Genomic DNA, 576,716 nt, shown 5'->3' with positions numbered 1-576,716 from the left:
TGAATAAAATACATAGATTGATCACTCCTAACAAGAAAGTGTAACCAGTTAAGAGAATTAAAATTGTTGCGTAAATAAAGTTATGCCACGTTTCCGTTCTAAAATGTCCCTAAAATGTTTCAAATACTTATTTATTTATTACGTAGTATTACTTATTTATACGATATTTTTCTCTAAAATGTTTTTTATTTGTCAAGAATTCAAACAATAAATGTTTGTCATCCTTTTGTGGGTTCATTCAATTTCACGGCGGTGAAATGTCTTTCTATTTTGCTTATCAAAGTTAAGATCTGCCAAAGAATGAGCCCTATATTTTCGGAAAACATTACCCTCCACAATTGGGCATCAAATAAAAGTAAATTATAACATTCATTACTCCAGTGTAAATTAATCTAGGGTATTATTTATAAAATTGGGGTATATTGGTTATAGGGTTGTTTTCATCATCATCATCAACCCATTACTGCCCCCACTGCTGGGCTAAAATCTACTCATAAACTTCAAGCACCATTGAGGTTTTCTTCAATCCTCCCTTCCTACGGGATATTTTCTTTGAACGTGATAACAAGTTATAATTAAGTTCTAATACGCACCTAACTTTAAAATATTAGGTTCACGTACCTGAGATTCGAACTTCGGACCCAGCGATCGAGAGCCCTTTCTAACCACTAGGCTATCACCCTACCTCACAACAAACCCTCAAATTTATATCAGGCCACACTCATCACTCTACTGCCTATGTAGCCCTGGTGTTATTTGTGATATTTACGGGACACCCTGTTTATATAATCTAATAATATTAAAACTCTTTATAGCCCGGTAAAGTTATCATGCTATAGAAATTTCGCAAATTTTCGTCATCTTCAAGGGTTGGTAGAAAATGCTAGCAGGCATTAAATTCGTCCATTAGGATTACAATAAATACATAAATTCAAAAGACACAAGCCTCTGCCAAAAGTTTAGTATAGATATCACAATTCGATCGAGTTACTACAAGCAGCCGTGGCCGAGTGGTTAAGGCGTCTGACTCGAAATCAGATTCCCTCTGGGAGCGTAGGTTCGAATCCTACCGGCTGCGTTCGTTATCCGATTCATTATATTTTTCGTTTTTAACCGACTTCTTCTGTTATGTTGTAATATAAAACAAACGACTTCGATTTTTTTATTCATTTACTTAAAATATAATATTTCAATCGTATACAGATCTTGTATATAAACATTGATATTCAGCTATTTAAATTTAATAGCATGCAAATATGACATTTTAAACGACAAAGGCTAATATAATGTTATTATTAACTTCAGAACAATATGGATCGTGACCTGAATATTATTGTGACGATCGAGTATTGAAAGTCGGGCGATTTCCTAGAATTTTCATATTCAATTAAGGTTCAGCTAACCTGTAGATTCCTCTCAGGAGCACTTGAGTTCCTTATAAGAATGGCTTAATTTCAAGACCGATCTTTAGTACCTATGTATATTTTATTGTGTTTTTATTAATAGAGAAGTAGGAGAGGAGCATGCAGTCCACCTGATGGTCAGTGTTTACTGCCGCCCGTGGACATCTGTAAGAATTAGATAAGATTTAGATAAGATTAGATTACCATCTGAGGTTGGCGACAGATGTGCCGCTACCCATGTGGACTAAGCTGAAATGCCTAGAAAAAGTGTGCCACCCTTTCCATAAACTTCAGCAGGTGGTAAACCTACAAAATTATTTCTTGGCCATATCATCACTTACCATCAGGCGAGATCGAGACAAAACGTACCTATATTCCAAAGTAAAAAAGATCATTTCCAATTTATTATAATACTTGGATTACCATTGCCTATTAATATTTATATTACGACAACAAAATAATAGCCAATACAACTCAAGTTTTAAAGGAGAACTACTTGTATTTCGTTTCGAAGAATGTAGAATAACTGTTTTTCATATCCAACATCGTCTCCTGAAGCTAACCGAACCTCCTCAACAGATCGTAAGAGGTCTGTTCCAGAGCGGGTCTTAAGTTTTCTACATCTAAATCATAGTTATATTTTCTATTTCTACTCTTTTCTAAACCTATTTCCTGTTGCAATCAATCTTGTTGATAGGTACATGATGATATATGACTTAGGAGAATCCAAAACAAACGATTATTACGCATGCGCACAAACGGGACCCGCGTCGGAACCCAGTCAGTATAGGGCCGTCGAGAATTGCGCTTCCCTGAAAGCTCATGGGTTGCCACTCGCTAACTTAAACGCGAGCTTTCGAAGCTTTCGGAAGTATATGACGCGGGAATAAACTCGGACTGACTATCAATTCTGTTTAATTATATTGAATATTTGTTATGATATAAATAAAAAGTTTTTACGTAAGTGATACAAAAACTTTAGTAGAAAGTTGAAGTACATTTAAGTGATTTTAACTATTGGTGTTAGGTTTAAATTCTAGAACTTTTCTCGTAGTTGAAAAATCATAGTGAAAATATTTTTAATAATTAAGGTAGTATAAATAAGTTTTTATTTACTTAATGTGAAGTATTTATAGTAAGTGTAAATTTTTAAAATGAATAACATAAGTGTACGTTTATGTGTAAATGTGTTTTATGAAAAAAATATGTGTGACTTTATTCATAATCTGAACTAATAAAAACTTGGAAATTTTGTGACAAGTCAACTTGGTAAGTAATTTTATTTGTAGTATTTTAAAATGTTTAGATTTTTATGAGACTTCTTTTACATAATTGATTTTAACTTTAATTTTGGTGTCGGCTATAGTAAAATAACATTTAAAGATCTATGGCAGTATGGCTGGCATAACTACCAAGTTGCACGCAGACAAATAAGTTACTAAGGGCAAAAATTCCGAGTAGACACAGCCTTTAAATTACTGATTTATATTTACGCGAATTCATATACAAATAAAATAAAATAAAATTTTGAAGGTGGTAGAACCCTATGTGGTTCGGCTCCGGCGGCACCACCGCCACACCTATTTCTGCCTCATAACAGCAGCGTTAAGTGCTTCTGTGGTCTGGTTTGAAAGGTGTGGTAAGGAAAACATACTTTTCCGAGGTCTTCCAGCTTAGTCCTCAGGGGTAACGGCGCATCTGTGGCCGACCTCAGGTAGGAAGGTCTTATCCTATCTGGGGTTGATTACAGATGTCCATGGGTGGCAGTAGCCACTTACCATCAGGTGGGCTGCATGCTCGTCTGCTACTCCTATATTATAAAAAAATTCTGCCCGACAACAAGCTATCACACGAAATGTCAGTTTTAGAACTAGCAATATTACTATATGATAACGCCGCAGTTAAAAATTTATAAATATACTCAGCTTATCTTTATATGCACTGAAAGTATGAAATGAGTGCTCGAAAACCTACAACTGAGTTTAATATTTGTTAAAACATAACTATTGTAACATTAGTAGCGACTATTTAACGACATTGCAACGGGTACACAATCCGCCGGTTTTGATTTATTTTTGCCACGATATATATAACTGGAATAAAATGTATATTTTGGTTTTTAAAATAAAATTCCGCTGTAATTTTAGTCTAAAATCATAGATTGTTTGACGAAACCTCGGACTCCGAAGCACGGAAGTTATCATGAAAGGTTCACGTCTTGTTCCTCACTAAGATGTCGCTATCCGACGACGGCTGTGGAGTCCCCGAGGACTAAAGCCAAAAACGGGGTGTTTAGTGGGTAAGCATCCCTTCGCATCGTCGCGGCGTTGGTGTAAGTGCATTATGAGCATTCACCACCTCCCTGTTCGCATGGTAGTTCTTTTAATGTTTGGGCACAAAAAGGAGATTCTGTGCGGCCAATTATGAAACTTATCTAAACGCAATTTAAACTGTGGAAAGAATGTTATTTCTGCCAGGTATGTAAAAATATTTTTTTAACCATTTTTCGAGATTAGCAAAATGCTTGAGGCTTGAAATTTTTATTAACCGACTTCCTAAAGAACAAGTATCTATTCGTCGCGTATATTTTTTGTTATATTCTTGAATTTAGGTATATTCTTGAATCTAGGTAGCAAATATGAAAAAAATGATACACAGTAAAACAAGTCAGTGTACTATATTGCATAACACATATTGGTATATAAAATGCTCAAATTGCTCAACACATGAGCGCAACTACAAAGTGAAGGGCTCCTATTTCGCTACTTCGCACTTAATGCGATCGATAAAGCTAATGAAGAGGATGTGCCATCAACTGAGATTATGTACGTCGGAGCTAGCAATCAAACCCAAAATCAAAAGATTAAAATGTTTTAAATATATTACGATAGTCATTTTGATTACGGTAATTCCACAAATTGTCGCTCAGCAGCGTCATATCATTATGCCCTTTTGTGTTCTCCTTTAAAAAGGTACGGTAAAGACAAGTTCCATATAAGTTATTTTTTTATTTTTAATAAATAATCTTTTATTTCTTTAAATTGTTAAATATTTTTTGTTAAGTATTTTAATTCACGTAATTAACGTGCTTAACAATTAAATCATCAACGGTAAAGTGCACATATGTATAGGCACAAGAGTTCTGTCGTGTTCATTAAAGATAAGGTAGTGTCACAAAAGAAATTATTTTGTGGTAGTGTCGCGTCGTCCCAGTATAGAAATGCCTATTCAATCCCATTTAGAATAAACAAAGGGGCTGAACGATGGAGAAGGGGGATTTAAGATTCCCACGATCTTAGTAATCCTGACAATTTATTGAAAAAGGGTTTATCAATCCTGTATGTATATAGTAATCCCAATTTCTTTGTTTGAAGTATAAATATATTTTTTTGCTGAATTAGTCGTATTTTAGACTAAAATTATCGCGGAATTGAGACATTTTGTTTTGTAAAGGATACTCACGATATGCTACACACGACACACAACACTAACATTTTTAGTGTTTTGTGTCGTGATATGGTAGCCAGAATAGAAAAACAAACTAGACGTAGGGCAAATAGATAGATTAATCTACCACTAGTACTTGTCAACCAGCTGTTTCTCCCCGCCACCGCAGTTTCGCCGTGACCACGATCCAATCGAAATATCGGCAATAAAGAAATTAAAAAACGCATATCATAAAAATATAACCGCTTTTTATAAATAAAAATAATTTATAAATTATAAATAAATTCATCTACTTTAAGGTTTTATCTCAGAGTTACTTTATTATTTTTCAAGTTTTAATTTAATAATATAGTATATATTATGATATTATACCTGCTCATCGTATTTTCTTAAGACTTGAAAAGCGCCAATGGTTCTATTTAAAAGGTAAGATTATTTTCTAAAGTAAGTTTCCAAATAGGATAGCTATTTGGAACTTCCAATCTCATGTCAGCTCATCTTAATCTGAATGAAAGTTTTCACGGAGTGCCATCAAGTTTAATTGTTATTTGCGCCCTTATAAGTGCGCCCATTCTTTTTTTTTATAATATAAGAGTAGCAGACGAGCATGCAGTCCACCTGATGGTAAGTGGCTACTGCCGCCCATGGACATCTGTAATCGACCCCAGATAGAATTAGATATTCCTACCTGAGGTCGGCCACAGATGCGCCGCTACCCCTGAGGACTAAGCTGGAACGCCTCGGAAAAGTCTGTCTTCCTTTACCACACCCTTCAAACCGGAACACAGCAGCGCCTAACACTGCTGTTATTAAGTAGAAATAGGTAATTCTCTCGAGTATGCCGTTTCTTCCCCGTTGCAGTCGCGTTTTATACTGCTAATTTCCAGCGTGTGAACTCTTTAGAGTTCTAAATTTGTCTTCTTGAGCATTGTATAATAGGTAGTTCTTTATTAGGCTGTAACTATTGCCACTTCAGCTCACCGGTCTTCAGAGCCTATCTATTTTAGTTCAATGGTCTTTGTTCTCCATATTCCACCTAAAAGGTTTATTGTGTTTGCTTTTATGTTGGCTGTGTTGATGACTTTTGTTCGTTTTCAGATGTCCTTATCTCCAAATCTGTTACAGAGGAACACAACCGGTATAGCTCACATATTTACACGATGAGCGTCCATAAGCGTCTGGACTAATACTACGCTCAGTACCTTACTACTACACACTATAGACGACTGATGTGGGACTGTTTTCAACCCATTACTGTCACACTACTGTGCTTGAGTCTCTTAGAGTGAAAGGGTTATATTCAAGCTGGCTAAGTGCGGATTAGGAGAGTTTACACATCTTTGAAAACTGTCCTAAAAGACTAAGGCGTGTAGGTTTCCTCATGACTTAATGTTTTAGATTATTTATATTTTCCTTTATAATTATAAAGGTGATCATTAATTCCCAGCAGTCATATAATTTTGAATGATGAGGCATTTTTAACTCCTTTGAGACACCGAGTTTCAATAGCTAAGCTATCACTACTTGGGACTAATCTATCCTAATTTGAAATTCCTTACAATATAACGGGCATGCCATCCGTTTAAATGTTTGAAAAAATTGTAATTTATCAAATTTTACACGGAACATTAGACAGGCAGCTTTGAAAATTGCTACGAATAATTATTACCCATTATCTCCTTTTGTCGTTTTAATATAATAAATCATTTTAACCCTTCGCCTACTTCAGTATCCGAGAGTTGGATGAAAATAATTATTACTGACTTTAAGTCTGTAATAATTAGTAAGGAATGACTGTAACATAGTTGAATTTATATTATGTTAATTATGGAATACTTAGTATTATTATTAAAGTTAATAAACTGACAATTTTAGACATTACCTAATATATTACTTTTAGGATTGTTTGTTTTTTTTTTATAATATAGGAGTAGCAGATGAGCATGCAGTCCACCTGATGGTGAGTGCTACTGCCGCCCATGGACATCTTTATCAACCCCAGATACGATTAGATATTCCTACTTAAGGTCGGCCACAGATGCGCCGCTACCCGTGAGGACTAATCTGGAACGCCTCGGAAAAGGCTGTCTCCCTTACCACACCCTTTAAACTAGAACAGCGTTTAACACTGCTGTTATGAGGCAGAAATATGTGTGGCGGTGGTGCCGCCGGAATCGAACCACAACTGCTACTACAATACTAAAATAGGTGGTAGCGGTACTGCCGTAGTCTAATAACAATAAGTAAGTAATCACTAAGTATAATAAATAATTCGCCAAGTACGAGTCGAACTCGCATATAAATGGCTACTGCAATAGCCACTTACCATCAGGTGGACTGCATGCTCGTCTGTTACTCCTATATTTTATAAATAAAAATCTTTTTCGGGCACAGAACTAACTTTTAAGTATAACAGTACATAAGTGAATGAGTGGTATATATTATATCACTTGCGATGCAAACATTTTGCTAGTAGTTATTATATACATCTATTTCAAAAGAGCTCAGTCATGCAAATAGTAAATTTAAATTCGAACCGTCATACAATGAAGTATGGAGAGGCAAAGCCACGATTTAAGGAAGTATGTGAACGGCACGCTTATTCAAATATAACCCATTTGTTTGCAAGAAAATACTGGTATTTTATAAAGTTGAATGAAAATCTCATACCTCAATGGGTGTTGAATTAGAATTTATAGTGTTATGCAGATTTTTCTCAGTAATCGAATGGGTTTAATTACTAGAGGTTTTCTCGAAAAACACTTTAGCATCATCACCGCTACTTTTTATTTTAAGATACAAATATGGTGTTAGAACCCTTTACATTTTTGATTTATAACATCACTTTTTAAAGCACTGTTGCGTAAGTCGTAAAGGTTGTGGTAAGAGACACTTATAAAACGCTTTTTAGTATGGCCCTTAGAGGTAACTGCGTAGCAGTATCAGACCTAGGATTAGAATCCTATCTAGACTCAAATCCTATCTACGGTAAGACTCTAATCCTATCTAGGGTAGACTAGAGGTGACCACGGGCGGCAGTTATCACTTACCCGACCACTCGCATGGCAGAGCGGTCACCATACCGGTCTGTGGCGCAGAGGGTCCAGGGTTCGATTCCCAGCAAGACAGATATCTGAAATATGAATCGAGATTTCTATTCTCAATGTATGTAGATGTGTGTGTCCATGGCACGCGCAACATAGGAAATCCTAGTATGAGATAATGAATGTATTTTTAAATTTTGAAAAAAAAAATGTATTTTTACCATCAAATGGACTGCGTGCTATTCTTCATCTCTGATTCGTACCTACTCTATAATGTGTGGGCGAGAAAAATATACAAAAACAGCCATTTTCTATAACATTCTTTATTGGAATGACATTGGAACGACCTTTTACTACATTTGATTTAATTATTTCTTAGAATCAAGCAAATGTTGGTTTTATATAATTTCGCCTTGTTTTAACGTTTCTGCGTAAAAGTTAAAGGCCCTTTTGTAAATAAACACAATTTATTATCGGAAAGTATTTCAAAATGAAATAATCAATCTGCCTAACTTCCGCGAACTTGATCTACGCAATCTTTTTTGAGGTTTGAGATTACATGCTTCAATATTTTCAAGTTTAAAGCGAATCGATTTATTTCACCTTGATTCAAATCAATTTAAGAATCGGCCTTTTTTGGAAAGAATCGCCAACCCTAGAGCTTACTGCCGCCTATGGAGGTCGGCCACGGCCCTGAAGACTACATTGGAACACCTCGAATAGATACATTTCCCTTATAAGCCTCTAAATCGGGCCACTACAGCGCTGAACACTGCTATTATTGGATAGGAAAATTCTAATCTTAATTTAATCTAATCTACAAGAACTAAGTCAATGTTGGTATCCATGAATGAAATGACTGCATGCTCGTATGCTACTCATATATTTTATAAAAAAAACTCGATCAAATAAACCGCGTGTGTTAAATGTTGTTATAATCCTTATAATATTAAAGCCGATTTTATTGTAACATTTATTCCAGGACTCTATATATTTACAATTATGTAAAATTACATTTACTAAGTAGTGCTGATTAGATGGGTTCATTAAAGTTTTATATTAATTATTTTTTTAAACATAGACGTTTCATGATGAATATACTTTTAAAATACAATTTTAATTCTGTCTAAAGTGTAATCAACCGAAAAGGAAAAAGGCTAACGTTTAATTGACAAATAAATACACACACTCTTAAGTGCGGAGCCGAGAGTAATGAGTTTGCTAGAACTAGTTCGGAAAGTCGACTGATAAAAAATCTATTTTGAAAACGGGCAATTAATGGATTCTCGATGTATGAACATTCGAAATACAGTTTACAATGAAATACATGTACTTACTAAACTTACTTAAACAACCGTACAGCATTCTTAATTGGCCCTCAGATTTATAAACGCATTTAAACATATTTTATGTAAAGTAGATTTTTTGCCATTTCCAATTGTCACAGCATAAGTATAATTATAATAAACTTACTTGAACTGAAGGTGGCAGAACACTTTGTGTTTCCATTCTGGCGGCACCACCGCCACACGTATTTCTGCCCAATAATAGCAGTGTTAAGCGCTGCTTTGTTCTGGTTTGACGGGTGTGGTAATGGAGACATAATTTTCCGAGGCGTTCCAACTTAGTCCTCAGGGATAGCGGCAATCTGTGGCCGACCTCAGGTAGGAAAATCTTATCCTATCTGGAGTTGTTTACAGCTGTCCACGGGCGGCAGTAGCACTTACCATCAGGTGGACTGCATGCTCTTCTGCTACTCCTATTAAGTTAGAATTAAAACTACATTACCTATACCTAGTTGGGTGGTGGTATGTATGGTGGTGTATATTTTTTATTTATTGTATCTGCACGCATCCGTTGTGTGAGGGAGGGTGTAACATACTGTATGGTTTAAAATATATACCATTCATACATATTCGTAGCGGATTATTGCGAAGTAGTTTTAATCCTAACTTAATAGCATAGATTTCCGCAAAGAAACGCCTGATACAATTAACTATGCTACTCCTATATTGTACAACTGTTTGAAAAGTTAATGTCTAATCTGTATAAGCTATTCTAATATCCTAAAGTATTAACACAAAACTATCAATCAAAAGACTAAACCAAGTTTAAAAAATAAACCAAGATTTTTTAGAAATTAGCAAAACTAGACATAGACTACAGTTACAGTTGTATTCGTCTTGCTAATGAGACTACTTAGTCCTAAATGGATTGTTGATGAGCTCTACGTTTCGCTTTAAATAGCTTTTGAAATACTGATTCAAAAGCGTGATTACTTTAAGATAAATTTGGTACATTCAGAGTGTATTTAATTTCTCCCTTTCGAAAATAAAGAGGGATAAGAAATTCAATACTTAAGGTGGATTTTTTTTATAATATAGAAGTAGCAGAAGAGCATGCCTCCTGGTTCACCTGATGGTAAGTGACTACCGTCGCCCATGGACATACATAATCAACCCCAAATAGGATTAGATCTTCTTGCCTGAAGTCGACCACAGATTTTTTTTCTTAACAAGGGGAAACCTTCAAAAGGTACCCGGTGGTATTTTTACCGCACTAAAACCCCCCGGTGGTCGTCCTCAACGCTTGTTGGGAACTTCGGGATTTTCGACGGAACGCAACCGGTTTCCTCCAAGCGCGATGCCCTGATCGCGTTCTGTCCTGGGAGAGCAGTTTTCGCTCCTCCCACATCCACGGTATGCGACCACACATACCGCCGTCCTTCCCGGGGTCGCTTACTGGACGGTTTGAGCTCCCACTCTTGCCGCCCGCAACCCCGGAAGCCCCCTTTTAGTCGCCTCTTACAACAGGCAGGGGATACCGTAGCCCTTTTCTAGTCCCGGAACTACAGGGACAACCTAAGCCTAACCTAGCGTTAATACGCAGCAATAGGTGGACCGTGGTATTGCTGGAGTCAAACCAAAGTGGATATGGATTGCACCATAAGCGCTTTTAAAGTTTGCGTTAAAATAAACTACGACTGTAACAATAATGATGGAATGTAACAATTTCGCGTTGAACCAAGTTATTTATCATTAACGTTAATTGTTTCACTGTCGACACTGACAGATAACCGACCGAAATCGACCGGTTAACGTTAAGTGTTAGTTGTGGCATCATATTAACCGTAACTAAAATTTTACCGTAAATAAAATAGCTTAACACTAGTGACGTCTGGTTAAGCTTTTGTTAACAATAAAGTTACGTAGTGAAACCACCTGTACTGCGAAACATCTCAAATTAAATTCGAAGTGTTGGTTAAGATTAGCAAAGTACATACCTATACCTTCAATCAAGAATCACGCATCAATCACTTCAGTCGATAACGAGTAAATTGGTGAAGTTAAATTTGGATTAAAGTAATTTCGTTTCTAGCCCAAATTACTGAAACATTTCGTATTAGCTTACGTGTATTCCAAATGTCTTCGAAGTTTATTTGATAAATTAGAGCATTAAATTTCGATCAACTTTCGGTATTACTAAGAATTAGACTGAAGTTCAGCTACTATATTATATCCATGGATTAAGCCATTAATGGAGTAAAGGGCTCTAAGTTTAAGACTGACTGCGGATATAATCATATCATAGTGAATTAAGGGTACTTCTTTAAAATACCCTCTTATAAATTGACGCCATGCCTTGTTATATGACGTACATCTTTGTACATTCGTTTTTTAAAGAAATTCCGGATTAGTTCAAATGTTAAAATGTCTAACGGATATGACAAAGCCCAAATTAATGTAGGTATCAAATAGCTGATTGTACACTGGAGTAGGAAATTCCAAAATTGCGGTCGGTAACACAAATTTCGTGTAATCTGTCACAATTCGTTAATCGTTTATAATTTCACGTTCAAATTTAATGTACCTAACATTAGTATTAATACTCGTAATTATGATGTGTATTAGTACGAATAATTATGTCATGATATGTATTAAAAAATATGTTCCTAAAATTAGTATTAATAATCATGACACATCAATATTAAGCACATTATTTCTTTTACAGATAACTCAAAATGGATTTGTCCAATCTGACGCTGACCTACAACATCAGTTCCCTGCTCATGAGAGAGGCTACTTCAAGTGTCACCACCGCCATCGCTGTGCGGAATGCTAGCGTGGCAGTCAACGCGTACGAGTGGCGCTTCATACTGCCTCCGTACTTCATCATATTCCTGCTGTCAATATCAGGGAACTGTCTCGTCATTGCAACGCTGGCTAGCAACAGGCGGATGAGGACAGTCACTAACGTCTATCTTTTGAATTTGGTAAGTATTTACGTGTTCTTATATAATAATTGTGAAATTATTGTTCTATACAATGTGTGATATGCAAATAAAAGGAAAAGGAGTATAAATGTCCTCTGTGTCCTTTTCTGAACCCCTGACAACATGTGTACAACATTTCATGACAATCGGCTATTAAGGCGTGAAAGTGTAGCAAACTAACAGACAAAGAATCTCATATTCGCATTTATAATATAAGTTATGATAAAGATTTACTTTTTGTCATTATTCCGACTTCCTTTATAATTGACGATCTTTCTTAAGTGGAAATCAGAATTCAAGTCAGTTCAGTCAAGTCAGTTATTGTGAAGTTAATATAAAAAAATGATTTTGAAGATGCTTATCGATTAAAGCATAGAATATTAGCTGTCATGTGTCTACTATCTTGTCTTATATATAAAATTCTCGTGTCACAATGTTAGTTACCGTACTGCTCCGAAACGGCTTTACCGATTTTCATTAAATTTTATATGCATATTTAGTAGGTTTGAGAATCGGCTACTATCTATTTTTCATACCCCTAAGTGATAAGGTTGTTCTCCCTTAACATTTTTTTAATTTATGGCATCATAACGTTTGCCGGATCAGCTAGTAATGTGTTAAAATAAATTGCTCATAAGAATGCAATTTTCTTAGAATGTCACTAACTGAAGACTAATCATGTGTAAAAGAGTTAGTCACGTGTAAACATTAGTATGATTGCCAATTTACACGGGTTAAGACCAATTCCCAAAAATAGTGCTCCATCTGAACTGAAAGATTTGCGACCAATTTCGATTCTACCCGTATTATCGAAAGTGCTAGAAAACGTAGTGTTGCGTCAAGTATCAGAATACGTTGAAAAAAATAACATTATACCCAAGTTTCAATCTGGGTTTCGTAGGGGTTTTGGTACGGAAACAGCACTTCTCCACGTGACAGACGATCTGACTGAGGCCTCAGACATGGGGCTCAGCAGCATCATTATTCTCCTCGACTACTCTCGAGCATTCGACTGTCTTCAGCCAAACCTTCTACTAGCTAAACTTAGACGATATGGCTTCTCAGAAGATGCCTGCAGTTGGTTTCATGACTTTCTTACAAATAGAGAACAAATGGTCGTAGTCGATGGAATAGATGGTAAAAAACGTTTTTCCTCTCTTAAATCACTTCAGAGAGGCATACCTCAAGGTTCTTTATTAAGTCCAATGCTATTCAACATTTACACTGCAGACCTTCCGGACCATGTCAAGCACTGCAAATATCACATGTACGCTGACGACACCCAGCTTTACTATTCTTTTGAAGGGAAAAAAACACAAGAGGCTGTCAAAAAAATTAATGAGGACCTGAGGAACATCTGTACGTGGTCGAAAAATAACGCCCTTGTTCTTAACCCACAAAAATCCCAAATGGTAGTTCTGGGTACCAAGAGCCAAATCAAAGCAGTAATTGATTGCGAGGAAAAAATTAAAATCAATGACTTCTCTCTTGAACCCGTAACTTCTGCGCGTAATCTAGGGCTAGTTATAGATGGAGAACAGAAATACACAGAACATATAAATAGTAAAATTAGGGCAGCTTTTTTCAAGTTAAAGACACTACACAAAATCAGGCCCTACATTACACCTAGCCTGCGTATGCATCTTTGCGAGAGCCTTGTACTCTCGCAACTTAACTATTGTAGCTCCGTTTTCGGCCCAAGAATAAATATTAGCACTGAAAGAGCTATCCAACGCGTTCAAAATGCGTGTATCCGTTTCTCTTTCAATGTCCCGAAAAGAGAGTATATAACCCCGTATTTGAACCAAAAAGGTATTCTAAATATGAGCGCTAGAAGAGATTTACACTATGCCTGTACAGTGCAGAAGATAATCTGGAACAAACGACCAGAATACCTTTTTGAGAAGCTTCACTGGATAAAAGAGATATCCAATCGAAATCTACGCTCCAACACACACAATCTATTAGAGAAACCAACACACAGATCCGTTCGATACAGGGGTTGCTTTAAGTTTGCTGCAGCTAAAATATGGAATGATCTCCCTCCACCTATGAGATGCAAAATAAGCAACGAGTGCTTTAAATTAAAATACAGGTCAGCACTACTAAAAAGACAACTAGCTGCAGAAAACTTGAAGCATGCATACTATAAGTACCTCTCAATCAAAAACTTTTTCGGATAAACACACTACATATACACCCACACACCCACACACAAACACACATACACACACACACACACATACACACACACACACATTTATGACATGAGTCTCGGCAAATAGCACTATAGTAGTCGTTTTAATTATTTTTTCTTGGTTATTTCCCTTTAATTTATTTTTATTGTTAATGTAAATTATAATTTTGTGATTTTAGATTATATTTAATTTGAATTGAATTTAAATTATTTTTATTAACTTGACATTTGTGAATACATTGAAATTAAGTTAGCTAAAATTATTATATTTATTAACTTGACATTGAATTTAAAATAAATTGTAATGCAAATTGTGTGGAAACTGTATTGAAAAGGCGGCGGCCACTTATTTCCGCTTAACATCTGAGGGACAAGGATGTGGCTGAAAAACAGCGCTGTACGGAACCCTGACTCTGTGTCAGCAAACGCTGAGCCACCTCCTTTTGCCTCTACATTCTTATGTTTGTTTCTTTTTTTGTAATTCTTATTGTATTGTATATTGAGGCAATAAAGTATTATATTATTATTATTATTATTGTCAATGGGTATTGCCAAACACCACACATTAAGTTTCGGTCTTAATTAGCACAGTCAACAAACCCTAAGTTCGATTATAAAGTCATTTAGTGCAGGTGATATTTGGGTAATAGTAGTATGTAAATGAAAATCATATACATAAAGTTATTTTACCATTTTTTATAAAACAAGCGCTCTAATTCTTTTAATATGTTTAAAGAAAATCTATGTATGTTAAGGAAATAAATATGAAAATTTTATACGATATCTTTAATTAAATGTTTTAACCAAATTGGCTTACTCAATCATGAAGACTTTGAAATGAAAATGTTTTAAGCTACAGGAAAATATTCCGCTCTAATTTTAATGTAGGAAGCGGAGTCACGGTTCGAAATCTAATAAATGAAGTAATTCTGTTACGATACCTCCACAAAATGTAGTTCACGTTTTAATTTAAAAGCAATGGAATAAAGATGTAAAGATAACTTGGAAAAGAGGTAACTAAAAAGTAATGTTTCAATTAGAAACATTAATAATACATGATGCATTTTAACTCACTCCGCAAGAGTAACAACGCATTTGCGATAATCACAGGAATTTTTAGGGTTCCGTACTCAATAGGTAAATACGGAACCGGAGTTAGCTGTGAAAAAATACAATTAAATCCTCTATCGGGAAAAAACGAAATAACTTTCCGAACAACCCTTTCTTACATTGACATGATTCTTAATTTTTAAACATATTTCATTTCCGTCAGCTTGTAAGTATTACCATTACAATATAGTTGAAACTTCGGTATTAATTTGTGCTTAAATGACATATTCGTGCACGATAGGTATACTTTAACTTTGTATTGGTCATCCTATGTCGGATCATATCGCCTTATAACACTCATCACTAGGACTAACAGATCCTCCTTACTTTGGCAATTTATTAAATTTTCACATGTTATATGCTACTCTTAAGCAGAGTTTGACATAACAGATTTAATAGAATAAATAATGAAATACATTAATAACGTCTTATAAACTGAAATTAATCAATAAATTAAGCAAATACAAGTCACTACGAAAAGTTACTATGAAATGCCAACACAACTTAAAAAGATTGAAGACGATAAAGTAGTACTTAGTAGTTTGAACATGTCTACATGGCAGAATAAATTTTAATACTCTGGTATTAACATTTTAATACAAACCACCTCACCGACTACTTGGAAAAACCAGCGAACACTCAGACACTTCAAACTATCAGAAGATTAACAGTTATTCCAAAGTCAAATCAATTCCCGACAGTATTCATTTAAAACTTATTCAAAGTACTCGTATTTCAGTATTAGTTTGACATCTTACTTTAAGGCAAAAACACAGATGAGGAATTTTGATTTTTCTTTAATATTTCGTTTGTTTTACTGATGTTTAAGCTCTAGTTTTATTTATTAATGAGATAAAATGAATTGAATAATTCTTCTAATTCTAAGTAATAAATAAATAGTTGCCTCCCAGAAAATAAACAGATAACTAGTGAGACCGTGTAGACATTTTCCTGGCATAAATCTTAACAACGTCACTTATTGGGTCTAAGACTATGCAATATTTCAAGCTGGAACGGTTGGTTCCACCAATAAAACATATAAAGCACACCAATATAAAAGTTGAAGATGGTAGAACCCTTTGGGGTTCGACTCCGGCAGCACCACCGCCATAATCATTTCTGCCTCGTAACAGCAGTCTTAAGCGCTGGTATGTTCTGGTTTGAAGGCTATGGTAAAAGAAAAAATATACTTTTCCAAGGCGTTCCAGTTTAGTCCTCAGGGGTAGCAGCGCATCTGTGGCCGACCTCAGGTAGGAATGTCTAATCCTATCTGGGGCTGATTACAGATGTCCATGGGCGGCAGTAGCCACGTACCATCAGGTGGACTGCATGCTCGTCTGCTACTTCTATATTATAGAAAAGAAAGAAAGAAACATGTACGAACACAGTGCCACGTTATTTATATGATAAGGATTTACATATTATTGAAACATAAAACACTTCCTTTATACCTACATAAAGTACTAATGTAACCACCATCTAAATCAGAAAGGCTAAATGAAGTAACAGGTGCATAGCAACACTAGGTATGCTAAAGATCGAGTCCCCAAAATTTAATAAAATCGCCTGAGTTTCAATTAACTTTCGCTATTCAAAGAGCTTCCGGCAAATGATAATGGTTTCACCCCTAATTGGCAGCCCCTTTGTGTAACAAACTAGTTGTAATCGGGGAGTCGAAAATTTAAGCCACAATATATGTAGCAACAACAAACACTTGTAACTTTGAGTACTTGGAAGTGCTGTTCATATATTGACTCAGTAATTAGAAAAGACTTTGAAAGTCGTAGAATCCTTTCTGTGTCGATTCAAGAAGGACCACCCCCATACGTATCTCTACCATATAAAACAGTCGTATCGGTATAATGGTTGGTTTGAATCAACCTCTGAGAACTTTGTCGAAATGTCTCCAAATGGATGAATTAGCAACACATATATGGCCGACCTCGAATAGGACTGAACTCTTGTCTAAATTCTGTCAGCCATTTAATGGCTGTCATGGTGTAATTTATGCGGAACAAGGCCGACATGCGCAGTTAAGACACGAAATCGAAGAATAAGTGCGTAGAAATATCGTTATATTCGTAAATGATCGAAAAACTACATTTTTTTAATAGTTATCAAACACGAAAATATATTACAGTGACAATTGTCAAAAGATTACATTTTCTTGTTAGGAGCGAGTAATCTTTACTAATCTATGGGTACTAGTGGCCCGACTCAGATGGACTCCATAATTGTTTGTAATTTATAAATTGTAAAAAGTAATACTTACAACATTCTCGAAAATAATAAATAATTAGCCAGGTACGAGTCGAACTCGCACATAGAGGCTTCGGTAGCACCAAATGTTCATGCAAGTATGTGATACATACTGTGTACGCTGACAAGTCATTACATGTAAGCACAGATGGCGTTAGTGTTCACGTCTGGACGTTGATTTCTCGTATGTGGATTCCCTTTTATGTTATTTTTAATATTTGTTGTTATAGCGGCTAACGTTACTTACTATATGTAATTGTAAGACTTTCAAGTGTTACGTTAAGGTTCAAGAGGTAGAACCCTGAGACAGAAGGTTCCGTTTTTACCCTTTGGGTATGAAACCTTAAAAGGTAAGACAAAATAATTAGCAATAAAACTGTTACTTAATTAGAAACGTCACTAGTACATTAAAAAAATCAAGATTTTGACCACACGAGTCGAAAGGTTGATTAAAGCAATTTAGTTTTATGAAGAAAATATTCCCAAAAAAAAACTTTGGTCATAATGTTCACTGTACATCGTAAATTGCGATAGGAGTAAAACTTATTTTCATCTTAAAGGTTAAAGGTGTATAACCTCCCCTCTATATTGAAGTCTCATCTTGAAAGAGATATTAATGATAATTTAAGCACGAGAAGATAATTATACCTGTTGATCAAATGGTGCCACCGACAAACCTATTCTGTTCTTTTATTTGTTGTTAGATTTTAAAAAAATGCTTTTTATACAGTAAATTTAAGTATATATATATTTATTAGTAGGTATAACAGGTATTAGTAAGCTTCTTCTTTTATATATTCAAGAACGTGGACGCTTGTTTTAAAATTAATTCAAAGTAAAGATATAATAATCAAAACCCCTGCATTATCATTATTGCTTAATAGGAATGATTTTTCTATTAATCAGACGTTTTTATGCCGTTGTTAAAACAATCATTCATTGATTCATACAGATGAATGTAATAAAAATAACCCAATTTTTTTCCTTGTTTTCACTGCTCTTATAAATTTTCTAAGAATTGTATTTTCCCCAATTGTGAAATGTTTACGATATTTGAAATATCTGACAGGGATTGAGATCAAATCGCCGTTAATATTATTTATATCCATTTTATCGCGATAAAAAAGTTTCAATAATTCAACGAACTCAAACAAACATAAACTTTCAAACACCGTGTCGTTACCCTCATGAACACCCTCTCATATTTGGTGATTCGCCGAAGACGCTTGCCTTAGCAGTCAACTTAATGTAAACAACGCTAGGAGTGAGATGCCTTTGATAAAGATATAGTTTACTGTGTTCAGTGTGTTACTACCCTGTGTAAACGAGCCCTTACAGTTCAAACGTTACAGCACTTTAAATACAAGATTGACAGCGCAGACGTGGTAATAGAGTTACTTTTTGTAACCTCAAACCATATATCCTACTTCAGAAAATGCGTTTGTCTGCCGTTTGTTTGAAAGCCTACGATGTCCCAATGCAGTCGCATCAGAAGACCGCCCATAAAACAAATACTTAATAATAACAAACAGAACTAAGGACTTAATTGTTTTTTTTTCATTCGATGGCGCCATATTAAAGACGCTTCCTACACTCACAGCCCCACATTAAGATACCTTTTATCGTGGTTACCATGGACACACACAGACGAATACACAAACAAGCAGATCCAGGACAGAAATATAAACTCATCATTTAGGTATAACATAATAATAAATCGGGGATCGCACCCGGGACTAGCGATGCGCGATTGTTACTAAAAACAATCGAATTATTCGATTGTTATTGTGTTCGATTGTATTCGAATAACTATCGAAATTCTTCGATTGTATTCGAATAACTATCGAACAATCGAAATTAGTCGATTGTTCGTCGATTGTTCGATTGTTCGATTGTTCGTCGATTGTTCGATAGTTCGATTGTTCGTCGATTGTTCGATTGTTCGATAGTTCGATTGTTGGTCGATTGTTCGATTGTTCGTCGATTGTTCGATTGTTGGTCGATTGTTTAGTACACGCAAAACTAGTAACAGCGCAGTCAAGCGATACGCGATTGTTACGTAAAAATGGAACTATCGAAGCTTTTTGGTTGTTGGTCAACTATTTAGTATACACAAAGCTACTAGCAGCGAGGAGCCCCTAATTTCTGTGTTTAAGAAATCTGAGTCAGTCTTATACATATATTTGGTGGGGGAAGCGCACGTGCGTCGTGCACCCTTCCGCTGCTTCGTTGCATTCCGTTATTTAATGGTGCGTCCACACCTTGCTTCTCGCACTGCTCACTGCGCCTCGTGGCCACACACTCTCACACCCTACTCGCGTTGTTAACATTATTTTTCTTCAAATATATAGTATTTCACCGAGTAATTTTAATGTAACTATGAGTACATAATTTTTTGTGATAAGTTTTATCTATAATATGCGCTAAAAAGACATATTTTATATTTTCTGATAATCTTTTTCTATAATATGCGCCATGGAGACGTATATTATATTTTTCAGATGACCTTTTTGAAAACTTTGTCATGAAACGAACTTAGGGGATGACTACGACATCTGAATTTTCGATGATACTCCATAGTATTTGATACAACATGATTTATGGTATAATTATTTCTCAACAATATATGGTACAATTGACTAAAATGTAATACAATACTTTACATTTTCCAACCAGTGGCAAGTGACGATAACTTTGCAACACGATGCACCTGCACATTGTCCTGAGCACACGCATGTGGCCGCGCGGTATAATTTGTATTCGGTCGTCGATTGTTATTCGAACGTCGATTGTTATTCGTACGTCGATTGTTATTCGTACGTCGATTTTTATTCGAACGTCGATTGTTATTCGTACGTCGATTGTTATTCGTACGTCGATTTTTATTCGAACGTCGATTGTTATTCGTACGTCGATTGTTATTCGTACGTCGATTGTTATTCGTACGTCGATTGTTATTCGAACGTCGATTGTTATTCGAACGTCGATTGTTATTCGATTGTTTTTTTGTTACTACGAATAAATCGACAATCGATTGTTGATTCCGTCGATTGTCGATTTATTCGATTGTTTTTTTTAGAACAATCGCCCATCGCTACCCGGGACCCTCTGCGCATCAGACCGCGACGTCTGGCGGGTCGTCGGGTAATTGTTCCTTCTGAAATACCGAAACGTCTGTAAAGCTAGAAAGGTCAAGTCGGCAGAATCACTCGTTTTATATCTCAAAATTTAGTGCTCATTTAGTGCTAATTTAGTGCTGATAACAGATATTTGGTGCTGTGATAGGGGGACTAAAAATGAGAACACTGCTAACTTTTCATTAAGCTAGCAGCACGTCTGTAAAGCTAGAAAGGTCAAGTCGGCAGAATCACTCGTTTTATATCTCAAAATTTAGTGCTCATTTAGTGCTAATTTAGTGCTGATAACAGATATTTGGTGCTGTGATAGGGGGACTAAAAATGAGAACACTGCTAACTTTTCATTAAGCTAGCAGTGACGTCTGTAAAGCTAGAAAGGTCAAGTCGGCAGAATCACTCGTTTTATATCTCAAAATTTAGTGCTCATTTAGTGCTAATTTAGTGCTGATAACAGATATTTGGTGCTGTGATAGGGGGACTAAGAATGAGAACACTGCTAACTTTTCATTAAGCTAGCAGTATACCATTCGTGACCGCGCTATGATACAGTTGGAGCGAGAGGCACATCAGCTAATAATTTAGTGCTCAATTAGTGCTGCCTGTACAAGCAAACAGATTTTTCAAAAAAAAATTTTTTCAATTTTTAAGTATAGATAACTGCTGACATAACGATACGAGCAATCATAGAGCTGAAAGATGACTTTAAAATCGGTATTGGTGAAATTGAAAAGAGTTACAAATTAGTGCTAAATTAATGCAACCGGTGAACCCAGAAAATTTTTTAGGAAAATCATTATTCAACTGCCCGCTAAAAAAATCGAAGATTTTCAATAATCGAAAAGTTATAGGTATTATTCTGTATTGCAAATATCGAGTTTTCATCAGATCTCAACGTTATAAGGACACAGGAAACGACCCTGACTCCCCTAGCGATGGAGCCGCTGTGTGTGTGTGTGTGTGTGTGATTTTTTTTTTTTTCAAATCAACTACTAGCAGTCTTGAGAGCTATAAAAAGACTCGAAAACGAAAACAAATGGAATCAAATGACGTCACCATTTAGTGCTCAATTAGTGCTGTCAGTATAGCAAAAAATTTTTTAAAAATATATTTTTTTTTATTTTTTTTTCAAATTAACTACTGCTAGTATAACGACACTAGCAGCCTTAAGAGCTAGAAAAAGACTCGAAAACGGAAACTAATGGAATCAAATTACGTCACTATTTAGTGCTCAATTAGTGCTGTCAGTACAGCAAATAATTTTTGAAATATATTTTTTTTTTATTTTTTTTCAAATCAACTACTGCTAGTATAACGACTCCAGCAGTCTCAAGAGCGAGAAAAGTACTCTAAAACGGAAACTAATGAAACTTTTGAGATATAAAACGAGTGATTCTGCCGACTTGACCTTTCTAGCTTTACAGACGTCGCCAGCAGCCTTAAGAGCTAGAAGAAGACTCTAAAACGGAAACTAATGGAATTAAAAGACGTCACCATTAAGAGCTCAATTAGTGCTGTCAGTATAGCAAGAAATTTTTGAAATTTTTTTATTTTTTATTTTTATTCAAATCAACAACTGCTAGTATAACGACGCCAGCAGTGTTAAGAGCTAGAAGAAGACTCTAGAACGGAAACTAATGGAATCAAATGACGTCACTATTTAGTGCTCAATTAGTGCTGTCAGTACAGCAAATAATTTTTGAAATATATATTTTTTTTTTATTTTTATTCAAATCAACAACTGCTAGTATAACGACGCCAGCAGTGTTAAGAGCTAGAAGAAGACTCTAGAACGGAAACTAATGGAATTAAAAGACGTCACCATTTAGTGCTCAATTAGTGCTGACAGTACAGCGAAAGATTTTTTAAATATATATTTTTTTTTATTTTTTTTCAAATCAACAACTCCTAGTATAACGACGCCAGCAGTCTTAAGAGCTAGAAGAAGACTCGAAAACGGAAACTAATGGAATCAAATGACGTCACTATTTAGTGCTCAATTAGTGCTGTCAGTACAGCAAATAATTTTTGAAATATATATATTTTTTTATTTTTATTCAAATCAACAACTGCTAGTATAACGACGCCAGCAGTGTTAAGAGCTAGAAGAAGACTCTAGAACGGAAACTAATGGAATTAAAAGACGTCACCATTTAGTGCTCAATTAGTGCTGACAGTACAGCGAAAGATTTTTTAAATATATATTTTTTTTTATTTTTTTTCAAATCAACAACTGCTAGTATAACGACGCCAGCAGTCTTAAGAGCTAGAAGAAGACTCGAAAATGGAAACTAATGGAATCAAATGACGTCACTATTTAGTGCTCAATTAGTGCTGTCGTTGTAGTAAAGGAGTTTTAGACAATAATTTTTTTTTTATTTTTTTTTCAAAGCAGCTACTGCTAGTATAACGACTCCAGCAGTCTCAAGAGCGAGGAAAGTACTCTAAAACGGGAACTAATGGATTTAAAAGACGTCACTATTTAGTGCTCAATTAGTGCTGACAGTGCAGCAAAAGATTTTTTAAAAATATTTTTCTTTTCAAATCATTTACTGCTAGTATAACGACTCCGTTTTAGAGTACTTTTCTCGCTCTTGAGACTGCTGGAGTCGTTATATTAGCAGTAGTTGATTTGAAAAAAAAATATATATATTTTAAAAAATTATTTGCTGTACTGACAGCACTAATTGAGCACTAAATAGTGACGTCATTTGATTCCATTAGTTTCCGTTTTCGAGTCTTTTTCTAGCTCTTAAGGCTGCTAGTGTCGTTATACTAGCAGTAGTTAATTTGAAAAAAAAATAAAAAAAAAAATATTTTTAAAAAAATTTTTGCTATATTGACAGCACTAATTGAGCACTAAATGGTGACGTCATTTGATTCCATTTGTTTTCGTTTTCGAGTCTTTTTATAGCTCTCAAGACTGCTAGTAGTTGATTTGAAAAAAAAAAAATTCACACACACACACACACACACATACAGCGGCTCCATCGCTAGGGGAGTCAGGGTCGTTTCCTGTGACCTTATAACGTTGAGATCTGATGAAAACTCGATATTTGCAATACAGAATAATACCTATAACTTTTCGATTATTGAAAATCTTCGATTTTTTAGCGGGCAGTTGAATAATGATTTTCCTAAAAAAAATTCTGGGTTCACCGGTTGCATTAATTTAGCACTAATTTGTAACTCTTTTCAATTTCACCAATACCGATTTTAAAGTCATCTTTCAGCTCTATGATTGCTCGTATCGTTATGTCAGCAGTTATCTATACTTAAAAATTGAAAAAAAATTTTTTTTTTAATCTGTTTGCTTGTACAGGCAGCACTAATTGAGCACTAAATTATTAGCTGATGTGCCTCTCGCTCCGACTGTATCATAGCGCGGTCACGAATGGTACACTGCTAGCTTAATGAAAAGTTAGCAGTGTTCTCATTTTTAGTCCCCCTATCACAGCACCAAATATCTGTTATCAGCACTAAATTAGCACTAAATGAGCACTAAATTTTGAGATATAAAACGAGTGATTCTGCCGACTTGACCTTTCTAGCTTTACAGACGTAATACCGAAGCATATGGAAAGCCACTAGCAAATAGCAATGCAAGTCTTGATTGCGCTCGACGTTGCCAAGTTTATAGCTCAGTTACAATGTAAACTGTGGCTATTTGTGTTTGTGCTACATTTGGAACTAGGGTTAATAAAATTCTCTTGCCTTAATTTCTTAAAACGAAGAAAACTTGCAAATTATTTAGCATTTCAAGGTTCTTTTTGTTCCAGGCAATATCGGATTTCCTGTTGGGAGTATTCTGTCTTCCCTTTACGCTGGTTGGGCAGATCTACCGAAGATTTCTGTTCGGAGCCGCTATGTGCAAACTAATTCCGTATTTGCAAGGTAAGTTGAAAAGAGGGCTATATTAGCAAAAAATGTAGTTACATAAGGCCAAATGCTTGCTTAGTCACGTTGAAGCAATTACTCGTACTTTTGATGTGATACATCTATAGCCGCACGTAAAACCGATTTCTGGCGTGGCGACGCATGACACACGCTATACGGTGGTATATATATACAGTCTATATGCAGTAGTGTGTACGGTGTGGCGACTCGTCGCCATGCGCAATCGAATTCAATAAATAGTCATCGTTATCTGGAAAAAAATCGTAATATTTTATTTTATCATTATGACATATTTAGTTCCTATCACAATATGTTCTTTTCTGCATATTACTTTTACAAAATAATGTCGATGTTTCACATCTGCCAGGCGTCCCGTGACGGCTCACATTGTTTTTTCTTTATAAATCCCCGAATAAGTACTCGTACCTTCTGGTTTGCCCATACTTGTTGGAATAATTAATTTCCCAAAACTTTGTAACACACTCCAACTCTCCATACACCTATTTCTGATTGATAACAGCAGTGGTACACTCTGCGTGTTCCACTTTGAAGGGTGTGGTAAGGAAGACATAATTATCCAAGTTGATCGAACTTAGTCGTGAGGCAACGTATTTGTGGCCAACCTCAGGCAAGAATCTAATATTATCTGGGATACTTAGATATCTGGATAGCTTGCTTCATTTATATTATAAAAAAATATATAATTAATAGCCCTAAACTTACTAGTAGGCTTTCATTAAATATGTATGGTGGAACTATTTTTTTTTGGTTTTCCACCTATAAAACGATGCGTACTTTGCGAATTGTTCCAATCTCCGCTCAATCCGCGTTAAAACTATCAACAACTGTCAGAAACCCACCACTAAATGCAATCTATTTTAAAAAGGTTTTGCAGTAGACTTCGTACGTAGGCGAATTAACGGCAGTGGAATAACTTCGCAGAAACCTATTTCTGCAATTCTAAAAGTAATTATTCATTTTCAGAACACATTTGGAGAGTTACTAGTATTAATTAGCGAGATCAGAATAATAGCATTATGTATAATGAGAGCTCAATATTAGCGGAATTTCTGGGTTTCTGTTGTTTTTTGTCCTTTTATTGCTGCACTAATTAATTACTCGAATACAATGAAATAATAGAATATAATGAAAATCATTATGTGCACAATATCATTATTGTTAGCAGAATTCCGCACCTTTATTTTATATGCTAATGTAGAGAGAGTGAAGCTTACGGAATGGGAAGATTTTACGCATTACTTTACAGTTATGGGTAAGAGTGGAGTGGCAGAATTCTCAACCTATTTTTGCCTAATGCCAGCAGTGTTTAACAGTGTTGTGCTTCGCTTTGAAAGGTATAATAATAATACCAACGTCATTTATTCAAGACAATTGCAGCACACAGTACAATTTTTTTGTATATCACTACATAGTATAAAACAAAGGCGCTTTCTCTGTCCCTATGTCCCAATGTATGCTTAAATCTTTTAAACTACGCAACGGATTTTGATGCAGTTTTTTTTAATAGATAGAGTGATTCAACAGGAAGGTTTTTATGAAAAATACAAGCATAACATACTAGAAAAACACTGATAATTTTACAGATTTCGTAAATAAATACATTTTTTTGGGCTTACATTGCAAACGCTGGCTGAACCCTACAAGATAAATTAAAATAATGTTGTACAGTATTGTACACCTTGAAAATATCTACAAATAAGTCCGCGATGGCCTATGTCTATCTTTGTTGCGTACTCCACAATAACTGTTTTTATAATTTAAAAAGAAGACAAAAATTAAGTTCATAATAGGGTTCATAAGGGTGATTAAAAACAACAACACCATAATTAAATCAATTTGCTTACAAAGGCTGATCCTGTTTTAAATTCTAGAGCAATTAATGAAAATAAATTGACAAGGACCAAACAATTTACGAACGGATATTGAAGTGATTGAATTAATTATGCTCTTTGGCGCTCACTTTGATCAGTATTCCATTTTCTTTTATTTGGTTTTTGGTTGTTCACATTATTAGGTATGTCACGAAAACAGTAAATAATTTTGCTTAAGGTTAATCATTTTGTAAATGTATGCATAGAACTCTAATTTTCTCTGAACCTCTTTTATTTCTCTTATGTTTTAAAAATATTTAATATTTTTTTCCCAGAAGTTATCAGTATAAATCAACATTTCAGGAAAGAGATTTGATTAACCCTGGTTTGTATTAAGTCATAACATCATGTAAATGCCTTAAGATGTCCGATAAATTTTTGTGAGACAATTTTCGGGCCTTTTAAAATATTTTTTAAATGATACTATCGTAACAAGATTATTTTTTGATTGAAAATTAGCTATACGGAACTATCGATAAATCTACATCTACATCTTTAAATAAATGCGTTCGACCCTCAGCCAAGAAAAAAAGCTTTGAAAAACGAATTATGCAGTTTTAATTTATATGAAAAGGCGAAAAATGCCGAAAACATCAGCATTTTTCGCTAATCTACTCGTAGTTCTATATGTTTTCGCTAATTTGGATTACGCCATGAAGGTACACTTGAAAGAATAACTTTGTACGTACCTAGTAAAATATAAAGATGAAAAATAAAACAAATAAAAAAAAAAATTGAAAAAGAAGTATAAAGGAGCATATACTCGTACTTATCCAACTTAGTCTTCAGGCTAGCAATGCATATGTGGCAGACCTCAAGTAGGAATCTAATCTTATCTAGGATTAAATACAAATTTCTATGGTGGGAGTAGACACTTACCTGCATCAGGTGGTCTACATGCTCGTGTTACTTCAATATTATAAAAAAAATCATACGCTTTTCATCCTTGACAGTCTTCTCATTATAATGATTATCATTCAAAGTTAATAAGAACAAAATAGTTATTGAGTGAAAAATACATATTATTTCATTCGAAAATCTACGTCTAGGGTTTGGACCCTGGACAATAACAACTTTTGCGTCATCGTCACGTGACCTATAGCTGGTAGTTCAAAATACATAATTATATGATTGATACAATAAAACATCTCTCCAACAACTGATACGACAATGTTATTTAAATTCCCTCATGATTTCAATGTACACGTGCAGTCGTGCACGCATGCACTGAATTCATTACACATGTTAATTTTGATGACAATTGACAAATTTGTACACGGAAATGTAAATTGAATATGACAATAACATTACGTTTTTATAACTTGTTAGTCATAAACGTTTTAAATAGTGATAAACAATAGATAAAATGTATACAACTGAAATCATAAAAGGTCGTTTGAAAAAAGTTTAGGTAAAGTTTAAATAAGTTTTCTTTATTCAATTGTTAGACGAAATATTTTTCTTCTTAATAAAAATCGGGTTTCTATAAAACCAGTTTGTAGGTTCCAAATAAAATTGCAATTAGTTTATTACCATCAAGTGGACTGCATGCTCGTCAGCTACTTTTGTATTAATTTAATTGCCAAATAAGAGTATTAAATAAAAAAATGGCCGTATAAAAAGGCTCTGTGGATCGCCTACTGGGGAGTTATATTCCGGTAGTTGTAAATAACGTTACTCTGTCACTTTTGTTGTAAAGTCGCTCATTTGGGAGTAATTCATTTACAATTATTTTTTTTATTTAGAAAGCTTAAAAATTCTCGGTTTATAAAAGTTGGTTTTTAAATAATTACCTGAAGAATTTTTTTAATAATATATTAGAAGTAAAGTAGCTAGAAATTCTAGTATAGAGACGTTATTAGCACTGCAGTTAACCTTGTTAGTTGTTGAGACACGCTTCGTAATTGAGTACATTTGGTGTACAGTTACACGTTAATCTTGTTACGTGCTCACAGTTTCAAACATAATTGCTTTGGTCTTGCTATTTAGATATCTTATTAAAACGTTGACCCTAGAATATATAGAGGTATACATAATTATATTATTTTTCTATCTTTACAAAATGGTTTTCCTACAGAATTATAGTTGAGTTTATCTTCGATATTTGTCGACAATAAATATAAAAGGTTTTATGTAAACACGTGGCTTATACAAACCCCCTTACAGAGAAACCACGTTCGAGTTTATTTTAATACAGTATTTAAAAAGCTTGTTATTTTATCCCGGTTCTATTCAATAACCGGCGGTGATCTGACAAACACGAGTATAACTGTACATTTGGATGAAAATATATGAAATACAAATTATTTGTCGGCAGAGCCGATTGAAACGTCATTTTCATTTACAAATCCGGATACACGTGTAACAATAACAATATCAATAGCGATCTATTAATATTGATACTGTTATGCTTGACTTCGAATAAAATAAAATCGAACCTTGCTCCCTGTTGCTACGTCATTAGTAACCAAGTAACCATCTTAAGGATAGGAATTACCATTCTAAGGTCGGGTAATATTAACGAGCTGTAACAGTAACTAGTATCAGTCTGCAACACATTATTTTCTTACTGCTTGGCACTATCTCTTCTCAGAATCAGAAGGATTAGGTCGTATTAGGTCGTAGACTCCACGCCCACACTTATGATTTTTTTATAAACCTCTCAGGTATATAGGTTTCCTCACAATGTTTTCCTTCGCCGTTATAGCAAGTGATTATTAAATTAAAAATCGTACGAAGAGAACCACATGGCTGGGATTTGAACCTCGGACTCCTCGATCAAGAGCCGAGTTGTAAACATCATTTTTTTGAGTGAGTTTGCCTACTACTTAAATTGTCTAAAAACCATATTAACATGATGTCTTGTTCCAGCGGTCTCAGTATCAGTGGACGTGTGGACGCTAGTGGCAATATCCCTGGAGCGGTACTTCGCGATCTGCCGCCCGCTCAAGTCCAGGAAGTGGCAAACCCAATGCCATGCGTACAAGATGATCGCCACCGTGTGGATCCTGTCCTTCATTTTCAACTCGCCGATCCTGCTTGTGTCTTCTCTGCAGCCCATGAAGGGAGATGGTAAGGCCTGCCTTATTACTATCATATTTTAAAATCTTGCTATAGTGAGTCTGCCTGATAGTATGTACACGGAGTACATTGCCTATAGACATTTGGACCTTAATTATTGTAGGCGTTTCAGAAGTGTTTTTTTACTCGAATGCATAATGTTCTTCGAGCATATGTAGTTTCATAGTTATTTGTCTGTAGGTATGTATGTCTTATTTTTGCCACGCTTTACCGACTTAACCGATTATAACACTACTAACGGATTGTCAATAACTGTACCCTTAGTACGAGTTTTTACGTTTTGACAAAGATGTCTGTTTTTGTTTTTGTTTATGTATTTCCCATATATTTCCAATCAATTTTGATACAATACGCTAGGGGCGCTGATTGGTAATGTATGGGCAAATAAGTAAACAAATACCAAAGCACATTTTTCTTTTTTTAAACTTAAAAACTCGTACTAAAGGTACTGATTTTATTATATGAGATATCGTTAAATGCGTCTGAATTATGGGATTGACATATACTACATATTAGGAAGTATTTTTGTATATATAACACGTTTGTTGCACGAATGCACGGTCATTGAAGAATGCGACTTCCATTTGCATTTTTTTCTGATGCTACATAACGTTTTCACTTAAAATAGTTTGTATGTAAATAACTAAAGTATTTTATTGTAAATAACTAATGTTAGTAAAAATCGTGAGGTTCGATAACGAACTTGTCTTATACCAGGCTGTGCTCAAGAGGATTTCTATTTAGTCGTCAAGGGACTTTGTGCATCGTTAATAGACTTCCGGCACTACTTTAGTCCTATTTAGACTTGAGTTCAAAGTGAAATGGTTTTCCGGTAGAACCCTAGTCCTATTTAGTGATGAGTTAAACTACTGTTAAAGGGTAACTTCGTGTTATGTACGACAATTCTATTAAAGTAGATAAATTTGAGCAAAACCGATATTAATATTTTAAATGTTTCGTTGAATACTAAATAAGTGATAGTAGTGAACTAAAATTTAGATACGTTGTTTCGCCCATAGAAGGTTTGAAGTGACTCGGAAGCCTCAGAATATTCTGCCTACTAAGTACGTACCTGCTAAGCAAGTACTAAGTTGGCTGTCAAATCCATTTATAAAAACTCTTACTCAAATGCCACTAAATCAACTTAATATTCCAGGCTTCGTTAACTAAATCTACTTACATATCTTCTTCTTCTTTCAGCCATTTAATGGCTGTCCTGGTGTAATTTACGCGGGACAATGCCAACATGCGCAGTTAAGACACGTAATAGAAGAAAAAGTGCGGAGAAATATCGTTTCAGTCGTAAATGATCTAAAAACTACAATTTTTTATATTTTTCAAACACGAGAACAGACGACAGTGACAATTGTCAAAAGGTAACATGTTTTTGTTAGGAGTGACTAATCTTTGCTAATCTATGAAAATCAACCAAATCACACTTGGCTAGCGCACTGGATTGTAGCATAAATTCCTATATCTGAGAGGTGGCCCGTACCCAGCCGGGGGATGGTAATGGGTTAACGACGAAACACACGTAAATAAATGAAATCTACACTCTGCTTGCCAATTTAAATTCGATCGGAACATTCACATTCATGTTATGTTTTCAAGGTGGTAGAACCCTTTGTGGTTCGACTCCGGCGGCACCACCGTCACCTATATCTACCTAATAATAACAGTGTTAGGCGCTGCTGTGTTCCGTTTTGAAGGGTGTGGTAAGGGAGATAGACTTTTCCGAGGCGTTCCAGCTTAGGGGTAGCGGCGCATCTGTGGGCGACCTCAGGTAGGAATATCTAATCCTATCTGGGATTGATTACAGATGGGCGGCAGTAGCCACTTACCATCAGGTGGACTGCATGCTCGTCTACTACTCCTATATTATAAAAAAAATGTCCGTATTCATGTATATGTTAAATTTTCAATTTCAAACTCGAGACTATAAAAATAGCTAACCAGGATCATAATTAATCTGCAATCAAAAACATATTGTCCGTAAAAACTTCTACAGGGCGGTGTTGGTCGTTAATCACTTGGTTCAAAGCGCTGCAGGCAATATCCGCTATTTGAATAGATTACTGTAATAACTTTCATACAAAGACGGTTTCTCTTTAGTTAACTGTTAGGGACGGCATTTTGGTAATGTTCGTTTGAGAAAAAAATCCTAAGGTTGTGTGAAATCCACCAAATCACACTTGCCTAGGAATTTAGAATGTTAACCCAGTGACTCGTTCCCAGCAATAGGACAGCAACGGGTTGATACGATATAACGATGAAACACATCTAAATTATGGTTTAAATGATAAATAAATGAATGAAATATACACTTTGCTTACCAATTTCAATTCTATCGGAAAATTTATATTCATGTCCGTATTCATGTACCTATAGTCCGCGCCAAACTGCTAGTCCACTCTCAAGTTATTGCGACCAGGTGTAGTCATACAATTTACTATAGCGACGCGATCCATTTCTATATTCAGAGCGGACTAGCAGTTTTACGCGGACTATAACATGTTTAATTTTCATTTTCATGTTGAGTTGAGTCTAAAGAAATCGCAGGATCATAATTAGTCTAAAATCCAAAACATACTGTCCGTCTAAACTCGGGGCGGTGTTGATCGTTAGTCACTTACTTCAAAGCGCTGCTGGCAGTATTGCATTGCATTTGAATAGATTACTGGTAATAACTTTCATGCAAAGACGGTTTCTCTGTAGTGAACTGTACCAGCACCCCTAGCAGATTGTATCAAAACTGATTGGAAATGTATGAGAAACACGTAAACAAATACAAAAACAGTCATTTTTGTAAAAACGTCAAAACTCGTACTAATGGGACTGTTAGGGTCGGCACTTCGGTAATGTCCTTTTGAGAGGAAATGTCAACGATCACTTACTCGTAAGAGAGATAAGAACCGGCCAAGTACGAGTTTGATAATACAAGGAAGTTTTCGTACCATGAATATCTCTTATTTTCCGTATTTGTTACTTTTGTTATTACGGCTAATATGTAAGTTCATGCTGAAAATTTTAAACTGTCTTCCGATTACGGTTCAATAGTTAGTAGTATTGCTCAAAAATCTCGGATTGTTATACGGTCCTCATATCCAGTATTTTTTTTTTGTATTTGTTGTTATAGCGGCCAAAAATATACAATTTGGAAAAAATATAGTGTCTATGTATTGCGGTTCGAGCGATAGTGCCCAGCCGTGATTGGACAGACGGAGAGACGGATATACAGCAAATGCTTAGAAATAAGGTCCAGTTTTTAGCTTTAGAGTACGGAATCCTAAAACTCGGTCAAAAGCTAGTCGGATTCGCATACGCGGTGAAGTTCAATTCAAACGAATTCGCACATAAAAATATAGAGCTTTTAAATTTTAGACATAAATCAAAACAAGAACTATGAGTAATGTTTTACCATTAAATACGATATTTACGAAGATTGATCGATGTTCGATGTACATGGGCTCCTATCGTGAGCCGTCGCTGACTGATTTACCATTTAATGGAGTGTCGAGCTTCAGGTATTCAAAAAATATATTACATAAAAAGAGTTTAAAAATATAAGTTTAAGAATATAAAGATAAGGAAGACGGACTACTTGGTGGAAAGCAATCACCGTCGCTTATGCGCGCCAAAGGAGTCTAGCACTGGTACTCTTTTTGCACCTTTCTTGAAGAGCCCTATGTTATACCGCTCAGGGAATACTTCACGGGGAAGTTAATTCCACATTTTGCACGTACGCGGCATCAGTGATGTATGAATTTCAGGTCGCTGGTGCATTTTTGAATGATAACTTTGATTCTTGTGCGCTAGTGACAATAATGCAGATGTAAAAAATATATAAATACCGATGAATGGTGCAGTCTGCTTCCCTTAGTGACGGTCGACCGGACCGTGATGCAGCACACAAACACTCGCGTCCTCTGAATAGATCCTCCGAGGGCCTCCGTAATTAATATACTCGTATCTCGTCCCGTGACGAACTCCGAATAATGACTGTATGTTTTCGTATGTTGTGAAAGAAATGTCAATATTTTAAATTTTGAATTTACTCTTTATTTATTATCAGTATTTCAGCCAGACCGAAATACTGAACAAGTGATTAAGAATGACGTCACTAGTATAAGCATGCATTGTCATGCAAATTTTCAGCCCATTCGATCAGGGTTAACTGAATTAAAATCAGTTGACAGATTTGTCCTTTATTTTCTACACGTACAACTGAGGTATATCTGCAATATAAAGCCTTGTAAGGAAAGTTAAATAAAAGTTAAAATAACAAACAAAATAACGTTGTTTGTTCGAAGTTTCTTCATTTCCTTAACGTGAATACGAGAGTTCAATGGGATGTTTCGGATATTTAATGATACTAAAGTTAGAAACTCACACAATAATATATAGAGTCATCAGCCCGTGAAGGGTTTCGTTTGGGACATCGTTTATCTCTTAATACATCAACTTCCTCTTGCTACAGGAACTGTACGGTAAAGTGATCTTAGAAGGATTTATAATCAGATGTAACTGTCTTATAGTCAAAACTCTTAACCAGTCAAAAGTATTTTAGCTCTCAAAATCAGTCAAAGTACTTTCGATCGTAGGCTTTGAATAGTACTTTTGAGATAACCCTCAAAAGAAGTTTTGACTAGTTAAAAGATTTAACTGTAACAATACTGCCAAAAACGTATTTAAAACACGCTTCCTACACACATAGTCCCACACTAGGTTTCCCTGTTTCGTGGGTGTTATAAGCACCCAGACTCGAAATAGAAATCGAACCCGGAACCTGCTGCGTGTCTGACCGGTATAGTGACCACTATGCTACGCGGGTCACATATGTTTATCTACTAGTTTTTGCCCGCGGCTTCGCCCGCATTTAAAAGAAAATAATATAACATACTAACATACATAAAACTGAAAATTCGTACCTTCAACTTTGCTAAATATCATCACTTGATAAAATTCATAGTTTACGACTCAATCCTTACTAATATCGATTAAAATAATCGATGTATTAGGTCCAAAAGATCGATTCTCCGATTAATTGATCTTAGATCGCCATCCTTAGTTTCCGTGGGATTTCCGGGATAAAAACTATCCTATGTCCATTATCGGGTCTCAGACTATCTTTGTACAAGATTTCATTAAAATCGGTTCGGTGGTTTAGGCGTGAAGAAGAGACAACCAGACAGACAGACAGAGTTACTTTCGGATTTATAATATTAGTAAGGACTATTAAGGATTATTAAGGATAATTCCAAACCAAATTCAATAATTTAAAATAATTTGTACAAATACAAGTGAATTTAAACCCGCTTTAAAATGTGTATTTTTCCTTTTTGTTCGAGTTATTATTGTCAACAGGAATGAACTTAATTACGGTTTTAAACAAAGGTTTTATACAAAAAAACTTTGAAGGGAAAAGATAAAGTCTATTTGCGTCCAAAAGTAAAAATGTTCTTATTTAGTGTGTACATTCAAAAGGTGGTAGAACTAGTATAATGTATCATCTTCCTAAAGGTATGCTTGCATTTATAACTGAAAACAGTTGGAACCTGGAACCTTTCTTTGGAGGCCGAGGTAACTACTAAGCTATCACTGCTTTAATCGGGCAGAGATGAGTTATTAATAAATAATTATGAGTTATTAATATTTGACCACTACAAAATTATAATGAAAAACTCAACTTACATTTTCATTTACCAGCAATAAAACGAAAGTGACCATCCAATAATAATCAGGAACTTGGGATAATCGTGTTTACCACACATTAGGGTGAGAGGAAATCTTCAATAGACAGTAGCCCTTTTTCAACCTCACTTCATATAGGGACCCTCCATGGGGTTAAACCCATTACCTACTATAAGCGAAAATGGTCATGTGAAAGGTATTTACCGCTTAGAGACTGTCCTTAACCCTATACTTGACATTGTGCACTTAAATGCACATTAGAATCAGATTTTTTTTTCGGATAATGCGACATCGAATCTTACTAATAATAACTGAAAGCGAATTAGCAAACGTTTCTTTATGTCAGAAAATGAAATCAATATCTGTCTCGTTCACACATTGTAAATGGTAAACAAAATAGCGAGCCGTCATTCAGCGCCTGCGCAACGCTCTCTAAGAATCTTATTTTATCTGAATGAAATTAAGTTATATGTACGAAATTTATATAATCTTACTTTCTGCAAGCTTTATGCAATGATTTGGTGATATTTTTTTGAGATATAATGTTTTGAATATATAGGAATTCATGACTTTTGTTATGTGTGCATTAAAATGCACACTGCCAACGACATACAATATTACTGTTTGTCAATATTGTGTCTTTAAATGCACACTGCCAACTTTGCTACTATATACTAAGGTTCTGCACACAAGGTAGGGGGTTGGGTGAACAAAGTTCAGACAGAGTTTTTTTTTTTATAATTCATGACTGAAATTAATATTTCCCCGTTTCCACTAAATTCCCAGTCCTTAGCTTGCAATATTTTTTTCAGATGACTGGAGGCTGAAAAATTCTAGCTTTGGTGTCTAATTTGCGTAATTAAATCGGATGTAGAATCCAGCAAATCCCTAGAAAGATGAATTCCAGATGTCTAGGTCTCATAAAGACGTCCCTGAACTCAAGTCCTGTCCAATCAATAGCGTCTTCTGTCAAAAATGTAAACAGATCCAATAATGATGATTCCAGAACATCTGCAATATCAATCCCAGATAAGACCAAATTCCCACTTGAGGTCGGCTATAGATGCGCCACTAGCCCTGAAGACTAAGCTGGAATGCCTCAGAAAAGTATATCTTCTTACCACATCCTTCAAACAAGTGGAATAAAGTCCAATCATATGCTCAAATTTAATACAACATTCTAACGGAAACATGGATGCAGGTCTAAACAGACAAGTCGCTTTATAGCGTACAAATGTGATAGGCCATTGTTAGTATTGTCCTCACAGATCCTGGACATTTTCGTTTGTAATTCCTGGTTGCTGTTTCGTCATGGGAACAGCGGTAAACAAAAATTATTGCCACTCAAAAAGTTTCGAGTCGCTTTATGTGGGAACTGTGTTTTTTTGGGAGGAGGTCTTCTAATCTCTCAACTCAACTAAAATATCTCAAAACTTGTTGACATGTCATAACTTCCGAGACTTTTATCTTTAGTATTTTCAAAATGTATGATATTTTTTATATTTTTTAATTATTTCTTAGTTTAGTGAGTACTTGGCGGTGTGCATTTAAAGACACATATTTTTTTTCTCGTGAATCTGGCAGTGTGCACTTAAAGACACATACTATATTCTGAAAACTGAAATTCAGAGATTTTTGATTTTATTTTTCCTTATATCCTTATAACCCAATTAACGCAGGGAAGTAGCAAAAGTATAATTTTTTTAGGATAAAATTCTCTGCCAAGTATAGGGTTAAAAAGATTTTTCTTTTGTACAAGAACAAAAGATAAAAAAATAAGTTCTCCTCGCTTATGCAATGGCTAACTTTAATAGTGCTGGCTTTCAAATTGGCAAACTTTAAAATAACCTGTCAACCCCTATTTTACAACTTAAGGGTTGATTTTCCAAAAATGGTGAAATAGGTATTTAATGATTTTCTATCGAGAACCCAAATACCGATTTTCATACTGTTTGCATTAAATCTGGGGAACTTTCATACAAACTTACAACCCTTATTTAACCCACATAAGGGTTGATTTTCCAAAAACGGTAGAATTAAAGTTCCACTATACTTCACCAGTAAGGCAATGGCTAACTTTCATAGTGCTGGCTTCCAAAATGGTAAATTTTAAAATAAGCTGTCAACTCCTATTTAACCACCTTAAGGGTTGATTTCGGAAAAACTCTTAAATTAGTTTTTATTATTTTAAATCAATAAGCTAAATATGAATTTTCATCGAGTTTGCCTTAAAATTGACGGACTCTAGCCTCGTTTATAGCCTCGTTTTAAGTAAGATGCACTCAGTTCATTGGTCCGTTCATCCAGTTCTTTCTAGACTTTTGCAGGATATCATTTCCCATTACTATCTTAGAAATAAATCCTATTGATTCAGATGATTTATTGGGTGTAGAATATAATCATAATAATTTCATTTGTCAGGAAGGATAACAATATTAGATGTTTACACTTGGGAATGGAAAGGGACTTTCATTACAGTTTCACGTGGTTTGTTTTATACTTACCTGTTCAGGACAACCACCATGTCTTAGAGATTCAGAAAGAAAGGTTAATATTTTTTTGGAAAAGTATTTTTAACTGGTATAAAATAGTTAACATTATATAGTACTGTATATAAACTTTAAATTTACCTAGACACGTTGAAAGGAAACTACTCGTTTCCCGGAACTCCTGAGGAGTTTGAACACTATGTAACAATAACTAATTAATTTCAAGACAGTTTAATAACTTTTAACTTTGTGACGAGCTCAGATCCTTTCGTTAAGTCTTACAAAACACAAACGGAAATATGAATAAAATTCGTTAACAATTATGAGGGTTTTGAAGAACTCTTTGTGATTCGCCTCCGGGGGCAATTTCGCCACCCCTATTTCTGCCTAATAACAGCAGTGCTATAGTGTTCTGCTTTGAAAGGTATGGTACGGGGTGAAAGAAAACTAGGAAATAGCAGAGTATAGCAGTATATTTATTCCGACCGTTCTGTATGACAGCTAGAGCAAGAATCGACACATATTCTTTATGTAGAACAGAGTTTTTCTACAACATTCTATTTTTGGTTTATAATAAGTTTAAATTTCCAACACGGGGACGTTCCAACTTAGTCCTCAGTAGTAGCGACGCATCTGTAGCCAAACCACGGGTAGGTGTCTAATTGTATATGGGGTTCATAACAGATGCGTTTTGTTACTTTAATAAAGAAATGACGACCCGCATAGCAGAGCGGTCACCTAACCAACCTCATGTTACGGGTTCGATATTTGGTTAGCCAGCCTGTTTTATATCTTGTGTGTGTGTATAGCACCTATGTAGTTGGGAATTCCTAGTGTAGAGCTACGAGTATAGAAAGCATAATTTTAATAGATAATGCTATTCTGTAGGATAGTTTTATATATTTAAAGCTGAATTCACTAAATATAATCCACTAACGAAATAATCCAGTAAAATATTATGTATCTCTCAAAAAGCTCCAGTGTTAGTGATACATATACTCTCGAGTATGAATACGAGATGAACTACTGTGTGTGAGAATTTCCAACATTACGCGTACGGCATTCGTAAGAGGATTATCCCGAACGTCGGCATCGTTGTTTGTAAAAAACGAATTGCCTTGTCATTTCTATCATTACATAGCACGCAAAATATAATTCAATTTCATGAAGAAGATTTAATATCATATTTAATGGAAGAACAGGGGCCTTATTATGAGGACAATACAAAAAATATTTTCGATATTTTATCTGAAGCTGTTAAAAAGTTCCATATAATTAGACAAAAATTAGCAAAATAAAACTAAAAGGCTAATTATTTAATTTTATGCCTTGAAAGATTTCTAATATGATTTAATATAGTCGGCATTTAACCAGTTAAGTTTTTCGAATTGAAAGCTCTTCCTAATATAAGTTCTGAGTTATACCTATAGGTTCGATCGAAACAAGAAATCCGAAACATTTCCGAATTCCCTCAAATACCATTCATCAATCAATCAACCCTTAAACGTTTCTTGAACGTAGACCTCCCCTAAGTACGAGGATTTTGCGATATTCCACTATATTAAATTCCTTAGTCAACCTACGACCATACAATTTGATGCCTACCATATCACTAGACTTAATAAAATCTTTTTTTGGTTGGCCATGTGATATTTTCAGCAAATCGTTGTAAATATCAAAAGGATATTATATTTATTTATGCTCTTTATGTATAATAAGTATACATACAAAAGCAGATAATACTGTAAGCCTCCCATTCAACCTTGAAGCGGCTTGAAGGCGAATATGTAGGTGTTATATACGTCTATAGTATAAAAGGTTTCGGTAGTGTGTTAATCGGTCGGGATTGATTTATTTGGGGAGCCTATACATATGTACATTGTACAATGCCTTATTTGACATTATAAAAGTAGCAAAAAAGCATACATTCCATCAGATAGTTAAATGTGACAAAGTGCTTAACCCTGCAGTTCTTCATTTAGATTTTGATGCAAATTGTTTGAATTTATGGAGTAAAATGGACTCATCAATTCTCAGTGCTTTTTTTTAATTCGCTCTTTAAAATGAATATTCACAAATTAAGTAGGCGGTCCCTCAGTTCACAAATTAATTCACGGACTTAAACTTCAGTTTTATTTACAAATTAAAAGTAATGGTTCCTAAAAGTCTCGCGAATTAAATTTATCATAGGCACTTGCGTGGTATATCGCCTTTTTACGATGCCTATCCGTCCTAAGAGGGACATTTCAAGGATTAATTAGGAGACCATAAACTATTCCCTTTACGCCCTACATAAGTACTGGTATTTCTGATAACGTCCTGAAAAGACATTACTCAGACAAACCAAATTACATTACTAAAATGACACAAATTGCGTCGATAATTTTGAAATGACCTAGGAGTGTTATTTATATACAAATTTAGTCCCTATTTCCACGGTACAGATAAATTTAACTGTAACGACGCCGAGACGGCAAATTTCCTAACATATAAAAAATCTAATACGGAAACATCACTACATTTGTATCCGAATATTCATATAGACACTAGTGGTGCCCGCGGCTTCGCCCGCATTTTAAAGAAATAATATGACATACATAAAACGGAAAATTTGTACCTGCATTGGAATGACAGTGGTGCCATCTGTCGAAAATTGGTCTTACCAACTCCCAAACCCTCGTGGGCTCTTGGACAACAACTTTGCTAAAGATCATCACTTGATCAAATGCATAGTTTCCGATTCTATAACTACTTACGAATTAAAAATTAATTAAAAAAACCTTTTCCCACGGACTAAATTGTGAATCTAAACCATTCTCAAGTTCCCTTGAACACACACAACATGTTTCATCAAAATCAGTCCAGTCGTTTAGGAGGAGTTCAGTGACATACACACGCACATGAAAAATATATATATAAAGATTTTGCAATACTTATGTACTTGGAATGCAGCACTTACGAGTATGTAGGCGCTAAGTGAGCAAGAAAGTTAAGCAAGCGAGCAAAGAAAATACCGCGGTCGGCGGTTATGTTAACGCTAGTGGCTGTTCGAATAGAATTATATAGACCTCTAATTGTAGAGAGGAATCTGTGTCCAGCAGTAGTACGAAAAATAATTGCAACAGATAAAAAAAGCGTACAACCTACTCTTGAATTCTAATAAAACTAAATGTATTAAATTTATGCTACCAAATGTAAGGAGTACGGGGATGAATGTCGCTCTAAATGGTGAGACCTTGCAATTCGTCAATGAAACTGTTTTCTTGGGGATAACCATTGATTCTAAACTCCAGTGGGGTCCCCACGTCTCTGCTTTGTCCAGCAGACTTAGTACTGTAGCTTTTGCAGTCAGAAGAATTAGACAGTTAACAGACATCCCCACTGCCAGACTTGTCTATTTCAGTGACTTTCACAGCATTATGTCTACTGTGGGGTAGTGCTGCTGACATAGACTCTGTATTTACTATTCAAAAAAGAGCAATAAGGTCAATATTTAGTCTGCGGCGTGGTGAGTCCCTAAGAGAACTGTTTCCCACTATTAATATATTGACGGTGCATAGTTAATACATTTATGAAAATATTATGTATGTAAGAAAACACACTGATATGTTTGAATGAAAAAAATAGTAACCACCATAACTTTAATACCAGAAATAGAAATATATTAGCAATTCCTAAACATAGATTATGTAAGGTGGCTAGATCTTTCATGGGCAACTGTATTCGCTACTACAATAAAATACCCAACCACATTTTGAATCTCAGAGAAAAAAGTTCAAACATGTCGTTAACCCTATACTTGGCAGAGAATTTTATCCTAAAAAAATTATACTTTTGCTACTTCCCTGCGTTAATTGGGTCATAAGGAGATTAGGAAAAATAAAATAAAAAATCTCTGAATTTCAGTTTTCAGAATATAGTATGTGTCTTTAAGTGCACACTGCCAGGTTCACGAGAAAAAAATATGTGTCTTTAAATGCACACCGCCAAGTACTCACTAAACTAAGAAATAATTAAAAAATATAAAAAATATCATACATTTTGAAAATACTTAAAATAAAAGTCTCGAAAGTTATGACATGTCAACAAGTTTTGAGATATTTTAGTTGAGTTGAGAGATTAGAAGACCTCCTCCCAAAAAAAAACAGTTCCCACATAAAGCGACTCGAAACTTTTTGAGTGGCAATAATTTTTGTTTACCGCTGTTCCCATGACGAAACAGCAACCAGGCATTACAAACGAAGATGTCCAGGATCTGTGAGGACAATACTAACAATGGCCTATCACATTTGTACGCTATAAAGCGACTTGTCTGTTTAGACCTGCATCCATGTTTCCGTTAGAATGTTGTATTAAATTTGAGCATATGATTGGACTTTATTCCACTTGTTTGAAGGATGTGGTAAGAAGATATACTTTTCTGAGGCATTCCAGCTTAGTCTTCAGGGCTAGTGGCGCATCTATAGCCGACCTCAAGTGGGAATTTGGTCTTATCTGGGATTGATATTGCAGATGTTCTGGAATCATCATTATTGGAGATGTTTACATTTTTGACAGAAGACGCTATTGATTGGACAGGACTTGAGTTCAGGGACGTCTTTATGAGACCTAGACATCTGGAATTCATCTTTCTAGGGATTTGCTGGATTCTATATCCGATTTAATTACGCAATTTAGACACCAAAGTTAGAATTTTTCGGCCTCCAGTCATCTGAAAAAAATATTGCAAGCTAAGGACTGGGAATTTAGTGGAAACGGGGAAATATTAATTTCAGTCATGAATTATAAAAAAAAAACTCTGTCTGAACTTTGTTCACCCAACTCCCTACCTTGTGTGCAGAACCTTAGTATATAGTAGCAAAGTTGGCAGTGTGCATTTAAAGACACAATATTGACAAACAGTAATATTGTATGTCGTTGGCAGTGTGCATTTTAATGCACACATAACAAAAGTCATGAATTACTATATATTCAAAACATTATATCTCAAAAAAATATCACCAAAACATTGCATAAAGCTTGCAGAAAGTAAGATTATATAAATTTCGTACATATAACTTAATTTCATTCAGATAAAATAAGATTCTTAGAGAGCGTTGCGCAGGCGCTGAATGACGGCTCGCTATTTTGTTTACCATTTACAATGTGTAAACGAGATAGATATTGATTTCATTTTCTGACATAAAGAAACGTTTGCTAATTCGCTTTCAGTTATTATTAGTAAGATTCGATGTCGCATTATCCGAAAAAAAAAATCTGATTCTAATGTGCATTTAAGTGCACAATGTCAAGTATAGGGTTAAACTAACGCTATGTAAAAAAGCGTACTATAAAGTAAGTGATTATTTGACTGACAAAACGGTGTGGTCTGAATTAGCTTCAGCTCCACATGTACCATTACGTTAAGTTGACATTGTCAAAAACATTTTTTTTTAAATATGTGTGTTATGGAGTTTCTTTCGCCGCTTCTTCTCCATAACGAAACACCTTGTGAAGTGGTGGTAGTTGTATTGACATTCAAAAAGTGCTCTGTAAAGAACCTATTTGTAATAAAAAAATGATTTGATACATTACATAATGAATCATCATCATCATCACCAACCCATTACCGTCTCACTACTGGGCACGGGTCTCTGTCAGAATGAGAAGGATTAGGCCATAGTCCATCATGCTGGTCAAGTGCGTATTGGTAGACTTCACATACCTTTGAAAACATTTTTTTTTAATTTCCTCACGATGTTTTCTTTTGCCATTTTAACAATTATTAATACTATGCAATATCCATTTCATTCAGCAGTTTAATCCACAAACTGTCCAAGTCGGATAACTTTAATGTGTACTCCGCGTCTCTCTTTTATCATGCTTATCTCAAAAACTACCAAAGATATCATTGCGAAACTTGGTGAGCATAATCCTTTGAGTCGAGTTGTTTTTTGCTATGCTCGACTTAGACAGTAGTAAGGTAGTGAGAGTTTACGTGATCTGACTCCGGATGAACCACCGCTAAGAAAATTTCTGTTTTTTAGGAGCAGCGTTATATTTTACTTGTTCTGTGTTGTGGTTTCAAACTTGTGGTCAAAATATATCTCTTACATTTCTAAATATGGTCTCGTTTTTAAAGGTAGTAGGAAGCCGTGTTTCGAGTAAGACGGACCCTATAAAAGCTGAATGCGCAGGTTTGAAGGGTGGGGTAATGGAGACATGCTTTTCCGAAGCATTCTAGCTTAGTCATCAGGGGTGGCGGTGCATCTGTGGCCGAATTCAGGTAGGAATCTAATCTTATCTGGGATTGGTTAGAGATATTCATGGGCGACAGTAGTCACTTACCATCAGGTGGACTGCATGGTCGTTTGTTACTCCTATATTATAAAAAATATCCCTCTCTCCTGCCCACACTAGTTCACTACTAGATATAAGCCTCTCCCAAGGCACGCCACTGAACCCGACCTTCGGCTTTTTGCGTTTGTTTATGTCTAACATTATATTGTTTTTCTCGATGTCTGTTTTTGTTTATCCAGTTTATGCAAAATAACTTGAAGCCAGAATGAGAAGCTCATTAACATCACAATGAATATAATTATCCACGGTAAACAAAACACTACACACCCACTAATTGGAAAGAAGATAAATATTTTCCGAGTGAAGTGAAATACTGGTTACGTACTCAATTGTTTATGATAAAATATGGAAAGAGATCCGGGTAAGGCACTGTCTGTTTTGGTATGAACATTATTTACGGGGAACCCTATCTGCGTTAAATTGCTCTTTATATTGTCCAGTTTTGTCTGGATTTAGAAAAAGGTTTTGTGCCTATTTATTAAGGGTTACAACTTCCGTTGAAATAATGGTCAATGAAAACATTTTGATAAATGCTATATGAAGCTAGCCTACCTGAACAAATTTGACTTTAAAGCCTAAATTCTTCTTAGAGAGCGTTCAAATCGAACGTAGCTATAATCGTCATACACTGATTATGAGCGAATGAAACGCAATTGCTCTTTTTCATTTTCAACTTTTGTTCACACCGAACTGGTAGTAAGCATAGTCATCAACCTGTCACTGTCCCCTACTGAGCACAGATCTCATCTCAGATTAAGAAGCATTAGGCCTAGTCCGTAGAAAACGTTTCTTTTGTTTTTAAAATTTCTCAAGTGTCACGTTTGCTTCACCGTTTAAGGAGTGATAGTTAATTTATAATACGCACATAACTTTAAAAAGTCACAGGTATCTGAGGTTTGAACATGCTTGATTGAGAAGCCGCCATTCAACCACTGGGCTATCACTGTTTACTGCGTAGTGCTGTTTATGATTATCACAGTTATCATTGGCTAACAATACGTAAAGTATGAATGCGCTGTTATTTTGAAAGGAGACCCGTGCCCAGCAGTATTACAATAATGGGTTGATATTATTCCAAAAATACACTTATTGTATTTATATTTGAATAAGAATTAATAAAGCGACAATTTCCACACTTTGACGACATTTTTAAAAATAGAAGCAAAAATGAATAAGCAATTCGTGATTTTTACAAATAAATAACTGAATCAAGTTCATATCGAACTTTAGATATAACCTACATATTTTTAGGGTAAAATTTAATGTGCCGATATCGATTGCGGATCGGTTGATGAGATTTTGGACAAAAGCCTAGCATGAAGCATTCAATTCATTTGTTCATATCTTTAATTTGTTAAGATATGTTGAATTCAATTATTCATTTGTACAATGCACACAATACTTTAACTTCAAAATCATAAAATGAAAATTAATGTGAATAGTATGTATTTCGAGAGAGAGTATTGTCACCATATACATATAACGTTTGCCAACTTCCACTAATACTATTGTAATCTGTATTCTTCTTTTAACAGCATACAAGTGCAGAGAGGTGTGGACAAGCCCAGAACTGGAGAGGCTGTTCAACCTCGGTCTGGACGCAGCGCTGCTCCTCATTCCATTCTTTATCATGTCCTTCGCGTACTCCCTCATCGTGACGAAACTGTGGCGGGGCATGAGACACGAGATCCAGCACAACTTTAATTGGCAGAAACATTGTAAGTTAAGCTAAATCTTTTTTTTTAATGGAAAATTGAGAATACTTCTTTTAAAGGAAATCGAGTCTACGTCCAAAAATACCAGCATTAAAACAGTTCCAAAATGAATAGGAAGAATACCGCGCCGACATTTTTTCGAGTAATAGACCTAATTTTTATGGTAATAAATATGGTTTCTACTTAAATTTGAAGCTATATCACATTGTCATTAAGAACTTATACATGCATAAAATTCTTCAAGTCTAGTACTAGAAGAAACCTTATGATAATAAAAAATACTAGGTAAATATTTTTTAATTCATCAATTTGTGATCTGATGTTAAGTAGAAACTGTGATCAGTGCACCAGCACCAAATAAAACAGAATCCTCACCAAGATGATCATAGATTCGTTGCTATTACTAAACTAAATTCATATTATATTCACAGAAGCTACGCTAAATTTACCTTTCCCCGAATACCTGATAAATCAGGTCAGTAGTATCAAAGAATAATCTCTCGTATGAGCTGTATAACTTTAGCGTTCGCTTATGTCCGATTCACTTGCTATTCACGTCGTCTGTGCAACGTTCGGAATGACTTGCGTTAAATTTGCAAACAACGTTTTCAAAAGAGAACTAAACTGTCACTGTCACTTTCTGCATATTTTATACTAATATCATTTGAATTTAATAAATCGTGAAAATATTCATCTAAACTTTCTTCTCCCATATTCATTGATGATATTACTGCATATTGCATTGACGATATTATTGCGCCATTGCTATTAAACCATGATCATGATCTCAGTCTAGGCACAGATTAATAGATAGTTATTACGTCTAGGACAGTTCTAAGACATGCTAGCCGTGGCAGGTTTGCAGATGTGCTAGGTAGACACCATACACATTATATACCTTTGAGAACTTAATTTTCTTAAGAACTCTCAGGCTTATAGGTTTTTATATTTTTCTTGATCGTTCATGTTCAAAAGAGCGTTTATTTAATATTAGTTACAAGTAGTTTACAAATAGGAGTTGTAACTAAAGAAAATTGCAAGAAGGTTATTTTCGAGCAGTCTACAACTTTAGAGTGCTTAATACTAGTGAACAAAGAGGTAAATACATCCAGCTGACTAAGCGAAAAGTTGGGCGTCTATTGAATTCGCACAAGTTTGAGCGTTTCACCCTCTAACTTACTAACACTAATAATGGCAATTATTATAAAGGGAGCAGAAGCTTAAGCTTCCACTCTAACAACTCCGTTACACCAATTTCTAATGCTTTCTACACTCACAGCCCGACACTAGGATTCCCTGTATCGTCGGTGATATGGACACAGAGACAAGTACACAAACACCCAGACCCAGAAACAGAAACCTAAATTCATCATTTAGATATCTGTTTGGCCGCGGATCGAACCCGGGACCCTCTGCGCGTCAGACCAGTACGGTGACCGCTCCGCCATGCGGGTCGTTGTGGGCCGTATTTCCACCTTATAATTATAAATAGAAGAATTCTAAAATCATCATCTACTTTAATTAAAAGTCTAAAATTATTTGAGCCACCAAAAGTTTTATTTGTATTACTTAGTAATAAAAGCAGTCCATTGATATAAATTTTATTATTTGCAAACCATACTGAAGACGATTATCTTCAAATACAGTGATAGAAACAATTAATCGAGCTTTAAAGTTAGACATTTGAAAGATTACTTCGGGATTACCCAAGAGAACTATTTGCCGATGTTACTATCCTATGAACATTTCGTATTAAAGTTTGTTTCATTAAGCCTAGATATTCGGCTTACCAGGGTATAAAATATCCAAATAAATCAGCACTTAAAATTGCCCTACTGGGAAATTTACTGAGACAAATATGGTCTATGCCCTATGTCCTAATTCTAATGTAGGTAAAGGTTAGTGTGCTATTTTTGCGTTTTATTAAGTAACAAGCTATAAATATTGTTTAAACAAAATGTGAATTTTTGGTCCTTATTCTAAACGTTAATTTTTTAATACGCTTTTTAACGCTTTTAATAGTTATCAAGGCGTGACATAGACATCTATACTTAATTAACCTTAGATAAGATGGGAACCCTACCTAAAGTCAACCACAGATGACGCCTGAGAATTAAATTGGAACGCCTTGGACGAGTATCGGTCTCTCTTATCGCACCCTTCAAACAGGAATACAGCAGTGTTTACACTGCTATAATTCAGCAGAAATAGATGTGGCGGTAGTGCCTCTGGCGTCATACCACAAATGGTTCTACCATCAAATAAAGTAAGAAGTAATAGATGCTTTAAAAATAAAGGGTTACTCCCAAATTGAATATAATATATAATTGAAATTAAAAACAGAAAACAATGCACAACAAACATCAAAGGCACAATTAATAATCATTTGAATTTGCGAAATAATTAGTTGGGAGTTTGTCCGTGACTCAACATTGCTGTTTTATTGCTTTAATGGGAAAACTTTAAAGAAATTATAGTAAATCTTGATGTTTTACAATTCTGGAAGAATAATAAAGAAATTATAGTAATTAAGAATTATAAACAACGTATATATTATACGTGGATCAATTGAAATTATAATTTTCTCATGGAGTTTTCAAAGGACAATGCCCATGAAAGTATGGACCGCCGTCCAGAGTTGCATCAAATTGAAACTTGTTGTGGACGATGTATAATTAAGCAAATACTACCACCAATAATTATTTTTTAGATCAGCACCCGGGTTCTGAAGTTATTTACCGAAATGTTACATAACCTCAAAATCGAAAATATCCGACGATAGATTGATGGTCGGTTTTAACTGATAGTAGGTACGTATAATGTAGTTCGATTAACATATTCCATTTACTTTTAAAGGTAGTAGGTAAAAAAATCTAAAATAATCCTATAAACCTAAAATAATGAATTCCGAGAATAAAATACCGCCATTTTAATTTTTAAGAACAACAATCAACATTTCGTCTTATTATATATTAAATGGAACCCCCTTGTTCAAAGAAACTATTCTGATCGACAAACTATGTAAAAAAATCAAAAAATAATTTTAATATTACTTTCATTTTGATGCATGAGAAAAATCATAAGTCAAAACACTAATAGATCTTATTGAATTCCGAGTATAAAATTCCGCCATTTTAATTTTTAAGAACAACAATCAACATTTCGTCTTATTTTATCTTAAATGGAATCCCCTGTTCAAAGAAACTATTCTGATCGACAAATTATGTAAAAAAATCAAAAAATAATTTTAATATTACTTTCATTTTGACGCATGAGAAAAATCAGTACCAAGAATGTACATTCTCCTTTGTAAGTGAAATACTCTTTAGGATCCTTTTCTTGTCACGAGAATTTGCACCCGCATGTGGACGAGGTCCGCATGCGTGTTAGTCGCATCCTATCGTTCCAAAGATACTTTTCCTGTCATGTAAGTCACGCACGCGAGACGCGGAGTCCCTAAAACCCGCGTGGTAAGAGTAAGTGTTAATAAAAGACGTTGTGGACGATATCAAGAACTTAGTAGTTAATAAAACCTATAGTCTGATTCATAATTAGGTGTTCAAAATGTAAACAAAGGTGTTGACCTATCAAGAAAATAGTTTCAAATGGTAGTTTCTTATTTTTGACGATATTAAAGTAATACAACAATAATAAAATAATAATCTAAATAAATTAAGATTAAGTCACATTTTCTAATATTTATATTACCTCAATTTCTTTCCATACAGTAATGATAATAAAAAACAAGGTTTACCATAAACCTTGTTTTTTATTATTAAAATGTGATAATGGTAACACACTCGGAATCCAAAACATTTCTTGTGCCGTAATTTTTAAGTTTCATAGCTAATATTCTTCTCTTATTCATTTTCGTGATTGTGATCGAACTCGAATGTTTTTTCGTTTTCATAGCCCGTTTGTTAAATTGTGTATAGTTGTTCAAGTTTTTGTTTCTTGTTAATTTTGACAGTGACATTTCTTTGTTTGCATTTTGGACACCTAATTATGAATCAGGCTATAGATATGTTGTATACACTAGCTTAGAAACCACTTAACGACCAAACTCATAAAAGCGTACAGCCCTATTCAGGGCCGGACTTAGATGAGAGTTAGCGGGACTGTCCTGGGGCCTCCATAAGAAAGGGCCACATATAGACGAAAAGAATCGTGCACAACATCTGCGTACTTTTTCCCAACCTTTTTTTTCTCATTTTATAAACGAAATTTCCACTTAACTTTTTTTTATAATATAGGAGTAGCAGACGAGCATGTAGTCCACCTGATGGTATGTGACTACTGCCGCCCATGGACATCTGTAATCAGCCCAGATAGGATTAGATATTCCTACCTGAGGTCGGCCACAGATGCGCCGCTACCCCGGAGGACTAAGCTGGAACGCCTCGGAACAGTATGTCTCCCTTACCACACCCTTCAAAACGGAACACAGCAGCGCCTAACACTGCTGTTATTAGGCAGAAATAGGTGTGGCGGTGGTACCGCCGGAGTCGAACCACAAAGGGTTCTACCACCTCGTACCACAATAATTACATTTATTGGCATTTTTTTTTATTAAAGATTAGACAGAAAAAAAATGTTTCCTTTCTATTCGGAAAAATCTTGGGAGCCTCCTTCGTTGCCCCTCGATCTCCGCACCTCCAAATCCGGTCCTGTTCCTATCCGCGTTGACGATAAGTTTGCTCACCAAAGACGTTCTCATACAAACTTGATCCGTTCTTTTTTATTGTCACGTACTTCCCACCTAACAAGCGTCGTTACGCTACTTCTCTCACATTTTATTTAACGATGAAAACTCAGGTGGGAGGTTGTTAGCAAAAATGTTGTTATATACAAAAACAGAATAAAAGTCTCTTGGCGTAGGCGTGGAGTATTGATAAAATACTTTGACTTACCTGCACCTTTGGTATGAGTTTCTTTGTTTTTGCTATGTATTTCCTCATACATTTCCAATCAGTTCTGATAAAATCCACTAGGGGCACTATACACACATGCCTATAATTTACATTATTGATGGTCATGTCTTCTTTAAAATACTTTTGTTTAATTTATTTTTTTATGTTTTATGCAAAATTACATTTAAAATATTGAGTTTCAATTTCTTTTCCCTATATTTTTAACCGACTTCATGTTTCTGATGAACACTTTTTTCATTTGCATCAAATAGAAGATGGATAGGAAAATTTTATGTTTTGATAACAGTGCCATCTACTGGGTTCAAAATACCTTATCTATGAAAATCGAACCCACCGTTCATTTAATACAGATAGATTTTATTATACTTTGAGATGTTGAGGGAAATAGGAACAGTAATGCATGATTTGTATTTAAATTAAATCAATTCGAAGCACGAGTATTAACTGAAATGAAAAACCTGACTATGAGAACCATAATAATATTTTATTCAAAATATACCAACAATAAAAAGACAAATCCAAAAAATGGTTGAAAAGAAAATTGTGACCCAATTTAGTTGTTAAGGTTCAAAGTATCAATAGATAATTGGAACTCGTCTGTTTCCAAAATTCAGTTACACAAAAGAATTTATGTTAAGTGAGGGTTGCCAAGAATTACGAGGCGGGTAGCGTTGCCATCTTGCTCCGCGATTTAATTTTGGCTAAGAGTGAGGCGTCACGTAGCGGTTTTTTGAGCGTGTCCGTGCGCGGACATTGAATAGCTGTTTATTAAAAAAAATGACTAAACCGCACTGTTGCAAGTGCTATTATGGAGGCACCCGCAAACTTTGCGGATTACGGTCGCAAGTCGATCGGATAAAGATCCATAAATACATGTGTTCGCGCGCAGAGGTGTCTTAATACCTCTTTGTGAACTTTAAGCATAAGTATAGCTATCGAATCGCCGATCTGAGCCGCTTTAACTTTATAAAGTTAAGCAACTTATGCGGTTTGCTTTTGGATACGACTGCTAGTGGCTCAGTTTTACTTCCGTGGTTAGAAATTAACGTGAAGCTAGCAGACTTGATTGTAGTTAAATTAAATCTTTACCAACCTTATGGGTGATGTAACGACGTGAGTTGGCAACTAACCCCTATCTACTATGTGCACTGGAATGCGGTCGAGTATGTTCCAGTCCTATATTATGTAGTTGTGGGATACCCATAATGGATTTACCCACAATTAATATAAGATTTACATTAATAAGATGTGGGACACAAAATAAATTACAGCCATATACCTATATTGATTTGAGAGATGCTTTAGTAGTTTATATATCGTAATATTTATATATAGTTTATATATAAATATTACGATATATATTTTTCCGAGAAATATACTCGTAACTTAAGAGTAAATAGATATCGCGATTCCCTTTAAGGGTAACATAATACGAGTATTATTTCCGCTAAGGATATCAAAGGTTCGCAGACGCGACCCTTTAACATGAAATATGATTTCTTCAAAGTGTAACTATATACTAACTCTGGGTATGCAACACTTGTTTATATTTTACAAAATTTCCCCGAAGCTCAGGGTATGCATACCCTGAGCTTCCGGGAAATACAGATACTTAGTACACTAAATATGGTTTCTTTTATGGGCATTTCCTATTGTTCTAAACTTTTTCATTTTTAGTATTCATTGGCGGTCACTGTGTAAAAAATTCAAGTATCTATCCATTACGGTTCAAGAGAGACACGGAGAGACATACAGATAATACTTAGTACCAAGGCTCCGTTATTAACCTTTGGCAACGCAACCCTAATAATAAGCGGTGTGAATGATACAATAAAAAAAATTATAAAGTTCAAGTCTAGGTCGTCCGATCGATTCAGCTATTCAACCTTTTGATAAACGATGTTTGTTTCAGTGAGCCGAGAAGGTTCTTGCAAGAACACCCATTTGCTGCCAACCACTCCGATACTGCAAGGCAACTCCACTGAGGTTTGCTGCGAGAATGGATGGAATGCAAGGAAGCTCACTAAGGTAATTCAAGCTCTTCAATAGGGGTGCAAAAAGAGTTCTCCTCCAAAGCCGGCGATGTATGTAGTGATGCAAATGTTCATAGGCGACGGCGACGGAGACTGCTTTCCACCAGGTAGCCCGTCTGCCTTATCGTTAGGTATAAACATAAAAAAGAGTCAAGAATTATTTTATAAGTCACTGATTAAGAACTCGAAGTAACGTAATTTTTTTATGAAATTTGAAGAACCCCAAGTTCGACTCTGGCGACACCACCGCCACATTTATTTCTGCCAAATAACAGCAATGCTAGCTGCTGTGGGTAGCAACACATCGTAGTCGACGTAGGAATCTAATTTTAAAGATAATATTTTCTTATCAGGGGTTAATTACAAATGTCTATGGGCAGCAGTAGCCGCAGTAGTAGTTTTTACAAGTGGACTGCATGTTCGTTTGCTACTGCTATAATATAAAGAAAACATAACGCCGAGGTAGGTCGTAATACAAGGTTAAAAACGCTTAATAGTCGACCACGTTGGGAAGCTGACACTGAGTAAATATCATTAGCCCTTTCATGCTTCAGAGCTGGTAAGTTTTCGACCGGGTTATTATCATAGGATAGTCGTTAAGCCTTTTACTTATAAACGATTTGAAATATACCCTCCTTAGGGCACATACATTAGTCGACAAATGTGCATTGGAGCGGCATAGTTATATTATGGGGAGAATACCGTGCCCAGCTTTGGACCGTAAAATAGATTGAAGCCACACAATTAATATTTTGATGATGAAATTGGCCGACAGAAAATGATGAGTGTTAGAATTCTATAAACATACTAGCTGACCCGGCAATCGTTGTGTTGCCACATAAATAAAAAAATGTTAAGGGTGAACAACCCTTATGACCCTACTTAATATGCATACAAAATTTGGTGAAAATCGGCAAAGCCGTTTTGGAGGAGTACGGTTACTAACATTGTGACATGATAATTTTATATATAAGATATTTTAAATTTCAAATTGACGTAGAAATTCAGCCGGATCTTGGGCTATAACGTATGAAGTTAACAACTGCATCAAACCGCAGTTACATGAATCTGAACAGTACTGTACTTGCAAATCTCTCGGTAACTGGCAAATTGCCAAACGTACAGTCAGCTTCAAAAGTAGATGAACAGATTACGGTTTCAAAAATACATATACGCTTGGAGTTCATAAGTAGCTAAACACAAGTAGTAGCCAATTAGATGAACGTCGTAAAGTTTCAAAAGTAGATGAAAACTGTCAAAAGTAGCTAACTGTGACATGTCATGTTAGTTACGCAAGCCATTTTGTTCATACCGTATTCAGCTACTTTTGACGCATTAGTATTCATCTAATTTTGAGGCTTTACGATGTACATCGATTATTGTGATACTTGTGTTTACTTATGAACGCTTGGGTGAATAGTTAATTTTGGAATTTTGATCTGCTCATCTACTAATGAAGCTGATTTGCCTATATGCTGTTCACATCGGAAAACCATTTCTCTTTGTTCTCTGTCTTAGTTGCATGTTAATTGCATATATATATGTGAACAAGCTTGATTCAAAATTCTATCTAAGCGCTAATTTACGATATAATATCATCATTGATGACCCTCTTTTGAACACGGTTCGTCTTGCGGAATGAGAAGGGCTTAGAACATCTATAATGCTCTCGAAATACCAATAAAAGCTTTGATTAGATATACGTTAGTCATAGACAAATAATGGCTACATCCAGTAAGTAATAATTGTATAAAACTAATTCCATATACTGAATTATAAGTATAGATATATATACAATATATACAAGAAATAAAACTTCTATGAATGTTTTATGCACCTATATATAGTCTGACTTCTATATATAGTCTGACCAATATACCTATTCCTGTCGTGCGTGTTTACGTCAAGCATCCTATGATGTCAAATGCACGCGCGTGGGCGACAGGAAAAGCGCCCGCAAAGGCTGCCAGGCTTTATTTCCGGCCAGTCAGACTTCAGTCTGATGTGTTTGAATTTCTGTTAAAAAAAACCTCTCGTTGGTGATATAAAATTCTTATGAGTGATTATCACTTCAGAATCAATATATATTTTAAATAATAATAAATATATCTCTTTATAAGCAGTGATAGCCTAGTGGTTACTGGTTAATAAACTCGGCCTCTTGATCGAGGCGTCCGAGGTTCAAATGCCTGGGATTTGATTGACGCACCTCTGATTTTTCAAATTTATGTGCATAGTGGATATTAGATATTAATGATCACTTGTTTAACGGTGAAGAAAAACATCGTGAAGAAACCTGCATACCTGAAAAATCTTAAAAAAAGTTTTCAAAGGTATGTGAAGACTACCAATTCACAATTGTCGTCAGCGCGGATGGACTATGGCCTAATCCTTATCATTGTGAGACGAGACCCGTGCTCAGCAGTGGGACAGTAAAGGGACAGATGATGATAATAATGATTGACTTTTAAAAGTCAATTTAAATTCAATCAGTTTAAAAAAGGAATCCGAAAAGTACTACATTTCCATCTTACAACCCCAATTTTATCAAAGGGAAAATAGATAAATATAAAATTAATTAAGAATATAGATATAGGCTACCTATAGGTATCATGGATAATAGCTAGCTAGCATTTGCAGCTGCTACAAGTAATTTACATAATACAATCGCTTGTGGTCCAATTAATTCTACTGCACTACAAAGATAGCCATTTGTGTATTCTGCACTATTGCCTTGATGTGAAGTGAATTCAAGTGAAGTAAAGTAGAAGGGAAGTGGAGTCAGTTGAGGTGAATTCAAGTGAATTAAAGTGGTGTATATTGATATTGTACCAAAGCCTAGTAAGACACTCAACCTGTCATTTGAGACATCCGAGATTCAAATATCAGGTGAATTAACAGTTGATTTTTCAAAATGGGTTGACGATGACTTACTTATATTATCACATGTAACTAAAATAATATTTCATACATTTTCGTATCTCACCAAATAAAATCTTGTGGGAGGATATGAGTCGATAAATTTGCCTTTTTGGCAGTTTCATAAATTTGGCGGGATCGCCCGCCCTAGGTATTGGTTTTTGGAGATTGATTTACATAATTTTCTATATGATTGAAGACCTATATCAAGCAGCAAAATAAATATGAGGTTTGTACAAATCAAACTAGGCTGACGTTATATCTAAGGTTAGTATAAAATGACTTGGCAAAAACCCGATTTACTTTACCTGAGTCTTAGTCTTAGAGAGTCTTACGCAAATATACAATGTCAATGAAATAATTTCGTCATAGCTAACTAAAAATTTGCACTCCTTACCTTATTTAGCGAATAAAGATTATATATATGATGATTATGGATCTAATTAAATTTAATTTAATAGGGAATCTCACAATTCCCTTAAGCTTAAGCCATAGAAAACGTGGTCAAGTGTATAATACAGACCGATGAGTCTAAATTATAAACGTTAGGTGTCTTTTTCACCATTTATCTACGAAACCCTAAAACGTGGAACAAATTATTTTGTTTTTAAAAAGCGTCTACGCTTCAAACATTTACGTTAACATTTGTTTAATGAAGAGTTATAGAGCTCAACGAAGCTTAGAGTTTTTAAATGATGAATGGTTGAAAGGTTTTCAAAATAAATACAATTTTATTTCACGTGTCTGTCACAGTCTCTAATGACTATCCACAAAGGTTACTGAGGGTGGGTTGCATCAATTAACTTTAATATTTGCGAACGCCTCACTACTCAAATCCATGGTTAAAAAACTAATTAGTTGCACCATTTTAGTTGAGATTGAAATTATGTCATAATTAACACGTACGTAAAACGTTCGATGTTCAACTTCTTAAAGTTATTGTATTTAATTATTTATTTATTATTTATGCACACACAATACAGATATAAGAAAAAAGACAAACACTTATAAAGAAATAGTATGTACAAAGGGCACTGCTTATTTCTGTAAGAAATTTCTTCCAGCAGACATGTGAGTGGATAGGGGGTGCAGAATGGTAAGATCAGTGTGTACTTAAAAAGGCGTGAAAAATAACATATATATTATACTATACATAGATATATAAATACTTATATATACATACATACTATATATAAAATATCTATATGAACTACTTAGATAAGGTAATATTCTTTAACTCGCTTTTTAAATATGGAAATAGTGTCATATTCACGAATCTTTTTGAGTAGGGTCTTAAGGTGTCTTCTGTAGGACTACCATGAGTTTACAAAAGTATTACTCGCTAGCGACTGCGTAAAATAAATGTATGAAAAATTGTACAGCGCCTCTGGTGGTTACTCGTAGAACTAAAATCCGTAGTGACGTAACTCGATACGTAAAAAACCTATCGAAATCAAATCGCTAGCGAATGTCATTATGATCTATTGCCATAAAAATTCGGTCCCATGAGTCATTAATTTGACAGACGTTTGACAGACGTTGTCAAGAAATACCGTAACGATAGTAGTTATGTTATTCACTAGCAAAATGACAATAGTTTTCTATTTACCATTTCTATAGTGGCGTTTCTATGCCAACTCATGGTAATGCTACTGCAAGGAGCGTAAGGAGGTCGAACGAAATAGAAACGTTCAAGCAGGTAAGTGGGATAGTTGGGTTACTATTATGGGGTTGGGATGGGGTTGGGGTTATTTATCAACTTCCGTATCTGTTAACTTCGACTAAAAATTGTGACCACAGCAAAACAAGTGACATAAATATTAAATAAATTGGTGCAACACAGAATGGTTGCATTCCATCCCTACTGTTAAAGATATTGTTATATTTAACGTTAACGCAGACTTTAAACGGGCTTTCTATGCAACCCACCTTTAGTGCGGATTGCGATTTTTTTTTAAGAACTCTACTATGTAGGTAGTTTTTCTCACAACCTCATCATCATCATCAACATCATCATCATCATGGTTCTTAATTCGGCCGGTACATATATTTTTTTTTATGTATGTACACGAATTACTCCGCCGTTATATTAGACACGCTGTTTACATCGTTATCAAACGAAATATATTGAGCGCCGACTTCAGAAATATGTACTAAACCAACATTTATTTCAATAATTTTTAACTTTGTAGTGACATAGAAGTCGGTTGTATTTTTTTGTTATTATTTTTTTGTATTTATTTATTCTTTATTCTCCATTACATCTTCTTTTTTTCTTATACTGGATATTGTACATCAGACAATAAAGCTTTTTTATTCAGTAGCCTATTTGCATTATCTACAATACTACTAGTAAACATAGCGTAATCTACATTCTGTTACTATACACAAATTAGATTGTTGTTCAAACTAAAGTTCGAAGCGCTTTTATGAGTTTTGCTTCACAAACGTGAATCTGAATACAAGCTACTATCCTGAATGAATAATATGACTCCCATTTGAATAGACATTGAAGTCACAAATTTTAGATGCATGTCACGTAGCCCAAGGGTCTAATATTCGGGAATTCTGAACCACTATAATCCTTAGATTCGAAAATATTCGAATTATCTCAAAGGAAATTGGAGCTTATGTCTATTGTCACCAATGGTCTTCTAATTTTCATAAACACTTGACTGTTGAATATTTATGGTAAAAATATCAAATGATGTCCAATTCAATTCAATTCATTATTGTTAAATGTTCATGGGCGGCAGAGCCCATGAACATCTGTAATCAACCCCAGATAGGATAAAATATTCCTACCTGAGGTCAGCTACAGATACGCCGCTACCCCTGAGGACTGAGACAGTATGTCTCCCTTACCACGCCTCGAAAACCAGAACAAAGCAGAGTTTAAAACTGTTGTTATTAGGTAGGAATAGGTATGGCGGTGGTGCCGATGATGTCGAACCATAAAGGGTTCTACCTCCTTCAAAAATTACTTTATTTGATAGGTATTTTTAGTATATCATATTTTTCGGTGTACGCTAAAGTTATTTATAACACCTACCATTTAGATATGTCAACAATTCGAGAAAGAACATTAAACAAAACTATCTGATGAGTTTGATGCCAAATTCAATTTTACGAACGGGTTTAAACCCACGGCCATCCGATTTACATAGCTCTTGACAAATATCGTTTATTTTTCGTAAGCCTCATCTGATAACTGTAAAAATTGCAGAAAATTCGGACAAAACTATTCAGGGTATACGGGGTATACTATTTGGGGTAATGTACAAAAAATCTCATGTAGATTACTGACTTGGTGTATTTTTCCAGAAAAATGAAGAGAAACTAGAAGCGGAGAAGAAAGCACACACGTACTGCATGCACACTGACATAGAGTTCAGACATGTGGTACGCTCCACACACATCGACAAGAGCATTGAGGCTAAGCAAAAGGTAAGAATATATTTACTAGAGGATCGATCGACATAACCCTATTACAAAAAAGAATTGCCATTACTATTCGAATTCGCACACGAAGAGCTCCGTGCTACCACATTTTAGTTGTATTTATATACTTTTAGTATTTGCATTACACTATTTGCAGCAGTCATAGAATTATATGCATTTTGAAAATAAAAGTGCTTCCTTATATAGTTTAATAGATAAACCGAAAAACATCCTATATTACCGCTTTCTTTTAACAGTGCCGTAGTAAGGCAGAAACGCCCAAAACTTAATCCTTGCGAGGAATAAAACATTATTGTCGAACGACTGGTAAAATTACTCGTACCATTATGAAGACTGTAGATAGCACTGTTGCTACTAAAACAAGTTAGGATTGGTAGCAGTGAATTTGAGTTACCTGAAATAAAATAAATCTTACCTACCCGTCAAAGAGTAAGATTTTCATTTCTATCTTTTCATATCAAGATTTTCATATTTGCAAAGTTATCATTCAAATTTACGTCGGTAAAGTTTTGAAACTGAAAAATATTTGCTCTGCTTTGAAGCTCATTCAAAAGATATTACTTCCTTATACCGAGACTTTAGTTCTAACAGAAACTTTTACGATATGTAAATGAATGGCGGTGTATAAAATGAAATCGGTATATTTCGACTTCTTAACACACATAAGAGTTATCTTCATGGAAAAGGTTTTTATTCCACCCATGTAACTTTAACTGGCCATTTTAATACCTCTTACTTAACTCGTAACCTACTCGTAAGCTTTACAACCTTTTATGTAACTTGCTTTGTAAGTATTAAATCTTGCAGCTGCAAACAACTTTAAACAATGACATCACGCTAAATCCAATATGGCAGACGTCCCAAGATGGGGAACCAATTATTTTTTAAGCATTCCATGATATTTGTATCAAATGATGAAGTTTTCTGTGAAGATTACAAAAAACAAAATGACGTTACTAAAAAGTTTTTAAAAACTTTCTACTATTCGTTATTGTAACCGTTTTTTTTTAATATAATATAGGAGGAGCAGACGAGCATGCAGTCCACCTGATGGTAAGTGGCTACTGCCACCCATGGACATCTGTAATCAACCCCAGATATTCCTACCTGAGGTTGGCCACAGATGCGCCGCTACGCGTGAGGACTAAGCTGGAACGCCTCGGAAAAGTCTGTCTCCCTTACCACACCCTTCAAAACGGAACACATCAGCGCCTAACATTGCTGTTATTAGATAGAAATAAGTGGCGGTGGTGCCGCCGGAGTGGAACCACAAAGGGTTCTACTACCTTCAAAATGCCTTGCTGAACAAGTGCGGATTGATAGACTTCATACATATTATTATTTATTGCAGTGGGCAATTACCACTTTTTGCTTTATTTGCGCAGCACTTGGGTATGAAGTTTCACGAAATGATGTTAAATTAAAGTCCCAATTTAATTCTCCAAAATGAATGTACTTTTAAATATGTTTTAATAAATTCTCAGTAACCTTTTTAACCTACTTAATGAATATTCATTTGATGTTCAATCATATTTTTCAATACAATTTTTGGAATTGTACTTTTATTGAGTTTTAAATATTTGTTACTTGTAAATACAACTGAATAAATAAATGTCGCGCGTAAAAATGATGATTACGGGTGTCATTTTAAACAAGCAAGTAAGCTTACTCTTTAAGCTTATTAGTAGAGCAAGCGGGTGTGCAAGGAGAAACATTGTGGAAAATAAATATTTTATTTCATATATTTTATTTTAATTTAATTTTCGAAACTTTAATTTCGAGACTCGCTTTGCCATCAAGAGGAACATCATGACATCTCACGGCATTATGACATGTCATTATGATAGAAGGTGTGTTATGGGAAACATATTTAGACAAGGCGTTCCAACTTACTACTCTTACGTAGGTATTTCAGTCCTCAGGGTTATCTGAGTAATTTGACTCTTAATCTGCGGTTGATTAAAAATGCCCTCGGTACAAGTAGCCACTTACAATCAGATGAACATGCTCGCTTGCTATTTATACATATATTAGGTACCTATATGAAAAAGAAATAGACAAATAAATACATAGTTATAAATATTAAAAGGCTCCGTCGGTAAAGGTATGTAACCCTTGAAGTATCCCTTAAAAAGCCCCGCAAATATTCCTTTTATGTAGCCCGTAAAGCATTCAACCCTTCCAAAACCATATCCGCTTTAAGTCATTTCCGTTCAAGGGCTGACTTAAACCGGTTGTAGAGTGAATTTTTCAAGACTATGCTAATACTACTTTTAAAGGCGGTAGAACCCTTTATGGTTCGTCTCCGAAGGTCACCACATCTATTTTTGCCTAATGACAATGTTAGTGTTAAGCGCTGCTTTATTCTGCTTTATGGTTTAAGATTCTTTATTTCTCAAAAAGATTTACAATCACTTACTGAGAAATGAGGTTTAACAATAATTGTCGTGTTTAATTTTGTGAGCAAAAGAGTGGGTAGGCGGATATTTTTTGCTTTCAAACGTTAGCCGAATCAGAAGTAATTAACAGAACGCGCCCAGTTACACTATGTACTTAATGAATTGATTAATGTTATATACTTAATTGATTATGCTATGTACTTAATTAATTTTATGATTTGATTTTGAGTATGTTTACATTTTCATGAAATTATTTATATATCTGTGTTAACTATTAACGTTACATTATTACTTTTTAAATATGTATAAAGGTTTTTTTTTTTATTTATTTTTATTATATTATTATTGTATGTATTAAAATAGTTAAATGGTAATGGTATTCTGCTTTAAAGCATGTGAGAGGGAAGCGAGGGAGACATACTATTCCGAGGCGTTCCACCTTACTTCTCAGGGGTAGCAATGCACCTACAGCCGACTTTTGGTAGGAATATAATTTTATCTGGGGTTGATTATATATGTCCATGGGTGGTAGTAGCCACCTACCATCAGGTGTCCTGCACGCTTGTTTATTACTTCTATATTATCATCTAAAAACCAAAAAAAATATTAGTATCCTTTATATCCTACTAAAAGGCATCGATTTTTCTTTACTACTGAGGGAAGCCAAAATCATGTTACCATACTGCTTCTGTGTAAATTATGCTATGGAAATAATAAAAGACAATTTCTCACAGGTCATAAGAATGCTGTTCGTCATCATATTGGAATTCTTCGTGTGCTGGACGCCGCTACACGTGATAAATACGGTGAGTTGTAAATAATTGTACTTTTTAATAACTATTTAATTATTTTTAATGATAAATAACTTCAGTGGAATTAAAGCATGATGACAATTGGTAAAATACACAATATATATTGATAATTGTGTAATATCATGTGAAAGTAAAAACTTATATAATTTGGTTGAGACTCGGCCGTGCATCTAAATACCTTACTTGAGAACTAATTTTACGATATATTTGATAACTAACTACTCTATGGAATATTTGGTCATAGTGCGTTTGTAGGCTCAAAATATCTTATCAATTTAAATTATGATAAAATGCAATTACATTCTTAACTGTATGTATTTGTACAAACTTATTCCTAACTAACCTCGTTTTCACCCCTTTTAGCACGTTTCAAAGTATGTTTTGCTAATGCACAATAAGCCTACAAATACCCTCTAGCATCATTGCTGACATCTGAATTGTATATATCAACCTCTTATGATATTAATGACAGGTAAATAACCCACTGCCGAATTAGTAACCGAATGGAAATAAAATAAATCCTATCGAAGTGATAGGTATATTGCCTATTTATAAATCTAATAATAAAACAGATAATAGAATAAATAAACTAATTAATTTTCAAAAACCTTTTCTCTTACTTTATACATAGTAATGCTCGTTAGATCAGTAATACAATATTTTATGAAATACATAATGCTATCTTATGCCACCAACTCTCTCATGTCGGCAGATGAACAAATTCGATAATTTGAAGTTAATATTTATTAATTCTTAATTTATCTTTTATCGCAACCAGAACCAGGAAAACTCTACAATGTGATATACCTAATGTGCGCCACGTGATTTGTTTTTCGAATTTTAGAAAGAAAAAATAATTATATTAGCCAACTAACCACAACAAAATAACCCTGAACGTTACACGAGCGGTTATTAAAACGAATATTTTGGTATTAATAAGCACTTCATAATAATTAATAATTAAACAACCTCGAAACATCGGTTAAATGTGCAGCTAGCCTCATGCGGAGCTAGAGTGTGCTTGTGACTGAAATCAGTTTAGGACCGACAAGTGCTCTTCGCAACACAATACGTGTCACATCACAACGGTATTGTGCTCAATATTTGGTTTAACGCTGGTCTCACACAATAATGTGATGTAATCGTTATCGAAGCAGTCACCATACCGGTCTGCGCAAAGGGTCCCGGGTTCGATCCCCGGCCAGACAGATATCTAAATGATGAATTTAGATTTCTGTTTCTGGACTGGGTGTTGTCTTATCTATCTGTATGTCCTTGGCATCCACGACACCGGCAATCCTGGTGTGGGGATGGGAGTGTAGAAAGCGTTTTTTATATACATAATTCCATGTGGAGATCCGAATAGACAAATAACAAAATAGTTATTTATTCTCATAATAGTAAAGCAGTGGAAAAATGCAGTCCTCCTGATATTAATTACTGGCGAATGACCCCCAAAATAATTGGTATTCTACACGTGCTCGGCCAGGGTTGCTTTGGTCTCCGAGTGCCTACTCAATATTTTTACTTAAAAATGAATATATTTAAATGAAAATTTGAATTAATTTTCTAGATTTCTAAGAAATCCATTAGACACATAAAAAGAAAATATTTTCTACCATTCTTAGAAACAAAATATATATTTTATATTAGCGAATCTTAAAAATCGTTAAAACAGTGTTAGTACTAAAACTACTCAAAGTATTATTTTGAATAAATTAACTCTTGAAAAAGATTGAAAGGGAAAAATACCTTTGTATACTCTGGATTAGCTTTTGATATCTAAAGGTATAAATTGACCAAAGCTTAGCGAAAGAAAAGTGTATTTTAATTTTAAAAGGCTTAAACTCAAGGAAATTTTTCAGCGATTTCATTTATAGGATTCCATTTATCAAATAAAATAAAACTTCAAGATAAGCACTTGATCGAGGAAATTAATTCTATTGTCATCAAAATTTAACTTCTAAGCTAAACGTTTGAAATTGAAGAAAGTTTTTAGAAAGAAACCCTGGCTGGATTATTAGTAAATTTTAAATATATTTATTTTTAAAATAAATAATTGGATCATTAAGTTTTAAAGGTTCCCAAATCGCTTATAAAACAATCAGGTTCTGATAAATGATTTTTAATTAACAGTTCTTTTAATATAATATTAATATTATGCTCAGGTCATTATTAAATATTAACCCAACATGGATAATCCTTTTGCAAGTAACAGTCTACATATAGTACGTTATAAGAAAGCATTATTTCTTGCTAGAACATAATTATTATGTTATTAACATACTAAGAAATATTATAGAACAGCTGTGCAAACATATTTGTTTGGTTAGTTCTCGGAACTTGCTCGTTAGTGTAAATAGGTATTCTACTAAAACTTAATATGTAGGTACATCGTTTAAACCCGATTTAACGGAATAAATAGACGATTATTAAAAACAAAACACTGTCTGCTTTCCATAGTTATAGACTATACCACTACCATAATTTAACCGAATCCAACGATACCTCATATGATCATATGCTATGACATACTTTTCCGAGCCGTTCCTGCTCAGGGGTAGCGGCGCATTTGTGGCCGGCCGACCTCAGATAAGGATATCTAATACTATCTGGGGTTGATTACAGATGTCCATGGGCGGCAGTAGCCACTTACATGCTCGTCTGCTACTCCTATATTATAAAAACAAAATGTTAAAATCCGTCCAGCCGTTTGGGCTGCCAAACAATTAAACATACAAGTCCATACGAATACATATAAACATGTGCTTGAAAAACATTACTCTCCACAGGGTCAAAAATGGCTTGACAATATACGTTATTGATATGTGCGTTATAAATAACACTTCTGGAAACAGTTTGGACACCTGTAAAAAGTTAAAATTCACAGATTTTGGTAAAATATTACTAGAATTACATTTAATCTCGCTTGACACTCGAGACGTCTGTTGAGACTTAATTCAATACGGTGTTACGAAACCTGCGCCCTGAGGGATAGATTTCCTAAGGATGAAAGTTAGGAAGCTAAATAAAGTGTTTGTATCTATGTCAATTAAATAACAAAGCTATCAAATGATATGATATTATTAAAAAAATACAAACAATAAGATAAAAATAACTTAATCAATCATATTAACATACTAGCTGACCCGGCAAACGTCGTGTTGCCATATAAATAAAAAAATGTTAAGGGTGAACAACCCTTATCACTTGGGGTATGAAAAATAGATAGTTGCCGATTCTCAGACCTACTGAATAGGCATATAAAATTGGTGAAAATCGGTAAGGCCGTTTCGGAGGAGTACGGTATCAGTGCTTAAAAATATAACGTATGTCATTCCCCGAATTAAAATGAATCCAACGAATTAGTTCTGCAGGGCGTGCCAACGAATGAAACATACATACATGCTTACAAATGGTCAAAATACATATAACTCCTCCGCAGTCATGTTATAAAAATATGGATAAAAGCTATTAAAACATAAAAATAATATGAAGCAAAACTTGGTTTTATAGATCTCTTTATTGTCGCTGCTTGTTAGTGTTGGGTTACTCGTCAAATACTACTTATAGTTTTAAAACTGCCAATCCTGTGTAAGCGGTTTGTGGAATACACTTTCCTTTTTTAATTTATATAATAAGAGAGAGTTAAGCGAACGAATAAACATTGGTATGGGAAGGGGGATACTTATGCTTACTAGAGGTGTTCAGACTTACTCCAGGGTTAGCAACGTCTGTTGCTGACCTCAGATAGGATTTTAATCTATCAGATGGACCCATTACCGTCCCACTGCTGGGCATGGGTCTCCTCTCACAATGAGAAGGATGACACCATAGTCCACCGCACTGGCAGACACAAGTCATTCACATATGGTCGAAAACGTTTTTTAAAGATTTCTAAGTCATGCAGGTTTCTTTACGATCTTTTCTTTCACCGTTGTAGCAAGTGATAATTAATTTCTAATACGGACATAATTTTTAAAAAATCTGAGGTACTTGGGATTTGAACCTCGGATCCCTCGATCAATAGGCCGAGTTTTTTAACAAATAGGCTGTCACTGCGGTTGCTGCATACACGTTTGCTACTTATTTATTAAAAAATATACAGACTATACATCGGAATATATACGAAATTTGTCTTATGTCAATGCTATTATCATGCTTATTTCAATTACAGCAAAATGCGTAGTTCCTAATTTTATTATTTTACCAAATATCTAAGCACAAGTTTCCCGAATGGAGGCGTAATGCGAAAAGTTTGCATATTACCTTACTTTCATGCGGAAAGGTAATTCGAAACTCCGTAGTCCTTGTTTGAAATATATTTAAGGTTTATTGAACCATAAATTACATTCGTAAGTTAGGTTCGTAGTCAGAATCTGAAATTGAAATTAGTTGAACAACCTTTTAGGTTAGGTAGGTAACCTAAAAAAGGATATAGATATAGGATATAGTATATAGTTAGTAGATGTTATTGTTTTGACAGAATGCTGGACTAACAAAAATAATCCACTGCCAATGATCGACCACTTTAATATGTTCTATACTAAAAATAATCGAAACCAAAATGATGGCGTAGTCGCCTACGTGCACGAAGATTTTCAAGCTACATTTTCAGAACCTTACATTGTTGAAGGAAACTGTCTGCTGATAACAACAGGAAATCAGTTTTATATCGTATGTTCGTATAGACCGCCATGCTATAGAAATTCTAATAATTATTTGAATTCTCTTGAGTTACTCCTAAATAATATTAGCATACCGAATATAGTATTAACAGGAGACATCAATATTGACATATTGCCAAGCAATTACCTCACTAGCAATGCACATACTCGTAGTTACCTCAACATAATGGCTACGCATGGGCTGATACAAGGCGTTAATCTTCCTACTAGGGTCAGTACATGCATAGATCATTTTATGGTCAAAAGTTGTCATGATTGGAAAAGTGTGGTTTTCGAACAAATAATCACCGATCATTCTCCATTTTTTTTTTATAATATAAGAGTAGCAGACGAGCATGCAGTCCACCTGATGGTAAGTGGCTACTGCCGCCCATGGACATCTGTAGCTCGGCCACAGATGCGCCGCTACCCCTGAGGACTAAGCTGGAACGCCTCAGAAAAGTCTGTCTCCCTTACCACACCCTTCAAACCGGAACACAGCAGCGCCTAACACTGCTGTTATTAGGTAGAAATAGGTGTGGCAGTGGTGCCGCCGGAGTCGAACCACAAAGGGTTCTACCACCTTCCACAAAAGGGTTCTACCACCTTCCAACAAAGGGTTCTACCACCTTCCTATAATGATTTATATTAACAAAACTAAAATTTGTAAAATTTCTTCCACCTGTAACAAAGTAAGAAATTACAAAGACTTACAAATACAACTTAGTAAGGAAGAGTGGACGGATCTTTATCAAGTGAGTGATTTAAATAATGCTGTGGAACTTTTTACAAACCGACTTTCAACATACATTCGAAGCAATACAAAAGTAATTAGACAGACAAAAAACAAACCAGTTAAAGCTTGGATTACAATTGGTGTTGTCAGATCAATAAGAAAACGAGATAAACTATATAAAAAAATGAAAAAGGACCCAGAGAACATAGATAAAAAACAACAATATATAAAATATAGGAATATATGTAATAACAAAATTAAAACCCTTAAAATACAATATTATCAATCTAAACTAGAAAGAAATAGTGGAGATTTAAAAGAAATATGGAAAATTATAAAATATGTATGTAACCTTAATCAAACTAAGCAAACTTCCAGCGAGCTATTGAGTATCAATTCAAATCGGATAGAATCTTTAAATGAAGTAAATCGATTTTTTACATCAGTGGGGCAAAATCCTGCAGATATTATTCTTAATAAACTAAATATAACAGAAGACGAGCTAGCCCAAAATTGTAAAGTAGCGAATAAACCACTAAATTCTCTATCCCTATTTTTAACTGATGAACTGGAGGATAAATCTGTGTACTATATTCTCTGCGTGCGGCAAGTGCACCTGGATGGGATAACATAACTACAACCTTAAAACGAATTTCTTCATTTGTCACTGCTCCTATAGCATATTTGTGTAATCTTGGGTAGTATGTAAATTATGTAAACCTTAAATACACACACACACACACATGCACTCGTACATATACACACAAACACATTTAATTTTGCTTCAATTTCTGTTTATGTAAGTGATATATTATACAAAAATGGGAGAAGACGCTGGTTCTTGAAACACAGTTTCGACTAATTCAGGAATTAGAGGCTTCAAACTTCCGAAATGTACTTACAATTTTATGTCAATAAAGTTATTATTATTGTTATTATAAATTAATAACAAACATAGTTTATAATAATGTTGTTTTTAATAACATTTTGTTCTTCTTTATCTTCCAAATTTACATTGAATAATAGTATGAGGTAATTATTCATAGAAACGTTATTTACGAGTTGAATGTTTTCAGATCTACCTATTCTACCCCGAGGAACTCTACCAGTACATCGGATCGAAGGGCATTGTGTCGCTCCAACTATTGGCGTACTGTTCGTCTTGCTGCAATCCAATCACGTATTGCTTCATGAACAGGAAGTTTAGGCAGGCCTTTATCGGCTTGTTCAAGAACTGCAGATTATTCAGGTAAGAGAGTACACACGGTGCTGCGTCACTAGTTATTTTTTCGAACTGATGACACATTAAAACCTTATAAAAATTCTCAAATATTTATGTGATACAATTCTCAAAATACCTTTCTAACGGAAATATAATGAGAAATCAATTTTATGTAAATGGAATAAATAAATAAAACAAACCTAATATTATTCAGTAACTTGTGTAACATAAAATATATTTGTAAGTCGCTTGTTATACTAATTTTATTTATTTATTTATTTTTGTACACCTTAAAATAAGGGTTACAAAAGGTAAACTTAATGCCTAACGGCATTCTCTGCCAGTCGACCCTGGGTGATGGCGATAGCATGTGGTAGGCAAGGCTAATGTTCATGAACAACTAAAAAGCAGTTTGGTTATGGGATATTTTTTACTTTTTACGAAGTCCAAAAATTATTATGCTTGTATGCTATCAGGTCATATTAAAGCGTAAATGTACCTATAGTAAAACGGTCATAGATCGATTCTTGCACCATAGCTACTAATATACTACGAAACCCACGTAGCACAACCATACTCTAATCTAACGACAACGCAAACAGAACAATAGAAAACGACAATCTAATATTCGCAATACCCAGGAGATCGGCAATGTAGCACCGGTTTCGAAATTTCTTTTTGCACAGTTTTTGAACAGCCATGTCATGGCGATCTAGAAAAACCATTGCACTATTTGCACGTATCCAGTATAAAAGGAAATCAGAAGTTTTACTTTAGAAAACCTTCATGATTTTTGGGAGATGCACTTGTTTTATGATTAACAGCATGCATATTGTTTTATTATTATTATTAAGAAATAGATAATAAGTATGATATTCTTTTCATGTTCATAGGCCACTTCCACAGGCAATCTACCTGAGATGAGCCACAGATTCCCTTCCTTCCCTCCAGTCACCCTTTCCATACCCTTTAATACAGAAAGTAGCATCGCTTAACACTCCTGTTATTAGGCACAAATAGGTGTAGTAGTGTGGAGTCATGCCGCAAGAGTTTCTACCACCTTTTAAAATATTACATTCAATTTAAAAGGATCTTTTTAAAGACTCTATAAGTCACTATCATTTTAGACGAATGTGGAGAACGATGAAACGTTTCTCTCAAGAGCAATCTAGAGCAATGGCGATAGTTTCATTTACAATTCCTTTTAGACTGGGAAATAAATGGTCTGTAATTCAATCACTTTACAAGGCCTAATCCGTTTAAGTTTTTAATCTTTATTTTTCTTTGCTGTCGATGAAGAAGAGTTAGCAAAAAGCTTTTCCGTTTTTTACTTTGAGTAGTCCGTCAAGATATTCAATTTCGATCCTTTTTTTTACACTTACCTAACAAAAAGGCGTACCTGATAGAAAGCACCTGAGAAGTCGCCAATACATCGCCGGCTTGAAGAGGGGCTCTTTTTGTCTTTTGCAAATTAATTTGTATTCGCTCTTAAGCTGACTGATGTACTTCATGTATCTACCTAAGGTATCCTATTTCACCGCAATATAGAATGCTAGGCGCGTGCTTTAGTAGAATTTCGAGTGCAGATTGACGTAAATGAAAGCTCCCATGTTCTCTAGTGTTTCATTTGACACTACGGAATAAGCGGTTGGCATTTGTTCTGTCTATCAATTGAACGTTAGCGTGGGAGTGAACAAACCTCGAAAATCGAATGGATTTTAACCCAAGCTGCTATTCAAGTTTTGGACAAATTTTGATCATGATCATTTCATTATTATCATCAGCATTATCTTTAACATAAATATCATCATTTTAATTAACTATTATCTTCATGTTCATAATAAGAGATCACCATCATCATCGTCAAGAATATATTGCCGCGCAAAATTAGAACAGTTGTACGAATAAGTTTTACAATTCAAACTAATTTTGATTCGTGATTTTTTCTCTTGAAATAGGTCACAAATCGATAAGTTACTTGGTATAATTTCTAGAGCAAAATGTCGCATGCTATTGAAATCACAGCAAATATTTATAGTACCATAAATATCATGGTAATGCGAATTAGCTTTCGATTTATATAGATTATTTAAGTGTCGATATATTTATTGCTCTTTGTTGTAAATGCTATTGTCGTGTATAAATTAAATTTATAGCGAGTCTAGGAAAAGCTGAATTGGCAAACATTTGTATTGACTTTCATATATTTTTTTGTAATATGGAAGATAGAGTTGAAATTTAATATGACGTTTATGAAGGTTTGTTGGCACTCACTGCTACTGGCAACCATTTCGGGTTCCATTTCCGTTGAGAGAAAATGTTTGTTTTTACATGTTTATGTTTGGAAAACACAGTTTGAAACTTTTTCGAGTCCATTTTTACAAACAATCTGTGATATTTAACATCAGCATGAAATAAAGTATGTATTTTAATTCATTTCTAAAAACTAAAGCAGAATAAAACACAGTTTTGTCGAATATACATTTACTGTAATAACTTAATGGTACAATTTTTAAACTGAAATTCCAAGGTTCAAATCTGTGTAACAATTTGTGACATTAATTTCACTATATTCTTTTTCTTCTAAATTGCACACAAGTAAGTCTTTTAAAATTTTATTAAAAGGAGGTATCGTGCGCTAAAAGTTACAGACTGGAATCTTGGCAAGAGATTCTTAACTTTCGTATTAATATCGACTAATTATTAGTGCGCGCATCTTAATGTAACTCCATACTGCGTTTAACTAATTTTTTTTGTTCACATCTTCTTACGATATAAGTTTTAAGCTCGAATCTTAATTATACGCGTCTGAAATTTCATATTAATTTTATTAACGATTAACCAGTGCGTCGTATTAATTGACTCCGTCGTCAACCCATTACCGTCCCACTGCTGGGCACAGGCCTCACAGAGTGAAGGATTTAGACCATAATCCACCATACTGAATTGTAGACTTCACACACCTTTGAGAACATTTTTTTTAAAGAGCCCTCAAGAGTGTAGGTTTCCTCACGAGATTTTCTTTCGCATTTATAACAAGTGATAATTGATTTGTAATACGCACAATTCACATTACTTTGAAAAATCAGTGGCGCGTGCCTGGGAATTTACCATCAGGTAACCTGATTAAAGGCGGACTTTCAAACACTAGGCTTACACCAATCAGTGCAGTGCGGATACGTTCATTTCTAAATCCGAACTATGTATGTAATAGAGAAGACATCTCACGGAAGGTCGGGATATGTAGACGTTTTCCCCCGATACTCAAAATAGACTATGATTGCAGCAATAAATAATTCACTCTAATAATAACAAACTCTATAAGGGTATACAGTACCCGATGGTAAGAGTAACAATTGATTACAGATGCTTCTTCTCCGAGAAGTCGGAGTGCGGTAAGCAAGTGACCCCGCCGCCCTCCAGCCAGGAGGTCACTGCCTGTGCGATTCGTGGCAGCCACACTGGACGCACTGGTACGTTAAGAACTTTGAATCCTATTATTCTGACATTTCTAGAAGTAAGTGAAACGTTAAATACACATATACATTTCTATGAATGTTTGTATTTATTTACATATTTTTTTCACACCGCCGCCCTCGCTGATTTCCCGACTTGCCGAAGGTTGAGTGGCCGAAAATGCTTATAGCATTAAGTCTGCCTTTGTAAAAGATACAAAAGATTAAAAAAATACACACTACTACTTGCTCATATTAATTAATAAACGCAGATCCAAAAAGTTACATTTCCTATAACACTTTTTCTCGTGGGAGTAACTTATGATGATACAAAATTAATTGAATAAATACTGTAATTCATATTGCCCCAGATGAAATTAATTTACACTCAGCGTCAGATTCCGGAAAATAATTTTAGTACATTTGATCTTTGTATGTGGCGTAATTTTTCTACCTCGTTCTTTATTATTATTCCTACGAAAGATGTCGTCAACTCATTGTCACTTCAATTTTCTAATTTCGAGCGTCTATATCTGTATTTTTCGTTTTACAATGGATTTTATCGTTACGATCATGAAAGATTTACAGTAGTTCCGCGCAATATACGGCAAATCTATAAAATTGTATCGCTATATTATTGTATTATATAATATTATTATATTGTTTTGAATATAGACGTTAATTAGACAACCTACACAACACATTTGTGATACAGCGACATGTTTGCTATCCGAGATAGGTTTGTTTTCGTGTATCTGTGCGGTTTCGAACGTAAACATACATAGTTGAATCGAACACAGCGAATGATGCGAAACTATACAACGACGCAAGGTATAAACTTATGCATAAGATTCCCAGACGCCTAGAAGGAAGCATATGTCATAGGAATCCCCAAACCCGGTAAACCGAGGACGGAGCCTTCAAGCTACCGTCCCATAAGCCTTCTGAACACGTTTGGTAAAATATATGAAAAGCTACTTCTGAACCGACTTAGAGCGGTCGTCCAGTCCAAGAACCTACTAATGGATGAACAGTTTGGCTTTAGAGCCAAACACTCCTGCGTACAGCAGGTGCACCGCCTCACGGAGCAAATCCTCGTAGGGTTAAATCGGAAAAGATCCAGAGACACAGGTGCCCTCTTCTTCGATGTAGCAAAGGCGTTTGATAAAGTCTGGCATCAAGGCTTGCTTTATAAGCTCTACCATATGGGAGTGCCAGACAGGCTCGTGACCATCATACGAGACTTTTTATCAAACCGCAGATTCCGCTTCAGAGTGGATGGCACACGCTCATCCCCCCGCTCCTTACAGGCCGGAGTCCCCCAGGGCTCCGCTTTATCCCCACTCCTATACACACTTTATACAAGTGATGTCCCGCGCCATCCAAACGTGGAATTAGCCTTGTTTGCGGATGACACCGCCCTCTACTACACCCATCCAAGACCCTCAGTCGTCACCTCGAAAATCCAGTCCGCGGCCACCGCCCTAGGCGAATGGTTTAGGAAATGGAGAATTGAGGTCAATCCAGGAAAAAGCCAAGCTGTTCACTTTGCCAGAAGGGCTTACTACCTCTCTGCCAAAAGGGACTGCTCCCACAGGACCAAACAGGTACTTAAACAAGTATCACTGTTTGGAAAGCCCATCCCATGGGCTAAATCCGCCAAATACCTAGGTGACACACTAGACAGTAGGTTGAACTTCACTGAGCACATCAAAATAACGCGAAATAGGGCCGCTATCGTACTAGGGCGACTTTACCACATGTTAGGCAAGAAAAGTAAAATGGCACTTCGTCATAAAGTGACGCTTTACAAAGCTTGCGTTAGACTCATCATGACTTACGCCAGTGTAGTCTTTGCACATGTAAAACTCATTGACAGATATCAAAAGCTTCAAAATCGATTATTGCGCATGGCCACGGGCTGTCCCTGGTACGTGCGTAATGTAGACCTCCATAGAGATCTTGAGCTGCCCACCATCGCTCAATATACGAAGCAGCTTTCCAAAAGCTATTTTGATACAGCTATTGACCACCCAAATCAGCTAGTTGTCAAGGCAGCCAGTTACATCCCTGATAAGGATGCAAAGGCTCTACACAGACGCCCAAAACATGTCCTAGGCTACCCTGATGATAAGATCACGTTAGACAATGCCCTCCGGCAAGGAGAACCCCCTCCTCAGCCTCCACACACACTCAACAACAACAGATTCTATACGCGCCGGCGGAGACGAGGACCCCACTACAGTACAACCGTCACAAGGTATCCCCGCGTGATCGGTCATGTTTCCCCTGTTCCCTACATTAGCGTAACTGACCTAAGCCAAGGTCCGTACCTCACAGGAGGTGCCCTTGGGTCAGCCGCAACCCCTATATGACAAGAGGTGGATGGTCAGGTCCGCAATCTTCTCTCCCTCCAGCGAAGGTGGACGGCTTAGGAAACCGGCAACGGTGACCAAAGCTATCCCTCCCTTCCAGCCCATAGTCTTCTTGTCCCGGCTGAGCCTAAGGCTCGCCTCCCAAAACCCGGTGAAGCTGTACAGGTCACTAGGACCAACAGCAAACTACATAAATCGAAAAAAAAAAGGTGTTAAGCGCTAATGTTATAGATTGAAGGGTGTGGTTACCTTTCCGAGGCCTACCAGCTTAGTCCTCAGAGGTACGGCGCATCTGTGGCCCACCTCGGGTAGGAATCTAATCTTATCTGGGGTTGATTACAGATGTCCATGGGCGGCAGTAGCCACTTACCATCAGGTGGACTGCATGCTCATCTGCTGCTTTTATATTATAGAAAAGAGATAGATATGTTCTAAAGTAGCTCCACCTCCATACGCTCCATTAGCGTAAGTCGGCATTGTATAAAACTTTTTTGATATGATGTGTGTTATGGAATTTTTTTTCACCGCTTCGCCATTCTCCACAACGTAACACCTTGCAAAGCAGTGATAAATTATTGAAGTTCCAAAAGATTTTCGTAAATAGTTTACTTTGAATAAAATATAATTTTGATATTTTTGATTGATTTTACATCTGGAGGCACGGCAGTGCCTCCGCCAAGTCGAGCCATAAATTTTAGATTTTTCATGATATTAATCTAACCGAGAGATCTGAACTAATGACCATCGGTTGTACGACATAATGTGACGGGTCTCTCGATCACTTCACCTAATTTTATAGCATTAGTCGCTTACTCTACTTTTTGGTCGTCAACCCTTTATTTGGGTTCCGTGACTGAAGGGCAAAAACGGATCCCTATCACTAAGCCTCCACTGTCTGTCACGAGGCTCTATTTTCTGAAACGTAATAGATAGACACTTGACAAAAAATGGCGGTCGCCATACTTCTTTATCTATTGAATCGTAATAGATAGAGAGTTCAATGAATGCTATAATAACAAATACTAAAAATAAAAAAATATATAAAAAATTTTGTCATACAGAACCTTCCCCGTGGGAGTTCGACTAGCACTTGGCCAATTATTTTCCCACTGCTTCCACAGTGTCCGCTTAGAATGAAGAATACTTAGGTCTCAGTTTACAGAAATTTTGTTAAAGAAGCTTCAGGCGTTAAGTTTTAGCCGTTTAAACAAATAATAATTAATTTTAATTTGTAATACGAACATAACGTTGAAAAATAATTGGTGCGCCCAAGATCGCGATCGGCCTAAAATAATGTAAAAATTGTTGTTGGTAAAGTAAATATTGTATTTTTGAATTCCCTTAGCGCTTTACTAGTAGTATTGGAAATACACTTCAGTACACCTAAATACATATTGGAAATGGATGTTTTAGATGTAGGACGAACCTTCTATCCAGATACTATAGCATCTCTTTGTGCGAATATGTTTAGTCACGTTCAGTATTCTAAACATATTCATGCATGATGAAGCGATTCGGAAACACGTGTTCTGTGTGTTCTACCTGTTTGCCATTCAAATATGGATTCTAAACGTGGACTCATCTGTTTGTAGAGGAAATTATTCCACATGAAATAATTTGTAAGACCCTCATCCCGTATATAATTTTTAAATCGAGTTATGCGTGCATTAGTAATTGAATACCGGTGAAGGAATACGAGTACACTTGAGAGTTCTTAAAAATCTCAAGTATTTTTGAAGTCGTTAAATTTTGTATTGAGCCAGCGCAGTGAACTATTGGCCTAAACCCCCTTTTTTATGTGAGAGGAGACCCGTGCCCAGCAGTAACAATAAAGAATTGATCACGAGGTGGTGGTAGTTTGAAGGTGGTAGAATCCTTTGTGGTTCGATTCGTTCGTTTGTGGTGGCGACACCACCGCCACACCTATTCTGCCTAATAACAGCAGTGTTAACCGCTCTATGTTCTGGTTTAAAGGGTGTGGTAATGGAAACATATTTTTCCGAAGCGTTCTGGCTTAGTCCTCAGGGGTAGCCCTGCATCTGTGGCCGGTCTCGGGTAGGAACATCTAATTTTATCTGTTTGGTGTGGTGTTTGGTCTTGGGTTTGGTTTGGTGTTTGTGTTTTATCGGTCGATTATGTCCAAATGTCCATGGGCGGCAGTAGTCAGTTACGATGGTGATGTAAGGTGTAGTAATAGTCCACCTGATGAGGTAGACTACATACTCGTTTGCTATTCCTATATTATAAAAACATACATACGGATGAATTGTGATATCATATTTTAACAATATAACATTTACTCAGAAAATAGTATTTGTTAAGTAGTCATACAAGAATATTTCAATATTTATTTGAATATAAAGGAGTGTCTTCACAACTTCGGCGCGCGGTGTAAATATACACGAAAGGAAATTGCCTTTACTGACTGAGAATAGAAGCATGAAACCATAAGAGTTATATTTAAGAAAATAAAAACACAACTTAGCATACCGGCAAACGCTGTTAATGTTTATTCCTGTCATAAAAGTTTCCAGTGTGGGACTTAGTATGCGGCAATGGTCATACGGAAATATGAATTTCAACAAAATTCCCGACGTGAAAATGCATTTCACGTGTTTTGTTTGTGCTAAAAAATATGGCAAGAATATTAGGGTCATGGCTAGATGACTTTTTGATGGTAAACAACTGTTAAGATGCTAAATGAGCAATCAATATATTTCGTTGGATAACGATGTAAACAGCGTGTCTAATATGAGCGCCGACTTCAGAAATATGTACTAAACCAACATTTATTTTAATTATTTTTTACTTTGTAGTGACATAGAAGTCGGTTGTATTTTTTGTTAAAAAAATTTTTTCACCCTTTTTAGTGATGACATAATAACATTTATAATAATACAATATAAAATTGTATAGACGTGATCATGAATTAAGGTAAGGTCTGAATTTACATTGATTGGAACCGCCCGCTCGCAGGGCGCTCCCGCGCCCTGCTCGCTTAGTTTTATATTGTCTTATATGTTCCAACCTAACGTAACTAAATAGTCAATGATGAACTGGCTTTGCAATTTCATTAGAACCTACACCAAATACCTTCAAACACAACTCAGTAATTGCCATCGGTTGAGGGGTTACATATTTTGTGTCCGAGCCACATTATCAAACCCTTAAATAATCAATGATGAACTGTCTTTGCAATTTCGTTAGAACCTACACCAAATATCTTCAAACACAACTCAATTATTCCCATCGGTTGAGGGGTTACATATTTTGTCTCCGAGCCACATTATGAGACCCTTAAATAGTAAATGATGAACTGACTTTGCAATTTCATTAGAACCTACACCAACTATCTTCAAACACAACTCAATTATTCCCATCGGTTGAGGAGTTATATATTTTGTCTCCGAGCCACATTATCAGACTCTTAAATAGTCAATGATGAACTGGCTTCGCAATTTCATTATAACCTACACCAAATATCTTTAAACACAACTCAATTATTCCCAACGGTTGAGGAGTTACATGTTTTGTCTCCGAGCCACATTTTCAGACCCTTAAATAGTCAATGATAAACTGGCTTTGTAATTTCATTAAAACTTACACCAAATATCTTCAAACACAACTCAATTATTCCCATCGGTTGAGGAGTTACATATTATGACTCCGAGCTACATTATCAGACCCTTAAATAGTCAATGATAAACTGGTTTTGCAATTTCATTAGAACCTACACGAAGTATCCTCAAACAAAACTTAATTATACCCATCGGTTGAGGAGTTATATATTTTGTCTCCACAACCCACACTGATCCTCATCATATTTAATTGGGACCAACTTGTAGCAATTGTACACACACGAAATTAAAGGCATTAAAATAGGTTCATAAACGGCGAAGTTATGGCTCTTATATTTACATGGGTGGAGGAGTTCCCCTCATTTTCTCCAGAACCCATCGATGGATCCTAACCATATTTAAATGGGACCAAGTTTCAGCTCGTGTCTACACAATAAAAAAAGAATTATTAAAATCGGTCCACTAACGGCGGAGTAATTCGTGTACATACATAGAAAAAAAAAAAAGATACCGGCCCAATTGATAACCACCTCCTTTTTGAAGTCGGTTAAAAATTCAGCCAAATGTTTATTTGACTACGCATAATACGGCTTTCATATTTTGGTCCGTATTAATTAGGCACATTAATATAATAAAATCATTTATTGATCACCAATAAATGTAAAAGAAAAGCAGTTGAACCCTTCGCGGTTTATGCGTTATAAAGTGCAGGTATGTTCTGGTTTGAAGGATCTGGTAAGGGATATCCATCTATACTGATACGTAGCGTTTCAAATTATCTGACCCCAGGCAAGACTTACATTATCCAGGTTGATTATATAGTGCCAATTACTATCAGTTGGACTGCATGCATCAGAAGCTTTTATGGTTCATCAGTTTCGAAACAAATGCTACATGGCTTAATAGCTGCAATCATTCAACTGAACTCTGCTTTGAATTGTGTGTACATATTCAACTGATACTGAATGATACTGTGGTACAGTATCATTTAAAATATATTTTAAAAGGGCCGAAAATTGTCTCACAAAAAATTATCGGACATCTTATAAACAAAACATTTACATAATGTTATCATTTAATACAAATCAGGGCAAATCAAATCTCTTTCCTGAAATGTCGATAATGTTGATCTATACTGATAACTTCTAGGAAAGAATATTAAATATCTTTAAAATATAAGAGAAATACAAAATGATTAACTTTAAGCAAAATTATTTACTGTTTTCGTGACATACCTAATAATGTGAACAACCAAAAACCAAATAAAAGTAATGAAATACTGATCAAAGTGAGCGCCAAAGAGCATAATTAATTCAATCACTTCAATATCCGTTCGTAAATTGTTTTTTATCATCCTATACCTCGTTACATTCCGTATTTACGAACATTTCATGAGCCGTTTGATGAAAGAATTTTGTTGATAAATTCTGTAGCTTTTTCGGTATGTTCATAATACGATATTTTTTTGAATATCAGCTCTTACGCCTGTTTTCAATAATCAATCTATACAATTTTTACCAACGACTTCCGAAATTTGACATTAAGTATAAAGTATGAAGAAGTGATAGTCTAGTGGTTAAGAAACTCGGCCACTTGATCGAAGGGTCCGAAGATAAAATCCCACTCACGCACCGCATATTTTTTCAAAGTTATGTGCGTATTAAAAATTAACATCGTGATCGTGAAACATCGTGAGAAAACCTGCATACTTGAGAAATCTGAAAAAAAAAGTTTTCCAAGTTATGGGAAGTCTATCAATTTGCACTTGGCCAACGCAGTGGACGGCCTTTTTTTTTTTTTTTTTTTTTATATGTAACCTAACGATAAGGCAGACGGGCTGCCTGATGGAAAGCAGTCACCGTCGCCTATGGACATTTGCAACACCAGAGGATACGCCAATGCATCGCCGGCTTTGAAGGAGAGCTCTTTTTACACCCCTCTTGAAGAGCCCCATGTCATAGTCCTGAGGGAATACCTCAGGAGGAAGTTCATTCCACATTTTGCACGTACGCGGCAAAAATGATCTATTAAACCGAACCGTGGAGGACCGCCACGGGTCCAGTTGATGTGGATGGAACTTCATCCTTCGGCGAGTGGTGCGATGAAGGAAAGGCGACGTAGGCACCAGATCAAACAGTTCCTCAGAACACTCACCATTGTAAAGTCGGTAGAACACGCAGAGGGAACCTATGTCCCTCCGAAGGCTTAAGGGTTCTAACCGATCAGAGATCACTGGGTCATCGACGATTCGCACCGCGCGTTTCTGTACGGAGTCAAGTGGGTTAAGTTGGTATTGTGGTGCCCCTGCCCAGAGATGCGAGCAGTACTCCATGTGGGGCCTCACTTGCGCTTTATAAAGCAGCAGGAGTTGCCCCCCAGTGAAGTACTGCTTGGCTCTGTTTAGGACGCCCAGTTTCTTTGAAGCCAACTTGGCTTTAACTTCCAAATGACTCCGATACTGCACGTCGCACGAGATGTCGACTCCCAGGATCCCTACACTTTTACCAATGGTGAGCGGGGTACTTTGGAACTTAGGCGCTATGACGAATGGGGTTTTTTTAGCGGTAAACGCGCAGACTTGTGTCTTCGAGGGGTTGAACTCAACAAGGTTAAGACGACCCCATTCCGAGACCCGCTCCAGAGAGTTCTCGATTTCAGACACAAGTCGGATTCTGCTTTCTTCCACGAATGTCCGAGAGGTGTTCGCACGGCCTGTGTACACAGCATCTCCCGTGCTATCATCTGCATAGCAATGAATGCCACCGATTTTTAGCAGCATATCATTGATATGCAGAATAAAAAGCGTGGGAGATAATACAGACCCTTGGGGCACGCCAGCGTTGATGAGCTTCGTGTCTGAGCAGCACCCGTCAATTACGACCTTAATATGCCGCTCAGACAGAAAGCTGGCAGTCCATGTGCACAACCTCTCGGGAAGACCGTAAGATGGTAACTTCGCGAGAAGGGCCCTATGCCAGACCCGGTCAAAGGCCTTAGCGATGTCCAGGCTTACGGCCAATGCCTCCCCGTTGCTCTCAACAGCCTGCGCCCAACGGTGAGTGAGGTACGCAAGAAGATCACCAGCTGATCGGCCCTTGCGAAAACCATATTGGTGATCGCTGATCAGCCGGTGCTCTTCCAGGTACCTAAGGAGCTGCGTGTTTACAACACGCTCCATAGCTTTTGAGAGCAGGGAGGTTATCGCTATAGGCCTATAGTTGGCCGGGTCGCTGCGGTCACCCTTTTTGGGAATAGGGTGTACAAGGGCAACCTTCCACGAAGACGGTACTTGTCCTGTGGTGTAGGAAAGCGAGAATAGGCGCGTTAAGACGGGAGCCAACTCGGGAGCGCACGTCCTGAGCACCACTGCGGGGATTTCGTCTGGCCCGCTCGACTTCTTGATATCGAGAGACAATAGAGCTCGCCTGACAGCCTTCTGCGTAAAGCGAATATCCGGCATAGAGCTCTCACACCGCGGGATGGTAGGCGGTGTGGCCCCTGTGTCATCAAGAGTCGAGTTTGAGGCAAAGAGGGTACCAAGAAGATCGGCTTTCCCCTTTGCCGTATGGGCCAGAGAATCATCTGGTTTCCGCAGGGGCGGTAGTGAAGACCGGCAGAAATTACCCTCGACAGCTTTGGCCAGCGACCAGAAGGCTCGACTCCCGGAGGGGTAACCAAGTAGCCGCTCGCCAATTCTGCCGATGTGCTTAGACTTCGCCTTGGCCATATGCTTCTTCGCTGAACGGGAGGCAGCATTAAACGCGGTTCGGAGCTCGGGGGTTTTTGGGTCCTTGCTAGCGTGTGCTGATGCCCAGGTTTGGAAGGCCTCCTGCTTAAGGCTTAGCGCTTTAGCACAAGACCCACCAAACCAGGGCTGACTCCGCCCGCCGACGGACACGACAGAGTTTGGAATGAAACACTCCATACCCTGCCGTATCACGTCGGTTACAGACTCAGCACACGAGCTAGGGTCACCCGAGACGAAACATAGCTGCCTCCACGGGTACGAAGCCAGGAACTCCCGGAATCCGTCCCAGTCTGCTGACTTGTAATGCCAAACTTGTCGTCTCCCGGGGGGACGTGTCTCCACGGGGTACGACAAGGGCACAGTCGAACTTACCAAGCAATGGTCAGAGGATCCAAGGGGAGCCTTGACCATTACTTGGTAGTCCACCGGATGGGTAGTCAGCAGTAGGTCCAGCAAAGAGGCAGTATGGGTCTCTACATCAGGCACCCTAGTGAAACCAGGTACGACCTGAGAGAGCCCATATGCCAAGGAGAAGTCATATGCAGATCTCCCGGCAAAGTCGGTGGTCCGGGATCCCAGCCAATCAACATGATGAGCGTTGAAATCACCGAGAACCACCAACTCTGCCGAAGGACACTGCTGCAGCATTCTGTCGGTTGCCCACTGGACGTGCTCGAATAATCGAGTTGTCTCCACGTCTCCGCTATAGGACCTATACAGGCACGCGTAGACACGGGTAAGACCTCCGACGTCCGCGCGCAGCCACAACAATGATAGGTCCTTGTCTTCGAGAAAGCTGAGACGGCGATAGCAGACGTCCCCCCGAACATACACACATACCCCGGCACGACGCCTGAAGGCATGTTCTAAATTGTAACCGGGGTATTCCAAATACGATGTATCGTCCGGGGTAGATATCTGCGTCTCCGTCAAAAAGAGAAAAGCCGGCTTTACCGTCTCAAGGTGGTGGTGGACGGCATTCAGATTGGAATGGACTCCTCTGATATTGCACATATCCACAGTAAATGTGGAAGAGGTCGCCGCTGTGCAACTTTTCTTCTTTTTATTTGGCTTTCTCATAGTTGGTGGTTGTTCCAAAAAGGGCGGGAATTTGAAAGGATTTGCAATGCTCCGCCGACGCCTCACGGGACAAAGTATGAGTCTCGTGACACCGAGCCTACGGAGGTGATGTGGGATGCTGGCGCGGGGGACGGAAGGGCCCCCGGTCCCCCCCGTGCACGACTACCCGGCTCCACTCCGGTCTCTTACTCCGGCAAGGTAGCCGCGCAACGGGATTTTTCGCCGGTTGGCGGGACAGCCTCCCGGGCCAGAGGTTAACAGTGTTGCCCGGGTTCGGGTCCCCAACTAACCGGCGGGCGGCCAGCGGACAACCGTTTCACCGGGTCTCCCTGGCCCCCGCGCCAACACACCACGCCCCCGGGGGCAACGATGCTTAAAGAGACTCAACGGACCCGTAAAGTACGCCGTCGGAAGCACCACAGGGGGATGGGAAGGGAGGGATAAGGGGATGAACTGGCTCCCAGGCGCACTACCGAAACACGACGAGTCGTTATTAGCGGTAGACTCCGACCTGAGGGTGGTAGCTAGCCAGGCAGATCCCACGAAGAGATCTTACCACCAAGCGAGACACCTTCGGGAATTACGCCAGGCGGTGTCAGACCCAGCAACCAGTGGGACCGTCGCAGTAGGATGTTAAATGCCCGAGTAGACGCTGCTGCCCATCTACCCGGTAGATGCCCTTAGTCGGCTTCTACGACACCCACGGGCAGGTATGGGGTGGTCTATTCGCCGCCGGAGCCACACGGCCTAATCCTTCTAATTCTGAGAGGACCCGTGCCCAGCAGTGGGACAGTAATAGGTTGATGATGATGAAGAAACTGTCGGCGTAAATCTTTTAAGCAATTATATTGACGTCATGATATCATATGTTCCTCTGTTTATTCCTGTGCCCTTAGTATGAGTTTTTTGGTTTTGACAAAAATGACTGTTTTTGTTTACGTATTCTCAATATTTCCAATTAGTTCTGATCCGCTAGGAGCGCTGATTGGAAATGTTTTGGTGTTTGTTTACATATTTACAAAGGGACTATGCTATAGTATACAATAATACAGTAACCAAATAGCAACCTATTTAGTTACAGACACAATGCTAGAAGCGAATTCAAATTCAAAAGCAATTTCCGAACTTTATCTGTTGTAAACCTCGGAGCACTGAGAGATCAATATTATGATAGTACGATAGACTAGCTAGCTGTGAAGGGAAATTATTACTCCGTTGATTAAAACATAATTAGCTTGTATTTAGTAACAATTTTAAAACTTTTTCAACGTGTCATGATTTATTATAAAACACATTTGAGCGTTTATTCGAATAACCAGAAACTTATCGAATCAGGAACGTATACCTACCAGACATCTAACCTCATGTTTGATACAATTTAATCCACTTTCTAAGTATACAGATACCTGGTAGCTTAATAGTTGATAGCTTAATATTTTGGATAATGGATATTCCAATGGCACATGGTGAACATCACTAGACTGAACAACACTAGCCAAGCGGTAATTGCCTCGCTGGCTTTTAATATACGCTTTTTTCGTCTCTTCACCTTTTAATTTTATTAGAAGGACAATTAGACACCTTACCCTTCTATTAATTAATTGAAACGGCTACATCATGAGGAATGGCGCTGAAAAAGTTTAAAATGAAACACATTTTATATTTTGCTTTGAACCGTTGGCATAGTAACATCCTATTAATTGGTTTTAGGATCAATATTGTCAAGATTTTCCGTACTTCACACACACGCTAGTACGAATTTGAATCTCAAAGGGTAAGCAAGGAAGCCTTTACTCTGTAGCTTTATAAATTGCTTACGACCTTAAAGCATAACTTTGTAGATCGTAACTGATATACAAAGCTTACTAGCGTTGGCGTGATTTGGAATTTGATAGTTGACTGCTTGTGGTTAAATGCGCTCTTTCGAACTTCCGAGTATATTACCGCTCGTTATTAATAGTCGATATTAATTTTCTGCCTGTCAAAGACCGAAATTAGTAAATTTGTCTTTTCATGGTAGAACCATTTGTGGTTCGACTCCGGCGACACCACCGCCACATCTCTTAACAGCAGTGTTAAACGCTGCTGTATTCTGGTTTGAAGGGTGTGGTAAGGGAGACATAATTTTCCGAGGCGTTCCAGCTTAGTCCTCAGGGGTAGTAGCACATCTGTGGCCGACCTCAGGTAGGAATATCTAATCCTATCTGGGGTTGATTACATATGTCCATGGGCGGCAGGGACGTACCTGTACTATATAAAAAAATTAGATATATATATATATATATATATATATATATCTCTCTCTAAATTTAAATAGAAGAACTCAAAGATTCCCCTATAGAGAAACTTTTGAACGAAGTATAAACAACTTAATCCTCAGAGATTATAACGTTTCTGCGTACCGATATCAGGTAGGGATTAAATCCCATCTAAGGTTGATTACACAGGGCTGCAATCAGCATTTCATCGTCATCATCAAACCATTACTGGGCACTTTACTCTGGGCACGGGTCTCCTCTTTGAATGAGAAGGATTAGGTCATAGTCCACCGCGCTGGCCAACTGCGTATTGGTAGACATTACACCTTTGAAAACATTTTTTTTTATTTCCCTAGGTACGCTAGGTATGCAGGTTTCCTCACGATGTTTTCCTTCATCGTTTGAGCAAGTGATGATGAATACTAATACGCACTTTGAAAAATCAGAGGTACTTGCCTAGGATTTGAAGTTCGGACCCTTAGATCAAGAAGTCGAGTTTCTTAACCACTAGGCTATCACTGTTTTTATCTTCGTTATACCTACTGACGGCTATCAGCATTTACCATCAGTATAATCGGTAACTACTTCTATATTAAAAGTATCTTTAACAAGTGAGCTGCAATACATATTTTTGTATGTTTGTCTAGATCTGGAGGCGCTGGAAGGGGAGGATTGTGTTTAGCAGCGGTTCACAAAGCACTGCCCTGGGAAGCGGCGTGTACGGCGCTTCCGTCGTCACCCGGCCCGTCACTCAAGTATGTGCAATAAACAATTTTGTAACATTTTAGTATGTAATTGTTACTCATTATATGGTAATTATCTACTACAGCAGAAATAGGATTATGATTTTCCTGTGCATGTCTTTATTTGCGCGCATGCGTTCTTCACAATTTTAGTTTGTTTAAAAAAAATATGTTTTTTTCCTTAAATTCACATACTGTTTCATTTATCAAGTGTCCGTAAGCCTTATGATACCATTGAAGAGCAAAATACCTTTCTTTTTTTTTTCAAACTGAACTCTGTAGTATCCCAACTACACTTCTGTTATTAGACAGAAACTGATGTGGCGATGGTGCCACCTTCAAATTTCTATTCGTCGTTTTTACTTCAATTATAAAAACAGTGAAAAATTGCCGCAGTTTATTGAAAATTTCATTATATCAGGAACGCTTTAAACATCATCTGACTGCATTCATAAGATAAGGTTAAATTATCTCATATTTATCTCTTTGAAACCTTTTTCAAAAAGTTGCAATTTTTAAAATTAAAATCTGAACGAGATTATAAGTTTCACGTCGCCTCAGTATCATATCATATTGCACGGGCATAAAATTAATTTCCTTTTATATTTATATGTCAGTTTTTTAATGAAATTGAGGTAACAAACGAGCATAAAATCTATCTGGTGATAAGTCATTGCTAAAAAGTACATAATTTAATTAATTTTAAGTGTTTTTTCAGATACTTGAGTAGATGGTGTACAATACCAAGATTGAAACATCTTTCTAATTACTTTGCTTATATTAATATGTAAACGTTATCCAGGTTATCGAGACCGGGGAGGAGGGCAGTCAATTCCTCTATCGCATTACGTGGCCACGAACGGCACAGTCCAAAGGCCATGCGCCGTCGCAACCACTCTATGAATGACTTAGAGGAAAGTGAACCACTAGTGACATCTGTGTAGACTACTGTAGACGTTATTAAGTGCTACAAGAACATACATTTATGTGAGTGTTGTTAAAAATACATTATTATAAGTAACACCCTTTCGTGATCGATTTACAAGAAGTGTGAAAAGGAATACAATTTCCTACTCAATAATGCATCGCTAGTGACATCTGTGTACGCTTTAAAGTGCAACCGTGTTTAAGAATTGTGAAGAAGTGAAAATAATCATGCAAAGTAAACAATATTATGACGACAAAAAACAATACATAGAGACGGTATACTAAAGCTAAATATGGAAACCACTATTTAAATCGCCTGCGTAATGTGTGCCGCTAGTGACATGTGTAGGTGTTCCAAAGTGCAACAATGGGTATGTAAAAATGTAATTGTATAAAATAAATAAGTAATTAAACTTAAATATAATAAATAGGCTATTCACGCACATTGCATTATAGTCGAATTGTACGTATTCGAGAGACAGTCTCTTCGAACATACTTCTGAAATATGATAAAGTTTTTCTCTTGTCTCTTACCTGTATCAAAAAAAAATATTGTATGAAGGAGCTGAAATTATATTGAAGTTTATTTAAAAAAACCTATGTATATAAACCAAACATCATATAAATATTAATTTAAAGAATAGTCTCGCAGTGTTTAGATGTGAAATATAGATAGGTACGATCTACAAAATTTTCAATTTTACTTACAAATTACTATGAAACTTTGTTTTTACTATGCATCGCAGTAAAAACTAGTTAGTATTTTTCGCTTTTGTTTCATTAATGAATAATAATGGGGTTTACATATTATGTATATATTTTGTAAAAAAAATATGATTATAATTGTAATTATTACGGTATAATAAATATAGATTGTAACTTAATGCTATAAACTTCTGTAAATCATTCATATATTATGATCTAAGAAAGTCTGTATTTTTGACAATTATTATTTTGATACTTCAATACATAAAATTCAATTAAAAGTACTTCTACTAAATACTATCTATTATTGTTATTAGATAATCTTGTGTAATAAAACTGTAAACTATAAATAAATTTGTATGATATAGTAGTTACCACAAAGATGTTTAATATTTTTCGTAATTAAAGGATCAAAATTATTCTATATTAAATAACAATTCGCAGTAAACGCTCCCGAATCGAAACAGTATACGATTTTAATGTAAAACATAAAATATATTTTGTATATTACAATTTGTGTATTGCTATAGAATATATTATTGCTTATTATGAGATAGTAGCTCTTTATAATTATGTGTTGTTGTTATTATAGTACTTGAATACTTTGTACATAAATGAAATCAGACGCGCAAATCATGTATTTTTAATTGCTTTGAATGTTTGTGACAACGAATAATATAGATAAAATAGAATAAAAATATGATGTTTAAAAATACAATATTTAACTATGTATTGCTTACTCACGGAGTTTCTAGCTTTATAAATCCTATGTAAAAAGTACTTGTCTGTTTTTGGGTAAGTCTGTATTTAATTACGTCCGAAAATGGAAGAAATTAATATTAAATTAAACCTTTTCTTTTTTGCTTTGTTAACATTTTCTATTCCTAATTTTACACGCCAAATAACTGGCACGACAATTAATTTTATAACTATAATAGCTACTTAATATACAATTTTGTGTGTAAACCTTTTATATAATAACTTATTTTTTATAAGGGAATACTTGTTCTCATTCTTTAAAATGTCTATTATTATGTGTATTATTTATTTGTCCATCAACTACACTACGGTTTAATATTGTAAATAATTCTTAGTGAAATGAACGTTACATGCTGGCTGATACGCGATGATAGCGTCACTGGCTTAAAAAACACTTCATACTTACAAATGACTTAGTTTGCTAATCGACATTAAAATAATATTGTTGTTGAAAAAAAAAATATGTATATATATATAAAGGGTCAAGAAACAATACAGAGAGAAACTGTTCAGCTGTAGTAATATAACAGCGTTTGGCCGTGCGTATTGCTAACCGTACTAGATAAATAATTCCACTACATTAACTTTTACGAATTGTGGAGCGTTGTAATAAATACACGTCGAAGAAAACTGTTTTTGTTGGTGTCAAACCATAAAGCTGCTTAGCAACGCATTGTTTAGATACCCTGTAGCATTACCATGAGTTGGCATAGAAACGCCACTATAGAAATGGTAAATAGAAAACTATTGTCATTTTGCTAGTGAATAACATAACTACTATCGTTACGGTATTTCTTGACAACGTCTGTCAAATTAATGACTCATGGGACCGAATTTGTATGGCAATAGATCATAATGACATTCGCTAGCGATTTGATTTCGATAGGTTTTTTACGTATCGAGTTACGTCACTACGGATTTTAGTTCTACGAGTAACCACCAGAGGCGCTGTACAATTTTTCATACATTTATTTTACCCAGTCGCTAGCGAGTAATACTTTTGTAAACTCATGGTAGTCCTACTGCACGGTATAACGCTTACATACGTCGTATGTCTATCATTTCCTAATATGTTTGATTCCTGCGACTGCGTTCGGCACCGCATCTGGAGCCTGTGCACATACCCCCCACACGCGCATTGTGACGGCGCCGGCACAGCCCGGCTAAAACTTACTTGGCCGCCCCAACACCCACCCTTTGATGGCAAAGGGGCCCGGTGTTGGGACGAACCTCGCAAGAAAATCAGCTGAAGATTAAAAGGCGGTGGCGGAAGAATCCGGATCTACCCTCGGAATGGAGGCAGAAGAAGGAGAGGGAGGCAGCGAGCGGGACGGAAGACGAAGATCTCGCCCTACCCTCATCAAGGCCGCAGAAGAGGGAGAGGGCAGTGGCGAGCGAGACGGAAGAGGTTTCTCTCGCCCTACCCTCATCCCAGCTTCAGAAGAGGGAGACGCAAAAGGAGCGAGCGGGACAGCCGCGAAGCTCAGGAAACCATCCCGACTGCCCCCCAGGAAGATCGTGGTGCGCGACATCTTCACCGGCGCCCACGTCCCGGTTTCGAAGCCCCTGGGGGAGCAGCTCGACGATATCGTGGTGAGAGGAGGAACTGGGCGGTCCTTAAAGTTCGCCGGCCAACCCATGACGGGAAAAGCCGGCGTAACCGCAAGACCGCCCAAAAAGCCAAGAGAGGCGTCATCATCCCCCGAGACGCAACAGCTCCCGGCCAAGGCCATGAGAGTGGGCGCCGCGGATGATGAAAGTTTAAGTTCGAGCACAACATCCACTCCAACCGAATCAGAATATGAAGAGGCGAAGGAAGAGGGCGCTGGCGTGGAGGCTGATACTGCTGTGTTTGTGGTAAGACGCACACGCACCGACAGGACTCCCCCACGCTCCCCTACCCCCCAATTTCAGTCTACAGGGATCGCGACCATGGACGCCGGGCTGGACTCGACGTCCTATGCCGCTCTGGCAGCGACGCCGTCGCCGGCGCCCAGGGCCGCGACCCCACCAATCCGACCAACGACGCCCCTAGCTCCCGCGTCCCCCGTAGCTGCTTCATCACGGCTGGGGTCGTATGCGGACCCGCAGCCAGGGACGTCCTATGCCGCGGTGCTGACTACGCCAGCACCCCCGCGCACATCGTCACCGAAGGCACCAATACCTTCACGAGGTAACCCCCCCTCCCAGCAGGCCTCGAGTGCTGCAGCGGCCGGGAAGGCGTACCCCCCCCTGGTGGTGGAGCGGATGCCGAACTGGCCCTCCCATTTCGCGGCGCTGCGGGACAAACTGGGTCACGCACCTAACGCGCGGCCCTTTGGACAGGGCATAAGGTTTATGCCAGTGACGGCGGATGAGTACCGGGTTGTCCAACGGTACCTGACGGACTTGTCCGCCACGGAACCAGGACTCTCCTGGTTTTGTTACACTATGCAGGATGACCGCCCCACAAAGGTGGCAGTCAAAGGCCTGCCTAGTGTGACGGACCCGGATGCAGTCACCGAAGCCCTAAAAAGGCTTGGCTTCCCGGCTCGTTTCGCCCGTCATATACCACCAAGGCGAGGTAAGCCCGGCTGCGTGTACTACGTGCAGCTGGACCGGATGGCCGAAGCAGAGCTCGCGCGCCTCTACGGGGTAAGCGAGCTCCTGTTCATGCCGGGGGTGGTCATCGAGGCGTGGAGGGGTCGTTTCGGCCCCCCCCAGTGTCACCGCTGCCAGGCGGTGGGGCACTCCTCGGTGAACTGCCACCGGCCGGCCAGATGCGTCCGCTGCGCGGGGTCACACGTAGTCGGAGACTGCCCCGAACCGAGGGACGCGACCCCTAAGTGCGTCAACTGCCGCGGGGCGCACACGTCCAATAACAGGGCGTGTGCGTACCTGAAAAAGATGGCGCGCGTCAGGGGGATGAACGTCCCTCCGCCCCGTCCACCCGTCCCAGCATCAACATCTGCCCGCAAGCCATCCGCGACCGCCGCCAGGGAACCAGTACCCCAGCGAGTCGTGGAGGAGTTCGCGCCCACCGAGGGCGCATCACTCATGGCGCCGGCCAACCTCCCTGCTCCGCGCGGCACGAGGGCGCAGGGCAGCAGGAGGAAGGCCAAAAGGCACCAGCGGAGGTCCGAGCAGCAGGTGGAAACACAGGCTGCGCGGCCTCCGCTGACTAAACCGAAAGCGGCATCCCAGCCGCGCCCTCCGGTGGCCAGCGCTCAGTCCGCTGCCGCACCGGCACCGACTCCGGCAGAACATCGGCCACCTCCTCCAGCACCGACTCCAGCCCCGGTAGCTGCACAGGCGGCCTCCTCCTCCCATAAGGGAAAGGGTAAGGGCAAAGGCAAGAAGTCGCAGAGGGAACCGGAAGTCCCCACGGCCCCACCGAGTCCCACCCCGCGCCCAAGGACGGTATACTTGCCGACCCCCGCTCCTCGCCCCCTACAGGCTCTGGGGATCAATACGCCGGCCGATGAACTGGTGGAGGCAATAGCCGCCATCAGCGAGGCCATTGCGCGCTACCCAGACCTTGTAGGGGCGATCAAAAACGTTATATCGAACACTCTCGGGTTCCAATATGGCAGTACAACTTAGGCTGCTGTATTGGAACCCGGGAGGCATCGTCCCCCAACAACACGGGCTCAGGCGTCTCGTCCAGGAGCAGGACGTTCACGTGGTGCTCCTGGGCGAGACGAAACTGCGCCCGGCCCAAGACTTCCGGCTGCCCAATTACTTCGTGTACCGCCGCGACGAAATATCGCCAAAGGGCACGGCCTATCGAGGCACCGCCATAGCGGTTCGTCGCGATGTGGTACACGATGTACTACCGCTCCCGCCGTTCACTCACACCCGTTCCATCGGGGCGGTGGTGAGTGCGGCGGGCCAGGAGCTGCGACTTTTTGCGGCCTACAGACCGCCTGGACCCCTCTTTGACCCGCAGGACATCCATACCATCCTGGACGATGGTGCTGCGACCTTACTGACCGGCGACCTCAATGCCAAACATAAGGCTTGGGGATCCAGAATCGCCAACCAGGTGGGACGCAAGCTGTACGAAGACTCTGAGGCGAATGGCTACGAGGTGATTGGGCCAGAATCACCTACGCACATTCCCTCGGACGAGTCCCATCGTCCCGATGTCCTGGACATAGTGCTCCATAGGGGTCTCCGTTGTCCCGTCCATGTGGAGGTGCTGTATGATCTGGACACTCAGCACCTCCCCATACTTATCACGCTTGGCCTAGGGGCCGATTCAGTGGCCTTCCAGCGCCAAACTCGAAGGGTGGACTGGGGAGCTTTTCAAGCCACCATGGGTGGCGTTAAACTCACCCATTCGCTGCACACGCCGGAGGGGGTGGAAGCGGCGGCCAGCGCCTTCTCGGCTTCAGTCCGGGAGGCGCTGGACGCAGCGACCACCCTCCAACCGAAGACGAACAGACGCGCGCGGCTCCCAGCCCACCTGGAGAGGAAACTTGCGTACAAGCGCTTATTACGCCGTTTATGGGCGCGCACCCGCTGCCCCCGGGTCAAGCGTGACCTCAACGCAGTGGCGGAGGAGTTGACTGCTGAGATGGCGGAGTATCGTGGGGCCACCTGGGAGGCGAGAGTCGACCAGGCTGGCGAACACGAGACCTCACTCTTTCATCTCAGCAGGCAGCTCACCCGAGCCAAAGCACCCGCCTGCCCACTCCTAAATGGGGCCGGCAGGCGGTGCTATGCACCTAAGGACAGGGCGGAGATCCATGCGGAGCACTTGGAAGAGCAATTCTCTCCTCACCCCGCATCCGCCGCCGCCGCCGAACACCACGAGATCGTAGAGGCGTGGGTAGAGGACTTCCTCGGGCGTCCGACACCGCCACCCCAGGGTTTGGAGTTCATCTCCCCCACGGAGACGCGGAAGGTCGCCTTGCGCCTACCGAAGCGCAAGGCGCCAGGCCCCGACGGTGTGCCGAATATGGCGTTGGCAATGCTGCCAAGAGGAGCCGTAGTCACCATGACTAGGCTCTTCAACGGTATACTTCGCACGGGCTACTTCCCTAACATCTGGAAGTTGGGGAAGGTGATAGTTCTCCCGAAGCCGGGGAAAGACCGCCGTCTCCCGGCCAGCTACCGTCCCATCACGCTATTGCCCACCATAGCGAAGCTGTTTGAGAGGCTGGCGTTGAAGCGACTGCAACCGTCACTTATTTTAAGGGACGAGCAGTTCGGCTTCCGCGCCGGCCACTCGACAACGCTTCAGCTGACACGGGTGATCCACCATCTTACAAGCGAGACCAATTACGGACGACACACGGTCGGCGTCTTTCTCGATATCGAGAAGGCGTTCGACCGCGTATGGCATCCTGGGCTCGTTTTTAAGCTGTTGGAGTCGCCCGTGCCGGCTTTGCTGGTGCGGCTAATAGCGTCGTTTTTAGATGGGCGGCAGTTCATAGTAGCGGTTGAGAACGCCACCTCAGACCCCCGCCCAATACGTGCGGGCGTGCCGCAAGGCAGCTGCCTCTCGCCACTACTCTACGCGCTCTACACGAACGACATTCCCACCCTCGAAGGTCACCTCGTGGAATGGGAACGGGACGTGGAACTCGCGTTGTTCGCGGACGACAGCGCGTACTTCGCGTCCTCTCGTGATCCTGTGCTAGCAACACGCAGGATGCAGCGCTTGCTGGACCTGCTCCCAGAGTGGCTGGACAAGTGGCGCATGGCCGTCAACGTCGGTAAGACGGTCGCGACACTTTTCAGCCGCAGGCGTACTATGCCGCCGCCGCTACGTTTCCGTGATCGGGAAGTAGCTTGGCAGCCCACAGTTAGGTACTTGGGATGTCACATCGATCGCTCGCTGCACATGAAGCCCCAGGTGGACCACGTGATCCGACAGGCTCGTGCTGCACGAGCGATGCTCCGACCGGTGCTGGCATCTCATCTGCCGACCCGTACAAAACTAAGGGTGTACAAGTTGTACGTCCGATCACGCCTAACTTACGCGGCACCAGCATGGTATGCCTTGGTGTCAGAGTCCAATCGCAAGCGTATCCGTTCTGTGCAGAGCCAGGCCCTGAGAACGATCGTGGGGGCGGGACGTTACGTTCGGAACGACGTGCTGGAGCGCGACCTCAAGGTTCCGACCATAGACGGGTTTGTGGCCGGGTTGGCGCGGCGTATGTACGCACGCGCCGACAACGGACCACATGCCCATCTCAGAGGCTTCGCGCCCCTCCACGCTCGACCCCCCGACGGTCGCCCGCTCCCTCGTGAACTCGAGGGGCAGGTGTCCTCCGACCATCTGGAGGACTGAAAAATCTGCACACGCAGCCTAGCACAGGTCACGTTAGGACCGATTGCTGCACCGCTGCCACACGGCAGCTCACAACACCGGTGGGCAGTGTACCCACTGAGGAGATTGCCCGGGTAAGGAGGGATCCCTCGAGGCCCGTATTCCCTGCGCCATGCGGCGAAGTCACGCCGCGGCATAGGACGACCATCTTGCTTGCTTGTATGTTTGATTGATAAATGGAAAATTTTAGTTGGTATAAAATACTTTTTATTTAAAAAAGATTTTTTGCACTAATTAATAATACAAAATACCTCAAATCTACATATATCGTTGTTTGAAATTTTGTAACACTTTTGTTTATGATATACGACATAACTAATTAGAGTACATATTCTAAATAGTGTGTATATGCTTAGTAGTATGTATCTTCATATTTAATGAAGTTGTATTGTTTCAGTTTCTATTTAATACCTTTTTAAAGATGTTTCATTTACACACGACAAAGCAATTTACTAATCAAGCATGTATTTTTATTAATCACTACTCAAGATCAATGGCTATTTTATTAGATGTGTAAAATATTAGCATGGAAAATCTAATCCGTCAACTCTTGATGTATTTGTAACTGTAAAATAAGTAAGTAGTAGGTACAGAGAACAAATTTCAAATTTATATGTCTACAATAAAATATCAATATATTATTTACTTATGAAATTGTATTTTAATCGCTTTTAATGTTATAGTTAGAGAAATCATATATATGCAACGAAGTTACAGGGGGTCAAAAATGGGCCGAATTGCTTCGAGAAAAGAATGCTACGGCCGTGCCGCTTTTTTTGGCTCGACTTGGCGGAGGCACTGCCGTGCCTCCTGATATCTACAGATTAATAAAATATAATATTGTCATTTAGTCTTGGAAATATTCATGAAAATATATTTGGTTGCAACCTTTTTAAAATCTCACTTGTAGGCATTGATTTCCACCATTATTATTAAATACGTATATGAAAAAATTTGCCAACTATTTTTCCTAAGTGTCGAAAATCATCCTTTTATACTTTGATTAATATTTTCCAATTTGTTTGTTAAACATCATTGTTTAGTATAATTATCCATAGATTCTTAAGATTGAATCAAAAGTATGACTCTTTGTATATTTTCCACTTATTACGATATAATCCTTCTAATATATTCTTCTATCTACAATCTAACTTTACCTATTTTTATTATATGATTAAAACATGAATTGTAAATAAAATATAAAATATTTGTATAAAAATTGATGGTGTTCATGTTGGAAATGTGTTTTTTTTAAATAAAGCATTAAAACTATGTTTAGATTTTAATTTCAAATTAACCAATAAATCCGATATGAATAATTCAACACCGCTGAGACACTGTTAAATGTATTATTTATATTAAAGCTTCATTTAGTACCGAAGTGTTTACAATTTATACCACACGAGCTTCCAAGTGCAACCCTCCTTACTTACCCCTTCATTCTTCCCCCTAATTTATTGCACCATTACGTTATAAACATAACTTATATAAGACCTTGATGGGATAATTCATAAGAACATATTTTTTCAGGATGTTATACGAGCAACTTAATTTTGATTTTAAGCTGATTTGATTCCAAAGATATCGTTGAAATTGTATAACTAACGAGCTTTTGCCCGCGGCTTCGCTCGCGTTACGATGTAATATTTTCATCCCCTATTTTATCCCCTTGGGGGTAGAATTAACCAAAATCCTTTCTTAGCGGATGCCCACGTCATAACATCTACCTGCATGCCAAATTTCAGCCCAATGTCAGTCAGTCAGTCGTATTGCATCTGTTATAGTATTTATAAATTAGATATACGTAGGTGGATAGTTCTGCTGAAGCTAAATTAATATAAAAACTAAAACAACCTTATTTTTGTTTGATGTCATCGTCTAAATGGCAAATTTAAATATAATTACTTCTTAGGTCCACAGTCCACACCCACATTAACTAAATTTAAGGTATTACCATTAACAGAGGCTTACTTGACGGTGAAAATAATGCGGTTACGTTATAAAAAGAAATTGTAGTTTCTAACAACAAATTAAGTAAAATGATCTCAAACGGAATTATTTCTTACAAGTTATAAAATTTAAAATAATCCATTAATTCGAAATTTCTACACTACACTCCTACGTTGAACTCAAGTGAACATAACAAGTCGGTCTTTAGGTTCGTAATATTTCTCACCTACATTTCTTAAATGTTATGTTATTTATAAACTTCAAAGAGATTTAATTTTCTTTTCACTTAATGTATTATTACATTAAGTGAAATGTGATGAAATTTATAAAATGTAACTAGAGACATTTTATTCCCAGTCATTTGAAGGTTAGATTTTATAAAATATTTTTGAAAGAATAAACTACTAAAAATAATAAACTGATTATTTTATGTACGACTTCGCAGAACTTTCTTTCAATGGAACTTGCCATATTTTTATTAGAAGACTAATTTTTCAACAGTAGTAATGTGATTTTTTTTTCAAATAATATTAAGTATGTCCAAGCGACGGTGGTTACTTTTCATTGGGTGGTTAGTCTCCCTTATTATATGACATATGTGTTATATAATGTCTCCTTAAATTATATAAGGAGTATCAATAACGATATTTATAACCGATACGATCTATAATGATATGTTACAGCGGTGTGGCTTTAACCTTTAATTAGGCGCGCCAAAAAAGTTACGTTATTAGTCGCGCGGGGTCGATAGTTACCCTAATATGTTTCCGGTTAAATAAAAAATATTTTAAGTAAGTAAGTATTAACATTATTGATTTTTAATGTATTACTTAACTATTTATCTTTAAGAAATTAGCAAAAAATATTTAAAATATTCGAACAGTAAATAAAAATAAAATATTTTTTTCGTGAGTATAAGTTTAGTTGAAAATCGCAATATTGATTTTCATGTGGTCATCACATATAAATTTGACACATTTATGTCACTTGAAAGTTGTTTTTATATTATTTTAGCGTGGATAGATATAATACCTTCCACATTTCATGACTTTTTAGCATCTGCTAGATGTAGAAGGACCTGAAACTTCGCAATCAGATACACGACTTTTCAAAGACATAGATGGAGTTTCTAATCCCGCTCATCCATGTTCTTTACCGGTTTTGGTGTTAGACATAATGTAAAATATCTTAAAAGTATTTGTGGCGCTTGTTCTTGTGCCAAATGTCGCAGAAAGATATAATACAATGCAATATAAAGGTGGTGGGACCCTTCATAGTTCGACTTCGCAGGCATACCGTCACTCCTTTTTCTACGTACTAAAACACTGTTTACGCCGCTGTTTTCGGGTCTGAAGAGTGACGTAAGGAAGATTACACTTACACGACGTATTCCAACTTAGTCCTTAGGCTTCGAAAAATACCTAAGGCGGAACTCAAGTAGAACACCTAACCTATCTGATTTGATTACAGATGTCCATGGGCGATCGTGGCCAGTTATCATCAAATGGTCGCTATACTTGTTTTCTACTTCTATATTATATAATAATAAATATTTATAAAGCTCATACATATTGAAAATAACGAAAATCATAACATCCATATGCTTGCCAAAAAATATGTAATTGACTATAAAAGTAAAAAAATAATAATAAGAAAACAATAAAACTGTTTAAACATAACAATATACAGTTGCGTATATTTAAAATAAACAAAATAAATGAAAGAAATGCATAAATTTAATAATTTTCAAATATATGCCTAACTAAATTTGAACTACGTTGATAGTCGCGCGGGGTCGCAGCGACCCCAAGCATGAATTTACAGCAAATCTAATAATTTCTGCTGCATGAGAATCACTGAGGCGAGTGGGACTAAGGAGTCAGGAAGCTACCAGAAATTTCCGCTTGCTAGCGTAAAAAACCAAAATGTTATCTAGAATTGAAAATCACTTGGGGTCGCGCAGACCCCGCGCGCCTAATTAAAGGTTAAGCATTATCCTTTCGATTAACCTTTTGGTTGCATTGTGTAATAAGTCAATAGTATCGATCAAGTCCACAACTTCAAACAAAGTTTCGCCAAACGAAACATCGTCATTATATATTGCAAATATTGTTTAAAAATATTAACGATAACGGAATCGATACAGTTCAAATTTCTATAAAAATAATCTCAAATAAACAGTCAAGTGAAAAAAAAAAAACAAACAAATGGTGTAATAAAACGCGATTACATACATACATACAGATATAAACTCAATGTCAAATAATATAATTAAAATAAGATTTCGTAACTTTAACATCCTCAGCTTATTCATGCATTCATAGAATTCAATAAAGGGTCTAAAACCCAAGGGATGGGCCTTCGTCAAGTCCCTATAGGTCATATTAATGGTTAGGGAAATAGTTCCCTTAGTTTAAAGATCTTTCAGGAAGGTTGTTTAATGGTCCCATTTGGACTATATTATTTTATTTCTCAATTTCCTTTTGGTACAGTTATGTGTTTTTCTTTTTACTTAAGTTATAAAGTATCGTAAGAATATATTAGTTACCTGTTTTCTATTATTGCCGCTTATCAATGACAGAAAATAAAATGAAACTGTAACCGTTGTGAATTTTTCCTTTCATTTAAAGGTTCGATCCGATAAAAATATTTATCTCTCCAAACTATCACAGTCCTAAAGTATCCAATAAAAAAGGTTTTATAGAAAAAAACAAATCCGTTTTGTAATGAATACAAGAATCTAATGCTATCCGCACAAAGATAAGGATCCTATCTGAGGTCAGCCACAGACGCGCCGCTACTCCTGAGGCGTAACTGGATCGCCTCGGAAAGTATGTCTCCGTTACCACACCCCACAATCCGGAAAATAGCACCGCTGAAGACTACTGTTAATAGGCAGAAACAGGTGTGGCGAAGGTGCTTGCGGAGTCGAACCACAAAGGCTTCTTTAAAAATATTGGTATATTGAATCATCAGATATAATTGCTTAACATAGTGTAGAATAATAAAACACCTCGGTTAAAATAATATTCTATATTTCAACACTCTTACAAATTACACTTCACTTTCACTTATTTTAAGTTATTGTAAGATAATTTTGAGTTCATCACCCGAGAACCTTCTCGTTTCGTGGCAGATTTTCTAATCAATCTTTTTTGAGAGCCTATCATATAATCTGCGTAAAGACAACCTTAAAAAAATGTCGGTACATTACAATTAACATTTTGACTAAAGGTAATCAAGTTAGTAACCCAATAGAAAGATTAATTCATCTAGAGTTGTCAAATATAACAGAAAAACATTAAATAATGTTACAAATTTTATAAAATCATTACAATAGTTTTCGAGCTATTTTTTCTAGGAAATGTGAATTTTATTTCATACCACTTTCGCCGCGTTAGAGGAAATTGCAGTGTATTTTCAGCATTTATCGGAAATGGCGAGCACTGGTAACGGAAATTGTATTTAATCGAGGCTCTTCGAGTTAGGTTTTAAAAGACGCCTAACGTTTTTTAACCAGTTTGAAATTTTGTAACCACAGAAAATTTTATTTATTACTCATAATTTTTATAAGTTACGATGCAAGCATAAGCAGTGATAGCCTAGTGGTTAGGAAACTCGGCCTCTCGATCGAGGGGTCCGAGGTTCAAATCCCAGGCACGCACCTCTAATTTTCAAAAAATTATATGCGTATTAGAAATATATATCACTTGTATAAACGGTGAAGGTAAACATCGTGAGGAAACCTGCATACCTGAGATATGTATAAAAAAAAATCTCAAAGGTATGTGAAGTCTACCAATACGCACTTGGCCAGCGTGGTGGACTATGGCCTAATCCTACTCATTCTGAGAGAAGACCCATGCCCAGCAGTGGGACAGTAATGGGTTGATGAAGAAGAAGAAGAAGAAGATGCAAGTATATAAATGTATTGAATAAATTGAACAAACGTCTGCACCATATTCATACACAAAACAAATAAAACAAAGACTTTTAATAACCATTTCAATATGTAAGCTATTTTAAACTATAGATTAGATAAAATTTCCGAACACCTACATTTTTTGCAACTTGGCTATATCTTCATTCATTTACCGTCTCACTACATGGCATAAGTTGCCGCGAAATGAAAAAGAAACTTATATTATTTCACATCACACAACACATACCTATGAGAACTTTTGAAGTTCTCAGACATGTAGGATTCTTTGTGAAGTTTGCTTCATAATAAAAACAAGTTTATTAATATGTAAGTATTAGACTTTCCACATAACTTTTTAAACACGAATTTTGCAACCACGAAACTTCTTCTAAAAAAAGATTCTTTTTAATACCTAAATCATATGCGTTATAAATACCTCGCTTTTCCTGCCTAATAACAGCAGTGTTATGTTATGTTGTGCTCAGCTTTGAAAGATGCGGCAAGAGAGACCATTTATCCGAAGCGTTTGAACTTAGTCCTTGATTAACGAATCTGTGGCCGACCTCAGGTAAGATACTATTTTTATCTAAGGTTTATTACAGAGAGCCATGGGCGGCAATAGTCACTTACTATGAGGTGGACTGCATTTATTACTTATCTATACATATAAATAAAATTGGAGCGTCTGTTTTTAATATTGAAATAACCGCTTTTTACTACATATATATGAATATACATACGGTACATACACCACAATATTTTTATTAACAATTTTTGTCTGTTTGTCTATCTGTTTATTCTGGCTAATCTCTGAAATGGTTGGACCGATTTTGACGGGACTTTTATTGACAGGTAGCTGACGTAATAAGGAGTAATTTAGGCTACTTATATTTTAGAACTAGCTGTGCCCCTGTTTCTTTTTAACGCGGGTAAAACTATAGGATGTTTATAAAAAAAAACTTTGTTTGTTTTAAAGAGTCCAACGTTTAAGCTGACAGGCACTAGTCTCTTACCGAGAATTTATGCCGGTATTAAGTAGAAAGGGGAACCAACACAGGGAACCAAATTGCTTCCGTTCAAGACAAAGGATTATTTACCAAGCTAAGACTATAGTTATTCGTCTTATTTAAAGAACTAGGTAAATCCGGCCATGTTTCCATTTGGCTAAGTCTGACATTTAAAAGACATAAAAGTTTAACAGTTTATAAAAGAAAATAATTAAAATAGTAATGTTTGTAAAGACATTCTTAATATAAGAATAGACCGAATATGAGGAGAAAAAGTATTATATTTCATCCACGACTTATTACCAATTAGTAATAAGTTGTTTTGAAATATAATATGTCAAGCGGGTAGAGTAAAATAGGAGTTAAAAAAAACGCTTGGTAATTTCCATTTACGAAGGGAATTCTGAATAAAAAGTATACGACTGAACAATCTTATATAAAAATGCAACTTTATGTTAAACATTTTTTCTTCCTTACTTTATAAATTTTGTGAACACGACCATTCGGAAATATAATATAAATATAGATAACAATGATTATAATGTTTCTTAAATACTTTCGTTATTACATTAACAACTGCGATCGTGATAAGAAAATAACATAGGTTAGGTTTTAATTACGGCGTAATTGCATAGCTTCACTCTTATCGTAATTGTTTAATGTTGGAGAACACATTATGTACGTATATACGTACAACTACAACTAGTCTACGAATATTCGTAGACTAGTTGTAACCGGCGACTTCGTCTGTATATCTTTCTTACTAGCAGACCCGTCAAACTTTGTAGCGCCTCAAAATTTATTTACCAAATATATTTCATATAAAATATAGCCTATATTACTCGTAGGTAATGTAGCTTTCGAATGGTGAAAGAAATTTAAAAATCGGTCCAGTAGTTAAACAAAGTTTTCCTCTTTATAATATTAGTATAGACAATCTACTTAGTATTTAGTGGTCATGTACATGTCGTAATCACTGTCATTCTGGGTAGTTGCGAGATGGAACCACGCGATCAGTCCCACAAATAAAGCTCTTATGAGCGTAGTTATATAAAATAAATAAAATCGTCATCAACCATTACTCCCACACAGCTGGGCAAGCTTCAGAACAACCACGGTGTACAAGTGCGAATTGGTAGACTTCGCACACCTTTGAGAACTTTTTTAAAAAAGTCTCGGGCGTACTGATTTACCTTTACGATGTTTTCCTTCACCGTTAAGGTATGTGATAATTTATTTCGAATACGCAAATAACTTTAAAAATCAAAACTATGCCTGGAATTCGAACCTCGGACCCTTGATTGAGAGACGGAATTTCAACCATTAAGCTATCGCTACTATCTAAGTAAAATGAAAATCAGAAAAATCCATTTGAACTTTAGGTACTACAAAAGCGTTGAAAGTGAAGTGCCTCTCCTTCTAACTAGATGCAATCAAATTAGGAATATTTTTTCATTTTACAAATACGGATTCGTCTGTACGGCGAATATTCATTACGTAGTTCTGTCTATTCAGAATGAGTCCATTGTTCCTGCACCTTTCAACGTATAGACAGCCTTATCTGTATGGAGATTTTAATCCTCAGGAGTAACAAAACATCAGTGATCAGCTTCACATACACAAATTGAACATACTACTATCGAAAGTAATACCACGGAACCCTCAGTAAATCCAATTCACACTTGACCAATTTTTTCAATCAGCAATGTCACATTACATCCCAAAGATACTTTTTGTACGTTAAAAATCGTATTATACTTTTATTTTTAATTAACATTATCATAATTGTACAAAGAACGCAGGTTAGCATAATCCCCGTCATTAATTTCCTTTATCACAAAAAGAACATTAATCATTACTTGCGAATCTATGAATGAAAATGAGCTGTTCATTTATTTCTGTCTGACCGCAAGTTGGCGTGTTCAAACGAGCAGACAGGGCTGCCAGATGGTATAATTAAATAGAAAAGTCGTATAATTTTTCCTTTTATTTTCCCTCCGTATAATTCGTTAACTCATTACTGATCCTAGGAACCGGTCATTCTCAAAGTCTGTGGCGCTTAAACCATGCGGATTCAGCAAAAACACGAACACTTTTTTAAAAAAATAGGTGTTAGACGTGAAATTTCTAATGTGCAGGTCCGAAAAATCAGAGATGCGTTCCACATCCAGATTTAGAGGTTGAATTTCAAACCACTACACTATGCTTACTGCGACTCTGTATAATTAACATAAATGCATACAAATGTATCTATCTTATATAAATGCATACAACTAATGTGTGTTCCACTGATATTGGATATAATGATAGTGTGTTTTCTCCCCAGGGGTGCTCCAACACGCTGCTACTATGATTCCTAGAAAGTTAGTTTCTAACGCATATGGGATATTTTAACGAGGTCATAAAGTCTCATGTATAATAAATTCCATATTGCTAACATTCAGCGGAAACATGAAATTTAGCCATTTTATTTTTGTAACGAAGCAGTGTGGTGTGGTGTGGTGCGGTGTCAAGGTGGGTGAGGCGAAAGCAGAGAAACGATTGATATTCGGCGGAGCTGGCAATATTACTCGTATATTAGAAAATATTTTTTTGGCTAAAAGATTTATTAAGATCTCTTCCTCTAACTGCTTCTTTTAGTGTGATACAGTCAAGAAATATGACGTCATAACTTCAGATCGTCTTCGACATGCCACACTTTGTAGATCGTTTGAAGTAAAATTTCTGCAAAAATAATTGCAATATGCTTGTAACTGTCTGGTAACAAAATAATTCTTCCAGCCATAAACTTTATTTTCTCGTATTAATAATTATATATCACTGTAATTTTTTCGCATTTTTTGTTTTAAATAATAAAAATGGATCTTCTATTAGCTCTAATTCGCCGTGTGTTTTACTATTAACAGCCCTAATTACATCAGATAACGAAAAAGATTAAGATGCATACATGTGCTAAGTATGATGTTTTTTATATCAGTACACTTTTGTAAATTATGACTTTATAATTCTTCACTGCGCTTCATTTAAACACAATTTATTTGAGAAAGGAAATTTATATTAGAATTGAATAAATCAACTGCGTAATCAATTGCTTTATAACTAACTCCGTAATTAAAATTAACATAGCTTTTATAATGATTATCATAGAATTTTATATTTTCTATTCAACGGTATCAGTTTATTAAATAACTTAGAAAAATAAAGTATAATGAAGAGCAATTAAAGAATATCGTATAATTCTCATGATTTATTTTGAGATGACCATTATTTTGATATTTTTAATAAGTAGTCATGTATTTTTTGCTTTGAAAAAATTTATACTGTACTAAATTATATATTGTTCACTAAGAAAATTAGTTTAAGAGTGAACAAGGACATGTTACATAATATACCAATTTAACAAGACATGTCGTTTAGTATCGCTGGTGATTTTGTCGTTTATAAAAAAATCTTGTGTTAATAACACTTGTCATAATTGGAAAAGTTACGCAATGTGGTGTGACATAAGGGCATGACATTTCTCTATGACAAAAGCCCATGAAATGATATGTGGACAAACAGTGCTGTTGCACTTAGAACGAAATTAAAATAAATTTAGCAATGGAACTCCCATATCGTTTGAATAACTGGTAGAAACAAGGAGCTGAAGTTGGCAAAGTTATTAGACGAATTTCGCCGGTGGAATCAAGAGAAATGTTTTTTTATTAAAAGTCTAAAATTATTTTATCAATTATTATTATTAGGCATGCAACTCGGTAGTCAACCAATTTGCTCTTAGCCTGCGCAAAAGAGTATAGGCTAGATCCTTCTTATTCTCCTCCTCCTGCCAGACAATGTCCAGTGAGTTAACGAAATACAACTTGGTAAAATTACTCTCGAACGCACCTCCTAAATTTAATATATTCACATCGTCGGTCGCGTGGTCCAAATTGTCTCGTGCCTACTCAGTTGTACCTGAAATGCGCAAAATGTGGAATAAAGTTTCTTTTGAATCATTATCAAATGAAATAAAGAAATGAACGGGACAAAATATTTCTCCTTTAAACTTGATTGGATTATCAATTTCTCGTAATAAATAAATCGATAACTACTTAAGTATTATCGGATGATTCGTCTTACACTTTAAGTTATAAAATGATATTTAAGAAGCTGGATAAGATTACATCACATTTTATCTTCTACTGGACGGCTACACAGTTACAGAGGACGATTACATCACAATATCTATTTATCTTATCTTATGACTTATTTTCCACTGCTGTATTCAAAAGATATTATATAACTGGTAAATAATTTTATTCTTAAATATGTGTTACACGCGAGCATATGTCGATCGTATCGCTGTACAAAGTTAAACAACGTTGCGCGCGTTCTGGAGGTAAATGGAATACTAAGGCTTTTCACACACACTTCTACGCTTCGAAGAGCAAGTTAAACTGTCGGTTCCGTTGTTATCACTGAACAGTAATTTAACTTTATGGACGGCTTTATAAACTATTTTGGACCTCGAAATACTAACCTTCCTTAAAAATCCATATTCAAGTCGCGTCGTGGATTCGTTGCCAGACCTCCTTCAATAATGAGGAAATACTCCATTCAAAAGTTGACATAGCTAGGGGACTAATATAAAAACAAAAACTGCTACCGGGAAATGTTGTCTGTTACTTCCAAAATTTAGAGCTAACCAACGACACCTCATATGTTAAAAACCATCAAGCCTAAACCTGCAGAGCATTCCAAAGAATGAGACATACATACGCTTGAAAAAAATTAACCTTCGAATTCAAGTAAAAGGTGATACAGACATAGAACTCCGTCCTAACACTCCTACAGTTAAATGAACTCTTAACAAATAACAAACAAAGGTAAGATGTATCTACAACAAGTGCTATAAAAGGGAGGGAGGGATACAAAGGGAGACATTACTTAAACTTTGTCCGTCTGAAACGTATGTTCCAACTTAATCGTTAGTAAGGTACTTGTGTTCAACTTAGACTTATTAGATAGTACTTACATGTTAGTTAACTTCTGTGACCATCAGTATAACAGGTGGGCAGGATTTTTGTATTCGTGTAGTGTGCATAAGGGTATATAAATAATTGGAAAATAATATATAAATGACGTCACGAATGTGCATTAAAATGTAATAAAATTCGGCTATGTTATGAATGTTTGGCTACTTCGTTATGTATCTGTCAAGTGTACAATTTTACTGTAATTACTTGATGGCCCATGTCAAAAATCCAATTGAATTATTAAGTAGAGTAATACTAAAAAGATAATTTGTTTATAAAAATACTTCATAAAAAGATACTGTACCACGCAAAAATGAATCATGGTCACAGTAGCCACTTAATGAAATTCTGCGATACAAGCGCAGAGAGATATCTACCATCCGCGTCAATTGTTTGTAGCCGCTGGCTGTGTCGAGGAAAATGCGATATACTAAAAGTGTATCCGCGAAGTGTTTTCAAGAATTCTATTAAGTGTGTTAGTGTAAGTGTTTGAAGGATTCACGATGGAGGATACTTGGTATGTTGGTTAATTAATAAACACTGTTTTACACACATAAACAAACCTGCCTTTTACTATTATTCAAAAACTATTTTAAATTTTTTAATCGTTCATTTCGTGAAAGTAGCTTCAGCGATATGAATTTTAACTTTTCACGTTGAGGGTCTGGGTTTCAAATCCTAAGTGTAAATCTTCAGTTTTTTCATTGTTATTTGAGAATAATAAAATATAAGTTGAACCTTTTTATATTGTGTATGGATAACATTTGATATACAAAAAAATGTTATGTGCAAATTAGAAATAACTTTCTGAGTAACTGAAATTAAAATCATATGTTGTAACGCTGAAATAAAACATCGCGAGAAAATCTATATACCTTTCTTTTCTCTACAGAGTTTTCAAATATGTGTGTAAAATAGCTAAGCTAAATAGACATTTGGGATTGAGTAGACCTAAATAAAAATCATCTTTTTTTTAATTCTAATTAGGTTCTTTACAGAGCACATTTTAAATGTCAATACAACTCTACCACCACTTCACGTTTCGTTATGGAGAAGAAGCGGCGAAAGTAACTCCATAACACACATATTAAAAAAAATGTTTTATACACTGACAAACTTAACCTAGTGGTACATGTAGAGCTAGAGCTACTTCAGACTAATTTGAACCATCGTAAATAGGTTACACCTAGTTTAAAGCACCATTGCTCACAGTTCTTGGCAATTAAACCTTAGCGTCGTACTTCGACTCCCTTCCAATTTATATTGTAAATGTCGCTAGTTATCACAGATCTAATAAGATTACAGAGAAGACGATGAATACACACAGCTAATAAGATGATGAGATTTCTGACAGCACCGATACATAAATTTAAAGCATCACATTTAGTGACATCTTTAAATTTACAAACGATATATTTGCTTTTATTTAATTAAATTGTTTATTTTATTCAAATTATTTACGTTTCAGTGTCTTAATAATTTAATTTATTTAAATTTAATTTAATTATATCTTACAATAGAGTGCTGTACTAGTCTAGACTAACAATCGCTCCAATGTAACAAATTGCACTTACACTTCTGATTAATTTCACTGAATTACGATGTTTCAAGCATCGATATATAATATTGATAAAAGTTTTGTTCCAAAGGAGCTATAACTTCAGTACTTATTCCATCAAATATCAATAAGAATTCGAATTAGAACGATACAATCTCAATAACTTTGAAACAATTGTTAAAAGTCAAGAGAATTTGTCGCGTCGTATGTAAAGTCTGTGCTTGTGTGGTGTTTTGATAATAACGAAACACGACGTTTCACACTTAGTCACGTAATATCTGAATTCCCCACACAACAACTGTTCATCTCAGGTCAATGGTCAGAAGTGCAGCTTGATAGCAGGGATTGAGCAGGAATATCAGAGTTTACTTTTACTCTTCAATTTCCCATACGCAAAATTACATAGGATTGTCGGAAAGATTTGAGTCGTAGTATCTATCATACAAAATTAGTGTGCAATGATGCTCTAATCAAACTATGTAGATTAAACTAAGTGTGTGTAAAAGGAAATTGTGACTAAAATATAAATTCATTTCAATATATTAAATAATCATAGGCTTTTGGGATCGGCCTGTCATATTCTGCATGTTAGTGTGGGTCTTGATTGACACCCACAACAAGGGGAATCCTATTGAAAGACTATAAGTAGATATACGCTATCTACGCGCGTACACTACTTCTACTTTTTACGATGTTTGTAATCAAAACGTGTGTATCAGATAACATTGATTGCATTGTTTACTAATATCTTACTTAAGAGATAACGTGATCCTTATAGATTTCCGTCTACATAACTGTAAACTACGTTATGTTTTATTTCATTGATTATTTATTAATGATATCATGGTCAAATTCTCAGACCGGAAAAATACATAAAACTCCTCGTGGCAAAACTTACACATATTATGTATGTGGTTTGCTGAGTAATGTGACATAATAAATTTCGAATAATTTTTCTAAAGTAATTTATTCGACATCTAAATATATTTTATGCCTGTTAATAATAATTAATTTCATTAATTTTGGCCTGCCAAAGATTGAAATTTCTAGTATTTAGAAATTGGATTACGCAATAAACAGCACAAAGTAACAAAGGATTCCAAATAATTAAAAAACAATGGATATTTAATTCTTTGTAACCGAGATTCGGTTTGAACAGTGCACGCAATTGACATCATTTCAAAATGTTTTATGCATAATCCATGTGTAATTCACTCTTCGGCAGACTACACCTCATTATTTTGTAACCTATATCTATATTTGCTTTAGTCTGAGTTCATCTGTATACATTACATAAGGTAAAGAGCGTCTTAAAGTTTTCATAATAATTATAAATGTGTACTATAATATTAATAAGTAATTTAACAATACGATATTTTAAAAAGCATTTGTCTTTTTATTCTTTAAGATAACATTCATTTACTTACGTGTTTTTAAACGAGTTACTAAATTATGCGTTTATTTATAATATTTCCTTATAAAACTTCTTTTTCTAAGAGATTTCTGATATTTTGTATTCTACATAATACTTCCTAGCATTCTGCCGAGCTAAGTATCTACAAAATCTAAATTATTATTCAATGTTGATTCATGCAGAACTCATAAAATAACTTAACAACAATTTAAAGTCAGCTAAATTATTCGTGCACACAAAAAAGGAAATAAAAATTGTAAATCGTGCTATATCTAAGAGAATTCGACGTTCGCGTGCCTCTCGCAGATTCGATTATTGCGAATTGCTATCACGCAATCCGGAATTCTGATTGTATGAACAAGTATGTGCACTCGTGTGGTTTTTAGGGTTCCGTACCCAAAGGGTAAAAGGGGTACGGAACCCTATTACTAAGACTTCGGTATCTGTCCGTCTGTCACAGGGATATATCTCCGGAACCGTAATAGATAGACACATGAAATTTACAGAGGATGCATAACGGTGGCCGCTATAACAACAATTACTAAAAATAAAATAAAGTTGAATATTAAAGGGAGTCTCCATACAACAAACCGGATTTAAGCCGCATTTTTCGATCTAACTGATAAACTGTACGGTAGGTAGTATCGGTAGTAGGTTGTAGGAAGACGGTGATATTTTTACAATCCGTTTACTACTATCGTTGAAAATAATAAAATGAATAAGTAAAAAAAAAGTAAAAAAATAATGAACATTTGGTGGTACGGAAGCCTCCATGGGCGAGTTCGACTCGTACTTGGCGACTTTTTTACGTTACTCGTATATACGGATATTCAATGTTCATTTTAATTATTCGGACGTTGATGAGAATCAAATCGTGATAGAACTTTTTGCCGTTGTTGTTGGATATCATGTAAATAGATTTTACCCGCGGCCTCGCTCTTGGTGTACAAGTAGTTAATAGCGTAAAAGAGTAACGAACAAAAAAACTTACATTTGCATTTACCTATTAGTTAGAATAAGAATGTGATTCTATAAGGATTGTAATTCATAATAGAAGGACTTTTAAGAAGAAGAAGAAGAAGGAGAAGTGATATCTCGATTATTGATTAAAACGTGTGAGCGACAAGTATATGCAAATGAATGAATTTGTATTACAAGCATCATTCAAGTTTTATGAACATGGTCTTGAGACCACGATTTTCCATTATGTTTTAAATCTTAATGTCAAGGTCAAAACCACTGGATTTAGGATCTTATAATATGTTCAAATATACAAAAAATATACACCTACAAGTATATTCTTGATTTTAGGGTCATCGACTCCGCTGTCAAGGTTATAAGAGTTGTACTTACATCTTATCTGTTTATCTCATATAATATTTATCTCTAAGGTACATAGGTACAATCAGCTCCAGAAGTAGATGAACAGATTAAGAATTTTAAAATAACTCTCCGGTCTGTAGATATAAATACAGGTTAACTTTGTTGTAATATCCATTTCGAGGACATTACTTAGTGTGATTAATTCCGTTATTTTGCTTTTGACTATAAAAATGTATTCAGATTATCTATGAATATCAAAAAAATATTTACAAAGATATAAAACATTTTATCCGGTATTCGGAAAAACATTTCCATGATTGAAGTGGGTTCAACACGAAACGGCATAAAGCGGCTTAAATGGTCGTTTGTATTGCATGCTCGTACGTTACGAAGGTTAATGTCACCAGTAAAAAGTTTAAAGGTACAGCCGTCCTCCATAACTACTACGTTATGATAGTGATGTAAAAGCAACTTTTTAATTGTAATGAACCTTTTAGTCAGGTATGGTACATAGTACGCGGTCTCTGCCGCCCATGTACATGCGTATTTATAATATTAGAGTAACAGACGAATTATGTCTGTCAAAGTTTTAGTCAGCATAGATTCCCCATCACAAGCTCATTTTGTTAGATGCAATAGAAATAAAAAATACACTTTCTAAATTAATCTAAACGAAATAAAAACACACAAGTATTATTTATGTAATGTGTCTCATGCATAATATTACACAAAGATGAATGTGTACACAACCTGACACAAAATTCCATCTAAGTACATAATTAAAATCTCTAACTAAATGGGATAGAACCCGAAACTTTTGCATGTGAGGCAAAACTTTGACCTTGATTTTTATTGTAACGCACGTAACATCGACCTCAGTCACAGCACCTATATCCTTAGTATGAGTTTTTACGTTTTTACAAAAATGACTGTTTTTGTATTTGTTTACGAATTTGCACATACATTTCCAATCAGCTTCCCAGCGGACTGTATCAGAACTGATGCATACTAAGGACTACTATTTAATTTTAGTTGGTCTGTGATATGATTATGTTACATACGACTAACATAATAGCAATGTCATATTCAACCAACTAAAATCAAATAGTAGCTCATACTGCAGCTACTGTTTGATTTTAGTTGGTTGAATATGACATTGCGTCATTGAGTTAGTCGTATGTAACATATTTATATCACAGAAGCGCCCACAATAATCCCACATTTATAACGTTGTTCCTAGCATGTTCCGTAAACAATGTCATCAAATTTCCTTTGAACGCTCGCCCACCTGTGGCAAATGTATGTATTCAAGTAAATTGAATCCGCTACAATCATCCCTTGATTAAAATATTACTTTGATGGAAATCTCTGTGACGCGTACACGCACGCACACACACACGCAAGTAGTTATATACGTATACAAACGCAAGCACGTGCACACAAGCACGCAAGCACGTGCACACAAGCACGTGCACACAAGCACGCACGCACACACGCATACATTTACGCGCGCGTGGGATTACTTAGGCACTACATGCATCACATTGAAATATAATAACTATTTCTTATTGGATATCAATTATATTAGATACACTTTATTAAAAAGTTGGTTTATTATCTTAAAATATGTAGTTAAATCAATTGTCAACAGCAAGGAAAAGAATGAAGATCTGTCAACAGCAGCAAATTCAACGATCACATTGCATCAGAAAAGTTTGGATGATCTGAAGACATACAACCCCTTCGAGCACAGAAATGTTCCACACCCTACTTCGTAAGTTTTCGAATACTTCTTTTGGGCAACCCTTATAAAACTATACGTACGATCGGAAAGGGTTTAGTACTCAATCACACGATTACCATATTGAAGGATAGGAATATGGATAACTTATATCGAAAGTTTTTAAATTAGTAATTAGGTTTAACAATTGCTATTTATTGACAATAATTGTGAGTATCGAGACTGACAGCTGACGTGCTTTCTGAAGTGTAGATACGCATGAAATTTAGCAAAAGAAGAAAATAAAAAATATTATTATTTATTATTTTATTATATATTATGAGTTTTTGTATATATATTTTTCTCTAGATTTATCAGGTTATACCTATGAAGTAACACAGGCTCAGCCAAGTGTTACTTCAGGTTGATATTGTCGGGTGTGTGTGTGTAATGTTATGTAAGGTGTCATTATCACTGTTTATTATTATTATTATTAATAAACAAAAGATTTGCTGTAAATACAATTCAATTTATAAGTATAGTAGGGATACTATACTAGTTTGCCTCAAAATATCTATAGTCTGATTCATAATTAGGTGTCCAAAATGTAAACAAACAAATGTCACTGTCAAAATTAACAAGAAACAAAAATGTTTACAAACTCAACAAAAAATGAAAATTTTACAATTATTCACAATTTAACAAACGCTATGAAAACAATAATACATTTGAGTTCGATTACAATCACGAAAATGAATAACATCAGCTACGAAACTTAAAAATGACGGCACAAGAAATGTTTTGGTTCCGATGTGTTACCATTATCACATTTTAATTTTCTACCATAAGCCTTGTTTTTTTATTATTATTACTCTATGGAACGAAATTGAGGTAATAAAAATATAAGAAAATGTGAATTGATCTTAATTTATTTAGATTGTTATTTTATTATTGTTGTATTAATTTAATATCGTCAAAAATAAGAAACTACCATATGAAACGTATTTTCTTGATAGGTCAACACCTTTGTTTACATTTTGGACACTCATTATGAATCAGACTATAGGACTTGCGCAAAATTTACTATATCGTACACGTGAATTCCGGACACGAAAGGGTACATTCACGAGCATAAATATATGACTATGGGCACATTATATAGTGTATTGTTAGAAACCTATTGAAATTATTTTATTAAAATATTATATTGTACTATTTTCATGGTGTGTTATTTTTATTATAATACGTTCTTATTTATACAGTCGCTGGCTGATACGATTCTCTGAATTAGCATAAAAAATAAAAAAAACTCGTTTTGACGTCCCAGTTGGATTTTGTGCGGAAGTAACAAAAGTGAATACATATTGTCACATAATTTTGCTTCGTAAGGTGGTCACAATTATTTGATCAACGTTATCATCATATATTTTTGCTGCCTATTAATGTCAGATATTTTTGCTGTATTCGTTCAGGCAGATATTACTGAACTCGTTATTGGGTCAAATATTTTTGCTAATGTGCCCATAGTCATATATTTATGCTCGTGACTGTACATCCTTTCGTCCTTTCAATGTTACCCTAACTTTATATAACACACCATTAAGGTGCCACTTCCAGAACCTTTTATTGAATTTCGTATCAATATTCAGCGGGATATTAAATCAACTTTTCCGGAAAGCTTAGTCAACAGACGGTAATCATTCCTTTGCTGTCTTGTTCTTCGCCACCCAGATAAAAATTGTACTATTATTATTTACCCAATATTGTAGACATTCGCTTCAGTCCCTAGATTGTGCTTTCATTTTTGTCACGTTTTAGGGAATCAGGGGGCTTGTATAAAGCTTTGAAATGAATTGCGTGACATTCTGAAATATTTTCGCTAATTTAGTAGAACGCTTGATGTACCGGTCACTACGTGTTATAAAGAGTATAAGGTTTGATCCCCGGCTAATCTTTCAATTGGGAAACTGGCACACGAAATTGTTGTGATAATATGAGTGTAACAGCATATTAATAATTTAATTATTGACTTATTATATATTAAAATACTTTTTGTTCACCTTACTTAATTAATATTAAATAAATACCAATGCAACCAAAAGCGTACATAACTTTTAAACAAAGTTTAGCTTAAATATCCACGTGTAATCTACATCTAAATATCTAAAATTTTCGTCCGCAACAAAAATAAATCATTTTCTTACTTTTTATTAAAATTAATTAAGCGTATTCAGTCCACTTGGATATAATTATCCTAAATATGATTAAATTTATGTATCTCCCTTACAACACTCTTCAAACCAGAACAGCAGCTTAAGCGCTGGTGCTGCACTGCTGTTAAAGCAGAAAAAGGCCACGTTATTGTCTCCTGAAACGAAAGACGAAGAATCGTTATTATTGCCAAAGTTTTAATGTAGCGCCTGCTTATTATCGCCATATCTTTGAACCATATTTGTTCAAATACTTAATTATATTAATGAGCCAATAAGGAACGCGGCGCACTGCGAGTAGAGGTACGTATTAATATTTAATCAGATATGCAAGAACTACATTGTCATGCATATTTTACTAAGCAATTTTCCCTGGTGGTTACTTCCATGCAGTTGTTAAGTAATGGAACGTTGCAAGAACATAAATTTAATTAACATTAGGCGCAGTCGAGCTATATATCGATGATCGCTAATAATTAAACTTAATAACGCGCTTCGTTGTGTTACAAATGTGTTCAAATTATTTTATTATTAGTTTTATTTTAATTAATTATTGCTCATTATCATAATGTGTTTTTTTTTTATAATATTACGTTCTTATTTATATAATCACTGGCAGGTACGATTGTATGGGTTAGCCAAAAAAGAAAAAAAATGGTATTGACGTTTGAGTTGTATTTTACGCGGGAATAAAAAATGTTGTATATTGGTTCAAGAAATAGTTTTATTATTTCAGTTGTATGAAAGGGTTCCAATTATTGTCTTTAGAAAGCAGTCATTATTATATTTTCGGAGGTCTTACGAACGGTTTGACATCTGGTGGAGGTGTAGTAGAAGAAGTTTTTTTGCGTTCCGTGAAAAGGTATAAATGCCGATTGACTTACAAATGAGGAAAACATCTGTGATTGACTTTTTCGACGGCATCTGAGATAGAACCCCTGTGCAATAAGGGTATGGTTGCAAATGAGCAATATTTACATTAGATGGACTAAAGGTTCGTTCGCTACTAGAATCCGATGCAGATTGGTCTCTTACCCGTTACTTCCTCCATCAGGGTACATTGGTATTGTGTGGTGGAGTATACCGCAAGCCTCGATAACTGAGTACCTCCCAACAATAGAACACACTCCTGCGAAAGTTGTTTTACACGGATATGTTCTACTGTTGTATGAACACAGGCTTGTGTTCTTCATTGTTCACAAGTGTATCGAGCAAGAATATCAGAAATTTGCTTTTGCTCTTCTATTAAACGCCTGTGAACTTATGAAATTATCACACAAGTGAAATTGAGTCGTTTAGTCGCATTGCATTGACATAGCGTAATACGAAGAAAAAAAATCAATGGGTCATAGAAAGTATTGCAGGTATACTGATATTTACCAATGAATGAAACATTTCCATCCAAGCTTATTTCTTCAGATAAAATCTCGCAAGGCCGGTAATGGAAAAACTTTGAAAAATATTGCCACGTTTATGTCGTTGAGTCTGAAGTTTGTGGAGCTATAAACGTTCTTTGTTTTCACTATTACTACAAACGTGAGAGCTACAGAATAGCTTTTAGGAAAGTCGAGTAACAAATAAGCATACAATCCACCTGACAGTGAGGAATACCTGATGAGGTTGTAAGTAGTAATCTACTATAAAGGTCCTACATGATGTCAGCCACAGATGCATTACACCAGCTTACGACCAAAAAGGAACACATCGAGGAAATGTTTCATACATGCTCGCAAACTCTTACTTGACAAGAATCCTTCCATCCTTCTGAAGATTACTTACTGTCGTCAATTTCGGTTGACTTCAAAAGAATGATTTTGTTGTTTGACGGCTAAACCTATTTTGTGCTATAGTTTATCCCAAAAAAATGTAGTTATTTCATAAATAACTTATGTCAAATTTACTTTCGGATTGATTCAAAAAATAGTTTATGTATATACAATAGGAATATCCAATCCTTTTTGGGGTTCATTACAATTATCCATGAGCGGTAGTAGTCACTTACAATCAGGTGGACTGCATGCTCGCCAGCTTCGCCTATATTATCTTACTAATATTATAAATCCGAAATTAACTCTGTCTGTCTGTCTATCTGTTTGTCTCTTCTTAACGCCTAAACCACAGAACCGATTTTAATGAAATTTTGTACAAAAATAATCTGAGACCCGAGAAAGGACATAGGATAGTTTTTATCCCGGAAATCCCACGGGAACTAGGGATTGCGATCTAAGATCGATAAATTGGAGAATCGATCGTTTGGACCAAAAAGTCAATTATTTTAATCGATATAGTAAGGATTGAATCGTAAACTATGCATTTGATCAAGTGATGATCTTTAGCAAAGTTGTTGTTCATGAGCCCACGAAGGTTTCAGAGTTGGTACGACCAATTTTCGCCAAATGGAGCCACTGTCATTCCAATGAAGGTACGAATTTTCAGTTTTATGTATGTTAGTATGTCATATTATTTTCTTTTAAACTCGGGCGAAGCCGCGGGCAAAAACTAGTAAAAAATACAGGGCAAAACATACAAATGGATGGTCATTCTCAATCACATTCAATCTCGTCTTTTAAATACATCAATTAATTCCAGAACTATTGGGTCATTCGTGCATCTGCTCAAGTCATCCCTGGGGTCAGGGTTGCTCGCAATGCCAGTCGCCTTCAAACATACTGGACTCATTCCTGGCTGCTTAGGCACAGCCCTCGTGGGGTTGATTGCCACACACTGCGTTCATATATTGGTAAGTTTTTAACAAGACTTGTAATTTACATTATAACTGATTTGATACGACGTCACCGTCTTATGAGTGTGAAATATGTGTGAAACTGAAATCTAAATTAATTTGGAAACAAAAACAAAACTAATAAACATTAGATAATAAGTTTAATTGATTTACGATCTTCTACCCTTTTATGCAGATTTATATAAAACGTACAAGTGCCAGCCTGTTCCGAAGCCGCTGTAATTGAAAATCCTAACTCACGTGACGCAATAAAAATAAAATATAGGGGTGGGAACAAAAAGACCGCTGTATTTTATTACGGCAAGTTGCTAGCGTGAAAACTGATTGAAATCAGCAAGCTGCTCAATACGTACACACATTTGTAACCGTCCGGCATTTCGATACCTTCGAATATAAAAAAATATATGTGTTTCCCCTTCCCTTTGATATATTTAGCAAACGAGGTTATTGTCTATCGGATAGTTAGTGGTTTTCACTAAAAAAGATTGGAATATTTCCTAACGGCGGCCACGAATGTGTGATTATCCCTAAAACCTAAGTTTGAATTCCTCGTGTCTCCAACCAAGGAAAATTAACCTTAAACTGAACGCAAACACAGAAGTGCTTGACTTTGTTAATAAGGCAGAAATAGGTATATCTAGCGGTAAGGCCTTTGAACGAAGTTCTACGACCCGCGTGACTAAACACTTATCACATTGGTCTGCAAAGCGTTCCGAGTTAAATTTTTGACTAAATATGAAACATTATACGATGATTTTTTTTATAATATGGAGTAGCAGTCGAGCATGCTGTCCACCTGATGGTAGTAGTCACTACTGCTGCCCATGGACATCTGTATCGACTTCAGATAGGATTCGATATTCGTACCGGAGGTCGGCCACAAATGCGCCGCTACCCCTGAGGACTAAGCTGGAACGCCTCGGAAAAGTAGTCTCCCTTACCACACAAATTTAGATTTATGTTCTAATTCAGTGTATTAGTGTATTTGTCTGTGTTCGTGCAACCTATACACAGGATACCTAAGTGTGGAGCTATGGGCGTAGAAAGCAATCTAACTAAAAATAAATTTATAATAATTATCTTTCATATTTTAACAAGCTTATTATTTTTACAAGATTTTAGTAACGTCATTTTGTTGTTCCTTCTTTGAAACGTTTTGTGTGAATCGTGAATGATTACAAAATTAAGTCGGATACTAGGGAATAATATTAAAAATATGAGGCCTAATGTTTTAAACAATTCGGCCTCTCAATCTGGACGGTATCGTAAACTGATTTTTCGAAGTTACGTGCAAATTAAAATTATATTGTATTTTTTGTTTGTGTTTCTCCTTTTAAAGAAAAGTTCTCAAAGGCTCGATGAAGTCCACCATTACACACTTGACCTTCTTGGTTGACAAGGGCCTAATTCCTCTTACTCTATCAGGAAACCCATACCCTGCAATGGGCAAGTTTTCGATTAATTTCTATTCGACAAACTCGCCGGAATCAAAAATTTTTCATTACATTTTCATGTATGTATGTATGTATGAAAACCACATACATATACAACATAAAAACTTGCATGTTTTACAACATTTCGCCTACGGCACCACTCGCCTGTTTTTTAGGGCAAATCCTCATCGAATATGAGAATAACGTGGAATTTTAAATTCCGAAGTGGGATTTTCCATAAGAGAGAAAAGGCATTGGTTTCACCACCGATTTTTGAAATGGAAGCGGTTACGCTGCAGTCTTTGATTGGGGGGTCCGAGGTTCAAATCGCAAGCACGCACCTCCGATTTTTCTAAGTTTTGTGCGTTTTACAAATTATTTATCATTTGCTGAATCTGTGAAAGCTGACATGAGAAAGCCTGCATATCTAAGAAATCTTAAGAAAAATACATGTTTTCGAAGGTATGTGCAGTCTACCAATTCGCACTTGGCCAGCGCGGCGGACTTCTCATTCTGAGAGGAGACCCGTGCCCAGCAGTGGCACAGTTATGGGTCTATGACGACTCGTTATCCCTGTCGTCGTCATGCAATCATTCAGAAAATACCGATAAAAGTAATTTAACAGACAAATACACAAATTCAAGTAAAATTTTGATTTTAGAAGTCGCTCATACTAACAACTTGGACATACCAATTGTAAATTTTAATTTACTTCATTATAATTTACAACAATAGTTATGTTGTCGATAAAATCATATTTTCAGTTGTAAAACATCCTGTTCCTGTAATAATTGTCGCACAATATTATACAAAAGAGAAGTGGAGATGACATTAAACGTACAATGCAGGTTCCATTACCTTTTGAAAAACGCATCTAAACGAAAAATATTTTAATTAATTTTCTTTTCATTACACTTCTCTTTGTCATACCTGTATTTTCTCAAATACCTATCAACTGTAAGCAAGGTAATGCTTTTGTTTGTTATTTTCAAACTATATAGAATACTTAGGTTTTTTGTAAAGAAACACCTACACCTCTTAGTTTCAAAGAATAACATCATTGTTGAGTAAGCAACACGTAGTTTGATCCTTATAATAAACACTACCAGATAGCGTTATAATACAGGTTGTGGGTGTGTGTGGGTGTATTATTTATTAAGATTCTTAAAAAAAAAAGACACCTTATATAATTACGTTACCTAAAAGTGTAGCCTATAACAAAGTCATACGTATATATATCAAATACGAAGTGAAAACACTATTTTTTAAGATATTACATTTTGTTTTCATACATTATCATACGAACCAATTTTTATTTTTTTAACGCTTTTATTACCTTGGGTTGTATATATGTATGTAACGGAATCTTTGAGCTCAATTTTCACCAATCCTCACAACTCTGATTAATTTAATAACAGTTTCCCATACCTAATCCTTATTAGATTCCCCAATTTATGAGTTTGTCACATACTAAAAAATCAAATTAAATAACAGTTAAAAAAAAAAAGAAATAAAACACGATTTTATTTGTAATCGAACTAAAAAGTAGAAAATATTTTTTAATTCAATTCAGAGTAAAAAACGTGGGTTGCATTTTACTGCGCTTCATAACTATTCTCTCATAGACAATTGCCAATTGGCAAGCAATAAAAGCGTGTTTTTTTAGTTTTTTTAAACTATTTTAATTAACCATAGTCTGGCTAAGACGTTTTTAGCCAACTTGCGATACAAACTTTAACGAGGTAACTTTCATATAAAATAGGAGTCATCTATTAAACGGATGGGGGAAGGACGTCCCTAATTGGAATCTTGTATTATTACTTTTCTAAAAAAAAATGTTTCATATAATGTTAATCCGAACAAATATCCTATGGCAGGCGGTATTTATGTCATTCTGCTGAAAAGAGTTATGAAACTTGCCCCAAAATTAGATTCACAAACATAGCGTAAAACCGTGATAAAACCATTCTAGTGAAAATACCTTTGGTACGAAAATATAAACAAAATCGGTATATACTGCGTACGTAAGCCCAGAACATCCCTATTTATTGCTAGGGATTAATACTATACTGCTAACGTATACATCTTCTTAAAGCTTCTAAGAAAAATGTTTATTATATGTATAAGAAGTGTTTACGCTAGAGATATTTCTCAAAATAACTATATAAAAAGGAAACGAAGGATAGAATTTATTTTGTATCGTAAGGATCACAAAAGACTAATGCCATCAAAAACATAAGTTGGTAAAAAAAGTCTCACAACTTACTTTTTCATGTATTAGCAAGTCGGTTAATTTATTCAGTCCTTATTAAGGGACCTTCTGTCTAAAATTAAAACCATATCAGTATTAGAAATCTTTTATGTTTTAAATAAGTAGATCCACTTCGCAATTCACCTGATGGTAAGTGGCTACTACCACCCATGGACATCTGTATTCAACTCCAGATAGGATTAAATATTTCTACCTGAGGTTCCGCCACAGATGTGCTACCTGTGCTGAAGACTAAGCTGGATACCTCGAAAAAGTATGTCTCCCTTAACACGGGTACCCCTCAAACCCAGATCCCAACAGCACTTGACATTGCTGTTATTAGGCAGAAATAGGTGTGCCGGTGATGCCGCCGGAGTCGAACCACAAAGGGTTCTACCACCTTTCAATTATATCTAAAAACTTTTACCAATCGGTAATACGTCCTGGATGACACTTGTCCTCCCCATGCCCGCTATTTTTATTGCTACTATATAGTTGAAAGACTGGTGAATGTAGTCACAAAATACAAAGGCACATAAGTCATCATTTATTTGAAATACTTTGAAAAATCAGCGGAGTCAAACATAAAGAAAAATAGACCGAATTTCAAACCTTTACTCATTTCAAGTGTTTTTTTACCATTTGTTCTAGCGTCGACCTTTTGTCGTATGCATAGGGTTGCCAACCGTATTACATTTTTAACAATTTTAACTTCTATACATTTTATACAAAAATAATATAGCACGAAACGTGCCAACTATATATTTTCATCACTAATTCAGGTGACGTCTTCACTGAAATCGCTTCATGAGTGGCATAGTAAGGTTTCTGATGATAAGAGTCAAATATGAAAGCCAATAAGAGTGGATTAAATAAAGAAATAATAATTTAAAAATAAGTCGGGAATAAATAAAAACATAATATGTGTTTTTTTTTTAATTTCCGAATAATATTCGTATATTTTGCATTTTTTTGGAAAATATTAAATATTATTTTCTTTTGCAAAAACGAAGGTGGCAACCCTTTTTGTACAGGACACGTTCGCATGACACCGCGACGAAGGTTTCGTCAGATAACGTAGTGTCATCCGTCATGTCAGGAACACTTGTAACTTGGGTCCGAATAAAGGGTTTCCGATTTTTTTTAACCCTTTGTAAGAATGATTTCATGTCACGTGGTCCACGTAATGGATATTAAGTCGGTGGACAATGTTAACTTTCTAATCGATTAATCATATCAATTGAAGGTGAAGAAACTCTGTGCAGTTCGACTCCGGCGGCATCACCGCCGTACCTGTTTCTGCCAAAAGTAGTAGTGTTAAGTGCTGCTGTGTTCTGGTATGAAGGGGATACTAAGTGAGAAATACTTTTCCAAGGCATACCAGTTTAGTCTTCAGGAGTAGCGGGGCATCTAAATAGACAAGTCGGAAACGTTTAAGGCTTAGAACTAATGAATCCTTTTCCTTCTGCTTCTACGCGGAAAAAACAGAACGAAAAGACGATACCTAAGCGTATAAGCCCACTTATACGAAAGTCGGCGAAAAAAAGGTAACCGATAGTTTCTAAAATTTCTTACATCAAACAGAGGTCTTCCTAATTGCAAATTTTGCCGCCCCCTAAAGTGCCCCTCCCCTGCCATGACAGCACTCTGCGATGAGGGTAGAAAGCGCAATAGCAGCAACATAAAGCTTAAAAGCGCTTGCCTTATTGTACAATAGAACTTAAATTGGCTTATTCGTATGCAACTCAGTACCATCTGTATTCAAAAGCTCTAGTATCTCGGTACACGTAACAAAAGTTAAGGTATTACCCTCTAGAGTATGATTATAAGAATTTGCATAATATTATTAATCTGTCCCCTGTTACGATTTATTCAAATACAAAATTCATTATAATTTCATCGTGCTATCCGCGCTGTGAATAGGTAAAAACCTCAGCGACGATTTATTTTGGCCGGGCATTGAACCTGGAACCTTATTCTTAGTAACCTACGACATTATTAGGATTTTTAACTTACTTCACCATTATTCCGTGCTCTCTGCATAGGAAAAAAAGTTTAGCGACAATTTACTTTGACCGGGTATTAAACCCGTAACTCTATTCTTAGTAACCCACGACGTTATTGAATTTCGTTATCGTAAAGCCTGACATATCAATGACTTGTAGTTTTCACATATTTATAAAAAAATAAACTTTTTTAAACTTATACAAACTTTTGATAACGTGGAAACCTTTTTTTCTCAAAAATAAGAAATTGTACAATTGGTATAATACTTTAGGTGATTGCTCAGGGAATTGTGGGTACAAAATACCCTTATAAGCCGATCCCTCAAGATACCTTTGACAGATTTTCCACCCAAAAAGGTAAGATGGGACCGATATTAATTTTTATCACACAACAATACGTTTTTCCGTGCCGTTGAATTTAGGCAAAACGCCCGTATAATTTTGTGACTATTCTGCCTGTATTTTGCTTACATAGCGTCTTGCACTGGTTCTAAACCCACGACCCCTCAAATTGAATAAGCCCGCTAGATTGCTCTAACATAAGCTCGTTTCGATATTTAAAGATTGTCGTAGTTTTTTAATCGTTTCGGAATATATATAATTCGCGATATAGAAAATTGTCTACCTATCTGCATAACACACACAAGTAACTAAATATATGAACGAGTATTATTTAAGTTTTTTTTTTCCTTAATTATGTATTTTTACCCTAAGATGTACTAGAAAACATATTAAAAAATATATCTTATATATAAAATTCTCGTGTCACAATGTTAGTTACTGTACTCCTCTGAAACCACTTTTCCGATTTTTACCAAATTTTATATGCATATTCAGTAGGTCTGAGAATCGGCTACTATCTATTTTTCATACCCCTAAGTGATAAGGGTTGTTCACCCTTAACATTTTTTATTAATATGGCAACACAACGTTTGCCGGGTCAGCTAGTATCCTTATAAAATAATATCTTCCAACACACCGGGAGTTAATAACGAGTATTTCCAGACTTATTATTAGGTATATCTTCAATTTCATTTATATTTTGAAGACATGAACCTTGTATTATAATTGAATGTAATTGAGTGTATTAGCACTAAAATGTTCTCTCTCACTTTACACCGTATATTAAACGTGGTTATTCCACAGAATTAATTCAATTTACGTGTCAACAATATGAACACACACCTACCCAATATACAACACGAAATGGTAACTGAATTAACTGAAATTTGTAAATTAAATTTGTTCTACATATTTATAATTTAAAAGTCTGAAGACGTATTAATATAAATTGGGTTTATAATAATAAGTTTTAGATATAATTGTTTTTATGATATACACATGTAATCAAGGCACTCAATTACTGTTATTGTAATATGTATTTTTTACTACTACTACTGTTAGGCATGAGTCTACGCACGCTAGGTGCAATCCCACATAACTCTGTTTCCCCCTTCGAACGAAGAACGAACGAAGGTTTCCCCCTCGATAACAAAAATACAGGTGCAAAATCATTAATTTCTATTCCGCATTTCGGATTGGGATATGGTCTTGAATTCGAGTCCTGAATTTAAAGCAGCAAGATATTTTGACGCAAATCCTATACCAAAATCTTGATTGAAATCTGGTAAGAACGCCAGATAATAAATTCAGAAATTATGCAATCATTTTTTTTATACTGAACCATTTGATATTGGTTTAAATAACAATATTAAGTTGTAAGTTGACAAAACAAAAACAAATACAAATGTAAGTTGAGTGCCGACGCTTTGTCGTTTTTTGTGCACACCAAAACCCCTTACTTCGCACTTATATTCCCGATTTATTCGGAGATCGTTATCGAATAAATATTGAAAAACACGAAAAGGACAGCGGCACGAATTTCAATTGCGCGTAACTAGTGAACACCCGCGACTTTACTTGCACGACACATTAATATTTACCCTTGTTATTAAAGTTGTTAAAATAAAAAAAAAATAAATTCTCGTAGAAAGTAACTGTAATATTTCAATCTTCGGTTGATTCATACATAATTAGCAAGTGGTTTTTTTATATGGAGTAGCAAAAGAACTTGCAGTCTATCTGGTACGATGGTAAATGTTAGCTGCCGCTCATGAATGCTGTAGCCAATTATATATGGAACAGGCTCCAGTTGAATTGAATCACAGTTGTATTGACACTCTTAGGATAAAAATGATCGCCCTGAAAGACTTGTTTTAAGCTAGAAATAGGTGGTACAGTTATAGGTACCTGGACGATTTATTATGGCTTTACCACCTTTTATTATTATTTAGCCACGTATAACGTTTATAAAGGTGGTAGAACCCTTTGTGGTTCGACTCCGGCGGCACCACCGCCACACCTATTTCTACCTAATAACAGCAGTGTTAAGCGCTGCTGTGTTCCGGTTTGAAGGGTGTGGTAAGGGAGACAGACTTTTCGGAGGCGTTCTAGCTTAGTCCTCAGGGGTAGCGGCGCATCTGTGGCCGACCTCAGGTAGGAATATCTAATCCTATCTGGGGTTGATTACAAATGTCCATGGGCGGCAGTAGCCACTTACCATCAGGTGGACTGCATGCTTGTCTGATACTCTTATATTATAAAACAAAAAATTAAAAAAAAAAACAACTTTCTATTAAAGGATGTTTTGTATTTGTTCATCGTGTATTATATTTCAGAAACCTACTGATGGGAAAAATATATTTTTATAAGCTACTCTATATAATACTTATTTGTACTATTGAAATCTATTTTCTGTGTAAAATATTCCGTGTACAAACATACACACATTTCAATTATTTCATATATGTGTATTTCGGCGTGATATTGAAATTTTCTTTTGCCAATAACACAGCTTGTATTTTTATGTAAATTGCTTTACAAGTTATTATTTGCGACACATTTAATATTGGAGAGCAGGTATTTATTAAGGTAAAAAATATATTAAGATGGAATATATTGTAAAAATATTTTAATTAAAGCGGTTACTAATAGCTATGTAGGTCATAAAAGTAATGACATTCGTCCTAACAGATACTAGGTAGCCGTCCATGGACATCTGTATTATACCTAAGGTCAGCCTTCGACGTGTTGCTACCGTGGGGGGTCACCACCATGTCGTAAAAGAATATTATTAATCACACATTGAAATTCCGTACCATGACCTCGTTAAAGTAAGATTGTTTTTATTATATTACAATAAGCAGTTTTGTATTATTTCGGTCCAAATTCTTATATTTTTTTGCAGGAAACTTAACTTTTTAAACAAAATATGGCATTTTTAGTTTGTTTTATACAATGGATAAGCGAAAAATGAATAAGGGAATAAATTTGTCCAACTGCGTATGACGGAATACTATCAAGACCATGGTGCGAAAGAGATAACACTAGTTTCAATGTATCGTTACCTCTTAATAAGATAAGGAATAGACAAATTATTCTTCTTTTACATCAGTCGGCAGGAATAAAATAAAACTGTCTTAAGGTCGTGATACGAAACAAAATTGGAGGTAACCCCCCTGAGAACTAAGTTCGCACGCCCTGTGTATCTGCCTTGTCACAGTTCTACTACATTAATGTCATAAAGCTACGATAGGGAAGCCCCGACAGGACAACTAATAGTTCTGACACTTTTCAACCACAACCTTAATTCTTTTAGTTAATAAAATAAAATTAATATTTCCAATATCTGAATTTTTTTTAAATTGATTACGTCAACCTTGATATTAATAAAGACGATGGTAATGGAAACTATGATGTTGATGATGATATCGGCGAAGATGATAGTGATGATGATTTCAGGTGAGCACCTCTCGAGACATCTCCCGAGAGTGCCGCGAGCCTGCTCTAAACTACACAGACACCTGTGCCAGGGTATTCAAACACGGACCGCAATCGCTACGGCGGTATGAAGGATTTGTCAGGTACGTATTTTTTTTATAATAAAGGTGATGCCCTGCATGGCAGAGCAGTCACTATACCAGCCAATGCGCAGAGGACTCCAGGTTGAATCCCCGGCAAAACAGATATTTTTTTATATAATATAGGAATAGCAGATGAGCATACAATCCACCAGAGATTAAGTGGCTACTGCCGCTGTTAGACATCTGTAATCAACTCCAAATAGGACTAGGACTATATTGCTAGTTGAGGTCGGCCACAGATGCGGCCCTGATGACTCGCCTCGGAAAAGTTGTCTCCCTGACCACACTCTTCAAACCAGAACACTGCAGCACTTAACACTGGTGCTGTTAAGCAGAAAAAAGTATGCCGCCATACAGACGAGCATGCAGTCCACCTAATGGTAAGTGGCTACTGCCGCTCACAGACATCTGTAATCAACTCCAGATGGGCTTAGTGCAGCTTAGTCCTCAGATCCCCTCAGATCCTCCTCCTCCTCAGATCAGAGGAATAATCTGGAACGCCTAGGAATAGTATACCACACCCTGCAAACCAGAACACAGCAACGCTTTACGCTGCTGTTATGAGGCATGTGTGCCGCCCCCATGTTATACTCATATTATGTGATATAGAATTTGTGAAGTTGGTAGAACCCTATGTAGTTCGGCGGAAGCACCCCCACACCTATTTCTGCCTAATAACCGCAGAGCCAAGTACTGTACTGTTCTGGTTTGAAGAGTGTGGTACGGCAGATATACTTTTCCGGAGCATTCCAGTTTAGTCCTCAGAGGTAGCAATGCTGTGGCCGCCTCAATTAGGAAAATAATCTTATTTGCGGTTGATTACACATGTCCATGGGCGGAAAAACCACTTACCATCAGGTGGGCTGCACACTCGTCTTCTACTCCCATATCGTAATTAAAAAGTTGCAATTAAAAGTACCCAGTGAGTTCTAAACAAACACTTTAAAAATAGCAACTTTTGAAACGTAAATATTTTTGACGAACATGTTTTGGCACAGGAAACTAAGCTTAGGTATTTTCATCCCGAACACAGGTATTACAATAAAAACCCGGGTATATCGGATGCCTGCCTGCATCCGATATACGGATTTGTAAACATGGTTGGGTAAACAAGCTTTATTAATATTCGTCAAACGGACATCAGGCCGAAAAAATACCGCTTCATTCAAACCTAGTAGGGACGCAGTTAATCAATCTGCGAAAAGGGCAGATATACATGTCACAGGACTGGCCTCACTTGAAAGCCTTTGTCATTTACGAGAAAAAATACTGACATGAGATGGGATGAGAGGAAATGAGATGAGATGGAATGTGTGACTGTGAGATGTATTTATTGACCTCCATTTTCATAGAATATATTTTCTTATACTACTCCTGGATCAAAACTATCATATAAATGCAAAACTAACATGATATGGCCAAAAAAATCGTCAATATATTTCAGCAGTGACCATGGAGCGTTTAATTATTTTATCCAAGTTTTGATTCATAAATTTGAAATCAAACTCGTCTTGAAGGTCTTGAAGTCATGTAATAATATAGTCACATAAACGGTACAGAGTAACGATATAACAATTATACGTAACTAAGTTCACACTAGTGATTAGAAGTATTATAACTACACAAGTATCTCCGTTATTCGACTGCTCTTGCTGAAGTCTCCGACCAGAATGTCGCTCTCTGTTAATTCGAGCGCCGCCAAGGTGTCGTCCCCACTTCACCTACCCGCATCTGTTTTTAAACTGTAGTATCAAATGAGTCACTTATTACTTTAATGTAACGTTATAAAAATGTGATATCGTTAATATCCAAGCTTCTTATTAACGACGATAACATTCGGCCGTCCTGCTCACACGTTCGTCCTCGATCGTGTATGGTCTGATGCAAGAGCTGCAAAAGAAAATCAGTTGTTTAATGCCTAAGTCCAGAAGAGTTACACATTTTCTTATAATACCGACTCGCACGTAAGAGGCCCGAACTGTTTATCAAAAACATGGCTTTAACTATACGCATTTTCTTGCAATACCGACTCGCATGTAAAAGGCCCGAACTGTTGATCCGAACCAAGGCTTAAACTAGGTGATGTTCATATAGAATCACACTAGTTGTGTATTACCTAGGTTATAAATCTGCCCCAACAGTGTTCACCACGGATTTCTGTTGCAGGCATAGTTCATAAGGACTCTTTACATAAATGTCATATGCGCGACAGGTATTGAAGCGAATGCATTAGACCATTGTTAAATAATAAAAAACACGGTTATAACTAGGTGATGTTCATATAGGATCACTCTAGTCATGTATCACCGCAGTTTTTATACCTTGCTTACGATAACATTCGGCCAGTGCTCAACTCAAATTTACTCTAAAAATGCAATATTCACTTAATGTCTTCAAGGTACTCAATACCTTGGGTCAACCCAACCATATGCATCACCAAGAGACACCCGCGAACATCACACTGCTCGAGGCATCTGCACTAATCCATCTTAACTCCAGATAAATAAAAATCAAACCACAAAGTTTCCTACACCTACAGTAATGACAACATCTAGCTGCCCACTTTACTTATGTCTGGATTCTAAGTCCAATAGTTAAATCTCCAACAACTATTGATTCGATAAAGTTACGCATCAGAATAACGACGTTTATCTTATTAGTCCATTTCGAAATGCTCAACAACCTGTTCAATAACTGTTATACTGATAGATAGATACTGATAGATCTATAGTTGGCCACTAAATGAATCTGTGCGACTCAAAATACTATTATAACATTATTTTATTACTACTTAGTACTTCTTTTAATTATTACAATGTTATTTTATACAAATAGTTGCCTTTCCAACGTACGTCTTTTATCAACTGATGAAGCAGTATCAAAATAATAATATATCGTGAATATTTGAAATGAATGATATCAAAGTTAAAGACTAAATAATGGTAAACAAACCATGAATTTCACACAATAAGTACAACACGTAATAAGTTGTATGAACCCAATTTTTTACGTTATTTATCACAAATTCACATTATATCTTTCAAAGTAGGGCCACATAACCCACTTTTGAAAGTCCGAAAGAAATTTCGTTACATTAAATTGAATTTATATTCAGTTATAATAATACATACTATTGCATGAATTTCAAAATTTAATTAATAAAGCGAAGGACCCATGCGTTCACGTCAGCGACATACTTGTCAATTGTGTAATAAGCTTAACTTTTTTTTTTTTTTCACCAAAAGTTTTAAATCAAGATTCCCATAAGGAAGTTATAGTTTGGGCTATTTTACTGTAAAAGTTATGCATTATACTAAGGAAGATTTGCTAGACTTTACGCAAAACGTCGTTTTTTAAAAAAAATCAAATAATGTTATGGAAAGAATAAACACATTAAAATGGTCTGTTAATCTAAACGGAGTTTAAACAGACCTTGTCTTACATTGAGTTCCTCGGAAGCGGATTTTTTTTTTCGTAGGTAGTTATCAAACGGATAGTTTCCGATAGATTGAATACATACTCGTAAACTACCTACCAAGAAAAATGACTTCAGAAACCGGCCATTATTTAACTATACTTATTTGTGTCTACAACTGATAAAAGATTTTTTTTAAACACGCTTTTATTTTTGCCACGCTTTTATTAACTTGACCTGTATGTATGTAACGGAATATTTGAATTCGATTTTTACCTACTTTGAAAGGTCAGATTTATTTAAAAATTTTGAAATACTTTGACATGACATGATTTTAATAATCTTGTCCAATTCTAATTTTGTCTCATCACGATCGTCAGATTTAAAACTATAACTGTTTTACATAACATGTGGCTCCTTATCAATCACAACCTAAAATTTCTATGACCTGAAAAAGTTCTATTAAAGTTGATCATGATTTTATACCAGCCAGCCAAACAAACAGTTAGTCAAACTATCTTATGATACACCTTATTACCGAACAATTCATATTCATTATATATATTTCAAACGCCTCGGCTTCACCTGACTTTTATATAGTTTGTAATAAAAAATATATTAGTGCGTAATATCTGTATAGATTATATTAATATAATATGTATCATTTACAACCAACACTCTCAAGGAGACGCTCGATGTTTCTATAGAGAAAACCTAGACATGACGCAATTGTGAACCGTATGAAATTTATATAAAAAGTAAATTATTGTATAAGAAAATCCCATCAAAATGTACCTATGGTTTTATTTGATTACATTATTAAACAACATTATTATTCATGCGGCTATGATATACATATAATAAGAATGAAATCTTCACGTGTTTACATCGAATATATTTGAAAAAGAAAAATTTTTGTCTGTCGGTTTGTATGTTTGAAAATGCATTAAAACCAAAACTACGAAGTTGATGTCAAAAATATACATTTTTTTTTAAAACATTACATGAACAGGTAATGGATAATTTCAAATTACCAATGTACTCCGTGATCTTGACAAGGGCATTGTATAATTCAAATTATATTTTGAATCCACATGAACAAAGTCGCAGGCAAGACTCGTTTTAAAAATGCAATTCAAATTATATTTTGAATCCACATGAACAAAGTCGCAGGCAAGACTCGTTTTAAAAATGCAATTCAAACTATATTCTGAATCCACATGAACAAAGTCGCAGGCAAGACTCATTTTAAATATGGTATACAAAAGACTATCTAAATGTATGTAGGATTCAGTGACCGTTTCTCACTTAATACGTATAATAACTTAATTGCTGTAACTTGTAAATAGAACTAAGCTCAAGTTATAAAAGCATCAATTTATTATTATTATTATTATTTTACTTAAAATAATTTATTCTCAATCCCATACAAAGTGGATCCCGTTTATCATTTCGTAAGTGGCTCACATAATTGATAATATCGATAGTCTAAGCGCCTCAACGTTTAAGGTACAAACTTCATTTACCAGTATTTGATAGTGCCCAATTTTCAAACCAAAAGGACGTGTAATGTGTCAAATTCAAATTCAATAAAGGTTTAAAATTACGAGATGTAAAGAAATATTAATACAAAACGAAACGTTGAATACTAAATTTAAAACAGACATTTAATATTCTGTATAAGTGAAATGGGAGGTTGTTTTTTTATATAATATTCCAAAGACCGCTGCGCATAAGTTTCTCAGTTTTCTCATAGATCATTGACTAATGTGCATTTATACTTTATGGGAGTCAAAACACAGTAGTACACAGTACTGCGTGAGTTCGCCTAGAATTGATGGAATGCTAAATTTGGCAACGTACGTATGCTTCTTTCATAACAATTACGTATCAAGTATATAAAATCAAAAGGAAACTTTCATTGATTTATAAAATGAAAGTGTGAACAATGTAGATGTGAATTTTCAATGTAGAAGTTTATTTTTAAATATAGTCAATTAATATCCAAAAAAAAAAAAACAATAAACCTTAAACTCATTTACCATTTCCCTCGTGGGTACACTCAGCCACTGAATACCGTGGTCGTGATACTTATTTGCAGTCAGTTAAATATGTACCACGTAGATATTATACATTTCTGTACAATTATGAATAATCAAAATTTTGCAACTTAATAAACGTGTCACTTATATCAAGTAGGTATACTGTACTCTGTAACTGCGTTTGTTGCTACCGCATAGTCCCCTCCATACAATAATAACAAACGCATATACGTAAATCCAGTTTGAAACATTAAAAGTTATCAAAAATAAATTCAAATCTAACCTGTATGCAATTTCTGGCGTACATTAGCCTATATTAACAACCATTAGGTTCCCACATCTATAAAGCCTGACATTTAAGATTAAAGATCCTTAAAATATTTTCATAAGTACGTGTATTTCTATATATTTCAAAGTAGGTGTAACTTTAGAACAATTAGGATTTACTTTTTACACCACAGACTTTAACCAAATGGACAGATTTACCACAAGAACTGCCTTGCAAAATTACTTTTAGACACTTCTTCACAGAAAATGCACTTATTTTGAAGTAAACACCTCAGTTTACAATGTTAACAAGTAATTTGCTATGAGTAAAGTTTGTTCACAAAATTTAAGTATATCATTTTCAGAGGGTATGAACATTTCATTGAATTACTAGTCTCAATCTATCCATTTTCTTAATTCAAATGAGTTTGCCCTTACATCAACGACATTTATCTACCCCCATTTTTACTTATTTTACCAAGATAAATTCACATATGACAAAATAATGTTTTTACTCACGGTTTTTATTCCTGTGTCAAGTATGTTCGTACTTACGAATCGCCGTCCATGATTGTGAGCTGGTTCTTGTACACTTCTGATGAAATCAAACTCGTCTTGAAGGTCTTGAAGTCATGTAATAATATAGTCACATAAACGGTACAGAGTAACGATATAACAATTATACGTAAGTAAGTTCACACTAGTGATTAGAAGTATTATAACTACACAAGTATCTCCGTTATTCGACTGCTCTTGCTGAAGTCTCCGACCAGAATGTCGCTCTCTGTTAATTCGAGCGCCGCCAAGGTGTCGTCCCCACTTCACCTACCCGCATCTGTTTTTAAACTGTAGTATCAAATGAGTCACTTATTACTTTAATGTAACGTTATAAAAATGTGATATCGTTAATATCCAAGCTTCTTATTAACGACGATAACAAATTGCTATTGCAACCGTTTTACAACTGAGGGCGGCATGAAACATTCACAACGTCATTCACTCGTGACTCTAATTATCGAAATTATAGAAACAGTATGGATTCGTAAACCATGTTGGATATATTTACCTCCCCGGATGAACCATACTCGATAGAACGAAAAACTTTCAATTAAAAATGGCCCATTTAAATCCTCTACCTAGATTAGTTGATATCCATTTATTGATGGCTTTATCTACTCGCCTTTACATGTTATGGCTGATCAGAAGCGCCCAAAAAATCAAATGAAATAAATTATAAGCGGCTATTCAATTAATGCAGTGTTATTTTTGCAGGCACTTCGCCGACTACGCAATGGCGGGCGTCTGCCTCGGTGGTACCAGCGTTTACGTTATATTCATTGCATCTTCCCTCAAAGACGTGAGTATGCCATAGATAAGTATAGATATCTCACCGCCTTGTAATTGAAGGAAGCCATCAAATGACTTAAACGGCTGACAATTCTGTCAACCGTTTAATGGCTGTCATGGTGTAATTTATGCGGAACAATGCCGACATGCGCAGTTCAGACACGAAATCGACGAAAAAGTCCGAAGAAATATCGTTTTATTCGTAAATGATCTAAAGACTACATTATTTTAATATTTTACAAATACGAAAATAGATGACAGCGACAATTGTCAATAGGTTACATTTTCTTGTTAGGAGCGAGTAATCCTTACTAATCTATGGAGTAAGCATTAAAATTAATTAAGTTATAACACACTTATATAGTTATAACACTATACATATATATACACTTATATAGTTTGAAGATGGTAAAACAGTTTATGGCTTAACTCCAAAGCACACTGACACATTAAGATACACTATTACACAGGTATGAATGTGTAGTAAGTTTGAAGGTTCTGGAAAATTCTAAAATCTTTTGTAGTTCGACTTCGCAAGCACCACCGCTACAGCTATTCCTCTCTCAGAGCATGAAGCAAAATACTTAGCTTCATTTTCGTGACAAACTATAACATGAGTAAACTCCTATGAAATTAATGCCAAATTTGTCGATAAGTGTTATTACTTCCTATTGGCAAGTACTGCGAGGTATGTGCACAAAACATCACACTATAAAGTAATGTGATGCAGCATTACTTTTCAGTCAGGTGATATTACTCGATAACATTACACATTACTCGAAACATTACCCGACGCATTCGAAAGGTTTGATAACGTTTGTACTTCGACTGTACTATTACTTGTTATTGCGTTGCACTGCCGTAATAGCTAGACATATGTAGGTGATGCGCGTAATATTACTTGGGTGATATTACTTCAAGTTCAAGATGTGATCATACGGATTAATAACTTACCGTTAGAAAAAGTTTACTTAGATAATATTATTAGGAAACCTTGACATGATATATTGGGAAACAAACTTGACGACCTTTAATATCAAACATCACTCATCACGCTCGCACTTTACTAAAGATAGGTAATGCTCGGGTGATGGTGTGATGTTAGTTTTCCTCGAGTAATGCGTAATGTGGCATCACATCTTGAAGTAATATCACCCGAGTAATATTACGCATCACCTACACATGTCTACTGCGAAGAGCACATAAGCTTACAGTAAAAATTATACCAAATGATGAGTACTACAGGAAATAATTCTCTATTACCAAACTCTAATAGCATTATATAATAATTAATACTACTGTCCACCAGTTTCTAAGAACGTTCTTTGAAATAGCATTTACACTTATTTATTTTTGATTTAATAAAGAGGTGCCCACATTAGCAATGCCTATACTTAGTTATATGTAATTAAGGTAGGAAAAATAGCAAGCGTTTCAAAAAGTTTGTGCCAAATTGACTCTATAAGTTGCGTAGTAGTATGACAAGAAATATATTTTCCGCAGATTTTTAGCAGATCGACCGCTTGCATCTGCCTTTCTACTGACGGAATTACAAGTACTATTCCGACGCAATTTGTCAGAGAAGCAACTGAACAATTCCGGTCCGACGAAACCGTACGTCCTGATGCAATTTTCCAACGAAAAAAATGTTTCCTTCTCTTTATAGAACAAGGTTTTGAATAAAAACTTATCCACATTAACTAAAATGAATGGTGCTTATTGAGGTGAATCCAAATCTAAAAGGTCAGATTACAGGTCATAACTGAGCACAATTATATCATAATATCAGTTATTATTACTCATCGATGTTGCATAGCTTAACTTAGCTTGGTTTAATGAAAGTTAGTTACAAATTCGTTGCAAGGTTTGACCCATACTTACTAATATAGCGAGTTATTAAAACGCTTTTGAAAAAACTGATTGCAATTGATTGTACGTCCACAATCTAATTGATACAGAAGCAAGGGCACCATAACAAACCAATCCCTGTGATAGGTTCCGTGCAATATGACCATGTGGTAGTTTGTGGTCTAGATTAATCGGAAAACAATAAACATATAATCCAACAATAAAATATCAAACATAAAATGACGCACGAAACACAAATATCAAAATGATACACAAATAAGGTAGAGCTCCAATCCTATGCGAAGTTGATAACGATGATCCATGCATGACAGTAGTCAAGTACAATAACAGTAAGTACATATACACTTATTAAAACAGAAGAAAATATATCGAGCAAATCCTTCTTATTCTGAGAGGAGACCCGTGCGCAGCAGTGGGACAGTAATGATCATGATGAATAAAAATATTATCTTAACCCACATGCCTAAAAATTACCTTTGAACAGATTTCGGTCCAGTATTTGTTAGACTTAAGGTTACTTTTTTTTTTTTTGTTATCGAGGGGGAAACCTTCAAAAGGTACCCGACAACGTGGGAGCGACGCCGGGTTATGTGGGATTTACCGCACTAAAACCCCCCCAGTGGCCGTCCTCTGCGCTGCGTAGAGGGCTCCGGGATCTCCAAAGGAAGGCGACCGGAATCCTCTTAGCGCGTTGCCCCGTCGGGCTCCGCCCAGGCGAGCTTGACGCTCGCCACACCATCTTGTGTATACGACGGTATGCGACCACACATACCGTCGTCCTTCCCGGGGCCGCTGGCCGGGCGGTTCGAGCTCCCACTCTTGCCGCCCGCAACCACGGAAGCCCCCTTTTAGTCGCCTCTTACGACAGGCAGGGGATACCGTAGCCCTATTCTAGTTCCGGAACTACAGATACAAGACTTAAGCTTACTTACCGAGCATTTATCTAGACTATGACCTTAACCTTTCCCCTTATGAGTCCTAACACTATAATTTTCCCCTACATCTGTTCTAGTGTTTTATTACATTTTGTCCAAAATATTTTATCCTAATAGCCAACGTAATACACAATAACCCTATCTTGACACGCGAGAAAATTGATTTGGCTTTCGGCCATGATTTGTTTGCCCTAAGTGGTAACATTATATTATATGTAACATAAGTTCATAACATACTTTCTTTTGATATTAGGGTCATTTGTATTGAAATAAAAATGTGATATAAATTGTTTGAAGTTTGTGGCAAACGCTAATCGTGCGGATATATCTAACATAAGATTTCATTTCTCAGCCATTCAATCAAGCATTCAGTACTTGTACCCAAGTAAGCTAAAAATGAATATAAAATTGTAGTCTACTTCAACATGATACAAGCACGTTCCCAGTTAGAATATGAAAAATCTTAAAGGAGCTCGTTCACCGTTTTATTTAATTTGCATTCATGTAGCGTGCCCGTTATCAAACGTAAAGAATAAAATGCAATAGAAAATACCGGAACAATATGCACGAACAATCCTCGCTAAATGGTACAAGGGAATTTTACTTAACGATCCTTTATTATTTATTACATGCTTTATTTAAGTTACTGCTTGCTGATATAATTACATACAAAGTAACAAATTATTCGTATCTACGTGAGGGTTAAGTCTTGTAACTGCATTTTAAACCAGTTAACCTCTCCTGACTGAGCTTTAAAACTTTGAGTACACACGATTGCTTTTAAGGAAAATGTATGATGGGATTAATTAAGTTACTCTGAATGCAATATGGCGCACTTATATGCGCCCCTGTTATATGATTATCAAAACAGAGGGTTTTCTGAGACGAACATGACAATCGTCGTTGAAAAAGTACATCACCAAAAATGTTTGTTTTTAAAGCCCTTTTTAATATAAATTTATTTTAAAAAGTAAAAGAACTCTTCATATTTCACTTATCAGACTATAATAGGTACATAACATAAATTATATTCGATGTTCCTTTATAAACGAAAATTATGCAAATTGTCACTTTTAATAACATTTCTCCTTCTAGCTTTATGACAGCTATTATATTTCCCATGTTCTTCACAACTTTTTTAAAAGGCCACATTATTCTTGTGACTCTGTTTCTGAATAAATTTACATTCTGAATAGATTCACCCGGAAATTACATAAAGAATTAATTTACATTTATTAGATTATTTTCATTATGTAAATTGAATTAAATCCCATAGGACAGATTTTCAAGTATTTCTTTTAAAATATTTTGTTCGTACAGAACCAAAAGTAAACAGCCCTCCGATTAAATCAGCCTTATTTTTTACAACAGGACTTTCACAAAAGATATAAAGTAGCAAACACGGCCTTAAGACTTAACGCTAAATAATATGTTTTATTTCTGTAAATTATTCGTAAAATAAAAACAATTGCATACATACGAGTAACATTATAAACATTTCATACAAAACTAAAACGCAAATTCTCCCCGTATGTTTTATAAGCCCTTTCTTTAATAACTGTATTTCAAAACAACTACAACATTTCACGGTTATGAGGTATATAAAGTAACCTTTTACCTTTTATATCAAGACAAATATATTCTTGAGAACCAAGTTTATGCTAATATAAAACCTCCCTACACGGGCAAAGTATGAAAATGTACGTAAAACTATATTATACTTGCTGGATACGTCCGCATAATGTTTCAGTGAAGTTTGCTTGTTTTTAAGAAGTACCATACCAGAATACGGTCCACCTGATGATATATGTCCACTGCCAATATAGATAAGCTTTTAGTAACGTAATTTTTGGAACTCATCGCAGAAAATCCTTAATTTGATATACATATGATGGGCACCCATTAAGTGGATATCAAATGTGGCCTTTAAAAGTACTTGTTCGACCGTCTTGAAGCTTTCGTCTTATAAGATTTAGAGCTAAATTTATTACTTATTAGATTTAGAACCGTCACTTAGCTAATCATGCATTGTCATCCAATCCAAACGTGTGCAAAATTTAAGGTCAATTGATTAAGGTTAATTGGTTTAAAATTTAGTTGCAAGATATGTCTATGGTATGACTCTCACATACTACGAAATAACAAAATAAGGTTTTTTATAACATAATCCTTATGTCGCAGCAGTCGCAATACACCTGATGGTAAGTGGCTACTGCCGCCCATGGATATCTGCAATCAACCCCATGTAGGATTAGATATTCCTACCTGAGGTCTGCACAGATGCGCTGTTACCCCTGAGGACTAAACTGGAATGCCCAGTGTCTCCTTACCACACCCTTCACACCAGAACACAGCAACGCTTAACACTGCTGTTAACAGACAGAAATAGGTGTGGCAGTAGTGGTGGGGTTGAACCACGGAGGGTTCTACCAGCTTGAAACTTCGCGAGAATTTCGCTATGAAGAATAAGTGCCACAAGATATTCTATACACTTTAATAATCTTGCTATAATTTAGATAATGTTTATTAAGACTGAAATAATCTTGCAAGTTGCGTAGGCGTGCACGCGCTTGTGGTTTCATGTGTCGTATCAACGTAACATCATTTGTAAAGTCCCACACAAGACGCTGCCAATATGCAGCATAAAGCGATGTTCATTAAATTAAACGATGCAATCACATATAATCCAAACATAGAATTCATTGAATTGAATCTTCATTGAGTTGAAGCATAAGGTTAGTTGGTTTCTAATAATATAACCATTTCGCCTAATGTGCACTGCGTTCGATTCTTAAGTCCATTTAATAAGACTGTAGTCGTATGGAGAGTTCGCGATTAGAATCCGATCTTCTTTTCGAATCCGATCCGAATCCGATCGAATTTATGTGCGTATAATATTTTTATCTCCCTTCGTTTCTTAACCACTATTCCTTAATAATCGTCCAAGATATACATAAAATAGAAGAATATTGTAGTTCTGGAATCCCTTCTGAGCGTTTTAATACGCATACAATAATTTATTCTGGAATATATTTCCAAAATATATTTTTAAATAACATTTTTCAATATCACACGCTAATGCAGACTAATAAATAGCTTTTCAAAGCTTTTAATTCCTACGCATTTAAGTAGCACCTAGCTTTTGTGGTAAGTTGAAATAAATTGCTTAAAAACAAATCCTTTTGAATCTTGTAATTTGCTCGCACAATGGATTTGGAATTCAACGAACTGAATATCAAAATCATTTTCCAGCACGGTTTGCTAATTTTTATCTGAATACTGTAGGTGCAGACACTTGAGCAAATGGTATTTTCGGCGTTTAAACGTTTAAACAAAAGCATTTTTGTCTCTTTTGCCTCGATGCTCTTAACGCTTTATTGACATTTAGGTTTTAATACTAGATTTTGAATTTTGCTCGCTGCTCTCTTTTTACGAGCTTTTATTTACTTTTAAGGGTTCCGTACTCACTATTACTAAACCTTCTCCATCTGTCCAATGCTGTGTTTTTAACCCTTACTAGTTGCAATTTAGACAAAAAATGTTGTTACCCTGGTTATTACAATTTATTAAAGGTTTTATCTTTGATAATTGTTTTTACAATTATATGAAGTTACGATTACATGAAGAGTAAATTCTTAAGTACTTACCGAGTGTGAGCTTGGGTTTGGAGTTAAGCTTGGGGTAAAGATTCTAAAGTAGAAAAAAGAAGACTTTCCTTAATTCATTATTTTTCTAACTAAATGCAACAAAGTCACCCTAAGGAGACACAGTGAATGAAAGTAATATTTTTTCAAATCGAATGATACAATTGACCGAACTGAACGAAAAATTTCATTTTATATAATTTTTATTGTAGCACAAAAACTCCAATAGGTGTCCGACTCACGCTTTATCGGGTTTTTATTAAAAATGCTGCAAACAAACTGTATTATTTTCTAGAGTTATTTTCATTTAGTCGAACAAAGGTGCTTCCTCTTGCGTCGAGTATTTAATATAGTTTATATTACATAGAGCTTAAATATCCGTGTCGAAACTATTTCTTTTTAGTGACTAGAACACACTAAAAAGACTAGAGTCTAATCTCCTACTCTAGTCAGTGTTTTGTTACTGTAAGCAAGCTAATGACTCGTTTACACCGGGTAGTCAGCCGCCGGAAAACTACATTGTCTGCCGAAGGTGGAAAGCTACTTTCGTTTACATCGATTCGACTGTCAACTATGGCGAGCGATTTCGACTTGCCGAGAGCGCTGTTGGCTACTGACACGGAATTCGGTTCGGTTCGGAATTTTCACCGGGATTTACACTGGGCTTGTAGCGAAATCGAATTCGCATGACGGCCTATTGTAAATAAACCCTAAGGGCGCTTTTCCCGTCGTATGCGTTTACGCCGTTACACTGGTTCCATTCGCACATATCAATTGAATTCATATGTGCGAATAGAGTAAATCAACGTCCAGCGAGGTCAAACGTTTCATGGGTGACCGCAAGTAGCTTAAAATATTATAAAGTATAATCAACGTCTTCTTGAAGGTAGTCATATATAAATATAGGCACATATACGGTACGGAGTAACGATATTACAACTACAAGTAAGTAAGTACACACTAGTGATTAGAGGTATTATAACTATATTCCCGTTATTAAACTGTTCTTGCTGAAGTCTTAGACCAGCCCTTACCATGAGTTTTTATGTTTTCACAAATATGACGGTTTTGGTATTTTACGTATGGGCCAATACGATTTCCTAGTTCTGACACAATCCGCTAGGGGCGCTGATTGAAATTTGTATGGGCAAATACGTAAACAAATACCAAAACAGTCATAATTGTCGAAACGTAAAAACTCCTGGTAAGGGTACAGAATGCTGCTCTCTGTTAACTCGAGCGCCGCCATGATATCATCCCTAATTGACATCCCCACTGCATCTGTGTTTGCACTGTAGTAATCAAATGAGTGATTTATTATTTTAAAGTACTATGATAAAAATGCGATATCGTTAATATCCAAGCTTCGTATTAACGACGATAACAAAAGTAATAATACGAACAATCATGTTTAAATAATATGCTAGAACAAAAGCACACTAACAACACTCTCTGCATAATAAAATGAACATTAGTCATGCAGAATATAATTATCCATGCTTAAAGCTGTAAAGCTTATTAAATTAATTATCGTGTTCCCTATTCATACGATATATGACTCTGGCACACAATACGAGCAATAGTCATAAAGAATCCAAGAGAAATCCTTAATATTATTATCGAATTATTATCTCTCCGCAGAGCGCTGTTTATAAGAAATTATTATTTATTGCTAGAAAAAAAAATACAAAGCAAACAAAAGATGCCAATAATAATATAATTGATAGTTTATCATTATAATATTGTGCAATTTTAAATGTAATCCTTCCTAACTCCCCATGTCTTCAATTCACAGCGTAAGCAAAATATTAATAAATGTTATATGACTAGAGACATTGACCGTCTCCTCTAAAATCGAATTGAAAAACGTATATGTTTTTTTATAATATAGGAGTAGCAGACGAGTATGCAGTCCACCTGATGGTAAGTGGCTACTTCCGCCCATGGACATCTGTAATCAATGCCAGATAGGATTAGATATTCCTACCTAAGGTCGGCCACAGATGCGCCGCTACCCCTGAGGACTAAGCTGGAACGCCTCGGAAAAGTATGTCTCCCTTACCAACCCTTCAAACCAGAACACAGCAGCGCTTAATACTACTATTATGAGGCAGAAATAGGTGTGGTGGTCGTGCCGCCGGAGTCGAACCACAAAGGGTTCTACCACCTTCAACATTTTTTTGCAATAAAAATGTGTACAAAGTCCTTTCCGAAGACTTACAATGCGTTATTATTTTGTATACAGTTTTACCCTCCCAGAACTAGATCAAAGATAAAACTCGTCATCTGTACAATTTAATAATCCATTATTGTGTTATATCTAACGTACGTTACAAACAATATCTCAAAACCTACTAGACGGGTAAATGCGATTAGGATTTTGTTTCCGCTGGATTTCATTTTGTAATGTTGAGTTTCTCTTTGCCGTATCAAGTGATGAAACAATTTCATTATTTCAGAAGTCCTCCATGATTTTTCCTTTTGTTGTTATCTCCTTTTATACATTTAAACCTTAATAATACCCCTTCACTTTACTTCAAAGCCATTTGTTATTTTTGGGAAACGTTATTATTTATACATTGCACACTTTCAACAGCAGACTGCAGCTGTGTATTAAAAATGTATGTTAATTGAATTGGTTGTATATAAAAATTAGTCTCTGTACAAAAAATTGGACCGATTTAGTTAGGTACACACATAAAATAGATAGAGGCATAATATTTAAGGCAGTCGGTAGTCGGAGTTAGTTACCTTTGAGAACCAAGATCCAACCAATCGTCCCAATGCCCTTTACAGAATCACACAACACCATCTTCAGACCAGAAAAAAATAACAAAATTATATTGTTATAAGGCATGATTAAGTCCGTGGCGTACTGTAGGTTCGCACCTCGCGATGGAAATACCAAAAACTACACAGTTTCTGAAATATGTACCAACTAAAAGTCGGCAATAAAAAGGATCATTTTATTTTTAAAAAATCACCCACTTATGTGCATTCTAAACCACTGGATTACATATATTTTGACTGCAATGACACCATCATTGCCATCAAACAATCGGTTTTATCTTGTTCTCTTTATGTATTTATTAATTCGACTTACTTCCAGATAGTAGACCAATTCACGTCAAGTCATCTACCGATCGAGGCGTACAGCGGAATACTCCTCATTCCTCTGATCCTCCTCATACAAGTGAGGTACCTCAAGTTCTTGGTGCCGTTCTCCGTGCTCGCTAACATGTGCCTGATTGTCACTGTTGCGATCACCTGCTACTACACATTCGCGGATGTTCAGTTCAGCGATGGAAAACTATTTGGGAATGTCCTAGAGTGGCCTTTGTTTATAAGGTAAGGATAATCCTCAAACAACTACCCCATAACTGAGGATATTGTTTTGTAAAAATAGCAAACGAGCATACCGTCCACCTGATGGTAAGGGGCCACTGGTGCCTATAGACATTTGTAATCTCCCTAGATAAGAAAGGAGTGTGGTCGACCACAGATACTTTGATTCTTCTGAAGACTAAGTTAGAACGCCTTACACAAGTATGTCTCCTTCACCACACCTCCAAATAAGAACATAGCAGCGCTTAACAAAGCTTGGTCGAGCGTATACATGAATGCAAACATAAAAACACGAATCATAAAAAAACATTAGTGCTTGGAGATTATCGCTCATAATATTTGTCGCAACTGTGAGAAAAAAAAGTATTTTTTTCACCTCTGCTCTGTCGAGATTCCAATTATGGACCACGGTCCCTCAAATATTTTTTTATGATTAATAACAAATTGAAACTTCGTTAGTAACTTCGTTTTGCCGAAACGCCAAACTTTTTTAGTAGGAAAATTCCCGATAAATGTAACTAACAGATGGAATAAGCATCAAACGTGTCAAATCGGTGGTTGTCCAATTTTTCAAGATTTCGACAGAATTTCTTTTCGCAACAAGCAGCAACTGACAGTCTTTAGTAGTTGAAAACTACTTATTATATTCTATTGATTCATACATTATATAACAAAAAAATATGATTATAAATTATTTAATTCATCAGCTTGTACAGCATTAGCATTATTCATCAGCATAATCCATTCTTTCATTATTGTTCCATTCGGTCTTAAAATCATATAAGCGCATGTCGACAGTGCTGTCACAACTTTTCTTGTTTCAAACAAGAGCTTTTGACAACTTTACTAAAAGCTTTTCTGCAATATTTGACAAATATTTCACAGCATTTCTGTGCCAAAAATCTTTTTATCAACGCAATAAATATGAAATATGAAAAAACGACTTCCTCACAATTTATTTGATCTACATTTTACACGTTTGTAAAATTGTTACGATAAGTATTTATCACCCAGAGGGCTTAGAATTTGATTTCCAGGCAGGCATATAGGTATACCTATATATTACATACGAGACATTTACATTTCTATTCCGGATCTAGGTGTTTGTATAAAATCGTTATTATTACAATTAATGTAACTAATAACTTATCTATAAAATTATTTCTTTTTACGTTCCAATTTACGTTTTATAACGTAATATTTTTATGTATTTCACTTAACACTAATCTTATTTTCCAGTACAGCCATCTTTGCAATGGAGGGTATCAATGTGGTGATGCCGGTAGAAAACGAAATGGCGCACCCCGAACACTTCCTCGGATGCCCTGGGGTCCTCAACACCTCCATGGTGCTCGTCGTGATACTGTACGGTATCGTGGGTTTCTTCGGGTACCTGAAGTATGGCGATTATGTGCAAGGGAGCATTACCTTGAGCCTGCCTGAAGGTGAACCGTAAGTTTTTTCGTAAGATAAAAGTAAACATAACCTCCATATAGAACACGGGTTCTACGTGAAGTCGATCACAAATACTTGGCCACTTGGTAGGCATGGATGTAAAAATATAATCGATTAAAAAAAAATAGGCAAGAGTTTTTTTCAGCGTTTATTTCTCGACTGTTTACTAAGTAGTTTTTCCTACCAATTAAATTTTCTATAAAAATCAATTATTTCTTATAAACATAATAATCAATCTTTTATAAATTTTACGTAGGAACACCTTTGTAATCCGTATCCGTAAAAATGTAAATCAGAAAAAGCGTCAAAACTTGACGCTGAAAGGAGGACAGATACAAATTAGCTAAGTTTAGCCAAACCGCACGAAACCTATTTATGAAAATTATTTTCCTGAGAAGTTTCCTATGTCCCAGCAGTGCACTCCAGTGTCGCAACCTGTCATACAAGTCATACCTCCATAAAGGAAACCAATTCTGTGTATTCGCAAAGATGCCCTCAGACAAGTACTACGTCTGCTGGTTGCAATATGACATTAAGTTTATACAAAGGTTCATTTTATCTACATCTTCATTAACAAAAGACAGTCAAACTCCTCAACGAAATAAAACAAATATATAGCTAATACTGAACAATTCTGCACTATGAAATCAAAATTCGCATTTAATAATCGCTGAAAAACCAATTATAATTATTAACGTTATTTAATTTTAATCCCTGCTTTCGGAATATCAGCAGAGGCAAAGGTATATCCGAATTCTTATAATTGGAATATTCTATTAAAGGGAACTATTTCGGTTTAAATTCGGTTCCGAAAATGTATTCTCGAAACATTTCTCATGCTTATTTACGTTTAATCTTATAATATGTATCTTTATCACAATTCTTCACAAATAACATCTTTGTAAAAGCTTTCACACCAGTTGTAATGATTTTAAAGAACCTATTCACGGTGTGTTTACTGTCGCGTGTACTTAATGCGATTTTATCACGATTCTCGCATGAAACATAATTAATCTATAAACGTACCTAAACATACCAATCACCAAACAGCGCAGGCTTGTGACCCTCCCACGACTCCGGGTACCTTTTGAAGGTTTCTCCCAATAAAAAAGGAATACCAGAGGCATAGATTAGTAAAGATTACTCACTCCTAACAAGAAAATGTACTCAGTTTTGAGAATTGAAATAGTTGCTTAAAAAAGTTTTGCCACGTCTCCGTGCTAAAATGTCCCTAAAATATTTGAAATAATTATTTATTTATTACGTAAATTACGTAATTATTACGTAAATTAATTATTTATTCGTAAATTTTCTCTAAAAGCGTTTTTATTTGTCAAGGATTCAAAAAAAGAACTTACTAAAATAAGCCGTTTGTGGCTTCATTCAATTTCAAGGCGGCGAAGTATCTTTACTAATCTATGACCAGAGGTAATAAATAATTTGTTAAATTATTTTCCGCGGCTTTACTTTATTGTGGGATACTAATTCACAATTTTCTTAATTACCCTCTTTCGTGAAGATGTAATTAATATAACTCATTTCGCATTTTACGAAAATATTAATAATTTTATACGAGATCCTTAAGACGCGAAAATTAATTTTGAATTATGGTGGGAATTGTGATTATTTTGATTACTTATTTGGGATTATATTAGGACACTGTGAAGCAGATCTAAAGTGAATTAAGTAAATAATGTGCTCAATATATTATATATTTGATAACCGACAATAACGGACAATCGGAAATATTTCTATATCCGTAACCTTACCTGAAACCGATACCATAATTTTCATATTACTAGTATATCCGAAACCTTATCCATATCCGAAATTTGATATCCGTTAGGCACCAATCTTAGGCATTCACCTTTTTTTTATAATATAAGAGTAGCAGACGAGCATGCAGTCCACCTGATGGTAAGTGGCTACTGCCGCCCATGGACATCTGTAATCAACCCCAGATAGGATTAGATATTCCTACCTGACGTCGGCCACAGATGCGCCGCTACCCCTAAGGACTAAGCTGGAACGCCTCGGAAAAGTCTGTCTCCCGTACCACACCCTTCAAACCGGAACACAGCAGCGCCTAGCACTGCTGTTATTAGGTAGAAATAGGTGTGGCGGTGGTGCCGCCGGAGTCGAACCATAAAGGGTTCTACCATCTTCTAAAACACACATGATCACAACCAATTTAGATAAGAGTTTTTAGATTTCCTAATTGTTACCAATAGTGAAGGAAATGGGTTAACCAACTGGACCTTACTATATAAAATATTCAGTTCAGTACTTGTTTGTTTGTTGTGTCAGGGTGTTCACTTAATGGCTGTTTTGTATGTATCGGCATGAGCTTGCTACGGACAAGAATAAATCTTGTAATTAGCGAAATAAATAACTTTTGTGTCCGTTGGCAAATTAGAAATTTAGATAGCGATTTAGATTTTGTTAGATTTAAATTTAATGAAATGTAAAAATGTAATACTAAATGTATCCACATTTAGTATTACATAATACAATTTTTAATTTTGAATAAGATAATGTAGCCTTGTATTTTGGCAGCAACTTTACATTTAATCCATCCATCCAAGAATCGTCATCTTTCATGAGCGTAGGTGTCTTATGTGAAATCGATCTGTAATGCGATACCACCATTAAGTACTATGTTAGAACTCATTTTACGAGAATGCTTCCTTTGTCACGCACTTAAAAAATAAGAATAAAACATGCTACGAGGCTACGTCACCTACACTTGGCTACGCGTATTGAAAACCGTAGCATGAAAAAATGTGAAGAAAAAAGAATTTAAAAATAAGTATTATTATTAGTGGTCATTTTGTTTATATTTTCTTTTTTCAGAAACCCCTCTCATTTAATATCAATATCTCATATTATATGCATCTAAATAATAATAGGCCATCTACCATATTGGATGTAGAAAAATGTCAATCGGGAGGAGTTAACTGGTAAAAATTAGTTGCAAAAAAAATTACCCTTATGTACGTACGTAGAAATTAACAAGACAAGTTAAATAATAGCCCGGAAAAACTCTGTGGGAAAATACTTCTTTCCCTCTACTACACTTAATCCCGTAAGCTTCCATCAACATGAAAAGAGATTAGAGATTCTAGGCATATATAAAAAGATAGTGTCTGCATTGGACTTAATATCCCGCAAATTGCCACACTGGTTGCCAGACTGGACCATGGCCAACAACCTTACCACGTCGCTAGGTAGAGTTACTACACCGTTTAATATGATATACTATACAACAAAATGTCTCAAAAGTTCATATTTATATGTGTGTTATTTATTTATTTAAAATCTATTTCTACCTAATAACAGCAGTGTTCCGAGGCGTTCCAGCTTAGTCCTCAGGGGTAGCGGCGCATCTGTTTCCGACCTCAGGTAGGAATATCTAATCCTATCTGGGGTTGATTACAGATGTCCATGGGCGGCAGTAGCCACGTGGCTACGTACCATCAGGTGGACTGCATGCTTGTCTGCTACTCCTATATTATAAAAAAAATCTTAATTCAATTTGTGGTTGTAAGAGTCGCCGCAAATTACAGACCTTTTATCGGGCAATAGATTGGTCGGGCCTTTAATTAGTATCAGATTCGGCACCGAATCGTTGCAATGCGTGTACTTGAATTCTTTTTCATATTGATTAAAGGCCTAACCAAACTATCGCCCAATAAAAAAGTTAAGTTACATACTTACGGGAGCTCTAACATTGCTGGACATCGATTATGTCTCACAAGGAGAAGGATTTATACCACAGTCCACAACATTCTTATGTACATACGAGCTGACCCGAAAAAATGTTAAGGGTGAACAACCCTTATCACTTAGGAGTATGAAAAATAGATAGTAGGCGATTCTCAGGCCTACTGAATATGCATATAAAATTTGGTGAAAATCGGTAAAGCCTTTTCGGAGGAGTACGGTTACTAACACTGTGACACGAGAATTTTATATATAAGACGTACAACCGAATATACACACAGAGTGCTGCTACAATATATATTACAGGAACATTATGTTATCAATATGATTTTCCTCAATTCATTCGAAGGTTAATGCTTGTTGGAATCTCCTCGAGACATCCACAATTTATGGAAGTACGAAAAACAAAAATACATATAAAATATATCATCTTCCTTATGTTCACAGAAGTAGATAAAATAGTCAATGGATTGAACAATTTTTTTATAACACCGCATTTTTGTTTTTGAAGGAGGAAGAACCTTTTAAAATAATGTTTTGTATATATTATACCGAAGTGCTTACAAATGGAAAAGAATTTTTATGTCCATCCATAATTAATTAATATTCGGCCAAGCCACAAAGGGCCGAAGTGGAAGTAACCTAGTACCCATTATATAAATATTCCATGTTATATGGAATATCATAATTGCCATTTCTAGCCGATATTAGGTCAGTGGTTTCGGCGCTAATGGAGCCTATACGTTTACATAATCTTAGTAATTTCATTGCTAAGTTACCGCTACTACAAACGTTTTCTTTAATGAAAACAATATTTTAGATTATTATAAAAATACAGCTACGATTAGCTGTATTTTAAGATTTATTTTATGCCAAATTGGCTGGTTTGTTTCTTTGGTACTATTTTTTATTTTGATAAAATTAGAAAATAATAGTTACGAGTATGTATTGTTTGGGCCAACATGATGGCATCATGCTCATGTATGTAGTTCGTTACCGATCTTCAAAATGAAGTAACGTCAATCGCGGTCGTGATTTCTCCTATTGTCTAAATCAAATCTTCTGTACTTTGAAGTGAGTAAAATATAGGATACAGTTGAATTCTATTCATCCAACACAAGTCATCCACAAAGGGAATCTTCAAATTAACAGCGGTGTTTCTCGCGGCCAAATTGACCAAAAGCAGTGTTTCTTCTTCCCAGTCAATTGTGAAACTGAGTAAACATCACTACAACTTTCTAAATGAAAATAGCGCAATAAAACCCTGCCATCGACACAGAGTATAAAGTGTACAGGATTTGAATTTGAATTTGAATTTGAGTATAATTTGAAGGCGTCCTAACTCATACCTTTTTGGAAGTAGCGTTATGCTACAGCGAATATGATTCCAGTCTTTTGTATTCGTCAAAAGACCCATGTCCAGCTCTAAGTAGTGCCAGATTAAGACTGCTTAATGCCCTAAGCGACCCACGCCTAAGAGCTTAAGCCATAAATAGATTAAAAAATAATCAAATAAAATGCGCGGATTTTCAACCTATCGGAAGCAAATACTTTTGTGAGCCGGTTTTGATGTCCCCCCAAGATTAGAGCCAAGACGCTAAGGCCTAAGTAATTACCTAATTTACTTACGTACTCACTGTAAGGCAGCCAATTCATCTAATGTAACCCGAAGTTAGCTAAGGATGGCTAACTATATATAAACCAAGTAGGTCGTACGTCTTCGGCCTTTACCTGAACATTTTACTAAGAGCTTTTTCTGTTAAAATGTAATCCGTGAATAAAGTTCACCCCCTCCATTCGTAACATCTCAAATGGATGCAGAGAGCGAGATGTTTTACGAGCCCCTCATGCACCCGTATAAAGCTGTCGGAAACTATTACAAAATACTCCCGGGAATGGGAAAGTATGAATTTAGTATCTACCTATCAAGCATTTTACAGTTCCCGTTCTCCTGACATGAATTAAGTAATGCTAGCTATCTTAAGTTTATTGTTGGGGATCAAACGTTTTATGAACTCCTAATTCTTATAGTTCAATTCTTTATTATCTTTGATCAACATTTTACAAGGACAACGACCAGATGACAACATGTTTTAACTTACGTTTTTTGTCACTTTGGAAACAATCGTTTACATCTGTTTTTATAAACAATTATTTTCTATGTAAATATCCTCAAATTCAATAAATATATATCTCCCAAAAATTTAAACAATTTCTGCACAACCAATCCATGTTTATATAAATTCACCGCTAACGAACTACTATTAAAGCCGTGTACTGACTAACGAGACCGTACTGTAATCGTTGCATGCCAAAAACTGTAACCAAAACCTATAGTCAGTAAGCGAACTTGCTGCGCGCGGCTCGCAGCGATCTGACGATAATCAGTTGCTCGTTTAGTGATTGTGAGCCTGTCACGGTTTTGCTCGGTTACAGTTACGATTCGTCAAGTGAATATCCGACTGAACGCCGATCACTAGAAGTCGCGCGCAAAAACCGTTTTTCAAATTAGAGCACGTTACGGTTATAGTTCCCTAATGAGTACCCGGACTTACGGATCGTCAGTATTTAATCCAAAATATAATTAGACATATACTGTATCTACAGTACCTACATAGCTCAAATTTAAATTTGTTCATACCGATTATACCGAAACCATGTAATCTGAATTGTAAATGTTTCTCACATAAGCTCTCGTGAAATGCTTCTAATTACGATATTAATCTACGGGGGTATTTTATAAGAAGAAGGTTCAAAGAAGTAAAGTTAACAAGATGAAACGAGATCGATGTAGGTATAAGAAGCAGAAGTCACTCGCAGTAGGCTAGCATCTGAAGACGAATGTGGAAAATTGTTTTCAAAGGACATATGACCGATTGGAGTAAAGGCCGATGTTCATAGGTTCATATATTGTAAGGTGGTTTGCATCCCCTTTAGCATAGGCGAGAAAAGCTCTTCAAATAGAAAGACATTTATTTTGTTGCTAAATCCTACTAGAACTTAGATGTTAAAATTAAAACAAAATACCTATGTAACGTGGTGTTTTTGGTTATGTCTCCGTTGAAAAAAATGTACTGCACGAGAGTAGGTTCCAAAGTTATCCCATTTTGTGAACATTAGTGATTTTTTCAGCAGTTTCCTGAAATGCTGAAATATACCAGTTTATTTTACAATTTATAAAACTCTTATTACATTAGTGTTCTTTTTTGTTATAATTATGAAGTTACATCTTTATATTAAAATGTTTTTCCTTGTTCACAGTTTAGCGCTAACAGCAAAGATTCTCGTGGTGATAGCAGTTTTCTTCACGTATGGCCTGCAGATGTACGCCCCTATGGACATTCTTTGGATTCGTGTGAAAGGCAGAATCAGTCAAAAGTATCACAATTTAGGCCAAATTGTATTAAGGACCGCAAGTGTTATGTTAACAGGTAATTGCTTTTTTAACGACGGAAGCAGCAAACGACGTAATTAGACGCTTAAACGACGTCTACGGTCACAAACTAGGATTGACACACATAAAGACGATTTCATGGCATCTAAAACAGAAAAAAAATATTTTTATTATACAGATGTCTTAGTTATCTACTTAGCTGGGATCGAAATAGAAAGAAACTCTACGACACTGTATCGGGGCCATTTCTTCGACATATTTTCTACCCTTTACACGTTACACATGTTACACCGCATGTTACACCCCGATTGCTTACAGTGGATTTATAGTATGCACGTGCATGCAGGCCGACTAATGGTAATTGGCTGATGCCACCCATAGACGTCTGTAATCAACCTCGCATAAGATTATATTCTTACCTGAGGTCGTCGTAGATGCGCCGTTACCCCTGAGGTCCAAGCTGGAATGCCTCGGAAAAGTACGTCTCCCTAACCACTTCGTTAATAGAAATGAAAATTTTATGGAAGCTTAAACTACAAAGTCATAAACACCAATATGAAATACATATGCACCATTTTTTTTCACTATTTCAGTTATTCTAACCATCGCGATACCAGACCTAGAGCTGATGATTGGCCTCGTCGGCTCCGTGTTCTTCTCGACTCTCGGCCTCTTCATACCTCTCGTAGTCCAAACTGTCCACAAATGGGACCGAGGTCTCGGAAGATGTTCCTACATCCTCTGGAAGAACGGACTACTTTTACTATTCTATCTAGTGGTGCTGCTCTCAGGCTGTTATTCGTCAATAAAGGAAATAGTCAAGAAATACAGCTGAAACCGAAGAGATAGCTTGTATAGAATTTTATGTAAATATTTACTTTTATACTTAGCTACAGATGACTTCTAAGCTAGACCACAAATAAATGAAAAGGAAAAATGTGGATCATCTCTCTTTATTAAAACTTTTGTAGTAAAAATGCTAGCTAGCTCCTTATGGTACAATAAAGTGTACTTAGTGCATGAGTATGTTAGGACTGCGACACACGTGAAATAATTTCATATACTAACGGATATTATTTTAAAATATATTTAACAGTAAATTGTTTCATATATATTTCTATGTAGCATCACACGACCACGATAAAATATTACTTTAGCAACATATGATGTCTTAAGATATCCAGGAAAATTACTTAATTTAATACATTTTGGTATTGTAACTTGTTTTTTCTGTTTCATGATCGTAACTATATGTGACAACGTTAATAATCATGTCATAAAATATTCGATAAAATAATTTATGAAATTATATTTTAATTAAAAAATTAAGGTAATGACGTCATATTTATATTACCCCCACATCCCCCTCTGTTTTTATGTCTCTGAGGCTGGGTGGAACCCCTGTAATTTATGTCTAACTTTGAAAGGAAGTGTTTTGTCGCATTCAGTATGGTCCAAGCCAGCACAAATGATTTGTGTTATAAGTTTGGTATAGTATTTGTTGCCAAACTCTGCGACAGAATTTATTCTGAAAATAATGTTTCAAGAGTTTAAGAGTTTACACAGTTCATTTGTTACTTAAGATTTTACTTCTTCAGGATTTTTTCTTTATGATTCTATTTAGATAAAGTCTCCCCTTACGTGCAATAACTTAAGAACTAAAACCATTTCTACGTAGGTATGTACGTAATAGGTAGGTATGTGAAGCAAAATGTACATAGAATTAGTTTTTTTTTTTTTTATAATATAGGAGTAGCAGACGAGCATGCAGTCCACCTGATGGTAAGTGGCTACAGCCGCCCATAGACATCCGTAATCAACCCCAGATAGGATTAGATATTCCTACCTGAGGTCGGCCACAGATGCGCCGCTACCCCTGAGGACTAAGCTGAAACGCCTCGGAAAAGTCCGTCTCCCTTACCACCTAGATGTTTTGCTACTTTTGAGGTCTACATTGAAAAGTCATCAACCCATTATGGTCCCATAGCTGGACACGACACGGGTCTCCTCTCAGAATGAGAAGGAAGCCAACGTTCAGAACTTTTTTAAAGATCTCTCTGGTATGCAGGTTCCCGCTCGATCATCCCTTTACCGTTAATGAATTTGTAAAACGCGAATAACTCTGGGATTCAAACCATGAACCCCTTAATCGAGAGGCTACGTTTCACTAATCTGACCTACATTGATACGCCTCGACTAAATATAAAGATATTTATATGTATATTGTAACAAGCATTTAATTAATAATATTAAGAAAATTAATTTATTCAAATAACAATTATCAACGTATTTATAAATTCCGTATTATTTCCATTACGTGCTCATAAAGTTGTTCAAATTATGTTCTGTACGTAATTCAATTTATTTTCGTTTAATTTTCTAGCTCTCTTTGATCTTAATGATGAAATCATGTTAATCAAAGCGTAATTAGGTAGTAACTTGTTTGTACACGAGTATTTTAGATTTTGCAGAAGGTTGTAGTTGGTAGAACCCTCAGTGATTCAACTCCGGCGGCACACCGCCACACCTATTTCTACCTAATAACGATAACGTTAAACGCTGTTGTGTTCTGCTTTGAAGGGTGACAAGGAGGCATATTTTTTCGAGTCATTCCAACTTAGTCCTCAGGGGTAGCGGTGCATCTGTGGCCAACGTTGATGGGAAATCTAATCCTATTTATGGCTTAGATATCAGATGTCCATGGGCGGCAGTAGCCACTTACCATCGGGTAGACTTAATGTTCGCCTGCTGCTCCTAAATTATTATAAAAATTAAGGCATATTTGCTCAAAGACCGCAACTTAGGTAATCGGAAATGTATAATGGGAATTGCTAATGTCATTCATTAGCAAATGAATCCAACGTTGTGAATAGAACGCTGTAACATAACCCTGTCGTAACTTCTGTTGTTTGAGTTATTTCCGGTTGTTGAAAGGGACAGAACAGGGGACAAACTGTACACAAATTAATCCAAATGAGGGTTAAATGGATCGATGTCAATTATACTAAGCAGTTTTCAGCCGCATTCACATGCCTGTGGATCCGCAAGACGGGTTGAATTCGTATGTAAATATAAGTAATAGATTAGTGGCGTAAAAAAAGGTATATTTATTTGTTTTTCTCCTTAAATTTGAGGTTTTGTGAAAAAAATACTAAGACAAAAGTAATAGATCATTTAATTACTTTCAACTTTTATATTTGACTTTCTTATGATACGTAGTTTACTTCATTCTAGTTCATTAAAAATCGTAAAACAAAAATTTCCTTCCCTAAAACAGGTCCCTTCATGATTTGCATTGTATTTCCTACGCTTCCAAACAATTTTCATGTTTTTATTATTTTCTCAGAGAAAATCCCTGCACTTGTCCAAAAAATAGGTATAGTTGCCAATTTTATTGCAGTTTATAGCCGCGGCGTGCACTGTTGTGCGGCTTCCGTCGCACCGGTGGACATATCGCTTCGATCTCTATTCGCCTGACTTGCGACCGTGTTTCGCAATTGCCGCCGTTTCCGTCACCGCTGCGGCTGCGTAACCGTACACAGTTAGTCTCGTGAATTTTAAAATAAATCCCGCGCGTAGCTACGCAATTGGAAACCGTGAATTAGCCTCACATTATAAAGCAATTGCCATTAATTTGATTGAAAGATACGAAGAATTATAATAAGTACCAAAAGGTACTAAAATATACTTGCCTTTATTTGCCTCTATATATACTCGTACACGCGGTAACCTTTTTTTTGTTTACGAGGGGGAAACTTTCAAAAGGTACCCTGTGCCGTGGGAGCGCACGGGATTATGTGGGATTCTTACCGCACTAAAACCCCACCGGTGGCCGTCCTCAATGCTGCGTAGAGGACTCCGGGATCTCCAGAAGAACGCACTCGGAATCCTCTTAGCGCGTTGCCCCATCGGGCTCTGCCCAGGTGAGCGTGACGCTCGCCACACCGTCTGGTGTGCACGACGGTATGTGACCACACATACCGCCGTCCTTCCCGGGGCCGCTGGCCGGGCGGTTAGAGCTCCCACTCTTGCCGCCTGCAACCCCAGAACCTCCTCCTCCAACCTCTTACGACAGGCAGGGGTATACACGCGGTAACCTACTTGCTGTTTTTACTAATATTTTGTAATCATGAAAAACACGAGTTATACTTTGAAATGGGAGAACAATACCTGAATCTATAATTTTAAATTACTCATTTTAAATTAAGACGACATAACTATTCAATTTCCAAAAGATATATTATGTCCTACAGGGGAAAATATACGGAAATGTATTACGAGTATTTTTATAGGCAAAAGTTTCAACCTTTTTCGCAATGGAACAGAACACATACAGCGACATCTTTACATCAGTCCTGGTACTTCATGCTACAAGAGCATTCTAACGTTACGTGATAGATACTCAATGAGTACTCTAACTTATAGATGGCGTTTGTCAATCAGAAATATAATTTGTACAAAAGATACACAATTATAATTTTATCCTGACTATTATACCTTAATAAAGAGTATAATAATTAAATAAAAGAAGTGTCACAAAACAATCATTTATTTTCTTATTACAACAACATTGATGTAGAATAGATATAGGTTATTCATAGCTCAATATACATAGTTATTGCCCACATTAAATTAATGTAGCATACATAATTAAACTGACGGACATATAAATTGCATTCATATTTATGTAACAGGGATGGTTAAAACCATACAGATCAAATTTTAACTGGACACTGCCGCCCATGGATATCTCAGATGTAGAAATTAAGTTAACATTTTACTCATAGTCCCTCACTATGATTTTGCGTAGTAGGTACCGTTGACACACAAACATAGACATACAAACGCTCAGACCGAGAACATATATTTAAAATTATCATTTATGCCTGTCTGGCCGGGGTTCGAACCCGGAACCCGCTAAGACTGATGATCGTCAGTGGTTTGCATATAAGTTAAGAAAATAATTAGAATTTGAAAATAACTTAATTTAGATTTACAACCAGCGGACACTCAAATTTAGCGCTGAGATAAGCGTTTATTCAAGTTTTTGCATATTTACTAATAAAAATAAGCACTTTTTTTAATTATTTGAAGCAACTTATGTCCGTTAGTTTAATTCATAATAATTACTATATAATTACTTATTTAACATATTGAAGTAGATAGTACACACGGTTAATATTATGAATTTATACAATCACACTTGCTTTGGGCCACATGTTTCTAGCAATAGCATTATTAATAATAAATTAATTATCAATTAATATCATTTAAGTACAGCTATATTATCAAGAAAAATGATTATTAATTTTTATTAAGTGTTTACTTAAATAACATACGATTTTTAAAAATAATTTGGTATGTTTTTAAATTAAACACAACACACTCATCACGTAAATTAACATAAAAACCAACATATTATGTTTTGTGTGTAAGTGTGAAATAGTGCTAATAATAAAATAAATAAATACATTCTCTTCGGTGACTACTGTACTTATGCTCTACACTTAGGGCCTAGCCACACAGCACGTATTCTAGCGCCGCGCTAGCGCGTTAGCGTTAGAAGTAAATCCTGACGCCGCTGAGTTGTATTGTACTGAGTTACTAGTAAGCGGTCACACAGAGCTCGTACTCGTACGCCAGCGCGTAATTTTTCCCATACAATGACGCTTGTACGCAAATCTGTAAAAAAATACAACGCCCGGCGACAAGAACGCCGAGCGCCGCGACAAGCGTACGCGTACGCGCTGTGTGTGACCGCTCAATAGTAACTCAGTAGAACACAACTCAACACTAGAGAGCGGCGTCAGGATTTTGTTCTAGCGCTGACGCCTAGCGCGGCGCTAAAATACGCGTTCTGTTTGGCCGGGCCTTTAATGTCAAAACTAAAAGTGCTCAAAGTGCGAAATAATGTTTTTAATCAGATCTAAATATTTTAATAGGTTTTGGTTTTAAGTTGTGGTCATTATTATCATTGTCTATTATGACTTTGGCATAATTATATTTTCCTTGAAAATTTCATTCGTGAAATCCATTGGCTACAAACGTCAGCCTAAATAATAATGTAATCATACAAATTATTCACAAAATTGGTATGATTACCAAACATTGTGTGGAATATTATGTGTAGAATTGGACATATTAGCTTAAGCTTAAACGGACTAATGGGACGTTCTCTTTGGTTAAAAACATTTGTTAGTAATTTAGGCAGGATATTTTCTTTCCTGAAAACTTTGACATACGGACTTTACACTATTATACTTTAAGCCGTCGACTATATAAGAAAATCCTTAGAGATATTTAAGTTCACCGTTGAATAAAGAATATATTAAATAATATACACGACACAAAAAATATTAGTACTGCATGAATTTCGAACCAGAATTACTCCTTATCATTAAATATTCTCATTGAAATACATATTCATGATATTTATTAATTTTGCGTAACAACATGTAAGAATAAGTACATAAGACCAGTAGATAGAATAATATTTAAATTAAGTTACAATTACATTATTTCAGCAACGTATTATCAATAACAATCAGAAAATAAAATATTTAATTTTTATGTACATGGATATTAAGAAAATATAATTATCGCGATATATTTTGCTACATTTTTGACTATATTTGGCATACTTGTTTTATGACTAGATCAGTTGAGAGAATTATATAACTGTACCGTTACAAAAAATATATAAATTATAACATCAGGAAATTATTTTTTGCAAGGGGACATAGTTTTGTACTGTTACTTAAAATTTTAAATAATACTTAGTAAATATTACGTTAATATATTTTTAACTGCACTTAAAAAGAAATAAATAATTGTCAGTAGGTACTAAAAATTTAATTTACTACGACAAAAATATGACTAAAGTTTACGATAAAATTATTATTTATGAATACAACTAAAAATATTATTTATTAAAAACGAGTTTTTTTTAATAATTAATACTAATAATAATACTGCTAACATAATACTTAAACCATCTTTAAAGTAAAATGAATAATAATTTAGACAATTGATTACATAAAAAACACTGACTTACTAGTACTTCTTTGCGAAACACATATTTTGTGAAAAAGCTATGTACAATACATCAATATGATAATTATTGTATATAATGATATTTACTGTCCATTAATAGTTTTTTGAGTATCCATTTATTACTAAAATTAACACATATAGGACATAACATTAATACTGTAGATAAATGCTGGTTTTAAATAATATATTTTTATAATCGTTAATAATAATAATACAAAAGTAAGATCAATTTTCAATTAAGAAAATTTATTTTTCTTTGTTTAAGTTTTAAATAACATTGTGCCTGTTGCGTTTTGCCTAATAAGTGAAATATATTTTTGTAATAAAGGTAAAAATCATTTCAGTGAAAAGTAATTTACCCTTTCATTTCATATTGTCCCTTTTTAGGTATAATCTATGTTGTTTAAGGAACTATTATCTAAAACTTTGTGCAATAAAAATTCAACGATAATTTTATTTAGTACACATTCGTCACTATTATGAGTATTAGATTATTTATAATAATCTTAAATAAAGAATTTTAAATAATTCCACATTCTGAGATTCACTTATTATTGGAATATTTTTTTAGTTAAACGAAAATTGTGAAAATTTCCCTTACATTAATATCATTGACTAGAAAATAGTGCTTAAATTAATTTGATTTGTAATTCATAAAATATAAGGAACACAAAATTGCCCATAAACTTTTTTTAAATCAGTAATTGATATTCATATAATTCTTATTCTATAAACTAAAATAATGTACACTTTGTCTTATTTTCTATTCGAGATCAAAGTAATAAATAATAAACAATTACTCTGTTATCATAAAACAAAATAAGCTTTATACATTTTACACCTGTACGCTATACATTGCTTCTTCTGATAATAAATGTATCGACGCAATCATCCAATACTTTGCAATGAATGCTTAAACTGTAGCAGCTTGTTGAGATTCATATGCACTAAGTCCTGGGGGTTTGATATGACGAAGTATACTAACCCGAGCAATGACAGTACGGCCCGCCAAATGGAAAAGTGTGTCCACGTGTGGTAGAATGTTGGTATCGTTGGCTGAAATCGAAAAGTAAATAAGTTAATATAAGAAGTTATCATACTCTCAACACCATACTAGGATTCCCTGTGTCGTGGGTGCCATAAACACACAGAGAGAAGAATACACAAACATCAAGACCCAGAAAATATATCCAAATTCTTATTAATTATTCAGATATCTGTCTGGGCGAGGGTCGAACCCGGAAGATTGCGCGTCAGACCATTATGGGGACCACTCCACGCGAATCGTCGGTAACATAGTATTCAAGTTCTATTCATAGTTGACTACCATTTTACACTTAACCAGCTTGATAAATTAAAGTTGTAAGCTGTTTTCAATATGAGGAAAACAACCCTTGCCCCTAATTAATTGGGACATTAATAGGCATAATGATTTTAGATTCTTGACTACGATGGATTCTGACCTATAGCCAAGCTAGATGCCTGCCTGGAAAGTAGCCATGCTTCACTAGTTTCAATTAAAAGCTTACCTACATACTTATGTAATAATTTTAAAAAACTTCAATAGCGTATTTCAGGATCTTGTGGCGCCACCTCTTTTCGAGTTGTGAAACTCGCCACAAATAAATTGAAATAACAATTAAGTGAGTAATTTACTTTGCTTACAGTAGTAACATTGCTGCTAGTGATGTTAGCGACTAATGGAGCGTACTGGTAGACCATCAGTTCGTCGTACATCCTCGCAGCCGTACTGACGAGGAGACAAGCTGAGTACAGGATCACCAGAACGATCGGCTGGAACCAGGGTTGCAACCCGCGTGATAAGTCGATGCTTGTTATGTCTAACCTGTAAAAAGGGTTAGGTTAAGTTAGGTTAGCTTAAATCTGCTCTGCGAGATAGTGGTATGTTTATGTCTGGCATGATATATTTCTTTCTACTAAAAGGTTGAAGAGTTTAGAAATGAGCCATAATATCATCCATCAACGCCAATAGACCAGTTACCATGAAGGATCTTCATTTCATGTTTTATAATTTTATTCCTTTAGTTACCTCCTATAACATCTTTATGTGAAGAGTCAGGTACTAGACATCAGACATTTGTATTAATACTATTACTATTTGTAGTAGTAATAGCACAAATTTTTGTCTGTTTTTGAACCTTGTCTACTTGATTGGCTACCAACAAATTATTGACACCAATTAGCATTGGAATAACAGACCCTCTCCTAATGCAATCCATAACAGGCTGTGGGATATAAACTAAAGTAATAATAATTGAATCACAAACCTGTCCAAAACAGACAGCAGACACAGAACACAGAAGAAGTAATACGTCGCTACATATGGCATAGTGACCACAGCGTGGAAGGACAGATGCCCAGCATCCAGGCTATCTGAATAGCTGATCAGCAAGAGATGCATCAAGGACAGTCCACCAAGCACTCCATGGCAGGCTGGTGCACAGCTCCGCCACGCCTTCTGGACTGTTAGCGCTACGTCTAGTGGTGTTAGGTCGCCTAACCTGAAATGTTAGTAGGTTAGTTAAAGATTGTTTTAGTGATGGTTTGTTGTATGTTAAACAAGCTGTAATTATTTACTAAATTGGTATTTAGTAAGTTGAAAAATGTAACTTACTTAGCACATAATGACGTATATTAATTTCGAACGTAGTTAAGTTTGTACATGTTATTAAGTGAATAATATTTATGAATTAAGTTGGTACATAATAAATTGGTACACAATAAGTTGGTATGTAATACAGTGGCAAGTAACATCTTGATTCATCATTACTTGATACATACTAATTTACAAATATACAGTAAGTTGGTAAGTTTGGGCAGTGAAAGGAAGACCATAATGATGGATTAATTTCCAACTTTACAGATCAGTATCAAAACCATGCAACATAAATCTACTTTTCAAAACATATGAAATTAATTAATGACAGAGACTACATCAAAATACAAACTTATCTTTGATTATAGATACGGATGTTATTTTATAAAACATACCTCATGTATTTATCATCCCCATCACGAGACTGTTGTTGAGACTCTAGTATCCTGTCTCTAGAGACAGTTCGGAATGTTCCACCTCCCTGTAGGTACACCTTCTCTGGTCTCCGAGACCCGAAGGGCTCTAGTCTCTCATCATTCGGTGAAGTGAGTGGAGATGGCGATGAGAAAGGGTTGTCTATGTATTGGTCATGATATGGCACGTTTGATTCTAGGCTCTCTAACATTGTTGTTAAGTCTGTGGGTCGAGCTGAAATAATAATAAAAAGTAAATGGTTTAAACAAATCCTTTATTTTCAAATATTTTCATTTTAATTTTTTTTTCATTTGAACTGTTTTTTAGTTAACATATTAAATATTGATACAACTATAGTCATCAACCCATTATTGTCCTGCGGCTGGACATGGGTCTTTCCCTCAGTGTGAGGAATGTATAGGTCATTGATAGTTGACAATTTACGTACTTATTACACAACAGAGCAATAAGAATAAAATTATAAAAGACATTTGCATGTGTTACATTTATATTATATTATGTTACACCCATATTATAATAACATGCCATATGTGAGTATCACAATATCTAAGATCATTGTAATCACCACAAACAGTCAATACTCATACAATGTATATAAGAATTATATAACTTTTATATGTATCAGCATGTGATTGCAGTACCGTTTTTCCTAAACCATCCATCAGAGGAGCAGCATTTAGGGCTTACTTGATATCAAGGGTGAACTATATTGTCTTGATCAAACATGTCATCATTATCATCATCACTGATGGGCACAGGTCTCCTCTCAGAATGAGATGAAATAGGCCATATTCCACTGCATATTAGTAGACTTCACATATCATAAACTTCTTTTTTTTTAAACACATACCTGCTATAGCCTAAACTTTGAGAACCCAACCCAGCAGTAAGGCAAAAGATTAAAAATGATACAAAAGTTTACCTGGTTTTGGTTCCTTCTTACTCCTACTAGCAGTCTTGAAAACCTTAGGGCTGATGTCCCGTCCACCGCTGCTACCGTCGTGCCTCTCATCTCTTGGTTTCCGACGTGTTTTCCTTGGCTTATGCCTGAGCTCCTTGGAGTTGCCGTTGTTGTTCTCAACGTCATTTGCTTCTATTTCCAACTCCCCACTCAGTGTTACCACCTCATCTTTATTGTATTCCTTGAGGTAGTCATCAACCTAGAAATTTAAATAAATATTTCCATTCATCATAAATGTGTAGGGTACTATTGGAGCTAATTATATATTTTTTTAAACTGTTTAGTACTTAAGCGGCATTTCAGGTTTGCTAATGCTGAAGCAGTAACACAAAAAGTTACAACTCACTTACATAGGATGTAATGCTGATTAACTACTACAATATATAAAATTACAAATAAATTTGAATTTTAATAGCATTATCTATTTTATTTACATGAGAGATTATTATGGATAAATAATATCAAAATGAAAGTGATAACTCAGAAAATGCTTACAGAGTTGGCTGTAATTTAGTCATCAAACAGTACTGCAAGCATTACAAATACTGCACACCTGAGCTCTCAAAACATTCTCAAGGGTCCACCAATCTGTATTTGACCAACACAATGGACTTTAATTTAAACCCTTCAGAATCTGAGAGGAGACCGCTGCCCAGTAGCGGAACATTACTGGATTAACAACATTATTATAGAGATATTTACTCCAGCACTACTTTCAATCTAGGGTCTTGATGTACTATGATGATGTGATGATCATGATGTGACTAATGCAAATCCTTGTTTTTTATTGTGTTAAAATATTGAATCAACTTGTTTGCTTTTAAAAATCTTAAAATTTATTTGTAGGTGTGATAACCACATGAGATAATAATGACAATTACAGCATTTGACTGTCTTTGAATGAATGAATGAATTTGACTGTCTTTGAATGAATTGAACTTTGAATTACAAATTATTATATACTCACTCTTTCTAATGCACTTAGACTCGAGCCAGGTATCTCAAAGTCATGCAAGTCTCTGTCCCTGTGTTTGGAAGAATGCCTCTTCTTCTTTCTATATGATGGACTCCGTTTCTCCTTGTGGCCACTGGACGGCCGAGACAACGTTTTCATAAATTTCTCATCCAAGCCATTAGGGTCATGAGAATAAAAGACAAATGAAGGATTCTTGTCGGATTTCTTAATTTCTTTTTCAACAAAACCTAGTATGCCAAGCTTTATTTGATCATGAATTGGTAGTTCAATATCTAGGGATTCCTGCTCAGATTTGATCCAGTTGTCACGTGTTTTGGCCTTATCCCCTGACTCCTCAGTCGACTGCGGAGTCTCAGCCGCCTCGGGGCCCGATGCGTGACCGTTTGATAGTTTCCGTGACCCCGACTGACTTAGTGACCTTTCCTTGTTCTTCTGTTTCGGAGAAGGCGATCTACCCGCCGTATGCACTTCCACTATCTCCTCCTTCACATCACCGCTTTTACCTGGCTTCATCGTAAATAATCTTCAATGTAAAGCACCACAAAATAAATGCAATTTGTTTTTCACTTTTTCACGTAAAAACAAGCCGGACGACAAGCGCGTCGGCGGTAAACTAAGAAATAGACCATAGGCTACATATTTGTATGCATTTTTATTTCATTTACACTAATAATCCTATTAAATTTGGCGTATAACTGTAGAAGCTTGCACTAAAAACAAAGGAACCATCGATTGAAATGTCAAATGTCAATCGGCAATGACGTCAGAGTGACGTCACATACGAAATGCGCAGCGTTTCGTTCCACGCTATACTTACAATCCTGCTTGAGTTTGCGTAGGTAACTTAGGTTATAAATATTTGGTGATCCTGAAGGGCGTTAAAAATAGATATTGCGTACAATGAAGGTCAAAGTATTTTTAGATAGGCTGGCGTACCTTGGAAACTCGGGAGCTAGATCTTTTATAAATAAACAAAGATTTTGCTTTCAAAGGGAGAAAATATTTTCAGAAGAGTACTTAATTAGTTTACGGATTATTTATATTGTTAATCTAGTTACACTATAGGTACCTATCTACTTTATGATTTTGATTACGTACTTACTAAAAATAATCACAACATAACTTACATATTTTTTAATGGTAACTGTATCTCCTATACAAAATATACTTTGTACTCGGTTTCTTCTGGCCTATTCTAATAATTATGTAGGTGGTCGACGGATAGTGTGCACCAGTCAGAGACCTGTATTTTTTAAGATATAGGTCTGTGGCACCAGTACTAAAAATCTGTATAAAAATATATATTCCTTGGTGATATTTATCATAATCATCATTCATCATTAACCCATTATTATTTGATCTAGTTATTTGTTTGTTGGATAGGTAAAATCTCTCATAAGAATGATACGGTTTCCAAGCGCGGATTTGTAGTTATGCACCCGTTTGACATATAATTTTTTTTTACAAAAAAAAATTGTCAATCTGTTCTCTCAAATTGTTTGTCCCCGTGAAAGCAAGCAATACCTAATTGATGTCGAATATCACATAAATTTTGAAAGAAGGTAGAACCCTAGACCCTAAGCTTATCAGGGGATAATTATAGATGTCCATGGAAGATAGTAGCTATTTACTAACAGGTGGGGTACATGCACACATTTTACTTTTATATCATGCGAATAAAAGGGTAAAAAAATGTTTTCGTCGAGATTTAAACTCCAAACCCAATGGGGGTCTGGAGTTCAAATCTTGAGGCAGAAATTTATGCCACTAAGTTATCTACTTTTATTTATTGACATAGATTAATGTAGGTATTTCTGCTTTACTATATATACCTACATAACATTTATCATATCGTTTATCAAGAAATGCAAATGCGAGTAGACTTGAATACTTAAATAATAATTTCCTCCTCCACCGCTTGTGTTTGTTTCGACTTTTAATTTGACGTCCAAGTTGTAAGAAATGAGCGATTTGAAACAAATAATATTATTATTTTTACGAAAACATTATGTTATTTGATTATCACTTCGTTATAGATACTAAGATCGGGTCTTTTCATAATTGGAAGCAGCCTGGGCCCTCGACTGTACCTCGCTCGTTCAATACGATTTTATGAAGAAAAAATACGTACCTACTCGTACTTGTGACAATTAGGTACGATTCAGAAATACGTTGATTTAACCTTCGTTAACAATAGGTAAAGTTAAAACAATTTGATACAACTGCTACTACTATCGCTTCCACTATTACTATCACTACCACTATCAATTAAAATTCATTCTAAAGGGGTTAATTAGGCCATTCAAAGTTTTTATAAAATATTTTTCTAAAACAATTCGAAAATTGTTGTTGACCACAAAGTCCTGTAGGCCCTATTATTTTCCTAATACCCTAAAAAGCTTGATTTTTCTGAAATCTACTTAAAAGATAGATAGAGAGAGATGTTTCCGTGATATTTGAAATATGTGGGTACAATCGCTAAATCTCTAACCATTGTGACTTTACAAGGCGTTGCCTAAAGGTCGGCTACATTCCAAAATTGTGAGTCCAGTCCAGTCGCCAACTGGTACGGGTCGCGCGGCGCCACCCATACCTAACTTAGAGATTATTATTTTATACCTAACTATAAATAATGCCCAGGTGTTGTACCTACTTCAGAGGAGAATACCTACTCGTGAAGAACGTGATGTCTTCGAACACTTATTGTTGTAAAAGTAGTTAATAAAAAACATGTACCTAATCCACATGATATATTACTGCCGCTGAACAAAACTCTATACTGTAAACAAACTCTATTTATGGTTGGAAGTTTATCTAACTTCGACAAGATGCATTGCTACTCTTTTAATCACGACATCTTGGAACAGATCTGATGATGGAGCCAGGGTAGTAGGTAAAAATTGACTTAATAAATTGTATTACTTTGATTGCTAGTTAGTTACTTAATTATTTTTTTACAACTGAAGAAGGATATTTTTAAGTATCTAACTAGTCAATGATGTAAATTTGTACTGTTTGACACGTTTTGAGATGGTAGCAAGCGTAATTTAAATAAAAACTCGATCAGTTTGTTTTAGTTGGTTTCAGTACCTTTCATGGAAAAACGGCCTTAACTTTTTTTCTTCAACTTTATAGTAAGTTTGGTACCTTTTTGAAATTTCTATTAACTGGACATATTTTTTGCGCAATGTACACTTATAGTCCAGTACATTTTTTTTTCACCGCAACGAGTCAAAGTTGAGGGAAAAATAGTAAAAAAAATTAAAATCTAAAAATAACCCTATTTTTTTCATGGTTCCTTTACATCTTTTAACCAATTTACATTTTAATATGATAGACCAACTATCTGATAATATTTAACAGAAAAAATAAACACTGCATCACCAAGTTTGTTCACGCAGTTAACGAAAGAAGATGAAGAGGGCTGAATTTCTCAAAAAATCTAAAACAATTGATAGTCCAAAAACGGTGACACTTTTACTAAGGTAATATTTTTTTCCCAGAGAGGTCAGATCCTCACCTATGTTCTCCCCAAGTTTGTCGTGGTACTTACGGGACACCCTGTATATCTAATTAATAGGTACTAAACAAACCAAATATCTTAACAATGATTTAGATACCAATCGGTCTGCCAAATAAAGAATTTGATTATTATCACTCTAGCTTTATGATAGAATGTCTTTCAGATCACAATAGGTATGCACCCAATATACAATAATTGTTTTATTGCAAATATGTAGGGAACGCGTACGCCATCCATAATTATAATAGTTGGTATAATGAGCTAAAATTCTAAATTAAGGGTATTTTTGTCATTAGCTTATTGATTGGCTTTTTTTATTAGTTTAATAATTAAAATTTATGTGATGATGTCCGTCAGTGCTTTTGCGAAAAGATCGTAACTAAATTATGAATTAAATTAATATCAGTATATAAATGTTCATTACTCATCAATACCTATTAGATACTAATATAAATGTGTTGTTTGGAAGATTTCCATAACGCTTTACGAATAACAGGGTAATTGACGCGCATTGAGGATTCCATACTATTTACCCTTTAAGAAATTTATAGTCTAATTTATTCCTCAAAAACCCTTCTATATTTCGTTATCTCTGATGTAATTTTTGAATAAATGATTAGAAAAACGATCTATTTGTGTTTTTAATTTTATTATTTTTGTTTTTACAACAAAAGGTTATATTAGGATAAGGTTTACACTTGACAAAATAAAATTGCATTACCTGACTATTGCAATCCAAATGTAACATTCATAATCATAATCATCATAATCATAATCTTTATTGCATCATGCAGTTATCACATACATGTAAAGGTGTTACAAATTTTGATACAGTGGCATGAAACCCTGTAAGAGTGTAGCAATTTAAATTAATTATAAGTAAACATACTAAGCTAAAGTAACAATAATTTAAAATTTTCAATTAGGATCCGTTAATAATACAGTTACATTTTCGTATGGTGACCTAGCTATAGTTACAATTTTAAATGGAGAATATTATTAAACGGCATTACATTTCAATGGACTATATTATTAAACGGCATAATACAAGGGTTCCTTCCGCACGGAACGGCAAATCAAAAAGAAGTTTTATAATGATTCATATATATGTATTATACTTTTAAGCCGCCTTAAATGTTCAAATGCCATTTGAACATTTAAGAAAACTTTCCACCGATGAATCACTCAAACAAAAGGGACATGCGACATACCTTATTTAAGAACTCACTTATGTGTCATGCCATGTATTTTTCTATGTGGGAAGCTTTGTTCACTCTATACGGCGTATGTTGTTCGAAGTTATCCTTCTTTAAGCGTGTTATGACTGCATAAATTGGAGATAAGATAAAGATAAAGGGGACCATCGCTGTTCCTATTGCTATCGTGAAGGAGTTATTGTATTTCGGTGGAAAGATGTGTATGTCGGCTGACTTACATATGATGCGACTATCTTCGACTAGATTCCTAGTTCGAGGACGATTACAGTTGTGTTGCTACTCTAATTTACAGGACTACACTTGTAGAGTCAGATCGAACCACTTCTGCATGGAGTTTGTTACAAATGGCCATGGGCGGCAGTGACCACTTAGTGGTGGAGTGTATGCTCATTTGCTACTACAATCTTATTAAAAACATGTAACAAGGAGATCAAAGGTCGTCGTTGCCGGCCTAAACTAATGATTTGTAATAAATACTAGCATATAAAATACTAATAGACTTAAGTAGATTATTTTTCTCGTTGTTCACATAACCTTATTTGTGCTGGTACATATTTAAAGACTGTTTCAATTTACTTGAATAATAAAATCCATACATGACTAACATAATATGACCATTGTTAAACTATTGTTCTTACAATGGGAGTCATAACAAATTTTATTTTTGTTCACGGCAAAAAGTATAAATTGTAGCGTCCGAAATATGTAGAAACAATGGGAGAGACAATCATCTGAGACGCTGAAAAAAAATGGTCCTATTTCTGAAATTTTGCCGCCGTCTGAGAAGAGTTGAGTCTCTTAACCACCCTTTCCCCATCCGTGTATCAGCCAGTGAGTAGATACACATCTGACTATTTATCAAACGACCCGCAACCGTATACTCTGTCTTTACTAAGTGTAACTTGTAATTTAAGAGAACGAAATGTGTCACCAATATGCACTATTTGAAAACATCAAAAACTAAAGTCTTGTATTCGAACCCCACACCTTCGAAGGTCAAACATACCCCCACTCGCAAAAACATCGCTCTTATATTTACCATCGAATCTTGTCTATCTCTCGCATAAGCAAAAACATTGCAAAACCAATCATCTTCGTCAGATCAGAGCACCTCCCCACCCCCGCACTCGAAAGGCACTTTCACTCGTGGAATTTCGGTGGGTACTGACGTCACGTTTGCGCAACGTGATGCAACTTGCCTAAAACACTTATGCTCGCCATACTTAACACATACTTTTGCATAGCGAATGTATTGGAATATTGTGTTCTACTTTTATCATTTTTGTAACTAACAATCTATTTATTTATTCTCTTCACTAAAACGACTCCTCTGTGCAACGTATAACACTCAGTCACGCAGAGAGTTGGCTTCAAGATTGGAACCCCGGCCACGCAAACATAATATGATTACATAAGCTCGCCATACTTGAACCATATTTCGAAGATTTTTCGTCCTAAAGTTGCCATTGTGTAACAGTGCATTTATCCTTTGGCGAACGAACCGCGTCTCACAGCAGTCATCGTACCAGTCTAGTATGAAAAGGGTTAAATTCCAGGTTCGATTCCCAGCCAGGCATTCCAGCCAGACATGCATAAATGATAAATATTTATGCTTGCCATACTTAATACATACTTCATAGGGAATGTATTTTGCGTCCTACATTTGTCAACATTTGTAACAAAACTAACATTGAATTTATTCTTTGTACTAAAATTAATCATCATGAACGTCACATCATTCCGGCACGATAAGGGTTGGGTTCCAGGTTCGAACTCCGGTCAGGCAGACATAAAATGATGAATACATAAGCTTGTCATTCTGAAGACATACTGTTGCTTAGCGAATGTATTGGAAGATTTGTCAATTTGTAACTCATATAGGTCATTTTAGAATGACCCCCATTGTGCAGCGATCATCAAATCAATCTGACTCGCTGAGGGTTGGGTTCCAGGTTCAATCCCCGGCCAGAGAGACATAACTATGTATAATAATGAATTTATATTTTTGTTATGCATTTAAATATTTATGTAACGGTATTTCTATGTAGAGGACAGAAGGAATCCTAGTAAGGTCTGTGTGAACAACACATTATTAAAAACACGTGAATCAGAATTTTTATATATACATTTTTATTATAAAAAATCAACTTCCCTGTCCATGCGCATTTGCAGGGTTTTTTTAATTCAAACATAGGTATTTGCATGAAAGTTCCGTTAAAATCGGTCCTGCCTTTAATTTTATACTTTACTTATAGTCAGACAATTAAAATGGTGTTGCATATTAAGATATCGTGCAAATAAATTTATTACACTACCATTATACAGGGTGAATTTTTAAAACGGGCCTTCAGGACCAACTCGGAAACTTCCCAGAATTTGATCCTTATAAGCGACACTATCAAATAGTGGAATAATATAGAGGTGTCATTTTTTTCAAAATGAACTCGTTCGATTCCCGGCTAAAGAAAAAATATTTTAAAAAACTAATGATGCAGTTTTAGTTTTTATCAAAATCGGCCTCGTAACTCCTTTCAGCATTTTTCGGTAATCCTTATAGTTTCGGATTTGGCCCTGAAGGCCCGTTTTAAAAATTCACCCTGTATATTTATAGGTATTCCTACCACAAGGTCGTCTGGAAGAGAATGCTAATTTGGTATCAGGCCACCGTTTATATACAATCGCTTTACCTCTTTTGTATCATTTGTGTTAGTGTATCTTTCTAATATGTAATTTCTATTCTATTCATAATAGGTTAGAAATGGTGTCGTTAGAAATAGATACGTCATTGGGGTTAAATGACGTGTCTTATTTGGAGCAGTTATGAACCTGTGAAGTGGTTACCGCCACACAAAAACTGAGTGTTTATGTGGTTAGAGTAAACAATCGAAATAAGATAATTTTAACCCGCGCGGCGGAGCGGTCACCATACCGGTCTGGCGCGCAAAGGGACCCGGGTTCGATCCCCGGCCACACAGATATCTATACATTGATGAATTTAGATTTCTGTTTCTGGGTCTGGGTGTTTGTGTATTTGTCTATGTGTGTGTCCATGGCACCCACGATAGGGAATCCTAATGTGGTCTAAAGCGTTTACCCATATATTATTCAAAAAATTAGTTGTTACCTACATCTGATAAAATAAAAATAAAAATAAAAGGACCTTGTTCTATTAGTATTTGGCATTTTGGCTACCCGTGTCTTTAAACTGCAATGACCATTCAAAATCATGCCAACCTCTGCAACATGTCTACTTCAGTCGTATCATACATAAATGTTAAACGGGTCGCAAAGGTAAAAGTAAAGGTTAGGTTTCCACGAGTCGATTTTAGGTATCTCTATAATATATAAATTTTAATTATCAATAATTATGATCAGTATACCACAAGGTGACTAACTTCTATGTGGCTGATCGACAACTATCAACAGTATAATTTAGTTTCGCAGGCATATCTAATTATACTACTGTATACCATATGATCTAGATAAAAGATCTTAAGATTGATATTATTATGAATGATTGGCATCTTGTGGTTAGAGTAATATTAAATAATGGATTCGTATTTGCATATTCTAACGCCCTTTATTAATAAAATCGATATATCCAATGTTTTGCCTACCCAAGATCGAAAATTAATAACTTCTATTTGAAAGAAATTGTCCAATTTCGTTTAGTGGGCAAATCATACAATAGAAATTGATTTTATAAATAACGGCCGCGTCTAAGCTTTCTTTCACATAATTTTTGTAATAGTACTTATACCATTAAATAGAAATGTTAATAAATTAATAACCCAATTAATAAATGAAATCCATAAAGAACATTAAAATTCTTCATTTAGGTATCTTACGTACTGACCGGGATCGAACCCGGAAACCACTGACTTGTGGATGCGCTATGTAGGTAATGATTTACAAAACTTTTAGTTTATTTTATTTCATTAATTAGTGCTAATATTTAAACGTTCATTTGATAGTTGATATTAAAATAATACGCATCTTGAAAGATCTCTCGCCTTAATAGTCATTCGACTATGAAGTTAGCCATTTCATCATTAAAATTCTAGCCATCCAATCATATCGTTCTAGAAATGATTAACGCTTAATTAAAACTAGTAGACCGCAAATGAAACAACATAATAAATAAGATCTCCATTTATTTCTCACTACCATTCATAATTATAAACTACATTAGTTTGGTCCAATAATAACATTATTACGACAAACGCTAACTGCGTCGTTCTTAAGATAAGTCTTAACCTACGACCCATCCCAACACCGACTAAACTAAAGTTTAAATTACAGATTCACATCGGCGGGCACCGATTTCACGAGAAATAATTTTGTCCCCAATAAATTTAAAGGCCTACATCTATTTGGCACAAAATTTTACACATAACCCGATTTTGTTCATTTAATCTCAACGACGTGCGTCATTTCTTACATTTAAAATAACATCTAAATTGCATTCTTCCCTTTACGCGCAGTTTTACGAGAAACCGTTTCGTCACGTATTCGTACATGCGCCTTAAATATAAAACAGTTGAGTATATACATTCATACTTATTCAAGATGCCTTTCGTTTCGACTCGTTTCGTTTCTCCATCACGAAAGCGTCAAACAAAAGTCGAAACGATCGGACGACTTAAGCCGCACTAATCTCATTGCGCGTTACACTACGCTTCTTATTACACATTTAATTTAATTTCACATTTTCTTACATTAACTATTATTAAATTATTTTTTTTTACTTTTTATTTTTTATTCACATTAATTGATCGTTTCTTAATCAAGTACTTACAAACTTATTGTTACTCTCACGTAAAGTTATCAGATAAAATTCCAATATAAATTAATATTTACATTTTTCTTACCTAAAAGTTCATAGAACGTACTAGAAATATATCATAGATATATGGGATAAACATTACCAGCTTTCGACAAGCATTAGTTGACCTATCGACCGAATAATTGGTCGACAGACACACTGTCTAGTCGCTGGTAAAAAAGAACTTAATGTCTAACGCAATCAGCGAATTCCCCGTCCGATAAAATTCCAGAGAAAATTACCTTTCTCGAACTTTATGGAGGGGTGACAATCGACGCCTGTCCCGCGGCGTTAACTCGCCTATACAGAGACTTAGGCAGTCGACAAACTCTACGACTGCGTCGAGCTTTGCGTTTACCGCGCAAAACGCGACCAGCCCTCGTTGTGTCCGCATTACCGCGGCTCTCTCACTCCCTTATTTACAATAAATTATTTACAGTAACTAAACCTAAGTGTCAATGGAGTATTTACAAGCAGTACGGATGACAGAACTGATACACGAGCCTCTGACTCCTCTCTGTCTTCTTCATGATGCCTTTCTTGTAGTATTGCCTGATGCTTCTCGACAGCTTGTCGTAGTTCATAGCGGGCCTATTTTTTCGCTTGCCCCACAGCCTCGCGACACGCACTGAATCTTCAATTTTGAACACCCCGTTACCTGTGGAACACGATATGAATTAACCATTTGTTTGATAGTCCAAGTATGCTAATTAGGTCGTTCTTTACTTAATAGATATATCTACAGTGTGTTTTCTACAGCGTTGCTATGTACAAAATATATATTGAAGAACAGTTGTATTCCTAACGTAAATTCAGAATATTTTTTAAAACTTAATATTTGAGGCTTGGTAATGTTTTGACTATAATGATTGCAACAATGTAATACTGAACTATCCAAACACGTTTTGTACATCTATCACGTCAGCTGCTACATTATCCGTATGCAAATCAATAAAGCCCAAAACGGGTAGGTACTAAGTTTTAATTGGCCCATAAATCGTAACAATGTACAATAGTGTCCTGGGCTAGTCACGACTTGGAAAAGCAACCTTTGCTATGGTATTACCAGAGTACCACCAGATGGCAAGTAAGTGGCACGCTCACCTTGGCTTGTGAATGTTGCTATGGATTTCCACTTATTGTGCGGAGTTTAATATCGATTACTGATTTGCTTATACATCCTATTGTTTTATAATAACGGTATCAATAAGGAAGACATTGCTTTAATTTGAATAAGTAATTAAATGTTGTATCTACATTTAAAATAATTAAAAATAGAAATAAGTTATTATAGCTTATTATAATAGTATGAACAAAGAATGCCGCACATATCGTGTTTATGCAAAGAATGGACTTTATTGCTTTCATAGCGTACATAAGGTACATTGTACAAATGAAACTAAAAATCAATTTTGAATTTAAAAATAATACAACATTGATCGTATTTTCTCAATATGATATTATTTTTTTAGAAGGTAAAACCGCCCAGAAATATATAGTTTAGGAATATCGGACAGAAAAGCAAAACTCAAAAAAAAAAAAAAAAAATAGTTTTATTGCCTTGTTTGCACGCTTGTGGCCAATTAAAAAAGTTATTGCTGGTGCTTATGATAGTCGTGATTGCCATATAGTATTTAATCAATTTTCAGAAACACGCTCAGTTATGGATAGTAGTGTATGTTTTATGCCCTAAAATTGGATTATTTTACTATTCTAACCACAGATTACTTAGTGTAACTGTTATTTTATTGTCCGATATATTTTAATTATTTCAAATTATTTTGTTTAGCAGTATCAGTAAAATCATAAAAGCTTATTGTTATGATCTACTTATCTCTAGTTATCTGTTTTCATGATACAATTACCTACTCTGTCTGTCTTTTTGTCGCATAATCGCAACACAAAAACGCACTTGTATAACCGGCCTTACAAGCGGTTTACGCCAGAAACGCAAACTTTAATATATCATAGCTTGCAACACTGTTGCTCTGCAATGTAAACATTATAAAACACTTATCAATACATTATCACAGGGTTTTGTAAACAACAAGGGTCATGTTCGAAAATAAAAATGGACTACCTACTTTAAAATGATAAAACCGAATAAATTAAACAAGATTGCTCCGTTATTTAGACTGATTATAATAAAATGATTTAATCATAATATAAAAACATTTTCTATCACAGATAACGCAAGTATGCCACGCCACAACTTGTGACCTTCCATCGAAACATAACACTGCTGATACTACTACCTGGTAGTAGCCAGCTAGTACTAGTACTACTAGTACGATAGTAGAACTTATGTGGGTGTGGCATTGATGCAGTCAGACTACAAAAAAATAAACCGCTTTATATCCTCTACGCAGACTCTATCAGTTGGACAAAACCTTGATAGTCTTTGTCTTAGGTTATTTTTATAAAAACCAGCTGTGTATTATTTAGTATCTATTGTTTGTGATCATGTTAAACTCGTTTTGAAAACATCGAGCGATTTCCTTATAATAACGAGTGAACTTGTAACTATTGTTATTTTATCGTGTACACATATACAATACATATACAATACATATACATGTTTTATTATAATTTTGTATAATTTGATTTTAAAATAATTTTATAATTATTTTTAAAGTACTTGAACAAAACACACATTTGAATTAAAATACATTTTATTCCTATTTAAATAGTTCCGCGAAATATATTGATTTGATTTTACATAATTTGTACAAAAGTGTTTTGTTTTTTATATTTATAAAGAAACGAAATATTAATTGAAGATTTGAATAATATTACATTCAATTAAATCACGAATAGAAACAGATTTATATTAAAATAAACTTAGGAATCAATATTCTAATAAAGCAATAAAACCGACGTGAACAACAAATTCAGACTAATAGATTGAATAAATATCACATTAATATTATAATTAGATTGTATTATTGTAATGAGTTTTATTCTAGTTTCGTTTGTTTATTTCTGCTTATAAAGTAGGTTATCGTGTTTAATTGTTTAATTTTAACAATTGCATATTATATGGAAAACTTTAAGTAGTTTTTGAAATGCCGTTATATATCTTTTTGGTCAGTAAAGAAACAAATATTCTATTTCGTATTGCTTGAAAAATATATACATATGTACAGCTTGAATGAAGTTCTTTTAACTTTATATTTTTGTATTAAAATTATTGTGTTTTTTATTACTTATAATTGTCGTTAAAAATGTAAATTGAAGTAGCTGTTTCAAAAATTACTCCAAATTTTGAATATACTCATATTTCGATTTACTATAAGGTACAGTGGTTTGAAATTTCGTTAGTAAGTAGGTAGACTTCACTATTAATTTGTATAGGTGCCGTTATTTCTCAAGAATTCTATTAATAACATCAATCGTGACGTCGCCGTTTCTACCAACACGACTTCTGTGCGGCAGTATCTGTTTTGCAATCGGAATAACAAACATCGTCTATCATCGACACCATCTGAATTGTATATGTTCTGAGCCGCTTTAGTACCTTTGTTTAAATAATAGAAAATGTTCGCAATAATAGCTCAAAATAAATTAAATCCACCTCAGAGTAATAGAAAAAGTCTATCTTTTTCTATTCTCTAGTACTTAATTGATGGGTGTACAAAATTCTGCCAATTTTGCAATAAGTATATTATTATTTAGAAAATATGTGCGATTAGATCGTATGAATATTACATAAAAAATATAAGTTCAAAATTACGCGAAGACGTTACGTTACAACACCTATAACGAATTATAAGAATTACTTAAACGTCTATGTAACTATTCTATGTTCTAAATATCTATGGTTTTCTGTTAGATCGCAGATGAATTGCTGGTCGTAAAACATCAACTTTTTGGTAACAAGGATAATGAAAGGAAACTCACTTCGATCCAACCACCGAATAGCCGATCCATGTACATGGGGTGACGCTAGAAGCTCCTTCAGGAACTGCCACAGATGTATATGTGTGCTTCCAGACTTCGCCTTGCCTCCCGCCGTAGCTACGCTCGTACCGGCCGATTCTGAGTCATCATCTGCTAACAAAGACACCAAAAAATAAATACAAATAAAATATGAAACTCTAAAGACAAACTTAACAAAAAAAAAGGAAACCAATTAATTTAAGTGGTTGTATGAAAATAAGGTGAACCTAGTACAAATAAAATGATTTTTTGATTATTGATTTTAAGATTTGTAAGGTTTTATAAAAAAATACGAAACACGCTACAATTACAAACTAACATAAATTCCTTTTAGTAGTCGAACCCTTTTAAAGATACTATACTCATTACACAATATATATTTACAAATAATAATTTACATTTATTTAGACCGACATCGTTAACGCGAAACCGATTCACACTGCCGATTTTTATTATAAATCTTCAACTGCAATTCTACGAAAATTGATATTTTAATAAATAATATCAATAAATTACAAAAGAATATACCCATTAAAAATTATTAATAACTTTTTCGTTAACGTGTTTCGCAACATAAAATTACATATGATAACGTAGCTTTCGTTTTAACGACCAATAAAATGATTATAAAAACGATTGCACAAAAATATTGAGAACGGGTAAAAGCCAATATAATTTAAGTATGGAGTTTAGGTTTTCTCTTCAATTCTCCAACGTTAAGGACAACGATTTCTTTGAAAACTATTGAATAGTTCACTACAAACTTGCTCCTTTCTTCTCAACTTTCGCAAACGTTAAACAAAACTAATAACCTTCAAAGAATAAACAGAGTATGTTTACAAGTGAAGTGTTATGGCGTCTATTTAAAGACGTACTGGAGTCTTGCTACTGAATGGAATGGTTTGGGAAAATCAGTCATGTTAATATTCAAGGATAGATTTGAAAACGGATATTTTGTTTTAGAGGCAAGTGCGAATTGAAGGATTAATGGACCAGTATCAAAATACTCTTAGATAAAACGATATGTGCATTGAACAAATTCATGAAAGTTTTTTATTGACAATTCTATGCTGACTTTGTAACACGCCGCTAGGTGGCACTGCAATACGACCTTTTACTAATATTAATCAATAATATTTTATACATTTAAAAAAACAATAAATGAATAAGTATAGTAGGTATAATAAATAACATTAGAATGTTTCCATTTTTGTAAGTATTTCAGAAGAAGTAGCAGTAAAATAATACACTAAATTATGTTTACTTTCATGTAGCTACTACATTTACTTCAAAACATTCGATAAATCATTCATTATTTCCATTATCTACTTCAATATCGGCAGTATGCGACGAAGTATGATCTAGAATACGAACATAAAACATGGCTTCCTGTAGATTCTAGTTCAGAAACATTGATAAGTATCGATTGGAATTCATATGAATTTTTATAATGCCAAACGAGCGATCTATCTTGGTCGGCATTGACGACCTTGCGAGTCTGAGGCGAGACGCTGGTAAGATCTGGGACGTCGGGAAATGAAGGAAAAAGCTGCTTCGACGTATATGGCTTCTTAGACTCGCTTGTAGGGACTGAACGCCAGTGGGACGGTCTGATTGATAGAATAACTGTATCTTGACTGAGTTTTAACCAATGCTGTATTGAAGGTTCATTGCGTTCGGTTTCAGTAGGTCAAATTCCGTACTTTTTACAAATTTTAAGGTTAGACCTTAATATTTAACTGCAGTAGTAGTAGTGCCTCGATGCCTTTGCTTGATAACGATAAGGTTAACTTGATTCTGGTATAAATTGTGTGGCAAAAGAAATTTTCAAATGACTTACCTACACTCTTATTTAAGAATCACTTTTACTTTAGAATCGGTTACAGATTGATGTCCTTTGTGTTTGTTTCATTCATTTAGTATGTTAAAAAACTCACACTTCCAGAAATATATTTACATATTCCATGGTTTTTTATATTTGAAATATTTACCGTTTATCTGAAACCATTATTTAATATTCTTATATCTGCAAATTGAACAGGTGTTTCGACCTTTGTATAAATGCATAATATTATAAAACTGATTAATGTGACAGACAACCATTCATTATTTTGAACATCTTATCTAAAGTCTATATTACCTGTAAAACCGGCGCCATTTATACTAAACCAGACGTTAAGAGATCATTAAGCGCATCTGCTGCTATTCATTCAAATGTTATTTTAAGCCAAAATTTAGTAAATAAACTTGCTTTCTTGATGTTTTCATCCACTAAATCGGATTCGTCATAGACACAGAATTGATCATTAAAGTCAGTGTGTTTATCCCCAATCGTTATAAATCTCTCTGGCATACGCAATGCGAGGAATGCTGCCTGCACCGCGGCTGATAATTGCCGATAGCTGTTTCCTGTGCCACTATCTAACACTTTTTTAACCTACTCGAAGCTCATAAGGCAAGGATTCCACTTTTTGTAACAACTGCAATTCTATTTCAAAAATTATACCACGATTGTCAATGACATTACTTTTACTGCTACCATGTTATATCTATTTTATCCCTCCTATTAACTTTGATTTGAATAATTGTCCCATAAAATAGAACAGTAATTTACAATTAAATCTTGTTTTTAAGATCATAATATCACGTTTTGTTGTTCATAGATATACAAGAATTAAGTACATAATCAGTCTGATATTGAATTTATCACACAATCAATTACTTTGTGTTATTTGTGATAGGTATTGTGTATCTAATCTTGTCGATAAGGCTACGTAGAAACACAATTGAAGTTTCTAAGTGTTATACGAGTTATCCCATAAACTATCCAATTTCTAACGCGAATTGGCTGTAGAGTAAAACCGCCGCAAATCTCGGAACATCCATCATTTTCAATAAAGCTAGCGTCCCCGTTCTGTCTGTATACAATTCCCTCGTAAAGCAAGCTAACAGCTCCAACATATACTACACTTGGTCATATATCATCGACTCGTTTGTCTCTAACGTCTTCTGTATGTGGGTCCAGTATCGCCTAACGGTTGATCACAATGCAAGCAGATGCATTACCGTGCTACATTGCTCGGACACCGTTGCGTTTCTTATTTCCATTATATTAACAAACCATAGTTTAACTAATTAAAAACTTTCATATAAATCAATCGGTAAATATTCCCTAAGTACGATTTATGTTTTTTTAACATAGAAGGTTATTATTGCTTACGTACCTACCAATGTCACGTGAAATAACAGGAATATGTTAAGCTTAATTAATAAATTAGGTGAAAAACGATAATAGTCTAAGGGCTTAGACTTGATCGATAAGAATTGATTTCATAGTAAAGACAGTTACGCAACAAATATTATGATAAATGGATCGCAGACTTTATCACCAAACGATAATTACCATAGATCAAATTAAAATGATAATTACCCAGTAACAACTATAGTGTTATGGACTTTGTTTACTACGCCATTAAATTTATCGCAATCATAAATTTTACTATAAGTAATATTATCTTAATCTTCAAAAGCTTTATAATTTATGTAAAGTGTAGATTTGCGAATTATAGATCAAAGTCCAAAATTTGACGTCAATACTACCTTATAGTTCATATCTTTAATCTCAAATTACTTGCAAAGCTTTACTTCTGCACCTTTTTTATTTTTTTTATTCATTATTGTATTATTTTTCCACTGAATTTAATTACAATTAAATGTCATCTATTTAGTTTTAGGACTAGGTTATAAGGTTACTAGGTTAAGCTCTAAGTTTATCGTTTCACGTATTATACTCGTCTGTATTACGTAAATTTAAAGTAACATTAAGATAAAACAACTTACCATCACTCATATCATCAGCTGATGGTAAACCGGTAGGTGCAGGCGTTGGAGACGGCTGCTCGTGTTCTGACCATGGCGTAGATCTCCATCCTTCGTGTCTTGCAGCTTTCCAGATTTCTAACTGGGCATATAATGTGCTACCCGCCTGTAACAACAGAAGAAAATATGGTTTAGCATCATAAATCAATATAGAATATTTTGAAAGTTGTAAATGTTGCCTTTGACATATTTTTTGATTTGCCATTAACAGTCTTGCATATCAATGACAGAATTGTATTTACACAAACTGCCTTTTTTAGACTACGTTTATAAATAAGTTTACCTGATTACCTAACTAAAGAATAGATTATAGTAACGAAATATGTAAAGTACTATCAAATAATCCTAGAGTACATAACGTATTTGAATGATTTATTTGTCTCAGTCAACTTAGAATCAAAATTGATACCACGAGAGCAGAATCATCATAAACAATCAACCACGCATAACGTAACGGTTGAAGTTTGAGTTGTTACTCTTAAGCCGCCGCATTCATCATTTATCGAGATTTATGGTTTGAAAACAAACCAGATTGAACGTTTTGTATGCAAACGCCGATAGCAAGCAAGTTGCGACTTTCATCGGCCTTGGAGAAAGTTCGAGCACAGTCGATGACGGCGATTACCTACCCACTTGAACGATTAGAGCAAGCTTACATGACGCCGACGTAAGTTTATATTACGTTCATAATTTAAGAGTTACACTTAAATTATTTGAGTCTTTTAAGAATTATCTGATAGTTACGTATAGGGTTGTAGCCAAGTAACACAAAAATCGGACTAACATAACACAATTATGGGCCGATACCTAAATGGGACGTAGATTTGTGATTACCATCGTTGTAAGGTACAAAAGGTTAAGATTAAATTTGGGATGAAGTTCATAAATGAATCATCGTCTCTTTTGATGATTCAGTGATGTTACATCCTTTGGTAATGAATATTCATATATTATGACCAGCATCAAACACATTGGACATTTATTACAAAGTTTTATATTAAAATAAATATTTATATTGTGATTTGGACTCATTGTTTTATATTTAATTTTTTATATTTCCTAAAGTTTTAATGTTCCTTTTTTGTTTAAATTACATTTTTTTGTATATATTGTATATAGATTTATAGTTTGTAAATAGAAAGATAGATTATATTGTGTAAAAATAAATTGATTGTAACAATAAGTTTCGTATTAGTATTTGATATCAAATCAACATTATTTTTTTAGCTTGACTCGTTTAATACATATGCCGTAACAAAATGTAAATTTACTTATTGTTTCCCCAAAATACCAATATTTGAATGTCTTGAACTGAATTGGATCTAAACCTTTGAAATATGACATATTTATCATACAACAGATGCTCAATAAACGACATGTAATAAAATTTTAAATAAAATGATTAAAATAGATAATTCATGATTTTTAGTACGTGTTAATGCTCTTACGCAAATTCCCGTCGTTGCCACGTCACATTTATTTGAAAATTATATGTGATGTGACTCATCTTTCCAACTACATAATATATATTAGTATTTTTATTTCTATAATAATATGATACACTCGATTATCTTGTCGTTAGGAGAACTTACTATACCTTAAATATTAGTGGCAGTTACAAGAATTTTACCATGTCACTAATATATATTTTTTATTGTAATTGTTTTTATAACGAAGAAATAATGTGAAAGACAATGAGACTTGTGTTCGATTAAACTTTAAATTCTAATAATATTGTTTTATTCTGAGAATGATTGTAAGCTAAAAAGAGTGACCGTGCTCTATTGGCAGACAACGCCCACTAGTGACAACTTTATAATCAATGTGTTCAAAAATTTCAACAAATGGTTCAATATAATTCGTTTCGATAAAAAAATGTACTTTTTACATTTTTAACATGTAACCCTGCCCTTATATACCTGTTTAGCCTTCTCAAATTAGTCGCCTTACATAATTATTTCATGTGCGGAACAATGCGTGTTGGTGTATAATTGAGTATTGTTTTATAAAATCGTAATAGATAGTAATTGATCGTGTCTGATCGTGTAATTAAAACAATAGCTGTTACTTTGTTCGTCTTTCTTAGGAGCGATTGTAATGTACAGAGACTGCCTTCTTGTATAACTGAAAAATACTACGTGTTTGTTTTTGTAAATGACTGTTATTAAATAGTTACAGTCTTATCGATATTGATTATATTTATTAGTTTTTAATAGGTGTCAAAATGGCTTGGACTACAATTTAATTTAATAACAAATATTATCTTGACCTAACGATCTCAGAAAGCTAGTAGAAACTTGATGAGAGCAATAGAAATACTTTGCGACACACCTAAAAAATCTAAAATGATTATCTAAATGGATAATCGTGTTAGATCCATTTTATTTTCCCAACGGGTTCATTTTAATCGTAACAATCATAATATATGTAACTTAACTAATTCAAAAGCCTCATTTCAAAAATCAAAACCACAAATTGAGAAATTTCGCTAGTGACCATAATGGGGCCGAAATATCAAGTCCATTGCAAAATTTTATTGACTGTTGCGTGTCAATTAGTTGTATAACTGTAACCCGGTTATCCTAAACGGATTTCCTCGGCCACTGAGCCGTAACGTCATAATGCGTAGAAGTCAATAGTTGCGTCAACAATGAAATGGAGGAAGTAACCCGCCTTGCTTAATTAGTGTCCATTGATGAGGATTTAATCCAGTCAATGACATAGACCAACGTAAGACAAATATTTTTTTAAGTAATAGTATTACGCATATAGACTTGAGAATACGCAAAAAAATGACAGCTACATAGCTTGCGAATAACGACAAATGTATACCAACACACCTTACTAAACGTGAATACCCAAAATACCAAAGTGTTATAAATGAATATTTTTACATGCGCACAAGTAACTCAAATTAGTCTTATTCACTCTTACCATTACTTCTTAAGCTTTTAGCAACAGCAAGTTCTAAAATATAATACAAATTTAGTTTGTCATAAAGACATAACAACTTATGTATGGATCTAGCACTCACAAAAATAAATCAATTTAAAACAATAAAGGAAGGGACACATTCATAAAATAACATACATTAAAAATGATAGAAAGTAATATTAAAATGAATGTTGATAATAAACTTTGTACTTTATACATGAGATTGTAGAACAACAGATAGCGCCCGATACAATAATACCTAGTGAAAGGTCATGGAAATGTTGCTGTCGTCGCTATGCTGTTTATCATACTTCCAACTATATCAAGCGACCCAAAAATATAATTTTCTCTACTGAAGCTTGTAACTTAAAATACCAAGCTTTATAGGTATCGACGATATTTGATACTATTAGCGATAAGTTTCCTTTTGACAACAAGCTTGTAAATTATACTGAATTAATAAATCTGTAAAATAATAAAATAAGTACGATGATTTGTAGAATATTGTGATAAAGCTAGTTGTTATTAGTAAAGATAGCCTAAAAATATCCAAATTCGATTAAAAATTAATAAGGTATCTCGTGTTATTGTTGTTGTTGTGAAAAGTCATCGTGCTCGATTGATCAATCGCTTGAGCATTCTCCAAAGTGTAGGGATGTGTGACGATAATAATGCTTTTAATGTTAGAAATACACCTGCGACCACTGGCATGATAACACATAGACACTTCGTATCGCCATACGAAGTGTCTATGGAATCGTCTATATTCCTTGGCATGATCTGGCGCCCCAAATCATGCCAAGGAATGAGACAGAAATACTACCGAACAGTCTCCGCAGTCTACTAGTAAAAAATTAAAACATTATTCATTCCATATGATACCTATGGCAAGTCAGGAGACAATATTCTGTAGCCACAAGTATTTCAAACCGAGGCGCCTATCGGTTGCCCTCAATCGCCCCCAGGGTCGTGAGATTAGGACAATAAATTCCACAATCGGAATGTTTCTAAAGTTCAACAAAACTTGTATTTAAACCAGACAAATTGTAAATTCTATCAATGTGATATTATTGTGCCTGGTTTTGTCTTAGATTTGAATTGATTGTATTACACTAATTAATTTCTATAAATAAGATTACTTGATTTAATAATTTAATAGTTTCATATTATTAAACATTTTATTTCGTTTAGATGTATTTGACATTTATTTACTCTCTAGCTTAAAGCTGCAGTACACCCTTTCTATATTCCGATCGCTTTTTATGCCTTTTCATACATATATAATCGTATAACCATGCAGGACATATTGCTAATAATTTATGTGCTTCATTCGCAGCATGAGAAATAATTTCAGATTATAACATACCTGTGGCGCCCTCTGGTTGAACTCCTCTTCAGTGAGAGCGACGAGAGCAGCTCCGTCCATGGCAAAATAATCAGCGGGCACCATCGGCAAGTTGAAGTGCTGCAGTGTGAACATCACCCATGCTTTCACGTCCGCCGTGCTCCACAACATTGGATCTGAAATTTAAAAAATTGTGAGATTTCTGCTTTATAAGATTCCAGAGAAAGGCGTGATGAATTCATTAATAGATATACTAAAGTATATCTAAATTAATCAAGTGTACTATGCATATAAAATTTCTATTCTGATTCTGATTTATCGAAAACTGAGATTTATTAATATTTATTGCAATTTATATTTTTCCTACTGGAAGATAAACTTGATGAAACCACACAGTTTTTGCCCAATCAATTTTATGAAACTTAATTACAACAAATTTGTATTCACAGACTTTATATGATCAAAACACCTTATGTGTATAACATACACCAACATATAAGATTTTTTGTATGAATATCCAGATGCAAAAAACAATAAAATTAGTGATTAACGCCACCGATCGTCAATAGCAGTATAAATAAATGCCTCGAACGTTGCGTAAGCACCCATTCTGGCGAAGTTCTAGGAAGCCATTTATATTTTTAATAGCTGTGTGCTTAAGCAGTAGCTAACGCGAAGTCTACGTGGAAAACGTTTTTTCTATCATCTTACGATCGAAGTGACGTCATTGATAATTATTCTTACAACAGATAGCTATGTCGACACGACAGTACAATGTTCAGGCTTAGGCATCGAGTAAGAATGTCTCGTATATGCATCGGTTTACCTCAATGATTAATAGTGAATACATTTCTATATGACTCACCTGGCGATATTCCCAATACCGTGCAGGTATTGTCTACATCTCTTTTCGATTGTTCGATTGCCATAGACAGAACACGGTCTATATCTGGTGCGACTAAGGCCTCGTCTCCAGTACCGCTTGCACCTCCACTGCTCTCCTCCATTTTGACACTTCCCAACTCCAAGGGTATAGGTCTGAGATTTAAACGTTTTTGAAATGATGTATCCTCTAGCGCAGATCTGAGAAGAATGTGATCTCTCGGTTCTTCGATTTCAATTTTGGGTGTGATGTAACTATGTTGAACACTCTCTTGTAGGATCTGATTCTCTTTCAGGAGCTCCTCGATGTCGATATACTCTTCGTGTTGTGGTACCGGTGAGGAGTACTGGTGCTGGCTCCCATAGGAAACGCAGGAGCCTGACGGCGAGAGTGGGTATGGAGAGGAAAAGCCAGCCACTGAGAGTCTGTTTGGCTCCTCCTTGATGAAGACTGGGGAATGGTATGGAAGGCTGTAGGGGGAGGATGGTTGCAGCGCCACTGTGGGAATTGTACCTTCGTCTGATGAAGGAGATGGTGTGGGATATCTCTCTAAGTCGTAGAGGCGCTCTAGGAAATTATTATCTTCTGGATAAGGAGGTGGTGGCTTGATGTGTGTGGGTGGGGAGTGCAGCATCTGTTCTGGAGGGGATGCAGCGCCTAGGAGGCGCAAGAGATGGTGGATATCTGAGGGAGACGCTGGTACTGCTCTCTCTCCCTGTGAAGCCGATGGTGGGCTGCACCCGGACCTGGGCACCGTTTGTGGCATCTGTTAACAAAGAAAACTAATATAAAAATTGGGCTAAAGACTAAACAAGATTATTACATTACAGATCGTTCGATTTAAAGTACGCAAAGCTTTGCAAATATTTGTTTGTATATCAGCAGAGTTATGGGCAGTTCACGATTTGTTTTTACCGATCGGTATCAAAAGATTCGTTTAAATATTTAAATTTTCAATTAACACGTCGGCATATGGTCTAGAAAAAAGATGATTAGAATGTTAAATATTGACTGTGACTTCATGTGTAAGATCTTATGTGGTAAGGTAGTACTTAATTAACTATATATATATATAAATTCACAATTAATCATCGGAAAAACAACTCATAAGTAATAACCAGAAATATAATAAATCATTTGAATTCCGCTCAGCTTTCGAGGAACCCATAGCCCATGGCTTGGATTTCCCATTGTCTGTCAATATGTAAATTATGTGAACTAATTACATTTATCTCATAGAATATTCCATTCCTACATTAGGACCAAGCTCACGATTACATTATTGTAAGGGTCCTTTTATAGAACAAGGCCAACAGGTCCTAATGTCCATTAAATACAGTTATAATTAAGCACCTTGAGCGCATATATTAATAATTCAATAAAATTCCTTCTCAAGTTGTTTAATTTATAAAATCGTTAAATTAAGAATCTTTGTTACAATAATGTCTATAGAGAAAATTATTGCTACAGGCCATAAAGCTGAGGGTTTTACCAATAATTAAGGTTTAATTCTCTGTAATCCAATAATGAAGTTTAAAAGATTTATTACTATTGAGTCAAATATAATTATATCAAGACAATATAGGCAGCCAATGGTGTCAACGTAGTCACAACAATTTTATAGGCACTTAAAGGAAATGCTCGTTTGATGACATACTCTCTGAAAACGGTCGTGTCGTAAAACAAATTTTACTTAGCACATCAAACAAGCTAGACAGTAAAATCTTATATATATATATATATTTCTTATGTGCGTGTGTATGTCACTGAACTCCTCCTAAACGACTGGATTTTGATGAAATTTGTTGTGTGTGTTCAAGGGGACTTGAGAATGGTTTAGATTCACAATTTAGTCCTTGGGAAAAGGTTTTTTTAATTATTTTTTAATTCGTAAGTAGTTATAGAATCGGAAACTATGCATTTGATCAAGTGACGATCTTTAGCAAAGTTATTGTCCAAGAGCCTACGAGGGTTTGGGATTTGTTAAGACCAATTTTCTACAGATGGCACCACTGTCATTCCAATGCAGGTACAAATTTTCCGTTTTATGTATGCCATATTATTTCTTTACAATGCGGGCGAAGCCGCGAGTACCAATAGTAATATAATATGTATATTTATAACATTCCACTGATTTTCACTTAAGGGAAAAAGCAATGCTTTCGTATACGTATTTTAATGACATTTGATGCTGGGTTAAAAATATTTTTGGAACTAACTGTTTTAAGGTTTTGTGTAGCTAAAAAGATAGATGTATCCACACAACAAAGTTAAAATCAGCTGAAACCCCGTTACATATGAATATAATTTTTCCCCTTCACTATTTGTAAAAAATCTTCAAGAGATAGAGAATGTGACAGACAAACAAATATCGGAAGATTAGTAAGAGGGTCCCGTTTTTCCCACTTACCTATGGAACCCTAAAAGGACAAAACGCCGCCTTATGTTACATTTCATGCGTAATACCGAAACTGAAGTTGAATCGGTCACCCTTCGCTTACGTCATTCTGACGTGAAGCCAGATGTCCCAAACATAACATTCACTTCAGTTTCATGTTTTGTTTGTTTATGTAAACGTCAAACCGTTCTATAGTTGGCACTGACTAACGCACTAACTGAAGTTAAATGTTATTTTTAATCAGGCATACTTATATTGGTACGATAGGATAATTTTAAATTCATTAATACGACGTTATGAGTAACGCTTCTGGAGTTATAACGTTTCGTTATTCCGAAGATATTTTTAACGAATGCTCTCTGAAATAATTGTATGTAAATTTTGACTTAGTGACAAAACATCGGGTATTTAATCAACGAAATTACTTTCGAATAAATGATTCAGTCATAATATGTAATTGCTTAGATGAATGTATAATAATTAATCTTTTATCTGAAAAATATTTGGTAAATATAATACCATTAGCCATTAGCCCATACTATTTCCAAGTTCTGACACAATCCGCTAGGGGCGCTGATTGGAAATTATATGGGCAAATACGTAAACAAATACCAAAACAGTCATATTTGTCAAAACGTAAAAACTCCTGGTAAGGGTACAGACCCGAAATGAAATTTGAATGTACCTATGTAATTCATTTTTTGTAAATTTTAGTTGCTAAATTTGTACAAAATAACACTACAACAAATTATTAAGAACAAAAGACTTACTCTAAGCAAAGAAAGACCCATCGTTATGGCCGCTGAAGACTTACTAAGGCACATTTCTCGTTATGAAACCGTGGTTATACCGGTCGGTCCACATAATCAGGCTCGGACAAGTCGCATGCTTATTATTTTTTCCTTTAAACAATGTCTTTCTCACGTTAGATCTTGATAACTCGTAATAATTGTTGCTTGTGGGAATATTCATACGAGAACCGAGTTTGTGGCACGTTTATCGATTGTTTCTTGCCCTGTCATTTGACTTGTAAGTAAATATTGGTTGTTTATGATACATGGTAATAGAGAAAGAGTTATAGTAGATCCAAGTACATTAATATAGTTTATGATCGTAAATTCATAACTGTAAAAGTTTAAGAGGTACTTTAAATCCTTAAATCACCAGACATCAATAGTCGTGAGGTAAACAGACATAATTAAAACAACTAAAATCCGGACTTTTTTAAAGAAACTTTAAAAGCTTAAAGAAATTTTTTTTGAACGTTCAAAATTCGAATTAATTTTAGTGAATTTGAAATTACGTACAAAAATCTAATATATGACTTGTGTGAAGACATATAGCTAGATCCCGTGTATTCAAATCCATCAAGCATTATGACTGAGAGTAATAAAGAAATAGACATAAAACGATAAAAGTGTCATACTATAGTATTGACATTTGATATATTCCACTATACTACCGTATGAGTCATCGCACTATTATCAAATATAATAGGCGATGACCGCAAAAGACATATTTGTGACCAATTGGAAATAAGGAAACCTAGGACTACATTCCTAGCATAGCAGACATAATCGAAGTAATAATATAGTTATCGATATCCGGGCTTTGGTTTTCACGTGTTTTTTGCACCAAAATTTGGCTGACGAAGATAGGTATGTGCTTTTGAATATATGAATAACTTTAGAATGTCTTACGGCGCCAACTATGCGGAAATGTCTATATTGTGTGTATGATTGCAAACTGAGTTATCGTAAGTACATATAAACGTTTTTTCCTAACGTTTCTAGATACTAGAGAATACGATTTATAGTCTTCTGAAGCCAATTCGCACTGAATTATCGCAAAAGTCTCTCTCACTTTGAGAGGAGACCCGTGCCCAATTGTGGAACATTAATGGGTTGACGGCAATAGTACGTCTGCTTAACACTACTGTTACTACGCAATACCTAACAGGTGTGACGGCGATACCACCACAGTCGCACTACAAAAACCTACCATCATATAAACCGTAAGTTCTTGCTACTACACAATAAAAACAGTATCTTAATTAATATTGGCGGCGATGTACCAACATTTAAAATGATAATAAAACGTGGTAAACCCAGGAAATATGTATGCAAAACTTGTTTCGCTAACTGACGAGTTAACAAAAACCGTCGGGCGATATCTTATCGATAAGGACAACAATGGTGTGATGTGATGACTGCGATTAGGTTCATAGAAAATTCCTAATCAGGAATTTATGCGGGAATATTTTGACGCTGGTCGCCGAAAGTTCGTGGAATGATAATTAAATCACTTTTGATACAATACGGCACGATACGCGATGCACATGACGATATATTTTTCAAAATAACCACTTCACACTTAATAAAACAAGTTTAAAAAGAAATCCAAATATATGTCAATAAACCCAGATTTATGTTTAATGTGGAATATCTACCTACCAACCGAAAATCGAACCGAACCCAAGCCCTGCAATAATTAGCTTAATTTCTACTGTATCAGGGTTGAGTTTGTTGTTAACAACATCTAAAGTAACTGAGTTTCAGTTAACATTAAAGTTTCGTGTAGCAGTATATTTCTTACGATAAATTCATAAGTAAACCAGATGCATTTCACGGAAATTATGCTGAAATCATTCAACAAAAGCCATCGACGCCCGTACAATATTACAAAGAAAACTAATTCTAGTAAAAAAGTCATAAGGCTTGCGGTCTACGTACTCTTTGCATAATAATGCTTGTTATAGGAAGTTAAAAGATGGCTTTGATGTAATTACTAGATACAGAAACGTATACATGCAAAATATTGTGAATGAACTTACAAGAATTATTTTAATTTCAACTTGGATATGTGCGGGGTACGCTTAAATTATGGAAAATAAGGGGTGAAATGCTTCCGGTACACCCGAAAGAGCAATACACCCAAATAAATTAATTCCTCTTTAAAGAAAAAAATATCTTGCGCGACTTAACAATAAAATTTATATAATAAAAAATAGATTTTTTCGAAATTGTGTCTAAAATACAAAGGCAAATAAAAATCTAAAACTTTCTAGGAGAGAACTATGCTAACTATCCATGGAAGGTAATGTACAGCATTGGATATCTAACTACTAATAGATATTTAAATAGAGTAGTGTTCATAAATTTTTGGCGCCTCCGCATATTAGAGCATAATCCGATTTCAGGCCTAAATTATTACGTATATTTTAATGATATTTAAAAAAGGGAGGTCATGTTTGATAACCTGACATATCACTCGCGATACACCGGTTACTTAACTCACATATCATAGAGGTTGGGATGAGATTTATAAAACACGCTGCGTAAAATCAACATTTGTTACTGCAAACTACTTACTATTCTATGTAACTCTAATATGCAACGCGGTGGAGTACCCTCCAGACCTCTATTAGATAGCCCCATGCCCTAAGTGGGACATAAAGGGTTGTACTTATGCAATGTCATCAAAATTCAAAGGTGAACATCGGAATCAACATACTGCTGGCTGGGCAAATGTCCCCAATCATAATGAGAATGCATCGTCATAGTTCATCCAAAATCAGGGGTGCTTAGGATTTGAACCAGGGACTCCCAGTATAAGAGGCCGGATTTAAACCGCTAGGCTTATTCCAAAGGTAAAATAGGAAACCGTTCGAATCTTTGCCGAATATAGAAAAAATATAAAGGAACCTAGACGAATGCCGTGACCAGACAATGTAGTGATACAATTTCGGTATAACCTTGGGGTTTCTACAATAGAACTGCAGATTAATCGATTATTCTTACCACGCAATTGTGACTCTTAAGACTATAGAGTTTAGGAACAATTTGCTAGTAAGTGAAAGGAGGCTGAGACCAAAATAGTTGTACGATAACGTCAGTATGCGTCGCGGTTAATTATTGACGAATAATGATAATAATAGATATTTGAAACAAGTCAAAATGTTAAACAGATACATGTAATAATAATAATAAAATATTTATCAAATAAAAAAACGTATACGGCGGAGTTATGACATTGACTGCAAGTTACTACGGTACGATTTACCGCATACATATGTTCAAATAATCTTAGTGGTAGAGAGATATTGATAAACTCAATCTTTAGTTTGTCAATCTTAATTGGACTGTATTAGTCTTTAAAAAAAAGTAAGACCAACTTAAGTGTAACATCCTTTTGATAGAAGTGAAGTAAGCTCATCTTCAATTTTGAGTTAAATGCCGTAGAGAACATCTACACTTCCATTTCCTTCACTTATTAGAAAAAGGAAAAATGGACCATAATGCTTTTCTAAAGCTTAATGGAACCGTGTTACATGGAAATAACGTGCAAAAGACATGCAAACATACACATTATGCATAATACAACAATAACGACTCAAGCCTCGTTACGAGATGTCTCAGTCAGATTAACTCAAATTGCCCATTAGTTTGTATACAGTACTGCCATTTAGTTTGGTATTGTACACCGAAATACCCACGCGAATATCACCCCTTTTACGTTCATATAGAGGCCACAACAGCTTGAAGGATATATGGTGTTAAGAGCAACTTGTGTCGACAACTCATTGTATATGGTTCGTAACAAGATTCGTCAAACATGCTCTATATGTGAACACGTGAAAAATATTATACAAAATCCTTGGAAATTCCACATGATTGTATGCTATGAATAATGAAATAAGTCAACTTCAATGCTGTCATATAAATCCTATACTAACAATGTTTACGGTTACAAGCGAATTGAATCAATGTATTCCTTAACACCTACCACAGACGATGACGTAAATGTACAAGAAATAACACAAAAATCAAACTGGTTCTCAAAGTCAGCTAAATTACTCAATCATAAGTGATATGACAGTTATTAAAAAGCATAACGATAAGGTTGCTTGGCGAAATGGTTATTATCACGGTCAGTCCCAAATAGATATAATTGGATGTGTGAACCCAAGTAACCTTTGAGTCCAAAGTCTAATGACAGACATCAGTTTAAACTCCAAATACTTCAACCAAAACAATCGTAACCTAAGATAAGACTCACTTGCAAAGCGTTCAGCAAAACTGACTCCATAGCACTTCAAATAAGCAAAATCCTCACTCACTCAAAACGTCAGCTGTAGGGTTGATGCACCTTTGACGTTCCGTTCATGTTTAACTGTCTGACCGAGTGTTACGTCGTTTTTTGGTCCATGGTGGCGTGTGCGCCGCGAGTAGATCACAATACCACTGAGCTGTGCGCCCGCGCACGCCGCCTAAGACTCTACAACTGCGTCACGCCGGGAAGTCCGCCACAAAACTAATATAACTTAATAACCTGCATCGGAACTACAGTACGCCACACATACGTCACCGACAATTAATTATGTATCTGATGACGCGCATAAATAGAAATTAATAAGTAATTTACTTTTCCATTTGGCTACTAACTCGAGGTTAATTGGTCGATTTTTTAGGATTCAAAGACTCCCGGATGGACGGCTGTCCGGGTGCCTAATTGAAAAGACTCTTAGCGACGTCATGAAGAAAACAACAAGAAATGTCGACGCCAACAAATTGAAAGTTTAATTAGGATAATTAAGGGAAACTGCCCGATCGTTTGGCATTGATTATTTGTACGTATTTCATATAAAAAGGCTATGAAGTTTAAGCAAAGTATTCAATTCTCTAGTGAAACTTTTAACTAAAGTGTTGTCTAAGAGCATACTTGTCAATAATTTCATGAAAAGACATTATAATAGTGATTTATGTACGAACTATGATTGAAACAATGATATACTTTTTGATCCTACTTGTACATACATGGAGTAATACACTTGAAATCAAATGACATTAGACAGTTTAAGACCGATTTCCGTTACTACCAATTTAGGATTCGAAATTCGAAAATACCAACATTCTAACAAATCTAATTACGCTCGGCTAGTGATTGGCTAGCGCTCAATGACGTCACAGCCCGCCTTCACTTCATTCATAGTCTAATTATAACGTCTAACACACACACAAACACAACACAAACACACTAGTGACGTGAACACGTGGGAAATCTTCAGTTCGTGATATAATTGTTTACATACACCCACGACCACAGAATTAACTGTACAGCCTTGTCACGTGCTTTCGAATGTAGCTCTTCGTACAATGTAATAGGTAGTAATATTGTATGTACATATTTCTATTAGTTTACAAATTTGCGTTGACATGGGTACCTAAAGTTCTATTCGCAGAAGACTGCCCGCGTCTGTATCTTGTGTCGACGTATATCGCCATGTTTTTCAACGAATCATTATTCTTATTCTAATATTATCTCAGGCGTATTGTAAATTCAAGGTACCTGCGTAATGTACAAGTGTATTAGATTACATAATGAATGCGAGTGACGATTATTTAACTAATAATTATTTAATTCTATATTTGTATTGTTCTGGACTATGTTTAAAATAATCAAATAAGAAAATCTATACATTACTAAAAATAATGTGAATATTTTTGTAGGTCATGTGTTAACAAATTACAGTGAAACCTGGTTAAGTGAGACATCAAGGGACCTGCAATGTCGTTTCACTTATAGAGGTATTCCACTTACCCAGTGTCTCAGATATACAGGTATAAATAAATATCTGTCTCATTTACAGAGGGTTCCATTAATGGAATTACGTGTGGAATTTGTGGGTAGAATAAGAATGAGTAAACAAACAATGTTATCTCAGTTACAGAGGTTTATGCATATAAAATTTACTCGCTGTCTCAGTTATAGAGGTAACTATGATGATAAATCGAAAGAACAAATCCCAGATATAGAGGTTTACCTCGTCCCACTAACAGAGGTAATTCAGTGCCAAAGTGTTGGGACCTCAGCATGAGTTCCAGTTATGGAGGTTTCTCACTTATCCAGGTCCCACTTAACCAAGTTTCACTGTAGTTACAAAAGCCTCAGTAACACTGTATGGATACTACATATACAAATAGTTACAAAAATCACTAAAACTGCACAAAAACAAATGTTCCATATTAAAGACGTCGACGAGCTCGAATTACAATTGCTAAATGATGTTATTGCAAAGTCGCAAAGAGTCCTTCTTTATAGTGGAATGCTACCTATAATTTGAAAAACTGAAGCCAATTTCCATACATAATTCTGGACTGAAATCAGTCGTATTATCTACTATATTTTGGGAAAGAATTGGATTAATGAATAAACAGAACAGATGATAAAAGTTTTTCAGTACCAAACAAAACTAAGCAACAGACATTACAAGTGCATATGATGCATTTTCATGTTTCAACAGCTCTCTGAATGGATATCAGATCATAATTTATTTTTTTGGGATAGAATAGATCATGAATACTTTGATTGAAACAATAATCCTTGTATTATGTTACAGATTCTTGATTAGGATTGACTATTTAATAGAAAAAAGGTCAGATCCAACGATTTTGTAAGCCAACGATGATCATTTGATCATCGTTGGATTACAAAATAGATTTTATAATTGTTTTCTTTATAAAGTAGGCAGAGTGATATATAAATATTATAGTCAAAATAAAGCCAGGTAGAGCTGAGAATGTTTAATATTAAAAAAAAACTAGGTAGAGCTAAGAATAACATTTAGAGACAAAAACATTTGCTATTTAAAAGTTCTTCCGGTTAGGATTTTACGTCTCAATATCTAGATCTCAATCTTATTGTCCTATTTAAATTCTGAGTTCTGTCAGGTTTTTACAACTGACATGCACATAAAAATTCCAGTTGACTACATACTGTATGATTCATGTAGTTACAGCATAATTGGTTTAATTGTATATTCACTTTAATTTACAATGATTACATAAATATACATAATATTAATGCTACGATGCTATAATAGGTAATTGTAAGTTACACTCGTGTGACGCGTATGATAGTAATTATCAGGAAATATATGTACTTTACCACTATTTTCCCCTTTATATTTTTTATATTTTCATAATTTGTGATCTGATCTGACATAAAATTCCGCAAAAATGAAGCTACAAGCGTACTTTACAGCAATTAAACTTTTTTGTAAATGAATTAGCTGTGTTTATCATCTTCTTAGAATTAAAAATATATAGACTACGCTGTCTTTATCACAAAACATCCAATCTAAATAATAATTTTATTAAATGTGTCATAAGTAGATTTAAAAATATCTGTATTAGCGACTATTTATTATTCAGCGAGTTATTAAAAAATATTCTGTTCAAAACTTATCTACCTAGCTAGGACATACATTACAATTGAAACCAGCGCCGAAATGTCGTCATAGGTACTATACAAGCGGATTCTCACATTTACATTCTGCGTAAATCAGTACATTTCGCACACATCACCGCACGCCAATCACAATTCATAAGTGCAAGGAAAGGGCTCACGAATGCGAAGCTTATCTCGACGCATCAGTAAACGTGACCGCAATACACACCAGTCTATTTTTATAAGCCTCACAATGAATTATGTAATCGGGATTGCCGCGTTAGTCAACACTATATCTTATGTCACTACTTATTTCCATTCATAAATCGCACCTACGCGACAAAACTTGAGTGCGATAGGTCGCAAAAACTTGCGTTTCTGTAATACCTAAGTTTGGTCGGGAAACACATTTAGGTAAAGACTTTTATGTACAGGAAGTTATGACAGCTGCCATGTCCATTTTTTTAAGCGGATCATTTTTATGAAGCCACAGTCCATGCGTACTACTTTAAAAGTCTCGTTATTGCCCATGAGAACTACGAGTAAGTAGGATCTTCTCGTGATACTAAATCTGTATTATCATGCCTCGTTGCGTAATTTTTTAAGTTATTGCAAAACTAATTGCACCCCTGCATATTTTTAGGGCAAAAATAACCTTTGATGTTTTCTGTTAAGTTTTTTACATTCGTGAAACCTGTAGATAGTTGTGAAGCCATCCAAATGTGTTGTATCTTCCAAGGAGACAAAAACTATATTAAAAATTTGATTATTTATAAAAATTAAGTACCAAACGAGCATGTACTCCACCTAATAGTAATTAGATAGTGTCGCCCAAAAATATCTGCGATAAATCTACAATATAATAGACCTGAAATATGGCGCGGCGGTGGTGTGAGAGTACAGGTTTAAGGTACATAATAATATATGTTAATATGTAGGTATATAATACTAGGTATAATAAAAAAATGTTTATATGTTTATTATTAGTGATAATGAAACCGAAACTGCGTAGTAAAAGCAATTAAAATACTTAAACTCTAACCTTATTATCACTTATCATTTAACATATTTTATAATAAAATTAAGACTTAAACCGCGTGTGCAAATACCAAGAAATATATTTATCTAAAATATATAGTATGAGATAACATTTCAGAGTAAATAAAATTGTTATAAATAATTTTTAAAGAAAAAGTTTCTTGGATAAATATGAATAAGAAAAGATTTTGTTGATAATTAATTAATTGAAAAATAGTTAGGATAAATTACTATTTTATTTCTTAAATATAATATTGAAATGGATTGTCGTAGCATTATAAGGATTACTTGAAATAGAAATGGATTATTTTTTTATGACATTAAAATATCAAAAGAGCATGAAGTCTACAGTGCCGTAAGAGGACATCAGTAATCAACCCCCAAAATAACTGAAGTCCTATCCTGCGATAAAGGGTGCTGCTACCTTCACATTATTAATTATATTATCTAAAACTAGTACATTTCTGTAAATAAATGTGAAACAAAATTAATATCATAATTATTTTCATATAATGAGATGACATCTAACAAACATAACATAACAAGGTCATAATTATAAGATGACGACAGATCATAGATCACGAATATAAATTATTATAAATTATTGCTTATTTATAATAAATAAATATTACTACACAACGAATAAGAGGCAAGAAATTACCTGCGCATAGCACCTTCTGGTGTAAACTTCTTGATCATAAAATTGCATCATTTTAAAAAATAAATCTTAAAATAAGTGAAAATTAACACATAAAAATACCTTATACTATTTTAACTATGTAAGAATTTTGTAATATAATTTTCAAAGTAGATTTCGAATAAAGTTCACAGACAAAACGTGTAAAGGGTTTAATCGTCGCCATACCACTAACTACATTTTTGTATGATGTCACTTTTTAGATATTTTTGATACAAGAAAGGTTTATCATAAGTTATCTTAAAGAACAAAGTGCACTCGTTTACGATAAGATAGCTACATTTTCATAGCAATCGGTACTTTATAATGAATTGAATTTATATATTGACGTCATTTGAATTGATATTTGATAAGATTTATTAGTGTCTTTCTCGCTAATTGTACTTAAGTCAATTTCATACTTGCGATTATAGGTATGGGAGGTATAGCAAATTTCGGATGCATGAATGACGACCCCTAGCTAGGAGCCGCATGACAAACACAACACCGGAAAAATCCTATTGTGAGGCTGAGTAGGTGTGATTTTATTATTTAATAATATTAATAATTTACTATTTGACAGTCAATCTTCACTCTGTAAAGTGTTAATCTTGTGCAAATAAAATATTTGTTGTATTATCGAATTTTTAAGTGAAATTATAGTAAATAGCGGGATTCTTTTGTTGGATCCACAGTGTTCTTATTCTTAACAGATAGACTTCAAATTGTTGTGTTTTGGATGTTCAATACATTAAACAATGTTATATGGAAATAATACGATACTAATGAATAGAAATTGATGATTATACTATGCATTTTAACAATTGACGTAGAATATAGGAAGAAGTGTGTCATCGGTGAAACATTTCAATAAATTTTCATTCAATATGTATATAAATGCAAAAATGATTCACGTTACGACACATATTATGAATACAAATCGTAACCACTCGCATGTCACTTGATTTCTAAATAAAATGATTGTATCGATTCCTTTTATTAAATATTTTTTCAACTGGTCCATTATTATTCGCAGAAAATATGACAAAAGCCCTTTAGACTAATAAAAGATTTGACTTAGTAAACTTCAACGTAGAATAACACCTTCTTAGGACCCAAACTGTTAATACATTGACCCTCAAATATTAAAACAAAGAAGTTAAAGATATTAAAACGACTAATCCAAATGACGTCATTCGTCATTTTTATGCGATTGCCATCTACAGACTTATGTAACAAACTCCAAATAAGACAAGAGTTCTACGTGAGATCCACTACAAACGAGTAAGAACCACATATTTATATCTGCCTTGAAACCGTATCTATTTTCCACGCTTATATGGCAGGAATAGGTTACAGGTTCATCGAGCCACAAAAGACTATGTTAAAAACTACACTTTACATGGAAACAGCTTTTATAAGTTACTCTACTGTTGTTCTGAAACTATTGTTTGCACCCTCCCTTAGTTTAAGTTGTCCTAATTTTAATTAGGATCACTTAAATTTACTTGTCGACGAACGTAAGGTTGTCGGGAAGAAATCGCTGTTTAACGATAAGGCCGCCTTTATTTAGTTCTTCTATTTTGTAGGTACCATAGAGTATGTAATAATTATTAATATTATCATAAGTACTAAGTCAAGGCACAAAGAGTTTAAAAAACTGAACGAGGAAAGGCTCGGAAAGGGCATTCAAAGGTAGAGTCGTAGCTTTATTCACGTAAGCTCGGTCGTGAGTCGCGACGGAACCGGTCGTCAAGGCCTCTGGTTTTCCCGCCGCTCGCTGACAACATGGCCGACACGCACACTACTTCATGTGTTAACAACATAGCTAGGGTTGCTAGCACTTTATAAAAAAATGTTTATTAAATGTAAAAGTCAACTAAAATGTAATTTAATTTATACTTTCAATTATATTTAAAGGTATACTTCACGAAGAATTTGAGTAATAAATAATACTTTTTTATTACTCATATTTTTTAAAGTTCCATACCATTATTTTTAACTATAAGTGATATTTGATATTATTTACGAATAAATTATTACAGCAACATTATTTGTTATTTTTAAAATTTCGTTTATTACATTGCTTCCTGACAAAAAAAAACTGTAATGATTAAACATATGTACTGCTCAAACAAAATGTGAACTGGTTTTCTTTTCAGCATTATTGCCAACCCTACACACATACATAGTTCAACATAATACGCACGTAATTGTGACCGCTGTTGTATCGGCATACAGGTGTTTATCGTATAAACTAATACTACACACCCAGGCTCAAATTCCATTTGTCAAATCGTGCATTGTAAACATCATTGAAGGTTGTCGCTAGGTCAGATTAGTTTCATTCTAATTAAGAATCGAGTTATTTATTAGCAATAATTGTGGTTAACAGCAATAGCGGCGCCAGCTTCAAATTGTTAAATCTTAATTTGATTTAACAATTTGAAGGCGTAAAAATAATCAATAGTTATAATTATAACATATCAAATAAAACGATCACTGTAATAGAATAATTACAGGCAGTATACGTTTTTGCAAAGAGACAAAAAATAAAATAAAATAAAGTACGTAGTATGAGAACATATTATATAAGATTTTGGGACTTCATTATAATAAAATAAAAATATTTTTGGAAAACAACGCGTTGAAGTCTTTCTTTAAACAAAATAATTGCTTGAAACAATGGTACATATTAACATTAATATTATTACTACATTTAAACGTGTTAGTTCAACAAAAAGTGCCTAATTAGATTGTTAGTGTTACAAAAAGCTAAAAATGATTTTCTACGGGAATTTTAGTGTCATTGTCGAGTAAAAAAGTAGAGTTGCGGAAGTGACTTGTCAATTTTGAGCTCTAAATTTAGTACATAACTCTGCAGGTACTAAGAAATCAAATATTATATAAAATCAAAGTGCTTGCTACCAACATAAAAAATCTAATGAAATTTAATATATTCTCAGGCTTAAATTTTCAAATGGCATGACACTCGTAATAAAATAAAGTTCTAATTGGTCACGCACCGGAGTTTTGGCATTTGCATTTGAACTTTTAAGCGATTCGCACCCGTCTTCACCACGGAATATAGGCTAAAGCTGCGTCAACGGCGTCTATTTAGAATTAATGGGTATCGTTATAGCATTTTGATAAGAAACACGAGGCGTTTTTTGCCAAAATCAACTGTTTGCTTCTATTTTGTCTGAAACTGGTTACTGTACGAGAAAAATAATAAGAATATTACGTCTTCGTTTAATCTATACAGTTCATTATAGTTTAATTAGAAAAACTTGAAAGGCTTGAAATATTAAGTTTTAGGAGCCATATGAGTAACATCGCCACACCTTTTTCTAGCGTGAAGTTCTTGCATTTCGTGATTGGTAAACATGTCGGTTGACTTATATAAGACGAATATCTTAGTCCTCAGAAATAGAAAGTCATCTGTACCTTTAACATGAGTTTTTAAAACATCCCACAATTTTACGTTACGTTTACTCAATCCATTATTCTGTTCCGTTTGCTTATTGATTGGAATGTGTATGGGCAAATACGTAAACAAATACCAAAACAGTCATATTTGTCAAAACGTAAAATCTCATGCTAAGGATACTGTAATCGGCTTCAGGTAGAATCCCGCATCTGCCTTGAAATAACCCTAATCTTTATGGAGTTTTGATAGTAACTCTCACCATCAGATAAACTGCTAGCTCATAAAAAAAATTAAGAAGTAGACCCTTAAAATAACCAAATCATATATTCTTATAAATAATCTACTACAATTCTTTAGACCTGCAATTCATATAAGCAACTCACTTAACACTATCCAATCAACTTGCAACTCATAGAGACGAACTATTAAATCATACAACCAGATTGTAAATCTGACGCTTGTTTCAATTTATAGCACAATCAAAGGTAAGTTAGCTAAAGGTACTCATTAATATTAACCATTCCCTTTATCGAATAATTAAGAGCAACAAGGTTATTGCTAGTAACATAACACTGACGCAAGTTTCCCTTTCACCAACGCTATTGGGCCGTTATATCACTATATACATAATATATAATGTAGTGCATGTCAGTATTTGTTATTACTCGTTCTATTAAAACTGATACATATCTAAGCAGGTGATACAAAGTCTACTACAATCTTGCAAGTTTTGAAAAGTTGTTTACGCTTTGTTCTTTTTTGTACATTTTAAAGATTGACACAATATTAATTAGTAAGTAGATTATTTAGATGCATACATAGGGTAGTCAATGTTTATTGGAGGCTTTATTGAAGTTTCTAAACACCCGAAAGCGTAACCCGTAACTCCCTCCATCAAACCAAATATAAACCCTTAGTATGAGTACCCTTAGTATGTGTTTTTACGTTGTTACAAAAATGACTGTTTTGTTATTTGTCCATACATTTCCAATCACCGCCCCTAGCGAATTGTATCAGAACTGATTCGAAATGTACGGGAAAAACGTAAACAAACACCAAAACAGTCATTTTTGTAAAAACGTATAAACTCATATTAAGGGTACAGGCCTCCAACAGTTGTGACCAAGCGGTAGGATATAAAAAGAATGGCTGCTAAATGCTAATTCCAAGAATAGCACCGAAAATTGACAAATTTTACTAGACAAAAACTGACAAATTAAAATCTATCTATACATTGATTAAAGGGTTATTGATAAACAGGGTTTATTCTATTTTAACTAATATAATTACAGCCGTCACTACCTTTACAAACAATGAATAGAACCACGAGCATTCGTTTCTTTGCATATTTTTCAGAATCGATTCTTTACAAAACTATTTTTAAACCTGAATACGTTACCATAACAACAATACAAACATGGTTACATCGTAGCCTAATCGATTATTGTACACTCGTTTCTCGACAATCGAATCGTGTCGAATCGACTCTATTGCGGGCACGTCGCTCATTGTAAATGGGGAATAGAGTTTTATAACGATTTATAATGTGTATAAATAAAATGATTACCGCTTTCGAAGCCTTTATGACTCTACAATAAGTATAAGTTTGCGTATTTGTACAAGTTTTTAGTGTTTTATGCAATAGCAAAAACGTAGAGTTTGTTTTATTGGCTTTTTTTATTTACTCTGTGTACTTCAATAGGTAAGGTTTAATTTAGTGTACACTGAAAGTAAGAAAGAAAGATTATGGTTCAATGGACAATGGTTTTTTTAAAGTAAAAAATATTTATTCTGCACTAATATAACGCCATAATGGATAGAGCTGTAATTTCATTTTCAAAATATTTGAAAATGAATCAATTACTGTTCTAAAATTAAATTTTACATTATGCGTTAAAAATAACCATTCCTGTACATGGGAATACCGGTATTTTCTGAGGAATTTTAAGCATAATATTGAAAAATAATTTTGCACACTCAAATTTTGTATAATGCGCCATGTAATTGTAGAGCAAGTTATCAGTAAATTTCCAATATTTTGCTAGGAGTTAGCGTACATGTGTCATTTACATTAAAATCACGTGCCCCGCTACACTCTCAGTTCGGAACATAAAACATGATTTCAGGTAAGGCTTTACTATTTATCGCGTTTACACGAATTCTATTGGAAAACAATAATATTTTAAACGATTCTTGCCTGAAATTCTAACTAACTTCCTTGGTTGACTAGGTAAAATTACTGATTTCCGAATAAAAGTTAGATAAATAAATGGATTGAATAACGAATAAAAACAATACGAACAAGTGCATGAATAAATTATTTAATACAATAAAAGGGTTATGGTACTTGTATTTTTTTTAAAAGATGTGTGTTATGGAGTTTCTTTCGATGCTTCTTCGAACGATATCCATAACGAAACACCTTGTGAATTGGTGGTAGTTATATTGACATTCAAAAAGTGCTCTGTAAAGAACCTATTTTGAATAAAAAAAAAATATTTGATTTCATTTGAATTGGCAGTCGGGTAAAAATAGTTAGTAATTTTAGATTAATATTGATTATATAAAAATGAATTCCTTATCTGCTGACCTATCTTAAATAGCTGTATATGTACTTACTTTTTTATACTACTAGCCTACTAGCAGGAATTACGCTGTTTCAATCTCAATGGTGCTCAAATTATTAAAATTGATACGCATCAAAAATATTCTGCGAGACTCATCTGTTTAAACTTTTAAATTCCAGAAAAAAGGGTTCTAGCACAATGTTTTCTACATTAGCTCATAATGATTTAGCGGTTTCGCAACAATGAATTAAATAAAACATGCATTTCATTATGTACGTCAATAATCCACATCACTTAAACTAAGTAACATATGAAGCGCACAAGCTCGCTAATAACTCATCATATTTCTAAGAAGTACAATGAGTTATTAGCCAATAACTGAATTAACCGTTCACTGTCATTGGCACATGGTTCATGAATGAATCTGACTCATTATTTCACAACTGGGACTAGCCGAAAGCATTATTTTCCTCTTACAGCCTTTAGGTTTCGCAACCCTGTGATTCAGAGCCGAGATTCGTCTCGGAGTCGAGATTTTGTGAAATAGGTATTCCCGGTTATAATGATTGGCAATTTTAGTGAATGAAGTAAATTTTGATATTTCATATAACGACTTTATAATTTTGTATATAAATAAAGTGCTCCAAGTTTAGGTACATATTAGGTAGATACGTTTCGAAAAGGAAATCAACTTAAATGGTCATAATAACTTACTAAGTATTAAATATATGTGTAGTAATTAATAATTTTCTGATTTGTGAATGACAAATTTACGACGTTTGTAATCACACTTAAACCATTGAAGTACAAACAGACTTATAGACCCAGACTTATAAAAATGTAAATTCATCGTTTGGATATCTGCCTGACCAAACCGTCGACACATTAGACTAATATTGATAAGAATACCACACGAGTTATAAATTTTGTTTCAAAAACTTTGTAGTAGTAATAATATATCTCAAACTTAATGTTCCACCAATTTTAATATTAAACGCAATCTTGATTTCTGAACACCTGCATAAACATAATAATCGCATTAAGCATTTCTAAAGCAAACGAATGGGCGATCTGACTCACGCCACGTTCACACATCGGACCTCTTCGATCACGTAATGCACTTGCGTCCTCGACCCAAATGTGGACGCAAGTGAAAATCGGACCGCAAACAATCACCCCATTCTCTTTGCTGCTTAGAAAATATTACGAAACTCCGAATTCTCGACCGTTTTTAAACCGTAAATGATCTTTTATTTTACGTAAACGACTTTACAAATATTGTAGTAATGCAGACTATTCAAATTTATTAGTAGACGTATGAAGCATTTTTTTAAGATATATCTCTTCATTCAATTGTAACACTACAGCTACGCATACTTTCGCCTTATAATAGAGTGTAGTAGCGTGAGCTATGTAGTAGGGTTTAAATAACTTATATGAAGTTCAAAGTGATCTTCTATAGTATTTCTAACTTATATTTTATTATAGTATATATTTTTATCTTCTAAAAAAATAATACGTTAGAATTACAGAGTCAAATTTTAATTTTATTTTATTTGCAGATGTCCTTAGGCGAAAGTGTCTACGGAACATCAAATCTGTTACTCTTATGCTACTTTTAATACAACAAAAGTGTTAAATAAGTCGCTCGCGCGTCCTCGACCTAGATGTAGATAGACGCAAGTGAAAATCGCACCGCAAACAATCACCCCATTCTCTCTGCTTCTAAGAATTGTTACGAAACTCGCAAACAGTCAAAATGTTAGCGGTTTGTTTAGTTTTCCTACTGTTGTTATTTTGCTTCATTTATTTTAGTAAATTGTCTGTAATATGACTGTACCCTATATATTGGTTTGTAATATTTAACTATTATTTTACGATATTTTTAAACGAATTATCTAATATGATTTTGTGATTTGGTTAGAACATTATTATAATTTATTTAAAGGCTATTAGTAATTTAATTTTATTTAATTATAATTAAGTTAAGTTAAGTAATAGATTACTATCACAAACTATGACTTTTTTAAAGCAAAAATTACATAAAAATATTTTATACCTTTGTTAGTTACTAATTAAATTTGCATTCGTACAAGTACATATAAAAACTACGCTGATCACAATTTATCAGAACGTACAGCACATTAGAGATCAACTTAAGTAGGATATGTTCACTCATTACGCTCAAGAAATGCGAGGCACGACGGAAAATGATTAAAACTGAACTGACTCCGATGAATTACTTCGTGTACGGAATCTTAATACACACATTTTAATAGCGTGGGAGCCTCCTAAGGGTCTAAATTACAGCTAACAGGAATGTATGCTTACTGTTTACGTTGAATTTTAAAAATAGAATCGTAGTAGAATTAGTAGTAGGGTAGTTTGTTAACCTCAAGTTTGTTCTTTTAATTTAGATTTTTTAGTCAAGGTGAAATAACGTGTAAATACTGGTATTTACTGTTATGATTTTAAAATTAAAGAAATTGTATACAATAATATTGTATCTTTTAGAATCAACTTAAATAATTATATTCACGAAAGAAGTATTTAAATTAGTATACAACAAAATAAGAAGTCATTTTATTATTAATCTATAATAATATGACTGTATTCACTAAAAAACGTTTTGAAAATTATAACCGTCAGCTATATGTATGTTATTTATTCAAAAAAAGCATAACACAAGCTTTAAATTAAATGACACATATTACTACAAGACTCTGATACAAATATTAACTGAATTGTTCCTAAAGGTCTCAGAATTCCCAACATATATTCCTACACTGGCTCTATAATAATAATGATTACCGAGCAATAAAATTGGAATATAGTGGTATGAACATAAACGACATGTTTTGTAAGGAAAAGGGTTAAATTAATATTTAAGCGCACGTGTGGTACTTGTGTCGGCGTCAATAAATTTTTATTATATCTAAATATACTATTTTATTTATACACTTATTCCGCTTGGAATAGAGTCGACTCTTGTAAGCCTCGTTGTAAGCTCTGTTTTTACAATAATTGCTTCAAACCGACCTTCGCAAGGATTACTTCCGAGTTCTCAAGCCTTAAGGCTTAAAGCGCAGTTTTTATAGCGACTGCCTGGTCTTGATATTTGCGTTATACTTTGTACTGCGCTCTTGTTTATTGGTACGTGACAGTAATAAAGATTGAAGCTGTACGCTTTGTTTATTTCGCTTGTATTATTAATTTGTAGTATATCAATGCGATTTTAATGCATTTTACAATTTACATTATTACATACGTATCGATGTAAATTTTATTGAGACGTATCAAATTACTTAAATTTACTATATCTTAGTTATGAATTTTTCATCCTTATTTTCGAAAAGCGATATTATTAACAATAACTGCAAAGGTACTTTTGTTTGGTTTATACTTAGTTGTTACTTTATTATAATTATGAGTCATGAATGCACCTTTTGCGAATTACAAGGCAGCATACGAGTCATTTATAAGCGATGGTACGGAATCCCACGATGCACTTAGGATTCTAGTTAAGTATTCTTTGATTCAGTTTGCTCAAATAATATTAGTCTCTTACAAGTCCGTTCTTACTTCAGACCTAAGTTATTACTTTTTTATTCTACTAAAATTTAATTTTAAATTTTATCGCAGCTTCACATTTAGTATTCATTAGTAATAATCGATAAAATATATTATTGCTTCTGCCCATTTACGCGGACTATTAAAAATCAAATCGAGCTTGACTTGTTTTATTTAAAACCGCATGAAACTAGTTCCATTTAATGATGCCCAATTAGTAGTCCATATTATAATCTTTTGGTATATTCCGCAAAGATGTAACTTTATACATGTATTTAATAAGCTACGTATATTTTGCATTATGTGAAATAGTAAGTTTTGAAATTGAAATTTGTAATTGAAGAAGCGAGTAAACTGTACTTATCATGAGAAATATGACTATTTAGGTTTTGACAAATATGACTATTTTGGTATTTGTTACGTATTTGCCCATACAATTTCCAGTCAGCGCCCTTAGCGGGTTGTATCAGAACTACAGTGTCAGTAACGTAACATTAAATGTCTAAATTGACAAAATGGCGATTTATGTTTTGTCTCTCTTTTTTTGCGAACATGTGAGGCAGACAGAAAGACTTGAGCACTTACTTATTGTTAAGTTTACTCAGTCTACTGAAACAAACGGAACAGAATATTGGATTGAGTAAATGTAACGTAAAATTGTGGGATGTTTTGAAAACTCATGGTAAGGGTACTGTATCCAAAACTGCATACAATATATAAGATATCTTGGTGCTTCCGAGGTTTAACATGGCCTCATATGCAGGTCAATTTGAAGGCGACATATGACGTATGATGCGAATTTACGATATTTTACACAATACTTTTAAAACATATGATACAATATATGTACATAATTATGTTCTTCTTCTAGATACTTCAGTAATACGATTATCTACCGCGAAAAACTTGTCAAAATTATGTTTTTGTAACTTTAATTCAATTTTGAATTCTCGATAAAGTAATAATTACAGTAATTAATATTAACAATGGCAGGAACATTGCAATGCTATGCATTACGAAGAATTAATTTTGTATGTGTTTTCCTCATTTAATAGTAAACATTGTTATGAAGACGCTACATTTACCTACTCTGTATAATTAGTTGAAATTATTACCTAGTATGTGACGCATATTTACATGTGTTACGTTTTTATAAAATAAATAATTAATAATTAAATATTTTTGTAGAATCTACTATCTACTGTCTTTTTAGAATATAAAATTTGATGTATCATTGAAAGATGGAATATCTTATAAAGGAAATTAACAATTATTCATACAATCACATTTTCTTTGTTTTTAATGTATCCACGACTTGATAGGTAACGATAATCGAGGTATTAATAAATTCCAATTAAACTTTTCTCAATTGCTTTCAATATTCTGTAATCAAGAAATCAATCACATAGCGGTATGAGCAATATAAAGTCCTCCAAGCCATAGTCCATAGTCATCCAAGCCATAGTATCACAAAGTTTTTGTGTGATTAAATCAAATAAATAAACAGTCCTTCAAATTGGAAGTAGTCACTGCGGTTAAGGAACAGCTGTATTTAACCCTAACTAGCAAAATTACTGTTTCTAAGGTTGCGTCCAAACAACGCAGTCATGTCATAAAATTCCATTATATTCCTTATATCAAGATGAAAGGAATGACTTCCTAATTAAGCTGCAATTAGGGTGTTTACACACCTCGCCGCTAGAAAGCACAAACGTAATAGCGAATAAACACGCAACGGAGTGTAATGTATGCGTGATTATGGAAGTGTAACTAGGATAATCTAAGCCAATGGTTTTTACTTTCATATAGCTTCTATGGTTGAAGAAATAGAACATAGATAGACTTATATATTTATTTCTTATACGCATAATGAGATCTTGGTTTGGATCGATCGTTGGTTCTATATTAAATGCTTAAAGTTGTTTTTGAGACGTTTAGTGGTTTGACTTGTTTGGCGATCTTACAAACGATTTAACCAGTTCTATGATATATTTATGGGGGGACTTTTAAAAATTATATTCTTTGGGATGATATGTACATTGTACATCATTCAAAATATTGACTAAACAATATTTTTGTCGAAAAAACTGGGTGAAAGAGACATATTAAGAAAATAAAGTCCATCAAAGAGAAATATTATATATAAATATTATTAAATAGTATTAATTAATAATATGCTCTACTAAGTTTTTTTAAGTAAGAATTTATTTAGCTTCAAAAGTTTGTATTTTCGGGTTGTCACTTTTTAATTTTACAAAATTAATGATAAAATGCATTTAGAAAGCAAAAGGTAATTGAATGGGAATTGTGACTATTATATTGAGTTATTTGAGTAAAGTATATTAATTTTCAGTATAATAAAGAGATAAACTGTAACTTGCATTAAATATAATTTATACTGTATTAAGAAGACAAAGAAACATTGCATCTAAGGGATGACGTCACACATCTTAAAGGTAGTCTAGTACTTTCACAAGCTGACTCGTTATAACATACAAAGTCAACATCAACCCATAAATGTCCCATTGCCAGGCACGGGGTTTCTCTTAAAATGAAAAAATGTACCAAGTAAAACTATTTTCGGTAGATTTAGAGGAAATATATATTAACGAGAACTTGTAGATAAAAATGAATAATATTTAGTGTATATTTTGTTGCCCGTAATGGAGTCATCGATTAATTAATCTGCGACGTGCAAGGGTCCAGATTCAGTTCTCGGCAAGCACTGAAGATTTTTATTTATGTTTCTATTAATTCGTACATATAACACAATGTATATACACATCATATTTTGTATTCTTGTCTGTATGTTCAATACATCACAACACAGAGAATCCTAATGTGGGGCTGAATATAGAAAGTGTAGAAACTTGTGAGCTACAAAAAGATAAATCTACATCGTAAATAATGATGCGCAAATACATTTGTTTTACCTCAATTTCCGCTGCATAGGAGCTATGCTTATATTATTATTTTTATTTTCTATAATATAGGAGTAGCAGACGAGCATGCAGTCCACCTGATGGTAAGTGGCTACTGCCGCCCATGGATCTGTAATTATCTGTAATCAACCCCAGATAGGATTAGATATTCCTACCTGAGGTCGGCCACAGATGCGCCGCTACCCCTGAGGACTAAGCTGGAACGCCGAACGAACAGTAATGTATGTCAGGGGTGGGGCCGACCTCAAGTAGGATTATCATCTTATCTGGGATTGATAACAGACCATGGGTGGCAAATAGCACTTACCATCCGGTCTAAATACTTGATTCCTACTCAAAATTATAAAAAAATCTACATTTTATAAGGAAGAATTGTGATAATGTTATGCTTATAAATGTACCGGTTTATGCTGTCCGTTGTTTGTCCGTCAATTCTAGAATTTTATTAAGTAGGTATTCATGTATTTACAATGTGTGTTGTTATATAACTTTACAAATATGCATTTTAGTGCTTATTGGCTCAACATGCAGATACTAATGGAAAGCTGTAATAAACGTGTTTCTCTCAATTATTGAATGATTAGGTATCATTCTACGATATTGCTAGAACATACAAATATAGATTAGTCGTCTATCTCTGTCCCACTCAATCAAACTTAATACGGCTATCTCTTTCACAAATCAGTCGTCGATAACTTATCTATACTTAGTTGTTTGTTCCAACAAATTGTTTTTGTGATAATGAACGCTTACATCATCTCTTTTTATGACGGTCTTACTTTTCGTAGTAATGCTGAGTGCTTTTACTAATTAAATCTTGTCACGAAGTCAATCAAGATAAGATTTAGAAGTGTAAAATGTAATTAAGGCAAGTCGTTTTGTTATGAACTTTTTTTTTAAATCAGTTTTGAAAAATTCAGCTGACTCATAACTTACAGTTATTTAAAATGAATATAATACATAAATATGATATAACATGCAAATATGATAAAAAATAATAATTAAAAAAAAAACATAAATGAAAAACACAATAAAACTATAAAATGGTAAGTAAATCAACTTTTTACTTGTAGGCAGCTAAAACGTTGCTTAGCGAATTAGTATGTCGTTTTAGTCACCCGTCCGTAGCATGCGTGACGACGAATGCGGCCATGTCAAAATCCACATTTATTTCCATTTAATAAAGCCATTACCAACATTGTCACAGCGTTGGAGATGCGCATTGAATATTTACGAACTAAAAAGCTCTTTAAGTGGCCCCATGTGGTTTGTATTATGAAAAACTGTTCACGTTTTATGCAAATACGAGTGAGCTCCGAGCGAAAACTAGAAAGTTAACTCACACATTCACCCGCACTACCACACTCGAGCTACGTCGGTACGAGTCTTTCGGTTTCATAATTCAGGACCACTTAAATAACTTATTTATTTCAATAAACATAAAAACTCACCGCTTCGGACTCCTCAATAAGATTGTTCTCCCACAACATTTTATCTCGAACAGTTCAAAGTCACAGAAAATAAATGTTCAACGTATGTATCAATGTGCGTTACTTGTAAACATTCAGTCCATTTCCGCGCGATGGGTGTTTACGGAGAAAATTCGCATTCCGTTTTTATTATCCAATGGGATTGTTCCCGGTGAGACGGACACGACTGCTGCCGTGGCTGGGTCTCGACGTTGTATGCGCGGGCGCTGGTCGCCGAGCGCGCACGAAGACACCCGATCGCTTACGAACTCACCCGACCGCGCCGACCTACTTTGTTCTACTTCGAAACGCTCCGAGTGGCCGGGCAACGATTTTTTTCTTGCATTTTCCGATGAAATGCTACCATTGCTACCTGTCTTAGCACCGACGTAACAAAAACCGACAAGTCGTTTTCCTATATAGTTTTTTGCGGGCAGGGCTTTAATATAAATTTCGCCTTTTGCATAAAGCTGACAATTAAATGAAAAGCTTTTTCTTATTGCGTATAGCAAAATTTCTTACTGCTAGAATAGATAAAAAATGCAGAGTTTTCCGTAAGATTTGAAATTACATTAATAATAATCAATAACAGATTTTTTATATTACAAAATAACATTTAAGCTTTTTTTAAACACAATCCACATACTTAGGTGTTACCAAGAATCTACACTATAATATTATTTTGTTCGTCTAATTTTTATTGCCATTTTCTCATAGTTAGAGACCACGCCTTATTAAAGTCCACTGTTTTTAATCAAAATAGAATACTTATTTTATTAACAAATACGAGTAATTACCAATAAAGAAACACGGAATATAAGTAGCACATGAAAATAATTATGGCTACAAGTATGGCGTACTTCATATCGGAATTTTATTTATGACATTGTTAATTTCATTTGAATTTAAATAAATTGCTGCTATATCTCCCCAAATTAATTGGGGAGATATAGCTAACATAATTATTATATTTTAAGTAAATCACATATTTATTGAAAAGCCAACCGATAGTCATCAAGTGATTGAATCTGACACTATTTTAAATATCCATATTGTTGAACAAAGCTATATATTATAGTGTTCTGTCTGCTGTTATTATGCGAAGAGTTCCATCCGTCCATTCAGTCCCATTAATCATTGAATAATTTATATATTGATTAGTATGCATTCGTCGTGAACAATGTTTTTAATACATATATATGTAACCAAATAATATATATATATTAAACGAAACCTATGCGACCTTATGTGTAATTATTTTTTAATTGGTCATTTATCTTGGGCAGGTAAAAAATACCCAAGTAGGTTTTTGTGCGGTGAAATATGAAGGCAGTCTAGACTAAAATTTAAATAGGATTATAATCAGTTTTCTTGCTATACCTGAGAAAATTACACGCCAGCTTTAAACAAAAAAATGTGAGGCAAATATCACGAGGACCAGTTTTTTATAAATTCTTAATCAAAATCAGTTACATTTGATAAATTATCTAAATAAAGGTGGCATCGTTTTTCTTACAGAATGATTTTGGGAAACGTATGTATATATATTCTGCGTAAAACTGCAAATCTGCTGTGAATATAGGAGTGAATCGCGCTGCCATAGCAAATTGTATGACTACACCTGCTCGCACCAACTTCAAAGCGGACTAGCAGTTTGGCGGGGACTATAACTTAGGCGACAAAATTAGACATTAGTTTCAGAGAAGCCTGCAGTGCAACTGATTAAGTGCATACAGATTAATATACACACAAATAAGAGTACGAACCAATATTCCTAACATTTTCTTATTTTTATTACATATGCCAACATAATGATATGCTTGTTAATATTATTCTATTGTACTTCGTTTTGTTTGTTAACTTTTTACAACAGTAACATTATAATTACGTAGTTGACATTAACATACATAAGCTACTGACAGATTAATTACAAATAGACAGACAAAATGTTTGAAACTGGTTTTTATGTTTAGAGTTCGAAATAAATATGCTTAGCTTAATTTTTTGGTATGATAGACATCACCGATGACATCTCATTATTATCTCTTACCGATTTAGATTTCTAACTTAAGTTAAGGCAAGAGGGATTTCCTGTGTGGAACTTCACACACCTTTGTGATTTTTTTAAGAACTCAGGTGTGTCAAAAATTAAAAAAATCTGTGATGCGTGTTTGGGATTTGAACCTCGGACTCCCATCGAGAAGCCAATTTTCGACTCATACAATGATAAACTAATGATAGTAATAGACTGCACGAAATCTTAGATATAACACATTATAATTTTGTTTGTTTATACACACCTAGAGAAAACTAGATGTAGATACAAGTTAAGTAACATTTAATTGGAAAACCCTACGAATGCAATTGATTAAGGTTCAGTAAGCAGGAGCTTATGTAAGGTGTAGGAATATTGCGTGACTGTACTTCCTACTCTACTTTCGACGGTAAATAGTCGTACAAGTGATGCAATGTGATCTTATGTTTAATAACAAGGCCGAAATAACTGCGTATTATGTGTCGAATCGTTAAGGGCACTCAGTATTCGTTTAATTCTCGGGTTGAAATCCCAAGATGTTAAAGAGTTTTTTGAATCGTTTCTTAAAACAAACTTACGCTATTTCTTACAGTAACTTTTTATGGGTGTACTTCCGAAAAGCGCATACCGCCGATCGAGATAAAATTTGGTAGACTAACGTATTTTGACCTCCTGATAACGAAAATTGGCGCAAACGCCATTTTGAATAAGAAAAACGTAGCAGAACCTCTTTTCGTTCCGTGTGCATGATCGCGCATTCCTAACCGATTTAGACTATTTTTTTTAGCTTTCCCCAGAAAGGATATGTGTGTGTCTACCAAATTTCAGATTGATCGGCCATATGCGCTTTTCGGAAGTTTATCCCTTTTTAATTTTTTTCATAGTTATAGTCTAGTCATTGTTAAGATTATATAAAAGATGCTTATAATTTTAAACCAAAATGTTTATTCCTTCTTTCCTAGTTTTTTTACATTTTACCACAACTGTTTTACATTTGTTTTTTCACAATATACTATAAACTAAAAAAACTCCATGTAATTCCGTTGCCAGTTACACAGACCTGCAAGTTACCTACTTTCTACAGTTAGAAAAATAAACCTATCTCAAAGAGTGTCCAGTACATTAGTATGAGGTTTTACGTTTTGAAAAAATGACTGTTTTTGTATTTTTTTATGTATTTCCCATACATTTACAATCTGTTCTGCTACAGTCAGCTAGGGACACTGATTGGAAATGTATAGGTAAATACTTAAAAAAAAAAAACACAAAAACAGTCATTTATGTAAAAACGTAAAAATTCATACTAAGGGTACTGAATGGATTGTTTATAAAGTTGAAGTAGCAAACGCGTATGTAGACCTTCAGAAGATAGTAGCACCCTTTTTGTTCGACTCCGGCGGCACCACCGCCACCTATTTCTGCCTCATAACAGCAGTGTTAAGCGCTGCTGTATTCTGGTTTGAAGGGTGTGGTAAGGGAGACATACTTTTCCGAGGCGTTCCAGCTTAGTCCTCAGGGGTAGCGGCGCATCGGTGACCGACCTCAGGTAGGAATATCTCGTCCTATCTGGGGTTGATTACAGATGTCCATGGGCGGCAGTAGCCACTTACTTCCAGGTGGACTGCATGCTCGTTTGCTTCTTCTATATAATAACAAAAATTTTTTTTAAAATAATAATAAAAGCTTCATGCCAAGCCCTAATTTAAATGATTCGTCACGAAAAAATCTTAGTGCGTAGGACATAACCAAACCGAATATATAATGTTGTTTTTAGATCAACTCGTTCCTCGAACTGTCTACATCTATGCGTGTCAAATTGTACACGACCTTCGAAGATATCATAATAGATCGCTTAAATAGATAATTGGGTACATGAGCCATACAAAATTTAATAGAGATAGACTTCAGATTCTCCTCTTCAGGAACTCCTTTTTTGTATGGAGTTAATAACAAATGTCCACTTTTGTTTGCTGCTTCAATCCTAAAAATGTATGTTCCATAAGGCAAAAGGAGAAGCCTATCGTTTAATAACAAACTATTATTGATTTGTATTGTATATTGAACGAGTATGTGTTTATGCAACCATAATCGAAGAATTTGAAGGCGGTAGAACCCTTTGTGGTTCGACTCCGGCGGCACCACCGCCACACCTATTTCTGCCTCATAACGCAGCGTTAAGTGCTGCTGTGTTCTGGTTTGAAGGGTGTAAGGGAGACATACTTTTCCGAGGCGTTCCAGCTTAGTCCTTAAGGGTAACAGCGCATCTGTGGCCTACCTTAGGTAGGAATATCTATTCCTATCTGGGTTTGATTACATATATCCATGGGCGGCAGTAGCCACTTACCTACAGGTGAGCTGCATGCTACTCGTATATTATAAAAAAAATCGAGCCCGAGCACAATAAAAAAATAAGATTTTGACTTATTGGACAATATTTATGTCTGATGTACATCTGAATTCAGTGAATGAAAATGATCAAACAACTTGGGTCTACGACTGCGTAGAGTCTACGAAGATGGGATTGAACTTAATTTGTGTTTGTTAATGTATTTAGTACAGTTTAGTTGCTTCTTCAATATAACTTAAGTATATTTACTTTCATTTACATTCTTAGTTTAAAGGAAAATATGACGGGTCTACAACTATAGCACACAAACAAAAAAAGAGGTTCGTGTAATAAAACCAAAGAAAAAATTCCATCGGAGGTCAAAATGCATACCTACTATTATATCACAATTAGCAATCATATATTACAGTACATTTAATTCCACTAACATAAATAGGAACTCAATACGTGAAACCCAAACATAATCGTTATGCATCCGTGAATCGATCCTTGTCCGCGAAAAAACCGAGGAAAAGCCGACAGCATGACATGTACATGTCAACGCGTGTTATATATTCAATCGTGTACACCACAAATTATCGTAACTGTACAACAGGAGTTACGTATAAATAAAACATTACCTAATTGTATAATTTATGGTATTTTCTGAGTAATTACTCCTACGTGTACGGTAACCACGATGTTGGGAAAATTTGAATAAGTTATTTATTAAATTAATTAAATATGCAAACTACCACGTGCTTTTAACTGTAAAATAACAGTACATGAAATATTTTTATGGCATAATAATATGTCAGAAGTTGGATTGCTCAACACACAGAGTTTTATACGTTCTTCGTTCTATTACCAATCGGCATGAAGGCAACACCATTGAATATTCCAAGCATCTTTATTTAAAAAAAGGATAACATTAATATATAATAACTAAATTTACTACACAAAGAATTTGCGCTACCAATAACGAAAAAAACTGTAAATAAATTGGGCCTTAATGTTCAACTATAGAAAGTTCTATTGACTTTTTATTTGTCTATGTAACATTATATATTCGGCCACTAATTAGCTACTCAAAAAAATATGAAAATGTCCCCTTATATGCACGAAAAAATGTGGTTAACATTTAGCGCTGTAAACAAATCAAATACATATGTATATACATAGTCGAGGAATTTTTTAATTGATGAATGGTTACATAAAATGTAATAATTTATGATTAGAAACATGATTCTGGTATAAAATAAATAATTCAACGAAATAGTTTATAAGTAATTCAGAGAGAAAAGTGTATTTTATTATTTATCTCTAAGCACGTTTATCAATAAATCATATAGAGCTCAGACTATAAAAAATATACCTATATAAAGAATCCCTTACTTGGAAAATAATAGGTTGGTATTTTCGACTCCTTTTTAACCTTCACCACTATAAGTATATAGCCCGCCCTAGGCCTTTTTTAATATTGGAGTAGCAGACGAGCATGCAGTCCACCTGATGGTAAGTGGCTACTGTCGCCCATGGACATCTGTAATCAACCACAGATAGGATTAGATATTCCGAGGTCGGCCACAAATGCGCCGGTAATCCCGAGGACAAAGCTGGAATGCTTCGGAGAAGTATGTCTCCTTTAGTACACCCATCAAACCAGAACACAGCAGCGCTTAGCACTGCTGTGTTCTGATGAGGCAGAAAAAGGTTTTGAGCTTTTTTATTGTCGTTTAAAAACATAATAAGTTAATCTTAAATCATCATAAACATTAATAAGTTTCAAACCAATAACATACATGTAAAATAAACGAAAATATATTTAAGGAGAGCGTTTGATTATACATTGGATATTGATGTAAGTTATTTATGAATTGTATGGAAAATATAAATATTTTTTGTCCACATATGGACATTTATAAATTGTACTTCATATTCACGATGTATATAAATCACGATACGTCTCAAAAGAGTTAATTGATTGAGATTTTTTATTAACTCTGAATACGCGAGTAATCACAGGTTTACTCTTAATTGTCGATTTTTTGTTCATTGGTTTTTTACAATATCAAGTTGGGTAGTAGGCGTGTCCATCTAATAGGTTATGTGGCTTCATTGAATTTGTGAGTTGATTTTATTTGAAGTGCCTGAATTTCGTACTTTTCCGGCCCGAAGAGTAGTAAGACCTAATTGGGGTATTCCAACTCAATTCAAGGACTACAAGTATACTTTCTCCTGTTTTACTTTCAATTAATTACAGTTATGATTTACTATTTATCATCTGGGGAATTTACGTAAACGAAAAACGCTTATCCAAAAAAATATGATAACTCGCCAATAATTCTTGACACTTTAGGTATCGTAAACAAACCCGTCAATTGCCGTAGTGTTGTTATTTATCACGATCTTTCCTTCAAGGTACATTCGTACATAGAAATTATTTATTTATTGTGCCAAATAAGATTAGCATCGACCGCAACAGTTCTTGATAATGTTAGATTTAATAGTAAGGTCATATCGCTCTCTTCGGAGAAACATGTATTCCTGTTATTGTTCTGAAGGTCAAGGCATGACCTGGGAATATACTTTCTAAATTTATACATAGAAGTTTAAAAACAAATATACGTATATAGAATCACATACTTATATAGAATATGATGTACGACCGAAACTCAAAGTAAATATTAACAGAACTTAATGTAGCGTAAAAAACTGGTATGTGTAATAAAAAAGATCACAATTTGTTATTGCTTGTTTTTTTAATCTTTTTTTTAAAGTAAATTATTTTTAAACCGCTGACATTGATAAGTAAGTAAAAGTCATGTTTTATTCGGAGGGATTCAGGTTATTTATTTTAAGCTTTACATTTAAAATTTAAATCATTATCAAAGAATGTTAACTTATTTGTGCTACCTCAAAATATTAAAAAATAAATGTCTGTTGACAGCATTTTTACTGTGAAAGAGAAAATGATAATAGAGACTACTTGATGCCTTAGACCCATTTAGTGGTCCTACATAAAAATTAAAAAAAAGACAGTTGCGGTAATATACTCGTACCTACGTCAGTAAAAATAATTTTAAAACAAAAAAATATGGTGTTGAATAAAAATATGAATTTCTCAGTGATTGGGAAAACGATTAACGTATACGTATTAAAATTGTATTTTCCTTAATAAAGAAAAAAACATCACGTGCTGAGAGTCGACTAATGTAGGTTTTCATTTTAACAAACATAATATAACGTTTGTAAAAGTTAACTTTCAATTTGCATTTGCGCGAATTGATCAATTTTGCCTTTCATTTACCACAATTCACTATGTAATCTGTAAGCAAATTGAGGAAAACTAGAAATTATATTATTACCATATACCCATGAAACCACAAAAAATACGGTGCTATATAATTATTACGTAGTATGTAAATCCACACGAAATCGCTTTTAAAGTATTCAATATAAATTTAAGTTTATTTTGGAAACCTTAGAGCACTAAATCAAACATTTATATTTCGCTAACATCTTGAGGTAAAATGTTCATTTAATTTTTTACTTGGTTTCAATCGTCATAACAATGATGTAGTGGTTTTTATTTGGCATCTACGCACGGGTAAGGTTGTGGTTTGTATTTTTTGATTTTAGCAATAAATGTATTTCCATGATTACGGCATCATATTTTAGTGACGTTGATGATAGTTTGATGGTAAAGATAGATTACGTGCGTGGGTAATATTCCCAATGTATCATAAGTGTTTTATTTTTAATGAATATATTCTATTAATATCTTAATATGTATGTCATAGAGAAGAATTCTTTGTGGTTCGTTCCCGAAGACGCCATTGCCACAGCTATTTCTGCCTAATAATATTGGTTAAACGCTGCTATGTTCCGCTATGAAATGTGAGGTAAGGGAGACATACTTATCCGAGGGTTTCCAGCTAAGTCCTCAGGGATAAAAACGCATATGTTGCTAATCTCAGGGAGGATTCTAATCTGGAGTTAACTACAGATGTCTACGGACAGCAGTACTGACGATCAAGTGCATTGCATGCTTGGTCGCAGTTATAAAAATTATATATCAAACAAAACTCGAAAATATCACATTGCAGACCAAATTATGTAGTAATTTCTAATGTTAACCATTTTAACATAAGAATCAGCCACATTGCAGACGATATCCGCGTAAATGTAAATTGAGCACTGTTTCTTCACTGATTTGAAGTTAAGTAACTATTACTTGGGTTTTTCGACGTCAGCCTACCGGCTGTTATTTCGCGTCTAGAACAGGATTACGTACAAACGTATTTCCCATTTCACTTTCATCATAACAAAACGAGAATTTATAAGGAAAGGAGGAAAATTTATTAAAAATAAGTGGGTGTAGGCTTATAATTGGAATAAATTGAAATACCTATAATTGGAAGGATTTACCTAAATTTTTAAATTATTAATTTATATAGCACATATTTAAACTTCAAATATATTCTTTAATAAAACTTTGACACTAAAAGTACAACGTACTGCTTAAACTCGTGGGTTTAAAAAAATGAAATTTTAGTCAGTAGTTTAAAAATACCGTCTTTTAAGAGAAAAGAATCCTTTAGGGCTATAAAAAATGGTAGAATTAAAGGCGCTTTAGATCAATGGCCATTAGTTCTCATATGCCGTACTTAATACATACACATATATAACCTCACACGCATTAAATATCATTACATTAACGCACGTTGACGTACAAACATTAAAACGATTCGCATCGAAATACCAAAGTAATTATTATAATAATATGGTATGTATCAAGATTCACTTATTCACGTGATGTTTTTCCTTAGCGTATCTTGTGTCTTGTAGAAATATTTCTTGTGATGAGCCGCATAGTGAAGCTATTATCAGTATGACGCGTTGTTTGGGGTTTCCAAGTTTGATTCTCAGTGAAGTAAACATTAAAATGACTAAATTTAGTTGCTGTGTCGGGGTCTGGGTGTTATTTATCATTGTGTTTACATTGCATTTACGTGACAGGAAATCCTAATGCGGCTAAAAATTTAGAAGACTATATTGGCCATAATAAAAACATCTTATATTGAATAGTTAATACAAGTATAAATATTGGTATCCTAATAGAAGAAGAAACACAATTTAATTGAGTTTTCAACTTAACACTTTTATTTTAAATTACCTGAAGTATACCAAGGAAATCTGTACATCAGCAGAGTTTAAAAAAGGAAATACTGCAAAAAATCTGCTAATGTTAATTTTTTTATCACTTATCAAATACATTTATGTTTTTTCTTTCCATTATCATGAACGGTTTTCCTGCTTAAGACAATGATTTAGGTAAAATTGTCTGACACAATCTTTGGTATTATTTAAAGGTAAAAAAATACGTTTTACTGTGTGAGCACCAAAACCCTATCTTCTTCGACCTTATACCATATATCGTGTTTTTACCGTTTTCTAGTTTTTAATTTTGTTTGTATACTATTTTAGTAAGTGGATATGAGTGAGCTGTCTTTACTTAGTCAAAGGCAGAAACGCATTTAACTTTTATTTTGAGTTTAGTTATGTTTAATATCGTGAATTACCATGCGGTATGAAACGATGAGGTATTCAAACTAAGTTCTACGCAGCACGCATTTTTGTAATCGTACTTAAGATAATGTCTTATCAAATTAGCGGTCAGTTACAAATCTAAGTGACCACTTAAATGGTACAGGCTTTATTACAAGTAGTACCGTGCCTACATAAAACGTCTTACATACATAAAAATAATGTCACGTCGGCATGTCTTATGTAGCTTCCTGTTTATGCTTATTTTACTAAATTTGTCACATGGATCAACTGTCAAGGTATGTTAACTTTATTGGTCAAGCGTGACACTAATTTCAGTAGGTGGTTCTGTATGTAACGCAATATTGATGTTCCGTTTTTGTAGAATGTAGAAGTAACAAACGCATTGTTGTTTACCCCATTGTAGTTTAAAGCATTTCTTGCCGCCGGAAGGGTGGAAGCCGGTTAATTTTTATATGAGGCGACCACCTTAGTCTTTAGAAGTGGCAACTCATTTATACCCTTACCATGAGTTTTTAAAACATCCCACAATTTTACGTTACATTTACTCAATCCTGTTCCGTTTGCTTCAGTAGCCTGAGCAAACGTAATAATAAGTAAGTGCTCAAGTGACAATGAACTTTTTGTCTACCTCATATGTTCGCAAAAAAGAGAGACAAAACATAAAGCGCCATTTTGTCAATTTAGACATTTAATGTTACGTCACTGACACTATAGTTCTAATACAATCTGCTAGGGGCGTTGATTGGAAATTGTATGGGCAAACGTAAACAAATACCAACACAGTCATATTTGTCAAAACGTAAAAACGCAATGTAAGGGTACTGTAAACGTCGTTAGTAGGAACCTCTATCCCTTCAATAAGGAATTATATTAACGATATCCATGAGCAGTGACCAATTGCCATCAGTTGGACGGCATGCTTATTTGCTCCTGCAGTCTTAAAAACCCTACTACTTAAAAAACCTCACCTACCTAACTATCCAACGTTTTAGTTAGGATGATAATTTTTCTACGCATGCCTAGGTCTCATTAAGGGTAATGCAGTCTCATGAAGTCATGAGGGATGCGGTCGCCCCGTGCCCGCGGGCCGGCCATCACAACCTATCAACATTACCCCTAATCTTGTATGATTTAAGGTAGATCTGTATTCATCACTTGGAGTTAACGGCGAGTGGACATAATCGCGACTGACACAAAAGGTTCCGCATTCTATCCCGGGCCAGACAAACATTTGAATAAAAAATATATATTTTTATTTACGTCTGAATTTTGTTAACTTGTTCATGTATGTGCGTCTCTAATAGAAACAATATTAACAATATAGAAAATCATAATGCAAGATCTCTGTCTTTAACACCAATGGAAACAAAGATGTACTTTAATACACAATTATTTAAATTATTGTATTTTTATCATGTAAGAAATTCAAATCAAATCAAATCAAAATTTTTTATTCAAAATAGGTTCTTTACAGATCACTTTTTGAATGTCAAAGCAACTACCACCACTTCACAAGGTGTTTCGTTATGGAGAAGAAGCGGCGAAAGAAACTCCATAACACACATCTTTTAATTTTGTAACTATAATAGTGAAATAAAATGTGAAGAAATGTTGATGTCTGAGAAACATAGTGTTCTAAAGGAGACTCATGCCCAGCAGTAGAACTTTAATTTATTGATGATGTTTCGATCCTAACGCCTTACATAGACAATAACACACATGTAGATATATTATTTTAAACATATTTGTATTTAAAATTACCTGCACTGTTAAAAATTACTTTGTTCTGCATGACTGATACTTCTTTGAAAGAAATATGACTAAATCAACCACAAAGTGCACAAAAATTGTTTGCGTGTTAGTGTTCCATTAGCAGCTATTTAGTTTTATAGCAGCATATCGTAAGCTAGGAAAATACCAGTTAACATTTAATTTTTCTCAATCTTTAGTTAAGTATAGATTCATATTAAAAATAAGCGCTGAAACGGAAAAGGGGCATCCTTAAATCCAATTTTATTTGTCATCAGTTAACAATATTTTTGTAACTAACTAAATGTTATTTAAATATTCACTCGTAAGTGGTCAGGAATGTTTTAGTCACGATCTCAAGGCGCCGAAAAAATATGACAACTTATACAATAATTTCCTTAAATGACAAAATATACGCACCAAAAGGTAAAAGTTTGATCGAGATTATAACAAACGGTTTTTTTATGATATAAAGAAGACTAATGAAGGCATTTCTAAGTTCACGTATTGGAACCACATATGTCACCATATCGTCATATATGTCGGTAACAATAATTTACGCCTTCCTGCTGGGGAAAGTGTATCGTGTGGAAACCTACTTGATTTAAGAGTTTTGGAAAAGTTCATAAATATATATGTAGTCTACCATTCCTCACTTGTCTGACTTGGTAGAGTAAAGCTTAATTCTTTTAATTCTAAGAAGATTTCCGCGTCTAGCGGTATGACAATAATAAATTGAGTACCCTAATCTTAAGTTCTAATTTTATAAAAAAAACTGCTACGCTACTATTATACTAATTTTATAAAATACACTACTGTACTATACTATACTGTATATTAACTGTTTTACAAAAGTAAACAGCGATTCTTTTCACATTCAAACAAACAGGATTCTACCTTCGAAAACAAATCTAAAACACTTCCTGGACGAACTACTCTACATAAATCAATATAAAGGTTACTTAGAACAGTAGCTTACGACAATAGCCAGATCGTGACCATTGTTCGAGAGACGCCAAAAAAACGATATTAGTTTAGAAGCCTAAATTAATGTGGACGTGACCATAGTCAAGCGTGTATAGTTAAATTGGTTCAATTAAGAATGGATTTACAAGTGAGACATCCTTATAATTTACAACGCAATTGAAAGTATAAGTACTTACGTAAATAATTTGGAAAATTTAATTGATATATTGATATAAATAATCCATTATTTTTTGTCTTAAATTACTCAAATGTTTTATAGAATTGAAAATTCGATTTGATTTTTAGTTTAGACATTATATTACGTCATAGTTTAAAAACCCTTTAGTAAATGTGACACATAATTGATTTTTTACCTAAGAAACTTCCAGAAATGGTTATAGGTACCGTGTTTTAAGAATATATTGTAAGATAAACGAACATAACGAAATTGCAACCATGCATCATAAATATGACAGTATAAAAGGCTTTCTGACTTTAATTTAATTTTAGTGATTATAAATTGCTTTCTTTATCGACACAAGGTGCAACAGTTTCAAGGTAAAATTGGTTTTATTCTGACCCCCATTTTGTTATCACGATGCCGGTTACAAATATCGATAAAAAACCCCATCTGACTAATTAAGACACACTGTTGTAATTAAGATATTGTATTACTTGAACCCTTGTCTCTAATACCTAGGTTTTTTATTTAAATATAATATTTTTAACTATGTCATCCTGTAACTATGTCCGCGCGGTGAAAAAGTTTGAGGTAAAATGTATAGGAAAATATATAAGGGGTAAATTATATAAGGGAAAAAACACGCTGAAACGTTTCGTGTAATACACTTATAGGCTGTGTTCAGAAATTTATCTAACACGCAACCGTGCGTTTTGATCTTATGTGTTCTTAAGGCGTTATAAAAGACGATTCAACTTTCGCCGTGGATACATACTGATAGATACAACAAATGTGTAAGAATAAAAGTCATGTTAAGTTACAACAATCAAAAAGTGTTGGTCACAGTTGTAGTTTTGAGATGCCAGGTTTTACTTACTCTAAGGAGAGCCTTTTACGAGTAAGGGAAGCAGCAGAGTGTACGTCCACCACAGAACGTAACGAAGATTGATAGCAAAACGAAAAAGTAAGAATAATTATGTTTGGAAGGTGGTAGAACCCTTTGTGGTTCGACTCCGGCGGCACCACCGCCACACCTATTTCTACCTAATAACAGCAGTGTTAGGCGCTGCTGTGTTCCGGTTTAAAGGGTGAGGTAAGGGAGACAGACATTTCCGAGGCGTTCAAGCTTAGTCCTCAGGGGTAGCGGCGCAGCTGTGGCCGACCTCAGGTAGGAATATCTAATCCTCTCTGTGGTTGATTACAGATGTCCATGGGCGGCAGTAGCCACTTACCATCAGGTGGACTGTATGTTCGTCTGCTACTCCTATATTATAACAAAAAAGAACATGGTTGAGTGTCGTATGTTTGTTCATTATCTCTTCCTTCAAACCAGAACACCGCAGTGCTTAAGACTACTATAATAACCAAGAATGATGTGACGCTTGAGGTACCGGACCACAATTGACTCTACCACCTTAAATACTTACGAAAAAACGAACTAAAAGGTTAGTTCCCTATTGATCGATTAACTCAAAATCAATTTTGTATCAGAAACCACATTAGCTATAATGACTTGCCTTAATTCGAACGACCGAACAAATTGTCCACATTAGAAGCTAAGTACCTACACTTAATTCGTTAATAGCTTTAAAGACTCCGAACTCACACATACTAGTTTCTACATAGTAGCAATTTTATAAACATTGAGTCCATAAATAAGCCTTATCTAAATAATAATAATATTCATCTCATCTCACGGGTTTCCTGTCAGAATTATAATGTTTTGGGCTTTAGTCCAACGCTGGTCATGTTCGAATTGACAGACTTCCTACACCTTTTGAGGACTTTTAAGAGTCCTTTCACACATTTACACTTCCTTAGGATTTAAGTAATTATGTGCTACAAATTTCTAACATGCCCATAACTCAGAAGGTGGTAGAACCCTTTGTGGTTCGACTTCGCCGGCACCACCGCCACACCTATTTACGCCTTATAACATAGTTCGAATGGTTTGGTAAGGTAGACATACTTTTACGAGGCGTTCCTGTTTATTCCTCAGGTAGACTTCAGGTAGGAAAATCTAATCGTATCTGGGGTTGATTACAGATGTCAATGGGCGGCAGTAGCCACTTACCATCATGTGGACTGCATGCTCGTCTGATACTCATATATTATAAAAAAATATCCTTTCTAATAACTAAAATTTGCATGGAAATAAACGTTACAAGTATTATATGATTAGAATTATTGTATCCAATGAATAAGTAAACATAGAGATGTGGAGTGTAATGAGAGCATTACACCAATTTTATTTTTACAATGTTTTTGCCCGCTTCTGGAGTGGAGAGCTTTCCGAAGAATATTTTTTGGTTATATTTAATTTAATGTAACGTACCAAATAATATTTATGAAACTAAATAAATACATATATTTACATACGATACATTTAATTATACTGACACTTGTGAGTTTGGTTCTAAAAATAAAAAAATACGCTGGTCCGAATAGGTAAAAGTGAGGCAAAAAATTGTTTATGTTCTGCGCAGCCGGTGTCCGCCAAGGCCGTCTGGCTGTCGACAACGAACATAGCAATAATAATATTATTACCTGTATAATATCCATTATTATCCCCATAATTCACTGCTATAATAATAATATTGATTGTTAAGTAGGTTGTAGAATAAATTAATACACTTTAAGAATTGAAATTGTTGCATTATACTTTTTTGCATTATACATATTTTATTACTCGCATTATTGTTTTTAAAAGTTTTTTTTAATTGTGCTAAATAAATATGAACCCTTTAAAATGTGAAATTCTATTTTCTTATATTCTATTATAATGTGTGATACAAAATAAATGTTCCTTTAATAAATAAAGCTACTATTTTACCAACAAACATCCGAATGCTTAGAAATAATCAACTGAAAATGGAAGAAATGTACTCGTACGTAACGTAATGCCTACAATGCTTTTAGGCTATAGGGTATGCTAAATAATGAGATACACCGACATAGTATTATAATATATGCATATACGAGTATGTACTTGAAAAACTTTACTCCAGGCCTCCCAAACCACATAGTCCCCAGACATATGAAAATGATTTTCAACTAAATATATGTGCTTTAAAAATGTACACATTGACTCGAAAACACACAAAGCTTACCATATACACAGACAAATCAGACAGACAGAGGAAGTATTAAAATATTCTACGATCTAACATTAGATTAAAAAACAGTAGATAACGAGTGAATGCATTACGTGGGATATTTTATTTTTATATGTAGACAACCTCTATATCACTAACCAATTAGTTTAACACAATAGGTTTTTGTTAATATTCTATTTTAGTTATCAAAGGACAAACAAGTCAACCACAAAAGGTCAGTAGTAAAAAATTACATTCTGTAAAAAATACAAAAAAGGCAAGCGCCTTGCTATTTTTAAAAGCAAAGCTGTAGATCAGTTTAAAATAATAAATCCATTTCCTGGAGATCTGTCATACAGGTTATCTCCAGACTCTCACAAAGCATTAATGTAATCTAGAACTTAAGGTTCTGTATTGTAACCTAGAACCTAAGCTTTGTGAAGAGATAAAAAAGATATTTATTATTACTATACAGCGCAGCTTTATGTATTTCATTCATTAAAAATCTTGGATGAAGTCCATTGCATATCTCATTTATTACATCCTTTGATTTACTTCCACGCAGAGACACATTGACAAGGCGTCCTAATTTATCTTCAGGGGTTGTAATGCGTTTTGTGACCGACCTCAGGAATTATTCTAATCTTATAGGAATTTTGGGTGCATTAACAATGACGTAATAATCAAATTGTCCACAAGAGGCAGTTGCCACTTGCCATGAAATACACTATTTATATACCTACCTATAAGAGAGTTTTTAATAAAAGTTATTTCTATGTTCTATATCATAGTCACGATACGTAACTACGTAAGGATAAAGTATAGAAATAGAAACACAATTTGTTGATAAATTAATTTATTTTGCATTTCTTAAGTCTTAAATAATATACACATTATAAAAATAGTTTCATATTGGTTAAGCGGAGGCATTTACTAGCTTAATAATTAAAAGGCAGAAATAATAAATAGTCATCATTATGTCTCATTTTGATTTCAACATTACATGAAAGAAATAAAAAGCTACCATATGTGACATTAAATAATTATATCTTACACTACCCGATCCTTAGTGCCTAATGAATAACTACAGGCAGTGATAAGTTTCCACGTATTGCAAATTAAAATCGAAACATTTATTTCTTAAGGCAGTTCACTAAAATTGACTCATTAAACTAAGCGACTAAAGCACTTAAACAAAAATCTTAAAATCCCATTTTCCGGTTTATGTATGCATAATATGAACATTGAATTTTATTTATAAAAGCTATAAACAAATGTATCGCAATTGCTAACCCCGAAAGCTTGTTACATGTTATACAATATGATAAATATTATAATTATTACAATCTAAATAAATAAAAGCAATGGAAAGTAAAAGTAGTTGTTGAGATATGCGACCGCGGCGACGTACTTTCGCAGCCACTTGAATGTGTCGCTACAAATAAAAATAAATTACCGGTTTTTGAGCAGTTAAAATGTTCAGGAGTTTTGGATGTTAATAATTTCTGGTTATAAAACTACGATACAAAATAAAGAGAAAACTTATTGTTTAAAAATAGTAAGATACTAGGATTTGATCCATAAACAGTTATTACTTAAATTGACAAAGCAAAGGTAGACAAAATAGGCTTTTGCCTGTAAGTAAATTATCATTAACAGTAAAAGTTTTTTAGGAACAGGCACAAATGTAGAGAAGAATTAATTTTAGTAGGAAAATGATTATGTCTAATGTCGTGTGTCGTGTCCATAGATTAGTAAAGATTACTTACTCCTAACAAGAAAATGTACCCAGTTTTGAGAATTGAAACAGTTGCGTAAAAAAGTTTTGCCACGTCTCCGTGCTAAAATGTCCCTAAAATATTTGAAATTATTATTATAAATTATTTAATTATCATGTAAATTACGCAGTATTAGTTATTTATTCTAAAAATGTTTTTATTTGTCAAGAATTCAAAAAAAGAACTTACTATAATAAGCCATTTGCGGTTTCATTCAATTTCAAGGCGGCGAAGTATCTTTACTAATCTATGGCCGTGTCGTATCGTTTCCCGGTCGCATACTCCAAAAACCACCTCGACAGAGCAATCCAAGCACGTGCATAAATGGCACATGGAATTAAACTTATTACAGTAACAACTTAAACTAACTCGCTTCTGTAATTAGTTAAAATTACAATTGTAATTCCATTAACAATTTTGACTTCATTATAATTAATTTACGATTATTACCGACGCCATTTTATTATAAAGTACAAATTATTACGTAAAGTAGTAAAAAGGATTTAAAAAATGTATAATTAATAAAGAATTAATTATTAAAATTTGGCATAATTCGTTTAATATTTTTTTCGTTCGAATTTTTTAAGTACACAATTTAGGTATTTTTCAAACACAGAATATTAAGTCAACAAAAAATAATTCTAAAGTGATACTTCACAAACTGTAAAACGAATGATTTTCTTACAAAAAAAATTACAGAAAAATAGAATCCACTATGGAAAAGTAACTAAAAATGCGACACCATAAAAATAACTTGCTCCTGTATCCCATTACAAAACTTACATGATTCGTAAGAAAGTATTTACAAAAAGTAATTAAATAATATTCTAAAGGTATTCCTACGATCACAATCGTCATCTAGACGCTAATTTTGTGTTTTTCTCTAGACTTTTAGATTGTTAGGTATTAATCAATTTCTTATTTCCCTGTCACCCTATTACCTCAGCAATATTAATTTACTTCATGTAATTACATGAAATGGTCTTATCCTCATAGGAACATTTTGAGGAAATATTCTATACATACTATACAGTATACCGACAAAATCCTACACCTTAAAAATAATGACAGTTATTACAAGTAAATTCTTATTTTTTTCTACAAATTGTTACCGTAACGTAAACACTTATACTTTGAGAATGTATTATTTTACGTTTTGACAATGTTACGTTTGTTTGTAAGCTATGACACATAAATACATTATTTTTACATTACAACCAATTCGAAGTCTGAAAATAAACAGAAGAGGAGAAAAATAAAAATAATATCTTTGTTAAAACGGTTATCACGTTTATAACCGTTATTGACGTGTAAAAAACGAACGTCGGGTGTAAAAACGTCCGATGAAAAATATACTTCAAATAACAATTTCGAAGAACAAATATTTTGGTATATAAAACTTTTATGTCAAAATATATGTTATATTAACTACTCAACCGTTATAATTTTATTGATCGGAATCTTACCATCAAACATTTTTAATCAATTTACAGCAAAATACTCGTATGTTTAAATTATTATAATTACAAGATTTTTTTTACAACCTGGTAACACTAATTTTCGTCTTGTAGCACTTATAATTTGGACGTTTAAGCACATACCCGAGTCTATTTGTATAACATCTTTAGATTTCATCTAGCGTTATAACAATACATCTCCAAAGTACGCAACATTTACATTATTTTACAATTAGTGAGGCTCCTAAACAACTATTTACATTTGAGCGCTCGCAACACATAGTGCGTACTATGACACTTTCGGAAAAGTTTCGAGTCCATGGCAATTTAGTTCCTAGCCAGAGGCGCCGGACCCTCCAGAATACACATCCGTAGCTGCCCTCTGACCAGCCCGGATCACGTTCTGAACTGTCTGCGCTGCGCCCTGGAATATTAGAAGGATTTATCAGTACATTAAATTAAGATGGTAGATACCTTAATAGTTTGATGGTGGCATCGATACACCAATTTTTCATGTAGTAACGCTTTTGTGGTCAATTTTAGATAAAACCGCAATTTAACTTACAAATGTTATTTTTAGCTGAAAGTTCATTCTCATTTGCTAGTTTAATGTCATTGTATAAAAATAGTATGACTATATATATATATGATTATATATATATGACAATTGAAACGATTTATAATCCTAAAAATCTATTACCAAACTATTAAAGTAACATTTTAGGAATCTGTTAAAACATCTATGATATTATTTAAAATTAACGAACCATGTTATTAATAGATAAATAAATACTTTAATAAACGAAAATAAAATTTGGAGTTGTTACTTTTATGATTTACATTATTGTCAGTAAGAATATGAATAAACGGTGATTTTATTATTTATTGTTATTTTGTACGAAAAGTTATGTATATGATAACGACGTTAATTAAAAATAATATTGGCTAATTAACTTACAATTCCTGAAACAAAAACTGAAAATAATTAAGATACAATGTAGAAAGCAAATCGTGTGCTATATTAAAAAAAATAATATAATATATTTTTATCACCAATATTTCATCGTATGCATGAATTTCCTTTATACACAAAAAAATAAAAATAAAGTTATTCTACTTTAGATTTAGTTTAACTAAGTACTATTGCTGCAAACATTATATTCACAATTGATATATATTAATAATTATTATAATATCTGTTTTCGTATCCTAAATGAACCACTACTTGCCTGTATAGCGGCTCCTAAGAACTGTGAAAACGCTCTAGTGACGTTTATAGCCGCTGAGACGAGCTGGCCTCGTCCTGGGGCCTGTTCTGCTGCTACTGCCCTTGGAGGTTCCAGGGGTATCTACCACAAAACACATTCAATAATAACCAAATAAATTTCGTTACTAATTATAACGATAACGTTAAGCTAGTCGTACAGCAAATCGTTTTAATATTATAACGAATATCGTTATTTGTTATAAAGATAAAAAGCTACTTATTTAGCGTTATTGCTAATAACGCATCATTAAAATATAATTCTTAGTTTATTATTATTTTGTAAAGGTGCAGGAGGCTTAGCATAAGAAGTGTGCGATGGAAATTTAGTGGAAACGTGATGAAGGGAAAACATATAGTGGAAAATGAATAAGTAGAAAATATACACATAAAATTACATACACCGTTAATAAAATATACCTCCACATATTTTTACATGTAAATTGATTTGTTAATCGTTAAAGATTAGGGAGTGGAGTTTTGCATGTTAATGATGTTTTGATATTTTACACTGTAATGTAAAAATGATATTTAAATGTAACTTCTTACATTAATACACATTCATAATAATGAAATTATTTATATGCTTATCATAAAAACATAATATATTCTAAAATATATTCATTTTGTATGTGTGTGTAAGTACTTATTATGGTTATTTTTTTCTAGTTAAATATTTGTAACGAAAGCTTACCAATACCGTTATTATTTTAATTTTACAAATAATTACATACCAATTAATTGAATTAACAGATGCTTTATTATTTATAATTCAACAATTAATATTTTTTTGTTAATATTAATATTATATTGCCAAGTAAATATTATTTTAAAATTAATTTTCTGTTAAAAGGCAAGCTTTTAGTTTCTTGTACTCTATACATTACATATAGAACAGTTTAGCCAATTTACATATGAATTATTACTCACCAAAACTAAGAAAACACACACACTAATGTATTTACAACATACACACATTGATTGTTCATTCTATTTTACACTTGTGAGATAAGATTAAGCCTTGTTTTTTCACTGAAATCATCATTCTTTCACTGAAAGTGTGTACCTAAGAAATGTACCTACTATGTAATTAATTCATATACTTGTACATATCGTTGTTACGAACTCCTGAGTGTAGATACACTTTGAGTCAGTATATATAAGTGTTTCATATATGTTGCCTCAAAGTAAAATTAATCCTAAAAATGCTTACCTAACCTAACCTATCCCAGAGTATGATCAGACCCACAATAGGATGTATGAAAGGCTTAATAATACCCACATTTATTTACTAATTACCACAAAAATAAACAAATATCCACAAAAATACACAAATTGTCACGGCACACCTCAAAAAGTCTTAAAATTATTTATATACAAATTGTATTTGTTATTTACATTTGCAATCAATCGTAATGATCACGTACGTGTATTTAAATTAATGTTAATAAATATGTGCTGGGTATTGATGTAGGAGTGTATCATACACTGTCATGAGGGTATTAAAGGGTTTGTGTTTAATACGCAAGTTCCGTTTTAATGTCTTATCAATTCCATTAGGACTTGTTTTATTATTTTTTTCTATATGCTAATAACCACTTCTTTATTTCAGCTGGTATTTATAATACTTGTGGAATGTCTCACTTAAGTTAAATAGTAACTCACTTTAGCACTTATTTGCCATAGTTTAACTTAATTCCACATTAAAAACTTCCCTTAATCTATTCAAAATTTTTGGATTTAACTATAATTTATCTTCATTTTCATTAAATTTGTAATTTTAAAATAATGGTTATAATATTATTACACAAATGACATGAGAAAAATATTTTTACGTAATAAAATAATATATTAAACACTTATAATAAAATAATGAATAATTCGAATCTTTATTCATAAAACGCAACGATATACGGCACAAAATTGATGTTTTTATTTACAAGCCATTGAAGCCAATTTTTAATAAATAAGTTCTTAAGAAAACAATAATTATTCTATAACCAAAAATATTACACTAAAGCAAAGGAACCTAACGTTTCGCAACCTCTGACCCAACCCTTCAATCGGTAAAAAGTAAAGTATATGTATATACAATCAGTTGTCTATAATACTATTTTTTGCATTTTATTTTATTTTTCTAGATTGACTTTCAAATTATGTAAGTATGTCGTGTTAAGGTTGTGAGGTTTCATTTAGTTATCATTAAGTCAACGAATCTTATTTACAAATCCTATTCTTCACATACTGTACAATTAACATTTATTTCTAGAAGACTTAGATTAAATAGGTTAAAAACTTTTTACAACCAAATGACGAATAATTTAATTATTACATTCCTAATCCTTTCAACAATTACGTTCAATAATTGGATGGGATTCGTTGTATTTAATCTAAGTCCTAATCCGTCACCTCAACCCCAATCACATAATTTAAGCAAAAGTGATGAGAAACCCACTCTGTTTGACGCCGGCCGGTCGTCAGCGTTGCCGACGAACGGGCCAGAGCCAAACCAATTGACCCTGGAACTCGTCGTTGGTGACGGCGATGGAGAAGGCCTGGCCGACGACGTTGGCCTCCTGTTCGGCCTGGGTTCACCAGAACCTGGCGCGGTGTCCCTCCATTGCTGCCACAACCAAGCGAGGCCATCGAGGATCGGCCTACGCGGCGCCGGCGGCGGGGGAGGCGGCGGCGGCGTCGTCGTCCTTCTCGCCTTCGGTGTCACTACCACTTGGTTCAGTAAAGCCTACGAGGTTATAGTTATGTCTAAAATAGTACTATAAGATGAAGTTATTAATGATGATAATAAATAATAGATAATTGGCATTAAATTAAAGTAAGAATTTATGAGTTAAAATAGTATGAAAACTGTGTAGGTAAATGTAGAGAATGGTGACAGTCACAGTAAATGTTAAGCGAAGACTAAAAGTTATATCTGCGTTGTGAGATGTGATTGTTACGTTAACCTCCCAAATGTTTGTTTGACGATTATTTTAGAGAAAATAAGAAAAGTTAGAACTAACAGACAATCGAAGTTGCTCATCCAAAGAACTTGCCGTGGTTGGACCGAAACCTTGCTCCTTTAGCAACGCCGCAAGCAACGCGTCGTTGCTGTTGCCGTACTCTGTGCTCAGCGATATGGACGACTTGGTCGCTTCTGACACCATGCCAGTCGGGTTTGCTTGTTGGATCAGCTTCTGAAGCGCTTCGTCCGATGATTGGCCTGGAATCACAAAATAGAATATTATGAACAACTATTTTACCATTTTATTTTAATCTGTAACGCCTTTCATATCGTAAGTTTAGGTTAAATTGACAAAAGTTTTTTTTTTTTTTTTTTATAAGATAGGAGTTGCAGACGAGCATGCAGTCCACCTGATAGTAATTGGCTACTGCCGCCCATGGACATCTGTAATCAACCCCAGATAGGATCAAAAATTCCTACCTGAGGTCGACAACAGATGCGCCGCTACCCCTGAGGACTAAGTTGGAACGCCTCGGAAAAGTATGTCTCCCTTACTACACCCTTCAAAACGGAACACAGCAGCGCTTAACACTGCTGTTATTAGGCAGAAATAGGTGTGGCGGTGGTGCCGCCGGAGCCGAACCTCAAAGGGTTCTTCCACCTTTAATATAAAAAATACTAAAAAAATATATTATTATACATTTATAATAATATTAAGTTACTTGTAATTTAAATATTTGTACACTAGAAAATATAAATCTATTGGAATGTCTTACCTGTGAGAGCGAGTTTATTTTTTTGGGTCGTGATATCCTGTGCATCTTGCAGTTGTTTTAGCGTTTGTAACAATTTAGCGTCGTCTTGTACATTCCTTAAGTCATCCTTTACAGCAATCTTTGCACCAAAAGGTTTAACTGTAGTTGGTGCTGCTATCGTACTTGCTGTTTGCCTATCAACACTGGGACTGGTACTAGGTCTCTGTGTTAAAGAATCGAAAGGTTCATTTAAAGGAGATGGTTTCTCAAGCAGATTTGACAAAAGTTTCAAATCTTCATTTATTACAGGAGGTATATGGGGACTCACGTTAGTGGTTGGGAGTGTTGGAATATTAAATTTGGACGGGTCTTGGCCCGTCGCCTTCAAAAGGGCCTGCAAAAGTTTGGTGTCCTCTTCGAATTGTTTTATGTCGTCTTCTATAGAGCGCGTGCTTTGTGTAGGAGGTGTTGTTGTCGGACGTGTTGTTGTCTGACGCGTAGTTGTGGGACGCATAGTTGTAGTTGTAGTGACAGTAGTAGTCGGGCGGGTTGTTGTTGAACTTACAGCTCCAGTTTGTATCTCATTTAAACTTCTTTCAACAGCTAGGGCTATAATACGATTAGCTAGCGCAGCTTCAGGGTCTTCAGCCTTAGTGTTTGTATTAAGCACAGATTTCTGAAACATGAAGCATTTTTTTATGATATTATATTTTATTTTGTTGATGTATTACTTATTTTAAATAAAAAGCAAAATAGTGCTTACCAAGTTTTGTAGGAATACCAAATCCTCTTCAACTGAAAATGTGGATGTACTGGGAATTTCAGTAGTAAATCTTGTACGTCCTATATTTTGCGGTGATATTGTATTTCTCGGGGTAGTACTAATTATATTTGCATTAATCGGCGGGAATGTAGTAGATATTCCAAATACTTCAGTAGTTGTGCTGGTGGGCTGCGACTGAAACGTAGTTGCGATAGTAGCAGTTCTAGGCGTTGAAGTAGTAAACACCGGAGATGGTAAAGTCGTATATACCGGTCGAATATTAAGAGGAGATGTTGGATTAGATTCCACTGATGTAGATAATGGATTCGATGAGATTCTGACGTTCGAAGTAATTCCAGATATAACAGGCAAATTAAAGCTCTGAGGATTTTGGCCAGTGGCTTGTAGTAATGACTGAAGAAGCTTGGCGTCTTCTTGTAATTTTCTAATGTCGTCGTTTATTGACGGTGTTGTAGTTCTGGTAGTAGCAGGAGTAGTTGCGGGAGTAGTAGTGGTAGGCCTTGGAGTTGTTGTAGTAGTAGTAGGGTTAGTTATTGTTACTGTAGTAGCGGCTTTAATGTTATCTAATGATGGCAAATTTAACTCTGCTGGATTGCGACCTGTGGCTTGCAATAAAGCTTTAAGCAATTTAGTATCTTCCTCAAACTGCCGAATGTCATCCTCAATAGACCGAAGCGTAGTAGTTTGTCCAGAATTTGGAACTTTTAGTACATTCACCTTTTGACCAGTACCCGATAAAAGTGCTTGTAAGAATTTCATATCATCACTTACTTGACCAACTTGGTTACCACTATTCTGTAAATTTAAATTTTTGGGGTTACGACCAACATCTTGTAATAAAGATTGCAGGAGCTCGGCATCTTTTTGATAATTATTTGCGCCATTAGTTGTACTAGGTACAAAGGTAGTGGTCAAAAATGCTGTTGTTGGTACTTCTGAAGTCGTCGACATCGTAAGCGTGGACGTTGCAATTACTGGAATCGTGGTTTGCACGGTAGTTGTTGGTGGCATTGTAGTTGTTGTTGTTTGTGCTGTAGTTGTACTGGTAGTAGTAGTTGTTGCAACTGTAGTTGTAGTAGGTGGAACTGTTGTTGCAACAGGTGTCGTTGGGGCTGGAGTCGTTGTTGTTGGAACCGTTGTCGTTGTAATCGGTGCTTGCGTTGTTGTAGTAGTTTCTGTTGTAGGAGCAAGCGTCGTAACTCTCGTAGTGGTTGTTGAAGCAACACTCTCAGTAGTTAATGTAAATGTATCCGTTGTTGTAGATACGTCGTTCATCAACATAGTAATTGTGGGTTGCGTATTAGCATTTTCTGTATTTGATTCAAATGGTGTTGCCGCATTGGCTTGAGTAGTTGTAGTAGGATCATTAAAGGTTTCTAATCTTGTTTGAATTTGAGGACTTTGAGTATTGCTCTCTGTAACGGTTGTCTGAGCTTCGTTCGTTGTACTTGTTTGAGGCATTTTAGTGGAAGCTAGCTTTAGTACGTTTGATTCTTGTGATGTTACTGTTACTTCATCGATTGGTATAAATTTAAAAACTGTATTTCCACTTCCATCACTGGGTTTTTCCGTTCGAATTTGTTTTGTCTGTAATGTATTCAAATATATCTAAATAATATTTACACAAAATTATTGTTACAAGCGATAGATTTTGTATTCAAAGTATAATAACCATCTCAAACAGAACCTTCACCACTTACCTTGTTCAAAATTATTTTAAATGTAGAGTTTAATATTCATGCATTTTTTTCATATTTTGAAAAAATTAAAAACTTGATAAATAACGTTACGAATGAATAAGTTAGTCTATAATTTTAGAATAATTAGATATATTATCAATGTCAGTTATGAATATCACGACGTAAATAATTATTATACCTCCGGATCGATATCCAGTGTTAATATTCTCGGTTCGCGAGTAGAACTTGTCATTGAAGATATGACCATCTCCTCTTTAGTGGCTGAAGATATACTATTAAGCAAAATCTCATCAACAGAAGGTAGCATTGTAGTTGTGCGTAAACTCAAAACATGCGATGCAGTGCTTTTTTCAGCAGGCGGCCTATTTGTGGCAGTAGTTATACCCATTAAACTGCTATCTTTTATATTAAGTGCCGATGAGGATATCTGCAATTACGAAATAAAAGGTTATGACTTGCAATGTTAATACCAAGCGTTATGGTGCTAGAGGCATGCAAAGCTTACCAAAAACCACCCACCCCATTCCTCATGTGCACAACCTATAGTTGTAAACTACACTAATAGAAACTGAAGCCCCAAGCACAGCTTTCAAGCTAAACAACTTAAAGTCAATACCATCATTTGCAGGTTATTTACAATGTCGGTGGTTAATTGATTTTCCGTTCCGTTATTTGTGGTGTCTGTGGATGTCACAGTATTAGTGGATACTCGGATGGGGTTAGACCGCGGTCTGACAATGGCCGGAATGTTATGGATGGGGCTGTATGGATTTCTTAGACTCCATGGACTGATTGGTAGTACGTCAATTTTTTGCATGATTCGTGGCACTCGAGTTCCATTTGGGAACTTTCGTATTACTGTGTTATTTGGTAGTACGCCATAAATGATGTACGGGCTTGCTTCTGTTAATGATTCCAGTACATTATCGTTAGGATCTTTACGTACCACTGTATTATTAGGCAGAATTCCAAAAATGACATAATCTTTTTTCGGAATAGATGGCTGAGTGGCGACGTTGATTTGGGTATTAACTGTTATTACATCGGTTGACTTTGTTTCATTTATTAGTGTAACTGTAGAAGTATCGATACCTGCTTGAGTCGTGGATTGTAAATCACTTTCAGTAGTAATACTTGCGTCTGTATCATCTACATCTACTGATGTTGTTGTGGTTTCAATATTTTCTGATGTGTTGGCTTCCACCATTTCAGTAGCCATGGGCGTACTAGTTGGTTCATCTGATCTATTTGAAACAGTCGTCTCAGATATGTCTTGAGACCTAAATAGATCGCCGACTGTAGTTGCTTCTGTAGTTACCACCGGTGTAGTGCTAGGAAAAGCGTCAGCTATTTCGCTTGTAGCTTGCAAAGCCGATCTATCGGTATCACTAAGAGTGGTGGACAATGCTACATCTGAAGAAGATTGCGTAATTGTTGACGGTATTATATCAGCAATTATTGTGGTTGTTTGCGGGTTTTCACTTGTTGTGCCTTCAGATGAAATAGTTGTTGTTGAACTTAATACAGAAGAAGGAAGGGTAGAAGTTGTCATAGGAACAGTCGCTACAGTCGTAGTACTCAAGTCAGGAGATTCTGTTGTCAAATTCATTGTATTCATTATTTCAGTCAAACGAGAAGAAAACTGAATGTTTGGTTGGTCAACAATTTCTGTAAGTGGGGCATTTGCTATTTCATTGTTATGTTGTCGTAAAAGATCTTCTATCATTTTTAAAACCCTTGCTTTTTTAGATAAAACCCAAAGTTGTAAAGGTGAAGGCTGACTAGGATATTGAATATTATCAATATCTTCAAAGTTATCTGAAGATAATGTAGACAAAGACAGAGGCAAATTTTGATTCTGACTGCCATTAGAAGTAAAATCTTCTGGTTGGAAATTTGTTAGGAATGGGACAAGTGCAGGTTTATTAGTAGGAGAATTAAGATTATTTGTAGTGGATGTTGTTGCAATACTTGATTGATCAGGATTTGTTAATGTTGAAATGGTTGTCGAATCTGTGTCTGATAATCTAGACGAAGCAGCTGTCTCACTTATTTCGTTAATAGAACTTGTTGCCATCAACATTGGTACTTGTGTTAATGATTCAGAAGTCATCGTGATTCCAGCTGACGTAGTCTGACTGTCGGACAAAGACGTTGTGCTACCCAAATTAGGGCTATTTACAGCTGGCGTGATTTCGCTTGGCGATACTATTACAACTGGTACATTAGAATTTGCCTCAGTGGTATTTACAGTGTTTATATTTGTTACACTTTGGAGGAGATTTTCGCTTTGAAGATTATTCACAGAATTACTATTAATTTCAATATTAGCAGTATCATAAATATCCTCCAAACTGTAAGGTGTAGTATTAAGTATGGAATCTGAGTTGTCAAGATCAGTCGAAAGTTTATCTAAAGCTCTAGGTATTAGTGACTTTAATAACTTGGCCATATCTACAGATATTCTAGATCTACTATCCTCATCCATGTTTTGAATAATATTTTTTATGTTATTCGACAACATGCTAGTTAGTTCTGATGAAACTATTTTATTATTAGCAGATAATAAGAGATCAGATACAGTGTTATATACCGTTGTGGGTCTATCAGTCGGTGGCTGAGTTGGCAGAGGTACTGACGCAGTCGTTATTTTGTCTGTCGGCGATTCGGTATCTGAATATAGCACTTTTATAGCAAAAGGTCTTCTTGCGGATAAGGGAGTTGTAGGAGTCGTAGGAGGGAGAGTAAAAGGTATTGGAGTATTCACAAAAGTCGTTTTCCCTTCTTCAATGTTTAGTGACGGTGTAACACTTTCCCCAACCGACATACTGTTAAACACATTTGGTGTAGTCTGATCAGTGGTTTGTACAGATTTAGTATTCGTGTTTATACTAATCGTCGACAGCGTGTCCTGACTCGGTAAGCCATTGACACTATTTACATTAATGTTGTTACTCACGCCGTTGAGTGTTTGTTTTACATCGTTATTAGAATTTTGTGTTTGCATTACTTCTGTTGTTGTAGAAATTCGAGGTCTGGGTGTGGACGTAAGAATTTCAGCTAAAGCATCAAAAATGGATACTGTAACTGATGGCGAATGATGGGACGCCTCTACGTTCATAACTTGTAATGGTTTCACCAGACTTTCAGATAATCGTAAGTCAGCGGAGGACAGTGTACTTCCTGTCTGTGTAAACGAAATAGCATTCATGTCGGGCCCTAATTGCATTTCTTCTCCCTCTACCTGAAATAAGAAGTAGTCTCACCCATAAAAAAGAAAAATAGTATTGGTGTAAAATGTGAATAAAAGTGTATACCTATATTGATAGGAAAACCCAGAGAGCTAATAGGAATAATTAGAACTCGTGCATAGACCAAAGCCTCTTTATTACTCTTGGAATTAATTCGACAGTAGAATTACAGACATTAGTAGCAGTTTGGAAAATTACAGAAAATTACAGAAAAATGCTAAATAATTATGTATATTAAAACAAGATTTTAGATGTATACAATTTTAATGTTTTTTTTTAATAGTTAGTGTTACTCTATACTATGCTACATTTGTATATTAGTTTGTTAAGTTTATGCGTTAAGATAATTCGTGTATTGACATTTTTTTGCATTATTAATGAACATCTTAACGCAGAAACTACTTTTATATATTTTTAAAGAGACTTAAATTTAAACGAAAAAAATAATAAGCTTTCTTTTATGTTAAAGATATTATGTTTAAATGCAACTTTAAACAAATGATCGTCTCTTTAAAACACTACATTAAAAAATCTTATTTTACAATAGACGGGTGAATGAAATGAGTCGTAATGGATGCAATACGATTATGTTAAGTCTAAATGATGCCATTAACCAGTTCTATGGATGATTCGTGAATGATTGTTGGCACAGTGTTGTTCTGTCTTGACATTTGTTGTGTTGTTACATCGTAAGACTCCTCTCCCTCGAACCACATAGGCTCTTCAACAGATTTTGTCAACTGCTGATCAGTCACGAAGAACTTCAGCCAAGCCTTTAGCAATGAGAAACTTTTGATTATTATCATTCAGATAAATGTGATTAACACAATTTATTATGCCTACATAATTTTGATGAATTAAATTTTATGGTAAGCTGGTGATAAGCATTTTTGTCAATTTTAATCATATTATTTTGTATATTACACGATAATGATTAATTCAAACTACTCAATTAAGAGTAAAGTATAATTATAAGTAAGTATGATTAATAATGACAAATTTAAACAGTGATAATGAAAAGTAATTAAGTGCGATGATGAATAATTAATGAAATAATGTTTGATATACTATTTAATGCCAATTTCATAAAGGGGCTTTGTCGAAATTTCCAATCCTGCAAGAATTTTTGTTCAATAATACTGAAAAATAAATGTGTTCTTTCAAACTAATTTTCAGGCGTTCCAATATATGGTTTAATTTATGTTTAGTATATATTATGAAGTCTTAAATATATTAGTAGGTTCATGTAACTTACAGTAGACGGTGTGACTGTTGGTACAGTGGGTTTGTAAAATGGTTTATCAAGATATGAAGCTCGATATTTGGAACTGAATCTGTTTTTAGGTTTTTCGGGTTCTGGTGTTATCTGTAAAATGTATGGCCAATAAAATCAACATCTCTGCTAAACTCATTAGGAAATTATGTTTATAATATACTGTTTCTGTACTTACGACATTTGTTGACGGCTCTGTTGTTTTCGAAAAAGTATCACTATATTTCCTTAAGCTCTTCTCACGAGATTTTGGTGTAGTAAAGACGATCTCTTCATGATCCTTAGCTTTTGCAGGTTTCCGTCCGTATTTTCTTGTTTGTATGTTCCTGATCGGCGGTGTTGCTCCAGTAATGACTTTTTCTTTTTGTTCAGAAATGTTTTCAGAATTTTTATCGTTATAATGGGCATGATACTTTTGAGTCGTGGACACAACATTTATAACCGGTTTCTTTTCAGTTTCGTCTATTCTATTCACAACTTCGTTGTCCTTGCTATTTTCTTGGGATTCTGTACTAGTCACCGAAATTATAAAGGGATCATTTCCTTTGTTTTTATTGTCTTCCTGTAAATTTACATCTTTCGAAGTGCCACTGAACATTGTTAATATTATTGGCATTTCCGCAGTATTCTCACTTTTCTTTTCTGCAATTACCTCTGCATTCAAATTTTTTGAAGGTTCCACACTAGACGTTATTTCTTTTTTACTTACTTTATTTCGTAATCTAGAATAAAAGGCAGTGCGAGGTAGCGTTCCTCTAGTTTTCGGAGTAACAACAGACGTATTTTGAGATGTATCATTATTAGTTGCTGCAGGAGCTTGTGTAGATAAATTTGGAGCAACAGTAAATTTTCGTGAATAGTATGAAGATCTTGCCAATGGTTTCTTTACAGTACTCGTTGTATCGGCCCTTTTATTTTTCAAACTATTTTCTGATCTAGGTGTTGTAGTCGTAGAAATTTTATTAAATTTCCTACTAAATTTGTATGGTTTTTCTGTATTCAGTAGTGGCGCACTTGTTGATGATGATGTAAAAGAACTTGCTTTCCTGTTACGCGGAGTATAAGTTCCTCGAGGTCGATATTCAGCGGACTTATTTTTAGGCGGTGCTACAGTAGTTTCAGTAACGTTTTCTTGTTTAACCGTAATTTTTTCATTTTCTTCCTCTAAATTTGGTTTACTGCGAAGCTGTAAATTGATTACTGTTAATATATAAAATTTAAAATCACATATATTGACTACCGTACTTGAACACTTTCTACACAACAGTAATTTTAGATATCACTGAAATTATCCAAAAAAAAAACAATGTAAGGGCAGGTAGTAGTTGTTTGTAAAATAAAAGTATTTTTTGTGGAATTTAATTGTAAAAGAAGTTATAATGTTTATTTATTACTAATAATAATTATGTCATGCAGTTAACAGATGAATCCATGCGTTGGATTTGTAATGTGTTACTAAATATTTTTTCATCTTATGAAATTTATGAACATTACCAATGATTGTTTATCTGTGTCCGGATCCGAATGAATGGATTGTGAGGATTGGGGGTAAGTTTTAAAGACTTTTTGTGATGCTCTCACCGACAAAGTCTCGCTGGGTGAAGAGCTTGTTTGTGTCTGAAATTGTTCAATGATAGTTATATGTAAGTATATGCCAATTGCATGATTGTGATACTGGTGTTAAGATTTTTTTACGAATATGATTTAAAATGATGCGTCAATCAAGCGAACAGGCAATCAGATGTTACATGGAACTTGTTTTACTCGTAGTATCCTTAGAAGACATCGTATGATTCTGCGCTTCAAAGCAACTGAACAATTCAGTGTCCAAAGGTAAGTATGTTAAGTGAGTAGACAATGTTAACTTCCAGGGTGTTATAGTGAAAAGTAATAAAACAAAATTGTTTGAATTAGAAAATGATATTAGAGTGATAACAGTATGATAATAATTATGAAAAAAATAAATGTGCCACGTCTAATAAATGCAGAGTCCACGTATACGCACCGCATTTTTAGCCTGGATTAAAGCCTTAAAACTTTCTGGATAGTTATCATCCTCCTTAATTTCCTCCGACACCTTCTTTTTAGGAAGAGCTACAGTAGGCCTAACATTTACCTTTCCCCTAACTAGTGGACGTCTTACTACTTTTGATCCTTTAGTAGTTTTCGGCGGAATTTTTTCAGTAATCTGTTGCACAACATTTTCCACAGTAGCAGATGAAGACGATACAGTGTCAGATTGACTAGTTAATCTTTCTTTTTTCTGACTAGATCCTATTACTTCGTTTAACGTAGCAAGTCCTTCGCCTGTTAAGTTTGAATCTGTATCCGACGGACGTGTTCTATACCTAAGCTTCCGAGAACTCCTCAAATCACCTGACCTCGCAGTAGTCGGTTCTTTACCCAAAAGAGCAGATAAAGTGTTGGTTGTTCCAGATACTTCCAAGTCCGATGACCTTAAATTCCCTCTTGTATTAACACGCCCACGATTCTTTTTTGGTGTTACTGTTTCGACTATAGTTCTACTCGTCGAACTTCTTCTTCTAAACTGATTTGCAGTATTAATGGGTGTATTTTCTTCTTTTGGTACAGTTTTTGATATATCTTCAAAGTTATTGTTAATTATTTCGGCCTTCTCCTCTACTTGTGGAGACGATACTTCAATAGGAGTTGGTGTTGATGGAAGAGTTGCTCGTCGACTGCTTTGCCTGGTTCTGCCACGACTATTGTTATCTCTTACTGTAGAAGTCTCAATATTCACATCGTTCTCTACCGCTCTGCTGCGTGATCGGCTGCTTGTTCTTCTGGAATCGAATCGTTCGTTTCGTGAAGTATAAGTTTGAAGCTGTTCGCTTGGAGATGGTGTTATATCTTTCTCTGGAGGTCGAGTCCTGCTTCTTGTTCGAGGTACATCTCTTGGTGACTCCTCTTTTCTAGCAGTAGTTGGTTCTTCTCGCCGCCTATGGTTTCTTGGTCTAAACGTAGGCTGCACTTCCTCTGCTTTGCTCGTACTGGATGCGCCTCGGCTGTCAGATGATGATAGCCTTCTGCTCGTTCGTGATGTGCCATCCACCTGGAAAAGACAAAATTATTTTAAAATCAAATACTTCTTAATAAAAGGTTGTTTAACGTTAAATTGCAATTGCAATAAGGTAAACTATGTTTGGAGTCTGTAATAATCTATTAATTTCTAGAGACAAGCTTATCTTAAATCGCACGCGCGGAAAATGGGTAATTGCCAGTTCTGAGATAGAAAGCATTATTAGGAGAAGGCTAGCAACATAATATACAAGAATGCGTTCTTATGAAATCTGGAATTACATCTGCTATTGGAACGTTCATACAATGAAAGTGCATTATAACTAACGTTAGACATAGAACAATGCTCGGAACAGAGTAACAGCGGTCAGTGGAACGCATTGAAATATCTGATTCTCGGTGTAATGTAGTTATTACATTATGTATTATAAGCATTATAAGCAGCACTATGCATTTACACAATGTAAAAATGTTTAGGCCGCAAGGCAGTTATTTAGTTGTTTTAGTTGGTAGGCTCATCCCGAATACCCATGTGATCACCTTTACTATTTTAGTTTTCCTTCAAAATACTAGATGAGAACATTAAAAACAAATTAAAATCAATATGAATTTAATTTAGTAATATCTCAGATTGTACTATTTAATATCTCCTATTTATATATCATATTATTAATTACGATCGAACCGTATCTAACCTTGAATAAGCTGACAGGTCGTAAATTATTTCTTTATACTAGACAAGTCAAATGTGTACGTGAACGGGTCGTGTGCGCCAATTTCACACACGATCAAGCCGAAAGTGTGCCGATTCAGCCAGTTAGTTCTGTTGTTGTCGGGCCACAGTTACCGCGAGTTGTATGAGGCTCATACTGCCTACTGCATACTGTTTTAAAATATATTACATACCATATATATTGGTAGCGGATAGTTTCGAAGTACTTTTTACCCTAACTTAAATTTAGGGACCAAAATTGATTGTTTTTTTTTATGTTTCCAAGTATAGTATTAGGTACGAATACTCTTTGTCCCTGTAGTTCCGGGACCAGAATAGGGCTACGGTATCCTCTGCCTGTCGTAAGAGGCCAGAGGTCCTAACCGCCCGGCTAGCGACCCCGGGAAGAACCGTATGTGTGACCGCATACCGTCGTACGCTCCACAAGGAGTGGCGAGCTTCATGATCGGGCGGAGCCCGACGGGGCAACGCGCTAAGAGGACTCCGGTTGCGTTCTTTTGGAGATCCCGGAGTACTCTAGGCAGCGCGGAAGACGGTGACCGGGGGGGTTTTAGTGCGGTAAAAGTCCCGCATAACCCGTCGTCGCTCCCACGGGTTAGACGGGCGTCGAGTACCTTTTGAAGGTTTTCCCTTCGTAAAAAAAAAATAGGTACGAATACTCTTAATTCATTAAATATATAGCAATCGAAATTACATTTACATTATATGTAAATATGTAAGATCCTCAAAAGGCTTAACTCAATATGTATTCGTGTATAATTTCATATTCGTATGTGGTTAGAATTTCGTCTTAAATCAAGTCAATTGAAAATCTTATATCGTAAAAATCTGTTGACTACGTTAAATGTAAGCAATTGTTATTATTGCAGGTGTATTTTTTGCTTACTTATTATCGCTAATTTAATGGCCTCTCGAGACAAATGTTACTGGCCAATGTAATGCGAGCTGTAATGTCAAATTGTGGTTATTTAAGAAGCGTATAATGTCACAATTATTATCAGCACAAATGTAATAGTAATATAAATTATTTATTCGCGTGTTGTAGGCAATGACATTTTATACTATCTATGGCTGTAGGTAGATATGTGTGATACATACATAGAGTTTATCAAAATACAATTTACTGTTTCGCGTCTTTCACTTACTCCCGATTAATTTATAATATAATTGTACACTTGTAAAGTTTTAAGTACATACGTTTTTTTTAAAGTCTGTAGTTATATATATATAGAATATTATCATACTGTCATTTTTATACGTAGGTATCGATCTAGAACACAACTTACTAAAGTAAGTTGCGTAACTCTACAGACCCGCTTCATTTCCATAACTAGCTGAAAGTACCGATCACTTCAAAAATAAGCTTCAAATAAAAAAAAAAGTAATCATATTGCTTAATCTGAGCTGTAGGCTAGGAAACATTTATCATTCGAAACATTAATTTGACCTCTGAAAACATAAAAAAGATTATCTAATTATCAATTACAGTCATTATTGCGAGAACGTTATCAGATTATGTTAAAATAGATCAAATTGCCGACAAGGAACAATATAGTGCAATCTTAGTATCGGCCTTGCCTCTGTAAGGGTATATACACAAGGATTAGAACTGACTTAAGGCTATATACAAAATGCATCGCTGGCAACAGCTTGCGACAGTCAGCGATCGTGGCGCAGCTGCTACCGATTGTCGCCGCCTGTTGTTAGCGACTGCGTGTGTACAAACTGCGTTGGCAGTCGAAGGCGCGGGCTGTCGCTCGTATTATACATATATTAACTCCTTTACAGTAATCTTCACGTTATTAACATTAAATATGATAAAAGTATTGCAATGTAGAAAACACTACACTACACTAAACTGAAACCAACTAACGAGTGTACGATTTTAGACTAAAATTATCTTGAAGTCGATCAAAGTATATCAATCCTCTAAAGTATTCCCCCCGAAAAAAATTACCATCAACAGCGGATGATTCTTATAAACGACCAGAAATACTAATTTTTTAAAGTTTTTTTTAAAGTCGTGTAAACATACCTCTGTTACTTTGTTGTTATATAAAATTGTCAATACGTATGTATACAGCTTAACGGCACTAAAGTTATAAACCTAGATATATAGTGTACTATACGGTCATGGGCCAACAGTCGGAACTAGGTCGTGACCACTGGAACCTTTCGTAGACAAATTGAACGAAGGCCGTTAAAAGTTATATTTTTCATATTTGCTTTATTTACACTATGCCTACTTAACGGTACAAATGCCTACGTCTGAGAAATCAATTCCCACTTCTCACAACCTTTAAACAAGTGACACTTCATTCTAAATGTTGAAATTTCATTTTACATTAAAACTCATGAATGCACTTTAAATATCATTACAATGTGCCCTTAAACATCATTTACATAATATTTCTTTCGTCACTAAAAAAGTCAAATCTAATAGAATTCAATTCAATACTAACCCAATCCTTACAATACATAATCTATAGCGGGTTAACATTATTGTTTTAAACAAAGTATAAAGACGTAAACAAAAGCGACACGACGTATCGAATACGACGTATCGAAATTAACCAGAATTCGTACCATAACATAAGCATTTATTACTCTATAGAGCCTCAATTATAAACCACGAATATGTAGTACTAATCCCCATATGCCACATTTGTCAATCAAGTTGCTACAAAACTGCAAACTGCAAATCGTGAGCTACAAGACTGCAAACTAAGCACCTGCTTGTTACGCCAAATCCGTTTTGATAACCTCAAACCACATGTGGGTAACAGGACATGTTGACACGGCACCGGCCGTGCGTGGCCGCTCACTTACAACCTTTACGCTGATAAGAGATAAGATTTTGTTCGAGAAAACTGAACAATTAATACAGTACCATTACCATGAGATTTTACGTTTTGACAAATATAACTGTTTTGGTATTTGTTTACGTATTTTCCCATACAAATTCCAATCAGCGCCCTTAGGGGATTGTATCAGAGCTATAGTGTGTAACGTAACATTAAATGTCTAAATTGACAAAATGGCGCTTTATGTTTTGTCTCTCTTTTTTGCGAACATGTGAGGCAGACAGAAAGACTTGAGCACTTACTTATTGTTACGTTTATTCAGTCTACTGAAGCAAACGGAACAGAATAATAGATTGAGTAAACGTAGAGTAAAATTTTGGGATATTTTGAAAACTCATGGTAAGGGTACAGAATACAGTTACAATGTAAAGTATTTGTTGTAAATAAATAAAACTTGTTTGTTTTGATTAGTCGTAGTGTAATCGAAGTTTACATTCGTTTGTTTTAAATTCATATTAAGTTTGTCCAATGTTACTAAAACTTAGTAAATACTGTAGATTTATTCAAAGTGAACACCTTTGAAGTTCTGAAATAATATTTGAACTTATTAAACTTTAAAGTAATTTATTCACTTATGAAATATTGTTTGTGTAGTTACTATTAGAAACTATGTGCATACGTTTTATCGATTTCGTTAATTAACTCTTTGTCCAAGGTGAAGAGATAAAACTTAATATTTTCAACGAAGCTATAAATCAAAGTAATAAAGAATATATGGTTATTAACTATATAGGTAACGGAACATAATTGTTGAATTCTTGAAATCATTCAAATTACATTGCATAAAATCGACGATTATGAAATCTAAGTGGAATTTGTCGGAAATATAATTTTGAAATACACCATCATACTACTATTATCTACTAAATCACCAGACTCTAGCTAAGGTATACATATAAGTCAGCATATAAAAATAAATTGTGAAATTAACAAGTGATTCAACAAAACAATAAGAAATTCACAAAAAAAGAAGTTTTATGAAATTATGTTTGGAAATGAATAATCAATTGCGAAACTAATTTGTATATTCAAATTGAACCTAAGTAATTAATGGTCAAAGCAGTAAATATGCTTATTATGTAAATAAATAGATAATTCACTTGCGATTTGCAATAGAAAATCAGTAATGACCAAACAATTCAATTACAAGCGATTGCGACAATAAGCTGGTTGTAAGCCGATCGTATAATTGGAGCAGTGCACACGTTATATAAAGCGAATTGTGATACTATGTAGTTAGTAGTAAAGCTGACTGCTTTAGTGTAGTATTACAAAGGTTATGTAGTCGAATAATATCATAGTTATCGGATATATTACGTGTAGTTTAACCGACCAATTACGAAGTTCATAATACACGTAGTAATATTAGTAAAACGGTTTATGATTGATTACCGGATTCGCACTGCCTCTTATTTCTGTCTTATAACAATGTCAAGTGCTGCTATATTCTCGTTTGCAGTTTGTAATCAGGAACAGACATTTCACACACTAGGTATTGCAACTGAGTCTCTAGTCTTCAGTCTAACTGAGTCTTCAGTCATATCATCTAGATAAGATTGATAACACGAGCTCATGGTAGTAGCCACGTACTATCACATTTTACTGCTTCAGTATTATAAAAAGAAGCCAAGTATTATTTATCTTCCTTCGTCCTGTTGAAGAAAACTACGTCCACCAGCCACGAAATAACCTATTTGTAACATACTTATTATGACACATACTTATTACTTAACAAAAAACTTAAAATTCCATATAATTTTAACTCAATACAGCTGTCCTCAACAGTCGTTGCCTTTCACCCTCCAGTCTTTATTCGTGGCACGAACAAAATGATTAATCTCCACTTAAATACTGCTCAATTTTTGCTCTATTTGTTTTACTCTTGTTATTAATGGCTTTAAGTAGCTAGACATAAAGATAAATGTAACGGGAGTTACTGCTTTTAAATAATAATTTAATGTTAGTATTATGACTCGTGTTTTCGTGGATTTTGCAAGTGCAATTATTTTGTGTTCGCTGCAGGTTTAACTTGAATGAATTCGTGCATTTTATGAATATCAAAGGTTATGAATTTAAAAATGAATGTAAGCAACTATATGTATAACCACACACTGTTAATGATACCATCGTGATCAACATTTATTTTGTCGGCAGCAAAAGATATTTTGTACTGTTGTTCTACATACAAATTCTGTATTTGTAATTAATAGTATTTCTTGAAAAAAGCATCAAAAGCAAAGTTATATTTACGTCACGTACATAATAGCATATTAAATCAAATGCAATTCTTACTTCATACAAATATTCTTTTTCCTAATTCAAATCTGTCTTTAAAATAAAAACGTAATGTCGAAAACATTTAAATAAAAAAAAATAAAAAACTTGTATGGTCAGAAATAATTATATACTTTCAATAACGTCAACTACTTACATAGATTTCTTATAGTTTCTTTCTAGGTGTAAAGTAAACGAAGTCGATCTGAAATATATGTCAAAGATAAATACGAGTAAATAATCGTCCTCTGCACAGTTGCGTCAAGCCATCAAAGTTAATCCACTGTTACCTCAAATACATCGATCTCTATGCTAATATAATTTACGACTTTCCTTTCCAATCCATGTAACTTACAATTTATAACGGATCAGGGATCAAGAGTTCATTTAGTTTACAATCCTGTCATTAAAATCATTTGCTATATCTACTTAGGTAGAGATTTTGTTTTTGTCGTTTAAATTATATGACGCCATAATACATACTAAAGAAAATATATGTAAACTTATGTTCTTATATTTTGAAATGATAAAGTAATAAAACTAGGTAATATTTTAAAATTAAAATATGCGGTAAAATTAAAAAGTGATTTATTAAAAATTCCCCCACTTTCCATTGGAACGGCGTAAAGTACATTTACGCCTTCCCAGGTGTTGCCAGAATGAGACATAAAAATGATTGCAACAAATAAACTTTTTATCGATTAAACTTAGTTTATAAAAGGTGAGGTCAGATACTCTTAACACAATAAACGTAATAACAATATAGTAAACGCAACGTAAACGTAATATAGTAACGTAAACAGTAGTTAGCCCTATAGTCAAGTGTATGTATTAATTATCTTTGTCAATTCGCTTTCTGACATCGAAATGTGTTGCCGGTGGAATTACCGATCCGCATTGCAAGATATCAACCTATAAATAATGGAACCTTACTTATTTCGCAAAATGGTATGTAATCTAGGAAATCCCAATGATATAAGACACTGAATTATGGCCTAGTCTTATAGAGTTGATCTAAAACCATTTTACGAGAATCCGTGAATGAATGTAAAATGTGCACATATAAATCAAAATTTTAAGACGGATCAGAACTTCTAAGTCAGTAGTATTGAATTAATTACATCTTAATGTTAGTCGTAGATTGTTTTAAAGGAACGTTAAGTATTTTAGTAAACATTTCTGGAAAAACCTTTATTTACAATATTGAAGTAGAAAACGATTTTATCTCATATGAAGTGGCTTCTGCCGCATCTGTCAATAATTAATTAACCTCAGATAACATTAGATTCCTATCTGAGGTCGATCATAGAAGCTATCGCTGCAGACAAAGTTCCTATCACACCCTTCAAAGCGGAAACGCAGCACTGCTCTTTTATTTTATCATTTATGGCACAAATAGAAACGCACCTTTCATAACTAATTATTTTACGAAGATATAATCAATTCAATTTCAATATAAAAAATAACATAATTGTTCTTTGACATACGATTGATTATTAGATTATTGTAATTGGATTATTGTGATCTCTAAAATTGTGCTTACAATTTAATTTAATTAAACTACAATTTAAATCGTATAGATATTACATTTATATTGCACTAAATAGGAAATGTGACTATTCAAAATCAAGGTCTGTATGCATCGAAATCTGTAATAAATTTGTGCCCTGACCCTAGGTGGTCATTACAGCCCACATAGTTCGAACTCGAAATAATTCTATATGCCAATGTAGGCGTAGTGACTAAGAAAGGTGATTTTAAAATTTAAATTATTGTTTATTTAATTAAAACTTGTCACAGATCAACAACTTGTCACTGAACAATTAAATATAAAGGCAATGCAGTCCATCTGATTCATTATCGAGAAAAAATACAATATTAGTATTACTTGAAGTCGATCATTTCTGCCTTTGCGATCTAAGATAAATACCCAACATAAGAATGCCACTTTACAATACTCTTCAAACCACGTAGTCGTAATTTCGCACTATACGCACGACATTCTTAATTTCGTATTCTGACAATAAGGATATTTTTGGGGCGGTCCGCAATGAATTTACTGTGATAATTATCGATTAGTCTTGCTATGTAAGCTTCACGAAGATTTTTTCAAGAAATTGAAAATGTCTTTATCTTATGAGATAGTTTTGGCAAAAATATATCCAGACCAACCCAAAACTTGAAACGTAGACAAAGTAGACCTCAAGAAAGCATGGTTACTACATTGTTCCGAAGGTTCTGCGCTTTCAGTAAAGACCATAAGCAGCATATTTAATAATATCACTCCTTTATTAATCAACGTATAATTGGTAGGTCTTTTCTCAGGTTTTCTATACATCCGCTCCATATATGAATGATCGCTTTCAATTTCCCGCGAGACTAGCCTTATCTGCTATCTAAAACATTTAAGTTTCATTTAATTGGTGTGTTTGAAGTTGCAGTTAATTCCAACGCCGATTATCAATTTTATTGCTATCAGATCTTCAGTACTTATTTAATCATTTGAAGGTTTTCCCGCTGTATTTTAGCCAAAAAAGTGACATCTAGGAATATGAGGACGTAAAAGTAAATATCTGGAAGATTTATCGAAAAAATTAGATCTCTTTCGACGTTCTTAAAATTAATCGTAGCTATTTTAATCACTAAACAATCCCGTAGCTTATCAATATAGTGATACCAATATTATTTGGATGTGTATTTTATTTTTTATTCCTTACGTTTTACGTCTTTCTTCTATTTTTGAACCACAGCCGAACCGAATAAACCGAAGGTCATATTTATATTTGACTTTAACCCACAAAATATATAAGCGGAGCCACAGGCGAAGCTTATCTCAATAAAGAAAAAGATTACCATAAACATGAATCATAAACTTGTATATAACCTCGCTTAGTCATAAACCGACCAACGTATGTGTCAGTCATGAATCGATTTCAAAAGTGAAGGCAGGGTTTGTTTTAATTTGGCCAATTACTCGTTCCAGATGTATGTGCGAGCGGGTTGGGCAAGCTTGTTAATGGTGGACACTGTGTGGTCTAAGGTGTAAACTGCCGCGAGTAATACACAAATTAATTAAATTAAAGATTTACGATTTAAGATACGACGTTTTCTATTTCTTTTTTATATAAAAAAACAATCTAGACGGGTTTATCATGAAAACTGTTTGCAAAACTACTACTGAACTGTTTTAAGGAGAAATAAAGAAAGGTGATAAACTATTTACGCTGAAAATATCAATTTTTCACTTGTTCAGAATGCTTGAAATCACATAGAGACACTCTCTCTACGTGGTCGTCTTTGATAGTTTGTTATTAATGAACTTTAGCAGTGGTTAGTAATGGTTAGATTAATTTTCCATTATTTCATAAAATCGTTTATAAATATAAAAGTACAGTCTTTATTAAGTAATTTTGTGGGTGTCATCTTTTTAGTTCAGTTTAAGTTAATTAAACTCTTACTACTAAAGCTAACAATACTATCAATAATATATAAATGAATGCTACTAATAGACAAAATGCATAAAATTAAATTAAAGAAACGCATTAAGTTTATGCCTTGATTCGCAACCAGCAGCGCAGTCGATAGCGTGACAGTGGTTTATGTAACATTTACTCGACGAAACGTTCATACAGTTTCTTAGAAGTCTATATACTTTCAAAATAAGATAACCTCCTTGGCTAATGAAGATATTAAGATAATGGTGGTAATGCTCACGAAATATTACGATATTTAAAAGGTAAAGAATGTTTTAATAATCCTCTTCAAGTCTACAATCACAGTAAATAATTTGATATGCGGAATGTCTTATTGTTAAAGTTCAAGACCATACTTCTTGATTAAGAATACAACAGTATTCACTAATTGACTCCAACGACCAAATGAATACGAAAGTTGCAATAAACGGCAATAAAATATGATTTAAAAGTTTTTTAAACGAGTTTCTGAATCGCTCCTTTATTCGATACGAAATGCTGATGGAATTTTTATGAAACATCATATCATGAGGTATGTGATTTAAGTAGGACACACTACTAGGCAATTTGAAATAAACTTCTTCGTAAAATTCCGATTAAACTACTATTAACAGTAAATAGAAGAGAAGATCACTTATTTTTGCGATGTGATACTTCAGAGTACAGAAACATTCCAAATTAGTCCTCAGGGATAATAGAAGCTTTAATAAATTTAGAACACGTACATGTACAAACAACGTTAACGTAAACGTAAAGGTATACGTATAAACATAATATATACGTATAACAAATATATATTATACATATATAAAATTTCATCAAACTCTTCAGAACTGTTTCAAAGAAATGGATTACTCATTTTAGTTATGAGGCAATTCGTGACACAGACTATAAAATTACAGATAAAGTAAAAACACAAAATCAAGTTACTATATAAGTGAGAACCAGGTCAAAAATGCATCCAAAGGTCCGCTTGACCTTTAGAATGACATAATAGTGGTCACCTTACGGACCTGCCGAATCTGTTGTTCATTAACATTAAGATAAATCGCATTGCCCCGAGCTTTTATAGTATTTTAACTTATTTACAAAGTTAAGCAATGTCGGTCGGGGTCAGGAGTTGGATGGGTGGGCAATAGAAACTAAATTTCATATATACTTCCGAGTTTCGGATATATCAAGCAGTAGGTGCCGATTGTTAAAATAGCAACCGTTAAACCGTGACATGCAGACCTTATAGGTAGATAGATAGATAGATTTAACAAACTCGAAACTTTTATCGTTAGCGACTAACCAGTACCTTCCGCGCCATTGCGCATTGGAGAAGCACGAGAAAGTCCTCCCTAGTTATGGGGAAAGAGTATGGGACTCAGCTGTGGTATATAGTATTGGTCGGAACCAAGCCAGTGAATTGATCCTGGTAGAGACTTCTCTTTGCACGTTTGTCCTTTCAAATATTTCAGCCGCCCATATCTGGTAGACACAGACTTACAGCAAACACATGTAGACAAATATAAATCAAAGTTGTTTCTAAAACTACAGTCGTGTACACACACTGAAGATTACATCTTCGCTCGAGTTCGTGACTGATCATACGCACGCCACATTACACCCATTGAGAAATCAATCAAGACGATATCTGTGTCGGATGTGGTGAATACATACTTGGCCGGTCACTTTTGCGAAATGTTATGGGTATTACCTATTTTGTGATCTGTAAACATAGACCAAAAAGCCTCTCGATTAAAATACTACGAAGAGCAAATTCTGCTGATTTGTATAGGTTACACGAATTAATCCAAATAACACAAAGTTCCGAAGCAAAAGTTGTTTGTACAAAGCAAAGGTTGACAAATTACAGTCATGAAAGAACACGTGAGTATAATGGGCTTCATCCTCTGAAAATGTATATGGTTCCTGTTACACAGGATAATAATTAAAATGCAATATAAAACGAAGCACTTTTTGTAGTCAGGAATCCAATGGTAAGAATTATAAGAAGTATAAAGAAACGGGAACCCAAAATGAAAGTTTTTTATTTCGATATTAGTTTAACAACTGACTCTCAAAGCCCTCCTTTGATCATAATGAGAAACATAAACTTATTAATTTCATTATGAATCACATGGAAAATAAACTTAACAATAACAAACAACAAATAAAATTAATAAAAAGGACTATTACAGATATAAACAATGCACTATTTTCCTCATCCGTTACATGTTAAAACAGTTAACGATTAGATAACATAACTGTTATTACTTCAACCGTCACCCATTTCATTGAAAACTTACACGAAACGGTTATTAAAAGACAAGGAAAGTGTAAAACCTAAACAAAGGTGTAAAAGACAATGGCTACAGTAGGCGACAGTAGTGAAAACATTTTTACAAATTTATCGTACGCTTCGGTAGCAAAACGGAATCTAGTGGAACTAAACACCACAAAACAGCGTTATGCAACTGCACTGTCCGCTTCGCTTCGCAATATAAATAATTATGAGGTTGGAGAATGAGCAAAACTATATTTTTTTGCCATTTCTTATTAAGCCTTTACTTATATTTTAAATTGTTTTAATTAAATTAAAGATATTATTTAATTGTATTTACATTATAAATATGAGTAACAGACATGCAATACACCTGTCATTAATTATATATTAAAGTAATTCGAAGCTAATAGTAGGAAAGATAGCAGTATTGCCATATATGAAGATGCGTTGCTAACCGTTATGACTCTTAAGACGTTTTTTTACATTTAATTGCAGGTGTGTAACATATGTGATGAAAATGGACATTTTTAATCAATGCCAGATACAATTAAAAGCCTACTAATGTAGGTCACACATCGATGCTACTCCTGAAGACTAAGTAAGAAGGCCTCGTGTTTCTATGTTATCGTACAAGAAGAAAATAGTATTTGACTTTAATGAAATGAGTTCAAGTATTTCAAATTCTAAGGATATATGAAATATACATGATTGCTCATCCGAAAACAAAAAATATTTTCTTTTTCGGTCCGTTTTTTCAAATGGATGCAAAATAGCTGGGAACTTTGGGATGAATGCAATTTTTTACCGCTTCATTAATTTATTTACACACATAATTATATTATACATATGGAAGTCGAAATTGTAATTGGCGTATAGCGTATATGGGTGAAGCTTCACGTCTAATATAGAGTTTCTATAAAGCCGCGTTTGACAACCTTTTTTTAGAACTCTTGAGAAAAGGTAAATAAATTTTAAAACATACACCATCATTCAAAACCTCACTGGCAAGTTTCCTAACTATACCTTTCTTCATAACGAAATGAAAATATGTATTGTAACTGTTTATTCGATGTTAAATATTATATCTATGTTATTTACAATTACTAAAATGAAAATTGATTTCTAATATTCACTTAATATTAAGAAATCGGAGTACCTGCGAACCTCAGACTCAGAGAATGAGAGACCGAATATACGAGTATAACCACTGGACTATCACTGCATTGCGGTTTATCATTACATTACTATTGCGTCTAATCCGTTCACACAACTTGAATCTTCCTTTCGTTTAGATCAAAAATGCAATTGCGTTTTGTAACATACTTTTGGATGCAATATGATCATATCGAGCAGTTTTGCACAAGCTCAATAAGGAATGTTGTGTAAAAGCTTTTGGCCGTACTTCTCACGAATTAATGATATTAAAAGATTTTGTGAAATTATTGAGTACGTACGGAGATTACGGCAATATTACTGAATGTTGCATTTTATGCTGTTACTTCACTAACAGAAAGTAATTATAGTTATCAGTTATGGAGTACCGACATGATTTTAAACGTTGTATCCCTACGATTATTATAGGTTAAATTGTTAATAACATTAATAATATACAGTAATAACAAACTTCCTTATTATATACTTTATGCTATTGAGCTACATAGCATGTTTTTTAAACTTATAGAAATATTTTTTTATACCAGAGACTAATAAGTTTATCTTTGATAATAAAAATGACTATTATTTAACTTACGAATATGAATAAACTCCTAACCTTCATTGTATATCCTGTCGAAATGACTAACTTTCATTTCTTTCTTGTTAATTTCCCTATTAACAATTGTCAGCATAAAATTCTTAAAGGTGTATGAATTTTTACGACTTTTCCTTGGGTAGATCACGTAAGAAGAGACCAATGTGCAGCATTATAATGTGTAGCTGATTAAAAAACCCTTACCAAACCAAACTTCCTTTCATACCTATCAAGTAATGAATACGCTAACTGCCCTTTAGAGCAAATGTCTGTATTTGCTCTACAAACCGGCCAATCGGTGGCAACGGACCAGTCATTCACTTCCGCGACAGAAGTGTATCGACATTAAATCCTTGAGACCGACCCGCCCAGCTATCACGTACCGGTAGCTATGATTGTTATGAATTGGCTAGAAATAGGTATTGAATTATTATGGTTGTACTATCGACGCACTGTTACCCTTTGTCTCGTAGTAGCAAAAGTGCATGCGGTTCAACTTATTTTAAAGATCAATGTTATTGATGAAAATCTGCTATTGAATTCAATGTTCTATGAGTTCAATCTGAAATTGTTCATAGATGCGTTGCTGTTCCTGAGAAGAGAGATAGAAAGTCTGAAGACAATGGAATTTGGCTTACCACACCCATTAAATCAACAGATGCGCTACTGCTATAAGGCAGATATATGAAGTGGCACTGTTATAGACAAGTAGTGAATATTTGGTGTTTTATGATATATCGCTATTGAATTCAATGTTCTATGACTTCAATCTGAAATTGTTCATAGATGCGTTGCTGTTCCTGAGAAGAGAGATAGAAAGTCTGAAGGCAATGGAATTTGGCTTACCACACCCATTAAATCAACAGATGCGCTACTGCTATAAGGCAGATATATGAAGTGGCACTGTTATAGGCAAGTAGTGAATATTTGGTGTTTTATGATATAAGAGATCCGAGATGATACAACGTAGTCCTCAGAGGTAACACCACGCCTATGACCGACCTCATGTAGAACTCAAATACCATTTGGATGTGATTGCAGACGTCATGGACTGATCAATTATAATTACCATCAGATGAATTGCTCGTTGCTCCTACGATTTCATAAAAAAGGAAGCTATTTACTTTCAAAGTTGATGATATTGACAAAACTAAAACGGAAACAGCGCCGTGGGAAAAAACAAACAACATTTAATTAAGTACTCGACCCATATTCTCGGAACGCAACCGACAATAGCGCTGATAGAAAAATCAATTACTTGAAATCGATTAACTTACTCAATTACTTTCCCAACCGAATTCAATGTATAAGTCACTTGTTCTAGACTTTATCTATTTGCCTAAAGAATTGGTGGGATTGTTTATTAAAAGGTAACAAGGTCTCGCTTGCAACATTCCGTTTTAGTTTTAGAGTAGCCGTTTCACTATCATCTCTTGCTACACATTTTTTATTAACTGATTCAAATCGTTACTTTGTTACCCGGTTTGGACATTCAAGCTCAAGGCGAAACGATTCATGTACCACCAGTTTAACTTCAGACAGGGCCGGATTTGGGAGGGTAGACTGGGTTACTGCCCCGGGGCCTCCACAAGACACACACAATAGCGATAAAATTTGATATATCCAAATTTTCACGGGACAAGAACTTTTATGTATTTATTCAAGCAGTAATATCCCATTTTTACTGTTAATTCATAAGTATTATACTCGTACAGTGAATGTAGCGATTACTTAAATTTATACTTAACTAATAGGTACATTCATTGTTGACATAACTTTATTTGTTGGCAATGAATTTTTGAATAACTTGACGGAATAATGGTTCCTTTTACCCGGAAAATACTTAGGAGCCTCCGTTTCATTGTTTGCCCAGGGCCTCCAGGCTTTCAAATCCGACCCTGTCTTCAGATACTATACGGTTTCTTTCTTTTTCCGTACTCTTTTTCTCCTCATTTTCTACATTTATTGGCAGAATGAGTCAATTGCTATAATAAAAACTAAACGTTACAAATAAACATCGTAGAACTATTTGTAGCTTGCTCTTCGGATATCCAATTTCTGCCTTATAAAAGCATTTCATTACCGTTTTCTATTAAATTTTGTGGTAAGACAGGCATTTATTGGACCTTAAGTGATTCATTTCCAGAGACCCCGCAGGGTCTTAAATCTACTTTGTTTTAGAATTTCGTTCTTCGTTAGGGCTTACCTTTCTTTATACAATACAAAGAGTTTTCAAACAACATGCCAGAAGCACTACCTACCTACCTCTAGGGAAATCAGTATTAACATTACACAAAAAAACATTAATTAATTACATATTATTCGGTTTGTATGTATTTTCCAAACGAAAAACAGAAGAATTTACAACCGAAGCACTAGTAGTATTTACTAACGTTACAAATTTAGTTTTTGGTTAATATGTTTCGGTTTTAAACTACATTAGACGTAGCGAAAGTCCGTATATCCGGTTTAGGATTGCTTTCAAGCTACCAGCCGCCTTTCCGAGCAATATGTAACAACTGGTTCATGTTTGTAAGTGATAAGGGAGACACGTTACGCTTGAGATTATTTTATGGAAATTATTGAACTTCATTATTTTAATTTTTTATTAATAATATTTTTATTTATGGCGGTTGAATGTACGAGTAAGTTACTCATGTTTTGTAAGAGATAAGGGACACACGATAAGTTTTTATTATATGGAAATGATTGCAGCGATTGCATGTAAGTTACTAGTACAAGTGAATTGCAAAAAGTATTGCGAAATTGAGATAACATCTCTATATTAAAAAACTGTATATATTAAAAAACTGTATACAACATATCCATTTAGATATACAAAATTTGTACTTTCGCTGCTACCCTTTTTACGTGCCCCTGTTAAGTACCTCTTCTCGCATCTGAGAGAAGCGTGATACTTCACGACAGGCTCTGTGTTAAAAATAATTAGGTACCTACTCGTACAGGTTACATATTTTTGAGAATATTTATCTTATATATTAAAAAAAATATTTAATACCACTTTATTTTTTACGAAGATTTGTATATTTACTTCGTTCTATATATTTACTTAGTATTAAAATTAAACGTATAATACAAGTACACACCTACATAACGAGTATCAGCTATACACCAACGGCTAAAAAAATAGACACCGAAAAGCACTAACATTTGAACACCTTACGAAACAATACCCACGCCTGCTCTCACCACTTACACCAAGCATACGTTCAAGGTTCCGCACTGAAAGTGGAACCTTGCGGGTGTCAAAGCATTATACGTGTTACAACTGTCTCGTGATAAAGCCGCAGGTTAATGCCGACATTATGTTTAAACGCGTTTTGATCGTTTAAGACTCTGACACACATTACATTTTCGGTAAGCAAAATACCTACACTTGTCTACACTTGTATATAAGCATCCAAACCAGAATAAAGGTGTAATTTCATTCATTTTTACATTTGCCTCACTTGGGTTTGAACACGGTACGGTCTGTGTAAAAAACCCGCATGGTGAGACATACTTTTCCGAGGCGTTCCAGCTTAGTCCTCAGGAGTAGCGGCGCATCTGTGGCCGACCTCGGGTAGGGCTATCTAATCCTATCTGGGGTTGATTACAGATGTCCATGGGCGGCAGTAGCCACTGAACAGGTGGACTGCATGCTCGTCTGCTACTCCTATGTTATATCAGTATGACACATAAACGCAACTCATTAATTAATTTCGTTAATTCTACATTCAGGTATTAACTGCAAAATATTAAATTATTAGAATAGATTAAATACATTAGGTTTCAAAATCAAATCATGATAAAAATTTACCTAACAAGCTGATTTTACTAATATCCCTTACAAGTACTTTGTGAAGATTATCACCAAAGCAGTAAAATCTCTGTAAATGTGTCTCGATTCTGAGTATTGGTAATAGATTGCCATTGTTCCATCCGGTTATCTGTTTACTGATTGCAAAACAATTTGTGAATGGGCCCACTGATTGTTTGTTTTGGTATGATCGATAGAAGGCACTTCAATGAAACTATATCTCATCCATTCATTAGCATGAACACTGTATAGAAAGTATCATTAGCAAGCCACGACTTTGCGTAGAAGGTGGTAAAACCTTCATAGTTCGTTGCCGATGGCACCACCAACACACCCCTCTTTGACTTAAAACGGCAAGTCATTGGAACTTACACGAATAATTCGCATTTAGTCTTCAGAGGTTGAAATGCATCAATCTAACTGCTGCTATTCGGGCGTCCACTTATTTGAACGACGGACGAGCGACATTCGAAAAATCTCTCACCTATGTGTACCTAGTCGCATAAACTTTTAATATTCGCACAGTAACTTTCAAGATGCTACATCAATCGCGTTAACTACTAGATAATCGCAATATCTAAGTATTAGTTGCTTATGACAGAAGCCAATGCACAACCTTAGATAAAACTCTTATCTTATTCAGGATTACTTACGCGTGAGTGTCAAAATAAAGATTTCACGTTCATTCGCGACTCCTATTACATAAAAAAGAAATCGTTTGTAAATCTAATCGTGACAAAATAAGTTTACTCTATATAACATCACTTACTCGTCACACGATGTCATCTTAATTGGAGTGTGCGTCGTGACAGCCTCTTTGTTTTTATCTTATCTTATCTAATATTATCTCAATAGCTGATTTTACATTTTATTTAAGAACACGCTACACATTGTACATAATGTCTTTAAATTACATTCCTGATTTAAAAATAAAAATCGTTGACGATTTTTCAGATGTAATAATCAATTGTTGAAACTATCGGTCATACCACACCCTTCATAAGGTCTTCAAGAAGTCTTGCCAATATCTGTAAATAACTAGCAATTTCATTCTGTACTGACAAACAAAAGTGATAAAAGAGATGTAAAATAAATAATATAATTAATTCTTCCTGGAAACCCGTTGAAATTATCCAAATATGAAGTGCTCGAAGTTTAAGACATAAGCACAAACGTCGTGTACATGTAATTCACCTTTAGAACATAGAAACCATAGAGCAAAAGTTTACCTGTAACGTGTATGGTAATACGTAAGAAGCTTTACAATTTTAATTAGTTTCATGACTTTCAGATAGCAAATAACACTTCTATTGTCAGTCAGAAATAAAAACAACGGTGATCGAATGTATATTCTTATATAAAGTAAGCGGAGGAAAATAAATATTCGTGATTATCTAACCGAAGAACGTTCACAGCTTTCAGCACGACTGCGAGACGCCGTGATGACATATCAAGTATTATTGCTCTATTTGCACCTCGATTTTCCCACGATAAGACCCGTGTAATACTCCATTATATTATTGTTATTTTTAGTGTAATATTATAGACACAAATTGAAATTTACTGAAGTATTCCTGTAACAGACCCATTTAATTCAAGAAATCATCTGTAGGGAATACTTATTAAATATAACATTAAGTGTTTTATTGAAATAAACCAATTTCTACCTTTTTTATAATATAGGAGTAGCAGACGAGCATGCAGTCCACCTGATGGTAAGAGGCTACATCTGTAATCGACCCCAGATAGGATTAGATATTCCTACCTGAGGTCGGCCACAGATGCGCCGCTACCCTTGAGGACTAAGCTGGAACGCCTCGGAAAAGTCTGTCTCCCTTACCACACCCTTCAAACTGGAACACAGCAGCGCGTAACACTGCTGTTATTAGGTAGAAATAGGTGTGGCGGTGGTGCCGCCGGAGTCGAACCACAAAGGGTTCTACCACCTTCAAAACCTTTATTATTGTTAGATAAGAAATAATCTGTAATTACAAGTTATTTTATTGAGATTTATGAATATGAAAAATATAATGTGACTTTGGGCTAAGAACTATCTTATTCCAATTCCATCAAATTTTGTAACTATTTAACTATATTAAAATACAATAACAATAATTTTCTACGTTTGTGTGAAACAACAACACAATAAAAACATTTACTATAATTTACTTGTCAGCTTTCCAACTTTCTGTCAACACGTCTGTTTGTGTGTCATCAACAATCAACCACTGTTCTACGGATTCCAAATAATATACATGCAGCGTTTCTACTTCGCAAATATTTTCCTAAATGTCCTCATAATGAGGGCAAAATTAGCATACATAATCAGTAAATGCAGTTGGCATATAAGAAATCCTTTATGGTCATTTCTTGCATAAGTCTAGCTTAGATCGGAACTGTTAAACTAAATTTAGGTCATGTACGAAATCTTTTGTAGACCTCACAATACAATTAGCGGTAACGCATGGCTCAGTCGTTAGTATGTTGGTATCATCTATATGTAATTTTGCCAACTTATTGTTTTGTATTTCAATAGGTTGGAAGCTGCGAGACTGTTGCCTTATTGGGTAATATGTTACAGAGTATGATGCGAACAGAATTGGCTATTCTGAAAACGAACATAACGTCATATTCAGCCTTTGTATTTAGAAATAATTATGCAACAATTGTATTTTCTTTCAACCTTCTTGAAACACGTGATTAGATTTGGTAACTTTGTCCCGAATATTATTTATTAGACAAATGTATTCTAAAGCATAACTCTGGCAAAGATACAATTTAAGATTTATAAAGTAGAAAACAGGTACAAATTGTTAGCCTAATTCCCCTTAACCATTTTAGTATCCATCGACGTTAAAAGATACTATTATTGAATCTTTATCTTTCTTTGTCAAAATTTTCTATCCACTTAATTTTCACTTCACAACAATTTACCCATCATTCGTTGCAATTAGCCACTTGATTCACGCAAAAATCAAATTTTAGATGCTCTGTTTACTTTTCTCGACTTTCATTTAAATATCTGTATTGATAGGTAGGTATATTTTCTAAGGAAATCCTTTACTTTTCCAAAAGTAAATTATTCCTTAAAATAACTATAACACACTTTAAATAATAAGTAATTCCTTACTCTCTGTAGCTCTATAGTCCGTAGTTAGAAACAAAGGTTGTATTGTAACAAAATTAGTTAATAATATAATTCAATAATTGCACGTTGTACTTGTCAGATACAAATAGCGTTATAGTAGCGCTACAAAATATGGTCGTAGATTCAAATCTGAGAACAAGATTGATTTAAAACTGCTTCCAAATACACTAAATATTTTATACAGTTACTTAGACAAGAGTAATATCCGCAATTTGTTAGAACACAGCAGGACCAAGTGTAATTTCATGAAGTAATTCGTAATACATTTGTAAGAATTAATCATTTATGTACACGAATATAACGTTTGCAATAACAGCAACAATAATTGTAAATAGAAGGTATGAATGAATAGAAGAAAGGAATTTGAATTTAACTGAATTTATATTCCAGTGTTCAATTTATCCTGAGATCTTGGCATAGAATATAAATAAGTTAACGTAGAAGGGTATTGACACCTAGTCCTATCCGATATTCTATCAGCAAACAAACCTTAAGTCTATAAGTATCCTAACTGTGAGAAAATTTACACTAAAAGACTTCTTGTATCTTTTACCTACCTCTAACATAAATACCGCTTACATTGTCGTGTTCTAATTTAATAACCATATTAAAAGAAAAATACTAAGTTTTGCAACTTAATTTTTAATACGTGTAATAAATTAACTAAATTGATATTAATCATTGCATTTAAAAACTAGCTAGATTGCCCAACACGTTGGGGTACGGCCTTAACCGCTTTCACTCTGAGAAGAGACCCGTGCCCAGAAGTGGGACAGTAATGGGTTGACGAAAAATAAAAATGAATAAATATTCTATGACTGAAGTGGATATTCTTCCAAAATAATTTATAGAATACCACTCATAAATTCTTATTAAAGAATTTATCCGATGGCTCACACATTCTATAAGGTAATGAGTTGTTTAATTTAAAATACTTAAGAAATGCATGATGTGTGTATAATATCTTCATAATGTAGTGGTGTAAGTGGGGCGAGCTTAATATCATTGAGGCTGAGGAAAGCTATGAAAGCGAGCTAATGCTAAACCAATCTATCTCGCTGATCGAGGAAACGTGATGTCATTTATGTCCAAGTATTTTATAGCAATTAATATTTACGAGGGATCTTTCATTTGTCCGTCAATTATTTTACACGTCTACCAAACTGATAAATTTATGTTGTATGTTAAATTTCTGTACCCTTAGTATGAGTATTAACCTTTTTACAAAAATGACGGACAGCTGACTGTATCAGAACTGATTGGAAATATATGGGAAGTACAAAATACAAAAACAGTCAAACGTAAAAACTCATACTAAGGGTACAGTTCTCTATAAGCTAACACAAATATACATGAGATGTTACAAATGTTCGAGTTACAATATTTTATTACTCCACTGGAAAATCGGATGAAAATAATTTTATTACAATATTAAATAAATAAAATAGTTCCCCATTAAATTAAATTGTATATTATTTTAAACTTAGTTATTCAGTAAAAATAGGAATAAAAGAACAAAACATGAGTCAAACTAAATGGTTAAAATACACGTTTAATGCATTCAAGCTCTACTTAAACTACCGTTTGTGTTCACACCTGCTCTGCTGATCAAATCAAATGTCGCAACTATCAATGATAATCAACAGTATAAATAAGTATCCTTTATTACCAAAAGTAGGTTAAACACATGCGTAGGACAGCTTGTTAATTTAATGACATTCAAAAACACTAGAGAGATTTTGTTCAGTAGATTTGATACGCCTACTCGGGGTTTTTGTGAGTTGATTGGTAAGTATTAGTAGTATTAGTATTATACGGATTAGTTGGTCTTGCGTAGCTGACGACATTATGATTTCGTTAGTGTATTATTTTGCTAATGTCATGGTTCGAAGTACTCTAAGGTCGAACTTACGTAAACATAAAAAGTTGATGTGACTTGGCATTATGGGTTTTTTATTTAATTAAAGTAACTAATGAGCATACATTTCATCTGATAGTCAAGAGTACAACGAAATGTAATAGCCAAAATATCAAAGTAACTCATTAAATATTTATATTTTTTATGTTCAGCTAAGATTTACTTAAGTAGTTATTTATATTACAACTTACTTCTCAGTATATCTAACTGCACATAATAGTAACATTATTTGATTTCAGTTATGTGTTACTCTGTTCTAGGCAATAATAAGTACCACATATAAGTTAATCACGAAGATCTACAATTGTGAAAATACATTGTTCTTATTAATCATAAACATTTCAGTTACTAATTACGCAATCGCAATTATAACATTCGAGATATCGTTCATCAACAGTGAGTCATTAGAACACTTTCGCTCATATCTCAAAGTCATTAGAGTTGTAATCGCGTGCAAATAGTTGCTAATTACACTGTCATTCGTTTATTACCGAAATAATCACGCAAAAATCACTGAACTTAACTGTGTTTCATGAGCTCAAAATCTGTTGAAGAAATCCATAGATTAGTAAAGATTACTCACTCCTAACAAGAAAATGTAACCAGTTTTGATAATTAAATTTGTCACTGTCATCTATTTTCCTGTCTGAAAAATATTTAAAAAATGTAGTTTTTAGATCATTTACGAATGAAACGATATTTCTCAGCACTTTTTTCGATTTCGTATTTTTGCACGCATTGTTCAACGTAAATTACACGCTTAATGCTTTCCTTCAATTACAAGGCGGTAAAATATCTATACTTATCTATGAAGAAATCATAGACATCTATTAAATTTCAATATAGGTCTGTTTTGGAATATTATAGAGATAAGGTAAATTAGAAAAATTTCCACGAAAAGTTAACAAAACCATATTTACCTAATATTTATTAAATTAAATTTACATAATATTTATTATATTAACTATCTACACAGTAACAACCTTCCAGGATGCATTTATGCTCTTCATTTAGTTTTGAAGGTGAAGAACATATCGTAGAGAAGAACATAAATTTTTTCGTTACCAAGTTACTCATCAGAAAATAATGATTAATGACAGCAACAGCATCATAAAGAAATGAGCGTATCTGAAAGTTCAAAGTTTCAAAATTCCTTCATGAAATGAAACAAGAACCCAGCAGTTGGACAGTAATCATTGATAAGTATAATTAACTATGTATAATAAATAGTACATACTGTAATAATTAAAGCTGGTACTAATTGCACTTATGATATTGTTAATAGTTATTAAGATATCCATAATTCAAACTATGCAAATATTTAAAAAATGAATATTTTAATCAAAATAATTATTTTGAAAGAAATTAAAATAAATATAATTTCATAACTTTATTACTAAATCAAATTAATAAAACCACATAGCTTTCCAAAAACCTCAGCTATTAATTACTTTTAATAACTTTTAAACACTACATGCGTACCTTGACATTTCTATTGGGCCGGATGATTGCGAAATTTGTAATTTATTTTATAGTTATGACCACAAACTATTTATATTAAAACCATTTATTTTATAGTTATGATCTACAATATAAATAGTTTAAAAATAAAACGATAACTTATATTTTTCAACTCTAAACATATACCAGCTTGGAAGATATAGATTCAAAAATAACCTGTTATATGGATTCAAATACTACGTTACACTTTAGTTTCAAGGAAACTAAAATATTGTTATATATTTCTCATCATACATTTTTCATTGTTATACTACTTTTCTTTATAACAATGACAAAGAGCACGTTACATAAAATAGTGTTTAAAATAAGAAAAAAAACACCATACTGCGTTTAGAAAAAGACATACTTAACTGTTTATCTGAATATTTCAACTACCTGACATTTATCATATACCCAAATATATTTAAAACTAATTAAACAAACTAATGTAAAAATATTAATGACCTACTTATTTGGACGATTTAATAATCCTAACCTGACTAACAAAGTGCTGAAGATGACCAACCTTCATCCTATGACATTATCGAGTCCAGTTCACCCACGATACTCCATAATCTCACTAACACCGTAAAAGTCTATGCAAGATGTTTTAGGTTTGGGCAAGTATGAGTAATATTTGTTTTGGTTACTCGTACAATTAAGGTATTTTTGGCCAAATAAATGTTTCTGACACAAGTTTTTCAATAATATAGGAGTAGCATACGAGCATGCAGTCCACCTGATGATAAGTAGCTACTGCCGCCCATGGACATTTGTAATCAACCCCAGATAGGATTAGATATTCCTACCTGAGGTCGACCACAGATGCCCCGCTACCCCTGAGGACTAAGCTGGAACGCCTCGGAAAAGTACGTTTTCCTTACCACACCCTTCAAAACGGAAGAGCAGCGCCGGAGCCGAGTCGAACCACAAAGGGTTCTACCACCTTCAAAGTTTTATTTATAAGTCGAATAAGTAAAAATGCTTTACATGTAATATTATGTAACATAACATCTTAATGTATTATTACGTATGTATCAGAAATTACTAAGTCGTGACTTAGAATGGTCAGTTGTGTACTAGATGAGATCTATTATTAACACTCTTTGTTACATATTTCATTGTATGCACTTTGACATCAATGGTCTACATTAGTTCTTGTTTCTCAGAATATCAATCAACAGTGTCTGTACTATTTCAAAATAACATAATAATCAAATAGTATTTATAGCGCCATCCATATATGAATCTAATAGTACTCTTAGTATGCGTTTTTACGTTTTAACAAAAATGACTGTTTTTGTATTTCCCAAACATTTACAATCAGTTCTGATACAGTCCACTAGGGGTGATGATTGGAAAACGTCATTTTTTGTAAAAACTCATACTAAGGGTACAGATCTAATTCGTACAACATTTATTAGATGATGTTATACGCATAAAAGGCTGGAAAACTTCACAAAAAAGAAAAAACACACGCAAATTGAGAACATTGTCCTTTTTTAAAAAGTCTGTGAAATTACATAACTTATAGAAACAAAAGATATTCTAAGTAGCAGAAGTATTCCTAACATTTGTTGTGTTTATGCAGAAGGTAAACATTCTTTTAAAGGCTTTCTTATGCTTTCATAATACAAGGAAAAGCAGTCACCTAACACGGAAGCTCACAATTTCAACAATTTAAACCCCTAACCGGAAATGTAAATCATTCCAACAACCTTTAAAATTTGTCTGCCATATAAGTATTAGATAACCGTAAACTATTAGGTAAAAGTAATAGAATGGTGTTATGCAACCCAGTCTGGTACTTATCAGATGATCAAGTATTAATCATAAGATAAATGGTAAGGTAAATGATAATACAATGATTAATAATTAAGAACTTAGGTTAATTTTACACGATTGTAGTCTAAAGAAATTGTTTTTTCTTGCAGTATTATAACAGTCACCGAATTATTGAAATGATCATATGTATTAAACAAAGTAATGGTTAAAGTTTTAAATACAGATTAAAATAATCCAATTTCAATTTATACTATCTGTATTAGTTAATATTACTTACGCCAATATACATGTTGCCTCGTGTATGAGTACCCTAAAATATTTAGTTACATGATATGTAAAAAAGTGCATTACATGACAACCGGTAAAGTTCAAGTATCGCTTTCAACTCACAATAATAACATTCTAAGAAATATTATGTTTTAATATCTCATTGATAAAAATATGCAACGTCAGTGAAAAGATTAATGTAAGTACCGATGCTATATAAAAGGAAATGTCATGAATATTTATCTGAAAGTATTTTTGATGATATTTCAGATCAACGTTAGAAAATATTTTTGTTTGTTACGCTGTGTTCTTTTTTTATAATATAGGAGTAGCAGACGAGCGTTCAGTCCACCTGATGGTAAGTGGCTACTGCCGCCCATGGACATCTGTAATCAACCCCAGATAGGATATTCATACCTGAGGTCGGCCACAGATGTGCCGCTACCCCTCAGGACTAAGCTGGAACGCCTCGGATAAGTATGTCTCCCTTACCACACCCTTCAAAACGGAACACAGCAGCGCTTAACACTGCTGTTATTAGGCAGAAATAGGTGTGGCGGTGGTGCCGCCGGAGTCGAACCACAAAGGGTTCTACCACCTTAAAGATTTACCATAGCAATATACAAAATACCAAATAAACCACCAAATATTATAATTCATTTTATATTGTCTCGTCCGATCATAAATATTACTCAACAACCTTCTAGTTTTTAAATGAAGCACAAAGTCCTAGTGTAATTTTAGTACTTCAGTAGACTTAAGTTATGTTAATTATAAAATTAATTGATTCGACCTCCACACTAGAAAGGCGCCATCTTCGGAACGTGGAATCAGAACAAGGACCCTGCGGGCATGATCAATATGAATTAGTTTTAAGAGTATTTTTATAATATTTTATAACTGCTCAAAGGCTTTTAAAATAGCATTGAATTTAAAGGTTGTGCGTGAACTACTTGCTTGATTGAAACTGAAGAAAAAGTATATTTTTAGTTGCCAGGTGAAACTATTTAGGCGCATCTATAAAATTTTAGTTTTACTATAAAAATATTTAGTATCAATTTAAGATACTCGTTGAGGGTGTTTTCAAAAAACAACTTAAAAGGTAGCCAATGCTGGTGAAAGGTTTATACAACGGCGACATTCAGTATATTTACATGTGCTTCTTGAAGATATAACGTATCTTTGGTCGGACATACTGCCTCGAGCAGCACTTATTGAGAGACGGCACCATTTTGAAAATTAAACTTTTATTCGTTGCCTAAAGTGCAAGTCAATAATCTGTAAGATAAATGAGGGCGTTGCTTTCTGTGTTGAATCGATCATGTAATAATGATTTCCTATTATCAACGCTCCGGGCGACTGAAACCCACGATACTTTTCCTTCTTTACATGAACTATAATTAAAAGAGCCAAAAAATTTAACATTACAGATTATCTCAAATGGCAGCACAAAATAAGAACAAAAATTGTGAGTATGCTTTTAAAGGATTATGGGATTTGAAAAAAGCTCTTAAAAGGGCATATAAGGTAGATTTAGGTTTGTTATTGGATTAGTGACATGGGCGGTACTATAGTAAGAATTGACAAGGGACAGCTTAAGTGAATGGACGACAAAAGTCACGACATTAAAGATTAAAGGGAAATCCCTGCGTCTTAATAATAAATGTAAAAAGAAAGTCAAGGGCAGATGTTTCCTTGAACCAGTTAATCAAGACACCTTTATGAATGCTTTGTACGCTGGCTTCACAATTTCCACATCAGATTGTTGACATATAAATGTGGTTTATAGCCTAAGGATATAAAAATATTTCTTTTTTATAAAAAGCTTGAGCTTGATTGTTCACTGTTAAGACTAATAATGTTAACAAAATATTGGTAACATTTTAGTAGCAAATGCAATTTAATTTTTCGTAGAGGTGCTACGAAAAATTATCTTGCGTAGAGCCTCTACGTAAAATTTACATTCATGTGGCAAATTATATATTATTTTAGAGAATTTGAAGTTGCAAAAATTATGATTTATGGTCACTTCTTCCCATAAAACTCTATAACCAACTTTATATAAATCAAGAAAATTACAAAATTTTATCATTAAATTTTGCTACGACTAAAGACTAAAATGGCACGTCTCGAAATGAGGCAGAAATATACTACTCACATGGATTATATGCCAAAGAATTCAAATTCAAACCTTTTATGTTCACATTTAAATTATTTTATTATGAATAACAATTTTATTCATTAATTAAAATTAGTCTAGTCTTATTCTTATTGTTAAGATTATCAATTCAAAATTATTTAACTCAAAACTCAGTATTGAATAAACCCTTTATTGTAACAAGAATAAAGTAAATAATTATAGATCAGGTGATATGATTCTACGCGGAAAATAATTAATGTCTGAACTTTATATAACGTTTCAGTTGATTTATAAATGTAATGATATTACGACATATCTCTTAGTTGACATACAGCCCGAATAAAAAGAATATAATTACGATATAAAAGGACAGCTTGTAATTTAAGGTTTATATTACTTTGAGTTAAAGTTTCTTAAGTTTCTAAAGTTTCTTAAGAAACTTTAACATACCAATCTAGTTAATAAATATGATTGAAGCTGCAACGAAAAATAGTAAAGCTGTAGTCAGAGTTGGTAGAGAACTAACAGAGGAGTTTGAGATTGTTACCGGGCTAAAGCAAGGGGATGCACTGTCACCTGTGCTGTTCAATTTAGCGCTCGAACACGTCATAAGGAAAGTGTTAGAACTTGACGGCGGAGTGCGAATGAACGGATACCACAAGGTGATAGCTTACGCGGATGATTTTGCTTTGCTAGGAGAAAGAAAAGAAGAGGTGATGAATGCAGCGCTAACTTTGGAAACGGAAGCAAGAAAAATGGGTCTTAGGATAAACCATAGTAAATCCGAGTATGTTCACATGCGCCGTTATAAAGACCTTAGAGTTACCCGGGACAAGCTAAAGGTTGCAGACATCACCTATGAAGAAGTAGGGAAGTTTAAATATTTGGGTTGCACAATAACGGATACTAACAGGAGGGAAGACGAAATAAACATTCGCGTACAAAATACTCTTCGTTGTTGTGCAGCCCTACACATAGTATTGGTGTCCAAGGTTCTCAGCAAGCGGACTAAGATACGTATCTACAAAACTGTCATTAGACCTAACTTAATGTATGGCTGTGAGGCCTGGACACTAACTCAAAAAGAAGAACAGAAACTGTTAGTTACGGAAAGGAAGGTGCTGCATAAGATCTTGGGACCAGTACAAACGGCAGAAGGAATCAGGCAAAGAACGAATCAGGAAATTGAAGACCTCATAGACGCGCCAAACATCATCGGCAAAGTAAAGACTCACAGACTCCGCTGACTCGGGCATCTTGAAAGAATGGAGGAAGATCGGGCGGTAAAGCGCGCATATCTGGGACGGCCGAGTGGTAGACGCCCAGTCGGCCGTCCCAGATATCGCTGGAAAGGAAGTGAAATGGTGTTTTTTACGTATCGGAGGCTGAGACTCACTTTGGGTCGTTGCGCCAACGCAGTAAGTAAGTATTACTTTGAGTAACTTAAACTAATATTTAATAGAGTGTTCAGAAAGAAAATGTAATGAAGTAAGTTCTGATTTCAATAGACTTACAGAATTGTTTTTTATCGCAGAATCGCAACTACACGTTTCTATCATGTAACAGCTTAGCTTTTTTCTAATTTGACGTATGGTATAATATATGTTATAGTATATAAATAATATTTTTATATTTCAAAATATTATGGTGATGGAAATACACACCTTTTAAAATGAAAATTTTCTACGGATCCCTCGTAAAGATAAAAAACATATGCACGAACAGTTTCTAACAAAGGATCGTGTCCCAAAGTTTACAAGTACCTAATTATCTTACGAGATTAACCTTTAAATAATGTGCTCTAATTTTTTACTTGCGGAAGCAAAAAACTCATTATATATTATTAAACACCGATGACCGCACATAATACGGAAGAAATACATGTTTTTTTTTTCCTATGTAAAATATTTATTCGTAGAATATAAATAAACTTCGCCACAAAACCTACGTGCTTTGGAATTCTCCGTAAAGTTTTCAAAACTATGTGAACTTTGTCAAAGCGCATTTATGGTTGTCGACTATAATTAATCAACATCTGACATTTTAATTTTGAAAATATAATAATCGATCCCAAAATCTAAAGTACCTACATTCAATTAACCTATTCAGTGAATATACATAATGATACACACAGAGACGTGAAATAACGAAGATAATTATAATTAACTATTAACTAAAAATAGGTCTAGGAAGTAAATTGGCCTTAGCGCGCTCTTTACCTAGAACAGAAACACGATGACAGTTGTAATGAGGAAGAGATCGGTACAGTGATGGCACTAAATTTAAACTATAAAAAAAGAAAAATGTCTTTAAAACAAGTCTTTAAAATGTCAAAAAAGTATGAAAACAAAATTCAAAAAACACCCCAAATGTACAATCCAGTGAACACAAAAAACATAAAATGCCATCTGAGATACTATATTTACTTCAAAAAATCTTTAACAAAATCTTAATTACCCTTTATTTTTCAACGATAATTGCACATTCAGGACACAAAAAGCGGCCATCATCATATTTGGTTTAAAACGTTGAAATTAAAGGCAATCCTTACTTGCAGTTTTCAAGAAACCAGATCTCTTAAAGTTCACTTGTTGCAACGGACAGATAAGGTTGATACATTATTATGGGTTGCAATAAGGCATGGATTTACTTTGTTATAAAAAACTTTAAAAAGGATTAAAGAACGAACAAGTAAAGAAAACGGATTTATGTGTTTTGTTCGACGTTTTATATAAGTCTAGAAAAGAAACAACGCCGCTAAATAAAATGTCAAAATTGCTATCTATATACAGGGTGAATTTTTCAAACGGGCCTTCAGGGCCAAATCGAATTTGTCACATAACTTTACTTCCCAGAAATTGATCCTTATAAGCGACACTATCAGATAGTGGAATAATATAAAGGTATATTTTTTTTCAAAATGAACTCGTTCAAAAAAAACTACTGATGCAGTTTTAGTTTTTATCAAAATCGGCCTCGTAACTCCTTTCAGCATTTTTCGCTAATCCTTATAGTGTCGGATTTGGCCCTGAAGGGCTATTTGAAAAATTCACCCTGTATAAATTTAATTCTTGTTACAGTAGTGTTAAACGATAATCTGGTTTAAGGACATAAATGAGACACTGATACGAGACTCCAATAGTCTTTAGGAGACGTAAAGTATCTTCGGTTGATCGTAGGCATACGATATATTATAAAAATATATCTGCTTTACCTTCCGGCCATCTGTTTGATTTTTTTTTAAATTTGCCCATAATCACTTTAAACACAATCACACAAATTTAGCCAAGGTTATAACAGATGCATCGCTTCCTCTTAATATTAAGTCGGACATGCGTACCTTTTGTACCAAACTTTTAAGAAATGTCATTTTTAAGTGTTTTTAAATTTCCTGCAAATGTAAAATCCACTTATAATACCTTTTTTACAAACAAGAAAAAAACAAAGTACTTGTAAGTAACCAGCTCCCAAATATGTATATAAAAAAACATATTCAAACATCTAGTGCTGTTATTGTCGTGCGCAAAAAAAACCTTTTAAAATGCAAATGTAACAGAAACAAGACTTCCCAAAAGTGTATCAACATATCGTTAAACAAGTTCTTAGAACGACTTGTATCTAGATGTGCAGAGGCCAACTTGTCGTAAGCAATGTCGATCACATCGACACTCGATCACTTCAAACGTACTCACATTCCTTCATAAATGTCAAATCTATAAACTAATTACGCAACCACGGAGCTACGGCAGGAACACCACCATTAAAAAAACAATTTGACTCTTGTACAGGCAAACGCAATAAAATTAAGATAAGGTAAAGTCACCTATTTCCGCGGTATTTTCACCAAAACTAGAAAGAGCGTCAAATATTAAGCATTTACTGCGGCTTAAAAAGGAATTAGATAATTTTATCAAAAGCTTTAGTATGAGTTCTTTTGAAATAGACTCGACTTTTTACGGTAAAATATTAATTTAAATGTGTATTTAAATAAATATGAATCAAGTCAGAAAACCCTAATTCCGATGTAAAAATCCTTATTCCGATGTATTTGGTTCCTAATTCCGAGTATACAAAATAAGGGAGTGAAAGAGATAGAACGACTGCTACATGGTGTATAAAAATAAATATTATTTATTTACTTAGGTTTCAATTTTTTTTTTTTTTTATTATTTAAAGAGTAGCTTTATGAAAAGTATTCTTAGCTAGGAATAAAGGGAAACTGCCAAAATAAAACTTTGTTACAATATAGTTTCTTGAATGGTTAATTTAACTTATGGATTTCATGTTAATTTGTTTAAAACCACGGTCAATTCGTGTATCTGCAATAAAATTTTGGACATTCTCTTTAATGTACTTTATACTAGGGCTTATAATCATACACCAGAAATAATAATAATATGGAATATCATATGCGGTTTGTAGAATTATTTTGTTTTGAGTAATTTAATCGAATCAAAACATCGTAAAATGTTCTACTTTTTAATTAAATAAGTAATAAAGTCGTATAACAATGTTAATTATTCATTATTTAGGATTAAGCGAATTACTGACCGCTTAAAACTTTAAACACCCTGTATAGTATTTTGTCGTTATGCCGCGGATTAATGTGCCCATATAACCTAATTCCGACATATATACATCGAAATAGCGTTTCATTACTAAAAATCACGTTTCCAAATTCCGATTATTAAATAATAAAAGCCTTTTACACAATTTAGAGGCAGAAAGATGCTTTATTGAAATATGTATGTAATAATATACAATACTTGTTCAATATTACATCGATATCTGGATGAACTTCATTTTCTCTCCTTAATTGTCCCATAGAAAAAATTAGGAAAGTACATAGATAGGTCATCTTTGGTATTATATAATTAGGTAATGCAGTATAATTCAGTACCACGGAAAATGATTTCAATATTAATTGAGTATTAAATTAGTCAGATCCGGAGCAAGACGTGCTTATTCATAAAAACAACTACAAAAATTGAAATTAAAAACAAGTCTATGAAATTGCTATTCCGTGGTATACCTCGGTTTAAGGGACAGCCTAAAATATTTGGCACCTAATGCCGCTGCATATTTAAACTTATTTTTACCCTTATCTGTTAAGAAATAAGCACAATATTTAATTGTTTTCGATTCCATATATAATCCATATAATGTTTTCATCGAAATACTATCATACATATGTAAATTTATCGAAATAATCACTATTTGAGAAATCGTGACATTCACGTGCAAAAGGCCCAAAATGTATGAAGCATACGTTTGAGTTAGTCACTAGTTCAAAACTATGAGATTATTTTAAAAACAATACACATAATGCTATTATGATGGGTATGTAACAATAGAGCGATAAATTATTTACTAAATGAGATACCTTTCAGTAAAAACGATTTCGTAAATAATTAGTAAAAGCTATTTTACTAAATACCGCGGAATTTGGTGCCAATTTCAGAACCCCTCGGACTTAGGTGACTTTACCTTATGCCAAATGTAATTAATGCTTTAAAATGTTATGTGAATATCGTGATGACGACGCGTTTGGTCTATTAATCATCATATTATTTGTAAAAGCTTTGGGGTCGATTCCCTGTTAGGCAAATTAGATTGTGAACAAATATTCTTCAATGTAATTTTTGTTGTTTACTGTTTGTTAACCCAAATAAATCGAAAAAAAATCTTTTTTAGGTATGGGCGCTTGTTTACGTGTATTATTTTATTAAACGTTAGTAATTAACGTGCATGTAATCGATAGGATAATACATGATTAGCACCGCCCATGAAACTACATCAAATTATATTACATTAATATTTGTAGACGGTCAATGGAAGATACGTTCATACGTGTACTATCTTCAAACTATAATACTGAAACACGTGACATTGCTGTTAAAGGAAAAAAAGTAGCATCGGTACCGTCACAATTAAACTAGAAAGAGTTGTACCATATTTAAAATGTTTCTTTATGAGTGTTTTAAATAAAAATAAAATACTTATCCTGTCTAAAGCGATTAACCACGTGTTAGGTTTAAAATATAAGCGAATAATGTGATTGTAATTCCAATACTTAAACCGTCACGTACTTTATTAAATAACCACAAGGCTGTTGCAATGCAAATGTCAGGATGGACAAATTACCTAAATGACGTTCCCAGACCGCACATCTCTTGATCGATCGTCGCCTTCGCTCAAAACCTACAATAGATGTTACCTTGCGTTCGTTTTACTATGTATTAGGAGCTAAAATTACTTTTATTAAGACAGGACTGTTGTTATAATATAGGAGTAGCAAATGAGCATGCATCTGATGGTAAGTGGTAAATCCTTTGTGGTTCGACTCCGAAAGCAAATCCTCCACACCTATGTCTGCCTTATCAGCAATGTTTAGTGTTGCTGTGTTTCGCTTTAAAGAGTGTGATAAAACAAACTTATCCAAGGCATTCCAACTTCATTCTCGGTGGTAGCAACGCATCTATGGCCAAATTTAGGTAGGAATGTAATCCTATCTGGAGTTGTTTACAGATGTCCAATATTCATGGGTCAGTAAGGATAATAGCATCAGTGTGTTAGCATGCTTGTTTGCTACTTCGATATTTGAAATAAAGCCTAACGTAGCACCTTGTTTAAATCAGTATCCTTAGTATGAGTTTTTAAGTTTTGACAAAAATGACTGTTTGTGTTTTTGTTATTTCCCATATATTTCCTATCAGTTCTGATACAATCCGCTAGAACAGATTGGAAATGTATGGGCAAATACGTACACATATATCATAACAGTCATTTTTGTAAAAACGTAAAAACTCGTACTAAAGGTATTGACAACTTTTATTTTTAGTCATTTGTTGTATTTATTAACTATCCTTTCGTATTATTAGTATATTATTAGTGTATTTCTTATCTATACGTTTTGTTCAGTCAATACCTAATTAATAAATGTTCTTTATTAATATTCCATGTACTATTACACTAATTGACTTCCCACATCACTAAACAAGTGTTACTTGTTATGTCTTTTATTCTTCGTTTATAAGGGAAATAAGTTTACATGTTACTAGGCGGAATTTCACAAATACATATTAAGAGCTTTGTCTTTACGATTTTTTAAAGGTTTTAAGATAACTGCCCTTTTAAAATGACTTAAATATTTAAAACATAACATTTTAATATAATTCAAATTATATTGTGTGAATTGTTACTCCCATTCTCTTTTAGCGTGAAGCAGTTTCAGTAGAAAGGTGGTAGAACCCTTTGCGGTTCGACTCCGGCGGCACCACCGCCACACCTATTTCTACCTAATAACAGCAGTGTTAGGCGCTACTGTTTTCCGGTTTGAAGGGTGTGGTCAGGGAGACAGACTTTTCGGAGGCGTTCCAGCTTAGTCCTCAGAGGTAGCGGCGCATCTGTGGCCGACCTCAGGTAGGAATATCTAATCCTATCTGGGGTTGATTACAAATGTCCATGGGCGGCAGAAGCCACTTACCATCAGGTGGACTGCATGTCCCTCTGCTACTCCTATATTATAAAAAAGTAGAAGGTACCGGAGGACCAACATATAAGGCGACCATCTTAGTCGTCAGAAGAGGGAACGCATCTTTAATCGGCTTCAAGTAGAGCCCATGTTCTGTGTGGAGTTGGTTACAGATATCCATAGGCGGCGGTGAACACTTATTACACAACCTACATGTTCGTTTCCTACTTCAATCTTATATAAAAACCAGCTGACCCGGAAAACGTTGTGTTGCTATATAAATAAAAAAATGTTAAGGGTAAACAACCCTTATCATTTAGGGGTATGAAAAATAGATAGTAGCCGATTCTCAGGCCTACTGAATATGCATATAAAATTTGGTGCCAATCGGTAAAGCCGGTACTACGGCCCGAGTACGGTAACTAACATTGTGACGCGAGAACTTTATATATAAGATAATATTATTCTCGTTTATTTTTTGCCAAAATAATCATGTCATATTAAAGCATGTCAAGTGGATCTCGTAACGATCTTGCAGTCGACTACAGCATGTGACCACTTTTTGCTACATGGCCAAGTGATTTCAATTGAAGCCGCAAATGTCAGTGTAGCATATAAAAATGTCATCTGATTGAAATATTAGCCGCGTGCTCCCAAACCATATATCTTCCTGCTAGTATAAAAAAGATAAGGCATTCGAAGGTGTGTTGAAGGCTGTCCAGTGTATTAGCATCCTGTCTTGCTAATGGCTTCGCTACGCTTTTGGATCGCTATCAGTGTGATCGAGCTTTAAAGTATCATTGTAGAAATAGCCTCAGTCAATCTGTTGCTAAGCGATGTATGAAACCCTCGCAGTTCAACTGCGAAGTCGCCACTACAACTACCTCTATATAATAATACCCGCTACTGTGTTCTAATTTGAAGTATGTGCCAAGACGAAGATAATAATAATCGCTTATTTCTAACATATATAGTATTAGCTTATCTATAAAGCATAGTGAAGGCTATCAAGTATAAATACCAGTAATTAGTAAAACCCAGACATATATTTTCATGCTAATAAAACAAATGAACTTGCAATCAATAGTGCAACTTTTAGATTTCCTTGAACAATACCAGACTAAATAAATCTTTGTATTGTAGTCCCGCGGTTGTTTTCTCTGTATAGTAATTAATATAAACAGACAAATATTCGACATAGTTGGATCCAAAACAACATATCAGGCAAATACTATATTTTTGATCATGATTGTTTTGATCAGCCTCGAAAATTGAACCTAGAATCATCCTTGTGTTAAACCGATAGCAGCATTAGGTATTATATTTTGTTAAAACCTGTAACGTTTGTGTTATGTTAATGCTACTCATACATTTAAAAGGTGGAAATTTACTAACGAAACTTATCGTACACAAAAAACATGAAACCATTCAAAATCAAAACAGTATGGTAACTATTCTACCAAACTATATCGTCATTCGAAGAATGCAGTTTTTCGATCTTAATCTATTTGTAAGCTGAAAGGCAATTATTTATTATTATTTTTTCAACAGCACTTGATATTTATAGCTGGTTATTACGACAATTTATAGCTCCTGCATCCTGATTACTACCAAGTACTGCCATTAGCCTCTAGCAACTTCCCCAACAATCTATATGTGATCCAGTTTACATCTGATCCATTCCCTTGACATTTTCAAATAGACCACTTAGCTGTTTCGTGCTTAAATATCATTGGTACCGACTTTAATTAGAAGTTCATTGCGTCCAAGTGTTAATCCAAAGGTTATTCTGCCCATTAATCTCTCAGGCAAAATTACATTCGAGGTCTATTTTAAATTAAAGGATGAGACCAAGTACCCAAAGGTCGGGTTAGCAAAGGTCGAGACATCAAAGCTTTTTAAGTTACCCTACACATTAAATTGGTCTGTATATACTTAACTACAATAAACTGTACCTACATTTCCGTATAATATTTACAATATCTGCATTTATTTTAATGTAAAAACCGAGTGACTTTAACACCAACATGGCTTGCACATTTAAACTATTTTTAAATTAAAAGTAACTTGCTTTAGTAGTCAAGTCTTTGTGAGTTCCTATATGGTTGATAGTTCTTTAATCTGAGGACTAAGTTGGAACGTTTCGTATAAGTGTTCCTCGTTTACCGTACCCTTACCTACCTATTCCTACATATATCTTCCTTATAACAGCAGTGTTAAACGCTGCTGTGTTCTGGTTTGAAGTGGTAAGTGTGGTAAGGGAGTCATACTTTTCTGAGGCGTTTCAGCTTAGTCCTCAGGGGTAGCGGCGCATCTGTGGCCGACCTCAGGTAGGAATATCTAATCCTATCTGGAGTTGATTACAGATGTCCATGGGCGACAGTAGCCACTTACCATCAGGTGGACTGCATGCTCGACTGCTACTCCTATATTATAAAAAAAACCCCATCGATCAAAACACAACAGCATTTAATACCGGTGTTACAAGGCAAAAATAGGAGGACAGTGCGCAATGGTGCCTCTGAAATCGAACACACTTTACAACATTAAAATTACGTTAGCCTTATAATCATTTAAAGATTTATGTCTTTGATTTAAGAATAGTTGTAGGACAGTAATGGATTGATAATGATGGTAAAAATCATGACTGCTGAATGAAATAAGTAATGAGTATGCAATATGCAAATGGCAAACTGATGTTCTGCCGAGAAAAGATTAAACGACTTCAGAGAAAACATGTAATAACTCGCCTTTATGTTTTTTTGTTTGGAACCGTAGCACTACTCATATCTTAGGGCCTCAACAGACGAGCTACTTTGAGCATGTGCTATCGATAATTAAGGTGTTTTTCAGAAGCTAAGGGCAGCGTATAAACGCTACACCTTACATCACACGTAAGAGCCGTCGGTCGCAGCTACTTTTGACGCTCGATGCAATCGCCACTACGAAAATTAGACTTGATTACATACTTCAAACTTTTAATACTTTTATAAATTGGTATGTTAATATCTCTTATATTAATCGTCTCGGCTTAATGTACCCTTGCAATCGAAAAAGTAGAAACAAAATATGGTGAAAATGGTGCCCCGCAGTTAAACTACAAACGTTTCAGCTACTTTTGAAAAAGAGAAAATGGATTGAAATGAATCACGAATATTCTTTCGGCCACATCAATTCGTAACATAGTGCTTTAGAAATTACCTAATTCTGTTTAATATACTGATAAGGTATCCTCACAAGGTGTAGTAAGTACTTTGAAATAAATTAATAAGATTTAGAAGTAAATTAATAAAAGCTAATGAAAATGACATAGTTGCGGAATAATTTATGATCACAATCTAAATTAACGCACCACATACGAGTACATAAGCAAGCAAATGACAAACTTATTTGAACTAACATATAAAACCAGAACCATATATTACATATTTCTCAATTCCGTTAAAGTTCATTTGAAAGCTGTATGTACAATGGACACCGCAAGTTTAGACTCACGAGCGAGAGTTTTGCCACCGTGCCAGCGAGCTGTGTGGAGCACTGCACATGCGTAGGTTATCTAGGTTAAGCTGGAACCTTCACTGGACAGTAAAATTGTTTCATAGAGATATTTGCAAAGTTCTCACGTTAGACATGTTTTAGTGCCTGCCCTGTTAGTTTTTCGATGAAATAAGGTTAAGTTTTACGGTGTAGAATTGTTTCGGATCGTAAACAATCTTTTTGTTGTTTCGATTGATAATAAAACGTTTAAGTTTTATAAGTAAGTTCACTTGGATATTTTAATGAAAGAAACTTTTTCTAACCACTAAATTGTAATTTTGATACGTAAAGGAAATTTTGTGTCCGTTCGAAATTTCTCCGCTTTTTCACCGCCGTGGAATTTGACATTACGATCCGATGAAACAGCTATCTAATTAAGTTTTTGATCCGTTTAAAATGAAACAGAGACTGTCAAAGCAAATGGGCAAATCGTTAATTTCATTAAGCATTCATAAGGAAGAAAATGCTTATTATGTTCTAATATAATAACAAAGTAATACGAAAAGAAGTGAAATCTATTATGAATATTTTACAATCATCAAATTTTAAACATAAATATTAAATACTATATAAAATAAAAGTAAAATATTTATATATCAATTTGACACTCAAAAACGTATTACAGTTAAATATTAAAGCAAAGATCTACATCAAATATCTACTTATAAGGAAGCGTAGCGGTAAATTACAGCTTCTGTATGTGACAGACTGAAGATAAGTTGTCTGCCGGCGATGCATTCGACTAGCGAAATATCTTTATAATTGAATATAAAATAATGTATTAAGATTGCACTCCATATTAATTTTGCATGAAAAATAATAAATTGTCAATATATAAATGAAAAAAATATGTAAGAAGCATTATATATATGAGTTATGGATGGCATTTTAACTTACATTTTATAGAATGAAATTTAAATTTTATAGCTTTCTAGTTTATCCCTAATTAATTTAAATTTCAATGTCAATTTTACGTCATGTCTATAATCTGTATCATCAATTTGTTTAAGTTATTACATCCCAAAAATTCTAAAACAAGGATAATAATAAAAAGTATGAATGAAATGTCAAATTGTAAAAAACTATTATTCAAATACATATTATAGCATTTGGTTTGTGGAAAACCCAACATATTTTTCTCATATAATTATTTTTTTATCACATGTACCACATAACACTTACAACGTCATTCAAAATGTAATTTATTCTTAATATTAAGACTATACGAGTGTTTTTTCCACTGAACGCGAGTGAAGTTCTAGTTACAGCAAGTGCTCTTTACACGAGGACAACTACTCTTCTTTTTTTATATAATTATATACTCGTTCTTCGTATATAGTGTATACATACGTAATTATATTAAAATCCTTTATTAGGGGACGGCTACGTGCTGTCGACTTTTAACGGCTTGTGAACGGAGTGACTACAGCATCGTCGACCTTTTACATCCCCTTTTCCACAACTATTTCTGCATCATAACAGCAGTTAAGAGCTACTATGTTCTGGTTTGCTAAAACATTTGCAAGGGTACGCTAAAACATACTTCTCCGGAGCGTTCTAACTTTTTCCTCAAGAGTCGTATATTATCTGGGGTCGATAATAGATGTCCATGGATGGAGGTAGCCACTTACCATCAGATGGATTGCATGCTCGTTTTCCACATATATAATACAGATGATATAATATATATCTTAAACAAAATGGTCTAAAACAATAAACTCACAGATTTAGTCATAAAATATTATTATTATTATGTTTGTCTTTTCTTCTGAATTACATATAAGCCGTTAAGAGCAAGTTTAGTACCCCGTGGTTCCATATACCTGAGGTTATATAAACAACTATTTTATATTGACAGGTAATGTAATAATTATATTAAGTATTAAAATTCGTTAAAACTAAAAAAGTGTTATTACCCCATTAGCTTACCCCATTATTATTGACAAACTTTTATCTTTTATGCGCATTTATAGACATACATTGCTATTTAAAACTGGTGTTTTCAAAGTTCCAATTCTTCCAGTTTACCTACGTGACCACGTGCAAATCCTAAAACACAGAGGTCTAGCTAGTTACTGATTTTAACATTGTTTGCCTAAAACCTTCCCTATATAAAGCGTATTCACATTCTAACTGCTATTGATATTTCGAAAAGTTAACAACAAAATAATATACTAACTGCACTTTAAGCTCTAATTGAAGTCCAAAACTCATCACTGCGATATCTAGCATCGAAATCTATCGATAAACATATTCACAATCAAACTGTAATGCCAACCTTTGTCAATTTCGAAACATTAACATTTATATAATCTTTGAACATTTTTTATATTATGCTGCTATCATACCGAAGGTTTTAAACACTGAAATCTAGGCAAGAGAAACCGCAAAAGCGAATCTTAGTACGTGATGTCGGGATAATTATTGGTAAACGCACTTCGAAAGTTATTTCAACTTTAATACGGTATCGAGATGTAGATAATGCTAGCCAGTGATATTTAAGTACATTTTTTTCTTATAAAAAATAACAGAAAATGATCTATATTTATCTACAAGGTTTTATTGTCTGTGTATAATAGGTAAAGTTTATATTTTTCTGCGTTCCGTAACATATTATCTTGGATCTAATCTAAGAAACGAAAAATTTAATATTAAAAAGCAAATAAAAGTTAAAATAATGCATTCTATGTCCAAACACAGGTTATTGCAATACGTGGATTTCGAAAACGATTTGTATTCGATACAGGATTTCTACTTAGAAAATGCAACACAGCATCACTGCATATGCTGCATATGCATAGCTGCTATAAATCGGAAATAGATGTGGCCTATTACTACTCACGAATGCCAAACTTTTGTAGATCCTATAAACCTAATGATATAATAAAAATAGTAGTACACCTTGACAAATTATAAATGATAAATATTTTAAACTGTATCCTTATATTCAATTAATTACATGTTAGGTGTGTACGAGATGCAATTAACATTTTCAAAATAAATTCTATAACAAGATTTATGTATATGCAATTAAATAGTTTTGTATGTCATTAAAACCTTTGTAAAGCTTCCGGAAACAAAACTTACGATCTCAATCTGCGCAATTTCATATATAAATATAATAAAAATCCATTTAATAACTACCTTTAAAATTAGATTAAATGATTTTGATTACTCTTAAGCTTGACGGACATTTAAAATAAACATAGATTTTTATATTTTATTGCTACAAAATTCACGGACTTCAAGATTGTAATCTAATGAGTTTTAAAATGTCAGTCATATTTTTTGTCTATTTATGATGTTATTAGCGTATCGATCGTTAATCAAGCATCAAATGACAAGTTATTATAAAACACCACCTTTTTAATGTGGTGAGTCTTATTGTCTTTGCGCATTGCCTGAATCCACAATAAAAACTTCTAAAGTGGCCAGGCAGAAGAGATGTCGGGTAAACACATGGCGCGGATACTAGGACTACCGATCCCTTCCCTACTCTTTTCCCAAAATATATGAAAATGCCACTGCGCAAAACATACCGAAACAATATTCTACTTTTCTTTAAGAGTAAACTTATCGCTTTTACTCGTATGTAGACTAAATCTTAAACTTCTTAGCTTACTACCCATGTAATGTTTTTTACGACCAAAATGCGTGAATTTCAAAGATCTATGACTTTTATAAAAAAAATATTTTTTATTATAAAAGTAATAGCGATAAATTGGCCACTGCCAACTATAAACACAGTTCTTTATAGAACGTTCTAGATGGAATGGATATAAGAGTTACACTTCTGAGTACTAAGTTATAACGACTCTATGAAATACATCTTACTTACTACATCATCCATTTACTAGTAGAATAAAGCAGCGCTACACTGCAGTTATAAAACAGAAACAGATGTAGCGTAGGTCGCAATCAAAGACCAACCAACTTTAAACTTTTTGTTACGCATTCTACGCTTAGCCGCACATAACAGACAATACGTTATGACACACGTCACAGTTCGTTGTCAACTTGTAACGACGCGAGCAAAGCGCATGGTGTATCTAATGAATAGGAGATTTTAAAGTTACGCACTTCCTCAATCCTCATACTAACAAGCAGGTTGCAACCCTTATTATGCGCGACTGCTGGACCCTTACTATGAGTTTTTATGTTTTTACAAAAATAGTAATTTTTGTATTTGTTTACGTATTTGCCCATACATTTATATGCCGCATACGTATTTGCCAATTAGCGCCCCAGCGGACTATATGAACTGATTGTAAATACGAAATACGTAAACAATTACAAAAAGGATCCTTTTTGTAAAAAACGTAAAATCGCATACTAAGAGTACTGGACGCGGGCGCCACAACTGGGGAAGGTCTGGAGATATGCTCGACCACGCTTCTTTTATGTGAATTGTGTAAAAAATACGAGTTAATGGCTTACCTGTGTAGTGCTTACAAAGTTACAACTACCTATTAGGCTTCCGCAATGTTTATACATTGTTGCCCAATAAACCGGAACGAAGGCTTAACATACCATTCAAAGTACGAAAGCGCGTTTGTGAAGCCACTAACGGTAACCCATCCAACTCACGACTGCGCTCGATGTTGCTTCACTATGTATATCGAATACAATTTGCACAATCCTGCGCGACTATACCGACGGGTCCTACGTAAACTGGTGCAAGTGCGTTTTCACAACTTTACAGTAGAGCGATTTGAATGTTCTAATGCGCGTAACTTTAACATTATTCACGGAAAAAGGTTTTTTTTTCAAAAGTTTTCAATTATACCACTTTAAAATTTTAAGTATGTACGTTGAATAATGTTAAAGTTTACGTAGGACCCGTCGATACACAATACGTATAATAGTATAGGAGAGCTACACACAATAATTCAAGCGTGATGCAAGCCTCAAGTTCATACGGTGCATTAAACACTTTATATTCGCTCCTATGCGTCACATACGGCCCAATACACCCTTTGACATCCGTAAACCATGCGTGTTATATACTAAGTGAGTTCATAACAGTAATTTACGATGTCACTAGTAAGCACGGCGAGAACTAATAGTTAATTTCAATTTTGAATAATCCGAGGTACAATACGTGCAATATAGTATCCTAAACTAGTGTGGTGAATGGTGGTGATGATATGCTACACTTGGCAAATTACATTTTCAAAATCATTTAAATTATAAATATGAATGCTACTCTAAATAACATTAGTTATTAAGACAATTACCTATATTTTTCTATCTACTTCACCCTTTAAAACACCATTAGCCACAAAAAAGGCGTACTATCTTAATGTATTTGCCATTAGGCCTTGTTGATTTTACCAAAAAAATACTAACTCATTTAACAAGACTAGTAACATTTAAGTTAAATTAACATGTTAATCGCATTTTTACGCACATTCGACTTCACGCGTAAATACCTTTGACTAATTGAAGTAAAGGTACTCCCACACTGGTGTTCTGTATCTGAATGCTAATTGAAACATTTATGCAAATTAATGTTACAACTAAATTGATATTTATAAAAAAAAATCAAAACTTTGAGCTAATTTCAGCGACCTTTATATTTACTTGTTTTACTTTTTATTTCATACTTAATATTTCCATAGCGTACAGCGCCATCTATATGCGTTATTATAAGAGAAAGAAACTGTTTTATTGAAACTATATAGCGCCTCTCATAAAATCTATTACATTCAAATTTTACGGTAAAACTAAGTAATAAAGAATTTTATGTAAATTAACTCCAAACTAAGATCAAATTATTTAAGCCGAAACTTTAAGCAGCAAGTCTTATACACGTTAATCTTGAAACACCTTTAGTGTAATACCAGTTGTAGATAGATAGAGCTTCCTGATTCCTACACAACTTAAAATATTTAAACTTAGTGCGTGGGAGCGCGTTTATACAGTTTCCGGTTGTAACGTTTTGGTGTAAATTGTAATTATTAAAAAGTGAAATGAACATAGCTAGTTAATAATACTAAGAAAATATGTTATTTCTTTATAAAAATAAATTTATTTTATATTAATTTTCTTTCAAAAAATCTCTATTAATGTAGCAGATAAAATGCCTACATGACTCTATCAAAAAGCCGAAATTAATTATAATATACAACATAATACTTCAAAAGATTATTTTACTTCGAAGTTAAGATGATAAAGTCGAATTTTTACCTTTCATCGAGGAACATTATTATGAACGTTTCGTAGCACTAACAAAGTTTATGTGTGTATGGTAAATAATATTCACTATCATATGTTTTATTTTAATATATGTTCATGTCTGAAGATTTTTATTCGTTTGCGCATGAACCTCCAACGTAAAATATAAATAAATGTAAGTAAAAAAATAATACTTGCACTGTCTCCTTACTAAGTTCACGACTTCAAAACAGCTTACCTGCAACAAAAACAACAAAATATTAACTTTATTATTCAAATTGGTAGCATAAATCAGTTCTAAAACTATAATTTCAATATTAACAGTAAGTTATTCTAATATTATTTCAATGTCAAACTTAACCTGGAACTAATCACTCACTGGAACTATTTTGTCTTATCTTTCATTACTTACAAAGCTTATTGTTTATCATTTCCGATAGAAAGTATTAATATTTATATCTCTGACTCATTACCACAAGAAAAAATGCACTTGGAAATAATATATATGTATCGTGACGTTTAAATAATCAAAAAGAACAAAAAATATTGATTAATCAAGAGTTTAATTGTAGGTACTTAATTTTCCATTTGTACCTATTCAGAGTAAGATCAATTTTCTCTGTCGTCTATTTTATGATAAATATCGAAATAAGCTTCTAAAACGAATATTGTTATCCCAAAGTTAAATAACGTATTCATATTTTCGTAGTTTTTTGAACTAACACATTTAAACATGGCAATTAGTGTGTTTGGCATGGCAGATTGTGTTTTTACGATTAAATGATTAAGGAAATGTTTCTAATAAACATAAACGATTTTTTACTCTACTTTAGTATAAATTTATTATAGTACAAACAAGTATAGGTGTAGACAGAACAATTTATTAACAGGACAAGTATAATAATGATAATGTTTTGTTTAATTAACCTACCGTTAATACCGACATATAAATATAGCGCAAAACACGTAAAATACAAGACATGAAAAAAAAACTAAGCGACAGGCGTCAGATAATTCCGTAAGTACGAAAGGACAAGGCAAGCGACCACTCGGTTATTACGTATGTATTAATTATAGCTAATATTGGCTTTCCCCGCGGTTCCGTTTGTTTATATTAAGTATTGTTTGAACTGAAAACAAAGGCTGAAAATGAATATTACTTGAGAAACTAAATGAACTAAACTGAAACCAATTACTCGTATCGTATCATAATGACCGTTTTGATATTTCAATTAAATAATCTACGTTGACAGAGTGAGAGTAGGTTGATTTATAAATGATATTTTTATGGAAAAATGTAGATTAAAGAATTTCTTGCGCCGCTCTTCTCCATAACCAAACGTTATGTTACTGGCGTTAAAAAGATTTATGTAAAGAATTTACTGCATATTCTATTCCTGATTACATTACACTAAATGTAATACTTAAAGAAAAACTTAAGGAAATTAAATAACTAATTGATTTTGATGAACTAAATCGTAATAATACGTACTGTAACGTAGCCCTAACACAGCAATTATAAAAAAATGGACAAAATTTAGAACACTATGGAAATGTAATTATAATGAAAATTTAAAAAAACTACAGAAGGACATTTCAATTTCTTTGTATTGATAGTTGAACGTATGTAAAAGTTGTTATTGTATGACTTGCTGACTATAATATGCAGATGTAGACTCTATTTTAATAAGTATTGAATTTTAAAATGAATGTCTCATTTTTATAGTAGAGTTGCTATGTAGAATTAATATACATAGATATACAATTATTACCACAATTATTGTGGTAATAAATTAATTTCCCAATTTCTTTGTTCTTGGTTACAAATCTCTAATATTCTAAAGTTTTTGGCATTTTGTGTAATTACTGGGTATAGCACAATAACAATATACAATTATTACAATAATTATGGTGCTATTATTTTAATTTTGTCTTTTTTAATGCAATAGGTCTCTCTAGAAAAAAAAACAAGGGCGTAGACTCAAAAAAGCATCAAAACTATTCTGCTAAATAGTTTTCTCATTTTGTAAAATATCGCTGTACATTAAAATTATTGTTTGCACAAGTTCCGTTTCGTGTTATTTGTCAAAGAAAATTACCAACAAATGTGCCAACACTATCAAAAAAAAGATATTAAAACTTTTCGTAATATACAAAACACATATGTAAATGACCAAGACCTCTGCAAAAGTTCAGCACATTAAGCTAGTATCATCAACTTAACATGCAGATCGTCAAAGCGCAATTGTCTCAGCAAGTGTGAGCCATGAACTGAATTGCAATTTCGTAACGCAATCAGTAGATCAAACATTTCGGTACTGTCGCGCGGCTGGCGACCGGCAGCGTGGGAGAAAGAAAGCAGATCAGAGAATTAATGATAAATATACTATACATATTTTTGAAATGTAAGTTACAATAAATAAAAACGGGTTGCACTCCAGGAGGGCCATCAAAAGGGAAAACCTCCGAAACCTTACATGTATAATAAAATACGAGTATAATGAATAACAAAACTTCGTTCAAAATTCGTAAGACGGCTGTCTTAGGAATTTTCGACCAGAACGAGAGCTGACGCGAGTTCAAACTATTTTACCCATCACAAGAAGCCGCTAAAGATATTATCGAATAACATAGTCTAATGTTTTATTTCTATGGCAAGTATAATTTTCTACGAAATATTTGCGAAAGATATTTTGTATTTAATAATTATTAAACGTTTAAAAGATATTTTCATTGATACGAGTATGTTATTTCATGCAACATGCATCTTAGCAATACCAAAAGTTGCTTTTGATACCAAGAGTTTCTTACAAAAGATAGTTTTATTAATTTACGCATATAAAAGGCACACAAATACTTAATCAATTACTACAATGTTAGAATAATAAACAATTTACTAAAGTAAACAGGTCAACGGCGAATGACCATCGTGTTATTTACCTATTTATATAATTTGTTGATATTTCGAGCCGGTAAATGGACTGCGGTCACGGAGTTACAAGTTACAATTCAACCGTATTTATTAGCCACGATTATTTGAATTCAATCTAAGTTAATAAATAAAACAGCTGACCCGACCACGCGTAACTTTATGAACACATGCGTGAAAAATTACGTAACACTAAGACGATAAACACCCGTTATTTAATTATGTTATAATCAATTTATCAAATTACTAAGCTTTTATTAGCTTGACATGTATGTATGTAACGGAATCTTTGAACTCGATTTTTACCCACTTTTAACGGTCCGATTATTTTAAAATTTTGAACAATTATCAAGAACCAGTCACAATACACGATTTTATTCACTATATCTAATAAGGATAAATTGTCACGATCTTTAGTAGGAAAAACACTGGATAGATTACTTATTAATAATGAGCATTATCAAACTTTTTTCATGTAAACAATCACGTAAGTCTGTGAACTTGAAAGTATTGGTAGCTTAATTAAGTAAACTATTTTTCTTAATGTTACGAAGATCCGCATAGCACAGGGATTACCATACCGGTCTATCCATTCCAAGTTAATTCCCCGTATAAGCAGACACCTAAACGATTAATTAGATTTCTAGTCTGCGCGTTAGGATTTGTGTGTCCGCGGTACTCGTGTCAATACACAAACGCCTATACCCAGAAGAGATACCCAAATTCATATTTCAGATGTCTGTCTGGCCAAGGATTGAACCCGGGATCCCCCTTTTGCGCGTCAGACCGGTATGATGCCGGCTTCGCCATAAACAACGACAAAATAAAACCGTTACTTTTAATATTCATATTATATAGTATGTAAGCATTTTTTTAAACTACATATGCACGTATTTAACAGATCTACCAGTATTATAATTCTAAAAACGAATATTGTAATATCCACAATACTAGGTACAAATCGGAAAATTGACAATACTCCAAAAATTAGTCCACCGTTCGCAAAATCTTTTAAAAGCTAACAAACGTAAAATTGCCGCGTACTGACAGAAGTATCAGCGATCATGTCTATTAAAGTAGAATGAGCTATTTTACGGTAAAACACTGAAAAAATTGATTTAGCATACCGTCACAGGCGACTACACCGAGTAACCGTTCGCTTTGCAAGTGCTCCACGGAGCGTGACAAGGAATGCTATATACAAATAACATTTTACGTATTCATTAATATTAATTTTGTGTTGACAAATTAATTGCGCCGCTTTGCATTATGTCATAGATAGACATGCATTTTTCTGTCTATTGGCTTTACGTTATTAGACGCTAACGAATTTGCAATTTCCTGTGAAATGGTCAATATGGTCGTTGCCGCCAATGATAATTTGTGTTACATACCAAAATAGAGCAAAAAAAGATACGATGGTGCTCCTGAGGGCTAGGTCGAAATAAAGCATAAGGCCTTGACAAACCATACCGCTTCATACCGTTGTTGTAAGAAGCAATAGGCAGAAGTGCACTGCCTTTAAAACAGGTACTCTTATGACGGTCACAGACTTTATGTTCCTGTTAGATCCTTTTCTTTCTATAAAAAATAAGAGAGACAACTCCAAGAGCAAAATCCAAGAAGTACATTTGGGACACGCCCAAACTCCTTCGTAACTACATAAAATACGAAGGCAGCAAGGAAATTATGATGTAGTGCCCTGTATATGGTATCCTTGGATTTCAGTTACAACAAATGTAGAGTTAAGATGAAAAACACGCCTTATACGTATAACAAATGGACTTATTGTTTGATATAAAATAGTGCAGCGAACATAGTGCGCTTCAACGTTCATAATCAATATGATTACTTTGGATTTTCTGAAACTTTAAAATGGCGGGTTAATTAACAATACCAACCATTAATCTGAGATCGGAATCATTACTTAAAGTTCAAGTATCATTATAGTGTGATTAAAGCGGCGATTATTGGAAACCTAGGATTATATCTTATCCCAAATCACCTTGTTATAAAATATCGTTAAGATGTTATGAGCGTTTATTTTTGTATCGTAACTTATATTACGTGTTATATTCGAAAGGTTACAGAACCAGTATGTATCGACTAGGCACCACCGTTATACTTATTTTTTGCGTTTTGATGGAAGGGTGTGCAATTGTTCATGTCGGCAGCGGCTGACCTACATACGAGTATAAGACCATCATATTAGTCATCAGGAATGACAACGTATATGCGATCGGCTTCAAGTAGGATCCCGGTTTTAAACGGATTTGGTTACAGATGTCCATGCTTTGCAATGACCACTTGCCATCAGATTGCCACTTCTGTCCTCAATCTATAAAGTTCATATATAAATATTATAACAATGAAGTTAGATTGAAACTTTATTTTTTAATTAATAAAGATATTGTACTAAAGATACTATTGATACCTTTTTTCAAAATCTTGAGCAATTGATATACAATCGAATTAATTGTGTCATTTAATTTTAATTACTCAACTCTTTGAAGACTTCTTTTGTTCTTTGCACTAACTATTGACCATCTATTTTTAATCTAGAAATAACTAAGCATTACTATAAAATCTTAAGTATGATATTTTTGGATATTGTTTGTTTTTCGATATCGGTTTCTTACGAAACAAAAATAACTCTATAACGCTAGTCGATTAAATCATTTACTGTTTTGTAAAGGAAACTATTTATTTGCCAGATAATTGGAGAACAATCGACAATAATTAGATAATTTAACGTAAGTGCGCCATGTTGTATTTATCAATATTTCACTAAATTGTAGAGGTATACACATTGCCTAATAGAGCCTTCTCTTTAACTCAACTGTTATTAAAGTATTTGTTGTTTTCCGTTTGATATTTCCCGTATTTTCTATTCATTAATTTGAATCACTGTGTATTTCCCACAAAAAATGCCTTGGAAATCTGTATGATTTTAACAAGAATTACAACTATGAATGTTTAAGTAAGTAAGACTTACAGTGTATATGTAATAGAATATATAGTTTCAAAATAAATTATTTAACAATAATACTATGCAATTGGTCGCTAGTTCGTAGCCATAAATTTACGTAAGTAGTCTTCATTGGTGTAACTTTCTTAAGTAAATAATATATATTGTGTAGTTACACAATATAAACACCCCTATAAAATAGCCCTTAACAGTCTTATCTGTAAACAAATCCGGCTTCCGTATTTTCCTATTCACAAAACTAAACTTTGAACATTGACTTGTATTTTTATACAACAATAAAAGTTAGATGATATTATGTAGATACTTTATTATTTTTTCCTCCTTCATCCTAAACTTAATTGAAATATCAGACTAAGCCAAAACAAAGTGTGACCGGATTTAGTTTAATTATACTAAAACATCGATCCGGGATTTCGGCCTTCTTGCGCCACGGCAGTGCAACTGTCATACGTCACTGTGAACGGCGGTAACACCACACCCCACTTATTACATTATTACAATTGTGTTAAAGATTAAATTACTCTAGCAGGCTCTATATTGGGCTCGGTCAACTTGTCCTCAAGGCCTTTTAATTCATAATTGTTAAACGATTTAAATGTAGACGCTTACTTATGACTAAGCCCTGTTACTATCGAACACATTGTAGTTTGTGATAAGTGGTTATAAACGTTTTATTTGTTTTACCTTTACAATACCTTTAAGTAATTTTAAAGGTTAAATATAACTATCGCTTCGAAGGTGTTGACTGGTAATTAAATAACAGAAATTAATATTTTATGATAATCGCTGATTTTATTCAAGACAATTAATTACTGGAATCGATTATGAAGCAGCCTTTGCACTTTGAAGACATTAGCTTAGTCTTATTTAGTACATATATTTATTATTTGTTGCTATAGCGTCCATAATTAGTTGAAGAACTTTATATATTTTTAGTAGATATTTGTTGTTATTGTTGCCAAAATAATACAAATAGTAAAAAAAAAATATGTTTATTACGGACCGACAAACAGACAGTGGGTACAGATAGCTTCGTAGTAAGGCTCATTCTCTACCTAAAGACAAAATACGAGATGCCAACGAAGTTATTCAGTATGAATATGCCCTTTTAATAAAATACCAGAAACATGGCCAGATACAAGGTAAAAATGTAATAAACCTTTCAAACTACATAATGATCTACATGCCTTACCATATCTTTACATAAACGGATATTTACCAAATTGTTCTCACAACTACATACTGGGTCATCATAAGAGGTTATTTTTACCGGCGAGTGACCTTTGAATTACATAAAGAGTCTAGAACACAATCCAAATCATCTCAATTGAACTCAATCTATTTAATGTTATGACATGCATTAGACTGCATTATTATATTACGGAAGCTTTTAGCACCCTCCCATTACATCATGGTACAATTAAGTTCAAATATAAATGAAATGATTTCGACAAATTGCTTAATAATCTATCACGCTTTGATCACAGATAATTAGATCGCTATGAAATATGGTAGATAATTAAAATATATGTACTCGTAATGTCAATGGTGGTAGGGATGGTACGGGTTTTAAGGGACGTTAGATTTATCTAATTCGGTATGTCGTTCGAGGAATAACAACAATAATATTTCATAAAATAAAAAAAATCATATTCTGACGATTTAATCGTAATTTATACACTTTTATCTAGGTTTCTAAGCGTTAACTCCCAAAATTGAAAATTATAAGAATATAAGAATTGAATTTATTTCTAATTTTATCAGTAAAGTAAAACATTGTACCTAAAATTATTATCTAAAATGTTCTCAAGTCAAAAGTCTCACAATCTATGAGGTTTACTAACGCACAGTTGGCCAACATAGTGGCCTTTGGCCCTACAAATTCTGAAATGCCCGCCCAGTAGACTATAATATTTTGATATTAAATAACATACCTTCGAAAGTCCTACTATAATAGTAATTGTACTCCCAGTATAATAGTACATAGTATGCGACCTTTAAATAAACATTTGTTAAAAATAAAGTTTCGAAGGAAAAGGTTAATAGTATTCGACTAAAGATTTATTTATTGCAAGATCGTTAATTAAACTTGAGTATTCATTCTTTATCTAACGAAAGCCTAATCGTCGTGTGTTATCAAGTGATATGCTCGTAGCTATTACTTAAAACACTAAACATATTTTTCAAGATCAATGAATAAAATGTATTCATATAATACAAACTTTATCGTACATCGTATCGTAAATCGTACACAATGTTTTTGAAGAAATACTACATTTAATTCCAGAGGTTATATGTATAGAACCACGACAATATTATTGCTATTTGTCATATCTAAAAAAATAAGAGATAACGAACTTCACGCACAGTCCATTCCTTTTATTACTATCTAACAAACAAGAATTATATCATCAAACAAAAACGTAATCATCTCAAATAAATTACATAAAAGTAGCCGCGAACTGTAACTCAAAATATAACACCTTTCAGTGATCTTAAAAATAGAGAGGAGCACAAATGTGGGTCAAGTCGGTCACGATGCTGTTCGGTTCCTAGATTGCACAACATAAGTGGTCAGCGGCTAAGCGAAGCTTCTAATTAGGATTAAGCGCTTATTAGCCAATAATGTAGAGAATGTGCATAGATAGGTTTAATTGAATGTGTCTGAACGTATTATTAGGAAGTTGATTAATGAGGCTTTCAAAGATAGACTGGTAAGATGGTTAAATTGATTGTATCTTAGTTGTATCGTAAGATTTAGATTTTGTCTATAAAGTTTATCATTGTAGGTCTGACAGTCTATTGCAAATGCAATAAATTGTATGCTCATATGATTTCTTTCACCTGCTTAAATATTGTTACGTATTAAAAGCCGGAAAGCCGATAGTTTTTTACTACTTTTTTGTCTAAAATCTTTTACCTTCCTGATAATGTAGAACTAAAGTAGTTACAAATAAATATATTGATACAAATATATCTACAGTCCAATTCATTTTGGTATAACCATTTTACCTAAATGGTTTTCTGTCAGTCAAACTAAAATTATGCAAGCTAAGATGAGTTTATAACTAGTCAAGTAGAAAACAAGCAATTAATTGCATTTCAATGTAAAGCTTAAACTATGACCGGCTTGCAGGCCTCGAATCATCAGTCACGAAAACATCCGCCGAAATGCTATGCAAACACGATTGTATTACATGAACGATTATATCATATATACAGGATGTAACATTTCTGATAAGTGAGAAACAAAAAAATATATAAACCAGCGAAATTTGCTACCATGAAACCATGGTAGCGATTAAGGATTTAAAAAAAATCTAAAAGAAATTAAGTGAGACCAGAGAATCAAACCCGGACATTTTTCAAATAGAAAAATCACGTTATTTTGTTACAAATTATTAAACGTTTCTTATAGTAAATAACAAATAAATAATAATTTCTCGACTTCTCCTAGCCGATCTTGAAACACGATGTATATTGCATTGCTGTACATTCCCATGATAAGTATCTGTGCTTGCAATATTCTAATAGTAGTTTAGTCTTCATTTGCGCTCATAACACCGACGAATCGCAAACGATATATCAGATTAAGCAACACTGAGTGTGGTCACTTGTACATTTTATGCGCCATATGCGTTGAACATTTTTACTTTTACTTATTTTAGATTTTTTAATGCCCATAAAACATTAAAAAATCTATCATTGATATTTCTGGTATAAAAGTTATCGCTAAACGTTATGTTTTAATAGTCTCTTAGCCCTTTAATTGTCCATCAGAAATAAAATATATATTGCTTAGATCAGTTAGATTTACTTTCATTTTTCATAGTAAAAACTTATATTAAGGGTATACAGGATACACAAGTGTTCTGTACCCTTAGTATGAGTTTTTACGTTTTTACAAAAATTGCTGTTTTGGTATTTGTTTCCGTATTTGACCATACATTTTCAATCAGCGCCCCTAGCGGATTGTATCAGAACTGATTAGAATAGTATGGGAAATACGTAAAAAAGTTGTGTCATTTTTGTAAAAACTCATACTAAGGGTACTGTAAGTATATGGAATCCTCCTTAAAAATAATCATGACGTTTCAAACCCGAACAGCGCTACGGCGCTACAGTACTATAATACTAGCGCTATAGTACTATTACAGCCACTCAAACAACACTATGTTCTACTACCATCTACACGGAATATTAAGTGGTTTAATTTATTACGTGTCTATGCAAATAAACCAGAAACGGAAACACCTGAATTCGGTAATAGTAAGCAAGTGCAATAGTTAAGTAATGAACACCGTAATTTGCACTTTTCGTTACCACAGAATGCATACAATTACTTAATTTACTTAAGTTAAACTGCATTAGTTGAATAAATTAAGCATCATCCATTTTTAAGTTTCCGTACGCAAGGTGTAAAAATTGAACTCTATTACTAATCCTCCGCACGCTGTACATGTGATCGTATCTGTCCGTCCGTCACGTGGCTCTATCTCTTGAACCGTCGTAGGTAGACACTTAATTTTTTACAGAGTATGTATGTGCTATGATCGCTATAACAACAAATATTATAAAACTAAAAATATAATATTAATAAAAAGGGGTCTACAATCCGCATACTCCAAATACAAAATACCGGTGATATTCGTACTCACTTTTAAACTAAAAAATAATAAAATATGGTTATAGAGAATCCGCCCCGTGCACGTTCGACTAGTACTCGGCCGATTAATACTTAGAATTAATTGCACACATTTTCATAATTCGCGATAATGTTAATTTTGCAACTCGCTATGTGTGGTTGGGGCGAGCGGGGACGTTTCAAGCAGTTAATCCAAATCGATTGCGGTTATGAGGCAATAGGTCGTTAGCAGGCGACTGTTTCGTCTGTATTCAGATGAAATTGGGACAGAGATGTTTAGTGGATACTTAAATGAATGACGTCTACCCACAAGAAGTATAAATTAAATTTGAAAGTGGTAAAACCCTTTGTCGTTCGACTATAGAGGCACCAACGCCACACTTATTTCTTATAACGTCAATGTTAGACGAGTATGCAGTCCATCTGATGGTAAGTAGCTACTGCCGCCCATAGACATCTATAATCATCACCAGAGAGATATTCCTACCTGAGGTCGGCCACAGACGTGCCGCTACCCCTGAGGACTAAGCTGTAATGCCTCGGAAAAGTATGTCTTATTTACCACACCCTTCATACCAAAACACTGCAATGTTTAACACTACTGTTATTAGGGAGATATAGGTGTGGCGGTGATGCCGTCGGGGTCGAAACACAAAGCACCTACAATATATATTTATTGTTTACAATTAAATGAATTTTATACTACTATACCAAGCATACCAGCCGCATATTATCAAAGGTCGTCTCTGGTGTCACATTACCCTGTAATCCAGGTGTCAAGAGCAACCTTAGTAATTGGAGCGTATTCGATGCTTATGCCTTACAATGTAGTTATTTTGTACTCCTTGAACTTATAACGTAGTAGCTCTGATACTATGTAATATCTATATGTGCATAGCTAATAATATACTTTAATTTTTTGTGAATTTATAAGCTTACCTGTGTCACGAAATAGTTGAAAAGTACATCATTATCCCAGGATATCTAAGGGTTTCAGTAAGAGTTACATGATATGAATTACAGAATACCACCCCCAAAATAACTGAAACGAAACAAACCAAAACAAAACTTAAAAATAAATTTTGACGATTAAGGATACGTGGTTAATTTGAATTTGTACTATTTAAGTTTAGATATGAGTTGTTTAAGTTCGTTCTTTAAAAAAAAGCTAACTTTTAATAACACTACTTAACATTGTTTACTGATGACATTGTAAAATTCTACAGAATATCAACACTGCAAAGGCCGAAAATTGCCTTAACACTATAGTCTCGTAAGTTTCATTTCTGACCAAAACGAATCTCCTCTCACGTTTACAGTTTCGTGCCTGAAAAAATCATTTACTTTGATCTAAGAAAAGAGCGTATTTCTATTTTGTTTCGGTAAAATTTTAACAGACCTATAAATATATACTTGATTTATATAATACAATAAATAGACAAGTTTTTCGTGCCATTTCATACAAAGCACTTTAAATAAAATATGATAATCAAAGATTTATCAATATTGTAGCACCATGCTGAAATATTAGCATACTTTAGTTAGTTTCCGATAGACCTCTAATAGTCTCGACTTGGAGCCTGTATACAACAAATACTTATATAAAGTCTTTTATACATATAAATTAGTTATTTAGGAAACTTCTATAGCGTGATTCAGAATATTTCTGCCATTGCTTTACAAGTTTCGGAAAGTCATAATGTTAATGATCCTGTTAACACGTCGACAGGCATGCTACTTCATTATCAAAAAGCGACAATGTAGCCACTAATTATCGCCAGACACATGAAAGTCACGCCGTCATCTCGTACACAATTTGAAAGACAGTTTGAATTCTAATTACTTTGTAATGCGCCGCGTGCTTTCACGAATGACGTTGAGAGAGTTATTAAAAGTCATATATCACAAAGTAGTAAAAGACGGTTTGGATCAATTTCCACAATCCCTTCTGAAGAATCAAGGTATCATTTCTCAGATTTTTCTAAGATTTAATAAATTTTACTGGAGTAGTGTTGTTCCCAATGACGGAGAATATACATGACCAGTCATGGGATATTAATCGGCTGAGGATAATATTTTATTCTATATATTTTATTTAGTAAGATTGCAAACGGATTTTAGAGATATCCGTATTAGTTGTTTACATCTTATTCCGACCAAGGATTATTAAGTGATATCTTTATCATGCTCATATTTTTAATTCTTTGGAACTCCCAGTTCCACATAATTAAACTTTGTCTTTGCAGTATACATCACATCATCAGTATCACCAGTATTGTAAATAAATAGTAAATAGATCAGTATTTTTAAAAATTAATTGCATCAGTTATTTATTCAAATTTCAAACTGTTTCACAACAATCAAACCACGCCTTAATAACAGTCGAGTCTTGGCGATGACGTAAAAAATAACATTACCTGCACTGGAGATTACTGCCAAGAGTTGCACATACCAAATGCAGGTATTAAAATGCAGAGCGGGCGATATTGCGTCGTCACTTTCATATCAACATGATCCGTTGACCTTATTACTGCGCCGCATACAAAAGACATCAACGCGTACTAACAAAGGGCAAGGAAAGTTTTCATGTCTTATTTTATGGAACTAGTAATGTTATAAGGTAGGCTAGGATGAAAGATTTTAAAGAATTGTGGTTTACTTCCAAAAGCACCACTGCAACACCTGCATTTTTATAATACAACAGACGAGCATGCAGTCCTACTAGATAGTGGCTACGCCTAAAATGGACCTATGTCAATTCCAGGTAGGATTTGATTCCTACCTGAGATCGGCAACAGATGCACCGCTATCCCTGAGGCCTAAGCTGGATCGCTGGAAAGGTATGTCTCCCTTACCATAGCCTTCAAACCAGAACACAGCAGCGCTTAACATTGCTGTTATTGTTTAGATATAGGTGTGTCATTTGTGCCGCCAGAATCGTACCACAGTAGGTCCTTCCAGCCTTATAAAAAAGTGTTAAGAGCTTTATATTAGATTTGCTTATAAGTGTCCATGGGCGGCAGTGATCACTTCAAAAAGAAAGAAACATAGGTTTGTGGTGCAAACAATTGCCTAAACAATTTAAAAAAAAAGTTAAATACAAAATGAATTCAGCATTTCCAAGATTTAAATATAGAAACCTCAGGTGCACGCAATATTATTTTAGAGGTTATAATGTATATTCATCATGTGTAAATATTTACTTAACTTATTTTTATATTATATCCGATAAGTACTATAATAATAATCTGACCTGCAATTCAGAATTGTAAATGATACATTATGTGCCATTATTAGGCCTTTTATGAACATATGTGTAGTTAGATTAGATTTTCTCTGCTTATATTAATATTAATGGTCAGTGATGAGTTGGTAACGACTTATATCTGCATGCGATACGTTTTTGCATAAATTCTAATAACACCCTGCTGAATAATTGCTTTCATTGATTGAGTGATAATTAATTTAATAATCATTAATATAAAATTTTGAGTACTTTTTGAAAAAAAAATGTGTTAAAGTATGTTATTGATAACGTTAAATATTTTTTACAAATGTAATATGCAATCTAATATATGTATTTAATCTGCAAACATTGTTAGCTGGAAATAATAATATAATTATTTCTATAACTTCTACATATTTGATTACGCTATCAAGTTTAAAAATTAAATCACAAAACATGTAAAACGGACAGTTTTTATTCTTATTTAAATAAAATATAAAAGTGAGAAAGCCTACGACATAATTTTGTTTGATAACCGCTTACTTTCACTGCGTTAATTGGATGGCCTTCGTCGTCGTGACGTCACTGCGTCGGTAAGCTATGAACTTATACAGATCATTTACTTATTGTATAACCGTAATAAAATCGACATTTTATAAATGTATGTTTCAGTTAAACACTTTTGTAATTTGGTAGTTATAAGTGTGACGGTAGTATGAAATGTACGATATTGTAAAGTATGATTCAGTAAAATTAACATTCTTAATAGGATGTTTTCTATGTCGTGGAGCCATTTATACGAACAAAGAGGATTACACAACATTCAGATTAATGATATTTGACTAGCCGGGCATCGAATCCGGAACCCATTTCGTTTCACGTATGGCGAGGTGGTACGTGGGTCGCAAAATAACATTACCATCATACATTTTGTTTCCTAATATCAAACCCTACATCGAACATTACCGCATATCATGACCGGTAACACAAACAACCATCAATTTGCTCGAGATGAGACGCTTGCGCAACTAAAGGTCGTACGAACAAGTGTGGAACAATAGAAGATGTGTATCTGGGGGGCTAGCCATGTTACAAACTTTGCATTCTATTCGTTTTCTATTCTATTCGTTAGCAAGTTTCATTCTACATATACGATAAGTCTATGGTTAGCGATCACATTTAATATCAATGTGCCGTCAAATAAAATATCGACTGGTTTCTACACCAGCCAAAATACCTACATGGTAATGATTAATTATTTAATAGTAATATTAAAATATAACATCATAATATACATAAAAAATATACCATAATTTATAGTACATGTATTTTGTTAATAAAAACTATTTGCAAAAACTAAACTTAATAATGTCTATGAACGGTAACTATGGTGATTGGTGATTGTTTACAAAGAGCATACAAATTATTGTTTATAGCGATATTACTAATGACAGTAACAGCGATTGCATGTAATTTGTGATGTGACCAAAAGAAAATATCTGGACGTCCAACTTCGTAAAATTTACTGGCTCATGGTACGAATGTCTCTCAGCAACAAACTTGACTACTACAAAGTCATACTAAAACCGATATGGTCATATGGATCTAAGCTTTGGAGAACCGCATCCAACTCAAACTTGGACATCACACAACGCTTCCAATCGAAAATGCTTCGCATGATAGCTGATGCCGCAGAGACAACAGGGAAAGAGGAAGTGACAAATAAACTAAAATCATACACTCGTCATATAAGGACACCCCAATGGGCTTGCTAGTGAGGTTATGAAATCCACCCGCACTTTTAAGCTCATCAAAAGGAGAGCTTCCGAGGAGGCAATAATTATAAATGGGTATGTCACTGGGTGTATACCATACATGCCATCTCAACAAATAAACCTCATAACTACCAGCTTTATGCCTAGACAGGGAGATTGCAGAGAAACAGGAGATAATAATGAAAAAAAGGAAACGGATATTAATATTATATTTTTCTTTTAAGATTTAAATAAATTGTTTAGTTACAAGTTAATTTATTATGAGAAGGATTAATAATGATTCAATAAAACAGTTAAACTGAGACAATATTTTTATTTAAGCACTGGAATAACTCTAAGTTCTATCCTATCTACTTATCTATTGTATTATATGTTCATATTAATTTAAAATAGAAAAACGTCTGTGCAATTCATTTATATAATATTTTAGGATACACAAGTTATAGAGAGCCATATTCAAATTTCAACAAATTTAAAGTAGGTATACATTTTCAAATGATCAAAAGTAATTAAAGTCTATAATGCAGTGATAGCGCGTAGTGAAGTGACAAACAGCTGATACAGAATTCGCCATTTTATTAGCGTTTACGTTTTCTACAGGGTCGGCGCGATCGTTCACTATGACATTTATATTAGAATACGCTTCGCTAACAAATTTGACAAAAAAATCAAAAGGTTGTCAATAGGTTGTCAAAGGTTGTCATTTGTATGGATAAAAGCAATGACATGGGCATTGTAGAATCGCTAGCGTTCTATTCTATCGTGTAACTTGGCTACGACTTTTCTACTTCGCTATTTTGATCACGTGATCATTGATAATTTCATACATTTTAGCGTTTCTATAGCGTTTCTACAGCGCAAGCGACTGTAGAATGTCAACTTGGCTAGCCCCCCTGGTGATCTTGTTTTGTTCTCTTGTTCACTTTGTGCGTTAGCTTAGATACGTTTAGCGTTAGATTCTAGATAGGTGGCCTATTGATTGTTTCAATTATTGTGTAAGTTAGAAGTTAAATTAGTTAATTATAAAGCTATTGCAGTTATTGTTAACTTTATACAGTTCGCACACGAGGCGCATAGATGTCTCGAATTCGCTTTTAGTAATTTATTAATGCTATGCTGAAAATGATGATTAATTACGTAAGACTCTGTGCTTACACATTTACTTATAGTAAACTATTTAATTTCATTTAATCAAGTTAACGTAAATTTAATCATAATTATTACACATAGCAATAACTGCTTATCTAGGTAATAAAATTATTGTACAGATGAACAATGTACATTACTTTTGTTAAAAAGGCGGATATACAATTGTTAGATATAACTATTGTAACTCAGAATCAGCATTATTATGCTGATGCATTATACAATAGTTATAGTAACTAAAATAGAATAATATAGTAGTAGGTACTATAATAAGTACCTTAAACGTCACGAATTTTGGTGCGTACAATAATTTCCTATTGCTCACGATACTAAGCAATAATTTAGAATATTAAAGTCTAATTTCATTTTGGATTATAACCCAAACTAAAAAATAAAATAATAAATCAGTATTTTAACATAATATTACTTCCAAACTTCCTATATTTCGTCATTTATAATATTATGCACCATTTTGCATGGGCAATTATTATGAAATATCAAGTACACAGAATATAGTTTAAATAAATTGAAGGTCAGTATTTGTATCAAATATCAACCAACTTAAGTGGTACCGCTTTACTTATCTTATCTGGTATTATTCCGTTAGATATTATACATATATACTTGTAATAAACGTAACAGTATACAAATAAATTAAAAAATATATTGTAGCAGTAATATACACGAAGTACAAGGATTTGAACCTACGACCTTCTGAAAGTATATTCGTAAAACATTCACCGGTTTGAAACTATTTTTGTATTATTTGTAAACCGGAAAATGTAACAATACTAATTATTAAATATTTCCTTTTTCGCACGTAGTTCACTGACATACGTTTTTATTCTAAATCAATAGTCATGAAGCCTTAATTGTCACAAAACACATCCTGAATCCAAATAACTCATGGGAATAATATTAAGTTGATATAATATGTTTTATCTTAATTTGTATGCATAAAGTATCGGAGTATCTTAATTGCCTTTCACTTAAACTTACACTGCAATTCCAAAATTAAAATCACTCAAACTCAAACTACTATTTAATTTCTTATTGACGAATACTTTCATCAATAAGAAATTAATTAGTACTCATATTAGCTCTTATGGATTGGGGGTTTGGGTAGAAATATTTTAACATCGAATAGCAATTATTAAATCTTTGAAGACTCTAGCGCTTTGAAAACATGTATAATGGGATGGTGACTAGTGATTCCCCCACTATGTTGCTTAAGACTAAAAGAAATAGAATATTTAGGGCACGAAGTACGAAAATATAGTTCATCTCCTACGCGCGAAGAAAGCATTGGCCATTAATCTCTAAGCCGCATATTGTCACAGCACTAAATCAGTGGCGAGAGTCAACGAACTCTTACGCAAAGCGAGATTTAATTAGAAAGTATATTACTGATGTGTCAGAAAATTTACGGCACTACGTTAATTTTACTGCCTTTATGAGGATGCAATTACCCATGATTTATTAATTATTTCATTCTAATTGAACGTTATGGAGTTATCTATTACTTTGTGAAATAACTTAGTTGAATGAATTATGAAACGACTGAAAATGTTGAAATGAAAACGTTAATTCATACTGAATGCATGTTAAAGAATAATTATATTTGAATATGTACAATAGATATATTTAAGCTTCAAATTAAGTACAATTAAAAATACTAATTTTGTATTTTATATGTAAATATAAGAAATAAATATTCACCAAAATTGTACGTACTTTAAAATTTAAAAGTATTTATATTTACTTTTAAGAAATATAATATTTCCAAAATTGCAACATTACATAATTAAACAGTAGGCATCTTTACCTAATTCTGTAGAATATTGAATAATTAAGAAAAGAAACAAAAACGTAGATAAAATGTTATCTAATATATTTTTCGACACGATTCGTAAGATAGCGTGACTGGACGCCGACGGTTCAAAACAATAAACATACGGACACAAGATCTGATAAACTATATTCACCTTACAAGGTCTCACGTTATCTTTTCGCTCCACTTCGGTTAAGTTATTAAAAGGCTTTTGTTCGACTTACAGCGAGTAAATTGTTATTGTGATGAGGTAAAAATCATAAGAGAATCGTGCTTAAAAATTAGCTAAGAAACCTGAAGGGTGTGTGAATTCTACTTATCCGCCCTTGATCAACTCAGCGAACTATGACCTTAATATCTCTTACTTTGGGAGGAGCTGGAGACTACATTAGTGTTCATTTCCTGCCCCCAAAACTCTTAATATATGTAAAATATTTTATTTGATTAAAAATCTCACTCGTTTGTAATGAAATTTCAATAGGATTGGCCGAATAAACAATTCTATTTGATTTTTAAACCAAAGAGAAATATCATTATTTTTGATAAATTGGTAAATAAATAACATTTTTGATAAGTATCAAAGAAAATACTTTTAGCGCATATCGTTTAGCCGTACACAGTAAGACATGTCAGTAATTGGATTGCAAGTTATATTTCCACTAGCAGATCTAGTCTAGATTATAGTGTAAGAGCTAAGTGAAAACTTGACCTAAATAGGATAAATTAAACCTATACGTTTCGCCTGCATCATTATAATAATACTAGGCGTCTGTAATGAACAAACTAATAACCAGTTTAATAAATATATCGCAACTGAATTTAAATTAACATAGCTTTAATGATCTGAAAAACCATATTCACAAAAAACGACCGTGCTGTCCAGCTGCCCCCATGGCCATGTATTTATACACAAATAGGATTCTACCAGAGATTGACAATAGATTCATTGCCACTCCAGGACAGTATGTTTGCAATATCTCTAGTAACCGTATCGTACCGTACAAACCCGAATACAACGCTTAGAACTGCCGTTATAAGACAGAAATAGGTGTGGTCGTGGTACAGCTGAAGTCGAAACACAAAGAACACTTCTACCCCTTTCAGATATCGTTACTGCGATGCTTTCCTTTGTGCATAGGACTCTGAGTACTGGAACTCAGGCCTCTAACGTTGCTCCATCGCAGATTGGAAGGAAAGACAATTTTATCACCCACACTCAATTAGTGATACAATGCACTCATAACAATTGAAATAACTGAATAGCCATACATTTTACAAATTATGTAACGATTTACTGTTTTTGTGTATCTTAAGAGGTTGAAATAATTAAACATACGATTTTTAAGTGCCTAGAGTAGAAATGCAAGTACTGGTAAGGTAGCCAATACAGCATGAGAAAGGTTTGATTAATCACTAGCAAAATTAAATTTTGCAGAAAGTAAATCAATGACTCTATTTGGCCAGTTTCACAATCTGCATTCCCTTCAAAATCATGTTTATTTTGAAGGGAATGCAGATTGTGAAAATACTTTTTGCAACAGTGAGTATTACAATTTTACTAAATTTAAAGCAGTCGACGTCATTGAAATAAATATAAACTGCATTCCATTCCACTTAAATTCCGCACAGCGTACCCACACATTATGTATCATTTGGTAACTTCCGTTAACCATGTTTAAGTATTTAATTAAATATGTGCAAAATTGTATGTATCAAAGTTTTCGCTAAAACGATATTGATGGGTATATAAATTCGTTTAATCCACTTTTTATTCTCAACATATATTATTTTTGAGTATCTCAAGAACTTTCGAAAATAATAAAAAAATACATATCGTGTTTAACAAGACAACATATATACAGTTATCGAAGAATTTTAATGCTTTGTAGAGTGTTATTGATATTATTGTTTTTAAATACTTATAACTGAAATGTTTGGCAGACACATACACGAAGCGTTCTAACTTAGTTCCCAACAAGCAACTAATCTTTATTTTATTTGAAACTGATTGCAAACGTCCATGGGCGACAGTGACTGCTTTCCATCAGAGTAATTGTACGCTCGACAACAACTTCAGTTAAATTTAAAACCTAAAATTATACCATAATAAAATCAAATCAATATATGACCATTAATCTACCTGGCCTTGATTACTTGTTGAATGAGTTTCTTACCGAACATTATAAAACTCAAAAGTCAAGCAAATTGAGCTAAGTATTTCAATGGTCATTAGTAGCTAAGAGTTAAGATTTCCATTTTGACATGGAAATACAAAATTACTTTACTATTATCATAAGTGCTACAAATGCAAGGTCTTTTCTGTTTTATTTTCAATTATTTTGAAATCGCAAATTATTCCGTGCTTACCGACAAGTTATTATTATTAAAAACTTTCGCAACGTATTAAAAGTATTATATTAATTTTGAATTTAAATATGAAAATCGGAATATTCAAGTGTTATTAACACTACAACTTCTTTGGACTGCAACAATAAGTTTTAAGGAATTTATGATGTAATGTGAAAGTAGTAAAATTCCTAAAGGTGTATTCCTTATCAAAGGTTAACTGTAATGCAATAGTGTAAGGTGAAAAGGTAGAGCCAGTATGATACAACCGAGGATGTACCACGTCTACGCCTATTTTTAGCAGTTCTTGCGTTTCAATGGAGACTGTCGATGCCGGCTGGCTCACAAACAAGGCAACCATCTTACTCCTTACAAAAGATAACGCATCTGTTATCGACTTCAGGTTCTATACGGACTTGGTGAATGGGTGGCAGTGACCCTTAACCATCAGGTGGACTGCTTGTCCGCTTGCTATTTCACTCTTATAAAAATAATAGTAGTGTGGTACATAAGTTGTTAAACATTTACTGCAAGTCAAGACAAAATAGACATCTAATCCAAAAGCATATGTTACCACACTTTAGAAAAAAGTGGAGACGCGTGAATCTTTAAGTATGAAGAAATCAGCGATGTGTAGATGTCTTGTAATAATTACAATGGTTGCTTAATGCACTCGAATGGTAATGTGAGCTCTATATTTCCTGCTTTCATCCTCACGTAGGTCACAGTATAGCTCCTTATTAGGTCACTCATATCGTCGCTACTGCATATACAAGAAAATATCAAGTGATAACATCTATAAAAATATAAGTTCTACATGTAGGTTTTTAGGGTTCCGTACCCAAACGGTAAAAAGTTAAAAACGGAACCCTATTACTAAGACTTCGCTGTCTGTCTGTCTGTCCGTCTGTTACTAGGCTCTATCTCCGGAACCGTAATAGATAATACTAAAAATATAATAATGTTGAATATTAAAGGGGGTCTCTATACAACAAACCAGTATAATTTGAAATTTTACGATCTAACTGTTAAATCGTTATACAAGTTAGACAGTTGAATGGCTGCTATAATATCAAAAACTAAAATTTTTAAAAAGAATAAAAAATTTAGTTGTACGGAAGCCTTGCTGGTTTGACATGCACGTGGCCAATTTTTATGTTATACAATAAAATTCATTATTTAATACATTGCCAAAATTATATTTGTTTTATGAGTCCTACTTACTGACATGACCAAATTTTATTTCATTTTTTTTTAGTTTTAGGATCTCTTTAGGATTAGTTTTAGGATTTTATTATTATGGCGTACATAGTAATATATTCAATGTGGTAATTTAAATTATAAAATATTTAACACTAAGTAAGATATTCCTCTCATAATATCCATCATAAGGTTTAATTAAAACTCCATTACGTGTCATTAACGATTAATGAAAATCTAATGAATCTATCAACAAAAACTATGGAGAATCCAATTAAAACTTGTAAATTTGACATTGACACCGCATTCGAAACCCGAATAGGGTCGGCAAAAACGTAAGAAGTATCGATTGCGATACGATTCGTTCCGATCGTTACAGAATCGATTCGGACGAATTTCGCCTCGGAACACATTTGGCTGTGACATAACTAGTCATATTTACGCCATTGTAAACGATAACGAATGGTCGAATTCTAACTAAACGTAGTGAAGTTTAATAAAGTAGTTTAGTAGTATTTTTATGTTTTGATTTTATTTTATACCTCTTATTTTAGTTTTTACTACTAATTTTAATTCTTCAAAATGCTATGCGCATTTTTATCTATACCTATTATTTATTGATTAAATAAATGTATATAAAAATTTAATTGTATATAAGAGAGACATTCCAAAAAACAGAGGTTTCATACGTTTATCAATGCTTTCTCGATGGTCTGATGATGATAATGATAAAGGTCATTGCACTCAATTATATTCGGACTTAGTCAACCATTGATTTTCAGAAAGGAAAACATTATATTGAATATTAGATACATATATCATTTTACTTTATTGTTATTTAAACTTACTTATGACATAGTTCACATTAAGACGATAATATAAGTACGTTCCACTTATGATCCGTAACGTCCGGACGTTCAAGTGCTTATAATATAAATATTCATTTGAAATTCGCTGACACAAAACTAAGTTGTTCTACTAGCATTAGAATAATTTCCTAACCGCGCCGCTGGACCAGTTATGTAAGAACGAACGGTAACGGACACGATAAAAATACGGATAGCAGTAAATAGAACTTATTTTTCTCTGTTACTTATTGTTAGCAGCTAGTTGTCATACAAATAATTGTGTTTGAATAAATTATAACAAACAAACGTATATCATTAAGTAAAGTGACTATTTATTCTGTGCATTTCAATTGCTTATTACAGGGCTTATGTTTTTGAAAAAAAAAACAAATATATATGACGGTCATATTAACGGTTTCAGAGTTCATCTATATAGTACTCAAAACTTTCTACGATCTGACTTAAAAAAATATTTTTTTCTCTTTATTGATATTCCCGTCTTATCATATCACTAAAGAGAAAAATTAAGAAATAAAACTTAATTATCTATAGTCCCTAAATGTAGTCGTAAATATTGTTTGCTATACTTTCGACTACAGAAATCGCTTTCGTCGAGGTACAAAAAAATATTGATTAGAAAATTCTTGTAACCCTTAATTCCAAGTAAAATAACACTCGTGTCAATATCGTTTATCTAGCACTATTTTACATAGTGTTAAGATTATAATTACGTTACTAAGCATAGAAATTAATTTAATTACAATTCTGTTACTATTGTCCGACACTAGGTAATTATAACTTAACTTGACATTTAAAAATCAGTTCTGATTTACGGATATCGAGACTGTTGAGTTAAATTGACAAGACAATTATCCTTATGGTCGAGGTCACTAAACAATATGCCTTATACGATAAAGTTATAGTTTCAGCACCTACTATTTACACCAATTTTCTTTGTTTGCTGTAAGGCCTTAGCTTTACACCTAGTTTACATACTTGTTTATATACTTTCTTTATTATAATCATTTTTCTGTTACTTGAAGTACATACAGCTGTTATAACAAAATTGTCCTGTATATTATTTTTCATACCTCTTAGAGGTATACAAAATATAACTATAATACTATATATAAAGTTTAACCAATTATCATAATTAAAACTTGTCATTGTCAATCTTAAAACATAAACTATTTTCTTTCCTCTTATTGGGTATTTATAAACTACATTTTCATTTACAGTCTCAGTGTAATCGTTTGAAAATTTGTTTAAATAAGGTATAACTTAAGTAATGTTCAAGAGTTTTATGTAAACATAATTATACAAATTATATTTATAATTAGACCCTATTTTTTCCCTATGAATACTGCATATTCCAATTAAATGAAGATAACACTAACATATCCTATAAAATGATAACAGAGAAGACATGAAATTTTAAAACCATCTTTTGGTAACAAATCCACCAACAACTTTTTTTCTTATATTTTTATCTTATAAGTGCATACAAAATTATTGATTGCAACTAGATATCCTAAGAAATGTTAGTATGCAGATATATACAATGGATTACATTGTTACAGTATTACTTGATCTGATAATAAACGTATTAAAAGCCTCCAAGGCCGTTTTCGAAGGTACTGCGGTGAAAAGGAAGTGATTTTGACAATACAATGCATTGAGCCACAATAGGGCATAGAAACTAGAACTGTACTATAAAGATGCGTTATATTGCTCCAGATTGTGTCATAATAATATAGGTAGTTGAAGTAATTGATTCATTTACTCATCATCTGCGCTGCTGGTTATTTAAATTCGACCACTCATTTGTGGGGTCCGAGGTTCAATCCTATGAAAGAAAACATTGTAAGGAAACCTACACATTCTACACAACTAAGAGTTCTTTAAAAAAGTTCTATAAGGTGTTTGAAACCTACCAATTCACACGTGGCACTTGGCTAGTGTGGTGGACTATGAAGTAAACCGCTCTCACTCCGAGTGGAGGCCAGTACCTAACAGTGGGATAGTAATGGGTTAGCTAATATTATCGTAGATTTCTAGTTAAGGTTTACCATGTTTTCACATTTTTTTAATCCATGGTACCCATGTCACCTGCATCTTGTAGCGGAGCTAAGAGCGTAGGAAGCATAAATAGCGACAGAATAGAAATTAATAAATATTTAAAAGAGAACTGTATAAGGACGGAGAGTGGGTATGTCGACACATTGATACCTTATAGACACGATAATGCTTAACAAACTGGTTTCAGGGTTTACGTCAACGAGCCTACGTTACCCAACCAACCTGCGAGTAACCCGACGCTGTAGAGCTGAGCGCTAGGCGGAAGTTCTCCTCAATGAGCCAATCAAGAGCAGATGGCTATTTTATGAACTACTTCGTGAATTTTTGTATCATGTCATTAGCCTTCAGGTTTTAGAAAAACAGCGAGGAATTTTTATTCTTGACTTTCCTCCATCAAATCACTGTTTGTCAGTTCTCTTAATGATATAACTTCAGGACCTTCAAAGTAAGTGCATGAGAGCTTGAAGGAGTCAATGCCAAAGATGCTTTGCGATTTGGTTAGACTAGAATAATAAGGCGATTTTGACTACTTTCTATGATCTGCTAGAATGCCTTATAGTAAGTAACTTTGTGACAGGCAGGCGAACGCATTATAGAATATACCCGTTTACAAGATTCTGCAGGTCTTTTTTGTGATAAAGGGCAAATAATTAATCACCGAGCAAATAAAAAATAGTAAAAATGAGAAATGCTCAATGCTCATAGTACTCTAATGTATTAACTAACTCCAATTAACGCTACTAATAATAAATAATGGTAACAGAAATTACTTTTATAGGATGAAAACTGCACTAAATGCCTATGACAATTTGCCACTAGAACATCCAAATAAATACACTTTTCATTACTAATTCCAACACTACAAAGCAATTAATTCGTAAAACTCTGACTAAGAAGTTTGACGAAATACAGACAAAAATTATCTAAACAACTTTTAGTTCCCAACAACATTAAGCTAGCAGCAACGAACGGTCGCTAAGTATTCGTAAATAGCTCTAAATTAGCTCGCAGTCGCAATCAGTAAACGGCTGTATCACGACACGAATCGGCCACGTCGCCGTCGGTAGCTTGAATTGGTCAATATAACGTATTGATCATAAAACTAAAATTTTGAAATTATTATATACTTCCGACTCATATACAGCTTGTACAGAGCAACTGGCTATTTCGGAAATATTCTGTCCTTTCCATTTTATACCTCAACGAGTTGGAGTTTTGGTTGAAACTGAGAAAATGTAAATGGGAAATTATTAAGTCGACTACAGTGACACTTACTTAGTCATATTTTTTGGCGCTACACGAAGACACGTTGACATAAAGCTTAGAGTTCTCTCCTATAAAAGTACTGATAATACCCTGCAGTGAATCATACTCATTTAATTGGTAATGCCGTTTTATGATATATTCATCAAGTAAATAGTAAAAAGTAAAAACAAAATTATTCCGATGCCATCTAATTTTTTACAGGATGACCACATTCGAATAAATTGCAGATATATTGCAACGTATCTATGTTCAAGTTTTACCATATAAGGAGTAATCTTACATTGCGTGTATGTTTGTTGCATGGAAGTTTAATTATAAGTACATAATTAGTTCTGAACTACATTCATAACATTTAATATTAAATATTTATGTTAGTCCACTTGCCATACTCTACTTTTAAAGACAGCTGACAGATTATGCTCTTAATAGTTTTATTAAATAGTTGGATTATTTAATAATAATGTAGGTATTCAATATTTCGAGTAATCATTGTGATATGAAATATCATTATTGGATAGAATTGTTAAAGTTTGTAACTTAAAGTCCACACCCAGAATACATCAAAACACACAAAGACAACTACACACACAACAACTAATTAGAGGTCTACCTGTCCGAAACAAAACTGGAAACCTCTGCGTTTCAGATCGGTATAGTGACCACTGCGTCCCGCGGGTCGTTGTATTAGTGCTTAGTGTTTATATCTCAACTTCAGTCAATACTAGTTCGACATTCCAACACGTTCGGTACCCCGCTGAGATCAGATGTCAAGCAACGATGGTTTTAAAATAATCAACGAAAAGTATTTACAAATAAATGTTTGCGTAAAATGAATTCTGATCTAAATAAATAATCGTAAAGCAAATTTTTATTACGTTTCAGTTGGCTTTTACGACAAAATACAGCTGAAGTGGGTGAAATACATTGTTGTAAATTTAACTATACTTAAATATGACAATTTATGCCCTTTGACATTTATTACAAATTGCGTATTTATTATTTCTAATAGAGGAGGAATTAAACCCATGAAAAGGGCAGACGCATATTTCCAAGAAGTTATTACAATCATATTCATTAAAATTTCGTGTCTTTTATAGAGGTGTAATAATGGACTTTAACCTACTCTACGACTGTCGTAAGGTAATGATCACTCGACCATACTTTATTACCACTATTTCTGACCCATACGACATATTCTATCAAGCTATTATTTTGAAATTGCGATTTCAACGAAAATATTAAAAGGAAAATTTCAGCATTTATAAAATTGCGTAAAATTATGTAGGCTAATCTCGACGGCGGTCATTGGACCATGCGAGTGGCGGATAATATGCCTCCGACGGTAATTGCCTCGCGTGCTGTACGCCACGAGGTGTCACGAAGACGAATCATCGTACATCTCATGCTATTATCGAAAGTAATCATGCAAGCACTAGGTTTGATGGGTCGATGACCTATATACATATATTCCGTTATTCTTAAAAACAACAAATTAGGTTAATATAACCAAGACGATAGGACTGACTTGAATGAAAGATCGTAGATGAGCCCCAGAAAATCGTGAATAAAATATAAAGCTTATATTTCCCTTTGTACAAGTCGCTGCATTATTTATATGATAACTTAAGGATTCTAAGACGAAGAAATCAAAGACTGCCTTAAGTATCTTACAAATTTCAAGTTTCGATCCTAATGTCCATATCTTAATTAGAAGTTCTAATTCTCAAAGGACAAAAGATATGTCCACATTCGTTGGACTTTACTGTAAGGGATATTCACAACTAACCAAGTGTAATTACGTGAGTGTCGTACAAGATTATTATTTTTAAATTTTGGTTTGACCGATATATTATATTCCTAAAAATACATAATAATTTCATTTACTACTATTTATTTAACCACCATAATGAACTAGCAAATATTCTGAGCTATGAAACAGTTGAGTTTTGTTTCCATTCCCACGATTTAGAAGAATCTAACGACACTAAATCTAAATCTAAATCCATTAAGCCATTTTGACTCTAGGGATTTTTTTCACGTCAAATAATGAGACTCGAAAAAATCACCCTTCACAGTCGAATGATAAGAAAGTTACATCTTACTTAATTTTCACTAGAATCTCATAAGAGCGATTTAAATAGCATTTATTAAGCGTTGATATCGCATTAATTCAGACTTTCTAAGCAGCCACTGACCGCCTGATTCTCGTAATTGTAAGCAATTTCGTTTTCTGTCGTTGATACGCACACGCTACTGGTCACACTTTGTCTAATTGATTTAGCACTTGGTAAGATCATTAACAACTACTTTCCGCGAATTTGTCTGCGTTTTGCCCAAAGTTTTGCTTTTTGTGATAAATCTTTTTGGTTGTATTACTATAAATAAAAGTAAGTTTGAGCTCTGGGATTGAAACCCTCTCACACTCAGATTTTTGGATTTCATATGTATTTTGGAAAAAATATTATTGCTTGCTTTAACATGGTATAAAATTTTATTGAAGGTGGTAGAACCTTTTGTGGCTCGACTCCGGCACTGCCACACCTAATTCTGCCTCATAACAGCAGTGTTAAGCACTGCTGTGTTCCGGTTTGACCTCAGGTAGGAATACCTAGGGTTGATTACAGATGTCCATGGGCGGCAGTAGCCACTTACTATGCAGGTGGACTGCATGCTCGTCTGCTACTCCTATATTATAAAAAAAACATTGATATAAAACACGCAATAGTGTAAGTGTGTGTAACACGAGGGTCCAAGATTCGAGATTCTGTTCAGTCATATATCGATATCATGACTTTTTATTTCTATCCTAGATGTCTATGGCACGCACGACGCAAATAATTCTAATCTGGCGCTTTATAGATTTATCATTATTATTATTTACCTGTTCTTATAAAGATATTTATTACACTTTTAAAAATAAATGTTAGTTGTAAATGTTAGTAGTTGTTGAATTACAAAAATCTATTTATTGTGACAAAAATAAATAGGTACTTCACGTGACTCACTTCACTGCTAACAGTTATAATTTCATTGAAAACAAACTCAGTACAGCTAAAAGTCCTTGTAAAAGCAAACATAACTTAGTAAGCTATTAGCTAAATAGACTAATAAATATTTGTCGCCGTATATTTTTATTATTATTATCTATGTTATGATAGTGGTAAATGAGCACGCCTACCCGATATTAAGTGGTCGCCACCCATTTAAGGACATCTCTAATCAACCGTAGATATATTTGGAAACCTACATGCATTTTGATTACAGAATCTTTCATAACACGGTCTAAACTGAAAAGCGCCATATCTTTAAAACATAACGATCCTCGTCACGATATAATAAAAAAAGAGGGTGAGGCCATTTTAGTTGAAGCTGGTTACAAATCAAAAAATAACCTATGTCGAAATTAAGCTAATACAGCTGCAATATGGGATCACAGGGAAGTCACGAGGGGGTAAGGGTAATATACTAACTTGATAGTTCATTCGTCTCTGGATCGACATATATATAACTAATTTAGTATCGCATATTTCAATTAGTTTACATAACTTAGTGTACATAGTTTTTCGTTTACACATACGTATGAAGTTAATATGAAAATATTCCTCAGCTATAAAAGCTAAGCTTAACTAAGTAAGCTTTTTTGTATCGGACAAATCTTCTAAAGATACCCAACCTTCCTGGAGAAAGGATGGGGTTATGATAAATGTCTACCCACAAAAACCCTCTCGATGTCCTCATTGCACATAAAGAGAAGCAACGTAATCTCAAAATGAATGCAAACTTACCACATAATCTGCAACCGACTTCAAACCAATAGCCCCCGCTAAACAGTTATAATTTTAATGTTGTCTCAATATATTTATATATTTTTAGTACTATTATATTGTTATAATATTAAAAATCCGGGGGATATACATCCCCTTGAGAAATTACCCGGGCAAAGAGGGTACCCTCGAGGCCCGAATAATCTCTACCCATCTTGCTTGCTCTTGCTTCAAACCATTCAAACGTACCTCTAATATACCTAAAAATATATTTAAGCCACTAAAACTAAAATAAACAGACCAACTGACTATAACCACAGCCGATCAACAGCCTTGGTAGTTGACCGCTGTCAGCACTGTCGCCGTGTCACTATTTATAACAATTTATATTGTGTACGCACTAAGTTTTGCGCACGGATATTACCTCTCGTAGTAGCTTCAATAGTTCACGTTAAAACACAAATTTTATAAATGCAAAAACAACTTTGTTTCGCTTTTAAATGTCTAAACCGATTTTCGTTACACTTGATATGATGATAGATTTGAGCCATGAGAAGGTCTACAGACTTCTTTTTTAGAAAACTCACTTATAAAGTTTGAACGTCATGTTTTTGAAATACGAATATAATAATTAATGTTTAGGCTAATAATGACTTAATGAAAGTAGGGTCAAACGAAAAAACCAATTCATCAAATGCTAGTATTAAAAATCGCAGTCGACGCCATAGGCATTTGGTAACAAGTAATGAAATAATATTCAAAGTAAAATATAAGATTACGGATTACTTTGCATTTATAACAACGACAATCTCGATATATTTAATTACTTAGTTTTTAACGGAAGCTCAAAAATAATTAACTAAAGTAGATTTATCTTTTAATCAAGACTGTAGGTCAAGTAGTCCAATTACTTAAATTGTATTGCAAATTTTTAAGCAATTTATTTCTTACTTTATAACATACAAACATACTGAACAACCGAACTATCTACTTAGTGTAAGCAGGTCTAGCTAACAGTATTCAATAAATAAACTTACCAATAAAAGTCATTCTAAGAACAGAACAATGTATTATTGCATTACGTGTAAGGTCTTTTAAAGTGGAACGAAAGACAAAGTAGTAAAGAAACTACAACATTAGACAAGTGAATAACAGTTTTATAACAAAAATATGGTAAACAAATATTAGAGGAAATATTAGGTCAACAATAAACAAATATTAGGTCTTACCCATTATATTCAAATAGATTCAGGTAATTGCTAAAGATACCACGAGAAATTATAAAGCCAATAAAATAAATTAATTAATTATATATAATTAATTCATAAGTGTTAGAAGTCTAAATGTACCAAGGATCCACATTTTCATTGCATACCCTGTAACTTTGTTGAAAGCTGAATTAGTTAACCTGGTTTCTTTAATATAACGAGAATAATGTGCTATAAACTTAGACCACAAAGAGTTCTGTAACGTTCAATATACTTAATGTATTATATAAATAACACACAATAGATCTAAAACCCACTAGAGAATGGATTGTAAATATAAAAATACATATACGAGCACTTGTTGCCTTACATATAAATATTTTAAAGTAACATTTTAAAGTAACAGCTGACTAAATCGAATTAAAGTTATTTCAACCTCTTACTTATCACTTATATTCAATTTAGCGTATATTTGCTTTTGGAATTGCAACAGCCATTGCGCCAAAATTGAAAGGTACAATTGATAAAAGTAACTATATTGCGTCTCAATTATACATGAACGTATGACACTATATTTGCTTAATAAAATTAATACGAGATGACTGTCCGAAAGAATTATTTTGAATAGTTTTATTTCTTTAAGTAAAATGAAGTCCTTGGTTTATCGAAGGTAACGTGCACAACAAGTCTAACTATACTAGAAATATAATAAAACATAAAACCACTGCTTAAAAATATAGCCTATGTCACTCTCACAATTAGACGAAATCAACGACAACATACAATATGTTAAAATTCGTTATGCCGTTTGGGCTGCAGAGTATGCCAAACTCTTATATCTACGTTTTCACTCCTACATCATGTTAGCGTAATATGAAATAGACGCGTCCAACGATCGTTTTATAAAACGGAAGTACTGTAATCGAATGACGACTTACGTCTGGAATAAAGTCTTACATAAAATAAAGTCTTAATTTCACTAATCGTATAAAATTTACGGAATAGTCGTGTAATTTGCGGAGGATTTTCACATTATTGGTACAAGGAGAGCATTGTCCAACAGTGGAAAATTCTGATTGCCGAAACCTAATGGTAAATTCAGGTTCTTTGTGTTCTTGAAATTCGAATAACAACGATACGGTGTTCAACTACCTACGTAATAGCACTAAATCGTTTCTAGATAAAGGTTGTAGTAATTATATGAGAAAATATTGCTTTAAATGGTAAAAACTTTTGTTATAAAACTAGTTATCAGCTCGCCCGGATTAAAGTACAATTTAGTACCTTTTTACCTTGACAATAAAGTGAAAATATCGATCAAGATCACGTTTTGAGTAGCGGAAGCAGGCACACAATTGTTAATCTGAGCTACAGGTGCGATTATAAACATGCGTATTACCGGAACCGTTAAATCAAAATAGAACAAACATATTCTTCCTTATCTGACTCAGGGGATAAGGAATTTTAGGTACATTTATCTATATGCATGTCTGGTAACTTAACAGCTTTTTCTGCTAAGGGTCTCTATACGTTTGGTCAAATGGGAGTTTATTATTTGTTTAGCTAAATATGTAATAATAGTAGTAAGTAGATACTTTCTGAAAAAGTAAATTGCAAATACTCAGCCAGAATCAAGAATTTAACAATCATGTTAACTTCCAAAAATATTATTATTAGAACCGCAACTAACGGCACACTTATAACATGAGCGTTATAAAATTAGAAATCGGAATAAATTTTGGTATCCGTAGCGATAAATCACATGGCGATTGTCAAACATAACTAAGCCTCAACCTTCGAATTGCGGTTGGCTGCACGAGGAAATCAGACTTATTGCGTTCAAGTTATTTAACAGTCTTTATACTATTAGCTGTATCTACTGTTACTACAGGATCCTTGCGACTTGGTTCATGTATTTTTAGAAACCAGACACAATTTAATTATAAGGTACCACTAGCCTTCCAATACAAATACGATTTTAGAGAAAAAGCCAAACAAATCGTATATATTAAATAACTCAGGAAATGTAGCCTTGCTTAGAGTTATTACATGGTTATGGTATTTTTACAGTGGAATGCCGTTAGATTGACACTTATTCTCCCTTCCTGTTGATGTTGAGGACATGACGAAAGAATAAAAACAAGGAGATAAGCAGCAGCGTTCACCAAAGAACATAATATCTTGATCATCACCATACCAATATGCGTAGACTAACGCTATCACCGAGCGCGGTGATTACCGCAGTACAGTAAAGTATTTATATGGGCCATTTAGTGAGCGCCATTTATTTGATGCTTATTTCCATTAATAGTAAGTAGAATCTCTTACCTGAGGGGTTCGGAGAGCGCTGGTGACGACGATTAGCAGCGTCAGCGCGGCTGCGCTCCACCACACACCGGCTCGCATCCTTCTACTGAAAACAAAATAATTGCATTAATAAAATTATTAAAAAAAATAAAATTCTTAACCTTACCATGCCTTAGATATAGAAAATCAACAGATTTTTTTTATGATATAGGAGTAGCAGACGAGCATGCAGTCTACCTGATGGTATGTGGCTACTGCAGCCCATGGACAACTGTATTCAAACCCAGATAGGATTAGATATTCCTACCTGAGGTCGGCCACCGATGCGCCGCTACCCGTAAGGAATAAGCTGGAACGCCTCGGAAAAGTATGTCTCCCTTACCACACCCTTCAAAACGTAACACAGCAGCGCCTAACACCTGCTGTTATTAGGCAGAAATAGGTGTGGCGGTGGTGCCGTCGGAGTCCAACCACAAAGAGTTTTACCTCCTTCAATATATTCAATTCAATATATTCAAGATATTACTGGGAGTAACAAAGTGAATTCGTGTTTTGAAAACTATCAAACTTGACATTCAGAATGCTAATCCCTTTGTAGAATGTCGTATACCTACATATAATGTGAGAATTCCTCACAAACCTACATCATCTCATCTACATACTCGAAGGTACATCGCTGGCGTTGTAGGTGAATTTGATATTCCACGGATACCTTTCGAAATTATAATATAAACTACAAAACCTCCTGGCATGACGCCAAATACGATAGGACCAACATTTTTTATGTTCTATACTGGCGACCGGTCTAACGAGAGAATCTCTTTAATGGTGTACCATGCTGAGGGATCATCAACAAAAAAAAAAAAAAAAAAAATAGTAGAACAATTATAAATGTAGATTTCTATTCTAAGTTTGGTCGTTTTTGTATCCATGGTATCCACGACACACTGAAATATGTAGGGCTATAAGCATAGAAAGTATTATATATTGAGTGACTTGTAGAAATACGCAATGATCCCGCATTCGATCCACGTAGCTACCAACTTTGATCAATGATTAATGATACGAGTGATGAATATTCATTTCATAATCGCATTTCTAATTAGGACAGTATTATGAGTTATGTAGAAAGGCAAGATATTTTACGGAAGCAGAAAATTTTGGTTAATATTTCAGCATAGCTATAATTATTTAAACAAATGTTGATGTTATATTATTACGTGTGAAACTCAAATACCATTTAATCATGAAAATCTTTGGCATATGTACACCATGTCGAAGAAGATGGTGTGGTAAAGGAGGCTTACGGGTATTTTTTCCAGCTTAGTCCTCAGGGGTAGCGGCGCATCTGTGGGTGACCTCAGGTAGGAATATCTAATCCTATCTGGGGTTGATTACAGATATTCATGGGTGACAGTAGCCACTTACCATCAGGTACCCTGCATGCTCGTCTGCTCCTATATTATAAAAAAACATGTCAAAGAGTCACGCAATTCATTTTACATACAACGATAATTTAAATCATAATTCAAAGTTCACACATAAATCGCAGGCGGAAACTACGAGTAGTATTAAAACACACATAAATAAATCACTCTGTTTACGGCAACGCGTCTCATCAATACAGACCACTTTCACTATCAAAACATACTCACTTTCTTTTGGAACCATGTGTAATATTACACGGCATCTGTCGTTCGCGACGTGAATTAAATAATCATATCATTAATTCACGTTTCATTAGATAACTGTATAATATTCCCTTTAACGGTAACGGAAAACAACGTTAAACATACCATAGAACAGAGAAACAAGAAACATACGCCCTAAGAGGTCATTACAGAGAGACTTACTAATTCATATTTTGTATGATAAAATAAATAATAATGTAGTTTAATGTAAGAAAATTGAAGGATGTTATCTTTAATATTATTTAAGGATGTCTTAATATTCTTCATATTCGTCTTCTTAATATTCATCTGAATAGTCTTAATTATAGCTAAATTCAATTTGTCATTTTTAGTTAGACATTAAATTACTTTTACTTTTGAGTACAACAAGATTACTTATAAATAATTGAATGAAATCTATTTATTTTTTGCTATTTACGTCAAGGTCATCGATCCAGCCACACGCCCTCAATCTTTCACATCAACGTCTATCTAACAGCTACCAGCTACTAACTGGCAGCTTTTCTCAGCAGCGCACGCGATTCTCCGGAATGCGCGCCGCAATCGCTTTCGCCGGCCACTGACCAGCCCCGATGCCATGTGGAGCGGTGACGTGGCTGATGTAACGTTCTGATTGTCTCGAGTTTGAGCAACGCTGCCCCACAATTGTACTAGTCAAACGAGGTTCGCGTTAAACGGCCCGTAATTGTTCTATAGGTAGAGTTCGCAATAATTGCTCTGTACGATGGCCACGATAGGGATTGCGAATTACCAGCCAACTATGTCAGTGTATGGATGGATGGGTTTTAAAATTGTTGGTTTATAGTTGGTAACTGTCACATTTAATTACTAACCAATGGTATGTTCGAAATTAGTGCATACGTTTGCTTTGCACAAGGCATGCGCAATTGCCACAATTGGTTGCAAGTGAAAATACTAATGGTTAATTGTAAATGAAACTAACAAAAATGTACAGCGACATTGGTAGGCTTAGCTAGCCCTTTCAAAATAGCCTTGTAAAACTAAAATGAATTAAAAAAAATCCGTAGGTACAAATTGTGGTCCTACTTTTTGAGATCCGTCTACACATATTGGTTTTTTGGTAAATTCAAAAAGAAGTATCCAGAATCATTAAAGTTAAGATCGATCACCTTGAAGTGCGTCGTGAGCCAAACGACTACTTTCTCCGGTTTCCTTGCACTCGACACGTAATTATGACGAGGCTGAAAATATAACTTTACGTATACAAATACCTATATGTAACCAATAATATATTGAAACGCAAGCTTTCTTTGCCATTACCAAAAATGTATGCTTAACATTATATAGGATAGATATGTGATACGAGATCACATTATCTATATTGGTTCGTCAAAATATCTCTTGCTATAAAACTCAAACATTGATTATGGAGTTTCTTGCGCCGCTTCTTCTCCATAGCGAAATACCTTCCGAAGCGGTGGTAGTTTGTTGACTTTCAAAAAGTATTCTATATGAATCAATTTTGAATAAATGAGATTTGAGATTTGAATTAAATCCGTATAAATGGAATTTATACGGATGTTCCGTATGAGTTTCCTATATTTCGAAGGTGACACTTTCAGGCTTTATAAGAAATGAAAGCTTGAACCGATATAATATAAAATTATAAATCATTATTGTAAGTTGAACGAGAAAAGTTCTAGCGAAATATCCAGTAAATTCCTGAAATAATATTCGAATTCTTTAAATAAATACAAGTCATGTCTTGTTAGTATTTATTTAGCATCGTATTGCTAAATGCAACAATGAGACGATAAATGCTATACAAACTCAAAAATTGAAAGTACGAATTTTGTTTATTATGCGTACACCTAATGTTCAAGTTAGCGGTAGTTAACAAAGGTTCTAACCTATTATATATTTAACCTTAACCAATCAACTCTGTAGACCTAAATTAGACTATTTACTCTATAATATCAACACCAATATTTTAAGGACAAGTGCTGAATATAATTTGTTAATTTTGTACCCCTAGGTATAAACAAGCTATCGTCGAATTTAAATAACTCAATTTAAAATTTACATTAAAAAAAAAAACATTATTTTTAAGGAAGATCGTCGAAACGAAAAGTTGGGAAAAATGGTACAGGCTCCTGACAATGACTTGTTAATAATGAGAGATGCGTTAATAAGTTCATGGTATGTATATCTATTCTTCAATATATATTTTTTAAAAGCTCAGTAGTGTAAATAATATATTAGCACAGATTTTTATGCAAACGAGACCAAACGATCTATGCAGAACATAGGTTGTTAGCAGCTATTCAAGCAATTTGAAGGTCTACATTAAACAAATTGTCCACTCAAATACAATTGTTGAACAGAATTGTTGAAATTCTAATTAAGCAGTACAACCTAAATCAACTGGCACTGGAGTCGTTCGCTCCAAGGCTTTTTGGCATTTTTGTGGCTTTTGGCATAATTGTGTACAAAGCCATAATAATTCTTGACAGAAACTATACAAACCCCATGAAAGTCGAGTTTTAAATTTCTTCGGTGGAACAAATAACTATTTTTAATTTTAATAAAACAACAAAAAGTTCAAAACACTTCATATTTTAAACACGAATATACAGCTGTAAAAATATGAAATGTACTTCAGACAACATTTTATTATATTTCCCAATTCATTACACATAACAGCCTTTCTCATTTCAAATCCATTCTAAATGTTATCCAAGTTAACGTTCTTTGAAAATCAACTCTTCCAAAGACATTCTTTGTTTAACTACAAACGACTTCCAGTGGTTTCGTTAACTCAAAGCTTAACACGTGCCGTATTTGTTTTTACTGAGCTCTTTGTCAAGTGTATGACTAATTAACGACTTGTCAGTCAGTTAGCTGATTGTTTGTAACTGTTGACATAACTAGAACAGTTATACAAAGTAAGCCTATTTGGCTAACCGTAAGTACAGAAAGAATGATTTATGAAATGGATGTTTTTGTGGTAGAATGTAAATAGACATGGTATTTTTGTAACATGGGAAATTAGCTGAAGTTCTCTAGACATTAGCCTTTTTGTATCATGTCAAAAATTACCATTTAGGTTACCTGATGTTGAGTAATAATTTTCACCCATTGTCTTCAACATCGTTGACCTGTTATTACCCTTCTACTGGAGATTCTCGTCGCAGAGAAACAAAATTTTGGAGTATAGTCTACTACGCCACTCGAGTGCTGATTTGTAAACAGTGGAGATTAGACCATTAGATTAGTAGACACATAAACTTAGGTAATTACATTTGAATTTTACTATAAATGGCTATCTATAGTCTATCTTTATAGTGGCTCTATGGTCTCTCAGTTGATTTTAATCTGGATAATTCTACCGTCTTACCCACCGTATATAACAATAGTCCAGCACTAAAGCGTCCATAGCCTCAAGTAAAAGTTAATTAATAATATTATACAATACAAGGTACCGCAATTCTGTAAACGTAATTATTTTAAAAGTTCCCATACTAGAAAGCAAATAGAGATTAACAGCATCTTTAGAAATTTATAAACAAAACGTGGAAAACTTCTTAAAGAAAGTTTTATAATAAATGTAATATTTAGATAGAACATGCATAATATGTTCATGTTACTATATTTTCTATGTTTTTGATATCTACGAGACAGTAACAGAGGTGTTTTAAAAAATATGAATATAATACAGCTCGTTCACGTAAACGTAACATTCTCAAACATAAATTTTATACCTGCTTAATCCACGAAGCCATTTGGGCGGCTAATAACAAAATATAAAATAAGTTATTTTACAATTAAACACAAAATAATTTTGGGGCAGTAAACTGATCTAGAAAGTTCGCTTTCTCTGTAAAAGCTATCACAAACCAATACAATATACATAATTATACTCGTACATTTGATTTAACTTTTAAATAGTTTCAGTTCAAAATTATATTGTAATGAATACGATTTTTGTTGAATATGTATACGATATCAAGTGAAAGGTTGCGTTTAAATAGCGTGTGTATTATAGTAATTAGATTTCCTAATTTGTCAAAACAACTACAATTTGCGTAATTATTATCTTTTATTTATTACAATGACGAACGGAAATGCGTTTTGTTAGTACGTAAAGAGGCACGCGACATCGAAAACCCTTCATTACCGCGACTTACTTATATCGAAGCTCGTACTTAATAAGAAGCGTCCTTGGCTTAGACACAATTCTTATTATTATAAGTTGGTTGGATGTGTCCAGTATTGCAGAGAGCTTCAATATTAGGAGTATATGAATATTTATTAAAGTTGTGCTTGCTACGGCGAAAACAACTACATGGGAAAATGAGATAACGAGAAATATTAAATTTATTTTGTTAATTTTTTTTCAAAGTCAAGTAATATTTTTTTTAATAATTTCCCATATTGATTCCACTTCAACATGGGGGATGTACCTAAATAATAATCCAAAAATTATACCCTGTACATCAATTTTCCGTAAATTAATATATATAATTATATTTATGATATATATACCTCTAAAACACCAATATTTGATTGTTCGCGCGAACACAACAACTCGTTCACCACGAGTGTAGAGTCATTATATGCCTAACCCATCCTCTAGCCGTGTATTGTTCTCCGCCAGTTATCACGGTAGCATAATTAAGTAATTACGTGTTCGTGACGATCGTGTGACAATCCTAATGAACATAATTTCATATACGCACTACAGCCTGAAGCATTCACGCAATTTCCCAACAAATCATACTTAATTCGCGATTTAAATTCAAATTATCATTTATACTTCATTTTGTTGTTGTCATCTTTTAAATGATAAAGTCGTAGGGTTGTGGAAGCAGCTTATTGTGTTTATTTGAATGTTAATAATTTATAATGTGTTAACGATATATTATTAGTTAAATGTATTTTGATTTTATTTTTATTTATTTCATTATGCTTTGTTATGGTCAATCATTAAGTTATAACACTTCACACGCTACCTTACAGCACCTGAATTATTCCATACATTCCATTGATATTTCTAAATCTACTGCCGGAAATTGGATCCTTTTAATTAAGAATTATTATAGGGCAAGAATAAGCAACCGCAACCTCTCTAGTTCCTCACCTTCAAAAACAGAACATCGGCTGTTTATCATTGAAATAATCTAGTAAAAGGATTAGTTATCTCTTTAATCTAAATACAATTTACCTAATTCTCTCCTTATAATTTCCTGTTCGAGCTTCCTTCCAGCCCTACCACCACACCTTGGCCGAAATTGCACGCATGCAAATAACTAATAAAACACAATAAAACCATATTTAAGATGGTAACATCCGCCACCTTGGATCTAATCTGTTGTTAATAAATTGTTACTCGTTAAATAAACAAAGAACTATTCTATTATTTAAACTAGAACTAGGAGATTGTAAAAGTGACCGTTAAACACTTACATTACATTGTTTAGAATGTTTTGTTACAAAAAAACTTATCGCTACTGAATTTAAGTCCTTTTAACCCACGAGTTTACCTTAAAAAACGAAGTTATTCCGAAAAATACTCGCACATTGACATTTGAAGTACAAATATGCAAAATAGCCTATGTGAAGCGTAATGACAAAACAATTGGATAACCTTTAATCTAACACAAATTACTCAATTATTGGCTTTATAGAAGTTTGAGTAATACTTCCAAAAAGTAGTTGTGTGATTTTGCGGCCAATGAATAATTTATGATAATAATTCATCTCGTGATTTAACATTGAAATAATTGGTTTAAAACTAAAAGCGGTTAAAGTCGTTTAATTGATAGTTATAGAAATCGATTGTAAGATTTTTGCTTTATAGAAACGAATAGAAATTCGCCGTAAGCGTAACTCATTACTCGGTTCTAATATACCACGTCTGACTGAGACGACCTCTTGATCTCGCCTCTTACTACTTATCTGATTCTGAATTAGCGCTAAACGGTGATAACAATCTCTTAATTCTCTTGTACGTGTATTTGTTACTAGTGCCTACTGATACATGAACATTTTGTTATATACGAGTCAGAAATTTAAGATAAATAACATGCACATAATCTAAATATGAAACGAATAAAACAAAAATATGGAAGTTAAATACAGCAGCGTTAATATTATTGATTTAAGGAAATAACACTTCATAGTATCTACAACGTAGATCTCCCTATGTTGTGGATAGGTACTATGAAGACATAAAGACAATTACAGAAATACTCAGATCAGAATCAGAAATCTAATTAGCTCTCTAAGCGGGGATTAAGTCCAAAATACTTTACATAATTGACAGGTTTGGCAAACGCTGCACCATACTGAATGTCACCATATCGGTTTCTGAGTCGAAAATAATATTTCATAGCCGTGCTCTACCGCTCCATCGAATCACAAAATCATTTTCAACCCAATTGTCGCCACCAGCAAATCCTGGTTAAACCTATTTATAATAACCCACTTTATGGAATGCATCGATGAAAGATAAAACGATAAGGAGTGGTGAGCCGTGGGCGATGAAGACATTACCATGAATGTATCTCAGCCACTAAATGAATTATTCAATCGATTCAATCTCAATGTCGCATAATAATAAACCCATAATTAATCGTTCAGTCATCTGCCATAACCATATTCCAATAATTGTTAAATTATATAGAGCTTTGAGTATAAATTACCTATAACAAAAGCTTTCTACACTTACAGTCAAACTAGGGTTTGTGAGTACCGAGAAAAGGACAAATACGCAAACATCCAGAACCAGAAGTCTAAATTTAACATTAATTATCATAGCCAAAGACCACACCTGGAAAACTTTACATTTCAAACCATTACTAATCGCTGTGCCAAAGGGGCTTGTAGTATATATTTTTGGTTTGACTGCATTGACGTCACTGCTATACAGTTTTACCTTCTAGCATTAATGTTTCTATTGTCTTCTGAGGTAAAGTATACCGCAAGGTTGACAATCTTTTTATATATATTTCTTATGTGCGTGTGTATATCACTGAACTCCTCCTATACGACTGGACTGATTTTGATGAAATTTGTTGTGTGTGTTCAAGGGGACTTGAGAATGGTTTAGATTTACAATTTAGTCCGTGGGAAAAGGTTTTTTTAATTAAGTTTTAATTCTTAAGTAGTTATAGAATCGGAAACTATGCATTTCATCAAGTGATGATCTTTAGCAATGTTGTTGTCCAATAGCCCACGAGGGTTTGGGAGTTGGTAAGACCAATTTTCGAACTATGGCACCACTGTCATTCCAATGCAGGTACAAAATTTCCGTTATATGTATGTCATATTATTTCTTTAAAATGCGGGCGAAGCCGCGGGCATCACAAGTATAAATATAATATTAATCAGTAAACATCAAAATTGGGCAAACACCCCACATGTAGTTAATAGTTCTGTAGCTAATACAAGTTCAAAAGCTTCAAGCACCTATAACCAACGTGCATGTCTTACAACAGTTTAGTTTTACTTCCTTATTCTAGTCTCTCTATAATAGTACTATATTATTTACAATACATAACAACACCGTTTTACGTAGGTATATAGACCGTATAAAATTGTAATGAGCTCGCGATAGTTAAAGGATACTTGTCGACCTACAAACAAGCGTGTACGAGATTTTATTGTTGCTTAGTAATACTACTATGTTGCAGTTATTGCATAGATAAATAACGTTAATTGGGTTAATTTGAACTGATTTATGACTTCATACAAAACCCTGAATATTAACGAGACTTGCAGTTTTAATCTATCAACTTTTAAGCCCCAAAAATTAACGTAATCCCAAAAAGGCTATGCTGTCACAAACCGTAACCTTAAAATACACTTACCATTTTCCGTGGTATTGGTACCTAAACTAAAATCGTGCGATTTGTTTAAGAAAGCTTTTTAAATACATTACCAAACGAGCTTAGTGTACATTAGATTGTAAATGGTAACCGCCGCCTATAAACAACATGCATTATGGCTAAACAGGGTGATAGAACTATCTGAAGTAAGTTATAAACATATTGATCATTTTAAGAAATAAGTTACAGCTCATATCCCTACCTTACCATATCCTTCAAGCTAAAACAGAGTAGCGCTTTTTTTCTCTTGTTTTTACCGTAATATTCCTTTCAAGTCAAAACACAGTAGCGCTTACTGCTGTTACCAAGGCAAAGGTTGGCACTTGTTGATGTGCTAGGTCAAACCGTAGCTCCTCTTACGACTGATATGTTGATAACGAATTACAATAGACAAACACGAAGTCAATAGAGCTATTAATGTCTAACATTGATGCACTTCCCGCAGCATTGTCCAAACATACAGAATTAGCATACAAAGCATTATGGTTAGATCCCATTGTTGCTTTGATCGCTACGTCAAAACCTGCGCTAATCTTCATTCTTTGTTGTGCAGGGTCAACTCACTTTGCGCTTTATCCGAATATAAATCATATTGTTTAACCTGTTACCAGAAGCATCACTTAGCAGCACAAACAATGGCATCAATCGAAACGGACGGCTTGACGTGCCCTCCGAAGCAAGGAAGCGCGCATATCTGACGACCCCCGTGGCGGTGCCGTTTGGTCATCATACCGGCCTGACGCGCAGAAGGTTCCGGGTTTGATCCCCGGCTAGATGGATATCTAAATTATGAATTTAGATACCTGTACTCTGTACCTGAGTGATGTATTAGTCCATGGCACATACGGCATAGGAAATCCTATGTGAGGTTGTAAGCGTAGAAAACGTCTTTTAATGCATGTTTTTTAATTTTTAATTTGGTCCTTAGCAGTTAATCAAACTCCCGACCGCGAAAGTCATTGATTAACTTTATATAGCTAACAATCTAAATAACCCATGGAGCTAAGCACGTCTTAAAGCAACAATGTAACGCTAATGTATTCCAGTAAGAAAATTGTGGTAGAGCAAGAATACGTGCGTACCTACATGAACGTTACGATTTAATCTTAGAATGTCTTTTTTAGTCGGTCGCATGTGTCCACGGTAACCGAAACCTTTTCCAATTTGATTACAATAACATATTTAAGTCAAGTCTCCATACACAACTATTAACTTCACAATCATTTTCGTCCTTAAATGATATTTAGAAGCGCAAACATTGGGTAGCTAATACTTATATCAACATTTAAACTTATCAACTGTATAAATTCCAATCGGCAAATACCAAAAGTGTTAGCGCCGTGAAACTGAACCCTTTGTCCGTAATACGACACGACAATACGTGGCGTATTACAACTAAATGCTTGTTACAATGATTTATTTCAATGAACACTCGTTGAACCATATGACGGCCTCGTATTTCATGACAGACGTTGGATCGCGGTCAATAAATCATTGTGTATTTTATTACTATTTTTATGCAATAGTGACACAAGACTATGCCATCCACTTGTTGCTAAGTTAGTGGTCACGGTATTTATAATCAATTCAAAGTAGATATGAAGTCTAATGTTGGCCATAGATTACCCTTGGTTACTGAATGAATGGCTTTTATAATTATAAGCAAAGGGCGGGTATTATGATGGTCCCGCCGGAGACGAACCTCGAAAGATTCTACGAACTTCTAAACATTTACCTATAAATGCACATAAATAAGGTATACCTTATACCCTTTACATACAATTACCCATATACCTTAGTTATAATTAAAATAAATTCAGTGAAGGAAAATCCATCCCAATAAACAAATAAACGTTTTGTAAAACTTTTAATTTACACTACAGATACAAAGTCACAATACAAAAAATAGACAGCCACTTGAATTTTATTTATTTGTTCAGGTTTAGATTCGGTAACGATATTGCCGGTTTAATGTTGACCTCGATTCGTGTAAGCAGGACCGCAGTTTGAGAATATTTAACAATTACTTGTCCACTGACAGGGGATTAAGTATGAATATACTAACTGTGGTCCATTATCAACTAATTGGAGCTAATGGCACAAATATATTATTTTGCAAAATTATGATAACATAAGTTTAAGAGTTACGACCATATTAGTTCTCAGGAGTGAAAATGTACCTGTAATCGGCTTCAAGTAGAATCCGTTTTTTTTTATGTAGAGTTGATTTTTGATGTCTATGGGCGGCGGTGACCACTTACGATAAGGTGAAATGCATGCTCGTTTACTTTACTCATTACTTCAAATCGTAATATATGTTATATTATAAGTTCCAATGTTCATTAAATTACGAAAAATATAATTCAGTAAGCTAAGTCCCTATGTAATATGAAGGTATAAATTTATTATTTACATGAGAATAAAGGATTTATTATTACTTTATTACCATAAGTTCTAGCTATTGATAGCTTTAGTCGAGTAACTTATATGTTAATCGTCGATAAATAGATAACCTTTGATCTAGTCATTTCAGTTAATCAAAAGCCTATAATATATTTCATTTGTCAGTCACAAGCAATGCACATTTCAATTTATAACACACGTCACGTGTTTCAATAAAAAAATAAATATTTTATATTTTTAACCATACAACTAAAAACATCGAATTACAAAATTATGTTCCACTTCTACGTATTACTAGCCCTTTCTAACAAACAGTTATAACCTTATACCAATTTATATAATTTACATTCTTGTTATTACGGTAACACGAATGTTACGTTTGGTACAAATCGTGTGTTTTGAATACAAATAGCCCTTTTTAACTTTTTAACAAGAAACATTTTAACTACGAAACATTACTGTTCCGTTCTTTCACTCGCCGCTTACTTCACTTTCGCTTTATATACGATTATATCGGTTGCGTCAATCTTGCTACTGGCTCTTACAAAATACATATTTTTTCACGCTATTAGATATTTATTAAATGTAACAGAATAAAGATGTTTTCTGTAGCCGGCCTTAGTTAATATGTAATCTTATCTGGGGTTGATTACAGATTAGTATGTGCGGTAGTAGCCACTTCTCATCAGGTGGATTGCAAGCTCGTATGCTGCTCCTATATTATTAAAAAAAATGCAACAATTCTTCTAAATCATCATCATCATCGTCATTCTATTTCTGTCCCACTGTTGGTGATGGAGTATCTCTCTCTCTCTATCTATCTCTGGAAGAATTAATGAAATTAATATATCTTTAAAAAACCTTTTTACAAAACTTTTTGACATCTACGTTTCCTCGCGACATTTCCTTTCACCGTTGACGCATATAGTATCAAGTTCTCAATATTTTAAATTGAAAGATTGAAATTCTCATATTAAAATATGCATAAATAGTTTTCTTAAATACTTGTATCTAATAAATGGTAACTGTGGCTATATTATATTTACAGACAATAGTAAAGTTCTTAATCATATTCATGGTATTTCAATAGTAGTAGAATAATGTCAGTTACTTAGTGCATTGCCTTATTGTGAGCGTTTTGAATATATACAATATATTCCATTCAGTACCCTTAGTATGAGTTTTTACGTTTTTACAAAAATGACTATTTTTGTATTTGTTTACGTATTCTACGTACGTTGTACGTACGTACGTTGTCCATACATTTCAAATCAATAAATATATATAAATATATGGAAAATACATAAACAAATACCAAAAACAGTCATTTTTGTAAAAACGTAACAACTCATACTATGGGTACAGTATACAATCCACTGCAGATACAGAATCGCAAACTGCAAACATGAATGATACTGATCACCACCAAATACTGAAGTTATCATTGTATCGCCAAATGTAAAGTAGAAATCTTTTTGCACCTTTGTTTCTTAAGATTTTGTTCGTTTTTCATTCATCCATCCTACGTGATATCATAAGCATCATTGTTGCTATAGTGTATACAATTGATGTCACGTTCATTCCATTGAGCCTGATATAATGTGAACCAGACTATTTATCTATGAAGTGTTATTCAAACAAATTGTGAATTAGACTTCAACGCGCTCAACTGCAAAATATGAAACCATTCAATGTTTTATCTACAATGCGTATATCTTTTGTTTGAACATAGACTAAACACTTTTTTGATTCACAATTTCTACAACATTGAAGAACCAAACAAGTTCCAATCTACCTGATGGTAAAAGTTCACATGCTACCCATGGACATAGTCACAAATGTCTACGTTACATGAATAGATTCTCTGCAGGCAAACGGTTGCCATAAGTTAACTTAGTTTTTTTTATAATATAGGAGTAGCAAACGAACATGCAGTCCACCCATGGACATCTGTAATCAATTAAAGATGTATCCCAGATAGGATTAGATATTCCTACCTGGTGTCGGCCACAGATGCGCCGCTACCCCTGAGGACTAAGCTGGAGTGTCTCGGGAAAGTATGTCTCCCTTACAACACCCTTCATAACGGAACACAGCATTGCCTAACACTGCTGTTATTAGGCAGAAATCGGTGTGGCGGTGGTGCCGCCGGAATCGTTCCACAAAGGGTTCTACCACCTTCAAAGTTAATTATCTTGGTACGTCTTCATAATATCCTCTTTCATCCAACTTGTTACGTTTTGCAATACACTCAATGCCAATAGAAAATTTTGATTTTAAATATACTTACATATGTACAATATAACAAACAATAAGCACTATGTCATTTAATAAATTGTTATTACATTCACACGATTCCACATAAACATACTCGTACCGACCATTTTAAGATTACTTTGTCATTTTATAGCATTGGTAGAAGCCTTACGTGATCAAATCCAATCGCTATTAAATTGAGCGTTACATCATTGAAAATCTTTACAAACATATTCGTACTTCCTGACCTTAAGTGGAGACCCGTTTGAAAATTTCTTTTATTTTCGTTTACAAAATGACATCGTTTAGTGTTTTGATATTTTCCGGTTTGACGTAATGTTGGCATAAAGTTGTTCTAACAAGACATATCATAGTAATCATAGTTAGTACGATCTTACAATTCTAAAATATTAATAGCCAATAAAAGATTTTTAACTAATATTGATTTGTATTGTATAAGTATCATAATCATTTCTTGCTTGTACGATCCTACGAAGAAAGTATAGTTAGATAATAATTTGGAATATTTATATTTTAAAATAAATAATAAAATATTTTAGGCAGCTTATAGTTTGTGTATGTATGCTTATAGTTTCGTAGTTAAATAAAGAGTTTAACACAAGTTTTAAACACGGGTTTTAACACGAATTTTAAACAAAGAGAAGTTTATTGTGTTTTATTTTAAAAGGATTTTTAAAAGAGAAGTTTCGACATATTGATATAATATTATTGTATATCTACTTATATATGGATAAAAATGTTTTAGTAGAAATAATAGAATCTCGTAACGAAATAAATAAATTAATAGACGCTTAAAAATATTATAAATAACTAATACTGCTTTCATATGTTTGTGTTTCATTTATCATGTTCTGTTGATATTCACATTCATACGTGTATATCTACATATCTGAACCCGCGACGCGAGTAACAGTCGCTTAATAACATGCTTTTGGTTAAATGACTACGTTGCGGCGACTCTAAAGGAATTCGCACTCGGAGTACTTTCTAAAGCGTCTGTGCACTGCTTTACTCAGTTAAACATTTACCATATCAATATCACTTTCCCTCTACTATATATAATAGATACGTAATGGACAGGTTAAACTTGAATAATTAATAATTATGTATAGTTTTAGAAACATACGAACAACGAAAAACTACAGTTTGAAATTTAAAACTTCAAAGTAACGTTATTAAAACTATCTATTGATAACTTGATCAAATTCAGTAAACATATAAGAAATAGGAGGAAACAAAATAAAAACATAAAATAAATAAAAAAACAGCTCAAACCACTACTCTCTAAATTAAATTGATTCATGATTGTTGGATTTAGAAAACTAAAAAAATACCTGATCTATTTTCTCACTTCTTGATTATAACTACAGCTTAGACGGAAAATCTGAAAAATATCTGACCTTTTATTACTTCTCGTACTATTATAAAATAGGCTAAACATTGAATTAACAGTTGAAGCAATTTAGATTTTAAGTCCTAAAGTAAGCAAAAACTATACAACCGGAAATAAACTATACTACGCTAAATAATAAATTAAAGAATAGTTTTAGAACAAAAAGCAAAAAGTCACATTACCGAAAGCAAATTAAATAATTCAAGTAATTTATTACAGCCGACGCTGCCTCGCGTGCTCACGACCTATTGTGCTGCCATTTGCACATCATTTGTTTTACAAATCAACGAAACAATTACAACTTGTTATTAATAACTGTATTTTTACTTGTTTTACTATATTATAGGTATCTATTACCGGATATGTTTTTAATACTACGAAGATTCTTTAAAACAGTTACTTATTTCATTGCGATCATTATGAATTTGCAGAGGTTTTCGGCATTTTTACGTTTCGGATATATAAAAGAAGAGTGGATTATGCCCTAAGCATTTTCTAGTTACGGAGATTAATCCGAGCCTATCAGTGGAACATAAAAAGTGACAGACGTATGTATATCAAACGGGTAAGAACTCAACCTAATTCGTAATAGTAACCACGTATCATACACATTTACAATCAACTATTGCCCCATACGGAAAGTATCTCAGCTTTACCATAATATTGTAACTAAGTAATGGTGCTGCTTTATTATCGGTACAATAAAATGTTATCCATCTTATTCCCTGCTTACAATTCAAACGAAATCGCTGCGTCGTAACTGTATTATAAATTACTGCACAGTTAAAATAGTAATAACTTTTAAACAATTAAGCTCTAACTTTACATTAAGTAAAATGCAACTGAAATTGAATCTTAACATTAAGAAATCTATTTCCCGAATAACGTTTCTAATACAATAGAGCCTTATAGAGCCTTAAACAACATCAGTTCTACCGACAAAATGACTCAAATCCAGGCAGAAAACAGGTTAGCTCAATCTACTTTCTAATAGCTATTGCAAAGCTGTTAAAACTTGACCCAGTTTAGGATCTAAATTAAAAACTCTATCTGTCTCTTTCGTATACTACTTAAAATTTAACTTACGTATTGTGATTTACATTAAGTATTGTGATTTATGTAACAGTACTCAACTTATTTTAATACTTTTTCAACATAGCGAACGTTTCAACTAAAGTAAAATTTATTCATCTAAAATATCAATTATTTCACAAGTTTTTATTTTAATTTTAACGTAAAAGTAAGAGTTTATACTTTCATTAAACTTAATTATTGAAATTAAATAGAAATCTCATAATTTTATAAACAAAAACTTTAGAAGTAATATTTATAACAAAACTAAATATAAAATATCACACCGGAAGCTACAATTTAGAAGTGAATTACGAGAATTGAAATGGAATCCTTTCGCGCAATGAATTATTCATAGTCCGCATAACATTACGAGAGGATCCATAATAAAGACATCAACGCGCACCTTCTGTAATATTTGTTCGATATATTTTCACAATGTTGCTTAATTTATTTTTATGCTGTAAATAACTTTTAAATGTTAACATATAAATAATGTATATAATAGTATGTACTTGTTGTGTATAATAATAAATTACATTTAGTGTCTGTCACGAATAGACTTTTTAGTTTTATCCTCGGCCTGTGTAACATCTAAATGTTGAATTTCGATTTATATTCCATGCATTTGTGTTTACATATTTTTCTTTGTATGTGATTATAGTATTTATGCTACAGGCAATTGTTGTGCGAGGCTATGTAAAAAGCCTTAATGTCAATCTATGATTAAATTACAAAAACATAGCACAATGTACCAAATATAGATTAATTCCGGAAAATATATTTTGTTCGTTTTTATTGGTGTCGATACGGTAGCATTATGTTAATTGCTTATTATTATGGATACAGTGTAATTTGCTAATTATATGCAACAAAGTCGCGTGCATAAACCAGTTGTGACCAATATTAGAGTCAAGGACGTGAACGCCAGTTTCACCACTTTCTTTGTTGCGTGCCCGTAAATAACGCTTTATATAAGTGCACCATTTCCGATACTTTCCAGTTTTGGATAATGTTATTAATATTGCTCTGATAAGAAACATTTTATTGATACACGTATCTGCAATTGGTATTAATTTAAAATGTCTACGTAGTCGAATCTGTAGCAGTGACATATGTAGAGGGAGAGTAGTTGCTCAATGCAATGAAAATTAACTTGTATATAAAATATGCATTTCGAATTCATTGTACATCACTAATTCATCTATTAATTATTACTTTAGAACTTGACTACTCGTAAAAATTAAGATATACATAAATTTTAGTTACAAACTTGAATTATTTATCTAATTATTATTTCACTATTTTCTTCCAATACTTGATTATTCCGACTAAATGTATTATATGGGCTAGATGTCAACGATTAGAGAAAAATACAGCCTTCAATATTACATAACAGAAAACTGTAACAATACGGACATCCATTGTAATTAGGCTCTTAAAATATATGATCGCAATAGAAAATGCCCGAATACCGTGCGAAGCATTGTGCTGTATGCAAATGATAATTACTGTTACAGCAATGACATCACTATTTTCAACGTCTTAATGACCAGTTTCGTGAACACACCCCTACAAGGACGCTACACTTTCACTACCCACTCTTTTTCTCATCAGTCGACTCTCTTCGGCCTGCGAACTTTTGTTTTTGGACATAATGACACCTGATTCATGTCTCTACATTTATACAAAACGTTGGTAGAGTTCCGTGTTCTTCAAATTTGAACAGAAAAACGTTTAACAGCTGTAATTACAAAAATGTGGCCAAAATTGTTATATAATCAAAGTACATACGTTTTTTTAGCCTTTGTGGAGGTAAGTTACATATCAAAAAACACGGAGTGCGTTACCAAATTCCGACAACGCATGCAGTACTGTATTAGCTATCAATGCAAAAATATTGGTTGTCTTATTGCATGCTACAAAATATTATAAATATGATACAAGCAAAATTAAAATAGTTTTTATTGAGTTTAAGTTTTCAATGAAAATGATTATTAAATTAAATCTAAAGCTAGCATCTTTAAAACCGCGATTTGTGATTTGCCACATCTTGAAATACGTTTTTGTAGTATTTTAAAATCCATTGTTATCGAAAACGGTCTGGTATTATAGACGATACGACCACGCCTGTCGTCACGTCGCTCAAATTCATTTAAGAATGTCAAAATAAAACGCGACTTTCATTTTTGTAGTTCATTGACAAAACGTCACAATAGAACTCATTCTGTGACTAAATATGTAAAATGTGCGGATTGTTATAACAATAATTTTAACAATTTATAGGTTATGAAAATTAAACATGAAATGAATTATTGATCTGAAAGAGAATGCAAAGCAAATTTTTGTGGAAATAAAGATGCCTGCAAGTATGCTGTTTAAGATTTTTATCGATTTATTCGAAGAATGTTATGTTAAAATTACATTCTACATAGTCTAATTCTGATGTCATCGTTAAGGTTCTGGTTATTCGGAAGTTCCTAATTTTCCAAACATCTTACAACTTTACATAGACAACTTTACGTTGGGTTTTTATTTCATTACAATTATTGAACAAAATAAGAATGAATGTATTTCGTTACTTACACACACACAAGTAAATATATATATTTATACCAACACCAACTCACACATTACTCTTACTTATGCATATAGGTATGTCTATGCTAACAATGGTTCATTGAACCAACACCTCGCACTATACTTATTATTTTATTAATGCAGAGGTTTTTTACTAAAAGTAATTTAAGACATGATTCGGCATAAATCCTAGAGTCTCAGAAAGTTCGTAGCTACTGTAGCTCTATAGTTCAATATTTTACGCTTTAGAATAAATTAAATGGAAGATCGTGTACGTGAGTAATTATAGTTGTTTATTGTATTATTGTTAATATATTTTATATTATAGATTTATTATACTTTTTCCCAACTACCGCTATTCGCACTGTAACAGCGTGGTGAAGTAAGCTGCTTCGAAGAAAAAAAAATCGACAAGGAAGGTTGAAGGTGATCTAACTTATTCCACAGGGGTTGTAACAAACTGACGGCTCGACTTCAGATATAAATTCAATCTGAAGAAGGTAATCAATGAAGTTGTTTACATGACAATGGACAGTATAAACCACATACGACCAGTTAGACTGCGTGTACATTTGCTACATGCTTTTTTTAAATTTATAACAGTAGCCACATAACTTGGAGTAGAATTTACAGTCCCAGTATCCGCCAGCTCTTTCTACACAAAAAGACAAGACACTAAGCGTATTCCCTGCTTATAACATCTAAAGAATTCTTCAGTGCGGATATACTTGACTACGTCAGCTGGTGGCCGGAGGCGAGTGGATTCACTTTCTACCTCACTCGAGCCACTGACGAGACGCACCAGTTTATTTTTATTTTCATCGATAAATAAGTACTCTTGTTCGTTTTTATTTCGTGCTCAAATTCACTTAAACCTTTTGTCTAGTTACTTTGTGAATAAGACTTCCATCGCCAAAATGGAAACAGTTCGTGAAACAAAGGTTCTTGATTTAATTTTAAGCGATTTATTTCAATTATCGCAAATCTATTTCAGATTAGAAGTAAATGTCTAAATAATATTGACAACTGGAGTTTATATTAACATAAACGTTTTATTTAGTGTCATCTAGAATTTATGGCAATGGACCCGGGCAGATATTGTTAAGCTACAAGAAAGATTTTTTAGATCTCTGCAACAACAATAAGTATCTATCAGTAAGTGTTTAGATCTATCCAAAAGTATCCTTTTAATCTGGAACCACCCACACACACGCATTAAAATAGGTTAAGCGGTTTATGAGAAACCATGTACGCCATGATGAATTACCATAATAATAAGGGTTAATACGGCAATAAAAGTCCGTAGTTAAATAAAACGATCAAATTGAGGCGAAATAAATATCTGTATCCGTGCGTTTTTTGTTAGTAATTTAATACGCCACTACATTCCTAATTAAGCTTGTTCAGATAACGTGTTATTAATACGTTATCTGAAGCTAAATCTCGATTACAGATCCCTTAAACTAGATCAAAACAACTTAGCCCGACGTGACATAGAAACTTGCAGCTTAACTCATGTATTTATAATTATAACAACTTTTCACTTTCATAAGAACCAGTTTTTATTCTGCGGCTGGCAAAACTTTGGTCATTTCCGTCCACTTGTCAACATGTTTCACTGCGAAATGAAACGATAAACAATATTCGATTTTTTATAGAATAACCTAACGATTAAGCAGACGGTATACCGTATGGAAGGTTGTCACCGTCGCCTATGATTATCCGCATTCCCCTGAAGTCCCCAGTGCATCGCCGCCTTTGAGGAAAAGCCCTTTTTGCATCTTTCTACAAAGCGTACAAAATACTTAAAATTATCTTTTAAAAACTTTGGTTAGTCAGAATATCATGATTCTCAAAATCACTCATTTCAACTAAAACTTAATTTAAAGTGTAACTCTTTAACAGTTAATCTCTCATGAAAAGCTTTGAAATTATTTCTCTCACATTCTTTTTTAAAATTTGAAAATTCGTATCAATATTTTTAACCGACTTCAAAAAGGAGGTGGTTATCAATTCGGCCGGTTTTTTTAGCAATTCACAATGTTTATAGTAGGTACTCGACATTAAATACAATTAAAACAAAAAATATCAATGAGTAAATGAATTTACGCAAAGTAAGTCAGTCTTCCAGGATATTGTTATTATTCCTAGAGGATAAATGAAAATTTAACACACGCCTGCATAGTTATCTATATACGCTCGAAAAACATTACCGTCTGCAGTCGATTAACAATCCAATAAATCCACATTTATATAAACTGCATATAACAATAATATTGAGCACCAACGAACAGAAACCTTAAAATAGTTACATACAAAGGAAAGGGGATTCTTACAATTACTGCCCTTGAGTTTTTAGCATAGTGACACGACGGGTTCAGTTCAATACTTTTTGGCTTAATTTTTTTATTTTTACAATTTTGCTCCAATTCGATCATTCCTACGAAGGTAAGTGGTATTAAATTCGCGAGAAACATAAATTTAAAAATATAGGTATACAGGCATTCGTACACAAAGACTTCGAAAACAGGTGGTGGTAAGAAAAATGTTGTTTATAAGCTTTACTGTTTATATTAATTAAAATAATTTATTTATGAATAGAGTAAGTGTATTCAATATACATATATTTTGACATGATTTTAACACTTTGTGAAACATATATATAAATTTAAATTTATGTCGAAACTCAAAGTTCATAAGAGCTTATAATATGAACTGTAATACTAGGTAGGAATTGGAATTAGTGCTACTGAAAAAAAAAACAATAAAAGTTCAAACAAATAACTGTTATAAAATGTCTAATAACAAGTATTTACGTTATATTCCTTCTTATCACGCCCCATCGAAGCTTTGAGGTATTTAGTTTTAATGTACCTATTGAATAACAAATAGAAATAAAACGTTGAGATAAGGCTAACTGCATCTTACTGTAATCTTATATGGAATCAGTCGTCCTCTACCTTTAAGTCTCAAAGTATCTACATTCATCATAAATAATGCTGTACCTAATAGCTATTCATAAGATTGTATTATCTCCATCAGCTTGCATCTAATTTTAAATGAGCAATGGTCAAAGAAACATCCTAATTTAAATGGTATGAAAGGTTGCGATAGACGGGTTATTTTGAACTAAAGTAGAGTTCCTTCGTTTTTTGAGAAAGCATTATAAGTTAATTACCGCCCATAGAACTTGTATTGATCATAATAAAAACCCTATAGTTCATAAAATAGCGACAGTACAGTATCTCTTTGTAGATTTTCATGATTTTAATCATATACATATATTTCATGCATCTTTATTTAACACCTAGCCCTTTCCAAGTCCTATTCATTGTTCTGGAAATGACAAATGTCCTAAAAGATCTCGAATTCGTCGTGAGAAAAGTTGTTTGATAAGGTAACAACAGAATCTTACGAAAACGATGGAAGATTTCGTTGATAGCATTGCCTAAAAGAGGAAGGCGAAATAGGGAAATTTAAGATTCAAGGCGTAAAATGTTATTTTATGATTAAAGTTACCTACTTTGTTCCAAAGTAAAAGTTGTTAATTTATAAGTGTCTATCAATCGTTACAAATCGTAATGTTATAGACTTTCCTCATTTTATCTTGCAATTCTTGCAACCATTTTTTTGTATTGTTAAACCCGTTTTAGTGGATTTGATCCAGATATTTACGCTTGCGCGCATTAAGTACAGCACCTTACAAAATACTGAACGAACAGTTAAAAAAAATGCTGCATATGTATAAATTTTTGAAATTTTTGAAATATTTAAAAGACAATATAAAGGTTTATGATGAAGTGAATTCACACGTAGTTTTCAGGATATAGCTTTGACATACCATGAATTTCAAACGGTTATATTAAGACTTGAAGTTATAAAACTTTATCTAAACTTGAAAAACATAAAATTACTTAGTCTGAAATAAGTGTCAAGAACAATTTGTCAGAAATATTACATTCAATAAATTTTCAATCCGTAAAAATTATATAACATTACATCACGTAAACGTAAACATAAAGAATCTGTAATGCCTTTAAATTGCATGAAAATGAACGGAAATCTCAAAGCTTATTATAATTTTATCGCGCTGCAAAATTAAATCAGTTTAGTCGTGACTGCGGCCACACTCATGGTCGAGTATTTAGAAAGCGAAAGATACAATTTTAACTCCTATTGAGTAACAACTAGAGGCTACTTATAACAAATAAAATTATGCAAAACATTACCAGAATTAAAGTCGATTTAAAACGCCTCACCTTTAAAAATGTTTCGCTTTTCTATTTCAGCAAACAAAAGAACAACACTGACAAAAATTTTAAGTGGAATCCACCATCGTTCCAGTTGACACTTTGAACAAAACACTTGGGTCACTGTTAACAAAACCGTTAATTACATACCGCACATGTCCCGCCAAAATCCGTCATTTTCGAAATTTTGATATCGATATCCAATCGAGTGATTGAATCGATGTCAACGGCCGCGTCGCAATCCGGACACTGGCGCGCAAGTGTCGCGAGTTTCGGCTCTTTACGCGCGAGTGCACTCTTATTGCGAAGCGAAATAATTATTTATCGATTTTCAGACGTAAGTTCGAATTGTGGCGGGAATAGTGCGTACGTACCGAGCGTGCGTTCGTCTGTGCGCGGAGACCGGCCGGGGCGCGAGTAGCGACTGCGGTCACTTTTGCTCTCGCGGCACTTTCTGCCCACCGTTGGCCGGCCTGCCCGCATATGTCGAACATTAGCCATGATATTACCACCCTATCAAGAACCGCCCTCGCAATACATTCACCCTCTGTGCTCTACTAGCTGAGAGACCCCTCGACGCTGGTCGGTTTTGATATAGGTAGATTGAAACTCGTTGCGCTTAGTACACGGATTACAAAAAGCTTTCAGCGAATGTAGTAGGTCTGAGACGTACCTATATACAGTACTAATCTTCGGACGCAAATATATTATTTACAATGGCTCTATTTTTTGAAAACGAACATATTTTCCTTATATACACGTTTTCAGTTTCAGTTTACACAAAATAAAGAGGTTTTTCAGGTATCGTATACCGGAAATGACAAAAGCAAAGCATTGTTTAAAATACTAAATTCAAGTTACTAGTTAATTACTTGCTTTGAATTAAAATATGGCAAGCAAGTATTCATGAAGCTGAATTTAATAGAATTATTATAAAATTATTTCACAATATAATGGATTTGTCTGTTCGTATTGTAGGTACACATATGCACGTATATGTATTCTGAAAAATATTTACAAAGCCTCTTCCAAAGCAAATTAGCTGCTACACTTTCAAGATTTTAGAACCCGTAGTGTTTCGACTCCAAAGGCACCACCGCCACACATTTTTCTGCCCAATAACAACATGTTGAGCGGTGCTATGTTCTGGTTTGAAGTGTGGTATATTAGGCATACTTATGAAAGGCATTCCAACTTCATCTTCAGGAGTAGCAACGTATCTGTGGTAGACATCAAGTAGGTAGGACTGTTATGTTATCTGATGCCACCTAGTGCAAATCAGCTAATTGTAATAATTGTTACTTAAATAATTAAAAAAAATCGTATACAACACACTAACTTTAATATGCTTCTATAAATAGTACCCAATCAAGGATTAATTAGTGTAACATACTTACCGAAGCAGGCTGTGTCTTATGACCACCCACGTAGTACAGTTACAGATGTGACGCAACGAGGAAATCCTACTTTGGTACTACTATTTACTAATTTCAGTACTACGCAATTTTTCAACAGGCTCACGTACAAAGACACAAGGTGTCCGTGACCAATGGATAGGAATCAAAATTGGCACTTTTCGTGTCACTAACATCTTCGTTAGAAAAAAACGATCGTAAATAAAGAATATGAAATGGTGCATTTTTATTGCACTTGCGATTTTAATATGTTCGTGTGGGTATCCTAATATTATTGAAATCATTATGGAAATTTTGTATTCTAAAAAATAATATTTTTATCACATAAATAACCTGCAATTGATCATGGTTTCCTAACATAATATTAGCCTCAATGTCAGTAAACATATGAGAAAATATCGACATTAAGCTCTCGATACCAATATTGATATTTTATCAATACCCCTCATTCTTAAAATAAGTTCTGCAAAAGCACAGATACATGTAATGCACTTACCTACAACAGTAACCTTCTCATCACAATAATAATACCTTTTTATTGCACAGTGTGAGATAACTTTTACTTGGTTATAAAGGACAAAGTTTAAGTGCTTCATCATGGCCAAATAAAAATATAGGTAAACTGAAGTGTTGATTTACAAAAGCTTTAATATAAACTTTAGTATTTTATCGTGCATCCACTATTCCCACTCCACTGTAAGTGCGCGTCAAGTCTGACTGTGTTGTCAATAAAACTGAAACAAATCCTAGTTCAGTGGTCAGCTGCTTGGTTTACGGAAACTCCTTCAGAATGTCAGAGGCTACGATTAAGATGGAGCGAGTTTACTATCACAAAATAACCCACTTGTTTTCATATAGGTACCTACCTAATCTAAGTCTGGTACATACTAGTAGTAGTAAGGATAAAAGATTTTGACAATCTTTAGTTTTAAATCTACTGGACATAGCGGTCACACACTGAAAATATCGAAAACTGAAGTGTGATTCTTTCTTTCTTGTGAGTTTTTATCACTGTAACCTCTGGCGAGATTTGAAACCCGAAGTGCACATATCCTACTCCAGTAGTGCACTATCCTACTGTTGTACCTACTAAATATAAACAAATTTGATTTCTGTTGCATTCCTTTATCGAATCCACACGAGACCAGAGTATTGTGCACTAAACACCTATAAACATCAGTAACACGGATCCTTTATAAAACTCGTGAAAGTGGGAAATAATAGTTCAAGAAGTGAAAATTTTTTTTTATATTGCCAGTTTTGTACTGTGTTTATGTTATTCCTATTTTTGTAGTAGACTATAACACTACTAAAATAATAAAGTTTGAGTAGAGTTTAACAGAAATTTAATGAGACCCCTACTCAAGGGCCTCCTGGCGGTACATTAAAGAAATAACTACTCCGTGCTTATGACTGAATTATGTTGCTCAAGAAATTTGGAAGGCGTTGTTACTTTATTTTAAAGGGAAGTTTTTTATGGCAAGGTTATTATTTTTTTGCTCGCTTTAGAAATCGATAATCACACATGGTGTGTCAATTTATCTTATTATTTAAAAGAAAATACATTAATTATGCATTTCCGAACGGGACACGAATACGTCAACTCATATCATGACATAACCTGTAATAAATCAGGGATACGAAACAATTATATTTTTAAGTTTATTCTTTTAATAATTTTCGTAAAATTCATTGAAAATTGTATTGTCGCTAAGATTATTGACATGTTTTAATACCTGAGACAACGTTATTATTAGAAACATACTTAATGTATCTACTTACTTATCACATGCTTAAGTGGATGAAGTGCTTACGTGGATGGATTATTTACTTACATGAATTACGTATTATTCTTATTTTTGTTAATTTTTAAATATTATATTTTACTTTTGGCTATTATATCAAGATTAATTATATTTAATAATTAATTTCTTTCTATCATTCAGTGGCGGACTAAGGTTGGAGGCCCGGGGCGGAAAGTTGAATAGACGTATCCAGTGTAAAATGTTGACGTGATTTTACAAAATGACAAATGTGTCAGAATTATTCGCCTGTGATTCGGTTACCTTTTTTTTCGCTGACTGATACAGATTTCATAGATTGTTTGGTTCTGACAACCTTTTTTTAGCAACTGTGTTTAGAGCTCCCGGCCCTGAGGCGGGCCGCCCCTTCCGATTTAAGCCGCTAGAGGTATCATTACATTGAATTTTTCGTGAAATTAGAGTAAGTGATTCATGTGTCACTCTTATTAGCAATACATAATTAAACAATAATCAAAACATTTATATTTTTATTTGAAGAAAAAAAAGATTTTAAAATTTGTAGTAATTGCGTGTGTTCTACATTAGCTAAAGTCTACATTAGCTAAAGTCTTTAGACTTTGTGTAAACTGTACACAAAGTCTAAAGACTTTAGCTAATCATCGGTACCCTCTTAGGCTAGCATCACAGTATAAGGATATATATACTGTGCTAGCATAGTGTGTAGAGGTTACCACTTACCGTTCAATCCATTCTATGTATCTTTTGAACTCAGTTATATATATTATTCTCTTAGCTCAGTAGCTCACTTTAGCTCAGTATCTGTGTAACGATATAAGCGTCATTTCATATTTCATTTTTTTATTTCATTTTTGCTTCTTATAATTAATACAAAACTGGCAAGAAATTATATATGAATTATCACAGCCAACGCTATTTGTATATCCCTGTTTTCATGTTCTTAGCCAAAAAAGATTTTAATTTAGTGTTTAATACGTAACCGTAACTGTTATGTATCTCAATCAATGCATTTGACTCAAATTAGGCCCACTCAGTCAGTCATAACTGACTCGCGAGCGAGTATAACACAGCTGAGTTGAATAAAATCTTATATCCGGAATCGTTTGAACCTATGATCTCAACCATGTGATGCGGATATAAAGATATAATTCAATACCGTCGGAGTTGATGAGTGATTAGCTCTTTAGTGAAGATATATCTTTTATATCACTCGCTCGCGAGCTACTCAATTCTAGTTCAAACATATAGTCTGACAAACTATTATGTGTGTAGCAGAGTTGCCGTGGGCAATCTTAATGTCACTAGGTTATCAAAACTGTCTTAGGAAAGGAAGAATGGAAGAATGTAAATGCTATATTGATGAATTTTTAACATATTATTATAAATCCTTAAATTCTTCCCAGGGCAAGGAGCCCTTTTATTTCAAATCGACTCAACAGGTACAATAAGTTTAGCAACGACAATTTGTCGTCTACCCAGAGTCTACAAGTACTGAGCAATCAGCGCCCCTACATAACACCATCTAACAAACGAATGTTTCCTGAAACCGCCACACGCACAGAAAAGTTTGTCAGACTATTTCAATTTGTGAATATATTCTGTTTTGACAGAAAGGTTATCATCCTCTGGTGGCTTTTGACAGTTGCCTGAGTAATACATGACAGTTGACACATACATGTCTATTGTCTACATGACGTCATTTCATTCAAACAAGGCCCATAGTAACTTTATAAAGCAGGAGAACTGAGAAGGCCATTGTCGGCCGGAATTAGTATTTTACGCAAGGAATCCTTGAACTAGTACTAATACGTATGAATCAAGCAGGAACTATACGACTACATTAGTTCATTTGTAACAAGATGTACGTGCAGACATCTTAGCTGTATAGACATTCTGTAAGTAATTTTAATCCGCTTAGCTCAAATACTTTAAAGCCTTGAAATACAGCCTTGTCCAGTGAACCGTGGCGAATCGTCTCCATTGTGATCTGAAACGCAATCGCAACTTTTTTCGTGTAAATCTCAGCGGTGTTTCATAAAGATCGGGCGTTCCCCCGTGACGCCTGTGAAACAACTGAATCGCTATCTTATCACAGACTATGTACACAAGTGTCGGCTGTACGCACTCAAATGGCATCAGTGTTGATTGTCGGTTGAACTGGTGTTGTATCAAATCATTTTTCAGCAGAGAACATATGGAACGAAAGGAATTGACGCTCAGTTTCCATAACCTTATTAAGCGAGGTAGTGTTGTGTTGTGTGATTTTTATGTTTTATTGACGTGTAATCAGTGACGAATTTATGTTTGGATGTTGACGCAATTTTACTTTTATACTGGATAATGAAGGTTGTATTGCATTCATGATAATATGTTGGGTTTTATTTATTTCTGCATTAAATTATTATATACAGGATAACCATTAAATTTTAGAATACAGTTTAAGTTATTATTAATGGTTTTCCAGGATGTTTTTTAAATTTAGTGGTACTTAAACATAAATATTTAATAAAATATTTTCTCGACCATTCTTTACAAAAACCAACAAAATTAATATATAATCATTACTAAGCTGTATCATAAAATACCTAGGATAAAATAAAAACCATTAGTACCATAAAACATTTAAAAAATCATATTGGTAATGATGTAAGAATTGTATTTTTCCGACTTCTCTTTGCTATATCACAAGATAGTGTAACATTTGTTTTGAAATCATGAAAACTGTGGAAATTTCTTTGGTCATAAATAACAATACAATAGATACTGATAAAATTGTCAAGATTGTCATAGCCTTTCTTAATATAAACCAAGGAAATGCTTGACCATTTGATTGAAAAGCTTTTTCAAACTGATAATAGACACTTGATCATGACCTGACAAGAATCATATTGTATCAGCAAATACGTCTTGGGCTCAGTCCGTCGGTAGCCATATCTGCGTAAATGTTATTGTTAATTAACATTTTCGGGATTTGCCCATTTAGTATACGCAACTATCTATGTGTACGTTTGTAACCTATTAGTGTAGTAATTACCCAGTGTAGGCTTACAAGTGAAGTTATGTACAGAAAATAAACTTAATGCACATATAAAAACTTAACATAGTGCATGCAAATTTTTATGTGACAGGCATTTGTTTTTCTTGCTCGAAGTATAGAGATATCTTAATGGTAGTTAAACCTTGCAGTTTTTTAGGCTTACTTAAACACAAAAAAAGTATATATAAAAACTATATAGTGATTCTAATGGCCCTGTATTTTTTATTAAAGATGTAATGTTTTATTGAATTGGATGGCAGATTTTAAAGAAATTCACCTTGATAGTAATGATTTCCTGAGGCCCTCTAGATGAAATCTGCAACATTTAAAAACATATAAAACCAAATTCACATATATCAAACATTTTGGAATGATTGAATTAAATCTAGACATTTCTTATTTGGTTTTTAGCATCAAAAAAATCTATAGTATGTTTTGAACTTAATTGGTCTTTGGATTAATTGGTAAAACAATGTTATATGAAGCAATCACTAGTCCTTACCTCTCTTCTGGTTCATATTACGACTCCATGCTCCTACTGAAGTTTAATGTTATTACTCTTAAATACAATGACGATTTGACCTCACTTGAACTACAAATCTGATTACTGTTTTATACACAGATTTTTTTTTATTATTGTTTAAATTCATAATCAAATCCATATTAAAAAGATAAGCAACTCTCCATTTATAGAAACTATTTTTAAACTTTTCTAAACATTGATGTAGACACCAAATATGGTTTTGCATTTAATTTAATAATAAATAATTTGAATGATAAAAGATTACTGCATTACTTTTCGCGAAGATGCGATTTTAATTATGCATTCAATCAATTTTAATTGTCATTTCCAGTCTCTGTGATTTTAAGTAATTATGATCAATTAGGTATTGTTTGTGGGTTTTTCAATTTAAATTAGTGGACAATATAAGTCATGCCATAAAGTAGAAATACAAGATTAACTTTAAGGAAAATAAGTGTAAAAATATACACCAGTTTCCTTATCACTGTGAGGTAATAAATAGAAGTAATAAATAAAACTATCTACAACATTCCACATAATACAACACATATTTTTGGGAATCTGTCTGTCTGTTTGCTTATCTATAATACAGCCAAAGATTGATAGGATGTACATCATCACTCAGTTCTTTATAAATCTTATGTGCATAAGAATTGATTCATCTTATCAGCATCAGTAATCTATAACTATACATATAGATATATAAAAATGTTGTCTGGTTGTAATTTTATTTCTTTATTTTGCATTCATTAAAATAAGTACTACCAATTAATTACCTTACATAAAGTAATCAGTCATATTTACAATCATAAAACTTTAGGCATTGAAACAATAAGTTCTGCTCAATTTAAAAAAATCAGTTCAACTCTGTCTAAGATATAAATCTAAATTTATAAGGCTACAGTTCTCATTTTCTCTATTAATATGTTACAGTACTATTTAATAAAATTCCAAGTAGCAAGTAAACATGCATTTCACTTGATGGTAAGTGGTCACAGCTATCCTCGAACAATTATACTGAAGTCCTAACTGCATAAGCGCCTTGTGTGACCCTCAAACAGGACACAATAGCACATGATAGTATAAAAATATGTGTGTATACCACACATATGTTTATATCACCTATCACCAAAATCTAACCGCGAATAATTGTACAACTTAATAATCCATTGCTGTTTCTATTTAGATGAGGAGCTATACAGCTATACGAACTACGCGATGGACACGCCGACGCCGGGTACGACGCCCGGAGACTGCATACCGGGACTATTTCAGCATCTGGATTCCCTGAACCCGTGCCCAGACTCCGATTTTGATGAGAGCCTTGCTGTACCAGAATCTCTGTCAGTCATCGATATTGATAAAATCGGCAGTAAAGAGGAGACTGATTACTCAGGTAAGATAAATTCATTCCATAGAGTTGATTGTATTTTAAAGTGAATACTTAAGATACCTTATATAATACTTAAGATACCTAAGAAGAGATCATATCTTAGGAGTTACTTAAGTGGAGTATCACATATCTCAATTTGAGGCTTGTACGTCAGGACGTCGTCACGATACAAATTGGTTCACAATGAGTTTGTCCATCTAAATTATATAATTTAGGGCAGCATCATCTCCAAAAACGACTTATGCTGCATTGTAGTGAAGAATATATTTTATCAAGTTCTTGGTATCAGAATATGTATTGTGTCCATTTATTAGCTCAAACTAAAAGATGGAAAATTGGAAATCAATGGAAAAAAATTGAATAAGGAATTGTGATAATCTGATAAAAACACTCAAATAATTATAGTAAGTATTTAGTATACTTTATACTTTCAATTACTTTTATATATTGCATAATAATAAAGTTAATACCATGACTTAAAATTAATTAAGTTTAAAAATAAATAATTATAGCCATTGTGTAATATTCACATGGAAAATAGAAGATTAATTATTTGATTTATTAATAATTAGATATCTCCATTTCGTTGTAATTAAAAAATATTTTTTATATTCCCTTATATTAATATTCTTATTAAAAAAAATGCTGTTTATATATTCTTACCAAATTATATTGGATTTTGGCCACATTTAGCGGATTTTTTTAAATTATAAAAACATGTGTCCAAGAAATAGACTCAGGTACTCGTATTTTTTTCTTTCCACTTTTAAGAAAGGTTTTAAGGCCCAGGACTTATTTTGTAACTTCTAAGTGATTTGTCTCGTAAACAGTGAAGTTGTACGGATTACTTATTTGTAAATAATAAAATATAGTATCCTTAGTATGAGTTTTTACGTTTTCACATAATGACTGTTTTGGTATTTGTTTACGTATTTGCCCATACATATCCAATCAGCGCCCCTAGCGGATTGTATCAGAACTGATTGGAAATATATAAACATAAACAGTCATTTTTGTCAAAACGTAAAAACTCATACAGAGGGTACAGGTTAAAATATCCCAGAATATGGCGGATCTGAAGGGACTGAAGGGTTCATTCCATGAAAAAGGTTGAACAACACTAAACTTTACAATGTCAGCTACTTGAAAATTGCTGTCCTTAAATTCACCTTCAGTCAATATATTAAGTCAACAACCTCCTGCAGTTTGTGATTAGTGGTCATAATAATACTGTTTTGCCGCGGTATCAATTTGTTATCAGTCAGGTTGATAATCTTAATTGGGGAATAAATATTGGTAATGACGAATCTATATTTTATGTATTTCACAATTAATCTGCAACTTTATTTATTTATTACAAGCCTATAGACTTCCGTTTGAGCGTGACCTCATCTAGTGATAAGAGATATGGCTTCGGAAGTAAAAAGATCACATGAAAAACCATTTGAAAATTGATTCGTACAAACAACATAGCATGTTCTTGGTTTGAGATCTTAAAGGTACCTATCCTTGATGCCCTAAGCCCTACAATAAAATAAATATTATGCTTTAGTTAAATCTCAATTACAGTTTGTTGTAGGCTTGTAGGTAATACCAAACCGGGTAAAATAACACTTTTACTAAAGTAATAAATATTTGGCATATAATATATTAATTTTAGTGTATGTAACCTACCTATACCAAATATTCAATTTAATATTCCTTCACAATGACTGGTTTATAATAATTTCATAATTAAAATGACCAAGCAGACAAAATTGTAATCATAAATTTTCCTTTTCTCAAGCATAATTAATACATTTAAATTAGAAGAAGACTGCTTAGCAGCTCTATTTTTATTTTTGTGCAAATTTATATCTAGAACTTTTACATAATAATAAGGTCGTGATATCTTATAAATTCTAATGAAATTGTCATCAAAATCTGCTAGTGTTACTAACTTGCTAACTTATGACTAAATTGGAATGCTTTGTTTAGTTTTTATTTTGTGGTATTCGATTCTGCCTGACACCCTTCAAACCAGAACACAATAACGTTTAACACTTTTATGATGTAAAAGGAAAAATAGAAACAGTGGCGCCTCAATTCTACTTCGAAGGGTTTCCCCACCTTCAAGTTACAAAAACAAGTACCTAATTAATATAAGTATTGTTATGCTTTGTATCACGTATCGCCTGAATTAAAAGGACTTAAATCAAACAAGATAATGATAAAGTAACAATAGGCAGAACATCGATTAGATTTATCGCTCCGTAACAGATACTTATATTATCGCAATATATATACTATCATAACACTATTTTTGTTGGTTTGTGTATTGGTGTAAAACACAAAAACCACTGAACATAATTTGATAATATTTCTTGCTTTTAAAAGCTTATAGGTCGATTTAGAAAACGTGTTGCTAGGATAACGAGAATCAGAGAAAATTATTACAAGTATACAACTGTACATTAAAGTTGGGGTCAACTATAATTTGTTCATATTAGACATCTTCAAATTTCGAACTTCAGTAGGTTAAGGTGGTAACTTTATAGGTTAAAGTGAACGTATACAAGATATGCAGTGCTATAGATGTCCATGGACGGAAGTAACCATTTACTATTAAGTGCTTCCTCATTTGCTATTTCAATCTTTATAAAAGACATGCAGATAAAGTCGCCGGTATTAGCTAGTGTGTAACTAACTAAATCTACATGCGGACAAGTCATTGCCGTATCCAAAATGTGCTATCAACAGATAACCTGATAAGGGATAACTGAACGCGGTGTAATACGTCAATGTATGTTGTGAACGTGGGCATTGTGATAATCGAAGGCTATCTTTACAATCTGGGTTACAGACGGCCATTATACGTTTCTTTGTAAATGACGAAATTTGTTTTGTTAATTATTAATTTATTTTCTTATATGTACCTATGTACTATGTACCTTTAATTTACCGTCTTGAATAATATGCATATTGATATGATAGGCGTAGTAGCCTTGGGCAAGAATCTTATACTAGGATCCGGGGTTTGAATCCCTGATTTCTCAAAGTTGTGCGCTTGATAGTTTTACCATAAAGACGTTTTGTAGTTATTACCATAAATATTTCTTGCCAAATTCAAAGAAGACAAGTGTTCTGTCTAGGATACATCACAATTAATGTTGGTGCACTTGACGGCTAATTTGAAACTACACATAGGTTCAACCGAGTATAGTTGATTGTTCTCAGCAATATTAATAAAGAAATTATTATATTTTCATTACAGGTCCACTAGGGACTTCGGTGCCCTACAAAGCAGTACACTCACCACCGATAAAATTCAACTCCGTTCACAGAAAAGTGTTCATTCCGGGAGTCGAAATAAAGGTCAGGTTCATTGAAAATGAGCGGAGCGTCACCACACATCTTATTAACCCTAATCTGTAAGTATATGTCGATTTACTTCAAAATTATTGTTGAAACCCATGAAATGTCGTTTTGGGTAGTAGTTTAATAAACTATGCCAATTCGTTCAACACAAAAAAGAATGTAAGATAAGTCTATCCGTCGACTTTACGATATGATTAGTTTGAAAAAAAATCCTATTTTGTGTCGTTAAGTGGGTAATTATTATTCAACTTGGGTAACATAAAAAATCTGATTCTGTTATATATTGACGAAATCTAGTATAGGTAGTAAAATATTTTGTGCTGTTATAATTCACCTTAATTTCTACTTATCCACTTGATTAAATTGAGATTTTTATGCACTTATGGTTATTTATAGTATTAAAACAAGAAGAATGTACGTAAAACGCGTTTCCTACAATAAGTACCGGAACTTTACTTTTGTGTCATAAAAGTTAATTGACGATTTGCGTGATAAAACTATGATTCATTGTATTAAGCTTAATAGCGTAGATAATGTTACCGCAATACCCCAATGTTAAAAGGGGAACATCACCAATATTTAAAGTTGGATCTGTGACTTTGTCTGTGTTATACACTTCATTTTAGAACCTCTGGTATTATTTAATGCACATTGAAAACCTGCAGCCTGCGACTAACATCCTTACAACATACGGTATCTCCTAGATTTATCTGATTACATATAGTAAGTAATACTTAATTAGAAGGTGCTAGAACCCTTTGTGGTTCAACTCCAGCGGCACCACCGCCACACCTATTTCTGCCTAATAACAGCAGTGTTAGGCGCAGCTGTGTTCCGTTTTGAAGGGAGATAGACTTTTCCGAGGAGTTCCAGCTTAGTCCTCGGGGGTAGCGGCGCATCTGTGGCCGACCTCAGGTAGGAATATCTATTTCTATCTGGGGATGATTACAGATGTCCATGGGCGGCAGTAGCCACTTACCATCAGGTGGACTGCATGCTCGTCTGCTACTCCTATATTATGAAAAAAAAAATGTTTCACCCGCGTTCCTTTACAGTAAAATACCATAATATCAAAATACCAAATAAATCAAAATGAATTGCAAATCAATTTTACCTTTTCGCTAACTAGTTCTCTAGATATTTATTATTAACTATGAACTATAACTATTTATATATATTATTAACTATAACTATTTATTATTAACGAAGATATTTATTATATACTATATAATAATACCTAATACGTTAGACATTAAATTAAATCACACATTCAAAGACAGTAGCCAAGTAAAACCCTAAAGTATTAAATTACCAAAGTAGCAGTTAGCGCGTTTGTAACGATACAACCAGATACAATTAAACCTCATTATTTCGCGGCATTGGCATTCATAGATATACCGAGTGTTTTCTGATTCACCTCAATTATACGGCCATTAGCCGACTTCACGGAGTCACGGTTATCAGGCCACGTTAAATTTTCCTTATGTGCATATAACACAGTTCGATATAGATTAACAAATTTCCTTATTACATTGTACATTATGCTCTAGGAATGTAAGTAAGATATATAAAAACAAAACGATTAAAGGCTACTATTACAAGGAAGATATTATAGTTTAAAAAAGTAAAAACCAAGCTAATATCGCGCAAGGAAAATCGTTAATTCTGACAATCCTGATAAGCAGAATGGGACAAAATTATCAAAATTGTTTATTGTCATCGGTTCTTCTTAATTATTCAAAAAAATTAATTAAGCTCACCGTTCAAAACCGAGGGTAAAAATCGAGTTTGAAGATTCCGTTCAAAATTTTCCATATACATACCCAGACTGGGTATGTAATGTCAAGCTAATAAAAGTATGGTCAGAGAAAACCAAATATGTATGATGTGTTTTTGTATCAAAATATCTCTGAAGTCCTACCATATTACACACTGAGTTTGTAAACTTATCCTTTATTTCTACTTATAAAAAGTGATCGAATTTGTTGAGTTAACTTTTTTGCAAGATAAGACCATACAGAAAAATCAAAAAAATATCATTATCAGGAGTATATCCTACACTTAAAATGCAATTATAGCATTATATGCAACCGATATTATAGTAGTATATAAATTATAAATACTTATTTATAAATTAAGTACTATTAAATAAAGTAGAAATGTAGAATTGCTGGTAAAACTATTTTAAAAGCATACAATCAACCTTCTCGAACAAAGTAACATTTATTTTAGTAATCCATTTGTTCTGCAATTATACAGTAAATATTTATAGTTTTATGAGGAAAATCAGACCAAAACAAACAATATGTGCTCCATAGTATGTTAATAATGTTTATATTTACTCAACTGGCGTTTTATGTTAATTAGTTTATCATCGACTAATTACTACCTCATATGGTCATGGTCCGCCATGCTGGTTAAGTATTCTTTGCAGCGCATTCTTTGCAGCGCATTACTAAAACATTGGGTAGGTAATGTAGATTTCCAATTTGTGTTTCCGAGTGAAAATTAAATACTAAAAAGAATAAGCCCTAGATATTGCAACATAATATCACTTTTTAAACTTATAAGACCACACTAGCATTACAGTGTTATATAGGTGTCATTGACATATAGCAAACTTAAGAACAAATACGCTCATAATAAAAATAAAAGTTAAACACACTGATGTGTGTTTAAAAGGCGTTGAACCCGGAACCCTCTTTATGAATATTATAATAACTACTACACCATGTGTCGTCGAATAATAACAATATTACTGTTACTTTTCACTTAAATAGTTTAAGTAACCTTATGTAAAAATCTATATTTCCAGATACACAATATTCCTACAACATGGTGACTTCACATGGACGATCAAGAAGCGTTACAAACACATACTATACCTACACCAACAGCTGACGTTATACCGGGCGTCACTCAAAATCCCCTTCCCTACAAAGACACACAAGTCGAGGCGGGCTAGCTTCAAGAATACTGTTGATACGGAGGAAAAGGCTGAGAGGGTAGCGTTGCAGTCAATACAGGCGGTGCCGAGCACGAAGAGAAAAGAGAGCAGGCCTAGGAAGAGAAAGGGCGCACTGCCTCGGTTAGTACAAGTTTCTTTTTATAATTACTAGCTGACCCGGCAAACGTTGTGTTGCCATATAAAAAAATTTAAAAATCTAACATCAAGCGGTATGAAAAATGATGAAATTTCTGAAATGGCTATTAAAAAATAGGGGTTGATGTTAAAAGGATACAAATTTAGGATTGTATGTATTTTTAATGCCACATTATAGAAAAATAAAAACAAAAAATTATGTTCCACAATTTAAAAAAATATGTTAAGGGTGAACAACCCTTATCACTTAGGGGTATGAAAAATAGATAGTAGCCGATTCTCAGACCCACTGAATTTGCTTATAAAATTTGGTGAACTGCGGCTAAGCCGTTTTGGAGGAGTATGGTAACTAAAATTGTGACACGAGAATTTTATATAAAAGAAGTAGCATTAATCATACATTCCACCTCATGTGGTCGCCCATAGATATCTGTAATCCACTACATTCATAGTAAAAGAGCATGCAGTCCAAATGACAGTAAGAGGCAACTGCTGCACTTGGACATCTGTAATCAATCCCAGATAAGCTTACCCTTGCCACCTCTGAGAGATAACTCACGCCTCGGACAGGAATGTCTGCCTTTTGAACGAGAAAACTGCAGTGCTTGACATCTGCCTTTATAAGGCAGTAATAAGTGGACATGGGGGTACCTCCGGAGTCGAACCACAAAAGGTTATAATATGATCATCTTCAATAATTTCCACCCAAGGATCCAACTGTCCATTTGACTAACTTTATGATGGTACCGTAATATTATTGTCTTCACTTCATGACAGGTTCCCTCGGAAGCCCGAAGTGATGATCACGTACGAAGGCATTCAGCTACGTATGAAGCAGTTAGAGGAGTACTTGTTCAACCTGCTCAACATATCCATCTACAGAAATCATCATGAGACCGTTAGTATGTCGTCCATTTACTTATTTTACTTCATAATACGTTTGATGATTTATAGTTTAATTTATGATATCAATTGGTTGACGTAAAAGTTAAGTAACATCGGATGCGGTTAAAAAATGGATGGATGACCACTAGACCTTTTTTTCCGTATTTCCGTGCTTCCAAAAACACATTAAGTTGTCAATCACCAATTTCATCATTGTCATTATCCTTATGGGCGACTTAAAAGCATTCGACGTGGGCTGGCCATTTACCTGTGACTTTATTTACCAATATTACTTACAATACTTCGTTGACCATAATTGGAGCAATGCAGTAGAATATGCTTGAAGCCCACTTCAACAGATCATTAAAAGTAGTATAAAAGAGCATTTGCCTCATACGAGTTACTTTTACTTAACACTTAAATATTATATGTATTCCAGGTGAAATTCCTAGAAGTATCGAACCTGTCTTTCATATCGGAATTCGGTACGAAAGGCAAGGAGGGCATGATACAGAAGAGAACGGGTTCAACAAAGCCGGGGCAAGCGGGCTGCAACTGTTTCGGGTTGCTAGGAAATATGGTTTGCGTTAGGTTAGTGCTTTTGATGGTAGAGTTAAGAATAATATCCGTTGACGACATAATTAAAAGTTTAGTGACTAAATTTAAAGTTGAAGTTGCAGATCCTACTCATAGACCAAAAACAAAGTTGCGAAATTCGACGGATGTACATTGTTGATTTGTCACGACTTATGCACACTCATTCAAATAATATCGATTGTGTTCAATACAAAATTTTGGATATAAAAGTTATGTTATTTTACAAGATTAAATGCACCATATAAATGTATAATGCCCACAAGTAGTATAAATTATAATTCTCACATAAAAAAGTTTACACCTTGGTGCTCCAAGTTAGGTACAGTATGCAAATTGTTTTTTATATAAATATTACGCGAGGCAGTGTCAAACTAATTTTGATGTAAAGTTCCTTAAGAAGTAATTTGTAACCCAAAGTAGAAACTCCAATTCTATCTGGAATCGATTGAAAATTTTCAAGAGCGTCAATGGCCATTCAGCATCAATATGTTTGGTTAATGTTTATTATATACAAACATTCAATGTGTTTCAGGTGTAACTACTTCTGCACAGGGCTGGTGTGTGCGAAGTGGCAGGAACGATGGCTTTTCGTGAAGGATACCTTCTTTGGCTACATACGACCAACAGATGGCGTCATAAAGGGTGTTATGTTGTTCGATCAGGGGTAAGTTGACTGGGTATGCGACAATTTAATTCATTGTTTTGTTAAAAAATGGTTTTACTGTAATGTGTTAGAATAATATCTATTACAGTAAATGCTTCGTTGTAATTGAATATATTTTCGTATTATAAATTAGTCTTTGTAAAATAATAGAACACTTAATAAATATATGTAATGCTAGTATATCCATGATCTTAATATTTTTTCAAGTGACCATGAATATAGACTAAAAATATAGTCTGTCAACCATAACATTAAGTTACTTTATATATAATATTGTGTAAGTATAATATTCGTTTGTCAGAAATGAAATCCCTTAAATTGATTTGAATTCAATACGCCTTAATTGATTTAACGCCCATTGCCCGCATTGCTTTGTTATGGACATGGACACAAAACAAAGACAGTGTCTAATTTCTTAGGCACATTAATAATTATTTTCTTTTTATTTGCCACACGCAGCATTTGAACACAGTAAGTACATAGAGTGAAGTAGATCTAGTTCTTAAAATCATTACATTGTCTAACAAAGGTGTGTGGTGTGATATATAGTGTGAAATAATTACAGGAAATACTACTCAGAATTATCATTCCCATAATAATAACTTTATTTATTTTTAGGAATCAATGGGTTACACCATAACGCGATAATAAATAAAAAATGTACTGTAATGTGCATGCTTATAATTTTCACTTATAGTAACATTTTTTTTTATAGAACATAATTATTCTGTACATATACAATTTCTATAGAATATCATGTTTGATTACAATCATAATAATAGAGGGAGTCAAAATTTCATGCCACCCATGTATGTCTTATGTCCTCAGTCAGTATTAGAGCTTAAAGTATTATTTTCATAGATTCGAGGTGTCAAGTGGCATGTACTCGACGGGATTGAACCATGGACTCCAAGTGTTGAACCAATCTCGGCAGATGGTTATAAAGTGTTGGACAAAACGGAAGAGCAAGGAATGGCTTCAGTTCTTTAAGGACGTTTCCAATAAGACCGGTGTGTATAGTTATGGAATTTTAAAGATAGTAATAGCAAAATGACATAATTCTTTTCTTACATAATGTATGGACGAAGTACCAAAACGTTCAGCAACTGAATGGTAAATGTTCACTGGCTGCTTTAAAATTTCTATATCCAATTCTAAATAAAGAAACCCCGCTAAGCACATTGAGCTGCTAAGACTACACATTGCTTAAAAATCTTAATGTTAATGCATTTAAATGCGTAAGTCATACTTAGATATATTTTTACATTAAGGGATGTTAATTTCGTAAGGGAATTAAATCAATAAGCGCGAAGACCCACACTACATGACCCAGATTTAAATACATCATTCAGGCAGACACCTTGATTAACGGGCGACTGCAGCGCCACTCGGGTTAAAATAAAGCATTTTCGTTTTTTTTTTGTTTAATTAAATTTCTGTCCGTTAGCCCGTGACTTCACGCATCCGAACGTCCACCACTCGTTCGCACCGCCACGAGCAGCCACCCCGGTGGCCACCCTCGTCGACGGCTCGGCATATCTATCAGCAGTGGCCGATGCTATGGAGCTGGCTCAAGAGGAAATCTTCATAGCGGACTGGTGGTTAAGTCCGGAGATATATATGAAGAGGCCGGCGTTAAACGGCAACTATTGGCGGCTTGATACGCTGTTGAAACGGAAAGCGGTGAGTTAGTTCTCCTTCATTCCAGAATAGGTACATGTCAGCCATAACCCGTTGTTGTACTCGTTTTTAGCACATGGGCATACGTGTTTCCCATCGTTGACTCGTCAAAAGTACAAAAATATTATTATCCCTTTTCTTATATTATTGTCCTTTCTTATTTCCTATTGTCTTTTCGTAGAGTGAGAAGGGTTTAGGTCACAGTCTACCAAGCGCCGATTGGTATGCCTCACACACGTTTGTGTAGATTTTTTCAGAAATCCCAGATGTAGAAATTTCCTCACAATATTTTCCTTTTCAGTTGAAACAAACAATTATTAATTTCTAATACATGCATCACTTCAATATTATTACAATTTTAATAGAAGATATAGCGATTTCAATTTCGGAAAAAAGTATGTTAAAAAAATATAGTTTACATTTTTTCGACTGCAGGCACAAGGTGTAAAGATTTTCATAATGCTATACAAGGAAGTGGAGATGGCTCTCGGTATCAACAGCTTCTACAGCAAAAGCAGACTTGCAAATGAAAATATTAAGGTTGGTTTTAATAAGTAAAGGCTAATTGTTATGGTAGCTAAGTATCTCGCTATTATTGTGGTAATGAAACAATATTGTATAAATATGTATATTAAGTATATTTAAATGCATTTTTAGTTTTGCATGTTGTGTATGTAAAATTAGCGGTTACGGCTTCGATAGTGAATAGTGTCAAATTTAAAGATGTTATTTTTTAACCGAACCATGCTATTAATAACAATTTTAACTTACCTATTTTACACATAATGCATGTATGTAATGTTAAAACATTGTGTAACAAAAGAATACCCCGTTATAATACTATTAATACTAATAAGTAATTTAATAGTTTCTATGCACTAATATTAAATATTAAGTGTATAAATAAATTGACATTAAATAAAAACATAATTTAATGTAAAAAGCATAACTTTAAAATAGCACGTTAATATCTAGAAAACAAGTAGTATTTTTTTAAAGATTAGTTGTAGTGTAGCGTAATGTTAATACTTGAATAATCTGAACGTAGGTTTTTCGGCACCCAGACCACGCGAAAGCGGGCATCCTGTTCTGGGCGCACCACGAGAAGATCGTCGTCGTGGACCAGACCGCCGCCTTCCTCGGCGGCATCGACCTCTGCTACGGCCGCTGGGACGACCACAGGCACAGGTCAGTGAGGAAATAAGACAAACCCGCTGAGTTTTAGAAGATGGTAGAACCCTTTGTGGTTCGACTCTGACGGCACCACCGCCACACCTATTTCTACCTCATAACAGCAGTGTTAAGCGCTGCTCTGTTCTAGTTGCAAAGGTGCGTTCCAACTTAGTCCTCAGGGGAAGCGGCGCATCTGTGTTCGACCTCAGGAAGGAATATCTAATCCTATCTGGGGTCGATTACGGATGTCCATGGGCTGCAGAAGCGACTTACCATCAGGTGGACTGCATGCTCGTCTGCTACTCCCATATTGTATAAAAATAGTTTCTTACCGGATCTTCTCAGTTGAGGTCGCGTTCCGATCCGGTAGTAGCATAAGAAATATATTGTAACTGACAATTTGTAACTACCTCCACCGGCCTCTCCGTATAAATAAAATATATTTCATATTATAAGGTTGTATATTCCGCGCCAAACTGCTAGTCCGCTCGGAAGTAGTTGCGAGCAGGTGTAGTCATAAAATTTGCTATGACGACGCGATTCATTTATATATTCAGAGCGGACTAGCGGTTTTAAAGTATACGCACTTTTTAATTGCGTCTGTTATGAGCCACTTTCGAACCAGCTTAAACCTCAAACCTGCTCAAACAACACTGCTCGATACATTCTTTAATGATAATTGAGTATATACTCAATTATTTATTTTAAATTTAATTAAAATGAAATGAAATGTTATTATTTACCAGGTTAACAGACCTAGGCAACATAGCTCAACCGAAGACGTCAATAAAGACTAAGAAGAAAACGTCAAGTTCCCCGGGCGGCAGGCTGTACGTACCGCAGGAGAACGGCATCGAGGCCGCTATACAACTCGCCAAGAGCTCCAGGGATATAGTCTTGGGATTGAATGAGTGAGTGTAAAAAGTTAGGGACTTTAATTGATACTAATATTCAGTAAAATAATATAGATATGCCAATAGAAGTAATGATTAAAAATCACAAGTAAGGTTACATGTTTATCTTATTATCAAATAATATGTTTCAGACCACTTCAAGAAGAATCAAGCGAAACACACTCTGAAAGCGAGAACTTACAAGACACGCAAACGGAAAACATTCCTCAAAATAACTTGCCAATATTAGAGCCAGGTGACCAGTTGTTGATAGCATCTTGTACGCAGCCACAAGATCTATCGATATACGAAACGCCCGAACTACAGAAACGGAACGTCCTTAACAAAATAACGGATAGGGGCAAAGATATAATAGGCATAATCTACCCTCAATACGAAGAAGAAAGGAATGAACAAAAGTACGATGATTCTGAGAGGAAGAAAGCGGAGAAATATGCTATGTCGAATGACCAGGTCTTACTAACGGATGCGTTGGGTATCAAAGTGAAGAGTGCGGTCTGTCAGCCCACGCCCTTAGCGCAGGTGGTAGAGGGTAGGGTCATCACGGAGAGCACGAAGGACACCTTGGAAGGCATAGAGGGGAACTCCAAAATATGGATCGGGAAGGACTACGTGAATTTCATTGTTAAAGACTTCAATAATTTAGATCTGCCTTTTATTGGTGAGTCTGTGTTAATTTTTGTCTAATTTTAAATTTCAACTAAACTAAATATTATATTTCACTAGCTGATCCGGCAAACGTTGTGTTGCCATATAAATGAAAAAATGTTAAGTGTGAACAACCCTTATCACTTAGGGGTATGAAAAATAGATAGTAGCCGATTCTTAGACCTACTGAATACGCATATAAAATTTGGTGAAAATCGGTAATGCTGTTTCGAAGGAGTACGGTAACTAACATTGTGACACGAGAAGTTTATATATAACATTTAGAGTGTTCCACAGAGAGCTAGACAGTTAACTTACAGAGAAATAGAGAAACAGAATTATAGGCGAATAATTTAATCTGCATTAGAGCGGCGACATGGAGTATTCTTCTATTCTCCCTAAAATATGAAAAAGTTTTGCAGCCAATATTTTAACAGTTTATATTTAATTTCCAAGCCGCTGCTGTGTTCCGGTTTGAAGGGTGTGGTAAGGGAGACAGACTTTTCCGAGGCGTTCCAGCTTAGTCCTCAGGGTAGCGGCGCATCTGTAGCCGACGTCAGGTAGGAATATCTAATCCTATCTGGGGTAGATTACAGATGTCCATGGGCGGCAGTAGCCACTTATCATCAGGTGGACTGCATGCTCGTCTGCTGCTCTTATATTATAAAAAGATAAGTGTATGTGTGGGTGTGTGTAAAAATAATAATAAGTGTATACATACTTTATCGTATAATTATAAAACTTTAAAAATATATTTTTGATGCGATTCCAGACTTAGTGGATAGGAACACAACGCCCAGGATGCCGTGGCATGACGTGGGCGTGGCCGTGCAGGGCGCCGCGGCGAAGGATGTCGCCAGACATTTCATACAGCGCTGGAATGCTATCAAACTTGAGAAAGCTAGGTGAGTGCCATACAAATTTATTCTATGAAAACGAAATTGTGTGTTATTAAACATCACATTCCAATGAATATAATTTATGAAAAAGGAATAATAAATAATATTCCTAAGGCAATACGCACCATCGAGAACTTTCATGTTTTTAAAAGTAAGCTGTATAGCTTCCTCGTTGATAGGTGTTATAATTTCAATGAATTCCTGAATGATAATATATTTATTTTATGTCATGAAATATTAATAATTCATTGTTTCAATTATTGGTATTCACTATATAATTGAACTTAGAATTATTAATAATGTTTAATTTGATGACATTTCTTAAATAATGTCATTTTAATTTTGACGATTCCTGTATGACATATATATTTGACTTTCCCATGTAATAATGATCAAGATACATTAATTTTGCACGCCCAGTGTGGTAGAACATATAGAAGATACTTGTTATAAATTTAAGATCCTGGTAGAATACTATGTTCTTGCAAATAAATAAATTATGATTTCATTTGACTTAGTGAATGAGCATGTAGTCCACCTGATGGGTAAATGCCAAATAGTCACTACAATTAATGCAAATGTGTAATAAATGTGAAGTAACTATTAGAATTCCACTGAGGTCAGCCACAGATTCTTTGCCATCCCTGAGAACTGAGTTATAACACATCTCTACTTTACTATAGGCTTTACTACTTAAATCAATGCTGCTACAATGCTTAAAAATGACATCACAAAGCAGGAATATTATCATTTTTTATAAACACATTTAATATTGATGTTATAATAATTCGATAAAACTTTATTTTTACAGACAGAACGCTAACTATCCGTACCTCCTGCCGAAATCCTACAGCAATATCAAACCGCTACAAGGGTTAGACCAGATCCTCGATGTTGACATCAACAACGTATCGTGTCAGGTGAGCATTTCTTTTTCGCTAAGTTTAAATAATATACTTTTATGAATGCAATACAACCGCGTCGATTTATTAGTGTATGCAAAACAAACTGTCATGTTCCAGCCAGAACCTTACCCCTTAGATTAAGTATATTTGTGTCACAGACTGTCTGTGATATGTGTGATACTGGATTATGTATGTGTAAGTGTCGCATATCTCATAATATTATACCAAAAATCTTCCAAAAACAGTCAAATAAAAGAAAACAAATATCAGTACAAACAGTATTCGGTATTTGAGATCTTATTAGGGGCCAAGTTAAATCAATTTTGACCCTCTTTATGACATTTACCCAAATCGAAAATCTGCACAATACCAGGTCCTCCGCAGCGTGTCGATGTGGTCCTGCGGGTTCCTGGACCCGGACACGGAGGAGCAGAGCATCCACGAGGCCTACGTGGACACCATCACGAGGGCCCAGCACTACATCTACATCGAGAACCAGTTCTTCATCACACTCTCGCGGTCATCTGTCAGTGTGAGGAACCAGGTGAGTTGACATACTAGTGCTGCCATCTGTTAGCGTAAAGTAGAAGCTTGACTTCCAACTATATCTATAAACACTATATATGTTAATGATTTCGTTTTATAGACAGTTTTTGTATATCTGCTTTCAACAGTCCATTAGACCTTCAATAAAATTTAACGAAGTTGTCCTTTGGTAAAATTTATAAACATTTAGTTTATAAACAGTAGTTGACAGATGTGGACGTGGGTTGCGCGAGTTTATAAACATGGAAATAGTGTGGTCCAACGACCAGATTTCAATGCTCATAGAGCTTTATCAACAGCATAATATGCTTTGGGATGTCTCAAATAAGGAATATAAAAATAAATAAAAAAATGATGCTTGGGCCGATATTGCTGCAGAATTAAATATAAAAAAAAACAAATATCTTTTTTTTCTACTAACACTTTTATGAATTATTACGTAAGCAGCAGAGAGTATCACTACGTCCTCGGATGACATCCTAGCAACAACTGGCAAGGGTAGACTGCCAAGTTTCAGAAACAGTGTGCGGTAAACTTGTTTATAAACACGCCTTAAAAGTTTATTAACAAATGTTGCCTAATGAATACGAGGCTTTACGACGATGATTTTTTCGTATTGTATAACTTTTAGTTTAGGCGTTTTTGGACACATTCCCGAAATTTTATAGAAATTTGTTAGTAACAACCTTTAATTTATTTTTCAGATCGGTGAAGCTATATACAACCGTATAACGCGAGCGTTCCGCGCGAACGAAACGTTCCGAGTGTTCGTCGTGATGCCGCTGTTGCCGGGCTTCGAAGGGGAAGTTGGTGCTCCTTCGGGAACTTCTTTGCATGCAGTCACGCACTGGAACTATCAGAGTATTTGCAGGTGAGTTTTGTGAATGTGTGTGCCCGTACGCGATTGTGTGTATGTACGGTCAAATAATTTTACGTTATATAAGTATAGCATTGAAGATTTTTTTTGCATAGAATTAATTCTATTAAGAAATTGATGAAAAGCAAAAATGTGCGTATGCGACTGTGTCCTGTTCACACGTCCTTTTGCTATGTAATTGTAATTTTCCTAGTAACAAAACATTACATTAATTTGTTTCACAGAAGTCGCGAAGCAATCCTAACGAGGCTCTACGAAGCGGGTATATCGGACCCATCAGAGTACATAACGTTTCACGGCCTCCGCACCCACTCGGTGCTAGACGGAGAGCCGGTTACAGAGCTAGTGTACGTGCACTCCAAGCTGCTGATAGTTGATGACAAGAGTGTTATATGCGGCAGTGCGAATATCAACGATAGGTCCATGATCGGGAAACGGGATTCGGAGATCGCTGTGCTGTTGCAGGTGAGTTTGTGCAGATAAATTATATCTTATCGAAATGATATTTTTTTGTAAAACGTACATCGACTTCTGGACAGTGGTTCGAAAATATTGCGGTAACAACACCAAATGGACTTGATGTCCTACTTTAGGGCAGTCACAAATGTGTTGTTATCAGGACTTTCAAATGCTTTGTATTACTGTATTGTGTATTGACCGTATTATGCTTTTATTAGTGGTATAAGATGGTGTTTTAAATTAAACAATAAGACAACAAAAAAACAATAAGATATAAAATGAGGTTTCAGTAAGTTTTACTATATCTCATCTTATAGACATTTCTCTGTAATCCCAAGGTTGAAACTGTGTGAGACCGTAGTCTGTTTTTATTTTATTTCCGGAATGCATTATCATTATTATTTTATCCCACAGGACGAACAGTTCGACGACGGGACAATGAACGGCAAACCGTTCCCGTGCGGGCGGGTAGCAGGGGCGCTCCGCAAGCGGCTGTTCCGCGAACACCTCGGGCTGCTGGATGAGGACCTGGAGAGAGCGGGCCTGAACATTGACGACCCCTGCTGCGAACAGTTCTACAGGAACCTGTGGAAGGCCACGTCGAAGAAGAATACGGATTTGTATGAAGAGGTTCGTTGAAAAGAGAATCACTTTTTTGTACTGTAACAGGGTTTAAACTAGAGTTTAAAAGGTTGAATATACTGGTTACTTATGCCAAAAGATAAGTCAATAAGGAAATACTTAGACACAGATAATTTAATTTATCTGTTCAATATATACATTTTGTAGATATGTGTAAGTTGAAAGAATACTTTCCCCGCACTAGTAAGTTCCTGTTGGATAAACGGTATCATTGGTTTGCAAAAATCACTATACGAATATCCAGACCAATAAATCTTAATAGTTGGATATTAGCTAAGATCAAGTAGACTTCACGGTAATAATATGCTGACTTCGTAAAACTTTAGATATGTTAAGTATTTCAATCCCATGCCTATTTCTTAAAATTAATAACTTTCCTCTTGACAAATATTTACAACAAAAAAAATTATTTTGTTTCCAGGTCTTCCACAGCATACCAAATGACTCGGTCCACTCATTTGCTGAGTTAAAGAAGTATCATGAAGAGAACTCTGAAACGTTATGGCATAAGGATCCAGCGTTGGCAAATAGGAAAATAGACCTTATTCAAGGTTTTGTTGTGGATATGCCGTTGAATTTCCTGTGCAATGAAGTGCTGACACCGAGGAACGCTTCTGTCGAAGGAATGCTTCCTACCTCCTTGTGGACATAGTTTTATAATAAATAATGTTTTGTGTTATCGTTATTGTTCGTTCTGTTTTACGTAAATATGTTACATTGATATATGTGAGTGCAATATCAAAAGATCTATATCCAGTTTCATAATTTTCAACTAAATGTTTACAAGTACTTATTAAGCAATAATTATACGTACAAATATTATCTATACCCGTTTTTTTAACTACTTAAAAAATTATACCGATAATAATTTATTTGATAAAATTCTCATGAGAATAAGTTGTCGCTTTAGTAGGTGCTTTCCGAAAGGTAACTATGATGTTTACGAAAATATTCTAAAGTGCTCACCTACACTAGAAGTCTTATAGTATGGTTTATATAAGCTGTATAGTAGAGTATTCCGTTTAGTCCAGTAGATGGCGAAATCCGAAGTTCGGTCTCGTAATTCCTTTCAGATTTTTCAGCTATTTCTTATCGTTTCGGAATTAGCCATCAATGCCCACATGAAAAATTCACCCTGTATGTATAAAAAATAGACCCTAAGAATAGCAATCGACATAATAAATATCTATTATAATATGGCTATTTAAATGATTTTCGAAAACCACTGGTAATTAATTCAATTTTATCATTTTTGATCGACAATACTTAAATCTGGTGTAGGTGTTGTGTACAGTACATAATAATTTTGTATTCTCCAATAGTAATATGTAATGTAACAATGTGGAATATACGTAACGCCTTTTGTTATCAGCATGCAACTTGAAATTTGTGAAACCTAGAACGTAGCCTATATTTTTCGTTGACATAATAATATATTTATTACCATTTTCGATGAGATTATTGTTTAATATAAGACTAATAAGTGTTTAAAACTAGAATAGTGTGCTTTTGTAATGGATGTGGATATAAAAGAATCTTATTTTATTTTTGGTGTTGAGTTTAATTATATTATTTATTAATATTAAGCTTTAAGGAAATATGCGTAAAATCAGCATAAATTTAAAATTAAATATATTACAATGATATTAGAATATGTTTCATTGCTTCTTAATATTGAATCAAATCTTGCCTTGCAGTAAAAAAATACATTTATTAATTATAACAATTATAGTTTATGCAATATTTAAAAAAAAAAGTGTTAATTGTTAATATATTATTTTTATTTAAATATGTCTTTATGTCTAAAAAAATATTGTATTTATTATTTTGTGTTAATAGTGTTAGACCCTGCATTTTTACCTGCTGCATTTCAATAAACATGCTCTTTTGGATGGTTTTATACACATATTTGAATAATGTATTACATGTAATATTACAATATGTAATATGTACTTAATTTCTTGGCATTTACATTCGCAGTATTATATGTGCTAATTCTGATTTTTAATATTGTATTTTGGAATGTAATTCAACTTTTATTTAATTTTTTCCATTTTTTGTTTTCTTTTGTATGCAAAATGTGTGAACATATATGTCAATTATAATATTAAATATAACCTGCTTATTATACCCAAAAAAAAATATTTTATCATACTACTTAAGAAAAAATAAACTTTATTATATTTCTATTCTATCTGAATTAACAAATGCCTAATATAGCCAAATAGTTATTACAACATTCCCCTATTTACATTCCCAATTGATCTACCTCTTTTTAACAAAAAACATGTGAACTCCGTACTTGTCATAAAATAAAATATATTGATAAAAACATTTAATTATAACTGATTTAATTATTATTTATCTACTTTATTTTATTATTAAAGTTATTACTGTATTAATAAATAGGGAGTATTAAATTTCTTCAATAATTGCTGTATTTATTTTAGTGTATTCTAAGTATTAATATGATAAAATTGCGTGACATCTTCTCATCCAAGATACCTCAGAGCCTGAAGTCGAAGATGTTTGAGCAGTGTGTGTTGCCAGTGATGACGTACGGTGCTGAGACGTGGTCTTTCACTGTGAGCCTTATACGAAGACTCAAAGTCGCTCAGCGAGCTATGGAGAGAGCTATGCTCGGTATTTCCCTACGCGACAGAATTCGTAACGAGGAAATCCGTAGGCGAACGAAAGTTACCGACCTAGCTCTCAAAATAAGCAAGCTGAAGTGGCAATGGGCTGGCCACATAGTTCGTAGGACCGATAACCGGTGGGGTCGGAAGGTCCTCGAATGGAGACCACGTCTCGGCAAAAGGAGTACAGGACGCCCCCCGACCAGGTGGACTGACGACCTGAAGCGGACGGCGGGTAACCGCTGGATGCAGACGGCCCAAGACCGGTCGGAGTGGCGCAGACTAGGGGAGGCCTATGTCCAGCAGTGGACCAGTAAAGGCTGATGGATGGATGGAAGTATTAATATGATCGTAACTCCACCCACATTACCAATTGTGTGTATATTGTACCGATTTATTTCTTTATACTTATATACGCATTACTACATTGTACATAATATAATATGGTTGGAATTTTTACCTTCAAAGCCTGTAATGAAAATATTTTTGTATAATACTGTATATACATAGATATTTTATAGTTGTTTGTGACGTTTAGCCTATTTTCTTGTAATAAAAATACTTATTAAAAATGTTGTCTTTTTATTTTTAATCATCTGATATAAATAAAAAGAACGATAATAAAACTATATCAATGATCAATTACGATATAATTAAAATAAAATTTGATACCAGAAGGGGTGTTTTTAATATCGTGCGTGTTTCACCACGCACGCGGGATTGCCCCGCACGCGGAAATTTTCACGCAGCGTGAGACACGCTAGTCCACGATCTAGTTTTCTGCGGGCTGCTGTGCTATGTGGTTGTGTACAATGGACAACAAACTCAAAAAACTATTGATCATACACTTAATTTATAAAAGACGAAATAAGAAGACAAGGTCGCAATATGGCCTGTTATTTGAAAAGAGGATTCAGGAGAACGCACTATTAATAACCACTTTCACATTATTATTATACTCTGCAATAATAAATAAACAAAAATCAGTTTGTCCTGAATGACCTTTATACGTGTGGAATTTTCAAAAACGCGTGCGTGAAAATGCATGCGTTACGTGTACGCAAAATTGCGCCGCGCCTATGTCTACTGTTAAATACAACACTACGTTACAAGTTACAAGTTACAATAATATAATAAATAAATATGAGATTCTAATAATTAAAATAATAATACATTGATACTTAAATATATTATATGAATAAATATTAACAAATATTAATTTCACATATATTATAAATATTATAATATCTGTTTAGTACCGGTTCCGACATTCCCTATATAAAGAAGGTAGGTAATTACGAAATAAAAAGCAAATTGATACAAGTCTTGTATTGGGGTGTTACACTGCCCGAATGTGTTTGTATTATAATTAAACAATACTTTGTGTTGTTATATTTAAAATAAGGGCATAAAATGTATTATAATGGAATCCCGGAATTTTATTAGCCATTCCAGACCCACTTCTGTGTAATACTACCAAAAAATACCATCTGTTGAGAAATATTGTTATATTTTTAGAGTAGACGCACGAATGTAGAAACGCACGTAAAAGTTGACGTTACCTTTTGTTCGTTTTACGTACTTACTGCTAGATGCACAGACCTATGCTAGATGTCAGTATAAAGCAATAATTACTGAATACTATTGTAAGAATGAGCGCCATCTGTTCCTCGATATGGAACTTTTCGTCTTGTTAGTTGTGATGTTACTTTCTTACTTTCTGTAAGAGGGCAGCACACGTTAAAATTAATGATGTGCTGGTTAAATGTACGTATCGTGTACGTATTTATGAATGCATACGAAGTACAACGAAAGAGATTGCCCCGCCTTTACTCTATTATATAAAACGTTTGAAATTCCACATTTTTCCACTAGAAGTTGTGTCTTAACAGAATCGATTATTTTAGGTATCATATCGATTATCTTAACAGTAAATACAAGTAACCTTATAAGATTTTTTTAAACGATCATTGGATCGTTGTTAGTGTCAATCAATGATATTTAATGGTGTGAATAAAATTATTCGGTTTATAAAATTCTTTGTTTTTAAAAGCTCCAACAAATCTTATCTAACTTGATAAGTATTGTAGAATAAATTTACGATCTTTTTATTGTTTGTAAATTTATATAATAACATATAGAAAAATGAATAAAACAAAGCAGGAACGAAAAAATGTTCAGTTTATATTAAAAATTATATGAAAATGGTAGGTACATTTATTTACTTACCTATTATACCTACTACCTTGGTTGGTAACGCTAAGCTCCGTAATTTTATTACAATTTCGGCGTCAGAAAGAGACATATATATGCCATTCTGTAATGCATGAAGATACTGACTCATTGTAATTGCACAGGAGAAAGCGAGACAGACGGGGGTACAGGAGGGTTCCAGCTACGCCCTACAATTGCTTCCTGTGTTACGAGTCAATTTGTACCTACTACCTATATAAACAACATATTAAAAATATATTTACAGTTTGTCTCCCAACATTTCGAAATTTACACTTCATATTGATTCCCAATGGTCATCTATATCCACATTGTCATAAATAAATCATAAAAACTAAACTAAAATATACTTAACCTTGTTTTTACCGGATAAGTAAAAACAATAGTTTGGAAAAGATTATAAGTTTATAAAGGGTGTCTAACTTTTACTTAGTTTCAATTGTTTACATTATAATTATGTTGATATTAATAGGTCATCTACTTTTTGCCTCCGACCTGTTTAAATCATAGATAGAAAAAAATGCAAAACTGTATAACTATTTCTATCGAACCATTACGTACCTACATTGTGGTACACTTATCGCTCGATTTAGGTAAAAATGTGATTGGGCTAGTAGCTGGGTGGATATATAAATATAAGTACTTGTACACGTGTAGCTTATAATATCTCTTTTATTAAATCCCAAAAAGGAAGAAAGATAAGTTAAAGAGGGTGTAACGTGTCGTTAATTTGGCTGCACTTGTTCGGTCGCCGGGTCTGCCCTGTGCGTGTGTGCCTGGTCATTACGGCGCATTATTTGTTACGATTAGGGCTGGGATGGGCCCGTCCCTATCGGCACAGTCCTACGCTCCCTTCCGCGGCTATTTGAATAGGCCTGCGTGTTGCGTAACGCGCGGCCAATGACAGCGGTGCTGCACATGCACGGGGCGGAGCCCTTACGTCACCACGCTCTGCCTCCGCGGCCGCGCAGCCGCCGTGACGTCACGTAGCCTTCGCCCCGCGCGCCGGCAGCGACGCTAGCGCCCACGCTGCCAGTGGCGCCGCGCCGAAACTTGCGACAAAACACTCGTGCGCTCAAAGATGGCGGATGGGTCGGCCGAGGACCGCGCCGGTCCGACACAAATGAACGATTTAACTTTTTCCGCGTCCGACCCGTCACATGGTGACACAAAAAAGTGCAGTGGACAAACTTTTAACGGTGACACAGTGATGTTATCTTTCTACAAGGAACTGGAAACCAGTGAATCGTGTGAGAAAAGTGAATCGAACGGCGTGGCCGCCGATCGTTCCGCGGCGGTCGCTACTACGGATTCCCGAAAATCACCGGGCACGAACTCTGACGACGGAGACGATAGGAAGAAGCGATGTTTCGACAGATACGACAGCTCCGAGTCTTCTGACAGGTCAGTCGCGAAATATATTAGAGGCTGGCCGCCGGCGTGCGAATGTCTAATGTTTTGGCGGTGTCGAAATTTGAAGAGTCAATGCTCCAGTGACCGTAGTTGTGTTGATTTCGATGTCATGGCCATCGCGAGTACGTAACTTGTGTCGCTAGGCCTATGCTCGGTTGAATGCCCTCTGAATGGTCGCTGGGCCGCGATGCGATGCGAGGCTCTAATCGCTTCGAATTGCGTCCGTAGCCTTGTAATTATTTTAGCGTTTAACTTCGCGACAGGCTTATGTCTATAAAACGTGGCTTGAAAGTGATATTATATTAATATTCACAAGTAATTAGTGATACTATAACGTGTTTTTTTATGTATATCGACTTACCATTCAAATAGATCGTGATTACAATACAGCAACTCCAAAAGTTTTGAATAACTTATAAAACTGTTTTGTATTCTATCAACGCGGTGTAATATTAATTCTTACAATTCGCACTACCATCGCAAAAATGTGTTATCCAACTTGGAATATATACTTATACGGTACATAATTTATGATTTAGGATCATTCTAGGCTAAAACAATGTTATATAAAAGTATGTACTAAAAATGTAACTAACGACATTCCTAACGTAATATCTGGATAACCGTAACAATCACATACGCGGGTAGTCTTGGATAATGATAATATTAAGAAACTGGTATAAACTCTACTCTCATATTTTCAATATTATTAATGTTTTTATAATCCATTATCGGTCACTCGTTAATCAGTACGACCATGACAATGGCCGTGGGACTGGCGTAATACAAATACGACGAAATCTTGTAAATATTATCTTAAATGAAGCCTAAATATACGGTCGTATAACGATGTCCTTGGTCGTGTCCAATAACCTAAGTGTTGAATGGAAAGTCTATTATGGTTAAAGCAGCCCATAGATAAACCTTAGTTTAAAATACGATCGAGTAGCTTCACAAAAATAAATTCTTTATTCTTTTAGTTGGTAGGTCAATGAGACATAGCATTACATTCGAACCTATTTAAAATATTTACAGCAATTGTTTCATTAGAAGTTTCACATCTATCTTAGATGGTAAAAAATCCAACAATTACTATAAATAATTCATAATTTTAAACATAATTCTTCAATAATTTAACATCATATCTATTATGTAACTAGTTATGTATATGTATATGCAAGGCGATATAGCATAGATAAAATATTTATTGTACAGATTATCTAACAATGTTACAAGATTCAAGGCAACGCTGTTACTGAACTTGACTTGATTTTAATATCAATTTATACATTATCACTAAAATGACGTAAAATGGTTTGATATGATAAAAAAATAATCTCTTTGTCTTTTACGCCAAGATGATATCAGCATTGTAAACATATAATTATCAGATATCTCAGGCTGGGTAGCCTAGCAACCTACAAATTTCAGCAGTATCTCGACTACATGGTATACAATGAACAAATAATGTGATGTAAAATTTATTTATGAGAAATATCTTTCTTTCGATTATTTCAAAACATTAGCATATCCAATGGCATATCCAGTTTTTGTTTGGCTCAGGCATGACCCAATAGGATTTAACAAAGAGTAAGAAGAAAGTCTTCTGATATATTATTGTCGTCCATAACAATTTAGAAAGATGACCTTAATAAATACATAAATACAAAATGGTTTGACAGGGAGGGAGGGCTTGAGTACCTTAACTCCCCTCCCCTCCCTGCCTTGACCCGACTGTCAACATATTTGCTCTATAATTGTCACAGTTATCATCAATTTTTTTTTAATTCATTGGGTATGGATCTTCTTTCATAATGAATAGTTCACCTCGTTGGTCAAGTATAGATTGGTAGACTTCACACACCTTTTAGAACTTCTAATATTCTCTTATTGCTATTCAAAAATTATTTTAGTACAAATTAATAGTAAAATTTGTTTACTAGAGTCACATGAGCCGATAACCCAACATAGATATTAGGTTATCAGTTCATTTTGTAGTGCTCCGGATTATGTGATATAATAACTATGTATGTATAAATTTCTCTATGTTACATTACTATTAGTACATATAATGATACTGATAGTAAATGGAGATCATTATAATAACATTAAATATGAAGGTAATTGCAAATATTTTGCAATACCTTCATACCGATAGCATGTATATAAACTTGCATATGGCGTCTTCTATGTATAGCTAATAGAGAATGCCTGTAGTATAGCCAACTTCTTGATTTTTAAATAGTTGTGGTTTTATGATAGAAACATCAAAGTCACTATGGCCATTGACCCTTCTTATAATATGAAAGCCTTTTTTTTTTTTTGTTAACGAGGGGGAAACCTTCAAAAGGTACCCGGACACGGGGTTATGAGGGACTCTTACCGCACTAAAACCCCCCCGGTGGCCGTCCTCGGCGCTGCGTAGAGGACTCCGGGATCTCCAACGGAACGCAACCGGAGTCCTCTTAGCGCTGTGCCCCGTCGGGCTCCGCCCAGGTGAGCTTGATACTCACCACACCGTCTGGTGTGCACGACGGTATGCGACCACACATACCGCCGTCCTTCCCGGGGTCGCTGGCCGGGCGGTTTGAGCTCCCACTCTTGCCGTCCGCAACCCCGGAAGCCCCCTTTTAGTCGCCTCTTACGACAGGCAGAGGATACCGTAGCCCTATTCTGGTCCCGGAACTACAGGGACAGTAATATGAAAGCCTATAAGTTATTCAAGTCAGTCATTGTTTTTACAATTACTTTCATGCAAAATGGAAAGATATTTTGGGGAGTCATAACTATTTTTTTTAATAAAATGCTTGTGCAAAAACTTTAGAGTGTAGTGAACTAATTCACTTTAAGAAAAAAAAAAAAACAGTCAATGCTTTGTGCCTTCTTAGCATTAGTCACTAACGTTTTAACGTTATATTGCATGTCACTGAATATATGATTTAAAGTATCAGACACTGTATTTCTAAAAAATATAATTAAATTCGTATTCCTGAATCTAATCATCTAACGTCAATATATTTTATACACTTGTAACCCCACAATCGTTATCAGTGGCTCAGGTTGACCCACATACAACATTCGAGTCAATCTCTTGTCATATTGTATAGACGCCGCTACTCAAAATCCTTGGTATATATTTTTTGTGAAATATTTGTCATACTTGTTATAAATGGCTTAGAACACCACTATTTTAAAATAAAATTAATAGGGGTGTGCGAATATCGTTCGAATCGAATCGAATCGAATATCAATATTCGATTCGAAATTCGAATCGAATAATTCGAATTTTCGAATTATTCGAAATTCTTCGAATAATTCGAAAAATTTCGAATAATTCGAAAAATTTCGAATAATTCGTAAAAATCTCGAATAATTCGAAAGTTTTCGAATAATACGCGAATTAAGGGGGTATTCTAGTCTAGAAGCATGAATTTCAGGTAATTTTTTGAAGTGCCGTAAAAAAAGGCAATCAATATTTTTACCATCCATTTTTTTATAAGTTATTTATTAACATTACAAGAATAGGATCATCCCCAAATTTCAATTTTTCATAATACTTTATTTGCTATAATATAATTTTTATTATTTCATTATTAAAAAAAAAAAACTATATTAATTGTTCTATTTGTGTAACTATATGGTTTAAATAAAATGTATATTGATTATTGACTGTTAAATTTTTATTCGAAAATTGAAAATAAGAAACCCTGAAAAAATTCGAATTATTCAAAAATTTTCGGATTATTCGAAAATTTTCGAATTATTCGAAAATTTTCGAATTACTCGAAAATTTTCGAATTATTCGAAATTTTTCGAATTATTCGGGAACTTTCGAATAATTCGAATTTTCGAATTATTCGATTCGAGTTTCGAATCGAATATTAATATTCGATTCGGAACGAATAATTCGTAAGTTCGAATTATTCGCACACCCCTAAAAATTAACCAATATTACCTATAAAAATATTATTTTATTAAATGAAGTACGATATAAATTATTATTACTTTCGGATTTTTTTGATAACATTTTATTAAACACAAATCTGAAAAATATTAATTTAAATACACTAAAAAAAAACCTAACTATATACTGTAACTACATTTGTTATTATGACAGCTCATTTACAATTTTACGATATTACACTTGTATATGAATATTGAATATTTGACACCATAAAACCTGCCTAGTTTGTTTACAAAAGATATAAGACACCGTACACACTTGATTGATTAATTACCTCAGATAAAATAAGTAACCACAAGTACTTATACGATTATTTCCATAATATAAAATAATTTAAGCAATATGTGCCGGAGCTATAAATATATTTCGGATTAACATCCTCATGCATATTAAGAACGTAATAAATTCAATTATTTTCGATGGTAAATAAAATGTAAAAAGTTTGTAAATGTTTATGCTATCAATACTAATGTGACCGCACGGTTTATAGTCGTAAAGAAACATCTGCCGGTAAATGCTTCCCACAAATCCAAGTTACGAGCTGACAACCGTTTATCTATATCTTTATGAGCGTACAAAAGATACGAAGTAGAAATGGCTCGCAATTTTTAGTATAGACACAGGTGTCATTATACTAGAATGTATGTGCCTATGTTTGTATCTTGCGTAGGGCGTTTCCACATTAGGGTGGCCTGTGTCATAATAATTAAAGCGATAACGCTTGATGAAATAATTGATCGATGGTCATGTTTTGAATGAACAATGGAATGACCTGCGATCGATAATAATCGATAGACGTATCGTGTGATTGTGGTAGCACCTTTACATTGTACCTTGTACATAGGCATGTTATAAAAAGTATGTAAACATACTATGTAAGTAAGAAGTAGGTATGTGAAAAGTAAATGCTTTTGTAATATCTACATATGTCATAGAGTATTGACATAAGTTTTCTGAAAAATGAAAATCATTGTTTGTCCGTGTCAGTCATGTCACCTATGATGCAAGAAGCCCTAGAGGCTATTATTATGGAAAGTGTTATATACCTACTACATTTGAAACATTAGTAGCGTACATTTAAAAGGCATAAAGAAAGTTAACCCAAAAATCCAAGCAACTAAATTTAAATTGTATTGTTTGTTAAAATTTTAATTAATAAAATAATCACGCGCTACGACACGGTAATTCAAAACAAAGTTATTCACTGACAGTTACAAATGGTAACTCGAAATAAACTTATTAAGTACCTACTTATTTTTTTTTTGCGTCTTTACTGTTAAGAGGTCAAAATGCTACTGTCGATATACACTTAATTTATATTTAAATTTTGAGAAACTTTTCTGTCTTATAATTATATTGTCGCTATTTATAATTTATATGTGATGACTGCAATCCATATCTACATTACACACAGACGTACACATAGCTTTCCCTTTAATCCAATGTAACGATAAATCTGCAAGAAGTTGCAAAAGTTGCTATACTACTAAATATACTCCGAATCTCATTTTAAATAATCTTGTCGTTAAAATTGTAAAATTGTAAAGCTCAACATTCTGCTTTACTTATTAACACATAAATTCTAACGAAAAATAAATATAGTTCAAAATCTAAAAAAACACGCTTTTATGATAAAATCAACTAAAAAGTAGAAAATAATTTTCAATCTAGGAATCAATTAAGGAACAGTAAATTGGATAATTGTGAAAAAAGCGTGGAGTGCTCCACTTATCAATTTCCGAAAAGCACCCCACACTTTTTCCACAATTATTGACTGACTGACCTAAGACAAAAATGGATTATATAAATACGTTTATACTTTAAGATGACGATCTGCTTCATATGTGTTGCTCATCCAAGCCAAAGCATTCTGATCAAGTCAGCTGTTCTCTGTGTCACATACTTGTACAGCAATTTATAGCGGGCAGAATAATTTTCTATTAACAATTGGAGTCTATTTACTTCGCCTTTCTGAAGTCGCTTACAGATTTATCATCTCTATCATACATCTATAATTGATCTCGGTTAACTGATAAATATTTGAGATTGATTTATTCATGAAGACAATATAGACAGTATATAAAATAGTATAACATTTTTTGTTCCATTTTATTCAAAGAAAAATATAAAAGAGTATACACCTGGTCAACTTAAAACAGTAACAATGTATCCAGTCATGCGATCGTTGGGTGTAAAGTGCTCTTACTTGTGCAGTGATGCAAGATCGTTGCGTGTGAAGCGCCCTTGCCGATGTTGACATAAAAATTATCAGAGGTCAGTAAACCGAGATGCACTTGCTCTGTCGGTTCGGTTTCGTGACGACTGCGAGCCGTTTAATTTGCATACATTATACCTACACGTAGGTACACTCGACCGCTCGTCTCACCGCTTGCGTTCAAGTTGAAAAACCTCCCAGGCCCAAACATGTAAATTATGAATTTAGATTTCGTAACGTAAAGCCGTCTGTCTATGTTGTTTTCATTCGATAGGAATCAAAAAACACTATCGGAAACCTTATTAGTGGATTAATTAGTGACCCGTACCTCCCACTGCTACTAATATTAACACATGTGGTCAAAATCTAATTATATCAGTTAAACGATGTCAATTTTAAACGATGTTCATATGTGATTAGGATAACTTTAACAAGAAATAAACTCATGCGATTCGTTCTATTTTCTCGCTTATCTCTGCTCGGTGGCAGTGGAGCGCGTACGTTTTATTCCGTCTTTCAAACTCTACCAAGAGTAAGGGGCACACGTATGAGTTAACTCCGCCACATTTAAATACAAACGATGCTTAACTTTTTTCATAAGTAATTATCGGTGGGCGTCAGACAGACTGACTTATTAACATCATCATCATAATTAAGCATTGTGTAAGGTATCCATCGAAGTAATATAAATTAAAATGTATGTATATTGGCGTAATTATTGTTTATAAAATAGTATTTTTTCCTAACAAATATTTAAGTAGGTTTGTTATGAAAAATTACAAAGAATATATAAGTATTTATTTTATACCTATAGGCGGGTGGATGTATTAAGTTTATAAGTTTTAGGAAAATTTGAGAAAAATATTTTCGTGTTATATAGGTAGACCAATCGGTTAAACGAGATCTTTCTAATAAATATAAATGGAAAAAGCAAGAGATTCTTCAAAAATATATGTACATATTAAAAATTTACTATTGCTATCTTGTATGTACGTACTTTAGATATAGGGTTTATCTACGCACGTATGTGCATGGTATGCGTGTTACGTGTTAATGTAAGATACCTACATATTTGTGAGGAATTAGATACGTAATAATATTTTAATATTTAATTTTGTCCTAAAAATATTTTTTAAGAACATTAAGATTTTTATGATACTTACTTTTACTGTATGTACCTACTGTATGTCCATTTTCTAATACATATTATAATATAGGTATATTATAATATGTATTAGAAAATGGAGAACATTGACCCTTTTAAACGATTTCTTAAATATAAAAATATTTGTTATAATAAATTATGGATAATCTTAAACATAACTGCAAGTATTCTATGGGGATTTTTTAAAATAAAAATCAATTGAATCAATAATTACACATCCTCGTCAAGTATTTCGTAGAAAGCACCGATATCGATACCATGGGTCCAGTTGCGATAAGGCCACACTTGATCCACTTATGGCAGCCCTTATCTGCCCAGCACCATTCATTATCACACTGACATGTACCACGTTCGAGTTTCAGCGATTTTTATGAAGCTTTTAATTGTATTTTGTATGCGTACTCTGTTTTTAATGTATTGACGTTATTATTGGTCTAATTAATATAAGGAAGGGGTTATGGTGAGGTATGATTTAATGCTTAAGTGACAACAATAAAAGACTGGCAGGACATTTGGACCTTTCGAGTTCAATAATCGTAAAAACAAAGGAATATTATTAATTGAAAAGCGATAAATATACGCATTTTCGCAATCTTAAATCGAAGTCATTTAAATTAATAAGTCGCGGGGTTAAATATCGCAGGAGTCGAAAGATCGAGTGTCAGATGAGTTTAGGTACTTACCTATCGGTACCCAAGTGGCATATAATTTTTAGTGTATGATTTAATTTTCTTTTTACCCGACTGCCAAGGAAGGGTTATGTTTTTCGCGCGTATCTTGTATGTTTGTCTTTCTTTATTTGATCCGATCTAACAAACGGCTGGATGAATTTCAACAGTTAAAGTGTCATTATATTTGTCTCAACGACCCGAGTGTCCTTAGATAGGTGTTAGTAAAAAAAAAACAAAATGGCGGATTTTTGGCGCGAAATAGTAACACATTTAAAAAAAAAGTTAACCGAATCTATCGAGTAGGGTATCAAATGAAAGGAAATTAAACGGAGATTATAAAAACATATTTGTATATATATAAAACAGTAAGGTGACTGACTGACTGACTAACTAAATGACTTTTTCATTTTTCAGAAATCAACGTACAGCCTAAACCAAGGACCTTTCAGTTCTGAAATTTTGCACACAGGTTCTCTATATAGCTTGAATAAGTACTAAGAAAGGCCTTTTGGAAATTCTACCCTTAAGAGGGTAAAATAGGGGAAAACAGTTTTTTTGAAATCCTTTAATTTTGAAGCAATTACTATAAATATTTGTATTTGGCTTTCTGGATAGGAACGAGGACGCACTTATTTATCCCCCTCCGAAAAATCAACCCCGTAGAGGGTAAAATAAGGGTTAAAAGTTCATTTGAACAATCGTCAATTTTGAAGCAAACACTATGACATGTTGTATCAGGCTTTTTGGATAAAAATAATGAAATGCTACCTCTAACGAGGTAAAATAATGACCGAAACTTTGATTTACTGAAGTTATATATTTTATAGGCCGTAAATGGTGAATTTTTTCGCAAAATAGTAACACGTTTTAAAAAAAGTTAACCAAACCTATCGAGTAGGGTGTCAAAATAAAGGAAATTAAGAGGAGATTACATATACATTATATAATATATCTTATATATAAAATTCTCGTGTTAGTTACCGTACTCCTCCGAAACGGCTTCACCGATTTTCACCAAATTTTATATACATATTCAGTAGGTCTGAGAATTGGCCACTATCTTTTTTTTACACCTAAGTGATAAGGGTTGTTCATCCTTAACATTTTTTTTATTTATATGGCAACACAACGTTTGCCGGGTCAGCTAGTACATATATACTCGTATATACACATCGCGATGACTGTCTGACTAAATGAGAGAGTTGCTGTGCCAGAGATCAACGCAAAGGGAAACCGCTGAACTTAAGCGTGCTGGAATTTTACACATAGGTTCTTTATATAGCGTAAATGAACACTACGAGGATAAAATAGGATAATATTGTTTGAACATCTTTTGTTTTTGAATGTCTGCTTCAAACTATGAAACTTTGTATTTGGCTTTCTGGATAAAAATAATGATATGCCTATTTCACTGCTTTTGGAAATTCTACTTCAGCCTTTTTGGTGCAGTCGGGTTTTTGATTTTTTAAATTAATTACTTGTTTGATTATTCGAATATTCACATTTCGGTAAGATTTTATTATCGTAACGTGGACTAAGTCTATACCAAAGTTTTAATTAAATTAAAGGATTCTACCACAGGCCTGATTTTACTAATATTAAACTAGTCTAGCCCAAAAATTTGGTTATTTTATACTATTAGATGCTAAGTAGGTGTATATACTTCATTCTTCATATGGAAGTAAGATGTAAACAAACTTTAGTTACAATTTTCACTATACATAGGCTACGCAACTAATCTTGTGAACAAAATATAATAGACCACCAAAAATATAACCACATAAAAACGATTAACATAATCTACTGATACCTTCAAAATTAATTCTAACACATTCACGTTCGAAATTTCAACACGAATTCCATACCATAAACTTTAACAACCATACACGTGAACCACAAATTCCAATAATTAACCTCTTGAAGCTGCCTAAAGCTCTCCGTTTACCATAAGCTTTACCGTCAATTAGCATAGCCGATATTGATCTCTATGGTTTGGTACTTCCTTTTTAATAGCGTCATTGCCTTAACTTTTAACGAGAATCAAAGTTGGTTAAATCGCGTATATAGGTATTAGATACATACATTACATACTAATGGTTCTATTTATGTGTTTAACGGGGTTCTCGAGGATAATCCGATATCAATTTATATTTTTGATCCTAATATTAATATTAGCGAATAATAATATTAGAAAGACTAGAAAGAGCAGAATTTTAATACTACCTAATACTAGACTAATAGCCTAAGTAATGACAATAAATAATTCTGATAAATGTAGAGCTTAAAAATAATACAGTCTACTTTACTTAATAAATGAACTTAGATATATGTTGAAATGTAATCAGAATATTTAACCAAACCATTATACTTTCACTGTAGTTGAATTCTCTATCAAAAGCTTATATTACATTCTGACAATTTAAATTATGTTCTGTTTACCCTTTCTTAGAACATAGGACTCCTAATCTAAAGCGCGAAGTGTAGAGCGGACCTAAATAATGGCTTAGTGAACAAAACAGGCACAACGTTAGCGGGGTAGGCAGTATTCGACTGCCAAGCTGGACAGCGGAGGGTGAGCGTAAAATAAAAAGTTAGGAGCTCTAACCGGGCGCGCCGGGGACCGCGGACGGGTTCCCGGACGCGGTATGGTATGTAACCGCTGCGGTTAATGGGATTGTTGAGATTGAAATTTTAAACCTCAATTTAAAATTAGGTGATATGTATGATTGTGGATTTTTGTGTCTGTGGTATCTTATCCGATGTTGCTTCCGATTTCTCTAGTTGTTAATGTGTAAAATCGCATACAATTACACAAATGTATGTTTGATTGTATTTTATTATATTTTCGATTACACGGCCACCGTAATTGATTTATTACCGTAATTACTATTTAAAAAATTATAACCTAACTGTTACATGAAGCTTTTGTAAAATCAAACATAAATGTTTTTTGGAGTTTACTCCTTAAGAAACGATTTGAGTTATAAGGCCCGGTACGGAAATTTTATGAGGAGTAAAATCAAGTGTAACACGAAAAGTTGAGGCGTAACGTAGAAAGAGACAAACATATATATCCACACTGTTCGAATTCGGAGAGAGGTGAGGGGGCTGAGGGGTTGTTACTAACCATACTTGAATAAAAAAAAACACACTTATATGTTCCACTGAATATATATTAATAAATTTACAAAGGGCCTCTTATAGTATCTACGAAAGGTTCTCAACAGCGTGATTCAACGGCTGTTTTAGCAGCGCCATCTAGTTTCACTGTTACTTTGGAAACAATAAGTATGTATATTGCTACCAAAAAATCTACTATCAACTTAAACATTCGCTTCTTATACTTTAAAATAAAATTTCAAATTAGCCATAAATATTTAAAATTTTAGTGGCCCAGTGCAAAAAATTAAGAACTTTACGCCACGCAAAAGTCAACCGACCGTGAAGCCTCGTCGGTTCGGTGGGCGATTGTAAAAAGTTGCGAAGTGAAGGATTAAATCACTTGACATAAATTGAAAACTATCTTCTGTAAAGGCTTTTGATTTTCTTGGACTTTTGTGTACATATTTATAGAAATATTGTGGCATTCCTCGGTTGAATAGCTGTCTCTATATCAAACATAATATGTATAAGGTATAAATAACACTCTTGTCAAGACACCCACTAAAGAGGTAAACTAACATTACTACATCAGTTTTATGTCATTAATCAAAATGAATTACGCTCCAATTACTATTGGAGCGTAATTCATTTCTAAAGAGAGCATCTACTACTTTTTATCAGATAGACTGCATGTTCTCCATTTTATTTATGCTCTTTAAAAAGGCTATGGAACAAGTGGGAGCAACTCGGATTTTTTTAAGATAATCGAACAAAAAGTTTAAATCAGCTGAGCTTTACAGCTTCCTACCATAGCGCGTCCCTGACCGGTCGTCTCCCCCCTTCCCCCTGTCATTAGAAGCGTGCGCGGGCGCATTGGCCCTCGACGCCGGTGCCTCACACTGCCCGGAAAACGCACTCGACGTGATTTGATTTTGGAACACAGTTTTTTAGGGTCTGGGTACGACCGGTGGCTGTGTTGAGTGTGACATGGAGTGGTAATGTGAGGTATGCGTGCTTTTAATCGTTCTAAATGACAGAAAAGTTTGGTGGACAGGACTTGAAGGAAATTTATCCGTTTTAGGTTTTTAAGAATACTTAAAAACCTAAAACTTTTTTTTTAAGGTTTTAGTTCTAAATACGAAAAGATATTTTTTACGAGGTCTTCTAATTGATTTTATTGTTATTTAGATACTAAAAATGAATACCTTTCGGATGCCTTTTTGCAATGTAGTCCCTAAAGTTAATTTGAACTAGTTTATGTAGATACATGACTAAACGTACTGCTTAAATTTTTAAAGCTGTTTGGAGGCAGATATCTACCTATAGCCATTAGAATGAATAGTAAAAAAGGCTTACAAAAAATTCCACACGAATTCAGGATCGGAAGCGCGGAAATACCTATGGTGTGACTTATACCGGATATAACTTGTTTGAGAATTTTATAGTCACGATCTGTACGGACTGAAAGTGTCCGCCACTTATAAGCCTATTATGTAAAAAGTGTTCGAAAGACACGTGTATTCTTTAAAACGTTATTATAAAGTTTGTTAAATAATTATATTAGAGTATTGACAGTAGTGTTGTAATTAAGCGTATAAAAACTTTTATTATTGCGGAGTTAGATAGTTTCAAGTTTGAGTTGAAAGTTTGACTTTACTTAATGACCTATGAAAACTTCCCACATCGGAAATCCGAGGTTAAAGTTAGTACTAACTTTGTAACCCTGAAATACTATTTTGAAGCCTGTTGGGAATACAACTATCGGTTCGAAGTACTATGTTCCGAAAACTTTGTTTTCCATACGCTGTACAGTAACCCAGAATTTTACAGACAAAGGTATGACCGGGTTAAACATATTTGTATTGTTGTATGCTTAATTAATACGTATAACGAACCTAATAATGTGAATAAGTCAATTCAAATAAAAATACCTGTTAATTAGGTAACTAATTAGTACCTACTCATATACATATAAGAGTTTGCAAAAGATTTGTTTTATAATATAGGTAGTGGTACTAGTGGCTTATAAAACAAAGAAAATATAATTAAGATAATGTTGCAAATCTAAATGAACACTATGTTGTACTAAAATATTTGATGACGTTACCATTAAATTCTATTATTACAATTTCTAAGTATATAATTGGCTATTTTTTTATCCGAGATATGCAGTTAAAAGTTTTACTGCTTATATTAATACCAATATGTAATGTAGCTCAGATGTATTTTTTTTTTTTTATTTTTCAAAATAAACCCAGTCAAAAGGCCAACGGGTAACCGACCATTTTGAAATGGTTACTATCGCCAATTGACATTTGTAAAGTAAACGACGAGACCAAAATAAGTTAGTATGTCTCTGAATCACTAATACATCAGCGGCTTTCTAATCTCAACCACTGTAACCCCTACTTTTAGAATATTGATACCTGTAATAAACAACCTTATTTACTATTAACTTACTAACGACTAAACTTACGACCTACACTCATGTCTTACAGTATATTGTTCGGTACTGCACGGGTTCCTCACATCCAATTTTTTTTCTAGCTCAACTTAATTTTGATTCTCAACTAAGTTGGAACTTTTAAATCGTATCATTTATCTTAAGTCATTGGCTTTTTTTTCGAAATTCATCTTACAGTTTTTTATTACTACGTCGGGTACACTCAATTCGTGAAGTGCGAGCCAGGTCAGGTAGAAACTGAGTCATCAGTGCCAGTGGTCGTTCAACTTTCATTATTGTTTATTTATTTTTTATTGTTGGACCTTGACGCTGACGCGTGCGTCGTAAAGCACCCGAGCCTGGGAGAACTTTGTACATCCGATAAAGATGTTTCGGATCCGTATGAAAGTAAATTGACATAACTATCCGATGTCATATTCGTTTCTCGGACGGACGCAACAAAATTCACTTATTAGGGCGTGTGCACACTGCGATTTTGTGTGGTGACACAAATACAAATTTTTCAAACACAGAAATCTGTTGCAACATTAAAACTTAGTGTTTGTATTATATCCGTGTGCGCTTATATCGATGCATTCGTTTCGTCTGAATCGCGATTTTATCGATGCAGAGGTGCTGCAAAAGTCGCAATCTTTAAACGGCCTTAGGGCTTTGCTATCAAATGACTAATATTGTTCATTTTTTATGAAGCTCGTCCGAAACTGATATCCGAAATTCCTGAAATAACTAATGGCTGAGGCTTCGTAGTAAAACAACAGATTTCGTGTGCGTAAAGTAGACTTGTTTTGTTTGACAGATCTATAGTAATTGTCTCGAATTGTACTGTCTTCAAATAAGCAATAGCAAGCAGTAAAGTGTCTAATGTTTATAAAATAAATCTAAAATACCATGGCTTTTTATACGACTGTATCTTAATACAGCCAGCAGACTACATGCGCGTCTACTACTCCTATATTAAAAAAAATACTTGGAAGGGATTCTCCTCTATTGACCTCAATATTATGTAGTCCTAGGTATTCTTAGAAATGCAAGAAAAGCATAAATCATATAGCTAAGCTAGTTATAAGCTGACTTGGAGTGAATCGTTGCTAATTTAGCTCTAACGGTATCTAATAAGTCAGTTGTCGGAGAGAAATAGCATATCGTCGAATGTGTCGGGTCACGCAATCCTGGGCGCCGTGAATGTGGAATGTGAACAGCCTTGGAGTAGGCGACTGGAGCCGTCCACTTGCACCGCCTTTCCAAGATTATCTAATTAATTTAGTCTAAAATTTCAAGTTATTAAAGCTATGTATGTTACTTTTCAATCTGCACTAGAGCAGCATGCTTGAATGCATGACTCTGACAGATTACATATTACACATATCGGTCGGGTTTTAATTCCTTGTATTTTACTGGTATGATAAGTTTAGATTAAATTGTAATGCCTTGTTAGCCTACTCATAGGCTAAACGTCTAGTGTGCCCTGTGGTGTGGGTGGTATGGGAACACAAAAAAGAGTATGAAAACACCCAGACCCAGAATATAAATCTAAATTCATCTCTTAGATGTTATTTGCCCGGGAGGAGAACCCAAAACATCCTGTGTATTAGTCTGGCATTATGACCACTCCGCAGCACGGCTCGTCAATTTCATCGTCTAAAATGTAATTATCATTCTTTATGTATATGAAATCCAAGACATAAAAATATGATAATCTTTGTAAAAAATATTTTTGTTTTGAAGAGAATAGTACTTACAGTGCAATTAGCAATCTACGGTACATAACTAGGTAAGTGCTTCTACGAAGTAGATAATGTTAAGATGCAATGTTAATGTTATTACCTACCTTCTGCAATTTGTTAATAATTAAAACATTTATTAGATGCACTTACGGAATACAAGTGGGTTTAATGTTAATTAATAATTAATATTAGCCTTAACATAACTACCTAGTAGCGGTTGTAGAAGATAATTTGTATTAATTCATTAAGTTTTCAATTTATCGATTCTAATCGTTTATGTTGCGTCTGATAGAACAAGCAACGTGCCGGTTTTACGCACAGACAAAATGTTTTCTAGGAGCTAACTCTAGCAATAACTATTAGGAAGCTCAAACGAGTTGTTCAGTAAGTTGAGTAGATAAGTTCAATGATACAATTTTATGAACTGCTTCGGTAATAGTAGAATTAACCATTGATTACTAATAAATTCTAAATTATACTCAATGCCCGCAAAACTGTTCAATGAAAATGTAAATGTTAGATTAGGTATAGGGTTGCATATCAAAGTTACCGTTGTCATGCGTCCTAATTTAAAAGGTTTTTTAAATAAAGTAACAAATGAACATGCAGTCCGCCTCCGGCTACTGCCGCACATGCACATCTGTCATCATATAATATAAGTCCCATATGTGTCCCATATAAGGTTAGATTCATACCAGATCAGTCGGCCACATATGCGCCAATACCCCTGAGGACTAAGAAGGAACGCCTCGGAAAAGTATGTCTCCCTTAGCACACCTAACATTACGTAATAAAATGGCATTTCTTGTATTTAGTTACATTCTAAGACATTGTTCTGTAGCACTTTGACCCGAACACTGACCCGTTAGTTTTCCACAAGATTTATTTCATTAAGAGTAAAGGCCTAATAAACATTAAAGCGATATCATTTGAAGGCGATAGATACTTTCTTATTACGTCCGAGTTATGACCACAGTTTTATGGCTCTTCTAGGAACAGTAATTTCTACGTGCACTCATTGTGACCATCGTAAAATAATCCGTTATGTCATAAAACCATTGCTTGTTATAATGATTTTGAATGTTCCCGTCAATGTGTGTACGCTGTAATGAGCATTCGATGGTATCTTCACACCTAAGGATCGTCTTTTCCTATATATAAAATTCTCGTGTTAGTTACCGTACTCCTCGGACACTGCTTTATATATATTTTCAGTAGGTTTGAGAATCGGTCACTATCTATTGTTAATACCCCTAAGTGTTGTTCACACTTAACATTTTTTTATTTATATGGCAACACAACGTTTGCCGGATCTTCTAGTTGTATATAAAGAAAGAGGAAATTCTTATTGACAATAAAGTTTTTTTTAAATCTAGAAAACTAAGAGAACCGTACTGAAATGTATCCAAATAGTGATTTTACATTTCTGTTCTGTTTACATTTTTGTGTACGGCTCTATCTAAGATACAGTGAATCAATATGTGGGGCAGAGTGTTAAGGGTTCTTTTTTATTTCTTTATGTATCGACCACCATCATCGGCATAATATAATCTTGCCTATAGTATTACAGCAGTTTGCGCTGTGTTCTGTTTGAAGTGGAGTAGATTCATTTACATTTGCTTTACAACTTAGTAGTAACGGGTCTGTAATCGACAAGTCGTGGGGACTTCTATTTGATCTTAATCCAGCTGTCCATTAGCCGTAACCATTTATATCAGTATTATTAATATGAAGTGGACAGTGTGCACATTTACTACCCTCATAGACATAAAATAGTGAAACTAGAGTTTTAGCTATCAATAAAACTGGTACGCTGTAAAAATAATTGTTGGTTACACAGTAAAACCTACTTATTATTGTAAACAGTTTGAATTATGGGCGCGTTAAATACGATATAACGAACACTGACGTTTTCTCACATGTATTAAAATAATTAAAAGAAAAAGTTCATACAAGGTGTATGAAGTCCGGCCGCGTGTGTTCTATGTTAATCTGTTTTTAATTAAAATGTATTTTTATACAGTGATGAATGGCTTTATTTATCAAAATTAGGTATGTAATGGAAGTAAAAATCACGTGATCCGATCTTACAATATCTCTACCTGTATGGAGAAGGAGTGAACAGGTTCTCATAATGCATTTAACGACATCTTGAGAACCCAGTCATCTAAAATGTTACCTATACCTTTCTGTAATAAACTCAGCAAAAGCCCTATAAATAGTAGATAGGTATGAGTACTAAACAAAATAACGAGCTGTTCTGTTCTCAGCTGTGTTAATGTAATTAACGTCTTCTTTCACACCTATAAGTTCTAAGTGACAATGGTTATCTAGTACGAGTTACGAAAAGTCATGTCACTTATCGAGAGGTCAGTATAAACATATTTGTATTTTTCTCGTACTAATAAACATAACAATATTATTTTATTGATAATCTGCATAATAAATTTATCTTGTCAACAAAGAATGAACTTTAATTGAACAACAGATGGACATAGAGATTGCGCGATCAAATCTTACGACTTAAAATATTATTACTTAATTAATATTTACCATGTCAACTAATCTAACAAATATATCAACTCGTAAAAACTCTGTGATATTAGTATAAACTGTTACAATAATAAGTACGAGTTATTGTTTTACAAGTTTAATGATCGTTCATTCATAAAGCATTGTTTTCTAATGTGCATTGATTGCAAAACCATGTCGCTAGCTCGAAGCGTAATTGAGTCTCAATTTGAACGCTATTTTTAAATTGAAAATTGTTATGTATGAAAGCTATTTTTCATATAAAAATTATTGAGAGCTTCTGCTATGTGCTACACACTATTGTGTGTACCAACTTACTCATAATTTTTAATTTAGGTTTTAGGGTGGTACTCACAATTTTTAATTTAGGTATTAGGGTGGTTACACACGAACGATAGTTCGCACTGTCGGCGACGGTCGTCTGTGTGAATTGTTGCTTGTGTATTCGGTCATTATGCCATTTATAAATAATTAAATATCCACCATATGTTTTAAAATTAGACAAATTGTAATTTATTGAAGAATACAGTGCCAAGTGAACTTATAAACCAAAAATTTGAAAAGTCTCAGATTTCTCGATTTTGCATAATGACACATCCCGCTTTTTAACAAGTTTTCATAAAATTGGCCTAAATTCCCAGTAGCATTACGTTTAATAAAGACATTATAATACTATTTTTATTAATAGAATGTCCTTAAAATGTTGTCTTCCTTATTTTATGTAAATGAGATATGGCATAATAGCATCACTAATCTAGACGGTGAACAAGAAACCTTTTGGTGTCACTCAACCTCAGCGTAAGCACAGATAATTTAATCGTTCCACTTGATGTTTATGCCACAAAAAGTGTTGCGTTTCATTCTAAGATAGGCGGTATAGCGAGCCCAATCTGGATATCGTATCATACTTCAGAATAAAGCGTACTTTGTGTATGTCTAAAGTAATTTTCCTACTAGTCTGCTTCTAACAAATTATGTAAGCAAGTATACAGCCCTTCGACGATAAACGGTCATTGCCTTCAACGCACATGTGTACCTAATCAACCCCAAACGTAATTGAAGCCATAGATGAGTTGTTACTTAGTTTGAGTGCCTCATGTGTTTCTATCTTGTGATTGTGAACTATCAAACTAGAACGTATCAGTTTAATGTTGTTATAAGCCAAAAATAGGTGTATTTTAGCAGTTGAGTTACAATTGAATTAATACTAGGTATTGACTATAGTTCGATGCGATCTGAACCGCAAGACATAGTTGTAGGGTACAGTGGTGTGCAATTCGAGTCCGACTCATAATGTGTTGAGTCTCGCAGCTGTTTCAGCGCACCTGCCTCGCGTATCAAGCTATCACCTTTGACATTCGAATAGCATAGTTTATGAGACGCGTGCCCATTCGCCACAAATAAATTCCAATTATCATCCGTAACCTATAGCGTCCTGTTTAACATAAACCGCGTGCCCATCGCCTTTGTCCGTAGCTTTCACTATTTTGCGATCGTTTTTTAAACCATTTACGCTGCAAGGTCTCTTTTTTCATTATTTTTTTTCGTTGCAAATGATAATGAGCGAACATTTAATTTAATTAGACGCAACCTCACCTGTTGCGTAAAATATGGTTATTTTGAGCATGTTATTATTTTATTCTGAAGTTAATGCATGAATTAGTCATTATTTTTTATCATACTTATATCCGATTTTATACAATGGTTATTGCGTTGAGTTACAATGTGCAATTTCAAGTGAAGTGCAGTAACACCTGTTATGATTCATTTTATTCGTACGTTGTAATTTAATGTGAATAATAAGGAGTTGAATGCACTTTTGTGACATTTTTATTGTGACGATTTATTATTTTGCACTGCATAGTATACTGCCGTTGATACTATCCGTTTCAGTTTATTCCATTTCCAATAACTCCAATTGGAATTCTTATTTAATTATTATTGAAGCCATGGATGGACATACTAGTATCTTGTGCCTGAATCTAATGACAATTACCCTGTTTTCTGACAACTTTATTATGTATTAATATACAATACGATATTTTATTTCGACTATGAACTTTTGAGTCATGCGTAATCAAAAACAGCCGCAAGGAAAAAATAACCTTTTCTTTAATCTCTCCTTTTATGTCTCACAAATAGATAAAATTGATTTGTGTTTGTCCTTATAAAAACTGTTGTGTAAACTTTAATAATATTTATTATTCATCTCACAATTTTCGATTTCTCATGGGCAATGTAGAATTCATATCAAAATGTATCATATCATATCATATCATATCATGGCATTTGTAAAATCGCTGCAAGCTATAGATTTGGATGCAGATTATGTAGAAGTGTAATTATCGTTCGGGTGGGTGATTTTGCATCGACCTATTGTGTTGCATTGTGGAAAAAAATCAAGATGGCCGCCCTGGGATTACGCGGCGGGTTCCGTTCAGTGCGTGTTTAGTTTTTTGTTGTATTACAAATTAAGCGGCAAAGGTATAGGGAATACAAGTACAACGCAAAGTTTTTTGGTTCCATGTCAAAATAGTATCCTTATTGGATATTTCTTTAGCAATGTTTGGAATATAGCACTTCACGTATAAAGAAAACTTGTTATAACGATAATGGCATTACGTGTTGATTATGAACTTTTCTAGTAATTATCGCATTATCCAAACTATCCATATCCATTATTACACTATCACTAGTTATAAGACAGAAATAGGTGAGGCGGTGTTACCGTCGCAGACGAACTATTGAGGGGTCCGCCACCTTCGATGTTTTTAGTACGTGACCCTAATTAAAATGATTATTCAGGCGAATAATCGCCGCGGGCGGTATCACGCTTCTGACGTCATCAAACACTGAGACGCACTGCAAATTGCATGTTCCTATACATTTCATGTTTTTTGCACAAAACCAAAGGTCGAGCAAGGGCGTCCTCTAAGTTAATCACCCGTGGAATTAAACTGCTCGGTTATAATGGTATTCGAGAACAATAAATGACATACAAAGTTTTTTAATTAAGTTTCGATTACTTATAACAAAGAGTATTTTGGGATTTCATGTTTGTATGATTTTTTTGTATTCACATGCTCCTTTAATTTCGTGAAATAATGCATGAACCGCATTAGCGTGCTTGGACTAGGTATGCGTCAATTTCTTGTTCGCTATTAAGTCTAAAGTTGCAAAATTTCAGCGATACACCAGGAACCTTATTAAATTGGTGTGATGATACTCAAAGTAGCTTTTAGAATGATCTAGACTTAACTATAGTATGGGTCAACGTAGCTTACGCGGAGAATGGCTCGAATATTCATATCGAAATATCGTTCTTACTTAAGTCAAATAGAGCTGTTAATGGTATGCAAGGGAGGGTTTGTTCTAGCGGTCAGAGGGTTAAGCATCTGTGACTGCTAAAGGTGATGTATAAAGCGGACATAAGTACATGATTCTCAGTAGAGATGTTAGGCCGGTCTTTTGGAGCGTGCGCGAGTTGATGTCCGCCTAATATGCGTTGTGACCCTTATGACCGAGTGGCCGAGTAATGGCCGAGTCACGAAATATTAAACTTTTTGTCTATAGAGTTATTATTGTATAGATATAGCTAATACATATTGTAATAAATGTCATGCACTACTATAAAATGGTTTCAATTCAAAGGTAAGGTATTTAATTGTAGCTATTGGGAAATGAAAATGATTCGGTGGGGTAGGTTTACCTGAATCACGAGATCTCGTAATGATTAAAACAACAAATTTTAGAGAAGCACCTTGTCTGGTACAAAGTTTTTTTAGAATACATCTATCATATTTTGACCGTAGTAATTATTAAGTAGGGATCAATAAATGTAATTTGTATAATTTTAAACAACAACAAAGTTTTAAACAACTGTTCGTTTCATTCGTTTAAATGATTCGGAATCATTTTTGTACAGTGTGAATCGACCCTTACATTATACCAGTCAATTCAACTACAGTACAATAGGTATAATACATACCAACGATTGGTCGTCTTCCGAATTCCATCCGCCGCTTCCTATTGCGAGTAAATTAATGTCAGACAGTCTGAGCTAGTAACCCGTCTATGAATTTGTCGAGATTTGGATTGATGTTACCTAAGCTAAGCGATGTGTATACTGTATAAGTATCGTGTTCACAGAGCAATGTGTAACAGAGAGGGTAGAGTTTGCACGCGTAACATTATAACAAATGCTTTATCGTATATTTTCTATTAAAATTATGTAATAAGTTAACCAATTATATTTCGTTTTTCAGGTAAGATGGACGCTATATTATGACGCTTCTTTTATATACAACATAATAAATCCCACGTGTACTTGGTAAGCGTTATTTATTACCTATTCGTTACGCGCTAGAAGTGTTAATGTTTTATAGTACGTGTGACAATCTAGGAGTGTCATACACACTAGGAGTTAACGATTCAGTTCAGTCCCTTTTCTTTTTTGTTTTGTGGCGGCTATTGACGAGTTTTGGTCAAATTTATATAACTTAGCGACAATAGTGTAGAAACTTTTATAAATCACTAAAGATTTCCAGTCATGATTATTTGTTACTTCGATAGAGTTTAAGACTGCATCGATTATATTAGCAAATTATGATTCCGGGTGTATGATCAATTTGCATTCAAAAAACCAACGAAACGGCAAGTAGCATATGTATAGCGACCGTACATTTATGTTAATATCCTCGAATATTAATATCAACCCAATAATGCATTCAATATCTTTTTGCATCATAAATCGTTCAGATCGAAACGTCGATATCAGTTGTGAAGTTGAGATAATTACTGTAGAGGCAATTCGACGCGCGCTTCAACGGCGACCGCTCTGTCATTGAAATGCTATTGTTGCAAAAAAGGACGATGGTCTCGGTTTCATAAAAACTGAAAGTATCCTTAGACACTTCGACGTCGATATGCATTTGGCGTTCAGTTGCATACCTACTTCCATATGCATGGACTCTTGACCACGCCATTCAGTTTAATAACAAATATATTCGTTACATTGCATTTCATTCGACTTGAAATTTGAAAATATGTATCAAAGTTAATCAGGCAGAATATAGATTATATTATACATACCTACGTATAATAAATATGGCTTTGTTTCTAGTTTCTCTACAATTCAAAGGGAAGATCAATAAAGAAGCCAAACTATCCAAATTCAAAAATTAAATTTACGTGAAACTTATTCTAATATCACGGATATCAATCTCTCAATACTCAATCTCCAAACCAATAAACATACATCACTTTCCGTATAAAATTATAAACGATCGGTCAGCCGTGAAGGCATCCACGGGCCAAGGGTCTCGTAGGTAGCTAAGTCAACAATTTATCGGACCCCATCTATCAGCCGAGGTGGTATTGTCCAATTGTATGCCACGTATTCCGACAGACGGAATTTAGTGAGGCATCCCAAGTGTTTATTCCATTTTATTGATCCGTTTCAGACAATTTTCTACTCGATAATACCTTACTGTTTGATGTATAGGGTCTGTACCATAGATTTAATAAGAAATAGACTCAGGCTCGAGTACCTATTGATTTCACTATAAAACGTCCGAAGAAAATGTATGAAAATTACGCCGAGTTCAAGTCCCTTCGCGTGTTTAAATGTAAATCTTATAAGCGTGGAAAGGTTTGGCTATGCTTGGTGTAGAAATATGTACCACTATTTGATGGTTATGTACAAAAAAATGTATGCTTTTAAAATCACATCACGAATGTGATATGCGCACAATTAATTTGGCCTGCTTTGCTAAAGTAATTTCATTGTTACTAAATACAATGTTAAACTTTATACATTTGGATAAAGTATATTTGGATCGGCGTCATATTTATATTACGAAATCTTGGGAAATACCATAGTAGGTACTTACAATAGATTGCCCTTTGTACTATCGCAAATAGAAGTATCACGAGCTTATCTATGATACTCGGTAACGTAATAGTTGCTATGTAGAATTCGCAACAGTTTTCGTATACAAGTAAGTATTATGTAACTTCCACAAGATCATACGGCAAAATATTTACTATGTTCATTTACGTTACTGATATAATTAAACTCTAAAATATTCCCCGGTACTCGGTCATTGACATTGTCTTTTATGAAAAAATGTTATTAAGGTCAGGTTATAAGGTAAAAAATTCTTGTAGTTTCATTGCATTGTAGGTATTTATGTTAATCCAATATATAATTAATAAAACATTAGTAAAGTATTGTATTTTGTTCAATACGTTTATCATTTTGAACGAAACTAAATCACGTATTCATTTAAAAAAATCTACCGTATTAGACTGCAGGTTTAATATGGATTCTAATTATGACATACCTATGGAACTAGCATTCCTGTTGACGGGCGAAAGAACTTTATAATTTGTAACATTCACTTTCTTCACTTTGTATGTTAGCCACTGAAATATCAATTTCTGTAAGCATTGTTTCGAGGAAAATACTTTTACTATTTTATTAAATTAAAACAGGGAAAGATGTTATCAAAGGCATTCCGAAGACGTACGCATCTCTAAAATCCCGTCTTACCACAAATTGTTTACTGGCATGTTGCTGGCGTTATTAATTTTGCATTACAACGGTCTCTAATTTCGCGTGATATTATTGGGGACTACGCCCCGAGGTCCGGGGCAAACGCCAATTAATCTGGCAACACGATATTCGAGGGGGCGCCCCCCGTTGGCAGATTGCTGCATAATCCCGGTGCATTTCTACCGCTTCCGTGATCGACGCTAGAGGGCGTTTTTGGCCCCTCCGAATTCGTCATGTTACACCAACTAATATGTTTCACTCCAGTCTATTATTTGTTACGTATCGATATAAACTTATATTGAACTACTGTATATGACATTATTGTCGCATCACTGAACAAGATTCCAAGCTTGTAATTTGGAAGGCTTCCACTACGCTACTTTAGCGCACATTGTTAGAGTTTTTATTTATATTATCTTCCTAATTAAGCTTATGCTTGGCTTATGTTAATACAAATTCTCAACTACGGTTTTATAAACAATTTTATCATTTATATGATATACCTTATATTTGCTACTTAAGTAGTTTGTGCTGAAATGCCATAATTAGAGTATTTAACTCCAAAAAGATGAATAATTTTCTCATTATATTATATTTATATTTCCTTATTAATCATTGTGTGAAACCGGATGTCAAAATTTATACAGTAAGTGAATGTGGGTATCAAGTTATATTTTAGAAAATTAAATTAGCAAATTATTTTATCCTTAATATGTGTATCCAAATAGGCCATACCGTTTAGTTTTATCCTCCTCTTAGGTGAAGTCAGTCATGTAACTGTCGGATTTATTGACTGTAATATTTATTTTAGTGTTGCCATAATTTTAACCACTACAGTACGGATGATATGTAAATCATTGTAAATTTTGGAAATAGTTGGTTTGATTCATTTTTTTGAAAATCAATACGCTATTTTCAAGCTGACACTTATAAGGTTGCAAGAAACATTTGTTCAGGGAATGTAATTTGAATACAGCACAGTGTTTCTGTCACATGTCACATATCTGTGTGTTAATCCTTTCCAAAAATCTTTTATTCCAGTATTAGGTAATATTAGTATATGCATTGTACATTCTGGATTTTTCTCTTTTGGCATTGGAGGCAGACAATGCCCATGAATCATCTTTTCCATGCCGCTTATTACTTTATGTTACCCTTTTTTGTTCATTAAATTTTTCTTCTATATAAATGTTTATTACATAGAAATTGTTTTTTTGTCTTCCTTGCCTACCTACCATATGTGTTTGGAATTATGAACTATGTTAACACTTTTTTCGCATAAGTACAATTTGAATCTGATAATCTAAAATCAATCAAGAGTTTACATACCGTAAAAAGATACTTTTTGTTATCTTTTATCTACGGTTAACGTCTTTGATATTGTTCGTTTTTGTTGTACGTCAAGTAACCTACGCACGGTATGTTTGATCTCAATATATGTATATTACTGTCCATTAGTCGCAATGAGTGGAGTTGAAGGAAAAACTAATGCAAAATTTTATGCTTTAGGAGATTTTTCTATAAAATAAGTTGTAAATGGCCCTGAAGTATTCCGACGTGTGAATTAAAAATTCGAGAAATAATAGTATATAGAAGTAGTAGTTAGCAAGTTACAGATAACTTTCTGTTTTGCTTCCTTTTTTCGTGTCTTGTAGTTAGCTCCGTAGCCCTGCTTTGTTCCATGTTTCACATAATGATACTAACTATGAAAAACCTTCAATGATAACCCCGTCATTTAAGACGCGTCTTAAATAAAAAAAATATTTCGTTTCGGGTTATGAAAATGCATAGTCAACCACAAAACGTAAGGTGCCTCGAACTCACGCTACAATTAAAAAGAGAAATAAAGCCATATTATTTTACGTAACAAACCGCACACTAACCAAGTGATGCATAGTGAAACGCACCCCTGAACAAGGGATTCGATCCAACTAATGGTACCACTTTTTTTCTAAACGAGGGGTCCTATATGTTTCGTAATCCACATCATCTGTCAAACGTGCTCCCGACTATAACCTCTCATGCATACGAAATAAGCGTTGTATCAGCGTATACAAGTTCTGGACATGTGCTTAAGTAATGCGAGTGTTATTTCATTGTTTAATTTTGCTTCTTCACGCTCATTGTCATTTGTAAAGCTGACTTGACAGTTTCCGTCGTAGAATTTTAAAGTGCTCGGTTTACTCAACGCTTCACGATGTGACATTAAATTCTGGATTGGGTTCCGAGCGCACTGCACTGGATATCAATGGTAGTTGCGCTAAAGAAAGTTTAGATTCTATCTTATGTTGTAATGTGAAATGTTATGACATTTATATCTTTTGTTGTAGCTTATTTTTAATTATGGTAACTAGCCTCTCTCTATTTTGCTGGAGTGATTAATTATTTAGAGGAAAAAAATTACTCAACTTGCAGATTGCCTCGTTCTTTTGGGAAATTGGGTAAGAAGAAGCTTAACATTTTTTTATATAGGGCGTTCGGACTTCACTATCAATCTAGCATTCATTATCTAGAAACACATCAGTGATATTTTTTCAACGATAATTACGTCGCCACTTTCAATTTGCGTTAGTTATTATTTAACTAGAGAATTACGTAGTGTGCTTAAATCCTTTGCGCGTATAACGTGACGGTCGACGGGCGTAAAGTTTCTTCCCCTTTTACAGAGTCTCGATGATCCAAAGGTATTCCTTAATTATTACGGCCCAACCGAAATTCTAACACCGTCGTTAGACACACTTCTGGAAGGAGTTTAAACAGTAATGAACAATTATTTAAACCTTTAAAAAGTCTATTACGTTTTTTATTGAAAGTTAAAAAAATTACATTTCTAGATTTGGAGATTTAGAAGTTTTTAGGGAGAGACAGGTGCTGATTTGGGTTTAGAGCTTTACTTACTATTTGGGAGCCTCGTTTATATTGTCTTATACACACAATAATGTCTCTAGCCGCAATAAAAGTCTTAACGTTGCTGCCTTACTTACTAAAAAAACCTTTCCTTGCGTGTTCGCGTGCGTTGTCAAATTTCGCGTACAGTTCATAAACGCTGAACTAATATTGAGGCATTTTTCTAGTTCCGAGAATTATGGCCGTGTTGCGTCAGCGTAAGGTCGTGTGAAAACTGATGTTATCGCCCGTCTCCGCTTGTCATGCAAGTTATGTAGCGTGATTTTATGGGGCTCGCTTTTAGGAATAGCTACGGGACTTGATGTAATAAAATTTGAAGAGCATTCAGGAATTTAGTTGACAATGCCTTTATAATGTGTCAAGTGGCATCCTTGTTAGTATGTTGTTTAATGTACTTGTGAAACAAATTAATTTTCTTTAACTAAAATGTAAATGATATGTGAAACTGTTAAACACCGGCACATTACGTCAAAATTGGTAAGCGGGTTAATTTTAATAAAACATTATTTTTCTTATTTTTTCCTTTAGTAGATACCTAATTTCAGATGACTTAGTTATGATTTTAAATCATGTTGAAAGTATTTTGAAACCGATAATGCATTAAACGTTTTGTATAATACAAACACGATATATAAAAATCGATACCAGGAAGCCAGCAGCTTGCGATTAATGGACTACGTTATAAATATCGGTTCACTAAATAAACGGTTCCCAGCCTATTAAATTTCACCAACAAATTGCTTGTCGATGAAATATTTAAATATTCGGTTATCCACATTCTCGCGCGAATAATTTTATAATATTATACCTAAATGATTTTATTTTTAATTTATAAGGTATTTAATTTTGTGTTGCATTAAGTTATGATGTATTTGTATATCCATGAATAAATGTATTTCTTTCGTCTTATTTCTGATACATTGCTTATTAACATAATGTATGTATGTTAAGTGTTGTTTTTAGAAAATACAATGCACATTGTTTTGGTCAAATTCATTGTTGACGATGCAGCATCACGCGAGATGGCAATGACCTTTTTTACATTAGGGCAACATGATTCTGCATTTATTTTTACTCATTCATTAATTTCGAGCGTGTAATTGCATGTCATAATGCGACCAAGTAGCGCTTATGGATTAATTTTGTGAATTGTTTAATTACCTGCTTGGTTCAACATAAATTACTCTTACATTATTAACTTGTAAAAAATATATACATATTACTATTGTATAGTTCGCGCCACACTGCTAGTCCGCTCTGAAGTTGTTGCGAGCATCTGAAGTTGTTGACGCAATTCATTTTTATATTCAGAGCGGACTAGCAGTTTTACGCGAATATACCTACTTAGTTACAGAAATTATGTACGTATATCTGGAATTATTCAAATAAATAATTGTTCGAAATATCGTGGAAGTACTTATAGAAGTACAATTAAAATATGTTCTTGGTTTTTATTCTTACTTGTCTTTGTATGACTAGAGCACCCACGACATTATGAATCCTTGTGTCATGCTATGTATGTGAAGCGTGAAGAATTAAATATAAACATGTTTTCGTTAATATTAATAAATGATAATGGAACACCTTGTTTTCCTAACGGTTGATGACTCCGCTACTGAATAATGTATTGAATCTATAAGCAAAATATAAAAAAACGATCAGTTTTTCTATCTGTCCAATTTTATTATACATAAGTCGATTTCTTGACGTTCCAAAGGCGTTTATTTTTGTAATATGTAAGGAACTAAGGAGCGGCACTTTTTCAATACATTTTTAATGTTTTCACTCACCCCTCGACTCTCAAAGTCTCTTAGAATGTTTTATATTCACATAGAATCCCTTTTAGTCTGTCGAATCTCTAAAGTTTTGTTTATTTGATGTTTTGTGAAATATTTATGTGATTACAAAAGTTAGCCATCATATAAGTAGGTACTAGGTAGAGATGGCTGATCAACACTAACAACTTTATAATCTTTAAAGCAATTTAGCTTAAGCAATTAGCTACAATGTACTCGTACCAATAAAATAGACGTAAATTAGAGGCAGGTAGGTACAATAAATGAAGTTATAATATTTAGCAAAATAGTTAATATAGCATATAAAGCGAAGCACAGTTAAAACAAACAGCGTAGTTGTTTTTTGTACTTCGTCAGGTACGAAACACACACGTTACAATTCTATTCTATACATGTATACTTTGCATACATACTTAATAATAAAAAACTTAGTAATTTATATTATAACCTTTTTAATACCGACGTCACAAGCAGCACATGCCATCACTACTTGTAAACTTCCGTGGATCATAATACCCGCATCAATATTTCATGTGCTCCTGAAACCCGGTCGGGACGCTGCCTAAATGGGATGCTAATCTGTCTGCCTCGTGTAAATCATCCCTGCCCCCCCCCCTCCCGCATCCGCGTCCATCGTAATGAATTAATTGGCCACTTCTTGCATACACCACGTGCCAAATGTTTCAACCTTTACAGGAAAGGTACATGTGGGGTTGCTTATATGTTATTGTACTACACTTCGGGTTATCCTACGTGTTATATATTGATGAAGGAATTTTAAACTGATTAATTTAATTGTTATTTTTTCGTATTTATTATTTTATCTGTATGTTTTGAAGGTGGTAGAATCCTTTGTGGTTCGACTCCGGCGGTTCCGACCACCGCCACACCTATTTCTACCTAATAACAGCAGGGCTAAGCGCTGCTGTGTTCCGGTTTGAAGGGTGTGGTAAGGGAGACAGACTTTTCCGAGGCGTTCCAGCTTAGTCCTCAGGGGTAGCAGCGCATCTGTGGCCGACCTCAGGTAGGAATATCTGATCCTATCTGGGGTTGATTACAGATGTCCATGGGCGGCAGTAGCCACTTATCATCAGGTGGACTGCATGCTCGTCTGCTACTCTAATATTATAAAAAAAAAAAAAATGTTTTATAATGTACATTGTGCATATTACAATAATTATTACATGTATTTTTTTCACATTAAACGACCTACAGAGAGTTAGACCTACTACCTGAGAGTTCTGTACGAAAAGTACTCACAGGATTGTAAAGTCTAGTACCTACTATAAATCCACACTGAGCCATCGTTATGACCTAAATCTTTCTTACTTTAAAAGTTAAATATGATGACAATATTTGTCTATAGGTACCTACTTCAATCGTCAGAAAAGTATTGGCAACCCTAAGCTCATGCCCTTCGTAGTAAGAATGGGCAATTGTCTTATTACCGATACTCTGATAGCAAGAACAACTTCTCGTCCGTTCGCGGAACATGTAGCATGTTTTGCTGGCTAATGCAATTGTATGCGAATAATGTTGTCGCGTCTAATAAAGGGTATACGATCGATTATAATGTGAGCGGTGAAACGCGAGGTAACTAAACTTGCGCGCAACAACTTCAGAGCGGACTAGGAGTTTGGCGCGGACTGTACTAAGTGAGCCTGCTTGTTTGTCTGACAAGTTCGCGCTGAAGACCTACCTGTTACATACGGTTTTAGTTTGTCGATTTTCGTATGAAAAATAAATAGGATACTATTAATATTATGATGCTATAATGCTACGAAAGTACATAAGTCAGCCAGTCAAGCCAGCCCCACGCCTTCCCAGACCGTTAAGGCAGCTTTAAGCTTACCACCCTCAATCACAGCGACGTCACATTATGGGACGTGATCACGTAAGTGGCTTAACAAGGCAATCAAAGAACGTAAGAAATAAATCATTGTTTTGTTTAAAAAGAACATTGGCCATACTTATGACTAAGTAGATACCTGTTGTAGTCTTTAAAAAAGAATTATTATTTTTTGTTTACTTAAGCTCCACTTAGTAAAAATGTAGTCCAGGCCAGTAACATAAGTCGTATGAGGAGTAATTGAATTTACGAGATCAATACTTATAGAAAAGTACCTAATAAATTTTGTTCGAATATCGATAAGATCAATTTTAAATATAAACATAAAATTTAAAAAAATATATCGATAAAATTTATAATACTTGCTCTTTAAGCTTGTGTAAATATTTATTGTATGTTGATCTATGGCTTGAGCTAAAAGAATGCGCGTATCGAGTGAGAAACGGTAATCGATCTTACATTTATGGTATAGAAGTTATGTAATTATTTACCACATTCCTATATCTATGTGGACAAATTAAATTAAAAGTCAGACTTTGTGTGTAAAAAGAGTTGTGCAATTATTATTTTTAAACAAATAATGCTATTTATTAAACAAGCAGATATAAAATAATTTCGTATATTTGTAAAAAGAACTTACGTTAAAAACTATTTGTAATTTTTTTTTAACTATAATTCTATTTTTAAAGAATGCATTTATTATATTAGGTGCCGTTCTTTTTTAAATAAAATTAAGATTAAATGTAATATTCAAATATATTTGAAAAAAACTTCTTGGAGACACCGGCTTCATCCGCATTATAGACAATATCTATAGTACTTAATCGGTGTATGCTTAAACAGAGAAGTTATCGTTAAAGATCGACTCGACATGTACTCTATTCGTGGACATTACACCAATCGATATTCACACGGGATCCCGCAATAAATCAGCTGGCAGACGCTAACCGCGGCTTGACCGTTTTATTAAATACCACGATTAAACGCCGCCGGACAACAAATCTGTACGAAAATGTTTCGTTTCGATATTATCGCGACGTCTCGACACCTCGCATTCTCGTACCCGGCCTATAATTACAAAACGCCGTTCTATGGATATATTTGTGATATATGTAAGTAGTTTTGATTATTACGACACAAAAAATATCAGGAGTTATTAAATTATCAGGATATAAATGCCATTGTTATAAATAATCGATTAAAATTATTTAGAGTAGTATGTTTTTGATTAATTGAATCAAGAAATTGAATCAAGTGAGCAATAAAATATTTTTCAAAATTAAACTACATAATAGTAGAATAGGATTTTAATTTTACTTACAGCTGTCATTTTTTTGTTTAAGTTTGCAGTGAAGTAGCGCACGTTACAAGCAAAAATATTTATTAATTTACAAATTATAATTAAAGGAATCGAATTTATAATAAATATTGTAAGAATCGTCAGTGCCTTGTTAAAGTAGACGGTGAGTGAATTGTATTGATTAGTCAGAATTTTTTATCACATTCCCCTTTTCGTTTGACTTCGTTAGATGTTACGATTTTTTATCATCAAGACACGACGGGAATGTATAATCAATGATCTAGTGGGGAAATTGGATGGTTCGTTTCGTTAAAAATATAAACTAATGAAATATTTTTGAAGCTTTTTATAGTAGTTCTGTTACTTCGCTAATTGTCAGTTTATTATAATACTTTTTACGAAATTCGATAGCATTGTAATATATGATGATGGTAAAGAATGGTGTATTCGTACATACGTATCGTAAGATCCATGCACACGTTGTCTGGGCTACTTTAATGTCTCACATTGTAATCTGTACTTTGAAATCAGACATGAAAATTTGTTTAGGGTTATTTCTCATTAACAATACCTAAACGAAAAAGCAAGTATTTAAGTTAAAATCGGAAAAGCTTTTTGTTTCTACTGATTTAAAAAAAAATCAAAACACTCGTCAAGATGGTCTGTACTATATCTTTCTAGTCAGGCTTTAATGCATCAACCTTGCGTTAATAGTCCCCTACTGACGTAATCTAAAAAGTTTCCATATCTGTCAAATGATTTAGGCATCTCTTATGCGTAACTTATGATAGATGAGATTACGATCAAACGTAAAAGTAATTATCCACTACATTTCTTTCTTGATAATACACATATTATCAAGAAAGAAATGTAGTGGATAATTACTTATTAAGAATGGAGTTTGCAGAATTAAATCAAAATATTAATAGATATATAATAGGCATATTTAAAATAGATTCATCTATAATATATTTAACACCGTTATGCTAACTAATTTTTAATATGCTGTTTCGCTATGGAGAAGACTGCCGATGACATCTCGTCCCGTTTAATTTTTCTTCGCTCTTTGTGTAGATATCACGTGTGAATGGCCAGCAAGCGGATGCGTGGGCAGCTTTATTTAAGTGTCAGTTTCATAGGGCTCATGAAAAACGGAGTGTTGACAGTGAGTGGCGGTGCAGACGATGGCACGGCATGGGAATGCGGTATCTAATAATATATTAATGGCCACCGCCGTATGCACGGCAGTGCGGCGCAGGACGGGCACGCGACAGGCTAGAAAGGTCTAAAGCTAACGACCTCAAACACCTGCCACATACAAAAACATTATCTTTTTTCACAGGGAAAAATTACGCCTAATACGTGCACCGGTCGAACCGCTTACAGAATTATAGCAAATTAATGGCCGCGTTGAACTGTCTAATAACATGAATTGTCCTGCTCTAATGTCGATTGGCGTTCAAATGCTTTTAATTTTACGCACATATTCGATTTGCGAAAACGATTTGCAGCAATTAGCGGTGTACAGTTTACGAGCTTTTCTACAGCTATTTATTGACTCGTAATGGCCGTGTCAGGCATCCATTAGAAGAATATTGGTGATCGGTGCTTGGGTAATCGATTTAATTGACAACGTTAGCAAAAATCGTTGCGATCTATACGATGACAGTGAATGAGATGTTAGTCTGATTTATAAAGTGCTAGTTTATGCTCACAGATTTGGTTGCGTGGCGGTTATGATTGTGATTTTTTTAACTTGGTTCTTTAACCTCGTACAACGAACGATATTTCTCTGGTATCACATTTCACAAATGAACAATACGGTTTTTTGTAAGTATACATGCGGGGACTCCTACCTTCTCTGCTCTTCCAGCTGGTTGTTGGATTACATACCGGAATCTCTTTTTATTTTTAAAACTTTAAAGCTCTTTTTATTTTACGAACTTTAACGGTGAACGAAACCTTTATCTTTATGTCAAAAGTGCTTTACTGAACACTAGTGTAATTGTAAATAAGTATGGAAGGGTGTAAGCTCATTTATAAACTCTTCTTAACTTTATCTTAAAATAGACTTCTACTTTGAGGATGACTACGTATTTATAGAAAATAAAACGACATATTATACGACATATTTAATTTCAACTAAATATGTTAATAACTTAATGCATAGTAAAAGCAATTTATGATAACTATGATAAACACAAGAGATGAAATATTTCGAAAGTGGCCTATTAATAAAAATCATTACCCACCACTTAAAGTAAATCAAGATGCGTGAACGGGCTATCAACTTAATTATCTTTCATGAACAACGGTCCGCTCGTAAAATATCGGTCGGGCCAGCTCCCGCTCACCCCTTTGAACACCTTGGGTTATCGAGTTTGCGTCCATTAGTCTGTGTACCTATGGAACAGCTGCTAGATCAACTACACTTACTTGCGGAGTCAGATAATTTAATAGAGCTCAAGTTCTATCGACTAGAGATACGAAGCAAAGGTTAACAGAGCCTCTTGAACTCTGCCAAGTAATTATATGAAACGAAAGCTTGAGACTTTTGTAAGTCTATTGAAAATATATGGGAAGAAAAGTTTCCTAAAGAGGTATGAAGTTTTAAAGTTGTTTCTTGACTAACATTACATAGTATTATTTTGTACCTATGTGAGTATATGTTTCAAGACATAAAACATAGCAGCTCTGGACAGCGCAGATAGTAAAATATTGCTCTCGATTAAACATGTCGATGTCGGTGATGAATGATCCCGCATCCTTATCGAATGAACGAAGGTGTACCGGCTAATAGAGATTGATAAATTTCTCGCCACACTTAAAGCTGTTGACGGAAAATTACATGAAACGTAACTGTATTGAATAATGTTACCAGTATCGCGGTTACCATATTAATATATGTAAGAAAGTGTAATGGTGCACGCACAAGAAAATGTAATAAGTTTATGTAGATGAAAGCGATAAATGTCGCATAAATGTAAATGGTTATTAAACACATCGTTTATATTGACACACTTAAATTTCGATACTAATGAGCTATAAAGTTTTATGACGCAAAATTAAAATGAAATAGACACCGGACCGGACGTACGTTTGTATTAAACGTAACTGTCCTGTTAAATGTTTTATATATTTTTACATCGTTACGTTTAATTAGTGTTTTGTGTTAGTTGATAACAAAGGGCCGGAAAGCGGAGGGCGTCGTGTGAGGGAGGAGTGTCACGATTTCGCTTGTGGGAAGACAATGAGATCCCTTCAACTATCTCATTGTTCACATCTCAGTGTTTGACAGGTCGGATGCTTCAATGACAGTTCCTATGGCTGCTATTGATCCAGTCGAAATAAGTGACGTCGGAAACGTGCAGACTACCTCGGAAAATAATATAAAGTAACTCAGAAGTTTCTTCATAATGAATAGCAAGAATCGCGTGTAATTTGCTACTTAATCGAGGATTAGTATTGCTCAAGATGGTAAAGCAGCGAATAAAAATGTAATTTTGAAATGAATTATAAATCCCTATAAGCAACGCTCGTTGACGCAAAAACCGGCCGAGACATCGAATAACAGATATTGATTATCCTATTACAAGCGTTCAAGCTGGAGTCCACTTTAGATTTATAGTGCATTCGATACGATGTTCGCACGACGATTGCATAATTGAGGCGCCTGCACTTCAAACTGGTTCGATGTTTAATAGTAGCATTTCGATTTTATACGTGTTTTTGCCGCGGGTGCGACATTAATATGCAACGGGGCGCGTGCCGGCGGTCAGCTGTTTCTTCTATGCGGTCGCAAGCTGCGCGCACCGTAAAAGGAAACAAGACTCTCGCGGATGGATTACGGCGATTACATCGCAATTATCCGTGCGAGCGGAGGCCTGTCGACGTAACGTTGGACCACTTTCGCGATCTTTGTTCCGCGCGACATTGACCTCGCCGATCGAACTGAACGAAGCCACTTATGTAATTTTCGGCTTCCTCGTGTCAATGGCAACGGCCTTCGCGTTCTTTTCGTACGCTATTACTGTAACTACGCTACAGATAACATCAACAACGTATCAGAGACCGCAAATCCGAATTTTATTACAGTTTAGACATCCCAAGTGGCGGTAATCTAGTTGTATCAATTTCGACCTATAACACTGTTTCACTTTAAAATACTAAGCACTTTTTGAAAGTGTATAGCGTAGAGAGCGAGATAAAACGCTGAGAGGAATGCCGCAAGAATAGTTCTCGAAGATTTATAAAAAAGTTCTCAAAGGTGCTTGAAGTTTCTAATTCGCACTTAGCAAACTCTCTCGAAGAGGAGTCCCGTGCCCAGCAGTAGAACAACAAAGGGTTGGCGAAGATAGACATCAATTGTAAGTGAACTCCACGTCATTGGTATGAGCGCATCGTAACGCGATACTCGTATGCGCTATGCGATCGTTTTTATCGCTCGCCCCTCGGTTCCGACGGGCTCTGAACATGGCATTCACGATGCAGGCTTGGTGTTTTTGCTGACACCGCCTGAAGCTTGCTCACGTACTTAACTGTTGTGACGATAGCTTAAAAGTTGCATAAATGTTTTTTGAAGTTTACCTACTTAACGCTCATGTTCACATCTTTGACCATATTTGTTTGAATGGTGGTAATTTATTATGGTGGTTTGTAGAGTAACCATGACGGTTACAACTGGAGTAAATGATAAAATGCTATTGAAACGATTATGTGATTCGCAATTCATAAAGAAATGTTAATTATTAAAATTCCAGTATATCATACAAATTTGTAAATTCATTTAAAATATTCAGTATTTTTAAATTTTAATTAGGAAATTAGTTAACAGTTACTATACCAAAAATGTTGTATACTGTAGTTAGAAGGAATAAATAATTTCTGATTTATTCCGAACGTGAATCAAGAAGTGTATAAACGGGTACGTTTTACGTGATGTACCTATATTAGGCAGCTCAGAGTGTAAACCACAACGGTAGCCAAACGTTCCTTTGATCGCCAGGTATCAGATAATCCCACACAGTGGCGTTTTGTTTGAATATAAACTGACCGTAATCGTCCCATTGTTACGACATCGCCGTACCAACTACAGATACACTAGCGCGATAGTGTGCGCTCGTGACATATTTGGTTAATTACCAGTAACAACCGGTTTGTGAAATCCCGTTTTGTGGACGTATAATAAGTTCAGGTTCAGTGGGTTTTCATATGTCAAAAGTATTTGTTAGCATTGTACTGGTTTTATGTTTGGCATAATACGTACCTAATAAATAGTTTTCTTTCGTTGACATAAGAATGCTTTAGGTTTTATGCATTCATTTCATGTCCTTTTGATATATTTGGTGCTAATAGGGCTTTCTATGTTAGATACAAGTATGGCAATGCAGAGTTTACGCAAGGTCTAACAATAGAAAAAATAATAAAGAAAACAAAAAGACAAAACGAATGGATTTAAAATTAATAGAAATAGCATCAAGCGCCTGATGCACGGGCACACATACGATGGACTTCATTCAGATGTCTATGATTACAGCAGTGACCATATGACATCAGGTGGGCCACAAACTCGTTTCCATAACATTATTTTTGCATTATATTAAAAAAGTATAATATGCAGTTTCTTTCATATTCCAATCAAATTTATTGGATAAGTTTAAGACAGTATTTTTAACCAGTGAAAGTAGAACAATCGCACATTTATCTTATATGTCTTGGTAGAATGGAGTTACCAAGAAAAATAATATAAATATGCTATGATTTCGAATGTAAATTATGTACTTTGTAACTTGAAAACCACAGCTAAGCTGCCTAAACAATGCTCAACTAAAAGCTAACATCCGTACGGAAACCATTCTACGAGCAAATATCAATTATCTGGTTACAGAAATACAGACATAGACGTTAATTGGTTTTGAGCGCAGTTATGCGAGTTCCTACGCGAATTATATTAAGGAATATTGGCGTGCACGGGTACCCGAAACTTTAATTATGTGTGGCGAAGGTAACGTAGGGACTTTGGCACTTGTGACGTCTGGCCGCGTCAGAATACTTGGCTTGATGACGACCGAAGACAAATAACGGGATAGACTTCTAATGTTGTTAATCTGAATAGAAACGATGTTACTGTGACTTACCTCAGGTAGGGACTTTATTTAGTTCTATTTGCCGTTGAGTACAAATGCCCATAAGATCATCACTCATTATCAGCGGAACTGCATTGCACTCTCTGATGTTTTCAATTGTCGAATAAAACTTACATAAAGCGTTAATTAATTATTATTGGTCTAATTACTTCACAATCTTGCTATCCATCACGCAACGTGATTCATTCAGTGTGCAGTTAAAGCTAATCAGTACACGGTACACGCTATTGTGGAACCGCATAGAACGCAGAGTTCACAGAATGGTCCTAGGAGCCTGTTTGGTTAGTACGTCTGCGGCGATAATGTGACGGATCGCTGACTTGAGTGCGGACGGATAAGCTGTTGTAAAATTGGGATCGCCTTCAAAAACTTTCGACATTTATTATCTTTAGAAAAGGTTCGTTCTTTGTTATCCTTTTTACCTGAGGACAACAACTGGAACTGACTGCTCAACAGCCGTACTCATAATTGAAGTTAATTATTTAGATCTTAATCCATTACGGTCGTACCACCAAATGTTTTTCGTTGTTTCCATGAATGAATTAGTTATTTTAATGAGCAAGAAAATTCAAAGCCGACTCGCTTGTAGTCTTACATTTAAATAATTGCGCGCTCTCATGCCACGTTTGGATTTCTGAATAATACGATAAATATTTTTAAGGGCGGAGTTCATTTAGGTACTTGATTCGATATTAACCATTAGAAATGGTGATGTAGTGTTACGAATATATGTGTATAACGAATCATTGAATACATAATGGGTTATGTACGACTAAACTAAATTATAATTTAATCGATAGGTACCATATATTATACGCCTTGTCATAAGTGTCATAAATGAAGCTGCATCTAAATTGAACAATAAAATGAGTGCATACAATTCAAATGTATTCACATTTTGCAAAAGGAACATTTTACGACTGAACAAGACATGTTGTTATTTTTAAAGTACCATATTATTAGGATCATGGTCAAAGGACTTCCGTACCAAAAGACAGACAATTAAAAGGCGAGTAGTAATTTTAACCTGATCTGTAATTGATGCGTTGAACCACCCAAATTCCCAAAGTACTTGTATTAAGCATTTTTCGCAAACACCACGCAACAATGTAGAACATTCTGCACCTGTCGAACGAAGACGGAGTCGTCGAAAAGACAAACAAATAATTTGCTTCGCAATAATGAGCCTTGGGTGAAGCAAAAAAGATTTTCCATGTCACCGAGCTTCGACGGTCGGGCAGGTGCAAAAAGTGCGCGCGCGGCCTATAATGCACTGTTTAATTATCCAATAATTAAACGGTCGCGTTCGGAACGTTTCGATCGGATGTCTGCAGTAGGGATGTTAAGGATATGGGTTTTCGGATCTGGATCCGTTTACGGATATAGGAGAAATATTAAACCGGTTTCAGTTAGGGTACGGTGTCAGATATGGAATTATTTGGGATTTTCCGATAGTTCCGGTTATGGTTATTACATTGTTAAGTAATTGTAAAAGTAAATAAAATGCAATTATATTGCGATTTCACTTGATTTGTTATTAAGGAACGCGCGTGGATATTGTATTAACTTTATTATGTTCCTTATTTCATCTCCACCCCAATCCGAAGTTATTGATACGGTTTCGGAGAGTTTTTATTTTGGATATCCAAAAGTTTCGATTATGACGGTTCCGTAACGTCCCTGGTCTGTAGTTGTTGTTGCATTCAACCGAAATATGACGTGTTACGATTATACACTCTGACACGTGGGAGTAGATTTCAGATTTCGTACGATCACTCGTTGCTCAGTGAAATGGATAGTAGCTGCATATTATCAAGCGATTAACAAGTAAGGTTGTCAATCGTATATAATACTGTATTAGATATACAGTATTACTAGCTGACCCGGCAAACTTTGTGTTGCCATATAAATAAAAAAAAATGTTAAGAGTGAACAACCCTTATCACTTACGGGTTTGAAAAATAGATAGAATATTTGAAACTGCGCGAATCCAGTGTGAAACATTCCAAAATCAACAACTACTTACGAATTAGAAATTAGTAAAAATACCTTTTCCCACGGACTAAATTGTGAATCTAAACCATTCTCAAGTCCCCTTGAACACACACAACAAATTTCATCAAAATCACATGTGACAAACACACGCACATAAGAAATATATATATAAAAATATACTCTCTCTTCACACTTACGTATCTACCATGTAATTTTGAAAGTAAACAATCAAATAAATAATACTTTTATTGTGCATAAGAAATTGTAAAAGATACAAAAAAATAGTTGTCATGAAGAAAGTAACTAAGTAAATATACTTATTATAAAATATGTTAACTTATTTTTAAACATACTACCTAAAATAATCCAAAAATGTTAGCAACCCTATTAACAGAACAGCTTACGAAGTGGAAACGTAATCCAAGTAATAGGTATGTACCGGCGTGGGAAGATTACAGATACGGCAAAAGGTCATCTTATAAATTGTTTAATTTTCATATTACGTCTAACCATCGAATAGTGATTAGTCTCATTAGGCACCCAAACGGCCCGCTGTCGACAAATCCTTGAAATCCAAAATAAAACGTTTATTTGAAAGCAGTAGATAATATAATACATGTTGTAAGCTAAATTTAAATCCATGACGTTAATATCGTATGTTCGAGTGTACTGTAAGTAGTGTAGTTAAATTTCGTCTTGTATAGCAACTGGTTCCGTGGTGTAGTGGTTATCACATCTGCTTTACACGCAGAAGGCCGCCAGTTCGATCCTGGCCGGAATCACTTTTTTGTTGTTTTTATTTTGTTTTATTTTTAATAATTTCATTATATTTTAATACGTGTTAAAATAAATTTTATTAATGTATATTATATTTTTGATCGAATGACTAATAAAATTGCTACTTACATTTTGTATTTACTTAATGTTAAGAATTTGATAGTAGGTACGATAAGGCTGGATTATTTTCATACAATTATCATGTAAATAAATGCGAGCAAATTAAAAAGATATATATTTTAGCTCTTAGCATTTTTTATGTAATTGACTTGTGGACGATAAAAAGGAGTTTGAATTTAGGTCAGTACACATTGAGACAACTTGTGATAAATATTCGAGATCGCACTCGCAGGGAGAACTTAATTGTAAGCCTTTTGATTGACTCTCTTAATTATAATTTTAAAGAATTAAGGAAGAAGAATTAGTACATGAAACCTTAGTAAAATTTATAATAAATGTGTATAATATACACAAACAAAAGTGCATATTTCAGAAGGGGCCAAAAATAAATAAAATTGAAAGTAGTTAATTTATAATGGTATTTGATACATGGCTCTTTCTTGGTATAATACGAGTATTTTAGGGAAAACAAAAAAACAACTTTTCTGAATTGGCATGTCGTTTATTTGTAGTGAAACACTCGATGTACAAATTAATTTAGCTAATAATACCCGGAAGCAATAGAAGCGTAACTACCGTAATTATTGTAAGTACAGATAATATTATCTGCCCGTACGATACTGGCTTGATTTGCACGCAAGGGCGCGGTTGGGGGCGAAGCCCTAGGGCTGCGTATCCAGTTCGTTGCTCCTGTTGCAAATGTGAATAAATTATAGGAGATTGGACGCACTCGTCCGTGGCCCTCCTCGTAATGAGTTAAAAAGTTTGAATACTCTGAAATTGGTTACGAGATCGACATGTTAATGTACATCTGTTAATAAGAGTAATAATACTAAATACGTTGTGGAGAATAGTTGTGTTGATCATTAAAGTAATAAGTTCACTCGGTTTTCGGGAAAATGTGTGTGTGTTTTTTTTTAATTTAGAAGTAGCAAACAAGCTGCAACTCTCTTTTGGAATCCTACTTGAGATCGGCAACAAGTATGTTGCTACCTTTGAAGTTTAAGATGGATTACCTCGCGCACATAAAATAATAGCAGCGCTTAATACTACTGTGTTACTAGGCTGAAAAAATCTAACTGTGTTGGTTCTGGAGTTGAACCACGTAAAATTCTATCAGCTGAAACAATGTCCGTCGCTAAACTTTGGAATAATTTCTCTATTAGAGACAATTACGGCGTAAAAATAATCATGAACGCATTGATTTCACACGGTATAAACTTAAGTTAAGGAACTTGACTCCAACTTGCTGCAAACTCGATACGAAGCAATTTGTTACGAACCGGTTGAAATTTCACGGCTGCTTCGCTGTCGAAGAACCCGGATAGTTTCTAGCGGCCCCCATTCCGAGGCTCCCCGGGCAACGTTCACCTGAATTAAGGGCACTTAATCGTTCCGGGCGCTTCGCCCCGGGACCACAATTTGCCCGCGCAGCCCACATTTATAACGCACTCTTTATTATACCCCCCGTCCTCGCCGAATTTCACTCCAACCAACAACGCTACGAGCATTTCAACTTCAAACGTAACTTCTTTAATTACTCTCAGACGGTCTTTGATCTTAGCTCGGTATCTTCTAAAACAATGACAAATCGTGCGTATCAAATCAAAGGACATTGTATATTAATCAGCTCTTTAGACTACTTCAAAATTTATGACAACATAAATTCAGATCGGTGCGAGGTGAATTATTTCTTGCGTGGGCATATTCAAGTGGAAGAAAGGAAACGTTTATTAAATTCACCCGCTACAACCCACTGCCGTGTTGCAGAAACACACCAGTTGGCGACTCAATGGCAACCACAACGTTGGCCAACTGGTATGGACTGATCACTTCAGTTGTACGCTATAATTAAGCGGCAATGAATATGCAAAAGCTGTCAAAACATAAAGCGCAACAGCCAATGTCAATAACCTCCCGTTTTGTTAAATCATCATTAATAATGCCTGCTTATAGCAAACAATTTTTTCCGCACATTTATTACTTCAAGACGTTTTTTTTTCACAATATGGATAACGGTGAATTACGTATAGCTACTTTAATCTAAATTTTAGTTATTTTTTTAAACTTGCGTATCCGGTTTATAACTTAACCGTACACATTTATTTAATAATAATAAAGTGATGTTGGAACTATCTATGAGAAAAAATGAGCTGCATACCGAATAACGGTGGACTATAAAAAAGTCGACCTCTCAAAAAGTAATTCTAGTGTAATTCGGATCCAACGCTGGGGCGTGCACTTCGTGAAAAATATTTTCGGCTCTTGACACGCGAATTGGCTTCGTTAAAGCGCGGACCGTTGTTTATTTTCAATAACACTTAACGAACCGCGTATGTCATAACAGTTGCACCGACTTTCTCATTTCCGACAGCGTCGCCGCCCACCTTTTAGCCCGGAGGCCTCGTGTATTTTTTCTTATAAAAATGTTGAAGAAGTGCGTGTTCCTTTGTGGATGTTTCCCCCACAATGGGCCGGTTTCATTATACACGGCGAGGCAAAAAGAACGAAACAGATGTACGGTGGCGGCGTACTCGCGGCTCGAATAATAGTCACGAACGGCGCTCCGCGATCGATAGCATTCGTCTTTTGTACCGGGACCCGTCTGCGGGCCTTGACATCGGGTTTGTCATTAGGTTATTGCATTAACTGAGTTTTACGTTAATGTGAATCGTAACTAGTTACTAGTAGTAGCGCCGGTAATTCAAGCGGTATCGCCGTCATTGGTACAATTTATTTACAACACAACCTTTTAATAGTATAGAGTAGTAATTCTTGACAATATACGTGACTATATACGTGTAATTCTTGACAAATATTTAAGTAACAATCTTACGATCGTGAGATCGTATCGTAAATACGTTTACTCACTGCATGTTTAGTTAAATTATATGTGTGCGAATAATTTATCGAACAAAGAAAAGAACCGGTGGGTAATTTATCTCTAATGTCGTCAATAAATGGCAATATAAACAACTGACCTTTTCCATTTAAGTCCTGTAACTCATTAAATCACCGGCACTTGTTGTCTTGAGCAATTACAGTCTACAATGCACCTCCATATAGACATTTTGCCTATATTGGCCCATCGGTCGTTTACATTTCTTTGAGGTCTTGAAAAAATCAAAACATGCGTAGCTCCCTACCACCATAGGAAGTCGTTACCATAACGGTATAGGAATTAGCGACAAGAACACAAAGAAGCCCGCCTGTCCATCATTATTATCTACCAAGTCGCTGCTAAGCAAATATGGCTCGTAGTTCATAATGAGACTGCCTACATTGGATTGTGCGAAAGGTGAGTCGGCCGGGTTGGGGTGAAAACACCGTGAGACCGGTTACCGGTTCGATATCGGTAACGATGCGGCGGCTGGTGGCGATCTTTACTATCGGCAAAATGACAAAGAATGATGGCACCTTCTAACGTTGACCTATTCTAACATAACTAACATAACTGGTTCCTTGTTTGGAGGTGAAACGTGAACTATCGATGCTTTTTGATTTGCTTTAGAAGGGGTAAAACTGCATAAGAATTTAACGAGCATGATTAATGTGCCGAATTAAATTGTTTGAAGCCGATTTTGATCGTTCAATTTTTTGTTAAACAGTCTGTTAGTGTGTTTATCAAATCAATTCGTTGGATGCCAATTAAAATAAAATGCTACTTATTCTTAATGATAACTATTTGATGTGTTGATGATGTGCTGTAAATAATAGACATTAAACGATTTTTCGTTATACCCTACCATATCAAGTACGATATAGTTACAGGCGTCGGTACAGATTCTGTGCAGTACCAGTAGCCATTGATCTCGTGTACCACATCCTTTACTCAAGTTCCGCGGCTCCCGGCTGACGCGCGTCGCGTGCGTGCGCGCCCGCGGCCAAACGGACGCGGTGAAATTACCTCCACTTATCTCCGACCATTAGGTTACTTCAGTTTCGCTGTACCCGAGTTCCACTCGGCTGTATGCACCTTTAGAATTCGAAACAATCGCGCCGGCGATGAGGCGAAAATGCGAAGTAATCGATCGGGCGAATCAATCAAGAATCGAAGTTTGGCGTTAAGCAATTAAGGATACAGTAGCCACATTATTTTTTTAATAAGATTGATGGAGTCAGCAGTTACTCCTGATGACTTATTTCGGTGCCAATTCCATTTGGACACGAGAACCACTGGATGTTCATAGCATGTTCTGTACAAACTATGATCTGTAAAAGAAGAAGTAAAAATTGCGAGAAATAAATGTAACCGTTTCTAAGATTATACAGATAAATATAAATATAGACGTATACATTAGATTGAGCATACGTAGGATAATATGATACCATATGCATACGCGAATTTAAATGAAAGAGTGCGTAAAGTAAATTATACGGTAAGACCTTTTAGTTTACGGAACGTCGCATATAAATACAATTAGCATCAGTGCGAATATAATGACTCGTTAGCGTCGAGACGCGGCTGTTGAAAGACGTATGCGACACCAGCTTCACGCCACCGACCCGCTCATTCAATTAACAAACCCTGATTATATTTGAGTGCACTTGGAAGTTTCGCTTTAATATAAATCCTGAACGAATGCCGCTCGCGAATACCTGCGGGCTATCGACGAACGATGGTTTAATTATAAAACATTCCCCGCCGAGAAAACTTCATCCGAAATCAGGAAGAAAAAGACTAACGGAGAACGAAGAAAAAATCCGAATCCCTGCCCCTCGCATTTCATCCCTAATCCGGTAATTGTTGGTGTATTTTTTCCATTCGGCTATGAATGAAAAAATTGAACCCTTTGTGGATTTACCCTCGCACGTGTTCGGGCCAGCGAAATCTCTTTAACACATCGCAAACTTCGAACGCTCGTGAATTGTGCTCGACGAAAGCTCAGATGCTTATCGATACGGCCGCTTGATTTCAAAAAACGTCCTATCTGCGTGATCTGCATCGACGAGTAGGAAGTGCGAATTATTAAATATTTATCCAGCGATGTAAGATACACGGTTTCTTTAATAGGATCGTAATTAAACTAGACGGGGGTGACATCGCGGGAGACCGCAGGTGCAGGATAAAGACGTGTAACCTTTGAAACAGCTGTTCGTAAGGAAATAGCTCCGCCCGATCGGCCCGCGAACAGGATAGTGTTAATCTATATTTCTCTAAGTTATAAATTGCTTTTAGATTAGAGTACAGATGTTGGTGTTTTTAAAGAGCATCGTGTTTTATTGAGGTACAAAATTAGTTATGAACGGCAGCTGCTCGTAATAAATCGATATATTGTTTATGTTTTGTTAAGTAATACAGTACGCGCGGTGGACTGTCGGATGTTTACTCTTACTGACCATCGCCGCAATGTTAATGGGACTAATACCTCTGGGATCTGAGCGCTGCCCGCCCAAAGCCATTTGAATATTAATACCTCGGTGTATTCGTTTAGGTATATCGCATTGCGCATACATTATCTGTAAAAACATCATAAATAAATCACATTACAATTATGAATGTAGGTTACGACGAATTTGCTTAAATTAATTACAGTATTCTGTATTCCTTTATATGTGATTAAAAAATATTTAAATGATTTTATCCTGTGTCATTAATGTCACAATACAACTGTGTACACTTAAAAATATTACGTAATGACTGATATAATATTAGGTGAACACTACAGAAAAAGATGTATTACTCAAGGCGGTGACAACTGTTTACACTTCGACAGATTTCCCTGCGTCCGTAAGTTTCTGATAAGCACACGGCTGCAATTTACGATAAAGGGAGACCATCCTTCACTTCCGCTCCTTGAGAGTTTCAAAATCCTTTGATAAATTACTATTTCATCTCTGGATTTTGTATTTCGCGCAAAACTTTTCGTATTTCCCCCTTGGAAGGGTCCGCAATTCATGGTGCGAGGCCGTGGGAGCGGTAATCCAGGGCGCGGCCGGACAGTTGTGTCGGGGCTTTTTAATTTGGAGACCGCCCGCTGCGGACGGATTATCTGCACCGGGACCGCCGGCCTCGCAATTAGTTTGGTCGTCTTCTACTACACTCTTCCCGGATTACCACCGCATAGATTATTCACCGACGCATTTAGAACGACGCGACGGTAACCCATCGACGCAGACGCCGCGTTTGTTATCGTTTCTCATCCCAGTATTCCGGTATGACTGGAATCACATGTTAGATACCGACTATAATTGAGCTTTGTTTATTATTCTTACAATATCCGTCTTGTAACGTGCATTTCGTTCGTAGTTTCTGAGATTTAATGAATCGAACAAGATGAAAGGTATTTCTTTATAACTCTAGCCGGGTTGACCCGAGCGGAAGGGTGTGGTGTAATCGGCACATATTTTTTTAATGTTTAACCCTCGCCAGTTATACATCAAAGGCTGGATGTCGCCTCGTGGGAATGTCGGTTCGTTTATTCGGTTAGCGTTTTTTGTTCGTTCGCGACTACGACCGTCGCCGTCGCTAGATTATGAGATTATTGTTGCACTTAGCGCTCCGTTATCGAATTACGGAATGTTAATTGGTACGTTTTGTGAGCCCCGAGCGATTTATTACCGAATTTATTGACTGCTGGCGCGTAATGGTATTACAATTGAGCGAAATGATTTCGATTGTTGCGGGCATCGGCCGAATAATTACTATTGTTGTGACGTTGGATGGAATTATATCAAAATGAACTAGTCGGTAGTTAATTGATGTACTGTTATTGTACATATCCATTTATAAACAATCTAAACACAGCAATGACAACATAGGCGGCGGTCATTGTCCGGGCGTTACGCGAAACCGATGTATAGTTGTACACCTAACAAGCGGCACAAATGTTTACCCGCGACAAATGCCCGTACATTTTTCACTCGCATTTATAGTATATTGTAGTATAGTAGTGCTTTGTATCGGCCGACGTCACCATCCATTCATTAAAAGATAACATGTGTAGTAGCGAGCGCGGGCGGTGCGCAACAATGGATATGCTAATCACGAATCGAGATTGCGATTAAATAATAATACCGGCGGCGCGACCACTTGCCCGTCGATGGCTGCCATCTGGCCGGTTCCCGTGATGGGAGATAAAAACAGCGACTCATCGCTCCCGGGTAAAATACAGGATAGGATAACATGATCGTTTGCATGGACTCCTAAACCGTTTAGTTTCGCTTTGTTTTGTAAACAAAGGTGGTAGGTACCTTTCGTCTTTCGACTCCGGTGGCACTGGCTCTGTATCTATTTTTGCCATGTGACAGTATTATCAAACACCGCCATGTTTTCATTTGAAGAGTGTAGAAAGAAAATTAACTTACACGAACAACTCTATCTTAACATTAGATACAATTTCCAAATTACATCCATCAGATACAGTTTATGGCAGTGTGCACTTTGCATCATCGGCTAGTAGTCACCGGAGTATGGACATGTGCATCTTGCGGCTGTCTTCCAATCAAAATTTTAGTAACACCCGCCAAAATATAATAGGACGCACACAATGTATATTAATGACTCAAAAACGGAAACTTTCAAGTACAGATGTATCGGTGATTTACATTTTACGGCCTACTAGACAGGTGTATATAAAACACGTTTTCGACTAATCTATTTGGATATGGTAATAAGTTAAACAGATTCACATACGCAGACAGTGTGTCATTTCACACCCTATAAAATAATAATGTATTATGTGTATTCTCATTTTTTTATATATTACCTATTGATGGCCTCATTTAAACTATTTTGTTAAACAAATACATGATTAAATCACACTGAGTTTACGTAACATTTGAAAATTTTGTCATTCGGAGCAAATAGGTAGGTATGCAAAACTAGTTGTTAAGTAGTTAATTATTAGCTACCATATAACGTACTATCAAAAGTACAAAACTCCAGCAAAGTGTAAATCTCATAAAACCACTACTAAAAAAGCAAAACAAGAAAAATGGTAAGTGTCGTCACAGTGTTACAACGAGGTGTCTTGCACTTCTAAAATAAGTTACCATAGAATACGTTAAGTGTAGTAGATCATATTTCTAACTGAACCGGTTTAAAAACAAGTACTTAGTAATTCAAAACCTAACTCGACCACTATGCAACATCTCAACAAATATGCCTTAATTTTTCAGGCATGCGTAATATTCCGCTGCCGATATTATGTTCCTAAGCGCCTTTTACAATCTAAGGTAAACCAGCTAGTCTACAGAGTTAAATTACCGTATAGGTAGTGGGTAATCTATAAGATTAGTGCCAGGGCTCTTAAGTACCGGTCATTCAATTCCGAGATAGCTTTATTTAGTCCGCTTTCGACATACATTTACAAAAGTAAAAGTTCTTAGAAAAATATTCAGCTTTATTTTTTGTATTCTTTATTTACAGCCCTAATAATGATATCTATGAGAGATAATTTAGAAAAGTACTTGCGTTCGACTTCTGCTTTCTTTCAGAGTTGCTTACCACCATTCATCTAATCGTGGAAGTCAGTGACCACTTAACAATGGTGGCCTGCATGCTAATTAAATAGAAAATGTGGGAACAAATGGCTACTTTTCTAAAGAGACTAATAAAGTTTATGAACTTGATATGAGACACTCGTGGATGCTTAATAAATTTCGCACACAATAAAACCGTCCCTCCGAATCCGCTCGCCGGCTCAATATTGCATTAATGAGGGACCCGAACAATACTATTTAATTTTCAACTAAAAGAGTAGAGTTTATTCAGCTGCTAACTTATCTCTTTTCCAACCAAAGTCTTATTTCCAAGCGGCAAAGCTGAACTTAGTATAACATGGTTGGAAAGTTAAGTTGGCGATATAACAAATGACAAGGGTTGCTTGCAAGTCGGGGGTGGCACGTGCGCACGCATTTTGCGTATAACCTAAATAAATAGCAGCGAGTTATGCTGTATGTTAGACGGTTCTCACGAACTTTGTTTTGCAAGGAATACTTGGCGCGGTTTAAAATTGTTTCGACGTTGGTCTTATAATTGATGTTTTGTATATGGGGTTGTGAATTATGAGTTTTTGCTTGATGTATTGTGAGACATTCGCTCAATATTGTCCTCTCAAATTTTTAAATCTTAGGGGTGTCATAACATCTTATCTATATATGAATTGATCTTATATTTGAAAAGGGGACCGTCGAAAGAGGTATAGAGGACTTTTGAGAATACTACAGAGAATTCGCAATGTTTTCCTTTCCATGAGCATACCTTTTATAATCTCATGACTATTGTCAAATCAAAGCAGGCAAGCTTAATTACGTAAATCATCACTTTATGAAGTTCTGTTGTGCATCGATAATTTCTCCGTTCAACATATTTCAAATGATATACATTTACGGACTGAGGAACATGGAAACTTACTCATTTTAATGACCGTAGAGTTGCTCATTGGGCGCTCACAATATTGCTAAGCGTAAACAACCCGTAATAACTAATCATTAATATCATATTAACCATAACCCTGTGCTGTGCTGCGAAATGAGATGTAAACTTTACAAATCGCGTTTTTGCACGTGTATTCTATTCTATTTAATATAACGTTGGCTTATTTGACAGAATAGGCAAATACATTCAAAACTTACGCATTAAGTACGCATCTGATTAATAAATTGTATATAAACCCACGATTGCTAATTTGATTGATTACATGATTATGAGCGTCTGTCAGAGCCAATTGGCGGTTAGCGCAAGACGTGACACCGGTCCAAGATATTTCCTCCCCGAATTAAGTAACTCTTAAGGGTCCCCTTTTGTTTCGGCTATGTATTCGGTCATAACTCTTAGCTAACACCAAATCCTGACTTCATCAAATAGACACTGAGATACGAAATCCCAAAGTGTTAAAAATGATTAATTAAAAAAAAACTTATATTCTAATTTGCATTATTGTGAAATGAAAGTCCAGCTGACTCCGTAACGTACTTTAAGTGTTTGTTGGTTGTGTAGGTAATTGTAGGTTTTTGTAGTAACTTACAATATTTTTGCAATGTAAACAAAACATTTGTTGATACTGGTTGAATAAAAAAGAGATTAAAATATTTACAATCTGTTACATAACAATGGCTTGCACTTTGAAAACTAAACGTCAAATTCACTATATTGTTAGTGGACTGCAATTAGCATAATCCGAGCGTAACGCACGTGCTCGCACGCGTTATTTTTTACATATTTACATTCAAAACAACCCTTTTGATTATATTGTATGCATGGATTTAGTGTACCGTTGTTCTCTTGTCAGATCACGATGGTATCTGTGGGTCCAGGCGATCGATATATTTTAGTGTGCACCTCATAATGACGTAATCATGGCTCGTTTGTAATGCGCCCTTCGTTAGATGTCGCTAGATTCGAATAGGGTGACTTGTGTTGTGTGCAATCGTTGATATTATGGTTTTGCGGTTTTATTGTTACGCGTCAATAACTTAAGAAATAGATTGGGGAAGCTGCAAGAAAAAGACAGTGCGTTGCTGTAGTGAACGGGTATTCAGTAAAAAAAAAACTCAAAACAATTATTTAATTTCTCCCGTACCTATTTGTATGGATTTTTATGGGAAGAGATTTATTCAAAATATTTATTCAAAAATACATTTTGCGCCGTAGTTATAATAGGACTACCATGTTTGGAAGATTTTGTATTTTCAGATAAATAAAATTCAAAATCTCCTAAATATCTTATTACAAAATTTGCATGCAAAAAAAACGCATCATAATAAGAACCTCCCCTTCACGTTTAATTTGACTAAAAATTCATACGTTTTTATAAAATAAAGACGGAAATTGCACGAGCAAAACGTGTCTCTCGCGATCGTGCTTAAGATATTCAGCGGAAGCTTAATTTCATCCAAGTTGACGAGTGGCTTTACACGCCACTCGGTTTAAAAGTATTATACGGGGCAAGGAGCTTTAAAGCTTCATTTAAACTTTAAAGTTATATGGGGTGTATGTAAATTTTGTATGTAGATGCTTGTGTTTAATAAAATTGTTATCTAGTAGGTATGAGTATTGCTCTTTAATATTCTACTAAAGATTGGTGCATATAGGTACGTTTTAAGGGAGAGAAACAGAAAGGGTGTTTATTTAGTAGGATTTTAATGACGATTTTGAACTTTATTAAGGTTCTTGGTTATCATCTGTGTACGGATAATTAGGTAACTAAAATTGGTTTGATTTAAAAATACCGCTAAAATTGGATAGTTTTGCCAAGTTAGACAAAACTTACGATTGATGGCATAGTAGAAACTTAACTATAGAGTGAGGGTAAATAGCACATAGATATTCACATTTCTATTTCTACGCGGTGCCGAGGAGTAACAACAATAAATTGTCTTTAACATAACGAATACCTTGTTGAAAATTCAAAGTTGATTGTACGTTTGTATCTTTAATTATGGGTGGTGTATATTTTAAAGTGGGCACAGGTCAATTGTCAGTTAGAATTTCCTTCTATTGGATTTACTTCTTGTCGTCGTCATGTGTTTTAGCCGGGAACACTTCCCATGACACCGATTCTTTTATTTATGCATCATGAACGCCTATAATGCCTCGATGGATATTTTCTTTTCAAGCATTTATTAGCCACTTTGGTGAGGAAATTATTAGGTACATTTTATATCGAAGGAAAAATTGGATTCAGTATGTTTATACGGCAGCTATAATCATACTAATTGATCCTTTTTATGATAACACAAAGAAAATTTCTAACTTAATTTATTTATTTTTTTATATATCAACTTTAAGATACAGCCTTTTAAAGGCGGCATTGACTGAATAGTAATAGACTCCCGTTCGGATACATCAAAGTGAAATATATGAACCATAAAATGTAACTAACTTACCCATTCACCTGTCTGTTTTTCATTTTATACCATTAGGGAAAAACACGGTGTTCAAATAAAATAGTAGGTATAATGTTGAACATGTTTTACAGTTTGCGCCATCGGCTCTTGGGCTAAGCATAGTTATCTAGCGCCGTAAACGATTTACGCGACTGTCGTTGCTTGTTTATGTGCTCGTAGTCATATCGGATATCTACTTAAAATTCTGTGTAGATACCTACCTTAGTGCCTTGAAGTAAATAAACTTTTAGCTACCTAGTCTTTAGATAAATCCGTTTCATACTGAGAGTGATAACGAGATTGGTAATAACCCTCTGTTGTTCGACTCTGGTGGCACCACCACACCTATTTCTGCCTTATTAAAGCAGTGTTGAGCAGCGTTCATACTTTCAACTTTCCGTCTTCAGGGATAGAAATGCATCTGTGGCCAACCTTGCATTGGAAACTAATCCTAATTAAAAATATCCATGGGATGGACCACAGATGGACAGCATGTTCGTAATTAAATAATAATAATAATACGCGAACGAAGAACTAAAATAATTCAGAAATTTCAACTTTTTATAGGTACGAGTACAAAGCGAAGTGTTATTTCGTTAAACACGGAAATGTATTAGAAGTTTTACGAGTACAAGTAACAAATGATCAATAACGGTACATTGGATGGCTCGAGCTCCGCCCCGGCGCACCCTTACGACATCAGGGCCTCGTAACCTAATGCGACTGTGCAAGGGTCGAACGCCAAGATACCATTTTATATATTGCTCTAGATGAGACAACATTAGAATTTGGACATTATTGTAAAATTAAAATTACTACTTTCGGTGATAATTAGTATGTACGAGTATAAATAGATATAAAAATTGATAAGTTAATGTCAAACTTACGCATACATAACTTAATGTAATGTGATTATAATAATCATCCGTTTATTACTTATTGTCCCACTTCTGGAAAAGATCTCTTCTCAGAATGAGAAACTCGGTAAACCATCATCCTAATCAAGTGAGGATGAGTAAGTAATGTAATAACTAAATTTCAATGTATTTAATATTAACGTATTTATAATATCTGACTGTAATTATCAAAAAGGAGTTATATTAAATGTAATTACATATGTAAAAGTAAATAATAATATGTTATTACTAAATATAGTCTTCGAAATAATTAACTTGGTTCTATTTATCCCGTCTAATTCACCTCCTAAAAAGAACAAAAGATCAACCCACTCAACCCAATAACCGTTAGCACTAAAGAGTTAAATAGCAAACACTTGTTCTGTGAGCTGGTTTGAGGCATAAATCATAATTTTTCTAAGCTGTCACATCCAGCTCGACGCCGGTGGGTCGGGGGTGCGTGCCGGGCGGGGTCCGATCGACCCCGTCAGGCCGTCAGTAACCGCGGGCGTCGTGCGGGGCGAGCGGGGTGTTTGCGAAGGACATCTCGGTCAACAAGTTTTTTTAACGCGCTTTGTAAACATTTTGTTTATCTACGCTATTGTTTATGCATTGTGAGTTGTGACTCATGTCCCTAAGTAATGGTAGATAGGCATCCTTATAGGCCTTTAATGTCCTATATTTCATCAGCATGCGTTAGATTTTAGGTATATGGTGTATGGTTGGTATATTTAATGTATGAATAATCAAAAAAATAATATAGTATTAACATGCTTTGAAATTCTTGAAATTCTTTATGAGTCAGTCAATTGTTCTGAAAGGAAAAAAATCTCAACACAGTTTTATGTAAAGTGTAAAAAATCTTGCAATCGGCTTTTTCTGAACTTGACTAACCAACTGCTGTGAGTCTAGAGCTACTCTAGAGTCTAGGACTATGTTTTCAAAAATATAATGTCTATACTAGCATAGACTACAATAAAATTGTTCCACAAACGAATCTGCTTGTTAAAGCGTAAACACAATGGGAAATAACTTATTTGTATATAACAAGCGTAAATACTATTTAAGGCTTATTATAAGCGTAACATGTTACAATTAATAGTGTAATAAGTCGTGACCGTCGGTCGGATACCCCGTTAATAGTGATACAAGTTGAACGCAAGACCTGTTACGAATGCCCGATTTCGCCGCGGCGGCGACACGGCATAAACAAAGTACGAAAGTCACGTAAATTCCTTTACACCGACTAGGAATCTTGTATTTTGTGTGGGAATGGCCAGTGCAAGGTATAAGTTATGTTGGACAAGTTTAGTCCCACATTAACTGTTTACAGTGTTTCTGTATAATTGGTTTGTGGGTTGCGGATCTGAACCAATCTAACTTGACTTTTGTTTCTGTTGTTGGATTTTGAGGTACAAGTGTTGATCACGGGACTTCCTGCAATTAAGGCATCTCGGGCCATGTTTCACCACTGCTCCATTGCGGACTGGTAGAGGAAGCTACTGGATGTTACTTACCTATAATCTTATAGGTAATATTAGTATAGAACTGATCTCAGTTACATATACCTACGTACTTAAAATCTATAAATGCGGGACATTTCACTTTTGTGTTTTAATTGCTGAATAATTACACGTGTTAATTTATGTTAATATATATTTATTTGTCGTTTACCAGTTCATGCTGTATTCGGTTTTTTTTTTGTGGAAAATACAATGTAGAACAATGACCTAATAATAGGTCATTGTTTTACATAAAGTTCAAACCTAACCCTGACGTTCAATACCCAATACGTCAAAAAGTAATATTTTCGTTTGCGCCTAATATTACTTACCTATAGTTTAATAACGTTCAATAGACTCGTAGTAATATCGCTCCGACTCTTGCACTGGGGTTACGAGGTCTCTATGTCGTTAGGGTGCGTCGGGGCGGGGACGTACCATCGAATGTACAGTTGATCATTTGTTTGATTGATTGTACTTAATTAACGGATTGCTCAATATGTGCACATGGCGCAGCTAGCGTTTTTTTAGAACACTGTTTCTCTTTTTTATTGGGTGGATAGGTGAGGTAATTCAAACTTAGGTAGGTATGCATATGGCCGCAGTCAGGACTTTGTTTCGGGAGAGGTTGGAAATTTTAAGTAACTTTTTTCCTTCCCTCATTTACAGATAAGTGTTGCGCCTGTGTACATTAAATGATTTTGGCGGAGATTTAACACAAAATTGCATCCCGGCTTAGGTACAGCTATAATAATTAATCATGGTCAATTTGCTTCAGATTGAACCCCAAAATCTTAAGGTCCCTCGGTTATGGACAAGAACCTACCTATGTAACTATGTATAAAATACTATGTAGTCATCGCAGCATAAACTAATTACAATCCCAAGTCACAAATTTTCATTACCCTTAAGTTTGTGAAGAATGAAGAATGTATATTTCTTCATCATGGCTTACTTGATAAATCAAATACACACATAAATTCTAAAAGCCAGAGGTGCGTGGGATTTAAACCCCTGACCTCTGTAACACTAGTAGCACTCGCCTACGGAGTCCGCGCTAAAACTGGTTTGATTCTCTTTCATATATCTACCTATTACTTAAGTATCCGTATCGCTCATAGCATTTAAACGGTTAACCTTTTAGATGTAAGTAGGAAACATAACTATGTTGCCTTACCACACCACACATGTGTGTAACATGTGATAAGATATACTTATCCAAAGCGTTCCGTCCTCAGAGACAGTCACGCATCTACAGCCGACTTCAGGTAGGACTCTAATATTGTCAGAGGTTAATTATTTAATTAGTTATTTGGTGGACTGCAAGCTCGTAGCACACGATACAGTCCGCTATATTATATAAAATCTAAAATTTACATTTTTAGAAATGTCTCAATCAATTCGTGAATAATCAATGATCCACCCTATTGTTGATTACGGTAAGCCTGTGGTCTGCATAAATCACTGTAAGCGTTTTTAAACTTTGTACATTTATCAGCTCGGACTCAGCTGTTGAGCGAATACTCCCGAGTCCAAAATCCGAGGCGGTGACAACAGGCTTCACTGCTCCTAAGCAATTTACCGCACAACTTTCAATACTCCCCTTATTCCTGTTACGGTAGAGTCGAGTCTCAAGTAATTCGCCTACCCAGTAAATATTACAGAATAGAATCCTTAGGGCTGGCAAGATAAATGGAAGAGGTTTTAATTGGTGAAAAATTGTTTCTTGGATGTGTCTTGTTTGCGGAACGCTGTTAAGTAATTAGTTTAATGATTAATAATAATATATATATTTTTGATACTACGATATGGTATTGAAATTAACATGGTATATTTTAAGAAATAGGTAGTTTATTATAAAAGTACAATTTTTTTTGTAAGATTGAAAACTGGTTGTAGATTTTTTTAATTCAAATTTTGTAGTAAAAAAATACAATCAACTTATACGTTACTACAAACTAAAAAATATTTCTGAAGTCTGCGCTCAAAATACGAGTATTTTGTTGAATAACGGCGTAAACAGCGTGTCCAATAAGGGCGCCGACTTCAGACTTGTCATAATTTAGCTATCAAACCTCCATAGTATTGAGGACATTCTAAAAAACGCTGATACCCCTTTTTTCGAAAAACCGAAAAATAAACGAAAACCATTCGCACCAACCCTAGCCCCAAGCGAGTCGATAGCTCATTAATCACGGGTGTCGTAATTGCCGACGGAGCCCTAATTTGATTTCGGAACCTAGAAGCAATGCAACTGTGACCTTTACGCGCCCTCCGAGTTTATTGCTGGCTCACTCGACACCGTCATTGGAAGGGTGTATTTCAATTTTTGGTACGTGGAGTATTATTTTGCGAAAAGTTAATATCCAGAGGTAGGGTGGCAAACATCTATTTAGGTTAAACGGGGTATCGTATAAATTCATATTATTATGCAGATATTAAATTTATTAAGTTACTACAGTAATGTTTGTCTAACACTAATCCAAGATTAAAGACGACCATAAAACAAAAGAACGCATATAAATCGTTGGTCTATTACAAAAGAAACACATATTTTTTGTTTTGATTTGCATAGACATCTTTTAAGACATGTTTACTTGACTACAATGTAGTGTAACAAATTTGTATGAAGTTAGTATGAAGTCGAACAAAGTTGCTATGAAGTAGCTACGGCAAGTCTAGTCTTATGCGCTCAAGTCCTATTCAAAAAACGTTTAGCTTTAAATTAAAGTCTCTAGACATTTAACAGAATGAGCAAAACATTTTAAAACCACTAAAAGACAATATAATTTGTTAATACAAGTTACGCAACATATGACATTTAAAGTTTTACGTAACATTTCAAATACGTATAACAAAACACCAAATCATATATAACTAGACAATGAGTAACATACACCCGCGTCGCCTCGCAATAAGTGACAGTTTACGACCACTATTTCACAAGTAATTGCCGGCCACTTATGTGTCTTGTTACTCTCGTTAGCCATTACGCCTGTCGTTGGAAGTACTGTCGGTGCGGGGAATATAAAGACATACGATAAATACTCGATATCCCTAATTGATATTAATATTTTGTCCACTCGCATTAAGACAGCACTATTAATATTATTATACCCTTTGATAAGGTTCGATCTGTTCGCATGGATAGCAACAACATTAAATCAAACCTAAATGATAGTTAAATAAAAAGTAGTAAAGAAAATAATATTCTTTTGTCATAATACATTTGAATGTAACACGAGCTTTAATTAATTACAGATATCATAAAGATACGTAGGCCATTGAAGGGAACATTCACAACGAAAATTGACCAGATCTGAGTCAACGCTTACAACATCGCAGTGATAAATGTATCTCCAGGTTAATGATCAGCCACAATACGTTCCATTGCACTGATGGTACTAATAAAGGACCTGATTGCCTTGAAGCCGATGCAACGGCCAGACCTTTCGAATAGCACAAAGGAGCTTAGACACGCCATATGCACCTTAGGATTAAGTATACAGAGTCAGAGATATGATTTATTATTCTTATCAACTTATCTTGACCATTTAGCACCGCAGAGACTGTTCATCAATTTAGATACATGTACGAGTATATGAAAAAGTCTTATTTGAAGCCTGAAGACTTGAATGTTAAACCTTTATACCTAAATTTCGGCCCCATAAAGTTCTATAGATGTAATTTATCACACACCTTTTGAAAGATCTGCGCTCACCACCTGCCTCAAAAACCGGACACAATAAATAATGGAAAAACGAAACCAGTTTTGACCCTTTAGGATTTGGGGGAAAGTGTCTCGTGTCAAGAGGTGTAGAGAAATATTGTGAAGCTCTAATCGCAAAAAAAGAATCAAGTAAACCCTTCTAAACAAATGGCCGGTAAAATAATTACTTTGAGCTCTGGACATTTTATTGGACACCCCAAACTCGATATCTAAAATCAATTTTCACACGAAACGGATAAAACTGGTTTTGCATTTTACGATTAAAACAATTGCTTTGCCTGCCACTGATATTGAAATTCTAAAAAAATCCGTGCACGGTTGACCGCGTATAAATAAAACAACCATTTTACCGCATACCTTAAACCTTGTCTATTTTCAATCGAAATATTCGGGAGATGTCAACTACAAATCTGTTTTCGTGTCGAATATCGATAAAAGAACAGAAGCCCGGGGACAATCATTTTGTAAATCCGAGAACGAATGGTTTCCTTTGCGTTTGATGATTTCCGTAGTTAAGCAACCAGAATTAGCTCTGCAGCTAATGAACTTGTTACCGCCGTATATCAGGCAGCGAACGCGGTAGGTATTTGATCGCTCCAACACGAAAGGTTGGGTAATAAATAGCTGCCGGCAAAGACACATCGGCAAGACAAATGTGAGGTGTAAGTTTTCCTGCACCTTCCGGGCTACTAAATCGAGTCTGCAGGAAGCAAACTTCTTCGCGTGAACTTGTTTTTGTCGACATTTCTCGCATGATTCATAGCGAAACTGATCAATCTTGTAATGTTCTATCGCGTTGCAGCACGCATCGGTCCTTCCTAGCTTAATAGTGTTATTATGAATCTATCGTCGCATTAAAACTTTTAGTTTTCTGCACATTACAATTGTATGTACAAGTATTTCATGGAAATTCAAAGTAGTGACGTGTTCATTTAATATGTAAATCTGTTTCGACCGTCTTTTTATAAATCCGGGTATTGAATTTACAATTCCCTTGCTCACGAGCCTGGAAAATCATTTCCGAGTAGCCACGATCGGTAACACGCAATCAGCTTTTGTAAAAGGTTTCAGCAATGGTAAATACTATGTATCATACATTTTTTACGTATTGGTATTCCTTAGCTATAAGCCCAATCAGCCCACGGGACGCGTTTCGCATTTTGGAATAATAGGATTCACGCAAAATCAATCTGGCAATTTGTGTATGGGACCGATGTATTGCTGTAGGCAGTCATTCCGGCACATCACTAATGAGACTCGAGTTAATTAGCTCCATTTGTACGATTACTGGGTTTTGTGGTTGATATTATTCCCCTTTTAAAGTATTATCTTATTGTCTGATGGATTATTCTGTCAATCTTACAATTAGCTTGTTTTGTAATATTTCAAAATATACCTGAGTGTGATTTGTCGTCAATTATTATTTTTGTCGTTCTGCCATTGCAAAATTAACAATTTGGTTATAACTGTTCCTGAATATTGAGTTTACATTGCAAATATTTCATTCAAAGCTGAGGATTTTGATTTATTACTTCATGTACAAATAATAGTTACCCCAATCAAAACTACCAGGTCCGCATAGATTTGGGGAGTTTGCTATATTGGACTGCACGCACAACACGAGCGCGGAACGTTGCGTGAATCTTAAATAGTATGAACAACAACTTAGGTGCCTGCGCCATCCCATGATAATTGCATTGATGCTTGCCAATTGAAAGCAGAATACAGTATATTTCATAACACAGAGTTAACATTCCCTTACTTGTATAATATCGTACAATTGCTCAGGTTCTTTTGTCCTGGCGCAATCAAGGATTATTTATCGCCTTATATGCCTGTTTTATCTTTTTTCATAGTATTAAATGTTTCGCTTTTTTTTGCTACTTATGTTATGTATATTTTTGTTACTTATGTTATAAGGATATTAAGCTACGATATCATCTTACTCCTTTGTATCTCTAGATATACATAGAACTTACGCAATTCATGTGTTACGGTGTCAAAGTACCAGGATCGCATAGAGACAACTAAGTAGATGTATCTACACAGTACGCAGGACGCACGCGCGGAACGCTGAGCGAATGTTAAACAGTTTGAACAACATCCCGCTATTCCCATTGTCCATGGTAATTCGATGATGCTCAACGATGGAGAATAGAATGGACGACTTCGGCTTTATCATTTAAATTTGAAACAGCACGTAGCTGCGTTATTATTTTTTAGTATTGTCCATAAGAGAAAGAAGTTATTGTGACAAAGTGAAAACCTACAACTTAAATGTTAATATTCTTATGTAACATACGTCTAATCGAGTATTTATAACAATTTGCCCTTTCATTTGAAAATTTGAAACTGATGGAATGATATGACTTGAGTAAAATTTACTATATTCTCTGGGTAAAACATGTTATGCACTCTATAATATTTTTTAGATCTTTATATATTTTAAAAATAAATAGTTTATTAAGTACATTCTGTAAGAGATTTTCATGTTATATAGTTACCTATTTGGTATATGTGTAATTTAGCACGATACGCTTTATCTTGAACGTTGAACTATTTATCTAATGTTTATTCTTTCGTCTTTACAGGTATGGGCATTGATAACATTTCCGAAGTACCTTAAAAAGATAACGCGGTAAGTACTAGACAAATACGGCAAAGAGGATTATCGACAGTTATTGTTTAACGTATGACGTCTTTTAAAATGCGTCAGATTGTAATCAGCACTTTGATATAATCATACATGTAACATACTTAAAATATCACCAAGATAATAATATACCTACATATCAATAAAATATTACGTCATAAAGTACTATGCGATATTTACGAATTCCTGAAAAATAATTCCATGGGATATAAGATCGGCGCGCGCAACCTTCGTTACTTGTAAGGGTGTTGTAAAGAGACAGGCAAGGAGCACTTCAACTTAGTAGTTTTCCTAAATAGCATCGCATCTGTGATCGACCTCAGGACTTCAATTTTATTAAGGGTTGGTGCCATTTGCTACTTATGTAGTTTTAAAAAAGCTAGAATAATACTTTTGAGTTTGTTCTCTTACCAGAACAAAGTGTAATACTTTAAGATGAACTCATTTACGAATGAAAAGAGATTCAACGTCTTAGGTACTTGTATAAAAAGTCGCTGTAAATCTAAATTAATTTACGCTCTTCACCGATTACTAAGCGGTTGTTTGAAAAAAAGTAGGGATTAGGTGTCCGTGCGTTGCATCGATGCATTGCGGCGAGGTCAATGGCAGGCAGGTATCGTCCCGAGGTTTTTGTGGGCCGGCCCCCGCCGCATTCCTGCGGCACCCTCGCTACCGAATCTAATGCTATGAGACTAGCTGTGTTGGTTGTACAAAACGACTAAGCTACGCATTTCGGGAACGACTTGACCTAAGTCAGTAAGACACGGTTTAGGTCGCCTCTCAACCGGTGGTCTGCGAGGATATTTTTTTTTTTTCATAAATTTGTGCAGCGCTCTTTTATTTAGAACAGTCGTGGACCTGCACAGTACTTCATATTTCAGTAGGTACCTACTACCAAGCTGCAAAAAATAATAAAAACAGGTTCATATTTTCGATCCTTGTGGCCCAAGATAGAATGAGTTATTTTTTCTTCAACTCTGGGAACAAAGTATACTGATCCTTTGTCAAAGAAGGTCGAAAATTGCTATGAGGACCAACATAACGCGCTGTTACTATGCTGGCACTCATAAAGGGTCAATTTGACGTAGACTGACATTTTGAAAACAAGTATTTATGTAATAACGCCTTGTAAATTCTTAGACCCATACTAAGATTCCCTGCCTTGAAGGGCCATGGCCATAAAAAGATAATATCCTAATAAACGCATTTCTGTACAAAAAATGCTTAAATAATTAAAATAACCTTGATATTTTAATGATAAATATTAAATAAAATAAGTACTCTTTAGGTACTTATTTTATTTTATTGGTTAAACAATGTATAAACTCTAAAAAATATATCTTGTGTTAGTTCATTTAAATGAATTTAATTAAATATTTTGTCGTTTTAATGTAAGATGTACCCTTATGATCTGATAAAAAAAGATCAGTTTATGGCAGCTACAATAATTACTACAATCTGCTAAAAATATCTTAATCTCTGTGCTTTTTCATGGTTTAATTGTAGGTACTTATATCTTGGCTTAATAAATATAGTTTTTACATTAATTAACGCGATCTTCAGTAGGTATGAGTGTTGCGTTCACACGGATTTTAATTGTTTTGAGGTAAATATAAAAGAATAAGATTCTTAAAATGCAATGCAAAATTAAATTTTAATCGTTACGGTCGTAATTATATGCTCGGACTGTCTATTGCCAGTTAGATTTAATAGGTATTTTTTCATTATTTTTTTTACAATACAATACGCCATGATCTTGTATTTGACAGTTTACAAATAAAGAATGAGCCCAAATAAGAGAAATGTTATTTTAGGAACAAAAATGTAAGATAGAAATCGAAAATCTTTTATCGATAGCCAGCAACGATTTAATGTAGCGAACAGATCTCTGGTGCGATTCTGATTTATATTGAAAACACAATAACGAACTGTACATTTTTTTATCCATAAGAGCTTTGTTTTTTTTTTTTTTTTTTTTATTACACTTTATTGACCAATAAAAACAAGTGGTACAATAGGCGGACTTAATGCTAAGTAGCATTTTCTACCAGTCAACCTTAAGGATGTGCAGAAAATATAAAGGCGGCGCACAATACATTTAATATTTAAGATAAATAAAAGAAGAAAAAAATATATGTAGAAAAAAGAAAACAAAAGAATAGAAGGATCGAAAAAGATAGTCAAACATGAGAATATAAAGAAAAGAGAGTGAAAAAAAAGTTTGTTTTTCCTATTTATAGACAAAATACCTTTTGGTACACTTGTATCGTCTATTTAGATGTCATGTATGACGTGTCGCCGTGCCGTTGTCGTACCAATGAAGAAGCGTCCCATGTCTATGGTCTATGGTCGCGTTACTCGCAGGTTGCGTCACACTCAAGAATCGCGAGTAAAGAGGTCAGGGAACCGCGCTTCGATAGCCGATGGTTCCCACCGCGGCGGACGGAAATACTGCTCAATGCTCATAGGCGATTCACAACGCCATTACTCACGGCGCTCCGTGTAGTGATGGGCGAATTCGAACGAATCGGTTGGTTATCGGACGATTTGTTTCAGATGTAAGATGCATTCACTAGTAGGCTGTAGTTCCTTTTTCAAAGTACATATTAAGTAGTAGTAAGTAGCGTGAAACCATTTTCCATATTAAGTAAAGATTGGATATGTTTTACAAAAATACAAAACATTGGGAAAATTTTGGAGAACTTTTATTCGTGTAATTTCTATGCAAATATTTTGGAAATGTGGCGAATTTATGTGTACGAATTTTGATTAAAAAAGTTTTGAAACTGGTAAGAACATATTACAGTTAATTAATTCAGTTAATATGTTTTAAAAGCATGTGATATTCCAAAGTAGATATTTCCCACATATCACATATTTATGCCTTAGTTTTTGTTTTAATTCTCATTAGTTGCACATTCAATGTACACGATATTTAAGTTGACATTGACAGCTTAACATGCCGATAAAGTCCTACAGCTATCACTAGTGATTAAATGTTTCGTTAACGACAACGAACCATTGAATTGAAATGAATCTCCTTCTATGTCTCCTTGCCTCTGTGTATTCATTCTAGTATAGCCTAGTCAGTCATTCATTTCATTCATTTAATGGTCATTCATAGCGTTTTTAACGTTCTAATGTCACATATGACTGTTAAAATCACGGATGTAGAACGTATTTTATTCCTATAATACCTTTTATGATAAGCCTAATAACGTGCAATTATACTATTTTATAATTATTTATACTTTAGTGTATAGTGTGAAACATAGTTTCGTCAATTAATAAAATATAATATATATAATAAAATTATTTTTTGTTACGTAGACACTAATCAACAATGTCTAATATCATTATTAATAAAACTCGTTATGAAATATTATTCACAACCTTAAATATGTATATTTTAATATTTTTTAATTAATACACGAAGCAGAAGCTAAGTATTTATTAAAATGTAATTCAACTATGAATATAATTTAAATCTATAATAATTTACATAATGACGATGTTTATTTATATACTATTATATTTTAAATTATTCGTTCGTTCATTTATGGAATAAATAAACGTTACATACCTACACATTTACTGATTAGAGAAAATTTAGAATTAACTACTAATAAAATATATTTACACATTGTACCTAATAAGAACGTATGTCAAGTATGTATATTGTATAGTCCGCCTAAAACTGCTAGTCCGCTCTGAATATAGATATGAATCGTGTCGCCATAACAAATTGTATGACTACACCTGCTCGCAACAACTTCAGAGCGGACTAGAAGTTTGGCGCAAGCTATAACTACTTTAACACAATGTAGAACTATAGAAATAATAGAAATAATAAATTTTATCTTAATGTGAATGTATAATGTTAATCACAATAATAAATAATAAACACGTCATTGTTTTATACACTACGACAATATATCGGCATGTCACGTTTTTTATCGGAATGTCAAATTTAATTAAAAATAACCAATTTCTTTTATTTGAACTTCGATAAACTTTTACTGATATGTAAATGAATGTTATCGTTTTAATATTTTTAAAGTTTTAATGAATATTCGTGAATATATTCAAAAAGCAAGAGTTATAAATTTATTTACATAGCACTTTTTAACATAGAAGTATAAGATTGAATATAAAGTACATTCCTATCGTTGGACGATCAAAATAAAAATGTCACATATGCTAGCAGATTACGGTAAGCCCTAAAGCCGATCAGAGCTCAACCTGCCCGTCTCTCCGTATTAAATCCGCCCAATAATTGTTACGTAATTTTCATTTTACCTCCATATTATCCTTACCCATCTTGCTTACTGGTAAACCAAAATTGGATTCGATAGAATATCCTCCAACTAGGATTCAAAGATAATATTCGGGTAAAAATATAAAATAATGATTTCTTAAAAAAATCAATGTTCTAAAACACTAAATCAGTTGATTCCAGGATACCATCGCCACACATTTTCTGACTTATAAAAGCACTGTCAAGCGTTGCTATGTTCTGACGTGTGGGTTGTGGTAAAGGTAACACACTTTAACGAAGCATTCCAATTGAAGCCTCAGGAGCAGCAATGCGTCATTAGCCGGCCTCAAATAGAACCTTAATCCTATTTGGAGTCGATTACATATGTTCATGGGCGGCAGCACCCGATTGCTATCAGTTAGAGAGCGTGGTACTTACAATAAAAATCAATTAATTACTATTTAGACGAAAAATCTAGAATTTTCCATTACTTCACGTATCTAACGAAGCTTAGAATAAAGTTTCCCCATCAAATGTTAGCGACACTAAAATTCGCAATATCACGATCAGCGACTCGCCGGAGCCGTGTCGAATCGTCTTATCTAAATCTGGTCGGGTTTTAGTATATCGTCTGACTAATTGTCGATGACCAATTTTATGAACGTTTTTCATATTCGCGGTGTATCATTTAATATTTAGGATCCAATCATCATTATTATTTGTTTCATTTAGTTTATAAATGATATGAGGCAGCCTTTTAATTTTCGAATTTGGTTGATTGCTTGTATTTCGATTATGCAGAGTTATAAATCTTGATTATGATCTTGGATTATGGTTTGTTTTCTTTCGCTATGTTACTCTTGCATACATCAACAGATATCTATTTGACCTGATAACGATCTCAACATTTTAAATTCAATATTTGTTACTGAGTAATACTTTGTAGACTTTGTTCCTAATACCGTTATGTATTCGTCATATTATTTTCTATACCTAATACCAGTAAAATTGTTTATCTTTTATTACCAAAGTTTTAAATTAGCTTGTTTATTTTTTATATTTATAATAGCTCATAAATTACTGCAGTTTCATTAACTATTTATTGTTCATCGTCTGGTCTATTGTCTTCGCTATGAATAGGGTTGCAAGTTGCAATATAACTTGTACGCGGTTTCTTAGCTAGCGTTGTGTGTTGCTCTCTTGTGGCGTTGACCCTTGTTTTGTTTACCGTCCAGTTCCCTTCACAACGTTCGCTGTTGGTCAGGCCCGTTTTATCTCAACAATATGCCGTCTGGTACAGTAGTCGGCCCGATAGCTAAATGGTTCCAATTGTACTGATTTATCGCCGCTATCCGCGTTAGTTACATAATTATCGGCGACATTACACTGTGTTCAGATAATGAAGTGCTATTAAGTGCTTCGAAATTATCGCGTTCCTATTCAAAGTTGTCCGTAGTAAGTTTTGTTTACTGCCTTTGTTTCATGATTTATAGACGAGAAATATTATAACAAGTTATATAAATTCATGTTGCATTATGTTAATATATTCTGTGTGGGTGATATATTGCATGTATGTTGATAAAATGAACATGATACTATCAACGTGTTGTTAATCTAGTTTTATTTTTAGTTTATCAATTCCTTTTTTGTTGATATTTTATGAAAATAGTTTAGGATTTTTTGTTATTGATGCCCGAATAAATTTTTACTTCGACAAATGAGACGCCACAATAATGTACGATGGTATACATACACTATAGAGTTTTAAGACTTATAATATGCTCTCTTTTCTTCTCCACAGCTTTAGTCAGACAAAGCATCTGTTACCACACCATTCATACAAAAGCTTATTTATTCAGTATAATTTGAAGCAATTCATATGACTGCAGTCCTTTTTTGCATGCCATTTTAATCTTATGTTAAGTTTTCATAATATAATATTCCACTACTGAGTCCGGGTCTGTAGAACTTACGGAAATTAAAATCACACTCCACCACGCCGTGACTGATAATTCTTTAGTATTTGTTACATATAAAAATAACAGTTACACCTAATGTTTTACAAACATGACATTACATTCCTATAAAAACTACCAAACACGTGTAACTAGTTAGCTAGCTCAACAACAACCGCTGACGTGATGTTTGACCAGTCACGCACTTGGAGAAATAACTCGGTAAGAATAAACAACCGGGCGCAAGGCATGGTGGTACTAGACGCGGTGAGTGGCGGCTAAGCAGGAAGTGCATCATGCTGGATGATTGTTAAGCACTTAACTGCTCGACATGTTTCCATGAGTCAGTGTAAAATCGCTTTTTTTTGTAACGTTAGTATCGATAGTTGTTGGGTGTGCCATTTTGTAGCTTTTGACATGTTGTAACGATTTCTATACGTATTCCTTTTCGTGGGGGCCAAACAAACGTCAGATCCAGAATGATATTAAGATGTTTGCCTAAACGGTGATGAATAAACGGCGGAACGCGTTACGTGGTGTCATACTGTTATAGGGTACGTATAGCATTTACCAACGCGATTTTACAAAACAACAACAAACAAAACAAAAACAAAAAAAAAACGAGTTCAAAAGTAAACAGAAAACTCAAAACCTATTAGCAGAAAATTTCGATCAAAGTATGTCGGAAGCGAAATTGGACGAACGAAGTAAATATTCGGGAATTCGATACTTTTGCGTCTCGTATTTGTTACGTCAGGGGAGTTGCTATGGCGGTGTGGTTAAACGGGGGCCGGTCTTCTTTTGAGCTATGTCGCTATCTACAAAAACTGTTAGAATGTCGATAGCGATGTTCGTTAGTGCATTTGTTAGATTTTTATGACGTAGCTAGTCGTAACGAGTCGGCCCATACATAGGCATACGACAGGTATTCGTTCAACGAAAAACTAACTCATCGCGTTCATACTCATCATCAACCTATTACTGAGTCTCTCCTGGGCTGAGATGTTCTCTCAAACTGGAAACGGTTTAAGCCGTATTTACTACGCGGGCTATGTGATGATTAATTTACTTCACACGCTATTTTTCACCCGACTACGGAAGGTAATGTTTTTCGAGCGTATGTGCCTGTGTATATATTGTTCATTCTTTAGCACATCCTGCAGCCAAAACAGCTTGACGGATTTTAACATACCTATGAGGTGTTGTTGGATTCATCTGAATTGAGAGTGTAACATAGGCATATATATTCGGTTATTTATAACTACATTAAAGAACTATCAGATTCTGCTTCCTCACGATGTTATGCTTCACCGGTAAAGATTTATATTCAATGTACTTATCTGAATTAATATTCTCAAAGTGTTTCAAGTTATCGGATTAAATTTGTACACGGCGACTTTCGCAACAGCAAAACTTCGTAAGGATCTCAACAGATACCTATACCTAACGGGCAAAATGCATTTGTGCCGCAAGAATGCTAAATCATTGATATCAAATTATCTTTCTTTAGCTCGAAAGGTGACTGGTTATAAAACACAAATGCAACAGGGTCAATGCAATAACTTATTGCCACGCTTTCAATGCATTTAATATATAATCGTCATGTTTGGCATTATTGGTGAAATGTTTTTAATTTAGTTCTTGACATGTCTGTCGTGCGGACGTTCGATATGAATCAACAATCTTTAAACGGTTTAAAATTATAACAGAATTTTACATTTAATGTTTAAGGAAAACGTATTGATATAACATTATTAAAAGTTTTCTGAATGTCTGAATTTCTGAATTATATGTGTCGTAACTTGAGATAAGACGTGATGAAACGGGATTGGACTTAATGCCTTACTCCAAACTAATAACCCTGAATAGAGTTAAATTCTCGTCACTTTAATGTGCAGAGAAGATGTACAATTTATGTATCATTAAATCAAATGCATAGCATGTCTAAATGAGCTCACCTTTTGCTTTAAACAGCCGTCATAAAATAAAACACGTGGGTGGATAATCTCTTAAGGAGTACTACAGGGTATCGTTTTGGGTCATGTATGTCATATCTGTTACGTACTTCCTCCATATCTTACATTCAATATGATAGCCGCTGACTAAGTTATCACTTGTTCCATGAAGGAAAAGGAACAAAGAGTAGTCGGTAAATACTTAAGTTTACGGTGTACGGTGAAACCGCGGCGATAGCTCTACCAGCCGTCGCAGTGCATTGTTCGTGTCGTATTTATCGACGGTTTAGACCTTGTTAGTACTTACTGATGAATGTCTGATCGTAAAAGGATCTAGGATTGAAAGGCGATCTGTATTAGGGCTGTTACACAATCTCGCGTCACGACACAATCTAATGCAAATCGATTTGCGAGCTCTAGCGATGTGGTAGGTATATATTTGTCTTTTATTAAGATTTAACTTGTGAGATATTGCTCTGTATTTAATTTTTTGAATTTTCAAAAAGTTTTTTCATTGAATACTTAATAATCACAATTTATATCTGACTAGTTGACCCGGCAAACTTTGTACCGCCTCAGAATCTATTTATGAAATACATTCATATCTACTCACCTTTATTTCCACAAATTATTCTAAACTAATATTAGTCAAATCGGTCCAGCCGTTCTCGGGTTTAAGCGAAACTAACGAACAGAAATTGATTTTTATATATATAGATAGATAAAGCAAGCAAGTGTAAAAACAATAGTTATTATTCATATTTAATAATTGATAATTTGTCAGCCTGCAAGACAAAACAACAATGATTTTATGCGGATTATTCCCAAAATGATTTAATGAATATTTACAAACGTAACGTCGTAAGAATGCGCGTTGAATTCGCAGATGTCGGTTCCGCGATACCGCGCGTTGCATTGCGAGATTGTGTGTTAGCCCTCAACTAAACCGTTTCGCGATTTATTTACATTTATTATCTGTCTTAACGTGCGGTTGTATTTGTGCCTCTATATTTCAAAGCGCACTTAAAGTTTAAGCGGTAATTTCGTTTTCAAAATCACACCCAGCCCCAGTTTACACAAGTATAAAATAAACAAGCTTATTTACGCGGAGTTTAAACGCTGATATTGATAGCGACGAACATTAAAACGACTTCAGTAAGAAACAGTTATTATTATGTAGGTTAGTAGGTACGCTCGGAGTGTGGCGGGCAGCACTAAAGAGAGCACTTTATGCACCGTCCAAGGTTTTCACTGCATGCTACATATGATGGAATTAGTGTACTAGAAATGCCCAAAGTAAGTAGACAATAAAAATAAAAATCTCATCGAAAGTTAGATACATAGCTCCTTTTTTATGACCTGAAGTAAGAAATGAGTAATAGTAAGTGGTTACCGCCCACGTTCATCTCTACTCAGCCGCAAATAACTCTAAGTCTAAAATCGATCTTAGAAGTATGTAACTTACTCTGAGGTCTAAGTCGGTTCCTATTGTGTCCCAACTTCCAGTATCGTCAAACGAAAACACTTGGAAGTACTGTTATAAGATAGAAATATACCTTTTTAAGAATTTGATCTTTTAGTTTATAAAGTAGACAATTTGCGATGATTATAAATTGAATGGTGGCTATTGTGTGCAACTCGCTTAATCTGTAATACATTAGATAACATTCAATGCTGACAATATAAAATTGTTAATTGTCATTTAGCACGCCACGCCAGATGTTCATTCCACGTCCGACGTAATTCCGTCTCTACCGTCTTTTATTATTCGCCTACATTGATTTACAGCGCCCCCTTTCGTCGAAACGTCCTTTTGTTACGAACGACTAAGTTTTTCTAAAGAGCATTGTCTTAACGCATCTATTGTCGGTGTTCTGGTGAGCTGTAAAATAAATATTTTGGCGTCAGCGAGTACCCTCGGGTCTATTGTGTCGATATTAAATTTGGGTATCTATTATGTTGTTAAAGTTATTATAGCTCGACGTTCGGAAGGGAAATGCTTTGATGTTTATGACGGTTTTTACGTTAAGGGTAAGCACGCTTGCTCTTATCAGTCGGGAAGTTAGACTTTGTAAGACGGATGACCGAAATTCTATAAGCGAAAACGTTAAGCCAATTACTTGAACATTTATGACTTGAAATACGGTTTTTTTAAGTACAAAATCTATTGAAATAATTGCCTCGCAATAAATCTCGAATCTTTATAAACATTATATCTCATTGAGAGTATCTCAAAAGCAACGCATTTCAATAGTTATACATTGCCCAAGTTGGTAGTCACTGAAGTTTCTATTACTCTATTAGATTTGTGGTCGTCGTAACTTGTTGCGTGTTAAATTCAATATTGTCGCGTATTTTATTCATAGAAGAGTCAACGCAACGTTCAACAAAGCGCTGCCACCGCGTCCCGAACAATTGAGCGGTGCAATAACATTCATTACATATTTTACGAGGTACGGTACGCAGAGATTAGACGCAGGGCTGTTGGCTGATTTGAATGGTTTTGGTTCCGTTTGAATGGGAAACGCTTTTTTCGTTGGTGAGATGTCTGTTGCTGACCGCAGTGATTGGAATGTAAAGGTATCACCGTCATGTATTTTTCTGTCTTTCAAATAGAATTTGACAACAGTAACACTACCGATTAACACTAGGATATGAAACTTACACTTAGACTCAATAGCAAGACTAGTGTAATGTGCTTCAAATCAACTTTTATTCTATGCGAAATTGAGTACAAAATATGTTCCCATACATTCTACTATTCGATACATTCTTCTAAAAGAACCTCTCTTCTCTAATAGAACTAAAGGAACCAGAACATAAGTCTAATGCAGTACTTTTTACATCTTTATTATTTGTTCTTCATTACTCCAAGTACCTACATACATTTACCAAGTTAACTCGTCGATAATATAACAAATGCAAATATAACGGACAAATAGTCTTGTGCCTGTTCTCATATCAGTACACAAGATGTTGCCATTGTTGCGAAATAAAAGCTTCCCACGAAACCCTGAAAACCAAAGCACGTTTTCCACGTATCAAATCTCCATATAGGTCAGGTGGTCTGGCCCGTTGCCAACCCTATGCCTACTATAAACTAATATCTGTGCAAGTGTAACCGATACTCTGGCGGAATTGTAAGCAAACACTGCATCAACAATAATATTGTGTGCCGGTTACCACACTACTGTATACAATTATGGTAGTATGCAAAACGAAGGTGGTCTTCGTGTTTTAACTAAGACGTCAGCCACATCTACGTCTGTTATTTTGTGTTACAGGGGGTGTAAGGTGATGTATTATGAATTTAAGGTTATAGTAAACAAGAAAAAAATTACGAGGCGTTCCAATTAAGCTTTTTGAGGAGGCAACACATTTGCAATCTAGGACAGTTAAGAATCCTGTGTTATTTGAGGTAATTGCCAGGTCTCCATGGTTTGCAGTGACAACCTTATATTACTTAATATGGGCTGCATGTTCGTGAGCTGCCTCCAATAAACTTTTACACCTTAACACTTGCCCTAACACTTAATGAACTTAATTTAGACCACTTAACAAATACGGGAAAAATTAAATACGTAATCTTCTATTATCGAAATAATCGTTTTCTTTTGTCTATAAAACAGCACATTTTGCGCCCAGGTAAAAATATAAATGGATGCTACAAAAATTATATCTACAAATTCGATTTTAATTGTACGTTAAAGATTAACTACGTAGTAGTTAGTTCTTTTAAGTTTTATTTACTCGTAGATAATATCTTTAATTAGTAGCCTCAATTATTGTCTTCAATAGTATTAACAGTTAAATTTGTAAAGTGCAAAATTCAAGGTGTCTAGAAATACTCTTACGAAAGTTATTACATATTATGGAACGTTATATATTTTTTCCTTTTGAGTAGTAATTATGAAGGCATTTGTAATTTTATAAATTGCATTATGCAATTAATAACTAAATTGCTACATATAATAAACTTAACGTGTAAATTTGTGTTTACTGTTAAAATTATTTATTTCTCGACACTTGTAATTGCGATCTTGGACTACAGTTACAAGTTCATTATTCGACGTTATTACCTGTCTTGCCATTTTTGCACCGCGCCGTTAACATTTATCTATGAACGGATGAATTATGTATTTATGCTGAGCAGATCTGGCTCGAATAAGATTCAGTCAATTCGAGACATGAAGCTGACTTTCATAATATCGTGACCATAGAAAGATAATACGACCTAAATCAAAATGTCGTATCGAGTTTAGACATTCATCGCCTGTTTATATCTTGTAATATAAATAAATCATGGTATATAGACTTAATAATGTGTCATTGAAAGTTCCGTTAGATGTTGGTAAGTCCCAAGTAGTTATCGCGTCATTTTCAGACTCCGTGAAGAAATGTATGTATTAAAGCTGTAAAACTAGTCGCATTATCCTGATATATAAACGCAAGACAATAGTATTTTATAGCGAATAAAAATACAAACATCTAAAACAATGCTGAAAGTTGAAACAATGGATTGTCTCGGACCCACTCACGCCGTAAAACATATGAATCGAATATTGTACAAGTTTACGGATCTTAAAAGTTCCTAGCAAATAAATACCTATTACTCCTTGAGAACAAAGCCCTTAAACTTCCACAAGAACACAATTGCATCGGCGAGCATAATACATTACGGTAGAACAGATTGCGCTTGCATATTGCGCGTGTTATATCACAATGAGATGATAACAACGCGTCAGATCGCCGCGAGAACAGCCGATATTGCAATGAGCAACGCGGGCAGCGACAGTCGGGCTGTGAAGTTGTTTTACAATAAACCTTATACTTAAACGCTTTAGAATATAATCAAGACAAACAAATACGATTGATTAATAAAATCATAAAGAGAAGCAATATAGAAAAGCTTTGACATTCCGACATATCACAATGAGATGATAACAACGCGTCAGATCGCCGCGAGAACAGCCGATATTGCAATGAGCAACGCGGGCAGCGACAGTCGGGCTGTGAAGTTGTTTTACAATAAACCTTATACTTAAACGCTTTAGAATATAATCAAGACAAACAAATACGATTGATTAATAAAATCATAAAGAGAAGCAATATAGAAAAGCTTTGACATTCCGACAAATTAGACGATTCCAATGACACCTCGTATCGACTGATCTTAAGACGAGCCATTTGGGCTGTAAGAATGCTGAGGACATACCAAAGAATAAGACACGTGCTTGAAAAACATAGCCTTCCGTAGTTGGATAAAAATCCTAAAGGAAGTAAACAGTTATGAAATAATGAGAACATAGCACTTATCTTTGTTCGAAGATGAATATATCGTGAAAACGTGAACGATATTTAAATTCGAAAATTAGGTAAGCCTTGTTTGAAATGATTTAAAGCACTGAAAATGATAACATGTTAAAAAAAGAGTGCGGTTGCATTATATTCATTGACGCTAACAACCGCGGCTTAACCGCACCACGACCACTGAATCACGCAATTGCAGCCTGTAATATAGTAGTAACAAAAGATGAAAAATATAAGTATATTAAAATATATTACATCATTTTTTTGGATTCTAATACTGACTCTAATTAAATAGATGCGATAATACATTATGTGCATTCACGAATCGTAACATTATTCGGATTGCTGCTCTACTATAGAATAATTAATTTTTTAGTTAAAGTAAACAAATTAAGACATTAACTTTGAACTATTATCTGTAGAAAGATGCTCGGGAAAGGAAAAATAAAAGTTAAACTATTTTATAACTTAAATAAATTAAAAAATCTAAAATTACATAACATAATTTGCGTGGGACTGTACTTAGTGGGCATAGTGCGCGAAAGCGGGTATTTCGGTCCATGGCCGGCGCCGTAGGTCGGCGAATGCAAGGCCTCCGCATACTGTTGCAATATTGCAGTTGCACTAATGCAACAGCCGCTGTACGGTTTAGAACGTTCTCGTACCGCGGCGATTACAAGGCCTCGATTTGCATAACCTAAGGGATTATTGCTATTGGCGTTGTACTCACCGCGAGTTGTAGGTACCTACAACAGAAACTAGAAGCGCCTAGCCCCGTAACTTGTGTGCATAATGCGGAATCTACCTTAAATCTTAAGTAACATCGAGGACGGTCTACAGTTGGATGGGTGACCGTTATTAGCTATATTAGGTACATGCGCGCTTCCGTCCTTTGGAAGTTACATTAACCATAGCTTGACAATTGATGGCTATATTACGTGCATCCACCTACTTCTATGTTTCGGAGGGTACTTTAATCCGTTATTGTAAATACTATTTATCCGATTAGCATTATTGATTTTTATCGCAGTTTATATTCTGATAAATGCTGTCTTATCGATTACCGTTTGATCAGTAATTGCGTGAGGGTATAGAAACACGAGAACTGCGTTGGTGGTAGATACTGCTACTTCCGATTTATACGCTAGAACGCTTAGATCGGATTAGAAACCACACATTTCCTTCTCGTAGTACTACCGATAAAATCTTATCAACTCGTCAAATATGAATTAGATATCGTGTGTAGGCACGTTACGTTTGTTTGTTAATTTAAATCTTTCGTAAAGAGCCAAAAAAAAGATGAGATACAATAGAGGAGAGATAAAAGGTCCAATAGATATTAGGTTAATTCTTCGCTGACTCAATCCTATACTATTATGTCTCATACACGTGTATTTTTTAAAATGTATACTCATTAAGTAAATAGACGTAACAATAGATAGGTATTTAAATTAATTAAACAAACTTGGGATTAGGAATCCAATGTAAGCAGTGCGTTTGGCTATTCGAATATAATATTAAAAATGTCCACATTTCTACTCCAAATAAGTTCTGTGATGTCATCTGTAGACTGTAGATACAGATACAAAGAGTATCTATACATATGTCGCCACAGAATCGACTTGAACAGACCAGATTATGCCACAAAGTGTAAACGACGTCATTAGCTTCAACTTAGTACACACGACGAACGATGAATGGCTGGATTTATCGCTTACGTTTTAAATATAACTCGACGGCTTAAGCCGATTTCTCCTCGATAGGTGTACAGAAACCCTAAGAGTCAGAGCCGGGTACGTCTCAGGGTTGACTCCCACGTCGGCTCGACTTTTATTGTCGTATTTATTGTTATTAGCCATCTCGCAGCGCTGCAACGGGCGGCAACGTGTCGTTTTATAACAGAGCAATAAGTCATGTAATCATGCCTTATAATCGTAAAGCTGCCGAGAATGCAGCTCATAAGATCCTCACCCTAACCTTATTTACGTTACTTTGTTTCTTAAATACCTCGCATTACTAAATGTTGTATTTCTCTTGTTACAGGTATCAAGACACTTCATGACACATTGGATAATAATGATGGATTTATTGCGTCAACAGCTAAGACATTGATGTACGGCCGCTAGTAATAACGGGCGTTGAGTGGTAAAAATAGTAACTATAGATGTCGAATTTAGTACTAAATTCCCGGAACAAAATATTCGGTGAAATTTGTCGATGGTTTCTTAGAAATATTAGACTTCTTCATTACATGTTTCATAAATATTAAAAACATTATTGTTTAACGTTTTTGTCCAGAAAACTAGGCCGCTATTACTAGTTTTAGCACTTTTAGTTCAGCTACTCTTTAAGTATAAACCCAAACTCGTATAGTTGATCGGAAATGCGTAAAGAATAAAAAATGTTTTCTTTCAACGCTTTTTAAGTATGAACATTTTTTATGAATTATTTTAAGACTTAGGTAACACCTAAATAGTAACCACTTACTACTTAATACTAATAAAATACTTAACAAATACTTTGTAACTTTGTATAAGCAATAACGTTAATAATAATCTATCTGACCATAAAGTTGTAACGAACTAGTAATTTTTTATTTATACGTATTTGAAACACGCGACCTTTTTATATAAACGTTAAGTGTTTCTCACAGAAGAATTAATTACGATACCACATTTTATATCAACACCTGTTACTGTTGTTTCCTTATAAATCTATATCAAATGGCCCGGGTCACATATCAGATATGTATCTAAGTAAAACATGGCTTTCTCAGCGCTAGATATTGCCCATTAAATCATTCGTGAGCGAATTCATAGTTAATTTTATGCCTACTTGGTATACTGTCAGCGGGTGGTGAGTTAATTAAGGGACTGTACACACCGATTACGCATAGCGAGTGTAGAAATAAGTTATGTCACTGTAATAATTTGAAGGTTCTGCAACGCGCTTAATAGGTACGAAGCTTCGAGCGACGGAGTAGTTACAGATGTCCGGATATCTTTTCACGAACAATAAAAGATTTTTTTATTGTGTATAATATAAGGTTATACGAAAAACTAAGTTCGATGTATATTATTTTCGTGAATTATGCAAGTATATTTTGATCCAAAACTTTATTGAAGAATGCAGAGATTTCTTTGAGGGAACCAATAAAGATGCAACTCGAGAAGTCTCGGAGCAAAGTTTATTAGAAGACTAATTCCTTCTTTAAATATTATTTAAAAATACATAGTAGTAAATGACACTGTGTGTTCTGTAACATCTAAAAGAATTACATAGATCATATTTTTTAAATGTAATTGTTAAAAATTAACTTACAATATTATTTGATGATTCTGTCTGTTCTGTAACACGGATATTCTTATCGCCTAATCGCTTCGAGTCGAACAACTGCATAAGTTAAGTTAATTAAATACGATAGTAACCGCGATATCTAAACAACTCGAAGTCTAGATCTCTAGATCTTTAGGTGGCTGGGTCTGAGTAGCTCACTGATAACACAGTTTACAATTTGTGCGTACGTTCTCTTGTTCGTATGTAGGTCGTAGTAAGTTACTTTTCTAGTAACTAGCCTATGTCCGCTGCTTAGGAGTGTATGAGTAGTGTGGATGACTAACATTTGGCACTGAAGTGAATATAACTAACCGACTATCTTAACCATAATTGCTTTTTGCCGCGTAGTAAATGAAGATTCAAACTGTTTTATTTGTATTCTTAAAATTCCTTTTAAATATCTTCTTTATTACTTTTATATCACGGCGTGCGTAAATTGACGTTTTACGCACGCTTTGCGTGCGCAAAACCCCCATTTCCGACCCCGTAATATAAAATTTTATACAACACGCGGACGAAAAATGTTTTTCTGACTCGTGTGATTGCAGTCCTCGCCTGCGGCTCGGCCTGCAAACTCACACTTGTCAGAAAAAAATTTTTCGTCCTCGTATCGTAATGTACTATTATGTTACTGTTGTCAAGGACTGTCGTATCATTAGTCTACTTGTTAACTTTTTATATTTCTGTTACATCATCACACTTACGGCATAGACCACTCTAAACGAATTTCCTTTATGATGATAATTTATGTAAAAAGGTAGATTTTATATTTTGATCTCCGAGATATTTTTATAATAGTTTTTATGCGTAATTACGTAAAATCTTTTTAACACTAAAACATGAATCAAACAAACGACATATAACTAATTTATAAAGTTAGATACATGTAGAATTGTAGATAGAATAGACTTCGAGCTTTTGTAGTTGGGTGTCTATTGTTTCTATCACTAAGTTTGGGTTAGATTTGTCTTTGTGACGCAAAATGGTCTTAAAGCTACGGTACGATACTAAGCTTTTGTTAAAGCTTAAGCTGTCTTATGTTAATTTGAATGCAAAACTCTAAACGCCCTGCCTTTATAAGCGCTTAATATTATAATGACTTACGACTTGGCAACTTGAAGTTATAAATTATTTGTTGACTTTGTATTTTGTAAAGAAGATATTATGTGAGTATTTGTTAACCCATTGTTATAGTAGGTATTAGCTATTCCATATTTATTTACTACTGGGGCAAGGTCTCCTATCAGCTTGAGATAGATTAAGTGACCGCGCTAATCAAACGCGGATTTGGAAAAGTCACAAACCCAGGCGAAAGTTGTTGTTATTTACAGAACTCTGAAGGTACGAGCATCTTTCGTCATAATATTTTCGCTTTTAAAGTATTGATTTCAAACCACGAGGCTATCACAGCTTCAGTATGGGTCCGTTTTGGAATATTTTCTTTGTAAAACTAAACGCAGAGTTACCTTGTCCAACGACAATAACAATTACAAAGAACAATGAAACATTTGCGTACAATATTCGAACAAGTAATCCCTTTGACACATTTCGTACAATAATATTTACGTTTCTCGCTCGAGCTATAAATACATGAGCTTTTTATAACTTCGTACAGTGAAAATCGTAACGAAACAATAAGACACTTAAGTCTAAAGTATCCACGTAATTTTGGAGCCAAGTGGCACTCCAAATTGTTATTTATAGTCCACAAATTACGTTAAGCTCTCATTCAAAAAAGGTAGGTAACCCATAATAATTCCCATGGTTTGTGTGTATGGTGTCGACAACTTGAACCGTAAACTTGGAATTGCTTTAACATAAATATCGCTAGTGGTCCGGTTACTAAACTTTTAACTTAAAGTCACGTAGGATGATTAGCTGCTCTCCTTCATAATCCGTTTTAATCCTCAGAATAACATTATCATGGTAGAGACTGCTGATTTAGACTGGACGGGTGAGTTTCAGTTTTGTTTTATTGATGGCTAATATTAAATTCACAAGGAATGTTCGCTGAAAACATCCGATTACAAAAAAAAACAAATATGTGGCATCCATTAAAAATGAGTAAACTGAATTTCCAAAAAAAAAAAAAAAATTTTTTTTGCGTAGATAATTGATTTGCACGAGAGGAAAATATTTAGTCTGTCGCGAGAGTAGATTACAAAATGTCCGATATTAATATTTTTCCGCTATGTATCATTTTTATTCGGAATGTTTTTGTGCGCATACACGTAGTAGGTACATTTATTCGTGTCCCTGTAGTCTCGGGACTAGAATAGGGCTACGGTATCCCCTGCCTGTCGTAAGAGGCGACTAAAAGGGGGCTTCTGGGGTTGCGGGCGGCAAGGGTGGGAGCTCGAACCGTCCAGCAAGTAACCTCGGGAAGGACGACGATGTGTGTGGCCGCATACCGTTGTAAACACTAGGTGTGTGGGAGGAGCGTAAACTGCTCCCCCAGGGAAGAGCCCGATTGGGGCATCGCGCTCGGAGGACTCCGGTTGTGTTCCATCGGAGATCCCGGAGTTCTTCACCAAGCGCCGAGGACGGCCACCGGGGGGGTTTTAGTGCGGTAAAAATCCCACATAACCCGGCGTCGCTCCCACGTCGTCGGGTACCTTTTGAAGGTTTCCCCCTCGCAAACAAAAAAAAAAAGGTACATTTATTCTTAGCTCAATAGTATTCATGCAAAATGCAATAAAGTATCATAGTTCCATACCACAAAGGAGTAATTAGACGATATAAAGAATTGGTTCTTATTGTCAACATGTAAACCCAAATATTTATTTAAGTGTGCGTATTTTCTATCGCATCTTTGTTCAATCAAATCTTTGTTCTTTCCGCATCTTTGTTCTACAATAATAAATAAAATACCTCACCTGTTATTACAGTTGGTGCCAGCGCGCTCACTTTGATGCAACAGTTAAATAACGAGAAACAAAGAACATAAACAGACATTCTAATGCGCATTACATCGTCGAAACCAATGTAAATAAGCATAAGCAATGCAGAAAAGTAATAATCAACGCTAATGGGCCCGCTGTGGTATTTTCCTCCCTTATGTGTTCAGATAAGAATCTGTGGGAATAACTATGCGTGAATTATGTTAGAATAAGTTTTTCTACTATTTTACTTAGTGCAGTGTATGTAATAAGTTGTTGAAGACATTTAATTCGGCAATTAAAACCTTTAACCGGAATGCTTATTTTGTGTTTTTGCTTTTAATTGCGTTAACGAAACAATGGGTTTTAATTATTTTTTGTAGGTGTAGCAGCGTTTTGGTGAAATCTTGTGCATTTTTGGTTAATTCAGAGCTATGTTTAATAAGGACTGTTTAAAAACTTATCAAGTCAGGTTTAATTTACGGTGACTGGCGTGGCGTGGCGCGGTGATCACCATATCGGTCTGACACGCGAAATGATGGATTTAGATTTTATCTAGGTTTGGGTGATGGTGTGTCTTTGTTAGTGGACATGCCCACTGCAATCACGGAGGAATAGTGTGTAGAAAACGCTAAACATTTTATTTTATAACAAATACGAAATAAGAGATTCAAAACTGCAAATTTCATACAATAGATAAAAAGATAAGGCAATGACATTCGCCCTTCAGATAGGTATTGGCTCGTAAAGCGTGAACTAACTCCAAGTGTTCAAACTTTATAGTTTAAGCGAGCGCAGAGCTTTTGTACGAAGTCGTATCGGAACTTGGAACTTGAGTGTGGGCGAAGTTTTATGTGGCGAGCCCGCATATGCACAGCTTATGATTGAAAGTGGCTGTATTTAAATTTTATACGACCATCCAAAAAGTCGGTGGGTTTGGAGTTCCGGGAAGTTTCTCATGCGTATTTACTTGGATCAGTTTGAAAATATAGTTATTACAGTGAAATATTGCTACTAACAGTCACAATTTTAAGGCAAGGTTGTCATTGGTGTTGCTTGATATGGAATGTCGTTATTAATACGGCGATTTAGATATAATACATGTTAGAGCTAGTATATATGGCGGGTACGCTGCGTCACAAAGCATTGCATTGCATTACAACGCTCAGCTCCGGTGTGTGCTATTGTGCATGAATTAATTATCTCGTGTTTTAACTGTGAAGGAAAATGTCGCGAGAAATCCTCCATACTTAAGTTCTCTGAAAGGGCCTCAAAGTTATATAAAGGGTATATAAATGCACGTGACCAGCTGGTCAGTATAAAAAACTAACATGCCAAACTAAGAGGAGATTCACGTTCAGCAGTGGGATAGAAACAGGTTGAGGATGATGTTAAAAGTGGTTATGTAAAAGATTTCTAAACTAGTTATTTGTGATCTATAAATTCTTAACACTATGATGTGTACCTCTCCTAATTTGTGTGTCAAGTACCTTATATGTAAAAATATCACGTCGTAAACTTAGAACCGCATCACTCGACCCTAACATTAAAATGACTGACCGTTGATGTATTACTAACGAGATTATTCATTGAAAACTGACGTAAAAGGTATTTGTGACTACCGGGTGGAAAATATTAGCCGTTGCACATTCTTGGCCATTACTAGACACTGTATATATGCATCAACGCGTCATTTCATGCATATTATGCATTGCATATGCACAGTTCCTGTACCAGCAATGCGATGGTATGTAAGAATTTTAATAGCAAATAAGACCTAAACTTCTATCTCCCCCAATGCACTTGTAGTTACTGTCATTAATTTTAAGTTATATACACGTACCCAAAAGTTAATTTAAATTTAATCCAGACCGAATAAAGGCGTACCGTTCACCATAGACAAACAGAATGATTAAACTTGCCAGATGTTCTCAAACGTCGAACAGTTAACATATCAGTGATTTCATTTAACAGTGGTACTAACAAAGCAAGTTTTACCAAGTGCCATTCAAACTCCGCTATCGGACGACACTCGTGATGTTGTTGCCAAACTCGGCGCCACTATCGCGAAACAAAGGATATTGAAACGTTTACCTCAGACCCTTGCGGTTTGCGAAACAACGCTTTATGCAACTATCGCTACACCTAAGTTTCCATAACTTAACCCACATCTAAGGATCCACGAGGTTTACAGAAATCTCCACAGTCGAAAGTTCAACTAGAACTGGTCGTAACTTGGTCAACAGTTTGTGGTAAACTTGCGTCTCGGGACTCACTTCGCGACGTGTTTAAATTGCTATTGAAAATCTAACGTCTATTTGCTCGTTACAAACTCAATCAGACTTCGTAGATCACGATAGAACCAATTTACGAGCGCCGTAAACCGTGCCCTATTTGCATCGCATCGGAAACTTCTTAAACGAACCGGCGACATTTACTTGCGTAAGTACGAAACCTTGGGCGAACAATGCCTCGCTTCGACATAATAGGGACGTAATTATAAAATAAAACAGTGAATGAACCGAGTGAATTTATTTAGGGTCGAACCGGTCATCGTACCTTACCCGGCGTGTAAGTGTCGCGCTCCGGTGACGTCGATGCTTATCAGCCGACAATTAAAACGTTGTTTCGCGACCTGTTGCTTCGTACCTTCCTCGCCCCCCGCCCCGCTCGCCTGACCGTCCGATAAAGCTTTCGAGTTAAGGATTTATTGACTGCCAAAGTTCGAACCGGATATTAGTCGATGCGCCGGAATTAAAGTCGCGGGGCTCGGCGGCGAACGCTCGTACGTTCGAAAACGTAACGTTACACCGATTGCGTGGCGGCGTCTCGCGATCGTATTAGATCATAGCGACGAAATGACGTGCGCGTTTATAAATAGCGACAGTTGTAAAGTTGAACAAACTACATGCAATTACCACGTCACTTATGCAACAGAGTCACATTGTTTACAGTGCACGATCTCGATAGCGGCACGTGCTTTCCAATAAAAACTTTGGAGGTCAAGTGTAGTAGGCGTATTTATATCGGAACGAGGCTATGTGCCGCGTCTGCGGGGGCGGTCATTAACTGGGTCGCGCGGGGACAAAGACCCCAGCCCCCACAGAGGGGGAAAACGGGGTGGTTTCGCTTTCCTCGGCGGCGCTCGGCTTTCCCCGTCGCGTCTCATCTCGCCCGTTTCTGCGTAACACCCCGATCTTTCCGGGAACCGAAATTGGGTGGCGAACGAGCCTTCGCGATAAATGTTTACTCTTCGCGCTCTCAATGCGGGCGTCCATCTCGAGGGGATTAATTTAGAAGTTCTTAAACGAACAGTAATTCTCGTCCTTCCACCTCCCTTTTTGCGGCTAAGTAAGGAAACGCGTCGAGATTGAACTGTCAGAGCGATTACGTAGAGATTTCGGCCCTGTTTGTTCGAACTTCAGCGGCGGCCTTTTACCTTGCTTTTCAAATTATTTTCCGGGATGATTAAAATTAAAGCCGGTTTTATCCGGATAGAGAAATACTTACATAACGAAGTAAGTTTAATTAAATTCACTGCAGTATATAACGTATAGAAAACTTAATGTCAAGTAGGATGTTACCTCTCAGTCACGAAGTACCCATCATAGAAAAGGATGTCCCGATTGACCCAGTTGCCAACTGTAACACACGATGATAAATCTAGGCCGGCCCGGCTTTAATTCTAGCCATCGAGTAGGTAACTGATTTATAGCTTTTTGGGCGATCGCAATTGGTAAACTTTGTGACTACAGCAAACTATAATTTTGGTTTTACACTAGGTATAGGTTAATTTGAATTTGGACATTACAATTAATATCATTCTTCGAATATTACTTTTATTATAGAAATAATTTTAAGAATGTGAAATCGTATTATTGTACAATACTGTACCTGCAGGGAAAAATATTGCAACTAACGATACGTACTACGTACAAAATATTTCTAAAATCCTTAAAAACAAAACAAAATATCACATTAGGTATAATCAAATCACATTCGAAACACACGTAAAACACTCGAATAATAGCATAAAAGACATCCACAGGTCGACGCATCATTAACGACGACGACACAACCCCGAAAACAGAACAAAAGCTTTTTTAATACCGTCGCGATAGTTTATAGGTGGGGCTAGGGGCGAGGGGGTGCATAATATTATTCAATTATGCAAATCTCGACACAATGACGCGTCGCGGCGACCTCGTCGCAGGAAATCGGTGGCGTGTTAACGCGTGTGTCGCATTTTTCTTGTTTTTTTTTTTAATAAGCATGCAAGTGTTCGATGTGTGCACCTGATGATGAGTGAGTAGCTGATGAGTGGCGGGTGATGACTGACGGTTGTAGCTTATGGTTGAGGGATGGTTGGTGACTGCAGCTAACGAGTGACTGCTGATTGAAAAATAGGTAACTTGTAAATGCTTATGAATGACTGATGATGAATAGATTAGATGTTGCAGCTTATGGGCTCCAGATGTTAACTGGTGATTGGAACTTACTACATGCCCACACTCAAAAATAACAAACAAATTCATTTATTGAATAACCATCTATGTTTTTGAGTCATAGTCATTTGAACATAGTTGTATTTTAAAGAAGATGTTTTCTCAAACGACATAAATTCTTATTTATCCGTAACGTTTAGTTTAGTTTATTAACAAATGCTTGAAGCAAATTACAAATCGATTTCTATTCAAAAGTCCTCATAGTAGAGTAGTATAATAAATCTTACCCATATAATATAAATAAAAAATACACACAGCTTTTCACAGGCCAAAATAGGTGTTAAACTGTCGCATTGGAACCAATGAGAGTTCTGTCACCTTTATTTTTACGCATTCACCTTTACGATTGAGTTGTCAGTGTCAGGAGATGTCAAAAGTGTTCGCGGGAATCGTATGTGCGATCTCTCGATGGCGATATGTGGAAATTATTCACGAGTCTTTAAGTGTCATTGGTATTTTGGAATTGAAATGTTCCTGTCGGTTCTTTTCGGTTTATTATCGATGCTGGTCTTGCACATCTGTAGTGGATTTTTCTTCGAGTACAACTGTGTGTAGCGATAGCGGTGTCATTGATACTCGTAGGTCTGAGGAATCCATAAGGCCTCGTCTTTAAATCACTTTAAATCCAATGAATGTTTAGTCTTGCAGTACTTTATCCGCTGACTAAGTATTTCTATGATATCATCATGAGATAATAAATATATGAAATATCAAAGCTGAACTGGTATTTACTTAACGTTATTTTATGCGTGTTTCAAGGCAGTGTAGGCATTTCAAGGTATATTCTTAGATGTACAAGTTAGGTAGTTTGTTTCTCATTTAGTGTTAAAACTGATGCTTTCTGATTTGCAAGGTTTTCTAAGGAAGCAACACTTATACGCATGCGCATACATACCTTGTTTGTTATCTATGATGTTCGGCTACAGAGCCGATCTTAGGAAGAACTCTTATTCTATTTAAGGTTGATTACTGATGCATATGGGATGTTCCTTTGCTACTTCTATATCATAATAATAAGAAGACAAGTGGTACGTAGGCGATCTTAGCGCGATCTATCAACCGTCATCCGACACGCGGTGCGTAATCACGGAACGCAACGCAAATGGATGTGTCGTCGGTTATAGAGATAGTTTAATTAGCACCACTGTGGACGGCGTGGTTGCGATGTGATTGATGATATCGGGCAAAAAGTGCCGCTGCTCTCATGTCTCGGTTTTTCAACGCACTTTTTGTACCTGTTAGCGTTTTATTGTTACGACGACGGAATGTTTCTGTTTGGTCTGCGAAAATTGTATGAGATGATGCAGACACAAGAAATCGCTCTTGAGATGTTTTTAATTTTAGACGATTTTCAAATGTGAATTATATGTAGCTTATATGCATAAGCGTTGAACAAAAGGAGACTAAGTAGTTGCTTTTTTCTATTATAAGGAAAGAAGCTGCTAAAACTGTAGGGATAAAAGTGCTTCGTACTTAATACTTAAAAAAAAATCAGTGAGGTATATTGCGGGTCTTACCAAAATAGGTTTAGTCATTTCCAAGATTAGTCCTATAGACAAACAGACATATACAAGGACATTTTACCTATTGATATACGTACTAAGTTTCATTTATTTGTATAGATAGATTAAGATCTGACCTAAAAAGCAAAGGTAAAACTGTTTCAGTAGTCGTGGAAATCTACCATATGAGATAAAGTCACACAATATGCAGTATCGCCGGTTGAGCGACCTCACATGTAAATGTAACAGAGTCGGTTCGTACGTACGTTCTTTTCACGTGTTCTCTAGTGCATTTATCTCGGCGTTCAGCCTACGTCGGATGACGCATTCGGCCAATAGTAGCACGTTGCGGTAGGTCAGCGATTGCGAAGACGCCATTCGGTGAGTGCCGTTCGTACGAAACGTCGGCAACGGACACATCGCTTCGTGTCGCTGTATATCTGCGTGTCTAGTGTCCAGTTTGAAACGTGCCCGATGTGTCGGGATATTGGGAGCGTGCGAACCACGCGGTGGGTTCGCATGACAGGGGGCGGGGAATCGTTAAAGTTAATAGGGATTTGCGATTGTTTCGCGCTTACTAAAAGTTTCTGGGAAAGTATAAATGTGCGAAACTAAATACCACATACAATACGAATGTTTGACTATGTAATTGTAATTGCAAGAAAGAAGGAACGAAGAAGAACTAAAGAAAAAAGAAATTGACTTAATTTTCTTTATCTCTACTTACCGTAGCATTGGTGATCCAAACTTTAGTTATAAATCTATAATTTGGACAGCATAACTACGCATGGGCATGATTACGTCATTGCTCTTCAAGTCCTAAATGCAGCTATTGTAACATATGTAGTACGTACAGTATACGTGGGTTGACGCAATTTAGCACAGTAGCATCGTATTGCGGTGGGTCAGTGATCGCCACACATTCGCAATGTCGCCTTTGTTTTGTGGTCGTTATTATGACTACTTCGCATTATAGTTTCTAGGATTTCGTTAAAACTAAAAGAACGTCAGAAAATTACGAAGGATTATCAATAAAACTAATACAACTATCTACTACTTATTGGGGAGCTTTGACGCGACAAAATCGTAAGAAAAATGAAGGAATCTTCCCAGACTTCTTTTAAACTGTAATGAACACGCATATCAAGAAAGCGCCTACTTATTCAAACATCACATGGCTCTACTTCGGATATTTAGAGATTGTCAGTAATCAGTTTAACCTCCGATTACTGAGGTGCTCGGATAGTTCTCACACTGAAGTAACTTCTACCATGGAAGTCAAAACATAGTGGGCTTGACATTAAGTTACCTGTATTGCCTTTATCCAAATAATAAGCAATTTGCTTAGCACTTAAAATATCGTAAACAGTTACAAATAATGTGTTTAATTTTTTACACGTCTTCCTACAACCTCCAATAACGTTCTATTTTAATAAATGTCAACTAGATCTAGTCTAGTCTTTTTGGACCGGTACCCAAGATGCGGTAAAACCGTTCATCATAAGTGACAAGAAAATTTGTCCCCCACATCACACTTAATTATGTTGACATTTATAGGCTAAATATCTCCTGTCAAGCCTCTATTGGCTCCCTTTTTTGCTGAAACGATGTTCCAATTATTAGAGTTATGTACTTATTATATAAACAAGAAGTTATGTAGTAGGTATATATAGTATAAGTATGTCATTCTCATAATTTAGACCAATCCCACGACACCTATTGTGTAAAAATCTGTCATCTAGGCTGCAGGACATATCTAAGACACAGGTAAACATTACCTACCCTTCGCGCTCAGATAAAAAACAGCAATAGTATCTTATTTTACGAAAAAAAATCGTAAAATGCAATTAGTTTTCAGTTACCTGCCCTTACGGGCAGCAACGCGTGCCTGTTTGATTTCAAGTTTTATAGGTGTCAGAGAATGTCAGTAATAATTTTGCATTAGGCGTTTTACATACACATCTACATTTTTTATTTGAATTAAGTAAACGATCTTGCGCCATCTGATGCTAAATGGTCTCGTCGTTCAATGGACCGCAGAGAAAGAAGGTAGCTACCTTTTGAATTGTTAAGTACATAAGTACATAAAGACTCTATCAAACCATAGTAGCTTTTTACCACCTTTCCATCTATTACAAAGAAAGCCCCACGTGTTACAAAGTTCAATTTAGATTAGACCCGTACAAATAACGCGCTTTGTTTTTCAACAGCCACGCAAAACCTATTTGACGCCGGCGCTGGTGTTTTAGATTGATTGTGATGATTGCGTCGCTATTCAATGCTGTTTGTAATTTGTTCTCGTAATTATGCGTAATTGTATTTACCTATGCCTACATTTTCATATGTGGAGCGTTTATATATCGATTAAGCTCGTAAAGCTTTAATATTATGCAATGATTATTTTCAGAGCGGATCAAGGTATATGATAAGCGTTGGTCGGGCGGGGTGTTTACATGCCTGCTCGTTGTTGTTCGTCCAGTTTCGTGACAAAATAATATGCGTGTTGGAAACCACCGTAGATGTATAACATGGCGGGATGACGCTGCTACCCATCAACCGTATTCAATCCTTTAGTCGTAATCTACGGCATCGATGATGAGGTTATAGAGTCGTTGCAGTCAAACATCGCACTGTCTCCCTTATTAAATTATAAAGTTTTAATTATCTTACAAGAACGATTTCGTCGGAATGTCAAGTGAAATGTAAGATACTACTAATTATAAAAAAGGACAATTGTTCGGAGCTAGGACTAAATACAGATGATTGGAATGCCTGACGGTCTCAAAGCGTGCATTGTCCGTGACGGTGGAGCGTTCCAGTCGAAGTGGTTGAGCGACTAGTTTTTGAGTAATGTCGGACCTGTTGTTCCCTTTACACTATCGTCGAAAATTCTATGCATTTTATTAAAGTTGAGAAGTAGTTACCTAATTTACCTCAAAAATAGTATCTTGATTGATTGCTTGGCTCGGATCTTGTTACAAGACTGGAATGAACCGCCATGAATAAATAATTTGTGTTGTGTGAACCAAAATAACAACTAATTACCACATTTCTATATTACGTATTTCAGAATTACTAGTCGTCTTTGTCTGTTATATAAGTTGTATCAACAATTTGAAATATTATTTTTTTGGTATTACGGCTAGCAGAACACAAACTTAATAGTAAATAGGTGTATATTAAATATTTTCACATAGGTACCTACGTTATGAAGTCGATTATTATCCCTTAGGAAATAAGAGCATTAACATTTTACACAAACAAATATTTAATTTAAAAAACGAAATCATCTTCATTTGCTTTGCTTATTTGACGCATACGATGTTCGCGATCACGTACTTTAATATCGTTTGCGTTAACGTGTTTGCCAGCGAGCGTGAGTGTGAATACGCCCTATCTGTAATGAACCAGCAAGGTGTTGCTACATATTCAGAAAAAAAACTTTATAATTAAAAGCGTCTAGATGAAAAATTCATTAATGTTGACAGTTTTAACTAGCAATTATAAGCGGTTATGATCGACGTTAACGTTTCAATGTTTCTTGTGACTCATTGTTGGGAAAATTTAAAAGAAGTGCAGTCAGTTTTTGTTTGCGTTGTTTTAAGCGTTTTACTATTTAAGTGCGTTTGTAGACTCGTTAATTTATGCTGTTGATATAATGTGAACACTATTATTTTTTTTATCGTTCGTCTGCATTACTTACGTAATGTGTTGAATTTTAATTGGCTTGTTTACCAGGATTTTTTCGTACTAATTTATGCGGTTCCACACCTATGTCTACTTTGTAACAACAGAGTTAACCGTTGTGTCCACGTTTTAAAAGTATATTAGATACCTAAGTGATAATAAGACACGAGGCGTTACTCCGTAACTGACCTCAACTTACTACAAGTATTTTACTCTACTGAGTTGGTAACAGATTTGATGATATCAAACAGACTACATGCCGTTTACTACTTGAAAGAAATAAATTAATATTTATTAATCACCTCACGCGATCACACTTCATTTTAACTTTTAATATGGTGAACATTAAAATTAATCGGGGAAATATTATTAATCAAACAAATAAATTATAACGGCGTTTCAAGGGTTATCAGCGGCACAAGCGACCGTGGATGTATTTCATAATGCACGTTTTATAACGAACTTTGAGCGTTTGTTTTGAGTAATATGTTTGATAGTGACTTATCGGGGTTCCGCGGAATAGTAAAATAATGTGGATCTAGGGTGTGGTAAGGGAGACATACTTTTCCGAGGCTTTCCCGCTTAGTCCTCAGGAGTAGCGGCGCATCTGTGACCGACCTCAGGTAGGAATATCTAGTCATATCTGGGGTTGATTACAGATGTCCGCGGGCGGCAGTAGCCACTAACCATCAGATCGACTACATGCTCGTCGGCTTCTCCTATATTATAAAAAAATATAATGAAATACACGAAACACAAAACTTGGCAAAATAATTTCGAAAGATAGTATCTGTGACTAAGAATTCGGAAATTACCTACTTTATCACTGTGGAATAGAAGTCCTATCAGAATTTATTTCATTGTGTTCAAGTTCAGTCCGACCAAACAGAAACTTATTTTTGAGGTATTTTCTTTAAGTGTGTTCTGATAGTAACTTAAAACCTATTTCGGACCGTCAGTCAGTAATGTAAGTGGTTTGCAGTTTAATACCAATCATTATTTTTATTCCGAAATTTAAATTTTACAATCGCAATCACTTATGTTTAATTAAGTTTGATATAATATAAATAAATATAATCAAACTGTAGTGGTAACAATATTGGGCGAAATCCCATATAATAATACTCAGTAGCTTTATCAAGGCCACATAATTTCGATGTAATAGTCGCCTTCCCTGCAAGCGTTCCAGGGGTCAGCCACTGAACCCGGCGTTATCACCTCGCCTATGAATTGTTTATGGGCCGATTTTCGATAGTGTTGCTCATATCGCGTGGGCTACTTTAGACCACATTGGTTTATAGTTTTAAATAATTAATTTCGTTTGTGCATGATGATTTGAATGTTAAGTGGGACAACAACACTCTGAAAGCTCTACGCTGTATTTCTCGCATTTTAATGTATTTCCTGTTTACGTAAAACAAAAAATAATTAAACCTATAGGTAATACAACCCTTTTAAATTCGTTTCATATTTGTGTTTAAATAAACGTTCAAAGAGGTAACTCATGGTGATTAGCATAATACATAATAACTATGTAATTAGTATTTCTTAACGACAGTGCTTCAAACGTAATTACATACGTTATCCTAACGCATATCGTTAGCAAATAACTCGTATGATTGCAACTATTTATTTACGAGCGAAGTCGTAATGAGTTAATGGAATATATGAATATCGGAGGCGGCAACTGTACCGTTACACCGTTCGCGCGCATGTGGGTGTGAGGGTAACCAGGTATCATACATACATATGGTTCAATTTTATATAAAAACGATTACGTAGCTGTTATTTTATTTTCATATGGATACGGAAAACTGTATTCGAAGTGCAGCTTGTTTTCGATGTCGAGTTGCTAGTTTCGGCCGTGAACGATCAACAAACGCACTCGTATTGAAGTTTGCTCGCTTCATCTTTCTCTCACTTCAGCGAGTGTTGAATGTCGAACACAAAGACATTTGATTTAATGATTGTCGATTCGTTTGTCTTGTCATATTCGTTGTCTAGTATACCGATATCGTTATGAATGAAAACGATTTTAAGTTATGTCGTACCTATAATGCATTCAGGATTGAGTGATGAGGCAGTGGTCAACGGTACACACATAAAACGTATAAAATGACGTAGAATTTTTAAAATAACACCTGGAGCTAAAAATATAGGAGCTGTGCATACAAATGGAAGTTTTAGTTACGTTAAACAGTGTCCTGCGTAACTTCGCAAGCCTGGCTACTATATCCGATTGGTATAATGTACGTACCTTTATAGGTAATTGCAGCGTAAATTTATTGCGCGTCTCCCGAAGGGTCGAGGTTTAATGACTCTCGGTTTCGGTGTATTAGCGAGGTGTGGCTGTAAACCTAATGTAAGTTTTGACTTTAACATTATTTAAATTGGCACCATTGACCTACCAATGTTTTTGAACTCTACGCTGAGAAACATTCGCAGTATAAGTACTACAATATGACAGACCAACTGTCTTTTAAACCCAAAATGGTCGTGAAATGGTGATTTTGTAAAAAAAATATGTAGCGTTTATTCGACGGAAATCTTAACATACGATAATTTGTAGTGTGAAATAATTAGACGAAATTATGATAAAAGAGTAGAAAATTATTTAATTATAGGTACAGGCAAAAGTACTATAATTACTTACTAACACGTTATAGAAAATGAGCAAGAAGTGAATAGAAGTGCCGATATTTTAGAACTCAATCATTTGAATTTTAGACATAATTTAATAAATTAATTTATACGCATTATGCACAAAGCACCTTCATTTTGTGTGCAAGTTTGAATTTCTTATAGGTACTATTTAAATCGGTGTAATTCTTGCTACTCTTACATCTGAATATATAGGCATACGCATGCATATTCATGATGAATAAATATTTATTCAGCTATCCTTCCTGTCTGCGCATACAGTGTTAAACAAATATGATCACAAGATGAAACCTAGGTATCCAGTTCCACCAAATTGTAACATGCAACGTCAGCAGACCCTTTAATTAGCGAAAATTGGCCCTTCCTGTTGCTTGTTAAAATTTTTCGCAATTTGTTAATGATGTTCCAACGTATGTTATTCGTAGTGACAAAATTTGCATTTGTTTACAGTTGTCGTTGTTAACTGTCTTACGAATAGATATTTCTAAAGCCGACACTTTTGTCGCATTTTATATTTAAGTATTATCTGTTCCTTCGGATTCTGTTCACTTCGTCGTTTAAAAAATTATCTATTTTTCAAAATGTAAGAAATATAATAAAATAAAATGCACTAAATATTAAGGAATTAATAGAACATAATATAAGTATGTTTATTCTTAAACATCTCTGTATGATTGTTAAAGGCACTCGAAGCAATGACACATTTATTCGCTACACTTAAAATAAATATCCATACGTGCTTTGTTAAACTAAAGCTTGAATAGTTTCTATAATATTAGTCGGTTAGTGTGACCTCTAAAGCTGGATCAATTTCTATAACAGTTACCAAAGCGCAGGGGACAAGGGCTAAACGCTATTGTTAATCAGTAGCGTGAACTTTCTTGTGTCCATAGAGGGCTCTACGTAGAGCCACGATGCAATGTATGTCCAAACGTTAGAGCAGTAGGATCCGTTTTTCTTTATTTATCCAAAGGGGTGGTGGTAGAGCTTGATTGGTTATTGGACATTTATTTATTATTCTCTTATTTTCGGAGAAACGAGCATTTCGTGTTTGAGTTGCGTTCTTGTGTTGGTTGACTAGAAATATATTTTAGTGATTTAAATTTTTAAACACAATTTTTTTTGGAACTTAAAGGAAACTTTAATAAAGTTCAAAGCTTTAAGAATAATTTCTTTCAAATAGTTATATTCACACTCTGCAACTTTACTACTTTTGCCTCAAATAGAAATTGCTGACAAATAGACCTGCATTATTACTTTCATAAGTTGTCAAGATATCGGGGTATTCAGATATCTATATAGATTTTATTAATGTAGAATACTACATAATAATGTTTGTCACCTAATAAAAGGACAAAGTATAAGATAAAGGATTAATCATTTGATATTTCCGTCCCTTTATACAATTATCGCCTTACCATCGCAATTTAATAGGTCTCGCGGCATATTTTTATCTCGCCCGGTCCGTATCTACGGCTGTGACATAATCTATGTTTCACAGCTTCGCGGCCAATTGAGCGCGAACGAGATAAGATATCCCGTCGGAGGACAACTGCCCACGCGGCGATAATTCGACGAATGTGCCGATCACACCACCATAGCGGGAGTGTTACGAACGTTCGATCCGATCGCAATGACCATAGCGGGCGTGTTGTTAGAATTGCTTCCTCGTTTACAAGCATTCGCCTTTGTTAAGCCAAGACGGTCGCGAACAATGGTGCGGCGTTGCACTGTTTTAATAGCGACTCCTCGTTCCAGGACAGATGCGATATCTTTATATAAATATCCTCTTCGTTCTGTTCGTGTTTTCATAACACTTTTGTTAATGATCCGCCCATTCGTCTCGAATGACCATAATACCTCCTGTTCGGAAACCTGTACCCCGTTATTGCTTTTTTATGCTTATCAATTTCGTTAATTACATTTTACATTCAAAATAATTTTATTTTTACGCGCAGCGAAATATGATACCCGTATAAAAATGCGTGAAAAAGTTAATTTTAGGGTGAGAGTAATAAAACTTGATATTAATTAAACGGGCTGATTTGTATGTAAATTTTCAATTACATGAAGTTGATGAGTGCTGATAGAGCATTATTAATGAGTAGTTTTATTGGATTAAACGTCATTTAATGGTTGATTCCACTCTGGCGTCCTTACGTGTCGTTGCATCACTTTAAAACTTATTCATTTTGATATATTTCGATAACTTGCAGGGAAGATAACCTACGGGAATACTTTTAATGTTCACGATACGAAATATATTATACTTATGTGTAAACAATACAATTACTGTCACTGATATTAGGGAGCAAATGAGACATGTGCAACAGATAACGCATCCGACCTCTAGACCCTTCGCAAATCACAATAGGTCCAATTACCCTTCTTAGCTGGCCGTTGCACTGGTGCAACAGAAATTGTTTGGTCGTGCCGCGGACGAAACGGGCGAGTTTGGGCGCGGGCGGCGGGCGCGGGGCGGTGCGGTAACAATGCGGCCGTATCGATCCGCCTCCGCGCCGTCTATACTCGACACGCACGCCTCCGCCGTTCTATGAGAGCCTGGTACTTTTGCTTTCAAGCACGCTGCGCTAGCCGAGCCGGTGCGTGCGTACGTGAGCGCGTAACTCCTCGGTCTATGCTACCCGCGTGGTGTTCGTTAATTGGGATGATCAAAGAAATGAAGCTACAGGATTTTCGATTCTTCCAGCTCCGTGTTTTTTCTGCTCAGTAACGATACAGACGTGCTCTCTATCAATCTTTCACACTTTGTATTTTTGAGCAACATTTAGAAAGTACGTGCGTAACTAATTTCTTTCTACTCACAACCGATACCATTGAGTCAATTTGAATGGTATATTATGGCTTGATACCCACTTAATCCACTTCCTACGTCGAGAACTAAGTGTACACTTCAACTACACCGCAACAGATTTAGTTACACTTGTATACAGCGTTTAGGATCTCGTTTTCTGCTTTTTACATTTGAAATTTAAGCAAAGATACCTACTTTAAAATACATGTTAAATCATAATAATTGCCGGTTCCAAGTTCGTAATTATGCTAATTCCATTAAGTAACAAAGGGCATCACAGCGCTACACAAATGGCCCATCAAAATTCAAGCCAACAACATAACTAACATTCCGACATTAGTATGCAGTATGGCATCATATCGCCGTCGGCCGCTAATTAATTTATCCTAATAGCCCAATTCGGGCTAGATCCCGTTACATGCACTAAGTTACACGTAGCCGATGTAGGTAGATGTTACCGTACGAGTTGGGAATCTCGATAAGAGTCCGTATCAATTACATACACGAAGGGCAATCTGAGCGAGGAACGGTCTCTGGGGAGTGTCTCCGAATTTGGATTTGAGCGCGCATTTGTTGAGAAGTTTGGAGATTGCATACCCAAGTGTCGAGATAACAGTCAATCTTTCAACAAGTTGACTCAGGGATGTCATATCATATAAAATTAAAAAAAAGTTTGATGAAGAACTTCGACATTCAGACCGTAAAATTAAAAATATTATTTTTACAAGACTACAGCTTCGATCAAAAGGTAATTTATGGTTAGGTAAAATCTGGTAATCAAAAGCTGGTAAAAGCCTGTACCATTGATATATTTTTTTTTTAAATAAAGCCAATTGAGCCTTAAATTTTAAGCCTACGATTTCTTACACCATTTCATTGAAATTTACTTTCGAAATTTAGGCTATTAAATTTTGTATCAAATTTCATTGAGCTACATTAACGAATGTGATCTTTATCAAGTTTAGAGATTTCGTTATATCTCAAAATGTGAAAGCTTCATTGATACGTTTTCTAAAGAACTTACACACTTAGGTACCTTAAAGAATAGGGGTTCTAATATGTGTACAATTGTACATAGAATGTGAGTGAAATATAGCATAAAAGCGTGTTTTTCTAGTTTTTTGAACTATATTTATTTTATTATTTTTTAGTATTTGTTGTTATAGCGACCATCATTATGTCATCATCGTCTGTATATCATTGTCTGTAAAAAATCTAGTGTCTATCTATTACGGTTTAAGAGATAAAGCCCTGTGACTCACGAACAGACAGCGGAGGGTTTCGTTTTATCCTTTGAGTATCCTAAAAATAATTCTAAAAGATGGCATTATAGATATGTTTCAGTACATTTGAGTTATAGGGAAATAACATTATTATTTAGCTAAAATCAATCTAGTAACTTTGCCTGTACGCTCCATAAGGCGCTTTCTCACGCCTCGAAAATCGTTAATTCTGAGGATGTTGATAAGGACAATGGTACAAAATTATTAAAATCGTGTATTGTCATCGGCTTTTGGTAATTCTTTAAAATTTTGAATTAAATTGAACGTTCAAAGTGGATAAAAATCGGGCTCAAAGATTCCGTTACTGTTACGTACATAGTACATACAAACGTACAACCCAAGCTAATAAAAGCGTGTTAATAAATGCATTTTCCCAATCACTTATCTACTATCCTGCGCTGCCGCTGTACGTGTGTATCGGCCCTTAAATCACTTAACAATAAATCTTTCACATTTAATTTGAATAATTACACAATTAGCTTTTTGTTCGCGGGCGCTGATTTATCGTTTGCCGCGTAAAGTTTGTCCACGCGGCCTGAGCGACTGGTTCGGGCGTGCGGTTTATTTTCGTTGGAATTTTAACTGTGCCAACGCATACCTAAAACTTATAGACGAATGACATCTGTAACCTTGCTTCTGTTTAACTGTTCCCGTTTTTTTACATATCGATTATGTAAATCTGAAACGAATATATGTAGTTGTATAAACTAAACATACAATGGAACGACCTACTAATGTAATTGATAATTATTTATTTACCATCTTTTGACTGAATTAGGGATGTTTCATTATCTACTCGCGCAGTAAAGTAGAGAGTGAATATAGCAAATTAAAAGAAAATAATTATTATAAAACGCTCTTCAACTTTAATATAATGTAGCACTCCCAAAATGAGAATGAGTCTTATCAGTCTACCCCAAAAGCTTTCCCCACATCAACGTCTCTCTTATTACATTAAATAAACGTAACCAAACCGCGCAGTCTGCGCGTGTGAGGCTGCAGGCTGCAGCTAAGCCGAACTTATTTATTCAATTTGAAGTCTACAGCTGCAACTTGAAACTGCATAGCATGTGTTACGGCTGAGCTCTCCGTGGGCGTCTACAAAGTCCCGTCGGTTCGAGGCAGGACGGGCACGGGACGGGGACGGGACGCGAAACCCAATAAAACCGGTTATGGACCCTACGTGACGCGTGCCCGTATAATGAGTTTTCGGTGAAAGCGATTAGAGACGTACGAAACAATATCGATAAATGTTATCGTGCGACATTGACATTCGATCCGTCTGGTCGCTGGAAACTGTCCAATTAGTGGCGCAAATGCACGTTTAATCGATTAGTTAACATACTCGCAACCACCCTCGATCAATCAATCCGTTGTTTTAAGCGAAAGCTTTCAACGAGAATCGAAGTCGAGCGTCGGTAAAGAGTGAGATAAAAAATTCAAAGAGGTTGATTGATAAAAGATTGAGTGGAGTGAGCACTTGGATGTACGTATTTGATGCTTGACATATTATGTATGACATTTAATGTGTTTATCGACGTTGTCGTGTCACATCACTTTTTAGTAATAATGTTCTAGGTACTGAATCGAATGACGTTTATGAGTAATTGTTATTAGGTTCATTATTTGGACAAAGGACTGCACGAGAGGGGTTTCCAGTATTTGTATTGTGAATTGGATTGTGTGCGATTTCGGCGAATGTACCTATACGTTCAAATTGCACGTTTACAAGAAATATTAAGTGTATACCATTGATATTTTAGTATGTACAGGTGATATTTAGCTTGTATTATAGTGTCAATGTACGTTAATAATCATTAATATAGGAAAAGAAAATGTTTGGATGTTTCAAACCCGTCATAACATTCTGCCATTTACTTATTAAATGGTCATGTGACAGCTTAACTGTAATAATATCTAAACTTGTGTATAAAATCCCATACTGCTTAGCGGTAAAAGGATTATTACGTACATAGGACTGAAGAATGAATAACAGTCACGCCTCCCACAATTCTGAGAGGCGTGAAACCTTCAAAAGAGGATTGCAGAGACTTATACAAGCTTTTTATTATAAATAATAAGTTATTTTCATCAAAATTGTCTCTAAAATAGTAAAATATTTTTAAATGTCTTATTCTCCTAAGTACCTATTCTCCTAAGTCTCCAGTATATTTCTGACACAGCACTATTGGTAACTGAGAGGGTAATTTATCTTCAATCCAGCACAAGGGCACCGTGAGCGTTCCACTCGTAATCGACGACTGACACACGCTCAAAACACATTTTCTTTTTTTTCTCTTGTCCCCGATCTTAATCTATGTTCCGAAGAGTGAACTTGTCTCGCTTAATACTTGGATGTCATGTGGGCGTACATACTCGTGGTTTTTATAGATTGTGTACAAATGGATAGGATTACTTTCTACGGTAAAATGTGTCGTCTAATTTAACGCGAGTTTCTTCAATACGTTTATCCGTTGCTTTTGATCGAGTTTGGTTTGATGGAATATTGCTGGGCTTGTAATTGGATGAAAGTTTTGAGGATCAAAGTAAGAGACATAACTGTTACTGCACTGTATTGTGATTGACATTTAAGGCTGACAGAGTGAAAGATCGTGCAGTTCACCTGATGATTTTTGCTGCTGCCTATGGACATCCGAAATCAAATCTATATAAAACAGGGTTCCTAACAAAGCCGATCAAAGATGCCGTCAGCCGATATACACACCTTTTACTACTCCAAATACTACCACCACCACCTTTCAAAACCAGTGTGAAGTAGAGGTCGACACATTGGTCTAAAACGCAGAGAGTTCCAGGTTGGATTCCCTCCATGTTTGTTTTCTCATATGCCTTTCCCAATGACACATACAATCCTAATGTGGAGTTCTGAGTACAAAGCGTCAATACGTTTCCATGAGGAAATACATATTTAGATATAGCTATATATAATTTTAATGAACTCGAAATATTCACTATTTGTTCTTCGCTTAGCATGATACGGTGAACATCGCGAATTGTCTAGGCAAATCCTGTCCGCGGGGGGTCGGCACCTGAAGTTCCATATCTCGCGCGATCACAACAATGAGCTGGGAATAACGCGTTCGACGCTTTCACCGCGCCGTGTTTGCACTTGGAAACCTTTCAATTACCACGTCGGGCCGGCCGTGTGTTTGTCGTTTCAATTTTAAAAGGCCCTCTAAACCCTTTGACGGGCTAACTTAACATTCCCGGCGTGCCGCGGACGTGCGAGCCACGGTCGCTCTCCGGCCAGTTGTTCCCCGTTTTAGCTATTTGGTTGTATTGTTGTTTTTTCTTGTTTTTATTTTCGTTTTCGTTTTCGTAGAACGACCGACGATTAGTGTTTTCTCAATTGAGACGGTTCTTAGGTTGTGTTAGTAGTTGGTTAATGGTTTAGTGCTTGCTTTATAAATAATATAATTAGTACTCTGAAGAACACGCAAAGTGTAGGCTTCGATGATGTCTCCACAAAAGTTGTTAAAGAAAGTGCAAAAGTCATTTCACCCATCTTATGTTATATTTTAAACAAATGTATAGAACACGGAGTATTTCCCAGTAAACTAAAAACTTCAATCATAAGACCAATATTTAAAAAAGGAGACAAATTGGATGTAAATAACTATAGACCAGTAGTAGCTTTATACATGGATATTACCAAAGCATTTGACTGTGTTAATCAAAAGTTACTATTAAACAAAATCTACGATTATGGCGTTCGTGAAAACGTACAAAATCTCATAAAATCTTATTTAAGTGATAGAGTTCAAATAACAACAATAAGCAAAATTTGTGGAAAAAGAAACACAGAAAAACATTTCTCGTCAAAGCCTAGAAAACTAAAATATGGAGTTCCCCAAGGCAGTATACTGGGCCCTTTGTTATTTTTACTATATATTAATGACCTGACGAAAGTTACAAAACATAAGATGACATTATTTGCTGATGACAGCACCGTACTGTTTACTGGTAACAATTTTAAGAATTTGGAAAATGACATTAATGATACGTTGACATCTATTATACATTGGTTTAATCATCTTAATTTGAAAATTAATTTAAATAAAACTAAATAATGAATTTTAATCAAGGACGTGACATAAGCTCTAAAATTAATATAAGTTATCTAGGTAAGGCTATTGAACACATTGAGAAAATTACATTTTTGGGTCTACACATTGACAAACAGATGAACTGGAAAGCGCATACAGATTATATCTGCCAGACACTAAGTAAATTTTCATTTGTATTACGCAAATTACAAAAAAATGTGTCTCGCGAAGTGGTATTAACCGCTTACCATGGTCATGTAGTAGCTATTCTCAGATATGGCATTATGTTCTGGGGAAACTCTACAGATAAAGAAAAAGTGTTAAAGGCTCAAAAAAGTGCATTAGAGCTATTTGCAATCTAAACCAGAGAGAGTCGTGCAGACCTTATTTTAAAAAACTAAAGTTATTAACTGTACCTTGTATGTATATTTTTGAATGCGCTTTTAATTTGTAAAACATAATCAAGAATTATTTAAATTTCATTCTAGAGCCCGTCTTAAAGATAAGGTATAAACAGTGAAATGTAACACACATATATTTAAACAAAGCTTATTTTCCAAAGCACCAGTGATATACAATAAAATACCAAAAACAATACGGCATATAAGCGACAATCAAAACTTTAAAAATAAATTACACGAATATCTCATTGACAAGTCCTACTACCATATTAATGATTTTTATAATGACATTAACTAAAACAATTATTTTTCTATTATATCTTGTCTGTTTTAAGTATGAGCCATTATTTTATAATAAAATATTTTTATTTGTACTGACATGCTATTTTGTTGTTTAATTATTAATTTAATATGATGATTTCTATTATTTTTTTTATTGTATCCTTTTCTAATTCAATATTATTATTTTAATTTAATTTTAATTAGAATTTTTACCTATGACATATTTGCATACCCTTTGGGTTAGGATAGGAGCACAAAACTAATATATTCCATATATAATGTACTTCACCTTATCCTGCAATAAATAAATGAATTGAATTGAATTGCTAGGCAAATCGCAAAAAACCCTCTATTTGTTGGATAGTTTCAATGTGTTTCAGAAACATTAAAAATCTCTTCTTTTAAATTCTATAAGACATTACTTTGATTTTAATATTAATAATTATTTATATATATAATTGCATATGCATTGAAATAAATAAAGGAATTTAATGCTTATTTGTGACCGGTGTGGGAAAATAAATGAGCTTTGCATAATAATTTAACATGGACTTAACAACGTTCATCTAATTTGTAAGGGTGGTTGTATTATTAAATAACGTAAATTTTAAAAGACCCTTAACCCTTTCACGGGGTACTTATCATTCCGGACATACCACACAGGTATGAGCCGACGTTTGTGATGAAAAGAGACGCAAAGCCCTCTCCCTCATTATTTATTTATTAATTTAATTGTTTATGGTAATCCAACAGTATTATTTTGTAATATTACATTTTGATGACCCGCATAGCTCAGCGGCTACTCACCTGTCTGTTGTGCGGAATGTTCCGAGTTCGATTCCCAGACAGCCAACTAAATGATGAACCTGCATTTCTGTCTTTGGTAGGTGTGTTTATGTACTTGTCTCAGTATCCATAGCACGTACGGCTCAGATAATAATATTGTAAAGTTTAAAAAGTAAAACATTGCATTTTACTTTTTAACTAAGGGATTTATTCTATTATATAAAATTTATAAAAGAATTATTACAAAGATAAAGAATGGGTATTATTATTCATTTATTTGATCTTTGTTAATTAGATTTCACGATAAAAGGAGTTAAAGGTCACACAGTAATAATTTATGGCATTAAAATATTATGGGCGGAGAACTGTAATTTTTCTTGTGTTACTACCTGTTATAGCGAAGTTTACGATGTTTTTCTAACGCCTGTAAATATGAATCAACCTTAACAATTGCTAGACAATATTTATTAAAATTCAAATTTCGGTACGCAACAATTGCTTCAGATTGATTTCTATTAGTGGACGACGACGTATTATATAAACTTTGTACTGTTATTTTGAAGGTTATGAAAAGTATTAAAAGTTAATTATCACCAGTACTAAAATTGAAAGAAAACATCATGAACAAATCTACTTCTTGGAAAGTTGTTTCTAACGATGTGTGGTGACTACCAAGCTGCACTCGGCAAGCGTGGTGGATGACCAAAGCCTGTATCACTTTGAACGGAGAAATGCCCAATAGTGGGTTTATTAATGGTGATCAATACGAAAGATACACAAAAATGACCATTCCACTGGGTGTGTGCCCCATAAACAGACAGAAAGTGACAGACGCAGCGGACTTTACAACCCTTTGAGCGTACGCGCTTAGCAGATCCCTAATAGCTTTCCGCCCAATTAGCCGCGTCGGATCGTACGCCAGATGCGAGTTCTTCCGCTATGATTAAACTTGGATTGTGGTCTGTCTATCCCGTATGTTGTTCGTCACTCATTGGTGCAATCATCTTGGGGCATGTTCAAATGTGTTTTACTATAATATATGTATATTTTTGTTTTGCGGTATGATTTTGTTATACCTACGGGGGGAATGTTGGCTTTGTCTTTAGCTATATGGGTTGTTCATGAAATTTAGGGGATTAATGTCACTTAATTTGCTTTCACTATCTTTTTGTGTTAATTTATGTGTTCACAATTTCACATGCTTCATAAATCACATTTGCCGTCCGTCTCAGAATTTCATATACATTTTTATATTCTTTTTGTATTTCTGTACTAGGTAGTTCAAAATGTAGAGTTCAAAAAACCTGATTTGGCTTTATTTTTTTAGGCGTTGGCACACTATTGTTAAAGAAACTACTAATACTGAAATTAACATAGACTTTATTGAGATAACAGAAGTATTAATGCAACAAAATACAAGAATAGTAATTTCTAAAATAAAACTATAACAATATTTAACATTTAAATGATTGATGAATGCAACGTTATATCATTTATTCTTTAGATCTTAACGTAGGCGGCTGAAAGCAAACTCATGTTTTATACATGCGAATATGATAAGAAAGCAGCCAATAGCTTTGATATCACCTCTTATCGATACTCCTTTAATTAATTTAATTAATTATTTTGCTACAAAAAGTCTGAACTATAATGATGCAAGGGAAATAAATGATAAAGAGTAACTTTAGGAAGGTGAAGAAGATATGTCGTTTAGTAAATGAAGAAGCACTGTAAGTGCAAAGATGAAAGAAACTCAAACTAACTATTACGTAACTCAAGTTTAGCCGGTCCGCCAAAATAAAAAGAAAGTTGAATAAATAATTGCCCTATCCAAGTGGCATGGCAACAAGGTTCGAAACTTGCTCCCCTAAGTCAAAGAGGGAGTCGGCTAAAGTTGGTATTACAGCATCGAAACTTTTTATAGCTTCCACCAACATTCTGTGATGCGGCGTTAAGAAACCCCACCCCCCGGCCGACGCCAACAATTACATAATACTGGTAAATTAAGTAATAACAAACTTGCGAGACTGTTTCGGCCGAAAATATTTGTTTTTCTTTAAATGTTATGTATGATAATTGCGCAATAAAACGGTCATAATAAAAATTAACGTCTCGGAAATGAAACATCGTTGAGTATCGGCGCCCTTTACTGCCGATACATTAATTAAATCATCGTCGCAGCGCGAGGTTTCATTAAAATAGTTTAAATGATAAACTTCATTTCGTATCGATATTTTTATGTCGAAATAACCAAATTTGTCCAACTAATTACTAATTACGTGTCGTTTCGTTTCGATAAGTGTTTTCGTTTTGTCAAAATAAGCGATTACTCACGTCGCTCCCGTAGATTAAATTATCCGGTTAAAGGTTTTTAAGTTTTTATACAACTAGCTTAACATAATAATATAGATATTTTTTAGTAAAAGTTCTTCGATGAAAAACGAAAATGTCAGAAATAACAACAAATATAATACAATAAAAACGTATTTTAGATTTTGATATCACGAATGTTTAAAGAATTGAACGCACAAATATGTATTTCACTTTTTTATCAAAATGTAAGCGAAAGGGAAAAATTATTCGTGTCATATTCGGAATACTCCCACGAATATTTCAGATGCGATGAGAAATGTCGGCCACTTGGAAAGTTTTGTAGCATCGTCGGTTGCGCGCACTTTACGAATAAATGTTTGGAACGAATTGATATATCACTGGAAAACTGTGTTTTGGGATGTTTATTATTTCCGTTTTCTTGTTATGACAGATGGTAGCCGGCTATTGATAAATTCATGGGATTTATAACCGCGTATACTTTGCATTTTGATTCCGGCGGATCGTCTCGAATGTGGTCTTTATGGCGTTATTTTAAAGTTTGTTCCTAATTTGGACACTTTCGAGAAACGTTTGCGTGTGGGGCCGGTGTCGCCGCGTGGAGGCTATTTTTGTTTTTACGGGTTCAGTTCCCTTGTCCTCTCCATCCTCGCGTATTGCCGGGCGTCACGTAGACAATATTGAACGGTTATTGTCGCTCGTAAAACTGTATTCCTGTCCAAATTAGACACAATCTTCCCAACTCCTTCGTAACAGGCAATTGGCCGTTAGCACGTTGCATATCGCGGTGTTATAATAATGTAATTTGTTTCTAAGATTAAGTTGTTAAGAATAATTTATTTGTCATTTATTATTGTACTTTACCACATGATTTTATTTATAGCAAATACAAATACATATAAAGATATTCGTAAGAGAGTATTTATAGTATTATGTCCTCCTATGTTTACATAAGGAATAAAACCTGTAAAGAAGTAAAAATAGTACTTGCAAAAAACATACTTTAATTTTAGCTTCAGTTAATTCTTTAGTCAACCTTTGTTACTCGGTGTTATCTCACGCATAAAATTGAGAAAAGAAAAATAAACAAGCTTTTTAATACCTATACAATACACTATAAATAAACTATAAAGCTTAAGTACCTACCTACACGTCTTTTGTGAACAGACTATTTACTCCCGCATATAAAAAATTGAAAAAGTTTTACACGTGCGCCTTTTTTGTAAGGCAGGCCACTGAATAATTCAAACATCTTTCGCATGGGGTTCAGTTTGGCGGTAATTCGGACCGACAAATGACATGCTCGTTTCGGTTCCGTCAAATTTCTGTTATCCACCCGCTATGTCTGATCTTATCGTGTTTAAAGCTAGCTTGTTGTCGTCAATTTGATGTTTGAAATGTTTCTTAGTCAAAATTACCATACCATACATACCATAGTATGACTATTGATTCGTGTTTTTAATGTTGCTTTATACAACAAAAGGAAGGAAAGGAAGATATCAAATATTATCGCAATTTACTCTCGATTTAATATTATAATTTTGTGACTGTTTCAAATGTAAAAATCATGTTTTAGGTATAAATAATATCTATTTTTTTAATCTTTTCGTTTTTTCAACAAACAATACTCATTTTTTTGTGTCTCAGTCTTGCCTTCTCCAAACCAGTAAACGAACTATTATTAAACATTTCATCAACAGAACATTAAGTGATAGCGTCATGTTCCAGTTTCACTCGCTATTAGGTCTGAAATTAATCCTCGCCCAACCGACATCCCTAATTGATCATTCCAAAACCACGGTCGTAGTGAATACATCGAACCGAATTCCTAAGGCCGGTGCACTTGACGAATGATTTGTTCATGTAATTTCTACAGAGGCCAAGATTTGAGAGGTAAATTGAGAGTAACCGCAGCGAAAGTCGACTAGTGTAAATCAATCATAATGCTGACGGTTAATCGAGCCAATCAAAAGCAATCTTAACGCTCCTATTTCTATGGACCATTTCTCTAAGGGCGCCCCTGCTATTTGTATTCGAATTAAGTTCTTTATCACACGGCGTTACTTCGAGGAGCAGAACAAAACTGAAAAGGCTATATGTTATAACCGTATGTTAGCTTGACAGCATTTTTAGAATAATTGTTGTAATGCACCTACTTAGATACTTCATAAAATAATATGCCGTCGAGCTGGGGACTTTAATATATTTTCTCTCAGTCTCATGTTTTTTTTGCCACAATATCAAGTATTTATTAAAAGAACCAGACTACGAGAACTTGCACTTGAGCTGCAGAGTTTACATCTAGCTCACACTTTAGTCGTCCAATTTTAATGATTACAGCAGTCTCTTCGAATGCGTTCGCGGCTCAAACGTGTCATATTTAATTTCCTCGCTAATTATTATCATCGTACGGCGTACCCTCAGTACGTAACAGTAGCCCGTGGTCCCCCACGAGTGGCGCGTAATGGACAATTATTTCGGCAGTGGCCGCTCACACGCGCGGCTCGTGTCGTGCGCCCGCTATTATTACGTACGGACGAAGACGCGTGTATCAGCCGCTGTCGGGTGTGGTACGAATGTAAGATGAAAGCGTATGGACTTGTTTGTAAGTAAAGTGCGTTGTCTCTCGTTACAACAGTAGAATCTATAATAAAGTCCGAAAATTTAATGATATTACGATTACATTCATCAAGTTGAAATTCTATGAAAAACAGTCAGGTATTTTTAAGAACTCTCCTTAAATCAGAGGAAGTACAAAGTGACATAAATTTTAAGTTCAAATTCCGATCTAATTATTTAAACAAGGAATTAAAACTAATTATTCAAACAAGGGAATGAAGTATTTGTTATTCATAAATAATGTAGCTCTTTTATGTTCAATCTATCTTAATTAAATGTTATTATACCCGCTGTCTCTCAACCCTTGCGCCGGCCACTGGTCGATAAGGCCATGTGTGCAGCCTCCGCGGGTGATCGCCCCCCTCGCTGACTATTTTCATTTATCACTCGCGTGACGCTTAACCTTTTTGTGGTGTCTCGATTTTATTCAATATTGAGATGTTCCAGTAACGTCTACGTAAACTAGGTTATACTATAACTAGACGCACTTGGAATATCTGCAAGTGTGTCCTACATTGAGTCTGCTTTCCATTTTATCGAAGTTCTATGTTTTGCACTCATGTTTACTATCAGTTCTAGTTTAGGCAAATGGGAACAAACTGACGAGAAATAGTTGTAAGAAAGTTGTATTTTATAGTATTTGTGCCCTTATAATGTGAACACTCTTAGGACATTTTTTGTTGGACATGAGTCTTTCCCCGTGACTAGGAGAGGCATGGAGCATATTCCATCACCCTGTTTCAATGCAGATTGATGAAAGACTTCACTATTCATAGGCATTTTAAAACTTTATAAATTCATAGCAATATAGGTACTGTTAACATTATTTTTTTAAAAAAAACGTGCTAATGAATTTATTGTAATGTTCTAACGAATCTATTAAATTTCTTTACAGGTAAAATACATAAAATTCTCTTATAGTTCGTTATTTGGAATGGTCCCGGGATGCTAATGAAATTCATTTCTTGCTATGTCGCACCCGATAACACTTTCATAACTTCGGAATCTTATGTGTGGTATTTAAATGTAAAATGTTAATCTTATGTTAGTCTTAATCTTAGTGTTTGTAAATGTTTATAATGGAGAAGACTTTCGGGGAGTTCATACGTACATTATTAAATTAATTGTACTCTAACATTTGAAATCATTTTTGGTGCTTTAATTGATATCTATTCAAGGTTTCTCTTTTGAACTAGTATTTGAGACAAACGTTATTTTATTTTTAACTATTTGCATTATGTAGTAGGTACCTACCTATATTTAACATTGAACAAACTTTTGTCTGCGACAAGAGTTGGCTGCATCAATGCCTGTAATTTCAACTTTGTAAGTACATAGTTTAAGTTTAAATATATCTGGTTGAATAATTCCAACAGTTACAATAATACAAAAAATAAATTTTAGAACATGTAGAGTGATTAAGGAAAACCATGTTCATTGATATTGACGATGATGATGACTTCTTTTGACCTCAAGTTTCGTTGGCAATCCATCAACATCACTGAGGTATCAAAAAGTGTAGGTATCTTATTTCTTATTTTATTTTTAAGCGCTGACGTTTTGTATAAAATAAATTGATAGATTTGATTTAAAATGCATAATGGTGTTATGAAACTCCTTATAAATATAAATTCGTTTTGTTTCCAAATAAATCATAAAATCAGATTTTCATAAATAAGGTTATTTGATACAGACAAAGTTACAATATAAATTTTAAGGACAGAGGGGTAAATAATTTTAAGGACTAGGAAAAAGGCAATATAAAACGATAGACGTGCCTGCAACCAAAAGAGCTTAACCCATATAAATCCAAATAATAAAGTTATAATAAAAATCCGTACGTGACCCCGCATTAGGGTTGCCAACACTAATATAATGTAATGATATAGGTAGGTATGTTTTGCTGCGCTGTAAACCTAAGTATAAAACACATGGAGTAGGTAAAATACTGATAGTTACGAGTACTTTAGTTTTTGCTTATATAATAACTTCTTGTTTATTTTTGCACGTGCAAGTGTGTGCAAAGTGTCTTTTTGTCGTAAATCATGGCAAATTCTATAGTTTGTAAATAACTCTATGTCAAAGATTTTCTTATAAATTACATTACAGCTGTTCGTAAAAAATAGTCAAGATAATCTTAACATTAGCTGGTAACCCTACACCGCAGTGACCCGCAAACGTTGCGTGCCGGGCATCTGTCAAATCACAACATGCAGTTTATCGATCGGGAGAGTCGAATGGTAAATCTAATAAGTTTTTTGTTGGACGCGAAACGAATGAGGTAAAACGTGTTTGAAATAGACAGGGGATTAAGTATCCCCCCGTGGATCACACTAGGGGAGTCACTATGTGTCCGTTGTAGGGTTGACTGGTTGTGCAAAAAAGTATATTATTAAATTTTATTAAATGTGGGGATAAGAAATCCGGACTGATACAAATAGGGTGAGAAAGAAAATACTTTTAAAGTTTTAGTAAAACAAAACAGGTTGTTGTTAAAAATAAATAAATATATAGTACTGGAAAAAATTAAGGGATCAAAAAAAAATTCCAAATTTTTCGGTAGTTTTCAACAGGCCGTAACTTTGAGAGAAATGGTCGTACAGGAAATAAAAAAAAAGGAAATTGTAGCTCCAAGTGTCTAGTTTTTGGATTAGAACTTCAAAATTTTGTAGCCTCCGCGGTTTCTGAGTAATCGTAGAAAAACCAGCAACAAAAAAATTTTCAAAATTTTTTTAGTTTTTTTTTTGGTCTACGGGCGTGGAAAAAATTTTTTTAGCTTAACCACCATAAGGATCGGATACTTTGTTCATTTAGCTTTAATTTCTTTTTTTAAACACCCTGATACGTCCACTCCTCGCTGAGATATCGGTCTTCAAATGGAAAAGGATCTTTTTGTCTTTGATTATCGATATCTCAGCAACCAATGATCGTACAGAAAGTTAAAGATGGCTTTCAAGAACTTGAATAAATTCCTCTTAACGACTGTCCATTGTTTTTTCGAAAAAAATTTTTTTTCTTTCTGTCACATGAATTTGAAAATGCAACAAAAAAAGGGCTTTTGGTGGTTTTTTGGAAAATCAAGCGCTGGATCGTAAATATTGAGGAAACCACTAATGTTAAGTATGCCTTTTACAGTTCAATATGTCCACAAAAACCCTACAAAGAATCAAATTGATCCAGCCAGCCGTTTTTTTGTATCACTTGATCGAATTTTTGAAAAAATTAAAAGATCATGTTTTTTGCTCTGAAAAGCTCATAATTTTTAAAAATGAGAAAAAATAATTGTTTTTCCGAGCTTTTTCCACATTTTTGTTCCAGAAAGTGCTTAAATTTTCAAAAAGAAAAGAAAAAAAAACTCCGAAAAAACAATGGACAGTCGTTAAGGGGAAGCCATCTTTAACTTTCTGTACGATCATTGGTTGCTGAGATATCGATAATCAAAGACAAAAAGATCCTTTTCCATTTGAAGACCGATATCTCAGCGAGGAGTGGACGTATCAGGGTGTTTAAAAAAAGAAATTAAAGCTAAATGAACAAAGTATCCGATCCTTATGGTGGTTAAGCTAAAAAATTTTTTTCCATGCCCGTAGACCAAAAAAAAAACTAAAAAAATTTTGAAAATTTTTTTGTTGCTGGTTTTTCTACGATTACTCAGAAACCGCGGAGGCTACAAAATTTTGAAGTTCTAATCCAAAAACTAGACACTTGGAGCTACAATTTCCTTTTTTTTTATTTCCTGTACGACCATTTCTCTCAAAGTTACGGCCTGTTGAAAACTACCGAAAAATTTGGAATTTTTTTTGATCCCTTAATTTTTTCCAGTAGTGTATAAAAAAAATAACACTGAAAATAATAATCATATATTGGATTAGTAGATGATGAATTAAAACATTTTATAAACAATTTAGTATTAATATATTTAGTCCGTTGATCCTATTAATGAAACTTACAAGGTATTTAGAAAATCAGGTTATAAAAATAACGGATTTTTATTTACAAACGCCATCTCGTAGACCTTATGTCAACAGATATTAGAACTGGGGACGTCATAAGCTCAACAATTAGATGTAAAAAGGCTTACATCAATACTTATTTTATTGATGTAGCTTGAAAACATCAATCTTCTTGATACAGTTTATACGCCATCAGTTTACTTATACCACAGTGGTCACTTTCAATATAACAGCGATTTAAACCCATGACACGGAGCGCGTTACATCCGTGAACATAATGCCGTCAGTACCCTAAGGTCAATACACTTGTCGATCTTCGTTTGACCTAATAGTCAAATTGCAACGCCTTGCTATCGACCCAGAGACGTAGACAGGTGATTAAACGTAACTACTTATGTACAAGATAGCGATACTATTCAATTTTCAATCTCACATTATCGTATATTTTTTAAATATAATTATGCACTTTAATTATAAATCATAGTTATAAAATAACAACCGAAAACCCGATATATATATATATATATATATATATATATATATATACATACATTTGGATGTAACTTAACAAATTAGAACTGACACGCCTCTTTATGATCACTAATGACAGAACTCTTAAATGATCTGAGTTTGTTTTGTGAATTTTATTTAATTTTTCCCAGCCCTGAAGCTTTTAGGGTTACGAGGCGAGCGAGCAGTGCGTGCTGCGACCGAGTTCTCGCGGATCGGACGGATCAATTTCACTCGATGTCTCGTAACCCGTAAAAAAATAAAGCTTAAATTTATCATACCGGTACAACCCTTCATCTTCGTTTATATTTCAGTTGAAAGTGAATAATACTCTAGGGATAGTCTGAAAAATAAATGATTTAAACGAAAAATTTAATAGCCTACACGTTTATAACACTAACATAGTTTCTTTAAGGATATGAAAAATGTTTAAGTTTCTAAAGCATAACTCTTAAGTTTAACTTTTTTAACTTGTTTTTTGTTTAACGTGTTTTTTTCTTTGTTTATGTATTTGCTTTAATTTGTGCTCGTAAAAAATTAGATTTTATTTATTATTATTCTTTTCACCATAATATTTCTATTAGTAGCAATCTGCGGTAGCACTAAATATTATGGTGAAATTATTTCTCTTTTTAAGCTCTCTTATTTCAGTATCAAAATGCAAACCTTTATCTTACCTCTTTTCTGGTGTCTAAAAATTTAACACTTATGAAAATTTAATTGTGAAAAATTCCTTTGGTATTAAAACTGTACAATGCGTGTAATACACACGCGCCTACAGAACAGTGCGGTGCGTGCCTCCGGCGGGTTCTCGCGGATCGGCGCGGATCAGTTACACTCGATCGAATTCTACCTTCCATCCGTAGAAAAACCGGAGCCGCGCGCAAACATACCCGGCAAACAGTTCCATGTAGCCCGCGCGGGTGAAGAAACAACTTGGAAATGAGCAAATTGTAATTGTATGTCTTATTACTTGTATTGTATGTCACTTGCACATTTATCGATTGTTAAATTCAATTTCAAAATAAAACTAGGTATCGCTATTATTGATTAATAATGAAATATAATTCAAGATAATGGGACTATTTTAAACTTTTAACGATGTGTAATTTAATTTTAATAAATTTGAAGTCACGCAAATAGCTCCGCATAACATAAGGGCTTTGATAAAATACCATATACTTTTATGCATTTCGATTAATATTTTAATATTTATTTCGGTAAAAATTTTCGCCTTTCCTCTTCCTTTCGTCAAATACTGCAAGTCATTCTCATATGGTTTCTTTATCGACGCGGTTAGCGATGCGAACAGCTGGTCGGGTCTCGGGCAGTCGGGCCTCGGGTCGGGTCGCATCGCGGCGGAGCGGCAACGTCGCGCGTGGGCGGCTCCGGCCACCGAAATTGGAGCTAACCAGATAGATATGGACGTTTTCAGCTTTGTTTCGCAACTGTTTCTGTTAAGTCGTTATTTGGTTTTCGTATCGATACGGAAAACCGTTTTCTTATATCGATATCCGAAGTGCAGCTTGTTACTCATGGTATTTTTAGTTACGAACCATTGGAACCATTCGTGTTAACTCTTAATTTTATTCATTTCATCCCTTTCTTACTTCAGCGATTGTTTAAAGTCGAACAGGGACGTAGCGAATATAAGATTGAGAACGGTTTTAGTTTTGCCTTTGGTATGGTTTGATTTCATAAGTTTGTAGATTATTTGCTTTAGTTATAACGGTTGTCAAAGTTATCTTCTGTATCGTGTAGTGTATCGATACAGTATGACATACGAATAAAAACGGTTTTTAAGTTACGCTTTAACATATCGGACGTGTCTAGAGTCAACTCGTGAACTCGAACGTGGTTGTTGTAGAACTTTCGACGCACGAAAACTTTTGTCGTCAAATAAGCTCTGCGAAGGTTTGCTTTTCTATACTTGTGTTTTTATGAACGTGGGATTTTAGTTCGTATTTCTTGGTTTGGTTTTTTGTTTGTATCGGCATAGGTAAAACAAATTTCGACCAGAACCTATGGCTTCATTTAACAGTATCATGAGTTTTAGTAGTATATAATTACTAGCTGACCCGGCAAACGTTGTATTGCCATATAATTAAAAAAATGTTAAGGGTGAACAACCCTTATCACTTACGGGTATGAAAAATAGATAGTAGCCGATTTTCAGACCTACTGAATATGCATATAAAATTTGGTAAAAATCAGTAAAGCCGTTTCGGAGGAGTACCGTAACTAACATTGTGACACGAGAATTTTATACAGGTATAAAATTTAGGCATAGTTACGTAATATGTAATAGCAATCTACTAGATTACATGGCCTAACGACATTATGGCAAAAACTCCACGACAATGAAAATATTACAACAAAATTTTCATCCTCATTTTTTTATTTCTGTTCCTTGGTTGACAGTTTATTTTAATTGCACGAGGTATAAAAAGTTAGGCTTAGCATATAACATTGTATACCAAACAGTTAACGTACTTGCAATAAAAAATATGCACATACGCGAAATGAATGCGGAATGTAAGCTGTAATAAGACGAACATAAGGCCGGAATGAATAATGTAGAACTGTTCATTTGCATACCACGGATAAACAAACTGGATAGACTCCTAGAAATTCTTTTACTCAACAACAATGTGTAAATATTCACATAGAATTGTCATTAACTTGGATTTACATCTGATATTCAGGTTTTACATCAATCAAATAAGTCATATGTGCAACTATATTTATGAATATAATTATTATAATTACGAATCTTTCATATTATAGCCAATCAGCGTTGAGATCTTTGCCCTACAGATCTACAGACCAGAATGTCTGACTGCATGTTGGGAATCTATTCAGTTTCTTCCTCCTTGTCATAGTATAATCAGCGAATGCTATCCCGTGTCATAGGCAAAACATTCACGTTGTTTATTTCATGTAATTTGTTACGATAGAAAAGTCTTTACTACATCGATTTGAAGGAATTGTTGTAGTAGTGGAGTAAATGGAAGGTCGCACGGAAAAATTGTTTTCGTACGGGTTAGATATGTAGATTGTAGAAGTCAATTCCCGATTAGGTGGTGTATCAGAAGACAAATTTAGATTTCTGTTCTGTTTAATTTCTTTTCTGGTCTAGTATAAAGGATATGCAGAGTCAGTTTTAAATATCTTATAAGATATCAAGAAATTCGGTTCAGTAAATACAGTTTTACTGAGCTTGACCCTCTGTGATATGCGCCATATACACGGGAGGTCAACAAAAATCTCTTGAAACCCAGTATCTAAATAAAAGCTTGTAAAGGCAACATTATTCTAGCTCATCCCATTGTTGCATTCAGAACACTCAAGGCCCATTGTTCAAATCGCCCCCGTCCTGCGTTTAGACCGACCCATCGGCGTTATTAAGGGCGATCGGCATGTAATTAAAAGCAGTCAAAACAACATCGCCTCGGGGCGCGCGGATATCGGACAGTAAAAACTGTTCAATTAACTAACTACGGGAAGGTACACGAGTGCGACGTCGCCGACACGCTTTTGGTGGGTTTCGTTTTATTGGGTCAACTGAGGGAGAACTTTGAGTATGTGTAGCTAGGTAGTAGGTATTTATGCTATTGATGTGAATATGTATTTTTTAATTATTCCATATCAGAAATGGTGAATTTAGGCATTAGGTATGTTGGATTTCAGCGTTTAGGGCGTCGGTATGGTGCGGTATTGAATATGGTGCGGTAGTAAAATTTGTAATCATGAGGAGAATTCTGAGTTTGCTTTTTTCTTTTATATCCAGCTTACTTACAATTTATAAATTAAAAAAGTAAGATTATTAGTTGCAGGTTTTAATTTGCTTGTAAACCAGGATTCGATACGAAGAGTATAATATATTTTTAATAATATATGTATGTAATCATATCTTGTAGCAAAACATGATTGAGATGAGATTTATTTGGGCAAATAATTGTTACGTTACTTATTTTTTAAAGAAAGTTTCAACTGTCAATTCATTAAATAAACCATACCATACTCCCTTTATAAGCGACTGCAGTGACTACAAACGCACAATAAAATATCATAACGACCAACTTAAAGTCCAAAGTAACATCTCTCAACGCCAACTCCACGGCAGTTAAACACGGCTTTGATGTGCGTCTGGGAGCCTGGGCGGACGGATACGCGGGGCGTGGTTATAGCGTGGGGTACGGCGAGATGCGTTACGATGCGTGCTAACGGCTTACGTGCTTTATAATTAAATTACTAAATGCTATGGAAGTATTTGCGAATGGAAACTTAGCTATAATTCAAGGTAGTTGAGTACGTATAGGTAGGTATAATGTATACCTATTGGCCCAATGGTGGCTTATGGACTCAATGAGGTTCAGTGTACTGAGGTATGTTTCAATATTGGGTAAATTATGTATTTTTGTTGCTTCATTGCGTGGATTATTTATGGATCACCAGTTTTGCTTCGTAGGAAAGACTATGAATTCGAATATGAAATCCCTACGTCTAGTCTAGGAAATGCGGGGAAGACAGTGAGAGCTACGTGTTCCAAGCCACTACATGACTTACTTTAAAGCTCAACCTACGCATATTGCTCAAGACCATAATATACTATGTACAGTGATATCACTGGTGACTCAATTTCATACAAACCTATAAAGTGTACACATTGAACAATAGAAGTAATAAAATCTATTTCCCATAATCGGATTAAAAGTAGCTACTTGAAACGTGGGTGGATCAGTGAGTAACGTCCATATTTCTACAAAACCCTGAAACACGTAATACTTTACTATGACACTTAACATTTATCACGGCCCTGCGAAATAGTATTTTTCGCGTTATCTGATAAAACTGAAGTGATACCACCTTGGGCTCTACGTGCCACTTGACTTACAGTTCCTCGAATCTGCTGTTTCTTTGCGGAAGTATAATAATATAGTATAAGCAGATATAGTTTTCTGGAATGTTATAGTAGCTTATTTTGGTTTTATTAATAATTCGGTGTCTTTGTTGCAAACCATTAAGTAAAGAAATTCTATTTTAAAAATATGCTATTGACAATCTGGAACCAGCCACCACGCTCACGACGTTTTATGTTATTATGTATAACATTTATATTAAAATCAAATAAATAAGTACTTTAACTCTAATTTATAACTGATAAATTTAAACTAAATCGTTTATATGTTTGTCCACAGGTACGTACAAAGTATAACCGTCGAGCCCCGTGGGAACGTGCCGCTTCCTCGTAGCGCGCCGACCGCCGCGGTTGGGTTACAGCAGCGGTGCGCTTGTGCGCGCAACCTTGTTGCACCTCAACCGGACCAGAACGGTGTGCTTAGCGCTCCTTATACAGATACAAGCTTAGATAAAATCTACAGTCGCCGCCCTAAGGTCCAGTGTTCATCTACAAAAACGTGCCTAGACGATTTTCCGTTAATTAATCACGACTTTATACATTTTTTTACGATGAAAAGTACCCTATGTTTACCTCCATGTCGTGGACTGCGTGTCTGGCAAATTTGATGATGATTGGTTTATTATCTTTGACGTGAAAGTAGAACAAACTAACAAACTTTGCCTTTAGAAAGGATAAAGTTGAACTGGCACAAGTATGATCTTACTTTGAGTTCGACTCCGACTCAGTGTTAAACGATGCTGTGTTGTGGTTTGAAAGGTGTGGTAAGGGAGACATACTTTTCCGAGGCGTTCCAGCTTAGTCCTCAGGGGTAGCGGCGCATCTGTGGCCGACCTCAGGTAGGACTGCATGCTCGTCTGCTATTCCTATATTATTATTTAAAAAAAAACTATTCCAGAACGACTGATCTATATTTACTCCCAGTTCCATAATTTTGATAAATCTCTAGGGCAAAATACATATAATATACTCAATAATCGCATATTTTATACCTGCTTTGTTATTAGTAAAACGCGGTTGACAGTTCGAAGGCCCCTTCCGCATCACTTAATCAAGTGTACCTACGTACGCATAATGAATTATATCTATTGAGTTGCATCGAAACCACAACATTTTGCGAGTGGATATTTTGTGGTTTATCGATTTACTTCACAGCGGGCCTTCCTTCTCGGAATCTGTAAGCGGAGAGGACGGCGTCCCTAGAATAACGTCGTATGTGCGTTAACGTATGTGCATTGTGCATACATGCCACAATGCACGTGTGTCGCACGGTGCGATGCATTAGTTATTCGAACTTGGTACAATTATATCACGCCTAGCGGAAGAGCTGGCTTTGAACGTATATTGTAACGCTAACCTGCGATTAGCTGTGTCTTAGTTGTATTGAAAAATAGATCCGATCGTAGATTTTTTGTGTTTATTAAATTATCTATTATTAATGAATATCTGTGTCAATAAACATTTATACTAATTTATAACCGAAAGTTAATTTAAGAATATATTTTCCATGCGAAGTCTTATATTACCTTCATAGGTTCCAAATTTCGAACAATCGCTTCATAGGTCCCTTCTAAGATTCTAAAAGACGAGTCAAAAATCGTTTTTATATATAGAGAGATATACATATATGTACACGTAAGTAAATAAGCATATAATTCTGCAAGTTTGGTCAAAAATCTAAATCTACTCCGTAAAATGTCTTCAATCGCCTCCAAAGTATAATCCAGTATCGATATCATGTATGTGCTTGAAAAGATCAAAGGTTCATAAACGTGCTTATGTGGCGTTACGTTACACATGCGACTCAAGGGGTACTCCTGATCGGTATTGCCAGTGCAATAACGCTACGTTGCCTTCAAAAATAATGTCATAAGTTAATAGAACCATAGATTTCCGAAAAGATATATATTTGTAATATCATTAATAGGATGCTGTCACTACCATTTTATAATGTAAATATGAGAGGAGCAGTACATATCGAACAGTTTAGATACTTCCATTTTTACTTTTGATTAAACGTTTATCTCTCAAAAGAACCTAACAATATAAAATAACAATAAGTTCAATGCAAAAGCGTTGTAATTAATTAAGTAATTCAGCCCATAAAAACGTTTTATAAGCAGAAATCTGTGCTAGCACTTATCTTATTTTTCGGACAACATTTAACACCATTACCTCAAGAACGCGAACAACGCAATTCTTACCGGTTCAGACTTAACCTGGCAACACCATTCATGGCTCGTTATAAGGCTATAGCGGAGGCCCTTTACAGCGTCACACTCCACGCTGAGCTTAGACGCTCGTTTGAAGTTACTCGCACCTTAGTCACGTTGTAAAGGCCCGTCTCAGTTCATACATTGTATTCTGTCGAGCATGTTAACTACGGTTAAGAGGTCGTGGCGGTGCTTTGAAAACTCCAGGAGCTAACTTGCCTGGCTAGGTTAGCTGAGAAAGTCATTTAACTTTAAGACGCTTTTTAGTTGTGCTGTTTTAGAAATTGGACACGTTTTTCTGCTGATTGAGTAATTATAAAATTGAAGTTTACGTCTGGCTTTCTTCAATATAAACTAATACATATTATATCGCTGAATAGCAGCATTTTGAAGAGTTATCTCAAGTAATGGCTACGGCTTGAAATCTAGGTTTTTAATACTAAATTCTCATTAGTTATTATGAAATAAGGTTTTATGTAGGCATGCAATAATTCTTCATGTATAACTATTTATAATAATTTTTAATGTAATACTATTGCTGTATTTTCATAGCCCTAAGTATCCTTTCAAAAGTTCGTTAGATTCTAATTTCAGTCAGCTTAACCCTTCGATGGAAAGGAAAGGTGTGTTTGTGTTATCTATGAACGCAGGAATAATGGCTTTGTCAACACGTAACTCTACCCAGTCAATTGAATCACAGCAGCCCGCGGCTCAGTTTGCACGCCATAAATATGTATTTTATAATTGGATATCTTGGGGCGCTCCTGAATACACATACGAGTAGGTACTGTTTATTTTTGCGCAAAAAGTCCAGGAGTTACTCATTGACCTACGTTGTTGTGTACAAAAACTTTCGAACTGGAAATGCCACAATAAAGAAGCACTAGAATAGCGGAACAATTACCATCTGCTCCATCAATGGATCAAATATGAATAATGCTATTGGAGTATCTCAATAAAAAGCCAATTGTTCTTGTTGTTAAGTAAGCCTTGTAGGGATTAATATGCGCAATTTTTACATTGTGATTGCCGCGAGAACAAGATCGTAAAAAAAGGTACATGTTGATAGAACGAAAGTGGATTTTCGTTATAATAATATAGATAAGTTAAAGTTAGTACAGAACTATCCGGCTCGAAGGACCATTTTGAGTCTTACTTCCATAGCCTTAAGTAGGATCGTCGCTAATGACAGTGCAATGCGTACCGGTACAGTTGCATCGTATAAATAGGGCAGTAGATGAGAGAACATTTCCGGAGCCCGCAGCTTTGTTTGCGACGCCGACACTGTTATCTGCGTACCGACAAACGTACGTAGTAATTATAGTTGATGAGCATTATGTGTTTGTACTACGGCGGTAACTTCTTTCAAATTCAATAGCATTTTTTTTTGTTTAGCCACATCTTTATATCGGACTCAGACGGTGTGCAATAACGAAGAATAAGTATGCTTATTGAGTAGCAGTTTTATTGAAACCAAAAAAATTAAAGCGTACTTTATATACTCAATACAAAATGTCCTAGGAATAATTTTTGCTACAACGACTACTGCCCGCCGAGTCCGCCGACTAATAGATCGTAGTATATATTTTACGATATTGTTCCACGTAGTTACAATACCAAATTAGCGAATTAAAATAGCTATAATAGAATATTTGAACGAAGTTAACTTTGCCTATTCAACTTTAATTCAATAATTGCAGAGTTCAAATGGAGGCATTTTATTCCTAAATCTAACGCTAAAAGACTGCTCAATTGCAAAAAACGTTACTGATTGATAGAGACATTACGCCGGCACGCGACGAGATATTTAATACCTTTTTAGCTGAACGCCGGATGCTGGGAAAACGGTGGAAAAAGCGGAGCGAATCGCTTTTAATTCTAGCTTAGTTCACTATTCTGGTCATTTTGTGTTCTGTTTTAGAATGAACCGTTGATTCATCTGTGATTTCGTAATCGAAAGAAAATAATGTTTAGTTGGCGTGTGAACTGTGGAGTAATAGAGGTGTTTCTTCTATTCGATTTTAAACAATCGTTTTTCTTTTTGCGGCTTGATTCAGTTTACGATTTCGGACGCTGTCGAGTAGGTGCTAATTGATCCGTGCGAATAATTCCCGTTACAAGTATAGGTACAGTAGGTATTTTTCATAAGATACATTGATTGAATTTAGTTTAGTAGTGCATGTTAGATAAATAAATTGTTTATAGAAACTGTTTTCTTGTCTTTGAAATGAAAAATGATTTAGCAATATATTTTCACAACTAAAACATAAATGTATGACTATTTGTCTTTGTTATTAACAATAAATGTTTTCTATCTTAAAAATGAAGTATTATTAATGTTGATAAAGCTTTAACGGACATGTAGCGTTAAGATAATCTGTACTTTATTTACGATTCATTCACCATTATATTTGCGGTATAAGATATACCTATGTCGAAGTAAAATAAATATGCAGTTATCAGAAATACAACTTTATACATAAAATATTATGTACTTATCAAAGATGAACTGGAAATAGTATTAGATAAACACATTTTGGGCACACAGCAGTAGGACCTAAATAAATACGTGAGAGTATTGCACGAATAAATGTCTTTATAAACCAAATAAAAAGAACCCTTGAGCACAACAAGATGAACTACTGAATAGGGTTGAACAATGAACCGCGATCCTTGCTCAATATAAAATATACGTTTCCCTTGTATTTATTTAATATTATCTTAAATTTAGATTTTGAAATTGAGTACCTGAGTCTCACTCTGCACTGCAGTTCACTGCACTCTGTAGTGCTCATCTGCACTCTCTGCTTTATTAGGTATATTACTATAATTTGGCTATAACCCTTTTGAGCCCCACCGCTGGGTCTCTAATAGGTAGAGACCCATAAGCAGTGCCTTACAACTGGTTGGCACATACAGTATACTCTACCAATCTTCAATTATAGTTTAGGTTCCCATTGTATATATAACATAAATAAATGAATTTATTTATTTGTAACAGACATAAATTCATTTATTATTAGCTCCGTGATAAGCGAATATATTTACGTTTTAAATATTTAAATTTTATATAGGAATGTTTCACAACATATTGAGTTGTATGGGAGCGCGTGATAATCGGTAGTAGAATAGCGTAGTGACTCATCCTCTAATGATACGAGACCGTTGGCTCACAGTGGGATTCTATTAGATTAATTTACTCTTACTACTTGCGTTTGATGTGAAAGAATGTTATATTCTCGTATAAAGTAATACAAATGCTGTTTATTGGAGAAAACCAAAAATAGGTAAATAATAAATCAATAAAGTCGGCGTTACATGCCCAGTATATACATAGGTAAATTTAGAAAATGAACAAAAATATCAGTTCAAAAACAAAATAGATTGTTTCTGTCAACATTAGTGACGCGCACCGCACACAAATGTTTTAAACGGATTTCCCATAGGAGACGTTATCAATTTTTGCCGTATATATTTTGTTTTATCCAACAAACTTCGCTATCTATTAAGTCTTATATTTAAAGTGGTAGCGAACCCTACCAGAGGCCAAGTCAATATCCCCGGCTGTGTGTACGCATCTCTGTCAAAGAATCAACTAAAAAAAGACAAAATGGCGCTGCGTGGGTTTTTTCTCCTTTTGTGCGTTCGGTGTTAATGGCTGTCACGATTTTTTCTCCCTTTGCAGCTGTGCAAGAGTGATCTAGTCGCCGATAATTGAATTACACAGCTCCTTTAACATGACTGTACGTGTAATTGTGACTTTGCTCACTTTATTAACTGTACTTATTCACATTATTAGTTCGTTTTACCTAGTAATTAAGATTCCAGAATCAATCCTAAATTTAAAATAAACTTAGTCGTTTATCGTGAAGAGATCATTTATTTGTTATGTTATTGCTACGGAAATAGCGTTGCGCGTTAAACATTCAACCCGTTTACAGCTCGAAATGCTTTAGATAAAACCACGTTTGCATAATACATAATAAAGCAAAAGAAATTTCGTTAGGTATAAAGACTACGTCGACCAGTAGAGACCAACGCTACTAATCACGTAATGGAGGCTATTCAATGGATCTAAACAATGGACCAACGCGAAAAGAGCCTAAATATGGCGGTAAGTTCACGAATCTTCATTCAGCCGAGCGTAAAATGTTGGTTATTCTCGAATCTGGGTCACGGCGCGCCGCCGCCGCGCTACTGTGCGCGGGGGTGGCTAAACTTTGTGAAGAGAAATAGGGACTTCACGATTTTAATGCAAAATAGTACAAGATGCTTCTTCGTAAAGAGCAGAAGCGGAAATGATCATTGCTTATTATTAACTTGCATGAGTAGAAGTGTGAAAGCTTGAATAGTCAACTGCATTGCAACTTGTAGAACTTTGTGACAAAAATCTAATACTAACTAATCCTTATAGTTATTACGGAAAGCTGTAGTTTATCCGATCGCGAATAAATACGGCTCAGAGGTAAACAATATAGGTAATAAGCGGAAAATCTGAGGAACGTTATAAAATATAAAGTAATATTTAAAAAAAAATTCGGCAATCATTCAATTTTTATTCATAAGAATCGCATGATACGTAGGAATTAAAGTCGTTGTTCAATGACTGGAAAATCTTACAGACGCCTAGGGCATTGACCACGCTATTCAATTTCAAGTTGGTAGAGCCCCTAGAGGCAAGGTAAGGGATAAACCGTGTACCTGCGGAGAAATTTCATTAGCAGTATATAATATTATTATTTTAAACATGTCCACAAGATAATGCACAAACAAATTTTGTGCATAATTTTGTAAATAAGAATTTATATGAGAGTCACGAATTTGGCTGAAACAGGTGGTGAGAAAAATGTGAGTTTAATTGTCTAAGAGCTATTATATTTAAGGCCGTATCTACCTATGTATGGACATGCAATATGCACCTAAAGCTACGTGCACAGAAATTGATATGACATAAACATGCAAATGGCCTCCAACGAATCATTAGCAGGTATTTTATATTTTTTATTTAATCGAGATTATTATTTATCATTATTTATCTTCCGATATCAAACATGCCTTTTTGGCATTCGTTTGCATTGTTAATTGTTGTAGTTGAAAGCTTTAAATTATTTTTCGTTGTTTCTTTCTATATATGTTTTATTGATGAAACACAAGCTTTCGTTCAGTTTTGTTTACGCACCGTAGCATGGAATGTCCTAGCGCAGTGCAACCATTTGGTCACACCATTTGGTCTAATGGCGCATATCAACGCGTGTCCAGTCAACTCCAGTACGGCGACGGGCCGATTGATTGGCAAATTGTAGCGTCGCGCTGTCGTCGCTCCTGACGCCTTCCGGTGTTTGCTCTTTTCTGTGTCTGTCTGTGTGTGTGTGTTTTATGTGATGAAATTGTCGCTATGCGGTCACTGCATGAATATCGTAGACCTTCATGAGAGATGCGTTGCCATGCAAAAACAATACATGTCTTATTAGCGGAGACTTTTATATTTTAATTTCAGTAGAGATATGTAAAAAATACACATAATGGGTACAATGCATAAACATAGCACAATGGATCTACCTAATTTGGTTTAACTGTAAAGAATGTACCTATGTATTATCAACACGGTATTTACCTACTTATTCGTTAAAATACGTATTATTTGTACGCATTTAAAAATAAATACATAGCGTACGTACGTCGTTTTTTTCAAACGTCGTCTGCTAGAAAGTTTGTAAAATAAAACGACTGCGTTAAACATCTATTAGGTCCGCGTCGTGTGCCCAACGTGACGTTGTAATTAACGTTAACGCGTGTGGGTGGAACCGGTTAACGTATGGTCCACAAACCTGCAACAAATAGGAATTCCACCAATACATTTCTTCACAATGATAGGATTATGAAGCGATGCTGTGTTTGATTGAAAAAGTTTGGCAAGGAAGAAACATATACATATGAGCCAATCCAATGTAGTCCTCAGAGGTTGTAAGCCTGTAGCCGACCATAGTTAGTACTTTAATCCAATGAGGCTTATTACTTCTGTTTATTTCTGTTTGATACTTCTGCCTATTTCAAAAAGAACAATGAAATCACCTAATGCTACGCAAAGAAAACACTTTCAAGACGTATTTGGGTTTTAACTAATCCACCCTTTTCGAATTTGCTCCGAAAACACGACCCCGCGTATTTGCTTCGTAAAATATGCAACGTTCCATATGGAGCGAGCGAAGTAAGCTAGTAACGTCATCAATATTGTAAAGAAACGGAATTCTAATCGCTACGGAGGTCCCGACGCCATAAATATTCTAAGCGGAGAGCGTGAAAGATGTCTACGGGATGTGAAGACGAGCGTTTGTAGGTCACAGTCGGAAGCGTCGCGCTCCAACCTAATGCCGCCCGCCGTCGCGACGCTCCCTCGCCTATTCCGATCCCAAGATGTAACACCACTTACGACGGTATCGCCGCGGGTTATTTTCCACCCCCTCGATCCCTAACTGCTTACTTCCAAAACATCAAAGTGCAAAATATTATTGCTGCGTTGCCTACAAACGAGAAACCACTTCCCAACGACTCGACTGTCGGCTCGCAGATTTAATCTTCCGACGACGTTGCTCCATTTCATTAAAGAAATGCTGGAATTAAAATTCCCGTCGATGTCAATTTATTAAATCTCGCTTCGGCATCTTACCTTTTAATGAGTTTGTTTTCGACTTCAAGCCTCTCTTGTCCAGTGCGTTAGACTGGAAACATCGCGATGATCGCTGAACAGAACCGTTATAACGTGTCATAAACACTCGGTCATTAACGTTACAATGCATCCTGCACTTGTGCATTTGTTGATACACGATCAAAATTTATTCGGTAGGAAATTATTTTGCTTATAACGTTTCAATCATCATCGTCTCGAGAAAATGAAAAAAAATGCTGAAATTTGAATAAACGTATTTAATAACTAAGTACGCAGCGTGAATTCACCTAAAACAAAAACTCTCCACTCTTCCACTTTCTTATGCACAATATGCACATTGCACATACCTATTACGGATAAGTCAAGACACTTAGATATCCAGTTTCAGATTAATTTAAAAAGATTTTCACCTCCAGAGATTAACGCGTTCAAACAACCTTTTCAGGTTTATGATATTAAACTAACTAACACTACTTTAAACGGTAATATATAAACAGAAGACGCTGTCAAAGCAACACAGATAGCCCTTACAAACGGACTTTAACGAGCACACGTTAGACGCGGCACTCGCTTAAGTTAGACAGGGGGACATCGGGTCTCAAAAATCGATTAGTTAAATAATCGATTTTTCGACATGAAAAATAAATCATTTTTTCTATTTACAAAAAGAAGTATTTCCAGCATTGGTCGTACACCTCACAAATACGCCCCATGTATTTTTTTTATCAGCTAAAAAAGTCATGAAATTAAAAAGTTCCACTTTAAAAATATCGATATTGTAATCTTCCATATTTTCTTCAATCGATTCTTAAGTTTTTACTCGAATCGATATAAAAATTGATCTGTTTAGGAAGCGACGCCATCCCTAGCTCAGCCCGTGGCATCGGCCAAGAGGGCAAGGAAGGACGGCGCGGTCCTTCCCCCCGCGATGCGATCGTGCCGCGATAAGCCCCGCTGACGGATAGCGGCTCAGCCTCTGACTTGCGGATTAGCATATGTCCTACGCGACCATTCTCACCTACTTCGCTGTCGCTGGTGAATGGTGGCACTTATCTTTCTGTCACCTATCCCTCTATTGGATATAAATTGGAGCTTATCCGTTTCCTTCTTTGTAACTATTTTTAAATAAATCTAGTGCGTCCGCGCCTTTGCATGCGATGCAAGTTACTTGTTTAAAGAAAGGTCCCAAAAGATAATTATATCCTTCAAGACTTAATAAACATAAAACCTACCATGCACTCGGCCGGAGATATACGATTGTCAATTAGGATTAATGACGCGAACTTCTCAAATGAATTGCCACTCAGAGCAGACGTGGACGAAGTAACACGTGTAAACAAAATAAACGAGCCGGCCGTATCTGGCGGGCCAGACGTACATAGAAACACACTCAGTGCTGGCCATCGGATGTGTATGATAAATGGACATCCAACGAACCCCGCTCTAATTCTTCTCTTTACTGCACTCCTCGTGCGAGGGAGGACTCACTGGTGAAAATATGACAGTAATGGAAACATGTGACACGGTAAACACTGAAACAAATTTATGATGGGGTACTGCAGGAATCACATTAGACTTACTGATTGAATTCAAATATACAATACAGTTAAAGTATAGACGAATACAGAAAACGAACATCGGTTTATTATTCGAAGCGATGTAACAACAATCTTCTGTAATGTATAAGCAATGATCCCAGCTACTGCTACCCGCGACGTATTTTATTCTAATGCAAGCCTTTGTTTACTGACGGCTACAAGGCAGAAACGTCTTGGAAAATTTATAGCATTTTGATGTATGCTAGCTTTTAGTGATAAATTTATTAACATATTGAACGGAAGATACAATCCGCCCGATAACCATCACCAGCTATACAACCAAAATCAAATGCTGATGTTGGTAGTACATTGTTATCCAGTAAGTTAAATTTCCAAATTAAATTCGACTCTTAAGCGCACGTTACACCAAAAAATTTAAATAAAACTATTGGAAAAAGGATATTTTTTACGAGTAATTCATTGTAAGGGACAAGGGTTAGCTTTTCAATATTCGAAAGGATATTTTTTCGATAGCATCAATAACTTTGTTTTCCATGACCTAAAGGATACCGGAGACAGAGTAGCCACAAAGCGACGCGGCGAGCGCTGAGAATACGCAAACAGGTGTCGACTCCGAGGTTATATTTGCATATAAATAGAGTTCCTGCTTAACTGTAACACTGACGCGTCTCTTTCTCTCTTATTCAACGCCTGTTACGTTGGAAGAGCGCAAGGCGTTACGCCTCCTTGCGTGCTCAGTACGCTAGCTACTCCAGGAGATTCTATTTATGAACGGTGATGTAACATGACCATTGGGCTGGACGAATAACTGCAACCAAGGATACTTCTATTGTCTCGATCGTCGACTCGACGGAAGACAATCGATTGCGTCAATCGTCAATACTCTTTCATGATACTAACGCAATACGACCACTTTCAAGTTGTTTTTTACTCACGTTGATAATAATCTTCAACCGGTACCATATACGTCGTTAAGGAGGATTCCTCGAGCCGTGTCGCCTAGTGCAACTTTTTCTCGTAGGGAAGTTATTACAATGCGCTACTGGAACCGGTCCGAGCAGAGTTCCCGGGGAGTACTGGCATTTTATCGTTCATCCTTCCTTTATTTCTCGTTCATGCTTAGAAAAAGTTGAACGCACGCTTCTATTAATATGTATGTGATAAACACAAGTTGGAAACCGGAGTGCGCAAAAAGTGTTTACAAATACTTGTCCGATTCCAAATTTTTAAGTATTATACAACGTATTATATAATGTTCGGAGCGTGCCAGATGATTAGTGAGCGTTTGTTTATGACGCCAGTTCCGCACCTCTTCTGCTAGCCGTTTTTTCATCGTTAGCCTATTACATCATAGGAACGCGCTCGGACTGAGTTGCGTGACCCGTCTGCGTAGGCGCAGGTGACATGCGAACTGTACATTTTTTCGACAGCGAACAAGAGAGCGACGCAACTAGTTCTGTTATCGGAGACCCCTGTTATTTGTGTTCCTTGTTTTTTTCATGCCGAGCGTTTTCTATTTGTTCCGTCGGGCCCTTTTTTTGCTGGGTTGCACCGCCCGTCTTCGAAGGTTCGGAGCGTTTTTACTCGGGCAAGGGGGGATGCGGCGGGTGGGGAGTCACGGCCCGTCCCCTCCCCCCGGGCCGGGCCGTCCTTGGCCCGAGCGTTCACCTTGGCGCGCTGCGCTGCCGCCGCACTACAGGTAACAAAGTTCCGCGAACAACGTGATTTCTATGGCTGTCCGCCGAAAGTGGATCCCGGAGTAGGTATCTCGAGGTCCGCTCGCCCGACGATAATGTTACTGGGAACTCTGTAATGGAACACTGCAGCCTAACAGCTCACCTTCGGGCTCCGACCCTCATCCGAGCCGATCGTGCACTTTTTACGTATGCTATGCGCTGGAGGCATTAGATTTATAGAACACGACACGCGCAGCACGGTAGCCCAGCGTCGTGGTGGTCCCGCCTCGCGGATTCTGTTCATTTCACTCGCCCTAATTACAAGAATTTAAATTTACAACTCCCGCATAGATTTTATTACCGTCGCCATTGTGTTGCGTTGTGTTGTAATATAAAGTTGTTGTAATTAATGCGAATTAATTGCTGCTGCATGTGCAATAATTGTTTTTAAAGTTATAGGCTCAGTAAAAGACTGTGCTTAATTACTCATACCGCTTAGTAGATTTTAATAGAATACATTAAATACAATAATACTATATTACTATTTATTAAAACAATCAGATATTTTTTTGTTTCTGTCGCAAGTTTACACAAGCTTGTCCAATAATATTATTAAAGTTAGTGTAGGTACTGTTTGATGGTATTAATTTAAAGATACATTGTAAGTTTATAAGCTGCAGGCAATTTTCATGAAAAACACGAGAGTTTATACGAAATAAGAAAAATATATAGTGATGAGAAGGACAGTCATCTGCGTGGTGTAGAAAATATCCTTTCGCTAAATCTAATTTTGTATCTATATTTTAAAAGTTAGTGTGTAATATTATAAGTAATTGCAAGTATGAAAAAAAATATTGCACTCTTGACAAAGGAGTGGTATTTCATTTTCAATTCTATTTTTACAGCGTTTTTATGGTCGGTACGTTGATTTACTGCTTCAAGGTATTTGTGGCTTCAACAGAATATATCACTCGGGTTATAGGCGTTTTAGTGCTTTCAGTACCAGTCGACGCCTGCCCTAAGTTCGTTCACCTGCTCCGCTGTCATATCAATCTCTCCTTTGAATCATATTTAACGATGGCCGAATGGGTTTACGCGAACTGGTACACGAGTCGCGCGTAAGATGCAGACGATAACAGCGTTATGGATTACGGGCAGCCACACTCCGCGGAGTGCAAGTACCGGGGCCGCTGGCGTCCCAAAAGTCCGACAACCGTAATCTTATCGCATTAGAGACCGGACATAGGAAGGGCATTAAATTTGAACGATCGTCGTGAAGCGGCGGGCAAAGCGAACGCGCCTGAAACCGGTCGGCCGTCCGTAAATAATGGATTAGAGGTAGTGCGGGGGGCGAGGCGGGGGGTGTGGCGCACGCACCGGCTGCGCGCGCGGGAGCGAGGGGAGGGGGCTGCGCGGCGCGGGGGGCCGGGGCGTCGGGAGGGGGTCGAGCTCCCGTCAGCTGTTGCGCGCCCGGGACCGCGGCGCACTGCCGCCAATGCATCGGCGTTCATAGCGCACGCCGCCCGCCTCGCGAGTCCCTCCGCGACTCCGCGACTCTGTGTGACAGTGACATAGTGTGTGCAGTGACGACACGCAGTGCTCAGCGACGGTGTGATCGATCGTGTGTGTGTGTGATGGCGAGGATGTGCAGTGCGCGACCAGCGAGCTGACCGCGGCGCCGGGCGATGCGAAGTAATGTTACGCCACCGACCGAGGTGATTATCCACGAAGCCTAAAACACCATGCATGTGTGGGAACCGGGGACGCCGATCCGCTGACGGTCCTTGTCCGATATGTCGGTTGCGTCTCGGGTAAGCAAAGCCTGTACCGGTACCTAGTACCTACTACAGTGAATTTTTGGCGCTTTTTTGGGATTAGTGCAAAAAACACCACGTCGTTCGTCGGGGCGCAAACGAATTTTTTTTGTTGCGTTACAACAATAAACGTCGCCCTCTAGCTTGGGGGAGCCATTGTGTTGGATTTGGTGCAGAGTGTAGACAGACCCGTTTTTTATGAACCTTTTTAGTTTTTTTTGTTGTAAGTAGAAATTGTATAGTTAAGAAATTATACAAAAAGCTACCTGAAAAATTACAAGTCCCACGGTAGGCAAGCGTATCGTGGATGTTACGTTTGAAACGTTTAAATGTTTTGAGGCTTTTAATTTAATATTTTTAAATGAATATTTTAAATAATAATATGAGTCACGCCGTTAATTTTGTTATAATTGGCCAGTTGTACATGTTCTAAAAATATTTAATGATTTGTCGAAAAACGTTATTCTAATTATAATATTAATTGAATGCGTAGAAAATAATAATAATATTATAGCCGACGATTGTACGTTTCACTATCCGCAACCCGCGATTTTATCGGCATTACTATATTTTACCACGCATACATATTCATGCATGGAAAAAATAGTTACCAAATTCCTAGAGAACTTCGAAGACAACAACTACTTAATACCTAAAAGATAAGTAGGTATATTAGCAAATTGAATCCTATTGCGTCAAACTACTACGAGGAAATACGTTAAACTTCACAGAATAGGTATTTGTAACGTAGGAAGTGGAGTGCCGCTTTCGTAACGAATGAATTGGATCTAATTAATAACTAGCTCGCGCTCGTTTCCTATCATTAATTGTTACTGAAATGCCTAGTTTCGTGTATTCGTCTGGAAACGAACTTAGTTAACTTCTGCCGAAGTTACTAAAGTTACTAAATTCGGTCCGGTCCGGTGTTAAGCAGTGATCGTTTAGTTATAGACTCTATTGACTTTTTGTTTAATCGTACCGAAAAGATTTGTATATAATTAAATTACAATGTAAAATATTATATTTTTTACATTAAATAAAAACGTTATGTTTTACAAGTATTTTAGTTTTATAACTATTTTCAAGTTGGTGGAACTGTTTGATTACAGTTTGACTATTTAACCTCTAGCGGGTCATCTATTTTTTTCTTAACAGCGATCCTTATGAATGTGTTCAGATTCGAAGATTCTAGTGGATAAACCCGAAGTAGGTAGCGCAATATGCGTTTATAATTTAATTATCAGACGTAGCAATTAGACTTTAAACTTTAGTTTCATTAATTGCATTAATGTCTTGAACTTACAATACTTACCAGTTACCGTTACATAAGAAGTAAGAATTAGTCCGTTAAATAATATTATCTCTCGTGAACTAAGTACCACACTTTAAGTAGGAATTCTAATCCATGTATTTGACGTTTCTAAACATGATTAAGCTGAAGTAGAGAAACTGCATTGTATCTATTCACTGTAAAAGTTGTTTTTCCTTAATTTAGTACTTATGTCGTGTATATCATAAAGGTCTTCGCGGCAGGCAGGTGTTACCGGCACCTTGTGCTCAGTCTTCCGGTTTTGTTCACAGAATAATTTATCTGCAACTTATCATTATTCATCTAACTCTAATATGGTGGCAGTGCCAAGTATTATAAATGCCATTGTTCATAGCGGTCTTAGGTAGAACTCGTCAGCTACAGCAAGGAAGTCATTTGAATTCTTGATGGATTCCAAAGGACGTGTTTATTGTAATTATCGTTATTTTTCTCGTTTAAATAAACCTATATAATGTTAAATAGCATTGTCTCCCATCATCTAATCATAATTTGCGCAACCGTTATCAGAGAGATTAATTTTACATAACATACGATAGATAATATAGGTTTCATTGATTCTAAAACATTACATTCTAATTCATTAATGTAACTTGTATAAAATAAGTAATCATATACATTAATAATCCCGTCAGAGACGACTCACCATCCGTCATGGGTATTTATGTCATATTATATCTTTAACAGCAATATTATGACGCATTGACAGTAATTGTTTCCCACAATTTATTGGTATTTCATTGAAACGTTTGTTATTCACATATCCCATTGACGTCCGCTTTATTATCAGCTCCACGTGTAAGTAAAAGAGTCCTGTTCTCAGTCCTTATATCTTCAACAAGTTGTAAATCATCTAAAACAGGTTAAGAAAATTCAAACAAGTTTGTTTGCGTTGGAATTTGTTCCAGGAAATCCCTGTCTCTCGGACGCTTAGCCTCTCCTAGCGAGCCGTTTAAGCCACCGGTTCACTGTGACGGTTCAACGCTTTGAATTATTTCTTTAGAGAACTAAACCGGTTTATTTATCTCCTTATCTTCTCGCTCGTTGTAGACTTTATCAGTCGTTTTTTGTTAAAAAGTGTACCTACTTGTGTTTAACTTGGGATTTTATTGCGAACACTCGTTGTGAGTTGCCGTTTCTTTCACATTTCACATTTAAACCAGCTTCGTTTTTAAGTGTAGAAATGTTCGATTCGTGTGAAACATTAAAAAAAAGCTTCCCTGAGAGAATTTTGGATTGTTTTGTTGTAACGTGTTTCTGTCGTACTTTTATACTTGAGTTTTATTTTTTATTAGCCAAGAATTACGATGATTTTCACTTAGCTCGATGACATCCTGACGGCTGTGTGATCTTCAATCACCTCGTGCATAGAGAATAGTTTTTGTCATAGTTTTTTGCTATTTGAACCTACCGTACCTTTTTTGTTACAAAATGATAGCTATCAAGTTAAGCTTTATGGTGCACCCTTATTTAAACTGCATTTTATTTAACTCATGTGTTCCTTCAGAGCTTTTTCGTTTTTGTTTTATTTATAACGTTTTTTTACTTCAGTTGCATCTTCAAACTCTACATGCTTTATTATTGTTAACTTTTCTTACCAAACAGATTTATACGTAGATATAGGTATGTTTTAAATACTGCTCGATTATTGTATTAGTTATGTTTCTCAATTTATGCATTTGCTTCTCAACTGCCTTTCGCCTAACTTTTATACCCAATGGTTTTGTTCTAATCAAATCCCTTTATTTGCAAATAACATTTTAAAGTAGGTTATTGTTTTTTTTTTACGGTCTTGTTATTTAACTTTCTAGCATGCGTTTATTTATTATTTAGATCATTAAATGTTAAATGTTGTTTGTATTAGTTTATAAATGGATACGTATTAATAAATACCTACTCTTAGAAATTTATATCGAATGGATCAAATGTATTGGCCGTTGTAATTAAGTTTTACTTTGCATATTCATTTCTCTGCATAATTCTTTCGCGAGACACCTCAAAATGAGGATTAGACGGGTGGTAGGACTCGTTTCCAATTAACCGGCCACCCGTCACCGACTGCAGCAGTGATGCATCAAGTAATGCGATTTAAAAAGCAATCTCGCCGCCTCACGCTCAATTTCCGCGCCAAATGTCGGCGATCCGACGATTTCGTAACGTCTGTATCTAGTGCTAGATCTGCCAGACTTGTTTCATTTCTTTCTATATTCAATTTGTTTTGTTGATCGATCATGTTGTCGATGTTCCGTTCTATCCAATTATAAGGCGGTCATGACATTTGTGTCATTTGTCATTTTTTTTCTTCTCTAATGCATTTTGATCTCGGTTGTACATTTTGCTACTTAACGTACCTACTGATATTTATTTATCTGCGTCGTTTCAGATGGTGTAAAGCTGTGAATAATTTCTCGTTAACTGTTAGGTTTTATTCATTATAGGTGATAACATCATCCTCCATCATCATTTTTGACTCATTATTATTCCACTGTTGGCCGGTTTTCAGAATTGTAAGGATTATAGTGATTATCCGCCACGCTTACGAATATGTTGGCAGCCTATTTCAAATTGTGAAGGTGGAAGAACTCTTTGTGGTTCGATTTGAAGGTGGTAGAACCCTTTGTGATTCGACTCCGGCGGCACCACCGCCACACCTATTTCTACCTAATAACAGCAGTGTTAGGCGCTGCTGTGTTCCGGTTTGAAGGGTGTGGTAAGGGAGACAGACTTTTCCGAGGCGTTCCAGCTTAGTCCTCAGGGGTAGCAGCGCATCTGTGGGCGACCTCAGGTAGGAATACCTAATCCTATCTGGGGTTGATTAAAGATGTCCATGGGCGGCAGTAGCCACTTACCATCAGGTGGACTGCATGCTTGTCTGCTACTCTTATATTATAAAAAAAAAATGTATTGTTGTTACTAACCCAAAGTTCGAACATTAGTTCGGTAATACATCACTCTTAGCCTTATTTTGTATCGAAACATTTAATCTACAGATAAGCTAAGTGCTAGTCACTATATTTCACCAGGTCATTATCATGCGCATGTGTTTTCTATTCATCCTTTGAAGTTATTTTGTATCCCTTGTTTTAGTTTAACATTTTTTGTACTTTAGCTTTTAATGATATTAACTTACAATAGTATATTAATTTCCTCTTCTTTCCGCTTTTTCTCAAAAAATCGTTTACCTGGATTATGATCGGCGGAAACCAGAACATACAAGAGTGAATTTGACAGGCTGATTTTTTCCATTTCTTTTTATCGGAATTATATTTTCTCCGAAGTTGGCACCCCTGCTACGTAGTGAAATGAATGGCAAACAAATGTATTCGTTAATCCGGAATGCAGATAACAATGGGCGACGGAATCAATACACTCCGTAAGGTTCGGATCTCGAACCGGCTTAACCGGCATGTCGGGACCGCAATTTGTCGGAAAAAAACGTTGACCGCTTTATCCGGTACTATTAATAGTATTTGTTAATCGTTTCTAGGTACATCGAAAATTTAAAGATTTAAAGTAAATATTTGTTTATAGTAATTCTCAATAAAAGTGAAATGTATAAAAATAGGGTGGGGTAGGTTAATCAGTCAATTATAATAATAGGCCGTGTGGTTGACTTTCTATTTGTATTCTGATTTAAGGGTGCGTTTGGTGAATGGCACACGAAGCCGTCCAAATTTGTCGGTAAAAATAACACTGCAAAAACCTATCATAGTCAAAATCCCTGGAATAAATCCATAATTTTCCTAAAATCGCAGCGTAGTTTCCCAATTAAATAAAAACTATAAATCTTTCATTCCTAGACACATTTCGCAATTTTGTTACGCTCTATTCTCGTATAAAGATATAATTCTTTCGGTATGAAGTTCACGAGGCCTGACCCACTGCGATAATTCGCGGGTTGCTAGGTTACACGTGTCGCCGTTTCTCGACTATGTAGCTGTCTACCCATATGTATGTAGGTATGTATGTAACATCAATATGTATTTATGTCCATTTCAATCAGCCAGCGCGATTCAGGAGGTTTGAGTAACTGTAGATGCCTTAATAACAAATGATGTAACTAAAACAAGCTTTTGTCTGTTTATTACAAAAAAATGACGAGTCAATTTAGCACCTAACACACACCCTACACTTCAAGCAAGCGTAGACTACGAGAACTGTATTTAGTCTTGACATGTGATGCAGATGACGTCATCATGTTTTCCGCGGCCGATAAGAATGTACCTACTAATTAATTTCTGATAAGCATCGAAAAATCGCAAGCGATTGGAATTTGAACCCCGGGCCCCTTCGTGACATGTAAATCATACCACTAGACTATCACAGCTAAACATGTGTATTGTTTGTTATTAATATGATAACACCGGCACATTTTATAACACGAGTGTAAAAGAGATAACGATGTAGGTAAATCACAAAACAATCGCTACGTTGTGAAAGTTACCTTGACCTTAATATATCGGTCGCGCAAGTTCATTCACTTCAGATACACGATACATAACAATAATAAGAGACCAACTCGACTCGGTTTTATATTTTATTTCAGAAAAAGTTGTCTCGAACGCGGCGGCTCTACGGATTTATAAGTTGTGTCTTCGGTGTGGCGCGTGATGTGTTCTGATTTGACAACGACACTTATACATGTGGCGTTCCAATTTAGTCCTCAGTACTCCTCAGGGATAGCGTACTAGCAACGCTTCTACGATCGATTTTAGATACAATCTCATGTTTGGGATCAGTTATAGATAACTATGCTTAGTTATTGTGCATATATGTAAGCTATGGGAAAAGGACTCGAATTAAAAAATAATTACATTTTGAAATGAATTTTATACCCTTTAAAAAAGTGTTAAAATATAATTTACGCTACATATTTACATTTACAGCATAATTTTATCGTTATTTTTTAAATTATTTTATTAAGTTCACCAACGATTGTAACATTATACATATTTTTAAATGAAATCTAGTTACAATGCGTATGCATATATAGTGTAAGTATTTATGAAATTGCGTTATTCGGCTTCGGAACTGTTATTTAAAACACCGGTTTAAATTGTGAAGACTTATTACCAATCACTACAACCATTATGCAAGATATTTCAAATATATCTACATCATAGCTATATGAGCGATACATTTGCTAACCCTACAAATAGCAACGGTAGATGTTTTATAGTAGTTCTCAAAATACAACTTTAAAAAAAACAAAGTGGTTTCGGCTATCAACACAATAATAATACACTGGGAGCATTCATAAAATATTATCGAGCACTAGCAGTAAATCATTCATCTTATTATTCACATGTAAACAATGGCAGATTGGTAACGAGCGTGTAATAAAACTTACTATACGTTACATTACATTACAACCGACGTAATGTAGGTGGGTAGGTTACGATAGGTAGCTATAGTTAACATCCAATCTATATCTTTATAGTTATTGTATCCCATTAATGTATGGTTGTACGATAACATAAAATGTATCTTTCTTGTAGTACTTAATATAAAGTTTTTCTATTATCAAGACTAATTAAATTTCATTTTACCGTTAATCCGAATAGATAACATTTATAATACAGACAAAAAAATAAATTGAATAGTCCCTGCCAAGCTGCTAGTCCGCTTTGAAGATGTTGCGAGCAGGTGTAGTCATACAATTTGCTATGGCGACGCGATTCATTTCTATATTCAGAGCAGACTAGCAGTTTTACACAGATTATACTTATAGATTATAGATTTTGGTAGTATGCAAATACATATACATGATTCATGTGATTGTAAACACTGACGTTTTCAAAATGTAAACACTTCAAATATGCTTGAAAATACTTAAAAACCGATGCTTCAAAATTATTTTTGAGTTTTTAATCACACGACAGATCGTTCGATTACAAAGTGATCAGATGTTCAACTAACATTATAATTATTATTTTATTTAGTCGTTTAGAAATGGTTGTATTTTCGTTACGCATCTATGGAATACATTAATGTATTAGCAGCTGTGACCAATTTACATTTTTTGTATTTCATGCTTATTTGTATAGCTATATACATTCATACATTGCCGTTACTATGGCAGGTATGTAGGTATATTATATTAACTATAACTATAATAGCATAATAACGGCCCGGTAAACTGTGTTACCAATGCACCCGCCCTATCGGTTGTAGGTACACGTCTAACGGTTGTAAGCTCGAATGGTTACATATCCGATTACAGTATCGGTTTCCGTTCGATTTGTTCGTATTAATTACGCAATGTTGTGATTTATTAACCGTAATGACCGACGATTATGTTGTATGTGTAATTGTAATTGTGTTGTAAGTAGGACGCTGGCGATTTCGGTGCGTGCGCGTACTATCTAGCGGCTAGCGCGATCGTCGAATACTTTGTGCTTTATTTCGCATCAATCGCAAAAATCGAAATTGGTAATTTTTTCTTGGCAATGATTGTCAGATTTCGAACTTTACTAGATAAACATTTATCAAGTTTAACTATAACTGAGTTTTGGCTAGTCTATAAATAGCACTAAAATATGCGACAAATAGATAACCTTTCTCTTTTGGGCAGTCGGTTAAAATGTTTTTAGCATCAAAGTCAGTATGAGATTCATACAGATAGGATGAACATTTTTAAGAACCAAATAGCGGTACGAGGCGGCATACGCATGCGTGCATACGTGATAGTTTGGAAAGCCTCTGACCCGCGCGGCTTATAAGTATGAGAGAGATTTTGTGATACTAAAAGTTTAAATTATGTCTAGTATTGTACATCTTCACATTAGTTCATAGCTAAACTTAATAATTTCTTATTTAAAAAATGAATGTTCCGTTTTAATCATGTTGTTATTAAATAATTTCGCATAACTTAAAGAACAAATGGACTTATTTGATTTAAATAATAATCAAACTTTTAGTCAAGCAGGTAATATAAAATTTCAGTATGGTTAAAAAACTTAATTACATTAAACCACTCTAGACGGTAGTTGATGTTTACAGAGATAAGAGAAAAGAAAATACTCGTCAGCGCCTTATAAACGTATACATGCATAAGTTATGTAAATAGGCACATATCCTGTCCGTATAGGCTAACTGGATTAATTTAACGCGATCCCAATATGCAGATGAGTGGAGAAAAACACGCGAGCGAGGTACAAAGCGTGCCGCCAGCTTTATAAATCAGATGCATAAGTAGAGTCGCTCTACGAGGTAATAGTTTTATGAATTAAAACAAAATGTAATATGTTCACACAAAACCTTATCATGTAATGTAATCAGGTTTTGCTTAAAAACGTCCGTGTCAATTTATTAAACGCAACTTGAGCAGGTATTGCAGTATTATCTGCTTCGAAATTGTGGTAAGGTAAGTAGCTATATAACATTATGATCCAATTTTAGTACTCCGAGGCAGAAAGCATACAGTTACATATGTATTATGAATGTCCTTAGATAATCTTCACGAACTATTTGACATAAAAAAGTTAATTGAATGATCCCTTATCACAAATGGATTGCGTGTTATTTTGCTTTATGTTGTTAAAAAAAACTTCATAAATATAAATAATATAGAGATGAAATTATGTGTACTAATCGTCCATAATACATTTACATAACATATCAGTAATCCGTACATTCGCACAAACAAACAAACAAATGCGACCGACCAACCAGAATAACATCGCGGCCCGTACGTCCCATACGAGATCGTACGTAACACACGGGCCGTTCACCTCTCGGAATAGCTGCGGCCGCGTGGGACATACGCTAAAAATACGTGCGGCGACGCGGCGCGCATCGCAATCGTGTGCCGCGATGTGACTCCAGGATGTGGTGCGGTGGACGGTTGGTGCTTTGTGGTCCACTAAACTCACGTCATGCCCCTCCAGAAGTTGTTAGATAAAAAGACGATTTTAACACTCACAGCCCCATACTAGGATTCTCTGTGCCGGAGGTAAAATAGAAACAGGATTTATTCCTAATAGCGTACAAACACCCAGACCAACACAGGCATTTGGATACCTTCATAATTCTAATGTCTGTCTGGCCGGGGATCGAACTGGGAACCGCCGCCAACCAACCGCTCCTGCAAGAATTGAGAACCTTAGTTGGTATTGTTTTATAAAAGCTTTCTATTATTAAATTGATAATTTAAGGTTTTCGGTATGTTTCTTGAAGTTGGTAAAAAAGGAGATTTTTGTAATAGAAACGTAGCAAACGATTGTGCAGTCTAACTGGTAGTGTCAATTGCAATCTATAGACATTCATTAATTTGTCGATTAGATGACCTGATGTTATATTAAATTAGTTATACATGCGTTGCAACCCCTGAAGACTAAGTTGTAATACAACCTCATATCATAATAATAGATATCTGTATCTTACGATTACTATTTTATACCTCTACTATTATAATCACGCTAACAGTGCCATCTATTATTATGACTTGTAACAATGACTTACGTCTATAATAATGTATTGTTGTGACAGCTAATATTATAGCGGCTTCTACATAAAAATAGTGCTTTCAATAATTTCAGTAGTCGCTATTATCTTTGACATTAAACATCTGACATAAACTCGATAAAGTATCACTCACAACGGTTATTCAACTATAATATTTATACCTAAAGACTATTAATAGCTTCATAATAAATTCTTACGTATCAATGTCTATAATTAATCTGGTGGCGAATGAAGTTATTATTTTTATATGTAAGATTATCTCGCGTATACTGACCATCTTTATATCTTAATGCACAAGCCACTTAATCTTTTAGTTTTTGCGTCGTTGGGTTCCTGTTAATTGATGTAAGTTTTATGTAAATAAAGTATATAAATGATATCTCCGTAAACGTATCTTCATCATTTCGGAATCTTTTTTATTTCGATTTGCACGTCGCTTTATACGTTTATAATTCGGATATTAATAACCCATTTGGGAATTCTAAGGGCCGTTAAAACCAAAGAACCAGTTTGGTAAAAAAATGTAATAAAACTTCACAAAAAGCCAGCGTGATTAATACCAATCCCGGCCTAAAGAGAACAATGACCGTGCTTGCAGCGCGGTGTAGGTGGAAACGATATATGTTATCACAGGGTTATCACACACACATACAAATAAATAATCAAATCATTTTGGAACGCGGGCTGTAGTTTTCATTATCATATCCAGATAATAGTCTCAGGTGCTTGTTGCAGTAATTTATGCAAAAAAGTTAGGATTATGTCATAATAATTATATTATTCTTTGGTGTGCAGAGCCAATTTAATTACTCGGCTATGTTAGAAATTATTCTGAGCCATCTGGTGGTTGGACTCCACGTGCTACCTTAAGATGTTGATAGACATGCAATGACATGCATATATGAGTCTTGTCATCTATAGGATATAATTTATTAACATAGATAAAAAGGAAAACTTATCATATTTAGTTGATAATTGATACTGTATGAATGGCGTAATATTATTTTTCGTAAAACTACGAAACAATATGGTAACAAATTCCTTTCATTGAAATTTCCATGAATATAAATATTATTATTTAAAATCGTTGGCCAAGTAAATTGTGAAAACGATGTCACATGACAGACAGAAATAAGAGAATATGATTTTTTAATAATGTGTGAACTGCCAACCCTCAATAGAATGTGTACCTCCATATCTCGTATTTCAAGTTTGAAGTAAAAAGTAAAGCGTATACATATAATAAAATTGTAATAAAATTATGAGTCGAGTGCCACCTACGACGAGTGCCGGAGACGAGTCTATAATAAAATGCAGTTTACGACGCGACCGGCCTGTAACGATACGACATTTTATTGTCTTATAATGTAAATAATAATGACAACTCATAATACATTATTTTTTTACTAGTTTGAGTAGAGAACAAAAAATTACACTCTGTTATTACTTACCTTGTAAGTAAAAAGATTAATTGTTAAATCCGCTTAAAGTGGCAGCGGATTTGAAAAAGTGAAATAAGAGTAACTGACACTTAAATATGTTATAAATGGTAAATTATTATTTTCATATTTGTCAGTTTCATATTTGTCTGACTTATAACGATTATTGGGATAAAGTTTTGCTGAAACTGTAAAAAAAACGGTTTTTCTTTGTTCCACCTGTGAGAATACTCGATATTTTAGGCAAAGTTTTCAAAATTGTTGGATTTGTGTATGAATAATATATTTTAGCGGCTAGCAAACTTGAAAAAAACAATATTTTGCCAAAGAAAGCCAAAGCTCGATCAATTTGGCCGGAAAGTCCGTATTTAGGTCGATAAATACACGAACTGCATTCTTACATACCAGGGATGTTGCTGATGCAGGTTTTTACTATATCAGCGGATGCTGATGCTGATGCTGATATTTAAAAATATTAAAACAAAACTTCCAAACTGACAAATTTCCAAAAAATGCACTTACACTCCCAACTTTCAATTGCTAACAATTCATTTTTTTTCAAAGTTATCAAATCATTTTATCGCGATAAACATACGTGAAGATGTCAGTTGTCGTGTTGGTCACAATTTCTTGCAGTAGTTTTTGCGTGATACAAAGGGAAGTATTTACCTTACACATTCTTGGAGTTTAGTAGCAGATTGTTGGTTTTCGATGTCAGTACTTAATATAATAACAGGTATATTCTTCTGGGAAAACTTTGAACGATTTGTGAGTCCCTTACGAGAATAGTATTTTTGACAAATACTACATATGCAGTATCTTTGTTCACTAACTTTTCATTGGAGGAGGCATTATGAATTGAATCCTTAAATATTTTATTAATTGATTGAACTATGATCGAAAGTCACGTCTGACCAAATTACGTTGACGAAACAATCAAATGAGGGAACAAGTGACAAGTTGTGTATGTTAACTGTCTGTGATTGGCCGAAAGTCCACGTAACTTATGCTCGGTTCCGCCTTCAACGAACATGTTACGACTTGAATGTCAGCATTAAATATCAGCATCTTTTGTTGCGCATGCGGATGCTGATGCTGATATTAAAAAATAAGCTGATAATCAGCTGATGCTGATGCTGATATTCTCAACAGCCCTATTACGTACTAACAGAAACGTATAGTAATACGTCTGCATATTGCAAAATAAGATAATGACTTCATTACAGACGACATTCATAATAATCCTTCATAGTAAGTGTCATGAACAAAAACCTCATATTAAATTCGCGCACCTATATTGTCCGAATGACGTGCACGTATACTATGTATGCGGCGTGTTTTCATACATAACACACATTATCATTGTTATCATCGTTCAGCGTTCGGTGTTCAGACGAGAACGGAAGCCGGGAAGCCGTAGGGTTGCCAACTGCGCTAAACTTAAAATGTGGAGTACATTTTTATTTCTGTTAAATAATATGAAGTAGGTTCCCAAAATATGTTTTGACTAATTGATGCACTATATAATAATATAATGTATTTAATTTTACAATAATATAATTGCAGAATTCTGTAACTTCAATTTTTACGCAATCAAGGAAATGAACATCATATGCTAAGTGAATAGTATAGTATAATTATAGAAAGTAGTATTTTTTAAAGTATTTCATGTAATTATGTTTGCTTTTACTTTGAATTTTAATCATCTGTTTATGACATGCTTTATAGTTGTATAGATAAGTAGATACCTACTCATTAGATCAGTATCGTAAATAATCGCTTTGCATGCCAAAAATAAATTTACAAATAAATATTCCATTAACAACAAGGTTTTAAATTATGTTGTAATTGTAATTAACATAATTATGCGTTAAATAATTTAATTTTATTACCGATAGAAGGGAACCCTAATTAAAGCGGTAAAGCGAGTACCCACAGGATGGTACGTTGTTCTGTAGTACGATTGATTGAGTTGTACGTAATGTACGATTGTGTTCTTAATCTATTCAATGGGTCCAATTGTATACGGGTATATTAAATTTTAATCTGCTTTTCTATAGGTACTTAGAGTTTTTGGTTAGTGTATTTTATATCTTAAATATTTCCTAATTCTGTACGTAAAATACAGTATCCCAATAAATAATTATTCTAGTCTTATGCATAGATAAAGTATCGCTGTGTTTAAATCGTGCTGTGCATATGAATAACTTTACTGCATGATTCTACTGAAAAGATGTCCCATATGATAGGCATCTGAACGGTAGGCGCTTTAGTTGCATCGTCTTTTGTCATGTGTCCTACAAATTCAAAGCAAGTCACAATGTTGTCGCGAATAAATACTAGGCCTATATACTTTACTTAAAATGATACTACTGGGTTTATAGAGACCGGTCTGTACCCACCGTTGGAAAGGCTGGTAGGGGCCAACCGTCTAATGTTTTCAAAATGTTTTTATTAATGTGTCCGAAAGGCTTAACTACTGCACTATTTTGATAAAATTGGAGTCAACGTCTTAACATATTATCCGAAAAACCGAAGTTCGCCAGAAATATCGGTGACGACCTGACAAATCTGCGGGGCGCCGCGCACTTCATACGCACACAATACAAAACACAATGAAATATGAATTTTAAAATATGGATCACGAAGCTAGACGTATAAAATCCTCCGCAAAACAAACCATCAAATCGGAATAACAAAAGGACCGCTGATAGGGGTCCGCAGTGAAATTATTTTAATCATGTGGGTCGGGTGTAGGCTCGCTCTCGTGCTGGGGGCTCATTAGGGCCCCGTCGGTGCCCTAACGAGGATTTTATGTTTTTATTGCCGCCATAGGAAATGTTAATGTGTCGCGATCATCGGTGCCCGTAAAACCATTGTCGTAAACGCGACGAACCACATTCTAAACTTTGTTTGTTTTGTTTATATATAACTTGTTTCAATGAAGATTGTATTCGAAAATACCGTGTCGATTTCCTTCCTCGTTCTCTATGACGTCTGAGCGAGAATTATGTACAAAAGTCATTGTGTATTATTGTTTTTATTGTAACATTGAGTATTGTAACATCTTATATTTATTCTTACACTCCTTTGCAAAAAAAACGGGCGGGTTTGATTTTTTAACATTATTGGTAATAATTTAGTTCTTCAGAGGTTTTAATAGCCAAACTATGTTACTGGCACTTAATAAAGAGTCTGGGTATGAAAAAAAGTTCATTCCAAATTCAAAACTTTTGTTTTTTAAATTATTAATCCCTTTTTCATTTTGTGACACTTTTCGCGGGTTTGCGGTTAAAAGGTTATCAAGCAACTAAAAGTAACTTTTCGTTATTTTTAGTACAACAATTTATGTTTATCGCATAATTCTGCCTTATTGTGACTTAAAACAGATATCTTTGTGTCTATCGTAATGGCAGAAAAAGCAATGAGAGCTAGTAAAATTATAGCGCTGCTGGAAGAGGGGTGTAGCCAATGTTACGTCTCACAGCGGTTAAACGTGAGTCGTTCAACCGTACAAAGAACCTGGACTCGATACCAAGAGACAGGTTCCGTTCAGAGAAGGCAAGGTTCTGGGAGAAAACGTTGCACACAGCCGCGAGACGATCGCTTTTTAGTGACTCAGGCGCTGAGGAACCGCAAATGCAGTTACATAGACCTCAAAAGAAACCTTGAAGAGGTACGAGGAGCACAAGTTAGCCTATGGACTGTGAGGAGAAGACTTTTAGCTGCTGATATACGTAGTCGACGACCAGCGCGGGCCCCCAAGTTACTCCGTGAGCACCGGATTGCGCGGTTGAGGTTCGCTAGAAATTGCCTATCTTGGACACCAGGTAACTGGAGTAGCGTACTCTTCTCCGATGAGGCTCGAATTTGTCTGCATGGTGAGGACCGACGTCGGCGAGTGTTACGAAGACCAGGGGAACGCTATGCCGATGTGTGTTTTGAAGAAATCACCCCTTATGGTGGAGGGTCCGTTATGTTTTGGGCGGGCGTAACTTCCAACTATCGTACCGAGATAGTATTCATAGAAAATGGCTCACTAAATGCGCATAGGTACATAACAGAAATCCTTTCTCAAAATGCACAACCCGCACTGACTGTAATTGGTGAAGATGCCATTTACATGGACGATAATGCTCGGGCCCACCGTTCTGGCGACGTAGATGCTTATATGCAAGAGGTCGGTATTCGTCGTTTGGATTGGCCAGCGCGGAGCCCCGACCTTAACCCCATTGAGCATGTTTGGGACCTCCTAAAAAGGCGAGTACGATCTGTCCAACCACCTCCACAAAACATCAGAGAGCTTAAACGTGTAATCTCGACTGAGTGGGAACACATTCCACAGGACACCATCAAAAGCCTGGTGGGAAGCATGCCAAGACGATTACATGCCGTAATCGCTGCAAGAGGAGGTCATACTCGTTATTAATTTTTATTTTTTAATGTCTCTTTTATTAAAATACCATAAAAATACTCGTAGTCTTAATTTCATTATACCCATAAAAATGTCCATTTTAACACGGCTCTCTGTTTACATTGACTAAAACACCGATACCAGGATAAAAGTGTTAAAAAACTAGATTCTCATTGATAATAAGAAATTTCTAGTCATCCAAGCTAATGACATACTAAAAATATAATAATATTTACCCATAGAAAAGCTAAGGTAAAGTGTGTGTGTAAGGTGCCCGTTTTTTTTGCAAAGGAGTTTATATTATAAACTAGATTCCGTCCGCGTGATAGGTACATTTCTTTCACCAAATTTAGTTACAGAAACACAAAAAGTCACATGCAACTAATGGGTAATTTGTCAAGAAGTCTGCTTTCCAACAATACTATTAATTTTATAAATAAACTGCATGCATGCACGCACATGACGTCTATTAGACTTATCGCTGCCGTTCTCGCATGAGGTCAGTCTGACCGTATGTTGACAACTCTTGCGTTTCTGATATCCTAATGAATCCTAAATAATTGTGTGAGAATATATATTTTATATGAGTACATATTTAATTAATTCTAAGATTGGTCTGAACAAAACTTATGGTAAGAAATTAAGTTTGTTACATACAGTAAATGCAATTACATACAGTAGTCTTTAATGATAACAACCGGTCGTATTACGAGCGGTTTTTGTTACCTTTGTACTTTTTGTCTGTAATCTTACGGACACGCAGATAATGTATTTGTTGTTAATGTAAATGAATCGTTAAACTGCATTTAATGGGGTTTCCTGGGAATTTTCATTAATTGTTAGATAAGGGGTAGCCGTGTAAGTGATTTCTTAATGCAAACCGGTGAATCGACCGAGTTTATTTCTAGAGTAATTATTACATTTACGGATAATTAACCATTTAGAAGAAGACGTTTGACGTCCCACGTAAGCAGGGTGGTCACTATGTTAATGACACACTAAGAGATTCAGGTTCAATTCCCGGCCAAGCTGAGCTCCTAATGGCGAATAGTTTTCTATTCTGGGTCTGGGTGTTTATATGTTTGTGTGTGCCCGTTGTATATACATAAAATTCAAACGTGGTTTCATGAGTGTGGAAAATGAAATATTTTTTAATTGTTTTTCATTTTCTTCACATGATACTCTACTCAACTATGTAAACATTACGCTAAATCCTGACTCATCTTGAATTTCTGTAACAACTTTAGCATGTGAAGAAAACGTAGCATAATTAGTTTAATGGGCCGAGATGGTATCGGTGTGCGAGCGTCCGATCATGGGGGTAATTTGTGGGGGGGCAACGTACCGACCCAAGCCCGCATGCCCATTGTCCGGCGCGCAAGGGACCGCATGCGACCGCATTGATTCCACCGAGTTTTGTCTTTGCAACTTTGTTATTATTGCGCCCTGTTGAGTTTTGGGTTGGTGCTGTATTGTTGCGTTAAGTAGTACTGGAATTACTTTTGAATATTTGGGATACAAAGTAGGCGTCAACATTATGTTCGTATTTTTATGTTTTGGTCACTGCGACTAAAATGTTCTCGATAAGTCTATGCCACAACAGGAGTTTTATCAGCGGGACTTAATATGACAATGCTGAATTTGAGCAATATCTTTCGGATTTTCGCTCTAAGCAGTGCAAGAATACAAAGTAAATGCACATTGTAATGCGCAAGTCAGCGATCGTTGCAATGCTGGGGTCACTTTCGCCCATTGCGCGGTTACATGTTTCGATTCTGAAACTCTTCCCTACCTCTACAAAACCTCTATACATATATATCACAGTACTATATACTGTCACTACTTCAGGATTTACTACATTTATTATTCTGGCTCTAAAATTTAAGTATAATTATTCCGCTATTGAAACTAGATACATAATTGATTAGATCTGATAAATAATAGAGTGATAAATAGGCACTGCTTGAATCGCTTCTTCTAAATCTTATACTGCGAAATCAGATAAGAAGTCAGATAAGGGTGTAGTTGACAAATCGATACAGATCCATTTATTTTTAGCGCTGTAGTAAACGCTATCTTTGTGACTGTCTTGAAATACTACGCGTAGATAAAATAAAATTTACGATTTGCATCACTATGTCGGTTGAAGTGCTATTTTGTTTTTTTTTTTTATCTTTTAAACTGTTATAAAGCTGTTGTTTGAAATTGTATTATAGGTAAAGCATATGATTAAACTTAAATTACATAATAAATAGACAATCGTTTTGAGTAGTCAATGCACTGTTTGCTGTTGCAAGCTTGACGCATAAATAAGTAATCAAGTAGAATAAAAATACTATGAAAGGGGAAAGTGGTAACAGATATATTAAATAATTTTAGTCATTATTTTATTTAGTACGCAATTTTTGATAAGTGGCACCTATAATTACTAAAGTTACACCCGGACCATGTCGGGGCTATACGGTAGTATTTTTATACGAGTGTTGAATTTTTAATCGTGTGATTTCGATCCGGTTTTTGACTACCATGCATGCATGCGATCCGGTTTCGTGCATAATGCACGGATGGCATTGTCATCGATGGTATTTTATATTTGATTCGTATTTTTTAAGAATGTGAGGTTATGTTTTTGATTTGTTTTTATTTTTACACATGTAATGTAAACTACTTTTCCAAAGTTTGTAAATATGATTTTTCGTAATCGAACTTTTTAAACGTTGTCACCATGTGTGTGTAAATATCGGTGATTAACTACTTGGAAGAACTTTTGGCTTTATTAGTATTAAACTGTATGACGATATATCCGCTAAATTCCTTATTATGTGTCATAAAGGACAGGTCATTGCGTTGTGTCATTGACTTGTAAGTTAATACATGTAAAAAAGTTTTTGCTCAATGTCTTGTTATTGTGTTTCTTTATTAGTATCTCAAGGTTTTATATATAAAGACATTTCAAAACGGTTGGAGAATTTATGTTTTGTATGATGCTTTTCGTCCCTAATCGAATTCCTCGATCCATTACCTTGTAATAAGGGATGCAACGATATGTCAAAATATCGATAATATGGAACTATGAAGGCATTGCCGTTAAGATGTTATCATATCAAAGAAATCGGTATCGAAAAATTTTAGTATTTCATTGGTCGGTAGAAATGGGTTTGGGAAAAAGTTCTTCTTATTTTAGAATTTTTGAAAAATCGATAACATCGTGTTAATTTTTTGGATTGGTACTAATTTAATAAAATATCTAGGCCTTTAATATAGACTGGTATATCGCGATTTATATCGATAATTCCACAAAATGTCACCCCTATCCGTAATCGAGTGAAGCTTTAGGTACCGCTATACGGTGCGCTGGCGTACACCGTGGGCCACGTGGAGCGACGCTGGCCGTGCGTTAATTATACACCGGATGCGCACTTCCTCTAATGCCGGCGCGTCCCGCCTATTACCGCTCCGTTTGTACGGAACGGTAAGATGTTAAGCTCGTGTATATAAATTTTCGGTGTCATTTTTTGGTTTATTGTTCCTATTTTTTTTGGATCCGTAGTCTAATTTTTGGAGACAGTTTTTTCTATAAAATTGACGTAACAATTTCTGTGTGGTAAGGAAGACATCTTATATAAGGGATCCAACCTAGTCTTCAAGGGTAGCAACCCATTTCATTTGTAGTCAACCTCAGATTGGGTTTCAATCTTATCTATCACCTACAGATGTGGCCTTAGACGGCACCTAAACTACTTAAGCATTATATACTACCATTTCAGTATTATCTAGAAACTTACCCACGCTATAACCCACACGAGTGTAATGTGATTATGACGATAAATAGCAAAAAACGCTACCTGTATAATTTCGCCCTGACTGTCTGTCGGTGTGACAGTGGGCGGGGCTTACCACGCCCACGAAATTCACTTTAGTTCCGACCCGATAAGCTTCAATGACCGCTGAAAGTCAGGTGCATTGTACGTCCTCTCATAGTTCTATTGCAGTATCGATAAAAAAGTTTTTTACGGTTTAATATTGTAACATCACTTATTATTTTCTGAATATATTCACGTATTATTATCCGGTTTTATTTTGCTTGGTTAGATAAATGTTTTATTTTATTAAGTTAATATGTCATTATAAATATAATGCTCTTTCTCGTTAATTTCTACTTTGATTGTTTTTTTTTTCAATTAGACGATTCCATTAGACGTATGTATTTTTTGTCTGTAGTACCTATTTAATATATTTAGGTACCTAACTAACTTCAATCTAATGAGCCGAGTTGACTAAGTTACTGTTTCGCTTTACCGCGTCCCTTCCGGCCAAACCTAAAAAGTGTGCTCTCCTTTGAACTCCGTAGCGCTTTGAACGCGCCGCCCGCCAAGTAATTATTTTATAACGTTAGCCGCGTATGGGGGCGATGGTGGTGACGTGTACGAAATGAAAGCTATTTTTGACTTGTATAGTGTGAACAGTGCACTAGTGTTATGTTGGTTTTAGGGTTGTCATTTAGGGACGGGTTTATCAGATGTTTTGTGTGAAATGACGGAGTAACTTCGTGTAATGTTTTTCATAGAAGTGCGTTGACATAGTTAAAAGAGTTATTATTAATTTTTAAAGTATTGTTGTTGTTCATGGTTTTTACTTAAAGATTTAATATTGTGACAACCCTAAGCTTACTGCATGCTTGATAAAATTGCCATGTGTCGAAAAAAGTTCCTTTTTTTAATTGCACTCTTTTTTTAATTATTAACTCCCATTTTTAGAGCCTTTTTTATATAAAATTGGGTATATAAATAATTGTAGTACTTTATTAACACTTTATCATTTGAACCACTCTTCTTAAAAGGCACTAATCCCCTCCACCAATATCTGTTAATCCAGGGGTTCCCAAAGTGTGCGCCGCGGCGCCCTGGTGCGCCGTAGAAAGTAAAGAGGGGCGCCGTGAGTCGATCCGCTAATTATTTCACACCACAAATATTGGCGTTTTGATTCACATTGATTTGACTGAATAAATATCGTATTTAATTTTTGTTTTTTCTCAAGTATTTCTTGTTGTTTTCCGTTTAAAGTCTTTTAGAATGACATAAGTATGGTACAATTTTATATTGTGGTGTTTAAATTTTCGTTTCGATCAACCTAACGTAACTACTATTATTGTGGGTACCTATTTCTTTCGACTGTCTTCTAATAGTTAGCTAGAACAGGGCGCCGTGAAAAAGTTTCGAACTTGTAACTGCGCCGCGGGTTACAAAAGATTGGGAACCCCTGTGTTAATCCATTAATCGAAGGGCACCGGCAAATCGTTCTAATTACATCTAGCTTCTGGTTATACAAATATGCATTAGTATGCAGGTGGCTAATATCATCCACGTATCCGCGAGGGGTCAGCGAAATAGAAAGCCGCTCTACATAACAATAGTTATGTTTGTTTATTGTGTTCGTTGCGAACGTTTGTCAAGGGCGATCTTGTTTTTGTGCAGACTTGCCGACTATGCTTAGGGCTGTCGATTTTACTTGTTGTGTATATCACGTGTCGCTGTGGTCGTAAATGCTAATCTTCGAAACATCTCAAAATTGTGTTTTGTGAGTGTTTAGATATTGCAGATTGAAAGATAAGAGTGATTTTGGATTAGAAGGGTAGTGATAGATAATCCGCCCGCCAAATAATAAACAATATAGACTCCCTAGTAATAAATAATATACCTACCTAGAATTGTATCTCCTACCTTTAAGGTTTACCAGATTATTTTGAAATAATAAATATTATGTATACAAAAATATACCTATCATGTATTTATATATCAAATACTATAAATTATGTACGAAAAAGTTAGCAACCCTATGTAATCTATGGGCGCGTGGGAATCGACGCACTGGAGTAAGACTGAGTAAAATATTGAAAATAATATATATTCTACTTTACTTTTACGACGATGTAAAATAGGAAAACATTACTACAATTTATGTTACTAGACAAAAATCGTAATGAATTCCCAAGTGTAATTTAAGTTTTTTGTCGATGTTTACCGACCTCTTCCGGTTTTGCAGACTTTTTGGCATGAGAAAACTTCTGACTTATATTTCTGCAAGCGACTTACGCTGTGGATTGTGTTTTTTGTATTATCACTAGATAACTACTACTATTAAGTAGAAGTAGCATGTACAACTACTAGCATTGGAAATATTTAATCAATTTCCTGTAGGAGAGGAGTTTTACCTAAAATTGATAATAAGTTTGTTGTTGCTTCTGAGGGCTAAAATGCAATTTTAGCCCTCGAAAAGTAAATCTGTCGTATCCTGCGCTTTAACTAGAACACAGTAGCAGCACAGGGCTTTGAAGCAGTAAGGAAATTACAATGGCCAACATCAATGAATCCTGTTACAATTTAAATGTCTGATTAAGGTTAAAACAAACTAAAAGAATTCCTTTATGAGATGGTAAAGGCATCAAATGCACGCATTATTAATTTGATATTAATCAGTAGTAGGCAATGTTTATTAGTTACTTTTTTATAGGACGTAATTTTAAAAACTTTCGAAATATTTTAAGCAGGCTTAGTAGGAGGCCCGAGGCCCGAGCCTCGAGTAGATAATGAATCGTTTGAAATCGGCGGGTATGTTAATTTTGAATTAAAAATTCACTGCGTAGGACTTAATTAGTAATTCGTGTTTTGTAAAGCTGTAGTCTGTTGCGTTGTTGCTTTTGTTCTTGTGATTTTACTGCGGACCGCTTGTTGGTTTAATGTATATTACTTATTACTATGTATATACATTGTGTATGAAATGAAAATATTTTCGTCCGTGGAGTCCGTTTGGTTTTCGTTAATTAAGTCATAAAATGTCAAACAAATTAAACACTATCAGTAGCAAAATCATAAGAATCATAAGTGTTAATTTTGAAGCACCAAATTAAACATAAGATTTATTTCTGTAGTCGGTATATCACTTACGTACGTACTTTACTTGACTGTGATCAACTGTTCGATTTCCGACGGGATTTTTAATACGCACAGCAGTGTGTTAGACATATTTTTTTAATATTCACGAGTACTTGGTAGACTAATTATTATTCTTCCCGTGTGCAAATTAGGGCAAAGTATCCTAAGTTTGAACCTCTTTGTAGATTTTAGTGTAAATTGTAGTATGATTAAGGATATTTATTGTAACTTCTTAGATCTACTGAGTAAAAAATTAATAAATATGATTCCAATCGGAAAATAAAAGTTGAGAAAAAATAATAGTAGTAAATTATCATTATAACTAATCGAGTAAGTAGTTTGTACAAATCGGTCGTGTAGGACAATAGGTCCGGTAGTGCAGTGGAGGCCGTTCGCGCAGACATCCAAGGTAACTAATGCAGTTACCGTGTGCAATCCTCTTACTGTTTATTATTATGAGTAATTGTATATACTAACCTTGTAAACGGATGACTTCCTTATTTTTCTTTCATTGATTTTCTCACCTTCGCTGTAAGGATCGATTTGTAGATGTAGATTTCTGGTGTTAAATGATTGTTGGCGTTGTATCCTACCTATTACAGTTGCTACTGAATACGGCAAAGTTTCTTAACGATGTTTTATCATATTTGCTAAATGTTTTTTTTATATAATTTATGTATGTGGTTAAATTTTGTAATTACAGTGTAATCAAATTGTTTAAAAATAAGTTCACACAATAGGTGGCCTTATCACTTGAAAACGATCTCTGACAGACAACCGGTATGGAATGTATGTTAATAATATGATTGATGACAATTTAGAAAGCGGCTTATAAATATTTTTACAGTGATTATACTTACGATTGATTTCCATTATATCGCGTTACCTAAATGTAAGGTACCTACTAGTTTATCAAGGCATTACTGACCCATTTCTGGGCACGGCACTCCTCTCAGAATGAGAAGGATTATTAGGCCGTAGTCCACCGTGCTGACCAAGTGCGAAGTGGTAGACTTCACAAACTTTTGATTTTTTTTAATATTTCTCTTATTGCATACCTATGCAGGTTTCCTCACGATGTTTTCCTTCTATGTTTAAGCAAGTGATTGTAATTTCTAAAATGCACATAACCTGGATGTATTTGAACCTCGGTTGCTTCGATAAAACAGCGGAGTTTTTTAACCACTAGGCTATCACTGCGTATCTCATTGGTTTATCTGTATTCGTCAATACCTAGGTACCTAGGAAGGCTAGATATAGATTCGTGCCTCTCTATCGATTGTGCGTGGAGGTCGCTCGCCGTCATCGGCGTCAAGGTGGTGACAAACACAGATACAATTACCGCGTGTCCCTTGCATACACATCGTAATGCAGTCATCCGTGCATACAATGCGGTATTATGAGAAGATGCATAGGTAATACAAGATGCAATAGGTATACCGATCGAAACGTTTAAAATTAATGTTATTGCTGTAGTCGAAATAATAATTGGGAAATCATATCAAATATCAGATGGTTCGTAAGATTAAACAGTTCAGAAACTGTCGACATACATTCTACAAATTCTCTCTTAAGCAGTAAGGTATGTTATTTCCTACCGGACCTCCGCGTTTACATCCCACTGATAAGCAATAACTCCTTAACTTAACCCAACAGAAGGACCTAGAAACGAGTTGTCCATATAAGCGACATTTCATAGTCTTAGTTTAGAGTGCTTTAGAGTATCGTATATGAATGGCGAGCCTGCACGTAGCTCAGGATGCACTTGACACAGTTCGATACAAAGAAACCGACAGATTATTATGTCTGTAGGGTCGACAATTTATAATTAGGATTGAGAAAGGTACTAAATATTGTTTTTTTTTTTGGAATGCTGAGTTTCTGTACATTTTGTATATAGATTTATCAAAGGGCCTGGCTTCGGCGTGAGATGTTCCAACTTAAGTGGGCAATGTCGGACGCCGTCAGTAGTTGGATGGGTAACCGCTTATAGTTATTCTTCTTCGCATTTTCATGTAGACTTTAAATATCTTGACTGCAACCCTATTTATGTCCCAGTGTTGGGCATCGGTATCGATATGATGGGTTACAGAGTGACCAACCTTGTAACCTTTAAATGACTTTACTAGATGAATAATTAAATATAATTGACGTATTTGCCAGCCCTACGCGGTGCATTGGATACGGCGGTGACGTCACCGGCGTTTGTGCAGAATGTCATGACTGCAATTGCGCAAAATTGCACTTGTGTAATTTCGTTACGCGTTACTCGCGGCGATTTTGCCGTTGTTGTCCGTTCGTGGAATGTATGGTGGTTCGTGGCGATCTTTTGTATGAAGCGAGTTGTTGGGTAGGTATATTGTTTATTTTACGATTTACGATTTATTATTTTATTTTATAGTATTTTTAGAGTTTTGTTTCTAGGTAGGTACTTAGTACTCGGAATGAAATTAATATTAATTTATGATGTAATGGAAACATAAAATAGGCTTGAAGCTCACCCAAGTCTTGACCTCAAATATAACAAGAGAATTTTTGGGGACTAAATTGAACCGCTATATATTCTCATCTCTGTTATTGATCACTTAAGCAGCTTTGCACCATTATTATAAACTAAAAGTCGTCGTGATGTAGTCGTAGTATAATCTCGAAGTCGAAGCCCTGTGTTGTTTTCACAATCAAAACTTCAGAATAACATTCTGTCGTCTTAAATTACCAATTTTTAATTCCTTTAAGCAATTACATCAATAATTACCTTTTCACGAATAATTACAGTGCTTACCGATACTTACAGTAGGTACGTTCATAAGTGATTTGTCCCCATTACCTGCCCCACATTATTCTAGTTACCAACAGGTGACGAATGTGTGTTACTTGAATCGGGGACTTACGTTTCGCGAGGGGAGGGGGCCCCAACCCCGCCCTATGATGTATCGACGTAACTCAGTTATCGGACCGGCCGGTGCAACGTCCCCGCGTAATTGTTTGTATAACACTCCGTCACTAGGCTGAGCATGTCTTGCTGGACAGAGCGGGACGCTTGCGAAAAAATTGTTCGCTACAAATAAGAATATGAAATCTTGAGTATGTATTTATTTTTAAAGTACAAGTACACATTTAGCGCTTAATATTTGGCAGATATATAGTAGATGTGGGCTGCGGCATTGTGCGACTCGGATTAACCATAACGAATTCTATGACCTTCAGTCTTCAGTATTATACCCGGACAGTTATTTTAAATTTGTAAGTGGTGCAAGATTATAGTTTTAAACAAGTAAGAAAGTAGGCGATTTGATTCTGAAGAATGAATTTTTTGCATTTCCTGTAGACAGATGATTGAAAACGGGGCTGTCCCGTCCAAAGCGAGACATACAGTCACGTTATGCACAACTATAACACAACGTTTAATAAATATAAGCCGAAATGAACCGTATTTTTATTGCACAAGGTCGTCCGCACACGAGTGTGATGTACGTCGTTCCAGATAACGGAGATAAGGCCGCCCGTGTCGATCATATCGACGTGGTTTTTGTGTCGTTCGAAGCGCGCTTAATACTTTTTTTTGTGTGCAAATATCGGCTATCGGAAGCTCTATCTAGTCTTTTTATATTATGTGCTGATGTTCTTTTTGTGGTGCATTTAAAATTTAATTTATTAGGGTCACTCGAGATGTGAGAATGCGAAATGTCACGAGTTTGTTAAGCGTTCAAATGTATTTGACCTTTTGAATTTGATCGGTTTCTTGCATTACGATTTTACCCGCCTAACCTAAAGCTTCGACCAAAAAGAGTTCAGCATTTCAAATATAACTGAAGTAAGTGTAGGTACCAAAAACTGATGTGCAAATAATGTGAATCATGCCGAACGCTTTCAGCTTTTTTAAAAGAAAATTCTACAGGCATTGTGTTATTATTATATAAAAAAAGTAAAATATTAAAATATCGCGTGTACATACACTACATATTAGAAATTTACTCTGGTATTCGGTCTCTCTCTCATGCAAAAGTTTTGTTTCAATACAATGTTCTGCAATGCGATGTCTTTTTTTCTAGTTTCTCTAAATTAGATTAAAATTGACATTTACATATTCATGTAGGTATCTACCGTGCATATGTTATGTTCAAGTAACTCGGTCGTCAAACATATTAAAACTCCAGCATCCTCTTAAGAACAACGGTATCTTCAAATTGATTAAAACACAATAAGTGTTACTTAACTAATTACATATTAATGAATGTGTAGTTAATCGTTTTGTATTAGTGAGACACGGCTAATTACCATTATTCCCATTGTTTGTAAGTGTTAGTATGGACACCTTGTTAGAGATCACGGTGCATAAAATTATACTAATACAATATTGTACTGATATAGGTACGTGTATGGTTTATTAATTATAATATTTTGATGATTTTCGTGTTCGATGCAAAGAAAATTAATGTGAGTTGGAATTATGTGGACTATAATCCCATTAGTGTCCCACTAGCAATAGTAGAAATGGTATGTCTTTCCGTATTAAGACTATAATTTGTAAAGTATTCTCATCTTGGAATCTTGTTGATAAAGTTTGACGGATAGATATGACAGTGATTCTTTAATCACAATTGTTAAAAAAAATCCCTAATTGTATAATTTTGTTGTACCATCTGCAATAAATGAAACTTTAAAGATCATTGACAACAAAAAATAAATTTTATTTTATTTTTATTTATTATTGACAACAATCGTTAGTATTCGTTAGCAGTATCGGTATCAATAGAAAGTATTAGACAAAACCCTGATTGTTGTTTTAGCTTTTAATTTGCGAAAAGTGGTACAGAACAAGCTTCAATTATTCATTTTCACTTCAATTCCGGCTCTTTGTAAGGAGATTATGACAGTCTGTTTAATTGGCGTTTTTTTACCGACCCCTTGCGTATGGGGGAAATCGTTGTGTAGGCGCACCACGTGGTGCTATTTCTAGGGACAATGCGCGGACTTCGCGAAGGATAATAAAATGATAATTGGATTTATACTTCAGCACATACACAAACACAATAGCGACCATTATTTTTCGCACTTAAGATAAATGTGAAAGATAAAATTTTAATTATCTCATAATAAATATTAATTACACTCAAAGCACTGATAAACTTGAACTTGGCTACATTATAATTAATCCAAAATTCCTCAGTGCCTGAAGTCGAAATTATTCGAGCAATGTGTGTTGCCAGTGATGACATACGGCGCCGAAACGTGGTCGTTTACTGTAGGCCTAGTTCGAAAGCTCAGAGTCGCTCAGCGTGCTATGGAGAGGGCTATGCTTGGTATTTCGCTACGAGACATGATTCGCAACGATGAAATCCGTAGACGAACTAAGCTTACCGACATAGCTCTCAAAATTAGCAGGCTGAAGTGGCAATGGGCCGGCCACATCGCTCGGAGGACCGATAACCGGTGGGGAAGGAAGGTCCTCGAGTGGCGACCACGCGTAGGCAAAAGGAGTTCAGGCCGCCCCCCGACCAGGTGGACCGACGACCTGAAGAAGACGGCGGGAAACCGCTGGCTTCAAAGGGCACGGGACCGGTTGGAGTGGCGCCAATTAGGGGAGGCCTATGTCCAGCAGTGGACCTCAAAAGGCTGATGGATGATAATTAATGTCGCTAATTAGATTGTTCACGAATAATAGTTTCCCTCGACTTTTAATAAATCCACTGGTAATTCATTTTAATCCTATTATCATGGACTTATAATGAGATAAAAAATTAGACACAGTATGGAGCAAAATAGTTAATTAAATAAGTGTCATTGAACTTCTTGAGACAAATTCATGGGCTAATAATTAAGTTTTTAGTAGTAAGAAGTAAATAATATATCCATGTATCGAGGTATTTGATAGAAGGACACGCTAATAATGCATTAAATTAGCATTAGGTACAAAGTTTTGTTTTTTGTCGGGCTCTTTGTATGTCTCACTTATAGACAGATCAGATATATCTCTCCTCACAACTGGATGACGGGGCATATTCCACTAATTTAATCTGATTGAATTGTAACACAAATTAGTAGAAAACGTATAAACGTAGATAAAGAATTTAGCTTGTAATCTTAAATAAACTGCAATATGTGCAAGATCAAAGCACAATTACATATGTATTCCATACCATATATCAATATTTTTAAATGTCCTGTATAATTTTATTACATGGTAACTGTACTCGTGAAATATATTTGTTAGGGAGCCCGCGGTTACGAGTCTTGGCAACGACGCTGCGGCTTATTTCGATAATGGATAGTCCTACTTTATTATATTAAAATTCCATCCAAAATGGATAGATTTAATATTTATTGTCTTTGTGTAATTAAACATAACAGCCACAACAACCCCGTTCTTTTGTTCTCATAAATTAAGATCGTGAACTGTAATTAATACTGATTTTATAAAATGTAAAATAATTTCCTTTATCGGCAGTAAGTACTGTTCCTTTTCGAGCATGGCTCATAAAGCATTTTGCAAGCTTCGTTATCATTGTTATAACATGATGGATGCTCTTATATTCTGGGTAAAAGTTGGCACCAAAAAGGCTTGCTTAAACAACTCTTTCGGTATTGTTATATGAAATAACTTAATAAGAGCGAGAAAAAACCAACGCTCATATTTATTAAATCAATATCCTGAACCTAATCCTAAATATTTTTTGTGTCAACTTTGCAGCATATATAATGTCTTCCTCAACTCATTAACTGACCTACTGCCATAATAGTTTAGACCATAGTCCACCGCGCTGGCCCTGTGTATTGTGTACGTAACTTTGAAAAAACAGAGGTGCTTGAAATTTGTATCTGGGATTCCTCCGGATGCCGAGTTTTTACGTCTAGGCTATTATTGTACCACGGAAGCCTCCATTAAGAGGCTAAGTTTCAAGCACTAGTTCTTTACAATGATTTAGGTACATAGTTATTTATTTTTAATATAATGTAGGAGTAGCAGACGAGCATGCAGTCCACCTGACAGTAAAGGGTTACTGCTGCTCATGGACATATGCAATCAAGCCCATATAGGATTAGATATTCCTACCTAAGGTCGACTACATACGCGCCGCTACCCTTGAGGACTAAGTTGGAACGCCTCGGAAAAGTATGTCTCCTTATCACACCCCTTAAACCAGAACACAGCAGCGGTTGACACTACTGTTAATAGGCAGAATATTATTATATTTATATTATAGGTGTGGCTGTGGTGCCGCCGGAGTTGAACCACAAAGGGTTCTACCACCTTTAAATTGCATTTTTTTCTTATAAGTATGTAATATAATTTAGTGGAATAGCGTAAAGTTATAGATGCCACACACGCGGCGCGGGGGTCGGCGGCGCGCGGAACTCACGCGCGAGACGCCATGCGCGGCGCATTCCCAATTTCGTCCACTTTCCTGACGCTCTCGGTGTCATTGCATTGTATTCTAATACCGACCGCCGCCGCACTCGGTGTGAACGAACTGACGGACCCGTCACGATGTCACCACTTTTTTTTATAATATATAAATTATACCGATTGAAATGACCAATGCCGGCAACGGATATCTGCAATCAACGGTACATCAGAAAATCAGGTGCCTATTGATACATAGCTACCCCTGAGGACTTGAGGCATACCTCGTCGTGTGCCTTTCCCTTGCCACTCCATAATTGAACATAGCACTTAACACTGCTGTTATAAGATAGAAATTGTGTAAAGGTGGCTTTTAATTTTGATACATTTGGTGTAAAATTCAATGCGTTATTGGTTTACTTCGGGTGGCAAGGTTGCAGAACGCTAAAATCGTTTTTGTATGGTAATGAAATGGCGGACAAGCGTGCGGTCGCCTAATGTTTAGTACAACCTTTATATGTGTACACTGTTCTCGGTTACGTCTTTCGCGGCTACGGCGAAATTCGGCATTTGGTCAAAAACTCAGGCCTATGGTAGTTAAGCAACTAGCTACTTTGATGAATTTATACTACCTCGTTCCATACGGTTAATACGGACATATGACATTTTTTTTATCAAAGGCCAAATATTGCCCGAGCGTGTAACATACACATTCGTAAATCATCAATGAATTATAAATATGACGTGACCGCATAAATAACAGTTTAAAAATATATTTTTTATAAGTAAAACAGACGTGATCGGAATTTCAATTACGTAGGAAGTAAATTAAGAACTGGTTTGATATTAACCTAATTAAAGTGCGAAGTCAATAATTCAATAAACGTTTTTGGCGCCAATGATTAACGCCTTAATCTGTTCGAGAACAGATGTTACGTTTAAAAGATTATGATAACAACCGGTAAGCGGTGTTTATTGTGTAAAACTTACGATGAAATGATAATCGCGGTGGGTTGCCAAAATTACTTTTTTATTTAGCAACAAAAGGAGCAACAGCGCCCCTAACGTTCGGAGTGTTCCGTTCCGTCGGATATTTGCTGAAGTGGCGGTTGAGACAAAGCGCTCGTTGTGGATTCGCCTATTTCCTGCTCAGACGCAGCCGGAACCGACGATGTCTTTGTACACCCCAGGTGGAATGGACGATTACACTTCAAACGATTCTAGTCTCTAAACTCCAATAATTGAAGACAATTTCGTATATTGTACCACCGAGTCGAACACGACGTCTCTCGATTCTTGACTCGCCTGATTAAGAGACGCTCTTTATGGATCGCATTCACTTCCAATCTATTTGCGGTGCCACATTTTGTGTCTAAGATTTCGAAATTACAAAGCCGCGCAACAAACCAGAATGTTTGCAGTTGCGAGTATCGCTTTCGTGGCATTCTGTGTCGTGGGTACGGCACAAAAGGCTTATCGAAATATGTTGCGGCGCGCACGTTAGCCGACTCGCTTGCATCGGCTGATCCAGCGCTTCTCAAAGTGGGGTACACTAGTTAATCGTGAATTGATGTGACAACATTTACATAATGTCGGTTGCTTGGTTCAATCGCGCGTAAAATGCGTATGATACGTAGGCGCGAACAATTCGAAGCAAAGCTTGAATCAACGAAATTTGTGACAAGAAACAAGCCCAACAATCATATTAATTAATAACAAATATCTATTGCTTTTTGTGACTGTAAAGCTCCTTTATTAAGACCTAACTACCTACTTTGTTGTATGTCCAGCAAGATTTTCAAGGGGCTCGCCGTTGTTTTGAAATTCTGTCCTACGTGAAGCTTTAAGTTTGAGAAACCGTGGGCTAAACTATCGTGTTTATCGGCCAGACGGCGATTTGAGAAGGAAATTGAGTTTCTGAGCCTTCGAGTTGAGGCTCAGGCATTCCGACAACCGGTCTTATCTGACGTTCGTACGAAGGTATTATATGAAACTTTTCGTGTTTCGCGTTCGCAACATCTGATATGCCTATCAACAGTTTCAATTTTATTAGAGTATGCCCGTCGGCCATCAGCTTGTATCAGCTCGTTATTAATTTAAATCATTTCGTGGTTACCGTTTTCATGTTTCTAATAAACATTGCTCTACATCATCGTATCAGTTTTATTTCTTGTTATACTTGTATCAATCTACGTTCCTACGTTCGTATCTACGTTCAAGGTAATAAAGCTATTTCTCTTTAATAAGCTCTCAAGATTTTCTTCATTTTCCCTACGTTATTTTTTCCTTTATTTCATTTTGAAATTTAAATGCCCTCTTTTATTACACGCTTCCGATATAACTTTTTTATGTTAAACTAAGTGCAATGTCAAATAGCACTTTCGCAACAAATTCAATCGTCGATCGTTCGATGGGCGCGTCACGCGGGGAGCGCACTCTAACCTATATCTGTTTATCAACTGATATAACGTTACTTGAACTGTATAAAGGCTAAAATCGCTCGTACAATACCAAATAAACTTTGCAAGTCGGCGTAATGAACTGTAAGTCAGTTGCCTTACCACGGACGAGTTGGCTTACGCAATCCCATGAATATAAAGCGCGTAAATAAATAGCAGATGCGCGAAAAACTCACCCCGCCGATAACCGTCAGACACTTAGCATAATAATCGCGGGGGTGCGCGAAGGGGTGGCATAGTAAAGGGGGGGCTGCCTCCCTCGCTGTGACACGATTCTCACGGACGCGACTTCCTTTCAGATTAATGAATGGGCGACGTAAATGTGACGCCGGTGACATAATGATAGATGTGTTGTGTTACTATGCCGGGGAACCTGTTGTGACTAAAATTCGACGATTCCGTTTCGTTCGCATGTTTTAGAGGCGTACCATACGTAACAGAACGTTGACATTGTTTTGTGTTGACTGCTGCTTGTAAAGGTTGAATGTTAGATAATGTTTTGAACATAAGTGTCATGTAATAAAAAAAACAATATTATCTATGTTATATAGATATCTCATATGCCCAATATTCACTTTCATTGTAAAAAAATGTAAAAATTTACGGCGGGTATTTAGATTATTCGCATTAGATGGCAAAATCTTCTACAAATATTTATATTATTAATAAGTAATCTGCGGAATTTGTGTCTGCGGAAATGTAAATGGAAGCCGGTCGAAATTCATTCGTGCGAAATTAAGTAGCGATAGCGCCCCGTGGTGCACAGTGCACATATGTGCCCTGCGGGGTCCTTGCGCTGGGCGTAGGCGGACCATTCATTGCGAGTTTGATGGACTTGTCGCGGATAATGGCTTTAAAGCGATCCATATGTCCCGCTGCTTGCACGCATCGATCCACGCAAATTGAGTTTAATAATTATATATCATTTTTCACAACACACAATAGTATACAATATAAAATGATATTCAATCAAGCTGACGTCTTTTCAATATGTTTTTAGCTTAAACATCATGGAAAATAAGCGAGAGGTAAATATATACGTATACAGTACGTATATAAAAGTAGACTTAAAATGATTTCTTACGTAAATACATATATAAAAAAACTTTTAAATTACATTTTTAAACAAGAAAATAATAACTAGGTTTTAAATAACGTTTAGGTACGGCTAGATTCACCAAAAGGCTCAATATAATTACAGACAAACATATAAATATGAAGCTAAATATTATTCCGTTAAAGATATTAATTACGAAAAGGAGTTTTTAATTCAAATAAAACAACTCTGTAATATTCTTAATAGGTTTCCGAGATAATGATAGCTGAATCGCTTAAAACACGAAGAAACAAAACAAAAAGTTTCCCATTGTTGGCTTATAAAGACTGTTTCAGCGTTTTGTCTCTTTTGTTTTGACTGTTGTTCTCTTTCTTTTACTGTGGCCGAGAAAACGGAACGTGTTTTTTGAATTGTTGACAGATCTCGGGTGCCTGCAATGTTTTATTTGGCTTTCATTTTTTCATTCTCACATGGGACTATTGAAGAAAGATGAAATGTTTCGGAGTCTTTCATTCGAGACTATTAAAATGGACGCGAACAATTAAATAATTATCAAAATGAAAATTTACGACATTAAAGATTTCTATTTTAAACATATTGGCTCAAAGTATTTTATGCTCCTCTGCTGGGAACGGGTCTGGTCCCCACAACAGGAATAATTCTGGAGCACATTCTAACACGTTATTATACTAAGAATTGGTATAGCGTGGTTGTGGTTTAAACACAATAATTTAAATGTAATAATATTTGGAAATGTCCTGATATATGATGCGAGTGTATGGCTTCCCTAATAAAGCCCTGAGTGAAATTTGACAAGGATTCAGATCCCCGTCTCATGGTCCCTCGGTGATCAATTTCCAGTACAAAACTAAATAATAATAAATAATGCTCCATTTTATGAACCCCAAATGTGGGGTCGGTTCTGCGTAGTTGGAGACTGGAGTCGGATCGTAATTAGGTGGTTTTGAAGCGCTTCTCGGGTTTCCTTTTGTCTATCGTTGAGAGGCAGCGGAGGATCACAGATAATACATATCATTAGTACTAAATTAATTTTATATGTAAATTGCCTGTGTTACTTTGGTTTGGGTAATGACATGTTAAATTTGCAAAGGTGTAATAAACACACACATATGAAGATTTATACACGCCGTGTGTATGCTAAATGTATGTTTCTGTTATCTTGTTCGTTATTGCCAATGATTATGAAAAAATCATTGCCAATGATATTTGCACGTTAAAAATATTTAAAAAAATTGTTTTTAGATTATCATTTTTGTTTGTACGGACGAAAGCCTAAATTCGTGTAAAAATAGTTAAAACTAAATACGATAACATTAAATGAAGTCAATAGATTAAAACAGTTACATGGGCGGAGAAATAATGTGCACTATACAAAGAAAAAAACAACTTCCATTGATGTCAATTATAAAATTATATCAGTAATTAGGATCTCGCATGCAACAAAGCGGTCGTACATTTAATATCGCAACGCGCTAAGGATGCGGCGGCAATGCCCTTTGCAGTTCAGTTCAGACTTCAGTTGGTGCTGATTACTAACTTTGTTATGTCTTTGTGTGTTTTTTGTGCGTCAAAATTACCTAAGTTTGTTAACCTCGACTCATGTTAGGAATTAGGTATTTTCCGCCTTGATGTGGACGTGTACATAAATTATGTAAAAGTACTTGCTATTCAAAAATTCAAAGATTTTTTGTCAAATTTAGTTTTTATTTCTTATGTCATTCCTTTTTCAGAATTCTGATTTGTCATGACTCAAAAGGTAATAGTTATTAGGGTGGTTTAATCCTTTTATGTGTAAAAAATAAAGTTATGTTTCTTTATAATAAAATAAAATATTTCTTGTCGCATTTCGTTTTCTAATTAACTTTAAAGGTAATTTCTGATTAAATCAAGATTCGTTTGTAAAGCTCAAAGACTTTTCAAAGTTTTTAAAAATCAATCAAAACAAAACAAAATCATGATTGGTTTACATTGTTTCTACTCATTAATAATATTGTTTGATGTTACAGTCACTGGCTTAACATCAAAGAGCTAGATGGGTGTAATAATAAAGCTTTCGTCATTGCATCAAATTGCAAATGTGCCCCTTGCATATGCAGGCCTTAGGGCACGGCTACTAGGGCTGCCAATGCTTTGTTATAAACGATGTAATACATTTATGTTTTTTTCCTTTGTGGTTTAACTCCGGCGGCTTCACCGCCACACCTATTTCTTTCTACCTAAGGTGGTAGAATCCTTTGTGGTTCGACTCCGGCGGCACCACCGCGACACCTATTTCTACCTAATAACAGCAGTGTTAGGCGCTGCTGTGTTCCGGTTTGAAGGGTGTGGTAATGGACTTTTCCGAGGCGTTCCAGCTAAGTCCTCAGGGATAGCGGCGCATCTGTGGCCGACCTCAGGTAGAAATATCTAATCCTATCTGGGGTTGATTACAGATGTCCATGGGCGGCAGTAGCCACTTACCATCAGATGGACTGCATGCTTGTCTGCTACTCTTATATTATAAAAAAAATGTAAGTTTTTAAGTGAGTTGGTATTTTTTTATTATTTTAAGATTTTTTGTACTATATCGTATTCAATGTGTGCGTTTAGATTAACATGCAAAATGTAATAAATGTAGATAACAAGATGTCAAGGTCGGCAAATCTGTATTACATTTGAAACTTATGTATGTATGTAGATTCAAAATTCTAATTTTCGTGTGTCGTCTATCTTCTCTGGTAACGTCTTTATGTTGATACTGACATTATCATTTACATATTAACTTAATCTACACAATTATGAAATCTGTATACTTATCTGAATAAGTATATATTGTAAACTGTGATTGTAACTGTTGTAATTTTACTTGAAGTTTAAAAAATAAGGGTGCCTTATCCGCCCTTCCGCAGGGCAGCCCTACACAGGCGTTGTAACGAGTGGGCGTACAAAGCTCCAGTGATACGTCACGGGCACATGTCGCGTTCCCCGCTCGCTTTGATTGCACAGCCAGGCCCGAAACTACTGTATTGTTATTATGTACAACTGTTATTACTTATTACATATCGATGGCTTAAATAGTAACTGCAAAAAGCAAGTGGAACCCCCTTTTTGAACCCCCTTTAAATTAATTAAAAGAAGGCAATAAGACTGTTATATATAGACGACTTCGTCTTGTCTTCTTGGTATATTTTTCCACGTTCGTCTCATTTTTCATGACTTATTTTATTTTTAAAACAAGCAACACTGATAAGTAAGGCTATCCAGTGAGATAATGCTGCTAGTGTTACACTTGTACGCAGTAATGATTTTGCGGTTAATGTATTTTATTTATAAAGGTTTAGTTTGTTACCTATATAGGTATATTTTGTGAACCTATAATATTATAATATTAAAAAATTGTAAATATCTCCTAAAGGAAAAAAAACCGAATCGGGTTTTACGAAGTGTCCCTTGAATACGTTGTTTCGCAGAGTTTCTTCGTAACATGTATAAAACATGAAGCGGATATAAGTAGTGTAACTTCATTATAAATCATCAGTGTTGCGTGATACGTTCATGGGTGTTGATACAGCGTTCTACGTATGTAATTTGTCGCTGTTAATTAACTTTCCGTAGGGACTGTACCCCCTTAGTACCGTTATCTTATTTTTGAACCAGACTTTTGGTGGTACGAGTATATCTTATATATATTTGTTTTATGTGTTATAATTCATAGTTACATTTCATATGTTTTTAATAATATCAAACGTTTCCTTTATTGAAATAATAACGGTATTCCCTCTATAAAATATAATTATGATAGTGCTTTTAATTGTTTAATTTCCCATTGGGTAGAGCTGAAATTATTTTTGTCAGGTGGTATTTTCTAATAACTCGACTATCCTCAAACGTCAATTTATTCATCATTACCTAGTGTAAAAATAACACTACAAATAACTTAACGGGAAAACGTACACCGGGAAGTACATTATCGTTATTATTCTAAGGTTAATACCGCGAGTAATGAACGATGACGTACATATGTAGCAGTGTATATAGTATATGTGTGTAGCGTCTCGCGAGAAAAACTAGCGTCGCTTCTTGTAATTACAACGTAAGCATCGTGTAATCGCCAGTGGCGCGCTGTTGCATAATGTTTTCCTAGAACGATTACTGTATAACGTAGCGTAAACGGCTTTCCCGATAAATGTCATTTGTGGCCATTGTGTGTCCCGCGTGCGAGCGTGACCACGAGCGGCGCGACTAGCGGGTAATAGGAAACAATATCTAAATCTAAGGTTGTTATGCAGTAAAATATGCCACGGGTTTTGAACACATGAGTGTGTATAATTGATAGTGACGGCGACATTGGACATAAATTATAAATGGATTCATCTTCCTGTAAGGATGTAGGTATATTACTTCTGTGTTTTACTATGTGTACTGATTTCTACATCTAATAGGAATACAAATTGAGCGGTCGGACCACCAAACATCTATTTCACCAGTTAGGTAATTTGAAAGGACTAAGATCAAATGCTACGAAAAAGTGAATCTGCTTTACCTCATTTTGCTTACCAAGACAGAAAAGCGTTTATTTGCTGCAATCATGCAGAAACGGGTAGCGGTCGTGCCGTCGCAAGCGAAATCATAGTCACGCGTAGTACGACATTGAGTTCTTATAAATATAAAAATTCAAAAAATAAATATCAAATTAACTAAACAAATATTACACAAATAAACGGTATAAACGAAATCATATCCTTATTTGACCTCATTTGGACCTTAGACGTATTAAAAATAACAGCATTACGACTACGTACACGTCATGTTACTTATTCATTGTTATTGTAGCATTTATGACGTATGCATAAATGTTTATTACTTTAGATACGCACAGTATCATAACAATGTTTACGCTAATTAATAAGCAACGTGTGAATTACGCCTGCATTGATGCGTCACCCTTAGCGCACAGTCGTGTTTGTGTGATACGAATGGAGATCACCGCTCAACTGGTGGCCCGTTATTAATGTGGGAAACAGGTGTAATTGCTCAGATTTGATCGGAATTGCAATACTTCAGGTACACTCTCTAGAAGCGCTCGGCCCCGCGGCTTGTGTAGAAGTGAGCGTATCCCCGTGACTTGTGAGATCTCAAGCTATCTACTAAATTTTGAAAGTCGGGGCGCGATCGGGACTCGGGAGTTTATTGAGTGACCTCTAATGAAAAACCATGCGCGTTTCCGTGCTTCGATGGGCAGGGGCACGTTAAGCCGTCAGTCTCGACTGATATCTTTATATCAGTTGTTAAATATTGAATGACTTATAGGCGATTTGAAAACTTCCAACACGGATTAACCACTAACCTTCTACACTGATTTGCATTGGAAAAACATTACTCTTCAGACCTCACCTAGTGATGGTGAGAGACCCGTGCTCAGGTGTGGAAAAGAAAAGAGTTTACAGCCAGGCATTCGCCGGCAGCTTTCATGGTGTTTCGTGTACCTTTGATCCAATACTATCGATGTCAGGCACCTCCACGAGCCTAACGTAATTAGAAGCCCTGATTCCGATCCCGGTAAGTCTGTACTTCTAATTTAACCGGCAATTTAAAACCCAATTTCAAACTTCACCGAGCGGAATAAGGTTAAGTTTTGTTTGCATAGTTTCAGTTAACGGCTCGACGGGTTATCTGAGCTGTAATTGATAAATGCGATTTTGGGTGTTCGGAGATAACGAAGTGGGTAAATCGTGGCGTTAAAGCTAGCGTGGGAGTACGGCTCGGTTTCTATTTAACAAGGTGTGGAAACAACAGCGACAACATAGGTAAATCGGATTTGATTGTTTTTGAGATTTAACTATGTTGTTTTTAACCTTTTGTAAATCATTAATTTATTTTGTAAAGATTAATGACTTTAAATACTACTAATACTATTGACGTCTGTAATTTTGAAAAGTCAGAAACAATAGATAGGCTGCGGAACTGAGAATTAAACTAAGGACGGGTCCTATGTGACAGACCGAAATTCATACCACATAATATTTTTTATATTTAATATCAATAATAGTACCTATTTTAATTAAAAGATCAACAGCTTAAATATGTAAAATGCGATGTGTTCCTGACCCCGACTTTTATAGGTTTATAACTTAAATGATACAGACAGACATTTCATAAATGATGTTCGTGTGCATCATATGCTTGGTTTAATAAAAAAAGTTGCTATGTTAGTTCGTACGGCGAAGGGCGACACGCTAGCCTAACGATTTAATTTGACAAGAGATGCTATCGGCCGAACGCTCCCCTAGAATCATGCAACTATAAACGTACAGTTTACGCGTAAAATACACAGTTTAAATCCATTGTTTCCGTAACTTCTATTTTTTAAACCAACTGCCCGGAACAGCTGATATGGATTTAAAATGTATTCTTGTTACTTTTAATTAATTTTGAAAGTTTTGTAAAGTGTAGTAGCTATACTGTGATATAGCGGAGATGCAAGGCGTTCTAGTTTAGTTCCCAACTGTAAAAATGAAACTGGCCCATTTCACGTAGGAATCCAATCTGAACTGTGGTTTACTATAGATTGGTTTAGTGATCACCATCAGGTGGACGGCATGCTTTTTCGTTTTCTATTTCATTCATAAATATTTTTTCACAAGCTAGTGAGAACGCGAAACTTGTCATATTTTTTTGCACTATCACATTCAGAGCTGCGTTCAATATTTGATTGTTATACGATCCAGACGAACTGCAGTCAAGTACTGACCCTTAGTAAGAGATTTTACGTTATTAAAAAAAAATTCCTTTTTTGTATTTGGTTACTTATTTGCCCATACATTTCCAATCAGCGCCCCAAGCAGACTGTATCAGAACTGATTGGAAATGCATGGGAAACACGTAAACAAATACAAAAACAGTAGTTTTGTAAACACGTCAAAACTCATACTAAGGGTACTGTACGGAAAGTTCAACTTTGATTACTTGGTATTTCTGAAGTTGATCAATATAAACGGATTGTAGGTATATTTCTTACAAGTGAATATCAATAAGTACTTTCATATTCATGTTCATGTTCACATTCGATCATGTTTTGCTGAACAACTCCGGCGACAGCGCGATTAATTTGATAAGCGATAGATACTATCATTACCACACCCCTTTTTAACAGCGAACTCTATGTAGCAATAACTCTTGTATAATACATTGTTAACAGTGTATAATAAATGTACCTAGCTATGTTTAGTATATTTATAAATATTGGCAATATTTTTTTAATTTGGTAAGTTTAGTGTTTTCTAAGGCTTTTATTGCTGGTTTTTGAATGACGTGTCCTTGGACAGTACCCTTCTTATGGAGTCCATGTCCATTTATTTCCTTTTGTCCTTAAGTAGAGCCACCTAAAAATTGATTTGCCTTACCACTCCGATAAAATAAGCTGAAATAGCTGAAGCGGTGGCGCCGCCGCTAAATTACTACGCATGTGAAGGATATGATGAGTAAACACTTACACGAGACAAATTAGTGCAAAGGAGTAACATAGTATCCGAGTCGTCAATCTTAAATGGAGTCCACTTATAAATGTCTATTGTCAGCATTGACCACTCACCATCAGAATGACTGTATATCTAGTTTTTAGATAGGTACTCCCAATTTCACAGGTGGACTATAGGATAATTTCCTATTTAAATTTCATAAAAGCACCATTAACTAATGATAACAGTTGCGATGACTACATTTATAATAATGCAAAGGTGCACTCTTTGTCGGGTCGTCACTGTCACGCGGCACGCTTTCGACGCGGCGTTAATTTGTCGCCGCGATACGATCGCTCCGTCAACGTCACGTCGCGTCACGTGTGCAGTGTCTCTCGCTCGCTTCCGCTATAAAACAATTTTAATTTTAATTCGATGATCGCATAGGATAAAAGGGATACAATGTAGTCGCGCGTAATAAATAATTATTACTTATTGTTGTGTATTTTATAACTTACTGAGATAATTGTTATTTGTTGTATTGCTTTATTATGCGCTTTACTTTTTTGAAAGGTGATTTTAATGAAATGGTGCGCGCGTGTAATAAGTATCTATGCTGATATTATTATGGTCACTATTATTTTTGTCCGCTAAGCTACCGACAGAAAAAGATAAAAGGAAATAATAGTGGTTGCTTAATTTAGTAGTTTCATGCACCTTCATCATAAGCTAACTCACTAAATAAGTAATAGAGCTTTTATTTTTTTTATTGTACTACTATTAGGAGTTTTAATTTAGCTTTTAAGTGTACCAACGTATCTTATTCGTACAGTTATTGGCCATAGGCGACAGCGCTTTTTTAATTTGTTATTTCCATTGAATAAAAATATAGATTACAATTATTCCTATGATAAAAACTAAGCGTTAGAAGTGTTATTATAACAAAAAGTGTTATCATATCGCTAAACTAACTAGAATTATTGACGAACGTTTATCTTACACAAATATTGAATCTAGGCTATTATCCAAGTCACGTACGTGGTTCTTAATTATGTATTTCAAACTTGTTGGATAAAGTTAGTTAGGTACTGTAATTGAGAAAGTGTCGAAAGTTTGTCTGAACTTGTAAGTTGAGGCGAGAAATAGAATTTGTCTCTTTTGCTCCTAAGATCCTAAGATATAATATAGGTAGTGTATGTGTCCTCTGTAGGTATAGGAATGAGGTATTTTTTTTCTTTCCTCTTCTGTTGTCGTTAAGTGGTAGGTTTCATCTACAAGTACGTACTTCTATATACCTACTTGAATTAAGGAAATCAATTTTACTTATTTCAATTTCCTCATCCGTCGCTAAGAGACATTTTGTGATCATTTATATCAATTCAGAAAATTATAATTTATTTATGTACATTTTTCATGTAGTTATAATGTATAATATAGTTTATATAAAAGGGAAAATTTACCAACCTATTGCAGTCGTAATACGTAGGTTAATGCGAGAATTTCGCAAGCGCCATATTAGTAATTATTCCGAAAACGTAGACGAGTTTATAGAACATGTTTAGTATCTACGGGTATAGTTGTTTGGGGGGACATATATGAATCCACATTAGCTACATAAATTATTAATATATTATAATTTATAATCGATCGAAACTCCGAAGCCAAGTTCACAATGGTCGCACAGCGCGAGTAGGTTAGCGCTGGTCGCCGGCGGGTCGTCGACCGAAATCGGCGCGGGCGCGACCTTGCATCGACGCCGCCTCACCTACATACGCTACCACTTTTGCTTTCGACAATTCGCAAAAACACGAACAACACGATCGGACGTCTGCGCACCTAGACACCGCGTTTTCGATCTGACGTCGTGACGTGACCGATAAAAGTCATGTCTGCATTCCTAAACGACGACTCGAATGTGTGTTAAAAAAGTGATTGACGGAATTAATATTCGCTTTGAACTTACAATATGAGAGGTGGATTTTGATATGAATACAAACATTTATTCCCTATTTTATATTGTCAGAGGTGGAACTTTAAACTGCCCTATTAAGTTGAATAAATTTAATTAGTGCAACACCAAGTTCGTTCTAGTGATCTATATGAATTCTTCTTTTATCGATGAATTTGTCTTTTGCAGACTTGCTGCAATATAAAAAACACTTGAACGTACATTTAAAATTTCTCACTTTATTATTCTGCATAAAATTAAGTGTTGCGCATTTCTGATCAGCGGCAATCCAGCTAAATTTAAAATAAATCAACTTACATACGTCCGAAGTTGATTCTAGGACAAATTTAATAGAAAATGAATGCACGAATCTAACGAAGCGCCGTTTGAAAAATGCGTCTCGTACGTCGTATTCCCGTCAACGTGTTGTAACACTTGCTGTTCACGGGCTGTTCGTGTTCACATTGACGTACCGCGGGCCGCGACTGTGTTTGTGTTGACGTCGTACAACTAATGTGGCCTGGTAACGTCTTGCGCCCTCTTTAGTCTCTGGCTTTCTTTTTATAATATTATTTAAGTTTTCTTGTGTAAAACGTAGTATTTGAAATAAAATCAATATAAATAGTTTATTTGTAAGATCATCGTAAATAAGATGAAATTTAAATTAAGATATGAAATGTTTTCTAAATCGAGAATCAAATCTGGAACTCCGCACGATAGGCCAGAATTAAAATCTAATTAAATTTGAACGTAATCCAACTGTCAAACCGATAATTTTATTAAATCAACGATGCAGCATTAATAGGATTAAAGATCCACGACAAAGTTAAGACCTTCTAATTGATACCGAGGACGTGCTTCTTAGATTTTCGCGCCGAAAAGTGTTCTTAAAAAAATTGGGTCAATTAGCAACAAAGCTCCCTCTGCCAAGCGCGAAAGAAGGGGAGGGTATGCCTAGTTATATATACGTTGCGGGTTTGCTAAGGGCGAGGGTGCACCCTTCACGAGACAGCCCGCCCACCCGGCCATCTCGGACTAGGGCTGCCAACCGTATTATAGCATATTTAAAGGTCACGTTCTATGTATGTATACACTGCGGAAAGAATATAGTACGTAAAATTACTATAGGTATTTTAGTTAATTTTTGAAAGATGGATTTTGTATATTGTTTATATATATATTATGCTATACTCTAATTGTAGACAAAAATAAAGGTGTTAAAATATTAATTTCTTAAAAATAAATGATAAAGTTACATATGTTCGTCTTGTTCGAGTCTTTTCTTGGAATGTAACATTTTTTAATTGAGACTTATTCTAAAGTTTCCTTGTGAATATGACAAGGAAATGTTGGCAACCCTAACTCTGACCGTGGATTATACGGGCTACCATGCACGAAAAATCTGCTTAAACACACGCAACCACAGAACTCATTTTCGTATACGACCAACTAAAAAACGTACGTATCAAAATTCAAAATTGTATTATTCGTCGTTTACCTGTGGATCTCGCATAACAAAAGATCCTAAAACGAGTTATGAGAGAATGCTTCCAGAATAAACATTATCACGTGTGGCTTATGTGGATAAGACTGTTACGAACCGAACTCACAAGACGTTTCGTGTCAGGTTCAAATGTACGTATGAGTGACGGGAACAAAGTAGATGTATAGAACAACGTTGCAACAGTAAAGAAGTAAAATTGTTCCATCATTCGTCACGGTGCACGGCCGAGCCGTACGTGCGGTGAATGTCACGCGGCCGAAAATAATTCTAATATGTTCGTCGGGCGGTCGGGCGGTCGGTCAGTGCAGCGGCGCGTCTCATTGCGTCACTGCACTGGACCGGCAGGGCATTGCACCTTGCGTCGCTCTCAGCCGCCACCAGGCCATTCGCGCCGTCCCGCTCGCACTCGCCGTTGCGTCGCGATCGATCGGAACTATTCAACAGCTGATTGTCATTACTATCAACGCCCGTTAACACTATGAACCGGCGTAAACTTCGATGACCCTGCTGTGTTACGAAATAGGATCGCTGAAAACTATTTATTTATGACCCTTGTTAATACATATAATAATCCCGGCTAAGCGGTTATTTAAATGTCAAGTTAAGGTACAACACTAGTTTTCAATGTAAACTTATGTATATTAGTGTCATTTACGAATCAAGCAAGCCCTGTGCAAGATTTTTTATGTATAAATAAATCTAACGATTTAATTTTTCCTTTTTCAGTGGAGTGGCGGTGTTGAGTCCGACGGAGAGCGGTGGCTGCAGCAGTAGCGACATCACCGAGCCGCGGTCTCCGGCGAGCCCGGAGTCGGGGCACAGCACCTCCGAGGAGAGCGCGGGAGCGCGCATGCCGCCGTGGGTGAGCGAGCCGGCGCCGGGACCGCGACGCCTCGCGGCCCAACCCGCGCCCGTCCGCCGCCCCAACCCGCCCATGCACCGCCGCATCACCGAGTACTTCAACCACAAGATGAAGCCACAGAACGGCCTCAAGCGGGACTCCAGCGCCACCTGCAACGAGGATACCAAGAAGAGATGCCTTACCAAGAACGGCGTCACTCACGAAATAGAGAAATACATCTCGTATTTATCGCATACGTTCAGTCCGAAAGTATTACTCGACGTCGGTAAGCAGGCAGAGATAGTACGAACATCCTCGACTAACGATTGCGCAACACCTACAGATCTCAGTAAAACTAATTTGCCTCCCAATGCCAATGGAATACTTGAGTACTGTAAACCTAAAGATAACAACCTCACAAAGCTGCATACGTTTAATGGTTTCATAGAAGTCCGACATGGGCCTGAAACGTATAATAAAGATAAAAATGGAAAATTGAATGGGTTTGTTGATGGTAAAAAGATGAGCCATGAAGCAAACACCTCGAATGACCCATCCGCCAATGGATTCATTCATAAACAGAATCCGAATACCGCTAGCCATAAAGTCGCGATTCGACCATTGAATGACACATCATCTTTAAGAATAGCCTCGACAACAATTACTTATACATCTAAGAAAAGTCCAACTAAATCGGATTGCACAAAAACGAACGGTGTCGTAAGCTCCACAACTAAATTAGACAGTAGAATGAATGGTGTCATGTGTGGCTCTAACAATTTGAGCTTAAACACAAATGTTAACAAGAAGATGCCAGTCAAAAGAGAACCAGTAAAAAGGAATGCACAACCGAAAAGAACCAACCGCAAGTCTTCTGCGTGTATAGCGAACAGCAAAAACTTAACGTGGTCTAAAGCTAACAACCTGAAGCAAGCCGCACAGCTTCAGAAACAGAATTGTATCAATTCTGTACAACCGACAACAGTGAAAAACATTCCAGGCGAAGCAATAGCAGCGACACCAAAAATAAATATGCCGAACGGTGTTCGACAAATTTCTATGCCAATTAACGGTACCCTAAACAGCCACTTGAATGTACCTGTTACAAACTTCCAAAACTGTCATCAAATCAATATTCCCCAACCAGGCACCGGGACAGTGACGTCAACAAATTTGCCTTCATTTGTTGCAGTTCCTCAGAATGTGATGCTTACTACGTTAAGGATACCACAGAACGGTATACCGGCCCATACATTAAACCAGACATTTAACCGGCAAAATGTCAACGTTTCGAGTCCTACAAAGTTAAATGGCCAGCTTGTGTTCCCTCTGATGCAAAATCTAAATGGTACTGTTGTTCAAATTCCTAACCTTATGACGAAAATACCAAATTATGTTCTTCCTCAAACGCCGCACTCGGCTACACAGAGGCAGGACTTTATACAAAACCAACAGGCGGCACAATTTCTTTTTAATGGAACGCTTTTGAAACTTGCAAATACTATGACATCAGCGTACCAAAATATCAATAAATCTGGACCCGGTACTAGCCAACCCGTTTCAGTGATGAATAAAAATGTTCCGGGAATGACACCCGTTGGCATGACAGTTCAGCCAAAACCTAATTATAATGTGAACCTAAGTCATCCACTCTTGGTACCGCCGCCCGGTTATATTGTAACGTCTGTGCCAAATATGAACGTAAAGGAAACTTGGAGTTACACTAGTACTAACATGGTAACGTCCTCACAACCGACGTGCTCAAATCCTATAGTAAATCATCCACCGCCTATTTTAGCGAACTTTGCAGCACAAGCGCTGCATACGAGTAGTATACCCATGGCGCCTGTAAAACCACCAGACAATCCGATCCAAGGTACTGAGCCACCTAGTAGTACAGTAAAAGAACCTGAAGTAAGCGAAATAACTAGTTCCAAATGTGATATACCATGGCTGTCCAAAACTGTTAATAATAACATTGTTCCATTAGATACTAGTAAACTAACATCGCGGCCTTTTGCACAAATAAGTTGTTTATCAGAAAAATTTAAAAATATTAAGGAAGAAAAAGAGCTGGAAATTGATTCGACGAAGGTGGAATTGATGGACCCAAAGGAAGAAGAAACTTCAGACGAAGAAGTAAGAAAAGTTGAAGAAGTCGCAAAACGGGAAGAGACAATCTTCACTCAAATAACGGTCCTGAAAGATGTTTCTTCGAACGTTGAAAATACTGTGATAGAAGCAAACTTCTGCAATGCAACGACGGAATCGTCGGAATCAGGAATAGGAACGGACAAATCAATAGATTCTTCTAGCGATTCACAAACGAGTAAAGAGTGCGATGAAGATTCGTCGTTATCGCTAAGTATAAGTGTGAGTTCGGTAGAGGGGCAGAGTAGTCAGATAAGTCCTATTCTCAAACAACCTAAGACGCTACGGTTTCCGCCTAAAAGCTCGATAAAGTCAGAAAGTGACCAAAGGACGTCTAGCACAGATTCAACAAGTACAAGCACAGTGACTTTGTGTTTGTGGGAGAACTGCAGAAAGGAATGCGAGAGTGACACCGAGCTTATAGACCATTTACAAGTAAGTTGTTTTCTTTATGTATTCCATTTTCTAGTCCACTTTCCATAATAATATCATCTAATGTTTGGTGTTTCATAGCTAGGGATGACTTTTAGTATTATCAATAAAAAATACAACTATTATTACACTGGGCGAATACTATTTTTGTCAATATCTATTATCTATTTATCTATGAAGATCTATAATTAAACTAATCCTATAACGAAGAATGTATTAAATATAATAACTTTATTAGACTCTGTAATGTAATCAATGGGTCAACTCAATATGTATGCTACAAATCAGCTGTTATTTTAGTGGCAAGTATAGAGATACTAAGTATCTTTCAAAATGTCAGAGAATTAAAGATCGACTTTTAAAAAGAAATGTATTATTATTATTAAACTTTTGATTTTCATAATCTAAATATATATAACTCAAAGGTGACTGACTGATCTATCAACGCACAGCCCAAAGCACTGGACGGATCGGGCTGAAATTTGGCATGCAGGTAGATGTTATGACGTAGGCATCCGCTAATAAAGGATTTTGATCAATTCTACCCCCAAAGGGATAAAATAGGGGATGAAAATGTTGCTTCGTAACGCGAGCGAAGCCGCGAGCAAAAGCTCGTATTGTATAAATTCTTGATTTTATCCCAATTAAATAAAGAGGCGAAAAATCTTAGTTTAAATTTTCGAATCGATGCATTTCAGACGGACCACGTAAAACCGCAAGAAGGGAAATCGAACTACGTCTGCCTATGGCAGCAGTGCAAGGTGCGCGGAAAGCCCTCGTGTTCGCGGCACTGGCTGGAGCGGCACGCAGCCTCCCACGGCGGCAACAAGCCCTTCAAGTGCATCGTCGACGGCTGCGACAGGAGATTCTCAACTCAGGTACAATTACGTTCCTTGTTCCATACGTAACCTAATGTGACTTCTTAGGAGCCAGGTTACACATCGCCAAAACGAATCCACAATAACACGCTCGTTTCTTAAGTGATCGCCTTTGGGAAAACCAAATTCGGAATGCGTTATTGTCTATGTCGTTCTGACGGTATGTTATGATGGTTTTTATTAATTCATGTTTTATATGTGTGTGTATATTTTGCTACGAGAAGCCGTGTTCATTGATTTGGAGTTAATGCGTTAGTATGTATGATCATCAGTGATTATTCTTCAACTTTAGAACTCGTTTTGTATTGTATGTACTCTTTTAACATAATTTTGAATTTTTGAAAACGGACCTATTCTTCACTACAAAATATTTTTGTTGTTTACCTAGTATTAATGCTTTGTAGTATTTGCTTACAAATCACGACCAATCCAATAGTGATTGGATCATGTTCTTCGATTAACAATTTCGTTCGTTTTTTTTTACTTCTTCGTCAATGTTATTATGTGTGTAGCAATTTTATTACTTCTTCGTCAATTTTATTATGTGTTTCTTCTTCTATACACTTTTCACAACTCGTCTGTAGTTTTATAAAAAGAAATAATGCTTCGTGTCGTGATTCCATCACTATTGGGTCACGTGTCACATGACAAATGGTCGAATTCAACATTGTTTCATCATTTGAATTTATAAACATGTTATATGTCTTTTTGGTGTTCTTCGAACTTTTATAATGTGTCGTCGATTTGTTATAGTGACATTTTTGGTACTAATTTGAATGTGTCCTTAGTCGATTATGTTTAATTTATTGGACGTAAACTGGTGTTATGTTTTCTTTTCCCAAGGACGGAGGAGCGGCTACAGCATTACTATCATGGGAGTACTTCCTCATAGATGATATTTCTTCAATATTTTGTTATATTATGTATATCGACTCAATAAATTTATTCAAATTTTATGATGTTTTCATAAATTTATTGCCAGATATTGTAATTTTTATTTGTTTTCCACTGATGACTGATGACTATGATGTTATTGATGATAATAGTAATACCACGCAGGAGGACATAAACAAGTATTGTTTTAAGATTAAGAAAATGTTGTATTTATTTATTTTAACTCGATTCATACCCTTTTACCATCGTTTTCATTACAGTGTACCTATTAATTAAAATTAGTAGTTCTATAATTCGGTTTCTACTATGAACCAAATTAAAATTAAAATCAATACTTGAAGTAAAATGTTTTTTTACGTTTTACATTTTACTGTTAGTACAGTTCTACGAAAATAATGCATAAAATATATCACGTTGTAACAATATCAAATTAAAATTCTGAATAAAAATGTAAATTCGTTTCACATGCAAGCAAACTCAACGATTGTTTTTTTATTTTTTTGTATTCTGTGACCGCAAAAGAAATCTTCTATTTACTTTCGATCAAGACTAATAAATTACATTGATAATAATGTATGCTTTCCTGTATAAAAGTTGAAGTTGTATTATAAAAAAAAACTTAACTTTGTACTGACAATATCGTTTCGCTAATCATATCATAAGTCATATCGGCGTATCATCAGGACCGCTGTGAACGGTACGGTTGTGTTTTGCAGACTATGCTGCAGCGTCACGTGAACAACCACTTCAACGAGTCGTCGAGCAGCTCTGGCGGTAACAAGAAGACTACGGACAGCGCTTCCAAGCTCATCAGACGGAATGGGAAGAAGCTGCGGTATAGACGACAGCCTTGGTCGGGTGAGTTGATGTAACAGAATTGTTATATGGGTATTTATTTGCCAAATAAACAGGACTTATATTTGAAGAAATTGCTATTTGATGTTGATAACAATTTTGTGGACCTTGTCGCTATACTAAAATTATATAGGTCATAAATATTGTTGTTCATTAATATGAGACATTCTGTGGTTATGGACTTATCACAGATTAACCTTAATGTTTCAACAATAGGTAAATTTGTAGTCTATCCGATAGATCGGATTTTGAATAGGTCTATGGATAGGATAGGAGTCATACCTAAAGAAAAGCAATTCGGAACGAAACTCGAGTACTTTAGCGCCTTTTTTACTATCTTTCCATAACTTGGACAAATATGAAACATATTCCATATGTGATATGTGGCAACAAATTTTATGGGATTATGTCCCTGTATATTGTGTAGTTTAGATTGGTCGTCCATCGCTGTGCTACTTTTATGATCATTAACGGAAGCTGTTCATTGTGTTACTTCATTGCGCCCATAAACACTGACGTCATTCTTTTGTAATATTTGTCGTTTGGTTTTAACACGCGATATTGTAAGAAAATACGCTGTATATATTTTGTGTGATATGCATATTGATGAAATAAAAATAAAAATGTATTATTCCTATGATACGCTTCTTGCATGATACAAAATTGGTATAGTACGGATTGGTTTAATAAAAAGAAAGCAATATAGTATAAAAATAATACGTTGTATATACATATACTTCGATATTCCAAGGGCGAACAGGAAAAAAAGGAAAAGGAATAATATTTTAGGAAGACCATTTTTTTTAATAAATAAAAGTAAAAATTCAAAAAGTTCATGAACTCTATATTATTATATCCTTTGTATTTTGATTTCGAAGTATTGTATTTATGTATCTATGTATGTTTGTAAATATGTATCCATATTTAACATGCTGTAAAGCCCGAACGCGTTGACGACTTCTAACATATGCGCTGGCGTTGGATATGTATGGTGTTGGTATGTTAAAAGGTGATATTTTGAAGTCCTAGGTTTTTTTTTTGTTTTTATGCATTTCCTTTAAACATTTACTTATGAAATCTTGTCCGGTTGTTTCAGCGCGCATGTTCGACTACTTCGATGCGGGCACGATGGAGGGTCTCGCGTGGCGGCTGTCGCGCTGCACGCGGTGGCGGCTCGGCGGCGCGTGTCCGCTGCGCGAGCCGCCCGGCCGGCACACGCTCACGCTGCACGCCGCGGTCAGCGCCACGCGGTACAACGCCGCGGAGGGCAGGCGGGAGGCGCTCGTCACGTACTATCCGCCGCATGTGTGAGTATTGCGTTATATGACAATATACATGAACTACATAAGTTCTCGAAGGTGGTAGTAGTAGTGGTAGAACCCTTTGTGGTTCGATTCCGTCGCTACTACTGCCACATTTATTTCAGCGTCATAACAGCAGTGTTAGGCGCTGCTGTGTTCCAGTTTGAAGGGTGGAGTAAGGGAGACAGACTTTTCCGAGGCGTTCCAGCTTAGTCCTCAGGGGTAGCGGCGCATCTGTGGCCGACCTCAGGTAGGAATATCTAATCCTATCTGAGGTTGATTACAGATATCCATAGGCGGCAGTAGCCACTTCCCATCAGATGGACTGCATGCTCGTCTGCTATATCTTTAAAAAAAAAACCTCCGATTACATGCGTCTGGTTGATTAATAGAGAGATATTAAGGTCACAAGTGTTGGTGAATGACGTTCGTTTGTGACAGAGGGTCGTCGTATGTTACTATCGACAAAATTTGTCTGTGCGTGTGACGTGTTTTTTTGCGTGCGTGCATTTCTGCGAACGTGTATGTCTGCGTGCGTTCTCGTGTTTGCGCGCGTACATGCGTATGTGTGAAAGCTCGTCCACCTGCACGCACGTGGATTTCTAAACAGATTTTTTAACATTTATTAATTATTTATTTACAATTATAAATTGGGTACTTTAGTACAAAACATACAAATGATTTTTCGCACTAGCAGGTTAATAAGAATGATTGGGTGTATGTATGTATGTATTATATTTGCCAACTGTAGGTACTAGTACGTCTAGCAATCTTTTATGATATCGGATGATATGTATACATACATAGAAACATAGTTAGTCGTTAGTAAAATCGAGATGTTATGTCATATTACATATAAACTATATAAAATTCCCTGTATTTATTTTATATTTAGCATATGGTATTCATTTTTATATTGTCATGTTTATTCCTGATAATATAACGATGTGTATTTTTCAGGTAAGCATTGTTTTTGGAGTAATGTTTGGAGGTCTTCGTATAGATGGGAGTGTGATTATTTGCATATTACTAGGGAAATTGCTTTAACCTTGATTTAAGAAAATACCTACTAATAATATAACACGTTCCGGCGATGTGTTTGGAAAAATGATTAAAAAAAGGATACGTACTTACGTTAATTGTTGCAAGAACTACGGTGAGATAGAATAGCAGATAGATAAAATTTTGATATCGATATTAATCCACTAATTGATATTTCCAGCACTGACTTTGTCGGGTAAATAAATGTAATAAAATAAATATCAGGTAAAGTTAGGTGGGTTCAGTAGTATATGTCCTATATATACGTGTATCGAATGTTTGGCGTTTTGACTGTTTAATTGATACATATATATTTATTCAGTGGTTTCAGTTTACGCTAAAATTATTATTTAAATTTATTATTTCTAATATTTTTTCATTTCACCCCTGGCTTAGAATTGTCACCTTTCCATTACTTCTTTTCTAGTAAAATTAATTTATTGTGACATTTTTACTTACAAAATAAAAAAGTCATTTTAAATTAAATACGCACTTTTTCATAAACTTCCTGATCGATGTATTGTCAACATATTATACCGTAAGTTGATAGTAGGAGGATCTTATGGCATATAATAATAATCTAATCTGATTGGAAATATATTTTAAGAACAAAATTATTACAAGGAATATACTAAAAAGTATTAAAATTATATTGCTCTATTGATCCTCTTTTAATTATTTTATGATTAGTGCTTTCGCCTTTTAAAGGGAGGGTCACACGCATTCATAGAACATGAAAAAAATTGGTACAGTTTAAAAAAAAAACTTCATAAGTTATAAAAGTTCATCTCATGTAATTCACTATAATAGAAACTGATATAGTTTTGTCATTTCAAAAAAAGTTTCATAATCTAATCAAAGTATAACAAAAGTCAGAATTTTTCAGTTCCTTATGCTGTGGTCCTTCGAATGTAGCTTTTTCTAACATTCTCGTGAGGATCACATGCATTTTATTTAGTAATGAAATATAAGTGGTATATACTACAGTGATTGGCACTTTGTAAAAAAAAATCAAAATTATCATTAAAATATTTCAAAGTTACTTTAAATATTTGCAATTGATCCTCGGGATTCACGCATCACGCTTGGCATGTTTAATTATAAATGTTGCCATGACAAAGTGCCACACAGATATTTTCGAATGCTATGAATTTTATTGCTAGCAACTTACGTAGGGTTGCCAGTCCTATTTGAAAAATTCGCATTTTTAAACACGCATTCATTATTTTACTTAATATTCATCGCTGGCTAATTTTAATTCATTATTATATCAGTTAATGTTTGAGAACCCTGTATTCCAATCGTGTGCTTACTATTATTGTAACATTTTAAAACGCTGTAGGTTGTTTTGTGATATTAATAATACGACATGTGCACTTCATTCTAGTTAGCTTAGTTCGCATGTTCTTGTAACTGTACGCTACTTCATAATTATGTTTCTTATTAAATAGGATTTAGCAACCCTAAAACGCTGCAAACACACTCCCAGATCTCGACTGTGTTTCAAAAATACATCAAAAACTATTTAAAATTGACCGTGTAACTTTACTTCCAGATTGTAACGCCACAGCTGTGTTTGCAGTGCAACTCTGTGTGGCATTTTTCCTACATAATCTAACGTCGTGTGCATGTATTGCAGGATCGAGGACGAGTGGGTGCCGGAGAAGGACGTGAAGCGGATAAAACGGGTGGAGATAGCGGACTTGCCCGCGCGGACGAAGGTGCAACTGTACGACCAGTTCTGCAACTCATATAGGAAGACTCCGTCGCCGCCGCCGGTTAGGAAACAGCCGCCCCCGCCCCCGCAGCCGTCTCGCTTGCTTCCCACGCGGACTTGCACGTCGTCCCGCTTGCTCAACAACTTGTTAGCGAAGAAGCGAGCCGAGGGGAGAAGCGAGTGCAACGCGACCAACCTGCCGATGGTGTTGAACGACGAGCGCGGCGAACGCGTCGAGGTGACTGGCGCGAAGAAGCGGAAGCTCGGCCGGCGGTACGGCGGGAACGCCTTCTGGCCCTCGGGGCGGTAGGGGCCGGTGGGGTAACGCCGGGGTCGTGGAGCGAGGTAGATGGGGATAATGCGAACGAATTAATGTCTTTTCGTATATAACGCGACCGATTTCGAAAGGTGTTTTTGATGTATAACGCGACCAATTTTGATCAAAGTTGTCTTATGAATACGATGCAACAAATTTAGGAAGGTAATATCTTTGCAATAGAACGCGATAAGTTTAAAAAAAAAGTTTTGTAATATCCATCAATATACTGCAGTCACAATTGCATATTTTAAGCGTAACAGTGATAATAAATATGGAAAGTAGCTATATGTCAATTTCGCGAATATCAGAGAGACAAAGACAGCTCGCACTTGACACATCTACCTTGTATTCATGATCTGAACGATTCCGAACTATAGTGTCGCTGCACATACGAACAAATGTCACAGTAAACGACACGATAGTGCCGATCGACCTCGTCTAGCGCACGTCACACTACCGACCGAGATCACTGCGATGTGTTCAATGTCCTCGGTGTTTTTCGATGTGACCGCCTTATTGGGGTATTTTAAACGATTTTGCATATATTATTTCAATAAATTGATAGGCGATAGCGTGACGTGCCCTAACACCGCCGCCAAAGAGCCAGAGGGCAGACGGAAGATATACTCACAAGACTGATTCTTAATTTTTATATGATATTGAACGGCACGCCCGATTAGTTGCTAGGCTCGAGTAGTAGCTAGTACGAACGAGATATGTAAATAGTTAGCGTCAAGTGTAAAAAAGATGTTAGGGTCGTGACAAACGACATAGTTTAAAATTTTATCTTCGGGGAACACCGGAGGTTAGCGGACGGATTAGTCTGAATAGCGACTAAGTTAGTATAACGGAACGACCGGCGATAACGGATCACTGCCAATGTGTAAATAGGTATAGTTTATATAATATTTTAATTAATAGCGTATAATTTAAGCGGTTCGGTTCAATTCGGTTCGCTTCGGTTCGGTTCGGTTCGGCTTGAATGTGTTGGTCGGTGTGTGTACGTGTACGTGTACGTGTACGTGTGTGACGAGGTTCAGTTGTGACCGCTTGCTTTTTTTTTGTGGTGCCAATTTTGTACGTTTATGCGATTTAACGAATTCGAATGTTGTCTGTGTGTACTTGTCTCAGTATTCAAGTAGTTTTCTAAATCTATTAAGATTTTTCTTTTGTTTTGTTTTTTATTATTTTTTCGATTTAAGGTATCGGTTGACTACCTTCGTTCAAAGCTGTAAGTTTCTTTCTGATAATAACCAAAGTCGTTTTAAAATTCACTTGATTACTGAGACACGTTCATTATGAGTAATTATAGACAAGGGTAAAACTCCAATATAATATCGGATAATACGTTTTTACTATTAATGCGATAGGTGCGCGAATATGTTTGTGTGTTTAATTTGTACGAAAATGTTGCAAATATGTGACATTGGATACAATGTGACATTACGAGTGAACATGCGGATGTGTATGTACGAAAGATAGAAAGAGAAGAGTTAATCTTTATCTTTTTCTTTCTTACACTTTTCTTTGTCACCAAGTGCCTCAGCCCATCGCAGATTTACCTTGAACGGTTTATATCATATTTTACCGCGTAGTCATATCATATGAAGCTCGTTATTGTTAGGGCGATAGAGTTCAATTTTGATATCGTATAGTCCAATAATCCTGTGTTCTAGTAACGAAGCAATTTCGATGACGCTTTAAGGATCGAGCTGTCTGTATGACTGTCTGTCTGACTGTTTGCATGTCTGTTTGTTTGCGCGTGAGTTTGTCCGATTCGTGTCTAATGTTTAGTCACTGCCATTCAAGTTGTGTTTAATACGTAGTGAATACAGGTAGTGTGTGTACTGCCGTACTGTTAGCAATAACACTATGTGATAAGATTTATAAGTGAACAACAGATACTTCCACGCACAAGGTTTTTTTGGTAATTTTTAACAATAATAAATAATTGATTAGAGATGCAAAAAATGTTAAGATGATTATTGTTCGGACAGATTGTATTCGGATAAAGGATTTGAAGGATATGTGACGAAGGTAACTCTGGATATGTTAGAAACGATGACGTTTAGTATTTTTTGTTATGTGAATTTAAATCATAGGTAGGTACGGCCTATCTAATTTTTGTCTGATAAATAATATTACATAAAATATACAAAATCATACAAAAAATGTGGTTCAACCATGCATGTTAATATTGTGGTACATGGTTTGATTTTGTTAAAATATTGAAAGATTATTGTATGATTATTAGTGTGATGATTAATGATTATATCTTCATTACCTAAAATTATATTAATTTATTTTTTATGGGTCCATTTATTTGCTACAACTTATTAATGTCAGGACGTATCTATGATTTAAATCCACGTTTACTTTTAAAACACAATATGATTATAAGTTAGCATTACTTTTTTTTAGAAGAAATTTTTAGTTTTAATTTCAATGACAAGAGCAGATATCCTGCTTGCATTTTATTATACGTATAGATATATTGAATTTTTGTTTTGTTTTTATCCCTTTGTAAATATTGTTTAAATACTAAATGTCATTTGTTTCGTTCGAAGTATAAAATGTATGTGAAATGGAAATGTGATGGAATTTTCAGATGTCAACAGAAGTGTAATTGTAAAATGTAATTATTTGTAATATATTATTATGTCTACCATTTCGCTGATATATTTGGTTTTTCTCTATACTAATTATACATGTTGGAAAATACACGACTTTTCAACACTGTTTTTACAAAGATTTATCGAAATTGGTCTAACCATAATTCTTTTCACATGTTTTGATAGAATAATATTTTCTATTACATATTTAATACAATAACATAATAAAAACAATCGTTTATTCCATTATTAAAGATTATTATTATTATTAGCGTGTATTATATTGAAAAAATGTGTTTTGTATGTTATTGAGAATTAAGAAAAGACAACGAAGCTCCTCTCGTACTGGTGAAATAATTTCATCTATATAACTTTCGTTTTTGCCAATTTAAAAGATCTTACACCAGTTCGCTTTGTTAAAATATAACAATTCGCACTAAAGACGCATTCATTTTGTAAAACAATAACATTTTGTAAACGTTTCCAATATCACATGACATTTTTAAATCTGACTACAGCGAAATAAAATGACTTTGTATAAGCCTCGGACTAAAAAAAAATGGACAACAGCGCGTGAAAATTGCATTAAAACAAAACTTGCACTTGTTTGAGTGATTGAATGTCATGGTTAAGTTATGTTTGGTAATTTCTTTGATCTTCAATTTACGTCATCACAACGAGTCGAATGTCGTATCGTAATGGTCCATTCGAGATTTTTCGCACCGAACGCAATGGACACTACATGCTTTTTATGAGCGTAGTATGTTCATATTACATATGTATACTTTTTTTAGAAGCGAAGTTTATCTTTCGGTCTGAGGTATAAGCTTAAAATTGATATTATGTAAAGTGTAGCATTTTTTTACTGAAGCGAGTATGCGGTTTCATAATTTTACTGCGATAAACATTTTATTTTTACTTGTTCTGTTGACACCTGAAATTAAGCTGACGAGACACGTTCCGACATGTTGATAGCATCAAACTTCCATATTTTATGTCCACGGTAGATTTGTGGTCGAATTTTTAAAAATGTGAAACTTTTTCGATGACTCTACATACATTGTCATTTTAATGCCTTTTAGAAAATAAGGTGTTATATTCAATTATTGTGGACTATATAATGAATAAAACATTGTGTTCTGTGCTCACACGATCTCGCTAGTATTTTTAGTTAGTGCCTGTAGTTGTTAAGTTAGGTCGAATTTGTGAGTGAGTATGTCACTAGTGTGTCGACATCGTATGCGTTCCGTGGCATTCGCTGTGATGCAACGCGGTTGCGATTTGGCGACGTTTTCACAAACGCAGCGGTCACGTCGCGTTATCGCGGCGGTACCAACGCTCGTCATCCCCAAGTCGCGACTGTGCAAACGCCCTAAAGAGTAACGATGATTTTGATAAGAATGTTATAAGGAACTAGATAACTTATTAGGGATCTTAGAACGGCTGATTATGTACTATTTGATACGTGAGCCGTGCGACTGTAAAGTTTAACGTACGTTAGGCGTAACGAATTCGGAATTAGCTTTGGAGCGTTAGGGGTATGGTAAAGTTGGTCGTTGTTATGCTAATGTGCACTAGGAAATGTTACTCGAGTGCGTTCGGGGATGCCGGTTCGCTATCTCGCTCGCTCGCACAGCGACGACAGAGATGTCGATATGCACCCCTTAACGCACTCCGAGTGGGTGTGGACCCAAAGAATTGTAATAGAAAAAATATCTCGTAGTCAAGTTGGTGCCTGAACGGAGACGGTGATGTAATGTGGGATCGTACGCTGTCTTATGAAGATTTTAAGGGTTCTTTTTATCCGTGGATAGGTTCCAATGTACTGATTTATTTCTTTTAAATAAAATTAAATAAAAAAACTAGACTAATTTTTTTCAGCACTGACGGTAGTGCCATATTTTATTGGCTCACTTTTTAAATTTAATTTAATAGTCAAATTCGACACCAAAATCAGAAAGACAAAATTTGTGTTTTATTGTTTTCTCGTTTAACCGAGTAACTTGTGGACTTGATATGATCTCAAATTAATCGGCAGTGGAGCAATATTAGAATGATTATTTCTTCAGAAAACACATTTTTTTAGCGAATTACTCTTTACTCTGCTCAAAACACATATAAATTTTATTTCTCTTCCAACATTTATGTTCCGTGCAAATAAATAATTGGCCTATATTCGCTCGAGTACAAATTTCATTTGATTGTTGTGAATCGATAAAATATTAATTAAAGTGTTTGGAGACATTTTTCTAAAATTCTAATTCAGTAAGTGATCTAGCTCCCGTAGGTTAGGTAGGAGAGTTGTAGGCAGAGAAATAATATTTTGTTAACGTAAATCTTCGGGTTAAATAATATGAAAAAGTAATTGTTAAAATAAACGGGAAAGATGTTGAAGATCCTCTCGACTGATTTATGCGCCTAATACATGTTTTGGAGAGTAATTGTTGGTATAAGAGTGTTAGCAATGCTGTTTCGATTTAAATATATTTTTTTACTGGTTGGACTAGGAAACTAATTTTATACTTAAGATATAATATCTTAATAATCTTAGTTACGAAATCCACCTATGTGTGTATGTACAAAACTTGGCCTTTTCACTGCCGTGCGCTTAGTCAATACGTAGGGCTGCTCATCGGTCGGGGGATCAATATATTTTTATCACTGCCACAATAGTTGTAATGTATTTTGGATGTGTGAGTTCGTTTCGGTTCGCATGTGCCGGGCATTCGTGCCTTGTAAACTTGCTCATCAGTTAAGGTGTAATTTAAGTTGTAATTTAATTTCAATTATCGAAAATTGTATGATAAAGAACAAGTATTTCACGGGAACAACGGTTGTCGCGACCAATAGTTATCCTGTAAGTGAACTGTTTTGAAGGAACGGCATGGGATTTCGACTATTTTTTTTAATTTCACAAAAGGTCCTATGTTATTTCTCTTAGCAGATTCGAATAAGCTAGTTTGGTTCGCATTTAGATTTTTTGCGGTTCGTCCTAATGTTGATGTGAAGGCGTGAAACACATTACGGCTGCGTTCAATGTACAAATGGCGAGTGAAGCGCTGACCGCGAACGCTGGGGTCGCTGTTGTAGTGCGTAGTGAATGGGGTAGTTAATTGGTGACGTTTTCGGTCAGGTTTTACGATACTGGAGTGTAAATAGTTAAGTATTTATTACTAAGTATTATTCGGCAGATGTAATTTGCTTCGCGCCTCGGTGGGATGTCGGTGAGCTCGATCCCGCGATCCCGGGATCGCGAGTGTAGATCGCGGGATTGTGTTCCGAGATTAGACTAGTGTAGTGTACGCGAGTTGTCTTTCAACATGTTTCCTATATGCGTTTATTATATGAATGTTCTCCTTTATTGTAAATGTTTGAGATCCATAGTAACTATATGTGTGGAGCCTGTATCCCGAATAGTGTGCACTACTTATATTCAATTTGTAGATATTTAATTATATATAGTATAATGTTTAATGCGTTGTCTTATTTGCTTGACCCCTTATGGTGAAATCCGAAAATTAATTATAATTTGACCCACATCGGACGGTGGGAGATCTACCTCAATTAATTTATCACACATTTGGGCATAATAATAGTAAATGTTACTTTAATCTCGAACCTTGAAATTTGTTCAATGTAGTGATTGTTAAGATTTTTTTAATACAATGGTTTGTCCACATGTCACAAGTACTGTATCTTATATTAAATACATATTGTATGATTGATTATAATTGGTTTTATTTTCTTCATAATATGATTTATTTAATAAAGTATTATTGGGTAAATACTCATAATTGGCTATATGTGGCTTAAAGGATCACTTGTAGACATTTTTGTATGGTCGTCTTGTATAGAACATGACTGAGATACTGCAGAGTCCAGAAGCGTATGGAATACTATGTGATGTTGAAGGTCCATTGCAAGTCATCAATATCTGACATGAAATTCGATTGGACAGGAATCCGGAAACTTAATCACAAATGTGTTGCTACCCTTATATTATCGCTATATGCCTTACTATACCGTTCAATATTGCAATTCTATTCTATTCTGGTACTATAAGACAGAAATAGGTGTAGGTGACAAACCTACACATACCTAAATTACTTAAAATCTATTTAAATACTTCACACAAATATTTAAAACATCAGATTTGAAATGAACATATTATTGTCGTGTAATATTACATGCACTACACGGCTTATCATATTTGGCAAACAACTGCATACCGCATGTGCATCGAAGGTCGGTGCTGTAATACAACTCGTGCATATCTTCGCATTGTCAGCATATGCAGTATTCCTATGCAATAACGGCTAGCTTTTAGAAATAAAAGAAAATAAAATACATTTAAAGTACTGTTAGGTTTATTTATATTAATCCTACTTATTTGCAATTTTTAAGCTTTTTTATTTTGTGATATTTTATAATAGAAATATGACATTAATAGTGAACTTTTAGGCTCATTTTTAAAAATTGGAAGCAAAGTGAGCTTTTAGGCCCCATGGTGGTAATTTGAAGGTGTTAGAAACCTCTGTGCTTCGACGCGGGCACTACAGCCATACGTGTTTCTGCCTAGCAGCAGTCTTAAGCGCGTTCCGCTTTGAAATCTTATGTTATAATGTGTACCATAAACACTTTATTTTGTAGGCATTTAATATTACATGAAAAGTTATTACCTACATAGTTATATTCTAAGGGTTCGTGTTATTATCGAACTCTTAATGACCTAAAGGTTCTGATTATGGTATGATATGAATTGCTGGGCAGATTTGCCTAGAGAGTGATAAGGCTTTAATTCATCGTCCATTACGTTAATGAACACACATTACACACCTTTGAGAACACCCTAAATACCTATATTTAACATCCGAAATTCAGTAATACGTTATTCAAATCCAGGAATCCTCAATAGAGAAACCTAATTAGAAAGCACTAAGTTATAATTACTAATATCACATTCATCAAATAGTACCTAGGTACATATAGGTACTTGTTTTTGTGATATGGCGAAAGTAGGTATGAAGTCGGTACCGCAGTGTAATCATGGAAAGTTCTACCATCTACAAAAGCATGTCTGCGTTAAACTACACCCAGCGACGTCAAAGTCAGTCGTAGGCATTTTTGCGTCAGTTTCCAATTTCTATGAACAGCGATTGTATTATTGTTTAGCGGGTGTTATTAACACTTTGTAACTACGATCGCAATAGTTTGTAATTAAAAATGGGACAGTATTCAGGAATATATTTAAGTATGTTCTATGGCGCTGTTACATAGATACATTTCCGACTATTGATGTTACCTACTTCATTAATTAATAATTAATGATAAAAGTCATGAAATTTCTGCTTGACTGTATTATGTCATTGTATTTTCAAAATTTAACGAATAAAGAT

General features: G+C 34.8%; 7 protein-coding genes and 2 non-coding genes across 28 annotated transcripts; 6 read left to right on the top strand and 3 right to left on the bottom strand.

Annotated features, from left to right (window-relative positions):
* Positions 1-996: 996 nt before the first annotated feature.
* TRNAS-CGA (transfer RNA serine (anticodon CGA)) lies at positions 997-1,078 on the top strand. Its single transcript has one exon. It is a non-coding gene; the product is annotated as a tRNA-Ser (tRNA).
* Positions 1,079-2,639: 1,561 nt separating this feature from the next.
* NGR-A9 (neuropeptide receptor A9) lies at positions 2,640-88,071 on the top strand. The gene is made up of 12 exons (XM_073085586.1): positions 2,640-2,672; positions 11,906-12,167; positions 24,647-24,761; positions 29,528-29,728; positions 45,792-45,974; positions 52,815-52,930; positions 59,179-59,301; positions 62,450-62,521; positions 69,007-69,179; positions 72,519-72,625; positions 86,294-86,401; positions 87,192-88,071. Exons 2-11 carry the CDS (start codon positions 11,916-11,918, stop codon positions 86,326-86,328), a joined length of 1,377 nt encoding a protein of 458 aa, XP_072941687.1. The 5' UTR covers positions 2,640-2,672; positions 11,906-11,915; the 3' UTR covers positions 86,329-86,401; positions 87,192-88,071.
* A 19,299-nt stretch (positions 88,072-107,370) lies between these two features.
* LOC140751671 (proton-coupled amino acid transporter-like protein pathetic) lies at positions 107,371-153,951 on the top strand. Its single transcript, XM_073085658.1, has 9 exons — positions 107,371-107,510; positions 112,940-113,062; positions 117,808-117,958; positions 127,453-127,574; positions 134,571-134,655; positions 144,203-144,441; positions 145,678-145,890; positions 152,878-153,047; positions 153,604-153,951. The coding sequence occupies exons 1-9, from the start codon at positions 107,497-107,499 to the stop codon at positions 153,843-153,845; spliced, it is 1,359 nt and encodes a 452-aa protein (XP_072941759.1). The 5' UTR covers positions 107,371-107,496; the 3' UTR covers positions 153,846-153,951.
* A 6,716-nt stretch (positions 153,952-160,667) lies between these two features.
* Positions 160,668-165,840, bottom strand: LOC140751797 (uncharacterized). Of its 2 annotated transcripts, XM_073085838.1 has the most exons (6): positions 165,044-165,835; positions 164,038-164,275; positions 163,076-163,328; positions 162,352-162,585; positions 161,729-161,909; positions 160,668-161,119 (listed from the first exon to the last, which is right to left on the bottom strand). In XM_073085838.1, the coding sequence occupies exons 1-6, from the start codon at positions 165,563-165,565 to the stop codon at positions 160,952-160,954; spliced, it is 1,596 nt and encodes a 531-aa protein (XP_072941939.1). In that variant the 5' UTR covers positions 165,566-165,835; the 3' UTR covers positions 160,668-160,951. The 2 variants fall into 2 exon arrangements, with proteins under 2 accessions (XP_072941939.1, XP_072941940.1); XM_073085839.1 differs by lacking the exon at positions 162,352-162,585 and having other exon boundaries at positions 165,044-165,840.
* An 8,089-nt stretch (positions 165,841-173,929) lies between these two features.
* Positions 173,930-214,147, bottom strand: LOC140751487 (DNA-binding protein D-ETS-4). Of its 3 annotated transcripts, none has more exons than XM_073085362.1 (6): positions 213,899-214,147; positions 187,580-188,363; positions 186,736-186,890; positions 182,397-182,541; positions 178,518-178,670; positions 173,930-175,275 (listed from the first exon to the last, which is right to left on the bottom strand). In XM_073085362.1, the coding sequence occupies exons 1-6, from the start codon at positions 213,935-213,937 to the stop codon at positions 175,085-175,087; spliced, it is 1,467 nt and encodes a 488-aa protein (XP_072941463.1). In that variant the 5' UTR covers positions 213,938-214,147; the 3' UTR covers positions 173,930-175,084. The 3 variants fall into 3 exon arrangements, with proteins under 3 accessions (XP_072941463.1, XP_072941464.1, XP_072941466.1); XM_073085363.1 differs by having other exon boundaries at positions 178,518-178,667; XM_073085365.1 differs by lacking the exon at positions 213,899-214,147 and adding an exon at positions 195,115-195,232.
* Positions 214,148-232,091: 17,944 nt separating this feature from the next.
* On the bottom strand, positions 232,092-350,778 carry LOC140751561 (uncharacterized). 13 transcript variants are annotated; one of them, XM_073085483.1, is made up of 17 exons: positions 350,686-350,778; positions 350,321-350,434; positions 326,818-326,902; positions 247,072-248,139; positions 246,561-246,683; positions 245,245-246,252; positions 245,049-245,159; positions 241,159-243,786; positions 240,721-240,969; positions 239,614-240,429; positions 238,822-239,016; positions 238,387-238,734; positions 238,080-238,281; positions 237,362-237,561; positions 236,797-237,084; positions 234,307-234,426; positions 232,092-233,501 (listed from the first exon to the last, which is right to left on the bottom strand). In XM_073085483.1, the coding sequence occupies exons 3-17, from the start codon at positions 326,893-326,895 to the stop codon at positions 233,412-233,414; spliced, it is 7,524 nt and encodes a 2,507-aa protein (XP_072941584.1). In that variant the 5' UTR covers positions 326,896-326,902; positions 350,321-350,434; positions 350,686-350,778; the 3' UTR covers positions 232,092-233,411. The 13 variants fall into 13 exon arrangements, with proteins under 13 accessions (XP_072941584.1, XP_072941576.1, XP_072941574.1 ...); XM_073085475.1 differs by having other exon boundaries at positions 238,822-240,429; positions 350,291-350,434; XM_073085473.1 differs by having other exon boundaries at positions 238,822-240,429.
* A 4,418-nt stretch (positions 350,779-355,196) lies between these two features.
* On the top strand, positions 355,197-379,011 carry Pld (Phospholipase D). 3 transcript variants are annotated; one of them, XM_073085437.1, is made up of 20 exons: positions 355,197-355,402; positions 358,254-358,463; positions 361,714-361,870; positions 364,633-364,905; positions 365,698-365,818; positions 366,245-366,396; positions 366,935-367,066; positions 367,928-368,076; positions 368,514-368,749; positions 369,182-369,286; positions 369,795-369,934; positions 370,666-370,830; positions 370,965-371,494; positions 372,254-372,386; positions 373,192-373,300; positions 373,659-373,829; positions 374,536-374,702; positions 374,933-375,173; positions 375,582-375,797; positions 376,231-379,011. In XM_073085437.1, the coding sequence occupies exons 2-20, from the start codon at positions 358,286-358,288 to the stop codon at positions 376,459-376,461; spliced, it is 3,606 nt and encodes a 1,201-aa protein (XP_072941538.1). In that variant the 5' UTR covers positions 355,197-355,402; positions 358,254-358,285; the 3' UTR covers positions 376,462-379,011. The 3 variants fall into 3 exon arrangements, with proteins under 3 accessions (XP_072941538.1, XP_072941537.1, XP_072941539.1); XM_073085436.1 differs by lacking the exon at positions 355,197-355,402 and adding an exon at positions 355,536-355,750; XM_073085438.1 differs by lacking the exons at positions 355,197-355,402; positions 358,254-358,463; positions 361,714-361,870 and having other exon boundaries at positions 364,877-364,905; positions 365,698-365,822.
* A 2,242-nt stretch (positions 379,012-381,253) lies between these two features.
* On the top strand, positions 381,254-575,051 carry jing (AE binding protein 2 jing). 3 transcript variants are annotated; one of them, XM_073085748.1, is made up of 6 exons: positions 381,254-382,081; positions 559,006-561,706; positions 562,402-562,581; positions 564,192-564,333; positions 565,427-565,637; positions 568,312-575,051. In XM_073085748.1, exons 1-6 carry the CDS (start codon positions 381,759-381,761, stop codon positions 568,697-568,699), a joined length of 3,945 nt encoding a protein of 1,314 aa, XP_072941849.1. In that variant the 5' UTR covers positions 381,254-381,758; the 3' UTR covers positions 568,700-575,051. The 3 variants fall into 3 exon arrangements, with proteins under 3 accessions (XP_072941849.1, XP_072941851.1, XP_072941850.1); XM_073085750.1 differs by lacking the exon at positions 381,254-382,081 and adding an exon at positions 513,597-513,832; XM_073085749.1 differs by lacking the exon at positions 381,254-382,081 and adding an exon at positions 513,597-513,928.
* On the top strand, positions 423,186-423,258 carry TRNAV-UAC (transfer RNA valine (anticodon UAC)). The gene has a single exon. It is a non-coding gene; the product is annotated as a tRNA-Val (tRNA).
* Positions 575,052-576,716: the final 1,665 nt, after the last annotated feature.

Source organism: Epargyreus clarus, unplaced genomic scaffold (genome assembly GCF_041222505.1).
Source record: "Epargyreus clarus isolate Ecla_fem2 unplaced genomic scaffold, WU_Ecla_fem_2.2 ptg000023l, whole genome shotgun sequence".
NCBI lineage: Eukaryota > Metazoa > Arthropoda > Insecta > Lepidoptera > Hesperiidae > Epargyreus > Epargyreus clarus.
Note: the sequence above shows the minus strand (reverse complement) of the source record. Positions and strands in the feature narration are given on the sequence as shown.

Excerpts from the sequence above, each read along its gene's own strand:
- NGR-A9 (XM_073085586.1), top strand. The coding sequence starts at position 11,916 with ATGGATTTGTCCAATCTGACGCTGACCTACAACATCAGTTCCCTGCTC. Across the intron at positions 24,762-29,527 it reads ACTAATTCCGTATTTGCAAG|CGGTCTCAGTATCAGTGGAC; the intron begins GTAAGTTGAAAA and ends GTCTTGTTCCAG. Across the intron at positions 29,729-45,791 it reads GCAGCCCATGAAGGGAGATG|CATACAAGTGCAGAGAGGTG; the intron begins GTAAGGCCTGCC and ends TTCTTTTAACAG.
- LOC140751671 (XM_073085658.1), top strand. Across the intron at positions 117,959-127,452 it reads CACACTGCGTTCATATATTG|GTGAGCACCTCTCGAGACAT; the intron begins GTAAGTTTTTAA and ends TGATGATTTCAG. Across the intron at positions 127,575-134,570 it reads CGGTATGAAGGATTTGTCAG|GCACTTCGCCGACTACGCAA; the intron begins GTACGTATTTTT and ends TTATTTTTGCAG.
- LOC140751797 (XM_073085838.1), bottom strand. The coding sequence starts at position 165,565 with ATGAAGCCAGGTAAAAGCGGTGATGTGAAGGAGGAGATAGTGGAAGTG. Across the intron at positions 163,329-164,037 it reads TAAGAAGGAACCAAAACCAG|CTCGACCCACAGACTTAACA; the intron begins GTAAACTTTTGT and ends TTATTATTTCAG. Across the intron at positions 161,120-161,728 it reads CTAGCAGCAATGTTACTACT|CCAACGATACCAACATTCTA; the intron begins GTAAGCAAAGTA and ends TTTCGATTTCAG.
- LOC140751487 (XM_073085362.1), bottom strand. The coding sequence starts at position 213,937 with ATGTTGTGGGAGAACAATCTTATTGAGGAGTCCGAAGCG. Across the intron at positions 186,891-187,579 it reads GGTATTGGGAATATCGCCAG|ATCCAATGTTGTGGAGCACG; the intron begins GTGAGTCATATA and ends TTTAAATTTCAG. Across the intron at positions 175,276-178,517 it reads TATTCGGTGGTTGGATCGAA|GTAACGGGGTGTTCAAAATT; the intron begins GTGAGTTTCCTT and ends CGTGTTCCACAG.
- LOC140751561 (XM_073085475.1), bottom strand. The coding sequence starts at position 326,895 with ATGCGAGCCGGTGTGTGGTGGAGCGCAGCCGCGCTGACGCTGCTAATC. Across the intron at positions 240,970-241,158 it reads TAAATAACCTGCAAATGATG|ATATCCTCATCGGCACTTAA; the intron begins GTATTGACTTTA and ends TCGTAATTGCAG. Across the intron at positions 237,085-237,361 it reads ATGAGCAACTTCGATTGTCT|GCTTTACTGAACCAAGTGGT; the intron begins GTTAGTTCTAAC and ends ATAACCTCGTAG.
- Pld (XM_073085436.1), top strand. The coding sequence starts at position 355,606 with ATGTACACAAGTGTCGGCTGTACGCACTCAAATGGCATCAGTGTTGAT. Across the intron at positions 355,751-358,253 it reads CCATAACCTTATTAAGCGAG|ATGAGGAGCTATACAGCTAT; the intron begins GTAGTGTTGTGT and ends GTTTCTATTTAG. Across the intron at positions 358,464-361,713 it reads AGAGGAGACTGATTACTCAG|GTCCACTAGGGACTTCGGTG; the intron begins GTAAGATAAATT and ends TTTTCATTACAG.
- jing (XM_073085748.1), top strand. The coding sequence starts at position 381,759 with ATGGCGGATGGGTCGGCCGAGGACCGCGCCGGTCCGACACAAATGAAC. Across the intron at positions 382,082-559,005 it reads AGCTCCGAGTCTTCTGACAG|TGGAGTGGCGGTGTTGAGTC; the intron begins GTCAGTCGCGAA and ends TTCCTTTTTCAG. Across the intron at positions 565,638-568,311 it reads ACGTACTATCCGCCGCATGT|GATCGAGGACGAGTGGGTGC; the intron begins GTGAGTATTGCG and ends CATGTATTGCAG.